At 31.8% G+C, this 572,934-nt stretch overlaps 39 protein-coding genes and 5 long non-coding RNA genes across 102 annotated transcripts; 19 read left to right on the top strand and 25 right to left on the bottom strand.

The window, feature by feature from the left end:
* Positions 1–19,626: 19,626 nt before the first annotated feature.
* Positions 19,627–23,832, bottom strand: LOC105148973 (uncharacterized). Its single transcript, XM_011061071.2, has 5 exons — positions 23,397–23,832; positions 22,649–22,799; positions 22,486–22,568; positions 21,867–22,011; positions 19,627–21,468 (listed from the first exon to the last, which is right to left on the bottom strand). The coding sequence occupies exons 1-5, from the start codon at positions 23,451–23,453 to the stop codon at positions 21,266–21,268; spliced, it is 639 nt and encodes a 212-aa protein (XP_011059373.1). The 5' UTR covers positions 23,454–23,832; the 3' UTR covers positions 19,627–21,265.
* A 1,107-nt stretch (positions 23,833–24,939) lies between these two features.
* On the top strand, positions 24,940–40,129 carry LOC105148986 (ATP-dependent DNA helicase DDX31). The gene is made up of 9 exons (XM_011061093.2): positions 24,940–25,159; positions 25,321–26,445; positions 26,521–26,787; positions 26,863–27,083; positions 27,250–27,838; positions 27,932–28,162; positions 32,227–32,569; positions 37,023–37,224; positions 39,837–40,129. The coding sequence occupies exons 1-9, from the start codon at positions 25,094–25,096 to the stop codon at positions 39,973–39,975; spliced, it is 3,183 nt and encodes a 1,060-aa protein (XP_011059395.1). The 5' UTR covers positions 24,940–25,093; the 3' UTR covers positions 39,976–40,129.
* Positions 40,130–107,837: 67,708 nt separating this feature from the next.
* LOC105148995 (homeobox protein BarH2) lies at positions 107,838–142,308 on the bottom strand. Its single transcript, XM_011061114.2, has 3 exons — positions 140,372–142,308; positions 125,781–126,003; positions 107,838–111,025 (listed from the first exon to the last, which is right to left on the bottom strand). The coding sequence occupies exons 1-3, from the start codon at positions 140,817–140,819 to the stop codon at positions 110,164–110,166; spliced, it is 1,533 nt and encodes a 510-aa protein (XP_011059416.1). The 5' UTR covers positions 140,820–142,308; the 3' UTR covers positions 107,838–110,163.
* Positions 142,309–205,012: 62,704 nt separating this feature from the next.
* On the bottom strand, positions 205,013–210,612 carry LOC105151402 (uncharacterized). The gene is made up of 5 exons (XM_011065093.2): positions 208,958–210,612; positions 208,664–208,822; positions 208,374–208,487; positions 207,864–207,968; positions 205,013–206,746 (listed from the first exon to the last, which is right to left on the bottom strand). The coding sequence occupies exons 1-5, from the start codon at positions 209,033–209,035 to the stop codon at positions 205,196–205,198; spliced, it is 2,007 nt and encodes a 668-aa protein (XP_011063395.2). The 5' UTR covers positions 209,036–210,612; the 3' UTR covers positions 205,013–205,195.
* A 134-nt stretch (positions 210,613–210,746) lies between these two features.
* Positions 210,747–288,297, bottom strand: LOC105149025 (sex-regulated protein janus-A). 2 transcript variants are annotated; one of them, XM_011061163.2, is made up of 4 exons: positions 288,140–288,297; positions 287,517–287,687; positions 214,814–214,941; positions 210,747–211,092 (listed from the first exon to the last, which is right to left on the bottom strand). In XM_011061163.2, the coding sequence occupies exons 1-4, from the start codon at positions 288,216–288,218 to the stop codon at positions 211,000–211,002; spliced, it is 471 nt and encodes a 156-aa protein (XP_011059465.1). In that variant the 5' UTR covers positions 288,219–288,297; the 3' UTR covers positions 210,747–210,999. The 2 variants fall into 2 exon arrangements, with proteins under 2 accessions (XP_011059465.1, XP_011059472.1); XM_011061170.2 differs by lacking the exon at positions 288,140–288,297 and adding an exon at positions 287,972–288,093.
* LOC105149002 (phosrestin-2) lies at positions 229,436–285,448 on the top strand. 7 transcript variants are annotated; one of them, XM_011061153.2, is made up of 11 exons: positions 229,436–229,989; positions 239,930–240,249; positions 241,671–241,825; positions 262,330–262,383; positions 266,702–266,840; positions 267,511–267,663; positions 276,268–276,415; positions 277,127–277,327; positions 277,977–278,140; positions 283,834–284,115; positions 284,564–285,448. In XM_011061153.2, exons 2-11 carry the CDS (start codon positions 240,160–240,162, stop codon positions 284,846–284,848), a joined length of 1,671 nt encoding a protein of 556 aa, XP_011059455.2. In that variant the 5' UTR covers positions 229,436–229,989; positions 239,930–240,159; the 3' UTR covers positions 284,849–285,448. The 7 variants fall into 7 exon arrangements, with proteins under 7 accessions (XP_011059455.2, XP_087261071.1, XP_011059447.2 ...); XM_087404945.1 differs by having other exon boundaries at positions 239,873–240,249; XM_011061145.2 differs by having other exon boundaries at positions 239,834–240,249.
* A 1,975-nt stretch (positions 288,298–290,272) lies between the features above and the next one.
* On the top strand, positions 290,273–291,045 carry LOC147910314 (histone-lysine N-methyltransferase SETMAR-like). Its single transcript, XM_087404427.1, has 2 exons — positions 290,273–290,790; positions 290,970–291,045. Exons 1-2 carry the CDS (start codon positions 290,273–290,275, stop codon positions 291,043–291,045), a joined length of 594 nt encoding a protein of 197 aa, XP_087260553.1.
* A 4,674-nt stretch (positions 291,046–295,719) lies between these two features.
* Positions 295,720–308,442, top strand: Scm (Polycomb protein Scm). Of its 4 annotated transcripts, none has more exons than XM_011061187.2 (9): positions 295,720–295,886; positions 296,028–296,292; positions 302,919–303,218; positions 303,310–303,560; positions 303,703–304,270; positions 304,421–304,612; positions 305,640–306,197; positions 306,702–306,859; positions 306,927–308,442. In XM_011061187.2, the coding sequence occupies exons 2-9, from the start codon at positions 296,268–296,270 to the stop codon at positions 307,059–307,061; spliced, it is 2,187 nt and encodes a 728-aa protein (XP_011059489.1). In that variant the 5' UTR covers positions 295,720–295,886; positions 296,028–296,267; the 3' UTR covers positions 307,062–308,442. The 4 variants fall into 4 exon arrangements, with proteins under 4 accessions (XP_011059489.1, XP_087260244.1, XP_011059496.1 ...); XM_087404118.1 differs by having other exon boundaries at positions 295,990–296,292; XM_011061194.2 differs by lacking the exon at positions 295,720–295,886 and having other exon boundaries at positions 295,903–296,292; positions 304,424–304,612.
* Positions 308,443–309,319: 877 nt separating this feature from the next.
* Positions 309,320–311,552, bottom strand: LOC105149060 (phosducin-like protein 3). The gene is made up of 4 exons (XM_011061205.2): positions 311,361–311,552; positions 310,651–310,831; positions 310,190–310,391; positions 309,320–310,110 (listed from the first exon to the last, which is right to left on the bottom strand). Exons 2-4 carry the CDS (start codon positions 310,825–310,827, stop codon positions 309,842–309,844), a joined length of 648 nt encoding a protein of 215 aa, XP_011059507.1. The 5' UTR covers positions 310,828–310,831; positions 311,361–311,552; the 3' UTR covers positions 309,320–309,841.
* A 1,480-nt stretch (positions 311,553–313,032) lies between these two features.
* LOC105151418 (thioredoxin-related transmembrane protein 1) lies at positions 313,033–318,104 on the bottom strand. Of its 2 annotated transcripts, none has more exons than XM_087403799.1 (5): positions 317,751–318,104; positions 316,875–317,036; positions 316,517–316,691; positions 316,307–316,408; positions 313,033–316,171 (listed from the first exon to the last, which is right to left on the bottom strand). In XM_087403799.1, the coding sequence occupies exons 1-5, from the start codon at positions 317,906–317,908 to the stop codon at positions 315,896–315,898; spliced, it is 873 nt and encodes a 290-aa protein (XP_087259925.1). In that variant the 5' UTR covers positions 317,909–318,104; the 3' UTR covers positions 313,033–315,895. The 2 variants fall into 2 exon arrangements, with proteins under 2 accessions (XP_087259925.1, XP_087259924.1); XM_087403798.1 differs by having other exon boundaries at positions 313,033–316,219; positions 317,751–318,100.
* Positions 318,105–318,517: 413 nt separating this feature from the next.
* Positions 318,518–323,602, top strand: LOC105149067 (Uncharacterized protein KIAA1467-like protein). Of its 2 annotated transcripts, none has more exons than XM_011061217.2 (4): positions 318,518–318,838; positions 318,962–319,481; positions 319,765–320,354; positions 320,443–323,602. In XM_011061217.2, exons 2-4 carry the CDS (start codon positions 318,971–318,973, stop codon positions 322,597–322,599), a joined length of 3,258 nt encoding a protein of 1,085 aa, XP_011059519.1. In that variant the 5' UTR covers positions 318,518–318,838; positions 318,962–318,970; the 3' UTR covers positions 322,600–323,602. The 2 variants fall into 2 exon arrangements, with proteins under 2 accessions (XP_011059519.1, XP_011059528.1); XM_011061226.2 differs by lacking the exon at positions 318,518–318,838 and adding an exon at positions 319,650–319,691 and having other exon boundaries at positions 319,387–319,481.
* A 148-nt stretch (positions 323,603–323,750) lies between these two features.
* On the top strand, positions 323,751–327,352 carry LOC105149078 (cilia- and flagella-associated protein 91). Its single transcript, XM_087403797.1, is given in 9 exon segments — positions 323,751–323,982; positions 324,072–324,172; positions 324,307–324,928; positions 325,084–325,432; positions 325,511–325,842; positions 325,945–326,154; positions 326,217–326,512; positions 326,600–326,816; positions 326,917–327,352. Coding segments are annotated over 7 exon segments (2,070 nt in total). The 5' UTR covers positions 323,751–323,982; positions 324,072–324,172; position 324,307; the 3' UTR covers positions 326,962–327,352.
* Positions 327,353–328,485: 1,133 nt separating this feature from the next.
* Positions 328,486–331,312, bottom strand: pall (F-box protein pallbearer). The gene is made up of 3 exons (XM_011061260.2): positions 330,956–331,312; positions 330,621–330,869; positions 328,486–329,510 (listed from the first exon to the last, which is right to left on the bottom strand). The coding sequence occupies exons 1-3, from the start codon at positions 331,148–331,150 to the stop codon at positions 328,734–328,736; spliced, it is 1,221 nt and encodes a 406-aa protein (XP_011059562.1). The 5' UTR covers positions 331,151–331,312; the 3' UTR covers positions 328,486–328,733.
* Positions 331,313–331,390: 78 nt separating this feature from the next.
* LOC147910313 (uncharacterized) lies at positions 331,391–333,677 on the bottom strand. The gene is made up of 2 exons (XR_015544348.1): positions 333,132–333,677; positions 331,391–331,800 (listed from the first exon to the last, which is right to left on the bottom strand). It is a non-coding gene; the product is annotated as an uncharacterized LOC147910313 (long non-coding RNA).
* Positions 333,678–333,836: 159 nt separating this feature from the next.
* Positions 333,837–337,136, top strand: Not11 (CCR4-NOT transcription complex subunit 11). Its single transcript, XM_011061284.2, has 2 exons — positions 333,837–333,975; positions 334,218–337,136. The coding sequence occupies exon 2, from the start codon at positions 334,459–334,461 to the stop codon at positions 335,824–335,826; it is 1,368 nt and encodes a 455-aa protein (XP_011059586.1). The 5' UTR covers positions 333,837–333,975; positions 334,218–334,458; the 3' UTR covers positions 335,827–337,136.
* Positions 337,137–348,185, bottom strand: Taf3 (TBP-associated factor 3). 6 transcript variants are annotated; one of them, XM_011061316.2, is made up of 11 exons: positions 347,873–348,185; positions 346,419–346,590; positions 345,838–346,080; positions 344,547–345,742; positions 343,748–344,341; positions 343,308–343,505; positions 343,135–343,235; positions 342,840–342,952; positions 339,722–339,816; positions 338,992–339,092; positions 337,137–338,907 (listed from the first exon to the last, which is right to left on the bottom strand). In XM_011061316.2, exons 2-11 carry the CDS (start codon positions 346,582–346,584, stop codon positions 338,772–338,774), a joined length of 2,943 nt encoding a protein of 980 aa, XP_011059618.2. In that variant the 5' UTR covers positions 346,585–346,590; positions 347,873–348,185; the 3' UTR covers positions 337,137–338,771. The 6 variants fall into 6 exon arrangements, with proteins under 6 accessions (XP_011059618.2, XP_087259922.1, XP_011059598.2 ...); XM_087403796.1 differs by having other exon boundaries at positions 342,711–342,952; positions 343,757–344,341; XM_011061296.2 differs by lacking the exon at positions 339,722–339,816 and having other exon boundaries at positions 342,625–342,952.
* Positions 348,186–350,330: 2,145 nt separating this feature from the next.
* Positions 350,331–356,932, top strand: tra2 (transformer 2). Of its 3 annotated transcripts, none has more exons than XM_011061335.2 (5): positions 350,331–350,527; positions 352,966–353,454; positions 354,294–354,508; positions 354,616–354,713; positions 356,019–356,932. In XM_011061335.2, the coding sequence occupies exons 1-5, from the start codon at positions 350,513–350,515 to the stop codon at positions 356,042–356,044; spliced, it is 843 nt and encodes a 280-aa protein (XP_011059637.1). In that variant the 5' UTR covers positions 350,331–350,512; the 3' UTR covers positions 356,045–356,932. The 3 variants fall into 3 exon arrangements, with proteins under 3 accessions (XP_011059637.1, XP_087259963.1, XP_011059647.1); XM_011061345.2 differs by lacking the exon at positions 356,019–356,932 and adding an exon at positions 355,453–355,972 and having other exon boundaries at positions 350,332–350,527; XM_087403837.1 differs by lacking the exon at positions 356,019–356,932 and having other exon boundaries at positions 354,616–355,972.
* A 1,174-nt stretch (positions 356,933–358,106) lies between these two features.
* Positions 358,107–359,732, top strand: LOC105149136 (Apoptosis and caspase activation inhibitor). Its single transcript, XM_011061356.2, has 3 exons — positions 358,107–358,526; positions 358,993–359,293; positions 359,503–359,732. The coding sequence occupies exons 1-3, from the start codon at positions 358,239–358,241 to the stop codon at positions 359,580–359,582; spliced, it is 669 nt and encodes a 222-aa protein (XP_011059658.1). The 5' UTR covers positions 358,107–358,238; the 3' UTR covers positions 359,583–359,732.
* LOC105149188 (mitochondrial 2-oxodicarboxylate carrier) lies at positions 359,680–365,753 on the bottom strand. Of its 8 annotated transcripts, none has more exons than XM_087403831.1 (7): positions 363,251–364,930; positions 361,022–361,196; positions 360,858–360,964; positions 360,677–360,739; positions 360,305–360,604; positions 360,071–360,216; positions 359,680–359,990 (listed from the first exon to the last, which is right to left on the bottom strand). In XM_087403831.1, exons 1-7 carry the CDS (start codon positions 363,341–363,343, stop codon positions 359,870–359,872), a joined length of 1,005 nt encoding a protein of 334 aa, XP_087259957.1. In that variant the 5' UTR covers positions 363,344–364,930; the 3' UTR covers positions 359,680–359,869. The 8 variants fall into 8 exon arrangements, with proteins under 8 accessions (XP_087259957.1, XP_087259960.1, XP_011059751.1 ...); XM_087403834.1 differs by adding an exon at positions 361,449–361,663 and having other exon boundaries at positions 360,858–361,310; positions 363,251–363,315; XM_011061449.2 differs by lacking the exon at positions 363,251–364,930 and adding an exon at positions 365,040–365,753 and having other exon boundaries at positions 360,858–361,196.
* Positions 359,903–371,069, top strand: LOC105149168 (ectonucleoside triphosphate diphosphohydrolase 5). 4 transcript variants are annotated; one of them, XM_011061423.2, is made up of 4 exons: positions 359,903–360,044; positions 368,138–369,286; positions 369,588–369,764; positions 369,851–371,069. In XM_011061423.2, exons 2-4 carry the CDS (start codon positions 368,228–368,230, stop codon positions 369,926–369,928), a joined length of 1,314 nt encoding a protein of 437 aa, XP_011059725.1. In that variant the 5' UTR covers positions 359,903–360,044; positions 368,138–368,227; the 3' UTR covers positions 369,929–371,069. The 4 variants fall into 4 exon arrangements, with proteins under 4 accessions (XP_011059725.1, XP_011059707.1, XP_087259954.1 ...); XM_011061405.2 differs by lacking the exon at positions 359,903–360,044 and adding an exon at positions 365,884–366,025; XM_087403828.1 differs by lacking the exon at positions 359,903–360,044 and adding an exon at positions 365,990–366,130.
* Positions 371,070–372,938: 1,869 nt separating this feature from the next.
* Positions 372,939–378,321, top strand: angel (protein). Of its 6 annotated transcripts, none has more exons than XM_087403826.1 (6): positions 372,939–373,118; positions 375,507–375,861; positions 376,256–376,434; positions 376,524–376,897; positions 376,985–377,231; positions 377,750–378,321. In XM_087403826.1, exons 2-6 carry the CDS (start codon positions 375,615–375,617, stop codon positions 378,161–378,163), a joined length of 1,461 nt encoding a protein of 486 aa, XP_087259952.1. In that variant the 5' UTR covers positions 372,939–373,118; positions 375,507–375,614; the 3' UTR covers positions 378,164–378,321. The 6 variants fall into 6 exon arrangements, with proteins under 6 accessions (XP_087259952.1, XP_011059669.1, XP_087259953.1 ...); XM_011061367.2 differs by lacking the exon at positions 372,939–373,118 and adding an exon at positions 374,513–375,071; XM_087403827.1 differs by lacking the exon at positions 372,939–373,118 and adding an exon at positions 374,514–374,865.
* Positions 378,322–379,175: 854 nt separating this feature from the next.
* Positions 379,176–381,617, bottom strand: LOC105149205 (beta-1,3-galactosyltransferase 5). Of its 3 annotated transcripts, none has more exons than XM_011061470.2 (4): positions 381,237–381,617; positions 380,946–381,122; positions 380,644–380,726; positions 379,176–380,573 (listed from the first exon to the last, which is right to left on the bottom strand). In XM_011061470.2, the coding sequence occupies exon 4, from the start codon at positions 380,421–380,423 to the stop codon at positions 379,329–379,331; it is 1,095 nt and encodes a 364-aa protein (XP_011059772.1). In that variant the 5' UTR covers positions 380,424–380,573; positions 380,644–380,726; positions 380,946–381,122; positions 381,237–381,617; the 3' UTR covers positions 379,176–379,328. The 3 variants fall into 3 exon arrangements, with proteins under 3 accessions (XP_011059772.1, XP_011059781.1, XP_087259955.1); XM_011061479.2 differs by having other exon boundaries at positions 381,252–381,617; XM_087403829.1 differs by lacking the exons at positions 380,946–381,122; positions 381,237–381,617 and adding an exon at positions 380,810–380,920.
* A 770-nt stretch (positions 381,618–382,387) lies between these two features.
* Positions 382,388–386,611, top strand: casp (Fas associated factor casp). 2 transcript variants are annotated; one of them, XM_011061502.2, is made up of 12 exons: positions 382,388–382,628; positions 383,033–383,101; positions 383,408–383,705; positions 383,797–383,983; positions 384,056–384,335; positions 384,416–384,554; positions 384,650–384,795; positions 384,868–385,022; positions 385,091–385,286; positions 385,402–385,505; positions 385,631–385,943; positions 386,320–386,611. In XM_011061502.2, exons 1-12 carry the CDS (start codon positions 382,590–382,592, stop codon positions 386,398–386,400), a joined length of 2,007 nt encoding a protein of 668 aa, XP_011059804.1. In that variant the 5' UTR covers positions 382,388–382,589; the 3' UTR covers positions 386,401–386,611. The 2 variants fall into 2 exon arrangements, with proteins under 2 accessions (XP_011059804.1, XP_011059811.1); XM_011061509.2 differs by having other exon boundaries at positions 385,631–385,956.
* LOC147910312 (uncharacterized) lies at positions 384,396–385,072 on the bottom strand. Its single transcript, XR_015544441.1, has 3 exons — positions 384,935–385,072; positions 384,689–384,809; positions 384,396–384,536 (listed from the first exon to the last, which is right to left on the bottom strand). It is a non-coding gene; the product is annotated as an uncharacterized LOC147910312 (long non-coding RNA).
* A 266-nt stretch (positions 386,612–386,877) lies between the features above and the next one.
* Mtr4 (exosome RNA helicase Mtr4) lies at positions 386,878–391,344 on the bottom strand. Its single transcript, XM_011061495.2, has 10 exons — positions 391,139–391,344; positions 390,924–391,025; positions 390,512–390,754; positions 390,220–390,427; positions 389,735–390,001; positions 388,815–389,646; positions 388,430–388,602; positions 387,910–388,341; positions 387,179–387,716; positions 386,878–387,074 (listed from the first exon to the last, which is right to left on the bottom strand). The coding sequence occupies exons 1-10, from the start codon at positions 391,213–391,215 to the stop codon at positions 386,917–386,919; spliced, it is 3,030 nt and encodes a 1,009-aa protein (XP_011059797.2). The 5' UTR covers positions 391,216–391,344; the 3' UTR covers positions 386,878–386,916.
* Positions 391,345–394,713: 3,369 nt separating this feature from the next.
* LOC105143426 (aminopeptidase N) lies at positions 394,714–407,503 on the bottom strand. The gene is made up of 12 exons (XM_087404439.1): positions 407,351–407,503; positions 405,905–406,402; positions 405,112–405,564; positions 403,043–403,220; positions 402,192–402,345; positions 401,887–401,968; positions 400,774–401,147; positions 399,411–399,685; positions 397,700–397,890; positions 396,911–397,210; positions 396,751–396,820; positions 394,714–394,904 (listed from the first exon to the last, which is right to left on the bottom strand). The coding sequence occupies exons 2-12, from the start codon at positions 406,372–406,374 to the stop codon at positions 394,755–394,757; spliced, it is 2,697 nt and encodes an 898-aa protein (XP_087260565.1). The 5' UTR covers positions 406,375–406,402; positions 407,351–407,503; the 3' UTR covers positions 394,714–394,754.
* Positions 407,504–410,934: 3,431 nt separating this feature from the next.
* Positions 410,935–419,747, bottom strand: LOC105149239 (aminopeptidase N-like). The gene is made up of 9 exons (XM_087404438.1): positions 419,592–419,747; positions 418,009–418,498; positions 417,138–417,602; positions 415,752–415,935; positions 414,530–414,689; positions 414,232–414,313; positions 413,301–413,668; positions 412,631–412,905; positions 410,935–411,759 (listed from the first exon to the last, which is right to left on the bottom strand). Exons 2-9 carry the CDS (start codon positions 418,473–418,475, stop codon positions 411,565–411,567), a joined length of 2,196 nt encoding a protein of 731 aa, XP_087260564.1. The 5' UTR covers positions 418,476–418,498; positions 419,592–419,747; the 3' UTR covers positions 410,935–411,564.
* Positions 419,748–421,309: 1,562 nt separating this feature from the next.
* On the bottom strand, positions 421,310–432,626 carry LOC105151436 (aminopeptidase N-like). Of its 2 annotated transcripts, none has more exons than XM_087404572.1 (12): positions 432,473–432,626; positions 430,263–430,752; positions 429,193–429,642; positions 426,629–426,812; positions 425,048–425,201; positions 424,781–424,862; positions 423,986–424,353; positions 423,366–423,637; positions 422,619–422,809; positions 421,851–422,159; positions 421,698–421,767; positions 421,310–421,539 (listed from the first exon to the last, which is right to left on the bottom strand). In XM_087404572.1, exons 2-12 carry the CDS (start codon positions 430,727–430,729, stop codon positions 421,393–421,395), a joined length of 2,694 nt encoding a protein of 897 aa, XP_087260698.1. In that variant the 5' UTR covers positions 430,730–430,752; positions 432,473–432,626; the 3' UTR covers positions 421,310–421,392. The 2 variants fall into 2 exon arrangements, with proteins under 2 accessions (XP_087260698.1, XP_011063440.2); XM_011065138.2 differs by having other exon boundaries at positions 421,452–421,539; positions 421,985–422,159.
* Positions 432,627–433,726: 1,100 nt separating this feature from the next.
* LOC105151441 (aminopeptidase N-like) lies at positions 433,727–444,674 on the bottom strand. 3 transcript variants are annotated; one of them, XM_087404123.1, is made up of 13 exons: positions 443,722–444,674; positions 441,825–442,306; positions 439,772–440,224; positions 439,236–439,419; positions 438,438–438,591; positions 438,159–438,240; positions 437,451–437,821; positions 436,931–437,205; positions 436,538–436,600; positions 435,918–436,108; positions 434,846–435,148; positions 434,681–434,750; positions 433,727–433,927 (listed from the first exon to the last, which is right to left on the bottom strand). In XM_087404123.1, exons 2-13 carry the CDS (start codon positions 442,277–442,279, stop codon positions 433,796–433,798), a joined length of 2,733 nt encoding a protein of 910 aa, XP_087260249.1. In that variant the 5' UTR covers positions 442,280–442,306; positions 443,722–444,674; the 3' UTR covers positions 433,727–433,795. The 3 variants fall into 3 exon arrangements, with proteins under 3 accessions (XP_087260249.1, XP_087260248.1, XP_087260250.1); XM_087404122.1 differs by lacking the exons at positions 433,727–433,927; positions 436,538–436,600 and having other exon boundaries at positions 434,200–434,750; XM_087404124.1 differs by lacking the exons at positions 433,727–433,927; positions 436,538–436,600 and having other exon boundaries at positions 434,200–434,750; positions 436,931–437,019.
* A 737-nt stretch (positions 444,675–445,411) lies between these two features.
* On the bottom strand, positions 445,412–452,453 carry Pld (Phospholipase D). 4 transcript variants are annotated; one of them, XM_011061552.2, is made up of 15 exons: positions 452,070–452,453; positions 451,492–451,680; positions 450,788–451,148; positions 450,592–450,712; positions 450,099–450,522; positions 449,783–450,027; positions 449,346–449,613; positions 449,114–449,273; positions 448,547–449,036; positions 448,250–448,470; positions 448,111–448,184; positions 447,948–448,026; positions 447,631–447,871; positions 446,863–447,192; positions 445,412–446,789 (listed from the first exon to the last, which is right to left on the bottom strand). In XM_011061552.2, exons 2-15 carry the CDS (start codon positions 451,664–451,666, stop codon positions 446,688–446,690), a joined length of 3,291 nt encoding a protein of 1,096 aa, XP_011059854.1. In that variant the 5' UTR covers positions 451,667–451,680; positions 452,070–452,453; the 3' UTR covers positions 445,412–446,687. The 4 variants fall into 4 exon arrangements, with proteins under 4 accessions (XP_011059854.1, XP_011059834.1, XP_011059841.1 ...); XM_011061532.2 differs by having other exon boundaries at positions 447,948–448,184; positions 452,070–452,452; XM_011061539.2 differs by having other exon boundaries at positions 447,948–448,184; positions 449,792–450,027; positions 452,070–452,451.
* Positions 452,454–460,318: 7,865 nt separating this feature from the next.
* Positions 460,319–498,084, top strand: LOC105149273 (uncharacterized). Of its 4 annotated transcripts, none has more exons than XM_011061571.2 (19): positions 460,319–460,879; positions 464,673–464,760; positions 476,297–477,641; positions 477,981–478,645; positions 479,191–479,247; positions 479,607–479,777; positions 482,374–483,867; positions 484,116–484,268; positions 487,694–491,392; positions 492,822–492,995; positions 493,072–493,152; positions 493,472–493,663; positions 493,889–494,321; positions 494,603–494,739; positions 494,961–495,032; positions 495,472–496,162; positions 496,598–496,809; positions 496,906–497,160; positions 497,527–498,084. In XM_011061571.2, exons 2-19 carry the CDS (start codon positions 464,674–464,676, stop codon positions 497,584–497,586), a joined length of 9,978 nt encoding a protein of 3,325 aa, XP_011059873.2. In that variant the 5' UTR covers positions 460,319–460,879; position 464,673; the 3' UTR covers positions 497,587–498,084. The 4 variants fall into 4 exon arrangements, with proteins under 4 accessions (XP_011059873.2, XP_087260189.1, XP_087260191.1 ...); XM_087404063.1 differs by having other exon boundaries at positions 496,595–496,809; XM_087404065.1 differs by lacking the exon at positions 479,607–479,777 and having other exon boundaries at positions 460,320–460,879.
* Positions 464,768–472,246, top strand: LOC147910311 (uncharacterized). The gene is made up of 2 exons (XR_015544413.1): positions 464,768–469,685; positions 471,214–472,246. It is a non-coding gene; the product is annotated as an uncharacterized LOC147910311 (long non-coding RNA).
* Positions 473,479–475,640, top strand: LOC147910310 (uncharacterized). 2 transcript variants are annotated; one of them, XR_015544411.1, is made up of 3 exons: positions 473,479–473,544; positions 474,030–474,125; positions 475,391–475,640. It is a non-coding gene; the product is annotated as an uncharacterized LOC147910310 (long non-coding RNA). The 2 variants fall into 2 exon arrangements; XR_015544412.1 differs by lacking the exon at positions 475,391–475,640 and adding an exon at positions 474,834–475,310.
* A 2,137-nt stretch (positions 498,085–500,221) lies between the features above and the next one.
* On the bottom strand, positions 500,222–512,088 carry Asx (transcriptional regulator additional sex combs). 3 transcript variants are annotated; one of them, XM_011061592.2, is made up of 8 exons: positions 511,835–512,088; positions 511,358–511,768; positions 510,316–510,575; positions 508,842–510,074; positions 508,421–508,696; positions 506,896–507,828; positions 506,539–506,778; positions 500,222–505,776 (listed from the first exon to the last, which is right to left on the bottom strand). In XM_011061592.2, exons 2-8 carry the CDS (start codon positions 511,683–511,685, stop codon positions 505,360–505,362), a joined length of 3,687 nt encoding a protein of 1,228 aa, XP_011059894.1. In that variant the 5' UTR covers positions 511,686–511,768; positions 511,835–512,088; the 3' UTR covers positions 500,222–505,359. The 3 variants fall into 3 exon arrangements, with proteins under 3 accessions (XP_011059894.1, XP_011059903.1, XP_011059910.1); XM_011061608.2 differs by adding an exon at positions 506,089–506,132 and having other exon boundaries at positions 505,638–505,776; positions 511,358–512,088; XM_011061601.2 differs by having other exon boundaries at positions 510,316–510,572; positions 511,358–512,088.
* Positions 512,089–513,232: 1,144 nt separating this feature from the next.
* On the top strand, positions 513,233–515,906 carry Rpt6 (26S proteasome regulatory subunit Rpt6). The gene is made up of 6 exons (XM_011061620.2): positions 513,233–513,418; positions 513,507–513,651; positions 513,960–514,370; positions 514,656–514,882; positions 514,954–515,229; positions 515,602–515,906. The coding sequence occupies exons 1-6, from the start codon at positions 513,401–513,403 to the stop codon at positions 515,740–515,742; spliced, it is 1,218 nt and encodes a 405-aa protein (XP_011059922.1). The 5' UTR covers positions 513,233–513,400; the 3' UTR covers positions 515,743–515,906.
* Positions 515,888–517,506, bottom strand: Pex3 (peroxisomal biogenesis factor 3). The gene has a single exon (XM_011061645.2). The coding sequence runs from the start codon at positions 517,504–517,506 to the stop codon at positions 516,382–516,384; it is 1,125 nt and encodes a 374-aa protein (XP_011059947.1). The 3' UTR covers positions 515,888–516,381.
* On the bottom strand, positions 517,379–518,344 carry LOC105149310 (mitochondrial import inner membrane translocase subunit Tim8 A). Its single transcript, XM_011061632.2, has 2 exons — positions 518,079–518,344; positions 517,379–517,798 (listed from the first exon to the last, which is right to left on the bottom strand). The coding sequence occupies exons 1-2, from the start codon at positions 518,169–518,171 to the stop codon at positions 517,607–517,609; spliced, it is 285 nt and encodes a 94-aa protein (XP_011059934.1). The 5' UTR covers positions 518,172–518,344; the 3' UTR covers positions 517,379–517,606.
* A 1,211-nt stretch (positions 518,345–519,555) lies between these two features.
* On the top strand, positions 519,556–522,286 carry Golgin84 (golgin A5). 2 transcript variants are annotated; one of them, XM_011061658.2, is made up of 7 exons: positions 519,556–519,843; positions 520,102–520,529; positions 520,611–521,058; positions 521,151–521,355; positions 521,452–521,691; positions 521,880–522,113; positions 522,182–522,286. In XM_011061658.2, exons 1-7 carry the CDS (start codon positions 519,698–519,700, stop codon positions 522,239–522,241), a joined length of 1,761 nt encoding a protein of 586 aa, XP_011059960.1. In that variant the 5' UTR covers positions 519,556–519,697; the 3' UTR covers positions 522,242–522,286. The 2 variants fall into 2 exon arrangements, with proteins under 2 accessions (XP_011059960.1, XP_087260917.1); XM_087404791.1 differs by having other exon boundaries at positions 519,729–519,868.
* A 163-nt stretch (positions 522,287–522,449) lies between these two features.
* LOC105149330 (Clock interacting protein circadian) lies at positions 522,450–541,092 on the bottom strand. 2 transcript variants are annotated; one of them, XM_087404798.1, is made up of 3 exons: positions 540,690–541,092; positions 528,895–529,208; positions 522,450–527,172 (listed from the first exon to the last, which is right to left on the bottom strand). In XM_087404798.1, exons 2-3 carry the CDS (start codon positions 529,190–529,192, stop codon positions 526,847–526,849), a joined length of 624 nt encoding a protein of 207 aa, XP_087260924.1. In that variant the 5' UTR covers positions 529,193–529,208; positions 540,690–541,092; the 3' UTR covers positions 522,450–526,846. The 2 variants fall into 2 exon arrangements, with proteins under 2 accessions (XP_087260924.1, XP_011059971.1); XM_011061669.2 differs by lacking the exon at positions 540,690–541,092 and having other exon boundaries at positions 528,895–529,243.
* Positions 541,093–545,449: 4,357 nt separating this feature from the next.
* LOC105149343 (uncharacterized) lies at positions 545,450–553,181 on the bottom strand. 6 transcript variants are annotated; one of them, XM_087404795.1, is made up of 12 exons: positions 553,040–553,181; positions 552,134–552,158; positions 551,918–552,029; positions 549,287–549,497; positions 548,474–548,593; positions 548,275–548,392; positions 547,820–548,081; positions 547,542–547,706; positions 547,364–547,454; positions 546,319–546,455; positions 545,888–546,020; positions 545,450–545,795 (listed from the first exon to the last, which is right to left on the bottom strand). In XM_087404795.1, the coding sequence occupies exons 4-12, from the start codon at positions 549,428–549,430 to the stop codon at positions 545,745–545,747; spliced, it is 1,221 nt and encodes a 406-aa protein (XP_087260921.1). In that variant the 5' UTR covers positions 549,431–549,497; positions 551,918–552,029; positions 552,134–552,158; positions 553,040–553,181; the 3' UTR covers positions 545,450–545,744. The 6 variants fall into 6 exon arrangements, 4 of the variants coding, with proteins under 4 accessions (XP_087260921.1, XP_011059994.2, XP_087260922.1 ...); XM_011061692.2 differs by having other exon boundaries at positions 546,405–546,455; positions 551,918–552,158; XM_087404796.1 differs by lacking the exons at positions 551,918–552,029; positions 552,134–552,158 and having other exon boundaries at positions 553,040–553,180.
* Positions 553,182–553,346: 165 nt separating this feature from the next.
* On the top strand, positions 553,347–555,787 carry CycC (cyclin C). The gene is made up of 5 exons (XM_011061681.2): positions 553,347–553,656; positions 553,729–553,835; positions 554,283–554,489; positions 554,591–554,842; positions 554,918–555,787. The coding sequence occupies exons 1-5, from the start codon at positions 553,625–553,627 to the stop codon at positions 555,118–555,120; spliced, it is 801 nt and encodes a 266-aa protein (XP_011059983.1). The 5' UTR covers positions 553,347–553,624; the 3' UTR covers positions 555,121–555,787.
* Positions 555,788–556,642: 855 nt separating this feature from the next.
* LOC105149365 (uncharacterized) lies at positions 556,643–563,317 on the bottom strand. 3 transcript variants are annotated; one of them, XM_087404794.1, is made up of 9 exons: positions 563,153–563,317; positions 561,607–561,726; positions 561,394–561,511; positions 560,950–561,211; positions 559,152–559,304; positions 558,991–559,081; positions 557,743–557,879; positions 557,044–557,176; positions 556,643–556,994 (listed from the first exon to the last, which is right to left on the bottom strand). In XM_087404794.1, the coding sequence occupies exons 1-9, from the start codon at positions 563,315–563,317 to the stop codon at positions 556,983–556,985; spliced, it is 1,191 nt and encodes a 396-aa protein (XP_087260920.1). In that variant the 3' UTR covers positions 556,643–556,982. The 3 variants fall into 3 exon arrangements, with proteins under 3 accessions (XP_087260920.1, XP_087260919.1, XP_011060030.2); XM_087404793.1 differs by having other exon boundaries at positions 556,643–556,981; XM_011061728.2 differs by having other exon boundaries at positions 556,643–556,981; positions 561,607–561,784; positions 563,153–563,288.
* LOC147910309 (uncharacterized) lies at positions 561,449–564,719 on the top strand. Its single transcript, XR_015544642.1, has 3 exons — positions 561,449–561,536; positions 561,628–561,800; positions 563,118–564,719. It is a non-coding gene; the product is annotated as an uncharacterized LOC147910309 (long non-coding RNA).
* Positions 564,720–565,169: 450 nt separating this feature from the next.
* mrn (general transcription factor IIH subunit 4 marionette) lies at positions 565,170–568,802 on the bottom strand. Its single transcript, XM_011061743.2, has 8 exons — positions 568,265–568,802; positions 567,531–568,186; positions 567,131–567,255; positions 566,787–566,992; positions 566,530–566,703; positions 566,359–566,445; positions 566,071–566,286; positions 565,170–565,953 (listed from the first exon to the last, which is right to left on the bottom strand). The coding sequence occupies exons 2-8, from the start codon at positions 568,042–568,044 to the stop codon at positions 565,872–565,874; spliced, it is 1,404 nt and encodes a 467-aa protein (XP_011060045.2). The 5' UTR covers positions 568,045–568,186; positions 568,265–568,802; the 3' UTR covers positions 565,170–565,871.
* Between the last annotated feature and the right edge of the window lie 4,132 nt (positions 568,803–572,934).

Below are 572,934 nucleotides of genomic sequence, written 5' to 3'. Positions count from 1 at the left end.
CTTCCAAGTGTGTCAAAATCAATCCATTTCTGTAATTAGTTTCAAAGTAAACAATACATACTAATGTATGCGTTTAATAAATAATAAACTAAATTTGAGTCAAATTTAATACATTTTTTGGTTAAATTGTTTGCAGTATTATTTTAGTTAAATTAATGATATATAATTTAGTAGAAGTAATGATGACCTACAAACGATTAAAAATAATTCGAGGTGGGTAATAATTTGATGTTATGAATTTATGGTAAGAGAGGATTTTTCTTGAGGCATACGGTTTCCTTATCTTGTTTACCTCGTTCGTAATTTACAGTATCAGTATTTAACACAATTAAGATATTAAAGATCGAGATCGGATAAAAATTTCTCGAGAGAATTCCTCTGTTTCGACAGCGAAAGAAAAGCATCGGCGAGTCCTTCGGCAGCACTTTGCTCTTAATTGAAATGCCTTGAAGATCGTCGCCCGAACGGACGGCGGATTTGAATATTCCTTCAGCTAATTCCCGACCGACAAAAGATGTTATTCTCTCCCCTTCTTCGTCTTGAACTCGCGAACCTCTTCCTCGCTCTTTCGTCCCGTGTTCCCGGGGGAGTCGAAGTTTGCGCCGAGCGTCTTGGTTAATCACTATAATTGATATTCCGCTGATATCACCGTCGCGAGTAACGGAGTAACGCGGTAACGAAGTAACCCGATTAAAGGGGGCCTCTTATTGGCTCGCTCGCTCATTCTCTTGGATTGAATTATATTATTATCACCGAGATGAAGAGAGAGGGAGAAAGAGAAAACGGGTGAGACAGTTAGGAAACTGTCGCGAACTAGACAACGATCTTCGAATCGGAGAATACGACAAACAAATACCGATGAGATCGACATTATATTCTCTAGGCTCATTGCATTGATGCCTTTGCTTGCAATTATTATTCGCTCGCAATTATTGCTCATACTGATTCACTCGATATAAATCGACAGAGAAATTGAACGATTCGTTGTAGGAAGAACATATGTATTTTCGTTAAAAACAGTATATAATGTACACTGGAAGAAAAATATTTGTGACTAAATTACTTGATAAAATAATTATGTTTAGAAATTCCATTTTTATTATTGTTACAATGTTGTAATATAATTACATTTTTAGTTCTACCAGAAAATATACAGTTTGTATTGAAAATTACTATAAATTATAGGTAATCATTGCTTATGCAACTGCAATATTGCAACTATTATTTTTCTTACTAGTGATATAAAAAAGTATTGTAGTTTAATAATAGTAAAAAATTAAATATGTAACGATAAAAGGATAAATGGAAAAGATTTAAATAAAACATAATTGTGTCTTAACATAATATAAAACTGCATTGTAAATAGAGGAAATATTAGCTCTTAATTTCTTAGTAAAATATGCATTGTTTTCAACATTAATTATTTGACAATAATAAACGATTTATTATTATTAATTATTTGTTCAAGTAATAATGCTTTGATTTTTTACAATGCTAAATGATCGATAGCATAATACAATCTATCGTAACGACAGTATTATGTATGTATATTCTTGACTATGACATTGTCGCTATTATCTTTGGAGTGAAATATGGAGCGGTCGCATTTACGTACCGAAAATGATCATTATCCCGAAGCGACTCGCGCGTTTCCAAGAGCCGAGACAAAGGTGTCGTGACACCCGTTCTTTCCGGCAGTAGCGATTCGTTTAGCAGGAACAATGACGTATCGGCGACTTCCGGCACGCGGGGCCGACCGCCGGAATCCTCCGCGCGCGGCGCACAGGACTCCATTGCGGCAGATCCTGGGGAACCGTATCACGCAAGGGCGGTTACGAGTACGGGCCGCTGATTTCCGACGTTAATGACATATTTGCAACAATAATGTTCTGTGTAAACGAGTATATTATATAATGGCGAAATGCACCGCCGCGGGAAACCGAGAAGTGCTCAGGCTCGGATTAAAAAAAATCTTTCAATAAAATAAAACATATATGTATAAATTTTTTATTTAAATAATATCTATATATATATGTAAATTTAAATTATACATATATATATATATATATATAAAAGAGCGAATAAAATTAAATTGAATTAAACTTTCTTTTTTTTTTCTTATATCAATCTTTGAATCAAGCTTTTACACATATAAATATAATATAAAACTGCATTTTGTAAATAAAAGTTACTGCTAATGCAAGCTCTTAATTTCTTAGTAAAATATGCATTGTTTTCAACATTAATTATTTGACAATAATATTTATTATTATTAATTATTTGTTTAAGTAATAATGCTTTGATATATTAGGTGTTGGAATTAATTCGTAGCGTTTTTTAATGAAAGAATGTTATTTATTTCACATGAGCATTAAAAAATACATTAATGAAAGTACTTCCCATCACTTGTAAAACGCTACGAATTAATTCCAACACCTAATACTTATAAGATAATGCCAAGATATACTAGATAATTTAATCACAGAAAAAAATTTAAATTTTTATACGGATAATCTAGTAAAACACAGAGTGTAGATTTTTAATTTTTTTAATGATATACTTATTGCTATACTTACTGCTGTATTATTATTCTAAATTTATAGTTAAGTACTTTAAAGTGAAGAATTCTCTAATTTTTAAAATAGTAACGCTAACGTGACACTGAATACATTGCAACTTGTAATTTTGAGTACAAAAAGATTATTATAAACTATTATTTACGTTATTACATATTTTATATTTTAGATTTCAATACTTCTAAGAAATTTAATATATTATAATATTTGCAATTTTGAAATTACAAAGTTTACAAAGCGATGAGCACATATGTCAATTCATAATTCAGTTAAAAAATTACAATTAGTGTAAAAAACAGAATAAAGAGGCATTCGGATGCGAATAATGTCGCGTTGCTTTCTGATGTCATTCAGACATTTCTCATTATATTGCCTGTCCAGTCCGACCCTGAATGCGTTTATGAAATGTACGCGTGTGGACGTGCGCAGGTTGTTACATACCGGTCGTATACATATCGTGCACACGAAGTACTACTTGTGCGTGTACACGCACGGGCCGACACGCGTGCGTTTTCCTTGCCGCGCTGCAACGTGGGTGGAAGATACTCACGGTCGCAGGAAACAGCGCATCATGGTAATAACCGTCATCAAACGAAAACCACTTAGAACCAGGTCGAGTTCCACGTGGAAAATTCGTTGTTTTACATCCGAATGCAGGGACATTCGTGAATCGCTGAAAAGCAACACGAGAAAACAATTGCAAAGTTTACCAACTCTTTAATTTTTTTACATTAAAAGAAGATTGCACAGCTATTTAATCGTAATGTAATTTTTAATAATTAAAATGTTAATAAATAATTATTAATAAATAATTAACAGTGCATTTTATCGTAATGCTGTAAGCAATCTTAAATGCAGTAAGACTACAATATTTTATATTATGGTTATTATTTTTCCTAAAATTATTTGTTTTAGCCAATATAAAATATTGACAATATTTAGGACAAAATAATTTTTCTTTCTTTTCAAAATTATATCAATAGATTTTTCAGAATAGTTAAGTTGAAAATCGTTCGATAGGCTCTCAGATATTTTGTATTATTTAGGTACCTTATATTTAAATAATTGATTTTAGAAGCTGTTAGATTTGTTCCTGTTTTTCTCGCTATGTCTTTAGATAATCAAAAAAGGATTTGTAATCAGAACGCGCGAGAGTACTTTTTTTTGTACAGATAAATAAATACATAGCAATAAGTTTTTAGTCGAATTAGCTCAGATCCAAAAATATCAGAAAAAAGGTGATAATTTAATGACACACTTTGATTTAACGTTTACTGCCTTTTTGCGGGAATATCTGTAATTCCAAGCATGGAATGCTGTGTTGATTTTGTACCAGACATGCTCGTTCACGGACGCAGGAAACGGCGCATCATGGTAATAACCGTCATCACACGGCGACCAGTTAAAGCCGAGATGGAAGATTCGCGGAAAATTCACCATAGCTATACGATCAAACAATATTTCAAAATAATCTAACAGAAATATATACTCAATTGAAATAAGACAGTTTGAAATCTGTATATATATCTAATGGTTACTACGTATAATCTGTTTTTTAATTAGAAACGTACATTAAATTTTATGCATTTCTCATAGTAGAAGAAAGAGAAAAGAGAGTTAGAGAAAGAGAGCTAAAGAATTCAACTTTTTAGTTGTATGCTAATAATAATAATATAAGTCTTATTTCTTCAAGCATATTTAAATATAATTTTAATTTTCATTTAAGTTTAAATACAATATATAACATAATTTTATTCAAATCCTACTTTCGCGCGTAGCATATCACAAGCAAAATTCGATAATAGACAAATTATCTTTTTCTTACATCAGAATTAATATTACAATTTAGACAGTAATTATAAAAGTAACAAATTAAGATTACGGTTAAACATAAAACAAACATAAAAGTCATCGACAAGTCCAAGAGCAGACAGAAACGAATAAACTGATAAACCCATCGTTGGTTAATGTCACTGGCTGATTACGCGAAACTCACAAAGTAAATTTGATTTAACTGAAGCATCGTTCGCTAACGAGCGGTCGTGATGTTGGCGCGGCATTAAACTGTCCGCAATATCCGCCATTTCAAAACGGACCGCGAATGAAATAGGGAAGAAAAAATGAGAGCGGGATAGAGACCCGAGGTGGAGAGAAAGAGAAAACGGGACGGACGGACGGACAGAGAAATTACAGCCGCATGCTGCATTCAGGAAACGGCGCATTCTATTGTACTTTTGTCATAGTTAAACTGTCAAGCCGATTCTGCGTCAAGCCAATTTATGCTCACGTGTCCCGATTTGCCGGCGATCCTCTGCTGCTACACGTACCGGCGCACGTTATGCTGTCCCGCATAATTCTACAGAATTTTCTGCGGCTGCATACGAGACGTAACAAAAAAGAAACGGCGAACAACGGTGCTCGACATTCCGGAACAATTTGCGTGGGTGCCAAGTGCTCGTTCACACTCACACGGGGAGTCTTACGCAGGATCGCACAAATATTCGTATACCGTTCTATTGGATTAGTAATTTGTGAAACTAACCAAATATCCTAATAAAAAAGGATTACTTTAATTCTTGCTTCCAAATTTGTAGATATGGACATACAGTGTTTTAATCAATTTCTATTTAAATATAGAAATTTTTATCTACTATTTGTACAATATTATGTATACAACTGTAAACATATATAGCAAATGCTAACTATATAATTATAAAAAAAGTACTTGTAACACTTCTCGATTATATTTGAAAAATTCAAAACATTTAACAAATATTCAAGATATTTAACGTTAACACACGTTTAAAATTATCTTAAAAGAGTTGTAAAGCTATTTTTAATATTTATTATTTCTTTGATACTTGTTTTGTATATTTCTAAAATTTTCCCAAAATTTTTATGATAAAAAATAATAGGACTTTAACGAAAAATGTTTGAGTAACGTTTTAAAAACATGAAGAAAAGAGGTCACAAAAGAATGATATAAAAAAGTTATGACTACGACAATTTGCATAATGTCGAGTAAATTAATTAGCGCATTGCTACCTAGCTATGATCACATCCGAGCGAGCCCGATTCGTTTGGAACCCGCGAAGTTTATTCCAGCTTAACGATCGCCGCTCCCCCGGTTCGCAAATCGCAAGAGGCCGGGACTCGGCGGCGGGCAATTAGCGTAATTAAATAATAATTGAAAGGAGAGAACGGTTGGTCGAGAGCTAGTAATCGAGCCACGCCCCGAGCGTTCGTGATATGCCGACCAATCAGGCAGGACGACAATTTCCTCCCGACTTGTCTTGATCGAAACTTCATAAAGAGTGTGTTCTTCCAATAAGAGCACTCTAAATCCAATAAGCTTCATTCGCGATCCTCACGGTCGCTAACTAGTTGAACTGAACTTTTTAAATTATGCATTAAGTAATGATCATAGCTTCATAACTATGTCTATTGATCGTCGCATTTATTATGAACTATTCTAAAATTAATAATTATTAGACCGTTACCTTTGATCGATAGGCGATAAATAAATGAACGATTTAATCAAACTATCTTTAACTTCTTCTAACTGAACTTTAGACATTCGTATAAATAACACAATTTATTAATTTAAAAATTAATTAATTTCGAATAGACTTAACTTAATGTTTAATTAACCATAAAAGTTTTAAATATTACATAAAAATATTAATTACAAATTTTAGTGAAGAATAATTCACAAAAACATTTGTTGTAATTTGTTCGTAAATATCTTTTATGATTCAATTTCCTTGCAGTTATTAAAATACGCTTCATTATTCGGAATTCGATGAATTTGGGGAGGATGGAGGGGAGATTTACCTCTATTATGTATTTTAAATTACTCCCTCAATAATTGCAACATCGGAAAAGTATCGGAAGTGCGAAACGATCAGCAAAGCTTTCATTCGCGGCACGTAATCAGGCAATTAGTCGAGGCGCTAAAATATTCTATGGTTTCTAAGGAAAAGTGGTTTATACGTACTTAAATATAGGCTATTTTGCTCAGCCGACGCTTTCGATGGACGCGATGTATATGAATAAAACATTATTTCAAGGGGTTCAAGAAACAGACAAGCTTTGAAAAACACTACTCCTCAAAAATAATATAATTCCTTCCGCTCGTTAATAGCTACGTAATATCACGTTTACATCATCTAAATATCATGTATATCTAGAAATATTACATTTTCCTGTCAATTTATGTATTTAGAGTCGATATATATGAAGATTAAATATAGCTTCTTCGTTTATTTGTATTAAATATCTTAAGAGTACATTTTTATTTGTCTAGATTTTTCAAATTTAATTCGCAAAAATTTCCCAACTTCGCGATATCACATAATTTAATAATTCCGTATTATTAACGTTGAAATAGCGGTTCTTTTGATGTAATGTTTAGCAAAATCTACTGTGGAATAAAACTGCGTTTCGTGTATCATATATCATGTTGATAAATGAATGATATCACTTAAAGTGGGTCGGAAGAACAATTCGAGTAACATCCAATGGTTTTAAACGTGTAACGAAATAAATGTGTAACGACTATCGCTAAGGGTGGGCTTCGACATCTAGACACCCGGTTCAGGAAATTACGTTATGCCAGCGGGATGTCTGTGATTGTAGTCGATGACGTCAGCAGCATCGGTCGTATAATGGAATATTCCAGTGTATGGCGTGCATTAACGATTCTATCAAAGCGTTCGTTGAAGAGTTTACCTTTATATAACGCGAACATAATGACCGAAATTCTTGAAAATTATTGTCATAAGAGATTATTTATATGGGATAACTTTGCATTACAGCAAAAAAATATTTTAGGATCATTTAACATCTAGAAAAATAATAAGTAGAGAGTTTTTTTGAAAACGTTAAAATTAAATAAAATACTAGAATTATGTTTTCTTAGGTACCTCAAAAATGTGACTTCTTCTCATTCTTCTTTTTTTAATTGGCACTCGCCGCCTTTCCTGCTATGTTCTGATCACGAACTAGTCAGACGTAGTATTGAAATTAATATAACAGAGTAAATAAAAAACAAAATACGATGTAAATACGATTGCTCGATCGCAGTCGGTCACACTTTCAAAAATTCCAAGATGAGCATTTCTGCTTTCGAACTTTTATGTAAAAATAACATAAAAGTGAAAACACCCATTGTTAGTTGCACGATATAGATCTTTTTTATGAGAATATACAAACAGAATTACTGTTGTATATATATATATATATATTCTCATAGTTGAGTTTTATTGATGTTATATCATTTGAATATACAGAAATGCGATCGCTGCTTATTTCTCGGTCTTAAGTTTCTAAGGATTTCACGGGCTCGGAGCCTGGGCTCATTTCCCGGGAGAAAAACGGAACGATAAAGTGTCTTCACGACCATTTTGGTGGCGCGGGTGGCAGGGTGTGGGTATAAAGTATACGTTCTCTTTTCTAGTGTCTCGGTGATTGCTGGAGTGCCGAAGTACCCGAGGCGACGATGACGACGGTAACGACAGGCGATGGGTGGGTGGATGGGTGGCCTCGTGTGTACGGTCTGTGTGCGTGTGGCTCTTCGAGCGGCACCAGGATCTTCCAATGAAATCGCAGCGCATATATATATCGGGTGGTACGACCCGGCGCAGACGCGTTAGACAAGCTGAACCGGGCGGGAGGGTGCGTACTTCCACCCTCTCGACTTGGTGTGGCGGTGCCGTCGCCGTCGCCACTACGGCCGGGGTGTGAAAATCAGGAGCGCGAGCTGCGGAGGAGCGAGATGAGGGTGGCGGAGGAGTGCCGGCAATGAGTGAGAAACTGAAACACCCTCCGGGGTCCAGTGGACTGCGGGAAAAGGGGGTGAGATGGGGAGCGGAAAGAGGGAGGATGAGGACGCGGGGGATGGTTGGCGGCCGCTCGAGTGAGAGGGAGAGATTGCCGCCATTTTACAGTGGCGCGGATCTGCATAACGATCAGAGACTGTCGTGTTTATCAAAGCTTTTCTCCGCCATCTGCATAATTTTCTGCCGCGTCGGGGATGGCGAGAAGGGGTGGCTGGGAGGGAGTGAGAACGACGCGATGGGATAGAGAGGTGGCGAGGGAGGTGGATACTCTTACTCTCCATTCTCGAGTGCATTTTATGTGCACGACTTATGAAACTTTAACGCCCTTACGAATAAATTACGCGGGTAAGCACCAACCGCTGCAGTACCCTCCAAACGCGTGATTGAGCCATTTGCATTCGAAGCAAAAACAGAGTTAGTAAAAAATATATATATATATATATATATTTGATCTTAAATATAGGAGCTATCTCTATATAAAGCTTTGGTTTTAGCACCTGATAAAACCGATGTAAAGACATTTTTATTCATCGCGCGTTGTCTGAGGAACGTACAAAACAATTTTTCTTAATCTTCACAGTTTATGTTTTAGAAAACATTTTTAGTTGAAAGAAATAAATATTAAAATTATATGCCAATATCTAAACTAAAATATATAAATATGCAAATTTAATGTAAGGATAACAGTTATCTTCGCACATCCAAAAATATATCTGATTTCAACACACCTTTCGATGAAGTGATTAAGCAGAATCTAATTTGAAACCTTTTTTTATCAAGTATCGAGAACACAAAAATCGATCTTTGTCGAAATAAGCCATCAGTCGAGGACATATGCGTCACGGCATCACGGGCGAATTCCCAGAGCAACCGTTGAGGAAGAAAAATATTTAGTGACAGTCCCCACATACCGAAGGGGTGGGGTACCCGTTATTAGGGCTCTTATTAGCCCAGCATATGGACCAGAAGGGCGACTTCAGATAGCGATCGCTTCAGTTCGGCCCTTCTAGCGATCGCAGATACATACAAGCGGCAGTTTACAGTAACAGGTCCTATTTCAAGGGCTTACAAATAGTCATAATCTGCATCGGCCATCTTCCGCCTTTCGATCCGCCAAGAGAGAAATGCAAATGCGCGCTTCTTTCCGACCGCAAGGGACGAAGGAGAAAAAAAATGAAATAAAACCGCGACGAGAGTAACATTACACTTCATCCCCTGTGGTGTATCGTTTCGCATATTCCGAGATCCTCGATCGCGACGATAAAACATACTTGATATTTTATAACGTCATCGGGCAATACGAAACGCTTGTCACTTGCGAAAACTGGTGCGTCATATTTTAGATGAATCATGCAACTTTGTAACTGGCAATAACTCTTATAATTTTTACTCAAATATTCACATCTTACTTTTATTGATAAATGTGCGCATTTAAAATAAAATAAAATGTGAACTCAGGCTTAAAAATTAAAGGGTAAAAGATTCTTCGTGCAAAAAGAGAAATATTTTAACGATCTCTATTTTTGTATTTCTGTATTTTCATCCACTAAAACGTATTTATATCAGATAAAAATAATATTTTAAGTAATAGATATATAATATCGTTTTATACACTATATGTATAAGAGAATGAAATAAAAATCTTTTATTATATCAGGTATATAATACATTCGAATCCAGGACTTCCTTTTATCGATATAAAAAAAGCACGTATAGAGTGAATAATTAAACATTGTGAAAGCAACATCCTGTGATTTCAGTGAGACAATAAAATTTTAAATAGATACATATTCATAATGTTTGGTTATTCACTCTATACGTTTCTTTTATATCGACAAAAGGGAATCTGGAATCGAAGCTTGATCAGTCATTGTACGAAAAGGTGTCGAGATCCCTAATATACATATAATGGCGTGAACAAATTTAAATTAAACCACTAGGGTGTTTATCGGTGAACCCGAACGAACGAAACGGTCGAACGGTTACCGCGTTAGTTCACCTGATTTGGAGGCTTAATGAGCCCGTTGACACTTTGATGCAGGGCGTACCGCGTGTCGCCAGGGAATTGCCAGCTCAATAATTCAGAGCCGGCCGTAATGGAACTTGTCCGCGGAACTCGATCTATCATAGGAAATTGCACGGAGCCCTTTTACCGGCGCTCATAAGAAACATACATATTAGAGAAATAACGGCCAGCTCGCTCGCCTCGCTTGCTCGTAACCCGCTCGTCTGTCGTTTCGCCTTCCGAGAATTGATTAGATCCCGGAAATCAAACGAACAAACGTGTGGGTGCAATCCCGCGCGCGCAGACTCGTCTTTGCGAGTGTGAGTATATGCGTGTGCTCACACGAAGGACGGCATTCTCTCTGCGGGAAATGTAATATCGGTGAAAAAATGCAATAATATTACTGACACACGCAATATAACACCCAAATTATAACACACATAGTTTGAATATATCTAATTCTGCCCAAAGTCTATTGAAATAATTATAAGATAGAGATAATCATTCAGAAGTCATTTTAAGAAAAATTATAACGATGCCATTCAATAGATATTTGACGACAATTTTGTTGTGATAAACTCTTAACTAATAATAATTTTTAAGTGATTTATTAGTCAAAACCATTTAAAAATTAACATGTCAAAAATTCATCCCAAAATCATCGTTAAAATTATATCAAATGATATCATACGACATATTTTTGCTCAAATTCTACCTGATGTCATCTTGATCTTATTATAATGTTATGTTTTACCTCTATGTTAGTTTCTACGAAATCTCTATTTCCAGATATTCAGATCATTCGAGAATGACGCATTTTGAAAAAATCTTTTTATAGCTTTTTGCTACAAGAAAATCGAATCGGAATTGACGAAAGCGTCCGCATGTGAAAAGACGTGGAACGAAGCCGGAGCGCCTTTCTGTAGCGCGCTCCATCTCGACCGAAGCCGAAGTCGACCAGACTTTAGCGACGCAGCTCTCCGCCCGTCGACAGCGCGAAATGCCTCGGCATCAAAAGCAAAGCTCAGAGGCAATCATGAGCTTTCGAATGCAAAACAGCAGCTTTCGCCTAGCGGCACTCGGCACTTTTACATTTAAATGTAAACTTGCTGAGTGCGCGCCGCAGAGCCGCCTCGCCGTATCCTCCTTCCCCTTCTGGGGCAGCTTCCAACCCCTTTCCGCTCTCTCCTATCACCCTTCCTCCATTCTCTCTCTCTCGCTTTCTCTATCCTCCTCCCTGCCGAGGACGTAGGCGATATGGCGGAGGTGCCTGGATTTAATATTTTACACCTCAAATGTTCGGCGCGCGCGCGAGAAATGCAAAACAGCCCGACAGCCACCCTTCTAGTACCTTTCCCCCGCGTTCTCGTTCCCATCCTCGGCATAGCCATCCACAACGACTCCCCCTTTCAACACGGATTGGATTTAAAACGCGCTAATTTGTCGAGCACGACACGACCCACGCTTACAGACTCTTACGTGTGGCCCGCGTGGGTTTCGCGCGCGCTACACGAACGCATGTATATACACAATATATACATATATATGCGCGCAGCGCGACGCAGGTGTGTGCATGGGCCACAGTGGGCCGCATCTAAATTTAAAATCTGCTTTGCATAATGCCCGACCCCGTCGCTGCGCCCGTCGTCGACCCCGGGACCGCCTAATTGCGGGCTCGTTCGAGCCTCGTGTCCCTTCGACACCTACGGCGGCAGTCGTTCCCGAAAAACCGGCTCCTTCCGCCTCTGTCCCCGGCTGTCTGCTCACTTCCGTCGCTTTGAATCGCCGGATGAGATAACGTCAGTGTCTTTCTATCTTTCGACGGTATATGATCGATACATGCCCCTCTGCGAGGCGAAAACTCGAACGTTAAATGATCGATGCCTGCTTACTTAACATCTAGATTCTTGTGAATTTCAAGGTGTTAAGAATAAAAAATCATTAAGAATAAGAGCCATAGCAAACTGGAGAACGTAAGATGTAAGCAGTTAAGTCAAATATAAAGACCATAAGGTAATAATGTAAGCAAATGTTAAAATATTGATTTGCTTATTGCTTACATTTTACTGCTTGCGTTTTTATGTGTCATAGTTTTTATGTTTCATTGAGGTTGATACACGTGAAGTAAGTAGCATAGTGCAGTCATAGACGTAATAAGAGCTGCGACACAGAAAAACGTAAGTAGCAAGCGAATTGGCCAATCATAGTGGAAAACGTAAGGCAATAATGTAAGCAGTAGCAAATCAAACATGTTGATTTGCTTACTGATTATGTCTTACTGCTTTTTCTATGTGTGCTATGGCCTTAAGAATAGACATTTGTGTAAATTATCAGTATTGATTTAGAAAATATGTGGTAAAGCATTGAGTTGAAGAGAAATACTGATATGATTCAACATCGCGTTTTTTTCTACTCCAAGTGCATCACAGATATTTAATTGTGAGATTAGAGAATGCGCAATCTATTCTTTTATATCTATGAGCAACTGCATTGATATTTTCCTTACTACTCTTTGTAAGCGAGATTTGATTGCGAGCGAGGTTTGTCTAACAAAAACTATAAAATAGAATTATAATTTATTAATTGTTAATAAATTTTAATATCGTTACTGTCTTGAATTGTTACTTATGATACAATGCATAATGGAAAGCATTTTATTGCGTCTCAAGAAGAACAATTAGATTATTGTCGGCATCGATTGGAATAAATGAGAATATGTTAGAAGTGTTTCAATAACAGTGTTTACATCAAATTATTGCCAAACATTTCTAGCAATGCTCTCATTGCGATTCAATTCGCACGCACGCGTACTTGAACGATCGCGTGAAAGCCTGGTAGCGATTTTTACGCTAATTTCCAGCATAGCATCGCGCGTAATGGCAATGCGCCATTGAATGGTAATTAAAATTGCCGCTGAATATTCAGAGCGACCGCTTTAAAGGTGAATTTGCCGTCGGACACGGTACGCCGCCCCATAATTTACATCCATATAAGTGCGTCATTGGCGCGCGATATTGCGCGGCCAATTGCCAACAATTACCAATTACCAATTACGTAGCGCGGTAACGAGGCGGAGCGCGTGCAATTGCTCAAACCGCTGCAAACCGACGTACGTGCGAGAACGTCGATGCCTCCTTGCTCTTCGAGGCCGGAAGTCGATCGAAGGAAACTCATTTCGAACAGTTCTTTCCTGGCGGTGGATAACGATTGCGGCAATTTAGTCCGACGTTGCAACGCAATCTAAACTGATACATCGAGTACGTATTATACGCCGATACTTCGTACAGATCAAGATACAGTATTTCCCCGTAATTGAACACAAAGAAACAAGTTGTTTCTCCTTTACGGAATAGCGTAGCGTATCATTTTCAAGTGATTACGACGAATTGAAGCCAAATATTTGCTTCTACATTTATCCGAGATTTTATGAACAGTAGAATATAAGCTATTTGATTTCAATTTTTTCAAGTAATTGACGCTTTTTATCTCCTTGGATGCTGAGATCTAACTTTATTCATATAAATAATTGATAATTTTACTATGCAGTTTTAGTAACTTTAATATTATTGACAGAGTGTTGACATTATCTGAAGATTAATATTGATTACAATAAACTACTTTGATCCAATAAACTACCGTTATTATCAAATCATTGCAAGCTTTTCCATGTCGATTGTCATATAAAATAGAATTGTTAATGCTTGGAAAAATTTCAATATACTAAATATATACTCTAAAATTGAACAAAAGCATTTAAAAATAATATTTGTTTTGTTATGCTTTAATTTATCGTTTGGTTCTTAATTAAAAGAAATTTTATTAATTATGATTTTTTCTTATTAATTTCATTTTTATTATATTTTTCATTGATAAATAAAATTTAAAAAATTTAATAAATAATAATGCATCTTATATATAACTATTTGTTCTTTTTCGGATTTACAAGAGAAGCAATCTTATTATAATTTAAAAGCTTTAAAGGCTTAACTTGATATATGGAGAGTTTATAAACTGGTGATACAACTGGGAAGAGAGTGATTCTAAAACATGAAAGAATAAATACAAAACATAGAAGAAATTTTTTTCATATAAGATTTTGTTTTCATGAAAATCAATTATATCTTTAAATATTCGCTTGATATGGATTTAATTCATAAATTAAAGCATGAGAACACGTTAGAAAACATTCATAAAAATTTACTTTGAACAACAAAATTGCGTATTTTTTTGGTATAATAGGTGTGATATAATAGTTATATCGATATAATATTATATGGTATAATAGATAGACAATATTTTCAACAATTTATAAAGTAATAAAATTTATCATGCGTAAATATCCTGTTTTTATTATGTATTCTCGATTATTCAGTACAATACAAACATAAACATGAGACACTATATAAATCTGAGATATAATAGTCTATAACAAGGTCCGATAAATCGAAACATAGGTTACGATCCACTTGATGCTACAAATATTTTGAAGTATTCTTTAGTCTATCAGCAAAATTCTTTTTTCTGATTAATCAACCAAATGCTTTGAAGCATTTGTAGCACTCAGTGGACCGCATCTATAATTAAATGCACCGGTACTCAGTGAATATTTAAAATCGATTTTATCGAAAACAAAGCTTCATATAAAAAATTTTATTCTCCTTTTCCGATTTATTTTTTATGTAGGATTTAGAATCATCTTCTTTCTGGTTGCATCACTAATTCACAAACACTGTGTATTTTTATTTTAAAAATAATTTATTAAATAAATAGAAAAATTATAATCAAAAGGAGGCTATAAATCGATTACCTAATAATTGAATCAAATTATATAAATTATATAATATGTATAATTGTGTACATGCATGAATAAACTCAATAGGTGTCAACTAGACACTTCTAGAGACTTCTTTTTGTAGTATACAATAATAAATAAATATATACATTTTAACAATATTATTATTTTTGCACACGCCTGTAACATTTTCATCCCTTTATGGGGGTCGCGCACCCGGATGTGATCATTGTACCCCACTGTCCGAGGAAAAGTTCGTCACGGTGGTCACGACCGAGGTCGTTCCGCGATATGTGCTTAATGTACTATTAAACGCAGCCATTGTGTCGACGACTGTCCATCGCGCTCACAAATTTACTTCCGCCGCACCCCCATTTCGTGTAGGTCCGTCCTTACGGCCTTCAAGGACGAAAATAAAGAAAACGAGCACGTGCCATCTTCATTCCAACGAAGAAGATATATACTAAGATTCTCCCCGCCCCCTATTCACCAAACCTTTGGCCATCAGTCGCGTTTTCGAATTTCTATTATATGTTCGGGGGAACAGGGAAAAAATCGTATATCTCGCGAGACAGAAGCAGCATTCATATGCTAAGGCATTTGGCCGAAATCCCCGGACGATCCTTGCAGAACGAACTTTCCGACATAGAATTTGCGCAATTTTATTTCACTTTCCGTAAAGTAAAATTTTCTCTATACTTTTTTTGCGAAGTTTATTTATGGACTATTTTTTTTACATTTATCGACATTAAATGTCGGGTTTGTATTTTTGTATTTTTAATTGTCCTTGTAATATTCACTTTTCAAGTAATGCCAAACAAATTAAAATTATGTCTATAAGTCTTTCAGATGTAATTAACACATTCTCCTTTCTTGTAGTTATGTAAACATAACGCGAGAATGATAGGAAACTTTATTAAATAGAATTAAACAAAAAAAAAGCGATAAAAGAAAATTTCTTTATCAATAATTTTAATATGCAGTCCTGATGAAAGAAATTTCAAATCAGTTTATTAGATATAGTGGATTTTTATTTATATATTTATTTATAATATGGAGTTGTATGTGTCGAAAAATTGTGCCTATTGATGAAATTACTGATAAGAGAAAAGCGAACAAATAAACAATGTTATAAAAAAAGCTAAGAATGATATCTCTTTCTCCCAAAATACAGTACGGTGATGATTGAATATATTATGTATTAAGCTCATCAATTGAAACTGTATATGGAAATTATCTGTACTATAAACAGAATGTCTTGCCAATTAAATGTTTACAAATTTTTAATTTCCTAATGATGTAGGAAATCTGACACATATATATTCTATAATAAAAAAAAAATCTATCCTCAGAAAGCTGTATAAGCCGTAATATAGCAATAGCTGATGAGATATGATTTTCATTGCAATGAAAGTCCAATATGGCGTTGCAATTTTTATTTTACCATAAGTTATTGAATCCTACAAATTTCTCAGAGTTATTCAGCAGACAATCACCGAATAAAGGCAAAGCGAAGAACGCTAATGTAGCACTGCAAATTACAGATGTAGCCGTAATTACAGAGTCGATGATGAATCGACTTTCATGAATGGGAAAAGATGAACATTGCTGAAGGAAATTGAGATTTACACACGGAAGTTTATTCAGCAAAGTTTATCCGCTGAACATAATTTTAATTATTAATTGTTTGGTACTAAATATTAACTTTTTATTATAGCAATATTAATTTTTTAACATTCTCTAGTTAATATGCTTAAGCTTAATTAATATTACATAACATTATTTTTGACAATCTACAATTTGGCTGATTGTTAATCATTTATTCCGTATCAAAATTAATCTATAACTTTTTTATTTTTATGAAATATAATTGCTTAAATTTTTTGCATATAATTACATTGCTTTCCGTGCACAATCGTAACAATCGTGGTACGAACGATTGACAGCTTTCGGTTCACTACATTAAGAATTGCGTTGTCGAAAACGCGATTCCCTCTCGTTCGACTATAAATTAGTAATCTCAGCTCAACGTTGCGAATATCAATTTAGTGGCGTGCGATGCGCGATAAAACTGAAATAAGGGAGCTGGACGGTCCGCGACGGCGCATCGAGAAGAGTGCATACCTCTTGCCACCGTTACTGGCAGTTTCCTGCGATAACCCCAGCATTATACTCATCCCCGGTGAACGGGACGGGGAATTCACAATGGTCCACAATGACTGGGCCAACATTACGAATTAGGCTCGGTTACGCGTTTATTGCCGATTCCGGTTCGGGCCAGCGGCGTCGGTGCGTCCTTCCCCGCCGACGTCGAGGCGAATCGACGGCCGGGCGTCGCGCCGCTCGACACCGACGCCACTGCCGAGACGAGAAGTATTAGCATTGGTTAGCTTTATGGGGCGTTCAGTTCCGCCGTTCTCTCTCGGTTCTGACTCCGGACTCCGTGGCCCTCACTCATTCGCGAGAGTGAGATGAAGGGAGAAGGAGACAGAGAGCCGCCACGGTGCACAGATCAATAAAATCTGTCTGTCTAGAAAAGTAATGCCAAATTGGCTCTTCGCTCTCCCAACACGTATAAATGCCACAAAGAAAGCGGAACAACGAGTGATGGCTTAATTTCGTCGATAAGACGCCGATTTCAACATGAAATTTTGGCTGCTCGTGGAATTCTGGAAATGATCATCTGGAAAAAATATTTTATTAAGAAAGGGAAGAAAGTTAAATGTATATTCTGTGTGTGTGAGAACAATCTCCTTGAATGAATAAAGAATGTGACGAAATACAAAAATATGATTAATTAAAAACAGAATAATAACATCTTGAGGATGTCTCAATAACAAAAATTAATTACTGTCGAATTTAAATAACGAATGAATATCGTGGAACATTATATGCGATTCTTACCGGGTGTTTTTTGTATAGAATTATTAGTACTCTTTTTTTCTCTGTTTCTCTTTCTTTCTTCTCATTCTCTCGTTGTGGTGACTGGCGAGAGTCCGAGAGGGTGGAAATTGGAGCGCGGTAATTATTAATCAATTTCCGTATTAATTGTTTTCTGGGCGGCGAGCTTAAGTGGTATGTTGTGTTCTGGTTCTTGGCAAGCTCTGCCCCGTAACCAGCTAAAGTGTCATGTGAGAAGATTAATTACCGTCGCGGCTACGTTTTATGTGTGTCATACGAGCGGGTACTCTCTTCTTCGGCCGCTCGATACGACTCGAAGTAGGCGAGGTCACGTAAAATCTGTTTTGAAGGAAATCACCCAGAAGGACGGTAAAGTTTTGAAGTGCAGAAATATGACTGGCTAGAAAGATTCTGGAATGGCAACTCCCGGATCAGAATTTATATCAGATATAATCAATAAATACATATTATATAATATGAATATTAATAATCTACTATGTTTAATCCATTTACGCATTTAATGCCGCTAATTGTGAATAACCTTTCAAAACGATGTTTCATTGCAATATTAAAACAAATAATTGATGTTTTGTATTGTATTTTGTATTACAATGCTACATATTTCTTTGAAACGGGCAAATACTGATTAATTATGACTTAAAATAAAGAGATATAGGATTGTAATACTTTTAGCAACTAAGCATGAATCCCATAAGACGAAGGTCTCATTAAGCTTCCTGCAGAAGGGAAATATTTCTTTAAACAGACGTGACTCGCTGATCGTACTCAACAACCGTCCGGTTCCCTTCGTTGCGCGGGGAATGAATAAAAAAGGGGTACATGAAAATAAAAGAGATCCGCGGGAATGAGATTTCGCCAGTACTCCCGTTCCCGAGCCACGAAAGAGCCAAGTTAGTTTTATTTTACAATCCATCGGCTGCAGCGACACGCAGGGGTGGTATCCCGGTCCTTCATCGGTAGCGCAGTCGAAGAATAAGAGAAAAAGGGAGAGCGAAAGGGAAACGGGAAGAGCGAAAGAGAGACAGAGAAAGAGAGACGGAGGAATTCTTCAGGACGGTTGGACGGGCATCGCGACGGGGGTGGAACGGCTGTCAACTAGTGTTTTAAAAGTTTGCGACAGCCTACAAATTGACTCGCTCAGTTCTTTTTAAAAGCAGCGGCAACCAACCACGTCGCGCAACCCGCTTTCTGTCTGTCCTCGACGCCAAGACCGTGTCGACGACTGAAAAATCCAGAAGTATTACTCCTTGTCACGAGGGAAAGATAATTTAACAAAATATTGAACAGATCGTTTAACAAAAACATTTGTTATTTTTTTTTTCGTCTTATTTTAACGGATATATTACTTGTTTTAGATTACTTCATTCAGCAACAGAAAATTAATTTAATTTGATAAGTTGTGTTATTTATAAAAAAAAATATTTATTCCTAATAATTTTCTGGAAATGAAATTATAAATAGAAATAGAAATTTCTTTTATTAACAGTTTATAACTGAATATAATAGTAGATGTTAACAAAGTCTCACATGTATATGAATGTTTCAGTTAAAATTAATCAAGACTTAACAAAACATTTATCTATTTCTAGAGATAGAAATAAAAAAGAGTAACTTATCAAACAAAATTTTAAATCATCTCACATTTACTTTTGAAATGATATGAAATTGAATAATATAAAGATTGCTCCTTACTTCTTTCCAATATATACATACAAGTATAATAACAAATAGATAGTTATATGTGCTATTATTAGAATATATTTTCTTGAAAACATAATAGATATGTTATATGAAATCGATACGACAAAATATCTCCAATAAATTGTATCGAAAGCTTTTCTCTATCATCTATTGTACATTTGATCACCATTCTCAAGAGTATTGCGAAAAGTTGTGGCCATTCTCGGACAAATCGACTTCTATCTAAAGAGACGGTCGATCCTGTATTGCGAATATGCTTGCGTGCAATTCGAATCCAGGAAGTTTAAAAGTATTTCGACGTAAAACGCGGCCATTTCTCATATTTTCTATGCAAGCACGCTCCGCCGGGGGCGCATTTGATACACTCTATTAGTTGCATCTCCCGACTGATTTATGAAGTTACTCTCCGCATTATTATACATTTCCCCCGTTTCGAAACTGGGATTTACTGCAGCGAAGTTTAGTGGCTCGCGTATATTCCATTAGGCAAGGAAGATCAATAGATGTTCTGCCGGCTTAACATCTAAATTCTTAGAAATTTCGTATATAGCGTACGAATAAAAACATTAAAGAAATATAAATATAATATAATACGAATAAATATCTTAGACAAATCATATATTTTTGGATCAAATATTTTTACATATCTTATTTGAAATTTATATATTGTTTCGGACACGTTTAATTAAATTTACTTTCATTTAATATGTCCTTATTAAAATTTTATATTTTTTTTCGTGCGCGCGTGATAATTAGTCATTACGTTTTATGTAAATATTAATTATCACGATTAGTTACTAACAGGACCAAATATTTTATACATCAATCAATTGCTAAAATAAATACCAAAGCAAAAATTATATTAATAAAATAATATAATCCTATGAAAATCTTAGAGACAAAAATTTTTACGCAGTTAAACATAAGAGATGTGTTTATAAGTAGGTATTTATTTATATTATAAAATTAATTGGTTTTCATATTTAGTAAATAAATACATTATGTATAGAGCGCGTCTTAAACGACTCTTAGACGATCAATGTTATTACACAATATTTGATATTGTACAATATTATTGATTGTTTAGAAGCTGAACTTCTAGACAGTTTGTTTTAAATTGTTTAAAAAGAGCATCGATAATATTGTATAAAATAGTTGTACTATAACATTGAGCGTCTAGGTTTTATAAGTTATAATAATAATGAAGTATTAAGAAACTTCTCAGTCTTCTTCTCATATAGTTCTGTAAATATCATCCTCAATCCTATAAGTTCTGGCAAGTTTATCTCAGGCAAGTCTAGCTATCAGGATACCCAGACAACACATAAGATATCTTGAAGACGCCAAAAATGTCTCACATCTCTCTTTTAGATTCTTTGTGTTGTCTGGGTAGTTTTGGGATTGTTTATGCTTCTTCATGGACTTCCTTCTATATAGGCAGAATCGTCGACGGATGCGATTGTTCAAACATTGAAAAATTTTGCGAGAGGAAGGACGGTGATTTCGGATTGCTATTCGTGGACGTTGATACAATATTTAACATGAACGATTCACAATTTGCATCTCTACCTTGCTCGTTGTACCATTGATTTCGGGCTGCTTCCACGACCATCCAGAAATACACGCTCAACACTGTAATTATTGTCAATCATCTTTATACAAAATAGGCCATATTTTTTTTAATTTAATAAAATCAATTTATCTTTACGACAGGTTTAGTAACAGATCATTAAACATCATTCGGAAGGCTAGATGGATAAATATTTCTTTCATTTTTAAATACTTTTGTTAAGATTTCTTTTAGAGTAAAGTTGCTTTGATAGTGATTCATAAAAACATATCTTTTCGATCTATTTATATTATCAAATAATTTTCAAACTTTTATTTTAAGAACAAATTAGATTAATAGCGTTAGTTTGTGTTTAATCAATAGACTTCACAAATTCGGGCATACAGGTATATGTATTCAGAATTCAGTTATCAGAATACAATATTTACATTAAATCATAAAAAAAGGTTAGAGTACTTACCCAAATAGAGACTGCATATTGTAGTATACCAAAAATATAAAGCAGTTCGTTGATCATATATCATATGATTGCATAGCGACACAGCCTGATCTATTACGCTACCCATTTGTAAATACATCCAAGGCATAACGGCTATATGTCTCTTCTGTGAACGTACGCGGAAGTTAGCGTGATCGTTAGCGAGTTGAGACAAGGCTGTTACGTGCTCAAAATACATCTCGCGGATAAAGAATGTTTGACGAATTTGTATTCGATCGGCGATATCGCTACGACCTTTATCGTAAGAAAACAATGAAAATCATATACTTCGCTTACGAACAGAATATTGTAAAAAAAATTCTGTACTTTGCTACTAAATATTTTGCGAAGAAAGAAATTAAAAAGTTTGTAAAATTTCTCGGAATACTTATCGGAATTTAATAATTTCCAAAATTAACTTAGACATAAATAAATTCAAAATTAACATAAAGACAAAAAATAAAATATATTGCAAAGTTATCTCACAAATTAGTTGAATAATCTTCCTTCGTGTAATCATAAATTAAACAGTTTTGATATAACTTAAAATCGATTAGTTTGTGAGCAGAAAAAACTACTTAATTTTTTTTTGAACACTCACCGATAACGATCCTATAATAAGAAATATGCTCGCTGACAGAAACAAGATGGCATATATGAGAAAACATATCAAGGCACTTTCCGCTAAAATGTACAACGTTGTGTTATTCTGTACGTTTGTGGAAGCAATTCGCGTATTTAATAATAAGCATGTCAAGTCTTACCTTTTTTCTTCCCCACTGCGTACTTCTGTATTGCTTGCATCCAATTTAATCCTAGTATAGCCCAAGTCTTAACAAATTCGAAAAAATCATCATCGCTGTCTCTTGAAAAAAACTTGCTTACCAACACGTTTATTAATAAAATCGAAATGGACTGAAAAAAGAATAAATACAAAAGTTGAATGATTTACAAATAAATATAAAAATATATCTATTAATATAACGATTGATATAAATTTTCAAAACGGCATATCTTTGTAAAAAAATATTTGGACAATTGTTTAGGAATTACTCTTGTATTATCGTATTTTACTTATTTTTTAATAAAATAATTGGTTTAATAAAAGTTGGTTGAATAAAAGTATCTCTAACATAAAAGTAATACAAGAAATTTCCCTTAAAATACATCTAAACTCCAAACTTAAAATGACGTATGATTAATTAATTTGATTTTGAATTCAATAATAATCATCCATTATATTGGCTGCCTCGGCACCGAAAACATTATGTGCGTGCTTACACCAAAGGAGACTGAAGCAGGTTTTATATTCCATATTAGATATTCTTGATGTGTAATTATTATAACAATATGATAATTATTGTAAACATTTTTCGATATCACATTTCTTTTCTTCGATACGATTCGATATTAGAATTTAATTGTAAGTAATACATGAATTAGACAACGCCGCTGTACTATACGAATGTATGAAAAGATTACGGAATAGAATACATAAAATCTTGAACTTACCATCGTATACGCTCCGATCATCCTCGTCGCGAACGATACGCCGATATAACATATCATGACGAAAAAATCATTCGTGTGATCGCTTTGCCTCGCGGATACAAAATGAAGCCGGATCTTACGGCGCGGGCGTCACTTTTCGTGTTACCTTGTCAGACAACACTTGCACGTTGTAAAAAGTGTAAACACACATAGACGGAGGTAAATACATTTAAAGCGACAATCTCCAAAATTAATCTTGCTCACGGTTGTACCGCGCGAGCGAGACTCCCGTAACAATTGTCGTACCTGTTATAATTAACAGGAATAATTAACGTTGTTTCGTCAGTCGAATAATGTGACGATTGTCAGACAAGAGCCTGATTTAAGCAGGCGTCACGGAGAACAGAATCGTTAGAATCGTTCCGTATTGTTCGACTGTTATAGCAATATTGTTGTCTTAGCTATTACAAACTGGAAGAAACGTATTATTGGTACACCATTGTAATCATGATAATCAAACACGTCAGCGTTTTGTCATGTGTTTCTCAATAGAATCATCCCAAAAAAACTGCAAAGAATTTATCCAAAGGAAATTATACTTAGAAATTATATTAAAGTACACTTTATCAAAATGTTAGTTTCGATTGTGTATATGTACGCATGCGTGCACTTCGTTTTCAGTTATAAAAATTAAATTTTGACTAATCGTTTTAATTATATTATAAAAATTCTATGTATATTTAGAAGAAAAATATTGAAGTCTGAAAGTTACATGATTTTTATTTCCAGAAAAAATATGAAAACGTACATTGTATGTATAAATTACTTTAATAATAAACTTTAGTCTGAAAAATATGTAAATTAATAGTAAATTTACACGTTTATACTTACTTCAAATTAAATTTATATACATTTATTTAAAAATAAAAATCTCATAAATTTAATTAATATAAATAATCTCATAAATTTAAATAATATTTTTCATATATATAATTCATTTATATGTATATATACTCTCCATATATACATAAAAAAAAGATACAAATATGAAAATATACACTGTATGATATATTGTATGTATGTATGTATGTATATTAAAAGAGTATATATACATGTACTGAGAGTATATATACATATACTGTGTAATATGTGATATATGTAATATATATTTATATATTATATGTATATTGACACATTACACATAACTTTTATTTTAAAAAATAATACATAATTATTTTATAAAATAATATAATATATTCTGTATTAAGCATAATCGTATGTTGTGCAGTTCCACAAAATACAAATGTATATTAATTATATATTAATATAGTGTTATACAATTAATGTCAATTTTGATAAAAGAAATATATATATATGAAATATATATAATATAAGAATTTCTCATACAAACACTATTATAGCTCGGAAACACTGGGTCTGTTCTTTTTAGTTAAACTTCTTGCACGGTTCATCTTTTCTCTTTTTCTCTCCAACGTGAAGAGAAAAGGAAGAAAGATGAGTCGTGCAAGAGTTTTAACTAAAAAGAACAGACCTACTATAATCTCTGCTCCGCTTTGAGATACGCGCATGCGCCAGCATTCACGCAGTTCGCCACATGTCTTTTTACGGCGTGGTAGATGTTCTTACTTTACGCATACTTTATTTTTCCACACTTATATACCTAAGAAAAAAGTGATTTGTGATAAACAAACGTAATAATGACAACTCAAGACATGGATATTTGTTTAAATGTAACGGCGGGTCCAGCTGTTACAAAGAAAAAGGTAGGTACTTGGTTATAGTTAGATTATAGGTTAGGAAAAGTCTATAAACACTGCATATGTGCAAAGAATTTGCACAGATTTTATTCGATTTTTTGCGTGTAGAAAACTGAAAATATAAGAAAGAAATTGATGCATAACGTAAAATAAATGTTTATATTTAGAATAAACTGAGAAGAACCAAATCTTTCAAAACCTCAATTAAAAAGTTAAAGAATCAGTCTTTCCATAAAGATGCAGTACTAAATAGCAAAGAATCAAGAAAAATCACGGATATGCAGGAAACAGGGTACAAGAAAAGAATAAAACAGAAGTCATTATCAGCTATCTTTGCTAAAAAGTTAAAAGAAGCAAACTCTGTCTGTCGAAACATACTGCATCCTCAAATTCTATCTCAAGATAAAGACCTAACTGCAAAGCCAAAAAGAATTGAACAGTCTAATGTAATAAGCAAAAAGAATGTGAAATCTGATAAGATTTCTTCTACTGTGAACTTTAATTCCATAAATGAATCAACTGTGTCTTTTACAAATGCAATAAAAGAACATATTGATAGAACATCGAAAAAGAGAGATAAATCAAAGATTGAAAATCAATCAAAGATCAATCAATCAAATCAATCATTTTCCACTATATTTTCGAGTCAATTAAAAAATCAGAATGAAACAGATTTATTAAATTTGACTAAAAAACATAACATTCCTAAAAATAATTTTAAATTAGACAAGACATGTAAAGTAATTAATGAATCACCAGTTTTACAATCTGATAAGATTCCTTCTATTGCAAACTTTGATTCCACAAATGAATCAATTGTATCTTTTACAAAAACAACAAAAGAAAATGTTGGTAGAACATTGTTAGCAAAAAAGAGAGATGATTCAAAAAGTGAATCGAAAAAATCACTTTCTAATATATTTTCAAATCAATTGAAAAATCAAAATGAATTAGATGCTCCAAATTTAATACAAAAACATGGCATTTTTGAAAATAATTTTAAATCAAATAAAAAATATAAAGTAACTAAAGAATCACCTGTTTTAAAAAATACAAAAGAGACAAATATCTTGAATAAAGAGAAAGAAAAAAGAAGTAAAAAGAAAATTGTAAATAACAACAAAGAATCAGACGAAAATCTAAAATTAATGCACAGAGCTAGTGGAAAAATGTCTTCTTTATTTGGTAATAATCCCGACATACCAACCATAGGCCAGCGATTTGTAAAACCTGTAAATGAACCAGTTTTTACAGAGATTACTTTCGCAGATCTCAATATTCATCCATATATGGTTAGTATTTACGATAGCTAACATTTGCAAGGAAAATATTTGCAACAAAATAACAATTTATAATTCTTTTCACAGATATCAAATTTAAAGCAAAATATGGGTATAACTAAAATGACAACTGTTCAACAAAAAGCGATCCCTCAAATATTCTCAAATAAGGATGTTTTAATAAGATCTCAGACAGGATCTGGAAAAACATTAGCGTATGCTTTACCCATTGTTGAATTGTTACATAAAATTAGACCTGAACTTAATAGAAATAGTGGTTTATTGGCTCTTGTAGTTGTTCCAACAAGAGAATTGGCCTTGCAAACGTACGAGTGCTTTATAAAATTGATTAAAGTAAGTTAGATGAATAAATTTTGCATACATTAGCATTTATTAGACATATCAAAATTACATTTTTAATAATTTTAGCCTTTTACGTGGATCGTACCAGGTTACATAATTGGCGGGGAAAAGAGAAAAGCCGAAAAAGCTCGGTTACGTAAAGGATGTAATATATTAATATCTACTCCTGGTAGATTATTAGATCACATAAAACACACAAAAGCGTTGAGATTAAATGATGTTAGATATTTCGTGTTAGATGAAGCTGACAGAATGCTTGATATGGGATACGAAATGGATATTTCTAGGTAGGTTTCATATTTTTTTTATTTTGCAAAAGGACAGCATATTAATTTTGTATGTAAATTAATGCAAGTGTTATTTAATATGTTAATAATAAGAAAGTATAAATAATAATGTTAATATAATTATAATGTTTAAACAGTTATAATAATACGTTTTTTTGTGATTTAGGATAGTAAGTGCTTTGAAAGTATCATGTTCTAATGAATACGAAAAAGAATACGACGCTATGAAAATATTTAGACAAAATAGTAAGAAGATATTTACAGATGAAGAAATTAAAGAAACTTTAAAGAAAGATGATATGAAGTTCGAAACAGAAGAAAATAATACTGATAGTAATAAAAAAAAACAAATATATCATTCAAGTGACGATGGCGATAGCGATTATGCCGCTAATAGTATTGTATTATCAAAAAAAAAGAACAAAGATACAAAATATTCCGGTATAAATAAAAAATCTGATTCGATAGTAGAAAATATTCAAAACATCAAGCAAGATTATGAAAATCAATTGAATAGGCAAACAATTTTATTGTCTGCGACTTTGACACAAGCTGTTGAAAAATTAGCGGGTCTCACGATGCATGATCCAATCTTCGTAGACGCAGCTAAAGAAAATTTAGAAGTGAGCGGGGGAGATATTAGCGCGATTAATGAAGACCTAATAGTTCCGCAAAGTGTAATTCAGAGTTACGTAGTTACTCCGCCCAAATTAAGAATGGTCACTTTAAGCGCTTACATCGCCGGGAGATGTCAGGTAAGAAAATCTCCATGTTATCAATAATATATTGCATTATTGCATTGATTTACGATTAGTGGACAAGTAGCATTTTCCATTTTTTTTCTATAGACTCCTGGACAGCATAAAATACTGATTTTTATGGCTACACAAGATATGGTAGATTATCATATCGAAATTTTGTCTTCTATTCTTACGAAACCAATAGATGATGATGACGAAGACTCCGATCCGCTGGTTGATGTAGAATTCTTTAAACTACACGGTAATATGACACAGAAGGAAAGGACAGAAGTCTTCAAAACTTTTAGTCAAGCGAAAAGTGGAGTACTATTGTGCACAGTAAGTCATACGTTTTATCGATAATAGCATAAAATACTCGAAATGTTTACGAATATATTGTGGACGTTAAGTTTTTATTCTTTTGCACATTATAAATATTTAAATTTCTTTATTTATTTACTCTTAAATATACATTGCACGTCATAAGATGTTTTACTTGGAGCCAATATATATATATATATATATATATATATATATTTTTTTTTTTTAAATTAATTATATAAATAAAAATAAAAGCGTATAAGAGAGATGGGAGCGTTGAAAAATTAAGAGAGAATAGCGACGAAAGAATAACAACGAAAGAAAAGCCAAGAATATCTGTCGGCACTCCCTGAGCTGTAAATTACTTCGTGGCTTATTCTTTCAAGAGGGAATTTAATACCTCTGGACCCACGCTGTGTTCGGAGGTTAAAAATTATGCAGACGCATGAAACCTTCGTAATAAGTATAATTACGATCATTTGTCTGTTCTCCGTATTGATGCTTTCTTTACTTCACAGAGCAATTGTTTATAAAAGTCAATTGCAAATTTTGCAATAACAATTTTTTTCTATTATTTTTTTTGTTAATTATTAATAATTACTAATCTCCTGTGAGACCCAAATCGCAAGACTCCAATAAAATCTTTAATGGGAAGATATTTCTTATTCGAATCGAATAGTAAAATATTTACGCAAAATATTTACCTATTTGTGATAGATCACAGAAGTGCTTGTTCCACTAATTGCATTCTGCGAACAGCATAATTAATCATGACGCGATAATGTTTGCGAAGTAACGGATAACTTTCTTTCTCCCCGCTGCTAATTACATTCGTATTACATTGGTCGAATTAATTTGATGTCGAATAACAGAGCAACTTTCTGATTCACATTGAACTCTCGGTGACTGCTTTAACTGCCGTAATTACCGGTGAAAGCGATTGATTTCGTCATTAGACGCGGGGATAGACTGTCGAAAATAAAACGACACAGCGGGTCTCATTTCTTCATCGACCAATTTAGATTTTAACATGAAATACTGTTATGGCACTTTCACGTGTCTGAAAGAATCGCAGATATCGGAAGAACGCGTGCAAAAGAAAGAAAAAAAAATTAAATCGCGGCAGGCTTTGCAAATTATAAACTTCACGATCGGCGTCACGCAAACGAATGACAACTTACGCATCGTGAAAATTAATTCTTTTCCATCAGGCGATTTCTTTCTTGTGAAGTCGATGTCCGAAAATTTCGAAGTCTCGCCGCGAGTTCTCGTTAAGCTCTATACTATAGGATTAATTAACGACCCATTCTTTCGAATTGCGCGTATCACAAATCGCCCTGTAAAGAAAAACAAGATCAAAATACAGAATTGATTCTGAATATAACGGACATTCATTCGTTACACTTTATAGCTTTCTTTTCTCACAGTTTTATTCACTCTGGGATTTCGCATATGCCATAATTTCTCTGACAAAACAAACTTTGAATAAAGAAATTACTCGTGTGAATATACTTACTGTGATGAAGCGAGGCAATTAATATATAGAAAAACTAAAATTATGATCGAATATATTTTTGTATTTCTTTAGAAGCATGCAAATATATGATATTACCTCATTAAAAATTCTCAATATTTTTTATGGCAATATAAACATTGATCAATTTATATATCTCTAATGTTTTAATTATTCTAGTAAGAAGCTAATTTTCTTAAATTATGTTATAATATTTATTATATTTATATTATTTTTTACATATTTTTTTAAATTGCATTATGTTAATATAGATAAAAAATAATCATTAATTCATGATTCTTGATTATAAAGTATAAGGAATATTTATATATTTTATTTTTATATTTCATGTTTCTATAAAGATAATCCTGTAAGATCATTTTTAATTTTAACATTTTGAAAAACCGAATTTAATCAATTCTAAATTTACAACATTTACTTTTGTCGATTTTAAATATTTAATTGCATTTAATTGCATTTAATCTTAAAAACAAGTAGATTTATCATTTATTAAAATATAAAAAATCAAAAATATTAAAAATACGTGAATAATTACTCTACTAAGAGCATACCACGAGTTTACTTGTTATTAAACCGATGAATCCCAGTTGCGCGAACATATTGACATAATTGCTAACGTTGGAGCAAGCACAAGAGAGAAAAGGAAGAAAATGGTATAATTTATTGTGTACTTAGAGAGACATCGGGCATATTTAACTCCTTAATGTTGATCTACGGAATGTGCGATGGCAACCGCCCACGTTTTACGGCGTCGCTACTACGTAGGTTTTACGGCCGCGTTATTAATTTCCACGTTGAAAAGCCACGAGGATACCCGCGGCCAGAATATTCCGCGGCTCTCAGCGGTGGTGGATCCGGATTCACGATGTGATCTATGGCCCAAGTGAGATGTTTTGAGCGGGCGATCCGTTCTCGATCCCGCGGCCCACGATCCCCGGTCCCTTTCTTAAACGATCGTTTGTCTTAATCGCCGCCATCGATCGCTCTTCAGCGTGCCGCTCTCTTTACGTGTGTTGAAACCGGTGGCAGGTATCGTACGCTTGTAGCGTTTTAATGTGCCAAATGCAGTTGCTATGTTTATGAGTGCTGTACATAACGTAAATATGAGTGCTAACGTAATTATAGACTTACGTTAAATTTTAGAGAAATATTTCTTTGGCAAAATCAACTGTAACTGATAACTTAAACCATGATAATATCATTAATTAGTTAATGTTAAACATTAAAAGCTCGACTAATTTTTATTTTTTTTTTTATGCATAATAGACATTCTGGAGCTATTCGTGAAAATTATGTAGGTAAATTATTAATGTGTTTTTGTAACACTTTTCAGTTTTGCGCAAAAAAGAGGAAAATATTAGTAAAATATTTAACAATTTAACAATTTAATTATATAAATGTAGATTTAAAAATAATTTTATTTAGATAATCAAAATAATTATAGGATGCTCAAACTAGTTGCTGGAATATTAAAACTTGTAGCATCAACTCTTCATTTTACAGTTACGTATTGATTATCTCATAAAATTATTTTCAGATCTATGTTATAAGTTGAATTTTCAGATATTTCAACAACCATTCTTTCTCCATGTACAAACGTTATATAAAATTCTAATATTACAGATATCAATTTTTCCTTTTGTTCAGTTTTCTCTTTTCTCATTGATATTTTTAATCGCACGAAATAAATAGAAATTGTTTTATCGATATTCATCAAGCGATAAAATGTAACGGAATCAAGGGGCGAGCTCAAGAGATTCGGTCCGATCGACATTTATTTCGATTGGTTGGGGGTTCTTTTCTCGTACTCCTTCACGCTGGCGCCCGGATCGCGCCGTCGTCGACGTATGTTGAATTAATAGCAGGAAAAGATGTAATAAGAATACACGGATGTACGTCCGTATCGTGCCGCGAAAGAATTCCGGGGTGCCACGACGCCCCCTACTGATGGTCTGGGATTAGTCCTCGGGGCCCGTCAAGCGGAGAGGCCCGGTGAGGCTTTCGCCGCGGTAAATCATCGACTAGCCGAACGTCGAAATCAGGGCCGTGCTCAAACGTTCGCCGTTGGGGTCTCGCAGCGGGCGCTCTCTGCCAGCCGTGTGCATTCACGTCGCCACAAAACGAGAAATCGCCGCGGTTTGTAAGACATTTGTACCAGCAGGTCGCAGACTCGCCGTTGCCACTCTTGTTCGTGGAACGAGCCACTTCTCGTAGAGTCGGAGAGCGATAACTACCGAGAACATTGTCCCGGACAAATTACAGGGAAATGACAAGGTTCTGGTTCTCATCCGAATTGTTCAATATCACGTTCAAGGTGCTTTGTACTTCGATCTAGAAAAGATCTGAAGCTACACCTTTTTTTATAGAATATACGCGTGATGTAACTTATGAATAATTACAATATATTATTTGTTGAACAGTAGATTTAGATTATTTTTTTATTCTGTTTAATACAGGCTCTTTGGAACATATTTGACGTGCAAATTGCCAAGCATTAAGTCCAGAGTATGTAAGAAAAAAAAATTGTTTTTTTTTTTCAATTGTCCAGGATGTCGCAGCTCGAGGATTAGATATGCCGAAAGTAGACTGTGTTGTTCAGTATACCGGTCCAATTTCGGCTAGAGACTACGTTCATCGAATCGGTAGAACCGCGCGCGCAGGTTGCTCCGGCACGGCGACAATCTTCCTAACGCCCTCGGAAATCGAATTCGTACGGATGCTCGAATCGAGGCGCATCAGAATCAAGCAGCAGGACATGAACGACGTCCTGGATAAGCTACTGGGACCTCTTTCCAAGCACAACTCCGTGCAGGCAGCGGCTGTCGCTCTCCAAAACGATTTCGAAGATTTAGTACTGGAGAATCGGCAACTTGGTGCGAAAGCGTGTAAAGGTAAGTGCAATATTTTACGATTCGCGCTACGTAATAAAAGTATATATTTTTTCTTTGATTTTATAAAGTTATTAATCATTCAAGATTTTAAACCAGATACGTTGCTTCAGAAAGAATCGAAGTATCTAAAAATTTAATTAACTAGATACAGATCTGAAAATAATTTTGTTGAAATATCAAAATAATTATGTGGAATGCTTAAACATTGATGACAATACTACAAAAAATTTTAATATTGTAACAATCAATAAATGTCCTACATAATTATTTTAACGGTTCAAACAAAACTATTTTCAGATCTGTATCTAATTAGATATTTCAGCATAATCATTGCTTCTGTGTATGAATTTGATACTATACATTAACTGAATGATACGATAGCAAGGCATTTGTTGTGTTAAAATAAATAATTCTTTTCGAGTTATTAACATATTTCTATATATATATTTCAAAAATGCGCGTACAATAAAAGCTTAAATCTTTACTTTCGTGAGAGGCAAAGTGTTGATGAGGAGTTGCGAAGGATGAGTGAACATCTACTTTGACGCAGTTGGATTGTAACGAAAGCGAGCTGACTTTCAGGGTAGACTAAGCCAATTCCAGCGAGCACCCCACTCGCATATAAAGCAACCCCTACGCGTACACGTTATGGGGCTCTTATTCCGTCTCCCTTCACATTTGCCTCGTTCGCCACTTGGATATTTACATAGTCTACGAACGAGGAGGGATGATCCTGTTTGCTATGCTATGGTTACTCTATTAGGGTCGTTATGGAGAAGAATTTATTTGCTGCAATAATAAATCCATTATACCCGGTCTAATACTCGTGAAGTAAAGACATTAGCCCTCTTCACATTCACGATGATTTTTTTCCCCGCAAATCTATTTGCTTTTCCATATAAATATCGCCAGTTAACTTGTTGCTTTCTTAAACCTTCTTCTTGATTCAGCTTATTTATTCAGCTGAAGGTAAACTTTGCCGCTTATAAATACGAATATGTAATTCTAAATTTTCTGTTATCAAACATGAAAAGCTTTAGCAAAATTTCTGCTTGTGAAGCACTAATAGTGACATATATAAATGAATTTTGCTTATCTTACGAAGATTATTTTTACGAAAGTGCATTAACGACTAGCGTTACGTCAATTGCCATAACCGCACAAACGACGAACATTTCCAAAAAGGAAATTCGGGACCATTAATCTTTTTAAGAGGTTTTCAAGCTTCGAAATTATCCCGCATCAGCCAAGGCTTTACACGAAGGTTAGCCACGGTTTTTGAGCGCTTAGCCGCCCCAGATTTGAGTGACGTTACACAGCTAACCACTTGACCGTTCCTCCGCACGTACTGAGTGATTGATAGATTAATTGCTGCCGCCGTTCGTGACCTCGGTATTGCACTTTTCGCATGGAAACCGAGGGAGCGAATGAGAGGAAAGCAGGAAGTGGATAACAAATTAGTTAACATCTTTCGATATATCTACTGAAACCATTTACGTTTATTGTCTGTCATTCGTTTGTTCTAATATATGCCCATAGCGACAAAAATAATTCAAAATGTTTGGGGAAATCTCTTGTAACAAAGACGATAATAATATTGAAAAATATTTTTACTGCGAAATATTTTTGTTTATCTCATGAATAATAACATATTATGTTTGCATTTGTTAATATTGATTATATATTTTTTATAGATTTTTTTACACAAATAAGAATTATTTTCAGATATTCCAAGATTTCTTTTTATTTGCAATTTTATTGCAATTTTATGTAATCATGCATTTAATATCAGCTATTTTACATTTTATACAATTAAGCTGAAAAAAAATCAGCTATACTTAAATCAGCGTGGTATCAGACATAATACAAGACAAGTATTGGAATTAAGATCGTAAAAACGTTCGTATAACAGAAGCACAATAGAAAATAGTGCGGCACGTGAACACATTCTGCGCGACAATTCTGAAATTTATTTAATTCGCAACTGATGCGAAGACTGCTCGACGAGCAGAGAAGTGGAAATCTCGCTAATTCGTAATATTATCACCCCCAATAGAGCCGAACAGTCTTCAATAGCAAGTACAGCTCTATAGAACAACCCCCGAGCTGCGACCCTTGCCACTAACCTGAGAGATTCATCCCTCACTCCTATATCCCATATATACGATTTGAGTCTCGTGTCGGTCGACTATATTCCATTCGTCATAATTCTCTGTAAACATTTTCTTAATATTATAACTTAGCAGAAATAGCGTAACATATAATAATTAGATCGTAGATTTGATCTTATTTCGATTAAATGACTTACTTGATTTTAAACTCAGGATAATAATATACGTAAATTTAAATACTTGGTATATTTAATACTCGTGCAGATTTAAGATGACTATAAATTTGTCTGTATTCTATTTTTCATTAGTTTATAATCGAGATTTTATAAGCACTTGTATAAACAAAAATTTATCTATTTTTATATAATTTTAATTTTTTTCTAATTAATTGTCGCGACAATATTGTGACGATGCTGAGCTAATCTCACGCACTCGTCGCGAGTTAGATCGAATTCGCTGTATATCGTTCGCGCGCCTTTCACAGAGGGTGGCCGACACAATCCAACCACTGAATGTGACTTCCGCCAAAACCACTTACGCTTTGTGGCGAGAGACTCTTAACAATGCGATACAGGATACAAATACAATAAGACGCAGTTACATCACTTAGGAACAATGCTACCCCACTCTTACATCCCCGTTCTTCCCGCCACTCTGGCTTCTCAGTTAGACACCGCCCCCACGTGTGATTTATGTGCTAAATGGAGAAAAACATTTCTCCCTTTTCAACGCTGACACCAAGCCACAAGAAAGACTCCAGCAGTGTTTCTTATGCGAAACTCAGAAGGGAGGTGCCGAGATTGGAAGCAGACGGAAATCAGGACGGAAAACGTTGAGACATCAGTCCTATCGCGAAAGAATTATGAAAATTAGAGATACTTACAGATGAAATTTCCACTTCAAGTGGAACGTATAACTAAATCTATTTGGCCATATATAAATCATGTCCATTATATATATAAAAAAAAAATAGATGTCACACTTATACACAAAAATACGATAGCGATTAATTTATTTGAAAATCGACGATTAAAAAACACGAGATATTTTTTCCTGTTTTGTATTCTTATTCCATTATTATAACTATTTATATAGACATTGTAGACTACGATCTACTTAATGTTATAAACATTCTTTGATCAATAAATAAAATTTTTTCTTCTGATTGTTCATTTAAAAAATGCTTCGAAGCATTTTTGTAGCGTTAAATGGATCGCACCTGTAGTATAATAATCTTACGCGAAATATCTTCGCTGCTAAAGTACAAAAATTTAAGCAATTTGTGACGCTCGGTATGAACAACCGGAAGCCAAATTTATCCTCTCTATCGAGAGATTTTTCACACGGAACGCCAACGGTGTGCATATGTCGAGTTCTCTTAGAACCACAGATCCCCTGGGTTTCTCACCCGTGCGCACAAGCAAGAGAAGAGACGTTAAGAAGGGACGCGAGGGTGACTATTAGCTGCAGCACTTGACTCGACTACCCCCTCCTCACCGTTAATGCCTCTTAATAGCCCGCCACGGGGCGCGCACACACCCCACGGAATCGCGCAGTCCAACCCCCGTGGAACCACCTAATGGAACTGCGATTAATAAGGGCGCACTACATGTAACTGATCATTACATCCGAGAGTTGCACGTGACCTCTTAAACGTAGACGAGATAAGTGTACTTGACGCGGTATTTCTCGATTTTATCCGCATTTTACACGTACTCCATCTTGAGAAACTACACGAATTTAGTGTTTTACTATTAATTGCGACGCACATTTGTGTAATAATTCGTTATGAGTTATGACAGTATCAAAAGTTGCGATTAATTTGAACACAATACGTATTTATTTCTCCTATAGAAATATGTAATAAAAATAAACTATGCATTCCTATGAAGTAGCTTGAAGTATATCACTCTCTCTTTCCCTTTTTTTCTCTAAAGTATTAAGTTGAAGAGAGATGCGCTGATATGTTCAATTCTTTCTAACGCAACACAACAGTTAAGACCAAGATATGCAATCTATACTCTGTCTATGATTTCTCCAAGCACAATTGAAAGACTCTCTGGAAAAACGTTGTAATTATCATTATTATGAAAAATAATGGAAAAAACGTTACTTGGAAAAGCGTTGCATGTTTTTTTTATTTAAAAAATGTTAGATGTAACGTTCTTCTAGGAAGCCCTTCAATTATCGCATTTAACAATAATAATTGTGGTACACACATTTTTTATCGTACTTGACGTGTCTGCAAATAATCTGATGCACGTACATATCTGCAATTGGAAACAATGAGTAAGTAGAAAGATAATTGTTTTATTTTACATAAAAATCTTTCTTTTCTATAGCCTACGTCTCCTGGATGCGTTTCTATTCAAGTTATCCGCGCGATATGCGCGAGATGTTCAATCGAAAGGCGCTTCATTTGGGTCACTATGCCAAGAGTTTCGCATTAAGGGATCCACCACAACGAATCGGCGGAATCGGCAAGAAGCTACACGAAAAAGAAATTTCGAAACCCAGGCACAATAACCGTCTATCGAGTAAGCCGTAAGTATCAGGATTTCCTTTCTGTTTTCACTTGCGAGATGTGAATATGTTTCACGGTGCTCTCGCCCGGATTAATCTTAAGGCTGGAATGTATGAAAATCATCGAGTTAAGCGATCCATTCTCAAAGTCCCGTTTATCCCTATCGAGGCGTCACGTATGGGCATGATTTCGGAAGCGCACACTTCGCGTCACGCACAGTTGCGATAGACAATATGCTCCCATTTTGGGAGAGGACATCACGAATGGTCCGGCTGTTGATCCGCTCAGCTGACGTTTCAGCCGCGCGATCGCGAAGCCCATCGTCTCCGGAGTGACGGTATTAATGACGGATTCACGCGTGGCTTGGCGTGTTAACCGCGACGCACATCCACCAGCCCTTCTCCCTCTCGCCACCCACCCTCGCTTATACAGGCGTAGAGTACGTACACGCCGTGTGCGGGATAGCTCGGCTCCTGGAGAGGTTGGACGCATCAAAACTGTCGCTCTGTGTCATCCGTCATGTACGACGAACGGGCGGACGTGTTCTACGGTGGCTGGCAACCATAAGCCATACGGCTCTCATCGTGTTCGTCCTCGTTGTGGTCCCCGTTCTCCCCCGGGCCGCGTTCCCTCCATCTCACTCCACCTAACTCACGTCCTCTCGCTCGCTCACGAGACAAATGTATCTCGTTCCTTCTCTCGTTGCTCTGCCTTTCTCTTTCTCTCTCTATCTCACGTTCTACCTTCATGCGGTGTGCATTTCACATGGCACTCTGCTGGCTTCTGCCCTTCTCCAGGCTTCTCTCCGTCTCTCCTTCTCTCTATCTCTCTCTATCTCTCCATTGTTCATAATTATACAATACGGCTATTAAACAGACTGATGCGACCGCCACTTCCGGTCGTGGCTGCGCCATTTACGGAAACCACGGGACGAGCACGAGCCTCCCTCTTCTCTTTGCCCCCGTCGCGTTGTTTCGTCTCGCTCGTGTTCTCGAAATCCTGAAACTGTCACCTACCTACCCGTTTGCATACTTCTTCCCCGCTCGCGTGTGCCCTCTTGCGTGCCCTGATTTTTTTTTTACACGAACGTTTCTCGCCCTCCATTCATACATTATTCTACTTTCAATGTTTTTTACTGAACATTTCTAATACCATATAAACAGGATGTGTTTTACTACAATTTTCCTATTTTTCATTTTAAATTTGTAGAGTGCAATTAGTTATCTAGTCTTATCATAACTAAAGTATTTTACATCTATTGCTTGCAATATCTTTGATTTATATATATATATATATACACATACACACTTAGTCTATTGCTCTTTCTTTTCACGGTCGCAAACGAGCCAAGTCCAACTACCACAGGCGCTGTACTTCGTAATTTCTACGCCAACGTCCCTTCTACTTCATGTATCACGTCCTCTACATCACGCGAGTACCTTTCGCGTTTTTACCGAGCTTTATAATTCCTGTGTTCTCCGGCGATCATTTGCCTGCGCTGCCATATTCACGTGCTTCTCTCTCTTTCTCTTCCTCTTCCCCTTTACACCATCTCTTCTATGTGCCCTTTTTTTCGCGTTACGCGCGGCGAATCTTTTTCCCCGAGACCGGCATTACGCATTAACGTGTTTAATGCGATTTGAATGGGCGTGCTTTGGGTGAGCACGACGGGCAACCGACTGGTGCCCTCCGCACGGGGAGAGAACGAGTCAGTTTTAATGGGTGAAAGGCGGGCACTGAGCTGACGGTCCAATGGATCGAGAGACGACTATGGTGTACGCCTCTGTGGGTGCGATTACCTATATGTTTGTGTGCGTATCTTAGCACAAGTGCGTTTGTCCATGTATGTGTGTGTGTATATGTGCCTGATGTAGTTTCACATCGTCCTCCTTACACTCTATTACCTCTATAAGATCGACGAAAATTTTCATAGTTTCGATACTTTGCAGCTGGAAGTGTCATTCTGCGACTTGAACAGATAGAATACAGTCAGTATTTTATATTTATATTTTTTCTCATTTTTAATTTACAGCATTTAATCGGATACCTACTATTTATCTAATTTCTGAAGCAGCTTCACTTAAATTAATCGAACCAAATTGTCTAAGTTACTTTATTTAAGTTTCACTGTTTATATATTATATATATATTTTTTTTTATTCATATGAGTAATGTGATAACTTTGAACGATATTTTTTCATCTCTTTTTTTTATTTATATTATATATATTATGTTTATTATTTTATATACGATTCTATTGTAGTTAAAAAATATGTCGATTACTACAAAATTAATAGCGAAACTTATATATGAATTATCGATTAAACGGGAATTGCTATTACAGACTATAAAACATGATAATGCGCATTTCGTGCGTGACTCTCAGCGGTGGACAAAAACGTAGTGGCGGACATGAAATTTGGTACGGCAGTTGGTGGAAGCCCACCTCCGTTCGTCCGCGGGGTGTATCGTCGCGTTTTGATGCGCTGTTTTCTTTTTTCTTTAACTTTTTTTTGCCTCAATTTCCGATTACCGCGCTCTGTCCTCACCACATGTCGTTTACGTCGAATTATCGAAAATTGCGGGTTAGTCCTAATGTGAGAATTAAAGTACCGGCTACTCTCGCTTCCAGATCTGATGGGGTGCCGCAAAAGAAGCAGAGGACCGGAGACGGCGACGAGAAAAGAGCGGGGTTGTTGAAGAGGGTCAGAATGCTTAACACCTCCGAATACGATAGCGGCCTCGAACCCCCGAAGAAGCCAAAGAAGTAATCCCCGTGTTTCGTCGGCGATTGTACATTAACTCGATTGTACATGTTGTAAACAGGAACAGCGATTTCACGTCTGTAATTCGCTCCCTGTGAACGTGCATGTTTCTAACCTTGATTTGTATTAAATGTTTCGTTATAAATGTTTTAACCTATAATTTATATTTATTTATTATTTATATTTTCAAATATTCGATAGCTTTCTTTTTAGCGTTTTTAATGAAGAAATATACCATCTTTCTGCAATTTTCTTGCATCTATTATGAGAATTAAATAATATTTTCCATTTTTACTATTTTGAATATTTCGATGGGATTATCTTCTTTTATTAAATATCAGGAATTTTCAGGGTTGAATCCTGATATAACTAACATAATAAGCAAGATATAATTTTATATAACGTACACATTAAAAATTTTATAATTACCTACTTCAATATACTACTTCTTTTTACTTTGCGTTTCTGATGTCATTTAAGATCATTCCTATAACGTTTTTCAGTTTTTCTATAATGATTACTAATTGGTGGCAAATACGCTGCGGCAAAATGCAGTACGACGGAAAATGTCGGGTTTAGGGAAATTAACTGTAATAATATCGCGTTAATCGCACGGTATGGGCGGCTACGTCGAATACGCTTTCGCGGTCACGAGATCGCGCAACGTTTTAACTCCCTTTTTGCTACCCGACTCCGCTTATCTCATTCTCCTCACGATAATTAGCAATCGCCTTCTGATAGTACGTACTTACAAAACCGCCATTTTGCCGGCGTCATAACGATATCACGCTAATTGCGCTTTCGTTTCCACTTCAATATACCTTTCATGTGGTCACGAAATTGCGAGTTGCTCTATTGTTAGAATCGAATTCAACGGCCATTAAGAACGAAAGTATTTTATACTTTGCAATTTGATATCGCTTTATTACTTATTGTCTTCTATCAGAGTATCTCACGGTTTAACAAAGATCTATATTTATATCAACTGCTATTTTAATTATTTTGAATTTGTCTTTTTTTTTGTGACTTTAAATCTGTTTTAGATATTTCTGAATTTTCTATTCAGGAAATTCGTTTATTATTATAATTCAATATACACAGCTCAAGATTCTTAACTTTGTAACGTTCTGATTAATGTATTTTGCATTTTGATGTCGAGTTCAAGTGCCTGACTTTTTTTACATTTAATTTGATCTTAGTGCACTTTGGGGTCGGTATAAAACCGTGCTGGCAGCAACGTTGGAAAGCTTATACTGCATACATCACGTGTACGTGCTTACATGTGTATTGCGATGGAATTAGGAGTTTCGTCGCCGAGGCTAATTTGCCAAAGGGTGCTAAAGAGCTAACGCGTCCTGCGGTGCTTCTTTCCTGGCTTCCTCGGACTCGATTTCAGGCAGTTGCAGTGCAAGGGTGCCTAAGAGACACACATATATACAGATATATACATGTGTATCACAAAGGATCTCGGCACGTGATTGCACAGCTATGTGCCGGCAACGAACGGGAATGCATTTTTGCGGTGAAGGGAGAGAGAAGGGAGTAGCATCGGACACGGGGCACATCGACGAAGGGGGGCCCCTTTGGAAGAACCCTTCGCGGAGGAAGAGCGGCGAGAAGACGTCACGTCGGACGATGGAATGGAAGAGGGAGGTGCGGGCACGCGGAAGGTATGATTAATACGCGAGCATTATTTTCGGATTTTTTGCCGCGCGATCCGCGAGCGCAAATTGCTTGCAAATAAAGGCGGCGTCGGACGACTATCGCCGCCGGTAGGACGGCGGCGGCGGCGGCGGCGGCGGCGGCGGCGATGGTGGCGGGAACGACGGAAAGGAAGTCACGGAAGGAGGCCGAGAGGAGAGCTCGTCCCGAGCTTAATTTAATTTAATTATGCCCTCTTTCTTCGCTACCAGAGCGTCCGAAGATAGATGGCGGCCACGGAATCTCGCACGTCTCGCCTCGGCACGTTGCACCGCCCCGTGCGAGCGTAACCGCGATTTCCGCGACATAATTCGATCTCCATCCAAATTACGTGAATCTCAAATTAACAGCGAAGTCCTTGAACTTTTCTTTTGGTTTTATATAAATTCCACAAAATTTAAAAAAAAGAGGTTGTATTCCTCAGAAACGATTATTAAAAAATATATATATAATTTAATGAAATGTAATTAATATTAATTTGTTTATCTATTCATACAATATTTCTGATTATCTCCGATCGATATTTTCTATAGCGACGAGATTCTATTGATATAGATGCAATAATTTTTTTTGCTAATTGTAAGCAAAAAATAGAGCAATACAATTCTTCAATTGAGCGTGCTTTATCAAGGAACGCTACTCCGTTCTTCTTGTTGCTTAACGCGGTACGATCGCACGGCGCACTTTGACGCGTCCGATTCGCGTTTCGCCACATTCGCGACGGCACGCGATTTAATTCAATCGCGCAAGTTTCCACGCTGACGGATACGTTTTCGAGCGCCGCCTAGAGCGCGTTGTTACGCGGTTTGGCGCTTAAACGCCCCGCGAATTAAGGCGGACGCGTGATTGATCGTGGTGATAAATCGATCGTCTTGGGCAACATCACGCCGACATATGTTTATCGCGCGATCTGATGAAAAGCCGCGCATTCGCAATTTAATTTAATCGCGCACGTTATTTCGCGCCGGCGACCGCCGCGTGCGCACATTTTCGAAACCCACCCAAGTGGCCATCTGCGAGCGGCCGCATTAGACGTGCGAGCGGAGCAAAGAGTGCGATATTTATTCGTAATGCGCATCGCAATTCGTCGTGCCGCGGCATCAGTCATAGTCATCGCAAGCGAGCGTGCGCGCGCTCATAATGAACCGTACGATTAGGATATCCCGTTCATTCGTTCGTTCGTTCGTTCGTTCGTTCGTTCGTCCGTTCGTTTGGCGAGGTACGTTCCAAGGGAGTAAACGCGACTTATGGGGACCGAATAAAAAGATGTCTCACAGAAACAGGGGCGGATTTATTCATGAACTTATAAAATCGTCAATATTCTAAAAGACTAATTTAATTGTTTGGAATAATTCTTTGAAAACATTTTTTTAATTTTATTTACAATAAAATTTATTTTGCTTTCGGGTTAATAATTTCTTTAGACACGCAATATTATTTTCAAATTTTTTGGAAGTATACATGTAATGCTTTAATTGCATTTTAATTAAACAAAAAAAAACGACCTTTATGTGTATGTGTAAGTAAATCTTTTGTAAAATTAAAAAAGGGATAAATGTAAATAGATAATAAAATGACAACTATGAAATATCTCTATACAAGTAGATAGAAATTTAAGACAAGAATACACAATTAGAATAAAATAATTTGACATTAATGAAAATTATCTTGATGTTACAGAACAATGATATGTTCTTTATTACTAAAATATCCGACATAATAAACGTATAGTAGAAAATTCTAATTTCATAGAAATCAAGATACTTCTAATATTTGTCTTTTATTTCATTTATGCAAGCCCTAAAGGTCAGCTTCAGGCCTCCGAGACGTCATTATCCGCCCCTGCACGGAAAGAGGATAATCCTCATTACCGCGAGATATGCGCAGCTTGAGTCCGATTAACGCGACGAGAAAAAGGAGGGCCGCAGGGACCTGGGCAAGAAAGGGCCCCACTGCGGGGACCGACTATAACCGCCCCACACCCGCTCGTTGACGACCGCTTCTTACGCGTGAAACACCCGCGGTGACGCGCCATGCGCGCGCGCACGCACATACGGCTCTTTCTAATACGAGGCACAAAAACGTAAGCACTTATAAGAGGCGTCGATTATTCCACGTGATTACCGATTTCCGACCAGTTAACGACTTTTTCGAGTCGCTTATATCGCCGCGCTCGGACGCTTATTACGAGTCATTACCGCATGTATCCCGCTTGTTGCCTTTAAATTTCACGGCTCGAATCGGCATCGATCCCTCGGTATATTCGTTCCAAATCGAGATCGAAACACGCAAGCTTTTAATTGACGTACCTCATTCTTATCTTCGCGTCGTTGCCTAAATTATTTCGTAATGTTTTATTAATGTGTTATTAATGGACGGAAAAAAACAATTTTGTTGAAGTACTTAAACATTTAGCTAGATACAGATCTGAAAAAAATTTTGCTGTACCATCGAAATAATTATATATAGGAAGCTCAACACTGTTAAATTTTATACAATACTTTATTTGAATTATTTTTTAAAATTATTTTTATTGGTTGCCACTTCTACTCAATATATTGTTAATTTAATTAAATTTATCTCAAGAAAATGTATTAAGTTTGACTCTATTTAATTTAATTTATTATTTACTAAGTACATACGTCAATATGAACGTATTTTCTTTTAAACTAATCACAAAATTGGATTGATATATATACAATTTGATATTTGTAGAAGTTGAAAATAATAAAATGTTATTTTTAACTCAGGGAATTGGATTACCATTTTTCCTTTGATATTGTATTTATAGCGAAAATAATTATTAGTATCAACATTTTTTGCAACATTGCTCATTATGCTTAAGTGTCTTATATAATTATTTCGATAGTCCAACAAAATTATTTTCTGATTTGTGTCTAGCAAAATTTTTAGATTTTTCGCAAAATCAGTTTTTCCATTTTTCTTAAATCTACTTTGTATAGATTTCGAGTTTTTGAATTTCCTTAATTGTTGATACAATGAAAAATATAAGATAATTTTCTAGAAAATTATGCTTTTCTCCTTTTTCTTATCGAAATAAATGATTGCTATAATTCTTGAAGCATAATGTTTGTAGAAGGAAAGTAAAAGAAAAGTCTGATTGTACATTTGCTTTAATCGTAGTGCTTTTCTAAGAAATCATCGTTTTATCTGCAGATATGTTTGTGTCGTATGATGTACTATTTACTCAGACAAAAGATATTGCAAACGTTACGGATGTTAAAACAACATATAGCTTGCGTGACCATGTTGCTTCTTAAGCATTCCAAGGTGTATAAAGTCTTCATCGTTTTCCGATTTCACGCTCAGAATTAACGGCAATTTATTACGAAAATTGCCCACCGCGGTTTGTCGAGCCTCTCACTTTTTCTCGTTTGAAAGCACTTTTTTCGATAACTCCTTGCAATTTCTAAAAGGCCAAATTAACTTCTACCAATATGAAAATAATTGACGCAATAACGTTTTGCTTCAAACATTTTCTCGGATGAGCGCACTTTTATGTATAAATTAATTTATAATTACGTTGAATTAGAGATTCAGAAACAAAATTCGTTCTCGCGAGTTTTAAACTTTATTCGCGCTTTTTATGACGGTCATTAAACCTTTTTTTTTTTTATACTGAGCAGATTAAATTTCCCCAATACGACGCCTCGCAATTCTCTGTTCTCGATTTTCGCAGCCGGCGTAATAAGGGCGGGAGAGAGAGAAAGAGAAACTTCTATCGTAGAGGCAGGAAGACGGAGCAACCGTTTCCGCGAAGTCGGCGAGTGAAATCCATTCGAGGACGCGTTAGAATTGACGCGATTAGCATTTTACGGGCTGCGCATATCCCGTGGAAACGTTTTATTGGCGTGTCGTGTGAAGGAGCTATAGCCTTGCGCTGCCGGCAGCGACGATGGTTGCAGGTTGCCTGCAACCTGCACTCTTCTCTCGTTATTTTCTCATGTATACAGTCTGCATATTGCAACGCGATTCTGCGCTCTCCACTACCGTCGCTTAAGCTTTCCACCATTCGGGGTGTTGCTTAATAACGTTCGTGTATACTCTACGTCATCGTTAATCCGGCAAGATCATGTTGCAAGCCACGGATTAAGGTTTAACGCGATTCACGAATTTCTTTAATCGAATTTATCTTTTAACCTTATTTAAACCAAACATCTTTTACATATCGCTTCTGAAATATCGGAATTTAATTAAGTTTAAAAGTTATATAGTGTAGGTTTTATGTTAAATATGATTTTTTTTATATTTTACTGATTTCGAGATATTGATGTACCGATTTAATCCACCTCGTATTTTTATGTAAAATAATTACACATATCCTGAGAGAAAAGTTTTTGATATTTGTGATTTGATATAATTTCTTGGTTAAATAATTATTGCTGGAAACTTCATTTTTCTGCTTATTATTGTTATAATATTAGTAATAATGATAATTGTATTTATAGTTTTATATTCTAAAAAGAATATATAGTCCCTAAAATTGTAGTCATTTTTGGAGACAACTGTACACCTATTTTTTAAATATAAAACTATAAATGAATATAATGATTATTACTAACATTGCAATAGTAATAACTATAAAAATGGAGCTTCTAATCACAATTGTTTTACGATGCGATTATAATCATGAACACTTTCTCTCAGTGCAATATGCTCTACAAGTAAATGAAAATGTCTCACATATTTTCAATTAATTATTGCTTCATTTAGGAGCGCTATTTTGAATCTGACTATCAATTTTCAATGTTGTCAGCAAAAAATCACAACGCTTAGGTAAGACATATTGAGTACAGATATCCATTCGATAAATGATGTTAACCTTTGTTGCTCACTGCTTTTAATGTTTTTCATGCTGAGACAATCTAAAGATAATCTGGTGAAACTGATGACAAATTATGAGAAATTAACATGATGCAACGCCACGTTGCATCGCCACGGATATCATTGTACTCACTATTCGTGGTAGATTTACTGGTCGATAGGATTTCTCGTGCATTAGCGCATTACTGCGCTTGATCGCGATAAGTAACAAGCTGTAAACTACTTTTCCCGACGCGACGTAGGGACTGCGCGCGATTTTGTTGGACGGCACATACGATAATAGTCCGCGTATAGCGCGGTTACTTAACGTTCATTATAATTAACACGCTCGATGCGCGTTAGCTTTCCCAGGAGGAAAGCGAGAATAATGCGAGCTTGTAATCGTTGGCTCGTAGCATTTAGTTTTTATCGCTTCCTCATGATATTAATCACCGCGGGAAGATTATGAATCCTGAACAATCGGCCAACGAGCTCTTTTAACCTTCGACATATTATATAGATATATGCCGAGTGACATATATGACAGTTTTATTAAAACCAGATAGATTTGGAGTCTATTGAAAACTAGATCTCTTTTCTTATTAATAACTCTCTTATTTTAAGGAAGATTCAATTAAAAAAATTAGTTTCTAAAAAAAAAAAAAGAAAAATTTTTGTTCAATTTGACAAAAAAATTATTGACTAATGAAATAATATCGACAAAAGAATAGGTATAGTTTTAATATAATCAAATGTCATTTTTATCATTTTTGTTTTATTACCCTTAAATTATCACTTTTTTTAGTCGTGATGATTTTGACGATTTTTTTATAAAGTCACATTAGCTCACTTTTATTAACAGTGATTGAGCTAATGTTTACTTAACTCATTCATAGTAATAATCACGTTTTTTTAGTTATATCACTTTCGAAGAAAGCGAGCAATATCTAAATAAAATTATCATTAAAAAATTTCCACAAATAAGCCTTTCCAAAGATTTTCGCTGCGCGAAAGTCGGATCTACGTATCTTTTTGAGATATTTCCGACGGTAATTACGTTCATTAGTAATCTACCGCGATCAATTATGGACACGTTTCTTTCTTCGCAAAAGCAATCGTGTGAAAATTCGTGTAAATTTTGTGGCGCATACAGTGAACTTCCGGAACGTGACGAGGTCGCTTAAATACCCTTCGCATGGCCCCGTTCCACTTATCCAAATATCTTCGCTTAAATATTCATCGTGCACACGAGGTTTAACATTCGTGTGCAGCGGAAGCGAATAGCGGCGGCGGCGGCGGCGGCGAACGTGGTGAAAGCAAAGCGATCTCGTCCGACGAATTCCGGGTGTCTTTGATGGTGGCCGTTCGCGCCGCGCGCTGCTCGCAACGCATCGCGTTCCAGAACAATTAACCGATGGCAATTAAGTACATCTAAATTAATTCGTTATAAAGAAGAAGCCGGCGCTGAATAGAGCCCCGTAATTGCCCGGGTTCTCACAACCGCCCAGGAGGATACGATACGCATCTGCACGCGTGTGCGTGCATCTGTGTGCATCGGCGAGGTCGCGTCCGTAATAGTGACAATTACTTTATTTTGCCATCTTCCCGATTCCCAAACGAGCGCGTTGATTCCTTTTCCTCCCGCGTTTTATATATGCCCCCCCCTCCCCGTCCCATTCCTTACCTTCTTCCTTATCTTACCTTCTTCTCCTTCATTGATGAAACAGCGCATCTCGAGGACTTTCTTTTCTCGCCGAGAAAACCGCACCCGTTCTCTTCCCCTATCTTTCGCCTCTTTTAAGCGTGCGTCGGAGCATACGGTTATGCGCACTTAGCTCCTTATCTCTTATTATATCCCGCGGTAGATGAAAATTACTATTCCGAAAACAATGTGCCCGCTTATCCGGGCGTATCTTCGTCGTTATTTACCGTGCAGTATGCGGCTCGCGAGCTAGTTTTTCCCCGAATTGCGCTTCTTTGCCGATGCCACGGGAAATTCGAAACTCGCGTCGCGCGCACGAACGCGATTGTGTTGGGTATTGAAAAAAAATAGCGTGACACAACGGAAGTAGTTAAAATCCGGAATAATTCTCATAAAGCTGGAAAAGAAAGTTTATAATTGCTTTAGTATTCTCTTGCTTTTATCAATTAAAAGAACGTATACACGAATATCACGATAACAACAATAATAATAAGTACGATTTAATGTTAATTAAATATTATATTATTTATTTATAATATAATATTAAAATTATATTATTTTATAATATTTTTTTATAATTACAAAGCAAATATATGCAGCACATCTTTCTATTTTTTCATTAATACATTTCTAAACTCTTAACATCTTTAGATCTTCTATATGTACATGCAGCTCAAAATATTTTATGTAACAAATCTACCATAGGAAAGCCAAGAATTTCCTATTATCGCGTGATAATTACCATCTTTTTGTGTCCGATAAATTTGAAATTTTATCATCCGCACGAACATGCTATAAAAATAAAAATAAAATTTTAACAACAAAATATAACGGCTTAAGTAACTTAAGAAAATATACGTAATACGAAAAAAAAATTATAATTCTCTATTAATTTACTCATCACATTCGCGTATTTCCTGTTTCTGGTTTACTGTCAAATTAATAAATTCGTTGAGACCCCGTATTGTCACGAGCGTACCTACAGTCTGCACTGTCTGCAGGACTTTATGTAACAATTTCGTTATTGCACAGCTCACGGCAGTTTCCTGACGCGATAACACCGCGCACCGCGTGCTAATTGTCGTTTTTCACGTCCGTTTCCTCGTTTTAAACTATCCTGCCTATTCGCCGAGCGACATTTTAGCGCTAACTAGTAGTAGTTTAACGATGCACCGCCAGCTTAATTGGCTGTCGGTCGGTTTATCGTTCCAGCCATTGCTCATTCTCTTTGTTTCGAAACCGCCGCAGATTACGCGAGTTATTATAGATTAATATCTCGCGAAAAGCACATCGAAAGAAATCCGTCGTAATCTTATCATAATTTTGTCACTGTGAAGCTTAGATTGAAATAATAAACTGAAATTTATTCTTGATTACACATATATAATTAATTAATGCATAATTGTTTAAAAATATCTAATAAATATAGAGTAACTCCGGCAAATATGCCGCGCTGCAGAAGTCAGAAAAAATAGAAGGAGTGGGAATAATTTTCCTGCAACTACTCTGTTACATGCTTTTATGTTATATTAGTATCGTGTTGTGATTTCAATTTCTTACTGTTAATATTAATGAAATTATTATGAGTTGAATCGATTTGTCACTGTGTTAAGTAGCGCCATCATAAATTATAATTTACATAAATTATAATCTATATAAAATTACTGTAGGATGCGCAAAAAACTTAGTGGTTATTTACTATAGTGGTGATACATGAGTGTAGAGGAATAGTAAAGTAAATCCCGCTTGTTAAAAATGCCCAAACAAGTGGGATATACAAGACAACAAACTAAACAAATGTATGTACTTGTATAACAAAATACAAGTACTTTGCTCTTGTATTCTTTGTTTAGTTTGTTGTCTTGTATATCCCACTTGTTTGGGCATTTTTAACAGGAGGGATTTATGCCCAAAACATACAAAGTATACAGATTGAATTCAGTGCACTAAATACAATAAATTTTATAAGTTATTGTGTCTTATTTATATGCATTATTTGTAAATTTTTTATGAGCCATAATATCCCCCCCCCCCCCTCCCCTATGAGCCATATATCTCACTCCTATGGTATATACGGCAAAAATGCAAGGATTTAAAAAAGTTCATTTTTTAATACGAAATATAAATATTTCGGATTTCTAATATTTTTTTCATAATAGTAGATAGTACAATATTTTTACTGATATAATTCGTTTACTTTAAATATAGTAAATAGTACTTAATAAATTAAGTTTTTGGTAGGCAATATACCGGAGTTACTCTAAATTATAAATCTATAATAATAAGTTGAATAATAATTTTTTTTTTAATTTGCGTCTAAATCTATTTTATTTTGTGTTTTACCTTTATGATAATTATAATGCGGTTAATTGTATTTTATTTAAAAGAGTTTCTATGTACAGAAGTTGTGACGAAATTAATGAGCTATTTTGTTATTTTTATAATAATTTATTCATATACGTTTGTGAAATAACTATTACATTTTATATTATATTTAAAACAGCATTAGTTGAATTGAGTCGAGAACCGTTTAACCGGTGACACAAGTTCCATAAGCTTCGCCGTAAAAACGGTTGAGTAAAGTAGAGAAAAAAAAAGGATATATTATGGAAAAAAGGAAGAAGGTCTCGCGCGACGGTTCGGAGGGAAGAGCGCTTGAAAATTATTCCGATATGAAACTCATCGCGCGGCGTATCGCGTCAAAGGAGCCAATTTAAAAAAGCCCCTTCCAAGATTATCAGCGCCTCGTTGCGATGGGATTAAAATACAAAAAGAAGAAGCGCCGGAAAGGGGGTTGAAACGTAGGTGCAGGGCGCAGGAAAAAGAGGAGAGGTGCGGGCGCGAAAAGAGGGATGGTAGAAATGTGTGGAATTGGTAAACTTCCCTGTAATTTGTCCTACCGTCGCTTTGAGCCTCTTTTAAGCGACTGCGCACCCTTTCCTGCATTTTACCTTTCCTTTTGCTCGCCGTATCGCAGCTTGAAAGAGAAAGGAAGGGGCCATCGTTGTACATAGCGGTCTAAAAATCGATATACGAGACAGATTGTGTGGTAAGAGGAAACTCGTGATTAAAGACGTTAGTTAAATATTTCATGCGGGATCTCCATTAAGAGATCTCGTTGTGAAAATTTTCCTTTCGCGATTACTAATAAAATTGATGAATTTGCGTATCACAGAAATCAAATAAGTTTCCATATATTTTATTTTGTTTATTTTTACATCAAATCTCGTGTGCAATTTTGCAAGACTATAGAATACCGTGACTATTATTTCCATAATGTTGATAATGCGAGTATCATTCAGAAATATCGTACGTGATTTTATCTCATGTCGCTTACATTGATCGTAGCAATGATTTGACTAAAGGTTTCTTCATTTATTATACAGTAATATAAAATAACTGATAGGCTTATGAAAATCGATTCTATTGGCCTAATAATTTATTTTAATAAGTAAATTAAATAAAAAGCCAATATAAGACTAGGTTTTTAATGCCTAAAATAATAACCTACTTTTAAATTCTAAATATATTTTTTAGTTATATAACGCGACGTTAATAGCATCATTATCAAATAGATAATTAATTTAATTGTGATATTATTACCTCAGCTTCAGTTTATGATTCAAATCCGACAGTTAAACAACGCGCAGTTTATATAACCGAAAGATGGATTTAGAATTTATATATAAAAATATTATTTATTAGGTATTAAAATCTAATTTTGACCGTATTGATTTTTTTTATTTATTTGAATTATTTATATAGCGATATAGATTAATTTATTATTGTTTTGTTACTACTTTTTTATTGAACCTCAGATAATATTGTTAAAGAAAAATCGATTTCTGATCGATCACAAAATTTACCAAGACTTGGTGTGCCTGGGACACCCTATATATTCGCGGCGTCATTATCATCGAAGCAAGCGAACACATCCGACTACCAAATTAACCGCTAATTCGCGTACGCTGAAGTCGCCAACACCTCGAAGGTACGTTTCGAGAATACCACCGGAACGTGCGATAAACGAATTACGAGAGCTATTCATCGACCACGAAACTCGTTTACGACGCCTTTAGCGCGGAATTCGCGTTTTCGAGTTTGCAAAGTATCTAAGTGATGCCGAGATGTTCCACGGTCTTTTCAAAGAAATGCGAGTACAGTGATATAAACTATAAAGTCCAACGACTACAATGATTCTTTTTAAAAACCTTCTTAAGAGATTCTATCTAATTTCTAATTATATGTAGATGTAATAGAATCAGTAACTTCTTAAAAATTGCTTAGCATTGTAAACAATATCAATTTTTTTTTATCTTTAGATGTTGTATATATATATATAGAGTTAATATATTATATATACTATATATATATAGTAGTAATAACTATATATATAGTAGTAATAACCATGTGTGTATAATTATAATCATAAATACTAAAAACATTCCTCTCAATGTACTTTTTATTAGCATAATCGAAACATTTTTCTTATTGTATATCACAATACAAATATAGCTATTACTACTACATTTCGTTTATCCAGTGTACATATTGAAATTCGATCACGCGATATCATCTAAGATTTCGCGACCATTATTTGTAGACCTTCAGATTGATCACCAGATTGCATTGAATTTCACATTCGCTGATCATAAAAATGTGAGATATAACAATTCGATGACGACACGTTCAGATTATAGACAAATTCGCCCTTAAAAATCGATTTCGCATATAAAAAAAATTCAATATCTTTGTTTGTATTGTGTACGTTATGCATATTATTTTATATGTCCTTGTGCAACGAGCCGAGCGGTAGATGCTTACTCACGAACGGTCGTGTACACTTTGCGTGCACGTATGTGCGTGCACGTATGTGTGTGTGCTGCGTTATGGATCCCCTGAGTCGTTAATTAGAGCGGCGACAACCAGAGGTGCGCGGAGCTTAAGTACTCATACGTCGCTCGAATCGACTTGATTAATTGATCGATGCGAGGTGGATGATCGCGGTTGTGATTAAAGCATGAGGAGGATCGCGGGGCGAGTCGAAATATTTGCTACCGGTTATACCGCATCTCGCCGACGTCCATTATGACGCACCTGCGAAATCAAAATCGCGTTCGAAACGTTGATGGATGGATTTTTCAGCAAATGGGAGGCGCTGCGAAATCTTCCGAAAAGCCGATTGTAATTGACTTTGAGTGCACTGATTTCTGCAACCGGTGAAAATTACACGTTATATATTATTATAATTAACAGAATTGTTCCTTCATAACGCGCGTACGCAGAAGCGGCTTTCTTGAAATTAGTTCCTGCTTCCGCTTTCACCTACCGTCGCGGAATCACGTAATTAATTTCATAATGAAGATTCGTATCTTTAAATGTACTGAGCTAAATTACGTTTCTTTCCACGAAACCAACACTTTGCATTCAAATGCAATCGAATTTGTAGATAATATTTTCCCTTTCTGTCACATCCTCCGTTCCGGAGAGGTGAACCCATTCGAGACACTCGAGAATTTCTTTAAGTCCAAATGTTTTAACTAAAAAAACTTTACGATTTTTGTTGAGTTTAACTGAAAATTGATGATTAAATTCAAAATAGGAAACATATCATTAATTGAAAATATGAGACATTTTCAATATTTATTTGAGTGTAGTGATGATTTAATTATTCATGGAACTACTTAACTACAAACAGCAAGTAGATCATATAAAATACTAGGCTATATTGTGAGAGAAAATTTTTTGTGACTTTAATTGCATGGTAAAATTATTGTGGTTAAAAGCTCCATTTTTACAATTATTACTGTTACATTATTAGATGTCAAAGGAAAAGTGGTAACCCAATCCCTTGAGTTAAATGACACTTTTGTTACTTTTAACTTCCACGTGTATCAAAATGTAAATCAATCTATTTCTGTGGTTATAGTTTCAACGTAAACAACACTCATATTAAACTACTTCGTAATTAATAAACTAAAAAAAGTTGGAATTTAATAAATTCTGTTAATATTATTAAATTGTTTATAACTCTATTATTTTAGAAATGATTAAAAGTAACCCGAATTGGATATACATAATTTAATATTATGAATTTAACAGTGTTTCATGTTAATAATAATAATTATTATATTTATAGTTCTATATATCAAAAAAAATTATCCCCGAGGATAATTATAATTGTAGTCTATATTTTTTTTGACATATAAAACTATAAATATTGTTAATACTAACATTACAGCAGTAATAACTATAAAAATGGAGCTCCAAAACATAATTATTTTGCCATGATGTAATTATAGAAACAAACATCAAAAACTTTTCTCTTAATGTAACTACTTATAAACAACAAACAGAATATATTGAATATTAGACCTATATTTAATATAGTTACCTTATCTCTTATCCGAAAATAATGAGCTCCATTTAATCAATAATAGATGTCCTCCGTTGAGTCCTACTCGAAATTCTCAATAAGATAAAATCTACTCTCTAAATTCGTCAAAGAATGCGCCATTAAAATTGAATGCGGAGTACGACACCCCTGTATATACGTGGCAGCGTTAGACGTTTGATTAATAGCGTCAGCGCTCATTGGTCACGCTACTAATAAAGGAGCGTTCACATGTATTAAAACCTCGCGCCGCTGCTCGCGAGTGAGCGCGCGGCCACGTCCTCCGAGTTGTGGCCGAGAACGACGCAATATAACGAGGGAATGGCGTGCCTCACTCATAATTGAGGCGAGCACCTACAATCCAATCGCTCTTAATCATTCAAATTCATCTCGCCTAGCGAACCGCGGCAGCCATTACCGACCACCGCGCGCACCGACTTGCGGAAACCGATCTTTACATCCTGCACGAGAATTGAAACTCATTGACACGAGAATATAATTTCGATGAGTTCTCGGGTTACACAATGCCATAACAATGTTCCATGAAATAACGAGATATTTCCGCAAATTATTTATGTATCTTATGAAAAACTCTCAAGAGTAGACTTTTACTATTCTTATTGCTTCAACTCACGATTAATGCATTTTTTTAAAATTAATTTAGAAATTAATAAATAAAAATTTAAAGCTTACTGTATATGTAATCGTGTTGAAGAATGAATTTATTGAAGTTATATAGTTACATTAATTTCCACGCCTTATCATCGGCGCGCGCGATGGCCTCCGCAAGACGGGACATGAGGAAGGCAATTAATTCCGATATCCATTTTTTATTAGTAATTAATAGTAAACCGTGGCGTGACTCGCATTCGTAGCGCATCGGGCCGATTAATCTTCCTCTCGCGGATTTTCCGCTCGCATAAAGGCGCGTTTCTTGAGAGATTCGGTTGCGCGTCCAGGAAAAACGGCCGCCCCTCGTAAATTAATTTCGCTCCCGTTTCGCCCTTTCGCGCGCTAGCGCGAAGGGGGCGAATCGCGACGAGTGAAAATGGCGGAGATTACGCGAAATTATGTAAATCCGCGGCATTGTAAATGGGGATCCGTTTTTCGTTTTATTGGGCTGGGCCCAGGAACCCCCTCTCCCCTTGCTTTCCCCGGCATCCTCGGTCATATAACTGAGACAAAAGCCTGCCTAACGCCGAAACAAAGGGTGCAGGGGCGAGTAGAGATCTCTTGAGGGCACACATGCAACGAATTTAACTGCTTCCCCAGACATTACTCTTGCTGAATTTCTTTTATTCGCCCGTATTCCCCTAACTGTCTTTTTCGTTGTCTACCTCTCTTCTTTCCTTCCCCTCCATACTCATTCGTTACAATATACTTACTGGTCTTTACAAGGGTTATATCAGATTTTAACCAGAACAAAAGCTGCCTTTAGGACGATACGCGAAGGTCTCCGTAGCATTAAAATTTCATGTACGTCTATCATTTTGTTTCTTCGACAACATGGGACTGTGTGTGCCGTTACATCTGTTGTACAAAGAAATATTAGTTTTTATATACAATTATATTATATACAATTATATTTTATATACATAATAATCTTCCCATTTGTCAAAGCAATTTTTCTTCCTCGTATACATAATCGCTATTAATAATAAAAAAATTACCCGTGCCGGTTTGACGGAAAGTAGGTATTGTCGTCATTTCGCTCTCGATTATATATGAATACAGTGCGCTATTGCGACGATTTATGAATCGATGGCAAGCTCAAAGGGCCTCTTATTCAGGGACATTCATTATTTCCTGCACAGCAAGTCGAGCCTTTGCAACGGCTTTTAAAAGGTGACAAAATCCCCTTAGAGCGCGCCACTCGAGGGTGGGCTAAGTTACAATTAATTAATTAACTCGAACCCCTGTAATTCATGCGGTAAGTCAAACTTAATTAATTACCGTCCAGACTCATGACGGTAAAGAGGAGACGGCGATAAGGGCTTTTCGTCTTATAAATCGTGATATTTGCGACGGCTCTCACTCATCGATCGCTTGTCGTACCATAGAGAAATGTATGAATATAAATTATTCTTTTTCTTGCGATCTGCTTTTGGAAGCGATTAGTTGTCCCGGCGAAAAAGAAAAGGCAAAAACGCACACGCGAGTCCATCGTACTCGATTCTCAATTCTCGATGGGCGAAAAGCATTATTATCCCCTACACCAATGAGTTACGGCGAAATGTCACTTTGTGGAAAGGCTATTAATTACAAACCCCTCCTACTATTGTCCCGCTGCCGATAACTTTTCTATTATCCTTCTAAAAAGGGATTTAGGACAGAGTAATCCTTGCCCGTCGTAGAATTCGATCATTGCGATGCCTCTTTTTCGTCAGGTGTTATGAATTTGCTAATACTGTAATTTTTTCTTAGTAACTACATCGAAACAACGCTTTTGCTAAAATATTTATCTAAAAATTTAGCTAGAAATAGATTTAAAAATAATTTTGTTGGACCATCAAAATTGTTGTGTACTGTTATGTAGAACGCTTAAGTGTTGATGACAATGCAGCAAAATTTTTTAACACTTTTGCAAAATTTGAACGTCTCACATAATTATTTTGATAGTCTAAACAAAATTATTTTCAAATCTGTATCTAGCTAAATTTTTTAAATACTTCGACTTAATCACGTTTTTCATATATGTATTTCTTAATCTATGTATGTACTTTTTGTCGGATTCTTTCTTGTTCAGAAATATTCATGTTACATTAATAGATACGCCTTTTTTATTTTTATGACTTTTTTGCGCTTCCTAAAGATTGTATTATATTCGCAGAGAGATACGGTTAGTTTTCAGCTCTTCTTGGGAAATTCAACAGTGATTTTTACATATTACGGTGCATACCACTTCCTGGTTCATAATTAACCAATATTATCATCCGGAATTAATCATATCACGAACTATTGTTAGCATTTAGCACTTTCTCTTTCTCTGTTTATAATGAGATCGGCAACGATTACAATTTTAATTGCAATGTTATAATGAGCCTGCATTTGAAAATGCAGGTTTAAGGAGGCCGAGTAATGCTTGTAAAAGATAGATTTTATCGATCCAATTTTCATTTCGCCGTCAATTTTCCTCACGAATCTTTCTTGGCAAATGATTTCATTTATATAACACTCTTTATACAATAACACATTTTATGTAAAAATTGCCAGCGTTGTGTGAACTGATTACTTTCTAGATGTTTTCTACAATGCGACTTAATTAATTTTCTCTTTGTTTTGCACTATTTTAATTATAAAATAAAGAAAATATTTATTTAATCTCAGTACAGTGGGTAGTCTGAAACAGTAAATTTGTTATAACTTAATTATATTAAATTAACTTTATTATAATTCAATCGACATATCTTTGCATAAATTATATTGTTTTTCAATATCATGGGAATTAAAAAATTTTTGTACTATTCTTCGAAGTAAAACGAAGGATGCGACTTTTTTCTTAATACTCGAAAACAATCAATGTGGCGTTAATAAGCTATAAAACAGCATATTAATAGGCTAATTAGCATATGTTTTTGATATATTAAGATAAAAAAATCAATATTTTAAAGAAATTATTTTGTTTTGATGTAAAAATAATGAACTGTATTTAAAAGGAGTATCGCATCTCACACTATCCGAGAATGTTTCTTAGGACGTTAAACGTTTAGACCCTTTAAAGTCTGTGTTGTATCGAATACTACAAACGTAAAGGTTCATTATCGAATAACGGATAATAATATTTTAACCTTTCGGATCCATTAACACTATGTTTGTGGTCTGACTTCATTCTTCATTTACTATAGTCGGACAGATTTTACAGAACATTACAAAAAGAATGAATAGAAAAAATAAGAAAAGCGTTGGGGTCAGAGCATGGCTACTGTGAGGGTACTGCTCTGATCTTTAAAGCTGCTGGGCATTGGTGGGCATCGAAGGGCTTCAAAAGAACCGCTCCGAAGTTGTGGCTGTCCAAAGCTCATTTGTTTCCGCTCGACGCGAGGCTGACGCATAAGAAAGATCGATCGACCGGTGTCTTAACCTCAGACTCCCACGAAATCGTCTGGTTTCGATAAGAAAAATTCTGGGGCATTAATTGGACGGCCAGTAATTGAGTCGTGATGGAAAACTGATAGTCCTCTAGAGCAACTGTAATTTACTGCTCCTTCGCGACGGAAAGCTCGATGCGTCGCGTAGAAGTCTCGTCTCTTCATTCTCAATGGCTGTCACGTTGAAGATTGGCCGACGGCAATTAAGTTGCGTCGAAGATAAGGCAGTCATTAAACAGAGATTAACTCAACTCCTGTCTTTTCTTTTTAATCAAGATCAGCGCAAAATACTTTACAGCGAAATATTATAGTAACACCGAGTATATAAAATTATGATAAATATACGAATGAGAATAAGCAGCTTATACAAAATAATAATAAATTATTCAATTATTTAAAAAATGGTCACACGATGAAAAATATATTTGATGAAAATTACATTAGCCGTAACGAAATTCTCCGCTTGATATGCCTTTTATATTTTCTATATCTGAAAGTTGAAGAAGAACGTAAGTTTCTCATGGAGAAAGAAATTGCGGAATGCTGTTTAAGATTTTCGAAAAATCACTCGATGGAAGGAGGGATTCGATGAGATGCGATGCAGTGCGATGGCAGCGAGATTGGATAGATCTGTACGAGGAGCCGCGCATACGGTAGTCGAGAAACGAAGTGAAATTATCGATGCGATTGCCACTGAAGCATCTCCGTTCGACGGGGCCACCGACAAAGGGTCGATCAACGATTCTCTCCATCTCGCTCCGCGTCGTCTACCCCCACTCGGCCCCCCTCCCACTTCTTTTTTACGAAAGATAACCCACGGTGGCCACCTTTTTGTTTGCTCAGCGAGATTGCTTGGCCCTTGCTTGGAAATTGACCGAAGATTGCGGCCGACCGACGTTTGCTCTGCGGCCACGGCCTTAACTTTGCACCACCGCAAAAATATCATTGGCTTCTCTTTCCTCATCTTCTTCTTCTTTACCTCCTTCTTCCTGATGCACCACCTTCTTATTCGGTTTCTTGCAACCTGGGAACAAGCCCGCGTGCGTTCTACGGTAGCTCCGTGAGAGACTTCAGTACGCTAGAGAATCGTTTTTACGCCTTCACTTATCAGCACCTTAACCATGTTACGTAGTTAACTTGAGCTTATATAATAACACAAATTAAATTAGATTTGGTATTATATACATCTGATACTTATCAGTTCGTTATTGCAAGTTTGGCAAGATATTTTTTAATTATGCGATGTTGTATTTTGTATGTTTCTTAGTAAAAACTTTTATTTATATACATATATACATTTTGTTTATAGTATATAAAATTAATTTTTTTGTATTAATTTGAAAATCTTTTATCGGGATTGTTTCCTATTAATTGCCGACATAAGTTTAAAGAGTTCTTGAAACAAAGGAAAAAAATTGATAACTGTCATAAATTTTGAATTAAAACATTAAATAATTGTTAATATAAAGATTAATACTTTTAGCCAAGACTTACTTTAGAAAAATAGATATATACGGATTCATGATAGTACTTTATCTAATGAGATATATTTTCACTTTTATCAGATCTGGCAGATTAGGCATTGTCTTTCAGAATTATGTCGGAGCCATTTTAATACGCTTTAACTACGAACATTTCTCCTTCCTCATCGACTCAAAGATGACGTTCGAACTTATTATCGGATCCTTTCTTCCTCTATGTCTCACTCGTAGGATATGATCGGAGGCGATGGAGCGAGCACGAAGCTAACCGCCCAGAGTATTATATATCGAAAAATATCCGAGAAAACTTCTCCTTCGAGAAGAGCAATGACTTTTGTCCGCAGCGATCCTGTCAGAAGTCATCATTCTTAATGGGTCGTCATTTTTGTAGCTACTCGCAATGTACGAAAGATTATTGTGAAGCGAATTTGAAATATTTAAGAAAGAACCATAATATCATCCACATATTATTCCTTGATACTATTTAAGAATTTCTTGATTAAATCTCTTTATTAAAATCATTAAAAAGAATTATTAGGAGAAGAGAGATTATTGTTATATAATGTAACTATAACATCTATTGAACAAATTGTGAACCGAAACAAATTTTTTCAATTCGAAATATCCCAGATAACATGCATGTTGCATAAGACTTCTTTTAGATATCTTATATAACATAAATATTATCAGGGATAAGGCCATTTCTAATCAGAATCGGAATTAATTACACAATAAACTCATGAGTTAATTAATTGCAATGAAATCATTAAAAAAAGATGGGTGTATATCAATTGCACATGAGCCAATTGAGTACAAGCTAATCATAGCGATAGAAAAAAAATAAAAAACTCCCTACACAGAAGTCACTGTTATGGGCAATTGCAAGTGAATTCCCCCTCCCTTCCCTCATCCCTCCCCCAAAATAGGTTGGAATATTATATCTTTCTATATAGATTTAACTGTAAAAATTTATTACGCACAAACTGCATGGAACTAACAAACAAATCGCTGCTACTGCCCCATAAAAGGACACTTTCATCAACGTTGTATAGTAAATCGGTCGAGGGCGATGACGACAACTGATCGATCGTTCGATCGATCGGTTAGATCGATCGGGTTACTGGTGCGCACGATCCCCGTCGTACCGCGAATCATGTCGACGTTATGGGATCGATTACAGAGCGAAAGACGGCAAGAACCTCGACCGAGGAAGGACGCTATTGAATTACCATAAAACGCCATGATTAATGCAAGGTAAACGAATATAACGCCGCAGAGACCGCAGTCTGTCCTACAGCAGTTAACGAGTATCGCGGTTTCTTATACATATATATATATCTACACATATATATATGTATATATATGTATATATATATATATATATATATATATATATATATATCACTTTATCTTTTATCACGTTGTCACATCTACGTCTATGCTATCAGAAATTATGAATTGTTGCCGAAAAATTCACTCATTGTTTAAAAACAAAGAGAAGAGTACATTGATTTACGTTTTTTTTTATTTAAATTTTATTAGATTCCCATCAATCATGACAATTATTCTCAGATCTATATCTGAAATGTCAGAGATCTAGCTGAATTTTTAGATACTTCAGCAAAGTCATTCTTTCCGTATATTACGAAAAAAAATTCTATTTTAAGAGAATTTGTTAATTCTTTTGTTTTATTAATTTAAGATAGAAATTTTTTTCGTAATATACGGAAAGAACGACTTTGTTCAAGTATTTAAAAATGATCCAATATAATTACTTTCAGATCTATATCTAATTTTATTTTTAGACATTTCAGGAAAACCATGTAAATCATCTCTGTGTAAATACAAGTTTTATTGTTAGATACAAAAATGGCTTTTAATGGTACATGAAGTGAATGAGAAGCTACTCAGCAACTTTTATGCATGAAATACTTGTACAAGCTGACTCATTCAGTATCCTATATTTAACTTGACAGCAAACACAGTGTCTTCTGGCTTTTCTGTTGAAAAGAGATTGACATTCACTAACTGAAAACGTAAATGCATTTCAATCATCATTATAAAATCTCATATAAATTACTTTTTTCCTCTTGATAAGCAATAAGCAAATCTTTCACAATAACATTCTGTAATGTTACATAACAATTTACGTAACATGTCAATGCATAACAACATATAATCATAACAACAACTTATTTGAAATTGAATGTCAACGCGACCTTCTTACACAAGTAATATTTTTTTCCACAATTAAGAAACTTAAATTTTAATATTTTAATTATTTTGATACCTCAGATTCTTGATTTGTTGAATCTTTAGATCTCAGGCTCTTATGCTTTCGCAGAGGAGTATTTTTGCCATCGACTTTTAAGCCAATGACGTGCGTGCATCCGTCGTGAGAATCCACGCGCGTGCGTATGCGTGCGTGTCGACAACATATGATACATATGGGAACCTTAGGCTTTGTGGTTTGAAGCCCGTAACGTGTGGCCACGGATGATGTTGACGACCAGAAAACAAGGAAAGAACTGAACTATCACATGCGATATAGATTATCATTATATTAGCAAATATGTCAGGATGCGTATCTGTAAGTTAGTTTAACGATAAGAAGAAGTAATTACGTTTATATATATATATATATACGTAATATCTTAATGAAATAATCAAATAATTCGTATAAATAGACACAAGAAACCACACTAATCTTTCACTTATGCATCGGAATGCGAAATACAATTATTACAATTAATTATAAAAACGGACCTTAATGTTTCGACTTATCTTTCATCGTGCAAAATTTATTCCATTAAAATAACGAATGTATCTGCGATATAATAGCAAAAATTCATGAAACTCCATTAAATCTAAATATAATATTATATTTTAAGTTACAGAAAAATATGGGACAAAAATCAAATGTCAGTTTATTTCTTTTTCAATTACTTATATGTATAACTATCAGGAAAAGCGATTCTAATATATTGTACATAGGAACAAGTAATACCTAACGCTCTCAAACTCCTCGGAGTATAATTCGCAATCATAGTCGGTATACACTGCTGATTGAAGCCAAAAGGGAGAATGCATCGCGCATGAATACACCGCTGTGTACTGATCTGCATTGCGCAAACTTGCGAAAGAGTCGATTGGCCGATCGCTTACAAAGTTTCTCTTGCGGCCGGACGGCATTCCGTCTTTGACCGATCCCTTCGCAGCATCAGGCTTGGCTGCTCGATCTCATCGATGAATCCATCGATCCGATAAACCCTTGTCGATTTTTATGATCCCTTCGCTCGGATCGGGCTTCATCGATTGTATCGATTATACCAGAATGTTTACGTTGGTCAGTATAATGTACTCTATGCAGAATAAGTTGCCGGCATCTTACACTTGTAGGGTCTCATGTCCATCATTCAATATTCGACACGGATATAAACGAAAGTGGACTGCGTGTAATTTCTATCATCTGGATATAAGTAGATATTTTTTTACGTGCATCTCATATATATATATATTATATATTGCAAGAACACAAATATAGAGATCAAATAATCATTTTTACGACTCAAACATTTATACTTGGAGTCTCAATTTACCGGCTCACATATAAACTATTATTCTCTACTGATGATCTTTTACATGGTAACATTAAAATAATCGCAGGCAAAGGGAACAAAATTAGAAACATACACTCTACAAAAATATGCGAGTGAATTTAGCACTAGGTGTTTATATAATTCTGATCGTGTTAGAAGTTGATTCTAATATTATATAATAAACATCAACATGGTGTGGATTTAAGAATCATGATGTTAATATCAACACCAATGCACAGTGAGATTACATATTTTTTAAATTTAGAACGTACGCGTTTTTCATCGGATAATATTCGCATAACCGTTCCGAGTGCAACGGTTCCAGTAAGTCGTATTGTTGTTATTTCGATTAACGTGCATTCCCAGCGTTCCGCGAGGCGCTGCCGCAGGTTGACTCCTATCTCCGGCATGATTGATAAAATGATAGCGAATCCGCACGGTACGGCGTGCCGGCACGCATTTATTGCGCGCATAGGAACGTATGTACATATCGTATACTCTGATGCGCGGTCTGTTGATACCACGCAAGTGTCCCGTGTATGATGCGTCGTACGCTCGCACGAGGCTCGATATACACAACGTGGAAGTGGAAATGGATGGAGTTGCGCGGCGCGAGCACGCGTAAATATACACGCATATCGCGTATGGGCATATCTCCTCTCTTGTTACCTTGCCGTTCCTGCTAATGACGTAATCGTCTCGAACGAGAATTCCAGCCACATGATCGTTTCCCTCGCAGCTTCGCCGAGAGAGTCGGTCCATCTCGCTCCCTCAATCTCGGTAAATCGTTTTAATCCTCCTCGGAAGGCACCCGGCTAAATTGAGAACTCATTGCCCGCCGCGATCGCGCTTCTTCGTCCATCGTCCAGTTTCTTTTCTTCTTTCTTTCTTTCTTTTTACTTCCTTATTTCTTTCTCGCGATCCTTCGGCCGGATCGGACCGTGCTCTTAGTTACTACCTTTCCTCCGGGGGTAGGGGTAGCAAACTTCATCGTATTTGACGGATATTTGCATCGATTTGCGCTTCAACATTTGAGTGATGAAAATTACAAAACTAAAATGATTGTTGGAATACAGGTTTATTATTATTGCATAAATAAAAAAATAATACTTTTCTACATATTTAAATATTTTAAAAATTAATCTTTACTCCTTTTTAGAAATAATACACGCTTAATTTCACAATTATTTCTAACTCTTAATCAATATAGATTAATTTTAATCTTCGTTTAATTTATTCTTTTCTAATTAAGGAAATAAAAAGATAAAGAATACATTAAATCAAGATTAAAATAAATCTATTAATAAATTATTAGAAATTAATATAAAATTCATAAAATAAAAATTTTCCTATCGGTATCTTCCATTGCATAGATAAATATATATGGAAATTCACACAATTATAAAAACGATAAAAACATCCGCTGCATCATTATAAACCGATTAGCGATCGTTTTCTTAGATTTCTTTTGGCGCAAAAACCTTCTCGCAATCATAAAAGGCGCACGGAGCTCGTCCCTGTGATGTCCCTCGACCTTCTCAATCTCTCGCAGTACGTCGAACCCAGGAACATTTTCGTATCGTTCTCTTCTGTGTTTTCTGTAATAAATCAAATTAATTCGCGTAATAACGTAACAGGCGCATCGATGCACCGCATCTGAGACGGCAATCAGATCGTTGCCCGAGGAGACGAAAGGATGGCGAGAACGACGCAAAAACGCTCGCTCTCTCTCTCGAAGGACTAATTTTTCATTCGTCTTCTGGGTCTATTTGGCCCCCCCACTCCCCCTTCACACTTCCCCTTCACACTCCCCCCTCCCCCTCCCCCTCCCCCACGTCCTTTCCCTGTGTGCTACTACTTTCGTACGAGATCGGACAAAACATCCATCATGCACGTGGTGGTGGTGGCGACTTCGAGATGCAGAAAAACTTAATTACCTTCATTAAGTGAGGGCCGCGCGTCTGATCGCAGCTGATCAATCGTCCATTTCGTCCGCGGATGCGCCCGCTGACTACTCTCGAGCGAGTCAAAGCCGGTTATCGAGCGACGTCAAAACGACGTTAATGGGACTGTGTAATTGCAATCAACTGCTGATATCTTTTGCACGCGTTTTTGCAACATTTCATCCTTTTCGAGACAATTCCAATCGGATCACATTCGTTATACTCTACTTCTCTAAAAATTAGGCCGAAAGAGTTTTGAACATTTTGGAGAGTGCATATATATATACTTTTATAAAATGTTATTATTCAATTATGAAGAATCCATCGCAAGGTCACTATAACCTGTTTCTAATAATAAACAAATAATGCATAAATAATTTCGAATTAAAAGTATATCTGATCTCATCCAAGTGAATTTTTGCACAGCCAGGAGAGGCTCTACCGCACATATTCTGAGCAGCAAGAAACTGTTAAAAAATATCCCGACATAATTACGAGGGACTCACGTTAACTCCGTACGTCATAAATATTCATCAAACAATTCGCAATATTAGCGAGTGTATTGAGTCCGACTGTCGCTGCAATTCCCCTGCCCTCCCTGCCCTCTCGATCGAAAACAAACACGTAGGACCGACAATTACGGGCAATTACAGATTTTATTGTTCGATCCGTACCACTGCACTGCATCGCGAGCGTGCGCGTGCATGCAACATGCACCGCATTTCGTTCTCTCGCGGTAACGCGCGGGACATTATACAGTACCCTCTCCCTTCGCCATCAGAACCTTCCCCTCCCCCTCTCTGTCACTCTCTCTCTCTCTCTCTCTCTCTCTCTTTTACCTCACCCCCATGGACTGCTTAATGACTCGACCACGGTGCCGCCAAAGGGGCGCGCTTCGTGCCGCTTTATTTTTACTTCCGCGGGCGTTCTATAGGCACCCGCTATTAATTGCCGTCGTTCCGCACCGACTTCGCCACGAATCCATCTACCTCCACCAACACTATTACAACCACCACCGTCACCATCATCACATCGCCACCTTGCACCGAAGAAATCCGCTCGTGTATGCCCGCGGGGTTTCCCGCTTAAAATCCGCGACTGACTGCACTAATTTCTCGCTCGCGGCTCGCGCTCGCTTCGAAAATGCATCTGGATTCGGTCCCGCGACTAACTCGCGTGCTAAACTCGTATCTCGTATGCTGCACAAATTATTCAAAGGCGTATAAGCGACAATATTATCTTTAAAATATGAAATTTTTCAAAATGTTTTTAAACTTCGTCACTCGTACTCTACCCTTTTTATATCTATTTTTTGTACTTATGTACGTGTCTCACTTTTTTATTTTTGTTTCATTTTACAATACATTTTATTGACAGATAATTCAATTTTTAATGCTAATTGTAAGTGGAAAATCACGACGTATTTAAATAAGAAAAGTTTATTATATTGACCTATAAAAAAACCCATCTGTTTTTTTTTTTTACACTTTTAAGCATCTTCAAATATTGCAACTTTGTAGAAATATTAATTGCGCTGTGTGTATTTTCATTTCCATGAATGCCGTTACATTATTACAGTCTTCATGATATTCTGAATACATAGTTATCACGATCATCCTTCATTAGCCTCGTGTTTTCAGTGGTTAAACGATTTCTTTATTCATATGCTCGAAACAATTAAGAGCGAGTAACTGTATCGGTTACTGTATTGTACGGCCGGTTCGCGGTTTCTTGCAGGAGCGTGTGTGCCTAATCCAATGCAAAGGTATTACCTGACGAGGACACACATATATGTGTATGTGTGTGAGACACGTGCGCGTGTGTATAAGCGTGTACGGAGGAACACGTCGATTAAGGAGGTGTCTATGGGAATTTATGCTGGCGTTAATTCACGGCAGCGAGCTCGGTCCCGCTTCGTTATTAGTCCTTTGCTCTCGTTTAACGGCGGGCAATAACGAGCAGGCTACCCAGCGACGCGATAATAAAGCAGCGACTATAATGACGGTAAGAAGGGGAGCTTCATTGCGCCATTACTCTTATCGTCATCTTCGACGCGCGTTCCCATTGTCATGCTCGCGGAATCACCGTATACAATATCATATACTTCGTAGAATACTGAAAGCATGAAATACAAACTCCTTCTTTGAATAACGTTAATGTTATTACTATGAATATCATTGTATTTATGATATCAATAATTAGCGTCATATACTGCTAAATTTGTAATGTTAAATTATATTCAATTTGAGTTAGTTTTAATCATTTCTACAGATCGTATTCGCTGCTCGTATTCGATATATCGTTAATTTAACTAACAATTTAACTCTAGAAAGTTTCTATTAAATTTGCCTCAAATTTAGTTTATTATTTATTAAGTGTATATGTTAACGTGGATATTGTTTACTTTAAAAGTAATCACAAAAATTTACATTTTAATACACATGAAAGCTAAAAATAACAAATATTGTTATTTTAATTCGAGGGACTCGATTACCATCCTGCTAACGGTGTGTAATACGCTGCGCCTTATATGAAAAGATAGAAATGCTACACAATAAGAGCTTTCAATTATTTCCCCTCGTCCCCCCCATACAGTACAGATATGCAATATTGCAGTAACATTGCTACGAGCTTCTGTATCTTTCGCCCTATATTCATCTGAAATAGAAATCAATATTAAATTAGGCTTTAAAATCGATGATATCAACGTAGTTACATAGCTACTTTCTTCACTTATATGTCGCTCTAACGTTTAATATAAATGAACTGTGCAACGTATGTCAACAGGTTCACATCGCACGCGTTCGGTGAAATATCAATCTAGATGTGTGCAAGCAAAATGTTGACGTGAGACTGGCGGGTGGCCGCGGTGGAATCTCCTTCGAGGATTTCGACCTTTGTCGGCAGGAATATTTCAGTAGCAATCATATCGGTAATTCGCCGGCTGATTGTCCCTGACCGCAGCTCGATCCATGAGTGGGCAGCGTTCCTTATTTTATTCCGACCTTATTCGGCCGATGGATAAACTCTAACGGACCCATGACGCCACTTCGCGAAGGCGCGTAAGGAGAGGGATCCTGGGGGGGTGGGAGCGCGAGATCAAAGGATCAGCATAAACGATCCAATCAGTCGGATAATTCGCCGTGATTGCGCGGAATTCGTGCCGCCGTACGATTCTGCTACCGTACTGCTGCCCGTCACGTGATTGCTTCAGAAAACAATCGTCCATCCGTTTACCGAGGCCCATAGAAGTTGTTCACATTCTCCCCTTGCCCTCTTCCCATAATACTTTTTCTCTAGAAAGATTGATTTTGTCGATTCGATCGGCCTTATACTTACATTTTTTTAAATTATACGAAAAACAAATAACTAAACAGAATAAATAAATCGATTCTTATCATTGAAAAATGTTAAATTTGAATTTATCACATTATAGGAATGAAATGGAAAATATAGTATATATAAAGGAACACAAAAAAATTGTAACATTTAATCCTCTAACGGCTGTATCATCGATTTGTCGTTAGAAAAAAACTATTTTTGACTGATTTTACTAAAAAAATATTTTATACATGAAAAATCTATCAATATTTGTATTTATCGATATACTGAAGTCTAGAATTTTAATAGTAAAAAAGCATTATATTTTAATGTTTAATCCTACATTCATTTTTTATTCTCAATCTTTAAGTACAATTCGTATTCTTCAAGTATACAGATTCAAATTTTCCGATACATATTTTTATACCTATGCGTGGAAAATGAACGTTGCAAATATACAATACATGTCGCTCGTTAATAAATATAACGGAAAATAACATTAGAAAAATATTAGAACACATACGATGCAATTTTTAAAATACATTATCGAACTCGATCTTTTGAGGACTTTCAATAGAAAAAACATTATACTTTGAATGATACAGCGTGTCGTGTCTCAGACGATTATAACTCGGCGCATGTTTTTAAAGATCATCGACACGGCCGGCACAGTCAATTAGCTATCGAGATCGTCACCCCCAATCCTCACGTATCATATTTCCAACGTGGGAGGTCCAGTGTGTCTCTTACGGAGGGATGAGCTCGTGGAACTCCGTAAGAGGCTTCCATCACATGCTATTTTCTGCGGAATCTTTATCCAAAGAAATTCATAAGAAATAATCCAGATTTATCGAATCCGATGATTTATAAAAGTATACGTGTCAAAATCACAATGACTATGATACAGCACTATGGCTAGAAATTGAATTAAACTAAATGAAATATTAATACACAATTAATATATGTATATTAACATATAATATAAGTTTTTTAAATGAATGGTATGTTGTATGTTGTTTACACATTGCTTTATATGTTGTACATTGACGAAAATATAATTAAATTAATTATCATTAATTAATAATTACACTAAAAATAAAATGTTAAGTCTCAAAGAGAGAGAGAGAGAGAGAGAGAGAGAGAGAGAGAGAGAATCCACTATAAATTTTTAAATTAAAATGAACATTTTATTTTTAACAGTGTAATTATCAAATATAAATTTCAAAATCAAGACAAGCTGTTTTCTAGCTTTAATGCTGGAAAAATATTATAGTCAAATACGTTTATGATGCAATAAAGAGCAATCTCTTCTCCATTACTGATTGAGATGAGTAAATTACAAGGTGTCGTAATTTCTATCTTGGATTTACATTACCATCAGTAAACGATTGCATACCGCAGCTTTCAATTTACCTGAGAATACCGTACATTGCAAAAAGTTACTATTACGTTTTCCTTATTGTGACAATTTAGAAGGTGTCTACATGTCGGTGATAATTCGAGTGCGATCATGCAAGAAATCTGGTCGAACGAACTGGAAGAGACAGAGACACTGTAACATGATCGGTGCATCGTGATCACTTTGGTGATCCGTATATATACGTGAGTTCTTGACACGAGGTCGTTTCAAGAAACCGGCACGCTCGTCCTGCATCTCCGGAACGAGATAAGTGTCGAGCTGTCTGGAACGATTAACACATTAGCATAATGCGAGATTGACTGAATCTGAATTATCACTTAGATTTGGCACCTGATATAAATCGATAAAGAATGCAATAATTATTAAAATAATGAGAAATAATGAGTTTTTAAAAAATTAAAGTAATACAGTAATCTTGGCAACGATTGATGAGTATCGAGCTATTACGAACGATTAACGCATAATATGTCAAATTGAATTCAAATTATTATTTATCGTTAAATTTAACACCTATTGTATTATATATGCATAGTTAAATTAATAAAAAACATAGTATTATAATTATTGAAATAATTAAATGTATATAATAATAATAAAATGAGTTTTTTATAAGTTATATATTGTAAAAAGAACAATTTATTGCACATAAAATTGTGCTTAAGATATATTGATTGAAAGAAATACAAAGCATTGCTCAATATATATTACGTTTGTTGAAATGAACATTTATGTAGAATTATGATAGCACACACGGAATAGTTCAGGAATACTCTATATAACAAAGATAGTAATCTGGCATAAGATATGCGAGATAAAGCCGTAGGTTTGCTATATCCAGAGATCGGCAGATTCATAAATTTATAGATATTACCAATGCATATATTCATAACTCGGTAAACTCACAAATTACTATTTTTATATTTGTCTAATATGGAGATTGCATGCAACGTTATCTGAAACTGAAAATCAAATGACCTACATTTAGCGCTAAATGCGCGATATACATACAACTTTTAAATCTATAGATTTTCTTTTAATCCTTCCGCTGTTATTTTTCACAATTTGTTATCGTATTAGAAATGCACTATAATATTGTAACATATCAGGAAATCTGGTAAACATTAAAAGTACGCTTCAAACAAGATCTGTTCTGATTTTGTTAAGATATATTAACAGATTGAAATTGCATATACGATATAAAAAATGATATTTAATGCAACAGTAATTAGATATGAGATCTGTTTAAAAACATTTCAAATTTTTGAAATAATGTGATGAGTATTAGCGCGCGATTTGTGCTACCGATGTTTTAAAAGAAAGAAGTGTTGACAATTAATGCATACAATGAAAAATATTTTGAAAAATTCCTGGATAAGCCAAGGAACTTACTATGAAAAGTAAATTCTTTAAACAGATCTCATATATTAACTTTCGACAACAACAGTATTGGACCAAAAATTGTTATATAGTTGTACAATCTGTACGATTAATACTATACTGAAATTCTAAATTGTAAATAAAAAAACGTTGAATTATTTTCTATCAATCGCCGCAAAGACTCACCTATATTCTATACTTCAAATAATAAAACGCTTTAGAACTTAAGTACAGTTTTTATAGCTGTAGTTGAGGATTGACAATGATCAAGCTACGTATTTTCTTTCAAAACAAACTTTGTTTATGATAACAAATCATAAAAATATGACATTCATTTTATAAAGAAAGGTGTTAAAAAAATATCAATTTTCGTCTCCAAGTTACATCTGTTGAAAAGTCATTGTCTAAGTCCTTAAAAAACTGGAAATAATCATTTGTTCGAGAAATGATGATGGAAATATTGCTAGAATGAACTTAATGATTCTCAGCTTTGCCTTTGTATGTTGTATTGTGTTACTTTTACCAAAAAAAATAGCGAAGATTCTTTAGAAAAATAAAGATGACCTTAATATCTTTCTAACGTCTTCATTTAGAAAGAAAACAACATGATCAAAATGCATCCTCCTCGAAATCATTTCAGTTTTATTCGAAATATTTTTTGGTATCTTCCATACTTTTTGAGAATTTTCAGGGTTTCCATACTTTTTTGTCACCCTGTATACAGATTCTTTTGCAATTACAAATTTAAAATTCTTTAACCCTTTAATGTGATCTGCTTAATAACTCTTCATTATTTTTATCTGATAAAAGTATCATAACATACAGAATGAAACTGAAAATACAATATAAAACTGAAAATTATTAAATTCAAGTAAACCAATCTATCAATTTTTCTACGACTTCTCGGACAAACGATTGTCATTTCCTGTTTTTTGAAGACCTAATAATGATTTCAAGGTTAGATATAACTTGGCGAAAAGTCAATACTTTTTTAATACTTTCTCTCAAAGATATTTAGAAGAAGATTCACATTTTCCATACAAACTTTGAAAGTTATTTTGAAAAGATGTCCAAACAGAATTTGTTTTTACGTCCTAAAATATGTTCCCAGGATATTTCTCGGGTAAAATGTGATATATAAGAAATGTCGGAATGAAAAGAATGGGAAAAAAAAAATATTACAAGTAAATAATTCCTCTGAAAAATCATCGTCACAAAGAAAATGTAGTCATATTATTAATTAGAAATTTTAAATGTACACTTTTGTTGTAATTGTTATCTTTTCATACTATCTTTGTTATGTATAAATTTGTTTCGAGTCAACTTAATCTTAAATAGTAAACAACTGTTTAATAATGCAAATCTTGAATGCTGATATCGTTGAAATCGGAATTTTACATTAGTAAACAAAATTAACTGCGTATTATTAAATGTGTATTTTACAGAAAAAAAACAGTGTGAAAAATTTAATGAAATATAAATTTTTTATGAAACAATTTTACGATAATATATCAAATAATAATATATATTTGCTTAAAGTACGTCTATATACGATAATGAATTAACAAAGTCACCAAAATACATTTAAAAAAAAATACGAAGACTGTAATTTAATATTCATTTAGAAAACTTCTACGAGCAACAAGCAGATAATTAACCGTAATGTAATATCAGTTTCACTGTTTTCGTTACCGTTTCAGGAAAAGAAAGTTTCTTGACGAGCGGGCAGGCGCTCGCCTGAAAATTTCGATTCTAAAATCGCGGTGATTGCGAAGAGATAACTAGTTGCGGATAAGTGTGCCGCGATTATTCTCCGGTAATGACTAAAACGATTAGTTTGCGATTGCCAAAGAAAACGGTTATCCAATGAAGTTAACGTTCTGTGACGCACTGTGTAAATGTCAAGAACTTATTACGAGTTCAAGTCATTCTCTTTTTTTGCTAGTCAATAATAAAAAGTATCATAACGTTCGAGTCATTTCTTTCAGTTGTTAAACATTTATCTTTCTTTTTGAGAGAGAGAGAGAGAGAGAGAGAGAAACAATTGCACCTGGCATCGAATAAAATACGTATGTATTTATATTTAGGATATTATCGATGGACGAGATATGTACAATGGCTTTTAGCCAACAGACACCTGTATCGCTCGATGCGCGCCACAATGTAATGGCGATAAGATCGAATATGCACCATCGCGATTCCACAATTGTAAAGGCCAGGTTCGCGGCGATCGACAGAATGATTACGATCGGCACGGTGGATAACAAAGTTACAAATTGCGCGATGGAACCTGTCCAAAGACTGTGAATGTCGTTGAAGTTTAAGAATTTGCAATTTGAATCTAGATACAGATCGGGGACGCACTTACGGTTTCTCCGATAACGAAGCACTTGGACATTTTAGATTGCGACGTAACATTATGGCGATAAAATCGGAAATACGTATATCTGCGGAAGTGCGAGGCAAACGGACGGATCGTTTGTGATAGATAAAAAGATCGCGATTGCTGTAAAAATAGCATTTCATCATTTACGGTGTAACAACAAGTTACTGGTTATCTTAATGGCGGCAGAATGATGATTGATTATTTTCCCACACAGAGATAATTATTTTTTTGAATGTGTCCATTCCCAATTTTAATTTATAATGCAAATCTATTATTAAATAAAGCATTACTTTATAACGAGCACCGTAGAAAATCAATAGCAATTTATTGATTTATCATTAATCAAAATCATTTTGCAAATTATGAAATGAATCGTCGTTTATGATATTTAGAAATTTAAAGTGTTCGACGTCAATCATGACTAGGTTGTTGTTACCCACGAGAGAATGACTCGACTTTATTGTTTATTACATTCAAGATTAGACGTTTACAGATCTCTGATTTCTTCAATAACAGAGATATACGTTTCTCTACCCGTTTCCGTGTGTGATTCTGTAATATCGCGTTGATAAGATCAAAAGTTCGCATATACGTATGCTAGTCTCGAGTCGTTCGTAGTAGATAGGAAGATTACATTGCGATTGGCACGCGGGATAATATTTTCCACGAGTGGTATTAGCACGAAATTACAGAGGCTGAGGTAGAGAAACGTGCCTGGAAATCGCTAGATCGCCTTTTGCGAACGGTTCTCGAAAACGTTTTGCCAACCTGGCGGATGACTTATAATCCAACCAAACATTTCATTATCGCGCAATAAATGCGTAAACGAAAAGAAAAGGGTAAAGTCAGGAATATCGGTTTCAAGGTACTTGATTATCGCGTTCGGAACAAACACATGCGAAATAAACGTAAACACACAGTGAACAGTTAGTTAACCCTTGGCCTCAGTATGGGAACAACACTGGCGTGTAACATACCCGATTCAATTCGATTGCTTGTAACTTTGGAAAAAACGGTTTTGCTGAAGCATTAAAAAATTTAATTAGATACAGATCTAAAAATAAATTTTGTTGAACTATGAAAATAATTATGTAGGACACTCAAACTAATTATTAGAATTTCAAAATTGTTTGCATCATGCTTGAATTTCATAATTATTTACTCATCTAAAAAAATTTTCAGATTCACCTAAATTTTGAGAAATTTTAGCAAAATAGTTCTTTTTGTGTAAAAATGAATATATAAATATATTGCAAAAATTTTTTTTTCAAAACACCAGACGTTAAGAAACACGACAATATCAAGCAAATGTATAGTATCTTTATTTTACAAAAGTTACAAGCAATGAGTCTTGCAAAAGCATTGGGAAAAAAAATGATATGCTATAGAAAAAGCGTTTAAAAGTTAACTAGCTCACAATCTTTAACAAGAATTATCATTCTGATCGTGTTTCAAGTTTGTCGCCCTCTCCTTTTTGGCTATCCAAAATATCTCTTTTTATTTACGTTGCTCACCGCAATTTTCTATCACCGTAAAGCTGTTTCAGCACAATGGAAAAGTGCAAACGTAACGTAAGTGCTGCGCTCGCCGTATGAGAGCCTCTGGGCACAGATGTCCCCGCCTAATTAGGCGGACTCAGAGAGGCGAAATTACACGTTTCGGAGCAACTGAAATGAAACACAATTCATTACCCGGTCCCGTACCTTAAAGCTCGTTGCACGCGGGATGCGCCCGTGACCCGCTCAACTATCTCTTCTCCACCTTCCACGTCGGAATACGTATAATTGGCCCTTAGAATTTCAGCACGCCAGCAGCTGCAGCAGATATATGTATGTCAAAGCAGCAAGCTCGCCCACCGTAATCTGGCGACTTCTCTGTAACGTTTCCAGAGAGCATAATCCATTAAACAGTAAAAGAAAATGCGTTTGTATAATATGTTTCATAAATAATTCACGTATCTTCGGCGTGTTGCTTTCTCTTTGTTGATTACATATCAAATGACTATTTTACAATTCACGTCTTCTCCAATCAATAATTTTTATCAATAATCTTATGAAGATTGTTCCATGTGAAATAAAATCGGCAATTTTAGCGACGTTACAGAGAATCAACCATAAGTCGCAGAAACAAACGATGAATTCCACATTTATTCGTGATAGCTACCCTCGCGAAATTAGGGGAGAGATGGATGTGCCAATGTGGAGACAATGCACCCCACATCTGCCCACTATGGAGGGGTAAAGGCCATTAAGAGAGGTTTGTCCGAGACCGTTGTTTACGCGGCGGAAGTGGACTATAATCAGACGGTGGTGCACAAAACCGCAAGGCAACGATATTACTGTCATTTGAACGGACTCGCCCCCGCCCGACGAGAGAGTCTTCCCTTGCGCGGGAGAGACCTGGAAATTAAATGCCCAAGATCGTTCCGTCATTATCTAGAATAAAAGGGGTAAGGGGACAATCGCCAGCGATCGGAGTCGGAATCGCGAAAAAAAGCTCCCCTCCGACTGTGAACGATGATGTCGCCGGCAGTTCGACCGTGTAGGTCGTGATCAATCGCGGAACCTGGCCCTTATTATATCGAGTCTTTATTATTCGGTCCAGACGAAAGAGTCGCTTATAAGTCGTTGCGGCGAGGGAGGTGAGTTGTTGGGAATTAAATGCACGCGAGTTCGTGCCGTCATTATGACGAAATATTAGTCTTTATCAATTGCCTATCCTGACCCGAAAGAAATCGCATGAAATCATTGTTATGAGACGGACGATTTTTTTGTTTCTTCAAGCAATCGATTTGTGAAATGACCCTCCACAATGAACGAATTATAGCGAATTCTAACAATAGATTGCAACAGTAATGCTCGTATAAGCTCGTCATCATAATTTAAACATAATCTTAGAGAAATAATAAAGTTCATTAAAATAAATCAGGTCATTGTTATTATCCTTAAATTATTATTAAAGCGGTCGCTCATTATTATCATTGAGAAGCATACAATATTTCTCGCTGTGTTTCTCTTTTTTTGTCGATCTTAGAAAATTTTTTCCCATCGTTTTCTTCATAATCCTCTGCATTAAATAGTGCGGTAATTAATAACACTCTTCTCTAATGCCTTGCACTAAACAGCGCGGTGATTAATAAGCTTCTCTGTAATTTCCTGATTTGAATAGACTAGTAATCAAGTCATTAAGTCGGATACAATATCACAAAGAAAAAGTGGAGTGCTTAAGAACGCTCTTATTACCGATCGATATTGCATAACTTGCAGATTGCTGCACAGCTGAACGTGTGTTCTAAACTAACTAAATTATAAATGTATAAATATATAAAATAATTTTCTAGTAATGACTAGGTATAGATCTTTTTTAAATAGAAATAGAAAGTATAATATCTAGCAAAGTATATATCTCTTGACCTTCTTATTATTTTACCTTAATACTTGTATACATATAAAGTATTATGTAATAATGAAAAAGATCAATATACATTTAAAAAAATATATGATCCCATTAAAAAAATGCTTTGTTTGCAAAAATATAATCTCAAAATAATAGACCATACTAAACAGTAAAAGATTTTTTTCTACTATTTTTTTTTATCTTATTGTTAGAACAGACTTTTAGAATAATTTAGAAGAATCCAGAAATACGTTTTGCGCATGCATGTTTGACATATAATATATTATACATTGGATACGTAAAGTTATCTATTCCTTTAATTTAATTTTACATTTTTATAATTTTATTATTAATTTTTATAAAGTTTTATTTTACGTGTTGTTTTAATTACATGTATTTTATATTTTTAAAGAAAACTTTATTTTGTGCTTCGCGCGCTACGATATATCATTTTTAATTTTAATATAATTTTAGCACGCTATAAACTAATTAATTAAGATACGTAATATATATTTTTGAACACTTTGATTCTGATATAATTTTAACGCATTATAAACTAATTAATTAATTAAATAAGGAATTACCAATTTATATCCATTCCATAAGATCTATGGAAGGTACAGTCGATGTTTTTATTGTAAATTTTAGATTCGATACTAATCTATTAGTAAACATGAGCGTACGTAGTAAGGGCCTTGATCCCCTCAAATTTTGGCAAGAAGTATTAAATTATGAAAATTATTGGATACGTTCAACAGAAAAAGCAGCTTTGCAACTGTTGTAAAATTTTGTAATATGATTACTTTATACATTTAAGTTCAAATCAAAGAATTATAATAAAAATGGTCACTAATAATTTCTTACTTAGATTCTTCAATAGCTTCAGCAAAAGATGAAGCAGCAATTTTTCATTATTAGCACTACGCTCTTTTATTATGTTGGATATAACATTAGAAGATTTAAAAAAAAAGTATATTGTTTTTTTCTATTATAAAGTGTATGTAAGTGTGTGATAAAAAAACTTTTAGAAAAAGAATTTACAGAATTGGAATTAGGATGTATTAAAAAGAGTCGAAACTTTCTTTTCAGCGAAACATGATATATTTCCGTAGCTTAACCATACAACACCATTGAAAAGTCTTTTAGTACATTATGAAGAGTGAAAATCTGATTGTAGTCAACAATGTCAGAAAAACTTCAATTAGCTATGAATGCTAATAAATTGTGAAAAGAAAGAAGCTGGAAGAAAAAAAAACAAATATTAAGAAAGTCCTGGATGACTGGCTTTAACATGCAATATATTTTAATGTTTTGTATGAAATTTTTGTCTCCCCCCCCCCCCTCTCGTCACCGCCCGACTGAAACTGTATGTATACCCATGTAGTAAATAACAAGGTTCAGTATCTCCTATCCAATTTTTATGATGGTGAAAAACTTGTTATTAATGCTTTTATTTATACAAGAATTTTTCCAAATTTGTACAATTCAGATCAATATAAAAATTTGATATGCAAAGATCCAGGACTCAGGTGTGATTGGAAAGTTGCTACAGGATATAAACTTCATGTTGCCGACAATGAAACTGTGAACTGTAATAATGAATAATCCGGACATAAAAGGTGAAAACTCAAACAGAGATAAATAGAATGATAGAATAGATAGAAGGTTCCTACTTTCAACAAATACACAATGAACATTTTAAGAAGCATTAGTTTGCACATTCATCGTACCAAATTTGTGAAAATGAAAGATTTATCCTTTTTATTATGTTGTCATCTGTAACGTTGAAGAGATTCGACCACCTAACTTGTCTCTGCGGGTAACATCCTCCGTTAATCGATCACAATCAGGGGCGGCAACTTGCCCATGGCTATGAAATTTTTGGCTGACGAAGGGAGGAGGAAAGAGTACAAGATAACGACCTTTTTTTATTTTTTTATCTATTTTGTGTCATTTGTTGTTGTTTTCTTTTTTTACAATCGCAACTCTGTCGAACAGTTGAACTTACTTAAGTCGAATCTCTGTGATGGACGCAGTTGTACTGTCATCACAAATATCGGTTGGCATCCGCGTACGTACATATAAAAAAATTCAATTAATTTTCGATCCAATTCTTAGATTCCTTGAGTGTGGATTTCCACACTAAGCTAAATTTTGTGTATATTGAGTGCTCCACGATTTCACACTATAGTTGCCTTCCACAATATTTGTAATAATGCCTTTTAGGGCTGATATATTTAATCTATCGCTTTGTGGTCGCACGGCGACTGGGCAATTCTCTAGTTCCTCGACCATAATGCGGTCAGAGAAAAGGAAGATCCTATTGAGAAGGTACCCGTGGTGGGCTGAACCGTGAACAGAAAGAGCGAGAAAAGGGAGCAGTCGGAGAAAAAGAGACCGAGGAAAACAAAGAGAGAAGGAGAAACTGATCCGACGTAAAGAAAGAAGAGAGAAAACGAGTGAGAAAAGACGAAAGGGCGGCACAGAGAGAGAGATAGGAGGAAAGACAAATGAACCGCGAAACAAAAGGGCACCGGCACATGAGAGAATCCGGAGAGGGGCTGTGGCTACACGGTGGTGGGGACAGCGGTGTAGGGGGACAAGAGGGAACTTTGCACGCGGGGGCGTGGCGAACATGGTATTAAGCAACCGCGCCACCGCATTGTAAAGGGCAAAGTGTTATTGTTACGACCGCCGACCGACTCGCGGCTAATTGGATTTAAAGACGAATTGTTCGGGTACTTACAGAAGCACGTCCTCAAGAGGACGACGACGCTTGCCTCCCTTTACTATCTGCTGCGTGCCTGGGCTGCGAAAAGGGATGTCCCTAGTTTACTGGGCAATCTTCACTGATAAGCTTCCACAAGTTTCCTATTGCAATTGCATCGAGTTATTGAATCTTGTTTCACCTCGGAGAAAGGATTTCTTGATTGACCAGGATTAACATCTTCGCTGGATAAACATGAGATAAAAGATGTTTTTGTTACTCTACAACGAAATCATTTTGTATTACATCTTTGTTGAATAGTACAACCCGTAACATTTCGAAGGATATATGATATATATTGAGTAGGTATAAAATAAAAATAAAAATTGTAAAATATTTATCTTGGTATATATTTTCCGAGAAAACAGATTTCTAGAATTAATATATTTAAATAGGATAGTTTTTTTTATCACATTATCTACAGAGAATTAATTTTAAACGATTATAGAATTATTTGTGATTTGATTTACTTTTATTATTTTATTCCAGCTAATCCGCATGAATTTTTATATAATATTATATATTTATCATTTGATATTTAAAAAACACAATTTATATAATAACACAAATATTTGATAACATCAGAATGATTAATACTATTATAAATATCGATTATAATATATTACACATGGAAATATTTGCGAACATATCGAGCTAACTTCAACAAACAATTAGCCAGAAGGAAATTCAATATCAAGACTGATCCTTACTAATCATTGTTCGGCAGAGCTATCGATGAATCATGACTTTAGCTGCATATGATTTGCTATTCACACGCGCTGATTCCATAAACTTTATTCTTTATCATTCGTTATATGCGGAAGGAAAATAGAATGAGTTTTACATGAATGGTTAAACCAAACACAGCCTCTGTGTAAAAGGCTATCAATCTTACACTTTTAGGAGTACATTATATTCTTCTTGAGGTCACAAAATTTCTATTAATTAAAATTTTATAGTTGTAAAGTTATATTAATAAGAATTATCAATAAAAATTGTGTTTACAAAATTTTATTAAAAATACTTACATTTAATGTATAAAAAATTATGCACCGAAAAAAATCTTAATTTCAAAAAAATATCTCTTTGCTCTTATTCAAAAAATTATTTCTTTGGATCAATGAAAATTTCCTTGAAAAAATAATATCTTCTATTTTCAAAGAAATTTTCATTGATTCAAAGAAATAATTTTTTTGAATATGAGCAAAGTGATATTTCCTTGAAATTAAGATTTTTTATTTCATCAATGTGTTTCGTCTCTAAATCATCTTTTTTTAAAAAAAATGTGCACATGTATCTTTTTTTTTTTATTGATTCAGCTATGTAATCCTAATTTTACCTGAATTAGTTTCTTCTTTGAAGAAGCTTAATATGCTATTTAGCTTTGCTTAATCAGCTTGATCGGCTTCGGTGCGAATAGATACGAGCTAAGCTCTTTTAGAACTCTACCAAAATATTATGACAAGTCAGAAAATGCTTTTCAAAGTTAATTTAGGGACATTATAGGAATAGTCCTTTCAATGTTATGGGTAAAATCTGTTCAACAATTATCGATACTACAGGTAGTTTCCAATTTTTTATTATTAATAAGTAAACAAATATTTCCTGTGTGAGCCATCCATTTGTCAAAAATATTGATCCTATATTATTAATCTAATTAACTATATTACTATATTTATTATATTTTTATACGCATTGTTATATTACCATATTTTTATCATCACGCTATACGTAATTTCAGCATTAGTATCAAAATACATTTACAAAAATCGTATCACTGTTTGTTTTATACTAAATAAAAAATATAATAATATTTACAAAATTAAAAGAAATATCGTTTACATCTCGATTACTCGCCGACTATCTAAGAGACGTGAGAGTCATCGCAAACATGCTTGGTCTCTCGAGACTATCCTCTCTTCCCTCCGTTGGTATAAATTATGCACATAACCGCGCATTACATTCAACCCTATTTTGCACCGGATGCAACCTAACCGGAACTTTCGGTTCATGCTTCGCGCGCGACGAAGAAGACGGAGAAGAAGATGATTCCGTAGCAAGGAAGGGAGAGGCAAGATCACGCTGGCGGACGCGTAGGACAAAGAAGCGCGCGGCGGAAGAATACGAGGAGACGTAACGCGCTCTCGAGCGGCTCATTGAAAAAGGTGAGAAGGTGTATCGGAACGGTGTATAATTAGAGTTATTACTTTAACAAGCCTGTTACCAGAGAAAAAGAAGAACCGCATGCGGACGCAGGGAGTCGGAGGGAGTGGAGGAGAAGAAGGGGACTAGGGGACGAAGGTAGAAGGGGTATTGTCAGGGCGGCGCGCGGGGGATGGAGGCCGTGGTCGATGCATTGTTGCCGGTTAATGCAGGCCTTCTTTGCATCATAAAGGCGATGTGCAGACCCGGCCTTTTATGCAGACGGCCGTGTGCACGAGAAGATATGCATACAACGATACATTTGCGCGCGCGCCTACGGTGAGCGAGGCGCAACACTGATACACGCGACGCCGCCGACGACCGACAATGATAACGACGACGTCGACGATGAAGGCGTCTCGAAAGCACCGTATGCGAATGATACAGTTAGACGTGGGCATCATCGTGCTACCTCGATTTCGTACGGCCCATCCGGCTAGCTGTATGCTAAGTTATCGGCGCCAATTAATTTCACTTAGCTGACTCCAGCTGCTCCACCCCGAGCTACTTTTTATTAACGCAATTTCTCGGCGCGCATCGGCGCGGCTGGTCTGCACCGTGACGCCGGGTGTCTTCGCGAGCAGACCCGAGGCGTGAAAAACCAATTACTAAGAAAAGGTTGAAAAAATACCGAACGGCTGTTTGCGTTTGATTAAATCTTGAACGTACGTCGCAGATCTTAATACGCCCAGTAATTATACATACAATATATTCTTTAATTTTCTTATCAATGACTTACATGCGTGTGTGTGTGTGTGTGTGTGTGTGTGTGTGTGTATTCTCTTTTTTATAAAAAAAAATTATCTAATATATTAAGAAGTAGTTATATACTTCAGCTTACAAAACCAAGAAGGTTTTTTTTTTGCTTACAGATTTATTTAGCTATACATATTTATCCATACTTTACGATTACTGGCTATATAACTAAATTTGCTATCAAAATGTTATTGTTACCTAAACCTAAATATATTTATAATGTTTCTTGTTTTACATTGAAAGAATGAAGCTATTTTTGCTAAAGTATTTAAAATTTTAATTAGATACAAATCTGAATATAATTTTGTTGGATTATCAAAATAATTATGTAAAACGTTGTGTTTCTAGAATCAAAACTTTTTGCAATATTGCTCATCATGCTTGAGATTCCTATGAAATTATTTTGATAATCCATGTTGATGGCCCAACAAAATTACTTTTAGAGCTGTATCTAGTTAAATTTTTAGATACTTCAGGAAAATTGTTTTTATATATATATATATATCACATCCTTATTATTCTACTCTTTACATTAATTCTAAATCTACATTAACACGCTCCATGCCGAGCCAATTTTAAATGCCTTGACTACCACATCGCGTGGGTCACCGGTGACCCATGATATTTTTGTTTGCGTTTATTACACTTGTTAAATATTTCATAATGGTTAAAAAAAAATTATATTATTATAATAAAGAAGAAGACATAATGTGCCGATATTGCATTATATATGTATCTAAATTAACATGTACGATAGAAAATTATTTTATAATTACATTTCTTTTTATAACCGAAATGTCAAACGAAAAGTCTAGCGTAGGTCACCGGTGATCCACACGGAACATGTTAATATCATAAAATGTTACCTAAACCCAAAGCATCTAAACATACGTATATTTCTTATTCTATATATCACAACTTTTATTATTACTATTCCATACCATGATACATCAATATTATTCCTATTATTGCACAATTATCATGTAAAACACTAATTTTTTTCCTTAGTCACGTGTCTTTTCATATCTTTCCTATTCTTATAAAAATCTAATACTGATAAATATTGAAAGAGTATTTAAAGAATACTTAAAGTAATTACTTACTTAAGTATTAAGAACATTGTTATTCAATACACTTTAAATAAATAATTAATTACTATTTTTCACTAATAAATTAGCCAATATTAGACTTTTACAAAAGTAATAACAAATTTTTTTTATGCTTATTCTATACTTAATGCACTAACATTACTTTTTATTCTTCCATCGAAATTTTATAGTTTTTAGTTACGCATGATAACAATCATGCAATCACGTCGTAGTCGTTTATAAGTGGAACTACGTCCCCGGGCGTTTACTTACCAGTGGAGATAGAGCCGTCACGATCCGCGATCGGTGCACACGGAGTAGTCGACGCTCGGATTGGCACGTTTTGCGATTCGCCTTGGCGCGCGGATTGCGTTCCCGCGATTTCCTCGTTCGCGGGACGTTTTTGCGAAGTCCCGCGCTCGTAAGCGCACCAGAGGAGAGCGCGCCGAAGGCGCGTCGTAACGTCCCGTGAAATAAGACCGTTCTCATGGTGAGCTAGTCGGGGTGCAATGGGCCGGATAAATCGTCAACGTGTTTCGCAGAGGAATTTCGTGACGCTTCATTAGGCCAAGCCACGGTCGCACCGCTGTCTCCTTGACAAGTTTGACAAATTATTCCATCGCGGGCTTGTGTAGCCTGTGACGTCCTCATACCGGCTGAAGACTATGCCGAAAGATCCTTGACAGGATCAGACTTTTACATTACGTGAAGATGAGCATAGCGTCGTGCAAAGCTGGTTTTACCGCGGAGCATATGTTGCGAGGCGAGGTGCACATGCCATAATTATCATATGATAATGTTGACGTGTGTATGTAAACCATATCTCTTTAAGTAATTATGTATTCTAAGAATAAAATAAATTAAGAATACAAGATGTATAATTTGTCTCTATTTTTCATCATTTCAGAATAACTGAACACATTATTTTTAATAATTTCTTAACAAGAATTGAATTAATCATAATAAGAGATATCTAATTAAGGATATATCATACGTATTTTTTAACAAAATAAAAAAATTATTTTTAAAATTACAGATTTTTCTATATTGTATTTGTAAATACAAAAAGTTTGGTAGCGAATTAAGATAAAAAATTATTTTAATAAAAAACAGATACGTTTTTAAAAAATAATTAAGATTAAAATCAGAAAATTATAATTTAAATGATCAAATTTAAATTGTGAAATTATATTATTAAATGCAAATGTTGAACTTTTTGAACTGTTTCATATGTATATAACTTTCATTTTTATATAAAAAATATAAATTTCCAATTCCAATCACTTTTTGCAAAGATTATACGCCTGATACATATATAAAAATAATAACATTAATAAAAAAAATATTCAAGTATACTTTACAAAGTAAAATTCTATTATTCGTAAATTCGCAAACTTCGAAACAAATCTTTCTGAATGGTAGGAATACAATTACTCTATTTTATTATTTCTGGATGAAAAATCGAAGATAGATTAACGTCGAGAATTGCATATAAACGTCAATGCGTTTTATTCGTTCAAACCAGAGATACTGCTAATATTTTTGTTGCACGAATTAACACGACCGTGGTAATGCCTTAATATTTTCGATTCCAATGTTTGGTGTCTCACGTCGTACGATATCGTACGCGTGTTCCGCTCTAAAAAGAAATTCACGATCTCGCGTACCATCCAAGCTCGTTTGTAACAACCCGAACGTTGGTTCGGACAGCGAAAGTTTTTTGCCGTATTATTTTTGCAATTAAAATTAACAACCGGCACGCTGCCAAATTAGCCCCCTAATGTACCCACCTCCCGTTTCATCCGCGCGTCATCCGGTCTTCGCCGATCTCTCTTGGCAAGGCACAGCCGCCGCCGAGGAAGAAAGAATGAGAAGAGACGAGCGGTAGTTAAAAGACGGCAGTGCTACCATCATCAATATGTGTCGCTGACTTATGTACGAGCTTCTTTCTCTTCATTTCTGTATGATGTAACGGACACGTGATATTATAGTTATATCGAAACATCACCTTAATGAGAATTCCTTGTAACACCACTTTTAATGATTCTCGCCGTTTTAGCAGTTCTTAGCAGCGAACATTTATCTTCTTCTGTGCAACGTTTGTAATATTTATAATTATTGGGTTGCATAAAAATTCTAATATATTTAATTCTAAACATCTATACATTTGTGTATCTACGATCGTTAATTGACAATATTAACCGTTCTCGTGAATTCTCATGTCAACTGTTCAAATTATCTTGAATGATTTCTTTACGTAAAACTATAATAGAAGAGAAAAGGAAACTAAGAAGATATTAATACATGGAAAAAAACGATTTTGTTAAAAATTTTGATAGATACGGATCTGAAAATAATGTTGTTAAACATCAAAATAATTATATAAGAAATTCAAAACATAAACAATGCCACAAAAAGTTTTGGCATTTTAGTAACCAACTTGAGTGTCTTACATAATTATTTGGATACTTCAACAAAATTATTTTCAGATCTGCAATATCTAGTTAAATGTTCAAACGCTTCAGTAAAACCATTCTTTCCATATATACTTTTTATATTCTTTGTTAAATTCCAAAATTATTTAAATCAATTATGTAGTTTTTAATTGCTACACAATATTCGTAAACATCCTAATTAAAAAATTGTACTTTATCATCTCAAACATATACCCATTCGCGAAATCTGATTTTGACGAGGGCATCAATCTCGATCTCGTCGAATCTCGCGTTTTTCGCACGCGGCAATGCTTAATCCGCCACCGTGCGCGTCGGTAGGAAACAAAGACGGAGAGGCGAGAGTATCAGTTAAAAGATGGCAGTGCTACCATCATCAATATGTGTCACGGAGTTATGTACTCGACCAGATACGCACAATACACGCGGCCACGCATACACACAAACGCCAGGCGTTTACTACATAGCGCCTTAATTATCTACCGTCTTCCCTTTTGGCGCGACCACTCCAATGCACGACGTCGTTCGCTCGTGCTTTTCTGATATCTGCCGCGATCGACTTGTTCCCTTCTAACGACATAGACCTGCCATGCAGCATCGGCTTTAGGCGTATCGACTCCCTAAGCGAGACTTTTAAAGTATATTTCTACTATCTAAGATTATAATTTTTACCTTTAACTTTTTAAATAAAACATATTTGAATAAATTGAAATCAGTAATTTCTTAATATAATAATTTAATTCTTTCGATATAGAAGAAAAGTACATATTTATAAATATCGATTAAAATATATCTAAAAAAATATTTGTATATGCTAATCTTAAATTTATATTGACTTTGTAATGAGAAAAATTGATCTTGATAAATATTGTTAATTTTCATCATTCTTATAAGAAGCTGTTACTGTATATTACACTGTCCATCCTGAGGTTTCAAAGTGGTGTTACGAGTTATATGTAATTGATGCAGCTGCTGGCGCATCTTATCAGCGAGCAAATGCATTTCGGCTTATAAATACGACGAATTCGATACTTCCGCGATTTTTCAATGAGGGAGATTGTGATGGACTTGTAAAAAACGTAGATAGTCCCGTCAATTAGTGGCGAATTATCACTGTATCAGCTTATTGGTATTCTGAAATTAATTTAATTGATCATCGACTATAAACTTTATGATACGAAAAAAAGACAGAATAATTTGCATCGCGTGACATGCATCAGTGAATGAACAAAGATTGTAACAACAACAACTTCTTAAAACTTTTAGAGTAAATCTCACTCTAAAGAATGAAAATCTCATTTTTAAAGATTGAAAACTGAACCATCTTCTTTCAAGATTTTTAAAAAGAGTAAAAACGAGTCTCAACTTTTACTTTGTAAAATGTATTGTAATTCCACTCCAAAAAGGAGTAATTTTATTAGTAATAAATTAAAGAGTAATTTTTATTAATTCTAATATCCACGTTCACAAAATTTTCTTTATTCTAATTCTTTTATATAATAATGTATAATTATGTATATTCGAAATTTTTCCTGTAGGCATAATAACTTAACTCTAATTGATACCTTATGGTTACCAATGAACCCGGACATTTTTTCAATCATTAGTGTGAAATGTTGAGAAAAATTATTTGTGATAAATGTTTTCCACAATCTTATTTAATTTTAAGTTACATAATTTATTCCTCATATTTTTCTTTCAAAATAAAAAAATCTTCAAGTGTGTTAACTTTAAATAAAGATACATTAATTTTAAGTTTTTGTCAAACACTCTCGCGAATATCAGTTAAGAAAATTTGAGAGAGAATACCAATTAGGGTTAATCGCATCTTATAATGCCCTTGAATTTTCTCACATTAATGAGGAGCATTAATTAAACGACCGACTCGTGCGGTGTTCTTGATGCGAATCTAATGGGCTGACGTCCGCAAGGAATTTACATGCTGCTCCAGATCTGAATAAAATCTAGAGGAACTCATTTCGAACGTCCGCGAGGAAGAGGACGACGATCGTTGCGTTCAGGAGCGAATCGAGAGCGCCGTATTAGCGACGCTGTCTGCAGGACCCAGCGAGCTCGATCTTCGTAGACGATCGTTGAAATGATTCCACTTATCCGCTACGGGGAGTCTCCGAAGAATCCAACGCCGGTACAAAAGCCAGTGGAAGCGAACTCGATCGCCGCGGGACGCCCGGCTACCGAAGATATTTCATTTACCGGACAAAAACCGCCCCTCTCCTGCCACTCTCTCCTTCGCCTCCTGCGTCTCTCCTACTCACCTGGTCCGGTCACGGCAGTCCAGAGGCCGAGACAGGAATTCGAATTAATATTCGGCGCTGACGTACAAAATTACAGGCAGTCTTGTCGACCGCTGGTGCACGCTGCCCGTCCATCCGTCCGTCGCGTTGTTGTTGTTGTTGTTGCTGCTGCTGCTGCTGTTGCTGCCGTTGTTGCCGTCGAGACGCGCCCCGCCAGGAAACAAATGAGCGACGATCATCTTGTCCACTCGGGGCACAATGGAAACGACGACCTGAAACCATCGTGGTCGCCGTCACGGCGTCCTGGATATTGGATAACTGGCCGTTACTCTACTCCTGTACCTGTATGCGTGCACATCCAATTTAGCTACCGAGTTTGGTGTAATTGACGTAATTGCGCATCGGCGCGTATTGTGCGCCCCCTGAAATAGCGGGATAGCCGATGAAATAGCGGGACGCGAGAGACACGGTCCCGGTAATTGATTTTCGGAAGCTAAAGGACGTCGAAGTGAAGAAGGAGAGAAACGAGGTGTCGACGAATTAATTTTTTAGATAGTCACAATGGAACGAAATATACGAGCCGTTTGGAAAAACAGCAATATAAGAGCCAATAAATATAAAACTTTGACGCATAAAAGCCTGAGATACAATTGAAAAGCAATAACAGCAAGGAATAATAAATTTCATCTTATCAGAAATCCTGCATATCAGAATACAGTTTCTTAGGTATAAATCTGTTGTATTCCTATTACTTGTGCTTTTCAATTGTGTCTCAGATTTTATAGTTTCCATGCATAATTATTTTAGCGACTCTATTACAAAGAGAGAAAGAGAGAGAGAGAGAGAGAGAGTGAGAATTCTCTAAAACTTTTTAGAATGAATGTCACTTTGCTCTATTTTATTCACGATTCCTTTTTAAAGATTGAAAATTGTGCCACTATTTTTCAAGACTAGCTCGATTTTCACTCTTTATAGTGAAATTCCACTTCAAAAGAATTTAGACAGAATCATTTTTACATTCCTATTCTTAAAAAATCACCGTAAAATATAAATGCGATAACAGAAATTTGTAATACAATATTTCAAGGAAGATATCAGAAATCGATAAATTTACCGATAAGCGATATCCTTCCAAATAGAGATTTGGGTGTTTCTGGGCGGAAGATTCGCCATGTCTCGATTCCAAAGTTGATTTGCATCCTCTTTCTGTTAATGCGACGCGTCACGAGGGCAACGATCTTCTTCCGAATCAGAAACACGAAGCAAAAGAAGACTTCTCACCTGTTGGGCCCATTGTTCGCGAGATAATTTGGTTAAAGTAACTAATCGCTCGCCCCTTTTCGGGGCCCCGCCGCTTATATGCTCGATGCCGAGCCGCGGTCCCTTTTGTCATAATTAATAGTTCCTTACCACTCTTCTTCCCTAAATGATTCTTCATCCATCATCGTGGGTCCGAGTCTTCGAGGAGCCTCTTTCTTCGCGCGGCGCGGCGCTCGATTTCCCAGAATTCACTTCCCATCGCCCAACGATACGTGGCCTCGTTGCGATCCCGCTCGGTCGAATCATCATCGTCCACCTGGATGTAGTAGCAATTGTTCCGGATGGAAGAAATAATTTTTCCCGTGTCAATTCTCCATCCGAGTTGAAATTTCAATTGTCCTTGCAGAGCTACTTTCGTTCCGATCTCTTCTCGCTTTTCATCGAACGTTCTTTTGAAACCTGATCGACGCCGCTGACGATTCGAAAGCTGTTTCGACGATTAATACACACCCGCGAGGCCCTCGGATTCGGATGCGCAGTCATCTCACGAAGTTGATGGTAATTGTTCGTTAATTCGATTGGTAGCAGCGGCATCTTTCTTTCTATCGCATACAAAAGTACGGAAATAGAATCACATGATCTCTCGTAGCAGGTTTCAAAGCGCTCACACCTGTTAAAAATTCAAGATTTCTTCCTTTTTTTTTTACGAGGAAAAGGAACTTTGTTTTCCGTGTCGTCTTCATAATGAATTCATTACATTGTTCTTAATATTTAATTTCTTATAATTAAAATATGTAGCTCGATCTCTTCTCTTCAGATAATGGCGTGATAAATCTTATTATAATTGAAAAAATGATCTCGATTACACACTCAAAGAACGCCACATACACAATGCATGATTCCTGACACTTTAAAAGCCCGTCACTGTCGTGAGATTCACGCGCCTAATTCGCGCAATCGTTTCCCCGGATCTTGCCGGAACTTCCGCTTCTTTTACGCGCACTGCTTACGTTCTGATGATCGAGATTGGGATCTGAATTCGTTGAGAACGTAGATGAATTCGTGATGAAAGAGAAAGTATAATACTGGTGTCAGAATTAGCGTAAGTTGTTGAACGTCGAGGAGGCTAGATTATGGTATAGACACTGTTTAGACTACCACGCCAATTGCGACGTTCGCACCAGGAAGGCCACTAAAGTAAAACAATCCCCGAGTTCTCAGTGGTTCTCACCCAATTTCGACCTGCATTCTCACAACGCCCAATTTCTGTTTTCATGGGAAACACGCGTGGCGTATCGCGAGTCTTGTAAATGTAAAATTTCATTCTTCCGCGCTTTTCCTTTTCCACGCCTTGAATGGAATCGGCGAGAACAGTCCGGAAAATGTGCCACGAAAATAAAATAATCCTATTCCCGTATAAAAAAGAAGCAATTTAACAAAAATTAACGAATTAAACCAATCGCATGACGTACTCATTCCGCGCCTCATTTCTGCGTAGGATAGAACAATGCATGTGGGTTTTAATTCATTTCTTCCTCATAATTTCATCCGACTAAATCGCGAATCATTACAATGATAGAATAAATAAACTTTTCCAAATAAATTAAGCACTAATTATTACTATACGAGAAACAGAGTAAGAATTAATTGCGATATGTTTAATGCTCTCCATTTCCGCATTTATCTTCCTGAACGGCTGATGAAAATCTGATGTTTTTATCTTTTCATTTTTACTCCCCTCACTTTCTCGATTACTTGCTTTCAGATTGTCGCGTACACAAGCGAAAGTGCCACTGCACATGCAATTGCATCTCGATGACCGTTCAGGTGATTTAACGACTTGTCACTCACTTTATCAATTTGCCGCCGCTGGAAATCACGGTTTCACGTGTAGGTGCCAATGAGCGATACCTACCACATAGCATATCGAATTAAATAATAAATCTGTTTTTGTATTCTGATGCATTCATCAAATGCATATGATTCTTTATCCGCTTTTAATACAAACATATTTTATATCTAAGATTTTTTTTGTCGCGTGTTTTATTTTACGTTGAAAGTGTTGGTGATAAATGCAGATAATATGCATGTCTAAAAGACATCATAAAGACAGTATAAAGATATTTTTTTTTTACATACACATCTAAAAGATATCTAAAAGACATCATAAATATATCGTCTGGATATTGCGTTTGTCTGGATATCTTGTCATAACTTAAATCGGATCATGAGACGAATTATAAGATTATCAATATATATATAAGACTTGGTGATAGTTGTGTGTACGTCTCAAAATTTATGTTGATCCGATTCCTCATGTGATTCACTTCCTTCTCTTGTGTCCTGAGAAAATATTATAAAGATTATTTTATAAAATTCCTACAAAAATATATTATTAGGCACCAAAACTCACCTTGATCGAATATGGCCTTCTCCACTCATTTGTGTTGAAAAAATACTATAGTATTAAAATTTGTATTAATTTCAGTTCTTGAAAAAGAGATAAAATTTATCTTCTATTATCACCTTAATAAATTGAGTTAGTAATTGTCAATCCGTAGTGAATATACAATTTATTGTCATCTTATTACGATTTTATTTTTTATAGTATACTTTTGCGCTCGTTCGTGATTACAAGATATAACATGCGCCATACATAATGCCGTGCAACATCGCGATTTAGGTTTCCGGGAGATACGTTACACGTAACAAAGAACAAATACGATGTGTCCTCAGCCTGACGACTTTTTCAACGGACGAGACCGAAAATGGCCGGGATCGTGAACGCAGATAAGAGTCGTGCTTGCCCATGTCCCCCGTGTTTTTCAGAGTTTTACGCCGGTAATTGTCCAGCCATATGCTCGCCTCGAGCTCGCCCACCGAAACACATCGGTAGTAACTCCTCGACTAACACTCGGGCCGTCTCATCCCGATCGCCCCGCGATTACGCGCTCTCGTTCTAATTACAATATTTAAATTCCACCCGACATGTGCTCAGCCAATTCGGCCGAACGCTGAATGGCCGCGTTATCGCCGTCGATACGCTCGCTTGCACGCGTGTGCGTGAACGTGACGTACGCGCGTGGTTTACACACGAAAGCTATATCGGAGCCTCGCGAAAGAGACTGTTGGCTAAACATTCGACGGCTATCGCGATCGACCACGCCAATAATTCATTACTCGACCGGATCAGACACGCGTCAGTTGCGCGAGTACAGGACTCCGGATCATTTCTGATCGCCAACGCGAGTTCAAGATCAGTTTTTAACGCTAACAAATTAAGGCTTAAGCGAGAAACAGTGTAAAGCAGTAAGTGAATTCGACGAAAGTCTTTTATATTTATGATCGCATTTTTAGTGAGCTCAAATCCGTCTTCAGATATGATACGAAGATTTAAATAGAGATCTTGTGATTTAATTCATTATTAGCTACGTTATTTTTACAATTTGATTGAAGAATTGAGATAAAGTTTGTCTTGAGACGTGGCCTGAATTTTGTTTCTGTAGCAGATCAATTATTCTCTCGATAATTAAGAGAAATTATATTTGTGAAGTTTTTATAAATTCTAAAAAACGGAAAAAAACGATATGCAAAATTTAGCACGTAACATCAATTTTTAACGTCAATTTTATAGTATATAAAAAATATGGAATTTTTTTTATTTTTATAAGGAACTGTAGAGTTATGAAAAGAGCTACGGGCTGTCGTTATTTTGTTTATATCAATAGAACGACGTGCTAATTTCACAATCCAATTTTATGTGGAGATCCATGAAATTAGCACAATATTTTATTAATATAAAAAATATTTTAAAAAATAATGATAATTTTTTAGTAGCACATTTCATAGTTCTACAATTCCTTATAAAAATCCTTGTAAAAATAAAGAAAAAGTTCCACAATTTTTATGCTAAAACACTAAAATTTAATTTTTACGTCTATCACTAATTTTTACGTCATATCTTTAAATTTAATTTTTACTATAAAACATACTTTTCGCGCCGAGATACTTTTCTTAATTAAATTAATTATTTCTCAAGAGAAGACAAATTACATAAAATAGATGGATAGTTTAAAATTTTTAGCGCGATGTAAATGTGAAATATATTCGGATCCAATTACCGAAAAAATTATTACTCCGCTTGTAAATATTACGAATATTGTATAATAATTACAATTCACATCATTTATTGCTTTGATTCAATTTCTTGTCTCTTTTCTAATAAACTTTTCTAATGTAGGTTGTTCAAATAAGACTTTTGGATCTCCCGCCCAATAGTCGCATATGGAATGTTGGCAAAACTGCACTATTCGTTGGTGTTTACTTCAGTACTTCAGTTGCTGTTCCAATGGTCAGTCTCGCAGTTACATGCAGCTTGTAAAACACGATTAATCAATGAATAATTAAAAGGTATTGTCGGTTATTATCACATATTATTACGCATTATTTAGTTATCATAAAATATTACAGTTTAAATACATATTTACTTCGACTAAGTAAATCGCATGAAATATCTAAAATATCATCTGCCTCGAATGATTAATCGCGAACTGAAAAGTTCTTATTTATTATCAAACACATATTTAAAGGACAATTCTGTGTTGTCTTCTAACACTTGTCACGAAGTTCGTGTTTCGATAATAATGTAATAATACGGAGCGACTCTCGCGTTGCTGTCCGACTCGAATCTCGTCATCAGTGACGTCAGATGCGCGAACGATAACATGGCAGTTTTTTTATGTGTACGCTGTAGTATATATACAATTCAAACAAATAAACTTGTAGTTGACAGTCTGTTGCTAGACAATTCACTACAAAAATAATTGTACCTTATCTATCGAATAAAGTAGTTTACAGATCGTGACGTCGGGATCGAACTTGATAAACCTTCCAGGTAGTCAACATATCAATCCGATTTTTAGATTTTATTAAAATCAAAAATTCTTATAAAATCAAAAATTTTTTGTATTAAAAAATATTAGGCAATTTTATTTCTTTCTTATTGTTAGAATTAAAGAAATCATTAAAAATCGGAAAATAATAAATTCATTTATATCAATAATTATTTGATCAAAACAGATACGTTGAAATAAAGCTGTTAATAATAGATTTAAATAAATAAATATAAATAGATTTAATAATTTTTTTTAAATATATAACTGCCAATGTAAATTATCATTGAACTAAAGAGAAGAAAAGGAAACCAAAGGAGAATGTGTAAAAAAATCGATTTTTACCTAAGGTGTAAGTAAAGGAGAGAATATTTTTTTATAGAACTTAATCTCTTGAATATGATAAAATTATTAAAAAGTTCGTGCCGCTTAGAGAACATCCCAAAATTGAGCATGAACGTGATGTAATTTATTCAAATGCCAATATCTTGCTTAATTTTCGACATGTTCCTCAACTACAAATTTTTAAATAACTTTATCATATCCAGGAAGATTTTCTTTATCATATCCATCAAAATTCACAAAAAAACATTATTTCTTTTATTTACGCTCAATTCTTTTTTTTTGAACATCCTCCTTTACATGTAACATTAAAAAATTTGCTATTAATGGTATACACGACACAGTTTAAAATGAATTTTCTCGTCGAATAACATTCAAGTAATATTTCCAATTCCGAAACGCTTTCTCAATCAAACGGAATTAATCATTATCTTAAGCACTAAAGCCTGTTCTATAAGCTTTGTTTCCAATTTCTTGCTTTTTTTACATCTTGTCTTTTTGCTGCTTATTCGGTTTTTTGTTTTATATCGCCTGAGATAAGAGTTAACGAATTTCGAAAGAAACAAGAAACACAAAGCAAGAAATACAATTGTTGATAAAACGATTGCAAAGAAATTAAAAGCAAAAGATAAAAAAAAACAAGAAAAATAAGAAACAAAGAGCATATTGTAGAATAGGCTTAATGAATTCACAAAATAAAGCACAAAATATATGAACAACCTACTTATCGAAATCAATTTAAAATACAAGAAACAGAAATATTCAGAATATGTTTACTTCGTAAAATATTAAAGTAACGAAATCGGTTGGCTTTGTTTTGGTACTTAAGGCGGTGACGCGACGCCCTATATTGTTATTTGCCCGGCGAATCTCGAGTCGGCACTCTTTGCGTGTCGTCGTGTATTATCCATTGAAACGCGACCACGTCGGGACGAGTACTAGAAAATATCAAGCTCTATCATACGATTAGCTCGCTCGATTAATTAACTATTGCGATTAACAACCGTATCGTACATACACATTGGCTGCTTATCAAAGCGAGTATCTCGCGCGATTCGTTCGTTCGCGTAGTAATGGAAAGGCGAATGGAAATTATAAATTGTTTCTTTATCGCAGTATTTACATCGAGAGATAATTCCTTCAACACTTAGATTCGAAAGTATCTCTTGAATCGCGCTTTGGATTTTTTGCTATGTTAAACGTAATATGCTCGTTACTTTCAGATTGAGAGCAGAGAATATACGAACGAATGGTTGGATCGGACGATTTAAAAAATAGAGATTCCATCGATCGTTTACGAATAATATATATTTCATTGGATTACGCGTTCGAAATATATTATGTACAATACTGAATTTTGATAGCATACTTTCGCATGACTCTTAATTAGTTTTAATTACTCATTGACTCGATCTTATCGTATCATGTCGTATGTATATACAATATACACTGGAATGTTAACTTTATTTTTGAATTCTTCGGTTATAAGCGGATGAATCGCGTGCATAAAACGGGTTTATTTCAAATCGATTAAAGCGATACATTTAATTAATATAAATACATCGTATAATTAAGTCTATAATTTTAATACTTATTAATTAATCATTTGTGTTGAAAGATCTTTGCCGTTCGAAATTTTGTTTTACTTATTAATTTGATTCGTCCAGTTGAGCGAATAATAGAATCTTACGCTACCCTTTCGTCACAATATATAATAGTAAAATTTGTGTCACGCGTGTGATTAATGTCGGGAATGCCATATGATTATTCTATTTTAATGATTAATATACGCAATCGTAATTATTCGTGTTTTAGTGAATGTTGTGTTGATGTCATGACAAGTGCAATGAAGGAGGCATCGAGCGGAGCAACCATAAGGTGAATAATATTTTGTATTATTTTTATTTCATTTTTTACTGAAGAATTAATCATGTGCAAGCAACAACTTTTTTTTATACAGGGTGTCTGGAAATAATCGCCAAATATTTCATAGGCAGGTAGAGAAGACTAAACTGAAAAGTCCTCTACCATTTTACAATTTTTGCAATAGTTAACAAGATATTAATTACTAAAAATTGCCAAATATTAATCTTGAATAATTTTTTACTCAAATACTATCAACTTTACAGAAAAACTGCAAAAGACAAAAATCATTTATATTCTTCTCATAAAGTTCTGAGAATTTTTTCAGAATTTTTTAATATTGTATTTTCTCATGTTGATAAAAAAAAGAAAATGCAGTACTAAAAAGTTGATAAAAATTCTGAAAAAATTCTTAGAACTTTATGAGAAGAAAATAAATGATTTTTGTCTCTTGCAGCTTTTCTATAAAATTGATAATATTTGAGTAAAAAATTATTCAAGATCAATATTTGGCAATTTTTAATAATTAATATCTTGTTAACTATTGTGAAAATTGCAAAATGGTAAAGGACTTTTCGATTCAGTTTAGTCCTCTCTACCCGCACATGAAATATTTGGCGATTATTTCCAGACACTCTGTATATTAATTATTTTTGGTACTGCTATAATTTATATATATTTCTGTTTTATAGTTCAACATAGTTTTTTCGGCGTAGTCACAACTCCGCTGCTGCGCATCGTATGGTGAGCGATGTACATATCATTTTCTACTTTAATAAGATAATTGATCTATATAAAAATTTTTTATAGGAAATGTACATGTAACAAATTTAAAAAGTACTAGTATAGATCATCATCAAAGATTATTATTATTTATTATTTCAAACATTTTTATCTCAAAGATAAATCATCAAAGATTGAACTCAAAGATCTATTATCTTAATTATAACAGGTGGGCAGATTAGTATAATCTGTCCACCTGTCCTAATTAAATATTTAATCTTGGAATTAGAATAACCGTTCAATTTATTTAACATTTTACACACGAATTGTGTCAAGTATAATTCAGATTTGTTGGAAAACCGAAAACGTCATAAGGACACAAGATAGCTATTAATAATTTTATATGGTCAATTTTTCATCAAGAATTTTATCAAATAAATTTTAATGAATTCAATTTTTGCGTATACACAAATAATTGCAAATAAAGAAAGAAATAAAATAATAAGTAAAGTATGATATAATAAGTATTGATATTTTCAGAAAATTTTTTAATAATTTTTTCATATTAATGTCTCATGAATAATGAAGATTAAAAAGAAGCGTTATATACTTTTTGTGAAATAAAAATTATTTACAGTATATAGCAGAGAAAAATTGTTTACCTTAATCTAACATATTAATTAATTTTCTTCTTTTCAAATATTTTTAAAATAAAATTTGAAATCTATATTTAGTCCCATTTATTTCCAAGATTAAATATTATATAAACTGATAAAAGAATTCCAACATTTCAACATTTTTTTCATGCATTTTACAAACACAACTCAAATATTTTATTTATATAATAACCTAAAGTCTAATAATATGTATAATACATAAGATTCAATAAAATTATTTTTTTGCTATATTGTGGAATATTTCACACAATCGTACAATACTTTAGTGACGTTAAATTACGCGAGAGTAGTTTCTGTTTTTACAATTAGCTAAATATATTGTCAGTTAATTTCTGATCAAGTGATCATTAATCTGGCAGCGTCTCGAGAAATAAAATTTCATTTTACGTTTCTCATTTGATACGCTTTTTTAAATATAAGAGTCATATATAATGACTGTAAATATGAATTTAAATGATTAATCGAATCGCTTACCGGCTATATTACTATTTAATTTTTTGCATGTCTTCGCGCGACTTTCGGTATTCAAACAAAATGAGAAACATCGTTCAAAAATTAACTAAATACGAAATCTTATTACTTTTTAAAAGTAAAAAAAAACACACAATTTTAAATCTTAATATGTTGTAGCAGAATGGACTTTTTCATTACATTTTGTTCTTTAGAAGTCAAATTCATTTTTATTAATTATTTCGTAGGTCAATGTATTGCGTCGATAATTTAAAACTTGATCCATAATTGGAACAAGTTGTTCTGAAAGTCGGTAATAAAGCAGTTTGTTAATTGAAAGAGCAAAATCGATTGCGTCGCAAGACGTAAAATCACTAGATAAATCAAAGATTGTTAAAATTATTAGCTACAAAGCGCTCACTTTATACGTAGATCCTATAAATTTCATTTAAAGACATCTTGCTGACGTGGAGAGCGGATTCATGTATCGAGTAATTGATCGATGTAAGTTTTACAGACCAGAAGCGCACCCGTTAAAATGATGCCATTAACGCGGTCATATTGAAACGGTCCAGCCACGTCGATGATGATTTGTCGCCGTGAGGGCAACCATGCGAGCGACAAATCTCGCTCGTGTGGCACATTGACGAGCATCGATAATATGATACTCGATAATGACGGAGTACCGCCGATTATATCGGCCTCGTTAACGCACCTGCGTAATGTAACGCATCCCTCCTCCCCCTTCCCCCCTCCCCCCTCCTCTCCCCTCCCCTGTAATTGATGCGCCAAGTAAGATGGTCGATTAATAACAAATTACGGATGATGTCATTTTAATGCTTGTCTGCAAAACTCTTGGCCTGCGGCCAGTCAGCCTGTCACATACACACACGCGATACAACTGCATAACTTTTAACGAGACATGTTGCGTGAGAAACGGTATAAGGGAAGTTATCTCTGAAAGATGTCACGATAATTTTAAACAATTAATTGCAAAGAAGAAAATAATCACGTTAATTATTTACTATGTAAAATGCCAATCAAAGATTCCCGCGATAATAAAATAAATACAGAGATAAATACAGCGTAAAGGAATGCTGAAAACACTGAGAGGAAAATGTTTAGTATTTGTGTGTATATAATCACATGGTATGTATAAAATAATGATGGTTAACTTCATTTTTGTAATTATTATTGCTATAATATTAGTAATAACAATTATATTTATATTCTATCAAAACTATAAATTATAGTTAAATTATACTAATCGTAACCATCTTTTTCTCTCAGTGTAGAAGAGGAAAGTAACATTTGATACGACAAGAAATATAAAAAGGTGTGCGACACTATCCAATCTCTTCCACGAGAGAGTATCACTCGTGACAATCGTTTTATTATCTAAATAAAAAATAGCGAAGAAATTTTGTCGATCGAGGACTATCCACTCACTTGCGTGTTAGCATCGTGAGCGCGATTATGCTCGTGAAACCGAGCTACTCCTCGCCTCTCTTCTCTTTTTTTTCACGTTCACTTTCCTGCTCCACGAGTCGACGGACTGGTTTCGTCTTAATCTTCTTCGACAAATCTCTTTCTCGCTCTCGTTCTTTCTACCTACGGGTAAAAAAAAGGAACGCAGTACCTCGTAACAGTCGTAACTCGAGGAATGCCTCAAACACGCAATTTTAATGCACGACTTGCGTTTATGCATAGCGGAACACGTGCAGTCGTCATGTGTGCAATTACTGTAATACTCTGAAATGAAATATACTGTAATGCTTTCAATATGATGGAACATATGTGGAAAATATACCATTCTTTTACGTTCGATACTATTATGCGAGTAAATTCTTTAGACTTTAAATTAGAATTTTAGAAAGTATCTTAATATATGTTACGTTGCTTATAAATTGTTAGAACATGAGACTTAAGGAAACATAATTTAATTCTAAATTGATTTGAATAATAAAGATGTTATTTGTACGGATCAAAACGCTGTTGTAAACGTATTCGTTTATTTTCTCACATTTGATATGGACGTATAGGAAGCATAAAAAATTATTTAGAATAACTGCTGGATAAACAATAATTAGATTGGATTTTATTTCTTGTTCTAACGCCTAAGATTGCGTCAATAAAATTAGCGATTTCCTTGCCGCGTAACGCGACGTGCTATTATTTTATCCTATGATTTCGCGTGTCGTGTTGATTGGGTGAATAATAATTTAGCGTTTAAAAGAGTATACGCGTATAATTATGATGTATGATATGCATGTTATTGCCACTTGTCATTCATAAAATTCATTTTATATTCTGTCACATGTCATCTACAAAATTTATGTCAGCGGTACGATATTGTATAATTAGCCATAATTACGTTATTACGCGTAATCCGCTGCATAATGGTATTAATAATATAATACTGCAAGATTACATTGTTAATGTAAATAATATTTCAAACTGCCTAATTATCTATGCAACACATCAAGCTAAATTTTTATTCTTCGCGTCGCGTCGCGTCGACGTGGCAACCGCGGAGAGATATTTCAATGTAAAACCATAACCGCGAGAATTTGCACCCGCGAGACGCCATTAGTCAAGTTAGGAGGGAATTTTCACGCTTCCGTCTTGCCGCTTAAAAGTAAAAACATCACATTTCCCCCTAAATGAAATACAATGACTGACGTCGGCCGTTTAAACACTGATGTTTGCTCTTCCTGGGCGTCCACTTAAGCGAGAGATCGCTTAAAAGGGCATAAAACTACCGCGCGTTCGCGAAAGTCGCCCCGGAGCGTAATGCGTGCTCTTTACACGCACACGTTACTCACCGGATGGTTACGGAGAGGCGGAGAAGAGAGGTGAGGCGAGACGAGGCGAGGTGCGGTAGACCGGAAGTGGGAGCAATTAACGATATAAGTGGTTCGCTGGTCTCGGCGCGAGATAAGATCGGTTAACTCGAGTCTAGCTGCTTTTCTTGCGACCGCTCGATGGGAAGATAACAAGCTCGAAAGAGGCAGGTGCCTTTTCGACACATTATACGTTCTTGCTCATCCCCCGAGCCTCCTTTTTCATCCTCGTTGCCTTCACGTCGTTTCCTCGCTTCGCGCGTCCCGCTGAGCGCGTCCTTCCGCGGCCCGCTTTTCTGCGCTCGATCCCCGCGTATATCCTACAAAATAACTTTATTTGCCGGCTCGAACGCGAACGTCCTGGTCCTCGTTTGCATTTTATCAAACAGCGTGATAATCATGCCCGAGGACCCGCGGCCATTTTTCGAGCGAACAGCCGGCTTTTAATATTAAGCAGGCGTCCGCGTAATTGGGATCGCGTGTGGTCGTGCTGATGATCGATGCGCGCGAACACTCGATCCGATCGATCAATATTTATTCATGCACGAATTATTTAGCGCGTTACAATATTCGTCCGCCGGTGTAATTTATAGGCATGTGATACAATCGTTTATCGACGCTGTTAACATTGTTAATTTCTTCATTATGAAAGCGGATAATGGACATTTTCACGGAACTTTCTCTCGCGTTAAAATAAGATTCCATCCAGTTTTTGAAACACATTTCGTAAAATATGTAATGTGATTGCTCACTCTTGTGTATCAAAAACTTACGTTCGGAAACTTTGTTCAATTCTTTTGAACAACTCGTTCTTTCTCGTTTATTTTCTCGTTCGTTTTAAAAGAGGCGAAAATGAACAAACAGTTCTTCAATTAAAATTACATTTGCAAATGAATAAATTCTTTTCATTACGATTTCAAACCACATAAGAAATCTGAAAGAAAGTCAAGCTTAAAAGTTTTCCATCATCCCTTTTGTCAATTTCTCTTGCTTACACTTGTAATTTTAAACGACGCATCGAATGGTCGAAGAAACAAAATCATTTCTTTCTCGTTCTCGCGTTTTTATTTTCTCATTTATTTTAATTTTTAAAAGAAACAAATAAATAAACAGTTCTCCAATGTATTTAATATAGCGTGTAAAAATGAAGGAAATGCATAAAATCCTTTTATTCCGATTCTATTTAAATCGCGTAAAAATCGTAAAAATAAGCAGAAAAGTTTGTCGACCAAAACGCCTTTTTGTCGATTCGTCTTGCTTATATTTGTAACTTAAACGATGCATCATCGAATGGTCAAAGAAACAAAATCACAAAGCGATGCGGGAACTGAAGAAGGAACAACATGACTTGGACAAGATGCCACGTACTTCTGTTCCGGCGATTCTCTTTTGTCGCTGCATTTCAGGATGCAGAAACCCAGCAAAAGCTCGATTTGACCGTGGGGTTAACCACATCCTCTCACGCCGGGCCCTTCTTCCTTTCTTCTTCGGTTTCCATCGGGCCGCCACCTTCAGGAAGCGAGCCGCGTGGAACCTTAACGGACACTTGCGAAAAGAAGGAGAATAATAAAACTGTGATTTCCTACTTTCAGCTAATAAGCGCATCCGCTGCTCGGTGCAACCTACAATTATACAAAGTGCGCCGATTGCCGCACCGAGGGAAGTCACCCTCATTTGCGACGTTATATATCGGGGGAATATTGCTGTAATTTTGCACTTAGTGTCATCCTAACTGCTGTCTAACTACAGCTGTCTCGAATAAAATTCAAGTAACAAAAAAAAAATCTCGTGATAAAATAACGCTAATTCTTATTATTACTACACTTTTCTTAGTGACAGCTACAAATAGCAACTACTTATAGGATCTTCTCGTTTCCGGAATTTATTACAAACCCGCAATGCAAAATATCCCGCGATTATATCGAAATATTTAAAAATTCTTGCGTGGCGAAGATTAGCTATTTTAGCGCTATGCGTGCCTACTCACGATATAATATAACCTTAAACTTTTACGTTAATCACTTGACTCTTCCCGTAATGAATTTAAAAGGAGAACGTTTATCAAATTATAATTGGCTTTTGATTTAATTATGACTTAATTTATCACGAGCTTTGCTCACAATAGCGCAGCTCGTGATACATGGTGAAAAGAATATGTTAAGGGATGGATAATTTTTTGCAGCGTACACGTGTAAATTTGCATTAATCAAAAAGCAACAAGTACAGCTTATACTCGGTTAACTATAATTTATGGCCTCTTAAGGAAAATAATTGCACACCTCGGCATTCATGATTGCGGCGACGAGCTACGTAAGTAGCAGTAACATTAATATCGCGGTGGATATCGTAACTTAACGATGCTGACGCGCGATTAAGAATTTTCATATGTCCCTCGTTCCGCGGGTCTCACATCTCGCGGTAGGTATAACACTGTCGTGCGACGCAAAAAAAAAAAAAAGTGCGGGGGGTATACGCAACGTGTACGTGCTCTCGAATATGTACAATAGTGTTTGCGACACGAGAGGCACCGTCTCGTTCGACCGTGTCCGCCGCTGGGGAAAATCGTTAGTTGTCCCGGCAGTGGCGCGGCCGACCGCTAATGGGGCCCAAATTAATTTCACGTAATTGTGGGTACACGGTAGTGTGCGTCCCGTCCGTCCCGGCTACCCGTTTTACCCTAATAGGAATAAAATAAGCCCTTATACAGGGAGGCGAGAGTGCGAGAGCGTGCGCGCGTTCTCCACAACATAATTGCACCGGCCAACGGCGGAAATAAGCAAACGCGATTAAGCCCCGTGCACACTGTCACGCTCGTCGGGTTTCGCCTTCGACGACGACGTTATAAGGGTTTCGCCAAATTACACGTCGCTGAACCGCGCCGAAATTTCGACTTAATGGGACACGCGCGGGAAGAAGGGCCATACCACCTCGCGTAACGATGCGATATATACGTTGGATTCTCGTTCTTCCGTAAAATTTGTCATTGGGATGTACTCCGGAAATGAATACGCAAAAATATTCTCTTTCTCTTTTGTAATTGGCATTTCATGCAGAATGACATTTTAGATAATTATGTTTAGAAAGTTTATTACCGGAAATTTACCCCGTATATATTTCGAGATTTGTACATAATTTTAAGAATAAAAAGTAAATATCTAAAAACTGGAAACCTATTGTTTACATCTTACATTATATTCAGGCTATTAACTTTAATATTTATACATTCACAATATAAAAAATTGAATTCGATAAATTTTGAAGTTAAACGCGTATACGTATTCTGAAAATTTCGTTTATCCTCTCTAGTTATAAACTCTGCCGTATTTATGCTCGGCGGAAATTGTAAAGCGAGAATAACGATGTAGCAAAACGATACGCGAAACTCACCGAGGCCTGGCAGAGATATACGTAATGCCGTAGAAAGTAAAGCTTTAATTGCTTCGAAGTTTCTACTTCGTGGCGCAAAATCATCATCATGTCATTAATGAAATTAGCTGTTATTAAGAAATATTTCGAGTAATAACTGTTTTGAGTTTTGTTATCACCAAAAGATCAGAAAAAGTGTGTGAAAAGTTACTGACTCGACTAATTAATCATGTTAATTGATGAGTCCAGATGATATGAAAGAATACGAAAGATAAACCCTGCAATAAGTCGGATAATAATTTGATGTTTTATTCAAAAAAGACTGAAATTATTTAATTATTATGCTTGGTGGAGTTTAAAAGAAAAAGATAGATTAGTAAAAACCACTTACCGCTCACGAGAAATTCGAAATTATTTTTGAATGACGATTATGTTTAACCTCTCGATTTTCATGAATGTAACTTTCACTTTCGAATCTGAGCTTCTTGGATAAAATGTGAATTGCGCAAAATAGTTTGATGAGTGCAATTTTACCGTAATAGTCGCAAAATGAATGCACCAAGCGCTCATTCACTTAATCGCGGACGTTACAATATGCATCATCGCGTGAAAATGTCCTGGGAGCCTCGGGCAATTCGTCTAAACGCCAATCTAGTCATTTTACATTATGCACAAAGTTGCAAATTGAACGTTAAACGAAAAGGGTCGGCGCTTTCGTGACAGCGATCTCGACTCCGACGGTCGGAACGTCCCTTCGTCGGAACGTCAGAACAAAGCACTGGATTTTTCTCGCGTGAACTAATCCAATTGCCTTTTTTTATTATTTTTTCATACACGAGTCACTCGATAAATCTATCATATAATTATAATTTAATTAGAGAAAGTAAAAGTCTAATATTACATTGCAAATCCAAATATATAATTGAGAGACTTTATACGTATATGTATGTGTGTGTGTGTGTGTGTGTGTGTATGTGATTTAATTTTTCATGTAAAAATAACTGCATACAAAAATGAATTTGCATATTTAAACGTATAATATAATAATGTTATTTTTACGCGAGAAATTAAATCACGTACATATATAAAAGCTCTTATTACACACTTTGGTAAGATTTGCAGGAAAAAGAAATTTGAAGTGTTGAGATTTTAATTGCAGAAAAATTCGTTAAGAAATGTCAGATACGTTGAGATTTTAAATTTCAGAAAAGATTCGTAAAACACATACTGTAGACTGATACGAAGCATTATTAACGTCAATAAAAATAAATAAAAAAAAATAGAATTTGTTTATGATCAATCAATGAGATTTCCACGAAGGAAAGCATTCGGTGTGATGGCTCCGAAAGAAGAACGCAAAACACGTTAAATTCAGTATAATATATTTTCCATATAATATAATAATTCTCGCTATACAGACATTATTTTACAAAGCATGGTTTTTATATACTCTAAGTATATATATATATATATATATATATATATATATATATATACTTCTTGCTGCGTTACTTAACTACTAAACGCGCCGTGCGGGTCGACGTCCGCCGTTATTCCCCGACGACGCATCTGCGTTTCCGCACGGGAGACTCTCTCGCACGTTGTACAGCCTAATTTTATACATTCATAATACTGGTATGTTCTTATCGAACGCGCCGCGTGCCGTGTCATCGAAATATCGAAAACGCCGCTTTCTTGCCGGTGAAAAAAAAAGAGACGTCGCACGACGCTCGATCTCTCGAGAACGCGCCTCGCGTTCCGCTACGTATACTGAAATCTGAAAAATACTTTGAAATATCTCGTATCTCGTATCTTGGCTTAAGTCCTACGGACTCGTTCCATCCTCGCGTGTCTTCACCCTCGTCTACAAGCTCCCATCTTCGTATATTTACAACTTTCGTATATCTTCATCTACGCGCGGATGGTACATCCGTTATATTTACAAAGTGGATGGCGCAGCTCATCTTTGAGAGACCGAAGTTAGAAAATCGCTCGTGTCGAAGGAACCGACTCGCTGCTATGAAAATTTTTGCAGACGAAAACGTTCGATCGTAAAAAACTAAAGTTTTCCGGTCGTAAGAAATATTTATAGCGTTTTTGTGATCTCTTAGAGAAAACCACTATCCGATTTAATCCCTCGATCATACCGACGTGAGAATTGTCATCTAATTAGATAGTTTGCTTCTCAAATACTGACTTTACCACTTATCAATGTATAATTCGTTCGTGTCAGTTCGTGTCCAGTCTCGTCATAGTTTCTGGAAAATCTCAGCAATAATCAGCGTAAGATTTGATATAATTTTGGTCTTAAGAGAATGGAACACGTTTCGCGCAATTGTTTCATGAGAAAACACATGTAATCATCGTTTGAGGCAGATGTCGCATCGTCATCGTCGTTTATCGTGCGAATCACGTATCACTGTATCGTTCAACGACAATAAGGACTCATATCAATGGTATGACGAGGATTCTCTACCATTCGTAATTCGCATTTAACTTTACTTACAACGACGGCACTTGTTACCACGATCAAGAGAACTATCGATCTTTTTTTCTAGGAAAGAAGAAAATATGTGAGTCCGCCTCCGTTGTCGTTCGCAAATTACCGGTCGCCAATGTCGTGCAATTTTCGGGACCATCACCGTCACTCAGATCTCGTCAATATTAATTAAGTCGACCGATTCGTTCGTCTTCTCGAGGAAGAACGGCAGGTAAAATGCCGGTTTCGCTTCGCCGACACGGAGAACGCAGTTATTTGAATAGTCGAGCCCCCTTCTTCATGTTCGATGCCCTGATGCCGCCCTCTCCCGCACGGTCCTTTTTTGTCGTTCGTGGTGACCACCACGTAATTTCGTGTCATTTTAGATTTCTTCCCCCGCGGCTAGGTCCCCTCTAATGTCATATTAATTGTACATTCACGTTCGCTCGCGATTGGCCCGTATTCTGGCGCGACTGTAATCGTCCTCCGACATACGAAACCGTCCAATCTAGCCGGGTTCTCTAATCGGCATGTTACAGCCTCATATCGGTTACTATACGAACGAATCATGCTATCGATCCATGCTGCGATGAATTGAATGCATGTGATAAATTTTGAAAGCCAAAAATCGCTGTGGTCATGAATATTGATTGATTTCTTTGCAGATGAGCGAGTTCTTTCATTCTCGGCATCAGAGGCGAGAATTTATAAAATTTTATGTAAAATTGTAAGATTAAAAGAATTGAATATAAATTTTTGGCACAGCGAAATAGTTATTTGTTGATAATGTAAATATTATTCGCTTGTATAAACTCTTACAATTATTCTGCAAGGAAATCATCGATCGATGTTTAAAAAATGTGCACGTGTTATAGTTATTTCGCGGTAAAGATATAATTTAATTTATAAATATTAAAGAGAGCAATAAAATTCGCAATAAAATTAATCAATATTTAAATTCAAATTAATTAATTATTACAGTGTAATTATCGATAACTGTGATCAAAATAAAAGTGGAACTGTAAATAATTTTGTTCTGTAAATTGTAAAAATATTGGAAAACAAGTACCTTTCAAGCGAGGAACCAATCACACGTTGCATGCGAAGAAGTGGAAAATAAAATAATGAATGGACAATGAATGAGTAATAATGAGTCTCCATTTGTCCGAGGGATAATGTATCGGTGAAGCACGGGATTTTTACTTTCGTCCGTTCTCTACACGCCCGATCGTATCAACGTTGAATATATTGTTTCACCGTAACCCGCTATTCACTGAACGCTCAAATCACGAAGTTCGGTTAACCGCACGATATTTCCTGTTCGCTCTCATTATCTACAAAATCCCGGACGTCCCGTGCTATGTCACTTCCTGTTCTACCTCACGAAATCGGCCGCCGTGCCGTTCCATTCGCATCTCATTTCGCTGACTTCGCTTCAGACCTCGCGAATCCTGAATCTCTTCTCGCTCTGCTCTCTTCAGATTTTCAAATAACTGCGACAAAATAATCTCTACGTAGTCTCTCCTCGATGCTTGCATACACTTGGATATATAGCTTCTTAAACAGTCTCGTTACATCAGCTGCATTCGCTTCTTCGTTTGGATTCGTCGTGATAGCTGCGTAGATCGATACAAGTTCTCAAGGATATATATGTATATATACAGCGCGTTTCTTCCAGGATTATACAAATTTTTTTTATCGATCAATCTCCCAACAAATTCTCCATATGGATACGATTTGTTTATTTATGAACTGTTAATGCAATAGCTGCTGAAATTTGAGCGACTTCGTTATCTCGTTCGAAATTGACTGATTAATGCTAGTTAAGTGAATTTGATTTTAATTATCCGTATCAGTGTCTCGTAATGAGTTATCGCATCAATCAGTATTCTCAAGCTTGCCCATATGTTTCAATAACTGCCCGATTTCACACGAATACATTTTCAAAAGGATTATTCATCCCTTGATAGTTTTCCTATTTTCTGATGTTAACTCTTCGTTCGCTATTAGTACATTTATTTCGAAATGACGTATCGTAAGGAAATCAATCCATTCCACACGTTTCCTAATTATCCTGCAGGACATACCTGTCTTCCTCATGCAATATTTCCGACGTGTCAACGCCGGTACCAAGAATCTCCATGTCCTAGATATCGTGTATGCTTTCTTCATCACTGTCAGCTCTTACACTTCGAGGACTATCCTCTCTCTGCACAGGTGATCTGTCCTGACTCTGACTTCTGTCACGTTGTCGCGTTCGATTCATACCTTCCCGTCCATCCATTATCTCAGGGCTGTCTCTGTAATAGTTGTTCAGATTCGAGCTAGGCGCGAGGGGTCCGAGAGGATTGCTAGGACCTGCCTGGATCATCGTCGAGGGATAAGATCTAACGTCCTTCCTCATGGGTGATCTGTCCCTGGAGTCCGGACTCTTGCTGCTCCTTTCTTGCTTCCTCGACCTGTCCATATTCTCTCTTCCTTCCATCAACTCCGGACTACCTCTGTAATAGTTATTCATATTGGAGAGATTGGAGGTGGTCAGCGTGCCAAGAGGATTGCTAGGGCCCGCCTGCATCATTTGCAGCGGATACAGTCTTGCCGGTTTTCTAGTTGGCGATCTGTCTCTCGATTCTGGGCTCTTGCTCCTGTCCCTTTTCCTCGAGGTATCCCGGCCGTCGGCCATCTCTGGGCTGTCCCTGTAATAGTTGCTGAGAGTCGACAGACTGGAGCTCGCAGTCAAAGAACCAAGAGGATTACTTGGCCCCGCTAGAATCATGGGTGGATACAGACGGTAGGGAAGCGGTTTTTGCAGAGTCGCCGCCGATGATGGCTGATAGAAGAATCCGTTCGCGGGTAACGCGTGCGCGCTGGGATACTGCCAGTACCGTCCTGCGGCAGGATGTGCGGGAACGGTACTGCCGCTGTACAGATGCTGGAAGGCGGCAACAGCGAAATTATTTTCGGCCATGATCTCGAAACCCACGATCGTTTGTCGTTTCCATTTCGTTCTGAAAGTACAAAGGAAGCAAGCATATGAGCACGATTCCGTACGAAAGTCTTCGCGATTTATTTACATTAAATTATCTTCGTTGGAAGAGTTAAGGATTTCTTTAAAAAAAAAAAAAAAAAAAACATTATTAATACATTGATGTGAAGCATAAATTCAGTATAAATACGAAATTCGACAAAATTTATATTATATTACAGAAATGTATCAATTATGTAATATGAAAATCGTAATGACAAGATAATGTGCGAGTAAAATATCTGTAAAATAAATTGACGACGTTGATATTTTTAAACTAATCTAGTATACATACTCGCGTACGTAAGAATGACGTACATTGGCACTAAAAAAGAATCATAAAATCCACTGACGTGTTCAGTATTTTTGATGAAGGCTATACGTCGGTAATGACCAGCGATGAAAAACGGCTCGGCTATTCAAGACATTTACATCAGAGCGATCGTTATTCTTATAACGTAATATCGGCAAAATAGATCTAAGTTAGGCCTACCAATGTCAAACGGTGGGCCCATGCGAGCTACGATATCGCGATATCAGGTTTGATCGGCGGAAGCACATGCGAGCATAGTGTAGTTCCACGGTAGTTTTCCAGATTCTAATAGCGAACGATAAGATCCGTTCCAAGTATTTCAGCTGTTCGTTCCTTCGTTTGTAGCGCGAAATTTCGTCAGCATAAGGATCGACTGGTGGCTTTCGAGGCCACCGCACCGCCACCCGAAGCAATCACGAGCTTTCTGCAATTTCTCCCTGGGATCGGCCCTCTTCCCTCCCTCGCAGTGCCCCTCTTCACCCTCCTCACGTATGTAAATCTCGATCTGGGACAATTACGCTAAAACGGGGTGGCGTGCCGCCAAGTGGTTACGTTGGCCACACTACCGGGAGCTTATTATACTAACAAATAGCCCGTGGAGTTTCAGTGCCTAATCATCGCGTATCATGGCACGCACACACACATATATATATATATATATACACACACACATACGTGCATACATATATACAGATACATATACCTGAACCGCACCTGCGAACGTAAAAGCGCCCTTAGACGCGCACGAGACAGAGATATATCAACAGGCCGTGGTCTGGGGGGGTTGATATCGTATAACGGGGACGAAACGAACGCTGTGGAAGGGAGACAGGAGGTGAAATTCTCTGCCGAAGGCCATATTAACCGAACATTATTGCTCGATAACATTGCAAATCATACCGCGAAAATCACGATACTTTTCACAGAATCGAAACGTGAATTACATTCGCGCGATCGGTCGTACAGTAAAGCAGATTACGTCCAACGGAATCTTCGAATGGCGTGCATGGAGCACATGCATGTGCGGTTTTATGTTTTAACTAAAAACAAAATGTAATGTGTGTGTCAGAAAATGGAATGAAAAGAAAATAACATACGTCATGCGAACACATACAGAGCGAAATAATTATTCGAATTATTATGAAGATATGGATAGAGAATCTTCCGTTAATTTCAAGTCAATTTCTGAGAACAAATGAAATATGAGGAATTATGAAAATGAAATAACAACATTTGCATTTACTGAAAATATCATCATAATCTTCATGCTTTTATAACTGTTTATACATTTTACTAATCCGTTTCAAATTAAACATGAAAAATTCTCTCTCTCTCTCTCTCTCTCTCTATCTCTCTGCATATTTTTAAGAAGAGACATATTATAATATATTATTGTAGAAAAACTTGACAATAAAAATTATTTTTATGACGTTTTCATAATAAAAATTGTAAAATATTTTAGTCTTTGTCGTGCTTAAGATTTATTGATGAAACGACAAAAATGAAAAGAAAAAAAATTTGATATCTAATAAATATCAACATTTTACGAATTATCGAACTTGTAACCTTCGTATAATAATCGAAAACGTTATGAACTTTTTTCGTTTGATAAACACGATATAAGAACGCGTGCTCACGCGATTAGGGGAACTCGCCCTTTATATGAGAAATAAATTAAAGTGCCGCGTCGAGCGGCTTAATACGAAATGAGGCGAATAAGACAGAGAAAAATGTACGTAAAGAGAAAACGACTGTGAAAGGCTATTATATTACATGAGCCAACCTGCCATAACGTTCATGAATAATATCAAGAAAATTACAACCCTTCCGTGGCGGTGAGGCGTGAATTACATCCGACGTTCTTGCTCGATAAGTGCAAGTAGTTTTTGCCACCCCCGCTACTGTCGCCTTTCGAAAAAAATTATACATATATATATATATATATATATATATATATATATGGTGTGTGTGTGTACGTATATGCTATCCTTGTTTCTTGTAGCTCGTAACTAATTCAGTCATAAATATACAGCTGTGTTATTACACGAGAACGTCAATCGATACCAGATTACTTGAATATTATTAAATAATTTTCGCTATGCGGTTACGTCTAAATACTTCAATTTAAGACATCAGTCAATACATATCTGTAGACATCGTTGTAAAATTAATTATGATCACAGATTGCATAATTTTGATCAGAGATGCAAAATTTAATTGAGATAATTAAATAGAAGCTATTAGTAATTATCAGTTAATTTTATTGATATCAACATCTAATTAAATGTTAGAAATTCCGTCGGTGAATTGTACCTCCCTTTGAGATCTTTGGGAATCATTTTTATTCACAATGATAAATCAAACCAACTTTGTCTCTCAACTCGATAAAAATTCAACGATTCGCATGAAATTCAAGCGATAATTAACGGGCACCGGCACAACGTGTACATTTGTTAGAGTTTTTTTTTTTGTTAAAATTGCGGCCGCAATAAAAAAAAGATCGTACCTTCGAAACACAACTGGAAATGTTACAGGGTAATAGTCGCGAGGAGAGGAGGGTAGAGTGGGGTGTACTTGGTGGTCGGAGTAATTAATAATCAAGAGATCCGCGCCTGGCAAGGGACAAAGCGGCTCTAACGGATATGCAGCTCGCACGGAAAATTCGACAATTAATATATTTCGTGGGGTGCGAGCCCTCTCTCCTCTCTCTCTCTCTCTCTCTCTCTCTCTCTCTCTCTCTCTCTCTCACACTCGTTCTCTCGCGATTTTGTGCTGATGTATAGTCGCAAATGTGGGCCACAATCTCACTGTCTCTCTCTCTTTATTTTTCCCCTCCCCCTCTCTCGATATGGCTCTGCTCGCCCTTTTGTGACGGGTTGCGATAGGGGAGGTTGCAGTAAAATCGTTCATGAATTTTAAACAGGCACCTCTGAATCGAGCCACGATCATTTCTCATTTTTCTGCCGGCACGTCGGAGGCGCAAGAAGGACGAGCGTGTCCGAGCGCGAGAATCAAAGAGAAAGAGAGGAAGAGAGGGAAAGGGAGAAAGAGCGACGGTGACAGACAGTGTCGAGAACCGCTCGTGCGATTATATGATGAGTAATGTTTTTTAATTCCCCCACTTTCGACTGGGGTTGGCCGGCGATTTTCGAGTGCAGCCACTCTAAAACACCCTTAATTGCCCGTTGGCTTTTTATAGTCGTCCGCTAGAAGCTAGGGCGGCCGGAAGTACGGAACGGGGGATTCGAAGAGGTAGGGACGAGGAAGAAAGAAAGAGAGACGAGAAGAGTCATTGATTTATCGCTCCTGAGGTGCTCGAGGGGCTGCTGCTTGATCTCGCTCGGCTGAAATGAGAAAAGAGGATGAGAGAAGGGTTGGAGATTGGCGAAGAAAGTGTAACGATCGCTTCCATCACGCTTCTATCCTAATGATCGTGCAGTTCTCTAGATCGTGGCAGCGTTGAAAAAAATTCCCGTCCTTTCTTACGGCGACAAACTCCTGAAAATCGATCGCATCGTTCCGAGCGGCGCGTTCCTCGTCGTCATTGTCGAGTATCGAAGTGACGTGTTGCTGAGAAATTTTGGGGTGACTTACGCGATGCCCTTCGACATCAAGAGACTTGAAACGTGTCCGAGTATTACGAACGTCAATCGACTCGAAAATTACTGTCGCCGTGCTTGACAAATTATTATTTCTTCCACATTTTTTCTTTTTCTCATTCGATTGTATTTTAATATTTATAAGAAATTAGTGATGATAAAATAACGAAGATAATGACTTATTGTCATGTCTATTCTTCATCTTTACCTTCAGTGGCGAATGTTCGCTATAATAATGAAAATAATGACTATAATACCTATTGTCATGTTTATTCTTCATTTTTGCCTTCAGTAACGAATGTTCTAAAAGTTAAACCCGAAATTCAATCAATTTACTAATATTTTTCAAGCATGCAACGAGGTAAGCTCGACGATTAGCGAGTTGAAAAGCGATAAACTATCATCAAGTGATTCACTGAAGACGAAGACTCACGAACGTTCAGCTGTAACAGCCAAAAGCGAAAAAATGGCACATAGAAGGAGAGGACGAAAACTAAGGGGAGAGTTAATGCATTTATAATGGTGGCTGGGTCTATTCGCTACTTTTGCGGTTACATGCCTGTGCGACACTAATGTCCTGAAGCCACTAGGGTGCTTTGTGGTAATAATGGTGACAGCGAGACCGAGAAAAAGAGAGAGAAAGAAAGAGAGATATGATAAAGAGAGAAAGAGTAATATATTTTCAAATTATTCGCCTCAATGATTACGAGACACATGTTTCACAACGTAAAGCTTGTCCGAAATCGCATTGATATTCAGAGACAGAGTGGTTATTGTATGAGCACATGGTATACGATCATCATATGGTTACTAATGTCGCTTTTTATAATGCTTTTTAATAATGAATTTTGAGATACGTACTTATATGATAAATTCTGTAAATGAGCGTACAACTTTTTATTTTTTCGTAACCGTTCGGGAATCATTTTATTTCTATATTTTCTTATGAATTTCTTATGAATTTCTTATTTTCCTTCATGAATCTAAATAATTTTCGGTCTTATAAACAAAAATACATAAGAAAATATAAATATAAAACGGTCACAAAAAATTAAGTTGTACCTCTTTTTATTATTGTTTCCATTTCAAATTTTTTTTTTCAAATTTAACTTGCATTAAGTTAATATATAATATGTACATGCAATAATTATATATAGAATTTATCTCTTTTAATTCTAGCATCCATTATAATCCAGCGTAAATTTCTCTTAGTTTTTTTTATTTATTTATATTTTAAAATTTAATTCTATTATAAACATTAATCTTTTTACAAAAAAATATATGCGCCGTCATAGAAAGAAAGAGAGAGATATCTCATGAATCAAGTCATTTAAAAAAATCATACTTAAATATCTTTTTATTAATACGTACGAAAATTGGGAACCTCTTTATGAATGATTTAATTATGATCTTTGCAAATAAAATTCACATACCTTCTAAAAAATTTAGAATCTCGTAAATTTTAGAGATTCATTTAATATTAATTTCGAAATTGTTAATCTTTAGAATACTTTTTGCATTTTTTCTTTATAATATCGAATTTTAAATAAATAGATATATCATATTATATAAAGTGTATGATAATTGAGGAACGTCGCAAATTATTATTCTCAACAGAGCTACAAGAAAAAAATACGCGACCTCATTTCGGAGAAAAACTCGAAGCGACGTTAATTAAACCCATCAATTAAGCGTTCTACAGGGTAAAAAGAGTTAATCAGGTGATTATATCCAAAGTAAGAGGAGGGCCGACAAAATGCGCATGCAAATACGTCGTTACTAGGTATGCCTGACTGTTATCGCGCGCTATCCGATTAGCCCCGTTTTTCTAGCTATTTCATGAAATTCCGCGGCGACCTAGAAGGGCACGGAATCGCGCACGAAATCGTGGAGCTGCCGTGACGTAAATCGCGATCGAAACGAGCGCATTCGACATAAGTATCCGCGAAATCAAGGCGACCCGTTATGAAGCGGTTTACCGGAGGCGTGGGAAGCCTGCGTTGTTCTTCCGGTGAGCCGCGGCGGCGGCAAAAGAGAAGAGTCCCCCTCCGAGAGAAGCAAATTCTCACGATCGCGACGTATGTAATGCGCCGGTGATGTCGTCACATCGTGACGACGCAATGTCATAATGCCATCGCCGCGAAGTAACATCGTCGAAGTCATATTCGGATGCGCTTCGAGCATCAGGAAGACGTCATCTTACAAGATTGCGTAAGATTGTGTCTATTAATTATCTTTTCCAAGTAAAATATTAAAAATTTATCCAAGTTTTTCCATATAGAAAAATGTAGTCTGATTCTTGACACTTTCTTCGAACATGTTTTCTTACAAACAAAATTTTTAATCTTACGCAAATTTTTCTAAATGAAAAACTTATGATAAAACTAAAAATTTTCAATATTTTTCCAAAATTTCCAATGAAATTCAACAATGAATAGAACATAACAGATATATACTTGAAATTAAATTGTTTTAAAAATATTGAAGTCTTTTTAATTCATTCGAATTTTTCTGAAAAAACTTGAGTAAAATTCAAAATTTTTCAAACAAATAAAATTCAATAGAACATAAGAAAGTTATATTCGAAAAAAAAAAAACGTACAAATCAGAGTCAAAGCATCTGGCTGCAAAAAAGATCAAAATTCCTCGCAGTGCCTCGATTGTTCGTGTATGAATCAAAGTTGAAATGCACGTTTGTCGCGTCAGATTTATCGCTCGTATGTCACTATTAATTTCGAGTGTGAATGTCACCCGAGCATAAAACACGAAAATAAATTCTTCTTTATTTCCAGTTTTAATTCGCGAGCGCTATCACGGGAATGTACTCCGACACGATCGTTCGTCATTTCTCTTTTCGCGAAATGCATTTTCGGCGCCGTTATAGATAACCCCATGCATTTGCATTCTTGGCGAATTATCCTCTACGGATTATCGTTTCTCCAGCCAGGCGCGTAGCAAAATACGCGCGCGTTCACGGTACGTAGTACATGATTGCATGTAACGAGCGCAAAACCGTGTGAAGGATTCAGCCTTCGCGTCCCTCTTCGCCGTCGCGATCAAATCCACGCGAGGTAGTTTCTTCGTTTCTTCGGTTTGCGTATATAGTTTGCGTCTCGTTGAAGTTGCGCTGGTCTCTTGACGATTCTCAGAGAACGCGCGCGAGTCTCTCTGCGGGATAATAGCCACGTCGCCAACCTAATTTCTTTCACACGTTCGAGGGGAGCATTAACGCGGTTACGCTCGTGCTCGAAACTCGTGCCCGGCAAATAAATCACGGTTAAGCTACAGATACATCGCACACGATAGAGTGTAATTTTAAGCTCAAATGAGTTTTCTCTTACTAGTCTGTTTGGCTCTAATGGAATCACGTTTGCTTATTATACCGCGAAAAAATATCGAGCGACGAATATCTCATTACAGCTCAAAAGCAATGGCGTTACTATATAAACGTTAAATGCAAACTTTCGGAATTATTCCTTTTTTTTTTCCTCTATGCTTTTCCTGCGGTTTTACATCTTTGTCCATGACGTGACATGTACATCTGTTAATTGCTAGAGCGTACATTGAGTTACGCGATAGCGCGAAAAATGCGAGCGATGTAGGTGTGCGGTTGTCGTTTCATAAAAAAAAGAAAAAATTCGAGCTACCGCATAATACTTTTGAATTACGAGTCACGTCCCGAGAGCAGGATCCTCTTTTGCGTAGATGTGCAAAAGATAGAACAACATATATGGAGGTCATGAGTGCAACAAGGTGATGTAATGTAAAATACAACTAACTAAAATTCGCTTTTTCTTTGAAACCGCGCCGGATTGAAAAGGTTCTTTATATATTTCTTAAATTTAACATTCTATCGTTAATATATAAAATCGTATCTTAAACTTAATGCTTAAACTTTAACTTTTTAAGATGAAGATGAGATCGTATTTGAAATTTGACATTTTAATCCTTAAACGCCACACTGTGAGAACAACATACTAGTGTATGACATACAGAACTCGACCGATAATAAATTCGTAAACGCTAAACATTAAGGAATATAATGATGTCAAATAAATGTATGTATAATATTTATTAATAAAGAATTATAAGCGATGGAAAAGGAAAGCTGATACGCCATACCGAAAAAGTATTTAAGGATTTAAAATTAACATCCTAATTGACATGCGTGTCTAAAAAAACATCTTTGTAACGTTTCAGTCTTGGATAGATGTTTTAGGCCAGTATTCATAACCGACTCTTAAGATGTTATAAATCAATTACAAAATCGTATTAGCATCTTAAGACATTATTTAAGATGATTTTAAAATAAAAACCAACTGAAAAAAATTTCCTAAAGCTGAGTAATATTTTTTTTAATATCACAGTACTAAGTATTTATTTAAAAAAAAGAAATACTTAAATAATATATATTTACGTTTAATAAATATTTATTTTGCAATAAAAAATGTTTACTTAGTACTATTGAAGAAAATATTATTAAGATTTTTTTCTTCAATATACGAACACTGACTAGCCTCATACATGTATAGGATTTCTGATATTGTTTAGAATCGTGTAGAATTGTTTTTAGAAATGATTTATTTTTATGATGACTCTTAAACATGCACATTGTCTAATGTCCGTATTCAGACTTTATATTTAAGACTTTCTTAAATTTATCTTTAAATTTATCTTTGCTCAGTAGTCAATAAAATAATTCGTAGAGTATCTGAAGATAAATTTAAGAAAGTCTTAAATACAACGCTCGGGCACAAGACTCTTAGACTAAGATCATTTTATATATATAGTTAAAATACGCCGAATTAAAAACAATTGTAGGAATTATATGTATCCTTTTTCCTTTTATTTACAAAATTATAATTTTTCCGAAAAAAAGAGAGTTTTTTTTATGACGACTGTTAAATATGTTTTGCAAATTCATATTGAAAAGTAATATTTGTTAGAACGTAGTTATTATATGGCCAGAAGAAACCAACGCTTATTAAAGTAACGGATTAAAGTAAGTCGCTAATCACGCAAGTTGACAGTGATACTCGTCGCTAATCTTCCATAGATACACAAAACACAGTCTCCGAACGTATAAAACCCGACGTAAATTATGGAATGGGATAAACGCGCGGGTCCCATGACATTTCATTAAAATGCACTTTCCGAGCTGAGCTCAGTCAGCTCGATGCATCGATATTAAAGATCGAGAGAGGCGCATGCTTCGTCAACGTTAGCACATACTTACTGCACGCTACTTGCATGGCTCGCTTATGGTCAGGCACGTAATTAGTCGATAAGTAGAGACGATTTGCCGCGAATAACGTAACAAGTCCTAATGACTTCTAAACAAGTAAACGACCAAGCGGCACCGTATATGCTCGACGTGTACGCAGCGTGCCGCGGAAAAGCGCGGAGCGTATCGCTTATCGCTGGAAAAGCGCTTTACAGGCGAACCGCAATCTCCGCGCGTTTAGTTTCTCAGCGTCGATTTCACGGAAAGTTTCGTGCGGAAAAGCATTGCGGTCAATCGTGACTAACGTGCATATATATGTGTATGTATGTGTATGTATGTGTATGCGCCGGTGCGTATGTCGTGCAATCGTTCAGATGACTCATTATTGAACGTAATTTGCGTGCGTGCGTGTTGGTTGATCACTCGATGAATGAGACGTCTGTTAAGGGAAGTGGAAGTAACGTAATGTTTTCGAATTATTCATCGTGCGTAGTCCTCGATTAAATTTTCTTTAAGGAGATCGATTCTTACTCGGTTTGATAAATCTCGCTTCTTGAAGACCTATCTAATATTTATGAGGAAAAAGGAAGACATCGCGCGTGAGTCGAGCAGTTGTTCGGATAATACATCGTTGAGCATAATTAACGTACAATTGATGGCGATTAAATAAGACGTTTGTAAGGAATGTAATAGGAAAAAAATACAGGGAAGAACGGTTGTTAGATAAATCCATGTATTTCTGAGGAGATTACTATAATTGTTAATTATGACGACTGCGCATTATCCGTCGTCGTTGATAAACCGCATTTATTTATCTTCCGTAATTTATTTTTCCAAAATCCAACAAAGATGTTCAAAGATCCGTGCAAAGTCAATTTCTGATTCAAAACAAGCTGACATTTTTCAAGAAATTATCATCTCTGATGCAATTTTTTGTATTCGTGATATATGATGACAAATTTATTAGAAAAAAAATTCTCAAGTAAATAAATAACAAATTTTAAGTAAGTTTCCACAAAGCTGTAAATTAAAAATCTGTAATTTTTTCTTTTTTTTGTTTCACTGTTAAATTTATTATGTCAAATTACATCCGATTTAAGTTATTTTTAATTATTTCTCTGGATTGTCACTGTTTCTAGTTAATGTATTGTTAATTTAATTAAAACAATGAAGCTAAATAATTTAACTCAAAAAACGTACTTTTTATTCAGTTTATTATTTATTAAGTGCACATTGATACGGATATTGTTTATCTTAAAATTAATCACAGAAATGAATTTACATTTTGACATATAGAAGTTAAAAATAACGCAATGTTATTTTTTTTAAGAAAATTAATAAAAATGTGGAGTTAATAGAAAGATCAAGCAACGAGTAAAATCAATCAATTGCTCGATATTTGATTTTTCTATCAATTTTATTATTTTGCATTGCAATTTCGAACTAGAAAATTAATATTATTATTGTTTTAACTCAAAGAATTAGATTACTTGCTTTTGCATCTAACAGTGTTTTTTTTTCTTTTGAGTATTCTTCTGTCTATCATGTATTGTAAGTATTATATTTATTTAAACTTTACGAACGATAACTTTCTTTATTTTACATTTGATTAACAATACACATATAATTCAAAGCCCTCCGCTGAACAGAAAGATCGATGTTTCTTTCACATCCACAAGGTCCATCGATGAGATCTCTCGATTTAAAATCTCTCGAACTGAACGGTATGCTGCGAAGCAGCGTTGTCAAAGTATTCTCGCACGCGGGATTGATTGAAATTACGCGGTTTTAAGTATTAGGGCGTATTTGCGTAACTTTTCTGAAACCTTTGCATCGAGGATCTGGTTTTCGGCGAGCATTCAAGGAACCTCCTCGGGGACGGAAGAAAAAGGGAGCAGAAGTCCGCGTCGCCGTGGCGCCCGAGGTGTGGCCGGCGCCTCCGCGAAGAAGCGCCGAGTCACACCTCATCGGGGCGTGCACCGAGCAACAAAACTTTAAGCGGGCACTTAAGAAGCCGCCCGTCAGTCAGGAGCGTCACTAATTTTCCCGGCTTTTTGCCGCGGCGGCCAGGCCTCTACGCCGCTTTCCGCGCGCGTCCTCGCGCGACGATACGTGCCGCGGCGCGTACACGTGCCCCTCCCCCTCCTCCTCCCCCCTTCCATCCCCTCCCTCTTTGGTGCAACTTTGATCGGTTTTCTTATTTTCATCCTAATTAAGCGCGGCTGAATGTCAACATGGCGAAAATTAATTAGCGCTACTCCGCAACTACGTCGGTGAACGAGGAGATTGTGGAAAGGGGGGAGAGGGAGGAACTTTACGGTTCCAAGTATTGCGCGAGACATGTACACAAAGATTATTAAAGCGCACGTCATGCTGATCTGTAATTTATGCCGCGCGCGATATACGGTACTTCGCACTTTGATGGTATTTGATGAAACGTGTAGCGATTAATACAGGTTCCACGAACATACCAGGTTTGATTCCGTTGACACAGGTATACTTATTACATCACGAGAGTATCGTTAATCCTTCTAAGTACGTCGATCAAAAATCTATCCGCTGAAACTCTTTCCAAGCTGCAATTCATTCTAAAGTGAGAAAATCACGCGGAAAGCGCTTCTGTTTTGTTTTCTTGCCTGGACTATATTTTGTACAAGTATTCAAAATTCGATCGATCATCAGCAGCTCGCTCGTGCCGGAAACGTTCACGTTTTCAATTCGACACGCATGAACTAACAGACAAAATCCGAGTTTATTTCTCTGATCGGCATGACGGCGTGCGAAACGCAAACGAGATATATCGCGATATAACAGTAATTCGCGCGCGCTACGCAAGTTTTGTATCAAAAGCGATCCTTAATCACCGTTGTCCATTACGCCGATCCGGCGTAATGAGCGAGCAAACTGCCGACTGTAGAAATAAATAGCCGTAACGATTACGCCGTGTACAATTGCGATGTGCGCGGAGTCGCCGCACCGCGTCGCCCCGACGTGATATGGGAAACGAGCAACGAGTCTTTGAAAATCTTGCGTGGACTTGCGCTGGCGGCACGCAATTACGCACAAGAAAAAAATTGAACGGCCGCCGAAATGCAAGGCGGCCTTTCACGATCGAAGCGGCACGGCCGCAACGCTTGGCAGCGCTCGCTGCCTGTCATTACGCCATTCGCTCCACCGGTAATTGACAGTCTAATGACACAGTCTAGAGTCTGGCGCTCGCTTCGTCCAGCCTCTACCTTTTCGTACATCATACATCACGATCTACGAGGATCCTCATTAACGATTCGCCTTCTTTGTGCGTGATCGGCCGCTTGTCTAAACTAAACGGCCGCCAGCAGAAGTCGCGCAGTCATGACTTGTGGGGTGTTCTCTGCTAATCACCGTACGTTCATCGCGACCGGAGGAACAAGAGAGTAATGATAATTAAGTGCGTAATGAGATCAATATAGCTGGTGCGGTGGATTTTGCATATCGGGCACGTATACGTGTAAAATTGTACGGTATTTTAATCAACTGACTAGGATTTTAATTTATTCGCAATTTTTATTGGGAATCTTTATTGGTACTTGCGAGAACGTAAAAATATAAGGAGGAAAAGAATTCAATTTTTAAAAAGTTAAATAAACAGAAAGTTAAAATTAATTTTTCAGACTACTTTCACAAAATAGGTTGCGTTGTCTTTATTATTATAAAAAAAAAAATAGAAAAGATAGAAAAGAATTTAATAAATTCCTAAATTATTATCACGAGTGAAATAGGAAAAAATTTTATGCAATTGCATAAAATATTTACGTAGTATATAACAAATAATATTAAAACTAGTTATGATTTATTATTTGCCGCCTGCAGTTTATCAAGAAACGAGAATTGTATAGAAACTTTCCCTGCCGATGTTACAGTCGTTTACTCGGGACGAAGCGTGTCAAAGTGATTCCGCGGAATCATCCATGGCATGCGATTTTAATTTCGTTCGCTTTTTAGTGAGGGACTTGCAAGCCGACCAACAAGCCTGCTGATTAGATTGGAAAGAGGTGGATGGCCCAGGAGTCAAAAACTACGAATCTATAGGCGCCACTGAATGACTTTGCAAAACCGTGTTCATAAAGGATGCCGCAAAGGATTTTGAAATCGATTCCGACCGCCTGGTCTTATTTTCGTAAAGAAACCGACGATGGATCTAAAATTACTGTTAAAACAATTCAATATTTTTAAAACAAACCTTTTCTCTAAATGAGTTTCTTTAAATGAGTTTGTTTTATATTAATGTTTCATATTTAACTTATGTTTAACTTATGTTTTTTGCATTTTTTATTTCGAAAGTTTCTCAAATAGACTGAGACGGAAATAATTTACACGTTTAATTCGATATATCTAAATTTTATAATTTTTTTTCAGATATTTGTTTAAATTCTAGAATTTTTATTGTACAAATTTTCAAAAAAGAAATCTGTATGTCGTAAACAATCAAAATTATCTTTAGATTACTTATTAGTCTTGTAAAGACGACATTAAAGAATTATTTATTATTTGAAAATATATTATAAGTGAAAAATCTATCGATATATATACATATATCAATGGATATACATACATATCGACGCATAGCCACTTGGCAATCAGAAGTTAATCCACAATACTATATTTCAGTTTAATATTGTATATGTTTCTGTGTTCAATATTTAAGTGTAACAAATCTGTACAGATCTTGAATTTAATTTTAAAGTAAACGTTGTGAGTATACAACACTCTTTCCAAGAAGGAAATTCTTTTAAAGAATTAAAGTGTTGACGAGTACGATATGCTTAGGATGGGCCGCAAAACCGGTAACGGAGACGCATGACTCTCGAGATACTTGCTCAGGTTTTGACCAACGATCCTCGCGTTTAACCACGTAAACAACGCCTTTGTTGGCCGCCGCGATTTCCATTTACGGATTCGACACGCGCCGGTACAAAGAACCACGCCGCTACGCTTCCGAGAGGAGGATCGTGATGAGGACCTTTCTATCCGATATTCAACAATGTATAACGCGAGCATCGAAAGGTCTATCGATCGTCATGGTTCCATCTTTGTCTCTTTAGAGTCAAACTTTTAACGGCTATTCAACGGTTTTTTATACGTACAGCCTCATCATGTAGTCCAATCGCGCTCACTAAAAAGGCTAATACTTCTAGTAATTACCTTTCAATAAAAATTTTCTTAGCATCTTAATAAGAAACTTGATCGAAAAAGAATATATCTCGAACGGTATATGATGTTTAAGAATATTATTTTTAACTTTTTGATTGCTTGAGAAAAAGAAGCTCGTTTTTATAATAACAAATATGTATATAATTCAACATGATTTTATATATATATATACGATAAGAATTTCCAGAACTTACTTCTATTAGTAATATTATTATATGTAATATTTAAAATGCTAACCAGTATCATTGATAGATTTAATTCATTTTCATGGGTCAGTTCCGAATAAGTTTTTATATGTAAAAAAACTAGCGATTGTTTGCATCCTGATGGCGACCACAAAATTAATTATCATCCGCATATGTCGTGTTGTGTCTCATTTAGAAATTAGTAACGCGTCTTTCGTTTCGCTTACCTTCTGTTTTGGTACCACGTTTTCACTTGCGTGTCCGTCAGCTGCAGTTTTGCCGCCAGTTCCATCCTGTCCTGCACGCTAAGGTATTTTTGCCGCTCGAAACTCTTCTCGAGGGTCTGAAGCTGGTGATCCGTGAAAGCTGTACGCGCTTTACGCTGCTTCTTACTTTGCGCAGAACCCAAGGAACTCGAGGACGAGCTTTTAGGATCATCCTCTTTGCCACCTGAAATTGCAAAACTATTGATATTGAACGTCTCTTTGCTTTCCTTCCGTCCAGTCGCGCAACTTAGGCTACAAAGTTATCTCTAAAGAGGAGAGCAACAATTCAGGATTGTGCCCATAAAAGTTACTAGAATGTTTAACGAATAACTTGTAATTTAATTATTATTGTTATTATTATTGGAAATTATGTAACACAAATTATATAAAATTTATTTGTTGTTTAGTATCAAGGAACTTTATTTTAATCGAAATGTGGTTTATCTGAAATTTATACTTTTTGAAAGGCCATATATATATTTCACGATATTCGTATAACATATAACTATTTTGCCAAAAAGATTCCCGCAAAGAATCGCCAATCTATCAGGAATTGCGAAGCGCCGGAGTGCCAAGCTTTTGTTTTCGTGGAGGGTGGAATCGATGCCGCGCGCGTGGATTATATGCGGTAGTCGTTTTTGTCGTTGCTTGCATGGCGATTGCAGCCGCCTCTCTATCGATGAAACAGAAAGCGAGAGAGAGAAATAGAAAGAGAGAGAGAGAGAGAGAGAGAGAGAGAGAGAGAGAGAAAGGGAATGGGATCCTTTTGTTCTCAGTTCGACTCTCCGCGCAGCCGAGAGCCGATTGGCTGATATCGTGGATTGGACCACGCAGCCGCGTCGAGACTCGAGACGCCGCAAATTATCCCCCCGATACATCGCCGTATCCGGAGAGAGACAGAGAAAAGAGAGGGTAGGATTCCCCGAGGAAACCGATTACACCCGATACGAGTCACACTCACACGCGACACACATTCTCGTGTTTATTTCATCCCCCCTCGAAACTCATTACATTTTTCTTGTCTTTCTGTCACAGAAGAACAGCCTGATAAGAAACAGGTGATTTGCCATTTTAACAGACTAGGGAATTGAGAACAATTATTATGGAAAAGTGAATATGATGATGACGAATAATAATAATGAAGAAAGCGAGATAAGAAATTTGTGCTCACCTTAAAGATTTTTATACTTAATTGGAAATATATACGTTATTTATTGCTCGAATTAAAGTTATAAAATTTTGATAATAGACCAAGTATTATGCTCTGCTTTTCTCATTATACCGTTTCATAAGAAAAAGAGGACAGAAAAAGAGACGCACACGGAAAGAACGGTTTTGCTGAGGTATCTGAAAATTTAGTTGTGATAAAAGTATTATTTTATTGAACTATTGAACTCAAAGTACTTATGTAGAACGCTCAAGTTGATTGCTAGAATGTCAAAATGTTTTGCATCATTGTTTGAGTCTCTTACAAAATTATTGTCACGAACAAAATTAGATCTGTGTCTAAATTTTTTAGCAAAATCATTCTTCCCGTGCAATTTTTGCAAATATTAATTGTGATTGATTTGTATAAAAATCATAACTTCCAATTGTGATGTAAATTTTTAGAACAACTTTTTTAACGTAGAAAAACCCTTTGCGCTTCGTCAGATAAATTACCCAACCCTCCTCGAATTATCCCGCAGTCCCCCCGCGGGGGGACGTGTCTTGTCGCGAGTAAATCGAGCAACCTCCCGAGAAGTCCCGATCAGAAAACCATCGAGACTTAACCTCCTGGGGGAATAAAAGCCCGCACAGACTTCTAAAAGTATCTAAAGGCCCGTTGTCGCGAGCTCATCGATTGGAACGGTCGTGCATGGCGCGGGAGAAGCACCCTGGCAGGAGATGGAACTAGAGGAGGGAATGCAGCCAGGAATAACATAGCGCCGGAAGGGAAGTGATGGAGAGAGAGGAGGAGGTCGGGAAGATAGAAAGCTCGTGGATTGAGTTAACCCGGACGAAAGCGCGGCTCTTAGCCCCCGTTTGATCGGCCAGATTCGCTCGAACGGGTCCAGAGTCTATACCGCGCCATGTTGGCTACCACGACATGCGTGTGCGCGCGCGCGCAAACATCCCTGATTCCCTCCCTAGAAAAGGCTTGGAGCAAGGAAACCCCGTCCTGACTGCATCGGCACCACAGCTCGATTCGAGCTCGACTCTCAAGACTTGTCCACGAAATGTAAGAAAGGGGTGGAGGAAAACGGGAAAAGGGAGCGAAGAAGGGAGGAACGGGAGAATATAAGAGTGGAACGATGGAAACGGAGGTTGGAAAACTAAATTTACTATGTGATACACTTAGAGCCCGGGTCCCGACCGACGTCGGAGTTCTCTTTTTGAGACACTTCCAAGACGTTAGGCGGAACTTTTCCCACCCCCAAGCTCCCTGTCCTTCCCTTTGCGCAGTAACTCGAGAACCATCGCGAAACATCCATCCCTCTTTTTTCCCAACCGCCTGTCCGCCCGCCGTTCGTCTGCGAGGCACGTAGCCCGAGGCTCAGGGCTTATCTATGTCCGCCTCGTCCTTACGAGCGTGTTCATGCGCCACTCTTTACCCCCAACGTTTTCACTTTGATGCGAAATGGCGACGCCCGCGATCGGCTTTGCGCAAAGTGATCTCCATTCCCGGATTGAAATCACAATTCGCGATTATATGTTTCTCGCGTCGATCGTAGTACCAGTATCGTGATAAAAGAGACGGGAGGTACGTCAGTGCAAAATGAATCAATGAGCGAAATAATATAATAGTTAAATCGTATATTCAATTGTCTGTTAATAACACGTATCACAAATGATTAATACATGTTCTTCGAAACATTACGTAATAACTATTATGTTTTTTATTGACAACAAAAATAGAAAATTCTTGAAATGTAAAAAACTTCCAGGTTATTCAGTTAGCGACTCGTTCTTTATAACGTTGCTTTTCTATCCGGCTTTGTAACTTAATGATTCATTTCAACGTGAAAGATAATCGATATTTTTTTCTTTACTTATAACAATAATGCGACGTTACAAATTCTGCACATTATTCATTACACCATAAAGCCATCCAATTATCCATCCGATAAGAAGAGTTGCAATATTACCTAGTCTCATCAATATAATTACGCAGCAACGTTACACATTGAAATAAACTCATGAATATAAATTTTCTTCGCGAATAAAAAGTGTGGAATACTCGTTGCTCATGACGGAACGCGCATTACTTATCAAACAAAATATGTGCGTTAAATCGCGCGTTTGTAAAGTGCGAATCAAACGAAACTTTAGCGTCAAAATGCATCTGTTTCGCGTAATGCAGTGGTCTGAATTCACCCGGCGGACTTTCCTCTCTCTCTCTCTCTCTCTCTCTCTCTCTCTCTCTCTCTCTCTCTCTCTCGTAGAATATTTCAGCAAAGTTCTCAAAATACTCTCAAGATGTTTTACCGGGAACTTCGTCTAGCCGCTAAAGTAACTCGAGCACCTTCTTTCCTTTTGGGGACTAGGACAGTTTTCCTTTATCTTTCCACATCTTTTGCCGACACGACACGTAGTCACCGGGTTTTATGTAGACTTGTCTATGGTTATAAAACGTGTTACAACGACTTTTTATTCTGTATGTAATTCTAAGTCCATGAAACAAGCAAGTGAATTCCCGAAGAGATTTTTCGAGTAACGTGAAACGATGTTTTTGAATACTATCATTAACGTTTTTTAAAAAGTTGTATCAAACAAAAGTCACCAAGTGCAGATCTAAAAATTTTCGAAGCTCTCTGAAACTAATCGTCTTTTTTGTTTATATTTAACAAATATTTTCTAAAACAAATAGTTTTTCTACATACAATTTATTCGGTAAGAGCGTGATTGACATAATTTTAAATTATTTATTGTAAACAAAATATACACAATTAATACTGTAACGTTTTTGTATTAATAAGTCGTTCAAAAAATTATTGCCATTGTCAATAATTTCGACATCTTTGAGGCATCTTTTCTGTAAATTTTATAACATAGTCTGTCTAATATAAGAGCATGACCGAGCAAACTTTTATTTGGGAATGGCCACATTAAACATTTTTGAACAAGCAGATGGAAGAGTTCTTCCCCTATAACGCAGGAAATCTTATATAGTTATTGTCCAATTTTACTAGAGAATAACATATTTAACGACGATTGTTACTCACACAAAAGATTCGAGGTTGTTTTCCTTTATACGCATTTAAAACGAGAAAATATTGTAAGAAATGGCTATAAAAAAGTCTAAGCATTTGTAAAGTGGAAATAGCGATGTGAAATAACAAATACAGTTTATAACTGCTAGACTGTGATAAAACAAAGTTATATTAATCGCGCTTTTATTGAACAGATTATTATCAAAAAGAAGAAGAAGAAGAAGAAGAAGAAGAAGAAAAATAACATAAGATTTCAGATTATTATCAAGAAGAAGAAGAAGAAAAAAAATAATACAAGATTAGATAAAGTTAGATGAAGCCATCAGGTTTAAGTTTTTTAAAAATTTCTTTTAATGTTTTTTATTATACGGAACACTGTAATATTTTTTTTCCATTATATAGAACACTATGACAATTTCGAAAAAAACTCTTTCAAGCTGATTTTAAAATCAATATTCAATTTCAAAGAAATTTAAGTTTTAATAGTATAAAAAATCATATAAAGATAAATCTTTAATCTCACTTTTTATGTAGGTAAATAAGTATACACAATATTTTTTATAACAGTAGAAATACAGTGACTTAGGCAGAATACATCTTTTCATATCCGTTGAAAAACAAATTTACCGAGATTATAATGATTTCCATCCTTTACAGTCGAGCGAGAAATAATATTTTAAACAAGCGTTTTCCCAACGCGCTTTCCTTACTGCGTGACGTGCGACAATAGCTTCGCGTTAATTAACATTAACGCTCGCGAGATATTCGTGTTCCATAAGTCACGATGGTAAACGTCATTTCCACTGTCAAGCGGCGAAATGTATTTTAAAGAGGTTCTCGCAAACATGGCGCCCGTAACGGATGTGCCGCGCCAGTGAAAATCATGACGTGTTCTCAAGTCGCATTACGTGAAAGAGAAAGAGCAAGGGAGAAGAACAGGGAAGAACGGAGGAAACGAGGGGAACTTGCGTGCCACAAGCATCGCTGCGATACAATGTATGGCGCATAAAAGTGAGATTAACAGGATGTTTATCGAGCAATTATGCACCGCTGCAATTAGTGCCAGCATGTTGCCGTCGTCGTCCACGTCGCGGTCAAATTGTTCACGTCATCATTGTAGTTTATGCACCAATAGTGACTGCAATTTTCAAACGTATGAATTTTAGCAAAATCATTAAAGCAAAATAGAATCTTTAATAATATAGGCATCATATACGTATGGATATATATCAATATAGAAAAAAATATTCTTGCATTTGTAGATTTTGTTTTTCGTTTTAGAATATCTCAAGTTTTTAAGTAGCATGTAATATATTTAATGTAATTGAAAAATTTTAGAAAAATGAAAGTTACATCAAATTGTTCTATATTTAGATTAGGCTTGTCCAATTTGAGTTCCGGAGCCAAAACACAAAGTCATCAACATGAAAAAATTCAATGTAATATTTTAGGAACTGTAAACTCTTGATAAGCGTCACTTAAATGCGTATCAATACTTTACGATCTCCGAAATTTTATCTACATTGAATTTTTTTGCGTCAATGACTTGTGTTTTGACTTCCGAGCTCAAATTGGACTGGCCTAACATAGATACATTTTATTTATATATAAATAAATGTTTATCTCAATTTTTTTTACAAAATTTCTTATGATTATCTTTACTAATATATCTTTTTCGCTATAATTTTTAACGAGCTATTTCTGACGAATTTATCAATTTGTATATATTTGAAAATATTCAAGTAATTATCAATAATAATTATTCCATACAAACACGAACACAGATAGATAGATAAATATCATCATTTATTACACGCACTCTAGAAATATATCCTTTCAAATGCTAAACAAAAATACAATTAATAATGTAAAACTGAATTACAAAGAAATAAGTAATCAAATAAGTAATCATTGGCAGTAAAAAGAAAATAATAAAAACGAATTGAATAAAGTATAATAAAATTAAATATAATAAATGTCATGCATCTGTAAGTAGAGAAAGAGAGAGACAGAGAGAGAGAGAGAGAGAGAGAGAGAGAGAGAGAGAGAGATGTAGATTTTCAGAAGAAATTATATTAGAACTATTAAACATAGTTTAGAAAAACAACTTCCCGAGCAATCGAGCACTTGGACATCCGTTACTGGGCCAAGGACTGTATGCGAAAACTTACAGACACTGTGACGAATGCGCAGGATGTAGAGAGTGCAGCGTAAGTATAGTTGCAGCCGAGGGAATCAGCCGGACGGATCATAAAAATGAGAATAATAAAACTTTCGCAAAGCGTTGCCTCGCACTTTATGATCTTGGCGGATGAGGGTGGGATGGAAGGGTTGCTAAGGCGAAGAGTGGGAAAAAGAGGAGGAAAAGCCGGAGTTTCCATTGTGCCGCGCACTCGCGATTTTATTTGCTTATTGCTTTATTTTGTGCTGAGTGCATCGCGTAAGTAATCCGTAGAAGAGCGACAAGGAGGAACAGAAAGGTTGAGAAAAAGAGAGAGGGAGGGGGAAGAGAAAAAGAGAGAGAAAGAGGAAGATTGTGAATCTATATATTTTTGCATATAAAGTTTACTCTTTGTAAATACAAAAAAGTATAAATGTGGATTGTATAGATAATCATTCATAAAAAAAGAAATAATAGTGGCCGATCAGCGCTGCGGATGGGAATAAACATGAAGATTTCCGACGGACTTTCTTCCGTTAGCGAAATGAGCATCTAATGGCGTTTTTTATCGAATGTTAACCGCAATATTCTCTGAAGTTAGATTATAATTTAGGAAGTATGTGTGGAATAATTTATCTACTTTTTATTCCGAAGTAATTAATCAAATACACATAAGCTTATATAATACGTATACATGTAAATATCTATCAGAAATGTTTCATCAATATAATAACGGCAATTAGTAACAAAATTTGTTTTATAATATAGAATCATTATCGGTAGAGATCTATATAATCTTCATTTTACGAATTAATTACAAATTAATCGTTTTTCCGTGGAAAAATTACTCTTTTATGTTTGTTAGTCATTTCGCTTACAAAATTAGCTTTATTGTTAATCCTTCTGTCAATACATGAATATCCGAGTACCCGGGTACCTGTGGAATGACAGAAAAAATTTTAAATAGTTTTTACAATACATTTTTCAGTTCCTGGTGGTGGAAGCACCAGGGAAACTGTAGTGGAATTTTGCTTACAAATTCGAGTCACACCTTTTCGCTTGGCCCTGCATCGTACGCGGTGCTCTCTTACCGTCGCCACCTACAACCCCTCGTGTAGTATACAAAGGCGGTGGCCCTCGACGGGGCAGAATCTGACCCCTCTTCTGTATTGTATTACCGCGTCGCCACCTTTGGGGGAGAAAACACTGGGAATAATGTTATGGGGCAACGTTTTATTGCCTGCCCACTCTATTTGCAGCAATCCCACGGGGGACAAAAACTGTCGGCAACAATTTAAAAAACAAACTACCGGGTTAAGCCAAATTAGTATCCCATACGTCGATTTTTCATAGTAAAATCTCTAAAATCGTATACTTTTAACGTTCTAATTTTTAATCGTAAAATATTTACAAAAAAATACATATATAGGCACGAGAAAAATATTATTAAAAAAGGAATTGTATAAAAAAATATATATATGTATATACAAACAAGGAAATTTTAACCGATAAATAAATATTACATAATATTTACAAATAAATAGTGATACCGACGTAATAATAATATCGTATTATCACACGTTAGTGAAATAATTCTTATCATAATATCGCATTAATATCTGCGGCATTTTGCGCAATCATAACAGCTCTTCGACAGCTATCGTTTCATAATTTATTTAAGAATATCATAACAGAATAAGGACTGCGAGGTGTCGTATAACAGTTTGCACGGTGATCTATTGCCACATAGAAACATTATAGGGAAAAATACAATCGAGTATTACTGTCAGATCGTATTATATGAGCCTAAGGTTTCTACGGGGAGCATAATACTTGTATGTTTCTCGAATTTCATTGCGTGGAATGCTCGAAGTGCATTCCACGCAGGCGGTGAACAGAAATATGACGATTGCATCAAATTACGATCGTTCATATAAAATAATTGAAAAAAAATGCAAATTCACTTAAGATTATATACCATAAATATTTATATTTCTCTAATGGCCCTTTCTACCACAGTGTATATTAACTTTAATCTCGATTTAACTTACTTTTTATTTTTTCTCAATTTTAAGAACTAAAAAAATAATGAATAAATTAAACCAAGATTAAAGTTAATCTATATTGATCTTAGAAATAAAACTCGAATAATCTCTTTTTAATTTTAGATGATTCTGCAATGATTAAAACATTGAAATTAAGATAGATATAAGTATGTAAAATATATATTAGAGAATGTTATAAACGTTACTTTTATATCCTCAAAATATATTGTATATATCTTTGCGCGCATGCGTGCATATCTTTTCCTAAAACTTTTTACACCGATTCCAAAGTCGTATTTTTATCCTCAAATCGGAGGATGCTCGCAATTATATCGTTGGAAGCATAATTCGAAAATTTCTGAACATACCGCGGTACATATTAGCAATAATTACCCCGTTATTTTGAGCGAGCGCGCGTCTCGAGTCGCTTACGCACGCATATACGGACTTCGCTAAAGACTTCCTCGCGTATGCCGTCGACAGGTGTTTACCGTCATTGTTGGGATTCGCGCGGTTGGTTTTCATAGCGTTTACTTAACAAGATTTTCAAATCCTCTTAAGCACTGGGCATCCGCATTGACAAACTTGACCTCGCTTTCTCGAAATCGATACCGACCACTGAATCCCCGCACCATCTCGAAAGAATAATCGTCAAATTACAGAGAATAATTAAGTTAATTAAAACATCTGATTAAATTATGAGGCTTAAATAGTTTCGGAGTCATTTTAGGAAGTTTCATTCGAGTTACGAGACGACTTGCGAGACTCTCGATCGGACAATACGTGCGCAGAAGCACATTGTTACCTACGTAAACGTTTGCCTCCGACGGAATAATTAATCACTCGCGCATAATCTAAGATCACCCGCTTTGTAAACACGATACCCTCCCTCCGCGCGATCACTCGTTACGATTAGATCCATCGTGATATCCTGCGCAATACCAAATCGTGACGATTGCCAAATCTCAAGTATGCTAAAATGCAACGTTGAACGTTGGTTTATACTCTGATTAGATCTTCTGTGACTTAAGACACTATACATTTAGCTCACTTTTCAAAATTACGCTTTAATGAATTCCCTTCACATATTTTCCCACTTTTCAAGGTACTTTACAAATTAATTTGTAATCCAACATTTAATTCTTATTTAACTTGTTATATTATCTCTTTTTATTTAATTCTTATTATTCAATTTGCGTTATCACTTTATTCCTATTCGACACTCATTGTCAGATAATCGTTTTCAAATCTGTCACTCAAAGTCTTCACTGTCTCTGGCATTTGTGATGACTACCAGCGGCATTCCAGTTCTCGACATTACCGTACTGTTGAATCTCTCTCCTCACTTCTCCGATATTCAGATCGTGGATTAATCCGGCACGCAGATTGTGTCGTCAAAAGTCCGACAGCCGGCTTGTCGGGGCGCTCGCAAAAAGGCGCCTTCGGATATGAAATTGCTTTCGTCTCGCGAAAGTCCCTTACATAGAGCTAACTAATCCGTGCTGACTTCTAAACGGTTGCCAATCATTTCCGGTTCTCGGATTAGTCGCGCGTCGAAGAGTCAGCGAGCTCGTAAGGATGTGAAACGGCCCGGTCCCTGGCAGGACCTTCCGGACCGATACGAAGGTGACAACAATGTGAACCTGGGGATGAATGTTGGCTTTCTAAGCGGCTTACAAACGACTCGTACACGCGCCCAAGAAATGATATTCCGCGCTGAGAAAGATTGGTTTTTTCACGCCTTTTTCAACCAGCTAGAATGGAGTGCATTGATCCGACATTAAATCCGTATTAAAAGAAATGTATGAAAGAAGATAGAAACTAGAGGTACTTATTATACTCTGACATGTATGATTTATACTCGTGTGAATTTGATGCACGCTACAGTGACGTAATCATTGTTATTTTCTTAAATTATATTTTTCAAAGAAAATTGGAAATTTTAACCTTTCAGATTTCTCTATTCTCTTTTGTAACTTGATCTACTTCTCAAATACATTGTGATTACATATTGTATGTACATATTGTATATAAGCATGTTCTTGAAATTTTTCCGTCGTTTATTTTTTTTCTTTTCGTTTTAATTTGAAAAAAAAAGAGAAAAGATGAACCGTACAGAAGTTTAATTGAAAAAAAAAACACCTAATTATTAACTTTTGATCAACACACAGTATAAATAAATACTTTGTTACAATAAATGGACAGTATTGTAAATGACTAATGTTCGTTTTCATCAACATAGATTAACTTTAGTCTCGCTTCAATTCAATTATAATAATTAGAAAAAGAATAAATTGAAGAGTAAATTAAATCGAGATTATAATTAATCTACATTGATGGGAACGGGCATAAAGCAATCGACAAAATATTGCGTCGAAAAGACAATTTCACCATGACATTGTGAAACATATCTAACGATGTAGAAGCAGATCAAATTGAAGCATGTACTTCCTCGCATGTGTTCCGCTTCGCGATTAGATTAGTGTCGCTACCTTAAATTGCACTTCGCTGATAATTTCCCGCTCATCAGCCTGACGCACGAAACGCGTGTAATTGTCGCATAAGGACATAACCAGAACGATAATTAGGGGCTCGCGATCCTCTAGCGAGAAGTAAACAGGTAACGAGCGATCGTATCCTCGGCGCGACGTATGATCGATGCGTAAATCCGTCAGCAATTACATCTGGTTGTTAGTCCGACGTTAATAATTTTCTAATCAACGCCGCGTGAAAGATCGATCGTATTTGTACCGTGACGAGCCGCGGCGTCGCTCGGTCCCGCCGTTGCGCTATGGCGGAATGTAATAATCGAGACGGGAAATTGGAATGGTTGGACGATGGCTTTAACGGCAGAGGGAAGGGGGAGGGAGGGAGGGAGGGTCGCCCCGTAAAAAAAATCGCCTGGGCCAATCTACGTGAAAGCGTGCGGCGCGGCAATTACATCGGTGTTACTCCTCCTAATTGTCTTTCATTAATAATTCTGTGACCGCGGCGCGGACAGCGTACCACGGAAGGTAGATACACTACTTACGCATTGACGATTATGGTCATGGCGCGAGACCGACCGCGACTGATAACGCCAATAACGAATATGCGGTCATTATCTCGAAAAAAAAAGAAAAAGAAAGAAAGGCGCCTTTTAATACTCGGTTTATGCTTCGCGTTTGTGATTCGCGAGAATAAAGTCTTTACGATGCGCGATGGCTCGATATAGATTAGGGCTTCGTTCGTTGTAAAGAGTTGGCTTGTGATTGCAATAAGCAGCTTTACTGATATGTTTATTTATTCATAAAGGTAGCGGACTTCTTGATACTTGTTACGTATAGACATATTAAAAATTGCAAATCATGTAACTAGATAACTTTCTAATGGATCTTATTGTATTTCGTACAATATGACTTTTTTATCGATGTTCGTTAAAAAGTAAGCATTATTTGCTGATACATATATATATATATATATATTATATATATATATTCTTCATATCTATCTACGAATTTGATTAAATCTAAATGTAATGTGTTAATAATACTACTGGTAAACGTATCAATAATTGGTTGGCTTAGATTTAGATATACTATCATTTTATTATTACTTGAAGAATTATATCTCAACTATAAAAATCATTATTGTGAAAATCATGTAGGAACAAAAGAGACAAATAATGAAAACATTTATTGTCATGTGACACTATTTATGTCGCATATGGATACGCGTTTTGATCATCGTAAATAATGATTATAAAATATTTATTTTTACAAATATCGCTTAACAGAGGAAATGTTAATTTAGTATTATATAAAGAATTAATACTAACTTTTCGTTTTACTTTTGGAGGTGGATTTCAGAAGATGACTTTCTTCATTTAACATTCTAGTGAGTTATCATATATTGAGTCCAAGGTATAATAAAAACATAAAGAACGCACGTACGTGTCGCACGATTCGAGCTCAACATCCCTTATCGCGGGCACTTTTCCCTATTCCCTCGTGTCACCATAGCCAGGCAAGGACGACGATTATCGATTACCATGACGTGACTCTCGAGATTTCCAAACGCCACGTCGGGGCTGGTCATTGGTCTTGTCCGTGAAACACTTAAGGGGAGTTATAAATAGCGACGCGGTGCAAGGTGCGAGCCGTCGCGGCGAGTCAATGTCGTGGAAAAATTGGCGCCTTAATAGCCCGCTGATGTTTTCACAAGGAAGGAGCGCCGGATTTAGTGCCGTGGAAGCAGTATTAGTGTTACTCGTCGCCGCTTCTAATCACATCGCCGTCGTCCGCGTAATTGTCGCTAATGCGCTTCTTTGAGGAAGTAAGCCGATTACGGAACAAACAGCCAGCTTTAGTCGTTGTAGCGAGCGGCTTCGTTGGAGTGTCGCGTTTAAAAACAAGCAAGCCCCGAGAGAAAAGGAGGACGATTGGTCTTGGGAGAAGAAGCTGCGAATTAATGGAAATCGTGCCGATACGCTCGGCACAGGTCACCTTAATAGCTCCCTCCGATGAGCTCCGACGAGAGAAAATGCGATCTACGATTTCTGCGATCTTTCTGTGCGGTTTGTAGCGACGCGCGAGAAACGTTTATTATCACAGTAGAAATCGAGTAGCGAGTAACACTTTTCAAACAAGCATTATATCTACATTTATACTCGCAGCTTTGCGCGAGTCACGGAGTTAATAATTTACACGCGTATCCCGTAGGTTTTACAATTAGGATAATTAACGTGAAAGTTTCACTGTAATTAAAAATCGATTCTTTAACGTTTCACTTGCATCTACGTTGTGCGTATGCGGATGTGAGTTTTGCGTAACACTGGTGGCTTGAAAGTCTTACGAAATTCGGCGTTGTCCGATCAAAAAAAAGTTATGACAACTTAGCACTTGTTCAGCCCGAGGGATTGAATTCTGGAGGACAACGGGGCACAGGTAGAAAAGTAAAGATGAATGAAATAAATGAGGGTAACATAATTAAAGCTTTCGAATGCCGAGCTCCAATTTAGAACCATTAGAATTCCTAAACGTTTGTCGGTCGGATGGGCACAGCAACCCACTGGGAAAGAGAGAAACAGAGAAAAAAAAAAGATATACGTTTTATCTTAGGAGATTTGATTCTCGAAAGAGAGGTGTTCTTTATGCGCGTAACTAGCGATGGCCGTCGTGATTTCACCGATTGGAACATCCGGTCGGACCGTATCCCGTAAATGTCCTTGACACTTCCGTGAAAGCTCACGTGAGCGATCAGGTGAACAAATCGAAATCACAATACTCACACATTTTGTAACTGTAGATTATCATTCGAGTATTATACTTTTCAATTGAGTTGAAGTTTTGGTTATTGATAGATGAAAAAAAAACACGACACATTCAATTCCTTTTATATATATAACTTTGTTTGTCTCTATTGTATATTTTAAGAAAGACTTAATTGTGCGGAGTAAATTATATGCCGTATTTTTTTATGTATAAATATACATGTATAATATGGGAAAATGGAGCAAAACCGAGCATTATCTGTTTTCGAAAAAAAAAAAACAATACTGAATTGCTATTGTATTTAATAAAATTTTTAAGCAAATGATTGTTGTTCTTTGAATTGAAGAAGATATATAACTCTCTATAAGATCCGTCTATTCATTTTTATCCCATTTTTTCTACAGTATATCTGTCAAAAATCTAACTTTCTCATTACTCCGTTTCAAGACTACTTGCGCCTGTTTAAAAGAAACTCGAAATTTTCGTAAAAAATCAAATAAGAGAAAGAGATTCCTATTCGATCGGCGGATCTTGGTGCTTCATAATGTTGCAAATATGCAAAGCACAGATATATTATTTAATTAATATATATAATAGAAGTCTATAAATGCATGCCGATTCGATTTGTCGGACTTGAAATCCATAAACTAAAACTAGAAATATTACCACAAATTATATTGATTGTCTTTAATAATAATAACGCTATAAAACATCTTAGAACATTGCAAAAAACTTATCGCGAAAAATATTATCTCAGCTGAGATTCGAATTTGGCTCTCTTATTCCGTAAATATATACGTACTTAAAGAAAGTCTATATTCTAATATCGCCTCGGCTTCATCACGTCGTTATACCGAGCGACGAGCACTGTTTCGAAAGCGTGTAATAAAGTATCATTTACCATTGGACGTAACGGAAGCGCCGTCGTGGTGACTTGCGTCGCTGTCCTCGTCTAGATTGCTGTTGCTCAAGGACGTTCTGGATTGATGCCTGACACTGAGATCTCGCGGTGTCGAAGGTGGACTTCCGGGTGGCTCCTGACTGGGTAACCCGGATTGGTGCATCTTGCTCGACGCGCCGCCTAAGATATCAGTGATCATGAATCTCGACCTTTGCGGCATCGTCGTCGAGGCATCACCCCTTTCTAAGCCGTTGTTATTGTTCAAATTGTTATTCCGTGAATCTAGCCCGTTGGATAGACGTTCCACTGCCACGCCGTTTCGATCGACAATGTTCTCCAGCCGATGCGCCTCCAGGCCCGACATCCTGCTGAGATTCAGACCGTTATTGGCCACGGCGACGCCACTGAGAGCGGCCACGTGGTGGTTCTGCTGATGATGGACCGTCATCACGGTAGACGCAGGTGGTTCCTTCGGGCTACGGGCACCTGCAGGTGCCTCTGTCGCCACCCCAGGACTCGCCCGGTACCTGGGAGACAGAATCTTGCCGACGGTGACGATGTAGCCTATCCCAGGAAGAGATCGTGCCCTCTCACTCTATTTTAACTGCACTTCACTGTATCCTTGGTAGACCCAATTTCTTTCACTCCTCTTCTCCTCTTACCCGTACGATTGGCACGTTATTCGGCATCATTTGACGTTCAGTCTCGGATCTGTCGCGATCGAAGGATTGATTTTCCAACAAGAGGGTCAAGAAACTTCTTTTGTGACGAACATTCGTATTAGGAACATGAATACCCAGAGATTTCGAATAAAATTCGATCTTAAAGATTTAGAGATTTGCGTCCGACGTCGAGACTTTTAAATCGCCAAAATCCTGAAGGTGGTTTAGTGAATGAATCGAGGCGAAAATCTTGCAGAAAAATCTGGAGTAAATGACGCGTAAGACAGATATTTGCGTCGCGATGTGTATGCACCTTGCACTTCCTCCCGCTCACTCGATCGCTCCACCTCCGCTACCACCTTCTTCCCAGACGCAATTAAGGGGCCGCTCGGCTCGGCTCCCTGGTTAATTGCTAATTGGCCACTTAACATAATTGCCGCGCATAAGAGCGAAGCCGCCGGCCATTTCCGCTTTTCTTTTTCTCCTTTTCCTTGCTTGTTCAATTATTAATTATTTTTATATAAGACTTTTGTGGCGTGTTCTCCTCTCACTTTTGCACGATTACGCGCTCGGTGCGTTTATCTTACCAACGAAAGTAGAACCTAAGTTTGAGACCGTTCGCTAATCAATCGTTTAACCATGAAATAGATGCAATACTTTAAAAGAAAAATTTCTAACATTAACACATCCTCCGCACTAGATCACAGTTGTGCCTGATGAACGATCACGAGCATCAACAATCACTTGTATCAAAGTCCAATCAGTCCAGCAACCACCACTCCGATTTGATTTATCTCGATTGCGTCCATTCGAGAGTCTATGTCTTAGCCGGTTTATCGCGGTTACCTGTCACGCATTCCAGGATTAATCATTCTACGAAAATTTCATTAAGCTTACCGATTTCAAACCGGTAATATACCATAACAGTCTATCAGCACTGTTCCCCTTTGGACTGCACTATCACCTGACTCTTTGTTCACGTTTCGTAGCGTTATACGACCATCCAGATCACTTAGGACCGAATGAAATTTTAACAAATGTTTGCAAATTGAATATCCGTCGCGACAAATATTTCTCGAACGGCAACGCCTTCCGATTGGCGGATTCGATAATCACGAGCGTGCGATTCCGGGAGAAAGATCGATGCGACCTGATGCGAAATCCTGATCTTCGCCGGACGAAGAATCGCTCCGATCGGTCTAGCCAGGACTGAGAACGTGCGTGTGCATCGAGTTGCCACGACTGGTCTGCCTATACTGAGGACGGCAGGCACCTCTGCTCGTTGCTGGGCGGCCATATCGGGATTCTGACACGCCCCTAGATTGCCCTACCACTGATACCCCCAGGCCAATCCCGCTCGTTGCCGTTAAGCATCCCGCCAATCCTGACTGAAGCAACCTCGGCGCCTCCGCTATGTGCCACGGCTACGCCCAAGTAATTTGAAATGTGTTTCAGCGGTAATTCGATATAAAATTGTAGTTAATATCTTTCATTATAGTCCGGACGGAGGGAAAGGGGGCGCCCAAGCTCCTCGCGCGGAAGACGACGATGGTGGGAGGCATGGGAGCAGAGGCAGGGGACTGTACGGGGAAAGGGGGAAGGGAATGAAGCAGGGTGGAGCGGGCGGTGATACTGGCCTCCCACTTCCAGTTCGTTCTCCTCGAGATGGAACAGCGAAGCGGATCGTCGAGAGAACGACGGGAGAGGGAAGGGAGAAGGAGAGGGTCCAGCGAGACCTGGCTGGAAGGGATGAAGTGCCATCGAAACGGAGAAGGGTGGTCCCAGCTTCGCGAACTTACTCCGCGAATTTACGAATTCACGAGGACGAGCGGGCGAGCGAACGAGCGAACTTGGGAGTCCGGGTGAGCGAGCGTCGTGTTTTTTGCTATGTGAACTTTTTTTTTTTTGCGTCCCCCTGTCGTCGAAGCTCAAGAAAAGGCTCGTTAAGCATATCAAAGAAGCACGTTGATTAATCTGAGCTGTGTTACTAATGTCGCAAGGTGACGTTAAGCGTTAAATTGTGAAATAATACAGTCAATCAGAATAATGTCGACACACACATATATACACATATGTATAAATGGTGAACCAAATTACTGGTAAGATGACGACTATTTCTGTAATAGATCGAAATCTTTAAAAGTGATGTGACTCATCTATCTCATTGCAATTAATGATAATTTGTTATTGCGAATGAATTTACATGATATATATATATGTATATATATATATGTATAATGAGTGAATTTTTAAATCTTTTATAAAAAGACGAATATCTGGATAAAAACGGATACTCCAATTGTTAGTATCATTTTTTTGTTCGTGACTTACGTGCGGGAAATAAAAAAGATTTGTGTATAAAAAGAAAGTAAATAGTACGTATTATTGTTATATTATTTGTGTATAAACAATAAGAATTAAAATAATTGTTTGTTGTAAAATGATTGTTTTTTTCAAAAGTATTTAAAAATAACAATCAACTTTTTAACCTCCGATTCACTCAAATATTAGGAAAAAATTTATTCCAATGGATAATATATATATATATATATATATATATATATATATTTATCGGACTCGAATATCGCAATAAAATGTTCTATAAAAAATATGAAATGCTTCATATTTTTCAATGTCTAGAAATGTGTGTAAACGAAAATTCATGGTAGTTATACGAGTATATTGGAGCAATTATTTTGACATCGTTAGAATCGAATCGAAATGAAATTAAATTCGGTACAATTGCAGGAATGATAGAAGTATAGAAATTAGGGATGTATAATATTATTTAATTATAGAGGATTGCTTATGCATAGTGTAAGTACAGTCCCGTATAGTATACCATAAATATATGCAAACACATAAAAAAATAATTACCCTAAAATAATAGACTGCTGAAAATTATTTAATATTTATCTTACTAATTAAGTTACGTAGTTAAAATAAAATAAAATTGATTTAATATACAGTAGTACTTTAATCTATTGCAAAATATACAACAACAAAAATTTGTAAATTTATAATTAAATGCAAGTTCTTATCTTTTCAATTTTATATCACATATATCATACATATAATCGTATATATATATATATATATATGTGTAACGTAGTTTAAATTTGTTTAATTTACGTTAACTGTTCTAATTTAGAATTATCATTTATCGATTCTATGACAATTTTACATCGATTAGCAAATAAAAAATCGTTTCCATAGAGTCGGTTTGTAGCTCATTTCTGTGAAAGAAATTAACGGAGCCTGTAATGCGATCGTCAAAGCGTGACTCAACACGAAAGCCGGTGACTCGTAAGAAAATGCGCGCGGTTAATTTTTTCACCTTTTATTTTACATACACCTTTACACGCGTTGCCCCCTTCGCGGATAAGGCGAACAAGCGTATTCGTGTTGCACGGGTCGCACCTAAGAGGTGATGCGTTCGTACATACACGTCTCATTAATTAAACATGAGAATTAGCTACGAGTGTTGCACCCATGGGGCAATGAAAAGTTAATGTCGTTAAAGGGCACACTTATCGCTCGATAATTGGTTTACTAAAGTTTCCATGGAAAGATGCGCGAATGCAATTCGAATATGTAAGAAAACAACGACGCTAATTATCAGAAAGAAACAACTTTGTATAATAGGGTATTAATAGGGACGTCTGCAACGTCTAAATATTCTTGACGTAAACTTATGAATACATAAGGTAAGGTCGATTTATGATAAAATTATGACAATCTTGATTGAAGGAATTAACATATATAAATATTAGCGTGTCGGATGTACGCAATTCTGAATTATGTAGGATATATTAAAAACACACAATCTCTTGCAATTCAAATTTATTATGTTTATTTTTTTCTTTTAAAAGAAGCGTAGCATAAAATCTTTCTTAAATTAAATGTAATTATTAAAGCGTATAAATGTATTTCTGCATAAAACGGATACTATTATGAAACCTTTCTTATTCATTTATCCACCAATATCATATTTTTTTATATTCTAAAAGTGAGAATTTAAGAATTAACGTTTCGTACTAAATGTTTTTAATTATAATATCTACATAAAATATAATATATAAAACAGAGGAAAAAATAAAATTGCGAGACAAGATAATTTATACGGAATAATATACCGTTTAATGAAAATGAGAAGTTAATGTCGTTAAAATGCATCATTTCGACATTTCCGACCTTAGTCGGAAATCTCGAGAAAAATTTCTTTGAGGCTCTTTGACACTTTTTAATACGGAAAGCAGCTCGAAGACATTAATATGGATATATCGCTCTAATACCTGGACAAGTAATATCCACGTGTACGTCATTAAATTTACATGAGGATGTGACTTGAGTCTTGCGATCCGGTCAGGAACACGAAGTGAAAAGTTAAGAGCGTTAAAATGCTCCTATTAACGTACCAATTAAGCCTCATAAATCCGAGACCTCTCGGCTAGACCTTAATGACATTTTTCAGTCACTTTGAAACAATGTATAACTTAAGCTCAACATATTCAGGAAAAATTTCCGTAATCTAAACACTACCTTATCCGCTCTTTCCCCCATTTTCAAAGCTTTATAAATTTTTACTGGAAGTGATGCCTTTTTCATTAAAAATAATAACGCCATTTAATATTTTTGCAGTTATTTCATTATACTTGTATATAGTAAAATATATTTTATGTATACATATATATATATATATATATATATATATATTGACTAGAGTAGATATTATTTAATTTTTAATTAATTAATTTTTTATGTTTTTTTTACATCTTTTATAAAAAGTCGGCTTTGGAGATATTTATTTTAATCTTTAGTAAGCTTAACTACATTATACTATTTTGCTGAAGAAATCAATTAATTAAAAATATATATCATTATTATACAAAATATTCGCGAAATACATTTTCAGTTAAGCAATGGGAATTATTCGGAAAATAAATATTGCATAGAACGGAGTCAGAATACGAATAAATTTGTTTATCGGCTACCTTTAATCGACGTTCGCTTCGATGAATTAAAGTCGCTAATGTAATGAGACAGCGCAACATCGATGCTCAACTTACTTTACAATCCAGCTTTTAGCAGCTGCCGTTAGAAGCGGACATTCGTACGATCGAAGAACCCGAGGCGAATATACACGATAAAAGACCTGAAATTAACGATCCTTTAAAACGCTCATAAAATTCGACCAGATAAGAATCCTTCCACTTGCTCCGACGTCTCCACGTCGTATCGTCCGCTACGCACAACACATACTCGCGACACACAAATTACTCCCACACACAACCGAAAGTACAAACGCAACCTGCTTTCATTTGTTAACCAACGTCAACGAATAAGATATGAGCTATTTTTTTTTATGTCGCATCATATTTTTCATTTATCGAGTGAATTCTACGTATGATTAAAGTAATGAAGACTCCAACATGGATCTAAGGATAAAAGTAATTAGGAGAGAACAACGAAAAAAAGGAAAATTCTATATATCGAATGACAACAGTCAGTCATTAAAAAGCTTCACCTTTGGCGTCTAAAATACTTTTTATTTTTGTAAGATATCTTTCACAAAAGAGGGAACGGAGATAAGAAATTTTTCAACAATTCTATTTTTTATATTATAAATTTATATTCTCCTGTGAATGACATATTGAATATTTATAAAAATGATCGTAACAAATGATAATTATCATCCATTGAAAAATTTTATTTTTTTATTTTTAGCGTTTAAAATATTTTTTACAAAATATTGTTTCGGTATCTTTCACGGAAGAAACAAATACAGAAAATTTTTTAGTTTCAGTTTTATTTTTCTATAAATAATTTTGAATATCTTTGTAAATTACAACGATATCTTAAATGATTTTTATCTAAACATAGGCAAGGGTTGAATATTTAATGATGTATATTTTCTCGTATACTATCATGTTTTCTAGCAAGAAAACACATTTACATACTCCGTTCGCTAGCATATGGACTCTCTCTCTCTCTCTCTAAAGATTATTATGTAAAAAAGTTTTTTTTTTAGTCATAATTATAAAGGTGTAAGTAAATCGATTAATCACAATCAAAATTGCGATCTTACATTTTAAAATGCTCAATTAGTTGGTCGATATGTTTACGATCTTAGGGCCTATCCAGAAAACTTGCATAGCCATAACTGTGTGTGTGTGTGTGTGTGTGTGTGTGTGTGTGTGTGTATAGAGAAAATTATCTAATCATATATCTATTAAGGCAGCTCCGGACGACACGGTCAATGTACGTCAACTTTACGCACATTCACTAAATATTGGCTTAAATTAATATGGATAATTATGCATATTACATATATGTGCATGCGTATATGTATGTGTGCTGTATACGTACAATATTTGCTAATGGCATACATCGACTACGTTATCTGGAGCTCTGCCTTTAGGACACACCTAAACTACAATTGAATAATTTTCTCTATGCATGCGTTTATGCGGCTCTCTATACGAGTGTGTTCAGACAGATCTTTACAATTATGACTAAAATTGTTTTTACATGTGACGATCTTAAGGATCACGAAATTATTTGACATCGCAAAGACCGAACTTAAAATAAATTAACGCAATCGAACTTCGTACGCGTGCAACAGCGACAACGGCGCATGGTTGAATGGTGCGTACACATCACGACGAATACTATGAGAATGGATTGTCGGTCGTGTGTACCGGCAAAGTGAACGTGGGCAAACACGTCAACGGGGCGCGTTCGCGCGCGTACGCGCCTGGCACACGCACGCGGTAGACCTCATACCGTGTCCAATGCATATTCATACGGCCATACATTATACCGCGCGGTATACAGCTCGGGGGCCGTAGCTGATCTTAGATTAAGGTAAACGCCGGTTAAGTTAACGGCTAAACTTCTATAAGTCGGGAGCCGCTCGCATGCGCATCGTGTCGCGCGAAACCCTGAGACCGCCTTCCTCCGCGAGCGCGATCGTTTTCCCGTTTCTCCTCTCACCTCTGTCGCGTTGCCCGATTATTTCCTCAACGACCGTCAATAAAAACGTGTGTAATCTATTATCATAATATCGGAAATATATAATTTAGGCTCGGTTGGACTCGAACGTTACTCTAATTTTAAGCGAGGCTTAAAACTCTCTTTGTCCCTGTCTCTTTTCGATTTTAAAACGAGATAGAGGGAGTTTTAAGTTTCGCTTAAAATCAAAGTAACGTTGGTGCAACCGGGTCTTATTCTTATAATCGAAAAAAACAGAAAAAATACGCGCGCGCGTTAGAATTTGTTAAAATTAAACTATATTAATAGACACAGACTATACTTGACATGGTCTTAAATATAAAATTCGATTATGAATATCAGCCTAAGACATCTTTTAGACATATTTTATACGGTTTTCTCGCAAAGATGTCTTTAAGACGACTTATAAAATGTCTTATGTTCTAGACTTCTTCTTCTTTTAGATTTTATATAATTGCTAGGTTACGTCACTGTTTGCAAATATTTCAATGAACGTTTAAGAGATCTGCATTATATTTTAATCAATTACTTATTTCTATATAGGCAACAATGAATCTATATGATCCTTGATAACGCGAGACTATCGTTTTCCATGTACAAAAAAATTAATGAATACACAGAATTAGAAAACCATCCCATAAATATAAACATATACCATAATAGTTAAAACAATAATCATAAATAATAATGAATAATTTAAATAATAAATATTAGTAAAAAACTTACTTTCTGAAGATACTTGTACTTCAGAAACTTGTACTTCGAGGCCTGTATTCGTGTACTTCCAACACTTCTAAGCTTAGACGTGTCGAGAACTTCGCGTACATGCAGTGTACTTACATCTTTGTGTACCAGCTATGCCGCGCGCATAAGAGGCTTATACACATGAGATCATTGCACATATGAGACCAGTGAGACCGTTGCGTTTACGAGGCTTGAGAGGCGATCGCCTGGTTTCCCTTCACGGCAAAGCCGCCCGATGCGCTCGCGCGCATTCTTGCTCATCGTCGGTGCGTGCGCGGGCCCGCTTAGCAACCCGATCCGATCTTGCGTTTGTTATGCTAAGTGCTCATTAAGATCGTAATGCGTTCTCACGGACAGGACAGCGGAAATTTGGCGCACGAGAAAGGAACCGTAACGTTCCGGTCGAAGGTTAAGAGAAGTCTTAGCGGCATCCACCGGAAACGAGAATCTGAAAATAGAAAATCCCCTTCTGATATCGATGTAAATGCTTAGTTTAATTAAACTAAGGACCGCATTCACATCTTACTTTTATCAATAAGTATGTTCACTTATTTCTAAGATATTTTATATTTAATGTTATGTATATAAAAATGCACGCACTTGTCAATAAATAAAGTGTGAATATATTACACTTAATTGCAAGTTTCGAGCACTGTTTATTACAATTGTAATGTGTAATTAAATATAAATAACTCATACTTGTTTTTAATTTTAAAAAATAATATATAAATAAAAAGATTTCTTATTTTTATAAATATATAATCTTATAAAATATTTTACAAAATACTTTATAAGATTGATGAAATCATACAAAATTATAATAGTTATTATTATTAAACAACAAACACATGTTAATATTAATAGATAATAAATAATAATATGAATTTATAATAGTTATTAATAGAATAAATAAATAATAATAATCCCTTAATGAAAGAATTATAATTAGAGAAAAAAATAAATATTAATAAATAAAAAAATAATATGGATATCATAATAAAGAAACAATCACTAAAATGATTCTTAGTAATGTTGCATATTTGTAATGCAAATTAATGTAAATAAATTCGAGACATAGATGATTGAAGTGCTACTTTATACCTCCATAATTAAGTAAGATTCCGTAATTAGCAATTCCGTAAGAAACGAATTATCGAATGGAAAGTCAATGACCAATTAGGAGTGCATAGCTGGTCGATTTGTTAATATCTTTTGCGTCAACTCATTATGCACGGGATCGCGCAAGACATTCAAGTTTCTATGAAGCGGCGTGCATGAGAAATTAATTAAGTCCTGTATAAAAAGGATGGATGGTAGAAAGAACTTCTAAAGCGGACGTTGCTCAAAGCACATTTCTAAATCGACAATTTGCCATCATGGTTGACGAAATAGATTGTTAACATTCTATCTACATTCAAATATACCGAGAAATTATGAAATATATTAGCATATTACAAAAAAGAGTTAGCTATTAACAAAATAATGGATATATTAGCTGAATTTTTATTAGATCTTTCATTACAGCGATATTATATAACAACAATAATTATTACTAATATATAATATAATTACTAATATATAATATAATTTAAGAATTTAATTTGATATTATTTTAACAAAAATATAAATTTATGATATTTTATATTTAGTATAACATTAAAACAGTTTGCAAATGCAGTTTGCAAAAGTTGAAAATTAGTATATGTGAAATAAATTTTTTTCCGTAGAAAACTGGTTGAATTTTATAATTAACAATATTAATTTGATTAAAAAGTCTTTACACTAATTAAATTATATCAAAATGTTTTATTCGAATTTTTTTATTTATTTTCAATACAATATGTAGTTTCAGTGCTTCAGTATCCAAGGATTATAAATATCTTTCTCGATTTGTCACGGCGCGATTTGCAACAGTTACTGCAGGGTGACACTTGCGAATTATCCATTCCCGAAGAGATCGGATTTCGTCTAAAAGCCTCCATTACGGGCAATTTGCATTGATAGCGAGCAAGCGCCTTGAAACCCAGCTAAAGGCCACTTTGCGACATTACGTTTTCAGTTTCGCAGACAGGAACTTTATCACAATTAACACCCTTTAAAGAATTCTAACTTACGAGTAAAATGTCTATGTATGGATAGATGAGAATCTTGGGGTTATATTAAAAAAAAATTCTTTAATAGCTTTAATTCTATACGCACACAGTACTAATATTATTAATCATGCTCAAAGTATTAATTTAACCAAATCGATAAGTAAATTTGTTTTCTCGGAACTAATGTAATTATAATTATCTCATTAAGACTATGGAGAAAGAAAATAATAATTATATGTATATAAAATATATAAAATAAAAATATATCAATATATAAAATAAAATAAATTATTAATTATTCAAATATATTTTAGAACGTTGCATGTAAAATCATGAAGTTTGAGAAACGAGTTTTATCCGTTTATTAAGTCAAACGTTGCTATTTATGCAATCAAATTCTTCCACGACAGAATTTATTATTGATTAATTCACATGTTGGTTCTGTGCCAAAGTTGACCATTGAACAATCTTTTCCAAGAGTGACGTTTTTCCCTCCGTTTCCGCTTTAATCACAACATTCGGCGTCGTACTCGTTAGAACGTACGTGATGTGTAGGTGGTAGAAAAAAAGCGTTTCCGCGTAATGGCGGCAGTTTTCTGTAGCAATTAAGATAATATTTGCATTCGAGGGTTGTGATTTCCTGCAGGTGTTTCGATCGTTGAGGGTTGCAGGCCTCGTTAGATATAGCGTGTGTCCTGTCCGTTACATACACCAGCATTCTCTCGTGTTGATTGTTAAGTCTTACATAAGCGTAGATTAAACGAGCATTCTCCGATTTTTGTAAATTTATGAATTTCACTTTAGTAATAACTTGAGACTTATTAATTCACAAAAAAAAAGGATAGTTTTATTTTTATAAAATGTTATTAAATGATATTAATAATTTTGAAAAAGTAATATTTACATATAAAATATTATTTATATTATTAAAAATGTGAAAATTATTATAAAAATATTAGTTAAACATTAGTGTAAATAAATTTATTTAAAATAATATCAATAAAAATTAGAAAAATTGTATAGATATATTTAAAAAAATAGTAGGACATAAAATATCGCAATCTGTTTAAATTGAAGAAAATAGATTATTAAATTTACTCAAAATTCAGAAGTCAATGTACTTACGCCAATGTACTTTGTTCACACATCCACATGCTGCCCTCCTCTCTCTTTTTCGTCGTGCATTACGGAACGTTCGACACAGAGAGACATGCGAGTACAAACGGCACGTATGACACATCGAGGGGGTTCCTATGCATGTACGTGCACGAGGAGGGTGCTCTCCTGGGGGGGTGAGAATTAGTGCGGCGAAAGGCCAAGCGAGGGAAGTGGACGATGGTAGGGATGAAGGTGCCGCTATTAGATCTTTCTCATGCTGATAAAACTGTATAATGGACTTAATCGCTTTGCGCCTAGCCCCCGGCTAAATTTTCGTTATTTTTCATGGGTCCCCGACTACAGCTCACAGTCCGGTTATCACCATGGCTGATCTACTCCCGTTTTTCGTTCTCTTTCCCTCCGTCTCGCGTCCGCCTCCGCTCCGCTCTGTCTCATTCGCGGCCCTTTGTTCTTCGCCCGCAAATCCATTGATCCTGCGGGACGTGGAACACGCACATCCGGCTGATACCGGTGCCGAACTCGTCGACAAGTATGTCGCATTTGCAAGCGTACTTTTGTCGGCGTAGAGACCTTACATTTCACTACTCGAAGCTCCACTGTCGGAATATATTTTATCCTATCTCGTTCTAGTATACAAATTGTAATCGTATAAATTTTATACATTATATTTAAAATATATGAAGTTACTATAAAATCACTTGAAAGATAAAGTTAGATTAACTTAACAAATCTCACCCATTTATTAAGAAAGAAAAAAACAACGCGAACTAACCATCATATATTTAAAAATATTACACTAATATTATACTAAATGTATTATTATTTCTAATAATATTAACAAACGATTCAAAAGTTTTTCTGAGAGGCTTCCACAGCCTTTCAAATTCCAAGCGAGCATTCTGAGCACTTACGCGATAATTCGCCGCTGACCTTTAATAGTTCAGTTCAACTGGAAGAAACGAAAATAGAAAGGTAGAGGTACGTTGTAACTTCTAGATGTGGCGATAACCGGCGAAGCGAGCACGATGTTATACTTCTGAAAACCTTGATCTGTTCGTACGCGCGGGTAGATTCTCTGAATTCGACGATCATTTCCCGGTGCACGATCGTGTACAATTTCCTGTGGTTTCACGGATCGTCCGAGTAACTCCTTCCGCCCCTATCCCCTATCGTTTCTACGCCCGGGCAAAATATACGGAACGGCGCGGTGTGCTCGAATAGCCAATCGAGGAATCCCGAGTTTCCCTCCTGAATCGAACAACCGGCAATTTGCATGTTATACCATTCGATGGCGCCCGAGACCGCTTTTTAAGGCAGTTACGACCATTACTGTAATGCTCGAGGTCGTGCGAGTCAATGCCAAGAAATCGGCGTCCGAATCTGCATCCGAGGGATCGCTACGGTCGGGATCGATCGTGAAGTCCGATTCGGTTCTGGAATTAGAACGTACAAAGCGGCGGGTCGATAGTGCAGCGTTTAAAGTTAAATAAAAACGAGAAACTCGTAATCGAACGCTCCACGAGAAGAGAAAAATCCGAATGAAGAGATCAGAATCGATATTGCGTATTCCAGGGTTATTTTTATCGAAGCATTAAAATCTCCGTATGACGTATAACAATACATCAGCTAGAGTGTGACGAAAATAACTTTAATATTTAGCAAAGAAATCGAGTGATATCAAATAAGTGTAATAACGATGTTGCTTAAGCGAATCACGCCGGTGGGTGCGTCCATTCTATTTATGTCCTGAGAGGTGTATATATTCACATTTGAAGAAAAAAAGCGGAGAAGTTCCGTTAAAAATACCGGCCCAAGTCGTTATTCTCTCGTGCACGCGGTTGCGCTATACACACGTTGACGGATCAAGACGAAACGCGACAGCTCAATCCCACACATCCAGAGACAAAGTGTGAGTTTTGGCGTTACGCACCGAACCTGGCGAGTATTTCCCAAGGGCTTGTCTTACTAGGAGTTACCTCACGTAAGCAGCCCCGGAGTCTCGGCGCTGGCTTTAGTTACCCGGCATTACTTGTCTCGCTCTCGTAGGTATTAGATTACTTTATAGGCGTATCACTGCACGCACCTATGCGGCACATATATCGGTATGCACGAGCAACGAGCTAGATACGTGTAAACCAGTTACGTGCGCGCATTTCCCAAGCGCTCGTTTTGCTACTAGTTACAACGGGTAAGCAGCCACCGTGTATGCCTCTGTATTAGTTTTAGTCATCCAAAATTGCCTGCGTCGTTCTTGTAACGGCGAATATATATTGTGCACGCGTATGCGTTAATCCTCCACGGAGTAAAGACGCTTTCAAGTCAAGTTCTCTCTCTCTCTCTCACACGCACACATACATACATACACACATTATCTCAATATAACTTCTAACAGTGTCAAAAATATGAACAATTTTTAATACAAATACATGCAATATTGAGATAGAAATATATGTCTAAGTAGTAGTCATCTCAAGCGACATTAATTCGCAGGAAAGGAATTATATCTAAATTATCTATAAATAGTGTTAATAAACTTATGTTATGATTATCAGTTATGCTAATTATGCATACATTTAGGTTACTGTCGCTTAAAAGTATGTATTTGTCTTTTTTAATTAAATGAAGAAGAGTGCATTTCAGCCTTTTCTCTTAATCTTCTAAATGTGTCCTTAATAATCATCTTTAATAACTCAAAATGCTACATTCTACATATTGCTCTTTTATTTCGAAAGTGAAACAATTAAAAAAAAATTATTCAATTTTAAAATAATTATTAAATTTTCCTGAATAGGAGAAAACTATATTTTTCAACTCAATAAAAATTGATTAATCAAATAATATCTACAAAAAAAATATTCTTAATGACGAGCAAATGTTTTTGTTTTTTTCATATTTTATAATCTTTAAAAAAATCATTTTTCTTAAATTGACAATTTTTTATAAAGTTAAATTAGTTTTCTTTTGATGATTGATAAGCTAATGTTTAAATTAAAAATAATTCATTTCAATTCGAAAATGTTTTTTTAATCATGTTTTTTTAATTCTGTTATTTTTAATACGTAAACTGAATATATTGTAAAATTAGAATAGAATTTATAAAAAAGATACATACAAAAAAGACTTTTTTTTCTGAAGTTTATAAAAATTTGGTTAGATATAGATTTGAAAATAAATTTTGTTAGACTATTAAATTAATTATGTAGGACAATCAAATCCATTATTATAATTTCGAAACTTTTTGCAGTATTACTTATCATGCTTGAGTTTCTTACATAATTATTTTAATAGTTCAACAAAGTTATTTTTAAATCTGTATCTACTTAAATTTTTAGATACTTCAAACTTTCCATATATGGCGAACTTACTAAACACATCCATTGTTAACGTAAATTCCAATCTTCGACTTGGTGTAGATTAACTCATTAACATACTCGTTACTGTAAAAGACCCAGGCCAAAAACAAGTCCCGACGTCTTTATCTAAAAGACGAAGCAGAAGAGCAAGGTGACGAGGTGTTAAGTGTACCTGAGAAGTTCCTTTGCAAACGCCAAACGTACGAGATGCATGCACTTGCCAAGAGCCCGTTTTGCCGGGAGTTGCTCTTCGCGTAAACAGAACCAAGTTTCAGCTATTACAGTCGAGCCGTTTGAGGTTCCGTAGAAGACTTCATTCTCCTTTTACTTCGAATAGACCCTCTCGTGCTCTCGTCTTCTGGGTTCCGTCTTTGCGTCGCTGGCTGGCTTCGAGCTCATTAACATAGAAACAGCGGTAAACTCGCGGCTAGCTTACCGACCTAACAGCGTGTAAAATAACCGCTAAGTTGTCAAGACAATGCTCCTACTACGCTGGCAAACATCCCAAGTCTAAACAGCACCGCGGACTAAGTCCTCCGGCGAATTACTTCCTCCGGTGCACCATTGTCCTTTGAGGAGCGAAACGTCATCGTATTTCCGGCGCGGCGCCGCTCCCTCTTTGACTATCTTCTCCTGAGAAAGAGAAATTAAGATGATGTTTCAAGCACGCTTAATCATATCAATAATATTCGGCATTAAAATGATTTTTTTTATTTTTAGTTGATTTTATTTTCGATCTTGTTCAATAAAATAGAATTGTTCTGTTTTCCGTTCTTATAAAATGATTCTTCATAAGTATTGATGATTTTTTTCGTTTTAAAGATACATGTTAGTTTAAAGAGCAATCTTTCTTGGATGAGATCTAATGATAAAATTGGAATAATGTCGCTCGTCACAAAATGAAACCAATAGAAACACTAATAAGCTCAAAATCGGTCTTTTGACCGCTAATGGCAGTTATCCCAACCGCTGATTGTTCTAAACTGTCGAAACATAATCGTTGGAAACGATTTTTCTGTCTTTTCGTCGTACGCTAACGATTCTCTCGCACGCATAATATTCAATTGCAGGCACATGTCGTACGTTTTTGCTCGTTAACTCACCATGGTATGCATCAAACAATGTAAGATACACACACACACACACACACACACAGAGAGAGAGAGAGAGAGAGAGAGATTTTTAAATAAAAGTTTAACATGATATATTTGCTATGAGCAATGCAAGATATTTTAAAAAGAGATATAAATACATTTTGCTAAAAAATTCCGCAAATAATTTTAAAAAATACTGTATACTTTTTAATAAAAAAACTATGAAAGTTATGCTCCTTAATCTTAATTGTACGTTTATGATTTATATACGTGATCACCACACAGAGATTGAGAGTCAGATTGTTTCGTCAGCTTTTCATTATAATGCTCGAAAAATTACCACATTAATATTATTGTGATTAATATTATTTAATCTATCGTAAATGAAAAGTATGTCTATTTACTCAGAAGTATACTGAAATAACAGTTTTGTTGAAGTATCTGAAAATTGAATTAAGATAATTAATTAGATTTAAAAATGATTTTATTCAGATAAATTATGTATGTAATAAAACGTTAAGCATTGGTGTTAATGCTGCAAAAATTTTTAATATTCTATTATTTAATAACCTTGTTTGATCGTCCTGCATAATTATTTTGATGATTCAATATGCAATCATTTTTAGATCTATATCTAACTATATCTAAATTTTTAGATACATCAGCAAAACCGTTCTTTTTGTGTAGTCTATAATTATAAGAAGTATCAAAATTTTTGAAACTTTACTGGAGTCAAAGGCTTCAGAGTGTATAGCTATATAGGATTCATTATGGAAATAGAATTATTGCGAAATCTGATGTTTAAATTGTGTAAAATATGAATGTAACTATTCATTATCATTTTGATGAACTAAATTGATTTAATGAATCAAAAAGAGCAAAAATTACATAAGAATTATTTCATCTTCGTAGATCGTAATATGTGTAAATGAGAGATCCGTGCAAATTATGACGCATTCACATCTAGATAATGATCGAGAATCAGATCTACGTCTTTCGATACGACGCTGTTCACACAAAATCAACTCCGGAATCTAGAAACTGGTAAAGCATTCGCGTGTTACCTCCCGTCTCCGGGACACCCTGTACACTCACGCACACCGCACATTGGTCGCCTTGATCGCTGGCGACCCTGGGACACGAGCGTAACACGCGATCTTCTTGTTAAGAACGTTATACGCCGTTAAAACCGACATAATGTCGGCGTCGCCGGCGCGCAGTAGGTGTGCCGAAAATATTGGGGGCAAGAAAAAGGCCCACGCCGTGATTTATCGCTGGGTGGCGTTAATCGGCGGCACGAGACTGCAGAAGTTCGAAATTTCGATAGGCGACGCGCTAGAAAACGCTTTATTCAACCCCGAAGGTCGAGGATTTGCAATGAGGACGATCGATCAAATAATTGCAGCACGGCATGGACAAGCATTTTTGTAAGCGTGATTTCAAAAGTATATGTTGCTATAGATACGTTCTCTTGTGCCTTTATATGCTGCCTGTGCTTTAAGTGAATCGAGCATGCAGGATATTTCCTTTTATGTGCGTGAAGTTTTCGATTAATGTAAAATTATCAGAATGATTGTGTTGAAATCGAAAGTTTTTCGGCTTTCAGTCACACACATATCTGAAATAAATTAAATTAAATTAATTTAATATAAGAATATAGATATAACGTATTGATAAAACATCCAACTTTGATCGTTCTTGGCTTTCTTTATCGTATAAAATTATCAGATAGTACAAAAAAAAAAATTAATTCGATTGTTACAAGTTGCAGTTATATTTAAGATTGTACTGTACGATTAACACAAAGCTCTCGTCGAATACATTTATATTTATGTCTGTTTTGAACTTATCAAATGCTATCTAACTTTTTGCATCGGCATATTATAGCATTAAACTGAGTCAAACGGTTATTCTAAGCAGGAACAGAAAATAGCAACTTCACGTATTGTGAAAAACTTGTGTATTTTATTGCCGTTATTATTATAGAATATTTTCTCATACATTATCATGGAATATTTTTCAAGTAATTACCATCGATAATGTGCGGAATATGCGTGTCAGTTCTGACGTCGGTCGTCATTGTTGCGATTTTTCTGGTGCGCAGCATTTTTTTTACAGGTTACATTAATGCAGATTACCGTAAGTATTATGATAATTAATGTTAATTCTGCGTGCGGGCTCGTTACTAATGTACGTCTTGACGAGTTTTCATGCGCAACTAGGTCGCATGAAATTGTCAAAAGTCCCGTGTGCGCTTGTAAAATAGTATCCGTCGACATAACGGCAACATATAAATACCCGAAATCGGACGATCGCGCGATTGTTAGGATTTCGCACTCCCGTTGCGGCGCGATTCAGGATAATGCCAGATGAACGGAAGCGCGGAATAAAAGATGAGCGAATTAAATTCTTTATACACGCCAACAAAAAAGACCGGGAATGCATCTCGCGTGTTCTTTGTTATCTTTTCACGCGATATTTACACTGTATCAATTCTACTGATTTTATCGTAGATCATAGTTTTCCTTAAAGCCCACGCTGTGCATCTTTGTATTATTTACAGATAGTTTCGTGAGCGCTATATAAATAATTACGGCTGAATTCAATACAAACTGTCCTCCACTTTGTTCTTTTTCACGCTAATTATATTCTGAAACGTCCAGATTTAATTTTAATAACAAAATTATTGATTAACTTTGAGACGCTTAATTACAGGGAGATAATAAAAAATATAATTTCAAATATGACATTGTTAATATTGCTGTCCCTTACTTCAAAAGTAACACAACTAAATTAAGTTTCCCAGAAAAGGGAAGATCTATTTTTCAATTTAGTAGAAAACTTTTAACTATTCAAATTGATTTGACAAACAAAGGAATATATTCTTAATGATATGATAAAATATGTCATTTTTATCAATTTTGTGTTATAAAAAAGACATTTTTTTTTATTTGTGATGATATTGACGATTTTCTATGAAATTAAGTTAATTTATTTTTAGTGATTGATAGGGTAGTGTTTATTTTTAACTTTATGAGATAATATTCGAAAATCATATTTTTTAGTTGTGTCATGTTTTGAGGTAAAGAAGTGATATATGAATATAATGCAACCTGTAATTAATGTATAATATAATATAAAATAATATATGCAAAAATATGTTCATGAAAAAACTGGAAAGATTTCGAAAATGAATAAAAATATAACGGGATTTAATAACATTTTAAATTAGATATAAAAGATTCTAGAAATTTAAAATAATTAAGGAGAAAAGTAGAAAAAAAAGAAAGCGGGTTCTTGGAAATTCTATTCTTCAGGACAAAATATCAAGTGGAGAATTAAGGAACCTTGTAAAGTAATTAAGACAGTCTTTTTAATCACGATTCGTCGACCTCCTTCCTCTTTTTGTATCACGCGATACTTTGTTACGTACCTTAACATTTTTTTATTACTTTCGGTCGACAGCGAAACACACTCACGACTTCCTGCGAGATAGTATCACGTTGAGTTATCATTAGGGGAGTCCTTGGTTGAGAAAAATTTTCTGTGTCCTGATGTACATGCGCGACTCGTTTAATCGTGCCAATCATAGATTTGCGTACAGTTTCTATCATAAAATAAGAGTGTTTCCCAGAAACACAAATATAGATTATTTAGATTATTTATATTATTTATTTTAGATTATTTAGAATATACATATACATATATTGCTCTATGGAAATATAATGTATTAAAATATCTTAAACTCCTACAATTAATAAAATATTACGAATTTGATTAAAATTTTTTATTATTAAATTAAATTTTTTGTAATGATTTTTATTGTTTAAATTTTTTATTTTATAAAATTTTTTTTATTAAATTATTAGAGCATCTTGCACAATTAAGCGGAATCGCAAACAATAACATTTTGTAATTGTTGTCTCTTCCCCCTCTCTCTCTCTCTCTCTTTTCCTAACGGTAATACGGTACTCTGGCACAAACGCTAAAGAGAGTCTTTTTTCTGTCGCTCTCGTCAGGAGAGTCGCCACCTTTCCGTCTCGAATCCTTCCTCCTTTACGAAATGCAATTAAACCAATTACCGCGACCGCCGGAGAAATGAACGCGCGGGAGTTACGTAAAGTAATTGGACGCCTCCACTATGTGTGCGCGGATTTCCTAAAACGATAATTAACGAGTTATTAAGCGTCGGCTATCTTACCGTCGACGGTACTCGTCATTATCCGCGTTTCACACGAGCGCCGAGTGAAATCTGCAGCGATGAGCCGAAGATAGGAGAGCACTTACACACGCATACACACGCTCGACGCAACGCACACGCATGTGTAAGGTACCATAAATACAGGAATAACACACAGCGAACTTACGTTATAATATAAAAACTTAGTTTCAAGATTCCAATCGATCATCAAGCGAATTTGATACATATTTTCTAGAAATATTTGAAATATTTTAACACATCCTAAAATTATTAAGAATTTTATATTATATTATATTTTTTATTGAAATATAGGAAAAAAGCATCTTCTAACATTTTTCTGCTTAGCTATGTTTGCATTGTTGACACTAAAAAAATATCGTTGATTGTGAATCCCGGAAGATTATTATTCGTTCCTGCGTAAGTCGCGCGTAATGCACTTAATGGTGCGTCAGGTAGCGCACGAGAGTGCGTGAGATCCTTTGAGGCGTGAGCGACTACGTGTGGACGGACCTTAAAGACAGGATGCAATTACATAGAGTCTTAAGTGTTATCGTTAAAGTAAAAATGCACCTCTCATAAGTCGCGGCTCTCATTGTCAGCCTCAAGACATTTTACTTTTTAAATTAGATCGCTGCACGCGCACATGATTCGGTCGACCGCGTAATTAAGGAAGAACTTCTGTCTCAAAATTAATAAGGCATTATTAATTCCTATCAAGATATCCTAAATGCTTTTAGCCAAATTTCTATAAAACTGCTTGAAATAATTTTTATTCTCGATATTCAAATGTTTTTATTGTGGTGACAATATTTATTTCTATAAATTAATATCAAAATTTGTTTTATGTAAATTGTAAAAAAACAAATTTATAAGAAAAAAATAAGATTTTTTAAATATTTTTATTTTGGGTTAAAATTTATTTAACTTTCTTTTTTCGCTAAAGAAAATAACATGTGAGAAAAAAATTTCGCAAAATATTTTGATTCAAAGATAAAGGAATAAAGTCTGGCAATTGGCGATTAAATTACTTCTTCGTGCGAAATATATTTTTTCTAGGAATTTAAATTTATCGGATTTGTAATTACGTTTAATACAATCGTGCGTTCTTCGCGGTGTATTCCTCTGTGTAATTACAAAGATGCTGATGATGTAGTTTTGTAACGCATACATCAAACGTGTGATCTTCCTAGCGAGGCTAGAAACCTCTTAACCGCCTGGAAACGCTCAATCAACGTTGTTCCGAGGTTGAGAACCCCGAAGCTGGTAATTAGCGTTATGAAGCTCGCTGCTTACCGGCGATGACTCTCAGATAAGGCGGACTTGTTACATTACGTACGTTCGGCACGCCACTATGCGAAACTACAGCACGTGAAAGCGGCCATTATCTAGTTTTACTTTTGCGCAACCACATTACACCTTGCCAAAATGCCGCCGTTTTCCTCCTAGCATCGCTTCAATCTCATGCGCGGCGATCACGCCGTGACGTTTCCGACATGAATGCTATCGATCATTCTAATCAACGCTAATGTGTATTAGCATGACCAATGTTTCTCGTTTTGATTTCGACAATTAATTAACCACGTGACTTATTCCAAATTTGTTTTAATCGACCCTCCTATTGTTTAAATATTAATTTCTCTTTAAATATTAATTTTTCTGTTTCTATTGATCTTCCAGCTGTTTAAACACGCTTAAGGATGTATTTTTTAACAAAATAAAAAAATTATGTAAAAATTATTATACATTTTTCTATATTATATTTGTGAAAATAATGCAAGAAATTTGGCGGCGATTTATGTAGAATCTGGATAAAAAATTATTAAAAAAAAAGTAGACATGTTCTTAAAAAAACAATTAAAATAAAATGAGTCAAATTTCATTTAAATTATAAAATTATATTGTTAAATATAAATATTGATCTCTTATATTGAACCGTTCTACATGCATACGACGTTTATTTTTATATAGAAAATATAAATTTCCAATTCCAGTCACTTTTACAAAAACTATACACGTGATATATTCTTAAATTTCATTTAATAGAACGTATATTTATGATACATTCTATTGCTTCGATGTCGACACGTTAACCGCTAACGCATTTATACGGCGTGAACTCGTTACTCCTACCGCAGAATTATGATTGACATCGGTTCAACTGCCTTATAGGAGAATTCGATTTCTACTGCCTACATGCTTATATTAATTCCGTTCGCTATGAATGCAAACTTACGAGCGCAAAGCTCTATCGGATGTAACTATGTAGCCGTGCAAGGAAGGACGAAACCATAGCGTCTCCTCTTGGCGAAGATGCTGAAGAACCTAACCGCGTGATTGCACGTCTCCACTGGACCATGATGGCCGCTCTGAGCACGGCTATTGGTCGATGGGTAATCACACGGTTCCTCTCTCGGCCCCTCTACCGTCGACGTACCCAGAGATACCCGCAGCCACTGTCCGGTGAGCTCCGGCGCTGTCATTACCCGATCATTTTTTGTTTCAGCGGCATTTAATTTGAGTCGCTCCCCCGACTTCCTTTCCCCGCCAGCGAGCAGGCTGGTTACTCCTTTCTCCATGAACACCCCTCCTTCTCTTCCTCCCCCTATCTCCTCGTATCTCCCTTTCCGCCTGATCTTTCTTCTTGGCGAACCTCGTCCGCACCTCCTGCGTCAGCTTCATCGCGCGGGGTTAATTCGGCTGACTCATTGTAATTCGGTGTATGATCGACACGTTATCGCTCACGCATTAAGTGTTTTTCGTGGAATAATGATGTTGAATATTTTCATAATATCCCGTGTAATAATATTGTTTGAATAGTCCTAGCATAATGGACAGGCTAAAAACGATGGGATCGGTAAAAGCGTGCAGTACGAAGTAAAATTTGTATTAATATCATAGAAACTTATTATTTTTTTATTATTTAATTTTTTGAAATTTATTTTATATACTCGCGTGTATATAATATATATATACAAGTATCGACACTGTATTTTTCTCTCACAGGCGAGAGATAAACGATGGTGGCGTATAGCCAATGTATACGGATACTTTATTATTCATCAGCACGTGAACTGGTTCCACCGACGTCGTCGTTTTTTTAAATCTAATTTCGCTAAAATGCATTTCATGTTTTTATTAGACCTTAAATCGAGCGTTATCGTCCATTTTTCTTATCTTAAGAGCTCGACAGGATAGAGAATGGCCGAAGATCGCACCTTGCTCGCTTTTATCTCGGGGGAGAGCGTGGGCGCGGGGACCTCGCGTTTACGTACCAGTTTGGAGGACCAATTTGTTAACTCGGCCCTAATTCGTACCCGCTTGGCATCAGGTATATGTTTCTCGAATCACTGGAAAAGAAGAGAGAAAGAAAGCGAGAAAGAGAAAATAAGAGTAAGAGAGAGAGAGAGAGAGAGAGAGAGAGAGAGAGAGAGAAGGAATGCAACAAATATAAAACGTTTTAATATTAATATAAAATGCCTTACACGAGAAACGAATTTTATTAAAGGCTCATCTTTTGCCACACGTTGGAACTTTATCAAAAACTCATTCTATAAATAAACTTATTGTTAGTTAAATATATTTACCGATAACATTCGAAGATCAGAATATCTAAAGTGAGAGGCACACGATGTGATTTTCCGTGCTAGCTCGTGATTTAGTAAATTATTAAAATTGCACCATACAGAACGCAGTATTTTTAGTAATTTATTAGATCGCATGTTATCTAGCATGAAAAATCGCTTTGTCTGCTTCTGAATTTACATACAACATACATGGTTACATTATATTTTATGAGTGAAGGAAAAAAAGTATTAATCTCTTCTGGTATAGCGTACGTTTGTAACAAATTATTATACGCCTTCACGGCTTATGAATCAAAACGTTCGTGCACGCAAAGGCGCGCTAAAAGAGACTGACCAAAATCACTGCCGATAACATCACTGATTTAACGCGAACGACCGCCCTTCTGATTGATGTAATCCGGTCGGATTATCGATCTTCATGCACTACGACTACTCGTTATTGTCATTACGTCACGCGAACGAGATCTCTAAATAGAGGTCCAATCCTAGACAGAACCGATTGGCGCCAGGCTTTGGGACCTGTCGTCGTCCCACGCAAAGGACGTAGCCGAACATCAAAAACAGGTACTACACCGAACTAATTTTCAAGCTGCAACGCTAGACTGCCAGACCCATTTTTTTTAACTCCTCCTGTCTTCTTCCGATTGACGTTGGCCGCCGGCGTGGCGTCCTCATTCTCTCAACATTTGGAACCGCTTCTCCATAGAATGACTGAATGAAAGGTTTCTCGGAGCGATAGAGATGCCTGGAGCAAGTTGAAGACAGACAGAGACGAGGAGAGAACGACACACGATCCACTTCTCAATGAAGAGTCGAATGAGAAAAAGAAAGGTACTGAAAGAACCGGCCGAAATCACTGAATGAGTATAATCTGGTGCCTTTAGGCGAAAGAAGGAGCTGCAAGGACAACAAAGATAGATAAACGAGAACAGGTCTGGAAAATCACGCCTGATACAAAATTCTGGTACTAAATTTAAACTCGTGATTTTCTTCTACTATAATCAAAAATTAATAGATTAATGTTCGGACATTGCTTTTTCAATAAAAGAGGCACTAATAGTAAAGGAGAGAGAAATATAGAATTAATTAATATGTTTTCAACTCTAACAGACTTTGTAGATATTTAATCTACGAATTAAATATCTACAAATAAATTTATTGGGTTGTCTGGAAAATTTGTGCGAATTTTTCAGATGACGTTCAAACTCAGGACTTCTACGAGAGAGAGGAATTATGAAATTATCCAAAAGATGGAAAAATATTGTGAAATAAAATGATACATGTATCATTAAAATTATTTTTAATCAAAAAAGTTTTTTAATTTGTGGTTTGCTTAAAAATCCGTATAAATTTTTCAGACAACACAATGTTATTATACGCTATACAAATCAATCACATGAAAATTTTTATATTTTTTTTTAGAAAAAAATCAAAATTATCCATCTCGAATTCTCGCTTCATTCCACATATCTATTTTTCTCCCGACAAAAGTTCCATACCTTTATTGCTATAACTGATCGAAGTAGATATATCTTTATGATTTGTAAAAAAAGATGATCTATGCGGTCTCTATGCATCGCTGTCACTGACATTGCCGGCCCTGAAGGGGAAGCACCCTTTGCTGGGTTGTACAACTACACACACAGATACACATATACGTAGCATTCCGCGGCGCGTCGAGCACGAAATTACAAGAAATGAAATGACACACCCGCCGCGGATTATCTCTCGAAAACGACTTATTAAGGTCTGTGGCTCGACGATGCGCACGAATAAAACCCGATCCGCCTTCACACATCGATATGCCCGCGTACGTACACGCGGTCGCCGCCGTCGGGATACTCACATCTCCTTCTGTATACGTTGCTTTTCACCCGTTCTTCCTTTTTTTCCTCCTCTTCTCCCTATCGCCACCCTGTCGTCGTCGAAAGGGAGACGCTCCGCAGAAACGGCGAACGCGCTCGAATGATATGTAATTTCAATAATCAATCGCATGAACGTCGTTTAATTTTTATAATGATCACGCCGCCTCTATATCTCGCATGGGAACGCGAGTTCGAGATCGGAGTTCCTACACAAAACGGTCCCCATGGAACAAAGAAGCTGCATCGTAGTCCAAGAGCAAAAGGGACGTTGCGGTCTTGATTGGTTGTAATTCGTGAGTTGATCTGCCTGTCGTATTATATATAAGTAGATAGTCTATTACAGAAACTGTTCTTGCTTGTCCATGCCAAAGAATTTTTTAATCTTATTGGCTTTCTAAGATTCTACATGAAAATTGTACATGTTTATATCATGTAAAGAACGGTTTTGCTAAAGTATTTAAAAATTTAACTAGATAGCTATTATTTTATTAGATCATTCATCAAAATAATTATGTAGAACTCTCAAGCTAATTGTTAGAATGTCAAATCTTTTTGCAGCATTGCTCATGCTTGAGCGTCCTAATTTTGATAGTCCAACAAAATTATTTTTAAATCTGTATCTATATAGATATTAAATTTTTAAATTCTCCAAGAAAATCTTTTTTTTTCTGTAGCTGTCAAAAGCTATTAAGTCTCACACGCAATTGTTTTGATTTAACAAAACTCTTTAAATATTCAATAATAAGTTTTTTAATTAGTAGTACGATGTTTTTTATTAAAATATGAAATGATTTTTTTTGCGAAAAAAACATCGAGATGTCAAAATATGATTAAATAAAAATCTTAATTCGAGACTCGATTACTATATAAAATATTTTACGTCAAAATTTATGTACGAAAGATATATGTACATATATATTTGCTCGATTAAATTTCAGTGGAGAAAAAAATTCAATCGTTTATATCTGATAAGAATATAAGAAGACTCGTAACTATTTACGCATGAATGCATAATTCTTTTTTTTTCATTGTGTCCTATATTATTTACTTTATTGGTACGTAGAAAAACAATGTATCGCAAGGTGCAGCTGTCAGCGTGTCACGGTATATAATTTGTCCCAGAAAATGGTATTTAGAGGCACTTTAGACGGTACCAGCTGGAATAGCTGTGTACATTCTGTCCTTTTAGCGACCACAAAGATCCCACGAATCCGTGACCACTCTACAGTTATCTAAACACGGGAATAATGATCATGACTTATCGCCTCACTATGAAGGAGATATAACTCCTAATTATGTTCAGCCTTATGAAAGACTCCTCATGCGTTTCTTTGATTTATTTATAGATACGTGAATCTCTCTCAAATTATGTACAAAAAAGAAACTTAACAATTTTTTCGTCAAGAGCTATCTTTTCGTTTCAAGTTATATGAGGCCATTCGAATGTTAATCATTTGAATAGACAAAATCGATGTCAAACATAAAAGTGCATAGATTGCGATTTAGAATAATTAATAAAAATTTTGTTACTATGACTATAATGTGTTAACTGAATCGTTTCGAGTTTAATTTCATTATTTGGATCAAATTTTATCGCAATAAAAATGAATGAATAATTTTTTTTACAAAATGTACATTATTCGTGTCAAATATTAACATTTAAAAACACAAAAAATACATGATATAGTATTGCGTGAGAGAAACTTGATATTTATGAAATAATGTTTTTCTAAAGTAAACATGTATTTTTATCGTAATTAATTGGAAATTAATGTATTTCAACCAAAATTATGCTTATATATATATAATTGATATAAATCTTTCATGATATGAGATAAGTATTGTATCTCTGGATATTATTTTATTCAATTAGCAGAATACATTTATTTTTATCGTAATTATTGTATATTATAGTTTCCATTATTACTGCTTTAGATCACAAAATTGTTTACGCGACATAATAAGAGAGGAACGCTGTATAATTTTGTCTCTTCTCAGTGTAGCACTATACGTAATGTGGGATAAAATGATTTCAACAAATTATCTTCATTAAGCATGCGTACATTCAGCACGATAGTGCCATTACACTGTACTTCTTCGAGAGAAGCTTATCTCGAGTTGCGTTACTTAGTTGCAGTAATTATTATACACTCCACGCTCCAAGGAGCAAGCTAATTCGGTACACTGGCGTAGACTTACGTAGAATCTCTTTCTTATTTCATGAACTCCTAATACATATCATACTTACGTATTTCTATAATAGATGCGTGCTTTATCGAAATTCACATCTGTTCAAGAAAGAAAATTTATAAATTCGCTATTAAAGGTAAGACAGTAAACAGAATATAATTGGGTAATAAAATTATAATTAATTACTTCTTATCTTAATTTTTTATTTTAAATGTAACCTTCTTATAAATAGTATTTATTGCCGAGTTTGTGTCGAGAAATATTGCGCGTCATTGTTTTTCTCTCTATTGTCATAATATTTTTATTAAATATAATTATTATCGTTATTATCATTGCGTTTAACAATATTTTTTTAAATTAATTTTTATTTTAATTAATTCAAGTTTTCTATATAAGAAAAGATTTCTTTCTCGTGCTTGACATAATACAAATTTATATCGATATTAAAACATTATTCATTTATTAACGTTGATTCGAAATTGAACGTATTATAAAGATAAAATACGGGTTGTAAAATATTATTACACCAACCGGTTTAAATCGGTATTGCTTTTTCGTTAGAAGACCAACTGCTATGGTTGGAACGTGACGCACGCAATGGCACTCTACGTGCGGCGGACGCACGGGTGTTGGACATTCACATACGCTTAGTGAAACAATTAGACGATTTTATCGCGGTACGCCACCGGTGCATTCTGTCCCCTTCGCGAGCCCCCAAGCAAACCGGAAGCTGCGGCGGGGGAGAAGGCCGCCCCCGTCTACCTCTGTGTACTCGCAGTGTACACTTCCGGCGACACTCATTAACGCCCGCCCGGTACGGATTTGTTGCTCGTAATTGTCCACGATTAATCGGGTTTTGTACGATTTACTGTAAAGCAGTTAGGAATATTAATGGAAAAATTTTTCACTGCAGATTACATGACAAAATTTATTGAAATTCCTGTATTTTTATTACACCGCTAATTATTTATTAAGTTATTTCAAAACATTTTATTCACAATTGACGTATATTTTTCTTATATTTAAACAAATAACTTTTTAAATTAATTAGATAATTAGATATTTTGATAATTTAATTTCTTATATGTCTCCGAAGTCTTATGAATCTGATGGCTCGAAAGCAAAGACCGCAAAGTATTTTTTTTAATGTATCGGCCAGCGAATTAATAGAAATAGAAAAATCCCTATAATTGTGTTTCTTTTTTTTTCTGGGAAGAGTGTTCGAACCTGTGTTTAGCACTCTGGAAATTTCTGGCAGGTGGATGGCACCTGTTACTCTATAAGGCGGTTACGAAACGACAGATTTCTTTTTAAGGCAGTTCGCAGGTATTTCGTCACTGTAATTACTGTTGTTTCCGGGATCTTCTCGAGAAAGGTGAGGAAAATCGTTCGAGGTTGACCGCGAGGCCGTTGAGGCAGGATAATTCATCGCTTTCTGTGTCGACCCGGAACCCTCGGAAGTTAGCCTGATAGACGGTCACTTAAGGGGCTTTTCATGCCGGTAATCGAGAAAATTGGTAAAGTACAGCTCGCACGGAAATCCGCGGTAATCACCAACCGGGCCTGACAAGGGGCCGTTAATTTATCGACCGAAATCACAGGCTCTCGAGGCCGCAAATCGATTTTTAAATGTACCGTTTCGCCACCGAGTTTTCCATTCGATATGTTCGTTTAACGTATACGTATTGTCAGACCGCAAAATAATCAATTTCAATGCTTGGTATATGCTGTCATTGCTCATCTTCCTATATATACGACATTTACGTATAACATATAGAATTACAGTCTTTAATGTGTTTGTGAGCAAAGTAATATAATAGCCGAGTAATATATTATTACATTTTCTATTAATTAGAAGACGTTTTCATAAATTTATTTAGGAATGATTTCTAATAATTACATAGATTAGATTAGATTAGTTTTAATTAAATTTATGATCCATATTACTCATTTATTAATTTTACGAGAAAGAAACAAAATAATTTTATTTTAACATACATAAGGAAATTTGTATCTAACCACTGTTAAGTTTCATTTATTGATTATATAATTTTTATATGTAATCAATATTTAACATACACACACACACATATATATACGTGACGCATGAAAGTACAATTAATTTCGTGCGACATGAATGAAGCGCAGGCAAGTTCGATTTCACTTAAAATCGGTGCCGGATGTGACGTGGATTTGAAGAAAGAAACACGGAATCGAGAAACGACGTAGTAATCATTAAAAAGAGATTTTGGGACTTTATGCCCGGAGGGGAGGCTCCCTCCGAAAAGGTATAACGTGAATGGAACCGGTAATTGGATCTCTTAGTCCGAGTAGCTTCCATACAATCACGAGAATTTTCACTAATTCCGTCCAATTTTCAGAGACATTGTTTTTTTCTCCGCCTCGGTGTGCCCGCGGCGTCTTTGGCCATAGACCGAGGTTGAGGATTTTGAAATCACGGTTTGACCATTGACACATCCACATATCCACTTCTCAACGATTACAGTAGCGGTTGTCCATTCTCTTTTTGTTCGTTTTTATTTGAGAATCGATGAAATATGAAAGAAAAAAATGAAGAACGTAAAAAATTCATCTCCAACGCGATCAAAAGCAACGTGAATTTCAGAAAGTAACAGTCCCGTGTCATTGAAGAAGCGAGACTAACGCGGCAGATGGTTGCAACGTTTGTCCGACATGCCATTGAACAGCTACCTTTTATATTCGGTTCTCTCGATTAATGATGCCTAGCAGAAATTAGATTAACCTGTCAAGCATGGTTGAAATTATATCTACGTGTGAATGTGCCTTTTAGATAATTTTCTTGCGTGAAACTAAGAAAAGATGGCTCGTGTATCATCCGCTAAAAATCTTTTCTCATTTTGGATACAGATGTGCTATTTGAATAGACAATTTTCTTCTCGAGCATTTCTTTTTTTGTACCTAAAAAGATTTGACTTCTTGTTCCCTCTCATTCAATTATACTATAACCATCCTTTATACTTCAAAAGCACAACTTAAAAAATTAAGTTTCTCAGAAAAAGGAAGAAAAAAAACTTTTTGAATTTTTGACAGAAAATTATTGTAAGTAAGAAAATTATTGATTAATTAAATAATACAGCCAAAAATATATAAATATAGACAAAAAATATATTTTTAATATGATCAAATGTTGTTTTTGTTTCACAACTCTTAAAAACCACTACTCTTTTTAATTATAACAATTTTAACAATTTTTTTAAATTATTCTTTTTGAAATAATTGTTAATAATTATTATTTAATAATATAATTTTTTATGGAATTAAATTTTAATAATTGGTAGAATAATGTTTATTTAATTCATTCATGGCAATAAACTTAAAAATTACGTTTGAGTTGCTTCACTTTTAAAGTAAGAGAACGATGTTAAGATCGTATATATATATATATATATATATATATATATATATACTATATAGTATAAAAATAAATGCAGTTTTTAAACCTTTATAAAGCTTTATATGCTACAAAATTTATCCGTGTGTATAAATGTGTATATAAATGTTTCCTCGTGTATCGCGATATATTATCGCAAAAATGTTGCAAATTGCACATTCGGAACAAATTTCATCACGATAATATTCCATGGTTGGCCGACTCGCATTAAGCGCGAGTGATTTCGCGATATGATTTCATCGAAAAAGAAAGTACAATTCGGCTGCCGGGCGTTTGGCAGCGCCATAAAACCAGGATTGCCACTTTTGTCCGCGGGTACGTTAATCGATGTCCAGAAAATTAGATTAACGCATGTCGTCGCCGCGGCCGCACACATCGCGCGACACCGAATATAATACCAACTAACGACTTTCGCCGGTGCGTTAAGCGCTCCCATTGTTCTATCGCGGAAGTGCGCCGGTGAGCCGGAAACGCTCCGCTCGGCCGCAATCATTTTCGCCGTCGTGAATGACAGCAGAGCGTGTTCGTTAACACCAATTACCATGCGCTCGTGCGCGCGCGCCTATTATATTGAATTATCGGAAAATTCCTCCCGAAAGCAAATCTGTAAAATTTCATTCGCTTTACACGATTTATCGAGCGCGACAATCTATGCCTCGAAACGTAATTCAGCACAGGAATGATATAATCCTGACAGTTAATCTTCGAGTTACGACGTACGAAACAGCAATGATTTTTCTCTTCTTGAGGAACAAGAGGAAAATTTATATAAATATCTCTCAACTTTACCGTATCGGATCTTAGCTACAATTCTACAAAAAAATAATCTAAATTTTTATATCTCAAATAATAATGTGTTGTATCTAGTAATGCAATTAAATGGATTTGTTGGATTTGTTTCGCCTTAAAGCAGTTAGAATTTCTTAGATGCACAATATTTTCAATATTACTGATACCTATTTTAAAATAAATCCTAATTCAAAATAAACAATACTAGAAGCTCAATATAACTTGCAGTTCATCAATAATATTGTACAATATCAAATATTCTGCTATAAAATTAATCGCTTAACAGAAATTAGAATGGAAGAGTTTCTTGAAGTATTTCGAGATACTATTCTTACAAACACTATTTATTTTAGCGAAATAAAGATTACACACTCAAAAAAATGATCTTGCAGTTATAGCGAAAATTATCTAAGTACGAAAAATAGCTAAAATAAATTTCTAGCAAGTACTGCGATATTGGATACGTATTGCATCTAATCATATAGATGACAAAGATAGAATTTAGATTTGTGCTATAAATTCTATGCGTATGATACATAATTTTCTATCAAGTACAAAAAAACAGCTATAATCCTAACTGGAGCAGCAAAATATTTTTTTGTGTGCAAGTTTATGCCTGATTCTAACTTTAATTAATTTTTTCACACTCAATTATGACTTCAATACTGAATCTGATTCTAGCTTCTTAGCATCTACTATGTGATTGACTTCGACTAGTCAATCGTAATTCGTCACTATACATAATTTCTTTCTTTGCAAAACTCTAGAATTTCTAGGAATCCAGGAATTATAGACCCTCAATCGGACTATTTAGTTACCATAAACTATAGTTACCATTGTGCGCACAGTCAAAGTTCAGACAAACATCTAATTCTGCAATTCTGCAAAATGTATAGCGTGATGTTTGCGTGATGATGCGGACTACTTTGTAGCCTTCGGACTGCAACAAATGTAACCTTAATACATGTATAATTTATTTATGTGATCGCATCATGTTCCGTCCAGCAAGTCACTTTTGTCATCGACTATATGCATCGGTAGAGCGTCAATGAGCATCGTTAGACAAAAACTAAATAGAGAAAGTTACTATTACGATGTATAATGCTGCGTTTTCGCGGTTGAACGCTCATGCGAATAATAATAACAATAACAATATGAAAAAAAGGCAACAAGGGAGAAGTAAATAGATCGACAAATCGTAACTGGAACACAAGAGATAAAGTGCGACAAGAGGTAACCGTAGCATACAAGAATCAAGAACCTAAATGAATTACCGATTTTTGCTTACGGCGAAATCTATTATGCTCTTAATGAAGCTTTTAATTCTCCTTTAACATAATGGAACAGATGCAATTTTTGGTTTTGTCTATTTTACAGCATCCATACGCCATTTAACAGAGGTGAAGTTTCATGATGTATATGTATATTATTTAAGAAATTTCTTTTTGTTACATTAATTAGATGAAAAATGAACAGCATCGAATCGGTCCAATCTCTTCTCTTTTTCTAGCTATCTTAAAAATTCATCTTATCATAGAAAAATTAATACATTAACGATAGTTAATGGCACAAGCGCATAAGATACTTTATCTGAAACTTCAACACAATCATAGAAATCTTAAAACATTATGTATTTTTACAAATTTTACTGATTGGAGACGAAATATTATAGTAGATATCTTCAATATCATTAATTTTTTATTTAGAAAGCATCAAAATTAAGATATTGATTTTGATAATATCGCAATTAAAACATTAAATTCTTTTAATAGTATTATTGATCAAAAATGTTTAGCTTACACCTGAAATTTTATTAAACAACTTCAGTCATAGTTGATGTCGTCAACTATGTTTAATCGCTACGATTGTTTGTCCCTTCGGTAGTCTAGTTTAAAAAAAGACACGAAACAATTAACTAAACTGACGTTGAAGTCGACCGATATTGACGTAATTGACCATTAAACGCACGAGACCATCACCGAAACGCAAGCACAGGCGTTAGCGATGCCGAACCGTCCATATGGCAGAAGTATACGGCGTTATCCGATGGTGCCTTCTCCCTCTCAGCTGCACTTGGCTACACGCTCGCCCACCTGAGGCTTAATTGTTACTTAATTATCCGTCCGGCCGCCATACTGCGGTTTATACGCATTGCCGAGTCAATTATTGCGAGGCGAGCAAGCGTAGCCATCCGCAGCTTTTTGATTCCGGCCGGGGCTTGTGCACACGTAAATACCTGTTAGCGGCAGTTTTTATTCGCGATTATGATTGCCCGCGACCGCAGCATTGTGGTCGACGGTCATTATTCGTAATCATTGTATATTATTCGTGCGTTCGCGATGCGGCGCTGCTACGCGAGAAGCGATTGCGCGAAGAGAACGCCGTGCCGCGTCGACTAGTAAATGGCTGTAACGGATGTCATATTTTTGAATACAAAAGAATGCTCTTTTTTATGCACATTATGCGTAATAGGAAAGTATGACAATTACACAACGCATACGTCAAATCTCTTTGACGCTTTCCTATAAAACTATATGAACATTACAGACTCGTGCAACTAAATTGCGTTTCCAAAAAAATTAAACTTTGTGTGTGTGTGTGTGTGTGTGTGTGTGTGTGTGTGTGTGTGTGTGTGTATTAATGTACATTATATAGATATATTAATAGAATTTTATTCATATAGAATATTATTTAGAATATTAATTATATATTATATCATTTATTATGATTATTATATAATTATATTAAATAATGTTAATATAATACAAATATTAACAATTATAAATCTCTCATTTTGTAAAAACAATTCGAAACGGTTTTTTTTTTATTACGATTAAATTGTGTTTATCGAATGCATTGAATCATTTTGATATTTCCGGTAGAGGTTTTATCGCCAATCCACCACATGACAACCAAGAAAAGAAAAGACAGTTTATAGCAAACGTCGCCAATAACTCGAAGCTTCGTCTACACGAGCATGCTACTGGATTGCGTAGGCCGTGTTCAAATTTGCATCCGTAAAAATCCGACGAGGATAATCTGTCACTTGATACACTCGACTTGTTCAGACTTCTTTCCCGGCCAGAACGAAGGCGAAGCCTTTCGGTCTTAGGATAGCTCGTTGTGGCACAGTTTCGTCTTTATTACTAAGCGAGGAGGTTGGAAAGAAATGGAAAGAGTGGGGGATGATTGATGCAGCTCGGTTATCAGGGACATGGACTGCAGCAGATAGTCGATCCGTGAGTCTCATTACCACGACACGGAATGCTCATATTATCGCTATTTTTATTAAACACCACGAATACGTTTCTCGTTTCACAGTACCAGAAAAGAAAATGCTTGTCGCGATGCTTGATCTTCAATGAGACATTAGTCATCGTAACTAAACGTAATAGAGATTAATCCTAAAGTAGTCACAACGATAAAGAAACGCTCGAAATACTTCTTGCTACATCAAACAATTTATGTTATTTATATCATATTAATATAATTAATATAATTATTCAAAAAAAAACTACATTGATAATTCTTCGAGAAAAAAAACTTATTTAATTAATTATGTTTACTAAATTTTGTATTTTAAATAAAAGGCATCTTAAAATGTTGACGTAATGATTCAAAAATTTATTTTTATGAACTTATTTTAATATAACACAAAGTACTATATAAAATATGCTAATAATAATAACTAAAAATTTTTTTAATAGGTTTTTTTTTACTTTACAATAAAATCTGAATAAAAAATTGGTTTCTTTTAAAATTCTGAAAAAATATGTAAAATTTATTTTTCTTAGTATTCATTGTTAAAACGCTTAATATTTACTTTTATTTCGGTATTTAATATCTTTTGTCTTTATATCTTTAAATAATAAGGCGGAAATGTCTTTACGTTGTTATTTTATGAGTTGATAATGCCGTTTCGAAACTGGATTTATAATTGTAAGTATACTTATCTATTAGAGACCATCGCCACTTACAATTAGTCATACTACAATATATTTTGATTATCTACCGCTATTTTTACACAGAAATTATTTGGATGAATGCAAAAACTGAAGTCTAGAATAATATTATAATAAGGCATGTTTAAAGAAAATATTTAAATGACTTTCTAGGTCAGAGTAAAAAAAACTAGTTTTTATTAGGTTATTTATTCAAAGTTTTTATAGGTTTTTTAAAAATTTTTATCTCTAATAACATATATTACTATATTAAATATCTCTATAATAATAATAATATATTTACATATTAACAAAAAAATATCTTTATGTACTATTTCCACTTGCAAATAACAAATAATAAAGTTTAATGTCTAATCTCATTAAATGCTATACTACAAAGAAAAAGATAGCAAATTGCGTGGAATAGAAATAATTGTATTACGAGAAACTATGTATTCTTTTTTATAATAGCTTGAAGGGCATTTATGAATAACACGTAGAAACGCAAGCTCGTGGATAATGCGAATAATTAAAGGTACTCACGCTGTTATTTTATTAAAGACCACTTGTATACGTGCACATATCCTCGCGCAGATGGAATTCCTATCGTCCTCGAAGTCGCGATCATCGCGAGCCTTCGATGACAATCGGCAAAGCGTGCGAAGGTAATCATGACGATTACGTGGTCGACGATACGCACGGTCACATGGTGACATAATGAACGATAATGAGAGAAAGAGACGGGACAGTTATGTTCGATTATCGGACGCGAGGGAGGGGCGAATCGTGTTTTCTTGCAGTACTTACGTAATGCTTTGTACGCACACCCTTCATATTTCATGGAATCTCAAACACATGCCAATTGCCCCGCATGACTTCGCAAAGTTTAGGACGCGAAATAATTCAGTTTGCTTGTATCGTCGTGGATTGAAAAATCAATCAGTGTTGCGACAGAATTACTGACCAGCAACTCTTCGGCGATGAACGTTGGCTTTCGAACTGACATAATTTAATAATAATAAAAATTATTGTAACAAAAATTATTGTTACAATATTGTAATAATAACAAGGTAAAAAATAATTAGTCTAACGAGTAAAAAAATATTAATCGTCATATCGTCAATTTTTTTTTTCTAGAGCATATGAATCTTATAATTAACCTTTCGAAGTATATAATATATATAGCACCTTATAAATCGCTGTCAAATACCGCACGGGATCAGTTTCTTATATGAATGGGAACGATTTAGCCTAATGCCCTCGGCTACAGATATCTTAATTTCGTGAACATTTACCGCTTCGAAGAAAGAGTATAGAAGCCTTGGTGAGAAGCACGTCGGACTGTTACTTTATCTCGCTGCGTGGTCTTGTAGCTAATTTATAAGCCGAGTTAACGAGTTGATACGAAGACCTGTTCACAAATTAAATGTCTCCATCCGATATCCGATATAAGCCTCGAAAAGTCAGGAAATCTCATTCGATACACTTTGCTTTTATTTGTTCACTGTCACTATACTTGTTCCCTATTAATGCTTCTCCTTTTTTAATCGTTTTTTATATTTGAACATTTCATAGTAATGAATGTAAATCAACTTGAGAGAAAGAGAACAAAATAATATTATTATAGAATTTTTATATATTCTAACAGTATTGATAGGACAGAAATAACCAAGCCAGTTGTTGTTAAAGATAGATTTTAATAAATGTAAAGATGAAAATTTATAAAAATATTGAATATAAAATAATTAAGTAACTCACTCTAGTATTTTTTTATATCTTTAAAAAAATTTTAAGTTTTATGTTTCAAAGTGTATATTTTTATGTATGAAGAACGATATATATATAATATATATATGTCAAACATTTATTTTTGCTTCTATCAGTATTGTGCTCAACGGCTCATTTATTCTGATTATCACTAAATACTGCTACGTCCTTCTGCTGTCACGTGAAATGCGTTATCACAACGAACTTTCGTAATCTTTACGCTCAGCATTTAAACCATATAACGGACTCATCCATCGTACCGTTTACAGGCATGACAAATGGTAATCGTACTTTGTTCGCGCCTCGTCGGTTTATCTCGCCCTCTTTCGCTTCGTTCGCCTACAAAGAGAGTTATCGGTACGTTTCTGCGTAACATTATTTTTCTACCTCCTACGTTCGCCATTTGACCATGCCGTAACTCGAACAAAAGCCCTTCTCATATAAATCACTCGGCGCGCCGACGTAACGCTGAAAATAAATTTTGGCCCGCAAAAGTGGAATAATTGATATTGTTTTAATTTGACGGCGAAATCGATACGTGTTGATACACTTGCGATGTATCGCTTGTCGTACTAAATTAGAATAGACGATTGTCATTTATACAGGGAATACAGATACGGATTTAAATGAACATATCGTTTTTGCGCACTTTTTGCACGAGAGTGGAAAGTACAGAAAAATATTGTGAATATTTGTGTGAAGATACAACACACAGAGTTCAATATTTTTAAACGCGCCACACTGGTATATTTTATTTTCACTTTTTGTTTTTGTGCGACTGTTACGTTTGCACAGTAGCATTCAGGATCAGGAAATCGCATAAGTGACGACCGACGTTCCGTTTTCATGGAACATGCCGCTATTCAGGACGTACGCCCGCAATTTGTGTCGGCAGAGCCGTAAATCGACAAATAAGAAGATAAGACGTAGCGTCTGTAAATCAACGGATGAAACGGAGTTACGAGCTGTATAGGTTTTACGATGCTCTACGTAACAACCTGTCCGTGAATCTGTCAAAGTTACACGCTGCGTTCTAAAATCAACATATATTTATATGGTCACTGTTCTGAATTTATTAATAATTTCTATGCTTTTTTTAATCTGAAATTTGACGATTTTAAACATAAACGCTTATTCAACATTATAGAATTGATACTTGAAATTATATGGATTTTTCAAAACATACTTTTTTTGCAATTCTTAAATTTGTTTAATAAAGAGATTTTTTTTTTCTTTTTTTTTTCTTCCAAAAAGAACAAATGCTTATTTTATAATTATTTTAATTAATGAATACATATTTTTTTAATAAAGAACATCGAAAATACAATACCTACCCTTCAATGAGGTTTAATTGAAAAAGTATCCTGGATGCTGTATAAATTATAACATATACTGCATAGCAGCTTTTAATATTTGTATATTAGGTGTTGGAATTAATTCGTAGCGTTTTACAAGTGATGGGAAGTACTTTCATTAACGTATTTTTTAATGCTCATGTGAAATAAATAACATTCTTTCATTAAAAACGCTACGAATTAATTCCAACACCTAATATTTTAACTCGATTTTTCATACTTCGTAGACACATTCCTTTTTTTTACGGCGATCAAACAACCGAAGGCAAGAGATCTAAATCGCTCCGTCTTCCACAGGATGGGACATTAATATGTGGCACTCTTCTTATCTTAACAAGGTACGAGTATTCGTTCGTACGAGAGTCTCTTTCGCTTTAATCTTGGCTAATCATGGCTCTATTTAGATCCACGCGAGATCGGAGAATTTCTTTAAGAGGATAAACGTGTTGAACTCGGGCGCATTTGGTTTACGGCTCTTTAATCGACCGAAATTTGTAGCCGGACGCCTTCCTGACACCTCCAGGCACTTTCTTTACAGCATGCTTGTAGGAAACAGTGGTTCTCCAGGGAATAACATAATCATAGCTTGTTGAACGTATTTAAGATATAAAAAAATTATCTCCTTATATAGCACAAGAAATATAAATCCTGATAATTTAACATTTCAATCTGAATATTTCGTCAAAATGTCATAATCTCAAATATATTCATAATTTATTCATATCATAAAAAACGAATTCAAAATAATAAAACAAGATATAATATAATAAAGTTAGAAATAGATCTCTTCAATATTACCTTATGTAAAAATAAATTATAGATAAATATTTAGCATACAAATAATATTCCTACATTTAAATATATAATTTTGTTAAGAACGAAACCATTAAGTATTATCTTATTGTTCATGTTGCTTCTTAACATATTAATAGAATCACACTTTATTGTTGTGCAATAAATATATGTAAAAATATCAATTATTATCACACTTATTATTTCATTATAATTATTCATAGAGAATTATTTATAGAAACATTCTTACTGTTGAATTTTAACTTTTCCAAGTGCAATAATATAATTGTAATCGCTTAAAGTTTTCGATCAAATCTTCGTTGTCCCTGATCTCTCCATCATTTCATCTGATCCGTGGGATTCGATATATCCTGATCCATTGAACAACTAATTACGATCATTTTGTAGTTGACGCAGTTAGAAAAATGACAATCTCGTTGACTATCAATCCCGTGGAAATTACAATGCTCCCCGCAAGTCTTCCCCAAGTCCTATATAATCCCATCATTAACGTCACTACCGATACTTCATGATCGTTATGAAGAAACCAATTACTCATATCATCCTTCGCCGTTCCTCATATCTTTCTCTGACCGTCATCCGGAAAGGCTGAGCACGATTCCTGATTCTCATATTGTAAAAATACAAATATTGCTCTATCCATAATAAATGCCCAACTTCTATCTGATTAGTGATGCGACATTAAATAATATTTCTGATAACGAGAATTAATGATACTTACCAGTCTCTCTCTACGCTGATCTCCGTTATCGAACTGTGTTTCCGTGCACATTAATCTTTTGCTGTGAAAAACGTGCGATAATTTTTTTGTGCATATTTGAACACGTGATGATATGGTAAAATAATAACTGTATAAAATTAATTGTTTAGAGAAGCTAAAATATTAATATATTTATCACATTTTTGTCACTGTTCTGCCTCATTCATATTTTAATGCAAAAATGCGTTCACTGCAAAACGCAACAATTAATTTCTTTCCATATAATATCTTTGATGATGATTAATAATAATAATAGTAATAATAACAATAATAATAAGTAATGTTTCAATTTTTTATCTTTTATTTAAGGCAAATCAAGAATCACAAGGAAATTAATAGAAATTATGCTTCCGCTAGTTAAATTTTTATTTTATTCTTGCACAATTTTCATTTGTTTCCTATAAATATTAACGGTACCTTGACAACATGCTCGAGATATATCAAAAGATCGATTGCGATTCCGTCATCATTTCATCCACAGTTACGCCCGATAAAAGTTAATGGCTACTCTTCGAGCTGGTCTTCATCTTCATATCCATCTTTCTGCATCGGCGTGCCACGGTATAAGCGAGTCTCTGCCTTAACCACAGCGACCGATTGCCCTATCATTTCGATCGAGGTATAACTCACACCGGTGAATAAGGCAAGCGAGGAAGGCACAGCCTAGCAAGTTGCAATCGATGAACAAAATCATGATTGCACCGATCGCACCGATTGCATCGCGGCGAGTCGTCATTAGCGTAGCGATGCGTCGATCGAGAGAGAGAGAGGAGGGGAAAAAAGAACGAGTGTATAAAACGATGGTAGAAGATGAAAAGACACGTACGTATATATTTAAGCAAAGGAAAAAGATCGAAGAAAAAAAAGGGAAGAGAAAGAAGTAGGATAAAAGAGACAGGAATAAAAGGAAGGGGGGACTTGTCGAAGTTTCGTAGATGACGATCCTGCGTGGCCGGTTCCGAATCGATCATTCGAGCGTAACATTAAAATTAATAACATTTCAGCCGTGCGTTATCGTTGTTATTACTGGGCAGGTGCCGTTGCGTGTGGTGTGTGCTTTGGTAGTTACGGTGGTTTGATTTCGCGTGACCCGATATCGGACTCGATACCCGCGGAAAATACCCGCCTATTTATATGTGTGTGTGTGTGTGTGTGTGTGTGTGTGTATGTGTGTGTATACAAATATAAGCTGATTTTAACGCGCAAAAGATCCGGTTTACATCGTATTTCCTTGCTAATTGTTAACGCGGTCTGTCCGCGAGCGTGTGAAAAACGATAGTAGTTACATAAAGATCGATTACGTTAAATTGAAATTTGCGTACTCGAGGGAATAGTGAATTGCTTCGTCGTTGCTTGGTGTCACCAAACGTTTTTAATGCTGATATCGCTGCATCGAAAAAAGATATAAAAAAAGATTTCCGCATTCTCTTGGACAAATAATATTCTCCGATAAATTATAAAAATTAGCAGAATGGATTGCGCGAGAGTCCAAGGATACGCGATTATCGCATGGTGAAAATCCTGGTATAACTGCCTCCATAATCGTTGTCCTCAGCATGTAATATGTTTCCATGAAACGCACCTCGTCACTCTTTCATCGTAAAATCGTTTCCTACAGTCATTCCATTACCGACATAATCGAACCGCCGCGGTATGTAATTGAGCTGAAATGGAATATAAATGCCAACTGGTTCTAGATTCCAAGTTCATCTGTGTGGGAAAGATATAGCTGTCCATTAGGCGAATAGACTTTTTTTTTGCAAACATACCAGGTTAATTCCGACAAGCATATTAATTTAAAAAATGACATACAAGATTATTATATAGATGTGCAAAAACTATACGATAAAAGCTGTAAAAAAAAGTTGACTCCTTTCTCTGGTTGTTTTAAAATACATTTATAGATATATGTGAAACGTGAATAAAATTAAATTCGAAACTCAACAATAGTACGTTAATAAATGTATTAATGCTTTTATTCTATATTTATCGTTTATAATAATTTGTTAGTTAAACCTGTACAGTTATTTTATTTGTTCAGAACACGTTTAAATGTGTACAAAATTACAATTAAGAAACAAAATCTTACATATGCAGAATGTACTAATGCGTAAAAAAAAATTTTATTCTTTAAAACTTCGGTGATCTAAAGACTTAGGACGCTCGTACAGAATGCAAGAGATCTGAGTTCGATCTTCGGCCGAGATAATATTTTTTGCAATAAATTATTTATAGATATTAATATGTTTATTAGCAACATTAAGATCTTTTTAAGATGACTATGAGCAAAAATTCAAATTATTAAATTGCTAAGCAATTTAATTTGTGATAGTATTATGATAGTTCTCTCGGTATGGTGTTTCAAGAAAAATCAATTCGGCTCGCAGTTAACCAGGATTTGATACATATATAGTATATAAACTCATACCGAATTATTTAAGCACTAAAGATCCAACTTCGAAAGTTATGGACTTCATTTCCTATTGGTTATGTATTCACATGTACTAATAAGTCTTATTGTCTATTCCTTCAAGTTTCTTTCATATAGCTCAAATTTATGATACCTTAGCATTAAATTATCGTTCTTTTTGAGGCTTCCGAGGTTTATGTTCACGTTTTTAGAAATACATTAACCGTAGAAATCGAGAACTACGTACATACTTGGTATCGAATTAAGCACGAGTCCGTGCCTTGAGTATCGAGTGGTCCGAAATCGCGTACCGAGTACCGGAAACAATCGTCGGAGTGCGCTTTGGCGTCTTTGAACCAGCCAAGGCTGTTGATATCGGTTCACTTTGAGAAAGCGAAGCTCGCCATACGCTGTATGAATTTCAAATAAAGTTCATCCCTTCCTCCTGCACAAACACACACACGCGCGCGCGCGCGTGCAGAGTCAAACACTGTTCGTCTTACTGCTGCAATTTCATAAATGCGTGAAGGAGATGTTGCGAAGGACCGAAAGATCGTTCTTCGTCTACTAGAAACTTTCCGACAAGCCGACACGAAGATCTTACGACTATCAGCGGTGCTCACAGCAGCTATGGTGATAGCGATCGGCTCGAACAACGTGTAAAGATTTGTTTAGAAAGGCCGAAGAATGTCGAATAACTTATACGATGCTCTTATATAAATTGATGTTTTGCTGATTCTACTATGATGGAAATTGAATCATTTATAAAGCGGAGTTTTTTTTTAATTAATTAATCCTTGTATTTATTTAAAATTTACATAAAGTATGTACATATAAATTTTAATAGTTATTAAAACTGTTGAATTTAAAGATAATATTATATAATATTTTATATAAAAATTGTTTTATATACATATATATATATATATATATATATATATATATATATATACTTATATAAAAATTATACTTTTTCTACGCGAGCAACTTAAATCTCTCGCTCCAGTGTCGTTACATCTACCTACTCTATGGAAACGATTTCGAATGTGAATCACGACACGTACTCTGAAACAAGTGTGTATCGTTTGATGTAGGCGCTTTAATATTAAAATTGACGACACTTGTATGACGTGCAAGAAGATGGTTATTTATCAGAGGTTGAACTTCCTATTCAAAGAAGATTGCAAAGTTTTACAGTGTTTTCTCTGCGATTAATCGAACGACGACGTTACATTATTTAAAAATTTCGGGGTATATGAGCAGAAAAATCATATTTATAACATTCTATTAAAAACTATAACTTTAAAAATTATTTAATGCTACTGCTATTCAAACAAGAAATTGATAAAATAATAATAGTAAGAATATAATCTTTCTTTTTCTTTATTGTACATCAGTCATAATACGAACATAAAAATATGAAATCCAAAAACTGCGGATGAGAAACCCAGACAGCAGTTTTGCAGACGCAGGATGAGAACAGGAGCAAATCGTTAGCAGTTAAATTCCCTTGTCGTCGTGAACGTACAATGTGTATCTCGCGTGATGTCGATGTTTAGGGTACGAATGGCAACTCAGGAAACCAACTCTGTAGAAAACCAACAATAATGGCGGCGAACGCAGTTGTCTAACGAATTCAGTCTTTCATCGCGCCATCAAGTATCACCGCGTTCGTGACGGCGTCACCTAACGAGAGGCTAGCTCGAAGAGAAAGAAACGGATGCTATCCCCATACGAAAACATAAAATTGTTAGTCGAGAACGTGCACGTGAGGAAATGGGCGAAGAAAGCCTAAATAGCCGTGTAAAGGGCGCACGGCACGGATGCCCTCGGCGGAATTGCGTGACATTGATGTTCGCCAAAGAGAAAAAAGATCTTCTATCCATTCGCACATTGGAGGCTGTTACGTTCGCACATTTTAACTACACAGTCTCGCTGGTAGTCTGCAGTACAAACTTAGGGAAGAGAGTCCCAATTAAACACATCGTTAATTAGCTAATTTAAAGAAATATTTTTTTCATTGATGGTACATTGGAAAATTACTAGGCAATGTGAGATGTGCACATTTAGGATCCTCTCAAAAGCTCTTAGAACTGATATTTATAATCAGTTCTTATATTTAAGATTGTCTTAAGTACAGTCTTAAGATGTTATGAATTAATCAGTGAGTTGAATCAGCACCTTAAGATATTCCTTAAGATCTTAAAATAAGAATGGACTATGAATACGGACTATAGGATTTTTTTCACATCTAGGCAAATTAGACCGGAAACTCACAATGGAGATATAAGCAAAGAGTTAAAATACTGAATGTAATAATGTTTTTTTCTTTCTTGTCTTTCTTTATTTTAAATTGTAGTTTAAATAAAATAAAGAAAGCTTAAGGAACCTAAAGAAAGCTTAATTCCATTAGGATGAAAAGTTCTAATTGCCTAAGTTTCAGATACGTGAAAGATTGAAGCGTTACCTAAATTCACTTACGAATCTTGTGCGAATTTTCACACACGCCCAGACAACGCACAGACAGTGGGATCCGTGACGGCGATCGCGTGCTACCGGTGCAAAAAGGGGTGAACAAAACCGGCGCGAATTAGTGGCAGTTGCGACCGGAATCGATCTGCGGTTTTGCCGTCATGTGTTTTTGGAAAGAGCGCCGGTGCTTCTCATTGCCGCAGCCCTTGCCTTGCCCTCCGCTGCACGTCCATTGTATACTTTTTTGCGGAAAAGAAGCTCACATAGAGAACATATGCCTAATCGCCGCCTCGCCGCCAGCGCGTCCGCGAAGAAATCTGTTACTCGAGCAAAAATCGCCGGATCGGCTTGTCAATGGAGGCCAAGAACCGCAACGGACATTATGCACCTGCCGAACGGCGTAACCGAGATCACGAAATCCTCACCTCGCCCCGGCCGCCTCTTACTGCTCGACACCCTTTCGAAATAATGCACGCGTGTGCACCCATCAACGCATTGTTGCGCCATATGGACGTTGCGCCGGTGATCTTCGAAGCGTGCAGATCCTCCGTTTGATTCAATCAGCCGCGTTTCGTCTGTCAGACAGTGCGAACATACTCGTGGTTTTGCAATTTTGTATGAGATTAGCAGTCGTGCCGGCTTCAAGGCTAGGGGAGGCGAATAATTTGAATATAACATCGCAAGAACCACGTCTCTTGCCATGATCCTCGAAAAGATCATCTCTTTGAAAGTAAAAAATATATAATTATAAAATATATATATAAAATGTATAAAAATTAAATATGTGAAAAAAATATAGAAATAAATTAACTACATATATTGTAATTTAAATACGTAACATAGATTTAACAAATAAATTTTTTTATTTAATAATTTTATACTTATATTGTATTTATTTACATACATTGTATACATTGAATATTTTTATATGCTAAATTATTAAATAATTTAATAATATCAATAGATAGATAAATGGTTGAGACACATATTAAAGTTTAAAAAATCAATGAATTATAATTGCTTCAAAATTGTTCTTTATAAATTTATTAATTTAATAATACATATAAGAAATTGAATAAATAAAAAAATTGTAAGAAACTGTATCAAGAAACTTTTTTTTTCAACATTTTATTCGGCAAACTGATATTAAGCTGATTCATAGTCGATTCTTATTTCAAAGTTGTCTTAAGTAACGTCTAATATTAAATTAAGTAAGTTTAATATTCAGGCTTTCTGATTGGTTCATAACATCTTAAAACTATTATTTAAGATGATCTTAAATATAAGATTCGTCCATGAATACTAATCTATGATTGGTTTACATCTTAAGACAGTCTTAAATATAAGCACTGACTATGAATATATCAATCTATGAATATCGACATCACAAATGTTGACAAAATCGCGCATCGCCACGATTGCAATGTGGAGCAATGTCGACATGAAGAAATGCATAAATGCATAAATTTATCCCTTTACTTCTCGCAAAGGAATCATAGAGATCCGTGGGTGTATCCCATCGAGGATCAAAAATCGGCGAGCGGACTTTTTTCCCCCGCATCTCGCATCTCGCGGTCGCCCTCGCGCACGCAGACACAAACAAGAATAAAATATACATGAAGCTCTTTTTCCAAAATATTCAAATCTCTCGTTCTCAGATCGAATAACTCGCGGGGTATCGGGTCGCCATGCCGGCCCCAAGGAGAGGTCTCAGGCCATGAATATCATGACTGACCGAACTCGGCTTTCACAGCAGTCACGTTCTGACGATTCTCGTAAGGTGCGGCCGGAATCGGTTTCCGGAGATCAGAGTATCGAATTCTCCGATTGCGACTGTCTCCACCGAAGAGGCTCCAAGATCTCTTCCGCCGACGTGACGTTAAAACACAGAGTGCCTATTAAGTGATCGTTTATTTTATCGATTAATAATGTTCATTAATTTTTAAAGATACAAGAGAAGATTTTGATACAATACATAAATATATAAAAGAAACTTCTGAATTGAATAATATTTCAATACATTCAGAATTTTCTATGAATTCAAATTATTTGAGCTTTATAAGGAAAGTTCAAATAAATCTGAAGAAATCAGATTTTGTAAAAATATGGGAGCCCATTTTATCATCATATTCAAAGATAATCTCATTACAATGTCTTTTTTTAAACTAGTTTTTTCATTTTGTCTTAATCATTTTTAAATATCTTTTATTAAACTTTATAATTTGATCAATAAATTATCATTATTGACTTGAATATTAAGAAATAAAAAAATATTTTAAAAATTAAATGGAAATCGCTATTACCTCCCCCCCCCCTCTCTCTCTCTCTCTCTCTCTCTCTCTGTTTTTTAAATTATTGCTTATTTGAATAATTCACTTTATATATACTCCTATAATGTCTATATACTCCTTATAATGTTATATTCTTTTGTATACTTACTTATAATGTTTATATTCTTTTGTACACTGCAGATTGTATTATTGTAAATTATCACAAAGATATAAAATGTAAGAAAGTTAGAGCGCTTGAGGGGACTTGTCTCAGAGCGCTAAATAAATGTCCCTTCTTTCTCTCTCTCTCTCTCTCTCTCTCTATTTTTTTTAGATTAATCTTAATTATATATACAGGTTTAAATCAGTGAAACTTTCTTATTTCTAATTTTTAGTGTTTGCAAGTCACATAATCGCGTAAAATTTGATTGAAAATTCCAATAACGGTTTAGCGCTGTTATTGCAATAGGTTTGGAAAGTCGAAATTCCTTACAATTTTGATGTCTCGGTAAGACCTTCGTTTCCTTAGAAAGTTTTTGCAACAACACCTTGATGAATTGTCGCAAAACAACATATAGCAGCGGTATCTTACTGTCCGATAAAATGATTGATTTCGTTTGGCCTCATACGCCAACGGCAACGTCATCGGACTGACATAGATAACGCAGTTTATGCAAAATATTGCGAATACCAAGGAAAACTATTCATTCGAACTGCCATTCTTTCTTTCTGTTTCGCGCGAACCACAGAATTAACGGTAAAGACGAACGATTAGTCACGAGCATAACACGTTTATGCGACGTACGCATAGAATGCTCGATAATATGTCAAAAGAAATATAACGACTTTTTGCATCGGCAGCTCATTTTTCACTTTAGAAAATTCATGGACAATTGTCAAGATGTCAAGAACGTCAACAAAATTGCTTAAACATACGATAAAAATGCAATCAATTCTATGTACGTTTACGAAATTGTAATCAATTTTAAATTTAAGCTTCTGCTATGTGTAAATATAAATTTACTAAATATTTAAAACTTCACAAGTGATTTTTAGATTGTTAAATCGAAATAAAAAGTAACAATCTTTGTAGGTAAAATGTTAGCTAACTAAACTATTAACAAAATCTTGTTTCTTATTTTTTTTATTTAATTTCAATTTGAAATAAGTACTTTTATTATATTTTTAGTACACTTATTTTAAGTCGAAAAGTATAAAAATATAACTGTACGCAACTCAAGAATATAAAAGTATTTTGAAGAAACAAATCTTCGTTTTTCATCGCATGTTCAGCGGACAGCTCAACATCATTAAAAATCAATCGGTTGCGTGACGATTCACTTCGTAACCCGAAAATTGACTTACCTCTGTTTCCAACGCGAAGACATCATCCTCGCATCCTCGAGTTTCTCTCCCGAGAAAGGTGAGGGGGGGAATTTTTTACGGTGATCGGCGATTTTTCATTTTTTGTCTGCGGCGATTTAACAGCGGTTTTAGTGTGTTTTTAAAATTAACACCCCGCATTCGCGCGGATGCAGTTTCACGCCCCTTCGGCGACGACGACATCGTCGATGTCGATGACATGCGGATATACGACGTCGATAACCGCGTAATGGTTTTTTCGACAATTGTGTGATTGCATAAGAGACAAAGAGAGAGAGAGAGAGAGAGAGAGAGAGAGAGAGAGAGAAAACTACATCGTAAATCGTCCAGCAGTTAATCCAACGTTCGAATAGTAGTTCGCTACTTGAACTAGTACTCCTCTGTTTCTATCTATCTCTTTTCTCCATCCAGCGCAAACTCCTTTCTATGATCGGTTTACTCGCGCTCACCTTCTTTGATTGTACGAATCGTTGCGTCGATCTTTGATAAGTGATTCAGAACGTTAGACAAAAATAAATAAAAATTATAAGAAAATATATTTATAATAATTATTTTAAAAACAAAACTAATAATTTAAACTTTATACAAAAAATTGAAATACTAAGAGAAAATTTAAAATCCAAAACTGCATGATTTCAATATTTTTTATTTTCTTGAATATAAAAACTAAAATATATATTCAACCCCATAAGAATATCTCTGCGTTGATCTGAACATAATCATATTTTTAATTCGTATTTTTAATCACAACCAGTAGAAGAATTATAATAACGCGCTATATGTAACATACTCAAGAAAGCATCATCATTGTCGAATCACCGTATCCTAAACTCTACGATTATCAACTGCAATAGTGATCATCATTTCTCTATCCTCTGATTACAGTTTCTCGCGAATAAAAAGCGCCTTTTTTACTACGGAGCCGCATTCAAAGCTCAACAGTATTCGTCGTATGACCCGTAAAAGTGTAAACGATAAAAAAAGTCTGACCTCGAGGTGAGACTTCCCTGAAATATATACGCACATGGATAGTTGTAGAATAGTTAGGTCATGGGTAGACGAACAACCGAACTCATCCTTTCGAAATATCTCCCTTTCAAGCCATCGACGTTATTTCACCGTCTGGCGCCATGAAGGCTCCTTTCGCAAGCACGAGCTATGAGAATCGCGAAAACGTCGCCATCATATTCCTCGATCCTACTGAAACAGCGTAAAAGATAAAAAAATTGTAGATAGTTAAATGGCAGAAAAAAAGTGTAATCAAACATTTATATAAAAATTTTGTGCAAATATCAAAAATATATGAAAAACTACGTATATCATTTATTTGTTACAACAATAACATAAACAAGAAATTGTCATTTTTGAGTTGCCTACAGGAAAAGAAGCATACTTTGGTTCCTCTATATAAGTTAATTATTGCATCAAAACTAATATTTCAAAATTTTAATAATTCAAACTCATTTTCTGAAAGGCTTTGTCTTTTCAGTTACGTCATTGTTCTTTAATCTCTTCTGTACGCTTCTCATACATCGCAATTTATTAACGGTATCTTTCGGTATCGCTATGTTGTCTGCCTCAATGCCGTCATTATCGCGCAACGGTCGATTCAACACGTATCCAATATTCGATAGAAACTGAGTGAGTGAGGTGTTATAGTAATACACGACCGGGGGAGGGATTCCTGCCATTTCCTCTGGTTCTTGATTTATGCATTACAGAATATAGAGACACCGCGTGACTCGTGGGGATTCGATTTCGAACCAGCGTAATACAACGTGAATATTATTCAAAGTGTTGCTCACTTGGACACGTGGACTTGTCGGAGTAAATCGAGGTTTGACCGTAATCAACGACACGTGACAACACGTGCCGCTGTTCGCTACAGTGATGCGTTTATTGTGGCGACTAGAATGTCAAAAAATTTGTGTACAAACGGGTAAACTTATTATAGCCGCTGCGAGTAAAAGTATGAAAGAACTGTTGCGTCACAACGTTCTTTGTAACGTTTTTTTGCATGATCGCATGAATATATTTCAAGATTATTAGATTTAACAAGCTGTTCTATTACAGGATAATAATCGGGAAGTTGTTAAAACTAAATAGCAGCTAAAACTAAATAGAAGCGATGGATTCTGTAGTGAAACGCGGAAGAATGCATTTCATGAACATACAAAGTTCCACGGACCTTTCGTCGTCACTGGGTCACAGCGATAGCCTTGCGGCGATAGTTTGCGAATATTTTCCATAAATATTACATTACGTTAGCAACTAATGTGTTGTTATGCGAAAATAGCTTTGCTATTCCTTGTTGATGACATCGTCTTTTTTTCTTTCCTCGAAATGCAGAATTACTTCCGTCCTAAATTGCATTCCTTATTACAAATTACAGTTACTTTTTTTTTCTGTTTCACTAATTTTTTTGGCAATGCAGCTTTCCTAGGATATATAAAAATATTAAGAAAAGCATAAATATATATATATTGTTTGAAGTTTAATTTTAATTTTTTCAATTAGGTTAATTTTGTATCTTTTATGTATAATTTATCTATATGTAATAAAAACACATCAATTATTTATTATCATACATATAATTTTCTGAAAAAAAAAATTTTAATTGTATTTTAATATTTTAATATGATTACGTATAAAATTCGTAACTTTTGCATTAATTTTAATATGAATAAAATATTGGTAAATTAATTCGCGCGCGCGCGTTACATTGTAGAGTTTAGTAAATAAACGACGCAACACACTGCTAACGTTCAACCAAACGCATTTCAGACGTACCGAATTTATGGGACGGGAGTTGCAGCATTGTTGTTTCCACTTCGGATCCTTTATAGTCCCGTGGCGGACCCTCGACCTGGCGAAACATTGAAGTCGACAAATCGGTCGCTACCAGTTGCGATGTTTGAGTATCATCAAGAAAGTCGAGTACGCGCGCTCGAAATCTGCGAATAAAAAATACCACTCGATAGTGTATTTAACAGTCGAGTACGTGACGACTCAAAGCACGTATTTTCGTTCTGTATACCGGGTGATAGCAAAAAATAAAATCTAAAGTTTATAAATAAAATTTAAATTAAATTAATATAAACAAAAATGTATAAAGATACTATAAAATTCGATTATATCATCGAAATAGATCCGTTATAATATATTAACCTCATATTTCTAAAAAATATATATACAATATGTATAACTATTCTGCAAGTCTGATATTTATTTATCAAGAAGAAAAAATTATTAATATTTATTAAGAAGAAAAAATATTTTTATAATATGTTCTATTTCGATTAGCTGTATTAATTTCAATGTAAAAATTAGAGCAAACATTGCGGAAGGAAAATGATCTTCTGTTCATTCATTAATATTTGCTATTATTATCTACACACTAAATATTATTTCTTTCACGTATACGACTGACGAATAATAAGTCGTTGCAATACGAAACTTATAAAACTTTTTATATTTTACCTCCGCTAGTGTCCCCAGAATAAATTTCGAATGGACCACCGTGTAACGCATAGTGAGACTATTGCTCCTTTTTTTAATACCACGTCAGCCATTTATGGCCCGGCGTGCCACTTGACAGGACGCACGGCGTCACGGGGTAATCAAAGTGCCATTATCCATGGGAAATTGTAACTCCCCAATCTCTCTTACCCTGCCTCGAGGAGGGGCGGATATGTATATTCGTGCAGACTACCGCTCTCGATATATCTCCTCTCTCCATCCCTCTCATTCGACGTCTCGCGCTGCTCCATGGCAAAGGGTGATTTAGGGTGGTCATTATGTAAACCTCCTCACCTCCGTGCGCCTACCGTGTTACACGAGTTACGACAGAGGGGTCGACGAGTGGTACGTTGTCAGAGTGGAGTCAACCACTGAAAAATGGCCGCCACTTGTCACGGAGAATTCGACGCTTTATAATAGCCTCCCCCCCCTCCCATGTGGAGATGAACAATTCTTCAAAAGTCCAAGAAGAATCACTGCAGCTACAGTCTTCATATTGACACATTTTACAAATCTATATATAATTAATTACAAATTAATCCAAAGAATTGCACGATTAATAATTACTTAGCGAAAGTAACTTGAATTTCCATTGACAGAAACTTGAATTCTTGAAAGTTAATATCGTAAATTTAGCTGTTTCTCGCTTCTCCTCGATTGGTTTCGCGGCTCCGCCACGCCGATGGGGTAGGAGAAGATTAGGTGGGCTCAGGGGTTAGTACGATGAGCACGAATCCCAGCCCATGCATACCAATCGAGTGACATCCTAACAACGGTTAACCGCAACCAGTCGACCCGCTGCTAATCAAGAAATCACAGCGCGAGATAACCCCCACCGGAGGGGTTCCGAGCGAGTCCGCCGGGTCGGACTGGTGTCATAACGTGTATCCGCCATCTCCGATCTTTTCACACATCACCCGTTTTGCCGAACGACATGAACTTTGCTATTAGGAGTGTACAATGTTCTAATAAATATAATAAATCAACTGAAACTGGAAAAAACGGAGCTGGAATTAAGGAATTCGCGAGAATCGAATTGATACTCATTGGTATGTAAGTACCCGATTGTTTCGGTTCTACGCGTATTTTATATGTATAATAAAATAATATCCACGATATTCTGCAGAAAATAGTACATTTTTTAGTACATGATTCAGAGTACATACAATAGTAATTATAGTATTGAGAGTAGCTGATGTACAGGATATTTTATTACGTTATTATTACAAACTACGAAGTTAGTCTATATTATCATTAAAATAACGATTCTATTATTATTTAAATTAAAACTATCTCAAATTTTAGAAATATTGTTAGAACACACATAAATCAATTAATGAATCAATTAATAATTTACCAGATTTATCGCCTATATTTTAAAAGTTAAATAATTTAAAGATTACCTAATAAAAAAATAATATGATATATGTGAAAAAAAATCATACTTTTCCTTCCATGTTTAGTCTTGTTTTTGACGCTATTGAACACACACGCGCGTTTACACATGGGATCGCTGGGAACCACCGTGAGGGCGACGTTACAGTAATTACGGGGTTAAATATCAAGGGGTTAATAGCGAACCAATGAAGCGGTGAGTACGATCGATGCGTTATACGATCTAATGCACGTGTTACTGGAAGTTTAAATGTCATCGATAATCCCGAAAGACAGATGAGTTCGAGAAAGAAATATCACATTATCGTTGGTTCTTTTCTATTCCTGTTAATTTGTCCTAAAATATATTATTCTTAAAAATGTTTACGAATGTACTGCTCTTTAAAAATGTTATTAACATTTTAATGCGAGAACATATATAAAAATTTAGTAAACTTATAATTTAGTTGTAATTGTAATTAATTTAATTATAATTTTAACAAAATTTTAACATATAATTTTACAAAATTGAGTAAACAAAATTAATAGTATTAGATAATCAAGCAGTTAATATTAAATACAATTTTTAATAATATTATAACAAAAATTGATCTATAAATCGTTACTATTATTTGAAATACGTGAAATATTTATGTGTTACAATAATAAGATATTATTGCAATACGTGTAGTTGTTTTATTATCAATGACGTCGTCTATTGTTGCTGCAACTATACTCGGACGGTCCTTTGCGGTAACCTCTTGCCTTTACTCTGAGTCGAGAGTATAATGCGAATTGAGTCCTTAAAATTTTCTTCGCGAACGCACCCTTTCTTCGTTTCGAGCACGTAACAAAGTCTCCGAAAGCTCAGTCCCACGAATTGCATGAAATCGACACTCTAGCTACGTTTTGAGAGTATTAAACTCTCTAGTTCCCATTTCTAGAGAAGTACGCTTTAGAATCTGTTCATCTACAGTACAAAACTAAAACCTTCCTTAAACGTAATCAAAATATGAAATAATAATAAGAATATTAAATATACAATAAAAAAAATAGTATACAAAAAAATATATAATACAATAAAAATGGTACAATAAAAATGATGATGTAAATAATTATATCCATAATGTTAAAAAAGTATTAAAGGTAAAATAGTAAAATGTTCCCTTGATTTCAACGCGAGATTACGTTTCTCTGTCACAGTCGTAAATCTGCGAAGTCGTAGAGAAGATATTGCATAAAGCTAGCAAAGCTTCGAACAAACAAGTTAGCCGATTCGACTACAGGACCACGGGAAACAAATAAGAAACAAACGAACGAGATTGTCGAGAGGTACAGGAAAGGAGGACGTTTGCCCGCGCTTACCTCCTCTTTTAAGGTTCTTGCAACGTCCCGGAAGTACGAAATCTAATTTAACCTTCGGTCCGATAGCGTGGCTCCCTGTTCGCTTGAAATTCCCTCCCGTGGATCCTCTCGTGCAAATCGGACCGAAAGAACTTTGACAACTTGTATAACTCGAATTTTCAGTGTCATTTGGGACACAGGCTTGAGTGGCCGAAATCGTTATGAAACGTGCGAAGATCAATTTTAATATTTTTAAATTTGAGATACTTAAATAAAATAGTAATAAAATAAATAAATGTATAGTTAATGTGGAAAAATATTTATATAATTTAAAAGAAAATTCTTTGATAACATTCTTATAAGATATTTTTCATATTAAAATTAAGAGACATAAAAGTCAATTTAAAAAGCTCACACATACACACACACACACACACAAAGAATGCAAATTAATTTTAAAATACCAGAGTTAAGTGTGTGTATCATACCTTGCACTTTGCATAATAATTTTAATCAGTTTAATTTTAAAAGTTAACATCAATGGAACTTTATCGTGTTCTACATATTTTCGCGTAAAAATGCCTCATATCCTAACGATTGCAAAATCGAAGAAAAAAAGGAAAGGCGCCAGGCATACACCGACAAAAGTTTTCGCCACTCCGGATACGGGGAAGTTTCACCGTATTTGCGCATCCGGTATCATAAATCTTCGACTCTTCCCGCCTTCTGGCCAAGTCACCAAACCCTTCGTCCATCCGAGGAATAAATTTACAAGAAAACTGCTACATTTTTTTCAATTTGGCTTTTCTTTCCCATTTCATTCGTTTTCTATAAAAAAAATTCTTTAAAATGATTTCTTAAAAATGATTTCTAATTTAATGTAAGTAAATTACAAGAAAAATACGTATTATTAATAAATCATAAGAAATGAAAATTAATCGTAATAGTGAAATAGATTAAATTTTTTATTGAAAAATTCTAAAATTCTAAAATGTTATTTATTCCTTTTAAGATCGTTTTTGCTAAAAATTTCTTCTCATTTAAAAGTAATCACAGGTTAGCTTAATGGTCGACTTTTACAAATATTTTTGTATCTCAAAATATGAAAAATATAACTTATGCTATTCCATCCAACAACTCAATTATCTCTGCGAAAAAACTCGCTTCTATTCATTAATCTAAGCTATATCAGGAAATCATAATCCTCTCATAATCTCTCTCTCCGTGAATCCTCTCGCTCAACAATTCATCGCTATCAACGCCAAGTTTTTATAGATTATTGATGATCGAGGCGTTTCGGCGCACAAAAGAGTGGCATAATAACGCAATTAGCGGCGCGTTGACAAATTGAATCGATCCGAAATGTATTCTTTTCATCGTGCCCCGATATCTCGTTTCTCCCTTTTCCTCTTCCTATAAATATTTCATGCCGTGCGTTGTCCCCACATCCGTGGAAAATCGTCGAACGTTGGACGATCCTTCTTTATACGGCCTTTTCGACTGCCACCCTCGAAAATTCTTGTGGCGAAAACCATGGAAAACCGATAATCTTCCATCAATCAGTATCAGAATCGCACCGTCGCCGTTTTGAAGAAAAAAAGAATACACGACATTCTATAAGCCTTTGAATTTAAAAAAAGAAATCGTATGATCGAGCCTGATATATTGGAATATTTTACGATAAACATCGATTTACTTAAAATCCAGCGTAACGTTTACTGTTCTTCATAAAAGGATATATTATAACGAATAGTGATTTTTTTATATCGAGACAATCGATTTTGTATAATACTCCAAAAAATATACATAAAAAATACATTAAGATAATTGTCAAAAAACTTAAATGCTAATGTTTTAAATTATACAAAAAGATTTCCTACACAGGAAGAACAATTTTGTTAGACCAGAATATTCATTACAGGACGATTAAGTTAGAATCTCAAAACTTTTTGTAGCATTATGCTTGAGCGCTCTATATAGTTATTTTGATAGTCTAACGAAATATTTTTAAATCTGTATCTCTTTAAATTTTATCAATGAATTTTTAGAATTATACTTTAGTAAAATCATTCTTTCCATGTACATATAATTGCTTGATAATTTCAGAAGTTTTACATCAAATTGGTTGTAACAAAATTCCTGTGCTTAGTAGAGTTTCGTTTCTGTATCACATCTCAATACGTTTCACCATTCATTACGGCCGCTACGCAAACGATGCCGCGCGACGCCGCGCGACGCCGCGCGACGCCGCGCGACGATAAAGCGCCGCACGAAGCTATTGGCTACCGTAATTTGTCCGGCGATGTCACAGAACTCTTAACTCCCCGTCCATATCGGAAACGGCGTGAAAACGGCGAACGCTATTAGAGAGGCGATCGTGTGTACACCAGTCCGCGGATTGGTTGCGATGCAATTACGTACGGCAGGGTGGGCGGTCGGTCGGTCGGGCGAAGGTGTTAAATTCACTGGATGTGTATCCTGGCGAGCGAGCTCCATTCTGGGCGGTAGCCGACACAAATCCGATCGTATTTTCATCGACGCCAAATTGGCAATATCCTCGCCGGTGACGATTCCTGAATTATGCATCAGCCTCGGGGACAGTCGCTCCGAAGTTTATCCATCCCGCTTGTTTCCACCGAGAAGCCCGACCCGCTCGGCTCTCTTCCACGCAGAGAGTTTTCTCCCCTTCCCGTCTCCTCATCCTCCTCCTCCTCCTCTTCCTCTATCGCTTCACTTCCTCCTCGTCTCCCTCCTTCGCAACCCCCTCGGAACATCGCACGTCTCGTCTCTCTCGCCGAATTGCCACCCCCTTTCGAGCTCCCTACCCTCCGCGCACCCTTTCTCGGTTGGAAACGTCACTTATTGGTCGAGCGAGAGGGTGGAAAAAGAGACGATACCCTCGAATCCGACCAATCACGGTGAACGCCCGTGATAATGCTCGCGATATCTTGCACCGGTGAAACCTGGCGCGAGGAGAACGCCGTAGGAGAAGTTTCCGCGAGCACGAGATAACTCTCTCATCGAAAGCGATTTCGGCCGAGACCGCTCTCTTGGATTTCCCGGCAATTGATATAATACTATACTGAAATATATATACCGAATGCATTTTTATATTGAAATCTATATTATTTTTAATAAAAATTATAATTTTTCTTATCAAACGATATGGTACTAAAATATTTTTTTCGATCTGAAGTCTATTAATTTAACAAATCATACAAGGAGAATAGGAAATGCTATTTGCATAATTATAAACGTATAATTATACATCAATTTATATATATATATATAATATTTATATAATTATTATTAAATATATATATATATATATATATTTATTTATATATTATTATTAAATATATAAATATATATATAATTATTATTAAATATATATACATTTTTATATATATTATATTTATATAATTATAATTAAAATTTATATTTGTATTAGAGAGTTTTTTTAAAATGACAAAATTAAACGTACGTGGTTCTGCAATAGTGTGAACGTCAAACGACTGAGTCGCTTCCATTTTAATAAACAGGAAGCGAAGTGGAAAGGCTAGATTATCCTATTGGGCGCTTGGAAACGGCGCTTAAGCCTTTAAGAGAGCGTCGAGGTCCAACTCGAAGGACAGACAATGGGAGGTAAAAGTAAAGCATCGTTCGGAGAAGGGCGAGGGTTGCCTGCCTACCCACCCCAATAATAAAATGATAAGGACCTTCGTCTTTCCGCCGCCCAAACTTCCTCTCAGTTGAAACCCTGTCGTATATAAATGTCGATATTATTGTAACGAGACGCTTTTGATGCCGATTTCGTATCGTGTGCTTGCCGGTACGCACACATTCGCATGATATACGTCGAAATACGGCAGAAATGGCGTCCGCACGTACAGCGATTATTATCGCGTACACAACAGGATCGAATCAAACGTTGGAACCGATCACCAACAGTAGAAATCGATTTTCTCTATTCACAGCAATCCGCTGTTCGTCCTCCCTTTCATCCCGCATATCGTTCTCGTTAAAACGCATCGTAGCAATGGATATGACCTATCGTTGAGCAGAGATGGTTGTAAAACTCGCAAAATGTGAGGCTTTCATTGAAACCTATAACTGTCTCTTCCATATCGAGTTGCCGGGAAAATATAAATATCACATTTTTGTATTCAAAAATACTCAATGTTAAATAATATTAATAGACAAGACTTTATTTACAAAATGTATGATATACATAATCGATCGATAAACGTGTAGTCAAAGTTTCTGTAGTCGATACATAATATATAAACTAAAAGCCTTTCTTTATATCACAAAAATTTGTTTTAATAATTGACAAATATTTTGTTTAGCTCCTCACAAGTATTTAGCATTTTGTATTTCTATGTTTTGTATTAGACAAAACAGAGAAAAATAGAAATATATAAATCTAATTCCCGAGCTTGCGTTCCATAAATTTAATATGAATTCATTTATATCGACTAGTCGACTGTATTCATCGCTTTTCTGTGAAATCATTAAGGTATTAATTTGTGGAATACGCGCAAAACGAAAATAATACATTTTGTACAATTAGCTGCGAGATCTATTCGAATTTAGACTTGAATTTTTTCTTTTAAAAAATTAGTAAGATGCACATCGAATGCCGTATGACCAACAAAATCTATTCAAAATAACGAAAACAATTTGTTTTTAAACTCTTTTAGCTAAATCAAACAAATTAATCATTTCTTGTGTTGATATAATGCATAAAAAATATGATACAAATTAAATTTTTATACATAATAATATCGGAAATCATCCACAACAAATTTATTTTATAACGTATGATTTTGATATGCATGGTGTGTTTATATTTTTAAGTTGATACATTTCGATAAACATTACACACATTTATCGAATTGTAACTAATATTTATAGGAATTCTTCTATGTTAGGCTGAACACGCACACGCATTAGTATATATTATCAGCATATAATTTTAGAATAGATAATCCGTTAGTCACGCGACAAGCAACATGCATCGGTAGCTGGTTTGTTCACCTTGCACTAAACTCTCGCGATCAGTGGTGCTTTCTTGAAAAAAAAATTACAGATAGATAAAATGAAATCATTAGACGGAGAATACACTATCAATCGCAGATCTGACAGAAGATGAACAAGTCGGCCTTAAATTGTTGACAATTATCGATCCAGGAGACCGAATTTCTAATTTCATAGATCTCGCAGAAATCACTGCTGTGCGCATTCTTGTTTTCTCATATCTTAAGATATTTTTCTGTAAAACTTATTCCTTACTATCATCCTGTGTATATTTTTGAACAATAATCAGTCATTATTTTATCAAAATTTTTGATAAAACAATTTACGTATATGAGTCAATGTTTTGTACATAAAATAATTATTCTCAATGCAAATGAATGTTCAATTTTTTGAAAAAATTATTTGATATTTGAAACTTGTTTAATGTAAATCCTCTTTTTTGTTAAAATTTTTTCAACTTTCTGGTTATGTATTTAAAAAATAATGACCAATATATTATGCTACATTCGTTTCTCATACGATGCTTCAAGATGCCGACGTATTCTTTTTCTTCCTATGTTCGCATTTTTCAGATTCAAGTTTTATTTGATTGCATGGCTTCTTTTGCGGAGGACAATAGTATACGTCAGTGGGACAGGGATATTTCTTCTTCAACAGACATGGTTGTGTCGGGGGTCGCTCTTTTAACGCTTTTATCTCATAGCATGGACACGAGCCAGGATGTAGTTTGGGTGGTGGTGGACAGGGACAAAGTATAATAGGTGCATTCGGTGGCTTCGGCAATGGAAGTGGAGCACAAATTTTCTTCTTTTTGGGATTAGTCAGTTTAATTTTTTTATCAAATTCATCATCTTTCTGAATGTGTTCCAGATGTGGACACGATTTAAGCTTCGCAAACTTCGGCGGGGCGCACGTTACCTTTGCGTACTCCATCTTCGGTGGTGGAAGAGTTCGAGGCAGTTCGCACTTACCTATTGGCAGACAAGTCTTCTTACACTCGGATTCCATGATCTTTTTCTCTATCTTTGTTTCGTGTTTTTGTTTCGTCTTCTTGTTTCGCTGTGATTTATCACACTTGACCTTTTCTTGGTAACAAACGTCGCTCTTTTCCTTGCAAGGTTTGCTACAGTCTTCCTTTATCTCGATCGGTTTGCAGAGTTCATCCATTTCCTTGCAAGCGGAAGGCTTATTAGAATCTGATTTAGCAAGAAACAAAGAACTGTGAAATCCTCGCCTGTGCAGGAAAATCGGATAACAGAGATTACGATGAGAGGATGTCTTATACGTTTTATTTCTTTGTAATTTTGGCAGCTTCTTGGATATTTCCTGAATGTTTTTGGAAACATTTTGTGAGCACTGTGAAAGTGAGCACATTAAAGGAGACATAGAACATGATAAAAAATATTGTTTGCAAAGTTCTGGAGATAGGAGTTTCCATTTTAACAGATATTCGAGGCACGTTAAATATTTAGAAGATGGTGCTAATGACTTCGAGTATTCCAGATATTCCAGAAATTGTGAATCCTTCTCACGACAAATCTTTAAGAATGGCGACTTCTTTATGAATTTCGAATATAAAGCGAAAGAATGTAGCAAACTGACTGATTGATGACAAGGTAGCGACAAAGTATTATGATAAAGCAGAAAATATTTCTCAATGAATTTTAAAAGTGGTAGACAAGAAGATGGAACTGTTGAATAGCAGACTGACATTGCCGATATTGATTCATTCAAAGCCGGCAGTTTACATTTCGTCATAAATGAATGTTTCAATAAATGTTTTCTTGGTTGTTCGTGAATCCGATCAAATGATTTATGCCTTAAAAAGATGTTTCTAGACTTGAAGGAACTAAAATCTCTTGTGCAAATCAATCCTGAGTTGAACATATTCATCGAACAGATTTTATAGTTCCATCGATTAAATCCTAATTCTCCTATTTCAAAGATAGACCTTGGTAGACTTCTTAGGAAAGTTTCTGTTTGTACGAACTTTAACTTCTGGATAGCCTGCGGGATTCAGAAAAAGAGATGAAGATAAAGAAATATATATTTATATTTTTAGAAATAACAACAGCTCTTCGTTTTCATCAACAATATTTATGATAGCCGCTGATGCCTCCACGTACCTTCTGTCTCTTACTGACGCGATTCAGCATTTCTCTTTCTTGCACGGTTTCTTAGGTGGGCATTGAACGCTGAATGGCTTTTTTTTGGGTTTTGGCTTGGAGGGATAACCCGGTGGTTCGACGGGCTGACAGGGGCCTTTGGGTGGACCGCATGGACTCTTTTTTGGTTCATCAGGCGAATCTTCGCCACAGTCTGGCTCACCTAGCCGCAGTACTCTGCCACTAACTGCCTGCTGGTTTTTACGTATTAATTCGTGAAGGATTTTGCTGCACTTCCTCAATAATCTCGCGGTAATCCCGACCAGCGCTCTTGGCCCACCTCCCTCCTTTAGAGTGTTTAACAAGACAAAAGCAAAGCGCTTGTATTCTTTTATGGGTAAAGAATGAAAATAATAATTTAATGCGAATATAGTTCATGAATATAATAGAGAAGCTATAATCTAGCTTAATGCTTACATGCTTACACAGAGTGATCCTTTGATTCATACAAAAAATAGGATCAATTCATTGATTTGTTGTTTCTATTTTCATTGATTCATTGTCCTTGTTTTCATTGACGATTTTTTTTTCTTTTCTTTCGTCTGTCGTAGTCTCGATTTTCAGTGCTTCATGTTTGGATCGGAAAACTCGACGCTTGAACTCTGCTACTTTCTCGATCAGAGTTTCCAATTTTTCGATAGCGTCCTTGTTGGAAACTTTTTCTGACATCAGCGTTATTCGATCAGGTTCTGTTAATTCTTCAATACTTGAAAAATGTACGCGTGTGATAAACCTCGTTAATGGACCTCCATTGACATATTTATTATTTTCAAACAATAGCATCGGCTCAAAATTGTCGTACTCATCATCGACAATCGGCGGTTCTTTACTAGGTTTTTTTATTTTTTTATCTAGTTGTTGCTCATCTATACCAATCTCGTCTTCGTATTCTTCACCTTGAGGGAAATAATCATCGTACGATAACTTCGATTCCTCAAATTCATCAGATTGATTGCTACAATAGCAAGGATGAGCGACAAAATGTTTATGTAGAAAAGAAAAATCGGAGCAATCCTTGTGATTGACTGTTGAATTGAAATCTTGCTGAAAATCTTTGACAAAATTGATTCCTGTAAACTGTTGACATGAATTGATGATCGATAGAAAATCTCTGTTGGTTTGGATCCGATTGGACTCGATCGGTTTTCCACTTCCCGTTATTTTTACCGCAGATGTCATCGATGAACTCTCTCTTCTCTGCAGAGAGATGACGACCAAAGCAATCAGAAATAAAATTTATAATAGTTCATTATGTGAATAAGGTATCCTTTTTCACGTATTGTAAGATTTTGAATAGTTTAAAGTAGACAATTCAACGAGAAAAGAGGCAGAAGGGAGGTGGAGCCACAGCGATCATAAAACATTCTTGCGAGTTTTTCAACGTATATTTGGATAATTTTTTTTAATTTAATCGCGTATAATTTTATTTAAAAAATATGCAAATAAAATATTCTCAAATACGAAAGATATCCTTATAGTTTCATAATTTATTTATCAAATAAAAAAATAATTAAATTCCCCTTTATAATAATAAAATATAATAATAAATATTCCAAAAACTTACTTCTGCTATTATTTCGGATTTTGAAATCTTCACAGTTAAATTTTCTGGTTGTGGCTGAAATAAAAAAATATGTTATCATATAGTTATTTAGTTAGAGGTTTGTTTTTTGTGACTTCTATATTTAAAAGAATATAACTAAAAAAATTTACAATACTGTATTAAAAAAAATAATATTTATTATTACTTACAGATTTATATGTAACAGAACATATTATATACTTATATAAGTACTTTACAGATATGAGATATTATAAAAATAATAGTTTTTTTTTCTTTAAAATAATAGTAATTTACATTAATATAAACTAGATTTTGTTCCGAAATAATTCATTTTAAAGTTAACATAGATTTTGTAATTAATACTTATATGTGTGTGTGTGGGGGGGGAGGGGGGGGCGAAAATATTTTTTAACTCTATTGTGATTTTTATATATAAAAAGAGAGACATTGAAAGTTTTTTTTTCAGAAAATATTTTATACATAAACAATGCATAAATGAGATATTTTCAAGAGCTTTTTCCTTTTGAACCAGAACATTCTGGAACCTTTTTAACAGGCGGACACGTTTTCTTCTCACATGGATCAACATATTTAATCTGTGAACAATCAGGTTTTTTTATTTCTTCTTTCTTCTTACATGGATCAACATATTTAATCTGTGAACAATCAGGTTTTTTTATTTCTTCTTTCTTCTTGATATCTTTTTTCTTATCTAACCTACATGGACTTGCGTCATGCAGTTCATAACAAGTTTGTTCTTGCTTTGTGGAATGTGGTCCAGCGCAAGGATCTTCTTTTATTTTAGGAACATCTAACCTACATGGACTTGCGTCATGCAGTTTATAAGGAGTTTGTTCTTGCTTAAAGGAATGTGGTCCAGCGCAAGGATCTTCTTCTGTTTTACAAATATCCTTTTTCGGTTTACATGGATCTTCTCGGATCTCCACCTTTCGTTCGCAAGGATCTTCTTTTGTTCTACAAGTATCCTTTTTCGGTTTACACGGATCTTCTTGGATCTCCGCCTCGCAAGGTATATGGCAATCGCGGGGATATTTTTCATTACAAGAACTCTTTTTCTTATTGCAGGAAACTGCATTTTGTTTCTTGCCTGCCCATTTTATTTTCCCGGTGCAAGCAGTCTTCTTTTCTTTCTTTTGACATTCCCTATCCCTTTTTTCATACAACTTCTCTCTTTTCTTACACATATCATTCTCTTTATTTTTCTTAAGAGTTTTTTTCCGCTGCATACAAAATTCCTCTATCTTCCTCCGAATGCCAGCCCTCGATTTATCAGCTTCATCATCCCTTGATGTAAAAAGAATCGCATTGGAAATTATGTCGGAAAACGAAATCACTTGGTTCACCACAAAAATATTTTCCGAACAATACGAGTCCGATGCGGTTGTCGAATGAAATCGGATTTTGGCCTGCAGGTCTGGGAGTATGGATTTGATTTTAGAGCATGTTCGTCGAATCCAATTTTCTTGTTCAACGACATTTAACGTATCGTCCGTTGTTTCGCTGTCACGATTGAATGAACCTACTTCGCGATTATTTTCACGCTTGTAATTTATAAAATTTAATGAAGACAAAGGAAATATAATGCGACCGTAGATCTCATGTAATAACCTCAATTTATTATTCAATAGCACTGCTGATATCGACCAATCGGTCGATTTCTCTGTTCCTTTGCAACGTGCATCTCTATTTGGAAGTATACTATCATTTCTAAATTTCTTCATCAATCTTCTTGCTGGCTTTTCGCCATGATTCAACAAAAACGTCGGTAACAATTGATGATTATTTTCTTTCGCAACGAATGCACTATAGGATAAATGTTCGATTTTTCTCGTTTTCTTAATCGATCGATCTTTCTTTGCGATTTTCGCTTCTGGAATGAAGTTCAGATCGTACTCCTGAAACGATGGATACGTCAAGTCGAAGAACCACTTGCGAATCGGGACGGCGTAATCTCTTTGCCAGGTTTCCATGTTGCTGGAACTCGTCTCACCCAGGACTCTGGCATAAAGACACATCCTGCTGCATGCGTTACCCGCCTGAGGACAGACGGAGACACGATTTCAAGATCGGTTCTCTTGTAGACCTTTTCTTTGTTAAAGATTTACATGTGGCCGCTGGCTCTTCAGCATCGATTAACTTTATTCGTAGATTAGCTAACTTTATATCCCAGTTTATATCTCATTATTTTTTATAAAATCTGAGAGCGTCATTTTATATAATATATCTTCAGTGCATACGTCTTCAGGCTTCTATTATCAAATTTTTTGGAAACTTTACGATTATTTTAATATTTGCATTACGTATCACGGTTATTTATTTTATTTAAGCGATGATTTAAACAATTTTAAATGCTCAAGAAAATCTTGCTAAATAAAACGTCTCACAAAGATGACGTATATGTATGAAATTATAATTTCTTCAATAGTACACTATATCGTCCAAAAATAGCAAAAATTGATACTGACTGTACGACATACTTAAACGTGAATATGCAAATTTTGCAGTTTTTATTGTCCTTTGCCAGCAAAATGACAATACAGTTTATGTTAGGATAATTATTAAAATAGATGCATTCTTTAAAATTGAAATAATATCGAATACAAAAATCAATATCTCTGGTAACAGATAGACAGACAGATAGAAAGAAAGAGAGAGAGAGAGAGAGAGAGAGAGAGAGAGAGAGAGAGAGAGAGAGAATCAAGACATAACAAAAACTCTAAAAGTACGACAAATATGATTGTATTTCTTTTCTAATTTTATGAAATTTAATCTTTTTAATTTTAGGAAATTTATTTTCATTTTAATTTTTTACTTGTGCACAATAAAAAATACTTTTACTTTATGTAATAATATTCCATAAAATATTCCATGAAAAAAATTTTATAAATTTGTATAGAATATACAGCATATTGAGCATACATACGATTATGTATACAATATATTAAAAATTATTTTTATCTTTGCTTATCATAACTAGGATTAACTAATGTGTATATAAAGATAGCTCTTAAATATAGTTCTACATTAACTATATTCTACATTAACTATATTCTTTAAAGTGAATAATTCTATCAAGCAATTTTTTGTATATGTTGTAAATTTAAAATATAAATGTTATAGACTTTTTTTTTGTTATATTTATTTTTCTCTTACCTTTGGCATTAATTCCTCAATAGGTATCAATGGACCGTTAAATGCTGGAGCTTCTTCAGCTATTGGTAAATGGTAAAGAGCTTCCACAAGTTTCTCTGTCTGATTCTACATAAAAACCGACTTCTTTATCATACAATTTTTTTTATATTTAATGTACTATATTTAATCTTTCACATTTAAGTATACAACAGTTTTATTTTATTTAACTTCATTACTTATTTTAAATAAAAGGTAATATTAATTCTAAATAATAAAAATATTAACGATACTAAATAAAGATAATTTCTAAAATAGGGAGACAAATTCATTAGTTCTATATAAAAATTAGAAAAAATACTTCGGTAATTTTATAAAAATCTATTTTATTGCTTAATATTAGCAAAACAAAATGTTTACACATAATCAATGAAAAATATTAATATATTAAACATAATTAAAAGATTTGAATACACTCTAATAAATACAAATGGATATAAATGGATATAAATAATAAATAAGTTCATTCTTTACCCTTCCATTATTTCCTTGATTATTGTCTGTTTGTCTCGTGCTGTTAATTACTGCATTTGAATGATTGCCTTTCTCCAAATAGGATTTCTTCCTCATTGTTGGCATTTCTGATGGCTATTTAATTGATATTTATTTTTGTTTTACAGATATTTAAAATATTTTTCTTTAATAAAAATTGTTAATTATAATGATGTTAATTATAATTTGTTTAATTTACATATTAACCTTTTTTAATGAAATATGTAAAAATGAAATATGTTTAATAAAATATATAACAATGAATCGCTTACAATAGGTTTGGATGGCTGTTCATCATAGAAATTGTAAAAAGGCAAAGGCCTGTTGATAGCTGCCACATCGTATAACGCAAAAGCATTCAGTTTCACGTTATTTCTTAATAACTGAGATAGAGTTTGACTGATTTCTCTAGCGTCGCCAATTAGAGCAATCTAAATTAATATTTTTAATTACACCGACGTATTAATAAAAAGTATAAAGAAATAAACAATTTAATCTACGATAATGAAGCGAGTAGAAATGTATAAAATGAAAATCTCTCGCTGTCAAAACTTAATCGTAAATACCTTGAAATTCTTTTCACCAATATGAATTCGGCATGATCCAACGGATTTTACAACTGATTTTGCGGCTCGGGAAAACATGGTTAAGTATACTAAAATAACTTAAAAAATTTTTGACGACTTCATCAGACGCCCGACATATTCGAAATGATTGGGCAATAAGCACACGGCGTTTGTTACAAATAAACATCGATTCTTTCAATTTCAACTGTTCAAATATGTAAGGCAAAAATTAAAATATCATACGATTTTACATTCGACGCTTTATTATGCGAATATATTGTATATAAATAAATGTTATTAGAAAAGGCTTACGCTAAGTAAATTAATAAAGTAATATTTTAATCAAGATGTAAAAATTTTTCTTCTAGGATCAAAATTTTATCTCAAAAAATACTTTAAAATAAAATATTAATTTAAATACTTTAAAATACTTTTTATGAATATTACTTCAAATTAATTCACAACTAAATCTTTACTGTATCAATTTTTACTATAAAAATTAAAGCTGGCATTAGATGTAAATTTACATTTAACTGAATTTATATAAAATTGAATTATATAATTGAATTTTAAACATAATTCAAAGACAATTTCAATGTACACATTTTTGTACATAATATGTAATTAATATGAAGAGAGAGAGAGATAATTCAGCTTATTAGCCTATTTTAGGTACAAATACAGTGATTTTACATACATTCGCATTCGCGATCTTACAGATAGATAGCGTATTAATATTATTACATAAAAATGTACTTATGTAATATTTGAAATATTTTAAACGCATTCAAATTATTTGAGTAAGCAAAACGAGAAGGAGGAAAGGAAAATAGGTTGGAGCGAAAATAACTAAGGAAACAATTGCATGTAACCTCAAACACTAAAGTTTATACAACTAAAATATTATATATCTATCTTACATCTAATAAAAAATTCCGTAATTAACTCTAATTCAATATTTTTCATTTTCTTTAAAATTTCCCTAATATCGACAAAATATTTTTTAATTTTTATATTTAGCTTGCGGAATTTTTCTATCATAAGCTTTCTTTCCTTATTAAACTTAGGACATTCCCATAAAATATGGTTCGCATTTTCAATAAATCCGCAGAAGAACAGATCATTGTCAATAATCTTAAACCTGAATTAATATTTGATTATTATTATTTTTGAATTTATATTTTACACTGCTGTAGCCATCTAGTGTTGCAGCAAGAAAACAGAAACTCGATATAACTACTGACGATCATCTATATAAGAATGTTAAACATGGTCGTTCCTGTTACCGATTGCTATTCTTAGTCCGCTGAAATACCGACAATTACATAGGGTAATTCAGTCACTTACCTTTGAACGATATTGTAAAAAGATTGAGTTGTTTCATCTCTTTAATAACTACAGTCTAAAATGCAATTTACCATTTTACCATTCTCAGTTTTAGAAAATACGAAATTATTAAAAAATATTAAGACATTCTTTAAATATACATATATGTATATTCTTTCAAATTAATAAAGACAGCCATATATATTTTGATTTAAAACGGTGGAAGAGGAAATAGGGAGAGATATAGAAAATAAAATTATTTTAAATATATTAATTAAGTTATATTAATAAAAATTCCTATACATAAAGAAATTTCCAAGAGAGATGTAAATATAAAAACAAATAAATGAATAATTTCCTTTAATTTTAATTACTTAATTTATTGTATTTTTTTATACAATACATAAAAATATTCCATAAAACAGAAAGAAGAAATTTTAGAGAAAAATATAAATAAATAGCCTTGTTTAATTTTAAAATTATTTAATTTACTTACATTTTATGCGACATTCTATAAAACAGATAGACAGTTAGAATGTTTAACAATTAAAACATATCTAATTTCATTCCGATACACATACATATATTTTATTAGTAACTGTATTAGTAATTAAATAATGTATTAAATGTACAAAGCAATATTCAATCCTGTATCATATACTTGTTAAATTAAAAGGCGTGATAGTGTATCGCGTCATCATGTATTTATTTCTTAATTAGTAACCTTCGTCTGAGCAGGTGATATTGTAGTCAGGATATTTTTTCTTCAATAAATCAACCGACACTTGATGATCCGCTTTGCCAAAACCCTATTAAAAAAAAATAATAAAAAATGATTAACTGTCTATCACATCTTCTAAAAATAAATGTACAATAATATGGTGTCAGTCATGACCTTTACGTGACAAGGTCATTTTATCATGCTCAATTATTATCATATTCGCCAGCATAATGATTATAATTAATTAATTGGTAGCAATTGTTACGAGAATAGACTTCGCGTTATTCAATTTTAATGAAGTGTATACTTGACATCGCCACAGCCGTTGATTGCAGCAATGCGCGAAAGCAAAAAGGAAGTAAAAAAAAATAAAGAAAGTGGAAATTAAGCTTTTGGATAGACTCTTTTAGATAAAATTGTGATGATAAATTGAAATATGCTGTATTTTAAAGAAAGCTAAATGCGAGTGTTAGTAAAAAAAACTTTCAAATTAATAAAAAGTTCTGAGGTTGAAAGAAAAACATTATAAATGCGCCAAATAACGTGAATGGATTATTTAACGCAAATAGATAATTTAATGGATTTTTTTGTAATAATTATATTACTTGTTTTTATAATAATGTACTAATATTGAATTGCAATTTAGTATTAATCGACGCATTCAAGCTGGCCTGCTTGGCAAAATTGAATGTGATTAATTGAATCTATAAGTAACAACCAATCGTATTCATTTTCTCGGCAAGCAGGCTAACCACTTTGTCGATTTGAATGCGCCCAATAATAATATAATATTGAATTAACCCTCTATCTATATCTACGGTCACGTGGAATTTCGCATCTTCCGTCAACAACCTAGATCTTTGAGCTTCAATGCAAATTTTTTTACAGGTATAATTTGTATTCTATCATAATTCATAATTAAATATTGACTATGCTTTTAAAGTTCAACTGGTCAGCGAAGAGTTAATATTAATTTGAAACGTCGCGTGTTTCTAATTGATCTTGCATAGCAAGTATCAGAGAGAGAAAGAGAAAGAGAAAGAGAGAGAGAGAGAGAGAGAATTACATAAAATATTTTATAGTTTTTAATCTTACACAAAAATCTCACAATTATTATTAATAAAATTAACTTAATACTTTTTTCCATACATAATATCGTTACTCTTCGCGTAAATTGTACGGTATTAAGTCATGTTCTCATGGGATCAGGAATAATCTTCAAGAAGACAGAAGTAGATAAAATACGCCCCCATTGCTTATAACTGTAACTAGCGATACGAAAACAGAGCATCAAGGATAATGTTAAAATTATTCTCCTCCGGGCGTTGTTAGATTTAAAGAGGGCGACCCTCTTTAAATCTACTTACTAATATCCTTTCACTTCTATCCGAGGACTCTTTAGTTTTTAATATATACATTCGAATCTTTTTCTTAAATCTTGCGTTTTAAAAATATTTTTTTATCAATCTTAATTTCTCGTAAAGCTCTTGTAATATGAATTATCCTTCCAGGATGGATTGCAAAATTCAATTTAAATTCTCGAATAAATAATTCGGAATGCTTCCGCCGTTTTAAGATATATTGGCTTGTTCATTCCTTATAATGTCTATATAGTACTAAGATATTTTCTCTGAAATATAATAGGATGAATATGCAGCATGTTGAGGCGTTCATATCATATTTTACGAAACGCACAACTTCACTATATCTATCATATTTAAATTTATTTACTAAAGATAACGGTAGTCTGATAGCATCCTTACTTTCGTCCTTACAAATTGCAACTTGTAGCCAAATTGAAGTTATACAACTCTTTATGTAATAAACTCAACGCAGTAATTAAAATTTACATTGAGAAAGGTTACTAGTAGTAACCCTGACGTCAAGATGTCGAGAATTTTGTCAAGAGATAGCAGGATTAAAGCAATGTATTTTAATTAAAATAAATTATCTACTCTTTTATCGAATAAATAAAACAAATATTCAGGCCAATACAAGATGCCTATGCGTTATGATAATTATCGATATAATAATATGGTATTATTTAAAATTATATAAGAAAAAAAAAGAAAAAAAATATTACTTTAAATAAAAGCGTAAAACAAGTTTTGTAATTAAAAAACACAATGCTTGATCTAGTGCATTGCGCGTTTAGCATGTAATAAAATTAAATGATATCGTATGAAAGTAAAAACTTATAGCACCGTCGTAATTTTTGCAACACACTCGTAATAATTAATTGTCTTATTTACGCGAAATACTTACGATCGTAAATGCCATAACATAGCTCAATAAAATCCAATTGCGTTACGGAAGTCGACGGACATTTCCAAGTTTACGTAAATGCAATTGCAATTTTACGCTTGGAGATCGATCGACCTGCAGCGTCAAGGTTTATAGCATTTGTACACTAGAAAGCGTTTCGCAACGAAATAGAGGAATTTTTGTTGTTGAATATAAAATATCTGTCTTAATATTGATTTACTGATTACATTGGTCGGTAAAAAATCAACTATTTTCTCTCTCCAAAGTGTGATTATTTAAAAAATTTTTTTTCGCACACGATATCGTATGAAATGGAGCGACAACCAATTTAATATTGTACCTCAATTTTTACTAAAAATCCTGACATGTTACATAAATTCTAACGACAGTATCGTGTTGAATGTGAAAATTTTCAAGGTATATATTATTTCAGAGAAAAAAAAATGATTTTTTGTTAAATTGTGTAATAATTATACAAAAAGTCTAAAATTTAAACAATCATAATTTGATGAAAATAAGTCACACAATCATAAACTAAAATTCATTTGAAAGCTCTCAAATTAAAGAGCTTTTAGATACCGTTTATTAAGAAACAAACTTTTATTCTGTTGTAAAAAAATGTTAAAAATGATCTTTTTTCATTTATTTCATTTTAATTTATTCCAAATTGTAATATGTTACACAAACTCTATCTATCGTGTTCAACGTGAAAAAATGTTTGAAATATGTACTATGACACTTCGGAGAAAATTTGAGTGTTGAATTTAAAAAAGAATCAATTTTATTAACGTCGCGTGCGCGTTTCGTTTAAATTCTTTTCCTATTCTTTCAACTATTGTATTTGCGGTAACATAATATTGGAAATATACATAAAAAGTACACTCCACTGAAGGAAATTTCTATTTTACACGTACAATTCAACTGATAAAACGCACGTAAGTTCCTATTCGATTATGTTTGCGTCAGAGGCACCAATTCTGTCGGTCGAACGAATTTAATCTGCTAAAGTTCGACATACGATGACTGAACGTGGGCGTAAAGCTCGTAACGAGCAACAGAGGTGAAAATGTTTATGCGCTGTTAATCATAGATATTCCTCTATCCGCATTTAAAGCCTAACTGATACTAGGAATATATCACGGAATATATTCACTTTAGACGTCGTTCATGTCGTCCAATTGTTAATCTTACTTTGATAAGTATGAACATAATTTCGATTAACAAAGGATCTTCACGTTGAAAAATGAATGAAATATACATGTAGCGCATAATATATCACAATGAATAATAAAAAATAAGTGGAAAATACAGAATATACAAAATCACACAGTGAATCAGAAAATCAAACAGCTGTTATTTTTGTAATAAATAGACAAAAATGGATGAAATACTATACTTACTAGAAAAAACTTGTTATTTTTATTAAAGCAAAAACATATAAAAGTGAAAAATAAAATATTTTTATGTCGATTAAATCAAGGATGTGCGAAATTGATCAAATAATAAATATTCCGATAAATTTCATACTAAATTTCAAGACTTACTTGCGAATATCCATAAACTTTGATGGTCTTTTCGTCGGGGTCGTGCTCAATTCTTCCACCGCCTACACAATTCGCTTGTAGACCAGCATGTTTCTTGATTTGTTCATCTACTTCATCGAATATATCAGCTAAAACAGAAATAAAATAATGTACATGATAATGGAATTCGACACAATTTTAAGGCTTATACGAATCCATCAATTGGATGGAATTACAAAGTAGAGTACGTAAATATCTTAGCATTAACTCAATTTTATGACGTTATAACTCAAATTTTTGACGTTAATATTTTAGCTGTAGTTCCATTTCCAGTCTAACAAATCAAATCGGCGCATAATTTATAAAACTAAAAAATATAGCATATAAATGTTATTAAGTACTAAGATCCGCTTTAACCGAAAATAGGATTCTTTCTTTTATTTGATTTGTGCTGAACTATTTTTTTATTTTTTTACAGTTGGCGTATTGATTGTATTATCAAAATTTTTTTAAGTATTTGTAAAAAATAAAGTTATATAATATACAATTTTGAATCAAAAAGTAACTAAATAACAATGTAAAATAAAAAAAATGTGCAATTTAATATGCTAATTTAATATGGATATTAAGCTTATTTAATCATATTACATAATATTTTATTATTATATGCTTACAATAATAAAAAATCTCACTAAAACATAGGTATAATATAAAATCGTTAGACAAATCATGTTTTAAACGTAAGATTTATTAGTTTTTAGAAAAGATTCTTTAAAAATATCTAATCTAGGTGTAGTAAAAAGAAATCTATTATTTTTCCAATAGATGACTAAAGCCATTTATTATATTTTCTCAAATATATTTTAATATATTTTCTCAAATAGTATCTTGCATAGCTTAACAGAAAGATATGTTTAAACGATGAACTTTTTTAATTCGCATATAGGCAGCAAAGTTATTAATAAGATTTGACGAATACAGAATGAAGAAAAATAAAAGAAGATAAATAAAATCACAATCGTCCTATATTCTATATCAATATGTTGTTATTGCTCCATTTCGAAGGAAGACGACAGTTATAATTTCCGCTTTTTTTCATCACTTTCTTCCCCCTCCCCCCCTCTCTCTCTCTCTCTCTCTCTCTCTCTCTCTCAAAGATTGCAGAAACTTGTGCCGGATACAAACTACCGATCGCGTATAAATAGCTACTCGGAGGAACGAAAGCTAATCGTGATTCCTATCCCAAGAAAAAGAAGTGCGACTTCTGTCCTGTTTGGATAGTCCTTCGACGATACTCGATCGATATCATCACAAATTCCACGTCCTTCAGCAAACGACACAGAAGCGCTTCTCATCTGAAACGCGATACGAATTCACAACAAAAATTTACACGCGGCTATAAATAAGTATCGGTCAATCAAGCACTATTGTGTGTCACCGGTGTGTCCACCAGTGTTCACGAAAAAGTTAAAAGGAAGGACTTAGTATCGATTTGCGGAAAAATCGAGAGAAGCACATACGTGTTTATGCATATATGATACATGCCACGTGAAAGAAACATTCTTTGAAACGCGTGCTGTAATGCTATATATATATTATAACGCGTCAAAGTACATTTCACGTGCGCGACATGAAACAGACGATAAAGGGAGGATTTTTCCCGATAAAAAAAAATCCGAATCAGAGCATCACGCAAAACATATAAAAAGCTCATCGTTGCGCGGTAGTACGCGCAGCACGAGAATTTCTATTAAATTTATTGACACACGCTACCTCACACTACCTCACACGTATTTCAAGATCTTCGTAGATGTTCTACTTTGAAAACGTAAAATTCCCATTATTTTTCAATTTTATATTAAATATAATATAAAAAAGTAATTAGAAACAATATAAAATTTATATATTGAATACAAAATTTATATGTAAGATTTATATAAGATTATATAAATATATAAAATGTCATATATTAAATAAACAAAAATTATATAAATTTATATACATATTATAATTTAATATAAATTTCTTATTATCTTTAAATGTCACTTTTTACTTCGATGCAGAATAAATACTTCAAAAATTTAATTATTGCAGAAGACGCATAGATAACGAACTATTTTTTATTTCCTATGAAAAATGATGAAAATGTGCAGAATACATTTTAAGAATTGTGGATTCGAGAAATTGGAAACTTTTCAGAAATGACTTCTGAACTTTATTTTTTCATTTTCTGTTTAAAGAACATAACTTTCTCAAGGATAGTACTAATTCAAATTCAATGTTATATTGCAAAGAATTTAACGAGATCATAATATGCATAACTTTTTATATTTTTACTTTGTTCCATGAATATTTCTTTTCTCTTATTTGTTTGCTTTGATAAAGAATAGATAGAGAATCTTCGAGTTTCTCCGTTACTCGAATGAGCACGTTTCGCAACAAATAACGCACTTACTGATTGGATTACGTTGTTGCCTCTGGAGATAAATAGTGTATTATGGATATTTTATACAAAACCTATAAAAAAGTCTCGCGTTTCCACAAAAAAAAAGAAATTCTTAATTTTCAACTTACAAAATCTATTATATAAGTGAAAGTAAAAACTATACTATCCATATATGATTTCCTTTTTCTACAAACATAATTGACAAAATAAAATTAATGACATTTTAATAAGCGCACAATTTTTTTACTGTTTGGTAACATTTGCGATAGAAAATGTATTTTAAAAAATCTTATTTTATATAATAATCAATTATAATTTCAAATATAATTCTTCTAATTATTACATAATTATTAAATAACTATACCAATAGTGTTGTTAAAAATATTTCAATCAAATGTTTTTGTTTCGTAAATAAATTAATTAATCATTGAGATTTACATTCATTAAATCGGAGTTTAGTGCAGGATAATATTACAATAAAATTGTAATAATACAATAAATATTTTTAATCTATATTTAATAATAAATAGAAAATTACGCGTAATAAAATATAAATGAAAAGGATAAAAATTTCTTCTCTTATTTATTACTAATATCAGCTGCGATAAATAAAAATTAAATGGATGAATTAAAAATTAAAATAATATAAACCTTCATTGTTAATTATTCAGAAAACCGTCGCGAATCATTAACGGTTCTCCACAATGTGGTCTTTGCTGAAACAAAGGCAAGAATCGTGTTCTTATTGAACGAAAAAAAAAAGAGGGATAAGAAAAGGTCAGGAAGGATCAGAACAGATAGTTTCATCCCCCTTCCAATGTTCATGAGCCTTAACTTCCGCAAAAGCACATATATCTTGTCATTCCGATCTATGTGTTGTCCATTAAGAATCCCTTCTATCTTCCCCTTCAGAAAATGAGAATCCAGGATAAAAGATAAAAAGGAAAAAGAGCGTACGCAGGGCAGTTTACTCAAAGCATGCGTAAAGGCGAGAGATAATAAAAAAAATAGTCGGAAACCAACGTGCGGAAATCAGCACAAATAGAGAAACACAATATCTTTCTCAATATAAACGGAAAATGATTTATTTTACGAGAGACGGATTGCCAAACTGATTACTGTGAATACGCTAAAGAAAATACATCGATTGTTATATCGCACAATAAGACTCTCGAAATAGAGACATGTCATTATTAGATTTAAATAATTAGATTGAATTATTAGATTTGATTATTATCTATATAGAAACGTTATTTATCTCCATAAATATTACAGAAATAGCGAATCATAAGTAACAAAGATCGACATAATAAAGGATAATCATATACATAATACATTACTTAAATAATTTCAAAAAACAGAGCAAACAATTTATAGATAAGAATGACAATTTATTCATGACACACGTGTATTCGTAATAAACATTTTAATAATGAGACAGCGACCCAAAAGTTTAATAAATTAATTTGGAACTTATGTATTTTATATAAAGTATCTACTTTTTAATTACATCACACAATAAATAATTAAACAAAACTTAGTATATTTATTCATAAAAAATTTACTGATTATTTACAAATTTTATATTTTGCTTCATTATCGAAGAGATTCAAAGGAGTATCATTCTTATCAATTTATTCAAATCTATTTTATATATATTAGGTGTTGGAATTAATTCGTAGCGTTTTACAAGTGATGGGAAGTACTTTCATTAATGTATTTTTTAATGCTCATGTGAAATAAATAACATTCTTTCATTAAAAACGCTACGAATTAATTCCAACACCTAATATAAAGAAACTTATAAATTATGGTTTGCACAACTTTTACTTCGAAATCTGCCTATCATATTTGAAATAATTCTTGTAAAAATTCTGCAAAGCATTTTCAATGAATCAATGAATTATTTCAAAATCATTCAATATATATCAATAAATTATTTTAAAATGAATCCATTTTAGTATAAATTAACTTCAATAAATACTTAAGTTAATTAAGCAATTATATCGATATCAAAACTTCTTATCGTTATTTAATGTCTGCTTTCGTCTATTAGTTGTTAGCGATGTCGAGAAGTTTGACAAGTTTATACGAGACTTGTCAAGAAAGATGCAAGTGCATAGATCGACAAAACCAACCCTGCAGTAAATGACGTCCATAAATTTCTTGTCGAACACTGTCATTTTCACGATGGCAGAATAACAAGAAATAAACAGAAATAAACTAACTTTAAATATATTCTAAACGCTCTTTATATCCGACGTTTTTATGAATAATTTTTTAAACAAACAATGATGAATAATTTTGGGTAAATAGTTTTATATTATGAAAAAACTTTAATTATGCGTAAGAAGAAAAAAAAATAAAATTACCGGAAAAAATTCAAATTTTAGTTTTAATAATTTTTTTCTTAATATATCGACGATGTGCGAAATAAAAAATATATATATCTATAATATATATAAATATATATATATATATATATATATATATAATATATGAATGTAAAATATGTAATTTATATATCTGTAAAATATAAAAAAGTTCCATTTTAGATATTTTTTAGATGATTTTTTAAAAAAATTTCTAAGTTATTTTTGCGTCTCTCTCTCTCTTTTTCTCTCTCTCTCTCTCTCTCTCTCTCTCTCTCTCTGGTTTAACTCCGAACGTTCTTTGTAGTCTTATACTTAAATCTACATATCGACAACAATGGAATGTTAGAAATTAATAGAAATCGTTGACAAAGTATACCCCTCAGTAGGCACTAAAAGCACGATCTGGTAACGCACTAAGTGCGAAATATGGTATAACACGGTAAATATAACGTTGATATGATATAGATATAATATAGAGAGGCAGGGGGGGGAGAGAGAGAGAGAGAGAGAGAGAGAGAGAGAGAGAGAGAGAGACGTAGGAAGAGAAATGTCTAGACTGCCAACCAGCTCGATATAGAGTTAATCAGCTTGTAGTGAGTTTCTGTCGATGGAAACTTCTGGAACCACAGAGCGAGTTTACACCAATTATGGTCGCAGAGCAACGCACGTGGAGCGATTGACAGAAATGGCAGGAATATCTAACACATCATACATAAAATATTCCAGCTTGAATATTTAAAAGTACTTTTTCCCGAAAGATAGGTATATAGCATGACATGAAAAAGCAAATGAGTCGGAAAGCTCAAATTAATTATCCTCTTCTTCTCCCCTTCCCCCTCCCCCTCTCTCTCTCTCTCTCTCTCTCTCTCTCTCTTTCTCTCTCTCTCTCTCTCTCTCTCTCTCTCTCTCTCTCTCCTTTGAAATAATCATGATCTAAACCCCGATAACTGTATAGCTTCATTATACATAAACGAAAATTACAACTGAAATAATGACAGTACATATATAAAGCCGAAAATATTTAAATACTTATTAAACGTAATATGATTATTGAAATTATTTCGTACTTACATTGTCGTCATGTTTGCTAATAACTCTAATAAATTGAATAGTTTGTTGATGATTTAAAAATACTTCACTGCAAAGTTTCACGCGCGATAAGAATGAAAAAATAAACCGATGATATATCAAATAGAAGATTTTCATAATATTTAAATTCATAATATTTTTAATATTAAATTTACATAGAAAATTTTTTTATTGGAATGTTAAATTGGATTATGTATACATTAATTAAATCTAAATATGTTTTAAAGACAAAAGAAAATATGATCAATTTATAGAAGTATAAAAAAGGAACGATGTTCAGACTCACTAAAATATAAGTGAGATATTAAAAAGACGACCATCAGCGACAGAAATGATTTACAGGAGATCGGACGAGGTGGTTACATTCTTCAAGTTTTAACGCCTCCTCTTTGCAGATTTATTACACCGATTTGCACTCGTTATTGCACGAGAGCTCTGAAACACGCAACTTTATACTACACGATCGTAGCAGCTTGCATAAAAACAAATGAGAAGATACACGCAATTAATGCAACGTCACCGTCACGTAAACATAGAAAGTTATTATTATTATTAGCAGAAATTATCTATAAATAATTTATCAGTTTATGTTTTGTATTATTAGTTTATGTTTGGTATTATTATTTCAGAACACAATTTATGTGTGATAATTATAAAATAAAAATTACAAATTATCTAAATTAAATAGAAATTTCTATTGTAAACTTCCAAAAGTGTTGGAAGTTTTTATCCAACAAAAATGTGCAAAATTTAATAGTTTTATTGTGACATTACAATAATATTTTGTGGTAAAGTATATGCAAATCTCTAATATGCATGCATACCACGTCAGTTTTGTAAATTCACAACAAATTTCTATTGTAAATTTGCAAATATTGCAAAATCACAGCAAAACGTTATATAATATGTAAATGTATTGCACATTTTTGTTGTAAGGATATTGTAAATTCACAAACATTTCTAACAATGAAATTCAAACGAGTTTAAAGCAAAAACGGTTGCAAAACAGAAATTTAAATTTTAGGTTTTAAATCTTTTCAGAAATTATGCTGAAGAGCTGATGGCTAATAGCTAACGAGGCTAGAACTCTAGAAAAGCTCAAAAAGAGATTTACCTACATATGAGAAGTTTACCTACATATGAGTTTACATTCGAAATTACATATTTAAATTATAAAAAAAGTAAGAATCTCTCGTACCACACGTTACTTAGTGAAAACTGCATGAGATAAAATCTTAAACTTTGTGAACGTTCTTCTAACATCGAATAAATATACCTACATTTATCTCGAAAGAATTAATTTTTCCATAAAGAAAAGCATTTCATTAAAACAACGCCAATTATTTAAGGTAACGACTATCTACCCACTCTATATAAACTGAATAGATCTGGCACAAATGGCTTTGTGCCAGATCTATTCTAATCGCCGATGAGAAATTAAGACATATTATCGACGATGATGCATGCTCTCTCCGCAAAATATGAATCGTGATCGTAAATCATATTTAATGGAACGCCAAGTAACGACACATAAGCAATTAGTGCTTCCTATTACACCAAGGATAAAATAAAATGGCAATTAAGAAAGAAAATACATTAATAAAAACAATATGTAAATTTCGTGCAATGATAAATTATATCTTTCTTCAATATTTATAACTCGCGAAATACTTCTAGTTCCAATTGCAATTCATTATCTCTAAAATTGATAAAATAAATTATATATACAAATATTAGAAATATATCTCATACAATTTTTCCATATGTATCATTTAGAGGTAAATAAATCTTTTTTTTGTAAATTATATTATAGTAAAAAAATTATATTAATGCGAAAAATATTTACTTTCAAATTTTTAATTTATTTTATCAAATCAATTCTGTTTCCAATTCATGACCGTAATATAGAATATAAGTAATATAGAATAAAAAAATCAATAATAAAAGTTTAATAAGTATACGCAATGTGTTAATTTGTTAAATTGTCTCGAATTGTTAAGACTAGGCAAAGAGGCAAAGAACTATTTCATTATGAAGAACATACTTCATCAAAATTTGAAGATATTGATTGCGCAGACTCAATTAAAATCTTAAAAATAAATTCTAGATGTTCATGACATCAATGACATTTGCAGTTTATATATCTAAGAGTGCTCATTTGTTAGCCCCTGTAATGAGAATGCAAAAAGCAAATGATTAAAACTACAAGAACGGTATATTATGTCTTATAGATGCAACGAAAAAATTAATTGCCCGCAAAATTCTATTATGCAGTGCTGATAATAATTACGAATCTTTCTTATTTACATGTGTTAGAAAATGATTTTAAATACATCACAAAGAATTTAATAAACTTTCATTTATTTCGCGACACGCAGTACAGTTATTTGCAATGCAAATACTCACAAAGTAATTATCGTTAACTGTCATGGCTTAAAATAGGAACATAGCAATAAAATGTTCCATATAACAAAATTTTTTTTAAATACGATAACAATTTTATAGAATAATAAAAGATTTACAAAAGATCTCTCGTTTTTTTTTACTTATAATGTCACTCATCTTCATCTTAAAATATATCACGAATATTATACTTTAAAACTCATCTCTGTGTCATCAAGACATCATGAATGTTCTATCTTAAGACTTCATTTCGTATATTCATCAACTGATCTTCAAGTAAAAATAATTCAAACACTCAAAAATATTATTTATCATTTTTTACAAATTATATAAAAAATTCTTTTTAATTAGATGTTGTAAGTTTCTTTATCATGTCGCGCTTATAACTTATAATATTTCAATATCAATTAATTTTTGTCAATGAGATTATAATAATGGAATTTTTAAGAGCATATACAGGATGTCTCACAACCACCGTACAATACTTTCACAGTGTATTCTAGATAAAATAGAATAAAAATCCTAATACAAAAATGTCGCTACAATGATTTTTTAAATTATAAGCTAACTTTATATATTTATAAGTCAAAAATTATTTTACTTTTATAGTCTATTATTTCTGAATTCTTTGGAACATTCTAAGATAAAAATATGAAAATGTTGAAGCTATATACATATAATAGTTTTTTAATTACAATTTTGATCAATTTTGATTTGAATTGTAATTCAAAAACTATTGTAGTCTCGACATTTTCATATTAGAATTTTTTACTCTACTTTATCTCTAGAATATACAAAAGTATGGTGATTGTAAGATCTATACATTGTAAGTTCTATACATGCCATAATTATAACAACACATAATTTAGAATCGAGGATGATGTAAGCGATTACAGAAAAATAATGAAATGATAAAATTGCAAAAATTAATACTAGATTTAGTCATGCATCAATCGAAGATGAATTCAAACAATATTGAATCGAGAATATTTATTAATATATAAAATTATACAGATGGAAATAATTCTACTGTAACGAAATCAAACAAAAAGAAAAACTTTGCACGGTATACATATACATGTATTTTTCCATCAATTTCATATTAAAATTTTAAAACAGTTTGAAGTTTGAAATATCGTTAGTTTTATTTATTTTCAATTATTTTTATTAAACAGCGTATAAAAAATATTGCACATATAAAATAAATTTAAAAAATTATAATATACGAAGTATAAATTATTTAAATTGTAAAACTTATAGATTTTATCATAATTTATCGAAGAATTTAAAGTATATAATATGCTATTATATATAGTACGTATAGCATATACATTAGAAATTTATTTGGATTCTAAGTAAAAATTTAATTGCTACCTTTAACATTTATATAATTTATATCTTATTCTGAAATGTTCAAGATTACTGCAAATTAATTATTCGAGCAATACGATAAGCCAATGATCAGATATGAATTTTTATTTGAATTTGTATGAAAAGATGCTAAAAAACACAACCTGCAATTAACTAAAAACGTCCCGGTCGTAGAATGTCGATATTATTCATTTAGCTGTAACATAGAAATATTACGATTGATCTTACTGTAATCGCAGTAGTAAAGAATATAGCTCGTTCATTGGTAGATACCGATTTCAATTTCCTAATGCACTGTAAAAAGCAACGAAGAAGAAATCTCAACGAAGGCAAAAGTGCGATACTAATCAGCAAGTGCGCGAAAGAACCATCGAGAAAAAGTTTTTAGCTTTCGTTAAGCTCTTTCCGAGAATGATGAATGTTCAGTCGAAGTTTTATTAAACTTTATCAACCATAATAATCGTTGTTTAATAAAAGATGCATTAATTATTGAATATTTACTTGAGGTATACATTGTTATACCAAAAGAACAATTTTTAACTATTGGTAACTCAATCTTGAGTTAAAAATCTTTTGGGTTAAAAATAATATTTTGTTATTTTTAATTTACGTATGTCAAAATATACATAAATCAATTTATTTCTGTGATTAGTTTCAATGTAAACAATTTCCATATGTATGTACTTAATAAATAATAAACTACATTCCTCTTTCAATGCATTTTCTTAAATTACATTGTTTAACTCCATTGTTTCAATTAAATTAACGATGTATTGAGTAGAAAATGATTTATAGAAATTATTAAACAAATAATTCAAATACTTTGACATTATTGAATTTAACGTATTTATGAATATCAAATACATAATTTTGTTTAAAAAAAAGTGCGCACAATCCTAATATTCGATTAAAAATTTCTTTAATCTTGACAATATTTGTAAAAAATCAATCTCAATTTTAAATATGCTAATTTAAATTATATTATCAAAAATCTTCTAATTAAAAAAAAAAAGGATCGAAGAGCTTATGTCTTCGAACTGAATAAAGCTAGAAAAGAAGATTCCCAAGATGCTCATTAATCTACAATAGAACGAAAATGTGCTGAACCCTTTCGATTCAGTAAGTTTCGAGGTTTCCAATTCATAGAGACACCCGCAATGAAATGTTTGCCTGGAAGGAGAGCTACGGAACGAATTCTAAGTTACGGGAAGATAGAGTGAACTAGAATCATGAAACTCGACCGAAGATTGACGTTCTATCGACGTATAGTCGTCACCTTTGTCTTTCCTCAAGTTACTCGCACGATCGTTAAACACAGCCCACTTTCCAAACGCTCGTTTATATAGTATCATCTTAGACAACCTTAGCAACCTCGGCAAACACGAAGATTCCAATTGCAAATTCCCAAAGCCACAGCATTCATGCCCAGGTCATGATATTTTCAACAAACTTACGTGCATAAACAGTGACGTAATCAAATTCACAAGGAAGGTACAAGCGCACTCTGTGTGTGTCGACACTAACAGCTGTAATTCGCCGTAAAGAGACGTTGAAGTTTCACAGGACTGTCTAGCGAGTTGCTAGAAACTTTTGTTAAATTAGCTTAGCTACTTTAAAACTACATCCCGAATCAAGATGAAATAAAAACCTGTTTAATGAACGAGTTTCACGAAGGTAGAAATTTTGTGAACCAAGTAGCAAACGTTGTAAGACTTTCGTCAATTAACAGTAATTACAGAAAATTGAGACTATACGTATATTAAGAGAATATTGAATTCTTCATATATAAAAAATACAATGTCAATTTTCATATTATAATTAAATACTATCAAACAATTTTAATATTCATCGAGAACTCATATTATCTTCTGGATAATAGATCAATTGCAAAATAATATTTTTCAATATTTTGATTAATTTTGCCGAAATATTTCATTTAATTATATAATTTTCAATATCTAAATAATAAGCAAACTATACTTTGTTTTGAAACTGACATTACTTTACATCTTAATAATCGATTAATAGTGCGACATATGCTCGAAACGCCGATAGTGTCTATCCTCGTTCATATCAATGTCATAATTCTGAGACCAACACTGCGTATACATTATATGATCGCGTACATGCCGTCAAATTTGGACCGTCAATTTAGGGAGAAATAATCGAGTTTTAATTTTTATGCTTCTTAAAATTAATAATTCTAATATTTTTCACATAACATTTATTTATATTCATGAATCTTTATTACCATAAGATGAAAGCACAAGAATAGAAGCTTTTAAGCGATTTATGCATACACGTGAATCATATCCGAGTCAAATTCTTCTTCTTTATCGATATAATGTCCGAGCGTCTGTGTTATGCCAATTTTATACCTCACTTATTCTGATTATTTATAGTAAATGTATATACAGTAACGACTTTTCTCAACGATAACCTTTGACCATGCATATCGCATTTCGTTCTTCCTTTGCTTTTCATATTCAATGTAGCTAACATAGCGTGAAGTAGAGTAGACCACTGGAATAGTGTTGTTATAGCTACACGATGAAGAATAAAAACAATTTTTGCAAGCTCAGAAATAACATCGTTATATTTCTGTTATAAGCATTATTCAATTATTATTTCGATTTTATTGAATTGCTTCATGATTTTGAATTATCATTGTAATAAATTTTATTAAAGATAGAAATTTTTAAATATGAATATCATACAATAAAAAAAACACACAGGATATATTTAACAGATTTTTTTCTATTTAAAAATACTGAAAACTTTTAATACTTTTAACAAACATCAATAAACAGTAGTAAATGTATTATTTAATATACAGAGTTTATTAAACAGGAAGTTCTTTCAAATTATCTCTTACAAATTTAAAATTTATCTTGTAAAAAAATATTGATAGAATGTTAAAAGATTACAAAATAGCAAAATTTATTTTTAAAAAATTCTCGCAAAATATAGTTTGACAATAAGTACACAGCAAATCGTGTTTTTTTAATTCATTAGAGCATTTTAATTAAAATCAAATTTTATTTAATAAATTTAAAATTTAAATATATTGAATCAATTATTACTTGTTGAATAATCATGATTTATACAGAAAAATGTAATTACTATCGGTGATTTAATCAAAGGTATATAAAGGTACATAAGTAGAAAAGATATCAATTTCAAATGAAAATTAAAAAAATTTAAGTAAAAAAAAATATATGGTTCATACAAATAATGTCAGTGATATATTTCTTTTTAATATTCGCCAATTTATTGAAGGCTTAAAAGCTCTGGAGTACTTAATGCTCTCACAAATCAATAAATACCTAGAATAACTCCGCTTTACTGATACAGAAGAGTTCGAAAAACCGAAAATCCGATTTGCTGCTAACACGTGATACTCCCGTAACAGTGATATTATTGTTCGGCACGCGATGCGTGACCTCGAACTTTACACGTGTTTATAACTTCAAAATCCAAAAATCTCAGAATTTACCATTAAAGCTCGCTCGCTCGCTCTCTCTCTCTCTCTCTCTCATTTTCTTTTTTCATGAAGTTTTAAAATAAATTGATTGTAGAAAGAATATGAGTCACTTATTAAATTTTTCAATGTTAACAACAAACTGCTTAATTTTAAGTGAAAAAACGAACAAAATTATTTTTAGTAATTTAAATATAACATTTAATAATATTTTTTAAATATTCCTAATTCCTAAAATGCTTACCTATTAGATGAACAATTTTAATTTGGAACTCCTATCCTTTCTGTACTAAAAAAAAATAATAAACTTTACAATATATTACTACGTATACTTTATTTATCTTAAATTATGTTGAATTGTATGAGACAATTTATGTAACATAATTTCGAAAACACTAGAGAGTTAATACGCTAACTATTAAATTATCTCTTCTGGATGTTCTTCAAGTTTAATCATTTGGTCATTCGAAAATCTTATCGAAGCTTTCACATTCTAACAAGATGTAACATTACATTTTTTTCAAATTTTTGCGAGTCTTAAATTTGTGTGTTCTTTCTCGCACTTTCTTGCACTCATTGTTTATTTTTAACGTTTATTTTAGACTCTTAAAAGTCTGAGGTCTTTTCTTAAAAGACAAAGGTCTTATTTGCATTAAAAGCGTATCTACCTATTTCAAGATAAATGGGAAAAAAAACTTATTTTCAAATAAAATTGAATTCACCCTCTTTCAGCATTCGTTAATTTAGATATATTATAGAAAAAAATCTTGAACAGAAATATAATTAAATTAAATTTTATTTTCAAACTACACGAGAAATTAGTGACTCAAAATAGATATTCAAGATACTTTTTCCAAATTATTCAAAATATTTTTATAAAAAATAATTGCATATACACACAGAGCTTTAAGTTTCGAGCACACATAATATTCACCAGTGGTCAATAAAAACAATTTTCTTGCTTTATAAACATTTTTGGATTGTTTTTTCATGTTAATCTCAAATTATATGTATATATATGTATACATATAGAACATTTTTATATTAATATTTAAAAAATGTTAGCAGGTTTTATACTAACTACATATATATCATCTACAATGCATCAATTACGAATGCTTATTTAATATATATATCATATATTATATAATATATATGATATACAATGATATATGATTATATTATTCACGTGTAACTACAATTAGTTTGCATTGTGCCCAAACAACGTCACAAAACAATGAAAATAATTAATATTCCTTAATCAAATGTTAAACACGCAAACCAGCAGTACTCTGTAATACTTCAAATTGAAATAAATATAAATTGCGTAGATACTAATTTAACATTCTAATATGGAATCGTAGCGCAAAAATAAGCGCTAACTTTATTAATTATATAAAATATAATTTTTTTCTAAAATTCGTTACAATAACGGCGAAAATTTAATCAAATAATACAGTAAAGGAGATACGGGTTGATGAAAAGCGATATACAATTATAATCACTTGCCACAACAAACGCGCCTAGCTCGTTAACCTGATCATTTCGACGTGGCCGTCGGGGATTGACGAGAATCGTTTGTCCGATGACGACGGTACGTACAAGTAAAGCTTCGGCGTTTTCTGACGACTCCACTGAGGATAAATTCATCGGTGAACGCGTCGAGAATACTGAGATGCGTGCAAAAAGTTTTCACGTTTCCACGTACCGCCGGCATCAAGGAGAAACTTGACGCCGATTAGCATTGCGCCCTATCCGCGTCGCGACGCCTGGCGTTGAGCGCGTCAGTAGACGGCGAACCGTGTTACACGACGGACGTCGGGCGAACCGTCGAGTTCTACTACTTATCACGGCCTAAGCGATTCCGAACGGCACTCGCTCCGCTGCTAGTCTTCGAGTGAAACGGAATCGAACGACATCACGCACGCGGAAATATCGTTGTGTGTTAGGATTGTTTTTTTCATGACGAGAGAAAAACGAAGAAAATTTATCGCGTAAAGTTCAAAGATCTGGGAAAATTAGGAATATCTGGGTGAGAATCGCTATTATCAAGATAGAGATACATGAGAAGAAAGGACCTTCCATTAATCTTCGCCTTCTCTCCGTCCCAAATACATATAGAAATCAATCTATAGTGAAATTCTAAGCTCTAAGCTTGTTAGAGTTATATCGATATCCTTATTCAAATAACACAGAAATGCGAATATCCTGATAATATACATTAAAGAGGATTGTTTGAGAATAATAACAAACTGTCAGTATTCAAGCATAGGTACATATGTGACGCATTTGAATTCTTAAAGAGCGCTTCGGGAAAAATTTACCGAATCGCAATATCATACTGCTAGCGAAGGAATAAATGAAAGAAGCTTTCCCAATTCTTTTTTCTTGAAGATCAATACGGTTGTAAACGATGTTTTGGCATTTATGGTCCATCTTTAATATATTACGATGATTCGCTGAATTGATGGTCATATTGCAAGATGATACCTCGATGCTCACGTCGTAAGCAGTATTCGTGAGTAAAACAACTCGTGCGCAATACTATTAGCTCGGAGCCGAATGAATAATCGGCATTGATTCGCTCGCTATATTACGACGTATATTTTATCATTAATTCGCCATTTTTACCCGATTGCATTCCCACTATATGGACGAGAATAGATTTTATTCGAATGGAATGGCCATTAAGTATTCGCATATGCGAAAGAGACAATGCTTTCCACGTGGTCGGTGATTGTTATAATTAATTTTTAATTTTTAATGAGTTGCATAAATAGCCCGTCGTTTTGCACGAATGAAATATCAAGTGATTTAACATTGACGTTAAATTCATTTAACATGATAAAACCTTCTGAAAGTGACCTGTAATTACAGAATGATAGATAACAGCAAAACATTATTCAAATTGAGAACTTGAGCTACATATCGTGATCAGCATCAAACAATGTGCTAATGATTTTTTATCCACCCAAAACTCTGTAAATTTTTGCAGTTATTTTAGTGATTATTTTATAAAAAAAAAAACAACAGTAAGATTTTTGTGCATGTGCGTAAAGTTCTATTGTTTGTTTCCTAATTATAATGTAAACAGAATTGCTATCCTCAATTTTTTCAATTTTTTATTCAAGATATTTATATTAATATGATTAGGAAACAAATAAATGGAACTTTAATACATATGTACATATCAGAAAAAATTGCTGTTTTTCTTTTCATTTAATTTCTTACGTAAATATATAAGTTATAATACTTAAATCTGTAAATCTAAAAGAATTCATATGATCCTTATACTCTCGAAAATTTGATTTATCGATTCTTTTTTTTTAAATAATATAAAGACTCACACTATTCAATTAATAAAAAGATAGATTTAATAGATCTAAATTAAAAATAGCCTTGTCTGACCTATTTGTGATATTTCAAAAAGGGCATATTTTAGAAAAATATTTGCTTTAATATTACAGTTAGAAAGGAATAACCAGTCGATCAGCAATAATGGATGCATAATGGTGTGTAATTTATATCATCGTTGGAGCAAGTGCACTTTGAAGCTTGACTGGATAATATATATGCTTTGCGTCTCGTTTGTGCAATCTAATGCCGTTATATTTACCAAATACACGGTCAAGCTAGTTTCAGGTTTTGTTTATACTTGTCGTTTCTCGATAAATTCCCAAGAGATGGGTTTACATAATTCTAGCTTTCTACCTAATCTAAAATCTAACTCACTCATTCCACGAACTTCCTCAATTTCGTGTGTCATGACGAGAAATGCTCGGAAATCCAAACGTTCATTACCTTTTAGAGGCAAAATGGTTGGTTGAATTTCTTTCAACTGTACCGTGCGCAATTAAAAAAAAATCGTATAGCGATGTTGAGTTTTCAGAATGCGATAATTATAATAGGAAGTACAGTATTTTGCATCTTTAATAATATCTACTATTCCGATCAATGATGTTTAAGACATTCTTGGTGGTATTTACTACTGTAAGTTCACACTGCTCAACAATTTCTATAATTACGCAGAGATCGTAAAATCGATCCCAGACGAATAATGCGATCTGTTGCATCATGTACAGTTTACATTGCGAAATATCATAATCTGACTAGGTCATGTAAACGTAAACAAAGTTTTAAAGTACTCTGTGATAAAGTGCTTACTATTTTAGATATACAGAAGATCGGAAAATGCACTCTCGCGTGAAGTTTAGTCTCTATAGAATTCACAAAATTTTTAGTGCAACGTGCAATATGAAGATGCATATATATATGGGAACGTAAGAAGCTTGAAATAAACAAAACTTTATCGCTCTGTTTTTGAAATTCCATAAAATTCTCGAAAATTATTACATTTCGTATTACAAATATTTTATTGAAGTTTAAATGAAATTTTTCAAGTTTCTTACAGCGAAGATAGTATAAATTTAAGTATTAGTATAAATCCTCATAACTTCTATAAAGCCTCGATCTACATAATATGTAAGTCGCAGGTCGCAAATGAAACGTGTATTTCAGATTAGAACAGATCACAGGTCGCAACACACAGGACGCGAAAGTGAAGTTCACCCAACTTCCTGCATTCTGCGTTCTGTGTCCTGCAATCTATTATAATTCAAATACATTAGGTTAGTTTCTAATTTTGTGACCTGCGATCTTCGTTCTGCGTGCTTGTAGATTGAACTTTATCGTTACATTTATACATAATTAAAAAATATTTATTTGATAATAATAATAGTAGTTCGCAAAATGATACTATACTAATTGCACTAATTAAAATAATATTTGAATACATATATTCATTAAAAATTTTCCTTTTCATATAGCTTACTTTTATTGAAATACAGCTTTATTTAAATTTTTTGTTTGGTAACTTGCTACTAAAATTCGGAAAAAATATAAAAATAGACGTAAAATTCGAATAAAATATAAAAATAGACGTAATTGACACAAGAAAAAATTATGAGACAATAATAGCTTCGTATTTGAAAGAGGATCCGTTATCTTAAAGTCGATAGTCCACGCAAAGGATAATGTGATCGAATGAAGTAGATTATATGAGCGGAATTACATGCTGTATATGTGGAACGTGTATACATACGGCGCATCGAGCAAATAGACTCGTGTCCTTTGTCTGATCTACCGATGTCCGATTTATTGTTCTTTTCTACGTCATAGAGACCAAATGTCAGCCATGAAAATGTCTTTTGTGCTGTGCCGTACAAGGAAATAGCCAACCTTCACTGCAAAACTTTCGTCTTTTGCTTCCTTCTCTTAAAGTTATTTCAAGAAAGAAAAGGATTACCGTACAACAGGAAAATTCTTCAAACTTCGACAGATATTCCTTGTATTTCCATTTGTAGAAACTGCTAAAGGGAAAATTAATCTTTTGTTAAACGCGAAAATTAATCTTTTGTTAAACAGCGCTTATCAAGACAGGTAAATGAAACGGTAATTAACCGAGGATCGATAGGATAGGATAACCTTCACGATGTTAGGATTAGATATTTAACATCTTGATTGCAACGTGACATTGTCTGTGTCATCAGTACTTTGCCATCAAAACCGTTACGGTGTCCCACTTCTTTTACTGACTTCACTTTATTATTTTCATCAATGCATTACGTGCCTTACCATCTATAGTAGTTTAGACAATGTAAATAGTAATATGGATATGAGTTTGTATGCCGCGCAAGTTACTTCGCTACAGTTCGTATATGCGGAAAACGTCACGATTATTATTATATATGTACTATTACGAGAAAATATTGATCGAATTTCTGTTACGTATTGTATCCAGTTTTATCATATAATTTTATTCTTATATAAAACAATGCAAACACTGTACTAATGTCACCTTTCAAACTGACCCCGTTACATAAACAATAAGGCTGATGAGTAATCATTATTTTTATAATTCATAATTGTCCTGTATAATTAAATTGTCATATAAAATCGTATTTATCTGAAATGTAAAAGTGTATACGTTCTTAGATTTTTTTTCTTTTTCATATACTTAACATAATCAAATTCAAATAAATATGTAACAACGCATTATTTTTATTGCGCAGTAAAAAAATATGCATACAAATATCACGTTATGAAAATATATGTAATCATAATTGAAAAGTTAACGAAGTAGTGTTAAATTCTTAATACATTGTTGAACGACAAATTTCACGCTGGAAGCTTCATGATGATTTTACAATCTACATTGCATAATGTATAACTAGTAACTACCCAAATAACCGTTGCAGAATATTGAATTTGACGTGTATCGAATATTTGCGGCAAGATTAAAGTTATCTCATTTTACGTGCGGAAAAACACAATTTCCGCGCAAATTCGATATATAATCGGTACAGAAATACACTTGTGTGATTTAATCTTTTAAGGTTGATCAACGTGACGAATTCCACAATACACTTGGCGCAACCTCAGCTCGTTCTCCTCCTTTATTACGATCGTAAATCATCGTTCGCAGCAATCTTCTCGTAATACGCTTGTGACATTGGTAAATCCTCTCGGAAACTTAAAGAAATACTTTTTAGGATCATATATCGCGCCAATCGAATTAGGTCGAATTTTATATTATCATAATATACTATATATTCATAATGTTTACCTTGCAAAGTGATATTTCATTACACAGTTAATATCATATTGAGCGCTTATGAATTAAAACAAATTTTGCTCTCTCACAAGAAATAAGTTTTAAAAACTTCCATCTTATAATTTTCGTAGGCTCCATTTCCATTCAAGTAATTCAAATTTCGTCAAAATTTATTTTTCTTAACAATCTAAATAATCTCCATTCGTAAGTCCACATATCTTTTACACAATTAATCGATCGAATCGATCAAATTGAAGTTAAACAACAATTAAAATTTACTTACAAAGAGTAAAGAAAATTTACATCTATATTGAAAAACTTATATTTTATGATTTTTATAAAGTTTCATTTATTCAAATAAAATTTATTCGTAAAAATCGTAAAGATACATTTTTTTTTAATTAAATTGATTTTCATTTGTTTCAAAATCCCATCGATGAAATCAATCAAGTTCTAATGATTTTCGATATCGAAATTAAAAAAAAGAACGTTTTATTTTTCTAAAAGTACAATACATGCATGGAACATGGTTCTCGAATAAACGACCGCCGTTTATTTTTAAAACTGCTATTTCGAAGTCAATGGTGATCCATAATGCGTCCAGAGCAGTGCACGATGAAGATGGATTTCGCGGTGGAGTCCAATTGCGTAGTCAGAATGATGTAATGCACGGAATTTCGCGACGAGGGCAAATAAGCAATAAAATTTTCTCTTGATATTTCAAGAGAGCAGATTTCTTTTAATGTCAAGATTCTTCTCTCTCTTCTCTCTCTTTTTTGCATCAACCAAACATTCAATTAGCGTCGTCTTTCAGGTAACATAAAATAATACTCACCCTTAAAGTACACTCCTAAAATTTAAGAGAATATCGCAAACGGAATCGCTATAATCTTTCCTACTTTCTAAATTTGATAGCCTTTATACGACGACCATATTTACTGACGACCCAAAAGAAATTTTCCTCTCTCCGCGATTTTCTCTCTCTTATCAAGATAACATTATCTTCTTTCAACTCATCGTTTCACCAGCTTAGTCATAAACAACGACATATAATCAATTGTCTTGTAGAAGTTACTGTTCGTCGCACAAAGCATCAATCATATCGGTTGCGTTTAGCAGAAAAAGCTTTATAAAATTCTTTAATATGATTAGTTTATGTATTTTTAGATTCAGTGAGGAACTAAAGGCAAGACCAATCATATTAAAGAATTTTACAACAAAGCTGTTTTTTCTGCTGAACGTAACCATGAGTGGCAACCACATCTTTCCATAATCACATAAAAATATTCTCGCGCAATTTCTGTTGCGCGTTGGTATGTGCGGACGACAATGGAAAAGTTATTTAAATGAGTTCGAAACTTTCGAACGCCAGTAACGTTGTTCTCGACAACACGAGATTTACGCTTGCCTATCCGCATACTCATCGAAACTCGACAACTGTCACTAATGAATAAACTGGTAATTAAAGTCGGTTCACATTCCCCACAAAGTGGATAGTATAGAATTAAAGAGTTCGAATACTGCCCTAACAAGCTTTACCGCAAATGTTCTTCGAGATCCTTTTTATTTATGCTATTTCGAACGAACGGGTTACTACTGCTTCAGTCGATTACTTTTCCGATATCGTCAGGTCATTCTAACTTCTTCAAATATAGTATAGTAAACTTTCTATCATTTCCGTTATATATCAACCTATTTCAAAGAGCACGGTGACGTACGTGATGAAAATACGACGTATCAAATCATTCATCATTTGAATAAAATGCTATTTCTTTTTAACATTGTTTATATAACATACATACATGTTCATATATGTTTCATTGCTATTGTCGAAACGCGCACTAAAGGAAAAATAATGCTATATATAAAAACAGTTAGAGAAATTTAATTGACCAAGGCTTTTTGTTGCGTTGTAAAAGCTATAACATTTCATTTACAGGATATTGCGATATTGCGATTTTAATTAAGTAAACTTTATGTTTAATATAATCTGATAACTTTCATGAATTCCAACCAACGTTGAACGTGCGGTGTATCTTAAAAAAAAATCGCGTCTTTTGCACGAACTTTTTCTTTATTTTTCAATTTGAATTTATAATTAAATGTTACGTATATATAGAAGTTCCTAAAATGATGAACACAATCTGAAAATAATCTGATTATTGAAGCTATACTCGGGTAAGATTCGGATCAGAAGGACTTTCTGACATAAAGGAATACGCACGAAAGCACAATTTCATGAAACCTGCAGCTGAAACGCATATCCTGGTGCTAAATTATTTCACATTTTTCAGACTTTGGCATTACCACGTAAATTTTCTTTTAGATATTTTGCAGATATCAATAAAAATCATATAAAAAAAAGAAAATTTATCGTAAAATGCTTGTTCAAAAGAAAAAAAGGGACAAGCATTTATTGAAAAAAATAAATAATATAAAAGTAAAAATTATTTCTACAGCATCATGCTGAAATATCGAATCCATCAAAATGGATAAGCAGAGAAAATAGAGAAATAAATTATACGATAAAAAATATGTTTCTCATTACTTACATTTTTCCGTTATTTATACGATTTGCTACAGTTTGTATTATTCATTTTATGCTGTATAATTTTTATATATTACTTTTGCAAATTAGACTGGATTGAAATTAATTCTGCTCTCGAAACAGTCTGAATAATTTCACGTTGAACGTTGGCATCAGTTTTCTAATACATTTTTCCACGAATACTACATTTATGCTTCTAAGCCATTAAAAAAACACACATTTATATTTTTTCATGAGATCTTTTGCGCAAATTATCTTTTTAATATTATATGTTTTTCAAGTAGTTTTTAAATTGCATTTTATATATGCAAATATAAAATATATTGATTTAAAATACTTTTTATCTAAATATTTTTTTATTTTCTCTCGTCGACTACTATTATTTCAGTATAAATAAAAATGTCTTAATATTTTACTCAAATAAAACAATCTTTATTTAAATAAAAATATTTTTATATGTTGTACATCAAATTTCTGTATATAATGTTAACATTATAAGGATACGTGTCTCTCTCTCTCTCTCTCTCTCTCTCTCTCTCTCTCTCTCTCTCTCTTTCTCTCTCTTATTTTAATATTATTATAATATCATTCAAATTAAAATGCAATAGTCTTGTATGTATATTTATTATTGCACTTCTGATTTTTCATAGCTAAGTAAAGTCATGACATTGTTATCGTTATCTTACGTTATTATCGATCTTATTAACCATAGCATGTCTCTTCAATTGCTATCATATATACAGATTATGCTGATAAATCACTAGGGATAGTCAGATAAATTTAGAAGCCTTATCTAAGTAACTCTACATCCAGTTCAATTCATTGAAAACTCTTAACTATATTTTTCGTAGTTGTACAAGGTTGGCCATATTCGACGGAAAGATGTTTTTTTTTTCAATCATGGGAAACGTCGTTACTCGATCTAACATCTCTGTCAAAAGTTACAGTGTTTGCCAGATCTTTCCGTCGAATATGGCCAACCCTGTATTATCATCAGCTAGACGTTTTCAGATACTGACGCTGAATACTAATAGATTTTTTCGAACACGAAATTCAATGTCAGTCGATGTTAGATATCGCGTAAAAATCTTTAATTAATAGGATCGAATAGTGACATAATTCATCAAAGATTTTCAACACATTATTATATTTACCCTTATTAAATATCTTATCTAATATCTTATCGTTTATGGAAATAATTATAAATTGCATATTTATTTTTAAATTATCAAAATGGATGTTATTTAATTTGTTTATAATAAGCAAATATATAACAAGATAATTCTGAAAATTTTCTGATTTATAATTAAAATTTATTTCCAATAATTATGATTTAAACAGAAATTAAAATAAGAATAAAAAATATATAAGGAAAAGAAAAAAAATAAAAATAAGAAATAAAAAATAAAATATTGAAATGAATAGAAATTTTGACTCTTTCTTTACTGATAAACAGTTGATCTTGAACTGTTGTACATTCGCATATATTTAAGTATGAAATCAATTTCTTATCGTTCATCTTTCCGTTGAAAATGACTCGAAAGTAAATCAAAACGCATTTGACTCTTAAATATTGTATGTTTTGCTAATATAATCAATTATTAAATTAATATATTCTAAAAGATTTGCGCACTAATTACTGTACTGATTCCTAATATCTTGTTTTACTTTTCCTTTTACTTAATATTAAGAGTCCTTATTCAATTTATTTATGAATTTTAATCATATCTAATGAATATTAGAAGGTAGAACAATCTCATCTAAAAGCATAGGTACCACATAATGGATATAAATAATTAAACTTTTTCCATCAGCACTTAATTTCTATACAAAGAGAATTATTGGGCGCAAAGAATTACAGAGGAGTCTTATTATCCACTATTCGAATAAGAAAAGAAAATTGCCATTAATCGTTACTAAAAGTCGAGAAATTTCTTCGCTCAACTTTCTTAATCCAAGTTTTGAATACGATCGTTTCATTTTTAGAGTTCTTGTCACATACATTCTAACCATTAGCTTTTTTAATGTTTCATTAAACGTCAGAATTAATTAATCTTGAAAATAGAGATTAATAAAAATGTTACATAAATGAAGATTCAAATATAGTTTCTTACATGAAATAATCATGTGATAAAAAAAGTGACATAAAAAATATCATAGTCAACTTTCAACATTTATAAAACAGTAATAATCTGTTAAATAAAATTATAATTTACTTTCTATTATAATAATTTCTTCACTTTTTCTATTATTTTAGATTCTATAAATATCGCTAAATAAAAATATGTCAAATATTTGCTGAATCACAGTTTTCACTAAAAGTAAGAAAATAATAAAGAAATTTTTGCAACGAATAATTGAAAATAAAAAGCGTTGCTATATAGTAAAATTAAATGAATTAAATTTTATTAGCAAATAAATTGGTTAACGAAAATATATTTCTAGAGATTTTGATTTGTTCCTTTTACTCTTTCGAAATATGTATTTACTTGTTATTTTTCACAGTATTTCATGAATTCACACAATATCTGGATAAAAGAGAAAGGAATATAGAACTTTAGAAAGAATATTTTTTCACTCACTACCAATCCAATCCAATCTCTCTCTCTCTCTCTCTCTCTCTCTCCCTCTCTCTCTCTCACTCACTCACTCACTAAATTTACGTAGCAGAACTTTAACAGAACACGTGTATAACGATCAGTTAGGTACTAACAGAACCTTGACACGTGCCCTTTCATCGATTCGAGTATCCAGGATATTCCTATTTCCTGCTACGCGAAGATCACCGAATTCAGATCTAATTCTATGAAGGAAATTTAAAACGAACGGAATGAGCCAGCGCGAAATTATACTCCGTGAAAACAGCAGAAAGCAATTTTGATAAAAATGCGGTATTACCTTGTTTGAGCACAAACAAAAGACTTCAGTTAAAGTAGTAGCACGTGTAAGTGGTGTATGTGAACAAGAGAGTTGTGTGCGTGATCGTGTATTGCTTATTGGGCCTCTGCTGTGGCCGTACTAAAACGGGAAAGGACGAAGAGATGGCGGAAAACGGCAATCATGTCACGCCAAGTGAAGCCGTGGTTCAATCTAACGACGAGGAGCAACGAAAGGAGCTATATCCTAACACGGTAAGTATTATAATTAATTCCGCCGGAGAATGCGAATGAAATAACGAGGAAATTGCTGATTACAACTGTCCTCACTTGGAAATATGACGTCAATACCGTCAATATTTCATTAAAGAAGAAAGCAAAAATACAAAATAAAATCGAAATAAAATAGAAATAAAAATAGAAACCTAAAAGTCAAAATGAGAAATATATGTGAAAGTCAAATTTAAAATATTTTTCAATAAATTATTATTTATTTTTAATAAATTATTATTTGCAGATTTAAGATTTTTATTAACATTGATATTCTAATAAAGATGTTTATCAGCATAAAAATTATTGAACTGTTTGTCAATAATTTAATAAGTGATATTATTATGGTACTGTTCATGATTGTTTCAAAATTGAAAAAGATTTCGACGTGTAATTTGCAGAATCAGATATACAAATAAATTCACATAGAAATATTTAAGTCCGCTTTGAACAAATATAGAATTTCTCTTATCTATTTAGATTTATTTTTATCGGTTCAAATTTGTATCGTAATTATTTATTAAATTTAACATTTTAATAATTTAGTAATTGATAGAATGTAGCTCATAAATTAAAAATTTAATATTAAAAAGAGACATAATTACTATTTTGTATTTCTGCTTTCTCTTTTGTTAATCTTTTATCATTTCCATCGCTAAAATTTGTAGTAATATAAATTCTTAACGCTTAAAATTCTTTAAAAATCATCGAAAAAAGTAGAGGACTCCGGGAGACTTGATATATATATATATATTAGGTGTTGGAATTAATTCGTAGCGTTTTACAAGTGATGGGAAGTACTTTCATTAATGTATTTTTTAATGCTCATGTGAAATAAATAACATTCTTTCATTAAAAAACGCTACGAATTAATTCCAACACCTAATATATATGGGAGAGTTGAACCAATATCTCATATTTCAGAAAAGTTGTCAAACCGCGACGTATACATGATGCCACTTTGATTTCACATTTCTCGAAACATGACAAATAATTGCTTGATAATCATGTACTTGGCATGAAATTTGAATGAGAAATTTGAAATAATTCAACTCTTCCATATGTCAAGATTCTCCCGGATCAAGACTCCTCTTATAACAGAAAAATAGAAAAAGTTTTTAGTATAGTTACTAAGTTTGTAATTTTTCATATATTATATATTTTTAAAAAATATAAATTTATTCAAAAGTCTCTTCTATATACATATATAAAACATATATATAACTAGAGAAATAAAACTTATTACATTATAATTGCTAACTTGACATGAATTGGAAGCCTAAAATTGGAAGTCTAAAATTGGAAGTCAGCACGAATTCAGTTAATTTTCTTAACGTACTGTAGTCGTGTCAGGAAATTAAATGGGAAGTAATTCTACAGATGTTCCCTCGGATTTTCTTATACAGGTGGAACGTAGGAACATTGCGGTGGACAATTCGAAAAACGATAGGACGGACAAGAAAGAAGAGGATTATCAGGTAGAGGCAAAATCGGATCGAGCACAGGAATTACAAATACAGATGCAATCGCAAATGCAGCAGACTGACACACGAGGTGACAGGTGAGCACGCAATCCTTCAATAAATCGACAACGATAGATCGAAAATGTCTTGCTTCTTGAAAATGTTAACAATACTATTGACGATCAGATATTATATCATCAAAGCGAGCACATTTATCTCAAGTACTTTTTATTCCCCGAAACGTTAATACAATAATAAAATTTCCAAAATTCAATAATTATGGTAATTAACAATGATCTATTTAATGACAGTTAGCATTATATATATATTTGTGGAGATGCGACATAATAGATTGATTACAACGTCAAGACAAATAGTAAACTGAAGAAAGCTTTTAAGAAAAGTCGCGTGCTATCCTAGTCGCGTGAACTTTTTCCGCAGCGATATTTTTCCTTGGAGGAAACTTTGGGAAGTCACAAGCAGTCAATCTTCCCAAGATACATGTCATGTGATCGTACATATAGAACTGACACATCTCAGTAATATCAATATAACTAATTGATAGATAGGATTAAATTACGCACAAATTTAGGGCACGTTAAGTCTGTAGTACACAACTCATATCTATTCAATGTAACAAAGACATCAATTATTCTAATTACATTAGATAATTAATTTCATATTAATTTTGTTAAATATTTATTGTTTAATACTATAAATAAATATCAATAATAAACATGATTACAATAATACAAAAATGTAATTAACATTTATTTAAATTACTTTATTTAAATTAATATATATAAAATTATAAAAACATTAGTCAATTATATTACTAAGCCGTTAAAAGTTAAATTAACATTTGTATTTTAAAAAGAAACAAATACCGTTTAATATTTCTAAAATAACGGAAATTCAATATTTACTGAAATTCAATAAAACTATTTCAAATTAAATTGAATTTCACATAAAGCAACAATGTCAAATATATTGTAAAAATCATATTTTATTGCTAGATTTTACAAACAATTTTATATAAGCTTGTATCTAATAGTCATTCTGAGTAATTTGAGAGGTTCAGAGATGGAATCGTAGCGTGAGGTCCATACGTGCGCGCGACCTCAAAATCCTTAATACATTCACGTGCCTATGCACTTACATGTTATCGGATTAATTAATTCTGATCGCTCAATGATCTTAGTCGCGAAATTTGCAACTATCGAAGTTACAGATGAGATTCGATGACCAAAATAGACTAATAGACTCTTGCATATGGCAATATTATACCTCTATCACAAGAATACAAGAGCAATTTATATAAAGTCCTCTTTAATTAATATTTATATAAAATAAAGAAATTAATCAATAAATAAATTACTGATTCAATTTCTTTTCTGATTTTTTTATATTCTCTCTTTAGAGCTTTGTTAGTTTATAGTTTATAATTTACAATTTTAGAACTTAAAATTAGAGTTTTATATAATATTCATTATTCCATAAATAGAGTATGCTTCATTATGAATAAGTTCCGTTTTCATGTTCACATGCTGTAAACATCAGTTTATCCTTGAGTTTATCCTTATTGTCTATCAAATATTAAACAAAGACAAAATAATGCTTATAAGCGTTGTAAACATTATTATATGTACCCTATAAAATACGTATTATTATAGAGATTATTGAATTGATTATTATGATAAGAGTACGAAAAAAGAATAAAGAAATGAGAAATGAGGAAATTTTCTGATTGAAAATGAACCAGAACGAACCAGAAGATTTTGGTCATCATTTTTGATTATCACAACTAGAATTCGAATTAATGCAACCAGACTCTTTTTATTTCAGCGTAGAACAATGTTTTCATTTAGTCAGCTGCAAGTTGAATGTATTTAATCACAGCAAGTGTTGAATGTGAACATTCAGATTACACATTCACATATTCTGCATACGATTATATTGCATGCTGAGTCTTAACTCAAAAAGATAATCACTTTTTAACTCTCTGAAACTCAATCTCGATCTAAATAGAAATGAAAATTAAATATTCCATTATAATGGTTCATAATAATTAATTTATAGGAAGTAAATAATTTCGAGAATGTTCAAAATGTTATTATATTTTACAAAATCATTATATTTTACAAAATATTTGTAAAAATCTTTCTTTCAAAGCAACATTGAATAAAATATTTAAAATATTTAATGATAATTATATGTTTTTCATGTATTTCTTTCTATTGAAAAATATTTAAACTAAATCAAAATAATAAAAATTAAATAAATAACATTTTCCACGAAAGAATTGTTCGAAAAATTACAAAATTATTTTTCCTTACAACTGAATAGTGGAAAAAATAAAATGTGTTATTGCAACTGTGCAATTTCACAGAGAAATGATAAATAAAAGAATTATTATGCAGATTAAGAATCCATATCACGTAAATAGAATTTACAAGTAAAATCAATAAAATCATCTATAGAAGCATTTCTCCAACGGAATTACTTTTCCAACAGAGCGATTTAAATTGATGTTCAGCTTGCAACTTTTAGCGAGTTTATTAATACGTTTTCGTCAAAATATAGAATAAACTGTTAATTAATTATAACAAGCTAATTAATTCATGCGCGACTATGAAACTTGCGACGACCGAGTATAAATTGAAATTTAAGCATTGTACTGAAACAACACGCGATTTCGCACGTTTCTGTTGTCAGTCATCCACGTTAAATCGAAAGAGTCAACGATATCTGCGCATACCATGATATCGGAGTAATAAATACGAGAATTAGTGAAATATGCATCTAAATTGGAAGTGTCGAAACGATTTACGGATTTACAAAAATCCCAGATTCGAAGGGACAGATATCGCAATCGATAAAATGGAATTCAGCTTGGTATGTGATATACGCAACGACGTCAACGCCATAACATCACGTTAAACGGAATTTACTAAATCTCTTGGTATATTAATAAATCTATAATCCGTTACGGATTACAAAATTAACTATAATCTCGAGATTTTCATTATACGGGATTTTCATATCTTGTAAACATTAAGAGAAAACATTGATGGGATGTAATTATTGAAAGCGGAAAAGCAATAGTAGCGTGGAAAAAAATATAAAATAATTTTCTTCGTTATATCTTCGTAATTTTAAATTCGATGTTGAAAAAATAAATCTATAAACTATACTTCATTTCAAAAATTTTGTATAATATTCCCATCCGCTTAATATTTATATATTTATAAATAAAGGTCATATTTTTAATGTTAACAGATATACAGAGATGAATTTATATTCAATTACACTGATGGCATTGATTATTGCAAAATAATTATCGGCAAAATATGCAAGTTAGTTGAATAATGTTCTCAATACGGTTACCGCTAATAATACGATATTTGTTTATTACCGCGTCGTTAATTTCAATATATATTATTTAAGCACCACCAGTTTCATTAGTCTTACGCGTTATAAGCTAAACGCCGCTTGCAATGAAGCAGTGCCAACAAACATCAAAATGTATGCAGATTTATACGGGACGCGTAATTCAACCCCGACACCGACGGATACAGTAGTATCACTAATAGAGGGAAAAACACAGAAACTAAAACAGGAAACTCATTACGGTTAACAAAACACACATTCTATCTTTGACTATTTAACAGAACAAAAACTTCACAGCACGTTTTTCTACAACATAAAAATTAATATATTAGGTGTTGGAATTAATTCGTAGCGTTTTTTAATGAAAGAATGTTATTTATTTCACATGAGCATTAAAAAATACATTAATGAAAGTACTTCCCATCTCTTGTAAAACGCTACGAATTAATTCCAACACCTAATATTTAAACGCTAATAATCAAAAATGATTTCAATAACAAAAATATTAAATTAAATTGAATTAATTTAATTAAATTTTTATTACACACACACACTGATACTTTTAACGTAAAAATTTTTAATATATGACATTGCGTCACGAATATCCTGCGGGTGTATACTGTTTTTATTTATTGTTTATGTTTATTAAAATCATTTTATCATATTTACTTGAATTAATTTAATTAAATGATTACAACTAATTTACAATAAAAAATTACTTTAAACCGGACCAAATGTTTCGTATAGATTTTTGAATGCTGAAAATATATGTGTGAAGTCGCAAGTTAAAAAATCTAGCACATCCATCTTTCTTAACTAAAAAGTAGGGATGTACCAGATATCCGAAAAGTATCCGGTATCATCCAGCACATTTTTACTATTCCATATCATTAAAATCCGGGAATATATCCAGTTGAAATTTTATATCATAAAATTGTTGATTTTTTTCTTGAACAAATGTTCTAGAAATAAGTAGGGGAAGCTCGGGCAGCGCGAACATATTAAGATTGAGAAGAAAAAATAACACAATTAAAATTGAGATCAGAAATCGTTTTTACTCTCATAAATTTCTTAAAGGACTTTTTAAAGGAATTTTGAAATAAAATTTAAATAAATTAAAAAACTTGAACATTAATATGTTATTTTAGTTAAAACAAAAAAAAAGAGATTGATAAAGAGATCCATTTGATGCAATGACTGCACTGAATCAGTCATAAACAAATCATACTGCATTGTGGCAAAAAATAAACAAAAATGAGATATAAATACTTGCCTTTCATATACTCGAAAAGTCGTCTATCCCTCCGTATTCCCAGTATTATAATCATATACCGAATAAAGAGGATGGATCATCCGCTTTGTCCCCACCCGCTTTGCCCAAAGGACCTACTTGATGCGAATTTGGAAAAATTAGAATAAGTTGAAGTACCAAGTGTGTTGAAGTACCAAAAATTTTAATCTCAAATACACGTTTAAAGACACAGAATTCTTACAAAAAATCATTCACACTGATTAAGAAACAATTACAGATAATAATTAGGCTACTAAGAAAAAATAGCAAGAAAACACTCAATTTTCTATATGTCTTTATTAAACACAAACAAACGTAATCATATGTCGTTTCATAGTGTCGCTGGTCGGTCATTCCTTCAACTGCTAGAGACTCAGCGCAATCTCAAATAGATAAACGAAAATAAAAGGTATTCGCTTTACTCAAGGCGTTCATTTTGCCTGGGCTTCCCCTATGCATATTCATTAATGCTATAATATCTTATACATTATTGCAAAATTGCAATTTTTTTCTTTACAGGTTTCTTTTAAAAATTTCTTTTTATTTACTTTTTTTTTTATTTTTTCGAAGAAATTGTCTTCTCGGATATCCGATCGAATATCCGATCTTACATTCTGTCTGGATATCCGATATCCGGTAATTTTACAATCCGGTGCATCCCTGTTAAAAAGTAAGATATTGAAAAAATTTTAAAAAAGTGCATTTTACTAAAATTCTTACGACAATTCGAGTATGCATGTCTGAAGAATAGTAGAAATGAAAAACTTTGATACAAATAGTACATATGAAACCTCGGATGTTACCAGAAGATCTGACGACAGCAGAAAGAACAATCGAATGGAAAACAAAATTTTCAAAAAACATATTATACATGAGTACTGTGAGAATAAGAAGATACAACAATTGTAGACTGCCTAGAATTTTTATTTTATATATATTGTATATTATATAATATCTTATTCATATATTATATTATATAATTTCATATCTATTATATCCTTACTTTCTTATTTTTGTTTTTGTTATATACACTTATTCTTGTCTTTGTTTTATTAATATACAAAGGTGCACAGTTTTGTTATGAAAAATATTTAATAAACACGTTTGCAAGAAAACTCACGGAACTTCACATAACGTGTAATTGAAACATGTGACATGAATTTCTTCACTTCTTATTCTTATACGCATCCTTAGAGTACAAGCAATCACAAGATTTTTATTACGCAAAAATGTAAAACGTTACGAAACACACGTCTTGTTCTCACTTTTTTCTTCATAATTGCAGATATATGCAATTAGTATATATTATTTATATATATATATATATATATATATATATATATATAATATTAAAAAACTATATTGTATAAGAGTTTGTCAGAGTAAATTCGTAATTATTCTCTACGATGTATATAATTAGCGGTTTAAGAAAAATATAAAATGCATATTTGTGCTGGAAAAACCTGCAAGATCAACACTGTTCGAGAAAGCGAAAACATCGTAAGAGCCTTTCGACGCGAATTCCTTTTCGCGTTTGTGAAATATGAATAGCGAAATTCTCCTTGAGATGTTCTTTTATTTGAAGTGTACTTTTTCTTCATTTTCCTCTTGCTACCTTATTTATGCCACCCGATTCGACATCAATATTAATGATATGACATATACGCGTAATACTTGTGTTCTAATAAAATATTCGGTGAACTTATACGACAATACATTGAAATTGGATATACCGGCGCGTCTAATATCAAAACATACGTAACCTGCAAGAGGTTCGATCCATTTTTTATCTCTCGATTTGAATCGTACTTTTCAAAATTCTCTTTTGAATCTTTCCACGTCACGTCGGTTACCCATTTTTTTTAATTCTCCGCACAAATTGCAAAAATACGCTGTCGGTAGCAACAAGATTATATAATCATTAAATAATAATAAATCGTATATCGAGAGTATTATCTCAATTTATTATGGAATTAATTAATTATATAATATGCGAAACAATATTTATATTGCAATATCGCAACCATCTTACAAAAATATACTTTGAAAAAAGAAATAGCCGACATTCTCATAAGAATCGTTTCCAAAGAATTCGCATTGTTCTCGAATTTCTTTTTATCGGTATAATTCCCATTTAAATGGTAGCAAAACTAATTATCTGAAATGTTTAAACAGTTGACAATGAAACAGCTAGGCGACAGAAAATGCTGAGTAGCGCAAAAATTATACGCGCTGCAAAAGAAGTAATGTGGTCAAGGATAAAGACTGTTCTATTTTCATAAAAAAAATCTCATCATCAACATTTGAAATGCGATAGTGTATATTTGCAGTTATTGGATACTCTATTTGTAAATTACGCGAGAATATCTTGAGTATCTTTGTCTTTAAAATTATCGAGAGAAAGCTTCTTTTAAAACGTATCGTATAATCATGTCACATTTAAATATGGTATCGTATAATTATGTCATAAATAAATATACAAATATAATATTTTCCTATGCAATAAATTACACATTATGCAAAATAAAGAAGGCATACAAAGTCATCGCATAAAATTTAAAGTTGTCAAACGGTTCTGGAGCGTATAAATTCACCGTGAATATATTTATGACGGAACGCATTACGTTCGATTTCAGATAATGTCTGTAAAGAAGTATAAAACATAAAATCTCATTTCGTGAATAAATGCGGTTATCAATCGTTTTGTATTGCAATCTTTTCCAATATCTTCTCTTTTTTTTCTTTCTTTTTATCATAGTAATTATCATAGTAGTATATTTCAAAAAGAGATAGGAATAATATGATACTGATCACAATATAAAAAATTTATGAAAACAAAAATAATAAATAACAAAAATAAATCGGTATGCTCGAGCTATTGTTTCAAGTTTGGTGAATAGTTATCAGTGGTTTTATTTAGCAAAATATCCCTTTGATTAGTCGTTATACGCTTCACTTCTTCATATAGCCTTAATAAATTTTTTATCCTTCTAGCTAATCAACTGAAATGGACCAGAGAATTTTTTTATGATTTAACTATTTTAATCTTTAATCATTTTAACCTTTAAATACGTAGGTGGGGTGTTTAGAACAACCCAAACAAATTTTATAGTTACATTTTTTAATATAGAGTTAAATTTATATTATTTATATTCTTATGAGAGAGAGAGAGAGAGAGAGAGAGAGAGAGAGAGAGAGGAAAATATAAACAATGAATTTTAAGACTTCTGAGTAATACTTTTTATTTCCCTTTTTCAGAATAAGATTTTTAAGAAACTATGCGCTGTTTTCACTTACTTACTTAAAGGTTAACTGATGATTGATCCATGGCTGTTGCACAAATGTTTTTTTATCATATAGCTATCTTTTATATGTTGATAATAACTAAAGTAAATCGAGCTACGGACGGATGAAAATTGTATAATACTTTGCAAACGATGTGAGCAATTAAAGTACTTTTTTAGAAAGTTTTTTACGTACTAATTACCGTACTAATTCCTATCATCTTTTTGTTTTTTAGTTTTTAAAAACTGCTGTCTTTGTAAGATCCGTTAATCTATAGAAAATATGTCAACATATTAAGTTATTGATTTTTATTAAAATATGGCTAAAAATTCAGATTAGAGGAGCACCCCCCAATGATCAGACCATGACATTTTGTCTAACAGATAAAACCTGTTGGAAGTCACTCAAGGTAACAACATATGTCAAGGTCAAGATCATTAAGAGATGTTCCTGCAACCTGAATTTTTACCAAAATATGTTACAAAAAATAAAAACTTTAAAAATTATACATCTCGTATTTAAAATATGGATTTAATATAACATGAATACAATAGATTTATTTGATAATATGTTGTGACTATCGAGTAAACAATATAAATAAAAATCAATAATAGCAAATAAAATACTGTTATATTCAAGAGTATTGTAACATATTCTTTCATATCATATTACTGCAAGCACATATAGCGTACAGTAATATATCACACTAGAAATTTAATGAAATACAACGCGATTGTATTTAATTGAAACAATTATTGAAATAATTTCATAAATAAAACAAAGGAAACAAAAAAAATACTCTGTTTTATAAAACTATATTATTACACATTGGCATATTATCACGTAATGGCAAATATTATTTCGTGTAATTAAATTTTAACACAGCTTACTGTTATTTATAATATGTATCTAGAAGAAAAAAGAAATAATTGGACAAAACAGTGCATGTATATACAGCGATGTTTTTTCAGAAAATAACTTACGCGTAAAAAATTACAAACTGTATTTTTTTCCCATAAAGGATGTCACATGAATTGTGAATTGACAACATTGATTGATGCAGCTGATCGATAATCATTATGAAGATAACATGAAAGATACACGAAAAAAACGATTTCAGTACATTTAATATGTCAAGACGACATTATTAATTGTGCAATGAATGAACGTGTTTAAATATTAAATATTTTTCTTTAAAATATTAACAATGCATTTAACGGAACATCTCGAGATAAATAAAAATTATTTTTCCCACATGTCTATAAAAGATATCTTAAGCTGTTTAGAACAGGTATTGAGTTCATAAATATAAAGATACATCCTCTTCTATTTTTGTCTTTATTTACATCATATAGGTATGAAACTCTAATAAAACTTAATAATTATGCATAATTACATATAAGAACATAACTCTATTAATATCGATTAATGAAACCATTTTATACACTGTACAAGTTTCTATAACGAACGCCACTCTAAACTGTGGAGAAATTGTGTATTCGACATAACAATAATGTTTCTCTAACGATTATATATGAATTACACATATACAAATACACAAGATACACATATACAACAAATACACGCAAATACACACAATCGAACTGCCAAGTGTCTATACAATCCCGATGTATTATCTTAATATAGCGTTTTGTCTATAACTTATTGATAAATTCATAAATTCTCAAAATATTTCTAAAGTTTGAAACTGACTTGGCGAATAACGTAGCGTTACTTAAGATTACTTTTAATGTTACTTTTAAAGAGAAACGAAGGATGAAGTTGTTGACATATCGCGGCTTTCGATGAACTGAGAAAAAAGTGATGAAAGCAACTACAAGTACACTTGTCGTCCTGCTTTGCACAATAAAGTATTAATGTATATATTTTTTTCATCGTGTTGAGCGACGAACATAAAAAAACACGAATATTCCAGTTATATCCTTATACATATGCAAAACATATGCAGCAGGTGAGATAAAGCCTTCTTTTTTTAAAAAAAAAAGACAACAACCTACTAGAATTATGCATTTCGCGTTTCTCTACGAGATCGCAGGAGTTAATACAAAACAGAATGCTTCTCCATCGAATGCAAAATATTATAGATGAAGAAGTGCATTTTCCAATAGCAGAGCATTAAACGAACAGTAGCAACATTTAATATTAATTAATTTTATAAAAATCAAAAATACTTTAAGAATGTCTACGTATTTCATACAATTTAAATAAATTAAGATTTCAAGATTTGATAAAGAAGATCATTTTATCCATATTCTTTAGAATGAAGAAATGCATAAAAGGAACAGAGTTTGTACTATATAAAACCATATTCTAAATATCAGAGAAAGCAAGTATATAATTGAGAATCTCATAGATCTTAATTATATCAGCGACTGCACTGTAGAAAGGTATATAATAAATTTGAAGCTTGGCAAAAGTAGCTCTAAGCCACGAGTACTTCCTTTAGTCGTAACAATGAAGAAAGGATGACCTCGTCATCGCATTCACAAAAGAAAATTGCTTCGGCAGTGTCACCGCTTTTACATAATGAATTTTTTCAGACATTCTTTCGCGGTCGGTTTATTCGCTTTGTTTTCTTTCATATATTTGCGGTGACACATTTCACAAGCCGTGCCAATTTTTACTGTTTTGCTATATATATTAAAAATAAATAACGTATGGCCATATATGTACAATAAGAAATTTTTCAATATGATGAATGAAAAAAACAAAGAGATAGAGAAACGGATTCAGAGAAAGAAAGAAAGAGAGAAATAATGTATATCAGATCAATGCACGTTTTAACATATCAGATAGTACATTGTGAGAAACTCGTCCGGAACGGATTTTAATTTATTTGTAATTCAAAACTTTCATACAGCCTTTGAAAAATTTCGTACAGCCATAGATTTACTCCAATTACAATTAACGCTTAGATCTCAAAATAATTAATTTTGATATTATTTAAGCACACTCGATATTCAGTTAACGCTTAAATAATTATATTTATCCAGTTAATGCTTAAATAATTATATTTATCCAATTAACTTATACAGTTATAAAATTATTCATAATTTTGCGTAACAGCATTAATAAAATTAATATAATAAAAAGAGCTATGAGCCAAGGTCTTCATGCTAACTTATTTTGCAAAAACAAATAGTTTATTAAAACATACGACCCCAATTGGGTCATTATCAATGTTAATCCTAATAACAATATAAAAATCACATATTCATTTGAAAAACAATCTTAAACAAAACATTCAACACAACTTAAAAAACATATAAAAGTTTTCTCGATTATGTAAGTATCCCTATCGTTTTAGATGATTTTAGATTGGTTAATTTGTTTTTTATTTTATCAGTTTATATATAAATATATGTTATATATGTTTATATATGTTAAATTAGTAGCGAGAGTAACTACGTAAAAAATTAAAAATAGGAATTATAAATATTATAAAATTAGTCATGCATAATAGATATTGTACTTAAGTTTCATTGTTTAAAATTTCAACTGGTTTTTTTAACAAAACGCAGAAAGTAATGTAAAATTTAAGAGTCTAACAAGTTATCGAAACTTGATACTCCTAAAGCTGAAAGCTTTTATCAAGCTAATTAATTTTCAAACAGTCTGCTGCTTCATTAACCTGAATAATACAATAGAAAGGACTATGCTATTATTTTTTGAAAAACAGAAAATGATATGATGATTGGCACATTTGGAATATTCTGAATGTTCTGTGAACCATTAAAATTGCTTTTATCTACTGATAGTATTTCAATACTTCATCAACTTTCAAAGAAGTTAATCGCAGGTTCAAAAGTTCACAGTTTGCCGCTTTTATTATGGTTTATGTTTCATCAAGAAATTGATGGCGAAATTTTTGCGAAAAATGAAAATGGTAATAAATTTTATAAGAGAATTCAATGTTGCGTTATCATTAATCTTCTAACTGGATGGCTTTTTCAATATTATTCTTATGTCATTAAGAGCTTTTCTAAGCTACTTTAAACGTAATATAAAAAGGATTTAATGACTGCACAGGATCAAATGGAATAAAAACTAACGAGTAGCCTTCTAATTTTTTCTACAAAATACCTGTTAAGGAGAAAAAGCTTTAATAAGAGAGATTGAAGAGATTTAAACTTGATAGGATCAAATCCGATTGAGAATGACATAATGTGGCTTATAATATAAAAATTATACGTGATCAGAATGATTCACATATAAAATAAGATCATAATGCCTTAAATATTTATATCGCATTTTTGTAATTAATTTTAGTTCAAGTGATTTCGCAGTACGTTAATTTTGCGATGAATGTATTGCGAAACGATAAATGCAAATTAAAACCAATCACAACTTACGTTTACATGCTACTATCGTATAAATTTCAATTTAATGAGAAAAAATATACTGAGAAAAAAATTGCAATTAACTATAATTTAACTATAATTTATAATAATTTTGAACTGTTTTTGTAATTGTTTAATATTTATAATTATTTTAATTATACAATAATTTTAGTTACTTCAATATTACATTATATAATATATGCATATATAGTTTGAAAAAATTTTTAATATTAGGTGTTGGAATTAATTCGTAGCGTTTTTTAATGAAAGAATGTTATTTATTTCACATGAGCATTAAAAAATACATTAATGAAAGTACTTCCCATCACTTGTAAAACGCTACGAATTAATTCCAACACCTAATAATTATTGTGTCAAAATAAAAGTAATTGTTTCTGTATTTTTTTTCTTTTATACATATTTTAATTGCTATTACAACGTAAGTAGTAAGCAAATATTATAAAAATAATTATATTCACTACAAGGTGCGTCCCAAAATTTTCCGAACTTTTTCAATAGGGATAGGTCGGGTGGCGCCATCCGTGTGTTCGATTGCGCGTTTGAAAAGTACATCCCTAGCTGACTTCCAGTAAAAATTTCATGACATTTGGTTCAGTGGAAACGAAGTTATGGCGTCTCAAGTGTCAGTATGTTGTATACATCGGTACGAGAATGAACTTCGAACAAAGAGCCAATATTAAGTTTTGTTTTAAACTTGGTAAAACATTTACCGAAACCCATAATTTGATGAAACAAGTTTATGGTGATAATTGTGTAGCCCGTGCCAGTGTTTATGACCAGTGGTATACCAGTGGTATACGCGATTCAAGAACGGTCGTGAGGACATAAATGACGACGCACATACAGGTCGCCCAAAATCGACAATTAACGAAAATTCCATCGAAGTTGTGCGTAATTTCATCAAGCATGAGCCAAAATCTTCAGTGAGATACATGGAAATGGAATTGAACATCCCCAAATCAACGATTTATCGCATTTTGACCGAACATTTGGGCCTACAAAAAGTCTGTGCACGATTTGTTCCACACAAGTTGACTGACGACCAAAAAATGCATCGAATTCAACATTCAAAGGACATTATTAAGGAAGCAAAAAAGGACCAAAACTTCCTTTATAGCATTGTTACTGGTGACGAGACGTGGTGTTTTCAATACGATCCAGAAACCAAGCGTCAAAGCGCGGAATGGAAGGCGCGAAACGACCCAAAACCCAAAAAATCGCGTTTAGAGAAGTCAAAAGTGAAGACAATGCTCATTTGTTTTTATGATTCCAAGGGTATTGTGCACAAAGAATTCGTTCCAGCAGGCCAAACAGTTAATGCTGTATTCTATGTAAGCGTTTTGAAGCGTTTGGTGCACCGCATTCGTCGTATTCGGCCAGAATATCGCGAAGGAGGAAGTTGGCGCTTGTTACACGATAATGCGCCATCTCACCGTTCGACACTTGTCACTGATTTTTTGACTAAAAATCACATTTTAACAATCAACCATTCCCCGTATTCGCCTGATATGGCACCTTGTGACTTCTACCTATTCGGCAAAATGCATTTGTCCATGAAAGGAAAGCGGTATGTGGACGTAGAAGACATCCAAAGGGCTTGTACCACTATTCTGAAGGACGTGCCTTTGAACGACATAAAACACTCATTTGAAATGCTTTTAGATCGTGCCAAACGTTGTATTGAGTCCGACGGGGACTACTTTGAATAAACAATTTGAATTTGAAAAAAAAAGTAAACCGTTGTTGTTTTATTTCAAAAGTTCGGAAAATTTTGGGACGCACCTATAATCACGATTGCACTACATACAAATTTTTATTTTATTTGTCATCCATATTTTGATATTTTACTATATTAATATTTAAAATTATTATGATTTAAAGTACAATTTTTTTATAACTGCTATAAATAAAAATTATAAAAATTAAATTCTCAATTATAATTATTTTACCATATTATTTTATAATTATTTACCATATATTATATATATAATTTATTATATATATAATTTATATATATAATTTATATCAAACATTTTTCTCTTAGTGTATTTACAATTAAATAAATACTGCACCAATTTTTACATTCCTTAAATAATATATTGCGTTTATTATCCATTTATTATTCATTACGAAATACGCATTGCAAAGGAATTTGTTGAATACCTTCAATTATATTTTTATTACCTGGCTTGTTTATTATATATTGGTATATGTGAATCGGATTTATTGTTAGTAGAAAATGTACATTTTTTATTACTCTGAGCTGAATCAAATCGTTGAGAAACCTGCAATATGACATTGTAATCGCATAAAGTACAAATGGCATAGGACAATCATACGAACTGAGCAAATAATATCGCAATAGAGCTTGTACGTAACGGGTATCAAGATACCAATACAAGTCTCTCGATGATATTGAATCATAACGCGCATCACTGCCCGATTCATTTACTGGGAAGATTGTTGCATGCACTATGGTTCAATGTGCGTTCATCGATTCGCGTTACGATTGCACGTCATTTGAACGTGAAACAATGAATTCCGATTGACAGTGCATGGACATCTACCTTTATGAAGTTAGTCCAGATTTTTTAGAATCTGATGCAGTCAACCAAGTTGTAAATAACTAAAATTCTCATTTGTCCATAAAGGATTTTAAAGTTTCTAATATGTTCCAGGGAGAATTTCGCTGATCAAAAAATAAAGTTCCGAAAATATGAAATAATAACAAGATGATAACTTTATGTTTTAAGAAAATAACTTTCTCTTTTTTGTTAAATCAAGATCGATCATGACATTTTTCAGAAGAACTCTAAAAACTGTTATTAAAACGTCCGAAAAAAACGTCCGAGCTGCAAAAAAATTTTAATATAATAACTTAATTTTAAATTATAACTTAGAAAATTTCTATCCTATAATTGTCGTAACTTTTAATTTGTCGTTAAAATTGCTGTAACTCTTAATTTTCATTTTTCATTATTTTATTTTAATAATTATTTTCTCAAAATTCTAGAAATCTTTTCAAGAAAAAGTTAGAATTAATTACATCAAGATTCTTCAAAAGATAATCATCATAAATGAACATTATTCGTTCCGGTATAATAATTATTTTAGCAAAAGTATATCTATATTTTATATTATCAAGTAATTTACAAAATTTCATATTTAACTGAAAATCCATGAGATGAAAATTCGCGACAAAGGAAAATTATTTTCTCAGTTAAAGAAAATTATTTTCTCGGTGCGATAACCAGAGACCGTTTCATTATAATAACAAAATAGACTATTTGAAGCTTTGCATTCGCAACAACTTCGCTAGGTTATACAACCAACAAGAACATTTAAACACGAACGTTCGTGCTATACAATGGTAGCTTTGCTTGTTCCGTCATATTACATGCTGTCACTGAAATAAAAACCGTAATTTACGAAAGTCAACCAACAAAATATAACACGCATGTGATAAGAATATTAGCTATTTATCAGGCCTGTAAGGAAATGCAGCTTTTTGCTCATGGGATTTATTTCTCGTTTCTCAACCGCGATTCAAATCGTGGTATCATCACGAAAATATTGAACTTTGATCTCTTCAACTATCCATTTCGTATTTGCATATACATTGGTGATTTTCGTAAATCTATTTTTGAAGCACAATCGAGTAACATTGACATTACCATGAATAAGTGCATTGATGTGGTTTAAATGATAACTGCCTTTGATAATAAACATACGTATTACAATATGTATTTTATGTATTAATGTCAAAGACAATAAAATATCTATTCAAATTTTTATCATTACGAATAAGTATATCATATTTCATAGAAATTTACTGGTAATTTATTAATAATTTGTTATAGAATTGTCATAGAAAGTACTTCGATTTCAATTGAAAGTAATGTTTCATTTTAGCACGCGCTTATAAAGCTGTATTTCTTCATTAAACATCGCGTCATTCATATATTCGATTCTTTTTGGCACGACCGCACTGACTGTGCATCGCAAGCACGCTTTCATCAACGACGAAAAAAAGTTTTGTTCCATCTGCTCCGCTTTAGATTTCAAGCTCTCGCAATAGCGTATGGCGCGACAGTCGTTTCCGTTTGCCTGCACCTGGATCGTGAGAACTGCATAGCTGTATCAAGCTGTGCAGTCCGTAAAACGATGCCCAATAATGGGTGCCGCAATGTAAAACGACCAACATTAACGTCTCGATGCACTCTGAAATTCGAACACGTAGAACGATTGCGCCTCGCGATTGTCGTGGTCACATTCAATTCGAAAACCACGATTGATAAAGTTGAAACTGTGGTAACTTGATGCATTCGGATATGATATGGTATACATGCTATACATTTTACTGAAAATGAAGCAATATATTAATCTAGACGTATAGTAAAAAATATATTTATTTATTACTATAAAACATATTTTTATAATACTTGTAACAATATATGATCATCAGTAATACAAAATATCTTCTTTCATAGCAATAGAAAGAACTCTAATAAATCTAATTATTATAATACTATCATTATATATGTAATCATTATAATATATTGTCATTATAACTATATATATATGTCAATTATAATTTAAGAAAATGGATAAATAATAATGCGTCCATGTAAAACTCGAAATGCGCAAAAGATCGCATTGAGAAACTGTTTCTTTATTCTATAATAGATCTTATAAATCCGACAAAACATCAATGTACTTTAAATATACATTTTGCAATATATTGATAAAGTCAAGATTTTTTGAATTCGTTTAAAAACAAAACAACCATAGATATGTGTACCATTTATTAGGTGTTGGAATTAATTCGTAGCGTTTTACAAGTGATGGGAAATACTTTCATTAATGTATTTTTTAATGCTCATGTGAAATAAATAACATTCTTTCATTAAAAACGCTACGAATTAATTCCAACACCTAATATATCTTATTTTATTTTAAAAAGAAGATTGAACATTTGAATTTTTCGCAATTAATCCGCAGCATCCACCGGTAAAATATAACTGAAAATGCATTTCCGCGTCGGATTGCAACGTATGCCATTTTAAATGTTTATATGTCGACGATCTATGCGATCTTACCGCCAGGCTTTTTTTGTTTTATTCTTCGCAATATGCGCATTTCAATCGGTATTTTCCATTGCATACTTCTGTTTTATGCGCCGTTATGCTATTCGGAGCCAATCGAACATTTGCATAATACGGACACAAAATGAGATATATCAAAATCAGTTACAATTTTGCAAAACTGAATTCTGACTTCGACATTCTGAAGCGTGAGAGATTACAGTGAGAATAAGTTAATGTACTAATCTCTTACAGTAATATTAGCCATATATAAGAGATTAGTACGGTAACTTATTCACTCTGTTAGTAATCTCTTCACGCTTCAGAACATCAAAGCTAAAATTAAATTTTGCAAAATCGTAAATGATTTTAATATATTTCATATTAGCAATATTATTATAAGAAACTCATTTTTTGTCGAATATAAAAAATTTTTTTAAACGCATTTCTAATTTGCTTAATGGGAAGATATGTCTATATATGTGTGTGTATTGTGCGTGCGTGCGTGCGTGCGTATATGAACATATATAGCTAGATTTAAATAAAAAAATAATGTTATGAAGTTTCTAATATTTTAATTTTTTGTAACTATTTTTAAAAAATATATATAATCAAATATATATTAGGTGTTGGAATTAATTCGTAGCGTTTTTTAATGAAAGAATGTTATTTATTTCACATGAGCATTAAAAAATACATTAATGAAAGTACTTCCCATCACTTGTAAAACGCTACGAATTAATTCCAACACCTAATACAATATTCTAACTACAATTAACTATAATAAAAAACAATAAATTGTTGTAAAATAACTATGTGTATACGCTAATATGTTTATAGATAATTGTTGTAATTAATTAGGTTTTGCAATATTTGAGCGTATATAACTGAAAAATGTGTCTCAAATGATGAAATATTTTTATCACAAAATGAATGTTAGAAAGTAATACAAATGTTATGTGAAAAAGTAATACAAAAAATATAAAAAATATAATTGACACAAATTGGGAACAATTGTTTTTTTTAATAAAATTAACACAATATATTAAACTAGCTATTTTATTCTTCACTTATTTTAGAATTTATGTTTTAAAATCACTTATTTTTATATTATTTCCCTTACATTTTTTACATTATATCAGCTCACAACTTAAATGTTATTTGTTCATAAATCAATTGTTCATAAACAATTAAAAAATGTTGAATATCAATTTTACATAACATATATTCAAATAATATACATAATTATATATATATTCAAATAATATACACAATTATACTATGTTAAATTTGAATATATTAAAAATTCGATAAAAAATTTTTACAAAATTGGTTTTAAGACTTTAACATAAAACCCTTTTTTACTATGTACTAGCAGATAAAGCGAAAAAGAAATGGAATTTAATTTGATTTTATTAAAAAGTGAAATTTTTATAGCGTCTAATTACGACATCAATTTTAGCACATGCCTATTAAAGATAATAAGGAATAGCAAGTCATGCAAAGCAGTACAAAATACAACGAATAATGTTACAAATTCAGCTGACAAGCAATCTATCATTCTCAAGGTCGGATAATATGTATAGGGCATCTTATACAATTCTCTGTAATGCAATTACCGCTGCGATAAATTACAATCACGGAGAAGTATCAGCGTCACGCCCCTACTTAATTATGACACGATCGAAATTATCTAAGAATGTCTAAAGCTATCAACAGATGATATCTCTACTTTTGACAAACTGCTTCCAGCATTTTGATAAAAAAAAAGGAGCTTCATAACAAACAAATTAACAAACAAATAAAAAAAAATTTTAATTCTAATACGTTTTAATTGCAATTAAATTGCATTTTAATTGCAATACGAAAACATTTTAATTTCACAGATTTCTTTTTTTGCATCTAATTTTTTATTTCAAGTATCTTAGCGATTGAACTTTAAATTGATATTAATGCAAAATCTAATTAATCGTGACTAAATGTTTCTATAAAATTATATTATACAAAATATTAAAATTTATTATATATATATCACAAAAAATGTTATTTATTAGATGAAAATAATTCAGTAAAAGAAATTTTTTTAATTTCAATTAATCAGAATTGATTGTAACTTTGATAAGGATTGGTATTCTTGAAATCGTTTCTAATATCTGACTGACTGAATTTTTTTATTGGGCTTGAAAAATATTTTTTACCAGTATCACGAAGAGAGTAAGCTATAAATATAAAAGCTTCGTCGAGAGTAAATTCTCCACGCTTGACACGCAAATCTGAACATGTTTATTTCGTTTTCCTGCAAAGTGGCACAAAACCAACTATCTTATACAACGTAAAACTGTCATAGCAACCTACAATTAAAACGATGACAAATTACAAATCCGCATAACTTGCTTACACGATATAAACCGCACATTTCAACTTATTAATTAAAATCATGTATGCGTTGCCTCGTTAGAACAATTTCACAATGATTTTCAACGATTCTCACACGGATTTTTTTTCATGTGAAAGTATAATTAAAAAGTCAACTCCTAAATCGAAATTATATAAAGCTGGTTTAGGCTTTTCAAAGTAGTATCGGAAATTCTTCTACAGAAAAAGTATATATAAAATTATGTAAGTATCAAACTCCGAAAAAAAAGCTTGGAAAACAAAAATATTCTTTCTGATTCAGAAGATAACGAAATTTCTTTCTTACATGACTTGAAGTGTTACATAAAATGTTTCTTCGATGAATTTAAAACATTCAATATAAATTGTTTTTTATCTGTGCTAATGTCAAATATAAATCCAAACATAAATATAGATATCCTCTTGTAAAAAAACGTGATGTAGTTTACGTAATGGTAGATTGTCATGGCACAAACCGCATTTTTGAGGTCTAACAACCGAGAAACGTGGGAGGAATAAACAAACCGGTATGATATCACTGTTGGCAAATGAAATGTCAACAATTGAGATTGCTTCTCTATATAAATCCCGATGTCAATGCCAATGATTTTACGACGATAAATAAACCATATTGCGTATATTAAATATTTATATGTCTTTTCTCCGTGATAATATCAAAAAATATCACAATTTTATAATATCATATATATTTGCTCACGCTAAAAATAAATATATAGTCTTTCGGTAAGTAATATCTCTCGTTTTCTCTGTTTCAGAAAAATCGATACGAATCCGGATTACATATCGGATGCTGTATTCAGTAGTCAAAGGTAATATACGGAGGTTATTAGAATACAAGTAATTATTAAATTTTTTTTTACAGTAATTTTTTTTAACCATAATTTTTTTTACATTATATCTTACTTTTTACTTATAATGAAAAACTATATAAAGTATCAAAAAATATTATTACATGATATATCACATTTGCTACATCTTTCATATAACTTTCTTTGGTTCTAAATAAAATTAAAAAAATATAAATCTTTTAATTAACGAATTTCATCATGAATTTAGTAAAATAAAATCGTGACAAAAATTTCTCAGATATTAATTGTAAATAATAAACGAGAAGCTATTAAAATTCATATAGTGTCTAAAAAATTCCTCGTGATAATATAATACTCGATAATTAATAATTTATAGTTTGAATATTATTAATGTAACTCTAACAAAAAAAAATTAAATGCAAGTCAAAATGAACTTATCGCGTTATATGACGTGATTAGAAGTTAAAAAATTGAATAAAAGTAAAAAATTCTTGACCTGATTATTTCATGTATTTGTAATCTATTCTAGATTTCTTTTTTAGATAGATTTTTCTAGATAGATTCCTTTTCTAGATAGGAAAAGGAAAAATATTATTAAATCTTCAGAGTTGGAATAATTCGCTTGAAAATCTGAAGGGATATTCAAATTTATACAGTGACAAACAGGAAAACTTTATCTCTCGCCAACGAAAATATATATAAGATAACACAAAAATCGTAAATGCGAAAAGTGCTAGATTATACGTGCACAGATGCATATTTATGTTATCAGGAATTTTTTATGATTTTCCACTAAGATATAACATTTCATCCATATATCGAATATAAATAAATATTAGAAGCAGATCGCTTTCTATTCATTAAAGTGCATTAAAAATATCAAGTACTATAATTTTCTAATCACAGCAACGATATATCTTTAGTTTCATTTAAGAGAAAGTTTCTTTGAGAAAAAAATCTTTCGGATTGAATTATCACTTCATACTAAACATATACATTGATAGCACAAAAATAAACAGTATAAAGCAAATACGCGTTTTAGTTTTAAATAAAATAGGAAAAAAATATTTAGTTTAATCCAAGGTAAACTTTCGATTCTATTTTAAATCAAAATATTATACTTATTTCTCTTCAACAGTAGCGAAAAGCTTTTGCTTTAAATAGAGGAAGCATAGTCTTCCTTTTTTAAACTTTATTTAATATTTAAATATTTTTTATTACATTTATTTTGATATATTACATTTTATCATGCTTTTAAAGTACTTGTATTATTTAACTATTCGATCACACTCTTACTCATTTGTATTTTATTTTACTTTGAAGCATGTTTCTGTTTTTCAGCTGTATGTCACTGTACTGTCGAAACACATAAAAAAAAAATTTCAAATGCAATAAAATAAAAATCCTTTTTTTCATTCGGAGCTGTTCAATATATTTTCAGTCTTATTATTGACAATGCAATGACACAAAGTTAAACCTATAAATCGTTTACATTTTTTTAAAATTATATTTAATTAAACTTTAAATTTATATTAATTTTAATAAAAATTTCTTTTTTATAGTTTGAAGAGTATAACAATATTTAATATAATTTATAATTTTTTTATTATATAAAAATAACATAAATTCTACTATTGTTTACTATTATTTATTAAATAATATTAGCGGGAAACAATTCTACACTGATGCAAGAAAAGAACATCGAAAAGATTCCAACTGAAAACATTTAATAGAATCTTTGTGATATGCAGTTAGTTCGTCGTAAATTCTGTTTTAATGCGCCGTAACAACATTCTTTCAAACACTTCTACCTGCAACCACAATACGATAAAGTTTGATTAATACGTACAGTGACTACAGACTTCGCGTTTAATTTAAAAATAAGATTTCCGTCGAGATCACTATAGTACAATAAACTCTGTTGTTGAGTTTAATTAAAAAGTATTACCAATATCATGAAGGATTCTAAGTATATTTGCATTAATTAACACCTCGCTTCGTTATACTGAAAAAAAGATATTTAAAAATTTATTTGTGAGAAATATATTTATTTCACTGAAATAAATCTTTATTTAAATACAGTGAAATAAAATTTTATTTCTAGCAAATAAGCCATCTATTTTAATCTTTTTACAATTAATGACATATGTATATTTCACAGAAATATATATTTCATCATCACAATCAAATTTTTTAACTAAATATTGAAGAAAACGTAATATTTGCTTCGCAATACTTCGACATTTTTCTCTTAGGGTAGAAAGAAAGTCAATAGCGCATACGTGCACGTTAAAAGATATTGATCGCATATGTAACCATATATAAAATATCGATCGCTGATATTAATCTTCCTACATTGAGAGAAAAATGTATTAAATTCTAATAAACATTTATTTGAATAATGCTTACTATTCAAACAAATATTAGTTACTAAATAAAGTTATTAAATGTAAATATATGTTTATTTGATACAAAAACCATTCATTCGATTTAACTATTATTTTTTATTTAGCAAATATTTATTTTCCGTAAATATTGTATTGGTATTAGCCAAACAATTATTAAAATTTAGTACATTTTTTACTCAGTATATTTCTGTCAATATTGCCTGTGTTAAAAATTATATCAATTTTAAGCGTAAATTTTTACTTGAAGAGATAAAATAAAATAAAATTTTTTTAATTTATTTTTTCCAATTGTATGTATCAAGAAAGATTGACAACTAATAAAAACTGAAAGTTTTTTCAATCTAATCAATAACTAATGATTTTAATTTGCTCTACAAATATCAAACATGATATGCATATACACACGACTGTGACAGAAATTCAATTAAGAGATTATGGTCTTATAAGTTCTTAAATATGTAGAATTGACACAGACGTGGGAACGTCAGGATATTTGAGTTAAGAATTTTAGTTAACTATTATCAATTAACAGGAATGCCAAATAATCATTATTCAATTCATTATTAATTAACATAAAAGTTAAATATTGCAGTGGGCGACCCTTATTATACGAAACAAATGCAGACGAATAATTCCCATGAACACGATTTTAATTACTTGTTGCTTTTGAATGATTATAATTATTCGAATAAATTGGCCGATGATCAGTATAAAGCATTGTTAATTACTGTCGCGTATTAAATAATAAAGGGAATAATAACCGTGCATATGTACGCTTTGTTACATTATCTCTGAAAAAGATGATAGAATCATGTGCACGTATCTTGATAGTAGTAGTCAATCACGTTTAAATATTTACTCAACGTACGCAAACGCATTACGCGTATTTGACGATGTGCGATTATAACAAATGAATGCAATTGATATCGAACGGCACGCAGTCAGGCGGGCAGGCAAAATCCCGGTAAAATTAATAACTCGCTTGATAAATGAATAAGCGGATCGAATCTATACCAATCCGTATTGTAATCGCTAGTAACTGCTCGGAACCAGAAGCGACTTCACCGTAAGATAAATTAACCGATAAATTGTCTCGGACAGGTGCAAAGACTCAATGCTGAGACAACAGAGTAGGATATAATGAATTTCCGCTGAAAGCTCTCTCTTCGATAAATTAAGGGATCGCCTATTGTGAAGAACATCGCGTTAGCCTTCTTGCATTCCTATTATACACCTACTTTAGATCGTTATCTTTCACAAAAACTGTACAATGTGAGTAAACTATTTAACCCTCTAGCATCCACTACGCGCCATTATAGTAACTTCCCACTAATCGATTCCTTAAACTTAAGACAAAACACCATCATAATGGCTTCTCCTTAAACAATCTTTTAGGGCGCAATTTAAATGGCACTCTTAAAATCTAAAATGTATGGAAAAGAATTATTTAAAATCATCGTGTTTCTCAAAAATTGTTTAAAAGAGTTAAAAATTGTTTAATAAAGCCACTATACTCTATAGTGATGTTTCTAAGGTTTAAGTTTAAAACACATAATCCATGCCTCGATTTTGTTGTTTTATCAGATAGAAATGTTCTTAATTATTTTGATTTGCATTTATTTCATCAAAAGAACGGTCGCGCTTTTTAATTACATTTTCCTACGACTCATCAAACACTGTTTAGATGTAAAAAAACATTGATGTCTGTTTATTTTTGAATATTTAAGCTATAAAAGTCCAATGAATAAATTTACATTTATACATCATAAATTTTATATATCGCAGCAGTTAACCCTTTCTAATTTATCATAATATGAATCATAATATGAAAAAATTACATAAATATTAATATTATACATATATCGTTCAAATATATATTTTTCTGATATAGAATATTTTATAACTTTCAGAGTATACAAGAAATCCTCACCGAATAATAAGTTGACACTTTACTTAGCTAGCAGAGATATTATCGTCAGTGAAGCCAAGAACGACAACAAACTCCTAGGTGTCCTTTTGGTTGATCCCGACTATGTGCGCGATAAGAAGGTAAGATAAATTACAAATATTTATTTTTATGAAATGCTATTTTTCTTGAAACTGTCAGAATGTTTACCGACATAGTCACATATAAAATGTAAATTTGGTACATTTTTTACAAACTGTTTTCAAAACTGTATAACGTTTATAACAGCAATATCTATAAAAAGACTACTCAAACCAATATTATCGAATCTTGAAACATTAAGTTCAGTAAACGAAATAAGATCTTCAAACTCATAAAGAATCTTACTTATTATCAGTTATCGTGTTAAATCTATTGGAAAATTTCTCTATGACGTATCATTCGATCGGAAATAATTAAAGTTGAACTGAGAACAGATTTCAATTCTCAAAATATAGGAAAAGAAGAAGAAATACGAGCTATTATATTTGTTGTCAAAATCTTTACAAAGATTTGAAGATTGTGAAGGACCTTTCTTATTCATTTTCTTTGAGATAATATATTTTGGAATATTTTTATACGTTCAAATTTATTTTATATACAAATTTATTTTACAACGTTTTAACATTAATAAAATTTGTCTTGTAATAATTAAAATTTTAAGATAGAGAGTGTAAAAGAAGAATTTTTGTATAGAATAGAATAATTTAACTGCTTGTAAATTAGGGATTATGTACATATCCTAAAAAAAAAACTGAACTGTTATTTTTATAGGTATTCGGTCAGGTGACACTGACTTTTCGTTACGGAAGAGAAGACGAAGAAGTAATGGGCTTAAAATTTTGTAATGAAGCAATGATGTGTCTGGCTCAGTTGTACCCATTTTATGTAGGAGCTCATCATCTAGAGACTAAGAGCCCACTTCAGGTTGGTACAAAATAATAACATGGACACAAATGGATGTGATAAAATAGATGTAAATAAATATAATAAATAGACTATTAATATCAATAAAATTACGATATCCACATAAAATAGCTAACCTGCAGCACGCGAAGGCATTTTCAGTGGCACGCTTAAAGAAGTACGCGTTGTCAAAAATTTAGAAAATTAAAAATATTACAATAAAATAGCAACTGTATTTCATTAAAACCTATTTTTACCCTTGCGTTTTCTGGCTATATTCATTTTATTTTTCAGCTAAATTATAATTTATTTTAAAATGAATGTAAAATTTGTTAAACAAAAGAAATTTTTTTGCTTTTAATGTAAAAAAAGAAAGTAATTAAAATTACGGTCTTTTTTATTTAATCTTTAGAAAACGGGAGTCTATTTTTTAAATCTAACAGCTTTTCTCGCAGATTTGTTATAATTCATTACTTTATTGTATACTTTACCTCAAAATATAACATTATTTATAATTTTCTCGTCCTATAAAAATTAAATCTGTAGCAGAGTAGCACATCAAAGATTTAGAACTTCCATAATAGTAAACGCAAAAAAAGATTGGTCCAAAAAGGTTGGCCACTTCTGATCTAGACGAATCATATTTTCTTGTTATCATTAAATATTATGCCTAAAATATAACAATCTTTTTTTTAATTCGTTAATGTTTACTTCGCAAAATATTATATCGAAAAATCTCATTAAAAACGCAAGCAAACCAATGCTGGCAATAATTTAAAAAAAATAAATTTATGAATTAGCTCAATTATAACAATTTTCGTACGATTTCAGTGTCCGCTATTCATACATACGCATGTTGAAACTCGCATCATCATTACGAGCACAGATGTATTCATAGCGTGTCTTAACTGCACGACGTGAAATATAGTCCAATATGCTTCAAGGATTTAGGTTACAGTATAAATGAAATTTATGCTTTCCTTGATTAAACTGTACCTATTGCGGTGTATAGAAACTGATCTGTGAAACTCCGTAACAAGTTCAACCGTCCAATGATATTATAATTATATATAATATCAATATAAGGATACAGTTAATATATATCCAATCAAGAAATAAGCATAAACACTCAACTCATTACATGATCATGCAATTTCAATGCATTCTGCATATTGCGATGTGCTATGTCGCATGCAGTTTCGGAATAATATATTTTGTAAGTAATGAACATTTTGAACGTTGTTATCAGAGAATGTCTTAGCACTAGTAGATATTGATAATCTTTTTAAGCACCTCACAAGAAGGATGAAGACGGTAAAATGATAAATGAATTTCCAACCACACAAATCTCATTACATCTATTACCTGTATCATACTTCATCATGCGAATGAAAACTTCCCAAAATAATTACTTTCTCAAAATCTATTTGATTTAATTTCGATATATTCTGATACACTTTGAAGTGACAAAACAGAATTTTTATATTTATATTCGTAACAACAAATAACAGATGTATAATATACGTTATTCATTGTGTAAATCACAAAAAATTTAAATCTTTGATATTACACTGATTTAAATACAGGTATATCGAAAAAACTGTCGATCGGTAAATACTAAAAGCAATTTAAAACATACAATGTCAAATATATCATCACAGATTGAGAGCGTTTAACCACGTAAATCACGTTTTCGTATCGAATACACAAAACTATTTTTACGAACCGTCAATTAAACCTTGCCAACTTCAAAAGCTGTCTCACTTATTTTCTCGCCACGTTTCATTTTTATGGGCACACAAATCGTATGCGTAACCAGCCCCGTGAACAGAGATTTAACGCTACGTAATTATGAAACCTTGACTTCGCCGCGACTACAAAGGCATCGTTGATTGCGTCGAATCATTCTATAATGTATTCTATAATTGTGTAACGCAGGGGAAACAAAATTAATGTTGTGCTTTTAAACTAATCTTGCAACAGCACAATACACGCAAACTTTAATTGAAAAAAATGTACAAAGTGACAAAGCGAAAAATAAAACATAGTAACACAAACGTCAGCTGTAAAAACAAACTGATTCCTTTTCATATTGATTGATTTTCTTATAGAAAAAAGAAATATATTATTTTTTATTTAATATTAATAACTCTTCTAATAAACAATTAAAGCTAAACTTAATGCATATTAAAACTATATCGAAACTAACTCTGTTAATAAATAATATCGTATTAAATTATAAATATAGTATTAAATTATTATGATTAAATTATTTATGTATTAGATTGATAAAATTTATATTATTGATATGAGATTTCAATCCTTACAATTAATCTTCGATAATACGATTCATTGCAATCAATGTATTAAATTCTAATACCTTAAAAAATCTCAAAGAAAGATACATGGAAAGAATTTTACTTAGAAGTATGTAAAAATTTCAATAGACATAGAAAATAATTTTATTGAAAATCATCGAAATAATTATGTAGAAAATTCAAGCATAAAGAATAATGCTACAAAAAATTTCGAAATTTTAACAATCGGACTTAAGCAAAATTATTTTTAAATTTGTATCTAGCTAAATTTGCAAATACTTCAGCAAAACTTTTTTTCCATATAAAATCATGATTATAGAATATAGAGTTTCTAATCGGTATCTAAAAATTACGTTTTTAGACTAAACTATTCCAATTAAGCAACCCCGTTATAACTAAATATCTCATCGTCTTATAAGTAATTAATATTAATGCGACATGAAAGGGACAGATAAAGCTTTCATTGTATCTCTCAACAGCGGTTCAACATTGAAATAATACGTTGAACGAAATAGGTTCTCCGATTGGTTTTTATCAGTAAATCTTTATTAATATCTATCCCAAACGTATCACATTTGTATCAATTCCATGGATACCTTCTGCAGATCTTAACGAGGATAGCTGTAGAAAAATTGGAGAATTCATAACACAATCAGTGTCAGGGCCATATGAAAAATTCTTCACAAGCGAAACTAAAAAGGATCAATCGGTAAAAAGCTTTTTCTAAATTCTTATCAAGAACATCAAAAAATGTCTTTTGTAAAATTAAATGAGATTTCTATCAGATTTGTGCTTCGTTGAACAATAATGTACCTCAGATCAAACAACAAACAATGTAATCAATAAAATTAATATTAGATATAATTCACAATTTTATCAAATAATTTCTTTACGACTGTTATTGCCACAAATGTACAAGCACCAAGGTCAAAATAAAATCCGGTGATTATAATTTTAATAAATATAAAGTGGCATTTCATTATAAATGTATTAATAATACGTCAACATAATTAAATTATCTCTTTAAAAGATCTAAGCTATATAATCTTATTTTATATTAAAATAATTATTAATGTGCTTTGTTACAGTGCGCAATTAACAAGCTAAAAACGATATTTGTATAAACGGAATTGTGAAAATATAATCCGAATATTCAATAAGAGACGAATTCGCAAATATGAAAAATCTGGTAAATCGTAAATTATAAAATCTTTAAATATATATCTCTTTTTTACCCTTTTGCTGTATAATTTTCACATTAATTTTCGATACACGGTGAAAATAATAGTTTTAACAAACTGCTCTACCTCGATGGATCATGTTAATCATTACGATGTTCATAATATTGTACGTTGTACGTTTATAACAAAGGCCTATAGTTCATTTCATGCTGCAAATGTTTTAAAGCATTTTTTGATTTTACTAATTGGCAAATTCTTTCTTCTGATTAATCAATCAAATGCTTCGAAGCATTTGTAGCGTTAAGTGGATCACACTCAAAAACGTTTGAAATACAGAATTCAATTTATTTTAAATAAAGTTTAAGAAACTTTTGATTATAAGACAGGTTGTAAATGTACGATATTAAAAAGCTACATAATTTCTCGTCAAGAAAAAATCGATTCTAAAAATCGATTCTACCGTATATACTTCGTAATAAATTCTTTAAGAAGGTTTACGGTTATTTATGGACAAAAGCAATTCATGACAGAATTGCATATTATCGGCGGCGATCGATAATGTCAAAAAGAATGCTACGATTGAATTTTCGTTAAGGACTCTCGAAAGAAAGCGGAAAACGCATTCGCTGTGAAAGAAAAATCTGAAATCTTGGCGAAACTCCTTGAATACAAAATCATTCTCGTAACGTGGCCTTGACCTCGACCTAACGCGATAGGAGGTTTCACAGGCAGTCGTGAAAATTATTTATCGCGCCCTCGTCTCTACGTGAGTATTCGACAATAAGCACGATCTCAATTCCGGGATCGATCTGAAAATAAACGCGACGTACATGGAAAATGCCTTGCCGCCTCGAGAGATGCATTAGGAATAAAATGTAGGAGAAATATTGAAAAATATGCATGAGTGTAGTCAGCTATCTGATGGAAAGGGCTATTCGCACGTTATACTGAGATCATCAACGATGAAATTTTAAAGAACGAGAACGAACTGATCGAGAACAAAATACATCTCGTTAGGCTTATCGAGAAATATCTCGCGGCATTGCACTCAAAGTGCATAAAATTGTGCCGATGCGTATAAATGGTGCCAGTTATAGAATTTCAGCAAAGAAAAACGAAAAAATTTCGGATCACGCTGAACGTCAAAGTGCCACGAGTTTCACGACGTTCACATCACTATATTCCCCTCTGCATGACAGACAGTAGACAAGCCAAAGGAATAAATTGTAGTTAGCCGTGTTCTGCGATAAAAAAATATTCCTGAAAATACGGTCGGTACGTGTCGATGTCTCTTTTTTTCTTTTTATCATCAAATACTGTTCTCTTATTGCTTAAGCCCTGCGAGATACAGAGACAAATTAAAGTAATAATTGTAGCAATAATAAAAACTCATAAATATATTTCCGCAATAACTGCAATGAAATAATAACAATTCTTCAGACTGGCGAACATAAAATATAATTAATATTTCACTTCTACATTTCATAAAAACCGTTATTTTTATCGATAAGAGAATTTGGAGCTCTGATAACTGTGATAAAACAATATATGAAGTAAAATAGTATATGAAGATGCTACGTCGTACAAAACTCCGTTAGTATTCTAATAAAGTCATGACTTTAATGATGACAGAATAATTGTGATCTGTCGGAAAAGAATTTGAGGATATTTCTATGCAGTATAAAATTGGAATTCCTCGTTAAGAAAAGATACGTCGAATCAATATTGTAGACTTGTTGTATGAACATACCACGAGAGAAAATAGGTCATGATATAAGAGGATCGCTCGAATTTCGAATACTATGGAAAATACATGACGAAGTACAATACTCATTAATACATGACTCGAATATTTCAATTGCAGCATTCGAGAAACATAGCACGTGTATCGCGGAAATGTATAACAATATATCATTCTATGTCATAATCTATCCAAATCCGACATGATTGTGGTCTAATAGTGTATAATAAATAGGACACATTAACATTAACATTCATGCTACACACATATGTTATTTTAAACAAATAATTTAAAGTAATGACAATATATAGAGTACATTTTAAATTCATATTATAATAAGAAACGTTTCATGGATCATTTAAGGCCTCAAACCAAAGCCTTAACATAGACTAATAATAAATAACATTGAGTTTAAAAAAAAAAACATTCTTAAATATCTCAAATTATGTGACGTAAGATGTAATAATTAGACAGATCGCAAATTTTATGGATTTCAGTTAGATATAATTTAAGATATATATGAGAAAATTCATTTTGTTTTAGAAACTTTAATGTCCTGTATCTCGGAAACTATTGATTTTAAGATTTATTAAGGCTTTATTAAAGCTTTGATGCCTTAAATAATCTGAAGAATCGCCTCTTAAATTTATAACATGGACTTAAAATATACGCGGCTGCTTATACTGCTACTTTCGAATATTTTCATACGTATTAATATAATATAATAATAATAATAACACTTACAAATTGGATTTAAATAGTGTATTATGGTTTCTATTTTTTATTTAGACATCACATTATCTATGACAGTGTACAGAAAGATTGCATATGCCTATAGATATTTAGAAACTGAAGCTGGAATTGAAAATATTCTTTTTTTAATTGAAATTGAAGTTTTTCATGATAATATAATTCTTAAACTGAATGTTGAGAACAAAATTTTAACTTTAACAAATAATTAAATGATCATTTCCTTATTTATTATTTGTTATTATTTGTTATTTGTTTTATTATTTCATTATTTTTTTATCTCATATTTCTTCTTTTCTTAAAATTTTTAAATAAATAAATAATATAATCAAAAAAGGAGTTTTTGCTTCAATGCAGAAACAAATTCCTACATTTTAAGTCAGATTTCGAGTTCTCGAATCTAAATCTTATGTTCGTATTTCCAGCTACTCTTTTATTCAAGAATTCTGAACGATAAGTACGCGTACTTTTACATCGTATTTCCTTCACAATAGCACGATCTTCGCATTTCATCTTGATAGCATTGTGAGTAAGAAAGCAAGAAGGTCCTAAACTCTGATGCAAAAGATCAAACGAAATGACGTAATTCGATTCAACCTCGACTGACATAAACTGACCCTGGCCTGCTTCTCTGAGGACAATATCCTCCGTTTTATTTTTACACGCGTTTGCACATGCACTATGCCGATTTGCCGTTGTAAATCCTTGAGCTGATGCGACAGGAAAGTACCGATATGAGCCACTTTCAATTGCAACGACTTGGAATTATCCTTGCGCGCACAGGTGTTCCGAAGGCACAACAGACAATGTAAAAGGATACGGAGAGGAAACAAGGATTTAAAGTTAAAACAAATGTACACGTGTGCGACATATATTTTCGCAAGTCACTTAATTTGAGAAATGAGAAGGCGAGGTGTATAATAGCTCATCATTATGTTAATGGGGCAGCTCTCGGCGAATTTAAAGCCGATGTCTCTCAAACGTCGAAAAAAATTCATTATTCACTCATAGAAACTCAATTATAACATTAAATGTCTTTAATGTGTTAACAAATGAATTGTTTACAAATAAATTTATTAAAGTAGAAATGTTGAGATAAAATAATGAAAATTTTATTATTTATTATTAATTCCTGGAAAATCGTTCATTTTTAGTATATATGTATTTGTTTATACACAGTGCTTTTCGATATTTTTTGTAGGAAAAAATTAATTTCAAAATTGTCTAACAATAAGTATACGTTGTTGTTATATACAATTTAAGTCTATGTAATACATTTTTTCTTTAAAGTTCTTGATTACCATGAATATACAATAAAATCACAAAATATATATATTATTTTTAAAAAAATTATATTGATGAATGTGTGCTGTGCTTGATAATTTACATTATATATATGTGATTACTTGCTAATGATCTTCAGAGAGCTAATGTTTTTCGAGGGATAAAAAAGAAACCGTATTTGAAAATACCAAGGATTTCCGTGTCAATTAAATCCCGAAAAACATATTTTTTTAATGAAATTTCCGAGTCTTCTGGCCCAAATTAATTTAACAAGATCGAAGAAAGAACTTACCAAAGTAAAAAATGGAATAATGTTACAATGAAACTTTTATATATTCAGGTCAATAATCCATATTTCTTCCTTTTGTAAATATTTTATAATTCAGTAAATAATTAAAATATGAACAGTTTTCCGTAGTACTTACATTTGCAAACCGCAAAGCTTTCGCTGGCATTATTATTCGCTTTTATTAAACATACGATTCCGATTATTCCGTAACTACATAATAATTAAATAATGTTTATAAGTTTTGATAATAATTCCATAAAACAAATTAATGTTTATTTGTATAATCCAGATATAAAATCAATTTCCTATTTAAAGAACAATAAAAGTGAAATATAATATTTCGTATAAATTTAATAAAATTTATACGTGATGTATTAATAAATGTAATACACAAAGTACTAATATTTGTTTTCTCATATACGTATTATTTCAAATATACGCTCTGCTGAAAGTTTTTTGAACACACTTTCAAATCTTTTTTATTTTAACTGAAATAAATTTGAAATGGAAAAACAGCTATGCATATCTTTTTCTCAAGTTTTTAATATAACCTACATTTATGGAATGGAATAATATGGATTATATACATGACAATCTATATCCTATAGAAAGTTTTAAAATTCCTGATTATCGATAAACTGCCTCAACTATGCTTAATATGAATAAAGTAATCCACGAACGAAGACTTGAAATTGTCTTTTCTTCAAATTATTAAAATAAAATAGGTCAAAGTCACATTTCGAAAATGTTGATAACTTAAATAAAAGTTCCCTTCGACAACAATCTATTAGAATTCTCTGATAGAATTTTTTCCTATATACATTTAAAATGGATACATGATCAGAATATGTAATAAGAAATATTTTCTAATAACAGTTGATGGTTGTTGATGATAGTCTCTGAATTAAAAATATATTTTCGTAAAAATATATTTTCTTTTCGTCGCATCTCAACGAGGAATCTTCATAAGAATTTTTATGACGTGGAAAAGCACTACATTTTTCTAGTAACTATCTAATAGAAAGAGCAAAAAGAAATTGAGCTGAAATCTTTCTTTTACAGGAAGCACTTATCAAAAGACTAGGACCCAATGCACATGCATTCACCATAGAAATTCCCTCAATCGCCCCACCATCTGTGCAACTGGTACCAGCTAAGGAATACAATGGCCCGCCTATAGGTAACAGCTACGACGTCAGAGTTTATGTTGGTGAGTGGAAAAAGCTTGCTGATTTCCTTGGCCTTTATTTTCTCGATCCCAACGAATATATGCACTTCGAATGAAAAACAACGGCACACCACAATTCAAAGCGAGGTGTAATTACGTACGTTCGTGAACGAAGTAGGAATTTTATTTACAAACGAAAGGAATGTATTCTCCATTCTCTCAGACACACAATTTCGCAGGAATAAGAATTCGAAACATCTCGAATATTAAAATACTTTGTGCTTACACACGTAAAATTCGAAACGTAAAGAAATAAGCATATTTTAATCAATTTCCCATAAGAGAGATTGTAAAATTTATTTATTTCTGTTCCAAACATTGCATAAAACCAGCTTAAAAAAATTCTTATCTTATTAGAATTCTTAGAATACTTTAAAAAAGTTCTTATCTTATTATTAGAATTCTTAGAATACTTATATTTATGCTGTATACGTAATTTCTAGAAATAAAAAAATAATCTTTATCAATGTCAGATTATAGTTAAATTACTGAGAAAGGAAATGAATCTAAAAATATCAGGTTTAAATTTGTGACATAAACAACTCTCAACAATAAAATCTTTTTCTCAAAACATTTGCTCGATTATTTGCAACGATGAATTTGTGAGCGAACTCGCGATTAACACATAGTATAGCTCTCACTTTTGTCTCATAGTTATATGAGATCGTTAACATTTTGTGCGGCGGATTTTAGCGGAACGGGCGGACGAACGCTTGCACCGTAAAACCACCGTCAGGATGGGCATTCGAGTGATCCAACGAGCAACGAAGCCGCCCTTACCCTCGACGACTATGTATAGTGTACCTCTCTCGAGAGAGCCATCGACTGGCTTGAGAATTCAAGGATCCAAAACAAGAGTGGCGTTAGCGGAAAATGAGATCATCGAGGATGATGGTTAGTTTGCGATTAACGTGATATGTTCATATGACGCGTATAATAACGTATATTTACTTATCATTAAACTTCAAGCTGTAGTTATTGCTATTATCATCTGTATTATTTCCTATACATAAAAAAACAATTTTATTAAAAATTTAATTAAACGCAAATCTAAAAATAATTTTGTTTAAGTGTTATCAAAATAATAGAATGATAGAATAATAGAATTCAAACTGATTGCTAGAACTGATTGTTAAATTTTTTACTGCGTTGGCAGCAACGTTTAAATGTTCTATATAATTATTTTGATAGTCCAATAAAATTATTTTCAGAGATCTATATCTGCCTAAATTTTTAGATACGTCAGCAAAACTTTTTTTTCGTGTAGCTTCTATTATGTGTCTTAATATGTTATAAATGATTTTCAATGTGGCATGACGAGACTGTAATTATAATACAGTCTGAATTGAAATCTTCGAGTCAAGGCTTAATTTTAGAAGTTCTCGAATAGCCCGTATCTCAAGTTTAATATAAAGTTACTAAGACACTACGTATCTTATTCTCTCATTAGTAAACCAATCTCATCTCATTTATCACAAATGAGAACACAATTTATCACAAATCAGAGTAAATAACAGATCAGATTTCATTCTTATTTTCGCAGAGAACGTGGGACCACATGCGGCAGTAGAAAAGCCATTTTTATTAAGTGACGGACGCGTCAGATTGGAAGCAGGGCTTGACCATGCGATTTACGAACACGGAGATTTAATCAATGTCCACGTCAATGTTAGCAATAATAGCAACAAATCAGTAAGAAGAATAAAGGTATAAATTATATATATATATATTTTTTTGTTTGAAGTATATATTAACATATATTTTGTTTCAAGTATATATTAAGCTATATATTATCTATATTATACATTATAAAGCATATATAATCTATACTTATTATTCAAGTCAAATTCATCTTCATTATGCTTCATGACGGGAATTTAATCAGAACTATTCTAAATAATAAGAATTAAATACAGTGTACATAAAATATATATTCTATTTATATTTCCATATTTTAATTGGATAAAAAATATGACCGCGTGAAAAAACTTTAATTGTTTAGCTACAAAAGTAAAAAAAAAAGCAATCTTTTTCAATCAAAATAATATTGACGTACATGAAAAAAAGAATCATTTATCGTATGAAAAATTAGTTCACGGAATTTTTTCACTAAATTTTTGCTGAAAACTCAATTTTTTTCAAATAATTGTGGATTAATAGGTGCAATACTATGTATCAATCCTTGACTCTTAATTAAATCAATCAGGACTTACTAAAAAGCATTTGCTCCATAATATCAAGGCTACCAGCGACCTATCAATTTTATCGTTATTTTAACAAGCAATAATAAGCGAATTTGTCTTCTTTTCTTCCAAAATAATTAATTGCGATCGTAGATAGGAAATTGTATTCTCTACTGTGAAACGTCAACAGAAACCAGCTCATGATTCAGCAACTACCGCAGTCAATATTTCCAAAAGCATCAGACGTGAATCCCACCAATTGTTCCTTTTCTGATGCTCCTTGGGGATCCAAATATTTGGGTATTCATACCCCAGGGCGTTTGCCGGTCTCCCTCCCTATCAGACACACGCACGTTTCCATCCATTTATTCATTCTTTCTTTGTTTTTTTCTTGTTATGACTTCTCGTGCACGCGATGTCTGTTGTCGAATGCAAACTCGTAAAACCGATCTGCGTGATGGAATCGAAAAAAAATAAGCTTAAAAGGATTAATTGATGTTTCTTACAGAATCGTGCTCGGCGATAAGTGATGAAAACTTTCGATATATGAAAAAAAATTACAAAATTGTTCCAAAGTCATTATATCCTTTATTTAATTAAACATTTATTTTAAAAGTCACGGAATAAAAAAATTTATTCTAAGCCAAATACACGGAGAGAATCAAGAAAATTAATTCGCCCCCCGAGACATCTTTAAAAAAATTAAATACTTTTGAATTGCTTTATGAATATAGATTATTCTGTCACAAATTTCAATGAAAATATTTCCAGAAAAGAAATAATAAAAAATCCTAAACAGTTATTTTTGCGAAGATTTTTATCTACATATTTTTCCATTTTTTTTTACCTTCTACCGCGATTTTTCTCAAATATTTATAAAAATTATAAGTTTGCATCTTTTCATTCTGGATCTTCTGCACCAAATTACAATATTAATTTACAAAATATATTTACAAATAATTTTAATTATTATATATAATTAAATTAGAATAAAATTAATGATACATTTTTGGCTTCGCTATACAATTTCATTTACTAATTATTAGAGATATATATAATAGTGCCACTCCCAGCTTTCAAATTAACTATCGCTTCGCGCGCGCGTGCGTTAGACTTCTGCAAATTTAATAAGCACGTTTGGAATATTCATCTCCCACGAGCTCAATGAAGGTACATCAATGTCTTAATAAGACTGTTATTTACATGATATGTACTTTAATAAGTATAGCTTTTCGTTAACGTTTTTTGAGCAAATAATCTAAAAAAGTGATCTAATATCCAATAAACAATAAATTAATTTTTGATAATTCAACAGTGCCTTATGCATCAACCAACAATAAATTATGAAATTGAAGAAAATTGATCGTTTTTTTTTAAACATATTATGTAATGGGCAAAAATATCAGAATGATATAAATATATTTATTATTACTATTTATTACTATTAATTTACTATTATTAATCAAACTGAGTACAAATTTAGTACATTGAGGACAAATGTACTAAATTTTAATAAATATTTGTTTGAATAGTACTAACTTAACTCTACTTATACGTATTATATTATATTATATTATATTATATTATATTATATTACTTAATAAATAAACATTTACTAAATCAAAAAATAATACGTCAATAAATATATAAATAATTAAAATAAATTAATAGTTCTTGTACTAAATAAATATACACATATTTATATTTAGTAAATGTTCAGATAATACTATTCAAAGAAATGTGTATTAACTCTAGTACATTTTTTCTCAGTATAGTAGGCAATTCTTCGAATGTTTACCTTCGCAATAATAATTTATCTCAAACAAGTTTTAATCAAAGAAAACCAATTAAATTAAATCAGGTCATGCAAACGCTCGTGCATTTTTTCTCTCTACTTTGCATTTTCCACACTTCTTTCAACACAGTGGCTGTATAGAATAGTGCGAATAATCATCCTCGGACAGTTAAACGTCAAGAGTTAAATGTTATAAGATAATACAGTGCCATTGTATAATAAATTATATCGCGACGCAAAAATTGCAAGAGAACGTTATTGATTAATTATTTAATATTATAATGTTTTTCATTTAACTGATAAAACCTTTTTGTCACAAGTCCAATGTAGACGCTGTAATATATGAATAAATGACTGAAGGAGTCAGTAAGAAATAAAATAAAGACCAAAATTAACAGACATTTTCACACAAACTTGAGGTATACCGTATTGATAAATAAACTGTATGTTTTGTTACTTGCAAGATAATAATAAGGAACAACGTTGTATTGCACATCTAATATTCTTTATACTTCATAACTTGATTATTTGGTCTTCTATGTAGCAGTTGCACTTGCGCTAAACTACTAACATGTATCGGCAATGGTCTACCATAAAGTGAAACTTCGTAACCGATCTAATTTCTGGAGTAAATATTTACATAGTAGTAGTATTTTAGCATAACATTTACATATACCGATGACAATTACATAAGATAAAAGTGTTGAATATATTGCGCAAATAAACATTGCACTTTTATGTCATTCGATTCATATAATAATTATATAATATGATAATTGACGGTAATATTTCGAAAATTCGAATCTATACTTTTATGAATTATAAATATAACAAATTTTTTTGTTACTTTCGATTTTAAAAAATTCCTCCAACAATTATTACAGGAAAAAAATCACGAAAAATAAACTGTTACATGGAGTCACATGAAATTTTAATAACAATTGTTTTCAGCTTTTTCAGTTAATGTTTCGAAGTAAAAAAAATACAGTTATATTTCTGCTAGAATATTTTATAACAAAAAAATTGTTTCAAAATTTTTTATACACGAACTTACTTCGATTATTATTCAATAAAAGAGTAACGAATAAAGATATTTAGCAATTTCCAAGTATTTCCTGTGTAAAAGAATGTTAATTATTCGACAAATCGCCAGCAACCTTTAGTATTCCAATTTCAGGAAAGTATTTCGCTTTCAACTCCTTTTACAGTTCCCTTGCGATCTAATAAGTATCTACAGTTCACACCTTGGCGAACTTAATCCAGCTTTCAATATATACACAATACGATTATGCAAGTGTAACTTGTGTAATAAAACCACGGATGATATCAGAGAGATACAGAAACGTTCAGACCGAAATATTTCCGCTTTATGCTTCACTATTATCCTAGTAGCAATACATTAATCTATTTGAAAGGAAGAGAATGAAAGATTTCTTTATAGAGAAATTTAGATTAAAAAACGAAATTTGATTCATTTAAAAAGTATGATACTTATTTTAGTCATACGTAGATGTATTTATTTCATGTTTGTTTACCATATTTACACTTATGCAAAATTCTACATTTATATTTTACAAAAAATGAAAACAATTCATATTGTAATATATAGTTCTACAAAATGAACAAACGCACAGTCAATATAAAATTTATTGTATTTTTTAAATTTCTCTCTTTATATCTTATTAATGAGAAAGAACATAATTATAAAACGCAATGAATTAATTGGACAGATTCTATATATCAACACGTATATTGACACAAACTTCGTCTCTAATCGAGATTTAAAGGAAAAGCGGAGACTCGAGTAGCGATCGTTGGCACACAGAATATTGATTAATTCAAATCGTCAATTTCAAAGGGAAGTTCAAGGAGACCTACTATAGTGCTTATGCATACATATATTATCCTCGAACAGTATACGTATGCATAAGCACTACATGTATACAACGGATAATTAAAATAGAAAATAAACATTAATAACATATAACGTAATGTGGCTAATTTAGAAATTTAGTAAAAAGTAGTACAGATGATAAGCATGTGCTAAAAATAGTTGCAGATTAATATTTTGATCTATTAATCACTAAAAATCATTTTTAAAATGTTAAATCATCTACTGAGCTTTGTCGATTTTTGTTTCTGTAGTTTACACTTTCCCAAAAATCGCTTTACCAAGATTTATGCTACAGCAACAAGTTACAGAAACAAGTTTTGAAAGCATAACGAGATTGCATCTGTCTGTTCACTCAAGAATTCATAGCATCATTCTATCTGATGCCTAATTAAATATTCTATACATGAGTGAGTAAACCATTAAGCATCGTCGTAATTCAACTAGATGAAATAATTGAAAATTAAAGACAAAGTTATAAGTTTCTTGGAAAAATTTTGAAATCTCAAATAGGTAGCTAATTTTTCTTCTCTTAAAAAAACATTTAAAAAATAACAAAATAGATTAAATAAAGATTCTATTAAATCGGAATTCCTATTAAAGAGCAATCATGTATTGATATATGAATAATGTGTACGATGCATGAATAACAATATTCTATTGATTCTTTAATATACCTTGCAACTTTATGAGAAAAGACAATAACGTACAAACGATATCGGCGATTTTCCTAGCGATGGCAGGAGCCATTTCCATACGAAAGCTATAAAAAAAACGACGACAAGAAATAAGAAAAAACATCGCGCCGTTGAATCTATAATTCAATTTGTTTCACACACATGCAAGAAGCAAAAGACAAAAAGGCGATGATACCGAATTGAATCTGCATTGATTTATTCGACTTTTCTTCTTATAAGAAGAAAAGCTCGCAATACGAATAGCAATTTCTCTCAAGGAGAAATCAACCTGATGAGATACCAAAGGTTACGTCATGACAGGAAATTGTGTCGCATCGCTTTTGAGCGCTACTTCATTAACAGCAATGGAGAACGTTGTTTGAAAATAGGAACACAGTACATCTTGCCGATATTCTGTCCACTAGGTAGAAAGGGTGCGCGAGCAATCCCATCATGTTAACTCTGCCAACAGTTAAGCAAACAAAACGACACTCCTTGACCACCTATAAGCTATATTTCGAGTTATATTTCGTAATCAAATTTAAGTTCGTGGCCAATATATGGATATAATAGACATCGCAGAATAACAATTAGCTTTCATAAATGCTAATTCAGAAATATGTACATATAGAATGATTTAGATTAAGTACATATAGAATGATTTAGTTTTAGATTAAGTACTCTAAAAGATAACGACTAATTCACATCAAGAAAATTTTATACGATCATATAGATATCCAAAACGACTTACAATTAGTTTCAAAGATACAGGATGCATCAAGTTAAAAGAAAAACTGTAAATTGAATACTCGATATCTTAGTCATTTCGAATATACGAAATGTTTACTTTACAGGTAATCGTCGTACAACATGTGGACGTCTGTATGTTCAGTAACGGCAAATTCAAGAATGTTGTAGCTCTTGTAAGCTCGCAAGAGGATTGTCCTCTGGGTCCAGGTGGTAATTTGCGAAAAATTTACACTCTCAGGCTTGTTAAGGGCACAACTAAAAATTGGATCGCATTGGAGGACAGCTATGCGAAAACCGGAGCAAGTCTGGCATCAACGGTTACTAATCCTCGGAACGGACCTGATGATAGGAACGTTTATACGATTTACGTATCTTATTATGTGAAGGTAATTTTAAATATAAAAAAGGAAATAAAGATCGTCAGATAGACCTACATTATAGGAAATAAATATATAATTTTCACCTAAAACATTACAAGACCTGAACTATTGCAAAAAAGTATGAACTTTTGATTAAGAACAAATTTTGGAAAAAATTTATTATATGATATATTAAATGCTTTATTTCAAATAAAAATGAATACAAATAAAATATAGTTTGTCATTACCGAAAACACGTATTGTTACATTAATTAATGCAATATTATTTTAAGGAAAAATAAGACATCTTTTTCATCGATTCATATCCATTTAATTTAAGCAAATTGATTTATTTTGGATTGACAACTATTTAACTTTAATTACCAATTTAATAAATTATAATATGAAATTATTACAGAATATTATAAAAAATATCTCATGAAGATTCTCAATTTTTTATCATTTTTTCTTTAAGATCAAATTGTTCATCTCAGCGATGGGTGGTGAAGTATCTTTGAAGCTACCATTCACGCTGATGCACAGTAACATAGATGCGGATCTTGTGGGATTCCCGTCCCCTACTCGAGAGGTATCAAAAGAATTTGAAAAAAGCACGAATGAAAACACAGAGAAATCTACTGATAGCAGTAGTAGTCATCAAAATAAGGAGAATAAGCTGGAGGCTATTAAAGAACAGAAGGAATCAAAGGTAACCGATGTGGATCTAATAGAGCATTACGAGGAAAGCGACAGCACCTGAGAGCGGGCGCAACAAGGCGACGCGATGTCGCGGCCGTCTGTCAGAAAAAGCAGTGATGCGAAGGTTATCAAGAATTCCAATCACAAAACTTGTAGACTCAGCGTCAGCATTCAACGAGCTTGGTGTTGCTTCAGAAGGGCCTCTTAGTAAACGAATGGAATTCTCGAAGCATCAGTGACAATTGAGCATTTTGCTTTGCACCATCGCATCCTTGTGATTTTTCTTATTTTCAAAGAAATCTCGTAACGATTGTACGAAATAAAATAAAATAAAATAAAATAATGTATAGTGAATTCTGTTAATTGAATAAGTCGTTAAAATCATTGGATGTATACATAAATATGGATATCTTTTTTTTAATAAAATGCAGATTCGGAAGATATCAAATATATGCAATCTTGAGAAAACACTAAACACTTATTTCGCTTTATATTTCGTAGAAAAAATTGTATAGAAGCGCGATTAATTAAAATACTGTATTTTCGTGAAAGATTGTGAAAATTGTACGCCATGCGTTTATATCAATCATATTATATTATCATATAGATTGTAGCAGAATTTTAATCGCTCTCAATAAAAGAGGAACGTTTCAATTATAAACACAGTATTCTAATCTATGGTTTTAATGTGTATATCTTCGTTATAACCAAGTGTGTGAAATTGCTATTAATGTATCATACGTAAATTATATTTCTCAGTATGAAAGAAGATATATTTCATTGAAAAATTATGATCTATTAGCATTGCAATTTTTTTATCTACAGCTTTTATCAAGCAGAAAAAGATAATTTCTCCCAAGAAATATTCCTGTATATTTATAACGTAGAGTAATCTTAAGATATATATATATAATATATGTAATATATTCTTGTAAGAATTAGGAGAATTTTATCGCTATATAACTTATATACTTAAAACTTCGTGAATGTAAATCGCTTAAAAATTATTTGCGTTTATATCTTCCTACTCATTTAATATATAAGTTATATTTAATGTATAAGAATATTCCTACTGCCATCCTAATCATTTCAACCAGATTCTGAGTAATAATTCATTTCGAAAACATATGAAAGAATACGCGAGATATTGGCTGATATACATAGTTTCAATTCTTCTTTAAAATCATCTTAAGTATAGCTTTATGATGGATTTATGATGTCTTAAGCCTCAAAGAATTAGCGTAAACCCCTCCCCCCCCCCCCGATTTTCATAATTCAAATGTTTTTTTCCAATCCCTTTTACTTATTGCAAAATATCTTTTGTGTTATGACATTATATATATATTGACTTTCTAGCTCAAAAATTATTTTTTTTTAATCTTCAAACGATAGATTAAAAAAAAATAGTTAAAATCGATGCACTACAATCTGAGATACAAGCAAAAAAAAATGCTGAGTTACAAATACCCGGATGTGAGTAGATAGGGACTTTTTTAAGATATGGGTACTGAGGGTTAAGATGGTCCTTAAGATGATCTTATAAAATATAAAAAGTTGCTATGAATACTGACTACAGAATCGTATTAACATTTTAGGACATTACTTAAGATAGTCTTAAAATAAGAACAAATTATGAACCCAAATCATTTTATCATTCTTGTATATAAATTGTAAACTTAGCTTTAACCATCTATATAAAGTTATATCTATATAAATTTATATCAAATTAAAAATATCAAAAATATTTTTTCAAGGAGATAGAGATCTATTTTTTATTATAACAATTAATGTACAAATTATCCCACACTAGATGAAATTTGAATTGTATATTTCTCGACAATTGTAAATTTAATTTCTTTTTGAAATTTAATTTCTTTCTGACCTTTTTGATCAAAATTCTTCTCTAAACAAGAATGACAGATCTCATAACCAACGTAAAATATTTTAAAATATTGTATTCACAAATGAAAGTATATTTGAAATTAAATAAAAGAAATTATCTATGCATATCTACAACTGTAGGAACATTTTTTTTATTTTTATATAAACTTTAAATCCATTACATTTATCATTAATATTTAATGATAATGAAATACATTGCACAATTATTATAATATTTTTTTGTCTATAAGTAATATATCGACTGACCAATCAACACGCGAAAAATTACGAATTAATACAACTAATAAAAAAGTACCTAATATAATAATAGCCATTTGTAAACGGTATTAACACAAATGTCAAATAACACTTCGATTATTTCTGTATTTATAATAAAGATATGTAAAGATATACAGACTGTATCTTTAACATTGTAAGTAATAAATACAATATGTAAGTATATTGGGTTTTCAAAAAAGTTCATATGAATTCCAACAGATGTTAATCGAAATTTAATCCAAATCATTCTTAAACTTTATATAATGTGTATAATTTATAGTTACACACAGTTTATGATTATTAAATAGCTATAAACAAATTATGAATTAATTTCTCATCCATGTTTATAAGATATTTTTGTTAATTATTTAAATGTCACGTTATCGCTTCAGTGTTGCCTATCCTAGATTACAACGCTGTTTATCACATGCAATTAAGTATTGTTTTTATAGCTGAATATACCTTCTTTGCATTTAAAATGAAATAGGTATATATGACAAAAGCGAAAAAAAAAGAAAGTTCTAGTGCAACAATAAAAAATAAATTTAATATATATATTTTGGACTCACCATGCCACTGTGCTCTTGCGTATCCTCTGACAATCTTTTTGCTAGTTTTTCCAACGTCATCCTGCACGTTGATTAAAATATACTTAAATCTTCCGTAGCCATCGATGTCCACATCGGACACATTGTCCAATAACTGAGACATCCTGACGAATCGACGTATACTTACTATACCTATAACAATGTGTACACAACAATAAACACAATATACGACATAATGTGACGAACAAATTATTTCTATTTATATTTATGTATCACATCGTGTTGCAAACGAGCACATTGGCTGCTTTCTCTATTTAGTGACACAAGTCGTCACAAATATTATTCTATTTTTCTTAACATTCAATAAGAAATAAAAATAAGATGACACTTCCGTCAACTTGTACCAATAAAATCTCTATTGTTCAATAATTGAAACTTGCCGACAGCTTAACGTATACTTGTAATAAAATACATACGCATAAACATACAGAATACAACATAACCTAAAGCGAACCATTTCTATTTACATCCGTCGCATTGCTAATAACATTCTTGGCGTATTGCTAACCAAAATAACACGGAATGAACATATCTCAAATATTTTTATGCGCGACGTGTTATTTGCTGTAATTGTTACAAAATACCTCTTAGAGCAACTTGCCGGCTGCTCCGGCCGCTTGTCGCTAATCCAAACTTTAAAATTGCAGCCATGAGTGGCATCATAATTCAAACACGTGATTGGCTGATTTAATACTCTTGATTTTTTTTAAACCACACTTTAGTGCATGGTGTAAGAATAGAAGATGTAAGGTCCTGCGCACAATAGAATAAGGAATTAGGAATAAAGAATGAACAATTTTAACACATCAGAAATCGGATACATCGGAATACACAGTTTCTGATATACGATTGAAATCGTTTATTCTTTAGTATTGTTCAAATTCACTTTCCTATTGCGCATCTATGGGAGTACATCATCTTATATTCTTTCCACCATGCGTCATACGACATTTGATATTTATGTCTGTTCTACAATAGAGTCATAAGTCGTAAGCCATAAGAAATTAGCCAATCACAGTTAAGTGTAAGAAGAATAATTGACTATGATTGGTTAAATTCTTATGACTTATCGCTTACGTTCTATTGCAAAACCTTATTGTTATAATGAATGTCAGACAGTCGTATGAAGAATGTAATACTGTAAATCCTACATTTCAAGTACGCTGGGTTCATTCGGAATGACCCCGAGCAGACAAAACGAACAATGCATTTGTTCCTAATTCCTTATTCTTTTTCTCTCTCTCTCTCTCTCTCTCACCTCTCTCATCCTTATATTATGCGCAGGACCTAACATTCTCGCGAATGCGCAAGGAATATAAATTTGGATTGGCTATTCTAGTATGCTACTGCTATTGGGTCATCTAAAAACCGCAGATACTTTTTAGATGACCCAATATATATATTATAACACAAAAAAGTACAGTTAAATCCAAATTTGATTGGTTTTTTTTTCAATGGCTATCGCCATTTATTATGAGCAACGTTTTATCTTATCAGCCAAAATTCTAATAACAAAAACTTATCAAAAAGGCCACGTGTAACATAAGTGTGTTTTAAACTTAAATCGTAAGAAATCGAGGAAAATAATTGATTATAATTCATCTATTTTTTATGGCTTAAGGCTTATAGAGTTTTTCATTGGCAGAGCTGGTGTGCACTTTAAAGCCGTTGTATACAAATTGACGTAAAGATGTATGTTTAATAAAAATATAGAAACAAATTAAACCGTAAAAATCTCAATATCTTTTATTGTGGTATTTGATAAAATATACATTGGGAATTTTATTAATTAAGATACCTCACTTTTATAATACATTTAGATTAGATTACTAGTCGTCTTAAGTAATGTCTTAAGACGCTAATGCGGCCCTCTGATTGGTTCGTGACATCTCAAGACAGAACTTAAGATGGTCTTTAATATAAGAAAATATGTGAATACTGACCTTAGTTTTGTTCATAATCAACTTCATTTAATTTTTATGTAAAGGAAGTTCGCGATTACATTTCTAATAGAGTTCTTCTAGTGAGAGTTAAGACAAAAGAACGGAAAGACGTCATTGCTGAGTGCCGGGTACCAGCTGGAAACAGCACAATTCCATCATGATTGACAGTTGATAGTCCGATTTCGCGTTCGCGTCTCCTACACCATGGAACAATTGCTTATACCAATTCACAAATTCACTACCCATCGAAAGTATCTGTAAATCTGGCGGGGTTTAAAGGGAAACATTCTTGCAGTATGTCATTGAAAAATTGGCATTGATCCATAGGCTCAATCTAATGGAAGAGAACTCAATTACACTGATAATCGGTAGGATTTCGAGTGCTTCATTAAAGGCAATAGTGTTGTCATTGGCAGTTGAGATAGTTGAACAGTTCCTGGAGAAGAATACTACATGGGCTGAAAAGTCCCGGGATTTTTTAATAGGTGGTGCCACTAGAAAATGAACATGATTCATTTCGAGAGGTTCATCTGTCACTAGTTTATGTATGAAGTTTCATGACCTTTCGTTCATTCGTTTACAAGCTACAGTCGTTTAAGTGGCGTTACTTTCGCCTTCGTAAAAAAAATGGAAAAACAGGAATATCGCATCTTGATCAAACATTGTTTTTTGATGGGAAAAACTTCTGGACAATCATTGAAATGGTTGCAGAAATGTTATCCCACATCTGCTCCTTCGAGAACAACAGTTTATCGGTGGTTTAGTGAATTTAAAATGGGTCGTACAAGCACCGAAGACGCACCTCGCTCTGGAAGGCCAAAAGAGGCTACGAATGCGGAAATCGTAAAGCAAGTGCATCGAATCGTTTTGAGTGATCGTAAAGTGAAGTTGCGCGAGTTAACTGAGGCCGTGGGCATCTCAAAAGAACGGGCGGGATACATTTTGCACGATGTTTTGGAGATGAAAAAGCTATTGGCACAATGGGTGCCGCGTTTGCTGACCATAGATCAAAAACAGCAGCGTGTTGATGATTCAACGGCCGGTTTGGCGTTGTTACAGCGTAATCGAGCGGACTTTTTTCGACGTTTTGTGACGATGAATGAAACGTGGGTCCATTACCATACGCCTGAGTCCAATAGGCAGTCTGCAGAGTGGCTGAAAAGCCACGAAAGCCGACCAAAGCGGCCAAAAGACCAACGCTCGGCCGAGAAGGTTATGGCCTCCGTTTTTTGGGATGCGCATGGCATAATCTTCATCGATTACTTGCAGAAAGGAAGAACAGTTACGGGAGAGTATTATGCAGCGTTATTGGACAAACTGAACGACGAAATAAAGAAAAAACGACCCCATATGGCGAAGAAAAAAGTTCTGTACCATCACGATAACGCACCGTCACATACGTCCTTGAAAGTAATGGTCAAATTGGACCAATTACGATTCGAATTGGTTGCTCACCCACCGTATTCTCCAGACTTGGCCCCCAGCGACTATTACCTGTTTCCAAAGCTCAAGCGGTGGCTCCGGGGAAAGAGATTCACATCGAATGAGGAAGTCATCGCGGAAACCGAGGCGTATTTCGAAGGCTTGGACGTTTCGTACTACAGAAAGGGCATCGAAATGTTGGAAAATCGCTATACCAAGTGTATCGCCCTCGAAGGCAACTATGTTGAGGAATAAATATAACTTTGCCCAAAAAACACTTGTTTCATTAAAAATCCCGGGACTTTTCAGCCCATGTAGTATTACGGAAGCAGCAATAAAGACGGATAAACGCTCATTGTTCGGATAGAATCAATCCATAGAATTTTATATGTAAGAAATATGGCAAGAAAGGGCATTTCACAAGGGATTGCAGAGCAGAGGATACAAAACAAGTCGGAGTAATGTGCTATTAACATAAACGTGCTTCTGTGTACCAATATGAAAGACTGGACATACTCAGTCTCAATGTCCGTTATTGAAAAAGACGAAAACAATAGGAAAATCACAGCCGTCGACAGCAGGATCAACCATGTCCACGGTGACGATACCTCGGTGAGATAGTAAAATCGACAGAGGTTGCCGAGACAGAGGAAGGCGAGATAGAATCCCATTGTTACGGTGTTAGAAGAAAAAACACTCGGTAAGTAGTACTCTAATTAAAATTATTAAACTTAATGCAATGCTTGCCGCACGATGAAAATTGACGAGATAGCCAATCAACGTCTCGCTTGCTAGGAAGTAATAGATATATTGGGTCATCTAAAAAGTATCCGCGGTACTTTGTCACTAGATATATGACCATCAACACACATCTAGTGACAAAAAACCGCGGATACTTTTTAGATGACCCAATATATTATAATTTCCACCGCATGACAAAAGTTGAACTCAATTCAACTTTTGCCGTGCAGCGAAAATAGTATTACATCATTTTTAGAAGTTTTGCATGGTGAGGCCGAACATAAGAATATAAAATTATTAGTTAGTGCGACAATTTCCGCCACGCGGCAATCGTTGCATTCTGTGTGCAAGTGCCATTCTCAATTAGTTTTACATCGCGTAATTTTAGTGCGATTAACAATTCACCGATACATACAGCTGGTATAATGCAAATCAAAATCTATTTGGATCAGTTATCGGATATCAACTTTGAAATTAATTTAAATATTTTAAAACACAGTTCATTTAATCAAGATATAATTATTTGCAGAGGTTTTCTAGCCAAAGAACTTTGATTTATAAACCTAGTCTGAAAAAAGCAATGATAAAACTTAGACAATAAGCACTGTTAATCTCGATTGTTACAATCACACGCGTGTTCGAATATTACACGCCCGACTGTACACGTTTGTAGAGTATCACAAACACACACATATAAACATTCGTGACATGACACTTTCGTTCCTGACAACTGTTGTCCTGGGTCAGGTCGACACCGCCTGAGGGCTATCGTAGTCCTAAGTGCGAACAATGCTTGAGACCGTTGCCTTGAATTGGCTCTATAATTGTACTGATATTATATTGCGTATAACGTATAACGTATGCTGCGAAGAAGCCGAAGTTTACTGTGGCACGGTCAGAACTCGAATGCTAGAATGTGCCCCTTCTCGAAGATCGTACACATTCGTTACCACCATTTTCTTCTTCTTCTTCTTTTTGGTTAATAGCTCCCGTTTCCTGAAATAATAAACAGAGATTGATACGGCCAGATCACGTCCTAATGAGATGTACAAAAGCAAAAAAAAATGATACAAAAATGATACGATGCTTGCGAAAATAGCCCGCACGGACATCGGGCGTCTATGGCGTCGTCACGCCGCACGGACGCGCGTCAGAACGAACGAACGGGCACCGAACAGGTCGTCCAAAATCACGGAACAATTGCGAGAGGTTCAATACTCAGTTAAAATCGGCAACACTTTCAAAAATATGTAAACTTAATAATTTACTTTCAAAAATATATAACTTAAAAATATGAAAACCCCTGAAAACGATTGGTAATTCATCGATCCATAGATCACGCAAGCCGCCAAATCGATGCCAGCGAGATATAATCCACTGACAACATTGTGCCGTCGTGTGAGGGCAAAAACTACATCACAATACGAGAATAAAGGCATCGAAAGATCCTTTATGCCGCGTCCTTTGATCTTATGTCATATTTCTCTTTCTTCGCGTGATTATTAATTGTTATTGAATTGTATATGAATAAGTGCATGAGGGCAAATCAATAAGTTTTTAGAAAAACATAGTAAAATACATTTTTTTTTATCGATTCATTTTTATTTCTCAACATAGTCTCCTTTCAGCTCGATAGACTTGATCCAATGATTCTCCAACGTTTTCAAATCATCCGAATAATATGATTTGTGCAACCCTTCAAAATAAGCCTCTGTTTCGGCGATGAGCTACTCTCTGGTGGTGAACCTTTTTCCTCCGAGCCATTTCTTCAGGTTTGAAAACAAGAAATAGTCGCATAGGGCTAAATCTGGCGAATATGCTGGGGAAGCAATTCGTAGCGGAATTCGTTGAATTTGGCCATCGGTACCGGGCACATGTGAACCTGTGCATTGTGGAAGAGCACTTTCTTCTTCGCCAAATGGGGACGTTTTTTCTTTAAAATGTTGTTGAAACGGTCCAATAAGGCTATGTAGTAATTGCCATTGATCGTTTGCTTCGACGGAAGATAATTGATATGAATTATACCGTGTGCATCCTAAAAAACTGTGGCCATCATCTTTCCGGCCGACTTCACGGTCTTCACCTTCTTCAGAGCTAGTTCATTCGGTGAAGTCCATTGTTTTGACTGTTCCTTCATCTCGAGTGTGAAGTAATGAATCCATGTTTCATCCACAGTAATGAATCAACGCAGAAATTCATCTAGATTACATTGAAACATCTCCAAACATTGTTTTGAAATCGTCACACGATCGCGCTTATGGTCCACAGTGAGCAAATGCGGCACCCATCTTGGCGATAGCTTTTTCATACCCAATTGTTCATGCAAAATTGAAATCACTATGCCTGTGGCCTCAACAAGTTCGCGTACTTTCACTTATCGATCAGTCAAAACAATATCATGAACTTTATCGATGATTTCTAGCGTAGCAGCCTCAATTGGACATCCCGAACGAGGTGCATCACATGTGGATGTACGACCACGTTTATTGGTCATTTACTCAAGTATACAGTCGCAAACGCTGGTGCAGACGTGCTATGAATATTATTCAACTCGGCTTTGATTTCTTTCGGTGTTAAACTTTTCATATGTAGATGTTCGATCACTCCACGAAACTTGTTTTTTTCCATTTTGTAAAAAATACAAAGCTTGTTCGCTTTAATCGTCTATAGAAATGAAACCACGCGATGAATTCCGCTCAAAATTTGACAGTAATCAGCTGAAAGATGCTATTTGTCAAAAAGTAATGTGACATGACACTGCGAGTGCCCTCTGACAGATTTTCTAGAAGAACTTATTGACTTGCCCTCGTACTATTTTGCAATTTTTGCAATAGTTAACAAGATATTAACTGTTACAAATTGCCGAAAATTGATCTTTAATAATTTTTTACTCAAGTACGATCAACTTTACAGAAAAATTGCAAGAGATGAAAATTATTTTTTTTTTCAATAGAATTCTACGAATTTTTTCAGAATTTTGTATCAACTTTTTAGTATTGCGTTTTCTTATTTTTGCTAACATGAGAAAATAAGATATTAAAAAATTCTGAAAAAATTCTGAAAAAATTCTTAGAGCTTTATGAGGAGAAAATAAACAATTTTTGTCTATTACAGTTTTTCTGTAAAATTGATAGTATTTGAGTAAAAAATGATTGAAGACTAATTTTCGGCAATTTTTAACAATTAATATCTTGTTAACTATTACGAAAATTGCAAATTGATAGAGGACTTTTCTTCTCAATTTAGTCCATTCTGCCTCTATGCGAAAGATTTATCATTATTTTCCAAACATCCTGTATACTAAAATATAATATTGAAATTCATTATTGAAAACATTATATTTCATTTTCTTTTTGGGAAAGTAAAAAAATTAATAAAAATTGTAAAAAATGGAAAAAGTTTCTGAAACATTTATATCTTAATAAGATTAATAAAATTTATTTATTTATTTATTTTTATTTGTAACATTGTTTTATATATTTTTCTATTGTATTACTTAATTTTATTAAATATTAATCTTTATATTTTATAAATTATTATTAATCTTTTATTAATTTTTTACAATGAGCAATTGATCTTTCCTCGCGTTGTAAAAGAACATTCATGAGGCCCACCTTCAGAAATTCGTTCTATAAACATTTTCAACTCCAAATAATTTGATCTATCAGTGATTTTTTATCATGGGCAGCAGTTAATGTAACGTTCTTCATAAACAGAATTAGTATGCATTCAGTGTACTTTAAATCCATTGTATACAAATCGACATAACATATATTTAATAAGAATATAGAAATGAATTAAACTATAAGATATTCAATACATTTTATTGTGCTATTTGATAAAATATACATTGAACATCGATTATGAAATTCGCTAATTACTCATTCGACAACAATTTACAACAATCATTCAGTGTCATGATTGACCATTGCGATGGCCAATCAACATCTTTAACATCAGTCATTCATTCTAATTGGTAGAATCTGACTAGCTCTTCTGAGGCCTACTGTCTATATCATCATCGCAGCCAATACGGTGGCAAGATTCTAATCTAAGCTAAAAACCAATAGGAAACGATCATTGTATGTCGCCGGTTTTATTCTTCTCCTGCTGTGCCGTAAACTTTGACCTGGCTTGCATGACGTCGATATGCATCAGTATCTAACAACGAATAGATTCAATGGATCGTATTTTTGTTCCATATTCACTGCAAAGATAATCCACGGTAAGGAAAAAGAAATTTTCCCATTCGTCACTATTATGTGAGAACGCGTGGCTAAAATTAAGACAAAATGGCGGACTGATACAACACTTTTAATGCGCGTTAGGTATGTTATTTTGTCTGTTGAGCTATATATTCCGACAGGGAGACGAATTGTGGAGCAAATAAGAAAACTCAACCAACTATTTCGTTTCGCGCGAGTGATATTCAGTGATTGATTCAGTTCCACACGAGTTGAGGCTTCATTTGACCTCGATTTCGTGGCGCCAAAATTTATTTCTATACAATCACAAACATGAGCTCAGTTATCCGGTTGCCTTAGCTGACTCCAGTGACGATTAGTGGCAATTTCATCTTTAATATTTGCTCACACGCTAACGGAGGATGTCTACGCAGCCTAAAGCACGTGGTATGAACAATTTTCATATATAAATAATTTTTAATTATTTAAGCTTGAATATTTGCCTCCTTTTCTTGACTGTTCTCCTTCCTGCTGCAAATTCTCATGGGAAATTGATCCCTTATAGAGAAGGATATAATAATGAAATATTGGTTAAACGTAAAATACATTTTTTTATAAGTAATGTTTTATGTATAACATTTCTGCAGTGTATAAACATAATCATTTACGTGTATACTGTATAAATAGATGCGTACATCATATGTATTGTTACAATGTATGCCTCAACTAATGCTTTCATATCAATTTCCTATGAGACATACATTATCTTATAATTTGTAGATAAAATCATTTTTTTACAAATATAATTATTTTATTGAAAATATTGACATGTATATATGAACGTACATTATTTGAATAGAGTTAAGTTTAAAACAACAAAATAAAACATATACATTTAATATTAGGTAATAAAATTGTTTAAACTGTTTTTTCACAAAAGAACAAGCAATCTTAGATTTCATTGTTTGATCTTGACTACGGTTTCTTCATTGTTTAAAGTTGTTTGAAGTTGCAGCTTTCTGATATTCACTGTCAATGTTGAAACTATGCAGTATATTTATGCTATAGATTTTCAGCAGTGGCATATTGGAACGCACCCTATATATTCGTCTGAAGATTGTTTTTTGTTTCTTTCATCTTTTGTTAAAACTCATATGTATCAGAAAAACAAATCCAATCTGACGTTAAGAGAGGAAGTCTATGTGTAATGGTAAAGTGAAAATAGTAAACTTAACCTTTAGGCAGCTGTCATTTTTTCATTCAAATAGTGATTCTTTTTTCTCAAAATAAGTGTTTATGGCGCAAAATTTCGAGATTTGCAGAGCCAAAAGTGACTTTCCCCGCCGGGAACATGCGATCAAATATATAAAATGTTTATTTTCTAAAAAATAATGTATTTTGGGGATTTAATATTGCTGATTCCAATTCTGATTCTGAGCATAAATTTATAAAATTTCGAGCCTTAAACGCAATATTGTTAACATAAATGAATATAAATGTATAAACTCATGCAAAGAACTTTCCTTTAGCATTACCCAGAGTTAACGACATGGACATAAATTAAATTTGTAGCTCCTTTTTGATTTTTCTTTTTCGTTTGGTCTTTTAAATTTATTTTTTGTATTTTTTTATTTTTTGTTTTGTAATTTTTTTATCTTTTTTATGTATTTTAATTTTTTTGTATATTTTTCAATACTTATACTTTTTTATATATTTTGAGCAACATATATATTAGGTGTTGGAATTAATTCGTAGCGTTTTTAATGAAAGAATGTTATTTATTTCACATGAGCATTAAAAAATACATTAATGAAAGTACTTCCCATCACTTGTAAAACGCTACGAATTAATTCCAACACCTAATACAATTATGTTTAATACAATATTAATATTGAAAATACCAAAAATGATGGTATTTTAAACCACAATTAAAAGCCACAAAAGTGACTTTCCCGGCTGTCTAAAAGTTAAAAATGGCAGTTTAATCAGTTTTACTGTTTAACACTAAATATGTATGTAATTTTGTTATTGTTTTAAACTGAACTCTTCTCAAATAGCGTACATTCATGTGTTTATGTCGATCTTTTCAATAAAATAATTGCATCTGTAATCCGATCCATACAGCACCGAAAGTTTTCAGAATTACTTCAGAAATTTTTCAACTGAAAAGTGAAACATTTCATAAAAATTGCGAAATATGTGTAATTCTTGCACATGAGAGATTCGCACACTTCTTGTTGGAAGACTTCTTAATGAAATGTTACAGAAAGAATCTGCAATTTTTTTGAAATATCACCAAAAACAAGTTGGATTTCTATTATAGGCTCTAATAAATTAAATTAATTAAGAATAAAAAGCCTTTGAGAATCAGTGGAGAGCTCTATTATTGCAATCAAGTTTGTATATAATAATTGAATAAACGTTTTAATCCTTGGTTTGGATCCTCTTTAGCAAATGTATTAATGATAAACAAATCTTGATCTTGATTGAAGGCTCCAAAGAATAAATCGTAGAAAAGTAGAAAGCCAATGTGAATCATCACAAGTTGTTGGTGTGTAACAATACCATATATTCAGAAATGAAATAATTACAGATCCTTATTATTGAGTTTTGATCCTTATTATTGAGTCATCTTTAATGTAATTTTTGAAACAATTCAATTGTAAAATATATAATTGAAACAATTCAATTGTATAATATATAATTTTATCCAGGGATCGGCATTAGAGTAATATTTTTAGCTTCGATTAACGATTACTTAGATAATCAGTAATCAAAATCGGAAATTTTAATTGATTAATCAGTAATCAAAAGAAAAAAATATTTAATTACTCGATTAATTAGTAATAAAAAAAATTAATTATTCGATTAATCAAGTAATTAAAAACATAATTTTTTAATTAATTCATTAATCAGTAATCAGAATATCAATTTTTTTGGTTACTTGATTAATCAGTAATTAGAAATGTAAATAATTTCAATCAGTAATTAGAATGTAAATAATTTCAATAACTGGAGTAATCAGACTTAAAATTTTTCAATAATTCCGTTACTTGATAATCATGTCAAATATTTTTTTATTATTTAGTTGATTATTTTTTTTATTTGGCGAAAAACTGCTCTTTCTCGGTTTAACGATGAAATAGATATCTTTAGAGGATTTTTATTGCGACATGACTACACTTGTATTTTTTTAATATCTTTTGACGATTTATACAATATTTATTGCGATATGAATATATACTTTATAATTTATATTAATAATTCTATTCTTAGAATTCATCCAATATTTAAATATTTTGTATTAATTTTAAAATTTTGTGATTCAATTTGGCTGATGAAGACTTATAATCAAATATTATAATCGAAACATTCCATGTTATCTATACGACATTGAATATTAATTTGTGATGTAAAATAATGTAAAGTGATGTAAAAAATATTACATATGTACTTTTAAATTAGATCTTTTGCTCTTTTTCTGACCTATCTACTTTTTTAATTTTCGATTTTGATTACTGTTTATCTAAGTAATCGTTATAATATATATATATATATATATATATATATGTATCACAAAAGTAAAAATATTACTTTAATGCCGATCCCTGATTTTATCATGTATTATATATTATATGTTAATTTATTATGTTACTATATTAATTTTTAACATTGAAAATATTAATGAATTTATTAAATAAAATTGTTCATTTAACTTCATTTTTTGTATTTACCATTATCTTGCAACACTCAATTAATATTTTGAGTATTTTTCATGTCATATAAGATGTATTTCTTAGTGTTATCCTTTTCGGGGATTTTTTTTTCTTTTTTTTTTTTAAAGCGGGGAAAATCTACGCATACTCTCAGTTCCGCGGGAATCCTGGGCACGCGTGCAGCATTATTTCAGGCCTGTAGACCAATATGGTTGGTCGGCCCTTCCTCCGACCTTTGTTACAGACTATCGGTGCCCTGAGAAGGGCATCGTCTTCCCCACACGCAAGGAGGAGACACTAACTTTCCACTTCCTCCGCCTCGCCTCCTCTCAGTATTGTGAGGTGGGGCAGAGCCGGCACACAATGGTACCGATCTGAATATAGGCCAACGAAAATGAAATTTTTCAATCTTTTCATTGAAAAATACATTTCTTGTAAAATAATCCCTATTTAGTGTGTAAAATTTTAGAAGTAACAGTATTTTTCCCCCAAAAAAAAATTAAGTTATAATTAACAATAAAATTTGAAAAAGATGCTTTATCTTCCTACGGTTAAATTAATGAAATAATTAATACATCATTGAATAAGATATTTTAAACTAATAATATGCAAATTATATTATTCTTTTAAAGTTAAATTACTATTAAATTTACTTCTAAATAATTATTTCAATAAAAACAATGTTTTATAATAAACATATAATTTAACTTTACAAAAAAAAAATCAAAAAGAATTCACAAATGAGGATGTATTATAGATATTAAATAATGATTTTTTTAAATTTCTTTATGGAGGATCTGCAGAGACACTTGCAGAAGTAAGAATTATTAATTCTTATATACACCACGCAAAAAAAAACCGATGAAGCAAAAATCATTTTTGCTTCAATGTTGAATAACTCGGTGAAAAAAATTGTACAGAGGTCTATAAAAAAACAAATTAAAGATAAAGATTCACACTTTCGATTGTTATAAACCGCATTTTTGATCTTTACTTCACGCCATAGACATTTGTAAAATTTGTACAAAATTTTCATATTTGACAGGTATCCATTTGTTCGTATAGCTCCATATAGGATCAGTCAGATTGAAATATTAATTACAGATTTCGAAAGTAGAGATTTCAAGCTTTAAAAGGCTTTTTTAAACATCTCGCTACAATAATTTTTCACTGAGTTATTATTATTTGAAAATATTAAAAATTTGTACAAAAATTTAGTGTGCAAAAAAACGAGCCATTAAATAACTTAACCTTCACCGAGTTTATTTTATTTAACATTGAAGCAAACAGGATTGTTTTTGCTTCGTTTTTTTTCTTTTTTTTTCTCCCGCGTGTGAGATACATAAGAGTTGATAATTCTTACTTCTGCAAGTCTGCAGATCCTCTATAAAGAAATTATTATTTAATGCTTAATGTATCCTCATTTGTGAGTTCTTTTTTATTCCTTTTTTTATAAATTATATGTTTATTATAAAAAAATTAATTGTTTTTATTGAAAAATTAATTGTTTTAATATACGATGCAATAAATAAATTTATTCGTATTTATATATTTCTTATTCAGACAATTGTTAATTGCCATCGCAACGTATATACGTATTCTTACATAACGCTGCCAATTTCTTTTGAAAATTTTATTTTCGTGAAGTTTACATAACAAATATTGATAGCTAGTCAAAAGACTATTTTTAAAAAAATCCCATTTAAAGCAATATTCAAGGTCCCACATAGTGACCAAAAAAATTCGGCCGACGCTGTAATTCTTAATCAATTTTAAAGTTTTTTTTATTTGCTCGATATATGTTATTAGGTGTTGGAATTAATTCGTAGCGTTTTACAAGTGATGGGAAGTACTTTCATTAATGTATTTTTTAATGCTCATGTGAAATAAATAACATTCTTTCATTAAAAAACGCTACGAATTAATTCCAACACCTAATATTTTTGTGGATATTCAACCGCATTAGAGGATTTCTATCCCGAATTGAATTTCAAATGTTAAAATAACAATCATTCTAGTACGTATGTACGCACATGACATGCATAAAAAATATATTATTTAATTAAACTGATGAAATTTGTTGTCTAATTACACGTTTCGATCTACATTGTGTCATTCATATTTACCAAATTAAAAAATATCCATAATGATTATTAAAATTGGTATGTAGTATAAATGCAAAAAAATCGTGAGTTAACGCAACGAACCGTTTTAGAGTGAAAACTAAATTGAGTTCTCGAAAAGTTCTCAATCATTTCCCAATTTTCATAATCGAGATATTAATTTTTAAAGCGTCGAATATCCGCCATCGCAATTGCTTGGCGCGCTGAAAGTAGGGACTGCCTGGCTGTCAAGCGCTCCACGCGAGCCTCCATGGTCCGATTCATGCTGACAACGCTTATGAGCATCGTTTGTTTTTATTTAACATTTGACAAACAACAAGGATGAAATGATTTTTCGTTATGAGTATGAATCGGACCACGGTCCATGTCATTCGTTGACTTGACCGGCGCGCCTGCTAAGCTACGCCTCCTACTTGCCGAGCCATTAATGGGCGTACACTTTGGCATTAGTAGGCCGAACGGATGGGCTTATTCGGTTATCTTTAACGATCAATATCTCGTTAACTATTGCGAGCATTGCAAAATGGTAGAGTGCATTTAAGAATTATTTATTAAATATATTTTCATTGAAAAATTTTTCATTGAATAAAATAATTTTATTAAAATAAAATATAAATCTTTTGATAAAATATATAATAAAATGAAAATTTTAAACTAATCAAGTTATATATTCATATATTTTTTATAATCGCATTCAAGTAGTTATAATTTAATGTTGTACGTAATTTATAATTTGAAATGAAATTTCGATTGTAGGGATGTGTAGAAAAATAGGAACAATCATACAAAGATAAAAATTTATGAAAGTTTACGATATATAAGACATTATTTCTTTTCCACATAAATATCTTTAAAAATAAAACAAATATACTTTTATAAAATTTATTCATTTATATACAAAAATTTTCGCAATTAAAGTAAACAAAATGAAATTAAACTGACTCGTGATTGATCAAAAAATGACTTTAGTAAACATTTTGAAGCTATTTCAACATAATGATTTTTTGTTCTGTTTAAATATATTTTTTAATTTATTGCATATGATAAATTGTAGAAACATTTCTGTTAAAGCATTTTATATGACATATTGCAGAATTCTTTTAGAATTCTTGCACAGGAGATGTGAAAAATTGAAATATTTCTGAAAATTTTATGCAACAATCGGTGCTGTATGAACAATCGGATGATGACGTCTTTATAATAAACAGAAATTTTGAATCTTTTTTTGTTATAGGTCCAGGGAGACCACCAAAATTGAAGAACATTCCATGTACGTGGTGCGGAGAGACTAAACTACCATTGAAGTATGTTCTTCCCACGCAGAATGGCAAGAAGGAATTTTGTTCAGAAACTTGTCTGTCCGAATCTCGCAAAACCTATACAAGGAGTGTTTGTGTGCAATGCGAAAATGTGATAGCGATCAGGGTTACACCTTTTAGACTGGAACAAAAAGATGCTCCAACAAAGGATTTCTGTTCTGCATACTGTTTAAATGTGTATCAGAAAAAAGAAACACAAGCAGACACAAAGAAAAGTGAGTAACTATAATTTTGCATAAATCTACACAAACTTATACAATAATTCAAACAATTTTTAACAAATTGAAACAAATGTTTAATTTATAGATAGCAGTGATCCATCGTTACAGTCTCCTACTCCGTCTCCAGCTTCATCTGGATTGCCAAGCAATAATAATGCACAGACGACACAACCTTACACAAACACAAATAATCACACGACTGTATCTCGTCCACCAACAACATCTACTGGAACATCTACTGCATCGTTGCAATATGAAGCCTTTCAGACTTTTGATTGGGATCTTTATTTAAAAGAAACAAACAGCAAAGCAGCTTCACTCGAATGCTTCAAGCAGGTACAGCGGTACAGCATACTGTAGTTTAATCTGTTGATATACAATTTTTATTTAATATTATTGCAGAATATATAGGTTCAGTGCTTGTTTACTGCTTACATTGTATGCTTATATTGTACATTATATATTATTTTGATTTCAGCATGAAGTTCCACCAACAAATGAATTTAAGATTAATATGAAATTGGAAGCATTAGATCCACGAAACTTGACATCAACTTGTATCGCCACAGTAGTAGGTGTCCTGGGACCGCGATTAAGATTAAGATTAGATGGCTCTGATAACAAGAATGATTTCTGGCGGTTGGTCGATAGTAACGAAATACATCCGATAGGCCACTGTGAGAAATCTGGCGGGATGCTTCAACCGCCACTAGGTTTCCGGATGAATGCTTCTAGTTGGCCAATGTTCCTCCTAAAAACTTTAAATGGTGCCGAAATGGCACCAGCTAAAGTATTCAAACGTGAACCAAAGACGCCACGCTCTAATTTGTTTGAGGTCGGCCACAAATTAGAAGCAATCGATAAAAAGAATCCACAGCTTATATGCACTGCAACCGTTGGCGCAGTTAATGAAGATCAGATACATATTACGTTTGATGGTTGGCGCGGTGCTTTTGATTACTGGTGTCGTTATGATTCTCGAGATATTTTCCCTGCAGGGTGGTGTTTTAAAAGTGGACATCCATTGCAGCCACCAAGACAAAAATGTACACATGAATAAATATTTTATAATTTGTAAAGTAACTGTATAACTATACAAATTCATTAATGCATATATCTCTTAATCTCTTATCTTGTGTACAGTATTTAAATATTTTTAATCCATATTTTTAACATATTTAATTTTAATCTTATAGCAGGTTCAAACAAGGGATTTAGAGGATCTAAAGCCAATAGTAATGTTTTTCTTGTGATGGCGGTTGGTTCTGGAAATAACAATAACAGAGAATCTGCAATTGCATTAGTAACACCTACAGGCTCCAATGCACCATTACAGCCAGCTACAGAACCTGACACTAGCACAATCAATACCAAACCACTTGAAAATGGTAAATTATAATTCTATATCAGGGTATGGACACTTTGCTATGAAAAGCCCTATTTCTGCGCCATTTGGGCGAATAAATAGTTTAAAACTATAAATTTCAGCATTTCTGCTCAATCGATACTGTCAACATGATTCCCCTATTTTAGAAGAGTATCGTAAACTAAGTAAATGTTATAATATGTATGTAACGCATAACTATAATATTTCCTTAGATTTTCATATGCGACTTATGTCGGTGGCACATGATACTTATTTTCCTGCTGGATTGCTAGCTAGATTACTGGCACTGACAGCACCGCAGCCAATATCGTGGCAAGATTCTAATCTAACTAGCAATCCAGCTAGCAAGCCATTGGCTTTATTTTTAGGAATCCAGTTTTTACCTGATCCCAGGTCGAAGTATCAGAACGTAGTTAGAATCAAACGTAATCAAACATGATTTTTAGTAACATTTTTAAGCTTTCACATTATTCACATTATCTTAAAAGATACTAGAAGGTTTGCGAGTTATCACAGTGTTTCTATCCATATAGTTTCTGGTGATTGCACAAATAAAGTGATGATTCTTTGATTGTACAAATAATAACACTCAAATAAAACGCTGTTAGTTCACTATACATTCGCGAATCTGTTGTTCGCTGTTCATAGATACATCAGAATAAATAAATACATAAATCAAAATAAACTATAAAGGAGGATGTAGAATTATAATATCATATGCAGATTTAATTATAATTGTAGATGTATGTATCTATGGACAATGAACGACACACTCGTGAATGTATAGTGGACTAACAGCATTTTGTTTGAGCGTTATTATTTGTAAAAATTTGATACTTATGTTCTGATATTTATCTGATACAGTATCAAGCGAGCAAGATGAATTTTTTTTTTCGCCCGGATGGCGCAGAAGGGCGATATTTATCTATATCCAATTCTACAATCAATTCAGGTGATGTGCTATATTTTCTATAAGAAACGATAAAGTTCATGCAAAAAATTTTTAATGATTTAATTGTATATTGCAGTTACGCTTTATGTCAACCATAAATGTCACTGTGGGCCATATTTTGATATTCGAAAGGTGAAAGTACTGCCAGCGCAATTTGGTCCTGGTCCTATGACAATTATTGCAAAAGACATCTTCCAAGCGTTTTTAATGGCAGCCTTGAATCCCAAGCAAATGTTGGGTTTATTAAGAAATGGTGATGGCGAAATTGTAACTTTGAGTATGGGAACTTTGAAAAAACCTGCAGCTGTTAAATTATCTCATTTTTTGGAAGAAGAAGATTTCTATGCATACATTAGACAACAACTTGAGGACCTTCGTACATGTGAATACATGTTAACTAAAAGAAAAGAATCTTGTACCAAGTGTCTCACATCTTTGCTACAACAACCACAATCCACTAATGATGAAGAAGCAAATGACTCTATAAGAGAGAAACGAAGATGGTCATCGGAAAGTCAACAAAACTTAACGCCAACTCAGCAACAGCATGTTCAGCAAACTCCTGTGCAGAGTATAAATCATTCTACAGAATCATCTCCTACATCTGCGAAGCAACCTCGCAAATCTATTCCCGGTATTTCATATTTTTTATAAAGCTTTGTTATAACGTAGTCCAACAAGAAAATCTGTGACAAGCAGGACCAGTATTTCTTAATAAACTCAAGGGTGCTGAATCCAAATCCGCCACTTTTTTTGTTTGGTCACAAAAAAAGTGATAAATGTGATTTTAAAAAATGCTGTTTTTTTTTTGCTTATATTACTCGATTTATCTCAAAAAGCTAACATGATGGGCATCTTTCGCTGGCGGGATTTGGATTCAGCGACCTTGAATTTATTAAGAAATACTGGTCCTGCTTGCCACAAGAAAAAAAAGTCAAATTTTATTTTAGACATTTAATTAATGATAACCTGCGAATTATAAGGATATTTATAATTATTATTTAAGAATATTTTTAAATAGTTATTATATAGTACTTTATTGTTTAAAATAATGTAATATGCTAACTTGAAAACTTGAATATGAAATTAAGCATTTTTATGAAGTAACATACTGATTAAGAAATATATTTATGTACAGAATTGGAAGCAGCGACGTCTACTACTCAATCGAATGAAACCTCTGGAAGTCGCACTCTTCCCATTGAACCAGCAGAATGGACTATTGAAGATGTAATACATTTTATTGCCATTACAGATCCAGTATTAGGACAACATGCAGATTTATTCAAGAAGCATGTGAGTTAAATATAAACAGGCATTCAACATTTTACTTTATCATAAAATTAACAACGACAATTTTTAGGAAATTGATGGCAAGGCCCTACTTCTTCTCAACAGTGATATGATGATGAAGTACATGGGACTAAAACTTGGGCCAGCACTTAAGATTTGTAATTTGGTAAATCGTATTAAAGGTAGAAGACATACACATATGTGATTTTCTCACGTATGAATAAAATACTGTATGATCTGAAATACATGCGTTTTATGCATTTCAATTTATGAATTGAATTCGTTGTCAATAAGAAGAATTTATGTGTTTTTTTATTATTTTTTGAATTATATTCTAATATTAATTTTTAAATTTAGATTAGGAAACATGAAATTAAATTTGAAAATTTTTAATTCGTCTATCAGACTATTATTTTATTATTTCAGAAAAGTATAAATTTGTATTAATTAGTTGTAATACAAGTATTTTTTAAATAAATTTACCATTGCCCAATAAGTATTAGATTAGCATAATGGGATTCCATGTATTAGATAAGCAGTGATAAACATAAAATCTAATATAATTTTTACATATTCTTATATGTGTATACGCACATCTCGCGCGCGCGCACACACGCACGCGCACACACACACATACACACACATACACACATACATGCACGCATTCACATACTCATAAGAGATAATGACGTTTCATATACCTACTTGTAAATATAGCGTGTTTTCAGCAACGGAATACAATCATACTGTATGATACAGTATAATAGCGTTGATTTGTAAAATGTTGCTTTCAGAGTGAAAAAGGTATCATATACCTATATCCGATAATCTTGAAATCTTTTATCAGAGTATTACTTCTAGAAAAATAAATGGTAATGTAAAAAATTTAATGTTCGTAAAGTGACATAAAACGAGAACAGTATTTTAGCCGTGTATATTGCATCAGTTATATTATAGCTGAAAAACATGGAATCATACACTGTGTTACACAGGATTGCCTGTATACGTTGCTAGAAAAACATCTATTGTCGTATCGTATGTTATGTTGCAGTGCTATGAAATACATATATTGTAAACGAGATATTTGTCTTGTAATACTTTTATAAGTAATGTTCATGATTGATCACATTAAAACTTTTTTAATACTTTATTTTGGTTTATATACATGACATTACTGCTATATTTAGTTTGAGTATCATTTATACATACATCCCGATCGACTTAATATTTCGACAGTTTTTTAAATTAAAAAATTTAATGTTTTCTCCTAAAATGTAAGATCATAAATTTTCATTACACTATAAACGAATTTAAACATTTAAACACATATACCTTCTACGTATAAAAAAATTAATACAATGTGTGTTGGTTGCTTTTTTCTATTGTGTGATAATTTTTTTTTTATTATATAAGATAAACTACAAATATTTCGGAACATTTTAAAAGTTACATTATAAAATTAGTTAACTATGTATGACTTATCATTGCATTACTACTGTGATATTCTCCGTAACTTGTACAGCAATTTCTCATGTTTCGCAATAGAATCTGCAAATAAATTACAGTTTATACACAATACATGAAAATTACTATCTCTTTATTTATAGTTCCATAAATTTATTTTCGTTTTGATTTCTATCATAAAATTCAAAAAATATCATATCTCTTATTTGTATGAAATTATTGTTGTGAATATACAAAGATTAATGTATGTTATAATTATTTATACATTGTCTCAAAAGTTTTTAAGCTTTTTTTTTACTATAGAACTGTGACTCTTAAAATACAGAATTATTTTCTAGAAAATTTATTTTCTATATAGTTGTATTTCTTTCTTTACGTTACATTATTTATTTACTATAACATGAAAAATGGAAGTATATTTTTAAGAAAAATAATATAATAAAAAATGAATATAATCTCAAAAGATATTTACTTGATCAGCCAGCCACCGCATTCACTTAATGTAATTTTCTATGATTTTTTTCTTCTGAAATTGAAAATAAAATTGAAAGAATATTTAAAGTTCCCAATTAGTCGTCGCAGCCATAGTGGAATTATAATGTTTCCATGTTTTCACTTCACTTATTTTTTACTATTTCTTGATTTATGAGAAATAAAAAATAATTTCTGTCCATTTTTATAAGTTTAAATGCGATTATTTTATTTTTTTAAATTCTCTATTGATAGCTCTTCCTTACTTACAAATGGCAAATCTCTTTACTTACAAATGACATGCAAGAAATTATAATAAAGTATATATTTCTCAAATTATGAAATATATATTTACAATATAACTAAATAATTTATTTTGTTTAAATGAGAGATGTTACATAAATATTATATTAACATCTTTGATTGTTTATAATCTTTCGATTATTTATTATTAAAATATTTTAATTTAAATATAATTTAAAATGTATAGTATAGAGAATTATGGTTAAAAAACTAAATACATCCAAGTATTAAAATATAAAATTTATTTGTTAACTTTATTGTAAAAAAACTTATTATATATTAAATGAAACAAAAATAATGCTCAAGTTTATAATACATAAGAAAAATGCAAATAAGTATGAATAGGATTTAAACAAGGCAAATAAGAATATAATATGGTTGATGCAGAATTAGTAATATAAAATTTTTACTGATTTATTTATTGATTTATTTTCATGTTATCCATGTTAAATGAATTTCGATTCTCTTTGAAGGCCTTACACATCGATTAATTATAGAATTTGTATCATCGTTACATCAAAATGTACTTCAAAGAGACTCCAAAAAAAGTTGGAAAGTTCAATTAATATAGATGATATTAAAATAAATCAATAAAAGTTTTTATATTATTTGCGTATTGTTAATAAATTACGCCGCGCTGTACTTTCATTTGCTTTGTTTGATTCCTGATTGTTTTTAATTTCGAAAGTCCACATCAAAGTTATATTTGTTAGATATTTCAAATAAATATACATAAATCTTTTATATCTAGATGCAGTCATCATCAGAGTCATCTGAGTTGCGTCCCTTGATGGTCTTGGGTTTTGAAGGTCTAAATATAAATGGCTTCTTGCCAGTTTCTGATGATTCCAGATCATCATCATAATTGATCACACCAGATTGTGCAAGACGGCACTGCAATGTTTCTGTAGAGAAATTGTCACAGTTTCCTAATTCCGTAAAGCCCACAATATAATCCTTGGTTTTGCTATTCACAATTAGCGCAATTGTAGGTATAATTCTAATACGTAACCGTTCTGTAATACATAAATATTACTAATAGAGTTAAATACACTTCATATTGCTAAAAATAACAGAAAGATGTTTCAATAATACCAGTCAAAAAGGGACATCTTTCAACATTTAATTTACAAAATCTTGCTTCAATGTGTTTCTTTGCAAGAATTTTGAAATGATGATCCACTATTTTACATCGTGGAGAATCATCTTTATAAAATAAGCAAACTATATTCTCTGACTTTTTAGATACTTCGAAGAATTCTTTCTCATCATATAACTCGGCATATTCTCCATGACCCTGTAACAATATAAAGTTATACATATTTTATTATGTATTATTTTGTATAAATTATATTACGATTTGACATAAATTTATATAGGTTTTATATTTAATTTATATTGGATCATTTAAAAAATATCCGTGGTTTTTTCATTCAAAAATTGAACAAAAAACCACGGACACTTTTTAAATGACCTAATACATGTTCCTAATGTGTACAATATTTAAGAATTCTATTAAATATTCTGAAACAAATAAACATGTCAAGGCACGTTACCGAAACTAGCCAATCCTGCTTCTGTTTTTGCATTCGTTTGAGCTCATTCAGTCTATTTGCACGTATTTTTTCATAATCATTGATATCAAAATTATCTAACTTGTCTAATTCTGCATCCAATTGCTGCTCAACATGATTGGCAACTTCTATGACTTTCTGTTGAAGTACAGCCTCCATATTGCTGTCAATTTGAAAAAATGGTGTAAAAATTTGTAAATACCTTCTGTGTTCATTATTTTCTTATCATAAAGGAGATACAACAAATTACAATGCGAAACAGCTTTTTGTATATATATATATATATATATATATATATATATATACTGTGTCGATAATATTAAATATCAAATAAATATATTAACATTAAATATAAATAAATATATTAATAATACAACTAAATATGATTAAAAGATATTTATCCAGAACTTCTTTCAATTCTAATTTTGATGAAATTAGACTCATTTGACGTCTTTTTATACGAAACGAATGAATCTGACAAAAAAATTTGACTCTGCCTCGCGAAGCGAGATTATTGTCGATTATGACATGACAGGTTTTGTAACCTCAATAGTGGTAAACTTCTATGACTAATATCTTGCTTCGCTGGGCAGAACCACATTTTTAAAAAATCTGATAAAAAATCAGATTCTTCAAACGAGCATAATTTCATAAAAATTGAAGTAGCTGAGCAAGGTCTGTTGGATAAATACCTTCAGTAATAACTTGACTTGAATAATAACTTGAACTCGCTATTTTACAATTCAAGGCACTTCTTAACCATATATAGAAATGTCGCTACTGAAAGTGTGACGCCTTAGCACCAACGAGATACTAAAGACCGACATCCTTAACGGGAGTTCGCGTCCTTGTGAATATTGAAGTAATTAAAAGTTAAAAAACTGATAATATTGTATTAATTTTAGGGTTTATTAGTTTAGTAGACGTATTTATGCATTTAGAACTCAATAATATTCGATATACTTCTTTAAAATTGTGATTTCAGTGTTATCATCAAAGTTTGATTATCAATAGAGATGATAACTGCAGAGAAAAAAATTGTAATTTTTCTGGAATATATAGGATATAATTTTGCATTTATTTCTGGAACATTTATGTAATAAAAAATCATGAATTTAATAATGTATGAGCCAAATATTTATGTTAATATAATAGCAAATTTATATCAATTGTCGATAATGTCAGCATTCTTCAATTACTTTCGAGCTCTTGGGGTTCTTTTTATACCACCGAAAATTTGCCCAAGGTTGACAGTCTTTAATAGTATCTCATTGGTGCCTTTAGCCTTTAGTGAAGAGCTTCGCACAATAAAAGAAACAGGGAACAGAGAACAAAGAATAAGAATTTCAACCTATCAGAAATCATGTATTGTGGAATACACAGTTTTTGATATTGGTTGAAATTCTTATTCTCTGTTCTCTATTCCTTCTTCCTATTATTATGCAGAGTCTCTGACACCAGAGAGAAACCTAAAGCCGGTTCTACATTAGTTGCAAGCCGTCGCAAGTTTGTTGCGATAGCCAATATGAAGCGTTGATTTCAAAATGCAAGCTTCAGATTGGCTGTCGCAACAAGCTTGCAAATAATATAAAACCGGTTTAAGAGGGGTCATGCTGACCTTTTTCCTTTACCGTGAAAACCTTTACCGTGGAAATTACCTCTACACATACACTATCGCCAGTACATTCATTTTCAGTATGGGAACTATGTGACTATATACATTTTCTGACACTATCGATAAAATCGTCAAAAGTAGATGTGGTTCGTTTCTATACTAAATCCTCAGGATAGCGTGTTGACTATCCATAGGAGAGATAGTGATCAGAGGTTTCTCTCTGGTGCCATGATGAAAGTAACAAATATGTTTGTACGTAGAAACTTTTGATTGATTGCCGAAATCCGTCATATGTAATAGCTAACCGCTACTTTCAAATGAGCTGCAATTGCGTAAACTTTTTACGTTTCCGGATAAAGGATAAAGTTACATAATCGCTCTCCATGAGTATACACATTTTTTAAGTCCGTTAATTGATTAGGATACAGAAATCCGAAGACTTCGATCTTTTTTCAGTGACTTTTGAACACTAATCATGCGGACGCTTAAATATTTAATGTTTATTATGAAAATTTTTGTCTTACTTTTCACAGAAATAAAAGAATTCAATTTTTTTCATTTTATGAAGAAAAATATTATATAGAGCACAAGGTATTGATAAACTTAGACATATATTTGATACTCTTTTTTACTTATTTGATAAATATATAAATAAATATGTATATATATTTATAAATATATAATAATTACTAGCACGATCACATATTTTGATATAAATAGGATCAAGATGGATATTTAAAAAAGAATCATTAATTTAAATTGTATTTATTAATACTATCAGGCAGTAAATATTACAATGATTTTATTTTTAGTTTCACATTGATTGTTTCTTGATATTAATAATTAATGACATTTATCCTATTTATCAGAAGATGAATAATTAAAAACTTAAATATAAATGTATTCAGTAAAGCAGAAAATTCGATTTGAATCTAGAACAAAATAATAAAAGTTCGATATTATATCAATATAAGATAGTATTAAATAACAAAAATTTTATATTATAATATGTATAAGTGACATTGTTATCGAAGAAATTTTAATCAAATATATATATATATATATATATATATATATATATATATATATTGAAAATTATATGAGGAAGACATTGTTATAATATAATAAAAACAAAAATTCATTAAAAATCATCATTATCAAATATTGAATCATTTAAAAAGTATCCGCGGTTTTTTTATTCAAAAATTGAAAAACCAGATACTTTTTAAATGACCTAATACATACACAAAAAATGAAAATGTAAGCAATATTCAATAATCGTACTCATTTAAGGATAAAGGCTTTGCATTTATTCATATTCCAAGTAAGGTTGCGTATACTTGCAATAAAATGAAAGAAACTTTTTAGAGATAGCTATGTGTTCTTTCTAAATAAAGATCTTTTTTCATACTACATAAATGTTAGTTAAGTCAAGCTTGAAAACGTAGCAAGCTAAAGTAGGCCTTTATAAAAATGTAATTCAAGTTTTATTGCAAAAAGTAATGCTACTCACTTTCTATGCTAAATCCATCATGAATTTCATATGGATCATGATGGAAATTTTTATAATTTATTAGGATAGAGAAAGAAAGAATAACATTAGGTTCGTACAGAAAAATCAGTATACAAAATATTCCGTTGTGGATGTCTCATAAAGATCGTAATAATACTTAAGGATAGATTCCTAAGATCATTTTGAGACGAAAATTTTCATTAACCATATTAAAACAATATAAAATTACCAGTTCTAAATTCAAAAGTTAATAATATTAGGATCAAGGGTCATCTTCTTTCCTATAGTTAACAAGTTCTATATTGTTATCTAATCTAATGCGTTATCTTTCTTACTTCAAATCTCTCTATCTTCATTTTTCATCACATTTTTTTCATTATACTTCAATACTCGTCTATCATTGAGTTTGTTATAATAGTTTGGTTAATCAGTTATATAATAAAATTAACAGAATTAAAAATTGCGAGTTCATCAGATTTGACTTTACTGTTTTCATGTGATTTCGGACTAAATATATAAAGTTAGTGAATCACTTAAAGTTTGTGAGATTCGGGTGTCGGTAGTGTAAAATACCAACCACATCTGAACAACTTTAAACAATATGATTCGCTAAATGATTATAGTAAAAAAACTATTATGGCCTCAATATTTTGGTATTAAAATTTTCGTCTTAAAATGATTTCAGGAATCTACTCTTAAGCGTTGTTATGGTCTTTACGGGACGCTCGGTGACAAACAATTGATAATGAGTAAGGACAAATTAAGATCCTACCAATTGTGTGATCATAATAAAGACTACAAATTTAATCATAATAATGCTATCGAAAAATGCATTTGAGGAGACACTATTAGCGCTATTTTGTCATTCTATCTTCATAGTTTAGGCACAAAACAAGTATAGAATGACACAAATAGTGTTAACAATGTCTTCCCAAATGCACCAAGAAACAACGCAATGACAATCCCTAATGCCTGCAATAACAATAAACATCAGCTATTAATATATTATATTAATATTTTAATTAGATTATCAGCTTTTATGAAAAGACCTACAATTTTCCTCTTATATAAATAAATGCGTGATTATATGTTAAATGACTCTAATTGCGAAGTATTATGTATATTTAAACTTGAAAAATATGTGTGCATATATAAGTCTTATAAAAGTAATAATTATTCTTAAGTAGTTTTCAATTCATTCTTTGCTACTTTCAAATATTTTTTTTAAATATAATCGAAGAAAAGAAATTGTAAGTAGAAATTTGAATATTTTTATAAATCAACTATATAATAATTAATAAATAGATTTATAAATGATCTTGTAAAGTGTAACCTTAAAGAAAGTAAAAGAACTATAAATGCTATTATAGTTCTTTTCCTAATTCCTAAAAATTAGACACATTTATATTATTACACTTATGATTTCAGTATTTTTTTCTTTCTTTCATCACTATGAAACATCAATATTTGAAAAATAATATCAAATATTTTTTAAACTTATTCTTCATTAAAGAAAAAAATGTTCATACAAATATTTAAATTTATAAGCCTTTACTCTGCAGTCTCAAACGTTTTATAGAAAATGTATGCAAAAAGTAAATATAATCAAACATTTTTTGCTATATCAAAAATTTTCACCGTATAATAATCTTGTTAAAATATCTGAAACGTATCTGTCACGATCTTGAAAGTTCTTTCAACATATTTATATATTCTCATTGCTTCAACGAAACTATTAAGCCCTGAGAACATTTGACACAGCAGGAACGCCTGCAAGATTCTAAAATTTTATTGAATAATACCTGAAGTATACATTTGCATTTTCAAAATGTATTTGTAGATAAGAAAATTTTTATAGGCAATGATATTTTGAAATTTTCATTCATTGGAATTTTTAACATACAAGAAACGGCAAACATCTATGAATCGTTCCCTTGGATAACCCATATCACTTATCCATATTTTGAGATGTGAAATAACAATAGTATGTTGCATTGACGCATTTCAATGCACAGGAATGACTTTGGGAGAATACCACCAAGGGCTAGTCACAATTAATTTATGTTTGCTGAATATTTACATCAAACGAATTAATATCTCTAGTCAGCCTTGCGTGGCTTACGCTTGCGAATATTAGGACTACTGGTATCAGCTTTACTGTCTTTATCTTTCTCACTCGTTTCTACTTCATTCATCTCAGATTCTTTTGTTTCAGATTCCTTTGCTTCAGATTCCTTCGTTTCAGGCTCCTCTGTTTCAGATTCTTCTTCATCTATTAAATCATCCCCAATGTTTTCTGCAATTTCATCCTCGTCTGAATTTTTTTCTTGAATAGGACTGTCTGTTGCACTAGTCTGTTTCTTCTTGCCTTGTTGCTGTGCCGGTTTTTGTGGGAAAAAGAAGTCAATCAAACACACAACAAGCTACAATCACAAATACAGTTAACATCATCTGTTTGTTAGATATATAAATTTTATGTATCATATAATTATAAAATATATTATTCCTACCAGTCCTAATATTGTGCCTAAAACAACTGTTGCAGCAGCAAAAATTAAGTAACTACCCCACACAGGTAGTCCAACATCTTCCAAAAGTTGATTGTGGATATTCTGAGTGAAAATAGTAATGTTTCATTGAAATTTTTACAATAAACGGTAATATTATTTGTGTGTGTGTGTGTATGTGTGTGTGTACATGCATATGTGTATGTAACTTACACGTAACATTTGGGATAACTTAAAAAATTGACTTAAAAATGACATATGGAATGAAGTTGGATTTTTCCAACTAGATATCGGATCCACTTTCGTCCATGTCTTTTCAGATACAAATTCGATCAACGATGATATATCTCTCGGGCTCTTATACTGCCTAAATATTCCATTGTTTACACTAGGAAATAAAAAATTAATTCTAAGATACATAGTCATAAAATTTAATATAAATTAATTTGCAATTAAAAAATAATTATGTTAATATATATATATATATATATAATATTAACATAATTCTGCATATTAACATAATTTTGTATATATATAGCAAAATAAATTATTAGTATAATTGTATACTTACTGATATATGGTAGGCAAAGCTGTAACCAAAAATCTGCCACTAAGACCTGGAGAATCTGTCACGTCTATCTTTCCAACATTGATATTTAAATTCTTTTTGGATGATGCAAGATCCTCCCAGACTGGTTCAAGTGCTTTACAAGCTGGACACCATGGTGCATAACTAATAAATAATATATTAAATTCTAAACATTATTATAGACATTATTTTTTAGATTTTAATACACACACACACACATACATACACACACACACACACACACACACACACACACACACACATATATATATATATATAATTGTAAAACTTAGTTTAATTGTATAAGCTTTCAGACAATGCTATCAACTACAAAATATATTGATAAAGAGTAAATCTAACTATGACTTTATATTCCATATTCTTTACAAGAATACTTCTATCTATTGAATTCATTCAATTATATCCCTTTATAGCTGACAGTGAGACTATTAAACCCAGTGATTATTTAGATAACAAAGATTTTGATGAGTAAAAATAATTTAGCTTTTTCTGTAAAGTATGTTAAAATACAAAAAATACATTACATTTGAATTTACCATTAGCTGTTAATGTGTGTCTCGATTATTGTAGCAATTGCTATTTTATACAAAAACGTCAAACAATTTCATTTTCTTCATATTACATTTGCAAATTTCATTTTGTTACATTTGATTATTTTTAAAATAAATTTAATATTTATTCTTTTTTATACAAGTTATATCATTTTAAATTCTTGAAATTATTTAAAGCCTTTTAATCCTGTAAAATCTTAATGACAATCGTCAAGGACGAACAAATTCGGGCATTTTTTGACACGGCATTAACCACAACGATGTCGACGTGCACGGTCGCACTTACAACTCAATCATCCACTCTCCAGTAAGCATAAGATTCCAGTTATCCTCGTTCAGTTGTTCCACCAGGCTGCCCTTCGTCCGCCGCGTATTCGTGTCTACGCTCGCGCTCGCGTACGTGGACAACAATGCGACGTAGATGACATAAAATACGGGACCCATTCTGGCGACGTCTCACCGTCGACTTTAACCAACACTCACCCAACGTCACCGGCACCGTACCACACTCAACTCAACTTGATCACACTATTGTACACGACGCCAACCGCTGATCACGTTGACGCTAACGGCGCTGACTGAGCAAATAAAATATGAAATACTTAATGCCTGCTGGCTTAACTGGCTACTGTACAGTGCACACTGGACGCGATGAGCGATGAGCGACGAGCGATATCCAATAAGAGCTCTGCTTTACATCGTCATGTGAAAAAAAGCAGAGCTTTTATTGGATATCGCTTGTCGATATCCAAGCTTTATAAACCAATTGTATTAAAAGGCTAAGGTTTATAAACCAATTGTATTCATAGTCGGATTTTTATATTTAAGACCGTCTTAAGTCAATCATATTTAAGATCAATCTTAAAAAGTCACGAACCAATTAGAGGGCTATAATCTTAAGATACTACTGAAGACTGTCTTGAAATAAAAATGAACCATGAATACCAGCCCTTTGGGTATGTTACCTTAGATCTGTTCGTGTTGCTTGCACTTTTTGCACTCGACATCTTCGCTTTCTCTCTTTTCAAGGCCAAATATGTATCTATCTCATTTTAGTGTAAAAATATTGTATTTGAGAATTTCATTCAACGTGAACAGACCTCTTATACCTATGGTTTCGATGGTACCATGAAAAAAGCCGGGAATGCTGAGATGGCTGCTTTGAGGATTTTCGAGCTTCTTTCTGCATAAATATTGTGTTGATGTGTACGTGCAAGTATGTTTTATTTGTATTTTTTAATCGCGATAGGCGTCGCAGTACATATGATATCTTTTTGAAAGCGTAAGTGAGCCCGGCGAGCGTACAGGTGCGAGAATCAGGAAAAGTTGAAATTTTGCGTGCGTTTAAAGAATTTTAAGGAAGAATATCCTCAGGTATGTACATATGTTTCTAATTCCGTAAAATTTTGCTGATATTTTAACTCATTGCTTGATTTTTAATCGTCCAAATTCACAGATATAAAATTCTCGTTTAATTTTCTGAGTGTATTTTTGCAGATTGACAACATGTCAGCGGTATATCCGACTTTACCGAAACTGGCAGTGAGAGACAATCTCGACGACGATGATCTCACCGACATCGATGATGAAGTATTTATTAGGGATGGAAGAAACGGTGGATTGAAATTAGACGACGATGGTGGAGTGAAACAGCCTCTCATGGCACCTCGTAGAAAATGCAAAAAACCCTGCAACTTGGAGAACCATAAGATCCCATATAACATGCTTCTCGTGCCAGTGTGCTGTGGAACTACAGCATTGATTGTGCTGTTAGGCTTAATTGTAGTTTGTATATTTACTGCAAATATATTCCCAATGCCGTTAACTATATTGAAAAGCTGGATGTCACATGATTTAAAAAATCCTATAAATGAATCAGAGATAATTCCATGTACCTCACTCTCGTCCAGTGTTTTATGGGCCAGATCATTTCCAAAGTTAACACCTGAAGCACCTCTTAGGAGTAATGATGTTAACTCTGATGGAATTGAAGATATTATTGTAGGATTTAGTACAGGTATAAAAAGTATTAATTCAAATAAATGAATGATTTTTTGTGATTATTATTTTAATTTTGTTTCACTTTCTTTTTGTATATATTATAATTTATAATTTTCTGTGTTATATACTATGTTGCATTGTGATTTGTAATTGGCTATTTCTATTTTATTTGCTTCTTTTACAGATTTTGATTTGACATTTACATGATGTTTCTTTATAATCTAAGGTGAATTATTGATATTTTTTTCTGATTATTAATTTAATCAGTCACTGTAAAGATTATTGATTTATAAATTCAGGTCTGGATATGATGGATACAGAATATATCTGTACTATATATTTTGGGAATCAAACGCCGTGTCTAGGCGGTGTACTAGCACTGAATGGTAAAACAGGTGAATCTATCTGGACACATTGGACTGCTCATTCCATACTTTCTGTTGACTGCGATGCAGATTTGACGAACGACAAAGTTAAAGATTGTATCATATCTGGACGTGGTGGAATACTACAAGCTATTGATGGCCATGATGGTTCCAATATATGGGAGATACCACTTCAAGATCTAATTTCTGAGCTGCAAATAATTTCGGATGTCTATGATGCAAGATTTATAGCTGATATGGATGGCGATGGTATTGCTGATGTAATAGCATCACATGTTGTACAATCAGATAATATTCAAGCAAGTAATGTACTTGTAATATCGGGTAAAAGTGGCAGTGTCATACGCAATATGAATTTACCAGATACGGAGCAATTGTTCGTAGCACCGCAAATTATAGTACACCCTGATGGAGAAAATATATTCGTTCTAGCTACAACCAGTCAACAAGATTCCGGAGGATTATATATAGTATCCCAAGCTAATATATTTTACGGTGATTTGGTATGTAGTAACAAGATCTGTTAGATTTTCTTTTATTAATATGAAAAGATTATCGCGTTAATTGCTACTTTGAATACTTTTGTTGCAGCAATTGCAAAAGCTCAATCATAACACTGGCAAAAATGCGCTGTTGCCACCAATTTTAATCGATATTACATCGGATGGAATTGAAGATATTGTCGCTGCTATGTTCAATTCTACGATTATAGCATACAATGGAACTACATTTGAGCCTATCTGGAATTACACGGTTCCCAATTCCGAAGTAATTAGCATTCCCATTCCCGGTTATTATAACGACGATGATATACCAGACTTTATGGTGAAGCATCAGATAGGTACTGGCTTATCCACATACTATTACACTGTAGCTACAGTTATAGATGGTCGTAATGGGCAGCCTTTGCTCGAGAAACCGATGGAGGATAGTTTAAGTGGGCAAATGTCTGGATTATCGGTCACTGTCGATGGATTTGGCAATGATTGGTTTTTGCATTGGTCCACCGACTGTTTAAATTACGAAGGAATCAAGGAAAAATATCAGTTCTTAAAAGATCAGAGTTTCATGTCACAAACTCGCACCGATCTCTGCTCCCTGAGATTCAATTCGACACTTACTATGAGATTACTAGCTTTGAGTCAACATGTCGGCCCGCCTGGATTGTCATTATACTTCTCGGAGGACTGGAAGTCGGTAGAGTTCAATAATTCAGTCGACCTACGAAAAGAAGAGGAGAAGAATCTGAAGTCCCATTCGCGATTAAAGGTCACGGATACTTATTCAAACATACCGCTCGTTTCCGAGAGATCGCCAAAAGTTCATAAAAATCATCGGAAAGATAACATTTTCAAACACAAAGATAGTCTACTCGAGATAGGCAAATATGATTCGGACGCGGTATATGAGAACTTCGACGAATTTAAGAGTCATAAGAAACATAATCCCGAAGACACTGTAGAAAATTTGAACGTAGATCAAGCATGGAAACAGGATAACAAATGGATGGAAGATGATGTACAGCCGGATAAAGAGTATGATAGTATATACGAAAATGATAATGGTAATGAAGACGGACAGAATGTAGATTATTCGCAAGGTGAAGTGCGAGAACAGAGAAGTGTCGTTCCTGTGATTAAAGATATATATTCGATAAATATTTCTCATAAAGAAATTAATTCAACACCTGAATCGACGCGACACAATTTACGATTAGATCATGAGGAAATTAACACAGAAAAAAAGAGAAAAATGGAAGAAATCAACAAAAAGAATGACTCAATGAACGAAGCTGATGATATAATGAATATATCAATGACATCAACTTCGCAATTTCCAGAGTTATCATTAATTATGTCAAACAATAAATCAAATATCGAAAAGAATACTACAATACAGAATATATTAAAGACGAGCGAATTAATAGAAATAAAGAGCACAAATATGAATACAGAATTGCCTGAGGACACACATACTGAAGCATCAAATGTTACTAAAAATCAAATAATCACTGGTCATCCAGATGCAACTTCCACTACTAAGAAAGTCGTAGACGTACCTCAGGGAAGACACATTTATAAGCATAGTTTCCCTAATATTGTCCAAGACGCGGATGATGATGCTAGTATAGAAAAAGTATTTAAACGGGAATCACTGAAAAATCAAAGTAAAGGCAAGATTAATAAGAAGCAATTACTAATATTGTCATCAACTGATAGAGTTGTCAAAATACGACAGAAACGAAGAACGAAACGAAACTCGGAAATTAATAACAATCAATCGAACGATATCAATGGTATTCAGAAGCAGGCACCAACCGGTATTCTGCTACCGTCTATTATCGAATCCAAAGGAAAGACATCGATAGATTTAGTGTTTCCTACGTTTTGGTTACCGTCATCTGAAGTATCTCTGATCTTGTCTCGAGCAGATGTAGAGTGCATTGACAAGAAGAAAGCATTATTAGATGATAAACTTGAGTACAAAAAAGATGACGACATCATCAGCGAATGTTTATCCGAGCGAGGCATTAATTACAGATTATATCAAGAGGCAATGGATAGGGAAAATACCAAAATCGCATTTGGTCAAATGACAATATACAGGATGAAACTAGAATGCGTATGTCCGGAGGATATGCTACCTAATCAAACATGCAAAAATATTTCAATACATCAGAGCTGGCCAGAATATTTAGGATCTTCTGGAAATGGCTATTTTAAGCCATTACATAAATTAAATATTTGAAGAAACTATAATATCTTGTCGAATTATATAAATTATTGAAGAAACTTTTATTGTAAATTGTAACGTTCTCTAATGGAGTCGTTAACGATTAACACAATTAAAAAATTATCAAATAGTCACGTGCGCTATTTGCAAAAATATACAATAACGATCGTAATTCTAATCAATATTGTTATATAAAGTAATTTATATTAATATTTATATGCAGTTTTCTTCGCGAAATAGAAAGGATGCAAATATATATGCGTATTTGTACATATAAGAATATTGTTGCTCTCGCATTTAAAACTTTTATCAGTTAATTTTTTATCAGAGAATTGCTGTAATCACATATCTGTTAATTACTTACTGATAATTAAAAGTTTTTTTGAAATGCAGTTATAAATGAAGAAGTAACTGTATGTGCCAAAGGAGACGATAGTTTTTTTATGTGTGTATACAAATATATTACAAAATTTATCATAACTTACGGTTGCATAGAAATTGATATAATTAATGTTGAAAGTATACGTTGTAGTAATAATTTAAACATATTCCAATGTCCATATGAATTGAAATAATCTCATATATATATATATATATATATATATATATATATATATATATATATATATATATATATATATATATAAATAATTAATATTTCAATTCATTGCAAAACGCCCATTATATACTTATATATAATGTTATCACATATTGATAATCAAATGTTGCATAGCTATATAATCTGATGTATATTGATTGTATCAGCAGATACAAATATTCTATGTAACTAACAAAGATATATTCTGGTGCTATCGATTTATATATGCCTTCTTACATGCATTTTCTATTAATTTAAAGAACAGGAAAAATAATTTAATTACATAAAGTTTTTAAATGCTATTGCCTTTTCTGAAAATTCATTAATTACATTTGTAGGATAATATAAATGTAAACATTTAATCATTGTTAAGTGTAACACAAGTATTCGAAGAATATAAAATATATATTAATTGATCAACTTTTTTTATATTAATTCTTCCTATATATTATATTTTCGTTGCTATGGCATATTTGATCCATAGTTTGATCAATATTGGTTTATTAGAAGTCTTCTTACTGCTTCTTACATCATTTGATTGTTACTTTTATGTGTGATAGATACTTTATTCTTATAGCTCTTGCAAGAATAGAATAAACCAAACGGTTTAAATGTAGCGTATAATAAGCTGCATTAAGTACAATGCAAATTACAGCGGAAAGAAGCATGAAACGTCGTAAGATACATATGTCACATAAGTTTAACAGTTAGTCCATAATTAACAATTTTTTAATGATGCATTAGCGGATTATACTTATACTGCGTGCAGCAGTAAAAATGTTCGGAAAACCAATCTATTTGTAAGTGTTTATTAATAGTATACTTTTGTAAGACTTGAATATGGACATACAATTCTTCTTAAATTTACTAACATTTATATTTTTTCTAGCGAACATGTGAATATTCCGAAACTCTAGATAACAAGAAGTTTCAAGACAGGGATAATTTTTTAGTAAAATACAAATTATACAATTACTCTTTAAATTTTGGGTAAATCTTTGCTTATTGTTCTTATTCCAAGAATATTCTCTTATTCAATCAAGTCTTATACATTCAAAATATTACTTTTCTATCAGAGATATCAGAGATTAAGTTAAGAAAACTTAAACTCTGTGACTTTATAGAATGGCTGTACAAGATAAGACGATTGGATCTATTAGCGGAGACATGTATAAGCATTTTCAAAAATCTATGGTACCCTGTGTAACATCAAAAGTACAGACTGCAGATATCTCACCACATTGTTTGGAGCACAAGACTCTGTATGGAATTCTACAAAATACACAGAGGCGATGTTACACTGCATTCTCTAAATCGAAACCATACAAAAATGCAGAAACGCAAACGGATTATAGAGAAAGTGAGGCGCAAACTGAACCTTGGGAGCCACCATGCAAAATTGTTCCAGGTAACAATTATATTGCAGTCATACTGTATCAGATTCACATAGAATACATATAAGTCAATCAAGAAAGCGGAAAAAACAAAGCTGGAAATGCCGAAGTGAGAACTTTACAATATATTAATTTTCATTTAGGCCATAATCCTGAAGTATTGACATTAGCTCATCTAACTTGGGAGCATGGATTACCTGCAGGTGTCCATGAGGTACACGTTATCAACAGGATGCGGATAAAAAGAGCTTGGGAAACCATTCTACCGCCTATAGATACACCGGCCAATATAAAAATGCGAAATTCAATAATAATGGCCTTAGAGATAGACGAATGGGCTTTTCGAGAATCGGTAAGTATTTCAAAACATAAAGAAGAATCATTTATCTGTATATATATATATATATATATATATCTTCTTTTTTTAATTATATAATAAATAAGTATAATAAAACTCTCAACCTAATGTAATACCTACATTTCTTCCTTCTTTAATTATAATTTTAGGAGATTCAATTCATAATGAATTTACGTCTGGACCTAATGAGGAATCTTCTACAAAGTCATGAATCAAAATACGAGAAAAAAGTGCAGGGTCGTTTCAGTAGACTTGAGAGCAAACTAACCAAATATCGAGACAATCAAATTAATGCTATCAGATATAATCTTAAACGAGATTTGCGAAAATTATATAAGAAACATCGCAATGAACATCAATCTCGCAAACCCGATATAATTGAACGATATATCAATCCCAAATCTGATCTGTATACACCGCAAATGCGTTTCGATGAACATCCCCAGAGGCGGCACGAAATTTTATCGAAGCAACTCTCAAGTGAATATCATATTGAGCGTGAGTATATATTTAATTTTATTTAATTGTAATTAATACGCAATTGCTGCTATTCAATTCATCGCAATTGTTATTTAGAAGAAGAAGAAGAAAATGCAATACTTAGTTGGCTACCCACTATCGAAGAACCAAAAGTAATTAAACATAAACCTAAACCAATAGACATCTGCATACGAGAAACCAAATGGACGGAGGAAAAACTAAAGCAGCTTCATTCCGATTTGAAAGCTATTCGAATGAAAGTCAAATCTATAGACGAAGGTCCAAGCTTAGTAAGGCGTAATCACGAACAATTAGTTTTGCCTACCACACCGCGCAGATCGGGTATATGGAACAATAAACAGAAACAACGAGAAGAATCTGCTACCTTTATTCAGAAGCTTGTTAAAGGCAGAGCGATACAGTGTCTGGTAAATTATAAATCCGACCATTCATTATACTTTTAAAACAGATACAGAAAATAAGATTCTATAGAGTTGTATAATACGAAAAAGATATTTATTATGCTACAGATGTACAAAGGACGCGATAGATGTAGAGAGCTAATCGAGGAATTACAATCGACTCAAGTGTTCGAACACGAAGATTACGATGAAAAGACACATATGATTAATTTGCGACAATTACAAGAGCATCAATCAATGCAGGAAAATCATTTATGCGAGATTCTTGATTCCTTAGAGGGGAAGACAATCTGTGGGACATTAGATTTTCTTAGTAAGGTAAGTTTTGTAATCTATTACCGCGAAACAGTTCACTCGATTATCTCCTGCATTATCTGCAGGAATTAGTGAGATTAGAGGATGAACGTAGAGCTCACGCCTTTGCCTTGCTTGCCGAAAGAGAAAGATGTATGAGAGAAGCCGCCGAAGCTGGCAGGCGACAAGCAGAACATAATCGACGACGAGAATTTGATGAAATGTTCAAACAAATCATGAAAGTAAATCAAGACTCGGTGGAAGCGTACTTGGAAGATATTGTGAGAGAAGAAATCGATTGGATATCCGATAAGGCGGCTAAAGAACATATTTTAGAAATTTGCGATAAAATGGACGCTGTAACGAAACATGCCGCAGAAAAGTAAGTATGATTGAGCATTGATAACTAATAAATGTAAACAAATAATTTTATCAAAAGAATATGTAAAACATAATAATATTTTCACAGCGCTAATAAGTTAGCAGATGAAGAATTGGTAGCGGATATGATTTACAATTTTGTTTTACCGGAGGTGGAAAAGCATAATATGAGAAAAAAAATTCGCGATCAGCAGCAAAGTTATACGAGGAATGCATACATATCACTTTACGAGAAAATTTTAGAATTACCGCCCATTGAACCATTGCAAGTTCTGAATCAAGAAATTCCTGTACAAAATGAAAATGTACAAACCATCTGCATTACTGAAGAAATGATAAAGATTAATGATTAATTCGTCTGTACCGTGTTATCTTTTATATAAAAATATCCATTATTTTTTCTAGAAACAAGATATCGAGGCAGAAGAAATAGAACTTCCAATTTCCTAAAACAGATACGAAAGATAAAAAGCGAGCAGATTCAGAAATAAATTCCCAAAGCGATTTAATGGAAACTTAATAATATTAAAAGCTGCTTTTTTATCTGAAGGCTATTTTGTATTTTTTTTTTTATAATAAAAGTTAATTATTATAATAATGTTACTGAAAATGTAGAATTTGTGTATTAAATTTCCAAATATAATCGGATGTCTATGTTATACAAATAAACATAAAAAATATATTAACATTGTAGTTCGATCAATTATGTAACATTATAATTGCATGTCTAAATTCTATATTAAATTTATCAATATTGATTGATTGTGTGATATGTGTTGTTATATCAGTAAATTAATAATAACTAAATTGTTTTAGTTTAGGTACATTACATTCCGAAAAATATGTCCTTCATTTTAGATGTCTCTATAAAATAGTGAATTATGTAATTGGTGATAAAATGTCAAGCCAAATCATATTCTGATCAATGTTTAATATGAATACAGTCTTTTATATACGTCAATGATTATATATAACTTTACATATATATATATATATATTTATATATATACAGGATGTCTCTTAAGATGGGTCGGGGCCACATTGGGGGTGGAGAATGGATCAAAGAGAACAAAAAATTCTTATGCCATTTTGAGATACTCGCTGTAGTTTTTGAATTAAAAGTCGAGTGGCGACGACGGCGGTGCGCAAGGAGGGGGAAAGAACGCTTCGTCGCCGCTCGAATGTGGGCCGTCCTATAAATTCGCGCGGCGCGACTTAATCGCATATTGGCTTAGATATTTTCTTTTCTAATTCGAAAACTACAGTGAGTATCTCAAAATGGTATAAGAATTTTTTGTTCCCTTTGATCCGCCCCCAATGTGGCCCCGACCCATCTTAAGAGACACTCTGTATATTCATTATACTTATATATACATATATATATATATATATATATATATATATATATATATATATAAGTATAATGAAATCAATTATACACATATTAAAGAAGTTGTAACACTACAATTAAGATCAATGATTAAAGTTATTAAAATGTTATTAAAACAATATTTTGACATTGTATTAAAATAGTATTTTAATGAAATCATATATTGATATGCATTTTATTAAAATATTATTTTAATAAAATTAAAGTACATTTTATTAAAATATTTTATTAAAATATTTTAATAAAATGTGCATTAATGTTATTACAACATAGTTTATTGTCCTTATTCTTTTTCAATTTCTTAATAAATGCACAACAAAATTATATTTTTAATCAATTTTACATTGGCATTTATCTGAAAAAAAGACATTTTTTTAATGTTTTGTTAATACATATATATACATATATACGTATATATTAACAAAATATCTATATATTAAACATTCCATGTCAAGAATCATCCTATTACGTCAAAATAAAAAATATTCTTCCTGACAAAAAAGAGTGGCTCACTTAACATGGAATACTCGATATATATATATGTACATATCCCGGATACACAGGAATTTGAAGTAAAGTACTAATAACCCAACAAAAAATTAGTTCATATATTGTTTCCTATAACTGGACAAGAAGCAATTTTATAAACAAAATTAACGCTTAAACTTGCTTACAAGTATTACTTTTAACAAGTTAAAATTTAAGTGTACCGAGTGTACGTTATAATCATTATATCTATTTCGCCACAACAATTAAAAAATGCATTTTATAAAGAGTATAATAATTCTGCAAAAACCTTCACACTTGAACTATCATTGTAAAATGGGCCAAATTAGCGCGGGCATGATGAATCGATGAGATAACCATCTAATGTAGACTTCGAAAGTAAATTCGACATAAATTGTTTGAACTTTACGTCTTTCGCATCGCTTGACGTTTTTCTTTCTACAATGAGCTTGCGTTTCTTGGCTTGCAATTCATTCGTCTGCTGAAGTGGCTCGGCATCGGTGTTGATAATATGTGTTTTCCGTTTGCGATTTTCTAACGAATCGGGATTCTGAGTTCCTTCCCGTGCACGACTCACTTCGGTAGTCAAATCTACCATTTTCTGCTCCCATTCCTCGAGATGCTTTCGCACCTCGGCTAACAATGTGTCTTGATCATGTATCTTTTTTGCCTGTTTATGTAACTTTAAAGTTTGCTGTCGCACCAGATACTCTTGTCTCTGTATCCTGAGTCTCATTCTAGTAATTTCATTTCTCATAGACAAAAAGAACATCTTGTTCTTTTTCGTACGATCATTAATCTTCTTAAAAGTTTGATTAAGCTTCTCGGAGCAGGTTATATTATGATTGTTGCAATGCGGCAGTGTGGAGTTATTTATGTTCCTACCATGGGAGATCATGACGCCACCAGGTAAATCATATGAATTTACAGTACCAACCATGGATGTGCAAATGTTGTGCTTCAGATCTGGCAGGATCTTCTCATCAAAATGTTCCATGGCCATGCTGCTTATATCCCGTAGTTCCTGAAGTATCTCGTGTGCTCTAGGCGGTGTCTTTGTCTCTCGAATCAATCGAAGAACACGGAAAATTTCGTCGATTACCTGAAACATAATGCAACATACTTATTATTTAATAATATTATATTTGTAAGTTAATAAGAGTTTGTCTCTTGGTGTCCTTACATAAAATTTATTTTCTGTGAACTAGTATACACTTTAAGTTTGTTCACACTGTATGCTCCAACATGCTTCAGCATGTTTTTACCATAAAATCTTACATATTCCAACACATTTGTTAGAGAGAGTAGGAATTATAGAATGCTTTCCAATTGCAATATCCCTAGACACTTTCGTGCACACGGCGACACAAGTTGCATTCTAATTGTCCGTTATTGTCGACACAACACTACAGTAAGCTTGTGTTTTCTAGTGACAATTATTAGGTGCGCAACTAAGTTCTCGCTGTTATTTTGATGAAAATGCCATCAAAATAACAGCGAGAACTTAGTTGCGCACCTAATACATAACTACTAATTCCGGCGGCTATAAATGAGATTGAAGGACGTTAAGTGACCGGCACTTTTATTTTTTTGTTTAATATAGGCGGAAAAAGCTACATTTAATCTAGCTCTATCCAAAACGAGTCTCAATCGCGCACAACATATACATTCCAATTGAATTGTGCACGATGTTACATTTTATGCATTCCTGTGTGTTAAGATGTGTTAAGCAATTGGAAAACATTCATAGTAGAAGCATATTGGAACATGTTGGAGCATTACGATGTAAATAAACTTTTTTAGAATTCAAAATGAAATAGATATATGTCTGATATTTGGAGAAAGCAAGAAAGTTTTAGAACAATCTAGTACATAAATAAAAAAAACAGATTTATTATCATTATTATAGTTTTTATCATTTGTAAAACCTAAACAATAACAATGTAATTGTTAAGTTAAGAGAGAATAGGAACCTAAACATAACAAATATTTATACATCAAGCAATGATATAGAAACCAATTTTTTATGAGGCAAAAATCTATTAGCTACCTATAGTTAAAGAAATAGAGAGAATAGAGAACAAGAATTTTAATTTATCAGAAGCTTTGTACTATGGAATATAACAAATAATTTCTAATAAGTTTCTAATAAGTTGAAGCTTTTTTTTCTGTTCTCTGTTCCTTATTTCTTTGATTATACATAGCCCTTTACCTTTCCTGGTATAAAGCAACAAACGTTCAGATCAACATATTTGATAAAAGTCATTGATAGCATAGAGATTCTCGTTTCTATTGCCGTCAAGATATCGCAATGACGTGCGAGAGGATGACTCCGTCGCTCAGACTCCCTTCTTGGCAGCTTGCTTTTGACAGTACGGAGGCATTGTGCATGATACTTCTCCATGAGATTGAAACCACGGTTGAGCAGTTTCTTACAGATTCGATCGAATTGTCTGCAAACCTAAAAAACACATTGTGGAATCTATGCTTCGCGAAGTATACGAGGAAGTGAAAAAAATCCTCGTGGATATTAAAGGGCGAACTTACGATCCTATATTTAGAAATTTCATCGTAGGAGAGGTTAGACAAAATCGCTTCCAAGCAAACATCGGGAAGATTGATCAGTTGCAGATGCGCATAATCGTTCGTTTGTTGCGCGGTAGAATTATATAAACGTTCGTCAATCATGTCACCTGTTCCTTCCCATTCCAAGGACGACGCGAAATGTACTTTCTTCATCATGAAATCTAAAGCGTGACCGTAATTGACACCAATTGACACGATCAACTACACCGGGGTGCTGCCATGGTGGATGTATAAAGGTACTTTTTCATGGCGGCGATTAGTCGCAACTTTTGACGAACGGAAAATCACGTGACTCCATCAGTCACTTGAAAGTCGAAGTTGTCGCTGTCAGTCGCTTCTGTAGTTCGATTTGATTAAAGTTGTAGCGACAATAGGCGATAATCACTACAATTTGAATTTATTTTATCAAAATGAATTTATTTTAATCATACAATTTCCGTTCTGCACAAACAAGGATTCTCTAAAATCTTTTTTTGTATGTTTTTCTATCTACAGACATAATTGCAACAAATGCTGCACTAAATAATCGTTTCTTCCTAACCTCTTCTTGCTTTTTCATAATTTCTAAACATTTCTTTTGCCATTCAGTATTCCTGTATATATTTAACAGTGCAACTATACCACTCACTATACTTGACAGTAAAGGACATTATGATTTGGAGCAAAAAGAATTGTAACGAAAGTCAATCGTAATGTCTGTAATTACTACTTTTCATCGCGCATTCCATTTTCATGATAGCAAAAAAAAAACAGGGATTGATGAGTTTTGTTGCTAAGGCCCGGTTGTCCCACTTTTTAAATTTTACCTGTTGGGTAAGTAGCAAGATTAGCCAATCACATGTACGGAGATTGTCAGATTTATCTAACAAGTAAAATTTACCAAAAGATTGTTGCAAGTTTATTACGATAGCCAATCTGAAGCGTCGATTTCAAAATGCAAGCTTCAGATTGGCTGTCGCAACAAACTTGCGATCAGCTTGCAACTAATATAAAACCAGCTTAAGAAGAGCGATATCCAGAGCCGCCATGTTGCCGCGGTAATTTGAAGTTAGCGTTATGTTAATATTATTTTACGTATTTATAATATAATGAATTTGATAATAAAAATAATTCAACTTATATAATTTATAATAAATAATATATAAATATAAATAATTTATAATTTATAATATAATTTATATATATATATATATATATATATATATATAGGGTCATCTAAAAAGTATCCGCGGTACTTTGTCACTAGATATATGATCATCACACACATCTAGTGACAAAAAACCACGGATACTTTTTAGATGACCCAATATATATATATAGACAACACATAAATAAAATATAAATACAAATAATTTATAATTCATATAATTTGTAATAATTTATATGAATAAATACGACAATATAAATTGATAGACCTATGAAACATGATAGTCAGAATTTATCATTTGTTTTAGTTGATGATGAAGCGTTTCCATTAACGCGATACATGATGAGGCCATTCTAAAAGTGGCAAGTTCAATAGACGCAAAAATATATTTAACTATTGTTCAAGTCGAGCTTACAAAATCATGGAAAATGTATTTAGGTTACTGTGCAAGAATGCGAATATTTCGCAAACCAGTAATTGCTAGCATATTTACTGTCATTAGAATAATCAAAGCGGCAACATGTCTACATAATTTCATAATATCAAAGGAACTGGAGCAGCCACATGCGGAAAGAAAATATATAACATTAAATGTACTTGAATAGAAATTATATGTTACAAGTATGGAAGATGCAGGAACGTTTGGTAGAAACAGACCAACAAAAAGTACTTCTCAAATAAGAGATGATTTTACAATATTTTTTGAAACGTATGCGGTTCCATAGTAATGGAAGAAAGTTCTACAGAATAATTTTTAAAAAGATTAAGAAGTACAAATGTTTTTTATTATTCATTTTATTTAAAAAAAATATGCTACATAGACATTTCATGAAAAAATAAAATTAATGTGTCAAATAGAATGTAAAGTTGATTTATCACACTTTCGTATGTCAATATTTTTTGTAACCGTTATTTAAAGTATATAATTTTTATTAATTATGTATAATAAGGGTAAAATGGTACTCGGTGACACTGAGGTTGTTTACAAACCTTAATGGTTCTCTTGAGTTTATCAAAACTCATTCCCCTGTTATAGTCGAACGACAGGGGAATGTTCGACTGTAGTTGGTTGATTTTTACATTCTGATACGGATTAAACCCTCGGTGGAAACTAGGCCATTGTCTTTACACGCCTACTGACAGTTGTCGGTGTCGTTGCGCAGATATTAGAATTCGGGTCTGAGCATAAGAATTATCGGAACACTTACTTAGAGACTTGAATTGAGACGTAAGTAACGCACAAGCTTTGGTGTATGACGTACGATTTATTTCCATCTCTTGGAGACACGGCAATAAGTCGTACATGAAAGCTTGTGCATTACTTACATCTACAATTTAAGTCTAAGTAAATGTTACGACAATTCTTGTGCTCAGATCCTAAGGTTAATTTTACATTGCTCTTTCTTGCTGTTTGTCTCTTGCCTTTTTTAATCAATAAGACAAGAGACAAACAGCAAGAAATAGAAAACAAAAAGCACATTACAGAATTAGCCTTAGTAAGTGTTACGATAATTTTTGTCAGACTCTTCCTCTAGAGTTAAGACATAAAACCGGAAGGACGCCATTGCCGGGTGGCCGGAAACAACACAATTCTATCATGATTGATAATTGATAGACTGATTTCGCGTTTGCGCCTTCTACACATGAAACAGTTGCTCACATCAATTCACAGATTCACTACTCCATCAAAAGTATCTGCAAATGGCGGCGTTTAAAGGGACTTGAAATCTGACCAATTAGAGATCGATATCCCTTATGACTTGACTCCTTATAGAGGACTCTAGCAGATATTTTATATGGTGAAAAAGCTGCGCAACAACACTGACAACTGTCGGTAAGCGTGTAAAATAGTTAGGAGCCCGCACAATAAAAGGAACAGAGAACAGAGAAGAATTTCAACCTATCAGAAACTGTGTATTCCACAATATGTGATTTCTGATAAGTTGAAATTCTTATTCTCTGTTCCTTATTCCTTTTATTATGCAGAGTCCTTTACAGAATATAGACCCAGATTATCTCTTCCACCATGTGAAAAACTTTGTTTTGTACGTTTACAAACGGTCAGCTGTAAAACAGTTCCAGGTTCCGATGGATTGTTCGAAACTATTTCTAGAACTTTGTTTCAAAATAGAAGGGTTAAAAATATCCGTTAATTCTCTGTCCGTAAATATGTATATTTCCATGTAAGAGAGACAAAGAGAGAAACTTTTTAGTTTTCACTTTGTTTACATAATGTTACAATGACAGAGTGAATGTGAAGTCTCTCGTCGAAGAAAAGGCATACGATAACAAATATTTCGTTCACCACGTAGCAAGAATGGCACTTTCTTCGAAAGACATCGTGAAACTATTGGATCTCCTCAATGAGGAAAACTTGGACACCACCTTGGAGAACCTTTGCAATCAACTGCATCAGAGCTTCCCTAAGGAAGAGCGCTTTAACGTTGGAACAGTATTGCTGCTGCAGTTGCAGCAGGTTGATCTGCTGCCTAAGCACACTCAACGTGTTGTAGCATTGACGTTGCTGTTCGACTTGTATCGAGGAGAACCATTAGCTTCTACGCCTTTCGCTTCTGTATTTGTACAAATGCTAAAGTCTCAGGAAGACGTTAACAATGGAAGCTCGAAACTATCCAACCACACTGGTCACATACCGTTCCTATCGAATTGTGAGAAGAATCTACTTGTCAATTTGATGGGATATAATCAGAAGGATGTTATCAAGAAGACACCACGTCAGATTGTGGATGAATTCTCATTCTCCACAGTACCATCTATTGATCTGACCAATTTGCAACTGCAATTGGCGGAACATCAGTCCGAATTGCCAGCCGTTAGCAAATGTGGAAATCCTATAATACTACCTGACATGGATCACTCCAAAGGAACAGAATATGACGCGGCTACCGTTAGAAATATAATAGAAAACCTCGCTACTGGTGATCCACCCTTATGTAGGCAGAGTTATCGTCCAGAATTTCTGAGACTTGTACCACCGATTTATCATTCTATCAATGAGATTGCTTGGTTCCATATCACCGAACCGACTCAATTTACAGTCGAATATGATCCTAGCATGTGTGTGTCAAACTGTGTCAGCTTTGAGGCACGTAAACTCATGGGCAAAGCCTTCAAAAATGTTTTAACTTTGATGCAGCAACAAAACTTGATCAGTGAATTGGAAAAGGATCCGAAGCTCGTTTATCACATTGGACTGACACCACCTAAATTACCAGATCTGGTTGAGAACAATCCTCTGATAGCCATCGAAGTTTTATTAAAACTAATGCAGTCCAGCCAGATCACGGAATACTTTAGCGTGCTGGTGAACATGGAAATGTCCCTTCATTCCATGGAGGTCGTGAATAGATTAACTACCACTGTTGATCTACCGACGGAATTTGTACATTTATATATCAGCAACTGTATATCCACTTGCGAGACTATCAAAGATCGTTACATGCAAAATCGATTGGTACGACTTGTTTGTGTGTTTCTGCAATCCCTGATAAGAAATAAGATCATAAACGTGCAAGAACTATTTATCGAGATTCAAGCATTCTGTGTGGAATTTAGTCGCATTAGAGAAGCAGCCGCATTATTTCGACTCCTGAAACAACTTGAGTCTGGTGATACTGGTGGACTCAATGCTCCACCTGCAAGATGTAGAACTGACATGTGTTAAAATGTGTAATTATATTTATAAATATTATATAAATGAAATATTTATATAAAAAAAAATACAATTAAAAAATTAGTTAATTAAAGAACATGATAAAAATGTTTAATAGAAAATATTATTTTATATTAAATTCCAATTAGATGTATATTCTTTATACATCTAATCGGAAATGAAATCGGAATTGAAAGTTTATATTATTAATCCTTTATAGTCACTGGGAGTCCAGGGGATCCCAAAAAAGTTTTATATTTTTAAGATCTTTTTTTAAAACGAATTTAAACATTTATCCTAAGTTCAAGATACTCTTTTTACATCTTCGGCCGCATATTGTTCCTTGGACGTCAGCGATCTTAGCGATTTTTTTAAATATGTTAAAATTAAAAACTTTAAAAAGTCACTGCATTTTCATATTCTACAATGTTTAAAGTATGTTCAGTAATTTTTGTGATTTTAAGAAACAAAAGCCGTAAATATGGCAATCAATGAAAATGTTGGGATTATTTTGCTCCCTGTGTGACCAACAAAATTCTCAGGAGGTGACCACGAACAAATATTAACATATTAAGTGAAAATAGATTAAGATCTTGGTGTCTAATATTTAAATGAAACCTCAGTGTGATTGAATTGGTAAGACTCGTGAACTTTAGGAAATCCAAGTTCTCGAATTTCGGCCGAGATATTTTTCACAATAAATTCTTTACAATATTTTTGAAGATACTCATGCACAACAGTAATATTACATTGTTTGTCAATGTTCAACTTGTGATATTACATATTCCGGCTTCATAGTTTAGAACTATGTTTCAAACTTGTTCAAAATTAACAAATAATCGGTAAAAAACGCAATTTTGCTTGAATTGAAAATTCATACAAAAATATTATTAGACACTCTCCTTGATCAAACATGGTCTTCTTTACTCATTTGTGTTTATATTATTAAGTTATTATAATCAGAAAATATAAGTACAAATATTGATCATGTGTAAAAACACTATCAAATGTAACATATAATAAAAATATCATCCTATTTAATAAGACATATCGAACTTTTGTCTTGTTGAACATGTTGAATTGTCTTAAAAAAAAAAGGAAATCTTAGTTACAAAAATTCATATGATCTTAATGTTGTATGTAGGAATATAAGTTTCTTATATAAAATATTGAGAATAATATATTTGTATAAAATACTTCTAATCTAGAATTTGGCATACGTTATTTTTTTGTATTTTTTGGCGACATTATGTAAAACATTCTATTGTGTAATAAACAAATATCTTTCAATATATGTAAATAACGAATTTGTAATTGTAAAATTTTGACGTATTTGTATTTATTATATACCATACTTCAAGTACAAAAGAAACGAATTACAATAATAAATATCGCAATTGATACAATTTCGCTTTGTTCTCTAAACAAATATCTTATTTATTAATATATACACACACAACTCACACACACACACACACACACACACATATGTATACATACATACATTTCATGATGTTAATTGATGTATAATCGGTAAAATTTCGTTTTAATATTTATAGAAATGTTATAAAAAAATGAACAAAAATTTATTATATGCATTAAACATGCATATAATATGCATAAGTATGACAAATCTCACAAACTGTTACAATTATAAATGTTGACATGATAAATGTCTATTATAATTTAATACCTTCGTATAATTAATAGATATGATCCGATACAACTCGAACAATATTAACCATGGTATTAGCAATGGATCATGACATGGCGATAATCCACAAACCTGGCATTATTTAAATATTGTTTATAAACAAAATTATATAGATTGCAACATTTTGATTAACGTATGATTGACACAATTCTTATGAGTTGGCGTTTGGCCTTATTGCTGTTATTGAACTAACAAATAATTTTGTTTATTTTAAATCATCCTCGCAGACACACAATTTATATTACAAACATATCTCAGAGTTAAATAATATTTCACATCTTGTACATGCAACACAATTATAATACTACAAATTATTAATGCATAAATTAATGCATAAATGGAATAACTGCTAATATAACACAATAAAATCGCTATCAAAATAGTTTATTAATTTTACTTGCAAATTGATGTATATACCTTGTACATATCCATTGATCATATATTATATATATATATATATATATATATATATATATATATATATACACAAATGAAATATAATTATATCACTAATAAGAATTTATACACATAACTTATTATACATAACTGATTCATATACGCATTAAAAATGGACATTACTTTGCATTTTTCGAAGTGTCCTGCATATTTAATTTGCCAATATAACATAAGGCGAAAAATATATAATTTTACTTGAGCTAAGAAAATATACTACAAATTTGTCACATTGTGTAATAAACTACACAGCGTTTATGATACAGTACATAGTAGATGTATATAAAGTAGAAAACCGAAAAAAAGATCTGCTCAGAACCAGCACAGAGATATTCCATTAACGACATTTATTGGTATCTTAAATATTACTGACATATAATTTCTTATATTTTTCTTGTAATAATTAAAACACCGATAAACATCGTTACTACATTACAGAACAACCAACAAACGTAGAATGTTTGCATGCTGGCATAGAACAAAATCATTTACATTTGTCCCGTAGTTTACAAAATACAATTCCTGCTATATAATTCTAAACTACATTGCACGACATAACAATCTTCTACTTCTTTTTTACAGTCTTCATTTTTACTACATTTTTTGTAGTTTTCCCTTTAGCTGCTATCGATTTTGTTTTTAGCGGCTTGATTTGCATCTTAACATCACTCTTGGACACCTTTTTCGTTTTTATACTCTTCACTCCGTCTTTGTTATCTTTCGCTTTGACTTTGGTAATGCTTGGTATAATTACACCGGGTCTTATGCAGTTAGACCCGGTTGACTTATACTAGGCCGTTACTTTCACTTTCTTTTTTCGTTTTTTCTTCTTCTTATCGTGAAGTAATTCTTGTTTTTTCGCTATACAAAAGCGGCAATACCAATCCTCATCTTCAGCCGGTGGGACTTGCATACCAACACACACCCTGAAATATTAAAAAGATAGTAAGATTTTTGCTATTTTTATTAATTTCAACGTTATGCGATATAAATTATAACAAGTTATTTACCAATGATACCAAGCGTCACAATCATCGCAGCCGATCATTGGCGAGCCATCATCCTGGTTGCCGCATGCAGGACATATCCACACTTGCCGACCTCCTCGATCCTGGAACACTCATCTCAGAATAAACGGAATTCAACGAGAATTTTTATTTAAACCCAACCCATCTCTTACGAAATTCACTTTGGAGTTTTGGAAAATCATTCAAACATTTGCCAACGTTTGGATTCCTCAAATATTTATTTTAATGTGGAACATGTTTCTTGATAATGTACTGACTCTATGAGAATTAGTCAGTGGACTTCAAGTTAAGATATTTTGTCATGCTGTCCATGGACATTCCCTCTTATCATGAAGAAATATTTTAAGAAATAACAAAACAAAGATACTAGTAGCTTATAATACTTTCTTATAAAATTCCCTCTTAAATAATATGTGGGACTTATGTATCTCAATGAAATAATGATTTATGATAATATGAGTCGGAGATGAACTTGTCTCTTCTTTTTTAAATATTCGATACGCATCCTTTAAACCATATCCTAGCTTTTTATCTAAATCACTCCTATATATAAGGTAGCTAGCGTGCGCATTATTTCTGCATTTATATTTTTGCATTATACGTATCATGTTGCAACTAACGTATTATGAAGTATGAAAACTAATTATCCATAGCATCGGCGCACAGAAAATTTCTTGCAATGTTCTTTAAATGAGGTGTAAAGCGTACTCACCACGGTAGTGGTTGGTGTTGTAGGCAACACGTTCCTGCCATTTTCTTTGTCTTCTTTAGCATCATCCTTTTTAGGAACTGGATCTGCTTTCACCTCTGTACCGTTAAAACCGTCGGTTATATTCCTAACGGGTCTCTCATGCTAAATGTTTTTATGCAACGTGCAAATCTCATGCAATGGTTTGCTTTTTTACATTTTTTACTACATAACTTTCTTAATATTTTCTTTATTGTCTGTTAGTATATTACTAATAAATTATGTATCAATGATCGCAAACTATAAATGCATATATTCACTAATTAAATGAAGAGAAATAAAAGAAAAAAAATCATCATTATACCTTAAGTTAAGTAAATTCTTAATAAGATTTAAAAATAAGATGTAAGATGTCAGTAACTGATAAGATACATGCTCTCTAATGCTACTTAGTTAATAGTCAAGCGGCAAATTCAGTAGTGACATACAAGTCTTAATTGCATCTTGTAACTATTTGTACGTGAAGAATATATGTTTGCGCTAATATGACTGCATTTGCTAGAGAAGAGAAATTAATGAGAAGCATGGGCATATTATTAATTAATAAAAGAAAGATATACTATAAAAGAAATTACTTCTTTTAGCATATATGGAAAAATAAATTGTTAAAAATGAATTGTATATTAGTAACACACACTGGTACTACTCGAACTTTTACAGTGTATACTAATAAATGAAAAAAGTGGTAGAATTTACGGTAACAATTTAGTTGAATATATATTAATATTAAGGATATCCTGCGTTTTAAAGTTATTTCAATTAATAATCGATATCAATCGTGGTACATATATTTACAATAATGCCTCCATAAAATTTGCATTTATATTGTCAATGGATATTTGTTCATTAAATCTGTCAGAATATTATTTGTATAATTACATTATAATCGCTTAAATTTGTAATGATAAGAAGAGACAAGTATATCACATATATGTATGTATATGTATATGTATATATATGTATATATATATATATACATATATATAGATATATACATACATACACATACATATATGTATATATGAATCGTAATAGTTGATCTATGTAGAATATATGGATGATAAAATATTGACGATAAATGTTTTATTACTCTTAAAATGATTAAATAAATGTTCTAAGTTAATATTATTTATTGTTTATAAATAATTATGTCTATATTTGCATAAATGCAGCAATTCTATAAATGGCAAACTCAAGATGCAGCTACTCAGAAAAGATTGTATATTTAAAATATATATGTCAAATAAAAAAAATTATCAAATTTATTAATCAATATATTCTCTCTAGAGAATATTATTTCTAAGATTTTTTTCCATATTATATGTAAGTGTAAATAGTACTTTGTAACAGAGGTGGACTAGTCTACCAATCAATCCGACAAATGCCCGATGAGCCTGTTGTGATAAGCCTCCAAGAGCACAAGAAAAAGTGTGATAAGCCAACAAGAAAAAAATTGACAACGCTTTTCTTAGAGCCAATCATATATGGGTGATTCTGCTAAACTTTTTTGATGCTCTGGTTAATTTTGTCGATACTATTTAATTTTATGAAGTGCTATTATGTTTGAGTACTTCTTTAAGTAAATTGCTATTTATTATTATTTAAGTAAAACAAATAAATAAATATAAAATATACACAAACGTATAAATGAACGTATAAATGAACAAATAAATTGTTATTTATTTATTCATTTGATCATATGACACATCTAAAACTTATTATTTGAAATAGGCCCTTATTACCATTTAATTAATAATATTTTTTATTCCAGTCCGCCCCTGTTTGTAACATCTATTTTGTAACTTGAAATTATTCAAATTTAATATATTTATAAAAATATCTTTTCTGAAAAGCTTTCTGTACAAAATAAGTTTTGCGAGGCAGAATAGTAAAAATAGTAAAAATAGAATGGCAAAACAAGCGTTTAGATTCAATTTGTGAAAATTAAGAATAAAGAAATATTTAAGATTCAATATAAGAAATGAGCATTAAACTTAAAGAAAGTAAGTAATAATTGCAACATAAAATACACAGTAAGTCTAAATATAGCTATAAGAGAGAATGTGTACTACATTCATTATTTGGACAACATAACAATATATCAAAAAAGAGAGCGTGATTTAAGGGGAAAAGGGTAATATGATACCGTCACCACAAGATGTAAATGCATAGATAGCATGAACAGGAAATTGGAATTTTTGGATAGGTTCGTATTGAAAATAATATCGATGGGTTGGGTTCATCTCATTATATAAGATTAAAATGTCAATAAAATGTTTGCAATAACTTAAGACAAATTATTCTCAAATTTGTACAGGATAAGTATTTATAAAATTTTCCTTATAAAAATTAATTAAATCCAATTTAATTTACTTTCAAAATTTTATATGTTTCATTATCTATTAATTTTATTAATTTTTCATTTATAAAAGAATTTTTTTATACTTCCAGCAATGTTTTTATACAGAAATTAAATAGCTTTTCTTCTCTGTATAATTTAAAAACAGTCGAACAGGAGTGCTAATAAATTTCTGCGCTTTGAAAGAATATATTAGGTGTAGTAAAAAGAAATCCATTATTTTTCCAATAGATGGCTTTAGTAATCTGTATCTCGTCTACGCGTGATACAGATTACTAAAGCTATCTATTGGAAAAATAATGGATTTCTTTTTACTACACCTAATATTAAAAATTGTGTAAGCTTTATATGTTATTTTCTATGTAAATATTTTAATCATAAATTCAATTTACTTACTTTGTAAAATTTTATAAAGATTCCGTACAAAATATTTCCATTTTAAGATTTTGAATTATGATGTAAATTTCAGTGATCTTTAATATGTAAATATTATAAGAAATGTACTTACAAAATAATATGGTGGTTGTTGTGGCGGCACTAGAGGATTCGGGAGTTTAGAAGGATTGTCAAACTGAGGTGAAGGTATTGGCTCACTCTGAGATAGATTTTGGAAGTTAGATTTCTTTGCTCGAGGAACTGATGCAAGTGGCGCGCTAGTAAGAGAGAAACAGTCTGTAGGAAGAGCAAGGCTTCCATCTAATATTCCCTCCTCTGTTTTCTTACTTGCTGACTTTTGCTTCGGTGGTCGTGTTATCAATGCCGATATTTTCGCCAATTCTGGACTAGGTTCCCGCTTAATTTCTTCATCGGGCTTTTTCACAAGTGCTTTAATAGTGCTGGAAAAAATAATACAATTATGATTATCTGTATGTCATAACATAATGCAGTTACATAATATAATAAAAATCTTTCTTCGATAAATCGATTACACGTATTAAAAAGCTAAACAAATTTATATTACGATTACATTAAATGGCGAATACATATATTTATTAATAAGAATTTATTTATAGCTTACATTTTTTTCATAGGGGCATTATCTGGAGTTGCCGGTCTAGGAGAAGCTGTACCTAATTTTAACGTAATTTTTGGAACAGCTTCTGGATTCTTTTCTTCCTTCTGTAATAAAACATATATAATAATTTAATTGTTGTTATTTACTTTCATATATTAGAAAGATAATACAAATACCATATTTTTCTTATTTGGATCTTTCTCCTTTTTCTTTTCCTTTTTCTCTTTCTTTTCTTTGAGTTTTTCCAATTTCTCGCGCTTCTCAGTCTTTTCCTTCTTCTCTTTAACTTTTTCGCCTTTATCTTTATGTTTCTCTTTTTTATCCTTTTTCTTCTTTAACTTATCTTTCTTTTCTTTCTTATGCTCTTTAGACTTCTGAAAATGTTATAAATTGTTATATATATAAAAATATAATTAACATGTTCTATCTTAATCAATTAATCTGATAGCTTTTACATGCATATAAAAGTTATTAGATTCAGTAAGATAGAGCGTAGTAATTATGACATCAATGATAAATAAAAACATAATATCGTGCGTAGGAGTTATCTTTATCGGAATATTTAAAAAATATTTTTTAATATGATTGAGATATCTAACAAGATATGGTCTCCTACCGAATTTACCATATCATTCTTCTCTGTTTTCTCAGCTTTAAGATTTTTCAATGGTGGCATTTGCGCGACAGGTACTGTTGGTGTAGCAAGCGTAATTGGTGCGAGAGGTGCAGACACTATAGGCGGTGCAACGCCTACAGGCAGTACCCTCTCAGGTACTTTCATGAAAGGCAATTCTTTGTTTGGCTTAAACATTTTCGTAAGCTTACTATCCACCTTCTCTTTATCCGCCTTCTCATTTTCGACTAGAATCGACGGAGGCGTTAACTCGGCCGGCGGAGGAATCAGTGGCTTCTCACGTTCTATAGGTTTAATTTTGGACAATGGAAAATCTTCGGGCTTTATGGATGGATTGGAAAAACGCGGCGGTAATGGTAAATTGGGCATGGCGGGATGAGGACCCGGTCCACCTCGTCCGAGTGGCATTGAAAATCGCGGAAACATCGGAGGAATTAAACCAGGTGCCGAAGGAAATGGTGGGAAAAAGGGGAACGGAAGTGTGATCGGAAGAATAGGCTGTATTGGTTCGGGTGCCTGCGGTGTCTTGGGCCGATCCGGTATATCCAATTCTGTTGCATCATTCGAGAGTTTTATCTGAAAAACACCAGCAAGATATATTAATACTGAAAATTGGAAACATATTAAAAGAATGTAGCATTTAATCAAATTATTGCTGGAAAATAAAATTGATTTTACGATCGATAAAAAAAATTATAAAATTTGTATACGCAACTTTTTTACATATATATGTAAAAATTTTTACATATATATATTTCTAAGTAATGTTCTAAAATCTTACCTTTTTTGGACTGATACATTGTTTCGGATTCTTCAATTTAGGTTCTTTCTTTTTACTACTCTTCTCTTTCTTTTTCCGCTTCTGTTCCGGTACCGTGGGTACATTCAATTCGGGAGTTTTTGGCGTACTGGGCGTACCCGGCGGTGAAATATCAGCATCATCAAATATGTAAACATCCGATGATAAACTCTGCACATCTGCCAAATCACTGTCCGATTGTATGTGCACATCCGGTGTATGAGGTGTTTTCTTCTCTTCGCGTCCTCCTTTCGGCTCCGCGTCGTTTCGGTGTACGTGCTTGTCCGCATTTTCGACATCTATGATCAACTCTGGCGAATTCTCACGCGAATCCAGAATATCTTTGTATTTGTTCGGCTCCGTTATCTCTTTGTCTTTTTCTTCACGTGGTTTCGATATCTTCTTGAAGATATTTAGTTTCTGTTTATCCGGCTCCGATGGCAACTTGTCAACAGTTTCCTCCTTCTTTTCGACAGCGGGAGAGACGTCTATTAGCTCTGGTACCTTTTCGGTCTTGATTTTCGGTTGCGTTATTTTCGACGCCTTCGGACTACTGGTAGCTGATTTCGGTGACGCGATCTTCGGCGTAGGTGGCCTGCTACCACCTGTAAGTTCTTGTAACGTGGTAGACTGTCCCTTGCCACCGCCTGGCTTTAACGGCTTTAATTTGGCCAACTCTTTCATGCCGACTAATTTCTTCACTTTGCTCTCATCAATCTTGTCCGGCTTGAACAGTTCCTTCGCGCCTTTCTTCTTCTTGTTCTCTTTGTCAAGCTTACGATTCTCGGGAGCTTTCTTCACAACTTTCTTCGGTTTCTTATCAATCTTCAATTCGGGCGGTACCATCGGATAAGAGCTTGGTTGCGGTGAATCTGATCGAACTTGATGCGGTGTTCTCGCTTCGGGTAGCTTTCCTTCTCGCGCGGGTGATAAAAAACCAGAAGTGGTCATCATAACACTGCTTATCTCACGTAATGGTCTACCTTCCTCTAAAATTTTCGCACGCTTTACCATGGGACTTTCAAAAGACACCGGATCGCCTGGCCGTTTGAAAACCACCTGTGGCGACATCCTATGAGGTGACGCATTATTTGAATTGCCTGATGATGTTCCACTGCTAGATGTCAGATCTGCTGTACCATTCATTAAACTTTCATTCTTGTCAGGTATGTACTCCTCTACAATTATTATAAATTATAATAAAATGTAAATTAATATAAATTAGCATAATTTATTGCTAAAATTGTTGAATAAACACAATATAATTTATTACCTTCAGTATCTGGATACATAGCTGGTAAATGTTCATGTATGTGCACTGATCTCGTGACAACTTCACGACTACCCGGCTTTAAAAAATTTAAATGATTTTCACGTCGAATTGGATATTGTGGTACTTGTATAGGACATTGAACAGAATCTACATTTTTCACATATTCAGCTAATTCTTGTATATCAATATTCATATATTGAAATGTTAATCCTAAATCATCAAGATTCGGTTCTGTTCTTCCCACTATAAAAACATAAAAATATAAATTTAAGATTTGATGGTGCTTAAATTACTCAACAAGTATTACAATTTACTTTTATAATAATTATACAAGTCATTTAGTTGTCGATATTTACAAGAAATATTAAAAACGTAGATTTTAAATAATAATATCCAAAATATATTCAAATCTAAACTCTTATTCCATACAAAATATATAAAATACATAGAAAAAGGACAAATTTTGATAATACATATAATAGTCTCCATAGAATTGACTAATCACAATTGAATATTCCTCTATTACAATTGAGGGGAATATTTAACTGTTATTGATCAAAATTAATATAACAGTTACTCACAAACTTCGGCATATTGATGTGTGAGCTTTGAGATACGTAACAGATATTCCTGCAAAAGATCTGTTAGAAACTCCAATGGTGTAGAATTAATAGAATGCCATCCTATCGTCTGACAGATCTGAGCAACTACTATTTTTAAAACGTTTCGACTATATTCAGCTGACATTTTTATCTGCAAATCAATATTGATACATGAACATTTTGGTGCAGAGAACATTTTAATCTATTGCCTTACAATTACATGTTACATTTAACAATATATTCATACAATTATATTCATGGTAAAACAAATTACAATAGAAAATAAACTTAATTTATTTGTTTTCCATTTTTTTATATGAACAAGTTTATGTAAGTTCCAGTTTTCTAAACGTTTGTTCCTACTATTAGTTCCTATTATCGGAACTAATCAATACTGGATAATAAGATAAATGAATCTCTACTTTAAATATTTGAGAATAATCTAAAAACTATTTGATTATCAGAACTGTCTTGTCCAATGAGAAATTTGGACAAACAAAGTTTCTGTTGCATATTTGTAGTAATATTGATATACAATGTAGATCAATTCAGAACATTCATTTTAAAAAACAACAAATTTTTTGTTTTTATCACATTTTCTTTGTCAAGATTCTTAATGTTATATTATATCTAGAAATTAAGTTCAGATCTTTTGTTCAACAAGTAATTGCTTTAATACTGAGCTACATTCAATATCTCATATATATATATATATATAGTATATTGAGTTGACATATAAAAATATACATTATTCATAACTTTATTGCTTTAGAATTTCTTTTATGACTATGGATAATTATCAGTTGAATTATTAAGATAAATGTTCTATTAGCCAAATTAATCATAATGATAGAACATTTATCTTAATAATTCAACTGATAATTATCCATAGTCATAAAAGAAATTCTAAAGCAATAAAGTTATGAATAATGTATATTTTTATATGTCAACTCAATATACTAATTACATAGTAATTCATTTATAAAACAGAGTAAAATCAAAGCAATACATATATAATGATATTTAAAGTACATTTCAAAACGTTCTCTTTGAGGAAAATTTTGTTTGAAATATGTAATAGATATAATATATACTATAGTATACAAAGTGAAATCTTCCTTGGAAAGTACATTTCGGAATGTAGCCTTCGAAATGTAGACAGACTCGATATATACTTAATTATCGAAAAAAATATTGTTGGCGCATAAAAAATTGTACCGTTACTGCCAACAGTTATCGCTATCTCGCGCGCACAGTGCTAGCCGGAATGACCATGACGATGCAAAGACCTCGTACATTGTAAATATAAAGTTTCATCGGCGACAGGTACGCAGATTCATTGCAGATTTGGAGGCGAACGATCTCCAGATATTTTAATTCGCCACAGACTCAAAGGAAAATCGGATTGTGATAGAAGACAAGTGTTCTCTCACCTAGATATGGATGCGATAGATTTAGTTTTCTCAATCGAACATAGTTGATATATTCAACTTCAACATGGACTTCACTTGACATTCAGAATTCACAAGAAAAAACTCGTTCTTCGTGAAACGCGTATTGCAAGAGTCCTAGAGTCATGCCAAGTCACGCTAACTACGACCATCATTCCCACAACCCATATTCTACCCGCACTGCTCATAGACGCAATCTACCACCTTCTACTACTTCTACCATCTTCTATCTTTTACACACTTTCACCTTCCAATTTCCAAGCCGTCATTTAGGTTACATTAGGCGCATTCAAGGCGGACAAAGCTGCTGGCCTTTTCGCCGAGTAATTGAATATGATTGGTTGGATCTGTAAGTAATAACCAATAATATTCATTTGCTCTGTAAGGCCTAACCGATTTGTCGACTTGAGCGCACCCATTCAAAAACTTCAAACTTCAAAAGTGAAGTGATGAAAACACATACGCAAATAAGGGGCTCCGCACAATAAAAGGAACAGGGAACAGAGAATAAGAATTTCAACCTATCAGAAACTGTGTATTTCACAATATATGATTTCTGATAGGTTGAAATGAATGGAAATGGAAATTTTTATTCCCTGTTCCCTGTTCCCTTTTTATGTGAAGCTCCTAAAGATTTTGTGATCGCTTGTAGTATCATTTATCCTTGTTTAATATTTGACAAACAACAAGGACTTTATCAATAATGCTTACAGAGATGCATTCCAAAAATATTGTACTTGTCGACTTCAAGTAGAGAGCGGTTCAATTGGGTACTGTAGCAATTGTCTACTGTTAGTCACAGTGATTTCTGCCTAGGGAGTTTTTTTATTTTTTTTTAGCGCTGTGATTGGCTTGTGCGCAATTGGATCGTAGGTAATTGCAAGCCTCTCCTCCGAGTATGGGAGAATGGTTGCGTTCAGCAGAATATTTATTGTATTTTGCAATTGTTGAAAGTTTCTTCTTCGCTCTAGGCTGCGTTCGGATTCCCACCTGGGTGCTTCTCGGATATCATCCTTGTTGTTTATTAAACGTTGTTTATTAAACAAGGATGACATAACATCCGAAAAGCACCCAAATAGGAACCCGAATCCGAGTATGAATCATAAAACTTTATCTCTAAGATGGAAAGTGAAAAGTGAAAATTTTCTCCATTAACTGCAGTGGTTAAAATTTTCATTTTTTACTTCTTATCCTAAGGAAAAAGTTGAGCATTTCTCTGTCGTTCGACCGTAACAGGGGAATATTCGACTGTAGTTGGTTCTTACATTCTGATCCGGTTTAAACCCTCGGTGGAAACTAGACCAATGGGAGCATTCAACAAAGTGGCTAACCTGCTGGCCAAACAATTAAACATGATTAGTTGGATCTACTGGAAAGGTTGGAGTCCTATGAAATATATTTATTGCGTTCCCGCGTAACCAATCAGAAGTGATCTTCTGTTGTGGTTTCGCGTTTATGGAAAGCTAGTCACACTTTTCGTAAATCCAGTTTTTATATTAGTTGCAAGCTGATCGTAAGTTTGTTACCAGCCAATCTGGAGCTTGCGTTTTGAAATCAACGCTTCATATTGGCTATCGCAACAAACTTGCAATCGGCTTACAACTAATGTAGAACCGACTTAACAGTAATCGTAAACGTAACGTAGATTTTCGACTAATCACGTTACTCGATTCGATCCGTAATCATAACCATAACGATTGAACAATGCGATCGAAACCTTACTATTACTGTTATGGAAAGTGTATAACTAACTTTACTGATTATTGATTGGTTACGCAATATGTGGTAAATACACCTCATGGGACTTCAGTCTAAGAATCAATCATGCTCATTCGCTTAGCAAGCGTGCCTAGTCGCTTTATCGTCTTGAACTCGCCCGATCTGAAGCGTGAAGGGCTCCGCACAATAAAAGGAACAGGGAACAGAGAACAGAATATCAATCATGGAACCTTTTTTTCACATGAAAAGTGAAAAGTGAAAAGTTTCTCCGTTAATTTCAATAGTAAAAATTTTCACATTTCACTTTCTATTTTAGGGATAAAGTTTCATGGTTGATACCCAGAGAATAAAAATTTTAACCTATCAGAAATCATGTATTGTGGAATACACAGTTTCTGATAGGTTGAAATTCTTATTTTCTGTTCTCTGTTCCCTGTTCCTTTTATTGGAACTTAAATTTTCACGAGCTGCTCAAACCAATTGTTTCAGCGACAAAAAGGATCACGTGGTCAAAATTGACGAATATCAAGCGTTTATTTTAATCACGTGATCCTTTTTGTCGCTAGAACAGCTCGTGAAAATTTACATTCACTTTTAAAATGAAACATCGGATTGGCTATGAAGCAATAAGCTTCTGCGCAATCTGCGACTCGCGTTCTTGGTTTTATGTAAATCGGGCTTTACGCGTCGCCGTTGCTGTGACGACGTCGCCGGATGTTGGTATGTTCATTTGCGTAAGTCTCGGGTCCGGCGTTTCCTGTCTGACGAGAGTGACTCCGGAGTCCGGCCTTTGCTGGCTTCGCCATATTATTGTCGTGTCTGCGAAGATACGCATCTACAAGTTTGTGAAGAAGCATCTTGATCTTTATACGACACAAATTCACCATTTGAGAGACATCGGCGATGAGCGATATCGAGGTGAGTATATAAAATTACACATCTTTGCATAACTCTCACGTAAGTTGCGATGAAGTAACGTAATTCGGCATAGCCGAGTTATCGATCCAGCGACGCAATTCTACTTCCAGCCATTATCAATCACCACGCAACGTACGCAACAACTCGGCACACTTCTTTTGCTTCTGTTAATTGCGAAATATCTTTTGGAGTAAAGTAAAAGAAAACAAAAAAGAATTCCCGATTATTTGTATATTTTCTCCAACGATTGTAATCTCGACAAAGGAGCTTTATAAGGTTATAAACGTGAAAAGCTGAATCGCGATTGGTCGATCACGTTCACATGTTTATTAAAATATATTGTTATCATTGATAGCGTTCGTTATAAAGAAAATTGAATTGTGTTATGATATAATATTGCTCATTTGCTACATTATAACTAAAAAATTGTCATCTGTTAATCGCTAAAAAAAAAGAACATATTTTATTTTTCTACAATCAGCTATTATATAAAAATTATACATTTTAAAATTATTATTACACAATTTTAATGATAATTAAAGTTTAGTTTACTTCATTTTTAGTTTACCATTTCAACCTTCTTGTCTTTATATGTGTACTTTATTTTGTCTCTGAACATCTTAGAGAGATGATCACATTCAATCTCATGACATTGCCTAATAGATAACATATCATTTTGACACACATAAAAAAGTATTTCTCAATTTATCTGTGACTAAATATTATATTTAATATATATAATGTATGACGGTACTTCACACTTTCTCTTTCCGCATTAATGACTCTAATGTACATGTCTTAAAATATTAGATTTTTTTTTTGCCTTTTTATTTTTATTACTTGCGACTCGTTTTGTACCTTTCTTTTTATTATTTGCGATTCGCTTTGTACTTCTCTTATTATTTTTATTTTGTATTCCTGTGGTAATTTATAATTACATTTTGTACTTTCTAACAGAAACATGTTCGTCCTTCTACATACACAATCTGGAGGAATACATTGTCGATTATAACTTTCATATAACTTTTATTTTATATTGGAGCGAGATTTATATTTAATACTGCGATCGAGAGCGAATTTTAATTTTTATATATCATATCCATGTAATATTTCTATAGTTATTTTTGCTTCATTGAAAATGATCCGGGATGAATGAACAGGGATCAAAATGTTTGTATTGTTTACTTGTTAACAGTCAAATTAAATTTCATACATGTTTTATTTTATTTTTTCTGTTTCAAAATAATTTTGTTATTTTATGATAATTGTCTTAGACCCTTTGTCTTTCTGTTTGTTTTAATTTATTGAGCCTTATTACTTTTATAGTTTAATTAAAGTTTACTTTCTTGTTTTTGTAGTGGCCATGTGTAGTGTGTATGTATGTGTATACTTGACTAAATTTATATAGGCAAATACATGTATTATGATAAAAACGATTTTTTAAAGAAAGGCTTTATTTAATCTAAAATTCAATCTACAAGAAAGTTTAATCCTTATTGTTATATTTTGAAGAGTTAGAAGTTGTCTTTAGACTAAGTTTATATCATTATTGAAGAACTTAATTCCATCCTTGGAATCATTGAATGCTTCAGCATTTTCTATCCACAGATTTATTTTAAGTTTTAATTTCATTTGACTATATTTAATTCAACATTTTAAAAAATATACAAAATATAAAAACATTTAATATTTAATTTAACATTTAATTTTTTTATATTATTTATTTAATATTTTATATTATATTAAATACAATATATTCTTATAATTGCTTGTAATTTCAGTAGTCATGTGAATACATGGTGCATCTTTCGTATACAAAAAAAAAATAAAAAAAGATATTCACATGCCTACTGGAATTGTAAGCAATTATAGGAGTGTATTGTATTTAAATAATATACAAAATAAATGTTAAATTAAATAATGAATATTTCTATAATGTTTTTTTAATGTTAAATTAAATACATTTAAATGAAATTAAAATTCAAAATAAATTTGTACATAGAAAATGCCAGAACGTTCGATGTTTCCAAGGACAGAATCGAGTTCTTTTGTTACAAGAAAAAATAAAAGAAGGTATTAAAGAATGTATTTCGACACCTGAGCCATAGAAAGTATTATAGCGAGAAAAACATGAAGAAAAGTTTAAGAAATGAATGAAGAGCGGTCTATTTCGCATAAGGCGTGAAGATCGGTCTATGTCGGAATGCATACGAAGTATGGTTTATATCAAGAAAATGGAAAGAACGGTTCAATTAATGAATACAGAAATATCATAAACATATTATATTTATATTTTATGTTTTTAATATTTAATTTCTCAAATTATTAAGGAAAATTTTTCAATTAATTTAAATTTTTATGTAATGATAATTCAATTTTCAGATCTCTATATATCTATACAATACAATTTTATAATAATGGTTGTTTGTAATTTACAGAGAAGTGGTAGTCGTAGTGCAAGTCCGCGCCGACCACGAACTGCAGACGGTGGCTTAAGAGATTCACGATCACACTCGAGATCGCGTAAATCACGCGAGCGGAAGGACAGAGAGGTCAAATATTCGAGGTCCCGTAGTCGCTCTGCATCACGTGGACGAAAGTCGTATCGTGGCAGCAAGTACACCAGTGTTGGTCATCGTAGCAGCCGCAGTCGAAGTCGCTCACCATACCGCGGTGGTCGTTATTCTCGCAGTAGATCTCGCTCATACTCACGATCGCGATACTCTCGCGATCGACACGTGTATCGTTCACACTCGCGCAGCCCAATGTCATCTAGACGACGACACATCGGCAATCGAGACAATCCTTGTCCTTCCCGTTGCCTAGGTGTTTTTGGACTCTCCATTTTTACTACCGAACAGCAAATTCAACATATATTCTCAAAATATGGTCCAGTAGAACGAGTACAGGTCGTTATTGATGCAAAGGTAATGTAAAATTGATGTATATTTATGTATATACATATATGTATATTAACACGTTCCGTACGAAGCCAATAGTGAGTGATTTAACCACTATACTGCGTAAGTCACAAATGACTTACGATATTTTTATTTGCGTTTGTTATATTTGTTAAATAACATGTATTTTGTAATATACATTTAAAAAATTACAAAGATTATAAAGTAGAAGATTTAATGTACCAATATTATAACATATATGATATAAAAAATTATAATTAGTTCCTTTTTATAGTCAAATTATCAAATGGCCTTTGATAACTGGAAAATGGAAACTTTAATATGACTTGCGCAGTACAGAATGTGTTTAAGGGTCTGTTCTTTATCAGTTCGTTGAACTGCACTGAAACTTTCTTTTCCACTTTTTGCTAAATACTTCAATATGTACCTATTTTAAACACATAGGCATATATTAGTTATAAAGAACCGACCTTAATGCAACAGTTTATTATTTCCCATAAGTATTTATATTGGGGAACAGTAAAATCATGCCAGAGATTTAGAACGTTCATACTTAAGAGACACATGATACGTTAAAGGCTTCTGGCTACACAATTACATTTAGATATTTATTAGGTGTTGGAATTAATTCGTAGCGTTTTACAAGTGATGGGAAGTACTTTCATTAATGTATTTTTTAATGCTCATGTGAAATAAATAACATTCTTTCATTAAAAACGCTACGAATTAATTCCAACACCTAATAGGTTTATATGTGAATTAGAAAACAATAGTGAAAAATCAATTTAGTAATAGCGCGATTTAATGGCGACGCTATAATATTACATATATGTCATTTATTACAGACTGGACGTTCTAGAGGATTCTGCTTTGTATATTTTGATACATCTGAAGATGCTAAAGTGGCTAAAGAGCAATGTACCGGTATGGAAATCGACGGGAGGCGAATTCGCGTAGACTTCTCTATCACGCAACGTGCCCACACCCCCACTCCAGGAATATACATGGGAAAACCTACGCATCTGCACGACAGAAGTTGGGACGCACCGAGGCGTAGAGAGTAAGTCTTGTCTACTTTTGGAATAACACACGTGTTTCAAAAAGATAATTGACATGTATTGCATATTGTTCTTTTTTGTTGTTTTTTTTTTAATATGGGAACAATAGGGTTAGCTACAGAGGAAGCTATCGTCGCTCACCCAGCCCATACTACAGTCGCCGACGTTCACGTTACGACCGTTCTAGATCGCGTTCTTATTCACCGCGTAAGTATAACCTCTTTTTTAATTTACGTTGTAATATAAGCTGTCTACATGGATATGTGTCTCATCCCTGTATCACGTTAAAACACACGGTGTAAACATATCTATATAACTGCAAATTATCTAGCAAAATCTTCATATTTTCATAATTTATCGCACAACCGTGTTTATTGTAATGTTGTTTCTCTTCACTTGTTTATTTTACCGAACACTACACGAAAATATTATATGAAGAAAAAATTCGCATGTTTTACGATATTTATTTTTCTAGAGAAAGACACAATTTCTCATCATCTTGTTCTATTATGGCCTGGCATTTTGCTGTGTCATATCTATGTTAATTAACTGCTTTCTTGAAGATAGTTGAAAATTATGAAATCTAAAAGAAATTAATATATTGCATTAAATATTTATATATACAAAAAAATTCTATCTTATCTCAATATTTATTATACGAATGACAAATCAAGAAAATGATTTTGCACATATCTTATTACATTGAAAAGAGTCGATCAGCAATTTATGTAATATTTCTTCTGGATTCATATTTTCGTAGACCGCTTATATTTCTAATTAAAACGGTAATATCAGTTGGATTGCAAAGTAAGTATTTAAGTTAGCAAGAAAACAGCAGAAGAAGGCATCAGAGATATGCGCTTGATAAATCGTACGGTAGTAGCTAAGCAGCAATCCGTAACTTCGTAAAACAATCATGGTTTTTTTGTTGCTTAATGAATTTCAGGTCGATATTAAATCAGATGAAGTGATGCGAAGCCAGGCCTTTCGGAGATGACCCAAATATTTCTTCAACGGGTCAAAATTATGAAATTAACGAAATCGCATTATATTACTATTCTTACCTTACCCAGTTCTGCATCGTATGCGATCTCACAGGCGTTTAAATTACAATACCATAATAATATCATTAAGACTATGGATTAAAAAAAGTATAAAATGTAGCCGAATTTAGCATACTGCACGAAAACCAGTAAGGTTAGAATAGATGTAAAACCTTATTTTCATAAGTTTATAAATTTATATTGCTTCCTTTTATGAAGATAAGGTTTCAATTGTGTAAAGCCTATAATGTGAAAGCTGGAATATAATTGAGCGCTCGAAATTTGCAATCAGTCTTTAGCTTACAGTTGTATTCCAGCCGTTGGATAGAATCTTTTAAAAAAATGTGGAAAGTTTCTTAAAAAAAATAAAGTAAACCTAAATAAAGAAAGCAAGAAAACGAAAACAAAAAAGAAAAATAATAAGTTTCGAATAAAAGTAAGTTCTCTAACCTGTTTGTTTGTTTATAAGGTTTTGAATCAAGAGGTATTGGATGATAGAGGGAAGTTTGAAGTTTCACTCTCAAAAAATGAGTTTTGAAAAGTCAAGACAAGATATTTGAAGAACACGTTTATCTTGCTCACATTGTCAAGAGTCAGAAGGTTTTGTCGGTTGCTTGTGACAAAGAATATGATCTGCAATTCATTTCCGGCTGAGAAGCCTCAAGCCTAGAAGAAAACTTCAAGTAATGCAAGCCCGAAGACAGAATCGAGTTGATCGTCAAACCCCCGACCGGGACACAGGTTATTTGGTTGGGGGTGAAAACAGGGCCGAAGTGTTTCCGAAAATATTGAAGAAGTTCATCGAAAATCTTTCGTAGAATAGGGACGAGCGTAAGGTGCTCCCAGACCTTTATACCGATCATATTCTTTATCAGTTGGTTTGGTTGCCACACGCCATTTTATTCGCTCTAGAGAGAACTGCATATATATAATATGCTTATATGCAAAAACCTCTATATATGCATGCGTGAAAATAAAGATAAAAGTTCGCATACTTCCTTTATGACATCCTCTCCCTCCACCATCCTGAGACCTCGGTTTCCTTCAAGAAGACCTCATTATTATGAATTTTACCTATCTACTGATAATTAATAGAACTTCATCGTAGCAATTTATCAATAAATGTTGTTTCTGCCACGCTCAACTTTGGTCCCTCTCTTTTTTGTGGTTTTTTTTACATTGCGAAGTTTGGTGCGTAATACGCGAGTCGCTTTTTACTTTAGGGTAAAAGTAATATTGCGGATCGATTGATCCTTTCCAATACCCTGCGTGTTATTATTGCCTTTGCAAACTTTTAGGTCTTAAATTTGTAGTATGTAATAGAAGTATATTTGTCGGGACTTTATCTGAAATTTAATGCTAATAAAAGCTTCCAGCAAAGAATGCGCCTTTTTTAGATTTTCCAATTCCCATGGGTCGTCATTTATTTCTACAAAACTTTGTGTTTATGCAATGGTTGCATTCGTTGGTACTCGAATTCGTTGGTTCTCGTAATTCAGTTCTTCACATTCTGAAACTAAAAACTGTCGATCGCGATCGTTCAATGAGTTCATTGTGGCTGACAGATATCTCTAGAGATTGATTCAAGTAAACGTAAGTAATTATTACGATTGGAAAAAAAACCAACAATTGAGACGCAAGCTATCAATATTTATACTTTAGTAAATACCAAATTAAATTTATGAAATTTTACATTTATTATTTTTCCAAGTTTGTCTAAATTTTAACTCTCATTTCTAGCATGTCTCTCATGTTTATGAATCCAATAAACTTGCGCCTATGAATGTGGTTTTACGACAAATTATGATAAATAGATTCTTGGTATACATGGAGGATTTTTGATCTTACGGGTCAAAAATATTTTATAAATATAGAACTGTCTGGAATTCATATTTTTACTAATTGATTTAAAAATTGTGATCGAGTTTAATAAATCACGAACCAATGAGACATAAAATCTAAATAATATGTATAATAATAGACTAGAAGAGTTATCAATCTTTGCAGTTGATGATATATTTTTTTGGTCTCTTGCTTATTTAAATAAAAAAAAAAAAAATATATATATATATATACATATATACACATTTAAATAGCGATAAAAGATAAATATGAGAGTATCTATTATTTTCGGAAAAATGGCAGTAAAAAATACTGCAAGCTAATTTCTACATCACGTTTTCCTATTGAATAATTGAAATATTTATGTGAAAATAGTTCTTTTAGTTGAACTTCTTGTACAGTTCATCTTTGCTCTTTATCTTCCCAACATGAAAAACAGGAAAGATAAATCGTACAAAAAATTCTGTTAAAAAAAGAAGGTATATAATTTTTTCCCTAAAAACGGAAACGCGAAAAGTGAAAATTAAATTTGTGCCAATTGAACCGAGGGTAAAGATACTCTACATTAGTAGAAACAGGCGTAAATTAATCTGAGTTTGTTCGCAAGAATTATATTGTACATTTCTATTTTCAAATTATTCGTATTTGAGAGATAAATATCGAGAGTGAATCATCGAGATCGAGAGTCGAATATCGATCGATCTATCGTTCGTTTACGGCACGTAGTGTGCACATGCGCGTTTTGATTTCTAAACGTAAACACAAAACGTAGAACGCACCGGCAGAGCGGATTTACGATTTCGCGCGAATAGGGACGAGTAGAACGAATTTAGACGAATTCTCAAAGATGCGAAGGGCGAAGAAGAAAAGCAAATCGCAGCAATCTTCCTCATCCATCACCGACCACGCGGAATCGCCGACGAATGAGAATGTGGAGGAAGGCAAGGACTTTGGCATCCTCATAAATGCGCCGCTCTCGAAAGGTGGACATTTCGTCTTCAAGTCAGAGAAAGCCTGGACTGTCGACTCGTCGCAATATTCAGAATTCTTTACTTTGAACCTGAAAGCGCTGTCGGCCGCGATCGACTGCGTTCCGTTCAACGAGTATGTTGATGTGGCTGACAAGTACTTTGTAGTAAGTACTCAAGAGATATTTGACATGCAAAAGATACTCGTTTATTTCTTATTGTTGTATTAAACTGCAAAAGTTTTCTTTTCGCTTTTACTTTTACATTTGATATTTCCTTTTGAGAGACGTGGTTGACACAAGTTTCATTTTATCTTTATTATTCATTAAATACTAAGGAGGAGAACATTTCTATCGACTTATGGCTGCTTTTCTGTTAGGAGACATAATCAACATGTTTTATCCTTGTTATTCATTGAGTATTAAGAATGACGCTTGTGTTGACTATGTTTCTTAAAACAAAAGCAGCCATAGATATCTATTTCACTTTAAATGCAAAAAATTATACACCACAAAAAGTTTAACTATAAAAAGAAACAGGCTTAACAAACGAAGTGTATAAAGTTTGACTCAAATTATGATAATATATCTCAATCAAAGGAATGATTAATTCAATAATTTGTATTAATTTTAGAGTGATCAATTGACGAGTATCTTCAATGATGCTGAGAGAGGCAAGACAGCTTATAATGTGATTTTAAATGATTTAAATGCATCGAATTTATCGGATACCAAAGTTGAGACCAAAGAGAATACGGGGATCGATCAATCAAAGACTGTGGATTTGATGACGAATATAAAACCAGAAGACAGTATTGATGACTTAGAGGAAGATCTAGATTTTTTGTTATCCCTAAAGGAACCTATCCAAAGCAATGTAATAGGAATCTCACAGCCTGTAATAGGAATCCCATTATCTACATCTCATAATACTGGTAAGGTCTTAACATCAAAACAGTATTTTATCGTTTCATTCAATATAGTTCTATTTTCGGGATATTTTGGGATTTTGAAAACTATGAGGTCAAATTTCCATCTCAGAAAAAACAATTGTAAACGTGCAATTTGCAATGAGACTAATTTTCTGCAATCTAATGAATATGAGGGATTTATGTCATAGATATTTATTGACGATTTGTTGCAGATTCCAAAACAAAATCGAAGAGTGTTTCAAATAAGCCTATTGATTTAGAAAAATGGTTAGATACTGTTTTAGATGATTAATTCTTTTTTTTTTATACAGTGTATTGCAATACGTTAGTATATATAATATAAATAAAAATTTAAGTCTGAAAACAAAGGAAAAGAAAGATCATGTAAAATTGTTAAAAGTTCATTTATTTAAAATATATAAGGAATTATATTTTTATAAAATTATATGAATCTTTATTTTTACTGGTAAAAAATATACATTATATATATATACACAATAATGTATAAATATATGTAAATATCAAATGCAATTTGAAAAATTCTTATAGTTATCTCACAGCTTCTTGAAATGCAATGTATTAGTTTATCAACTTTTTTGTAAGAAATACATGCATGTAGTCATATACCACAAGCATAATGGCACCACCTGGACCTAATCTCAACACCTTTGGCACCAAGCCTTTGTACAAGGCTCTAAATCTAGAATGACAGTTATCTGAATGAGTGATCTCGAGCCCGAGTACAATAATATCGGTAAGTAAAAAATGTATTATGAATACCCTTCTCTCTTATAAATAATGTGTATGGTGTTCAGCGTTCCTTTGTATTGCGTACCATCTTGTGACCCCTGAATGCGACTTTTAGCAACATCAAATGGTATGTTTAAACAAGATGCAACAGTACCTGACACAAATCCTATAGCAACCTGGAAAATTTTCAGTACGTTTTATATACAACTGAGAATCGCGTATAACTTTGTATACTTGTCTTGTCACACAAAGCTGAACAATTACTTTACTTAAAAATTCCAACCAAGGTTCTTTTCTGACTGATATATATCCTTTAACAGAATGATAAAAACCAAAATAAAATGAATTAAAGACCGCGTTTCTCATTATAGTGGCTGAAAGCCCTTTGTTTAGACCATTCAATCCAAAACCATATTTAGAAATTATTTCTTTCGTTACTACAAATGTCGATGGGCTTTCTTTGATATGCTTTCGATTAGATTGTAGTTTCACTTTGACCATTTCAAAAGGATTAACTAATATAGCCTCAGTAACACCAGCAAAGAAACCAGCACATGAGAATGTCTGCAATGATATAACTTTTTTTTTATCTTATAAATAATCAGCAGATCGTTATAAACGTATTAGAGTAATTACCAACGGAGTGGGTGCACTAGCGCCAAATAAGAAAAACTGTTTATATTGTTCAAATGTAAAAAACTAAAAGAAAGGATAAAGTTTTTATAAATAAAAATAAAAATAATTTTTGTAAATATAAATGTAAGTAAATGCGCAGATTTTTCTTTGCACTTTTATGTATTAAGCAATATGTATTTACTTTAACTGCACGTTTGGGAGTTTCTACAAGTATCGGAGGTAAAATTCCTTTCCAAAATGCTGGTAATCCTTCAGTTTTATACATTTTAGTCATGCAGTCACGAATTCCTATAATAATATAGTTAATGCATAATGATACTATAAATGTCTTGATACATAAAATACCTGTATAATATAATGGATCTGATTTTGTTGTCTTCACTTGGAGCTGAAAACGTGTTTTAACGAGATCCATTGGGTGCATTATACAAACTTCTATAAAACCTGCTGATCCTCCAGCACCAATCTGGATGACAGCCTCTTTGAGAAGATTATCTGTGGTGTTGCTCATTTTTGCACTCTTTGTTTAAACAGATTATTTGATTAATATAAAAAATTGAAAGAACAATCTAAATATTTATATTTTTTTGCGTTAATATGTATTGTGCACTTTTTTGCTTCTTACAAGTTGCATCTAGAAATAAATAATTAAATTTCTTTCACCGTTAAATTATTGAATTGTGAAATTATAAAAAAATATGTATTGTACTATAAGAAATGGTGAATCTAAAATGACCCATAGGTTTTTTGCATTCGTATTGCTTATTCTTACCAGTTTAGTTTAACGGATTAAGTTAAGAATAATATATATGTACTATCTTATCTAGTACAGACATTAGACAAATGTTAATGTAATGCATTGATACTTGCACTTTTGCTATTTAAATTAAAACTTTGTTTTCACAATCAACACATTATTATAGCTTGATAAAAGTTCCTATCAGATTAATCCATACTGCGTATAAGAGATCTGGAGAACACCACGACCTAAAAATATGTTTGTTGAGTTGAGGTCTATTTTTAGATCTCAGAAAAGAATTCTAACCTTCAATTCAGTGATTAACACTTTTTCGCATAAGATTTATACAAATTTTTATTTGCAAATATATCTACAACTGATTTACATTGAAGTGTATACAGTATGGAATGTTCTTTGCTTGATATAATTAATATGTAAAATATTGTAAAATATTGTAAAATAAATGTATTTGTCTTATAGTATTATTGTTAAATTCATGTGAATTAAATAATTTCTATAATTATATATTTACAATCACATAAAATAAAAATTGAATATCAGCAAAGCCGTTGAATAACTATTTCTAATTTTTCTAGATAATATGCAAAATTTATTATATACAAATATATTAATTTATATATGTATGTACATATTATATACATATGTATGCACAATACATATACATATAAATTTTATATGCTATACATATTATATTAATATTTGACAATAGGTAGGAGAAGATTTAAAGAATGATTGCACGTATAGATGAAAAATTAAGAAATCAAAAGCAATAAAATTGTGATTAAAGCTTCGTTTTTTTTTTTAATTATAAATGTTAAATATTCATCATGTAAGAAATATCTAAAGTACGTGAATATCTAGATATTTATAATAAAGTCTCCATTGAAATTTTGTTATTCTTAATTTTCCAATTTTGAATATTGAAATATTTACATGAAAATACCTAATCACAGGAATATTAAAATATTTCTAACTAAAAAACAAAGCATCCATCGCAATTTTGTTATTTTTGATTTTCGTTTTAACATATATCAATTTAGGAATCCTTCGATTTTTTTTCCTACTGAACACATATATATATATATAAATATTATATATATATATATCAATTATTATAGACATATATGTATATAGGTTTTTTTATTTCAATAAATGCATATTATATTATCTCGATACATTTTATCTCTTTCATAAATATTTCGACGACATCTTATCTATGCACATATATGAAATATATGCAGATCTTTCTAGAGTAAGAACACATACTTGTATGTATATATACACGAAACAACAATTCTACCTAACAAATTTAAGCCATTAAGTCTGTTATTATTTCAAGGCTATTTTAATTAATTAATTAACAAATTTTAAAATGTTGATACGATTCTGTGATTGGTTTATGACTTATGACGATATTAAATAAGAACCGACTGCATAAAGATTAGTCATAGTCATTAATAAAAAAACATGAAACATACTTTAGCTATTATTATAAGAAATTGAATGAGAAATGGAATTTTGAATACACTCCTGTGTACATATTGCTCGATCAAAGTTAAAGCCTTAGATTTGTTTATTATTCCTGTATTAGAATTTTCTTTTTCGCTTTCATTAAATATTATACATATATATATATATATATATATATATATATATATAGCAGTATGTATGCAGAAGTGCATCAAAATTCCATTTCTCATTCAATTTCTTAAAAAAAGTGAAGTAAGCATACTACCTACTTTACTTTAAGTTTAAAAATTGTATTAGTTTAGCTATAGAAACCAATGGACTCTACAATATACGGGAAAACTTACAAGGAGAGAAAAAAAAGATTTTTGACGAGCCAGGAGAGACAATCGACGTAAGAGTTGTTTTTTCAGTCTTGTGTAACAATGGTCGGTATTCATAGTCTGTTCTTATTTCTAGATTATCTTAAGTAATGTCTTAAAACGCTAATGCGGCCCTTTGATTGGTCTGGACACTTCAAGACAGAACTTAAGACGGTTTTGAATATAAGAACTGACTATGAATATTGATCAATAGAATATATAAGTACATTGAAGAAATAAAGAGCATAATCCTTTGCTAGATGCTTTTTGTAAACTCGGCTATTTTCACGGTGATAAGTCTTTCTTATATATCACTATAAAAAAATAGATCTCTTGTATTCACAATGCTTTGAGATCGCGGACGGAGAAAGAATTGAACAATCATATTAATCAAATAACCCAATTGTTCAATTGTGTTAATTCAATTTGTTAATTCTTTCTCCGTGCAAGATTTCTAGCATTGTAGACATAAGGCTTATCAGTGTCACAATCTACGATCCTGATAACAAGAAATCTGTTATTTCATAACTAAACTAATGTAAACTTTTTGTACTTAAAGTAAAATAGATATGTTTGAAATATGATGAAATCGAGAACAAAAGTCTTAGTACAGTCCAGAGGGTTGATTATGTATCTTGAAATGAGGTAAAAATTACAAAAGTGAGCAAAATTACAAGAGTATTTATAATATAATTTCATTGATCGATCCAATGAAATCATAATATGATTTCATAATCTGTCTGTAGTAAATTTGCTATTTTTGTAATTTTTATCTCGTTTCAAAATACAAATTCGACTTCTAGGAGCGTGTTCTTTATTCACTGTGAATACTAAAAATCTATTCACGTTATACTACACATTTTCAGTATACTTGCAGCGAATGAAACGCAGTCCAGTACAGCAATAAAAAATTAATGCAAGACTTTCTGAATTACGCGCAAATTTTTGACCGGATAGATCATTGAATTCAGTTCTTCGAAAACATCAAACTTTGAAAAGTTCAGTAAACGAGAATGAATTAAAAATGGAATAAAATTTTATTTATCCGAAATAATAGAGTCTTTTTTGTATTTAATTGGATTCAATTGGAAAAACTGTATTTCGTATTCAGAATTTTGAATTGAGACATGGCACGGAAAAACTGATATTATTTTTAGATAAAAGACATAGAAATGTGCTTCATCCAATTTCTATAAATGAATAAAAATGCATTTGGATTGAAAATGATTCATTTTAACGTTCGCGAATACGTAATTAAAAATTTTTTTTTTCCATTTCATCGATTTTAATCCATTCTTGTTCATTGGAAGGAGTTTAACTATTTTATCATACAACTTGATGGAAATTACAAGAATGAGCGAATTTACTAGAATATTTATTGGGTCATCTAAAAAGTATCCGCGGTTTTTTGTCACTAGATAGTGTTGATGGTCAACACATCTAGTGACAAAACCGCGGATACTTTTTAGATGATTCAATATAATTGATGAATTTATTCATTTTTGTAACTTTCATTCATAGACTTTTATGTAGAAATCCATATGTTATCTCGTTTCAAGATACACAATTTATGTCATAACGAAAGAGTGTGTGTGTGTGTACATATATATATTAGGTGTTGGAATTAATTCGTAGCGTTTTACAAGTGATGGGAAGTACTTTCATTAATGTATTTTTTAATGCTCATGTGAAATAAATAACATTCTTTCATTAAAAACGCTACGAATTAATTCCAACACCTAATATATACATATATACATACAAATCTACTTATACAATCATCAATCAATACCTCGCACGATCACAGATGGTTTAAATGAATTTACAGATACAATAAACTAACAAATTCTGCGACAAATCGCCAACTCATTGCAACGAGCATGCATTGGGCGTTCGTTATCTAATCGTATTGCATAATTGTATAAGTATAAACAAGAATTTTTTTGTGTTCTTTGCAACGCGATAAGTGATTATTGAGATCATCGGCACGCAAAGATGAAATTCAAGTCATCGTCAAGCCGAATTCTTTGCGTTTTCCAGTTGATCTTTTTTTTTTATACAAATCGCATTAAAGAACATCGGACTGACATCGGATAATGACAAAGCGTCTTTTCATCTTTGCTGATTTTTACAATCACATAACGTATTTATTATCTTCTCAAACACGCGTATCGACAGTCAGCGTTATTTCTCTCTCTTTCTAATTACTATTTTAACATTCACTGTTTTTGACGCTTGGCGCTAAAATTACTTCTATTTCGATCGCCGTTAGATCTTTATAGTGATCTTAGATAGTTTGCCATGCACATTTGTCGCAGTCTATCAAACGTTTCAAGTGGGAGTCTCGAAACTCCGGATTATCGACCGTTTCACTCGCTCGCGCCTTCTCTAAATCACCTTTGTACTCTCGGTGATCATCCGTGAATTGCCAAGGCATACACTGTCTCGAGATAGTCGAGGTATTATCGAGTTCTTCGCGTCATATCGTAATGACTCGTCGGCGCACGCAACAAACTGCTCCCCGGCAAAACGTCGTATTCATGGACGTGAAACTCGTGCCTGCCGGTGAGCCGCACGCCGCTCAATTCGTTCCCGGCAGTCTGCTCTGTCTGCTTCCGCGCTATGACTGCTCTATAAGTCTCGCGTGACGATTTCCGATTCTTTGTCCGAGTCAATCGTCTTTTTATCCTGTCATCGTCATCGTCGTAGTCTACCGTCGTGTCGTCCGCCGAATAAAACATGAGCGTAAGACGTCGAAAGGTGCGTAAGCGAATTTATCGGTGTTGATCTACGCCGTTCGTCTCGAACATTCGTCGGAACGAGCGTCGAACATGGAAGCGCGTTGCCGTGCCTTCCACGTCTTCCGTGAGTGCGTTCTGTGTTTCACCCATGATGTTTACGTATAACTCCATCCTTGTTGTTCACGGAATATTAAAGAAGGATAAAATGATACATTCATGCGCATCATAGATAAAACCGAACGTACTCAGTGAATCGTAACAGTGCATGTGTGCGAGCATGTATATAAATACGTTGCAAGATGATTAGAATTCGAATTTCGAATCCATGCCTCTTGCGTCCCATGTGGCTCGCGCCTCGTCACGTGATCGTTCCTTGACACCCATTGACACCCGGGCTGCGCTCTATTTACTATTCAGCGCTCTGAAAATTATTTTATTCTTGAGTACTTTCCATTTGATACAAATTGAGTGACTCGAGTGTCGTTCTATTATTGTTACTCACTGAAACGCTAAGACAGATATTTGTGTCGTAATTAAACAATCTTTGTTTTATCAAATGTTAACTAAATAGGTCGTTACATCACTCTACGTATATTAATTAGTTTAAAAATCTTATTCTAGAAAAGGAGAATAAAAAGAATCATCCAGAAGTGGCATTGATTACGTTTGCATTCCTTTGTCTCGTAAAAATATCAATATAATGTAAATTTGACTGTGAATGTTAAAAAATATTATAAAAACAAAATTTGTGTGGAGTATTTTGAGTATACTTATCTACTTAAAGGTTAAACAAGGACAAATTACGTTTATAAAGTTTTGGCTGTGAGCGCCAAACGTACGTACCTGCGACGAGTGCGCAATGGAAATTGCGTTCGAGTCCGAGGGCACGATGCACGTTGATGCACAGCTGCACGCGTCATCGCCACGCGGTAGCCACATCGGCACTTCCCCACCCGGCCGTCGCGCACCCACCAACTCCAACACTCCGTGTTTTATTTATTTATTTTTTTACATGACAAGCACTCGTCACCCGACGGATCGTACGGGTCGCCCTAGATGCGATACACGCTCGTGAGTAGAAACGATGCAAAAAGAGTCTCCTCACGTGAAATACATCCTCCTTATGCCTGTCGTGATATGCTAGTTTAACAGACTAGGTTAACATTGTCTGTCCCTCTACGTCATGACCTCACAAATTAACCGACAAATTAACCCGAACGACGGTTGACCCAGGGTGACCTTGAATAAATTCTTAGTTGATTTGATTGACGATTAGCGTTGTTCCGGGTAAAACCTGTGATACTTATTAATGAGAATGAGACGATGATTTTTTGTTATTCAACACGTAAAAGGAAAGATTAAAAATGATGAGTTACATTAAAGTGGCAATATTTATTTATTTTTTGATTCTTTGTAGGAAAATTTTATTGTGATTACAATTGTGTTGGTTGAATTGGTAAAAGTGAAGTGACAGAAGTTTGATCAAAGTCATTCTTATCAAACTAAACTTGTGCTTTTATTAATGAGGAAATTATTTTTTGTTGACATGTTGTAGAAGGAAAATTAAGAAAAAACAAATTGTATAATTATAGAAATTTCGCTGCGAGCAATTCAAACTAAATTAAATTAGTCGAGTTTAATCAAAGTCACTCTTGGTAGAAAAGAAATCCCAAAAATTCATAATTAGAGATGGAAGGAAGTGTTACATTAGTACATACATTTGTAACTATTCTGAATTTGTTGTAATATGATTTGCATAATATGTATATGATATGTGTATTTCTTTAAAATACTGCAGTTTCCTAAAAACAATATATACTTGAACGTCAAAACGAATTATAAACGATTGAAAAGTGACTTTTAGTGATCATTTTGAGGTTGATGATTTGTGTTCTATTTGAATAGATATTTTATTATTCAAAGTATTTATGGAAGGGTATTGCATGTGATACAATATATACAAACATCTCAATCGATAACAAAAGCAAAATACAATGTAGTGTTATGTAACACAATATAACATTACGTCACTTTTAATCTTGTCACTTTTAATCTTGTCACCTATAATTCATTAAAATGCAATGTGCTGTAAATTTAGATTTTTCTTGCAATAATTGTCTTGTATTTTTAGCTGAGAACTGAAAATGAAGAGGAGCGCGATAATGAATTGGCATCCTACCAGAAGAAAACTACCAGTCAGCCTGGAAAGAAATACTTCACCATGCTACTAGTACTTGGTACATTGTTCCTAGGTTATATAGCCATAGCGAATGACTTAAAACCCATCAGAATAGGCAGTAAGGCTATTGATACCCTAGCACTTTCATTTAATTTACAAAAACCGTTCTACGTGGTTGTGATCGACGCTGGATCTACTGGTAGCCGCGTATTAGCGTTTAGCTTTCACGAGTCCATTCTCAATGGCAATTTAGTGCTTGATAATGAACTATTCAAAGAAATAAAACCTGGCTTAAGCTCATTTGCCGACAAACCGGAGGATGCTGCAAAGTCTCTAACTACACTTCTGAACGAGGCGAAGGCGGTGATTCCACAGTCGGAATGGCCTCGTACATTGCTGACGATGAAGGCCACGGCAGGGCTGAGGTTGTTGCCGGAGCATAAAGCCAATGGCATACTAGAGGAGTGCAGAAAGTTGTTCCAAACGTCCGGATTCCAGATCGCGAGAAATTCTATCTCCATAATGGAAGGCACAGACGAGGGAATCTTTTCCTGGTTTACCGTCAATTTCTTACTGGACCGTTTTAACTCACTCAGCTCTCAAACTACCGTGGCCGCGTTGGATCTCGGCGGTGGTTCTACGCAAGTTACGTTTCAACCGGATGGCGTCCAGGCGAAAAAATTAGAAAAACATGTTTACTCCATCAATGTATTCAATCACAACATGAGTCTGTACACGCATAGTTACTTAGGCATGGGTCTAATGGCTGCCAGAAAGGCGATTTTGACCTATGATATGAATCTTGAGGATACAAGTCTCAAAGTTCCCATAGAGATACATTCCGAGTGCATCAATCCGATCGTATCTACCGAATGGTCTTACCAAGGGCGCAATTACATTGTAAAAGGTCCAACAAATGGCACATATAAATTAGTTAAAACACAAAATTTTGCTGGCGGAGATGAGAACAAACCGATAGTACGCTTTGCGGAATGTTTAAAGATTATTGAGAAATATATTGGTACTCTCACAGAAAAACCAATAGGTTTGAAGGATCACGAAGTATATGCTTTTTCGTACTATTTTGAACGTGCGACTGAGGTAAAGATTCAAAAAATTATGAAGTGAAATAAATATTAATATATTAATGAGTAAATATTTAATAAAATTTTTTATTATATCTATACTTTTTCCTTAACATGTAAATTAACGAACTTCATAAATATGAGAAATACATATTTCTCATATTTGTCATAGTTTATAATTTATATATTAAGAAAAAAGTATAGCTCTTTAATATAAATATAATAAATAATAAGTAATGTTAAAGTAATGTTATATAAATATAATATTTGTATCTGCAAATATAAATATTGAAATATTTGTATTCTTAATTTTTTAGGTAGCATTAATAGATCCATTTTCGGGCGGAATGGTGCAATTGAATTCATTTTTTAAACAAGCCACGGAGACGTGCGACTATCCAAACACAGATCAACCGTTCATGTGCTTGGATTTGACATTTATTTATGTTCTGCTAAGAGATGGATTTGGCTTGGAACCGTCGACTAAGCTGCATGTAAGCAAAGTTATATAATATGGTGATATTATTTTTTTTTTACGACAATGTTTTTAGGGGTAACAAAATATTCTTCATTTTTGTAGCTTTATAAGAGGATCAATGGCCATGAATTAAGTTGGGCATTGGGAGCCGCATTCAATGTTCTCCAAAATGGACTTTGACTTTTATTGTTCTATTATTGTTAGTTGAGTTTTTATTCTAAATTTCTAATTAAAAAGACAAAGCAGGAAACATGCAATTAAAGAAAAAGGAACATGTAAAAATAATATGTTTTCACGTTTTTTATATAAAAACTTTGGATTTAATGAAACATAATTACTGACGCTCACTGCACAATTGCCTAATCGTACAATTGTCTATTCAAACATCTCTATTACAATTTAAAGGAAAGCAGTATTTGCTGTATACTTTTATGTATAAGTATAATATATTTTTATCTGAAAATATCACATCTTATGAAAAACATATCGCCACATATTTGGGACAATTCTTTAAAATATCTAATTGTAATTTTATTTCTAAGTATATTCAATTTTTTTATAATCCATTGTATCCGAATTTTAATCTTGTTAATTTCTTGGAAGATTAAAATCCGAATATTTACAATTAACGCATTTGATTGCAATGACGCAACGATAAAATTGGTTCAATCATTAGATCTGTTTTCTATGACTGAACTATACTTTGAAACCTAATGTGAGATAGGTATATGTTTGACATTTGACGAAAGTGAAAAAGAGAGTTCTTGTATAGAAATAAAAAATAAACCTATCGTATAAAATTAATCAAAGTGCAATTCAGTAACTATAGAAAACAATGAGATTACACGAATGTATTCTTACGGTGGCATATCTTCTATAGAATCAAGTGAAACAGGGAAACTGTATCTCTTGACATATCTCGATGCACAAAAACTGCAATTATCTTAGTAAATTTAGTACAAACAGATTTATCTTCGATGCTAATGTCTACTTGTTAAAAGATGCCAATGATGTACATAACATTCGATTTTTATATATATCGTTGCATTGCGACGTTTTCTGATATTCCTTGATATCGCGTTCCTGATATTTATCGGGACATCATCCAGTAATGCGATATAATGAACTGTATACAACAATTTGCTATCTATACACATTGCATGTGCATAGATGGCAAATTGTTGCTATAGTTCCACATGGTCAAACATTCTACATATTATTCTACCATAAAAGAGAGACACACAATTTGCGTGTATATAATATGTACATAGTGCCTTTCAAATGCTGTTTTTAAATAAAGCGAATGTGTGTCACTACTTAAGTTACTTCTACTTTTTATACATTCCGTATTTATCGTACCTATTTTGTATTTTATATCCAATTTTAAACGTGTGCAAAAAGGGTGTTACGAAAAGTTTTTGCTATGCTTGTAAAAAGTGAAATTATTACTGCTTGCTACAGTTTTTGAATAAGGAATTCGATGATTTCAGATAAAATTATGTCACATGACGAGAATACGTGATAAATTGAGTTCAATTCTGCGATGTCTTCTTTCTTCATAAATCTTGAGAGAGAGATTTATGTGATAAAATAAAGATTTATGAAGAAAGAAGACATCACAGAACAATTGAAGTTAAGTTAATCATTCCAAATTAATAACTTGCGCACCCCCTCCCGCACTGACTCTTATTAGCCTTGAATTAATTTATTGTTATTTTTAAAGATTGAGAGTTCTTATAAAGTATATTTATTTGTTTTATTATATCTTAATATTAATCTCACAATTTATATTTTTTTTTATCACACTGATCTATATATTTATAGATATTCTAGACATTCAATATTTCTAGTCGATTATTCGAAGTCTTTTGAAAACTCGAAAATTTTAATTTATACTAAAATTTATTGAATCGTATCTTAATATATTTTTTCGATAAATTTTTTCTCTTAGGTCCATTTTATCAATGATTAATTTTAATTTCGGTTCAACTTACTAATCATTTTTTTGGAATTTTTAGAATAAATGATATATTTATTGTGAAGGAAGAGAAGAAGGAGAGAGAAAAAGGACTTTCCGCAATCGCAAGGTACATGTGTGTCCGAAGAATTCCGCTCTGTAAAAACAAATTTAATTTATTTTCAAATTAAATCTCACTTTGTATGGAAAATTGAAAATTTATGTGGAATTGCGCTTCGCATGGAAAGTTGTAAATCCATAAATCTATCGAATGAATCTAATTTCAAAATCGAAGATGAGATAGCAATTAACTTAATAAATACTCAATTATATTCTTTATATCATATCTACAAATTTGAATTATTATTATTAAAATAATGAACCAATTTTTTTTTAATATGGCGACTGAAGTATTGCATATACACATCTATTATGTATAGAACCTTTCTTGTAGAAAATATTACGAGTTTTTTTTGTGAATAGATGCAATTTTATGGAAAGCTGGCATTTGATTCCCACTCTGCCATAATCAAAAGATGCGATTTATTTCACGCATAATATATCATTTTATTCTTATTATTCGCTTTAATAAAATTAAAGAAAGATAAAATGATGCATCCTGCGCATCATACGTGAAACAGAATGCATCTAAAGCAGCATTGCATAGCGCTTAAAAGCTGTTCATTGTTCTTCGACACTTTGTTGGTATAATTAATATTTTAGGAAATATCGATAAAAAGTTTTTTTTATCGATATATAATTTTCAAGATGGCGGTCTAAATATGTTCGATCGCCAAAAAATTCTTCCAAATTTGTATTTAGCTATAAAAAATGTATGTAAAGAACGAAGTTTTAAAAAAATCGGAGAAGGGCAGCTAATCTAAAAATTTACCTGTATCGTATACTATGAAGAAATATTTTACATGTCTATAAACCCCCGACAATATAAATATCCATATTAACATCTATTGTAAGTTTCTCATTACTGATGCGACACGCTCTTGTCGCTAGATTATATTGTCGATATTCCCGAAGCGAGCAAGAATATAAGTATATTTCCATAAAAGAGAAGGAAAGAGGGAAAGAAAAGGATTTCAGTAACGTGTTATCGTCGGCGAGCATCGCGAGGAAGCACAAAGCATTAATATTGAGCATTACCAATTCGTTGTTGAAAATACACGTGTTCAACTGCCACTCACCTATGTCCGTTACGTTAAAATAAATAGAGACCGTACTTTATTCAAAACCCAGCTTACAGAATCCAATATCTTTTCTTGAGAAGATAAAAGAGATTATTGTCACTTGTCGTTGAAAGCTCGTTCCAGAAGCCACGAGGATCATCCGAGACAACGATTCTTTAGTTTTCTACTCGCCGTAAAGCATATCTTTAAAAGTGATAGTGATATCTTAACAGTAGGTTTCGTTCTTTTCTCGCTATCTTTATTGCGCTTCTTATATCCATTTCTAAATATTAATGTAGATTAATCTTCCGGAGCTAATGGTAAACCTGTTGAACTCAATTATATTCTTTATGTCATATCTACAAATTTGAATTATTATTATTAAAATAAACTTAATATTTATATTCTTTTTTATTGTACGAGATATATGTCATTCCTTGAAAAATTAATTAATGTTCTTTAATCAACATAAATTAAATATAGTGAGTGTTATAGTAATTGCAGTGTTACAGATTTTAATATCAATGAAAAGTTGTTCCTTGAAGGAACAACTTTAATCTCGATTCACTATACTCTTCACTATACTCTTTCTAATTTTTAAAACTAGAAAAAATAACTTAAACCGAGTTTAAAGTTATCGAAATTAAGATCTAATCTTTTATAGAAATGAACATTAGAATTATTTCGACCAAAGTAGAGTGTTAATCGCCAACTCAACTAATAATTCGTTATCCTTAATCTAATTTTTTTCCTATATGTTAAACAATAAAAAATTAACAAATTCTATTCACGTTCGCAAAATACTACAATTATTTGATATATTAATTATTGTTAATTAAGTTTATCTACACATTGTTGATTAAGTTAATCTACAATACATTGGTAGAAATACGTTTGAATGACTTCAAGTAAACTTGATTAACTTAATCAAGTTATTTTTATTAGATAGTTAATTATTTTTTAATTACACACACCTTTAAAATATTCCTTAATCATTTAATTATCATTTAATTAATATTACTTCATTACTTCATTATTATCTTATCTGTACTCTAATTTACACATCCATCTTATAGATATTATTTTACAATAAAAATAATTCAAAAACAGGTTCCAAAGAATAAATCAATTAAATATTATGCCTATGAGAACCAAATACAGGATGTTCGCGTGTTCGATGTTCACGTGAACATCCTGTATTCGGCTCTTGTAGGCATAATATTTAGTTGAGATATTATTTTATCATCATCGTCGTCGTATGAGGAAAAGGATAAATAAGCGAAATTTCTTAATTAACTTACTAATATCATTTTTAATTCCTTCTTTAAGTCCTGATACACAATAAATATAAGATATAATAATATCTTAAAAATTGATCAATTATAATCATTATTCTTCTCACGTTCAACTATGATCAATTTGTGTTTCGGGTTTAATTAATTACCGCTCCCATTCATTCTTGAATTTGCTCGTGAAACATGATTATCGCTGATTTCGACTTTTCGCGCGCGATACGCACACAGCATTCGTATTACACAAGGTCTGTTCTTTTTAGCTAAAGTTCTTGCACGGTTCATTTTTCTCCCTTTTCTTTCGTTAAAGAGAAAAAGAAAAATATAAACCGTGCAAGAAGTTCAGCAAGATTTATGGACCCTATGATTAGCATTCATGCCCAGCTAAATATACAGAATACGAATATCAACGAATATGGGTCTCGGTTAAATAATCACGTTCGTATTCCCCTCCACCTTCCTACATGTATATGTGTATATTATATACATGCGATGGAGAACTAAATTCGTTTCATCAGGGTCAACGATTGATTTGAAACGAGACTGATCTGCACCGATCTGGTCCCACGACCCTTCTTTGGCCCGCGATTTAGCAGATCGTGTCTTTTCTACGACGGAATTGAGAACGAGCGAAAGATCAGGCCTTGCGGCCTCGTACCTGAGGAATCACGTATTTTACATCGCGCGGTATGTACACGTCGAAGCAGTGCCTACGGTAACAGTGTCAGATCTCGACAATCCCGACGCGTGAGTTATGCTAGGAGCGTGAAAAAAAAAATCAAATTCCGCGCTGATAAATGAACGTATCCCCGAGGCTGCTGCTGACGAGCACCGCTTCTCTGCTAAACATAGCATGTAACACGCGGACGGCAACGTTTCTGCAATCGCGAAAGGTAAGCGCATCTCCCGCACAAACGCGACCCTCGCGTCTCTTACCCTCCTCCCCTCCCCCTCCCTCGTCCTCGCCGAGAGTCCCACGGTTGACCTTAACTCTGCCGTTATTATTTGACGCGACAGTTATTGTTAGGTTAGAAACGCTGATCTTTTTTCGAGGAGAAATACTCTCGATCGCAAACGCATAGTTTAGAAATGTCGAAAATGTGCGGTTTTACAAAGTTCAGTTAATAATAATTTTTTTACCTTCTAAGTTTCCTTTTTTCTTATTTTTGAACTGTGTTTCAGTATACACTGCTAGTGCTACTAAAACCTTACAGTTCACATTATATATATATTAGATTTTCAGTACTGGCATTATACATTGGAAGGTTGATCATGCTTGTTTAGCCTAATATGTTTATAATCTTGTTCATTGTATGATTCCTTTTCAGATCTTTTGTACACTGGAGCCAACTTGGCAACAATTACTCTTAGAAAATTTGTGTAAGAGTCCTATCTGGAAAGCTTTGATCTCCAATTACCTGGAACTTGTTGCCTCTATGGATAATTCTCCGTCCCATCAGAAGTGTACAGAAGTTAAAATGGAACCTTATATTGATACCTGCTACAACCAAAGCAATACTAACACAATGTGCGACCTAGGGAATACACTGCTCTATTGTCAGACTGGTTTTGCGGATACGACACATAATGTTAAAGCTAACGTATGTGCAGCTAACACTTATGGAAATTATATAGACAAAAAAAGATACAAGATTATAAGGAAATGGAAACGAATTGAGAAAGGTAAAAGTCACTTTACCTCTTTCTTATTTAAACATTACAGTTTCAAATGGATGTATAAATATATAATACGATTTACTTAGCACAGTAGAATGGGAAAATGTATTATAAAAAAAAATTAAATAAGAAATATTAAGATCGGTATTCATAGTTCGTTTAAGACTGTCTTAAGTAATGTCTTAAGATGTTAATACGGTTCTCTTATATTGGTTTGTGACACATCAAGAACTTAAAACGGTCTTTAACATTAGAACTGACTATGAATATTGGCCTAAGAGATCTAACCTTGACTATATAGGGCACATTTCTGTTTATATTTATATATTTGTCTAGATTCACTTATTATTATTTAATTGTTCTTTCCGTCCAAAGAACATAATTTTTCAAACATTTTTAGGTAGACCATCCAATAATATGGAAGATTTTTTTATATTGAAACTCTTATCCTTTAATATCTTGGCACAAAATCTGTTGGAAGATCACTTGTATCTATACATGAATCATAACAAGAAAGCCCTGAGTTGGAAAACACGAAAATCCCTTGTGATACAAGAAATATTCGAGGCGGAGGCAAATGTACATATTTATTCTTCGGCATTTAATGTTGTCAAACCTGAAACTAAATGCTTAAAGAATATCTGCTATTATATTGTCGAATATTTCAGATAATATGCCTTCAGGAAATGCAGGAGGAACATCTGCTAGATTTCGTGGCTCCATTCAAACAGCATGGATATGAATATCTGTATAAAAAAAGAACCAACGACAAGAAGGATGGTTTACTTTTGTTATATCGCTCCAATGACTTTATTTTGTCAGATTATGCAAAGGTAGAGTTATATCAACCCGGAATCGAGATTCTAAATAGAGATAACGTCGGTATAATCGCTAAACTGGCCCTCAAAGACAATCCGGAAGCGCAAATCGTGATAGCTACTACTCATTTGTTATATAATCCGAAACGTAACGACGTACGATTGGCGCAGATACAGCTTTTGTTAGCGGAAATAGAACGGATTGCATTCATCGAAAACACAACGTGAGGGCACGCCTTTGAAAAATTATTTGCTCATCATGATAAGAGATCTTTATGCGAATATTAAATATTTATAACATTACTTTGCAGAACGGGCCCGAAGTATTTGCCAATCATACTCGCAGGTGACTTTAATTTGGAGCCATTCACGGGCGTTTATAAGTTCCTAACAAAAGGTTCGTTCAAGTATTATGGGAAAGGACGAAGTTTAGAACCGTCTCGATATCGTTCTCTGTCTAATTCATTAATACCACCGCGATTATGCGTTACCGATAACTGTCAACACTTTAATATCCTGACTCAAAGATTGCGAAGAGAAGGCACCGGTAAAGTCATGGTACGTTCTTGAACATATAACAATTCCTATACAGCGCAGAAGTTTGCAGCAACATCATGATGTTACTGCAACATTATTGGGACGTTGCAAATGTTGCTAGAATGATCTGTGCTGTATGGATTATGTATTAGGTGTTGGAATTAATTCGTAGCGTTTTTTAATGAAAGAATGTTATTTATTTCACATGAGCATTAAAAAATACATTAATGAAAGTACTTCCCATCACTTGTAAAACGCTACGAATTAATTCCAACACCTAATATGTATATAAAAATGTATATAAAATCTTAATTTATTTTCGCCTATTTATTTTAATTTTAAAAATTTATTTTGATTAATATATTTCGATGAATACCATCAATATTCATGCTTATATCTAAAGTTTTTCGAAAAGAAAAAAAGATTCCGAAAACAGTGTAGTTTTAATTATGCATTCCATATTTTTTATTTTTTTTTCCAATCTTTTAATCTTTTTTTCTAATTATATTTTAAGATATTTCTTTATTCATTTCTTCCAGCTGGAAAACAGCGAATCACGCCTTCAAAAACTAGATGAAAATATGCTTACGCCTTGTAATACGAATGTATTACAACAGAACGCAAACAGTGATACCGGTTGCACGCAAATTATCGAAATTGTGAAGGGCCATTCCGCGAGATTCTCGTCCGGTACTCTAACACATCCCTTTGACATGCATAGCATTTATACACATGTAGGCGCCCATGGTGAGAAAGAAGCAACGACGCATCAGGAGGAGTGGATCACAGTGGATTATATATTCTACAGTAACATCCAGCCTTTAGAGAAATATGCTCTACCTACAATAAGTCAATGTACCGAACTACCCCGAATACCAAATTTTGTAGTAGGTAGTGATCATTTATGCATAGGTGCAACTTTTCAGTTACCGAAAAAAAAATCTCTACTTTAAAATTAGATAACAGCTTCTCATATATATTTTCTTCTCGATGTATTAAAATTAAATATTTTAATAGAAGATCTACAGCGTTAGCCATAAATATAAGCATGTTTAATTTTTTATTTTCTTGGAAAAAACGATAATAAAATAATATCTGAAGGAAAACAAAATGCTAAAATTGTTATAAAATAAATATAATTTTTATAACAATTACTTATAATTTTTGTGGACATAGAGCCGCTTTAAAATAAAGTAACAGCTAAATCCCAGGCATGGCCGGTCTCAGGCTTCTTTCCATTATAATTAAAATGATAAAATTTTATTTCTTAATAAAATTTTTTAAATTTATTTTTCGTTTAGAAAAATATGGTATAGAATATTTATATCAATTTGATTTTTTTGGCCAAGGCTGTAATTATGTTATTAGGTGTTGGAATTAATTCGTAGCGTTTTACAAGTGATGGGAAGTACTTTCATTAATGTATTTTTTAATGCTCATGTGAAATAAATAACATTCTTTCATTAAAAACGCTACGAATTAATTCCAACACCTAATAAAATATTTTTGTTGATAGAATCGGAAGATATCATCTGTACTTCCAATTATCTAAAGTAAATAAAATTATATAATAACTTTATTTTCATTTGTGAAAATTGCAAATTTGCTATGATCTGTAGTATTTTTTGTATGTAATACATTCAAAAAACCTATAGAAATGTAATTTGCTTTTTTAGATTTTAATTTTAATTTTTTTATCTATAATAAATAATTATTTTTAATTTGGTTCACTTTTTCGATGATAACTAAAAGATAAATGTTTCAATCATTAAGATCTGTATATAAGATCTTTGAAAACATCCAAATATATTATTTTTGTGTTAAGAAAATATTAACTTAATAATTTGGGTTAACTTCATTTTACGTTAGAGAAACTGTATATCACATATATATAGGACTGTGATATAGTAACTATCATAAGAATTTATTGACGCATAAAAAGATAGATAAAATAAATAACTACAATTCTGTAAAACTTTATATAATAACGTGTAAAATATACTGTACAAATTTTATATATTATAATAAATAGAAAATGTTTTCTTGGTAATAAAATAATATATAATTTATTAAAATGTTGTTAATCTCATTCTACCTACCCTTTCCTCCATTATTTCTTTATAAAATTCTGACTGGATTTATTTGCACAGCACCTTTATATAATTTTGGCTCCTTGTACGCCACTACGCAGGTCTTACCAACAAGATTACTCTCCTTGCGGATGGAACAATTTGCATGGCAAAATTTTGCAAATTCCTTGAATCTCACTTGTAACTCGGTATCGCCGCCATTAGGACCAGCCAAGAATTCGCATTTCAGTAGATTCGCTTTTCCCTTTATACAACATTCCAAATATCTATAATCTGTCGTAAACAACTCACTGATATTTTGAATTTTTATGTTTAGAGCTTGTCTGAGGATACCAGTGACAAATACATCGTCTATCCAAAAGTATTCATGGGAAGACACGGCGTAATTAATCAGTCGACTTGCTATTTGCGGATGCGTGATGTACAGCCAGCCAGAGACAAAGTCGGGATAAATATTATTTATATATTCCGCCTTACTCACATACCATTTGTTGGCTGGTTCTCGAACAGGAATCATATCTTTCATAATATAACCAGTCAAAGAATTCTTTTCTATCATACCTGAGTGTAATTTCTCTAATATGCCATATATATTTACAATAATATCATCGTCCATTTTCATAATATATTTAACATCTTTGCAATTATTTGCTGCCCATTGAAGACCCATCAAGTGCTTGCGAGTTAAATTTCTATAAGTGTCTAAAAAATCTCCCTGAAGTAAGTCATTGAATCGTCGTGACTCGTCCAACAATGCATTTTGCAGCATATGTGTCTTCTTTTCGGCATAATCATTTAATGTACCAAGTAAAAATACTCTTCTGATTCCTAAAACCTGCAATTCTTCATCTGTATAAGCTCGCCGTAAAGCACTCCTTGCTGAAGGCTCACCCGCATAAGATGTGACAATCCATATCACAAAAGTAGCATTGCATGATGGTTCAATTATGATTCTAGAAATTTTTGATGATGTATCAGTTACTTCATATATTGTTTCAAGCTGTATTAGATTTATTTTCGGAATTTCTCCCTTTGACCATAAACTTTTCTCCATGAATGCAATAAATAACAAAACACATCCTATGCAAACAAGCAGCAATAAAAATCCATATTTTGAAGGCATGTTTGTATTGTATTTATAATTGATTAATAATAAAAATAATGACGGAAATCATAATTTCTTGTATCGCAACATACGTATATATTGGATATTCTATTTTCCATATTACTTATTTTTGAAATTGTGACAGCTGCGAACGTTCTTCATTGTCGTCTCCACAGAAAAAAAATGTTTATTAATATAATTTAAATCAATTAAGTTAAATTAAGCTGATCAAACATACCAAAAGTAGATAATTTCTTCTTTAAGTGGAGAGTATTTTCTCTCTTGAGCCACAGTTTTCATCTTCTTTACTTCCTCTTTTTCCTATAAATTGTTTAATTTTTTATTTGTTATTTTATAAAAAATTTTTTTAAACTTGTACTAAATTTTAAAAACATTTTCTGTACATTGAAAATATAACATATTTAAATAACTTTTCGTAATCGAATATTAGGTTAGAACATATAAAAAATTGAATTATGGAAGATTCGACTCATCAACTCCGATAATTTAAATCGATTTGATTGTTACATTGAAACTGACCAATCGCATTTGCTGTTCAGCAGAATTGACTAGTAACTTTCTATTAAATTATTTTAATTTTAGCAATCTCCCATCATGGTGTGCCACCTTGACGTGGTGAGGTGGACCATACTACAATAGATCCTTCGCTGGAACTCCTTGGAGTTTCGCATTCCGCCCAGGGAGTCGATTCTGTATCTTTAAACAAAAATATCGATTCTGTATCTTGAAACGAAGTGAAAATTACAAAAGTGAGCAAATTTACTAGGTGTTGACCAATGAAATTATCAGTATTCTAATAAATTCGCTCACCTTTGTAATTTTTACCTCGTTTTAAAATACAGAATCGATCTTCAGAGATGCCAGGGGCGCGATTCCATAACTATCTTTACATGCCTACTGACAGTTCTCGGTGTCGTTGCGCAGATACTTTATATGAAAAAGCTGCACAACAATACCGATAACTGTCGATAGACGTGTAAACAGTTATGCGTGGTCTAATGCCAGTAACAGTAGAGGCTCCTTTTTATTACATTCCCAGCTACAAGTGATTGATCGATCAATAATCAATCGAATTAACGTCGATTGAATTAACATCGATTTGACGTCGAGCGACGTTGAATCAGCATCGATTTGACGTTGATCGATCAATCATTTCTGGGGCGCGATTCTGTAACTGTGGCCTAGTTTCCACCGAGGATTTAATCCGGATCAGAATGTAAGGGTGAAATCACACGGTACGGGAATCAACATGCGGGAAAGACATGGGAAAGAAAAATGCGGAAGAGCGCTGATTGGCTGTTCGAATCACGCATCCTTTGTTCCGCATGCTGATTCCCGTACCGTGTGATTTCACCCTGAGAACCAACCAACTACGAGCATTCCCCTGTCGTTCGACTGTAACAGGGGAACTGTTCGACTGTAGTTGGTTAGTTCTTACTCAAACTTCCGATTGATTCTGATCCGGTTTAAATCTTCGGTGGAAACTAGGCCATTGTCTATGTCGTTGCGCAGCTTTTTCACCATATAAAATATCTGTGCAACGACATTAACATTTGTCGGTAGGCTTGTAATGCGTGGTCTACAATGACAGTAGCAGTAATTGATGAGGTTGTAAGAATAACAAATTGACCAATCACAGTTGAATATGAGAAGAATAATCAACTGTGATTGGTCAATTTCTTACTCTTCAATCTCATGCATTACTGATACTGTCATTGTAGACCATGCATAAAGATAGTTAAATGGAATCGCTTCCGATGTTTCTACAGCCTCTTCTGCAACTGTTTATTGTAGACGAGTATAAAGCGAAGAGCACAGATTCTTGCATAACGCATAATACGTAATGCATAAAAAAATGTACCAATTAAAGTCCTTCGTTTCTTTCCATGAAATAAAAAACTCTGATTGGTTGATTTTCTTATGCCTCATGTTTTATGCATTATGCAAGAGCTTGTTCTCTTCATTGCCACAGACTGTGTTACTGTATAATCGTACAGTACGTGCAATGAGACGCCGAGTATCTTACGTGAAAATTTCGTGGTTCAAGACTTCAATGGCTCGCGGTTGTTGTTCATATTATTTGCAATAGCTATAAGATAATAGAACGCGAGAGTATCGTTGAACTTGGACGTCTTACAATCTTTGTGTTGGAATTTCATTGCGATGGCTGAAAATCGGGACGCGATACTAGCTGACTTTCAGGTAAATTGATGGATTCTAGAAGCTTCTTGCAAGCGCAACGCAAATGTATTCTTAGGTTATGGAGTTACGTGTACATGACATTGACAATAATTTGTTTGCATTTGAGACGAGAACTTTCCCGAGATATCCAATAAACTTTTTTCGCAATACTTTAAAAATTAACGGTACATTTAAATACATGACTTGTATCGGTCAAATTGCGCTGACACCGTGATTTGCCAAAATTCGCGAAAACTTTCGCTTAATTCCTTTGTCATGTCGTCTTGCATGCCTTTGTTTTAAAACCTGACGAATTCTCAGACGAGTATTAATGACGTATCTTCGTATAAATATCACTGTGACTTTCCACTTTGCGTTCTATCTTTTTGTATTTGTATTTGTCTTTTAAATTAAATTATTTTCAGGCTTGTACTGGAATTGATGATTTCGGAGAAGCGATTTTATATTTGGAACAAACAAATTGGGATTTGTTGGTAAATATAAATATAATTAAAGCATAAATGCTTTTTTCAGCAAGAGAATACACCATTGCATAGATAATGCAATGTAACACAGTGTCTTATTATATTCTTATTTGCAAATGTTAAAAGTGAAATGATTACTGTCATATCTCTTGCTGGAAAGCTCTAATAGTAAATCATTATACCTTTGTTATTTTTCAATGTTAAAGAAATGATTCGCTATTATAATGGATCATTTGTTTCTTATTAGAAAGCAAATATAGTATGCAAATATGTTGTAGCAACTTTGATTATCTCAACATATATCTTCTCATTTAGGCTGCAATAAACAAGGCCATGCCCCAAACTACGCAGCAGCTTCCTTCTGAAATGGCTCCTGATATAGAAATGGTAGAAGAAATTAAAGTAACACCACTTTCATCGTCGTCATCGTCATCAAAGTTACAAACGGTGCAGAATTCGAAAAAGACAGGAGCCATGAAAGCAGACACAGTAGAAAGTGCAAAACCTGGGACAAGTAGACCTAAAAGTTGTATGAAGAATAGACAACTTACATTCCATATTAATTATCTTGATAACGTTTATAAAATAAATTTGTCAGATTTATCCACTTTAAGTAAGTGAAAATTGTTGATATTTAGATAATTTTGATAATTAAAAATTTAATAAGATGGAAGAAATCAAATTATTTTATGTTCTTTTTTCAGGAGATCTTAAACAATTTATATGGTGTAAAACAACTGTACCACCTTGTCAGCAGAAACTTTATGGATGGAAAAAGGAATTTGTGAATATGACATCGAATACCGTGCTGCAGACATTAGATCTTCCTAGAGAAAATACTTTATATCTACAGTCATCTTTGCCACAAGACGGTGACTTGACTAATGAGGCGTAAGTTGTAAAATTTTATCGATGTAATTTTATGATTATTATAATCACAAATTTATATTTTTTTCGTTTCAGCGTCATTCTGTCATCAGATCGTATGACTCAGACATATACGTTAAACGTCAAGGACGAAGTGCATAATAAAACATACAAGTTGAAGTTTCCTGGTACACGTACTGTACTAGAAGTGAAGACGGACATCTACTCGTTAATAGATGTACCTGTACGAAATCAACAGTGGAAGGGTTGGCCTAGTTCGTTGAAGGATGATAATGTAATACTGGCACAAAGTGGTATATGTTATCCGGAGCATGATTTATCCGTCGGAAAACTTCCAGCGAAGGAAGAAAAGAAGGTAATGTCTCGTCGGAGAAATAAATTTTTTTCTTTTAATTTATATATAAAATTATAATATATTTGTATTTTATATTTCAGAAAGTCGTAGATCTAATTGACAGTGATAGTTCAATAGATGAACCAGAAGATGTGGAAGAATTTGATGTTCCGGAAGAGTTTACTGGCGACGATGATATTTTCATAGACGATGTTAAACCCACTAAAATAGAACGTCTCAGTGAGTATTTTGTATCATAAGGGAATAACTATTTTATTGAAATGATATGATGTCAGTATCACAATTCAATAATATATTTTTTTATTTATAAACAGTGCCAGAAAATGTAGTAGATGAGGTGATGGGTACGTTACATTTTGCGGAGCAATTTGAAAAGCGATACGGACCGGCACACCCGGAATTCTTTACTGGTACATTCGAAGATGCTCTGAAGGAATCGTGTCTAAAACCAGCAAAAGAGGTCTGTTCTAAGTACTGAAAACAACACGGTCAATATGTTAAACTGGAAATATATAATTTTATATTATTACAGAGAAAATTATTGGCTGTATATTTGCATCACGATAACAGTGTTTTGGCAAACGTCTTTTGTACTCAACTGTTAGGCTTCGAAACGGTGCTTCAACTTCTTTCGGCAAATTTTATAGTATGGGGTTGGGACATCACATATGAATCTAACAAAGAAAGGTAAAGTTTACAAATATGCGATGTTAAAAATTTATCGAGTTTGCGTTAAATGTTCGTTTGATTTTCAGATTTTTGTATTCTGTAACTCAAACCCTTGGTACTGTTGGTTCATTGGCTGTGTCGAGCATAGATGTTGATACCTTGCCAGTTCTTATGATTATTATGAGATCTAGATCTAACACAGAGATATTTACTATCGTTCATGGCAATGTAGGTGTTAATGAGTTACTAACAAATTTGGTACAAGCCGTCGATGTGTTCCAAGTGAGTAATATAACTTTTATTTTATACACACACACATACTGTTGAAAAATAACAGTATGGATATAAATATAGACTTCGATTTATACAACTGTTATTTTTTTTTTTTTTTTAATAGGAACAAAGACGAGCTGATATTGGCGTTGAAGAAGAACGACAAGCTAGAGAAAGAGTCAAACAAGAACAAGACAGAGCATATCAAGAAAGTTTGGCAGCTGATAGGTAATTTAAAAAAAGATATCTAAACTGTTGAGAGGAAAGAAGAAAAGATATGTCCATATATATATATGTGTGTATAAACGATTTACATTGGATAAAAAAATGTAATGTTCACAATTTATTTTAAGAGCAAAAGAAGAAGCGAAACAGATACAAGAGGAGCTCGAAAAGAAAAAGAAAGAGCAGGCTGAAAACGAAAGATTAGCTGAGAAAGCGAGAAAAGAAGCTCACAGGCAAGCTGTAGAGTCTAGTTTACCACCTGAACCGCAACAGGGAGCGGGCGATGGCGTAATGAAAGTAAGAGTACGGCTTCCAGCAGGAAAATTCCTGGAACGTAAATTTCAATCAGATACGCCGTTACAAACGCTCTTTAATTTCCTTATTGTGGAAGGTTATCCTACAGAAGAATATAAGCTCCTATCTAGTTGGCCTCGAAGGGATGTAAGTAGATGATGTAAGCATTTAAGTCTTATTATGTAGATCAGGCATGTTCAACTTTAGCTTCAGAATCGAAACGCTTCTCTCTCTTCATTCTCTCGCCAAGAGAAATAGAGAAGGAGAGGAGATAGATGCTGGAGCACTAGCGTCACTGATGTAAAGTTGGACATTTCTGATGTAGATATTTATTTGATTTTTTTTTATATCGTACTCTTTTTCGCTTTAAAATAAAAATTAAATTTTAAAACTTGAATAAAAAATAAATTTAAATAAAACCACTCTTAAAATTTATTAAATTATAAAGTATTTACGACATATATATATATATATATATATATATATATATATGTCGTAAAAAATATATTCATTCTTGTTCCAGTTAACATCCATGGATTCAAAGCTCACTTTGATGGATCTGAAATTCTGTCCCCAGGAAACAGTAATTTTAGAGGAACGATAAAAATAATACGTTGTAATTAAATTCAAATGTAGAAATTAAGTGTCGCGAATATTCTTCAAGAATGTATTTATTTAACAACTTCGAGATAGCGATTATTGAGTCCTGTTTATCTTGCGACTATATACATTTTTACGCTGAATTTCTTGTACGATCAAGTCGTATGTAACGCACTCCGCGTGAATACAATTTTTATTTTATAAAAAAAGAAAAAGTTCGTTCTATGCGTACGTATATTATACACTTTAAATTTCCAGGAATAAATTGTGTTTCGAACGAATTCGATTTCGAGTAAAAACTGCTTTTGCTTATTATGAACGTATTGCAATTGGGATATGTAAATAACGGGCAATATAATGGAATTCATAGAGTATAATTGAATAAGGACATACACAAATCTATACACACACACATTATATATATATATATATATGTACACACAACACAACACACACACACACACACAAAACGAAGGCAAACTTGTTACTCTATGAAATTAGTTTATTCTACTTTCCTGCATTATAAATATAAAGACGCAGCAAACACAATATCCCGTTTTATAAGTTTGATTGCCTCGCTAAATTTATTTTCTAGATCTGTATTCCCGATACCTTTTGCAGCTTGACACAATTGTCGAAGCACCTCCTCTAAACGTCGCATACACCTGATAATAGATCCTAAAATATTTGTTTTATGTACATACATATACATGTCACAGAAAAATGCTTCAATTTGTCATTGTCTCAGTAATGAGGTATGCTAATATATACGTATACATTACCTTCAAATATATCTGTCATTTTGCAAATTTGTAAAAATGTTGCGCCTTTACACCAAGCGTAGATAACATCCATTAAATACGGCTTAAATCTGTCAACATATGCATCCTCGTCTAATTCCAGATTGGCTTCTGTTGATACTTTTGCTATTCTTCGAGCCAAATCCTGCATCTGCCTAAGTGGACCGCTTAATTCCTCTGTACTTTTAGGCATTTCGTTTGATTTTTCGTCGCATACAAAGCAGCTAATCAATGCCACCATCTGTGGCACACTCAAAGCATTAAAAAGACCATTAAAAATCATCTCAGTCATTAATAGTTCATCGGCACCATTCAGTTCACAAGCTACACGTCCTTTTAATTCTATAACGTCTGCCGATGTGCAATAAGCCATTCTTCTTAGAACTCTCTTTCTACATTTGAGTTCGTCCATTTGAAGTATCGACTTAGCCTGCTTAAACTCTTCCTTGGCTTGTTTAAGTTGCGCAGCCAATTCTTCTTTGTGTAAAAATTGTTCATATAGTACATTTACGTTGGGATCCTATAAATAATCATAGATTTTAAAAAATTCAGAATTATCCCAAAATAAAATGGAAAAGAAAAATACATTTAAAAAAAAATTAAGATATTTCACATAATAAAAATTTTTCAGAACATTTTAACATAAGATACCTTAAATATAAATATTTTAAGCACAAAAAATGTACTGCCAGAATATAGAAACTGTCTCTTACCTTATGCAAAGAATGTGCATATAATCTTTTTTCTAACGCTTCAATTTTTTTTACAATATCTTTAAAAGCCTGATCCTCTATATGCATATCTGTAATAGGATTAAGTAACGGTGGACCGTCCGGAAATCTTTTTTTCACTTCTCGTATTGTCTTCAATACACTCTTTCTATTATCAGGCGGTCTAAGATCTTTTGGATAATATAATCTTAATGAACTGATTTGTGAAATTAAATTATGCAAAACAGGAACTACTTCTATTTCGCCCTCTTCATCTTCACGACAAGGAATTGGACTGCCTTCTTTAGAATTTTTTGATAAATGAAGTAAAATATCAATGACAATAACAGTCTTGCCTTTTACTGGATTTTTCGGATTTTTTTTCTTAAAATTCACTATGATTCCCCAATCAAACGTTTCGATTTCATTTTTTACCTACAATAATAATATATAATAAATGAACTTCGCTAAAAGTCCCGCCAGAAATGATCAGTGCATCAATTAAACTGTAAAAAATATGTACTTTTACTAATCTTCCAGGTTGTAAAAATGGAACTAAATACTCCGGTTGCGTTAGAAATGATTGAAATTCTCCACTCAGTCGATTGAGTTGTTCACGTATGTCATGATACGAAGAAATCTCGTCGTACCTATCCACATTCACAGTATTGTAAGCGGTACTTAATTCCTTTACCTCTGAAAACGTAATCGAGATTAACAATTTATTTTCAGCAATTGTTTAGCTTCTATTTTGGAACTCTTAATGATAGTATTGATATCGTTACATTGTTATTGCGCAAATAATCTTTATACATACTAAAAAAAGCTATAATAATATAACTAATACAGTTATTATGAGGTCCAAAATAGAGGCTCTGATAACATTGGAATGAGTGGTGATAACTTACTGTTGTATAAAACTGGAATACCAGCTTGATTCTGAAATTGGAAAAAACTTCTTTCCAACATGTATTCTGGATTAATCTCTTCCACTCGTAGAAGATTAAGAACCATATTATAAGTCAAATGAAATGCGGAATTGATTGGATCCGGTTTTCCTTGGACGATAGCTTTACCAACAACGGGACTAACTTGCTCGTCTATCATCAATATGACAATCCCTTTGTCGTCGAGACCTCTCCTGCCAGCGCGACCAGACATCTGGATGTATTCACCTGACGTGATCCAACGAAAGTCTTTGCCATCGAATTTACGAGGTGCCGTGAACAAGACTGTCCGTGCTGGCATATTCAAACCCATTGCGAATGTTTCAGTAGCAAAAAGAGCTTTAATTAAACCTTCGCCAAATAATATCTCGACAGTCTCCTTCAAGATTGGCAAGAGTCCACTATGATGGATTCCTATTCCACGCCGCAAAAGTGGCAGCAAATTTGTAACTTGCGGTAACTTTTTGTCCTCATCGTTGAGGACATCTACCGCATTGTTAAAAACCTCATCTACTAATTTTTTCTCTTCTAACGTGTTCAAATCTAGTTTAGCCATCTGCATTGCGTAAACTTCGCAATCTTTCTTTGAAAAACTAAAGATTATCACGGGTGCGAAGTTTCTCTCCATGATCATTTTTACCATCTTGAAAATATTTGTTTGTCCACTGTTCGTGGCGCGTAGACCACCTTTGCGTCCTTTTGTGTCGCCTTTAGCTGCATCACCCATATTTTGCAGACACGCCATGGCTCTGTTAAAATTTTCTTCTTTAAATTGACCCATTTCATCTACAACCTGTTTTAAAATGAGTAACATATAAATAAAGACAGCAGATTTTTCTTTTTCATCGAAACATGACTCTTCATTACAGATTATCACTAACCAGATGTATACCATCGCCACCAACTGGAAATATATAATGCTGCAACGGAGTAGGTCTATAGTCCGTAGAGACTACATGGCAAGGTTGATGATGTAAATGTGCTACCCATTCTGCGAATTGTCGTGCGTTTGGTATAGTAGCAGAAAGAAATACATAGTGCACATTGTCTGGCAGCAATATAAGTGTTTCTTCCCAAACTACACCTCTCTCTTTGTCACGCATATAATGAATCTCATCGAAAATTACCCAACCAACTTCACGCATTACCTGTGCAATAAGTATTAATTATACACTTTTATATTTTTCTTTCTATACAAGATGTTCTATACAATCTTTAATAAAATTTTATTAAATAAATATCAACTTTTATATTAAGTAAATAATTTTCTACTAGAGACATTAATGTCTCATATTTGTGGAAAATATTTGTTTATTTTGTTAGTAATATTATATTTTATTTCATAATTAAATAGAATAAAATAAACCTCTGAACCCCTATAGAGCATATTTCGCAAAATTTCAGTAGTCATGATTAATACACTCGCTGTTGGATTTATAGTAACATCGCCCGTTACTAAACCAACATCCTTAAATTCCTCATAAAATTCTCTATATTTCTGATTACTCAATGCTTTAATTGGAGTAGTATATATTACTCTCTGCTTATCCTTAAGCGAACACGCTATTGCATATCTGAGATATATATAAGATGGTAGAATGAAATCATTTTAAAGAAATCATTTAGGAAAAACAATCTCCAAAATATGAAATATTTACTCAGCCACGACAGTTTTACCAGCCGACGTATGTGCAGAGACAAGAACTGACTGATTGTTTTCAATGCATAAAATTGCTTCCTTCTGAAATGGATCTAATATGAATTTATACTCTTTGGCTGGCTTGCCTTGTTGATGTTCCAAAGGTACATACTCTTGATCAGGAGGAATAGCAATCTCGTGCATACAAGATTCTACAGTTTCTATAGTATGCACTGTTATACGACATGCCACTTCCTCTAGACTAAAGAAATAATGTTGTTATATTATATATTTTTATGTAGTTATATTATATATTTTTCTGTAGTATAATTTCGGAATAATATAGATAAGTATAAATGTTATTAATTATACTAATAATGTCAACTACAATATTATTTGAATATTTCAATCAACATAACATAAAACTTTACTTGATATCATTTAAAACAGAATCGTGTCGCAATTTTTTTATGGTTGCTTTGTCATCATCGGCGTCAGAATGTCGCTTTATTCCTACCTCCGGCTTGATTTTCCTGCACAATTTGTTATAAATAAGTAATCCGTAAGTCACATACACATATACACATATGAGGTTAACATTTATAGAAGTTAGGTTAAATTCCGCAACAAAAATCGTTTCACATACTTTGGAATGTCCAGTATTTCTACTTCATCGCCGTGCTCATCAAAAACATCAAACAAATCTTCGCTAAAATTTGCCATTATTTGTTTAAAATTATTATTTCAAACTCTACAAAAAATATTTGACACACGCGTTTGCTTGCATTTGGATATTTCAGTGAACAAGACAGAGTTGCCACCATCGAAAAGGACTTTGTACCAACTGATTAACAAAAAATATACCAGATAAAGTAAAAACAGAGAGTAGAGAGAAACCTGGAGCGCGATTTTGTAAATGGCCTAATTTCCATCCAGGGTTTAAACCGGATCAGAATGTAAAGCCAGCGGCACAAGATGCTTGTTTTGTTGTTGGATTGCTAGCTGGATTTATGTGCTTGCTACCGTATTGGCAACAATGCTGGCAGAGCTGTATTGCTAGTTTGATTTAAACGATTAACGATTATATTGGGTCATCTAAAAAGTATCCGCGTCACTAGATGGTGTTGATGGTCATATATCTAGTGACAAAGTACCGCGGATACTTTTTAGATGACCCAATATAAGTGGTTTTTTGTCAATAGATGGTGTTGATGATCAACATCATCTAGTGACAAAAAACCGTGGATACTTTTTAGATGACCCAATATATTGTAATAGTGATTTTAATATGACATAAATAATAAGATGTGTAAAATTCGCTAGGCATTTAATATGTTAATTAGAATGAATATTACATTTTCACAAAATAATTATTTTACTCTTTTATACTTTGTAGCTGCAATAATTTATATGCAATAATTTATATTGTTCTTTTTTATTATATTTATATATTTTTTTAATATTAACTTTTGAAATGACGTTAAGTACAAAAAATCATAATTTTAATTATAATATATATTACGTAAATATACAAATAATAATGACTTTATATAAATATGTTGGTTTTTAAAAAAAGTTTGCCGCTTTTATGAAAATACAGGCAATTTGTAATTCGAAAAAAAATGAGGACATCTATATTATATTTTATATAATTTTGACTGTTGTTTGTACGGTACCTTGAGAAGTTTGACTTCAGGCAATAAAAGAGTCTTTATCATAGTTTCTATAATTTGCAATAATGGCTACCATGCTACGTAATCTGTTTCTTGAAAGAGATAGCTTATCAACTGAATGAAAAAGTATCCATTCGTTCGGTCATCCATGGCAAACGAATTAGTAATGATTTGAGCACGATTAAGAACGTGTATATTTGTATATTTTTTACTATTTAAGTAGTGTAAAATTTTTTTCCAATTTGTGATATCGTAACTAACACGATAGTATCCTGCATAATTCATTACATTTATTACTAGATATTTTTAGTTGAATTTCAAGATATACCTTGAAATATCAATAATTATTTAGAATACCCTCCCTCCCATCTAAAATTCTAATTACTGAAATATCTATATTTTGTCTTTTCTTAATGTAACAAGCGAATGCGTTACATATATAACTATTAAACTATGAAAGTTGAAGATTAAGATTTTCAAACAGAACATCCAAAATAGAAATATAAGACATTTTATAAAGATGTTTTTTGACGTCTTGAAGACACCTTAAAAAATGTCATTACGATTTTTTTAAAAAATTTTATGTCTCGTTTCTGGACATGGATATTGTCTGAGTTATTTTACGTTAATTTCGCGAAGTTCTGAAGAATTTAAATATGCAAATATTTTTGAGCTTTTATAAATAAAGAAATACAGAAAATTGAATAATGTAGAACTTAGTGATAATAGAATAAACAAAATAAATGAAAAAACGTAAATTTGAACGATAGTTTGTTGTAAATTGACAATAATCCAATCATTTGGATTAATTGTAAAACTTATATTATGTCGATCTGGTCGTAACCAATAACGAGGCACAGTATTGGAGAAATCCAGATAGGATTGTGTAGCGAAACTTATAGGGATCCACCATTTAATAATTTTATTCTCACTCATTATCTTTTTGGACACATTTGTGATATTGTTACTTCGCCAGTTTTCGTAATTTCGCACCACATGTACAAAAGGATAACGCTCTTGATTCATCCAAGTGTCCATCACTTCTTTTATTATGTAGTCTTTGTGCGGGATATGAGATTCATCTAGAGCACTTTGTATAGCGCTCCACAATCATCTGGAGTAGTTGTGCTAAACTGACTTTTAAAAAATGACTATTTTCAATAGAGTTATATATCGTGGAATATAAATTAACGGATCTGTATATTCGAAATTCGAATATTAATGTACAATTGAATTTATAAATAGGTATACATGTAGAAATTTAAAATATAACTTAAGATTAATTTAAACTACTTTTAACTATATAAATTATAATTAAATATAGAAGTGAAATGTAGGCCTTATAATTGAATATTAATATAATATTGAGTATCTAATATTTCTGAAATATATATTATATTTTTCAATACGAATTCAAGTATTATGTTATATCCATGATACTTAATATTGTGATACTATATATTATATATGTATACACATAATGTATACATATATAAGTTAAACTATATTATACAAACTTATTGCTTGTCCAAATACGTAATGAGATCCTTTCGAAATACCTCAGTAGTAATTGTATTATGTAACATACGTAATAAAAATAATGCTGCGATAATACATATCATAAAATATATATTAATAATATACTACTGCTACTGCCTATTGTAGACCACACATCCAACGAGCACGTTGGAATGAGTAGAAGCATAATAAGAGCATATTGAATCATGTTGAAACATACGACGTGAAATAATATACAAACCTCATAAATATAATATCAATTGAAAGATTGTTATAATTATCTTAACATTGTTGTAATTATCTTAACATAAATGCGAATTTTTTTTTGCGATATTTTTAATATGATTGAGATAATTGATTTAAGCTATTAAAGCATTTCAATAGTGTTTAATGATGAATATGCTATATATATGATTATATAGATTTTTTCTTTTTCTCTCATAATTAAAACAACTTTTATCAGAAAAGTGTAGGTATAATTAAAAAATGTATATACTGTAAAAATCATTATGTTCAAGCATCTGATTTCAGAAATACTTCGTAACAAGAAATTCAGCTCAAAATATCACACAAATATCAGATTTATTTCAAATTTTAAATATTTAGTTAAAAGTTTACAAATATTTAAAGAGTAATTTGTAAAAAAAGTATAAAGCTAATCTATTATTACCTAATTGCAGATGATAAATTGTACTATATTATATAAGTTACAATAATGACAGTTAATTGTACTATATTATATATGTTACAATAATTTGAAATTTTATCAATAGGTATTTTACAATTGACATTAAAGAATCTAATATGTTATATATATATATATATATATATATATATAATGTTATATAAATTATTTGTCAATTATTATAGAAAATTAATACGTCAGAAGATTTTATTAATAGCTTCTTTAGGCTATTAATAAAATAGTGTATATTATAAAATTATTAAAAAATATTAGAAATAATTAGATATAAATAAATTACAAGATGATATAATAATAAATAAAAATAATCATATGAAGTCATGTAAACGTAAGTTCTATATCATATTTATGATTAATTGGATCAATGATCATATTATGTCTTCTGCTGTGTAGGAAAACCATTCTTTAACTATGTCTGCGGATATCTTGAGATTTAATTTACGTTCCTTTATCACGTCTTGATTAGAAGTATTTGAAGTATCTGAAGTTAGATTGAAATTAGTTGAGAATGTTCCAACCTGAAAAAAAAAAAAGTATTTGGAGATATTGAAGTATAATTTATTTTTATGTAGTAATTTAGTAAAATATAATTATTAATTTAATTAATATATTAATTTAATTAATTAATTATTTTTTCATTATTTAATTTATTAAATCACAATTTTTAATTTGATTTGATATCGACGATATTAAGATAAATATAAGATATATATATTTATCAAATAATATTAGGTGTTGGAATTAATTCGTAGCGTTTTTTAATGAAAGAATGTTATTTATTTCACATGAGCATTAAAAAATACATTAATGAAAGTACTTCCCATCACTTGTAAAACGCTACGAATTAATTCCAACACCTAATATATTTAACCACAGTAGCGGAAGCTATGTATATATGCTGTAAAAATGTTATTTTTATTTTTCGCGAGGAAGACATCCTTGCGAAGCGGACAATTATTAATTTGCAAGGATAATTTTCTAGGAGGAAATTTTTTTTAAGTTATTTTTAATTAAATTTAAATCGTCAATCTAATATTAATTTATGAATTAATATTAAAACAAATTTAATTTATATTTTAAAGCACACCCTAGTATTACTTAATTTTGCAATGTAGTTATCCTCAAAAATAAAAAATTACGATCTAAATATTTAAACACCTGATTAATTATTAACATTAATTTAATTATATAAAATTAATTTATAAGTGTCATATGATGAACAATTTTTATTTCAGTCGCATCATAAATAAGTCCAGTAAAGCCGGCAACACACAATGCTTGTTTTCTTGTTGGATTGTTAGCTAGATTAAATTCTTGCCATCATATTCACTATCGCATAATCAATATAATACCGCAGTATAGATTTATAAGATATAGACGGAGCGTTCATACGAAAGAAGCTGAAGACAATATTAAAGGCTCTACTTTAGACATAGTTATTATTTCTCTCTTTCACAGTGAACAGTGAGAGATCAGTTTGAACATAAGATCACAACTCTCGGAGTTATCTATTTTGTCGGAGTTGCTCTCGGCCACTCCCTGGCCTGCCGCGGCGACCAATGAATTCACTACTAGAAAAGAAGAAAACTACTCCGTAACTGTATCTCTTTCTTTATATCAAGTCTCCAGCTTTTCTCGTACGAATACTCCGTATCCTCTATCTTATAAGTCTATGTACCGCAGCCAATAGGATGACAAGATTCTAATTCAGCTAGAAATCTGGCAGAAAAGAAGCAAGTGTCGCCGGCGTAATATTGTAGTAATACTGCAACGTTATAAAAGTGTTGCTGCAAGATTCTATGCTGTTTGGACTAATGCACTATTATATGACATATATGACATATTCATATATGTAGTCTACACAGGGTATATTTTTTAATCATATATTATCAACTTTACAGAAAACTGCAAGAGACAAAAATTGTTTATTTTCTTCTCATAGAGCTCTAAGAATTTTTTTAGAATTTTTCCAAAATTTTTTAATATCGTATTTTCTCATGTTGATAAAAATAAAAAAATGCAGTACTAAAAAGTTAATAAAAAATTCTAAAAAAATTCAGAAAATTTGAAGAAAAGAAAGAAACAATTTTTATCTTTTTTTCTGTAAACGTCTGTAAAGTTCTGTGAAGCACTTTTTCTGTAAAGTTGATAGTATTTGAATAAAAAATTATCGAAGACCAATTTCAGCAATTTTTAGCAATTAATATCTTGTTAACTATTTCGAAAATTGCAAAATGATACAGGACTTTCTGTCTTAGTTTAGTCTGTTCTACTTGTACATGTCCATGAACTCCGTCCGAACAATTATCAGACACCCTGTATATTAGGTTAATAAGTATGTAAATCCAGAATCATAAAATTTACCTTATCAACTTGTTCGATACTGTAAATGTTTTCAAGAATAAGATTTATTATTGATGACGTAGTAAATAATCTATAAAAACAAAATAATATAATCCTTATTAATAAATTTTGACAAATAAGAAAAAATACATTATACATTTATAAAAGTAAATATTATTACATGGGTTTTATAACCATGAAGTTTTTTAATATGTAGTCGAGAATCGTATCATTGCGCATATGCCTCTTAAGAATGAACACTAAAATTAATGAATACTCATGCTTGGAAAATAATAAAGCATTTTTTGCCGTATTTAAATAATTTATGATAATATCAGGATCTTCAGCGCAACTCAAACCCCACAATAAGACTTTATCATAATTTTCTCCTTTTAATTTTTTTAGATATAATTCCAACATTTTATCCCAAGTAGTCCTATTGGCTGCCATCATACCAGTACAATACATAAATAATGGAATTCTAAAAAAGTAAGTATATACATATTATATAATATAATAGGAAGTAGTACATGCATTTTATAGTCAACTCTCTATTTTTTTAAGTTACGTATTTTTTCATTCTCATTTTTTTATTGAGCAATTATCATTTAAAATTAAATCATGTGAAATTAAATTTTCTTTCTGCACTATTCTCTCACATTTGTATTGTAGAACATTTGCCACGTCATTACATTATCATGCTGTAGTGTAGAAACATTTAAAGAAAGATGCATAGGGAATGTTTTTCGTCAATTTAAATTATTATATATTTTCGCTTATACACAATAGCATATTTATTCTGTTATTAAGTCATTAGAATAAGAATGGACTTCCGGGAAAAAGAGTAACGGTAATATTTGATTTCAATGATTTAAAGAAATAGAGAATCAGTTTTAACATATCCATATGCACGCGTGTGTACGCATGCGTTACAAATAGAAGGTATGAGATAATCGTATATGAAATTTACTTGTGAATTTCATTGTTAGCGAGATATTCACTTAATTTAAGTGTGGTCATTTTCTTACATTCCTCATGACCAGAAAGACATGCCCATTGTAAGGCTTTACTCCTTGTCAATTTTGTAATATGGTCATCATTAAGACCTTCTTCATATCCTACGTACTCAAAAAGTCTACTAAAGAGTTGGTCGAAGCGTATCTAGAAATTATGAAGTAATTAACTTAATTATTAAGTATCCTTTGATATACACTTGTGATCTACATATACAATTTCGCACGCGCGTTAGCGTTTTATCAACATTAGCATCACAACATGAGTATCAATGAATTTGTGTCCAACTTTTACTAAAAGTAAGAAAAGAAAGTTACTGATAATAAACGTTATTGCACTTATTTATACTTGCGACAATTAATATCGAATAGACACATTTCAATACCTTGATGAATGATGACCAGTGACTATCTCTGTGATGCTAACCCCTTATTTTTAAAATTTAGAAAAATAAACAAAGTTCTGATTGTCCTTCGAAGAGTTCTATTCGGTCACTGAGAGAACAACCATGCTTTGCGCAGCATGTGATCACATGGGCTGTGATGGGAACTCGAACGCAAAACACTCTTCGTGAGTTACTGCTTGCTTTTAGTGCAAGGGATAAAATGTGTGATCAGTCTGTGCAAATCGCGCGAAAATTCGTCCTACTCGTGGTCGTTCTTTAGATGAGTTCTTAATTCATTAAAAAAAAACTTTCATCGATTAAAGCGATGAAAAGGGTAACTTGGAGGCCAACTCGATTCTAAAAACTTTAAAGGGCCAAGTATAACTTCTTTATGTTTTATTTTAACATTTTGATCCATATACAATCGGTAAAACTGTTTGGGAGTTACTAGAACTTTCAAGAAAATGTTGGATTATTGAAAAATTTTTTTCGAACGTTCTCATTACGAATTCTTGCCCGCAAAGGGTTCTATCTATATTCTATGATGACATGTGAACTAAAATGCTAAAGTGAAAAATAAAGAAGTAGTCCTTCAAAGTTTCAGATTGTCAGTGGAATTGGCCCTTCTTGTTATTTTAAATATTTTCAGTTTTCACCACTTTAATCTTTCTAATATCAATTGACAACTTTTAAACTCTTCGGGGAGTAATGAGAACTTTGCTTATATTTTTCAAATTTTGAAAATGAGAGGTCAGCTTTACAGAGGATCTCTCAGGGAAATATATCACTTGTAATGTAACAATATAATTTATATTACACATATTACGCCATATTGTTTCGTTGTATATTTATGATAACGATTTTAATATGAATGATAACATATAAAATTCGTTGGACATTCAATATGTTAATTAAAGCGAATATTAAGTGCTTACAAAATAATTGTTTTATTCTTTTTACTCTTTGCAATTATTCAGATATTCAATACTTTATATTATTCTTCTTTATTATGTATACTCATATTTGTCTTAATATTAACCTACGCTATATGAAAACATCAAGTATCAAAAAATTATAGTTTTTATTATACTATACGTATATTACATATAAATAATATAACTTTTATATATGTTGGTTTTAAAAAAAAATCATTGTTTTTATAAAAATTCAGCTAATTATAGTACTATACTAGTAATCCGAAAAAAAAGAATATGCGCATTATATTTTATATACTTAAATATATTAAATTTTATATATTTAATTTTAACTCTTTGTACACTACCTTGATATTTCTGATCTCTGGAAATGAAAGACTCGTTTGCAGACTTTCTATTATATTGAAGAATGGCTGCCAAGCTACGTAATTTTTGTCTACAGCGAGATTGCTTATCAATTGCACGAATAAGTATCCATTTATTTGATTATTCGTTACCATGGCAAACGAATCAATAATGATTTGAGCGCGATTAAGAACGTGTATATTCCTATATTCTCTACTCTTTAAGTAGTGTATAATTTTTTTCCAATTTGTGACATCGTAAAAAACAGAATAGTATCCTGTTGCATTATTCGTTATATTTATTATTAGATTAAATTTATCGAAATCTTAAAATATCTATATTTTTTTTTCTTAATGTAACAGTCCGGAAAAAAATGTTATATGTATATATGTTATATGTACGGACATATTTTATATATAGAGTGTCTAATTAAGGATAAAACTCACATAGCGACAAAATGGACTAAACTGAGTCGAAAAATGTTTTACCATTTGCAATTTTCGCAATGGTTAACGAGATATTAATTTATAAAAATAACCAAATTCTTACGGTCTTATACTGTCAAACGTAAGCAGACGAGATAAGACCGCCCAGTAAAGTACATGTTCATTAGACACATTAATGCCAATCACTAAGTTTCCACCAAAGATTCAAACTAAGTCAGAATGCATGAACCGACCAACTACAATCGAGCATTCCCCTCTTATTTGATTGTAAGAGGGAAATACTCGACTGTGATTAGTCAATTCCAAAACTATAATTACATATGAAACATTTTTTCCCGGGTGAGCGAATGTATTGTATAAATATTATAAAAAGTATGAAAGTTATGAATTAAAAATTCTCAGACAAGTCCAAAATTGAGACATGAAACGTTTTAAAAATATCTTAAAATATTTATGTCTTAAAATATATTAAGTTAAAAAGATGTCATTAAGATATTTTTTAAGGATCTTTATTGAAACATTTTATGTTTCATTTTTGGATATGCTTATTGTCTACATTATTTTACGTTAATTAATATTTGGGAAAGTTTTGAAGAATTTAATTATTCAAATCTTCTTTAAGCTTTTACAAATAAGAAAATACATAAAATTGAATGATGTAGAATTGTAAAACTTTCGTGATAATAGAAAAAATAAAATAAATAAAAAGGTTAAATGTTTATATATTAGGTATAGTAAAAAGAAATCCATTATTTTTCCAATAGATAGCTTTAGTAATCTGTATTCTCGTCTACGCGTGACACTACATCTATAGATACTAAAGCCATCTATTGGAAAAATAATGGATTTCTTTTTACTACACCTAATATATATATATATATATATATATATATATATATATATATATATATATACTCACCACTAAATTGCAAATTAACAATAATCCAATCATCAGAATTAATTATAAAGCTTATGTTATGTTGATCTGGTCGTAACCAATAACGAGGTATAGTATTGGAGAAATCCGGATTAGATTGTGTAGCGAAAGTTATAGGGATCCACCATTTAGTAGTTTTATTCTCAGTCTCACCATATAGCTGGATACACGTTTGTGATATTGTTACTTCACCAGTTTCGTAATTTCGCTCCACACGTAAAAGAGGATAACGCTCTTGATTCATCCAAGTATCCATCACTTCTTTTATTGCGTAGTTTTCGTGCGGGATATCAGATTCGTCTAGAGCGCTTTGCATGGCGCTCCACAAATCATCTGGAGTGGCTGTGCTAAATTGACTAAATTTGAAAAATGACTATTATTAATAAAGTCATACATTGTGGAATGTAAATTAAATATTAAATAATGTATGCAAATATTAATATAAAATTAAATTTATAAATATATATATTTTTACATGTATATTTATGTATATTTATGTAAACTTGAAATATAATTTATTTTTTAAATCTCTTAGAGTGAAAGCCGAACCAATTTTTGGAAAAGAGAATATTTTTACCCTTGAAAAAGAGTGGCAAATTTTAAATTTACTCTTTTGGAGATTCTCTCCAAGAAAAGAGAATGAGATTTTATTCGTTTGGTGAGAGAAAAATTTTCACTCTTTTTTCCAAGAAGAAAATATTTTCATTTTTTTTTCAAAAACTAATTCAGTTTTCAGTCTTTTAGAGTGAGATTTCTGAGAGATTTAAACAGTAAAATTAACTTAAATTAAATTATAATTAAATAGAAAGTAAAATGTACGGTTTGATAATTGAATAGTAATATGATATTGACAATACATATTGTGAGTATCTAACAATAAGTATATTTAAAAATACGAACTTATATATTTTATATAAATTTAAGAAATTTTATATTATATGATACATGATATGATAAATCCATAATATTTAATATTGTGATATATACATCTATGTGTATATATATATATATATATATATACATATATATAATATATATATATATATATATATATATATATATATAATATTATTAGACTACATTATACACACTTACTGCTTGGACAAATACCTAATAAGACCCTTTCGAAATACCTCAGCGGTAATTGTATTATATAACATGCGCAATAAAGTTGGCGCTACAATAATACATTATAAAATATGTATTAATAATACATTTAAAGTACATACGTAATTAATACATATATACTGTATATTGATACCGAATACTCATTGCAATAAAGATTTAAAGAATAAAGTATTTGTTGGCTGATATCCTATTGTTTTATCTTTTTGTTTGTGCTGAACATTAAGATTGAAGAATGTATAAATAGTAATTTTATTTTATATTTAATGTCTTACCTTTTTTATAAACTTCACTAGAAAATACCAAATGTTCATCAAGAGTATTGTTAAGCTTCAATGTTACAGAATTCATTAAACCTGTATCTATAATCCAGCAATGTTGTAGGTTCTCAATCACAAATAAATCCATTGCTCGCCAATCTTTGAAAATCTGAAAAAAAAATGTTTCGACGTGATACTAAATATATATAAAAATACTAAAAATTCAGAGAAAATCACGTATTTTAAATAAAAACTATTCATATGTTATTTTCAAAAACAATGCTTTTACATTTCATAATACCTAGATTGTATTAATTCTTTCGCTTAACTTTTTAGAAGAAGAGAGAGCAGTGTCTGATTTAATTATTTTTAAAAATGTTGAAGATTATTTAATATAAAAATAACATTATTTAATATAAAAATAAAGTCGAGATATAAAAATACAAAATATTATTATTTTGTATTTTATTATTTATATGAATTTTATTATTTATTTTATTAAATACTGAATATGGCGGATGCAAAGAATAAAATATTTATGAATTTCGATTAACTTTTTTATGATTTTGAATTAAAATCTTTGCCATTCTCTTTTATTTATTCACACACCCGCGCGCGCGCACTCTCTCTCTCTCTCTCTCTCTCTCTCTCTCTCTCTCTCCCTCTTTCTTATTCAGATGTATATAGATACATATAGAGATACATTATATAAAAATATAATATTTAATTGTATTTTTAATTGATACTGTTTTAATCTTAAATTAAAATGTATTTCAAAATGATTTTTTGTGTCAATAAGCAATCTTGCATTATGTATATATATATATATATATATATATAAAATATATATAATTATATTTAATAACCTCGTTGATTGTGTATGCTTCGAAGAATGAAGCAAGTCCCTCGCTTAACCATAGGTAAGTCCACCAAACTGGAGTGACCAAATTGCCAAACCATTGATGTGCAAGTTCATGTGATATAATTCTTGCTTGTTTTTCCTTATCTATTGGATTACTTTCCTCATAGATAATATTTGATTCACTAAAAGACAAAACATAACATAATTATATAAAATATTCCTAAATATGCAGTCTAATGTGTGAGTGTGTGTGAGTGTGTGTGTGTGAGTGTGTGTGTGTGAGTGTGTGTGTGTGCGTGTGTGTGTGTGTGTGTCTGTGGGTGTGTGTATGTGTGCGTGGTGTGCGCTCTCACACACACACATATTAGACTGTGTATATATGTATTTATAAATATATACACCCCTGAATTCTATTACTGTTTCCTTTAAGTAATTACATTGTTCATTATTGTCTTAAACGAATAACTCACAAGGAAACAATCGTCACAACTAACTATTTCCCTCAGATTTTAGTAAGCTTTGGATATATTAAAATATAAACCGAAAGAAGAAAGATTATTCTTTCATAAGTAACTTAAGGCGATAAAATCCTCCCTTAAATAAATTTATTTTTCTTTTAAAGAAGATATTATCGGATAAATATTGAAACGGACCCTCCAATGATCTTGATCTTGACACACATTGTGGCCTTCACATTGTGAGTGATCTTCGGAATGTTTTAGCCCGCGCTCGTTATTCATCCAAAAGCTATTTACAAATAAAGTTGACAATATAAATATGTATTTATAACTGCATATTTTAACACAAACTATAGAAATCAAACCCTTAAACAGTTTTGCTGAATCTGAAATGTCTGTATGATTCTTGTGTGAATTTATATATTACGTATGTAGTTCTTAGAACGCGCGCAGAAATGACTTTTCGGTCTTGAAACGCCATCTCTACAAAACTACCACAGTAATATCAGGAGTTAAATTGACTAGAAATTTAATAAATTTTTGATTCTTATTCACATCTTCGAAACGATCTTAATAATGACACATTAAAATCTGTAAATCGGTAATAATTAATTCTTATTGCGAAAAATATTACCTCGCGCGCGCGACCGGGAGTATATTTTAAATTATACCTAACAATTACAAATAACTCAATATCCCCACCTACTTCTCTGCTTAGGGGCGCACACTTTCTAGACAAGGGGATGTAATGTATACTTTGTTTTGTGTGGAAAGTCGTGCGACCCTAGACAAGTGAACAAATGGAATGGATCTCGCTTCGCGTGGAAAGTTACTATATACTTTCTGTAAGCGAGAAAGATAGAGTGAATATTGTACTTTATTTATAAAACTTATTTTGTTGATATATATATAACTTTTTAATGAATAATAAGCACGGATTAAAAGAGGATTATAACCGTGACAATATATGTCAAGATCATCAGAGATGGATCCATTATTTTCAGGAGACATGATAGTGCTGCTAAGCCAAATCAACATTTATCGAAAAAAAATTCAGTTTGTCCTGGTTGTCGACCTTTAAAGTGAATATCGTTTAAACTGAGAAAAAGGAATGAAAAAAAAATTGAATAAGAATTGAAAATTTTGAGACTATTTTATAGTAATACGAAATTAAAACAAAAAGTTTTATACATAAATTTAACATTTTTTATATTTTTCGCAATTTAAATTACACTTTCATTTTGAAAGAAAAGAAGTTGAAGAAAAGAAAAGGCTTTTTTAAAACCAGGCATTTCATTCTCTTAAAATGCGGCTCAGCACTTATAAAAAAAAGAACAAGGATAGTTGATTGTTTCCTTGTTAGATGTTTGAAATTTTTTCTATTTATATATATATATCAATATAGAGGGAAAAAAGAAGAGAATGTATAATAGATAAACATGTTAATAATTATGTAAAACATAATTTTCATTTAAATATGAAAATATATATTTTTTTGACATATTTTCTGTAAGAATGTTTATGTTTTAAATCACTAAATTTCGAAATTGCTAAATGTAATATTAGCTAGATTTAATAACTTTACAAATTTCTTTAATTGAATTATGTATATTACCTGTAAATGATAAGTCCCCAATTTTCCATGCCGTCAATTATAAAAGACGGTATCAAGACATGATCCATTTTGGGTACCTTCTGGGAACTATTAGTATATTGAATTAAGAACTCCACGACCTTTTCAGCAATACTGTGTGCGAATTTTACTTTCGACGTCAAAGACGATTTGCACCACATATTGATAGTTTCGTTTGCATTGGGAACGCGATCAAAATCGGACATTACAATCGCTACGGTATAAGTAGACATTATAGGAGTGATGTCAAAGTGTGTCTGCATCATACCATCTTGTTCTAAAAATTGCTCTCGTATTGGCATATTCGACAATACACCATACTTCTGACGATGCTTTACAGAAATATTGAAGGTGGCTTTTAATGCTGGCTCGTCCCAACATGGAAACATTCGTCTGGCGCCATCCGGCTCGAAATGCGTTACAGCCAACCACTTACTATTTAATAAAACGTCTTAAATGATGAATTTACTACTTATATCAAGTAATATAAAAATTTAAAAAACTTATTGTTAATTATTGTTCATTATCATATTTACTATATTTAGTAAAAATTTTGTTAAAGATAAAAGTCGAAATGCTATAGCTATGCCATTTTATTTAAAATTGAAACTGTACTCTTTCAAGTATTATATTATGCATTATGTACGTATTTTATATGTATATTATATTTACTGAAAAACGTTTTATGTATGGTGATAAGATAAAAACAAAAGAAGATAGTAGTAAAAAACATTTACATCACAAATGTATTTTTTATATTTTAATATTTACTTACGTATCGTTTCCTTTATCAATTGTGTACGGAAATTTCATAAAACCTCTTCGCATAGATACAGGTAATAGATTACCAGAAAATTTTATGTTCAAGATGTAAAGACCAGGTGATAATACATTTTTGAAATTCAGTGTCAAAATGTCTGTTACATTGTTATAAATGTGTTCCATTGGTTTATAAATCGTATCTTTATCACTAATCAACATTGTCGCCGTTTCATTTATTTCTAATTCTTTCGAGTGTAAACTTATTTTTGACGATGCATAACAAATCTTGAATTTGACATTGGATTTACCGTAAAAAGTAAAGTTGCCTTCTTCGAGATATGATGTCAGACTGATGTCATAGTGAACTGGCATCGTGTTATTCGGTAAACGACCAATATTTTCTAAACTATTACCGACGCAAAAAACCGTTTTTATAGTCAGTATTAGGCCAATGTTTTTTAATAACAATTTTAGGAATATCATTATACCTAATTCCTGTCTTATCTGCGATCTTTTGTTAAAAAAAGAAGAAATATTACATTTTACAATGATGTCTGAAGTTACATTTAAAATCAAAATTTATAAAGTCTAAAATAATTTAATATTAATTTTGATATAAAAAGAGAATGAATGGGAAAAAATAATTTTCGGTTTTTATTAAAAGAATTATATATAAGGTTTACTTTGAAAAAATTATGAATATCATTTTATATTTTGTATTGAGTATATTTTAATGTACTCATAATTATAATTTATTTTGTTATTCTTATTTCCATGGGATTTCTTCCTTGAAAGAATAATAAAGAATTAATTTATTCAATTTGAAAAATAATTTTAGACACCAAAAGAGCACATTTACATTTGCTGCATAATATTTAATATATAATATACAATATATTTACCGTAACAAATAAAAAATATAAATAAACATATAATGTTAATATAGGAAAAAAGAATACGTTGTTTTCCACAACCATTCAGGGATGCTTTATTTTCTCATGTATTTTATTGTTTCATGGTAACCGAAAATTATTATAATGTTACATTCAGAAAAAAATAAACATTAAAATAACAAATCTTTATTTAAATTGTTACGAAATCACTGCCAGTTATGCTTCAAAAAGTAATTCAGAAATGAACCAACAACTCTGAATTTGTTTTTAAATAATTGAAGCATAACTGACTGCGATTTCATAACAATGTAAATGAGAATTTTATTTTAATCTACCAATTTTTTCTTGAATGTATTGCATCATTATTATGATAATTTTTTTTTAACGCGTGAAAAAGATACATAAGAAATTATAGAAATAAGAGATAATCCTCGAACGATCGCGAAAATAATTTTTAAACCGGCTTTTACTCATGTGTTATCTTTTAAAATATTTACGTTACATATATTTTTTTATGTAATAAAGAGAATAAATCTTTTGAATTACTATCACTTTTAACGACTTACTTTGTAAATTACCTGTTTGTAGATTAAAATAGGTAAGGTTTTGAGCGAGATTCGTAATTGATTACAGTTAATTACAGTTAATTAATTTATAACTACAAGCCTTTAATATCAAAGTTATATCAACATAATTGCGTTATCATCTTGCCGTCTTGAAAGTTTCTCGAATACTGATTACGATATCAATATCTGTGATGTTATGATGTGTTATATGTTACTTAAACATTCTGTTCTATACTTATAAAATCCTTGAGTTATAAACAATTGAAAATAAGAATGTTTTCGTGGAGAAACTAAATAATATTAATAAATATTTATTAAACATTGAAGACAATATGATATTAGATTATATTCTACAGTTTGTTTTAAGTAGATATTATTTTAACATAAAATGTGCGTAATATTATATAATACATAGTACATTTATATATTATAAAAAGTAATAACTTGTAAAAGTTTGTGATAAATGTCTTAACATAAATGCGTGTTTTTCACGATATTTTTTATATTGGAATAATCGATTCAAAACATTAAAACAATTCGTTTAATAATGAACATACTGTATGATTGTATAGATTTTGTTTTTCTCGTACAATTAAGATATCCTTTATCTAAAAAATAAATAGCGAATTCAAAAATGTATATATTACAAAAATCGTCACATTAAAGGTATCAGATTATATAAATATAAAAATAATTTTAATTATAATTATAATAAATAAATGACATACACAAGAAAGTAAATTTAATGAAGTACCGTTATAAATACATGAAATCTGTGATCACAAAACTTATCTTGTTAAATTGATCTTTATCAATATAAATATTGGAAATAATATTTTTCAACATTGTAATCATTATGAGAGATATACAAAAATAAAATAAAATATTCATGTTTGATATTATTATTTATGAAAAATGATATGTCAACAAAATGTCTTTATTCATATTCTTTCGAGATTTTATAACATATAATTATAAGCTCCTTGATATGATTATTCTTATTTATATAATTAATAATATTAGATTAAAAAGATAAAGTATGATTTTTTGATCGCAATGCTAAATATTGTCTGATACTATAATATTCAAATATTTGACGATAATATCACAATCTTTAGAACAAACCAAAAAGATTTTTATCACGTATTTGCATATAATATTATATAAATTCATCGTTTGTCCATATATGATATAATAGTATTCTAGTATAATTGATATTAAACTGGATAAATAAGTATGTATTTTTATCATCGAGAAATTCAGATAAAAATGAAAAAGTTAAAAGAGTGATTACAGTACTAAGATAATTGTATAAATACAATAAAAATTATTAAAAGTATAAAGTTTTATTATTTTGTTTCTCGAGATATCTTCCTTCATTCTTTTTTCTATTTTTGTAACTTTAATACTCTCTTTTTTATATATCTGACTATCTACTTATTTGTCTATTTATGTTTCCTCTATTATTTATATTATACATATTTATGCAATATGTACATACATGTATAACTTAATTTCTCTCCAAAATTACACCTAATGCAAATCACTATTTAAGAAATTATTTTTGCGAATAAATGCATCTTTTTTTTTTGTAAAATTAATTTATTTAAAATAAATCAACATACATATACAAAGCGTGAGACAAAGGAAATATGAGTTATGAACAATATGAGATATTGGATTACAGAAATAATAACTCCTGTTTAAATGAAGCCTTTTATTACAGCCAGCATTTTATTAAATGACGTCATTTCATATTTTCTATCCTAAATAATCCAAATCAATATAATAATTATTATAATAATATCCAAATCACTATAACAATATTTATAATAATAATGCTATAAAAAGTTTATGTATTTGATATTAGACAGCAACTAGTATATATATATATACACACACATACATATATATATATATATATATATATATATATATATATATATATATATATTAGATGTAGTAAAAAGAAATTCAATTATTTTTCCAATAGATGGCTTTAGTAATCTGTATCACGAGATACAGATTACTGATATATATATATATATATATATATATATATATATATATATATATATATAATATATATATATATATAATATCTAAAGATATTATAAATTTATAGTGTTTATAAAAATATCTTACAAATGACATCAAATAGTCTAATATGTTATATAATATAAATTATTTATCATTGAGAGAAAATAAATGTGTTAAAATTTTATCAATAGCTTTCCCAAATTACTAATAAAATATTAAATATTATAAAATCGAGAAATATTAAAAATGTTTAAAAATAAATTATTTACAATTCAATATAATAATAAATAAACATACGATAAATAAACATAATCTTATTATAAGAAAGTTAATATATGCAAATGTAAGTTTTGCATCAGATTATGTTTTTATTATACGTATGACTTCTTTCTAGGAGAATAACTTCTCGCGAAAGTGAAATTTATTGAAGTCAAACTTCTTTTTAACATCGTGTAGGACTTTCCAAAGGTATTCTCTAGTACTGTTTATCAGTTTATTAATTTCAGACAAAATTTTTTGATCTTGTTTGAAATTAGTTTGTGAGAATTTTTCCACCTGAAACAGATTAGTTCGAGATACTAAATAAATAGTAATTTATTTTTATGGAAAGAAATTTGATGCATTATATTATCTTTAACTTAATATAATAAAATAAGTATAAGTAATATTAAGATATATGCCATATATAAAAAATATTAAACTCTTTAATTACGGAAATGTATTATATTACGCCAGAAAAGGATTTTCTTTTATTTTCCTTTTTATTTAAGAAAAACCAGAATGAATTATTATAATCCCAGATAGAATGATTTTCTTGAAATTATTTTAAACTATTTTCTGAACGGTTTAATATTAATTAGTGAATTATAAATATTCAGTCTATATTTTATGAATTTAGCATACATCGATTTTACACTTGCTTTTATAATATTCCTTAAAAATATAATGTATAACCTTTATATAAATATAATATTCTTAATTATTAATATTAATTTAATTGTCTAAAATTGCATTAATTTATAATTTCTCATGTAAAAGGTCTTTTTATTTAAAGCTTATAACAAGAAATTCCAATAATATTGTAGCATTTGCAATGTTCTAACAATTTTGCAACGTTGTAGCAATAATAATTGCTACAAGATTTTGTGGTTTTAGGGCTAAAATGATTTTGATAGCCAATAGATCAATACTATATATAATAACTATGAATTTAGAATTATAAATTTACCTCGTCAATTTCTTTAAAAAAATAAACATTGTCAAGAATAAGTTTTATCACTGCAGGTGCACTAAGTGATCTATAAAAACAAAAAAATAACATGTTAACAAATTTTTATGATTAAGAAAACAGTATAATAGATAACTATGAAGAGAAATATTATTACTTAGGTTTTATAGCTTCAAAATTATTTAATATGTATTTAAGGATTTTATCGTTGCGTGAATGCCTCTTAAGAATAAATTTGAAGACATGAGCATGGTCATCATTGTCAAAAAATGAAGTATTGAATGCTAATATATTTAAATAGTTGATGATGATATTAGGATTTTCAGCGCAACTCAAGCCCATCAATAATCTTTTTGTATCCTCTTTTAGTTTTCTTCTTACATATATGTCAAACATTTTATTCCAAGTAGTAAGATTGGCTGCCATCATACCGGTACAGTACATAAATTTTTCTCTTCGTGGAATTCTAAAATATAAATATTTATTAAGAAAGAATACATATATTTTATACAGTAACGGATTTTTTATTTTATCAAATTTCGTATTTTTACGCGCGCGCGCGTTCTCTAATCTTGTTGCGTGTTTATTAAACAATCATAAATTTATGAAATTAAATTCTCATTCTGCGCTATTGTCCTATTTTGTAGTATAAAACACTTGTATGTCATCACATAATAATACTACAATAAAGAAACAAAATGAAGAAAGATATATCAGTAGTGCAGCTTGTCATTTCATTGTACTTATATTTTTGCTTGTACAACGCCATTTATTCTGTCATTATATTATTAAATAAGAATGGAGAGTGACTTATATAAAAAATGTAAGACGAATATTTGATCTTGACAATTTGACGAAATAGAGAGTTGACTCTATATATATGCACGTGTATGCAAGCACACACCAAATACAATTTACGAAATAAGCAAGAATGTAAGATTATTTATTACTTGTAAGTTTTGGGATTGATGAGATGTCTGTTTAATTTAAGCGCGGTCACTTCCTTGCATTTCTTGATACCAAGCTTACATGCACATTTTAAAGCGTTTAACCTTGTCAATTTTGTGACATCGTCATCATTACTATTTCCTGTGTATTTTATGTGCCGAAGAAACTTATGGAGGAGTTGTTCATAGCTTTTCTAGAAATCATAAAGTAATGTATTCGATTTGAGACCACCCCAGACATGGCCAATGTACAACTTTACGCACATTTGTTAAATATTGGCGAATATTTATATTGATAAATATGCATGTCATGTCGTATGTGTGTGTGTGTGTGTGTGTGTGTGTGTGTGTGTGTGTGTGTGTTTGTAATATTTGCTAATTTGGCGTACATTAGCCATCCAGGTAGCAACGTATTTATCTTGTTGTTGGCATGTTGCTTGCTAAGTATGTATTGCTAAGTAAATAAGTATAAGTTGCTAGTAGAATTGCAGCAACTGAGTCCTCATTTTGTTGGAAACTTGATACCTTCACGATAACATTGAGTAACTACTTGCCAATAATTTCTGCTTACATGATTTATTGATACTTATCAAACACATAATCAACACATGACAATATAGTTTGTATTACAGATTATGTTATATTTTTAATTGCGCCATATTATATCTTTATGTACTAGTGGTTTCATTATGACGTAAAAGATATACATAATTTGCTAGACTAATTTAATATGTTAATTAGAATGGATATTATGTGCTCACAAACACATGAAATGATTGCAGCTCTTTGTAATTGTATATTTAATACTTTATATTGTTCGTTTTTTACTATATTTTTATTTTTATTTTTTTAATATTATAAATTATTGCTATATGAGAATATCATTTCTATATATTAAAAAAAATCTGCTTTAAAATCATATATTACATGCAAATAGTATAACTTTTCTACATGTTGGCTCTTAAAAAAAAATTCAAATTTAAGAATAAATCAATTTGTGTAATACGAACAGAAATTAGGATTCATCATAATACTTTATATAACTTAAATGATATAAGGTCATACCTTGACATGTTTCATTTCTGGTAGTAAGAGAGGCTTCGGCATAGTTTGTATAATATCTAACAATGCTTGCCATGCTACACCATTTGTATCTCGCTTGAGGTAGCTTATCAATTGAAGGTATAAATAACCACCTATTCGATCATCTATTACCATGGCATGCAAATCAGCAATGATTTGAGCACGATTAAGAACGTGTATATTCTCATACTCATTAGTATTTAAGTATTGTGAAATTTTTTTCCAATTCCTGATATCGTAATTAACACGATAGTAGCCTGTTGTATTATTTATTGTATGTATTATTAAATCTTTTTAATAAATTTAAATTTATCAAGATATATTTCCAAATATCCATTTTAACTTTTTTTTAATGAAATATATTATACACAATATAATATATTATATACTAATATCACACAAAGTATACCAGTTATAGATTCTAAATCAGTTTATATATATATTAATTAATATTTGGCACAATTTTGAAAAATTAAATACATAAATTCCTTTTAAGCTCTTTTAAATAAAAAAATACATGCAAATATAATTAATAAAAACGATGTAAAACTTTCGTAATGATAAAACAAAATAAAATATATAAAAAAGATTAAATATGTTTATATATATATATATATATATATATATATATATATACATGTATTATACTTACCACTAAGTTGCAAATTAACAATAATCCAATCATCTGAGTTAATTATAAAGCTTATGTTATGTTGATCTGGTCGTAACCAATAACGAGGTACAGTATTGGAGAAATCCGGATTAGATTGTGTAGCGAAAGTTATAGGGATCCACCATTTAGTAGTTTTATTCTCACCATATTGTTGGACACACGTTTGTGATATTGTTACTTCGCCAGTTCCGTAATTTCGCTCCACATGTACAACAGGATAACGCTTATGATTCATCCAAGTATCCATCACTTTTTTTATTGTGTAGTTTTCATGGGGGATATCAGATTCGTCTAGAGCATTTTGCATGGAGCTCCACAAATCGTTCGGGGTAGCCGTACTAAACTGACTACATATTTGACAAACATGAAGTAATGTATATTGAGTAACGTATATTGATTAAAGAATGTAAGTGAATATTTAATTTAATCAGATGTAGATACATCATGTAAAAATTTATTATACCGTTTTAAACTGACATATATTAAATTATATTAGGTGTTGGAATTAATTCGTAGCGTTTTACAAGTGATGGGAAGTACTTTCATTAATGTATTTTTTAATGCTCATGTGAAATAAATAACATTCTTTCATTAAAAAACGCTACGAATTAATTCCAACACCTAATAATTGGATAAAAACGTAAAAGACTGTATTTCTAATACGTTTTTATTATATAGTTAACGTTACGTATATTATAAAAATTCATATAAAAGTGCGTTTTTATCAATAAAAGCGCGTTCCAAAAGTGGACCAATGTATACAACCTATAATTGAACAACAATAATCGAGCGCATATAAATTCTGATGATGCTATAAATATCATTATAAATATTAAAAGTATTATTATACTTATAATATTTAATATTATAACATGTAATAATAATGTAATGCTACATTAAATATACTTACCGTTTGACCAAATATGTAATAAGACCCTTTCGAAATATCTCAGCGGTTATTGTATTATATAACATACGTAATAAAACTGGCGCTGTGATAATATACATCATAAAATATCTATTAATAATACATTTAAAGTGGATACATTTAAAGTACATACGTAATAAATATATGCTATGTAAAAAGATGAATTACATTCAAAAAAGGATTTGTTGGCTGATAGCCATCTGTTTATCTTTTTCTTTGTACACATTAAGATTAAAGTATCTATAAAAAGTAGTTTAATTTTACTTTTACGTTATCTTACATTTGTTATAAATTTCAATAAGATATTGCGACGGAAGTTCATCTAGAATATCATCAAATGAAGACTTCAATGTGACAGAATTCAATGAACCTGTATCTAGCAGTAAGCATCGTTGTATGTTCTCAATGTCCAATAAATACATTACTGGCAATTTGAAAATCTGAAGAAAAAGAATGCTTTAAAGTGATTAAATATTAAAAATTCTGAAAAACTTGCACTAGAAAAAAAATTACTAATTTATTACTTTCAGAAACAATACTATTTTATATTTTATAATAGACTATATTAGCTCGTAGATTATATTAACTGTTTATTATTTTTCAAGAAAAGAGAGCAATATCTCATTTACCTAATCATTTTTTAAAAATATTGGAGATTATTTAATATGAAAATAACATTACTGACCAAAATAATATTTGAGATATAAAAATACAAAATGTTTGAATTTTGTTATTTATTATCTTAAATACTAAATGCAGCGGATGCAGAGAATAAAATATTCATGAATTTTAATAAACTATTATACTATTCTTAAATAATTCCTAAATATGAAAGAGTAATAATGTTCAAATATAAAAAAATTAAAATAACGGATCTTTGTAAGATACGACAATTATTTATAATATTTGCTAGAAATTATTTAAAATGAAAATAAAAGTGAGATATGAAAATTCAAAATATTAAATTTTATTATTAATTTCTAAATGTAGCAAATGCAAAGAATAAAATATTTTCGAATTATAATAATATAATTACAATAATTTTACGATTTTTTAAATATAAAAGTAATGTTTAAATATAAAAAACATTAAAATAGCAAATCTTTAATTCAACATAAAAACAAATATTTTTAATAAGAATTTATATTAAAATTTTTATAATCCGTTTCTAATAAACGTGTTACGAGTTTTACTAAAGCACTCTTCAACTAAAGCATGCGTTATGCGCATTTAGTTCCATCTTGATATATTTTACAAACATATGGTATTTAATTATATTTAATAGGTATTATCCTACACTGAGAAGAATGATTTATTTCTATTTGAAAATGGACAAACCAGAAAATTCTGATTTAATCAATCGGAATTCCGGTTATCTCAATTATAATTTTATAGTAATTTTAAGAAAATATTCTCAGTGTAATCTTAGAATAAAACTGTACTATAAAATCCTTTTTTCAACAAACAACCTTGCATTAATAATATTAACAATATTTAATAACCTTTTCGACTACGAGGTTTTGAATAAACGAAGCAATTCCTTCATTTAACCATAGGTAAGGCCACAAAGATGGAGTGACTAAGTTGCCAAACCATTGAAGTGCAAGTTTATGTGTTATAAACATTGTTATGAAAATTTTCTCATATGTTGGATCCATCTCTTTATTGTAGATAAGATTTGAATAACTGAAATAATATGATATAAATGTAAAATGTCATTGAACGTGCAGTCTGAGTTAAGTTTGAGTAATTATATTACAATTATGTTATGTCATAATTCTCTTACGTAAATAATTTGAATATTTGGAATTTTTTTCTTTTTGTACATATATATATATATATATGTATATATATATATATATATGCAGGGATGAGAAATAAATAACACCGTAATTTTTACAGTTATTTTTTGTAATAACATTGTAGTAATTTCAATTTTTTTGTCGATAAAGATAACTTTAACTAAAAACTAAAAGTTAGAGAAATCACTTTTAAAAAGTAGCTTATCATTATTACGAGTTATCCATTGAAAAAAAATAACTCGTTGATTGTAACGTGTCGATTACTTTTATTTATTTACATTACTTTTACTTATGCTTAATTCGTTACAAATAATGTTACTTTTCTTAATAAATAAATTTTTTCAAGAAATAATGCGTAATGATAAAAATTCATTTTTTTCATAAATGTCTTCATAAATGTTCCATCTTTAACTTACTGTTAGCTGTCATCATCAAAAATTTCAACGTATCAGTTAAAAATTGACCAAACTGTTATTATAAAAAGTAACGGTAGAAATAATGAAGTTACCCATATCTGTGCGTTCCCAGATAGGTAAGTCTGTAGAAAACTATTTTTTAAATGCTACATACTTGATCTATAAAATAACAAGAATTAAATGTACATAATAATGTTAACAGACTGCTAGAAAAAACGTAATAGAATCTGCAAACATCAGATAATGTCGGCAGGATCTGCTCAACAATTTGCCATCACATTATATCGACAGGCGATGTTAACAGAACACAAGTCTAATGTGGATGGCAGTTGATGAGAGACTGCCGTCATTTTCTGCTCAAACCTGCTAACAGTCTGCTAGAAGATTGCAGACATTTTGTTATCTGGGTATAATATATGTACATATATGTTTGTACTAATATATATATATATATATATATATATATCATTTTAAAAAAAGGGATGGATGTACTGGTATTAAATACGTTTATGTTATTTAAGACAATTTAAATATATTAAAGTATATATTATACTTTTTTGGTATTTGTGTGATAGATACGTATCTTAAATTACTAATTTTCGAATTCTGAAATTAACATTGATTAATTTTATAAGAACTTAATTAATTTTTTATGAACTGTGTACATTACTCATAAGTGATGAGTCCCCAATTTCCTGTGCTGTCAATTGTAAACTCCGGTATCACGACGTGATCTATTTTGGATATCTTCAGGGAACAATTGGTATATTCAATCAAAATATCCGTGATCTTTTCAGAAACATTATATGCGAATCCAAGGTATGTAGGCACTAATGACGATCTATGATACCAAAATGTATGGATGGTTTCATGTACTATTGACGAAAAGCTGATGAATTGTAACATCACAATCGTTACAGTATAAGTGGGCATTATAGGAGTAGTCTCGAAATATGTCGTTCTCATATTATCTTGATCATCATATATTTCTTTTACTGGCATGTTTGATAGTATCCTATATTGTGTATGATGCATTACGGAGATGTTGAAGGTGGCTTTTAATGCTGGTTCATCCCAACATGGAAACATTCGTCTGGCCCCATTCGGCAAGAAATGTGTTACAGCGAACTCTAATCTGTTTAATAAAATATATTAAATGATAGCAAATTTTCTACCTATGTCATCTAACTTAAAAAGTTAATAAATACTGATTATTGTTAACTGTCATTAGTATTGTTACACGTAAATAAATTTTGACAAGAGCAAAAATTGAAATACTGCATAACTGTGCCGTTTTATGATTAATTTGGAATTGCAATTACCGTTTAAAATATACATATATTTTATTATGTATATATGTGTGTGTGTGTGTGTGTGTGTGTGTGTGTGTGTGTGTGTGTATGTATTCATATATATGTATATTATAATTATTTTACTGGAAAACATTTTTATATATGGAAAAGTGATAAAAGCATAAGAAGTTAAAAACTGTTTATTATATGTATTTGTAAATATATTTTTATGTTTTAATATTTTCTTACTTTTGTCTTTCACTGGCTATGTACGAAAATTTCATAAAACCCAGTTTTTCGGAAGGCTCTGAAAAATAACCGACAAATGTCATATTCAGGATGTACAGGCCGGGCGAGAGTATCTCATTGAAATTCAGTGTCAAAATGTCGGTTGCATTGTTATGAGTATGTTTCATCGGTTTATAAATCGTGCCGTTATCATTGATCAATGTTGTCGCCATTTCAATTATTTCCAATTCTCTTGTATGTAAGCTTATTATTGATGATGCATAACGAATTTTGATATTGACATTGGATTCACCATAAAAAGTATAGTTGCCTTCTTTGAGATACGTTGTTAGATGGATGTTATATTGAATTGGTATTGTGTTCTTCGGTAATCGATTCATAATTTCTAAATTTTTTATACCGATGCAAAGAATCATTCTTATAGCTAATATTAGACCAATATTTAATAACAATTTTAGAAATCCCATATCGAATCCCTCTTTTTATGTATCTGCGATTGTTTTTGTTAAAGAAAAAAAAACAATACAAAATTATTGTAATTTAATATGAATTTTTATATAAAAATGAAAGAAAATTAGAAAAAATAATTTTTGCACTTTTTTATTATAAGAATCATATGTATTTAATATTTATTGAGTATACTTTGATTTGTAATTAATTTATCTTATTGTTTTTTTCATAGAATTTTTTTCTTTAAATAGAAACAAAATAAAATATTGATTTAAAAGATAATTTTAGACACATCTAAGTAGCGTGTTTACATTTATCTGTAGTGAATGTTTGCTATCATAATTAAAAAAAACGTTAACATATTGGAGTAGAGCGGGACTATTAGAGCGGTCAGTGAAAATTTACGATCTACAGTGATGTGCTTATAATTACATTATACGATCATGATTGCTTCTTGAGAGTACAAGCACAACCTTTAAATAATCAATATATGTTCTTCAGAAACATAAATATTATCCTGAGAAATGGATGAAAAAGGCACGTTCTACCATATATTTTTGTGTAAGATTTGAATTGTTTAGTTATTGATTAAGAAATTATTTAAAGGACGAAAAATTTAAATCTATTTTTTGATTCGATTTGAACATTTTGATATATTTTCACTTAATATTTAATATCGTTTATTAAGATTTTCTTAAAAAGAAAGATTTTACTCTTGAGATATACTACATAGAATTTTAAAATTATAATTGTTATGCCTCTGCAGTTTTCAAATTAATCAAAAAAATAAAAATATTGATTGAATTAATTTTTAATTTATTTGTAAAATAAATTATTAATGGAATATACACATACAAAAAAAGTATTATAAAGCTCTTATTTATGTGTTATTTTTGCACAATATAAGTATTATCTGAATACTTTCTTTTTCTCATTTCTGTAAAATATTTTGTGTGTGTGTGTGTGTGTGTGTGTGTGTGTGTGTGTGTGTGTGTGTGTGTGTGTGTGCGTGTGTCGTGTGTGCGTGTGTGCATGTGTGTAAATGTGAAGAACATAATATAAGAAATAATTGACATTATTTTAAAAACATAAGTAATGAAGAATTTAAAAAATATTATTTTTTTACGACTTACTTTGTATGTTACACGTTTGTGCAGATAAGAGTACAGTTGATTCGCATTAATTATAATTGATTAATTACAATTATCGATCTTTTAATATCACAGATTTCAGTATATTTGCGCGATGGACCTGCTACCTCGAAAGATTTCCGAATAATGACTGTAATGTCTCTGAAGCTATTGTGAATATGTCGTACGTGTCAATATAAAGATGACCTTTACTAAATTTTGAACTGTAAATTTTTGTTCTCGATAACAAATGTTGAGACTTATAAGGCGATATTAATAAATTATTGTCGGATCTTATATTTAAGATCATTCTTTTTATTATTTTAAGATGTCATGAATCAAACAGATCGAAGGTTGTATTAATTCTTAAAAGATTATTTAATGATCTTATAAGAACCGATTATGAATACCGGTCATAGAGTCTTTGAATTATAAGTAAATGAATATGGAAAACTCTATCTGTATATATGTATATGCACATATATATATAAAGTAATTATTATTAACATAATTATTAACAATAATAATTATTTAATATGAATATAAATATACAAAATAACGTAATAAAATGATATGCTACAGTTTATTTTAAGAGAAACTCACATTTTAATAGAAATTTTATGTATAAGTATTTGTTAAGAAGATGTTACTTAAATTCGACTCTTTCAAGATTTCTTAACACTTAATTATGCATCTGATTATTGTATGAATGATTAATTAATAGATTGAAAAGGGAAAAATGAAATGTGATTTCTTATTTGCAGTGCTAAATATTATCCTATGATATAATATTCAAATGTTTGATAATAATATATCGAAATTTTTAGAGCAAATCAAAATTTTTTAAAAAGTTTTCACGTATCTCCATATCTATACATATTCATCGTTTGTCCCATGATTTTTGTATAGTTGCCATTAAACCAGAACAATAAGTATGTACATCAAAAAATTCTGATGAAAAATGGAAAAGTCATAAAATGTGAAAGATTACAATCTTAATATTTTAGTAGAATTATCTATAATATAAAACACTAGGAATCTACAATGTTTTATATTGCAAAAATGTTTTTATTTTATATAACTTTTAAATAAAAACTTTTATTTTAGCTAGCATTTTATTATAAAATGATGTTATTATTTTACGTCTATTCTCTTCTAAATCAACATCTGTAATAATAATTAATAATAATTCTATAAACAATTTAAATATTTGTTAGAAAGATACTATTATATATATAATATCTAGAAAATATTTATTCCTTGAGACAATTCAATTACAGTGCTCTTCAAATGTAATAAACTATACTTAGAACGTTTATAAAAATGTTCTAAAAACGACATCAAAAAGTCTAATATATATTAGGTGTTGGAATTAATTCGTAGCGTTTTTTAATGAAAGAATGTTATTTATTTCACATGAGCATTAAAAAATACATTAATGAAAGTACTTCCCATCACTTGTAAAACGCTACGAATTAATTCCAACACCTAATAATATATAACATAACGTAAATTATTTTTCTATTTTTAAATTATTTTTATATTTTTGGCAAAAGATTTATTATCAGAAGATTATGTCAATAGCTTTTCCAAACTAATAAAATACTAAAAATTATAAAATTATTGAAAAATATCAAAAATAATTACAAAATAGATTAGTAATATAATTAAAAATAAATTAGTAGTATTAAATAGATTAGTTATTTACAATCTGTATTTAAATAGATGAACATAGTATTATTATAAATTTAATTAGATAAATTTAAATTTTTGCAGATTTACTTTTTTGTGAACGTATCACTAATCAATTCTCAATTAAATCTTCTTCTCTGAAGAAAAACTTGTTATTAATATCAATTTTGTAAGATATTCTTTTCATGTATATCAATTCTTTAATTTCAGACAAAATGAGTGGATAATGATTTAACGTAGTTTCTGAGAATCTTTTCACCTGAAACAGATTAGTTCGAGATATTGAATAAATAATTAGTTTATTATTATGCAATAATTCGATATATTATTTTTTTAAATTTGGATATTGTAAGAGGGCTAAAGCGATTTTTATAGTCAATAGATCACTAACCATAAATTTATAATTATGAAATTTACCTTGTCAATTTGTTCGTAAATATAAACATTGTCGAGAATAAGTTTTATCATTGCATGTATAGTAAATGATCTATAAAAACAAAATAACATAATTAATAAATACTTATGATTAAGAAAACAGTATAGCACGTTTACGAAGAGGAATACTATTACCTAGGAAGTATAATCATAAAATTTTTTAATATGTAATCAAGAATTATATCGTTGCGTGCATGCTTTTCAAGAATACACTTGAAGATAAAAGAATGCGTATTATTATGAAATAATGAAGTATTCAATGCTAATACATTTAAATAGTAGATGATGATATCAGGATCTTCAGCGCAACTCAAACTTTTCAATAATTTCATTCGTTCCCATTTTTTTCCTTTTTTTAAATATAATTCGAACATTTTATCCCAAGTAGTCCTATTGGCTGCCATCATACCGGCACAGTACATAAATTTTTCCATTTGTGGAATTCTAAAATATATATTTATTAAAAAAGAATACATATTTCATACAATAACCGACTTTCTATTTTATCAAATTTTATATTTTTACGTTCCGTAATCTTGTTATATGTTATTAAACGGTATAACTTGGTAAAATTAAATTTTTATTTTGCTCTACTGTAGTGTAAAAGTTATCACATAATAATATTACAGTAAAGAAATAAAATGAAGAAAGATATGTTGATAGTGCAGCTTGTCATTTTATTGTATTTATATTTTTGCTTGTACGCAACACTACATTTATTCATTATGTCATTATTAAATAAGAAGAGATTGACTTATATATTATAGAAAGTGTAAGATGAATATTTGATCTCGACAATTTGAAGAAATGGAGAGTTGTCTGTAATGTATCCATATGCACGTGTACGCATGCACACACAAATACAATTTACGAAATAATTATAAGTATAAGATTATTTATTACTTGTAAGTTTTGGGATCCGCGAGATGTTTGCTTAATTTAAGCGCGGTCACTTCCTTACATTTCTTGTTACCAAGAATACATGCACATTTTAAAGCATTTATCCTTGTCAATTTTGTGATATCATCATCATCAGGATTTTCTACGTATTTTACGTACTGAAGAAGCTCATTAAGGAGATGCTCGAAGTATAGCTAGAAATTAGGATAATTATTGCGAAAAGGTTAAACCTGGCTGATGACTTTGACATATGTTGTCAAGGTCATGATGTTGATCTAAATGGTGAATCTCAATGGAACTTTGCATAATCATTTTTAGTACTTAAAATATTTATATAAAAAAATTTAGATTTTTATTATTTAAAAAATTTTTGTTTATAACAATAAAATTAATATCAAATAAAATAAATAATCTATAAAGATGTCTTGCTTAATAAAAATAGAATGTTATGAACACAACTTTTCATGTATGTAGTTTTATTAATTATGTATTCAATACTTTATATTCTCCTTTTTTATTATGTATTTATATTTTTCTTAATATAGCCATTTTCTTAATATAAATCATTGCTATATGAAAATGTCAAATATAAAAAGAATTTAATTATATATTACATGAAAATATGTAATATAATTTTTATAAGTGTTAACTTTTTAAAAAAGTGCAAATTTAAGAAGCAGCCCATTTATAGCCGAAAGAAAATTAAGATTATCCGTATTACTTTATATAACTTTAATTATAAAATCATACCTTGATATGTATCATTTCCGGCAGTAAAAGAGTCGGCATATGTTCTATAATTTCAAATAATGATTGCCATGCCACATAATCTCTGTCTTTCGAAAGGTATCTTATGAGTTGAAGGAATGAGTAGCTATTCATTCGATTATCAAGCATCGATATAAACCAATCAATGATGATTTGAGCACGATTAAAAACATGTATCTTTGTATAATTATTACTATTTAAGTAATGTGCAATTTTTTGCCAATTTTTGGTATCGTAACTAACGCGATAGTATCCTGTTGCATTATTGTATGTGTTATTAAATCTTTTTAATGAATCTGAATTTATCAAGATATTTTCATATATCCACATTTAACCTTTTCTTAATATAACACGCAAATGTAACATATTGTATACAAATATCACAATGAAATATAGAAATTACGTATTATAAATTATTTTACATTAATTATTATTTGACAAAATTTTGGAAAATTAAATATATAAATCTCTTTTAAGATTTTATAAGTACAAAATACATATAAATATGTTAAATAAATATATATAAATATGATGTAAAATTTTCATAATTATAGAACAAAATAAAATAAGTAAAAAAATTTAATGTTTTTATTCGTTCTTACCAGTGAGTTGCAAATTAACAATAATCCAATCATCTGAGTTAATTGTGAAGCTTATATTATGATCTGGTCGTAACCAATAATGAGGTACAGTATTGGAAAAATTCGGATTGGACTGCGTAGCAAAAGTTATAGGAATCCACCATTTAATTTTATTCGTAGTTTTCTTATATTGCCGAGCATATGTTTGTGATATTATTACTTCACCAGTTTCGTAATTTCGCTCCACATGTACAAAAGGATAGCATTCTTGATTCATCCAAGTATCCATCACTTTTTTTATTCTGTAATCTTCGTGCGGCACATCAGACTCGTCTAGAGCACTTTGCATAGCGCTCCATAAATCATCCGGAGTAGCCGAGCTAAACTGACTATAAATTTAACAAACACATAAGGTAATGTATATTGACTATTAAAGGATTTAAGCGAGTATTTATTATAATTGAATTTATAAATACATATAAAAACTTATAACTATTTAAAATTCAATTATAATTAAATAAAAACATGAAAATCTATTCATAATATGTTTTTATCATTTTAGCAATTATTCTTATATAAGTTAATATTACTATATAATATTATGTTATAGAACTTTAGAAATAAAAATGCGAATTTTTCGATAAAAGCATTCTAAATGCGGACCAAAGTGTACAGCTTACAATTAATAAATAACAATATAATATAGCACTAAAATATTAGAACTATCATTATAATTATAATATTTAATATTATAATACATATATATATAATATATTATAATAATGCATTAGAAATGCATTAGAAAGACACACTTACTGCTTGGTCAAATATATAATGAGACCTTTTCGAAATACCTCATCGGTAATTGTATTTTGTAACATGCGTAATAAAACTGATGCTGCAATAATATACATTATAAAATATCAATTAATAATACATTTAAAGTACATACAAATTCAAGATATGTGTAAATATGCATTAAAGAAGAATTTGTTTGCCATTAGCTTTATCTTTTTTTCACTACTATAAACATTAAAAAATCTATATATAAACGACAATTTAATTTTATTTACATAATTTTACCTTTTTTATAAACAAAAGAATTTAATGAGTTATCTTCAAAAGTACTACCAAGTTTCGTTGTGACAAAATTTAATGAGCCTGTATCTTGAAGAAGACATTGTTGTATTTTCTGAATCATAAGTAGTTCCGTCGTCCGCCTATAATTTTCGAAAATCTGTAGAAGAAAGTATTTGAATGTGATTGAAGATCGAAATTTGCGAAAGAAGCTTGCATTTTATTAAAAATAAACTATAATTTGTTTTTTTTTTTAATAAAAACATAGCTATTTTACATTTTATTACATGCATTAGCATATCCAGGATTTTTTTCATAGAGGGGAAGGTTAGTTTATTTATCACTCATAAATACCATATATCTTACAATAACAAATTGCTTTATTTTAAAGCTTAGAATGTCTTTTCTTTAAGATTCTAATTAAAAAAAAATATTAAATAAAAAATATTAAAAAAAATATATTAAATGTAAATCATAACTTTTGTTTCTTAAAGGTTATGATTATGATTTATAACATTTATAAAATACGATAACCCAAACAAAATATCATAGTAGTTTTGTGAATGTAGTACTTATTAATGTATTAGAGCAGGTTTTGCTTTTTAGTTCAAAAATCTTGCTAAAATTTTGTTTATATATTAAATACTCTATCAAAATCTCTAACGAAAAATCTAGGAATTATGTATATAGTCGTAACGGGAGAAATAATATTTTATAAAATAATAACAAATTTACTCAGAGTAAAAAATGAAGTTATACTCTTTATGAAGAACGAAAAAAATAAATAAAACCTTTCGGAAGAAGAGTTTGAATTAATAGAATTTCCCACATATCCCCTACGCCCATGATTACGCCTAAATTACGATATTAATTTTATAACGAACATTTTTAAAAAAGAGCATACTTACAGTTTAATTATCTATAGAAGTTTATTACAGAGTATTTAAAATAAAAATGTAAATAAGATATGAAGATTCAAAATATTGAATTTTATTATTTTATTAAATTCTGTGGTGAATGCAGAGAATAAAATATTTTCAAATTCTGTTCTGAAATGATTACAATATTCTTACAATTTCTAAATATAAAGATAATGTTGAAATATAAAAAAATTAAAATAATAAATCTTCAATTCAACAAACACCAAAAGCAAATATTTTTAATTTTCATTTAAAGATTATGCGTTTCGCGGGTTTTCTTCGTGTCCAGATCCATTCTTGGAATGCCAACGTTTCGTGAACCTTGCAATTCACTTCATCATGGCAAGGAGCAGCCTGATATCGGTATCAGGTTGCTCCTCGCCCTGCGCATAATCTTTATATAGAAAGCACTCGTGGAAGCCTCAAGAATATTATTTTTAATTTTCATAATTCTATTAAAATATTTTTATAATTCATTTCAAAACGCGTTACACACATTTCATAATTTTATATTAGAAAGCACACGTTAGTTCCATCTTATATTTTACGAAAGTATTTAATTGTATTTAATTGATATTATTCTAACTTTAGATTAAAATAATTAAGTATTTCTAAATCCTTTTTTTCAATAAGCAATCTTACATTATATATAATGAAATTCAATAACCTTGTTAATTATGTATGTTTGGAAAAACGAAGCAAGTCCTTTACTTAACCATAGATAGGACCACCAAGATGGAGTGACTAAGTTGCCAAACCATTGATGTGCAAGTTTGTGTGCTACTGTCAACGCTACTTTTGTTTTCTGATATGTTGGATCGTTATTGTCATCATAGACAATTTTTGATTCACTAAAAACATAATATTACGTGATATAATTATGTAAAATATTTCTGAATATGCAGTCGAATGTTTTTCTGAGTAATTACAGCGTAATTCGTAATACTTTTAAATATATTTCAGATATTTGATTTTGTGTGTGTGTGTGTGTGTGTGTGTGTGTGGGGCGCGTGCGTGCGCGCGCGCGTGCATATAGTGCATATGTATATAAATATATATAGAGTTGGTCAATAGAGTTGGGAAGTAAATAACGCTAGTAGTTTAACTGTTACTTTTTGTAAAAACGATTTGGTAGTATGTTGCAATTTTATGATAAAGATAACTGAAAGCTATAAATTGGGAAAGTCATTTTTGAAAAATAGCTTATCATTATTAGATGTTATTTGTTGAAAAAAAGCAACTCATTACTTGTATAATGTCAATGCGTTACTTTTACATACTTTAGTTCGTTACAAATAATGAGTTACTTTCTTATTATAAATAACTTTTTTCAATAAATAACGCGTAATGATAACAAGCTATTTTTTTCATAAGTGTCTTTCTTATCTTTGACTTTCAGTTATCATCATTAAAAATTACAACGTTCAAAATGTTACAATTATCAAAACATTAAAATAAAAAATAAATAACAACACAGAAGTAAAAGCGTTATTCACTCCTGTATGTATGATATATAAATTTACGGGGTCTTCAAAAAATATGGAAACGCTAAAATATCTCAAAAAATCTACGTAAATGATGATAAAAGATTGACATTGGGTAGAGTCTGCACGGTCATATGAAGGTCAAGTTGAATTTTTTAAACAGGATCCCCCTCTTTTGTATATATAGTAATATCTTACAACTTATTTCAAGAGCTTGTCAAAACACTATAATAAAATATTTTTTCATTAAGTACTTTTCAAATTATAAGGCTTGAAAGTTACAATATCTCCGGCATTAGCATTACGCAAGGTGACCGACGGCTAAAATCTCTTGAATATTATTCAGAATCATGTCCTGGATAACATTTATTAAGATCAAGGCCATCGAAGATTATTCCTTTTAATTTTCATTTTTGCACTAAAAATTCATTTTTGCGTAAAAGTGAAAATAAGAGGTATAACCTCCATTGGCCTTGATTTTGACAAATGTTATTCAGAACATGATCCTGAACGACATCCACGGGGAGATTTTAGCAGTCGAATGGATACCTTGTGTAATGCTAATGCCGGCGTAACTGTAACTTTCAAGCCTCATAACTTGAAAAGTACTTCATGAAAAATTATTTTATTATAGTGTTTTGGAAAGCTCTCGAGGTATGCTATAAAAATATGCAATAAAAAATAGGGGATTCTATTTAAAAAATTGACCTTGCAAATTCCATTCAAGGTCAATCTCTTATCATCAGTTAGGTAGATTTTTTGTAGTCCTACAACTTCGCTTTTATATATTAGGTGTTGGAATTAATTCGTAGCGTTTTACAAGTGATGGGAAGTACTTTCATTAATGTATTTTTTAATGCTCATGTGAAATAAATAACATTCTTTCATTAAAAACGCTACGAATTAATTCCAACACCTAATATTTTTCGCTACAGTTGATCATTTTCGAAATATTTTAGCGTTTCCAGACTTTTTGAAGTCTGTATGTTTGTACAAATCCAAACTATATATACTGATTATAAACCATATATAAATATAAGTTTTGGCCAATCGCTTTTGTATATACATATAGAGCGGACTAAACTGAGTCGAAAAGTCCTGTACCATTTTACAATTTTCATAATAGTTAACAAGATATTAATTACTAAAAATTGCCAAATATTGATCTTGAATAATTTTTTATTCAAATACTATCAATTTTACAGAAAAACTGCAAGAGACAAACATTATTTATTTTCTTCTCATAGAACTTTATAAATTTTTTTAGAATTTTTTATCAACTTTTTAATACTATATTTTTTTATTTCTACCAACCTGAAAATATGATAATAAAAAATTCTTAAAAAATTCTTAACAAATTCTCAGAACTTTATGAGAAGAAAATAAATGATTTTTGCCTCTTGCAGTTTTCCTACAAAGTTGATAGTATTAGAGTAAAAAATTATTCAAAACCAATATTTGGCAATTTTTAGAAATTAATATTTTGTTAACTATTGCGAAAATTGTAAAATGGTAGAGAACTTTTTGACTCAATTTAGTCCGCTCTATCTACACAAAAGCGATTGGCCAAAACTTACAGGACATCCTGTATATATTACATTTGGATAATTCAAATATTCAGGCACGTATTTTTTTATCTGTGAGTTGCACATCATGCACGTATCTTACTAAATTTTGAATGCTAGAATTAACATTGAGTAGCTTTATAATAATTTTATAAATTTTGTATGAACTGCGTATATATTACTCATAAATGATGAGGCCCCAATTTTCCATGCTGCCAACTACAAACTTTGGTATCAAGACGTAATCCATTTTGGGTACCTTCTGGGAACTATTGGTATATTGAATCAAGAACTTTACAACCTTTTCAGCAATATTGTGTGCCAATGTTACTTTCGATGTCAAAGATTTACACCACATATTGATGGTATTGTTCGCGTTGGGAACTTTGATGAAATCGAACATCACAATCGCCACGATATAAGTGGACATTACAGGTGTGGTCTCGAAATGTGTATGTATCATGTCTTTTTGTTCCCAGAATTGTTTTCGTATTGGCATATTTGATAGTACACTGTGCTTCTGATGATGCAGTACGGAGATGTTGAAAGTGGCTTTTAATGCTGGCTCGTCCCAACATGGAAACATTCGTTTGGCGCCATTCGGCTCGAAATGTGTTACAGCTAACCACTTACTGTTTAATAAAATGTTTTAAATAATAGCAAATTTTTTATATCTTCTAATATAAAAATTTAATAAAAACTAATTACTGTTTATTATCATTTGTATTATTAGATGTAAACAAATTTTAATGATATATCAAAAATTGCGATACTGTGCTGCAAAAAATTTTATGTATGTGGACATATTTTATATACATATAATTATATATAATTATAAGTAATATGAAATAATTACATATGAAACATTTTTTCTTGGATGCATATCTGTTTCATTTGAAATTGAAGTTACCGTTCAAAGTATTAAAACATGCATATATTTTAATGTATATACATATATGTATATTATAATTATTTTTCATCAAAAAAACTTTTAAGTATAGAAACAATGATAGAAGCAAAAGAAGATAATAACAAAGACTGCGTCTATGGCTCCGTTCAGCAGAGAAAATTAATCAGTTAGCGCTCAATGATTCTTTAATATGATTGGTTCTTACCTTTAATTCTTCGCAAAATCTAAATGTAGGAATCTATCGTATTAAAGAATCACTAAGCGCTAACTGAGTTATTAGTTTTCTTGCAGAATGCAATCATTATATTGGAAATACATTTTTATGTTTTAATATTTACTTACGTAATATTTCCTTCATAGGTTGTGTACGAAAATTTCATAAAACCCTGTTTTTGAGAAGGCTTTGATAAATTACCGGCAAATTTCATATTCAGGATGTACAGACCGGGCGATAATATATCATTAAAATTCAGTGTTAAAATGTTGGTTGTTACATTGTAAATATGTTTCATCGGTTTATAAACCGTACTGTTGTCATTGATCAATGTTGTCGCCGTTTCATTTATTTTTAATTCTCTTGAATGTAAGCTTATTTTTGATGATGCATAACGAATTTCGATATTGACATTGGATTTACCGTAAAAAGTAAAATTGCCTTCTTTGAGATACGGTATCAGACTGATGTTATAGTGGACTGGTATCGTATTATTCGGTAATCGTTTAATAATTTCTCTATTTTGACCGATGCAAGGAATCGTTCTTATGGCCAATATTAGGCCAATATTTAATAACAATTTTAGAAATCCCATATCGAATCCCTCTTTTTACGTACCTGCGATTGTTCATTAAAAAAAAAAAAACAATGTTATTGTGATTTAACATAAATTTTTACATAAAAATGAAAAGAATTGAAAAAAATAAATTTTGCACTTTTTTATTACAAGAATCATATGTATTTAATATCTGTTGAGTATATTTTGATGTATTCGTAATTAATTTATCTTATTTTTTTATAGGATTTTTTCTTATAAAAACCAAATAAAAAATTAATTTACTTTATTTAAAAGATAATTTCAGACATTTAAGTAGCACTATTTACATTTGTGCGTAAAGAATATTTGCTATCAAACTTAAATAACATAAACATATTATTGTTGTTGTATTTAATATTTGAATTGTTTAACCATTGGTTAGAGCAATTATTAAAAAGGGAAGTTTTGCTCTCGAGAATTATAAGATTGAATCTTAGAATTATATTTGTTATTTCTCAATTTCCAAATCAATTCAAAGGATAAATAATAAACTAATTTTTAATTTTTTCATTATACACAAATAAACAAAATAAACAAATTATTAATGATAAATATAATTGCCCACAATAAAAAATAGTTTAAAACTTTTATTAATCTGTTATTTTTACATATGTTATAAGTATTTATCTACATACTTTTATCATTTTTGTAAAGTATTCATCAAATATGTGTGTGTGTGCGTGCGTATATGCGTGTGTGTGCGTGTGTGATATACAGGGTAATCCACTTCGATCATCTGAAATATCTCGCTTATTTTTGATAATATAAGAAAAATTTTAACCAAAAGTAGAAAAGTTTTGTGGAGGACGTATTTTGATCATGTTTGTTTTCTAGGTGGAGGCGCCAAAAAGATATGAAGATTACACGTTTTTTAAATCAAATTGTATGATTTTTTTTACACAATGTAATTCCTCTAATTATTCTGCATATAAAAGTAAGTATTAAGATAGTGATATTAAAAAATCAATAGTTGACGAGATATTTTACAATTTATTCTGGCACATATTGACATAAAATTAAATAATTCATAAACTATTAACTTTTTAATAATTATTTATTAATACTTTTATGAACAAAATAATGAGATAAATCAGTTGGTGTAAAGAAAACATATTTAGTTGCTTTAAAATATGTATGCAAAATAGATAATTTTTTAAATAAGCAATTATGTGTTCTTTCCACCAACTAATTCATCTTATTATTCTGTTCATGAAAGTGTTAAGGTATAATTATCATTAGGAAAAGTATATATTAAGAAAAGTTAATAGTTTACAAGTTATTTAACATTTTATGTCAATATGTGTCAGAATAAAATGTAAAAAATGTAAAAAAATATCTCGCCAACTATTGATTTTTTTTATATTACTATCTTAATATTTTTATATACAGAAAAATCATATTGTGTAAAAAAATCATACAATTCCATTTAAAAAAGTGGAGGTAACCTTCATATTTTTTTAACGTCTCCTTAAAAAAAAACATGACTAAAATATGTTTCCCTCGAAACACTTGCATTTTAATTTTTTTATATCATCAAAAATAAGCCAGATATTTCATATGATCGATTTAAGTAGACCTCCTTGTACATAAAAATTCTTATAAAAAATAAGTTCCCGAAGAAATGAAATTAAACTTAGTCATATTCTATTTTATGAAATGATTGGAATTACATTTCACATATTTTTTATAACTTTAATGATAGACAGACATTAATTAAATTATTATATTTTTACGACTTACTTTGTATGTTATATCTTTGTACAGATAAAAATATAGTTGATCGCATTAATTGTAATTGATTAATTACAATTGATCGATCTTTTAATATCACAAATACTTCAGCATAGCTGCACAATTGTCGTCTTGCCACTTCGAAAGATTCCCAAATAATGACTACAATGTCTCTGACGCTATTGTAAACGTCGTGCGTGTCAATATAAAGACAACCTTTACCAAATTTTGAACTGTGTATTTTTGTTCTCAATAAAGTATGTTGAAACTTATAAGGCGGTATTAATAAATTATAATCAGATATTTAGGACTATCTCTACAGTTTTAAGATATCATGAATAAATCAGAAGGGTACATTAGCAGCTTAAAAAATTATTTAAGACGATCTTATCTCTTTCTCTCTCTCTCTCTCTCTCTCTCTCTCTCTCTCTCTCTCTCTATATATATATATATATATATATATATATTTATTTAAAGTGAAAAATGTGCAAATGTAAACAAAAAGAAAATGAAAGTTATGAATAATATAAAATTATCTACAGAAATGCTTTTATTGTATATAACAATAACTATTATTTAAATGAAAATACTTTTATTTTTTAGCTGATTTTTTTAATACACACATTATTTCATGTCTTCTATTCCAAGTCAAACATCTATAAACATAGTAATAATAATAATAATAATAATGCTATTAACTGTTTAGGAATTGTTATTAAATAACGACACTATTATGTACATATATATATATATATATATATATATATACATATAATCTAGAAATATAGATATATTATATATTTGTTAATTGAGATAATTTAATTACAATTGCTCTCTATTAAATGCAATTAATAAAATTTTAGCGTAAAAAAATATTTTACACACACACATGCAAAGATTTAATATATTAGGGGGACCGGAAAGTAATGTCGTTTTTTTAAACTGCCTTTGGCACGACTCTGAAGTACACAATGAGCTGATAAATGACAATCGAATATCGACATGCGACAAACGACATTACTTTCCGGTCCCCCTAATATTATGTAATAAAAAAGTTTAATATATTATGTAATATTATATGAATTATTTGTCAATAGACTATTATAGATGATTAATGTGTCAAAAGATTTTAATAGTTTCCCCAAATATACTATAAAAATATTGAAAAATATTGAAAAGTTTTAGAAAATTAAATTAAAATAATTAAAAAAATATTTACAAGACGAATAGTAATAGATAAAAATAATATTATTACAAAATTCATATAGGGGTATGCATTATATTTCTTTTTGATTAATCAGATCAATGATCACTTTACGTGAAGTCTTCTCTTCAGTAGAAAAACCATTTCTTAATGTAGTGTACGATATATTCAAGATATTCCTTACGCTTTTTTATCAATATTTGAATTGTATACAAAGTGTCTGGATCTTGATAAAAATTAGTTTTTGAGAATGTTTGTATCTGGAACAGATTAGTTTGAGATATTGAATAAAGAAATTCGATATAATATATAATTTTTAATTTAATATAATTTTTAATTTAATGTAATGTTAAGATGAATATACATATATAATGTGTTAGAATAAGAATAGAGATTCAAAAGAATCAGTTACAATACCTGCTTTTCATTTACATCGATTCTCAAATAATATATTTAATTTCTTAGAAAATAGGTATTATTTTTTATGCGTATATGTATATTATATATACATATATGCTGTAAAAAAAATTTCTTTTATTTGAGGGAGCCCTCCTTAAGAAAATCGAATGGTTTTTTTTTTTAGGTTTTTGTGGGTTAGATCATCGATTTAATATTGTATTAATTTGTGAATTAAACAAGTTCAGTTCATATTATTTTAAAGCACGTACCTATTTTATACTATGTTTTTATAATATAATTTTACTTAAAAGTACAAAAATACAGTCTAAATATGCAAACATATAAAGTAATTATTAATATAAATATTAATTTATACAAAATTAATATTATTAAGTTACATAAAGAATTAATTCATAATTCCGTCTGAGGAATAGTTTTTTATTTAAATCGCAACACAAAAAATTCCAGTAATATTGCAACAATAATATTATAATTTGCAATATTCTCGCAATATTGCAGTAACATTGCAATACTACAGCAATGCTGCATATTCTGTATGAATTATAAAACGCTATGGAAAGGTCAATAATTAATATATGAATCGTAAAATTTACCTTATCAATTTGTTTGTTAGAACAAACATTCTGAAGAATAAGTTCTATCGCTGCAGTTGTAGTAAATGATCTATATAAAGGCAAAATAATGTATAGAATTAAAAAATTTTTATAATTATATAAAAAAATAATATAGTATACATTTACAAAGAGAAATATTAATACCTAGGTTTTATAATTTCCAAATTTTTTAATACGTAGTCACGGATTTTGTCATTGCACGCATACTTCTCAAGAACATTCTTAAAAACAAAAGAATGCTCATCATCGTGAAATAATGAAGTATTCAATGATATAATATTTAAGTAATTGATAATGATATCAGGATCTTCAGCACAACTCAAACTTTCTAATATTTGTTTTTCAACTTTTTCGTCTTTTAGATATAATTCTAACATTTTATCCCAAGTAGTCTTATTGACTGCCATCATACCAGTACAGTACATAAATTTCTCCTCATATGAAATTCTAAAATATATATGCATAATCAAGAACTGATACATACATTTCATACGTATAATGATAATCTATTTTACTAATTTTAAATTTTGTATTTTTATGTATACGTATTATTAAGCAATCTTATTTTGTAAAATGGAATTCCTGTTCTGCGTTATTCTTCCAATCTTATAAACAACGGTATATTTATTACATCGTTATATTATTAGAATAAGAATGGGGATTCAAAAGAATCAGTTACAATAACTGCTTTTCATTTACATCGATTCTCAAATCATTCTCACTTATGACGTCATAACTCAATTGAATGCGCATTCCTTTTGCATTCTGATAAATGAGATTCAAGAGTTTTTACCTATAATCTGCACACAAAATCGAGACTGCGTGTTTTAGTGAGACTCCTAATAGTACAAAAGTTGTAACAATATTGCTACAATATTGTAGCAACATTACACGTTGCAGCAATGTTGCAGTAATATTGTTGCAAGTTTTGTGCTGTTGGAGTCATGTAAACTCACTTTACAAATGGTTTTAAACCTGTGTTGGCATATATAAGTTTTATCAAAGTATAAAGCAAGTAATGACGTCATTAATCTGAGTACGAAATACTTAGCTCACTTCAGACTCAGTTTCACTTGTGTGTAAATAGAAAGCAACTAATATATCCATATACATGCGCATACGCGCGCGCGCGCGCGCACACACACACACACACACACACACACACACACACAAAGAAATATAATTTACGAGACAATCGCGAGTATAAGAAATTTACTTGTGAGTTTTAGGATCCATAAGATGTTCACTTAATTTAAGTGCAGTCATTTTCTTGCATTTCTCATGACCAAGAGTACATGCCCATTTTAAGGCGTCTAGCCTTGTCAGTTTTGTGATATCATCATCATTAGGATTGTCTATGTATCCTACATAGTCAAGAAGTCTCTCGAGGAGTTGCATTAAACGTATCTAATAGAAATTGTAAATTAATGTATATATTTTATATTGGTTCTTTGTGATACTTGTGGAAATACATAATCTACATATAAAAATATACATATATGGTTTTGTTAATGCTTTATCAATAAATTCAATAATTGATGTATATATATATATATATATATATATATATATATACGATATAATATTTAAAAAAAATATATATATACAGGATATTTTATTTAAATTGCCGCACTAAAATATCTCGAGAAGAAGACGTGGGATTAAAAAAAAATTTCAGATGAAAGTTTCAATAAAATAAAAAATATTTTATTATAGTATTTTGAAAAGCTTTCGAGGTAAGTTACGAGAATATGCAAAAATGAAAAATGGGGAATTCTTTTTAAAAAATTCAAAGTAACCTTGCTCTGATCTTGACAACATTACTTAAGATCATACCTGGTACGATACCTGGACGATCTTATAAAGATCTCTCTCTCCTAAAGTCACATAACTTTTTGTCTGAAACATTTTTTTCAAATTGAACTGGCCTGATTGTATCCTTTATTTTATAATTGCATATAGAATACTTTATATAATTGTTGTTCTTTAATATATATTTATATTTTCTTTAAAGCTATGAACCTTCGTTAATGCTATTACACTATAATATGAAAATGTCAAGTACAAAAAAAATCGTAATTTTAATTATATTACATGCAAATAACAATATTTTTATATGTGTATATTTTTAAAAAAATTCGCAAATTTTATTTGAGAATATAATCAATTTGTGATAAATTACGCATATCCGCATTACAACTTTATATAACTTGAACTGTAAAATCCTACCTTAACATGATAGAATTCTGGCAGTAAAAGAATCGTTGGTATACTTTCTATTATTTGAAATAATGGTTGCCATGCTGCATATTCTCTCTCTTGAAAGAAATAACTTATTAGATGAATGAATAAATATCCATTTATTCGATCAGCAAACACTATAGCAAGCAAATCAATGATGATTTGAGCACGATTAACAACATGTATATTTTTATATTCTTTACTATTTAAATAATGTGCAAGTTTTTGATAATTCTTGATATCGTAAGTAACACGATAATATCCTGTTGAATTTTTATTACATACATTATTAAATCCTTTTAATTAAATTTATCAAAATATATTTTTACATATTAAAAATTATTTTGCATTAATGTTTGATGAAATTTGGAAAATTTAATCAAATTTCCTTCCAACTTAAACTTTTTTATAAATAAAAAGGTACATAAATGCATTGAATGATGTAAAACTTTTGTAATGATAGACAAATAAAATGAATAAACAAAGCAATAAACTGATTCATACTTACCAGTTTGTTGTAAATTGACAATAATCCAATCATCTGGGCTAATTATGAAACTTATATTATGTTGATCTGGTCGTAACCAATAACGAGGTACAGTATTGGAGAAATCCGGATTAGATTGTGTAGCGAAAGTTATAGGAATCCACCATTTAGTAGTTTGATTAGTCTCACTATATTGTCGGACACATGTTTGTGATATTGTCACTTCGCCAGTTTCGTAATTTCTTACCACGTCTACAAAAGGATAACGCTTTTGATTCATCCACGTATCCATCACTTCTTTTATTCTATAATCTTTGTGTGGGACATTAGATTCATCTAGAGCACTTTGCATGGCGCTCCACAAATCATCTGGACTGGCCGAGCTAAATTGACTAAATTTGAAAAATGACAATTGTCAGTTGATGTAATTATATATCGAAAAATATACGTACTATTAAAGAATCTATGCGAATATTAATGTACAATTGAATATATATACATATATGTAAAAAAATTTCAAATATAACTTAAAACTATAACTTAAATTAAATTATAACTAAATAAGAAGTAAGAAACGAATAACCTATAATTTAATAATATAATATAAACGAGATATTGAGCGTTTAATTTCTGTCATATTATATTTTTCAATATGAATGCAAATACTTATTACATCCATGTACTTAATATTGTGATTTATGATAATTTCAGACTACATTATACACTTACTGCGTGGTCAAATATGTAATGAGACCTTTTCTAAATACCTCATCAGTAATTGTATTATGTAACATGCGCAATAAAACTGGCGCTACAATAATAAACATAAAAAATATCAATTAATAATAATTAATACATTCAAAGTACATATAAAATTAATCTGTTATATGTAAATGTTGCACTAAAGAAGAATTTGCTATTAGCTTTTTGTTTTAGTCTATGCATCTTTTATTTTGTGCTATGCATTAAAGAATTCATGAATAATAATTTTATTTTATTTACTTTTACCTTTTTTATAAACTTCATCAGAAAACAGCGACTTCTTTTCGAAAGTATTGCCAAGTTTCAATGTGACAGAATTCATTGAGCCTATATCTTTCAGAAAACATTGCTGTAGTGTCCGAATTAGAAGAAAATTCATTAACCGCCAATCTTGGAAAATCTGAAGTAAAAAATGTTTCGCTGTGACTAAATATTAAAAATTCAAAGAAAAACTCGTATTAGAAATACAAAATCAGTTTGTTTACCATTTCCACGAAAATGCTATTCTACATTTCATTACACCGAATTGTATAAACACTTTCAGATCGAATCTTTTTCAAAAAGAGCATACCTAGTTTAATTATTTTTAAGTTTTTTGGAGATTACTTAATATGAAAACAAAATTAAGATATGAAAATCCAAAATGTTAAATTTTATTAGTTTACTAAATGCCAAATGTAACGGGTGCAGTAAAACAAATATTTTCGAATTCTAATGAAAATATTAATGTTCTTACGATTTTTGATAAAAAAAATTAAAATAGTAAATCTTCAATAGATAAATATATAGATAAAAACGAATAATCTTTAATTTTCAATAAGATAATTTTTATATTAAAATTTTATATTAAAATTTATATTATTTTTATATAATTATTTTAAAAAACGCACATTTTTTTATAATTCTAAATTAAAGTATGTCCTCTTTTTTGTTCAGTTCCTGTTGGAAATGTAGTATTTAATTGCATTTAATTGGCATTATTTTAAGAAGTACTTCAACACTTTTTTTATAATAACAATCTAAGATTAATAATAATTGAATAACCTTGTTTATTATGTACGTTTCGAAGAACGCAGCAAATCCCTCATTTAACCACAGATAGGACCACCAAAATGGAGTAACCAAATTGCCAAACCATTGATGTGTAAGTTCGTGTGCTACTGTCATTGCTATTTCTGTTTTCCGATATATTGGATCGCTGCTATCATCGTAGATAATTTTTGATTCACTAAAAAGACACAACATTACATGATATAATTATGTAAAATATTTCTAAATATGCAGTCGAATGTTTTTTGAGTAATTATAATATATTATTCATAATGTTCATATCCGAATAACTAAAGTTTGATTGTTTTCTTTTCATAAACATAATGTAAAATATTTATGCGACTGAAAAAAAGGGGGAAATGTAATGTATTAAATACGTTAACTATTTATAACAATCTAAGTATGATAACATATATTTTTGGATATTTATGAGGTAAGCATATGTTTTAAATTTCTAAATTTTGAATGCTGAACGTAACGTTGACTAATGCTATAATAGCTTAATTAATTTTTTGAATTATAAATATTACTGATAAATGATGAGTCCCCAATTTTCCATGCCACTAACTGTAAAATTCGATATCAAGACGTGATCCATTTTCGGTACCTTCTGAGAACTATTGGTATATTGAATTAAGAACTCTACGACCTTTTCAGCAATATTATGTACAAATTTTACTTTTGACGTCAAAGACGACTTGCACCATATATTGATCGTCTCGTTCGCATTGGGAACGCGGACAAAATCGGACATTACAATCGCTACGATATAAGTAGACATTATAGGAGTGATGTCAAAGTGTGTCTGCATCATGCCATCTTGTTCTAAAAATTGCTCTCGTATTGGCATATTCGACAATACACCATACTTTTGATGATGCTTTACAGAAATGTTGAAGGTGGCTTTTAACGCTGGCTCGTCCCAACATGGAAATGTTCGTCTGGCGCCATCCGGCTCGAAATGCGTTGCAGCTAACCATTTACTGTTTGATAAATATACTACTATTAAATGATAGCAAATTTTTTACTTATGTCGACTAACATAAGAATTTAATAAACTTAACTGTTTATTGTTATCTATCTTTAGTATAAATTTTGTTGAACGTAAAAATCGAAATGCCGCATAATTATGTCGTTTTATTTAAAATTGAAGTTGCCCTTTTAAATATTATAATATGTATGAATTTTATATACATATGTGTATATTGTATATGTACATATATATAATAATTATATATAGGAAAAATATTCTAAATCGGACCGTGTTCCAAATAGGACCTTTTTAATTTAAACGAATACGGTTAAGTAGATTTTCGTGCTATTTATAATGTAAAATCCTTATAAGACACCGAACATGTGACAGCAGTTTGACAGTTCTCTATCATAACATTCATAGAATAGACGCAAATATTTTTAGCTATCATGCAAAAATTTTTTTAAAAAAGAAAATCTTTGTAAATCATTATTTAAAAGACGTTAAAAATTTGAAAGATAATAGATTTAAGATAATTAAAGAATGTAGAATTTAAATATATCAAGCGTTTTGTCATCATTTTTGCGGTTTATTGTAAAATTCGTTCTAAAAGTTTCCGTGTCCAAATCGGACTTCTCTTTGGATGTCCAAATCGGACCTACATAATAGATAGCAACAGGCATTTGTCCATTGGATCCTGATTTCCAAGAAATTAACTTTCTGCCCAACAGCAACTGATCGGCCGATCGAACAGCAAGATAAAATTTGGATGAAACACTGCAATATATTTATCTACTTCTACCAAAAGCGCCTCCACGTAAAAATATCGATCGGGGACGAAAACTGGGAAAAGCTATTTTAACTGATGATGTTGCGATTGAAACTATTGCTATAGAGGAAGCAATGAAACAAATGCATAACTTAAAAAAAAAACACAAACGAGACCAAGAAATACTAAAAAGCCAAATAAGTCAGTTAATTCATCGAAGAAAGAAGATTCGCCACAACCTAATTGTAGTATTGATGATCGACTGACCAAATCTGGTTTAGGAACATTAAGTCAATAAAATTTGAGTCATCAGACTCATATTAATTGAATTTTTTATTGATTTCAATTCTGATAATATAAACTGTCAGTAATTTTTTTCTGAATAAAATCTTTAACTATCAAATTGTTCGTTTTTGTTCAATATTAACAAAAATAAATTAAAATCTTATAAATTTCTACTTAAAAATCCATAAAAATAGGAGAGTCCGATTTGGACCAGGAGATAATGCGATTTGAAACTAATAGTTTCAAATCGGATCCGAAAAATAATTTTTACATTTTTATAATTCAACACAGATAGGAAATACATCAAAATGGTCTCAAGTAAAAATGGAAGGAATTAAATGATCTTTCCAACGGTATTTTTGGTTTTATGATCGGATTTTATTTACGCCTTGTAGAAAACAAAAACTACAAATAGGTCCAATTTAGATCACTCTCCCCTATACAATTATATTTTCTCTGAAGAGCTTCTGAAGTGTGGTAACAATAATAAAAAGAAATAAAGATAGCAACAAAAAACTTTTTACGTTGCAAATAACATATTTTAATATTTACTTACGTGTCGTTTCCTTTATCAATGTACGGAAATTTTATAAAACCTCTTTGTCGAGATACAGGTAATAGATTACCAGAAAATTTCATGTTTAAGATATAAAGGCCAGGTAATAATACATTGTTAAAATTCAATGTCAAAATGTTCGTCACATTATTATGTTTCATCGGTTTATAAACCGTATCTTTATCATTAATTAATGTTGTCGCTGTTTCATTTATTTCTAAATCTCTCGAATGTAAGCTTATTTTTGACGATTTATAACGAATCTTGATATTGATATTGGATTCACCATGAAAAATAAAGTTGCCTTCTTCGAGATACAGTGTCAGATTGATGTTATAGTGAATAGGTATCGTGTTGTTCGGTAAACGATTAATAATTTCTAAATTATTATCGATGCAAAAAACCGTTCTTGTCAATATTACGCCAATATTTAATAACAATTTTAAGAATCTCATGATATCGATTCTTTCTTTCCTTATAATCTACAATTTTTCGTTAAATGTGAAATAAAATATCATATAATATCATATAATAAAGTCTAAAATTATTGTAATTTAATATTAATTTCTATATAATATTAGAAAAAAATGAAAATAATAATTTTTACAACTTTTATTAATAGGATTATGTATAATATCTACTCTGGGAAAATTATGAATATTTTTTTACATTTAATATTGTATAATATTTTAGGTATAATATTTTAATGCACTCGTAATTAATCTTATTGTTCTTATTTCTATAAAATTGTCTCTTGAAAGAAATAAAATAAAAGAAATATATTTAATCTAAAAGATAATTTTGAACATTTAAATAATTGTTTTATATTTGACTTCACAAAATATTTCATCAAAAATAAACATAAACACATAATGTCAATATGGGAAAGAATTATTCATGGATGTAGTTAAATCTTAAGTGCTCTTATATAATTCTGTGTGATTTTATATACTACGTAAGAGCAATGAATTATTAAATTGCTAGTCAATTTAACTCGTCATATTACTGCGGTAGTTCAGTAAAGTTGTGTTTCAAGATTAAAAACTTATTTTAGCGCGCAATTTAAAAGACTACATACTTAATATGTAAATTTAAACACAGAGTTATACAATCATTTATTCAAAGAACGAAAAGTTTAAATCAATTTCTTGTTTGGATTATTTGACCATTCTGACATATTTTTGTCTAATATCTATTTAATGTTTACTAAGAATTTGTTAAGAAATGAAATTTTCTCAGGAATTATTAGATATTTTTTTAAATTATAGTTGCCATTTTTCTCGGTTTTCAAATAAAAAAAGGTAAAAGTAAGAAATAAATTAATTTTTAATTTATATCTAAAATTATTAATGAAATTCAATACAGTAAACGCATTTTAAAACTTTTACTGATCTATAATATTATTTTTGTGTATGAGTGTTCTTAATCCTTTTTTTGTATCATTACTGTAGAAATATTCCTCAAACACAGATACATGAAAGATTAAATATATGAAACAATTCAAATTATTTTTAAGAATGAAAATAAAAAACTTTTTTTCATTTATATTAGATTGTTTCTATTTACCAATAATAATAATAATCTGATTTTTAGTTTAATTAAATATTTTTTTTGTTTACAATGTATATAAAGATTATTTTGAAATTATATTAAATATCTCGTTTTTTAGCTTTCATTATTAATTGTAATATAATAGGGGCAAAATATGTTAATTTATTAAAAAAAATATTAACTATAAAAATTCACAATTAATGAGTAGAAAATCTCGAGGAAATAGATTTAAATTTAGTCGTATTTTGTTTTTTAAAATTATTTGAATTATGTTTTATGTATTCTTTTTATACAACGTGCGAGGAATAAACATTCATTAAATTATTATTTTTAACTTACGACTTACGTTGTATATACCTTCGTGCAGATCAAAGTATAGTTGATTCGCAGTAACTGTAATTGATTGATTATAATTCTCGTTCTTTTAATATTAGAAGCACGTCAACGTAATTGTGATGTCGTCAAATCGTCTTGTTATCTCGAAAGATTTTCGAATGAGCATGTACAATGTTTCTGATGTTGTCATAAGGTTAATATAAAAGGTAAACTTTACCAATGATATTATGTTGAATTTTTGTTCTCGATAACAAATATTGGGACTTATCGAATTATACATACAATTAAACATAAGAAGCTTTCCATAGAGAAATTATATAATGATAATAATTTAATAAATATTAAAAGTAAATTAATAAGATTATTTTCGACAGTGTATCTCCAGTAGATCTTATTTTAATAGTAGAAATTTAATATTCAAGATTACATAAATCCAGAGACACGGTAGTGACTCGGCGCTAAAATTATAATACATATGCATCTAATGAGAATAGAAAAACTATATATATTTCCAGATATATATTTTCAGATTTTTTGCGATATTTTTAACAATTAGAAATAATTAGTTGCGCACCTAATAATTAAAATAAATGAATAGAAAAATGTATTTAATAATAATCATGCTGTATGATTATAAGATAAAGATTTTGGTTTTCCGTGATCAAAATTTTTTTCCGAAAAATATATAACTAATTAAAAAATATATGCTGTTAAAATTGTCGCATTATATTATAGAAGAGGAGAGAGAGAGAGAGAGAGAGAGAGAGAGGAGAGAAAGGTGGACATCTGATTTCAGAAATGCTTCACCTACAATAAAGTAAAACTACAATAAAATAAATTCTAAATAACTTTCTATAAAATTCACGTTTAAAAAAAAATAACTGTTTACAATAATCATGTAATCAATAATTTATGTAATATATTGAGCATTGATACAATTAATTATTTATATTTTAAAATAGATTTAACTATAAGAAAATAAGAAAGATTTTATAAAAACAGAATAAAATTTTGTGAAATGTCGAAAATTTTAGAAAATATTTTTATTGTCTTCAATTAAATATATCGTTTTATTTAATTATTTTTTCTAATATTCAAGAACAAAACGGAATAGCATATGTTATTTTCAAATTTATTAAATATATTCAATAAATGCATCTCATAAAATATTACAATTGTATAAAGACAGTTTTTGTTAATTTTTCAAAAAATATCAATTGTATATATATATATATCACATGGGTGTCCAAACATTGGCATTATCTTTTTCAGTAAAAAAGAATTCAGAAGATTGGTCACACCAAGACTATACATTATATAATCTTTTAGATATTACAATCCATAAACAATAAAACATTTTTCATATAAGAACACATAAATATTTACAATTTTATATAAAATAATAAATTATACATTTATATGGATAGAAAGTATACAACAGAACAGAAATATATGTATAGTCAATTTTATATATATGTATATATATTTTTATATGAAAAATTTTTTACTTGAAATATGTAAATGACTTATATATTATTTGTGCTATTATTCTTTTTAAAATTTTCAAATTCATATATATCTTATCTTAATTTTGACAATTCAAAATAGTTAATGTATTAAATACAACACAAAAAAATTTGAAGTTACATATACTATCAAATGCAATTTTGTATATTATAATACATATAAAGAATTAATAATTTTATTTTTTTCTTGTTTATCTCCCGAAATCTGCGTATTTGCAATGAATCGATTAATGCATTTGATTGCACATTTTATTATGCTTTATTTATTAAATCAATAAAACTTTTATATCATGATGATTATTATTACTATTATTATTATTATTATTATTATTATACCGCTTTGTTATATTAATGGCATTCTAAAAACGTTTTTAAAATCAAATTTTAACCTAATAACAGGCACAATTCGTAATTATAATAAATTATCATACTTGTTATACATAATGTCTCTTTTTTTCTCTCACTAATCTCAGTTATTATACTTTTGTATTATATATTAAATATTATAGTTGCATCAAATAGATGGAATGTAATCTAATTTATATTAATAACTTTTTACAACACGTTTATACTAAGATCTCCTGTCATATAGAATACAATTATCTTCTACTGCAATATTCAATTATTGTGAACTGTTTTCATTTTTTTATGAAGAAATATTCTTTCTCTATTGGAAAATACAGGTACATTAAATCTTAAATTATAGACAATTAAATATGTAAAGATTTTATATAGAAGATTTTTTAGTGTATTACCCGAAGTATTTGCATCTTCTTTAGAAATATAATTTTTTGAATAGACTTTGTTTACTTATGATTATATCAAAAGATTTTAAATCACTAGTTACTATATAACCAATAACAAGTTTTAATTATATTTTGTTAGATAATTAAATATGTTGAACTTTGAAGATGCAATATTTATTAAGTAATAATGCCTATTACATTTGAACAAAATAAACTATATTTGAAGAACAAATAATTATAAGTTATTTATTTACTTTTCGAAAGTTAAGTTCAAATAAAAATAATATATAATAAATCTTCATTATACTATAATATTCTTTATTTTTAAGAAAAACATTAATTGAGGTATTAATTAATGTTTTGTTAAGAATTATTAATCTAAAGTGAATGTACTTATACTTTAAATTAGACTTAAATCGCATGGTGAAAATCCGATCAGCCTTATCATAAGAGGCAATATAAAATATACTAATAAACAGAAATTTGAATACATCTATACGATATGTATCAAAGTGATAAAAAGATCCACTTAGCCATTTTTTTTATCATCATAATATAAAAGCCATATAATATAGAATTAAAACATAAGAATCACCTTTTGCATATCCTGTTTGTATTGTAAAACAAATTACTAGAAATTTTTATTATTAATTTGCGCCAAATTGCGATAAATTTTCAAAAATATTTATTCGTAGAGCGCAAACTTATATCCACAGAGCAGTTGGCATCATTCCTTCTACTGTTCCAGCAGCAGGTTTTAAATCTTCATTGCATAAGAAATTTAGTGGCAAATCGACTAAGTGTCCCTAAAAAAAATATACGTTTGATGTGATCAAACAATAAATCTATGCACAAGCATTTAAAATGCTTGACACTTACCTTTATATTCTCCACCATTTCTTGCGCTAATAATGGATCAGATATAGAGAGAGATACTTTTTCTTGATATTGTTTCAATATAGCGAAATTGACTACTTTATCGGTGGGAATACAGTGAAATACTTCTTCATATATCTCCGTATTTTGTTTGCTTCTAGCGCACCATATGTCCTTGTAGAATGATCTTATAACGATGTCATCGATTTCGATATCTTCTTTAGTATTCAATACTCCTAGATGTTCGCGGAATAATTGTTTTCTCAAAGAAGAAGCAAATTTACCACAAGGAAAAGGTATATCATTCATACGTCCATCCTCAAACTCCTGGTCCTGTTTTGCAAAAATTACAGTTAGTAATAGTATTGATTAAGTTGATACAAAAACACAGAATAATGATAAAATCAAGGGCTTGTTTTATAAACTAATACAATTTTATAAAGTAATACAATATAAATAAGACAAATATAATATAATATACAAATTATAAATTTCAACGTTTTTTAAAAAATTTATGTTTATGTATATATAATTTTACATAAAATAAAATAAGCTTAAAAGAAAATTATTTAAATTTTAAACGATAATTATTATTTAAATTATTGGTATAAAAAATATAACATGTCTTATCTTATCATACTATATATTTATTTGAAGTTATTAATAAATCTTTTGTACAATAGTAAAAAATTTTCATTAGTCATATATTAAAATCTATTTATATTGAAGATATAGGAATAATTTACACCACATATGATATGATATACTCACGTGAATTATTACGGCTATTTCACTGTCCCTTGTAGCAATCATACTTCTATCATTTACATTAGCTGACCCACAGATTACTGTGTTGTCATCTATTATCATTAGCTTACTATGAACATAAATAAGTTCCGTTACCATTGTACCATTTAACATAGAATGAGTCCTCAAGCCATGGAATGTGATGTACTCGCTTGGATCTTTTACACCTGCCTCCAACAACTGATTTAGAATAGAATCCTTTCCCCTGTTATCGTCATATAAGAAAAACATTTATGTGTGCCGCTTTTCTCTCTATTTATATTTAGTGAAATGTACAATACCTTGATATAGAATTATAATTCCAATGAGTTATCGCTCGTAATGCCGTGCCGCTTGGTCCTCCAACTTCTCCTTCAAAACCTGGCAACAATGGCATTACGACAAATACTCTGAACACCGCGCCTTCCCTGTGCGCTCTCAGGATTCTTTTCAATAATGTCTTACCAATTTGATTCTTTACACCGCCTTTGTCCATGGAGGCAAGTGTTATAAAAAATTGATTTTCTATGTATATATACCTACACATTTATTCAAATTAGCAAAATGCTACATGGAATTATGGAATATATGTACGAAATCTTACCTTTCCGCTTCACTAATTGCCTGGATATAAGCTTCTTGTATACTTTGCTCTACAGTTTCTGGATCGAGAAAGCCAGCCGACCAAGAACTTACCGAACGCAGTACTTGACACTTGACGTTGTACTTGTTTGCCTCTTTAATGAACGGAGCATAGCTCTTGCAGTCTTTGTATGATTTTGGTAATAAGTAAGGATAACATGAATTAAGATTTGCTTTTTCTAGCTATAACAAATATCAGTTTTTAGCGTCCTACTTGAGTATTTGAATTTGAAATACATATTTTATCAAAAATGTATACCTTGACGGCATTCCAACGTTGTATAAAATGTCTAGCCACGTCTCTAGCGGCAGCGTTTTGCACTAAAACTCCTATATCGTGCCAGGGCATTCTAGGAGTAGTAGTTCTATCTACTAGATCCTGATAGGGCCTCTCAAGATCGTTAAAGTCTTTGACAATGAAATTTGTGTAGTCTTTACCAAGCCATAATTTTGTTGTGGGTTGTAAATTGCAGATGTAATCTACTGTATCTTCAGATACTGATAAATCTATATTTTCATCCGCTTCATGAGAAGTGTATACCATGTTAATTAATTCTTGTCTTTTCATTTTCACGGTGTTCTTCATTTTATCGACGGTTGTTTTGGCGACATCAAACAAATTCTTCCTTTGCATTTCAGGTGTATTACACTTAACACTGTCTCCCTTTTCTTGCAGCATAAAAAGTGAATTATCCGTTGACAATGTTGATAACATTAAATCCTTTTGTGTTTTTTCATCCATCATCGGTCTTTAAATATGAAACATATTTACGTTTTTAATTTTAGTCTATATTTAATATTAATTAAATTACTTACAATTACTTACAATAAAGGCATGGATCTCGTGGTAGCCATAGCGATAGTATTTGTTGCTATTGCTAATGATAATAGCACATGTGTTTTTGTACAGCCCAATACCTTTTTACTGCTAGTATTAGTTAACTTATCTCTTGAGGGAATGTAAATACTCGATTGATGAATGGATTCTATAATTAACACACTATTAATTGATAAAAAATGAATACTGAAAAATTCACAAAATTCAAATTGACATTTACCTAAATCTGTCAATCTGTGTTCATTGTTATCCCATCTGCCATAACATAAATCAATGCCACCGAGAAATGCTAGAGATTGATCAATAACTACGATCTTTTCGTGATGAGCCCAAAGAAATACACCTGCCCTTGCATGATCTGGATGTCTCAATACTTTTATATTTTCAGGACATTGTTCCACAAGTCTCTGTTTGCTATAGTAACTATTTATGCCTAAAGCGACTTCAATTTCTTTATATATTAATATAAATATTTTAACACCTTGAACCTGTAGAAAATATTTATAAGAAATAAGATTCTTGTATACATTAAATAATCTAAGTAATACTTATAATAAGTAACACTTTCTCTTTACTATTAATCAGTACATTTAATTAAAATTTGTAATATTTGTATGTTTTGATAAAAATTTTATTAAACTATATAAACATCATAACTATATTCACTGCTTTTCTTTGTAAAATTTTATCCAGTCGCCAATAATCTCCATTAGACATTGGTCTTTTCATGTAAATTTCTGGTGAAAGCCACCAATCTGCGATAAAAATTTCTTCCTTGGCATTTTCCAATGCATCAGCCACAGCAAACATATAATCGGCTCCATCCACGAACCAAGTCGCTGATATAGGTGAACGATATGGAACAAATGAGTTATGCGGATTTGTTTGTATAAAATCTTTGCCTGCGCCAAAATTTAATCAATTAGATATAAAATAGAGACATATACATTATATTTTTCAAGAGAAATTTTACCTTCTCTGTTACTAACTTCTTGTATAAATTCCATCCATTCCTTAGCTTTTCGTTTTGTCCAACACTTGATAACTATATGTCTACTGAGATTAGTAATTTGCATACCGCTTCGTGAACCCGTAGCATATACTCCAAGACTAATCCCAAAACCATTATCCATCAAAATAACAGATTTTATTCTTCCATCTTGAGGATTAAGATATGCAACGAAGGTTTCTTTAACAACAAGGTGCCTCTTCTGCCACTTGCCACAAAGAGAAGTGCAGAGATAATTGCACTTAATGCAGTGTCCGCATTTAAATAAGCCAAGGAAATTACATCTTGTTTTAGCACCTGATCCAGTCCGTTTCAAAATTGTACCTTCTTTTCCTTTCATTCCTAAGTCAGCCACAAAAGACAAATGTGATATATCCAAAAAATTGATCTGTAAATAAATGATGATGACATACCTCTTCAGATCAACCAATTGTGTTATTAGTAAAAATTTACTTACAGTTTCAGAATGACGTCTGTAAATTTCTATGTTGAGTAAGTTGCTTAAATAATCCTCTAGTTCCTTTCTTCTACGATTTAATTGCTCATAAGGCACTAGAATGTCGGGTTTATTAGGAAATCTATAAAAGTGATTCTGATTATATTTATCTGATTTTCTTATTGTGAATACAAATCATAATGTATAATTTTCATACCTTGGTAAAGCATTTCTTCTGCCCCTTTTCTCATCCGCAATTCTATAATTTCTCAGACTGTTCCTCTTCTCCTTATGGCTTTTTGTAGGAAAAGGTATGTTCAAACTAGCACGATATATTTTCAATTGATTATGCAGGTATTGAATATGTTTGTATCGCTTTTTAATAGTCCAAACGAAAGGTCCATGTCTAAATTCTATGGTATACAGATTTGGGTTCAAAGGATGTGTAGTCACACTACGTTCGTTATCTATGATTTTTACGTGCACTTCTTTACCAGGAATAAATACATTGCGAGTTTGACTTTTGAACTTTGTTGATGTATTGTGTATAACAGTGAAAGGTATTACATCAGGAGTTTCTATCAATATAGGGGAAAAAACACAATATAAAATTGGAAATTATAAATCTGTTCTTTTTAGCTGAACTTCTTGCAAGATTCATCTTTCCTCTTTCTTTTCACACTGAAGAGAAAAAGAGAAAAGAGGTAAGCTATACAAGAAGTTTAGCTAAAAAGAAAACAGATTTAAAATAAAAGTACGAGTATAAATTAAAAGTGCATATTCTTTTATAACACATAAATTATAAGAGTAAATGTATATAAAACTACTGTGTTAACAGAAAAAAACAATATTAAGGTCAAAACCAAACAAAAGGCTGTTAGGAAATATGCAAGACACATTATGTAGAACATAAATTCATACCTTTATTATCTATGCATTCCGTGTCTTCTTTATGAATTCGTATCGTTTCGCCATTTTCGTCAATTGTTATTTCTAATGAGTCAGGTACTTCTAAAGTGTCATCATACTCAGAATCTTGTGACATCTTACGGGTTATCCTTGCTTGAGAAGCAATCTCAACCAACTCGGTGGACATCTTTGGCAAGATTTCTGCAAAATTTGTATATCTTACGATGGAATTAAATGTAAACACACCTACCTATCATTAAAGGTGTACAATAAGTAATGTAAAAGTATTAAATATGGTCTTGATTATCAAGTTACCAGAGCAAGATAGGAGAAATTGAAAATAGCTTTGTTCAATTAAAGATTGATATAAAAAAAGATAGTAAGTATCTTAAGTGTATTGATAAAATACTAGATATCAGTTATATATTATAAAAATACCAGATAAAAGAAGAAAATACCAAAAATAAATAAAACAACTCTTTTTCCTTGAAGTTACTTGCGCAACAATGTTTCTTTCGAAAAAAAAGCCACATACACATACGTGATAATGCATGCTTATCTCATTTTCCGATAACAAAAATATTATTTACCTCGTTTTAAGCAAGGCACAATTCTAGCCTAAAAATGTCCAGCCTATCGAACATCATCGATATGTATCTTTCATTAGATATTCACGCCAACTCGCACAACAATGCATCAATACATTGTAACAACTGTCGCCGTCTTGAGAATGATCGCGCGTTTCAAGCGATGATCTTTGTGATCGCTATTGACTAAACACGCCGATTATGTTACATTACTCGATGATCACGGCGCAACACACGTTTAGTCATCGCGATGACCGCATGGCCAACTGTTTCAACTGCTCCAAACACGTATACCAGTTCCGTATACTGTCATCGAGTGACGTTACGCTTTATACGCTCTCTAACTGCGTTCTCAAGACCCTCACACCAGGGACTCGGTCCGAAAGAATATTTTCCTTACGGTTATGGTTTAATTTAAAAAATGGAGTAAGAAAAACTATTCCAGTTTCGGTTTTTTAATCAATGAAGAAAACAGGAACCATTTGTAACGAGTCCTTTCAGTTTATGATTACGATTTTTCTACATATTATATTTTTCATTTTCCTGTTTACTTTTTATGTATCGTTATATTTTTATTCTAGCTATATATATATATATATATATAAGAAAAAAAAATTGTTTAGCAAAAACCACATAATTGAGAATATGGAGATATTTTATACTTTATTTTGACATACATATGTCGACATGAAATATAAAATATCTCGTAAACTCATTCATTTTTTGAAAAATAAATACTATATGTGTTATCTTTACATTGATTTATCTCATTTTGTGCATAAAAGTATTAAAGTATTTATAATTAGCAAGAAATAAATAGTACATTTACAAGAGATATTTTTCTTATGATTTTACTTTCTTTAAATACTTGATGTAAAAAGTTCACGTGTTTGTTAAATTTTATAATAATAATAATAAATCTTATAAAGGAAATAACATAAAAAAATAAAATATCATAATAATTACGGTATATATGCAAGTATATAAATATAGTGTATATTAGTAATTCAAGATTGAATTATTTTAAAGCAATGAAGATTTACCATAATAGGCATTTTTCTAGTGTTGATTGTGTTTCTTACATATGCAGTCTAAAATAAAGATTCTTAATATTGTTTAAATTATAATAATTATAGATTAAAATTCGGAAAAAAGTGAAAAGATCGTAAAATAAAATTAGTTTTATCGGTGTTGTGATTCCAATATATTATAAACTTTGACGAATTTCAATATGGTTTACATTTTTGTTCAACTGAAGAAAGTTATGGAACACATTACGAGTTCCGGTTCTGGTTCCGGTTCGATTCTCGTTCCTGCTTTACATCGTTCTACACGTGTTCTAGATAAAACGAATGCATGTTTGAAAAAAAGAAATGGCTTATTGAGAAAAAACGCAATTGAAAATGGCGATCGAAAATTTATTTGTTGTTGAAAGTGAAGATAAAAATAAAGAGTAAAGTGACTCATAGCTATTTTTTTATTGACTAAATATTCAACTAACAAATAATTTTATTTATACTTTTTTAAATAAAATATTATACATCGATATAATTATTATAGATCATTTAAATAATAATTTATCTATAATAAATATTTATTAAAGATCATTTAAATATAATATAGGGTGGGCCATCTATTGGTACGTTTTTGAATTTCGTCGTATGGCAACACCGAACGAGCTACAGACCCGAAATTTTGACAGTTTATTAGTCATACCGTCCGCGGCACGAAACAACATGTTTTCTCTTGAAGAGCGTTTTGAAATTTTAAAAACTTATTTTCAAAGTCAGTGCTGTGTCGCCGAAACTGTACGAATTTTGAAAAGAAATATGGAGCACCGAAGGAGCTATACGCAAATTGGTGAGGAAAGTTCGTGAGAAAGGGATGTTAGTGGATGACAGAAGTGGTCCCAGAGCTCGGACAGTGCGCACACCCGAGAATATTGAGGCTGTGGCCCAAAGTGTGAGACAATTCCAGCTTTGAAAAACAATAGTCCAAAATGTCATTAATAATTGGGGTGACCGAATGGCATACTGTAAGGCCAGTAGAGGGAGCCACATGAACGAAATCGTTTTTCATTCTTGACGCGGATACTTTTAGCTTCACAACAAAAAAAAATTAATAAAAAATATCAATGTATGCTCATTTGATCGCATTTTTAAAAACGTACCAATAGATGGCCCACCCTGTAATATCGAAAATCATAGATTGCTTTAAATAACAAATGTTTTATTAGTTAAATATTAATTTAGTTTTATTAGTAAATAAAGGTACTCATTTTTTATTTCCAACACTCGAAAATATTTAGAATAAGAAATATATGATTTAAATTCTTATTTCATTTAAAAAAATATTATGCAAGGAATATAATTTAAAAATATTTATATCGCAAATAAATATGAATATTGTATTTCGTAATTAACGATGTGAAATGATAAAATAAAATTAGCTGTTTTTGTTATTCTGGCGCTAGCCTTGAACTTTTTTCGTCATGCAATCGTTCGGATGTGAAATGTTAAATCGGTATATATGTGAGGTATATATGTGAAATAGAAGTTATTAATGGATTCACGAATTGTGTTTATAAAAAGAAGTGCCTGCAATAAATAATTAATTATGTATTGATTTAATTATTCAGACAAAGAAATAATGTAAACAAGTAATCAAAATCATATCAAAATAAGCAATAATTTAAAAAATACACGTATAACAAAATTTAATCTCAAGGATATCTGGCAGCTATATATTCAAAGATTGAGATGCCTTCATGTATATGCAAACTGAGACATTATAAAATATATCCAATATAATTAATTCACTTAAATTTGATTAATAAAATACTAATTCATTAAATATTTGTAGAAGGATGTAATGAAATATTGGCATTTCTCCTTACAGAAATTTAATTCTGAAAAGTAGTAATTAAAATTATTTATTTTGAGTATTAAAATCAGTACTAATAAGTACTTTAATAACTAATTAATCACTATATATAGTTGCCAGTGTTAAATTTTTCTATAAAGATCCTCCTTAAACTATTATAATATTCTCAGAATATAATCCTAAATTATTTTATCGAAATAATATGCTTTTTAACATTATTTTGTATAACATTTTTATAAAATTTAAAAAAAAAATAAATATAAATGTTTTTTTCTTATTTTAGAAAAATATGTTTTTACAAAATATCCCAGTAAAAAATTTTTCATGCATGAATATGTATAAGCATACATAAATGTTCATAAACATACATAATTTTATATGAAATATGTCCATTATGTTCATACAGTTTTTTTTTTGTAAAATTACTTTTTAGTGTAATAGAAATAACAATAGAAAACGTTAAAAATAATTAAAAAGGTAATTTTCACTATTTATTTTAGAAAAAATCAAATTTGAAGAAATGTAAAAAAATTACTTATGTATTAGGTGTTGGAATTAATTCGTAGCGTTTTACAAGTGATGGGAAGTACTTTCATTAATGTATTTTTTAATGCTCATGTGAAATAAATAACATTCTTTCATTAAAAAACGCTACGAATTAATTCCAACACCTAATATAATTATATATAAAATTATGCATAATTGTGTATGAGCAATTTTTTAAATATTTTTCCAGACTTGTTTTTTTCTAAAATGAACAATGCGAAAATTATCCCTTTAATTTTTTATATTTTCACATTACTATTGTTATTTCAATTACACTAAAAAATAATTTTACAAAAGAAAAAGGGATGTATAAATATGTATGGACATATTTCATATACAGGGTGGGCCATCTATTGGTACGTTTTTAAAAATGCGATCAAATGAGCATACATTGATATTTTTTATTAATTTTTTTTTTGTTGTGAAGCTAAAAGTATCCGCGTCAAGAATGAAAAACGATTTCGTTCATGTGGCTCCCTCTACTGGCCTTACAGTATGCCATTCGGTCACCCCAATTATTAATGACATTTTGGACTACCTCGGCGCCAATTTCACTCAAAACAGTCGTAATATTGTTTTTCAAAGCTGGAATTGTCTCACACTTTGGGCCACAGCCTCAATATTCTCGGGTGTGCGCACTGTCCGAGCTCTGGGACCACTTCTGTCATCCACTAACATCCCTTTCTCACGAACTTTCCTCACCAATTTGCGTATAGCTCCTTCGGTGGGTGCTCTATCACGACCCATATTTCTTTTCAAAATTCGTACAGTTTCGGCGACACAGCACTGACTTTGAAAATAAGTTTTTAAAATTTCAAAACGCTCTTCAAGAGAAAACATGTTGTTTCGTGCCGCGGACGGTATGACTAATAAACTGTCAAAATTTCGGGTCTGTAGCTCGTTCGGTGTTGCCATACGACGAAATTCAAAAACGTACCAATAGATGGCCCACCCTGTATTATTATACGTATTATGAATATTTACGTATAATGTTTATATATATTTACACATATTAATGTATGAAACGTTGTTTACCAAATAGGTTGCAAATTTTTAGCACAAGTTTTAAATTTATATGTAATTAAAGTAGTAAACTATTGACTAACATAAGACGTAACCATTTTCTCTAAAGATAAGATCGATGCGTATGGATTTCTCTAACAATATGATGCTATATGTTGCTCATGTCTATTCATTTAAAATTTTTATTCGATGAAGTATTTCTTCTCTAGCATACTCTATAAATATATTCTCACATATATAATTATGGTTATAAAAATTAAATAAGAGTTCCGCAACATCAAAGAAGAAAGTTTTAAAGAAATGAATTTTTTCTGCTTATTTCAAATATCTCCTTACGATACAAATAAAATAGATTAGAGAAATATTATTCATAAAGAAGAGAAAGAAAAAAAAGAAGTTTATAGAAAGTATGACTAAGGCTAAAAGACTTATATTAACTAATTTGAACACCATCACAATGAGACAAATATACAGCTAATATATAGGTAATTAAATACAAAATTGTACGATAAAAACTGATAGAAAATTGTGCAGCACATCACGACACATCGCTTTCTCTTTGACATTCATGCAAAGAAGTGGATCATTATAGGAAGGTCGATAATGCATGATCGATATTCCATTGAAAGTCAGTTAAAACACGGAGAAAATGACATGCGCGATCCAATTACTTTCGCGATGTGCCTGTTCGTGTTAATATTGTATATTACGACAACGTAAAGTATAACTTCGCTTCTATTTGAAAACGCGACTGTTAAAGGAAGTGAAAAGTCGAACGATTTCTCAATACTTCGACTCATCGGTAATGGTCTCTCTTTATATTCATTCAGATCAAAGCGAAAGCGCGAATTCTTCAGGACAATAGCAAAACATTCATTAAAATACAAAAGAATTGAGATTAGAGTCAAGACGACTTTTCAATCGAGGAAGAATACGTTCTTTTCTGTCTCATATAAAAAAGGACAACCACCTTATCGACGTAGTTTTATGCAGGTCAATCTCTTTTCAGTCAGGCGTCAAAAACAATTTTGAATTTTTTTTTTTTAAACTGCTAATTAATCCATCAAATTCCATGAGACCTTTACGCGCTTTTTTGTTTTAACTAAATCCTTGGAACTCCTAATCAAAATTTTTAAACTGTAAATGATATTTATTACAGGTAAAGAGAATTGTTCTTTTTGAAAATCTAATTAGTGATGGGATGGAATATCTGAAAAAAAATATAAAGGTTGAAAGTAAGTGGAAATAAAAAGTGAGTATCTTTACTAATAAAACTAAATTAATATTTAACTTATCTGTTGTACATTAATAATTAATATTTATATACGTTACAATAAAATTAATTATTATTTATTTTATATTGTATAAAATAATCGAAGAGTCGATCAATAATTATAAATTTACTTTTCTGACAAAATTGTTGATAAAATACACGATGTTTGAATCGATTAAATAAAAAGCTATATATATTTTTATGATAACTGTATGTAATAATTTAAGGCTCGATTCTATCTTCAGACGCCATATTCTGTTAGAGGCGAGAAATAATTACGTACAATAAACGAATTGCTTTATTTTTGTAGTATTTTAAATACAGTTTTATTTTTAGTTTTTTCTTAAAAACATAGTAATTTTGTAATCATAAAACTTATAAAATATGCGGTAAAGTAAAACACCGATACATTGTCCGATATAGCACAATAGAAATATAAAATAATTCCTGCAATAATATATAATTTTATCAGTTGTTAAATATCATCACAACGGTTTTTGACAGCTGAGAAATTTAACATTACTTTTTTTTAAAACACTCAAAAAATTATAATATATATCTTTTTCTTACTTATATTTAATTGGCATAATTTGGCTAAAAATGTAATTATGATTTAAAATTTTGCAAAAATATTATTACTAAAGAAATTTAATATATCAAAATATTTTTGAATTTTAATTTAATATGGTTTGATAATCAGTTTTATTATTAACAACAAATATAATAAACTTAAGTAAATAATTTAAATCGAATAAGAGAGAGATTGAAAAGAATCCATTTATATAAAAAAGAATTTATTTCGACCTTCTTCCGTATCATTTCATTTTATTTCATAACTCCTTGAGAGATCCTTTCTCTTTAATTCGCGTGGCTACAGACTTCTTTTCTTCTACTCTCCGACTGCATCGAAACGATACATTCCATTATGAAACCCCATGCATTTGGGAGTTAATACGTTTATTTCATGAAAAATGGTTCAAGGCCATATTTTTCGTTAAGCAACCTTGTTTCATGCACAAAGAATCAATCTGCGGGCAAAAATTTATTCAGGATCTTTTGCATTATTTGTACAGTTTAAAATATCGACACACGAATTTATCGATCAATCGATAATAATTATAGCAGTAATGAGTGCGGAAAAAGGAGTCCAATGGATTTTATTATGCGGTATTCATGCAGAAAGTAAAGAAAGATCAGTTAACGATTGATCTGACAAAAATAATTATTGTCTGATAGTATCAAAATAAATTCTTGTATTTATAAAGTGCATATCTATACACACACACACACACACACACACACATATCAAAGGAATATTCAAGAATTTGCCTATTGTTACCTATTGTTGCTAGAGACAAACGATTTTAGCAACTAGTAGGAAACAATTTGTTTCCACCGAATAAACTCAATTTGAAGGAACATTTTAATTTTGCTCTATAATTATAAATTCGCACGACAACCGATTTCAAACAGCATACATGTCCAAGATCGGGACATAAGACATTTTAAAGTCGTCAATAATAATGATTGAATACACTCAGTACATGCGTACCAATGCACATTAAAGCCACATAAATAGATGTAAAAATAAGTATTTAATATAAATATAAAAACAGATTAAACCATGAAATCCTCAAAACATTTTATTGTGATGTTAAGTAAAAAATTTCTATTTTATACTAATTCGAAATATTAGCTGCAGTTTACTTTTATACAGATTAAATCAGAGGCTTATTACGGTTCTTAGAAGTGAAAATTACAAAAATGAGCAAACTCACCAGGTGTTAACCAATAAAGTTAGAAATATTCTAGTAAATTCGATCACTTTCGTAATTTTCACCTCGTTTCAAGAACCGTAATAAACCCTCGGTATACAATAACTGTAATATGTATTAGTAGAAACTAATGCGTCCAATCAAATTTGCTATAAGACATCTTTTAAACAAATTTAAAAGACTTCTCGCAAAACTAATAGTAACATTATATCAATATTATATTAGGTGTTGGAATTAATTCGTAGCGTTTTACAAGAGATGGGAAGTACTTTCATTAATGTATTTTTTAATGCTCATGTGAAATAAATAACATTCTTTCATTAAAAAACGCTACGAATTAATTCCAACACCTAATAATTTGCTACTCAATAATATAACTGTTATATACAACACGTGTTACATTGATATTATTGAGTAGAAAATTATAATATTGATGTAATGTTGCTGTCAATTTGTATTCTGTGGCTTTGTAATGATGTCTTTAGGACATATTATGCCTGGGATCGTTCATGTTTTCTTAAAGAAAGATTCAAGATCGTTACTGCGGAGGGTCGTCCTGTCCGTTCACTTTTATAATCGTCCGTCTATTGTTGGTCATTCGATATTTTTCACATTGGCGACAGTAACGGTAGTGATGGCGATGGCAATGGTGATAGGCAGCGGCAGCGGCGGTGGCAATTGCAACCGGTAACGATGGTGGTGGTGATGGTGACGGTGGCGGATGGTGGCGATCGCGTGGTGGTGGTCCCGCATTCTGGCGAAAGGGAAAATACCTGGTCGAGTGGCTCTTTTTTTTTCTTTTTCCCCTCCGGCTGGCGAGCGGGATTTTTGACACGGCCGACGTCCGATCGTACTTGCATTTGTCTCGGAGCACTCTACCCGATCGTAATCCCCGAACAACGTCCCTCGTGCAACGAACGCGCGAAAAATCGGCGCATCCGAAAATGCGTCACGTGCAACGTCCCGTCTGACCCGTCTGACCCCGTCGTCTCGCTATCGCGCGCGAATTCTGTGATCTCGACCGAATCTTTTCTCTTTTCTTTCTCTCTTTTTCTCTCGGAGTGCCACATAGAGTTGAGTACCAAGTCCGCGAACTTTTACCTCGATCTTTTCGAAATTTCGAACGAAGAGTGTCGCTCGTCCTGTTTTCGACAGGAAACGGCCGCGTCGATTTATTTATTTCTCCGATTTGTTAAAGTTTCTCTTTGGTTTTAATTCGCCATCGGAGAAAGTATTACGGATTGCCGGGTCGAATTGTGCTGTGGTGGCTCGGAAATGAGACATAGGATTAGACACGACTGAGCAGCTGCAAGGTGAGCGTGGAAATTCGAATTGTGTGCTCTTCTAATTGTGTGCTGTGCCATGCGGAACTTCCGCAACAAGTGAATTTAACTTTCGTACACAAATTTCCGTAAACAGAAAAAAAGATTTTTCTATAAATTCAATTAGATACTAAGATCTAAAAATTAGGTCTAAGGATTAGGTCTAGAAATAATTTTATTGCATAAAAATAATTTGTAGGAAACCCAATGCATAATGCAAAAAAATTTAACATTCTATCAACCAATTTGAGCGCTCTACATAATTATATGCTTCAATAATATTATTTTCAGATCATTTACTTAAACTGATTTTTTTTCTATACAGTAAGCAATTTTTTTATTTACTATTGCTTACATTATTATATGTTCTCAATCTGTGGTTAGCCTCCTATCGCTTATAATGCTTACGTTTTATTGCTTTTCATTTCTTATGTACTATATTATATAACCGACGATCATTTATTTTGATCCTTGTTAATTTTGATCGTGTAAAAATGAGATAATGAAGAGGCACAATAATCGAAAGACTTATCCTTCAATTATATTCAAAAGCACATGTTTGCTTTTGATTGATAATTCATTGTTGTAATAATTACGACAATTTATCATTATTATAATTCGTTCATTTGCGCTCGTCGCGGTTGATTCTCTCCGTGGATCGCAAGAAGTGGCCCAGAAGAGCGAGCAGCATTAACGAACCGGACTCGGAATTAACTGACCGATACAACTCGGCAGACCACTTTCACGTGCGCAAATCGCCAGATGTACTCTATTTCTTACGTAAAACTCGGGCACCCGTATAATCATAAACGACATAAACTGTTCAAATGTCGAAAATTTCTTATTTCCTTCGAACGTGTCGTTTCTGTTGCAATTTCACTTGATGACATTTCATCTTTACGATCGGACACGAAATGAACGTTCGACTTTAGACAAAATTAGTTTGTACTCTAGTACCTGATTTTATTAGCTCGCACTTGCAAAGTGCACCGTAAAGAAAATGAGGATAATTGAATGTATCTTTTTAGGATAATTGTATGCCTTTCATAACTCATACCGCATATTTGGTCTCGAATATTAAATATATACAAATTATTAACACACACACATTTTACGTAATGTTAAGGCATGACAAGAGTCTTCTAATTAAATTATCGATTTTATTTCTTGTTTTGTAAAAATAGATTTATAGAGTTTGAAAATTAGATAATTCTAAATTAAAGCAAATCTAAATTTAAAAAATATCTAAAATATTCAAATATCTTTCAATATTTCTAGCATTTTTCGAATATTTTCTATGTATTTATTGTATATTTATTATTATAATATATTTATCCATAAAATGACTTATAAAAATATAACAAATAAATAAAAGATATTTGAGAAATATTAAAAGTGTGGAAAATTTTATTATATATATATATATGTATACGTATATTTAATTGGTCGCATGTACTGCATTGTGCGTGTTACAAAATAACATTCTTGAAACAGCCGATACAGTATCACTGATCGCGTATACGGCACGAAAAGAATTTACTTTCTATCGACGCAAATACGAACGGTCTGTGAAAAATTAAAGTTGATATTTTGATTACGAAACCTACGTCACTTAGTTCTAACATATAAACTTACCACTTCTGTACCTTCATGTAAAAAAAAACGCAACCACAAATATTTGTCTTCATAAAACTGTTCAACTTGTAACAAGCATTAAGGCTTCGTTCGAAGGAAATTTGCTCGGTTTCCACGTGCTATTTGCTGTTAGCAAGTATCTCGGATATATAGGAGAAGTCGTAACCGAGTGAGTCGTTTTGCACTTACCGTGGTATTACCGTAGAACTGAATGGAACAAATGAATCGTCAGATGTCTCGGAGCGATGGTAATTCATGCACTACAATCATCGAACTTTCCTTGATACTGATCTTTCCTCGATCCTCTTATGGTGCTTCCATTCATTCATGATAAATGTGTATAAGAGAACGATTATTATTAATAATAAAATTTTGTTTTTTTTTTCGTAGAAAAAAATGTATGTAAATATGTTAATAAAAAATATATAAATAAGTTATAAATATTTATAATATCTTGAAATGTGTAAAAAATAAAAATACTAATTAATTTGAATCATACTTTGTGCTCAATATCCAATGTAGAAATTTCTCGTTAAATAACATTTTAAATAGAGACTCAATAATTTTTACATAATTTAAAATTTTTTTTTATGATATAACAAATTTGACATAACGAGAATCTCTCCTTTCTTTTTTTTTTATCGAATACACTTTTTTTCGAATACACTTTTGTGCAATTTTTTATGCAACACAAAAACTTACAGCAACAGTACTGCAACGTTTGCAATGTTACTTGCGATATTGCTGAACGTTACAATATTGCTGTAATATTTCTAGAATGATTTGTGCTATATGAGATTTAAAAGTTAGTGAACCAGAATGTTTGTAACGAGGGAGGGACAGTATCGCCTGCGCTGCTTCGAAAATAACAGCGCAGTAGGTAGAAACTCACAACCGGCAAGAGTAAAAGTTAATTTGAGCAACGCAGGCAATGCCGCCTTACGTTTAATTCATATATGTATCGACCCAAGTACACTCGGTGTGCACATTGGAAAGCTCATTTTCAATTCATATTAAAATCAAAAGTTTGAACTAATTTGGTATAAATCACGATGTAACAAAATATCACGTCATCTTTGTAAATAAAGTGACGGTTTATTTATTTTTATAAACGTAACATTATAACGACTATTAAAAAAATTAATTGGAATTATATTATTTTTATCATTAGTTTTTATTTATTAATTCAGTAATCTTCTTAAAAACAGAATCGATTTAGTTATATCTTATTGAAGTTACATCTGGAATAGTTATATAAAAATTTACATAACAATTGATGAATTTACACAATTATTTCTTAAGATATTAGGCATTTAGACTTAAAAATATAACAGTCGAAAGAAATGATAAATACAAACATAATAATGTAGTCTCGAATGTAGCCAGAATATTTATAATAATTATAATTCTCAAATCGATACATCGGCAATTAATACGTTCCTAATACGACAAATTTTCATTAAAAACATATTAATATTTAATTTTCTGTAAATATATGCGAATTCTATTACATATAAAATTTTGTTTTTTTTTTTTTCATAAAAAAAAAGTATGTAAATACATTAATAAAATGTATATAAATAAGTCATAAATATTTATAATATCTCGAAATGTATAAAAAAAATATATATATAAAAAATAAAAATACTAATTAATTTGAACCATACTTTGTGCTCAATATTCAATGTAGAAATTTCACGTTAAACAACATTTTAAATAAAGACTCAATAATTTTTACATAGTTTAAAATAAAATTTATAATGTCAAATTGTAGTTATTTTTAATCAAGTGAGTTATCTTTAATTTCTCAGCCAGGTCGCCATCACTTCTATTCAACATACCGTTAATTTAATTAAAACAATGGAGTTATACAATTTAACTCAGTAAATGTATTACTTTGATCCAAATTTAGTTTATTATTTATTAAGTACATTAAATTGAACGTTGTTAAATTGCACTTGAAACTTGAAACTAATTACAAAAATAGATTAAATAGATTACATTTTGACATACATGGAAGTTAAAAATAATAAAATGTTATTTAACTAAAGGGATTTGATTACCATCGCTCCTTTAATATCTAACGGTGTAATTAGAATTTTCTAATATTTTCAAAAATTCTAAAAAGATATTTCTTGATATTTTTCAGAATGGCAAGGACATTTTTATTGAGCTTAATAGTGGCGTTACTGCTGGTCTTCGCTTTTACCGAAGCTTCTCGCGGACAGACTAATCAGGTAATTTATTATCAAAATATGTAACTATAATTCATATATAAACGATGATACACATAAAAGATATAAAAAATTTATCTTTTTAATTTAACACATGTAATAAATAACTGTTTCAGAATTATATAATGACTTTCAGAATTACATAATATAAATATATTGTTATTTACAGGGTACTTTTTTATTAAAAGATTAATAATTTTAGATTTCAAAGCTAAATTTTAGAATTATTCAGAAAGGAAAAAGTTATTTATGCGTATACATTCATTATTAGATTCAAAAGGCGAATAAATGGTAATTTTTAATATAATACATCATTCTCTACAAAGAATATAATATATGAACTTCAATTTCCAACTCTGCGTTACATGAAATACGTTATGTAAAGTAAAGCATACATGACGCAAAGACAGGGATTTAAAAAAGCATAATCATCTATAAATTAATGCATACAAAATACACGTATGAAGAGACCGGTAAAATCCGCGTTCGCACGTGTTTTGTGTCAAGGATGCGCGTTTGATATCGAGCGTTTACGACATTACAGCGTGCGCGCATTGTTTTTTTTTCTTTTTTTTCACGAAGGCCGTCGACCCAGCGGAACGAGTCGATTCGTATTATTCGACTAAATCGCACGAGTGCAGTTGCACGCGGTGCACGATGCTCGGTAATTAGAAGCCGAGAAAGGAAGCAGTTTCTTTATTAGATGCGATTATTCGTATATAACAACGAAAAAGAAAATCTTTGCGAATGATTCACGACGACATTTCGTTTCTTATTCGATTAAATCGCATATCACGATTTAATTTAAACATAACGTCGTCTTATATTGTTTCAATTACAGGATATTCCAAGATTTCACTTTGATGACAAATTCCTTGATTGATTTGTAATTTCCTTAATCAAAAAGAGATCTTAAGCTTCCGTGTTATTAAAGATTCAGGTCGAAACTTCCAAGAAGTTTAATTAAAAAATCGAAACTTATTATTTAAATACAAAATTTATTTCCTTTAAATTTTAATTTGCAATGAAATTCTCCGATTTGACAATAAACAGACACATCAACGAGTTGCGTCAAATAACATCGTCCTCTTAACATTTTTTTAAAACTCGATACTACATTCGTGTCAATGAATTCGTTGAATTGAAATTAAGTTCAAGTGTAATCATCTAAAACAAGTTGCTATAGGATAAGAATCATTTTTTAAAACTCTACAATAACATTCCTTTGAAATTTACATTGAATAATTATAATTTATACATTTAGAACGTGACGATAATGAAAGCAACGATGTCACGTAAAAGAGAAATTAGAAATAGTTTGTGACTTGTCAACATCAATGAATCATTCGTCTTTCCCTCTCGTATACTTGGATGTCCAGATTCCAGCTATTCGTTTTGCATTCGCCTATAATAATACGATTGCCAGGAAGATCTCGGACGCTTTCGCCGGCTCTTTCACTGTAAAAGTTGTTGAAGCGAGTTTGTGGCGTACAAGAATATATAAGTATAATCATTCTTCCGATCAAATAATCTATTAAAAGAATTCAGATTAGCATATATTTTTGATCATATTATGAAGCTTGATCGTAAATATTAACACGTACATCGGAAATTACTAGCAAGACTCAAAGCCGTGAAGAGAACTTTCCCAACATATAAGCTCGCGTGTTACTATAATATAACTTTTGTTAAATAATCTGGAAGAATGTAAGATCATTATCGTTTAATTTTTAATTTAAACGGAACATTAAAAATACTTAGAATATAAAAAAGATATAGCGCTGCTCTATACAATGTATAATAATGATTGCGTAAGATATAATAATATTAATTATTATTAATCTTTCGTAACTTGAGGATATTATTTAATCATAAAAATATTATAAAACTATAATAATTTTATGAGATCAAATTTAATTCGAGAGTTAAGAACATAACTTCACGAATTCTCTCTCTATCGCTCTTTAAATGTTTTATTTGAAAAAGATGAACATAAAGTACATATTTTCATCAAAGTGAATATAAAACTGTGAAATCAACAATTTTTATCATCTTTTTTAGTCTTTTCATTATTGAATTATATCTATCGTATGTACATTAACTTCCTCATTTAATTGACTTTCGCATTAAGATGATCATTTATTATCATTATCTATCAATCAATAGACATACGTAAACTGCCACGATAATGCAGTTAAAATAATGCAGTTGAAGCTTAAGCGAATGGATTCGACACGCATGAACTTCTTGCTTATTCCTTCATCCTCAGTTTTATGCAACAATATTTGCGACAGAAATATATGTGTGTATATACGATAGAGGGAAGCTTTTAGAAATTTTTGAAACAAATTTAATACAATTTTTTATAATATAATAATAATAAACTTATCAAAAAGATAATAATGAATAAGACTTAACATAAATATTCCAATCTTCAGACTACTGTTCGTTATATTCTGATTCTGATAGAAATTGATCCTATTCTGTGCATTATCGTCGTCAGTAATATGATTGCAGTTCTTATGTTTATCAAATGTACAAGCATTTCACGCACCATTCTAGATATCGAGGCGGCGTAGATATAGCGTAGAGTATATATAAATGGAGTGAGAGGATAAGAAGGAAAAAAGAGATCGCAAGTTTGCATGGACCACGCCTAGTCGTGCGCCGTTCGCTTAGAGAACGATATATACCGCGTGATCAAAAATATCTGTCTCCCATGTGTTTGTCCTATTTTCATAATGTTACAGTTTGATATAGTAATAAAATTATAATGGAATATTATAAATAGAAAGTAGAATATAGTTGAATATAATCGATTATAGAATGAAAATCATAGCTCTATGTCATTAATTGTTAAGAAGGTATTAATCACGATTTTAATTTAATGACCTATTTAATAATCAAATTATTTAAAAATACTTTTCTCTTATTCGTTATATTTGCTATTATAGGCGAATATAACTATTATTGAATATAATAACTACAAAGTAAAATATAATTAAATACAATGTTGTTAATTAATTATTTATCAATTGTATCAAGTAGATTGTACTGATCACAATCTATTTAATTATTTACTTAATAATTTACTTAATAATTATTCAAAAATATCTTTTCTCTTTATTTGCTTGTTTATAATTAAATATAGTAAATAAAAATAAAAGAATATAGTTGAATACAATTCATCAGTTCTTTTCTGACAATCGTCAAGTAGATTGTATTAATCATGATCTCCTTAATCATCTCTTTAATAGTCTAATTAATCAAGAAGTGAACAAAATGAATTCCGAAGAGAATTAATATTGTCGATGCTACCTGATCGTTAAGTTCTAGATTGGACAATTTCGTTTTCATTAGTATTCGCAATTACCTGCGCCTAGCGAGGCAACTCGTATTCCTTCGGTGAACGTAAGCGCGATGTTGATAATTATTCCGCTGTGTGCACCGATGATCATAATCTAATAGAAGCGAGAGCGAGATGATTTTCTTATAGATTTAATAACGCATTACGTAAGACAAACATTTCTTATTCCAGAATAATTTTTTTTTATCATTGTGTAAGTGGCTTCTTACAAAGTATCGTCAACATCTTTCGTTTCATCATAATAATGGATAATTTATGTAACGATATGAAGATCTCGCGATTTGTAAATCGTCCCGATGGAAATTGACGCACAGTTCAAGGCGGACGCCTCTTACCACGTCATATATAACGTCCTTAATTGTTAATGTCTTCAGGAATGTAGTTTAATAGATTATTCCTGAATTAAACACGGAGATGTATTCGGAATAATTAAGATAGCGCTAAGATATCGAAACAGATTCTTTGCATATTCGTTATAGTTTAATATTACAATGAGACTATACTTTCATCAAGTAGTTACACTCAAATAGAATTATCGTAACCTTATTTGTTACTTTTAAAGTTCATTTTTAAATGATAAATAATGACATCCTATAATATTATTATGATTTAATTACGATTTTGTACTTTACTTGGGTATTATTTTTTTATTTATCTATCTGATATTTTATGATTTATTATAACTAAAAAATTAAAAAATATATTACACTGAGTTTGCACATCTTTTATACATGAGCGAAAGTATTTAATATAAATTTTAAATTATCAGTGAGAGTCAGTTCAATTTTGTTCGATTTCTCTAGTTTATTTCTTGATCCGCCACTTCCGAATGAAGTGTCAGAGCCACTGATTAACATCGCAATCAATTCTACAAATGGATATAAATCGTGAGGCCTACTCGCCTTCGTTTCTTTTTTGATAGACGGTTGGTGCGAGGCCTTTAATTAGAAAAGCAAATTACACAATATAGTAAAACGTTGCGATCGATATCTAACAAACGTTCATTACGTGTGTCGTAGTACCCTTTGGCCAAAGGAACGCTTTATAATTTAGCTCTACGATTAACAATCGACATTTCAGCACTGCTTTCGTTCAATCTCGAAATGTGCTCGCGTACATGCGCACGCGGTTGCGTATATCATATCATGCTAAATGCGCGCCTATAATGCTTTATTGCGCGTACAAGTACACAAACACGCCGACAAGTGTACGTCGCAGACGGATGTAGCACATTGCACAAGCGTGCACGAGTGCGATCTAAATCGAGTTTTCCATCGGAGAAAGCGCTTCTTCTGCATGGTTTACCTCAGCAGACTTCCTGATTTATTTGCCATATCTCGTGCTCCCTGACTCGTCTTTATTTACTCGAACAGTTTCGTCTAGTGCGAAGAGATTAGGATGTGTACATCATTAATATATATATATATTGCAATCGAACTTTATCTGATAGTGTTACATGGTATTATACTAATTGGATGATACTGTTACGATATATTAATTACGCTAAGAACACAAGAGAAGCGAGAAAAAATGCGATTAATTATATTCTACAAAATTAATGGTATGTTAGAAGTAACGTAAAACTTACTTAATTTTTCTATGAAAGAAAATGGGAACGGAATTTTATATTAAAGATACCAAGAATATCTGCACGATATATAATATTTTAAGAATAAAACTGAGTATTTCTTTTTATTTATGTATAGATAAAATTATGGATTAAATGATAATGTAGTATATTTTTTTTGGTATTTTCTTAATTGTGCCAGCAATAATATATCGCATTGTTACGCGCGCATTAAACTCATTGTAATAACTCATTTACACGAAATTTCTGGAAACCTGCAATCACAATTATAATGCGAAATAATTGGAACGGTAAAATCATTCTCTTACACATTCTACCTGTAACATTCGAATAATGATACAATGTGATTCGAGCTGTCTTAATTAATTATGAGAACTGTAATGTGTTTACTTATTGTTCGCGGTATCAATTATCTGAGAAATAACACGAGAGAAACGAAAACTATTTCCTCATGATATGATGCTTGGATTTATCTACAATATACGAATACGCGGTAGTAAATGTGCAAATGTCTATTAAATCTTTTATTGAGAAATTTCTTTTGTTCCCCTTCCTTCCATGAATAACTTGCTGAAAGCGGCAAATGTAAAAATGCAACTTCATCGAAATTTGACCTTTGATAGATTTTTTCTTTGTGGCGATTACACAATATAAATCTTTTACGCAATGCGTTATAAATAGAAAAAATTACAGGTTCAATTTTAACTTAACGAGATCCAATTTTTTCTTTCATGTCAATATGACTTATTACAAGATTAACTGAATTTAAACTGAATGGAAAGTGCAGTCAGGTAAAACGAAAGCAAAAAAGTAATAGCAAAAGCTGACATAATTTTGTTAGAAAAGATGTTTTGTGATAATATAAGACGATATATATCATGAAATAATTTTGATTGTCATATCACGAGAAAGTACTCTTCATTCCTGAACAAGCGCAGTTTCTTTTGCATCATTTCTCAAACAATTAAACCACGAACAATAAAAGCTCGTTCTCACAAATCATTAAAATCGCTGATATTGCGTTGAATTATTATTCGAATTTTTATCATAAAAGTTCAATTTTTTGGTGTCATGAATTTATAATCCATGACAAAAAATTTTTATGTATGCAATATGTTATATTTTGATTAAATAAATTATTACACAAGATGCTTATTGTTTTTGAAAGTTATATAATATTTTACAGCTCTCTCTTTTTCTCGTGTTCTTTTTTCTTTTTCAATACCACTAAAAACATAAATGCTAAATCGATTCTTGTATTAAAAATTAATATTTTTGCATTTGCGACTACTTAGTTTAATTAAAACTACTTAGTTAAATATATGGAACTATCCATAAAATAAATTATACACAGAATAAGTTGAAACTTTTGATGGCTTCTTGTCAGGTCCATAACAAAAAAAAATTATTATCATATTTCGTAAATGTTTTTTGAAGTATCTTAATATATTTTTTTTTAAGATTGGATATCGATAAAGAATGTAGTTTCTCTTTTTTTCAGATTTCCGATATTGTGATTTCCGTATTTCATAGAGGAATGCATAAAATTTATATTAATTTTTAAAGAGAGCTTTAAAGAGCAGGACGCATAAATTAATTTAATCATATGAATTCAAAACACATAATTATCCCGAAAGGTCAAAAGTCGAAAGTATAGCATTAACCACCTATTCACGTAGTAACCTATTCACGTCGTTTACGTTGCACTCAACTTTGTGATGTTTGTATATATGCTCGAGTGTCCTTCAGCTATCGTTCGATTTCACTTGTTAACGGGAAAAGTTGCTTTATATTGCATGCAACGTTTAAACTCTTAGTCAAGATTATTGCATTCAAGTGATTCATTTGCTTGCAGGTGCAAAAAGCTCTTTGATATCATTTAATCAAGTATCATTCAAGTGTAAACATTTCTCCATATTAACATTTATTTAATATCACGTTAATTATTAATATTATTGATCTTATAATATCTTTTGTTTATTAATTTATTAAAGCTATATATAAATGCAGGAAACTGTCTATTTTCAGATTTAAAATACATTTTCACGTTACATCGCTCCATTAATAGAAATGTGACACATGTAAAAAATTATCATTTAAATTGCAGTGTTTGAAAGCGATCGTGGTTTAAAACGATAGTTTTAAGAATTCATGACACTTTAAAGTATACATTATAATTGAATGTATAACGTGAACAGAAATGAAATTATACATATTTATTATTTTAATTAAAACATTGTTTAAATTTAGAATTTAAAAAATTTTCTACTAAAAAGATGCTAATTTTGATATGTGTTACTTTTTTTATCAATAGAGCGACGTGATGTAAAACATTTCAGTATCATCGAAAACTTAATTTTAAGAACATAAATTAGAAAAGTTAATGCTTCTAGAAAAATTTTAGGTAAAGATTATAATTTGCTATAATCAAATAATAGTTAGTATTAAATATCTTATATTAATTGTATTTTTAATTGTACAAAGAATACAATGTTCATCCAAGTTTAAATAAAAAATAAGATTTCATAACTTAATTGGGTTTTTTGTAGGCTGCGAAAATTCTATCATTTATTTTTACGCTTAAATATACTGATTGTTCTAGATAAGAACAAATTAAATATAAATTGCATTATAAATTTTTTGCCTTTCATTTTTTTATATTGTATAAAATAAAATATCATGTATATCTCTTTTTATAATAAATAATTTTTATAATATTATAATCTTTAAAATGTTGACGTTTTTAAATATATTTTTATTCAGTATATTTTATATAGTATAAAATATATATCCAAGAAAGAATAAAAGTTTGGGTGAAAGTAACGATTCTTAAGTAAACTCTGTTATATTGCTTGAGTTGGGTCCGGCGCCGAGACCACACCCTGAAAATTGGTCCATTCGGACCAGTTTTTTTTAGGTCGCGCTTATATATATTCTCATTACATATACGTGATATAAATACAATAAATAAGATAATGATTTGCAAAGCCTTCAAAAGCGATATCTAAAAACTTTCTATATTTGTCACCCAAAAATGCTAAGCAGTTTAACTTTTTTTTAAATTATATAATTAAATATCTCATCAAAACTTTTAATTTTTTTTTATCCTTGAAATATATTTTATTGTGGATATTGATGATCTTCATACATATTAACAATTAAAAAAGGTTTCTATAAGCATTTGATGTAAAATTAAACAATTAAAAAAGATTTCTATAAACATTTGATGTAAAATCTAACTATATATTTATGTATAATTATTAATATTATTATAATAACAATTTTATATATATATATATATATATATATATATATAATTTTGATAATTACATAAAAAATGGAACATAAAACAAATTTATTAAATTAAAATAATTATTTGTACAAATCAAATTTATAAATTATTCCTTATCATTACTCTTTATTGTTTTAATTGTAGATAATAAATCCATTTAAAGCTAACTACGTGTGAAGTTAATGATAAGGAAACTATAAATTATATATCTCATAAACGGAAAAAAATATATGCAAGTACATATACAAACAAAGACTGAATAAAAGCAGAGCAAGTAACAACTTCGCAATATAATTCTGTGAATTTTCGCAAGAAGACAATACGTCAAAAGATATGGAAGGTCATTTTATATGGAACTTGTTTGAATTAAACTTGGTTAAATATAATATTATCGATATAAATTCCATCGGGCTATAAGACAAGGACAATGGCGCCCAGACGTAGACGACCCTTTTGATCCGACGATGTGGAAGCAGTCCACCTTCGCAGAGCGAAGCCGAGCCTCTCACCTGTCCAAAGAACTTTTCCAATATCCGCACGGTGTGTTACAAGCACCTATTTCGTAATAATCGTCAGGCAGTCAGGCGATCCGAAAATTTTCTGGATTTCTACGCGTTAGAACTATATTAATTCGACTTTCTTTCGCGATTTGCATTACTTCCTTTTTACTTGAATCGTCCCGGAACTCTCTACTCACTATTCTTTTCTTTTCTTTATAATTTGTCGGCAACACGTGCGTTTCTTTTCGAACAAATTAGTTAATTGCGCGTTATAATCATAAAAAATTTATATTTCTCATTTTTAATATTTTAATATTTAGCATGAAAATCTTACAATTCTTGGTCATCACTTCCCCTTAAAAATGTCTACATCATAAAAGCTTTTTGCAGAAAAAGAAACATATTTGAGACACTGTTCTTTTACTGTTCTTTAATCCTTTCATTCCTGAATATAAATTTTTTTCGCTAAATCGAAGATGTCTAATACACAGATCTGCTGTTTAATATCAAATTGATATTTTTTAGTGAAAAAAATAATGAAATTAGTTGGTGGGAGTGGTTTGAAGAAGGGATAGTGGAACATATGTATATGTATCATTAGGATTTTTATTTGATACCAAGGTAAGAAACGACAAGTTTTTTTTTGGTAGCTAAATGGCTTGATAATCCTCTTATCTTTCATTTACGTCCATTAGCCATTTATTTTGAAGCCATCATATCAATTTGCATACTGATTTCCGAATTGGTTCTTCAATTTTCTTTGTTTTGATTACGCGCAAATCTGATCGACTAGATTCGCGACAGTTCGTTTTTAACAGCATGCCTTGCGGAATACCGTGGCATGACGTGATACACCGACTTTTACTTTCAATATCGATAGCACGACGACTAAAAGACTTAGATAGTAATGAAACTAGAACGCATATTCACGTATCATGAATCGCACATAACGATCGCAGCTGTTGTTCTAAAGGATCATATTCTTCATTTTATATGTAGAAATATGAAATGTATTGAAATATTTCTGTCCATATGAATGATAAAAAAGAATTTTCTTAAGATTTAGGAACTATTGATTACTATTGTGAAAAATGAAGATCCGGAAATGAATATTGTTAGCAATTTTTTTGACATTAAAGAATTTAATATTTCATTTAAATCATTTAATATTTATACACAGTAAATACAAAAAATTTTATTATATTTTATAAAAATATATTGTTATTAAAGCTTCTTATGTATTGTATTATATTTGATATTTTGAATAATTAAACAATATAAGAATTAAGATTTTTAATAATTGTTTAATATGTTTATTTTAAATATCAGGTTGGGTCTCATCCTGGTAAAGTGAATTACAATTTTACATTGGCATTTAGCGAAAACACAAAAATAAGCTGCAAATCGCATAGTTTCTTTGAAAAAAATATCCATGAATGCTTCAAAAGTTTTATTTTTAATTCTCTACTATTATGATATACTTACAAATTTGGTAAATCTACAAATTTATCGTTGAACGTCTGATTTTTTATATCCAGATTAATCGATTAACTGAGAACTTGGAATATTTAAATCGTTAGAATTTTCTGAATTTGTAATTCTTTTCTACATTTTTTATTATTTATAATTAGATCTTTGAAATATATATCATCAAAAGCGATATCTCTGCACACGCTAAATTTTTATGTATATTGTTGAGCCAATATTAGTAGAGTATATTGTTGGGTTGTTAGTTAGATTTTCCATAAATCAATTACGGTTTTATCGATTCACTATGAATTAATTTGATACGAAAAATTACAATAATTGCTTCATAAAATTCGACGGATTAAACGATATTGTCATCTTATTTGCATCTTGTGCAAACGTCCAATATGGAAAACAAGTTTGTTGCAATTGCGAAGAAGAAGAAGAAAAATTTCAAATAAGGAGTGGGCACGCTAGAGCCGTTTTCCTTTAAGCATCGACAGGTCAATGTAGTCACGAGGATTTTAATGCCGCTTATTAACGCTAACGGTGAAGGTATAATCTGTGACGAATACGACCTATTTGCTGTAACAACTGGAAATGCAATTAATTGCGTTTGTCAGGCATTATTGTCAACGATAACTGATTGATTGGATCCGTCGAAACCGGTTATTATTATTTGCGTTAATCCCAATTTCAGAGGATTCTCTTAATTACATAATTGGTACTTTCTTGCAATTTCATTGGATATCTTTGCAATCGGGTTGCCGTATCTCTAACGTTTCTTTCTCTCGAAGTATACTTTTGATTAACGATACATTTCATCTTTTTCGTATTAAAGCGCAGCTATCATAATCGTCTAACTATACATACGTTAATCGAATTATTATATAGCTTTTAATTATTATATAGCTTGATCGATTATCGATCATATAAACGATATTTCTAAAATGCCTTCGGGCAGCTATTTATGTACTTTCGAAGTATTTAGCACATGCAGTAATCCGTTCTCATGAAAGTTCTTATGCCTTTTACTTCGCATTTATAATTACGCTATTACCGTCAATTATTTAACTGACATAAAAAAGCATCTTGATAATTAGAGCATCTTCAGTAATTGTATAATAATTGTACGGATTTTAATCGGGTTAATGTTTTGAAATAATCATTAAAAACGTTCTGTTCCAGAAATTAACAAAATCTCTTTTTTTTCAGGAACAAAAATTTGTAACATAAAAATAATGCAGTTAATTAATTAATAGTAATTTGACCCACTAACAAAACGATGATAAAATTACTATAAATATGTAACTGCACATTTTCAGACGGATGGACAGAAAATAACAAATCGCGGTACTGCGCGATACAACTTTAAATCAACAACGGAATCGAGTAGTCTTTCTACACCGGAAACCAGGTTGCTTCGCGATAAGAGTTCCCGTTCAGAAACAGTTGCCAACTTAGAAAAGCATGAAACGCATTTCGCGAGAGAAGGTTCGATTAGATCGCGATCAAAATTAAAGCAATCACAAGCGTCAGATGATTCCACTACTACATCACGGACAAGTTCGAGGCATTTGAATACTAGTGTCGATAATTCACGAAATCGTCAAAAATCGCACGCCACACAGATTCTTAAAGAAGAAATAACGAGAAATGACAATAAAGAGAACACGCCTGAGTCACGAACGCCGAAACGATTGACAGCTTCTCGAAGGACGTCTTCGGACGAATCCCTCATCTGGGTGGACAATGTAAAGTTGGATTCCGAAGTGTTCACCAAGTCGAATCATTTAAGATCAAGAACAGGAAGAAAGATTTCTGTGAATCACGGGAGAGAATCGAAAGGTGAAATAATCTCAACCAGAAAATTTCCGGAAAATGAAAATGTGGAGAAAGCTAAAAGTCCAAGCAAGGAATCGGAAAAGGAAGAAGTACAATTGGAACATTCAAAAATCGAGAACGTTACTCCGAAAGCGAACATATCAAAGAAAATAGATACGAAAAGTACGAACAATTCTGGCAGTCATAAAGATCAAGCAAAAGATATTCTGTTGTCGGGTTCCGAGAGTGTAAGAGTGGACGTTCCTCTGACAGATGGAAATGATGAAGACGTCAATCTTTTAACGTCCGCCACGGCTTCGTCCGTCAGTGTGTCCCCGAGACAAGCTTCAAGGTCGGACAGGGAAAAGGTAGAGAGCAACGATATTGCAAGATCAAACACAAAGAAAAGTAGACAGTCTAGTCGATCAAAATCTCGTAACAGATCCAAAACAAGGGATCCTAATCTCGAGACCGTGAATTCCGGAAATACTTCCCGCCGAGGTTCTTCCAGATCCAGCAGTACTGTAACTGAGGAGATGAATAGACGATCCTCCAATTCTAGACACAGATCTAGCTCAAAGAACGTCAATTCGAGAGGCCGTTCCACACATCAGTCGAGAGATCCGGTCACGGCGGAAGCAAGAAATAACGATAGACAGAGGAATATAGACACCGATTCTGAAACGAATACAAACAGACGAACGGATACACGACGTAACGACAGACGAACGTCCGAGGGAAAGAGAAGGTCCAAGGACAACAGATCAAAAGCGGAAATCAAGGTAGACGAGCAAGATATCCGGGTGCAATCCAGAAGTCGGTCACGCGCAGCTACGAGCAACCTTGGTAATTTACAATTCAATCCTGAAACATTAATTAATATAGCATTAATAAATTAACACTCTGTCTCAAGGAAGCAATAAACCGTCTCGAGAAGACATTATCTCCATTTATATAAAGATCACTTCAATTGCTTTTGATTATATTATTAGCGATCATTTAATAATAAGAAACTCCGAAACAATATTTCAATTAATTATGTAGTTTTTCACAAAAACTTCTCTACATAATTCAAATATTGTTTTAGAGAATCCATTCTTGAATTCATAACTGATAACTGATAACGAGGAACGCAATATTTCTATATTATCATAATTTAAAAAATAATCACGTTTTTTTTTTCAGAAGTTACTACTACTTACGTTCCGAAAGCGACAATCGCCGAAACGACTGTTTCTTCTGTGAACGCCGAGATTACGACATCCAGTTCTACAACAACGATCAGACCATCGACAACGATTCGAATGTCCACTTCGACTGAGCGAGTTTCACGCAATAGAGGAAGAGATAGAGGAGAAAGTTCTCGAGCGATTAAACCCCCGAAGGAAGATTTTTTCAATTACGGTTTAGGTTTTCGTGGTCGAAAGACCTCAACAGAGGCATCGTCCTCAATTGTAACAGAATCAAAAACCACTACGCCTAAAAGCGAAACGCAATTACGTGGTAATCCCGGATGGACTCTCAGACGTCGACCTGGTCATGTCAATCAAGATGCTCCTTCTTCAACTGCATCTTCAACTACGCCAAGTAATCGAGATCAGACCAACGAAATTGTCTTGTCCACTGATTCGCCGAAGAGCACCGAAACACTGTCAACTAATGTCGGACGAAGAGGTACCAAAAGACCAAAAGTAAAGGACGAGAGCGATATCGCATCGGGAGTTGCGGCGAAGAGCACGACAAGAGGCAGTAAAACCTTCAACAAATCCGAAAGCTTTGGTCTACCCAAGGGAACAGAACCCGAAAGCGACAATTACCCTCCCGCATTTCGAGCTAGACTATCTCAATTGGTGAGTTTGAATTTATTTATATACAAAGAATTACTTTCACTTCATTTTAACAAATTGTTTGCCTATTATGTTTATATTATTGTGATTCTTTCCAATGTTAGAAACATAAAATACAGTTTATTTTGAATCTTGATTAAAATGACAGATAATGATTAAAGTTTGCCTATTCGGAATACCTAAAAAAGTGCATAATATAAAAATAGGTAGATATATTTTTTACATATTTATTTATTTGTTAAATTATCTCATCAGTTTGATTTCTACTTATAATTGTTAAAATTATTATACTTTGTAAAGTTACAGTGTTTATATTTAATATATATGTACCTGTTTATTTAAAATTATTCTAATACGAGATAAATGTATTAAACGCATTTCAAAACCTTTTTTTCAAATATTCACAATTCTATTCTATTCTTTATTTCACAATTCTATTTCGCAATGTTTTGAATTTTTATTGTAAATATTTATAATCTTTATTGTTAATAACATTGCTGAAGAAATTAACAATAAAACAAGCACACTCAGTCAAAGAATACTTTCAGAAAAATTCTAATTCGAAATCTACTGAAGGAAAAAGTACAACTAGGACCAATTTGCAGGTAAGAGGCATGCAGATCTCTCGACATATTTGCTAAATTAACTATTAATTTACTTTAACTCTTAACATATTAACAATTTATAACATATTCTATTAATGTGCATCTTATTTCTCTCAATTTAAGCCATTTGTAGGCAGTTAAATCTATGGACGTTAAAAATGTTGCATCTTTAGCATGAAATAGCTAATCTTTTGAATCTTTATCAAATAATTAGCATGTACACCTATATCAATACACGCGTAAAGGGAGAGTAATACGGTAGAAGTAAAATTAATTAATATGGTGGTGACTTTCCTCGTCGACGTGTATAATTCTTATACATTTATAATTGTATAAAGCTATAAAAATGCCCCACGTAGGAACATTCAAAGGAACACACATTACGACGGCATATACGATCCAGCACGAAAACGATGCATGTATCAGAAAAAAACGAAACTGTGGAAAATGTGCTTGCGACAGACGTAGTCTTGCACGTCTCTTCTCCCACGAACCCCTTAACTTCGATACTCGACCCAGATACGCGACAAGTAAGAACATAGCGGTAGTTTGATCAGAACTTTAATGGCAATTTGGGATTGCGCACTAATCCGGCTGAGAAATCGCTTTATCATTCCCATCCACGCTCCGGAGATTTTCGCTCCCTTCAATTTTTTAAACACCACTCGACATCAACTAAAAATAATATCAACGTTGTAATTTTGTATTCAACAATATAAATGTAATACATGATGTTACATATTCTCTAGATTATTTGGAGTGAAATCTCAATCTAAAGAGTGATAATTGGGTTAGTTTTGAAAAAGAGTTCAATGGTTCGATTTTCAATCTTTATAAGAGTCAGATTTCACTCTTTAGAGTAAAATTTACACTAAAAGTTTTAAAAAGTAACAATTATAATGTTTACGAAATTATAATATCGATATTAAATTATTTTTGGTTGATATCAATTGAGCAGGTATTTATTTATAGGAAAAATATCAACTTTAGAATATATTTCCTTACCACGTGTCTATTTCCAGTTTTTGGATACAAAGATTGAAATTTTGGTCTGATTTTATTTTTTATCAAGGTGTATTGCGAAAAGAGATCCGTTTCTTACGATCGTCAATCGTTGAACGCGACTGTTTTTCGAGATCACTACAACCGGGGTATTAAATCTCAACAAAAATTATAGTTTGAAATGAGGAATGGTGTATTGGTTGCTACAAACGTAAACTTACGTTAAATGCATCATTAAGAACCAATCAGAACTGGACAATGATGCATTATTAACATTATAACTGGCGTTGCCAGTGAAGCTTACTTGGTGATCGGTGGTGGTAAAACGTGACAGAAACAGTTACGATTTTGAAGAATCTAAGATTCTGGCTTTCGCCAGAAAGCTTTTGAGATGCGTTTTGCAAAAGCTTTAAGAAGGCTTTAAACGTGGCGACAATGAACATCCAAATAAGACTGGATTTGAACGCTATCGTGACGCAAGGAGTGGCGAATCCTCGACAAGAAGTTCTCTCAAGCTACATTAATTGCAAAAAGGTCACAGAATAGCCTCAAATCTTTCATTATAATCTTTCGCTGATCTTTTCGATTGCGATCCTAGTTTTACTTTCAAGTACCTTTGATGAAACGACCGGGAATGAAAGATGAATAGATGTCTATTATTGACGAGTAATGAATGAATTGGTTTCGAGATTTTGCAAACTGACTTTGATATAATCAACCTGTCTCTTTCGTCTTACGTTGTCAGTTTGTCGAGGAGAGAAAGTATATTTATAGGTAGCTCATTGCAGCAAATCAAGTAATGACTACGTTATTATTCAAACAGATAATTGATTTTAATTTGATGCTTCTCGATATGCCGTGAAAGTTTATTATTAGGTTTGTTAATTGAAGTACTAAATAGGATGCTAAATAGAGTATCAGTTATCTTCAGTTGTCTTTTGCGAAATGAAAAAGTATTTAAAGCAACGTCGTAATGCTTTAGCAACGTAAATAAAATTTTAAACGTATCACGGTATATAACATTTTTTTAATCTCCTTTGTCTTATACTCAGCTTTTTATAAGAATATTTTGATTTACTGTCTAATGGAAAAAAGTGAAGGAGACCGACACTGGTAATAGAAAAAAAAAAGAAATAGAAAGGCAATTTAATGATTGTGCCCTATGAACTGTGTATCTATTATTTGCTAGAAGTACGGAAGCAAATAGTTTAAAAAATGATACATAATTGCAGTATAATTGCTTATTAGAAGGATATATTCAATTAAAGATAAGTGAAAGAGCACAATTGCTCACTTATAAATAACAGTTTGAAATATCAATTATTTATTGTAATACGAATCGAATTGTTGTAATACGTAATTATAAGCTTATTATATAGAACTAAATTTTTTCTTGAATTATATGCTAAAAAAATCTGATTTAATATAAATATTTGTAAATACTGTATATATAGAGTAGATAGAAATATAATGTAGAAAGATGGCTTATATTTTTCCAAAAAATTATATAATTATATAATTTTTAATTATATTATGCAGAAGTATGCTTTACAAATGATATGTTGATAGCAATAGTATTCAATAATTCGCTAAACTTCATGCACTTAACGTATATTTGTGTTTCCTCAAATGTTTTCTTTTATTGCATACTTTCGTAGACGGTTTCGCTTACTTATTACATTATACACATTATATTATCTTGCTTTGCAAGGTGTAAAGTATTCTTATTTAGGTTGTAGTTTTGACGAGAACGATTAAAATTTCAGTCCACGCCAACGAAATCTTGGTTCGGGTTCTTTAGCCAACTGGTTGCATGGATCGTCTTCCTTCTTCAGTTCATCAGACTTCTATTCCTCCTTTAAAAAATAAAGGATGGATGTAACTCTCCTTAGATGATCTATATATTAGCTTTTTTGTAATCATATAAAAAGAGAATAATACGTTTCCACGAGTGAATTTTGCAAACAGTCTTGAGAACGTTGCTTCGAGTCGAGGAAGACGAACGCCTTGTACGAGATCGCCGTACTAACAGAATTTACTTCTGAGCTTTCGGCAGGTTGCTTACGAACGCTTGACGATTTTCGTCACGCCCTTAAAATGGAGCTCTTTAAACGACCTTTTCAGGCCACAAAACCAAGCTTGACGAGTCTGTTCTCCGAAAGATCCAAGCTGAAACTGGAGTTAGCTAGAAGATTAATCAAACCCGAACTGAATGTTGACGAGAACGATTTTGATGTAACAACGGCTGCTTATTCCAATAAATCAAAAGCGAAAGAAGTTTCGACGGTCAGCGAAAGCAGAAATATAGAGAAAACAACAAAAGCGACCAGCAAGCTCATTGGTACTCGTGCCACACATGGAAGTTCGACAATTGCGAGTGCGCCGAAAGAAAAATCAATCGTAAGAGGAAGATGGAAGATCTTAGAGACCAGAAAATCAGCAAAAGATCGAAATATTAAATCTTCACTTAGATCACCCACCGGTACTAAAAAGATCCGAGTGACTTCTGAAAGAGCATCTTCGTTCATCGAAAAAACATCGTCGAGGAACGTTACAGAACTTAACGCTATACCACGTTTAATTACGGTTTCACATCGCGGTGCTGTTCCCGTAGAAGGAACGGCCGCCACGACAAAAGTCCAATCTCCGACGAGCACCATGGCATCGCAGGATGAAGTGTCAACGTTGACGAATACAGTGGAAGCTATAGAGGAAAACACCATCATTACAACAGTCGAACCGCTGAAGCCAGATAAAACATTCATTGAAACTATTACTGCAACATCAGGTGCTGTCACTGATGCACCAACAACAGAATCTAAAGTCCTCACGGAATTCCCTCAAGAAGTTACACTACCACCGACCGTTACCACGGTAAATGATATACTTTCATCGTCCACATTATCAACATTAGAAAAAGTATATCCTGTTTATATTGCGAATGCGAATGACTTGTTAAGTGATAAAGAAAAGACGACAATCCTAAACGATTCGAATAAGGGCAGCGTTCGATCTCGTTATACAAGTCAGGGGCAACCGAACAAGGTAACAGTTTCTATGGTGACATCGAGAACCGTTGGACCCACTAGTAGATACATCCGGAAGAAATCCGGCGTTTTCACGCCTTACGACTCCATTCCCAAGACATCCAATACGGAAGCGACGCTTACGCAGACGAAACGACGAGAATTCCGTCCGCGAACATCGACTTACAGGAGGCATTCCGAGGTGCCAACCAGCCAGCTGGTGATTCAGCCGCCGACGACGGTCGAGCAGACGACCGCTGGCGTAACTATCACCCCAAAGCCGACCAAGTATCACGCTCAAGTTGAACCGAGCACTCGATCTTTACCCTTTTCACGATCTTCACCCGATCCGTTAGTCAGCGTGAGGATTGATACCTCAAACGATACCACTTCGCGAGTGTCCGGTATCGCCGGAAGCAGCAATGGTAATAGCGGCAATTCCAACATCTTCAACCCCACTAGGAGCACGTATCTCACTACGAATACCACCACGCTACTGGAGCAACTACGGAGCACCGTGGCACCGCTCTTGAACAACTTAGGTGACAAGACCCCCATCTTCTCCGGAGCCTATTCTAATGTGAATACAGGGGTGAGTGATTAAATGATTTTCGGAAAATCTTTTATTTTCTGATCTGATATAAAATTAAATTAATACGTGGATCTTAATTTTGTATCTATAATTGGAAAAATAATTTTAATACATCTTATATTTTTATATATTTAAGCAGAAAAGTGTTCACTTCTAAGGAAATATTTCTGTTTTATTTTGAAAATATGTTGTAACTTTTATACCTTAAGGAAAAATATACTACAATATATAATTTTTTCTACATATAGAATTCAGCTCCCAGGATAACACCTAACGGTTCCCCGCCCAGATTCAGTGCGAGATACAAAGGAGCAGAATTGCTTGTAAGAAAACCGTCCGTTGGTCAAGCTGTAATACCATCGATCACAACGTCATCGACTACGGCTTCAACATTAATAGAGGTAAGACTTTTGAGGATTTTGGAAAAAATTTTGTAAGGGAACGTTGTCGTCATTGAGGAGAGACGAACCTTTTTTTTGTTTAACTAATGCACATTGTATAATCACCTTTCAATTACATGTTGTGTACTCAGTCGAATAGAAAGCGATAATTCGTAAACTTGTTAGCTTTAATTTTACGTTTTAATAGATTTGCGTCGACAACATTCTTATTTCTCAACATTCTTCTTTGATATAGTATTTCTTGTTATTTTATGATAAATATATATATATATATATGTTTATCATAAATATTTCGTGTTACACATGTTTTTTGTGAATATCTCGCGTTATACATGTGATGTATTTGTAGAAAAAAAACTCTTTTACTTTTAAAAACAATAACGACGATACTGCGAATTTACAGTAATATATTTACAGTAGTATATTATATGTTTTTTATACATGTATGACTGAATATTACATTTGACTTTGTTATTATTTCAAGACAAACTTCTAGTATTTTATATATATATATATATACATATATGTATATAATACTATATACATATAGTATTATATACATATATGTATATATGTATATAAAATGCTACGCTACTCTACTGTATGTGAAGTGTATTTTTCACATATAGTCTTAAAATAAGTTTTAATAAATCATAATACAAAAAAAATCGCGGAAGAAAGATCCAGGTAAGGCAGTATGCAAGCCGTACGCATTAATGGTTCCCTTCAGGAGAAATTACGTGAGGTAATTTTCTGTGCTTAAAAGGTGTTCCCTACGAAGGTACCAGAGGATTCTGAAGCAGTTGCACCGCCATCGTGGACCAACTCTATCACCTCAACCCCATCAAGCAATTTCGTACTTATTCATATCGATGCAAACCACCTGCGTTAATTTGACCACCCTTTAATAAGAAATCGTTTCAATTCGTCACATTCTTTTTATTTTTTTTATCTCTTTTAGCGAATAGCCGAAGTATAACAACTGTCGTACGAGTTACAGATGCATTTTTTAAATCGTATTAACAATAGCCTTAATTGATTTAGTTTATGTTCATTTGTGAATATCAACGCACTAAAAAGGGCACATTTCTTTCGCTTCGAAAGAGCACATTAGCACAAACATAATCATTGCATAAACGATCTGGGATTAAGGTCGATTTATAAAGATCATTAAATATCACGTTCTAACACTTAGGAGAAGGATTCGTCTCGAAAGATTAGAAGGATGACTTATTAACTTCGAGGAAGATTAATACACGGTCATCGATTCATGTCACGTTATCTCATAGCACTCACGAATCATACACTATATACATATGTGCAAATATTGTACCATACAATTTTATATTTTTTAATAATAAATGTATTAATTTTTTAGCATTGCACGCGATAAGCAATTGTTTGTCCTTACTTAACCATGTAAAGTTAAAATTTGCAAATATATATATTGTTATGAAAAAAGTATAAATTTTTTTAAAGAAAAAAGAAAACAATAAATATATTAATATAATTTTTAATTTAATTTTTATCGTACTTATGTTAATGTATTTACAAACATAACAGAATTGTGAACAAACATGACTGAATTAGAAAAGTAGTTGAGTCGTTTTGGGCAAACACATACATGATATTTTTCTATAACACTCCTTAGCTTACATCGACTGTAAAAATAAATTTGTTTAAATATACAATATATACAATATATACAATGCAAAAAGGTAAACAATTTACGGACTCCAATAATAACTGCAAGAATCGCAAGAACCATTTATAATCAAAAAACTTATATAATAATTGGATTATTTAGATATAATTATAGAAGTGCAAAATATTTTTTATTATTTTTAATAAAATATCGAAAACATATCACAACCTTTCGATAACATTGAAAGTACATACACCTCTGTGTTTCTTCAGTTATTTTCGATTACATCGATTTTTTATAATGTAAATAAATTTTATAACATAAATAAATTTTTGTACTTTACTATATCATCAAAGAATTGTCAACGTATTTATAATAAATCCAGATATTCGTTTCACTGTTCGTTTCAACATTTATCATGCATCTGTCAGATTGCATCTCTATCCGTAATATTTTATCTCGCTATTGTATCTTAAATTCAAGAGTCATCGAATGCACATACAATCTATCCTGATTCTATAAAGACATTTTGCATGCTCCATCTCATTAAGAAAAATATCGCTCTTGGACAGCGAGAAGTGAAAGTATATATTTATGCATATAGAGATATATGTATAGTGAGCATTCTATATTTTCTATCTCTCATTGTAGCACATAATAAAATAAGAACGATACAAAATATAAATGGAAGAAGAATATGTTGCCATTAATTATCCTTTACTATCAATATATTTCACTTTTCTATTAATTTATTTCGGAATTATTCTATTTTAATATATATTTTTACATAAATTTTTTTCTTATAAAGTATTTTAAAATATCGAAGCAATTATTCAGAATCGGATTAATTTTACGTGATAATTTTCACAACTCTAGCACTTCGCACGTGCCACAAACATTTGTTTTTGAGGCTTCCATCAGGCAATCGTGCGAGAAATTGTTAATGCAACACTTCCGTAATAATGTAATAGCGAAAGTTCGTCAGTGGAGGTCTCTGTAGATACAAGGTAAGAGCTGGTAATATCCTAAAGAAGAGAAAAAAGTATCGGAGACGAGAGAGGAAACTGGTCTCCGCTATTAATATTTTTAATCTTAAGAACAAGTTCCAAGTCACAGTTGTTACATCAAGACTTTATTCGGCGACAATTCTCCTTCCTCTTGCCTTAGTTCGTACGTGTACTTAAAGATGATATATGCTCATGTATTTTCTCAAACTGATCCTACATTAGTCCCAATCGATCGCAAGCTTGTTGCGATAGTTAATCTAATAAGCATTCATTTTTAAATTGACGCTTTAGATTCGCTGTCAAAAGTTTGCGATCGATTTGTGACTGATGCCACATATAACGTCCACTTGTATAATTGTATGTACTTGTCATAAAAATGTTTAGCTATATATTAGGCCATAAAAATATTTTCATCAAATAACACGCTAATCGCTAATATGAGATATTGTATATATTACAATAATTGCGTTGTATTCATTTGAGTGCACATCTGTAAATGCATATCTGTAAATAGAACAACTAAAACGTATTAACTCTTAAACGCGCAAACTACTATTGTTATTCATGCTGTGATTAGCATTTCTGTAAGCTTGAACTAAGCTCACGCCAAAGCTAGACGCGCTTAAGGGTTGAAACGCCGCCCTCAACATGTAGATTACGCGTGTTACAAAAAGCCTTCTGTTAACCGACTTCCGTTTGTATTCGACTACTTTGTCACCGTAATTGCACCAAAGTGTGTACAGCACTCGCACGCACCGAATTTCTGATTGCAGAATTCCGGTTCGGCACCACCCGTTGCCATCAACAGCCCCGGCGAGCCGAGATTCATCACTTTTTATCAGGCATTAGAGTCGGCTAGCATAAGAAATGAAAATTTGGGCGCGGAAGACGTGTCTCAGCGGCAAAGACTAACTGGCGTGGTAACGAAGGTAGACCCTAACGCTACTGTACCTAACGGCGCCAGTAACGATATTGCTAACAACAATGACACCATCGCTCCATCAATCGCGACTACTACTACTACATCCTCCCCAGATATCACTATCGTAGACACTACCATTGCCGTACAGTCGGCAAACAATTCGCTCGCTTTGATATTAGGTGCCGAGAGTAGTACCGATGGTAGTCCGGAAACCACCACGACAGTACAAACCCCCGCAAATCCGGACACAAATGGAGGAGAAACGACTCCAGTCCCCACCTCGGAAACGCCCGGGACCACCGTCCCTGTTAACACGATAACGAACACTCCACCATCCACCACTACTGAAACTGCCACGTCGACAAGCATCACCGATATAACTTTGGCAGCAGAATCCTCCACAGAATCCATTCCTAACGACGTTCAATCCACTGAACTGAGCACCAAAACCACGGAAGTAGCAACGCTACCCATCACTGAAACGGTGAACACAAGAGTATCCATGTCAGTTTCTCAAAATCTGCAAACGGCGAATGATACATCGGATACAACAATATCACCCCCAATCACCAATAGCGTTACCGTGATGCACGTTCCACCGGAAGCGACGACTATACTCGCGATGAACGACACGTCGGAGAATATTGAGACGAATATCATGCAACAATCTGAGGAAACGACGCCTCGCCTAACAGAAACGACCATCATAATCGAGAATATAGAAACAAATACCATACAGCAGTCTGATACGACGAATCCGTCTCAAACAACGGAAATTACGAGCACTGCTGAGCCAACCACGACCGAAGAAATTTCGAATGACGTAATCGAAATTCGTACGACAGCGATACCTGCTTTCTCAACTACATACCGCACACGATTAGTCGATTACGCGCAAGATATTCTATCACTTTTATCGCAAAAGGGAGTTACGACGATTAACACACCAATCCAAAGACCTATCGCTATGACGACCGTGTCTCCCGAGCTGTCCAATGTGATACCGGATTCGTCGTCAACAAATACAGAGAACCCGGCGCAACCGGAAGAGACAACTACCATACAGATAGCTGGACCGGGTATCGATGAAACGACGGAGTCATTTGATGTAGAGTTCGTGTCGATCACGACGGATGGATCAGAAGAGATCAATCGAAATACAGTAGATGTAAATATTATGCTTCAGGGTCAATCTAACGACCAAGGGATAAACGCACAGAATACATTGGATTCGAATACAGCAACGGAACAAACATTTTCGAGTACCGTAGGCAACGAGCGCAACACGGCATCAGATCCCGAATCGACAACGACAACTCAGGATGCGCGAGCTCCAATGACAGATGGAGAAATTGTGACCACCACGATGACACCGACCTCGCAACTCGTTGAGTCCGTTACGGAGAACGATTCCCGATCGTCTAATGATACGTTACTCGCTGAGCTAATGACTATCGCGAAGACTCTCTTCACGGAAGCGATGAACGACACACGACAGTTGGGTCAAACTGACGGCACGGTAGGAAACGATAGAAATCGAACCGTGTTGAATGTCACGTCAGAAGCTACCACTGCACCTTCCGAACTTTCGGAACCTTTAGAAAACACTACCGAACGTATAGACGTCACAACACTCATTGATTTATTTGGAAATGAAAGAGGAGATAATTCTACCCGCGGCCCTGTTGTAGGATCGAATATTTTGTTAGTGGAATCTAATGCGCGATCCACCAATGTAGATGATGTTACCACAATGTCCCTTTCGCAGATGAAGACCGGAATATCAAACATCACTACGGTTACGGCCAGCATGAGTTCTGAACTAACTACTAATACGCCTGACTCACAATTATCTAATCCAATTGAATCATCCAGTAACAATACTGAACAACAAACTATTACGACAGTTTCAAATAACGAGACTCAGTTGTTGAATCGGTTATTAGAATTCGCTACCAATAATCCTTTAGCGAGCTCTGTTATCGCGAATACAGAGGGAATGCTGTCCACGTTCGACGTAAACAATTCCACGACGTCGGACATGGTAACAGAATTAACTACTAGTGTAGCTATGACGGAAATGAACGTTGTACAAACGAATGCCATAGATACCACTAATCAAACACCGATACCCACCACGATAATGTCTGCATCTGACCTGCAGGTTACAAACGATCAATCCCTCATAGCAAATGCATCGGATATCACTACAACACTTCCAATGGTATCCGATACGAGCGATACTCAGCCATTTGATACAGAACCTCCCATCACGGAATCAGTTCGTAACTTAGTAGGCTCCACCGACACTACCACTAATCAACTCAACGATATAACAACAAACGCCCCTCAAATGCTAACCGATCTCGTAAGCGAGATGCCAAATTTTATTGCCCGTTTACAGGATACAACGTCAACAACAACCGCCCAAGGGACGGCTGGTTCGAGAATCATCCAACCCGAGCAAACGACCGAAACCATCATCACTATCACCACCACCATTCCTAACATCACAACATCTTTAACATCAACAATCGATTCCACCACATCCCCCGTATCCTCTACCAACGCATCAACCATCCCATCCTCATCAGTTGAATCAACCATAGCAACTACGACAACGGAGACCACGACGACGACAACATCGACAACTTCCCAAACGACATCAACGGAAGCGTTACCGCGATCCGAGTTCACTACCACTGTCGAATCGACGTCTGAAATGACGACTACGACTGCCGACATAAACGATAATCTTGTTTCCACTGAGACAACGACTGATACCTCGACTACGCAAGGCACAACAGTCGTCCCGACTGAATCGGAGGATCTGAACATGATATCGAGAATAAACGACGGAGAAGAAATGATGACAACAACGACAACAAGTGTCGCACCACCCACAAATGGCATAAATAATACGTCAACCACAACAACCACGTCGACGACCGCACGGACTACTGTGCTAAATCGAGTATCATCATTTCCGGCATCTACACTTTTCCAACCAGGACCCTATCTGGGACGTTTCGGTGGCAGCCAAATGACTCCACTTCCGAGACCCAGCTCCTCTAAGGCTCCTGTTCGTGACTACTTGATTTATGGTATTTATCCTAACAAGACCATTGTGCGGAAGCGACCGGAGGACAATGTGATCGACGGCAGAAATGTAGACAGCCCGTACGTGATATTCGGCATCTTTCCGGACGGCAGACTAGTTCGGAAGTTTCCCAACGGAACGATAATACCAGATTCACCCAGGAACCCGGTCGAGGTTGTGTTCACACTTAGAACTACCACTACTACTAACCGACCAGCACCCAGGCCATATTATAACCAGGCTAACCAAGCAGGCGTTTATAACAACCAGTATCAAGTCCCGGTGTACTATAGTAACGGTAGACCCATGGATGACCTGACGAGAGGCGCCCAGAGCCCCGGATCTTTTGATTTTGGACTTATTGGTAATGCGATCGGCGTTACCCCTGGAGGCCCTAATTTCACGGGACCATTTGGTCCCCCTGCTAGCGTCCCAAGCACAAACAAAATGGTATCTTTATCTCATCTCTTCATCAAAATCATACTTTATACGTGCAATGAATTTGATCAAGAATCAAATCGCGATTGAGAAACGAGTCACGTTTCCTGGCTCTTTAGACATTTAGAAATCGTTGCCATACGAAAATAACTTAAAGTGATTTAATATTAATAGAAATCAGAATTTTATTAGAATAACTATCTAAATTTTATTTATAATTTTTATACTTTTCAAAAAATTGCAAATTTATCTTCAATTTTTAAAAGCTGTCGTTATTTTAGTACACATATTTTATAAAATATAAATATTCATCCAGTTTGCGGTTACAGCCTAAAATTTTTAAAAAATATATTTAAATATAAAATTATATTAATATTAATAAGAAAAATTATATTAATATTAATAAAAAGCAAATAATCTCATGCTTAGCGAAATGCGGATATTCATGTAACGATCAGTACTTCTAATTCTTTTTATTCCTATTGAACGTAAAGTTAAGTTTCATAACACACTCTCTTTCTGTCTCTCGCTGGATTATGTAATATTGATAGATTAACAATTCAGTTTCTTGGTATAACTTTATAACTTGTTTTCGTAGCTTCTTTTTGACAGACTTTTTTCTCATAATATACATGCTTTACATTTTCGTAATTTTAATGAAACGCAATTTAATACTTTTTTCCAGGTCAAAAATATCGAATGCTGTACAACGGCTGTACATAGAGTATCGTTGTAAATTTTGTAAATAGTTGTGACAATTTATAGCACTCTTGTTCGCCCATTTGCACTTTAAATATTTTTTTACGCACTGTATCTTTTGTTAGATGTAGCATACACAATCTGACATTTCACTTGTATTAAATATTATTAATATATTTCATAATACATACATAAAAAATATTTTATAAAAATTTATTATTTTACAGATTTTGTCATCTAATGAGCACGACATGTGTTATACCACGGTTAAAAAGAAATTACTTTTATTATTCTATTGAATTTCTTTTATTAGAGCTGTGTTCAAATATTTTTATATTTTGCGTTAAAATAAATTGTGTAGATGAATATACATTTTTACCGTTACGGAATTTATTACAGTCTCTAATCTCAGATAAATTTATTGAAAACAATACTTTGTTCTTAAAAATCACAAAATACATTTTAAATCTTTATTATATCATTATAAATTTATATAATTAGGTATTTAAATAAAATAAAATTTTATGATATTAAAAATTAAAAGAATTGGAGGTATTATGAAAATATTTATTAAAAAGTATTAAAAGGCATAAAAGTTATATATTTTTATTTCATAGCAAATGATACGATCGCACTAATCTTGTTCCCTTCGTAATATTGCAAGTTTATGAGCTCTATTTCTATTCACTATATATAAAGTTTTTGTAGCAACATTATTAAATGCGGCATGTAAATATTTCAGAGCGATATTTTATTAAATTCTCAAATGGATACGTTGCCGAACTCATTCGGTAATCAGAGGCCAAGTAGCAGTCAAGTACAAGGCCCTCCAAGGATCATCCAGGATCACGAAAGAAACGAAGCTTCTCGGACAAGAGTGACGTCTGGTCAAAACAGTGCTGTATATATCGGACAGGTAGTACATAAAATCACATTATGTAATTATTTACTAAAGGAGAAAACACTTGAAAGCGCAATCATAAATATTTCAGGATAAATTTATTAATTATCAGATTGATGGTGCACCTGATATCAATCCAAAAGTCGTTGATGTAAGAATAAATTCAGTGGCTGTAAGTAATCGAATGATAATTTGATATTTCTTAATGTTGGATTTCTTTTTATTAATAAATTTTCTTGCTTCTGTTTGTTAACAATTTGAAAATTAAAAATTACTCATGCTTTTCTTTATTGCTTATTGAAATAAGAATATTTCATATTGAATATAGTCTACTATATAAGATGTCATGATACGAGTATCGTATTTTTTAATGACTTACTAAACTAATAAATATTGCCAAAAAAAAAATGTATAAACAATAACTACTGTGGATAGTCGAAATATAGAAATACAAAATAGAATTATAAAGTTACTAAAATATTTGTTGTCAGACTTCTGTGAACGAAGGCACGGCATCATCTACAGCGTCGAACCCGTCTTTTGAAAATTTACTGAACAATCAATCGGGTGGTAATATAATAACAGCACCTCCTGGTTTTCCTTGGAGAGATCCTCTTGATCAGATATTTGGTATCACTACCAACTCACCTATGCAAACAGCATCTGTGGCATCAAATCAACTAGTGCGTATTACATAAAAATAACAAATATTTTAAAAAATTAAACAATAATATTTAAATATTGTTAAAATATGGTTAAATATATATTAGAAGTTTCTATTAAATAATAGATTTCCCAAAATTGTTACATTTATTTTAAAAAACACTGAACAATAAATGACATTTAAATATTTGTTACACTTTCTGTTTTTTCGTTATATTTTTTATTTATAAATATATTTTCTTTAGGACGAGCCAATCGGAAACAATGCACCGATTGTGTCACGTGTAAATTCCATGGTGGAAGTTTTCACACCAATCGTGAGCACTGCAGTAACATCTCCATCCCCAATTACTGTAACTACAACACCTACTACTACTACTACTGTCAGTACCACCACTCCTACTACTACCAGCACTACCACCCCTACTACTACTAGTACTACTACACCTACTACTACTACTACTGTTAGTACCACCATTCCTACTACTACTACTACTAGCACGACCACTCCTACTACTACTACTACTACTACTAGTACTACTACAACACCGGCACCAACAACAACCGCAACGACGACTACTGCCGCTACTACCACTACCACCACCACTACAACTACCACAACTACTACTTCAACAACGACTCCTTCAACAACGACCACAAGTCAAACAACAACGCCAGGTATATTTATTATTCTTTTCCTGCTGGAAAAATTTCGCTAAAATTATTCCACGTTTTGAAACACTTTTCAGAAAAATTTTAATTTAATTTTAATGATTTTTAGCTGAAAAATTCATTTTTAGCAAAATTTCAAAGAAATTTCAGGAAATTTTCAATAATTTCACTTAAATGTTTCAAAACATGAAATAATCTCAACGAAATTTTTTCATCAGGGCTAGCTAGCAAAAGCCGCTTCTTTCATAAACTTCTTTTATATACTTACACTATACCGTATACAACAGCAAGTATAGGATCAGTTCCACCATCAACTACCGCATCGACAATATCTACGAATAACATATTAAGCAGATTACAAGCGAATACAGTGGAGAATCCCTTTGGTAGCACGTACGGGGATTTGGCTTTCCTGAATTCATTGGTAAATTTCGTTTGTTTTCAATTTATATTAGAGATCTTTTAATGTTCTCAAATAGCAAATAGACGTTTTGTCGTCATTTTGATGTTAAAATAATAATAAATGATGTTAGCTTGTTATCTAAATTATTTCTGTATTTAAATATCGAGAAATATTGTAAAATACTTGTGTAATGTAATGAACTATATAAATTAATATAACAAATAATTTTTTATTTTTTATAGTTACAAAACAACAATGTTAAGTCCACTACGCCGAAAACGTTAAGTGAAATAGAGCAATTATTAGCAAACAGGGTGAGCAAAATGAACATTAACATTTATAATAAGCACAAGTACGGAAAAGAAAAAATAATAATATTTTTCATGATCACAGTTATTATCCTCCAAATTAATACATAAAATGAACAAGATATTAAATTCGACTAATATTATGTTTCAAGTCCAAATCGGAGCGCATTTTACTGAAACATATATATATTAAAAAATTTACATTATTATTAAGTACCAAAATCCGTTTTGACCAAAAATATTAGGTGTTGGAATTAATTCGTAGCGTTTTACAAGTGATGGGAAGTACTTTCATTAATGTATTTTTTAATGCTCATGTGAAATAAATAACATTCTTTCATTAAAAACGCTACGAATTAATTCCAACACCTAATAGAATTCTTTCTTTTATTTGATTAATTCATATTTTTATAATAAATTCTTTCATCTTATATATTTTTTGTAGATTTTGTCGCTTGCACTGGCTAATCCTGGGCCAACGAGATCGCCAAAAGCTATTCAAACTGCGAATTCGAATGCGAATGTGAATGTAATTAAGAATCCATCAAAGAGCACGTCATTCGGATTGTCTTCCGAACCAATAATAATTGACTTATTACCACTTACGCCAAGCGTATCCAGCAGCACATCATCTACGAAGAAGTACACTGAAACAGCCGCGCCGACTAAAGCACCAGTCGTTATCACTGCCAAGCCTAAGACGACAGCCAGACCTAAAACTACCACCCCTCGAGCGCCTGTAGGATTTGGTTCGGGTTTATGGCGAGCATTGTTTGGCAATAACTTTTTCGACGCAACCACTGCAGCGAGCGCTGTAAAAAGGAAACCCACGATTAAGGCGACTCAAAAACCTGCCAGCTCCACCCAAGCACCAGCGCAGATCATCAAGTCGACGCTTACGAATCACGTAATGACCTCGATCAAATCGCCAACGACGCCAAGAAATGTAGATATTTCGGACATTCATGTATCTTCGAGCACATCGCTCGCAGACAATATCATTTCCGCGTCAACGCCAAGTACGATTTCAACTACGCTCTTAAATAATCCTAGATTGAGAGACGTCTCTACGTCTAAGTATTCATCCGAGGATGACGCGAAATTCTTGGCTGCGCTCCTGCAAGCAGTACAAACGGGTAAATCGTTTCCCTCTTTTATTCTTTTTTAATAAGATATTTTAATAAAATATACAATTACATTTATTTAATTGAAAATTAAAAAACAAAATATCTCACTAATTAAACGTTAATTATCTAAAAATGTGTCTTCTTATATCTTTTTGAAATTGATTTATAATTATTTTTACTGATTGTAAAAATAAGATAAGATTTCAAATGAAGAATAATAATCAATTTTTATATATAGTTAGTAATGATTTTTTCTTATTGTTAAATTTTGAAAATAGATTAATCGCAATTTTAAAATTGTAAATTCAATAAAGTTTTTTCAAGAATAGAAAGACCATTTTTAAATCCAAGAATAATTTCTATATTTTCCTAAATCGCTGATTTTGACTTTAGATTCCGATTATTAGTTTTTATTAATCCGTAATAAATAATATCTTATAGCAGAAACGAGAACAAGTACTTCGGCGACAACACGATTAAGTGAGGATGATGAAGCCTTTTTGAGAGCGATTTTAAATAATCAGGCTAGCATTTCTACCACAACATCGTCATCTACCGAAGTGAATCCTGCTGCTTTGCTGGCTCTACTCTTAAAACAACAAGGAATAGAACCCACAACACCAGCAACAAAACTTAGGGAACAATTACAATTATCAGTGAGTAATATTTCTTTCACGATTCTCTGAAATTCTTTATATAATTTATTGAAAAATATCGATAGACATACATGTAATGTATATCTTCTCGATCAGAGTCAAGGTCTGCTTACGCCAGATGCGACTTCGACCACGACTCGACCAACAACCACTAGACCGAGCACCATAGCGAAGCAAGTAGTGACATCGAGACCTTCTGCGAGACCAAGACCAACAGAGAATAGACTACAGACTACGACATGGGCTCCAAGTTCAACATATCCGCCTCCTCTCTTCGGAGGAAGTGGCTCGGGTAATGGATTGGTTACCGCTACTAGAGCCATAGGCAGATTCCTTGGCGCTGCCATTTCGGTAAACATTTTTTTTCAAATTTTACTTTCTCAACTAATAAGAAAATTTATTCTATTTCGTTCTGTGTATAACGAAAATAAATACACAAATAAAGTTTTGCAGAGAGTTTGTGCGTAGATTCAAAAGTTATTTTATAAAAAAAAAATATTATTTAAAAGCAAAAAAAATGTTATTTAGATAATAAATTATAATTAAAAATAAATTATTATGAAAACAAATTAAAAATTTTTTTAACCATTTTATCTTCTATCTTATATTCTCAAGTTTCTACATTTTTATGCTATACGTATTAACTATTACGAATTAATCATTTTAAAAAGATCATCTCATTGTATTAGTCATTAACATTTTTATTTTGGCTTTTAGGGTGCAGCTCAACAGTTACAATCTTTACTAAGAAATAGTACCAGAAGCGCAGCCGGATAACATTAGAATGGAAAAGGATAATATACATCAATTTTCAATCAACCTGAGAACAAATATCAGGATTGAGATAGTTATTAATTAATATCGTGCTTGCTGTTGAAAGTGCATATAATGGCAACATGGAAGTCGACAAAACGCTAGGAAAGTTCAATCAAGACAACAGGAAACTTGCTCAATTATTATGAGGACTATTATGAATAATAGATGAATAATAGATGAATAAGTCTCAAAATCATATTTTAAAAAATTTCTTCCTAAAAAAAATCATTTTCGGAATAAACAAATAAAAAAATATTAAATGTTGAATAAAAAATTCTCAATATAAAGAGTACTTAAATAAGTTTAAATCGACTAGTACAACGTACAAAGGTGTACTCGATGTCTTGACCGAACATTTCTTGTCGATTCCTCATCTAAGAAATGAATATTTCGTTCATTGTTGTTAATTATCACTAAATTTAATACCGATACAATTCTCATTGAAATTCGAAAAAGAAAGTTGAAAAATATATTAATTCATTTCATTTTCTTTACATTTAGAAACTCATTTTTAATTCAAAAGAATTCGATCCGACAGGAAGCCGAAGATATCGTTGAATAAATTTTTCTTTCTCGATATTTCTTGAGATAATCTTGTGACAAGATGTTCCGTGATAATTCGCAACGACGATTTCGAACGTCGAAACAATCCTAAAACTTTGCAAACATTTCCAAAGTAAGCCTATCGACTTTCCTCCGGGTGTACTTATGGAGATATTTGTAACGATCATTATAATTAAGATAATATACTAGCGCGACGCTTTTCATATCGTTACTTGTGTGCTCTATCAATGTGTCTTGTCTCTACGGTTTTTCTTCTTATTTTTCTACTGTCCTTTCGGTGAATGTGCTCAGTGGATTGTTAACGTCTTAATACTTTGCATGCGAATGACTCTGTAAAATATGGTATTTAGCAAGTTAATTTCGTGATAATTAAAATTTTTTAAGTCTAACTTGTGAGAAGTTAAATAATTGTAATAGACACTGAACTGTATGCAAATTGTATGCGCATCATCTGTATGCAAAGTTTTAAATGAAAAATTGTATGTTTCGATCAATACTTTTGCAATTTAGAAGAGAGTTCTTACTTCTTCAACATCTCGCCTTGCATCCGCGTATCAATATATATATATATCATACGCAAATTGTACATTATTAAATTAAATTGTTTTTAGAGAAAAAGGGAGCGTAACATAATTACGATTTTTTAATGTAAGGAGGGAGTGCAACGTAATAGTATTTTTTAATGTATGTAAATAATGTTATAGAGCGATTGAGAGAGAAAGATTAAGAATGGGGCAAAACTACTTGAGCAATTTTTTTTAAGCAACCAAAAAATTTAAATAACATCATAAATATTGAAAAATTTTTAGAAATATTCATTTAGAGATATTCTTCATATGACTTTTAGATGTCACGTTTATTCAAAAAGAGAAAGTTATCTTGATGTCGTCCCCATTCTGACAGTTCGGTATGTTTCGTAATTGATAAGGTATAAACAAAACTTAATATTTTTTAATATAGACTCTCTACTCAAAATAATGCAATTATTTAGATGTTTTTAATGTAAGTAGATATTAAAAATTTTATTTAATAAATTTTTAATTTCCAATTCTCAGTTTTACAGCAATTGAACTGTAAAATGTTCTTTTTTTATATAGGTATGTATAGAAAACTCGACATATGCGTCAAAATAATGTATGACATTACTTTATAATATTTTAACTAGTAGCCTCGTTAGCATGAAATAATTGTCATTCCTTGTAATACTACATTACATTAATGTACATATTTGAGTGATGAGCTCGGTTCAAAATTAATCTACAATTTCAATTCAACATGTTAGTATATTATATTAAAACTGTACGATAATTATAATTCGATGCTGTTCTGAAAAATCAAGCGAAACATTTTTTCTATGCTTATTGAAATCTGCAAATATAAAACTGTGGATTTACGGAGCTGTGAATGCATGGACCTATTATGTACATATAGGCAAAAAAATACATAAATAAAATATAGACATAATGCAAACACAATAATAAAAATTTCCAATAATTAAAAAAAAAAAAATAATTAAATTAAAAGGAATATTCGAAGTCAGCGCGATAAACAGTATGCAGTTCTATAATGAAAAAATTCTTTAATAATAAGTTGATATTGACAATTAAAGTTATAAAAGTTAACAAACCGGATTTGCGGCTTACTAATTTTTAAAACTTGAATTATTAATGTCGTTGACTTATTAAATTATTAAAGGTTTTTATTATAGAACTGCACACCATTTATCGCGCAACGTTTTTCCCTTTTAATTTTATTATTATTTTAAAATATAGAACTTCTGCGGAGAGAGGTAAATTATTGTCTTCTAATTAGAATGAACAAGATAAGCAAGCAATTTCCAATAACAAAACGCAGCGGTGGGTAATAAAATGCTGCATACTAAAAATGGTTGTGAAGATATTAAAATAAATAATTTTCTATATATATATATATATATATATATATATATATATATATATACATATATATATACATATATATATATAATTATCTACTCATATCTACTATATATAAACAATACAATTTATCGAAATGGTTTGTTATAAAATTTGTTTAATTGGCTGCGTAAGTAAAATGCCATACATCGCGATATAATTTGACTCATAATTTATTTACTTATACTATGTACCGGAAGTTCGTAAGAAAATCAAATAATATTTATGAGCAATAATTATCTTTTTTTCTTATTTAAATCGCATATATATAATTCAGTCCGTTTATATGTTATGATATAGTTACACACCCAGTGTAAGTCTGTACATATGTATAATCGGTTATTCCTATATATCTCATATAGTAATAAACGTAATAAGTTGTATCTTCCTACTATTAGTTAACATTACGGCGCCAATTGTATTACAGTTATAAAGTATCTTGATATATAGATGATGCCTTTCTCGCAGTTGCTGTAATATTTATTCAAAATACGCATCGAATGCCTTGTAATTATAATGTACATTTGCATATTAAACAACTTCTCACATTAAACAGATATTACTTTATCAACCCACGATTTAATTGTATATGTGATGCGTAATTGCAAAAGTATTTATTAAAAATGTATGTATCGAACGTTCTTTAATTGTGATATACTTGCACATTAAACAACTTCCCCATATTAAACGTATGTTACTTTATTTACATTTGAGCGACGGATACAGAGTAACTTCTATCGAATTGCAGTAATACTAATTGCTATCATTACTAATAAAAAATAAACGTCATAATCATAATGACATGACAGATAATCAATATCGATACGTAATATAATTAAAAATATTTAAGAGAAGTATGACACAATGCAATGCGTATTTCTTAACTTTGTTAAGTTAACGAGCCGGGGCGATAACATGTTAAATCATACAAAATTTTACAGAGACAATAACAGAAAAAGATTTATCAGATCTATTCCTTCAGATACTGTTTCTAAAAAAAAAAATACATATAATTGATTTGCAATATATGATAGAGCAAATAATTATAATGCTTAAGTTCTGATACGTCTTTACATTGCGATTTAGCATATTATTGCCTCAAAATTCTTTAATTATTTAAAATCCTTATACCGCCGTAATCACAGATTTCTAGAAAGAAGATTTATAGAAATCCGTGATCGTAACAATGACAAGTGAAGGTTTGACAGGTTTGTATGTACACAGAGAGGGAGATGAGATAGAATGAATATAATGATAAATGTACATAAAATGTATTATAATGCTGCAACTGCACACCGTGATCTCATTAATCCCAGTCTTCACATTTTCTATTGTCTCATTCTTTCTTTACTCCTATAGTAAATTTTTTATAGTAAATTCCTATAGTAATTTTCTAATAACATAAAATACAAACATTATACATTCAGATATACGCATTGTATGTATTTACTGTGCACTAGCACAAAAAATAACTTGGTAAAAGATGAGTGCTGGTTAAAAGTTGCAATATATTAAATCTTTTAAAGAAAATGAAATACTGAATTCATCAGACACAAATTTTATGCACAATTCTTACAATAAACTAGTGTTTTGGTAATCAATTATTACAAATTACTATTATTATATTTAAATTATATACTATACTTTCGACAAGATGAAAGAACATAATAATTCTTCCATTTTGTCGAAAGTATTTCCGATAAAAAATATCACTTTTTATCAATTTTGTCACTTTTTCTATTATTAAATGCGCCAATTCCAAATATATAAAAAATTTACTAGAAAATTTGATAAATCATCAGTTCAAATTTCTAGTATTAATTATTAAATCTCAAATTAAATTTAAAAAAAATCATTTTAAATGAATGCCATAAGATAATTTCATTATCTATTTGCATTCTTAAACTTATTTCATTATATAAATTACTTCTTTGTTACAAGGTTTTAGAATTATTTACGATGTATATTTTGATCTTAACATTGGAATAGCTGTCGCTCTTCTTAAATATACAATATCTGAATTTATGCGTACTTAGTTACAAATAATGATGTTCGCAAATAATATCCAGTTGTCGATCAATTTGTTGATTAATCTGACACAAGGAATAAATGTACCTTAATATATATATATATATATATATATATATATATGAGATAAAAAAAGAGAAATGGGTACAACTAAAGTTGACTATGCATTTCATGCATCTATCAGCAACATTCAGGTGTACAGTTATAGCATTGAATACAATGTATATATACATTCCAATTCAAGTTAGGAGTCCAAGATACTAATCACTCTAAGACTGTCAAAAACGATATTTTCAAATGATCCTAAAAGGATCATTACTGCATTATTTGTACTGCACAGAATATTTCTAGATATACTACAGAGCATACATAGATAAAATTATGTTAATGATCTTCGCAATTTCTCAATAAATCATTCCTCGGTATAACTAACAACATTAGGGAATAATCGTAACAAAGTGGGAGATAAAATCGAACGATACAGGCTACATATGTATATCTATGTTAGAGAATTATGAATATTCAGTTATTCCTCTTATTATTTGCAATAAACCATTAATCTTAATCAATTATTCATTCTCATGATATATTACTGCTGCTGTACACAATGTCGGATAATATTAGTTTGACATACAACATGTATTAATACATGTGCAAAAGGTAATCTGAACTACATTAAAACTTGAAGAGTAGATCATCCTATATTCCAAAGGAATGATTAAAAGAGAGCATGTACAAAGGATTCGTCATTTAGCTTCGAGATCAACATGTACAGGAATATATGCAGCTATAATAAAAATAAATTCGTGTGTTAATAAATAAATAACAAACATACATATTATAGAGTGTGATGTTTAGTGGAAGACTGTATTAAGGGTCGATATATAAGAGATTAAACTTTTTATCTTAAACTTTTTAGAAGCAAGGGTCTCAAGAATACAGTTGAAATATTGGAATTAGAAATTAGAGTTACATTATTACATTGCTTTAATAAATGAAAATGATATTGTCAATAAATAAGATGACTATGAATGAAGTAATTATATTTTTCATAATAATCATATAAAATGGCAATGGTTATATAATAAAAAATACAAAAACTATAAAAAAAATTACCATCAATAAATAGCATAATAAATAAATGTAGAAAGAATATACAGGTGTATGTATAAAACAGACTAGAGTTTGATGATTTAAAAAAAGATAAACATTGCGCGAAGTATCTTCACAGAACTTTTTTGTATATCTATTCATCGAATATTGAATATTAACAAATTTTCTGTTTGCATATTTTAATAAAAATGTATAGCAGAAGTATTGATAATATATAAATTAACACAGTAATAAAGCATTTAAGACACTGTCAAAGAAGCAATAAAATTCCAATTAATTATTCAATGATTAATCTTTTTATGTATCAATTCTAAATAACTATGCAAGTATTGCTACGCTTATAATACGAACTGTCTTAACATAATTTCGCATAAGAAGTCTATTAATTTTATTTCGCATAGAAGTCTATTAATTTTATTATAAATATTAGTAATTCATTATAGATACTCATCAATTTGTAATAAAAAATAATGGACAAAATAACAGAATAAGATGATCCGTAATTATTTTTTTATCTGATGTATAATGTAGCGTTGAATCTTGCAATACTCACAACTGTATCCTTCATTACCCTTAATCTGCAAATACTTCCGTTTACATAAGAGTGCTGGGCAATATTTTATAATTTTCAAATTAAATAATTTTACATGAATACACTACAGTGTTAATTTTTACTATAACAAACTGCTAAAATTAGTTTTACTATTTTCTACTTTGGAATACTAAATTCACAAGGCATTTCTAACATATGAGCACTTCTAATATACAAATAATCAGTTACACGAAAAAATAAATTTTTATTTATTTATGACAATAATAATCCAAAGCAATAGAAAATTTTAAAAATTTAGGAAAAGAATGACATGACAAAATTTATAAAATTTATATATTTTTCATTTTACAATATAAATTTTCATACTTTTTGTAAAGAAAATTTACTCAAGTTAATTTGTAAGCTAATTATTTAAAATCATTGTATTACGACAAAATCTATTCCTCTTCTAAATATACAATATATTAAGAAAATAAAAAATCATAGAATATATAAGAGCTTATAAATTAAATCTATCTTTTATTATTTTTTAGTTTCGATCCCACAAAAGAAATTAAAATAAATTATTTTGGCAATTAAAAACATTTATTTCATTCTTTTAATTGAACGGATAAAATAAAACTTGACGTTCGTATTAATGTATAGTACGACTAAAAGTTCCAAGTATATTTATTAATAAACATTTATTAATAAATAAAATTAAATAAAAATTGTAATGCAATACTTATACAAAATGACATATTAGCAAACGCTGATCACGGTATTTAATCAATAATTGCAGAAATGTTATGTAGAAGATGTTCGAACTTTTTGATTACCTTGTGATAACTTTATAGTATATTACATTGTATGTATGTATGTATGTATATATGCATACGTACAGGGAATAAGCAAAATAATGTAAATATTTAGGAAATACTTATTTTATTAATAAAATGTTGATTTACCATTTGTTTTAATAGATTCTATCTTTGTTAGAGAGTTATGTTTAAATAGCATAAGAATTGCTACAATGCAATATTATATTATTTATCTAGAATATTTTTTGTTTAGAAAATATTGGAGGAAAAAATCTTATTCTCACTTTACTCTTTAAATAAAAAGAAATACGAATGATTTGATGATATATAAATGAAGCAATTACTTGGCTAGAAAAAATATTAAAGTTTTAGAGAAGATAATTTTGGAAAATAGTGAGAAATAAATTTCCTCCTCTAATATAATTTATATGAGCAAGCAATTGAAAGATCTTCTGCTAAAGGATTACATTGGCAACAATTCAGGCATTGTGTGACTCTATTCCAAAACATGTATTAAAAGCAAATAATGGGCTAATTTCTTATTAATAAACAGTGTATTTCTCAGGTGTTTATATTATTTTGTTTATCCTTTATATATCATATTATATACGTGTGTCTTTGTGTATGTACATATATAAATTCATACGATAACATGTTTGATATTTCCCGTTTACTAATTTGGATGCTCAGCACTCTTATCTTATAACGGATTTAATTTTATACACAAACAGTTGAAGATGAATTAACGTATGAGGCAGGTAGCACAGATACGTTGAGGCCCGATGCAGTCATCGTGGCAGAAGGCACCACACTGCCGACAAATTACCATGGCTCCTCGCATATTACATTCACACGGAGGTGGCGGATCGCCGCCAATTATCATGCCGGGTGCACCAGGTTCCGCTCCGCCTGTCACTCTGCTATCCGCGCCTCTTGCTTTCAGGGTGACAGCCTGATGAGAACCCTCCCCGGCGCTGGCCGGTCTTCCTCGAACTAAATGAACCCCAACGCCCATTCCTGCGATCTGTGGCGGTAATGGAGGCGCGGATGATGCTCTCGGTGCACTGTCTCCAACTCCCGTCCTTTGTACAAGTATATATTGCCCGAGACCATTGCTGGTGGTAGAACCAAGCTGCGCTATGGGAGTGCTTTCTGTAACCTATAAGGCATTGAAAATTTAATTAAGAAAATCATTACAAATATTTTACGCAACTTGAACTGATATATTGCACGTTCAAGCTATTTTTAATCGACAATAGAAATATATTAAACAAATAACATTTCAATTAGCATTCTAGTCTGCTTGCGTAAGTACGTTTGTTCATCATCTTTGTTGTCAGACTTGTATAAATAAATTTTTGTAGCATTGTACAAAATCATTGCTGCGTCATTGCATCTGATAATTACAGTCACACTATCTCTACTGTGTTTAGAAACCCAAAACTAATGTAAAGATTTGTTTTTTAGGTACCTGTATGATACCGAGATCATCACAAGAGACCCGCGAGATTAGCACTGTACACACAAAAAAGGATAAAATAGTATGCGTGTACGTCAAAATATTCAGTACATATATTTCATATGATAAGAGAAATATTAAAGGATAAAAAATCAAATGAAAGATATTTATAGTAAAGTATATGTTTTTATAGTTATTTACTGTGATGTATTTCCTTGTTAAGTTGTTTTCGTAATTTATTATAATTTTAGTAGAATTTCATCAGGTCTCATTTGTTATAAGTTTGTCATATTAAGAATTTTTTTTATTTGTTTCACGACAATGTTAGATTCACAAAAAGAGAGAGAAATTTGATATTAATATACTTTACCCTTGATATGACAAGTAATACTGTGCAGAAAACAGTACAGGTAAATATCTAAATGGCTATATTAATAATTAATATATAATAAATGCTAATACCTCTGTTGATGCAGCTTGACGCGCTGATGCAAATACATGTCTCAGCATAACTGCTTGCGTCTTATTTTGAGCTTGTTTATTGTGTTGTATCGCTTGCTGCGTTTTTTGGGGTTTGACCGTCGTCAGGGTGCGACCACCAGATTTGCTGGTTGTGAATGCACCATCTCCTCTAGCAAGTAAACTTGGCGGTGGTTTTAAATGGGCCTTCAGTTGATCTCTATTCGGTGAACTTTGTATGACCTAAAATAATATCAGTATTCCTACATTTATCAATGTAATAGCGCATCGTATTTCCGATAAATTCATATCTTTATTACATTCGCATATAATTCTAAATGGGATACTAAATTAATTTACCGCTTGACATATCTGATAGCTGCGCTCCAAATTGACAGCACCCGGAGGCTCTTTGGTGGAGCTTCTCGATCTACCTCCTTGTTCTTTATTACTATTCCTAGAACCTCTGTGGTTGCTTTGATTAGACGCACGCGAAGGTCGTGATGATCGGTCGGTGACAGTTAGTGATGGTCCAGGATATTGCTGTTGTGTCTGCTGCTGTTGCGTCTGCTGCTGTTGTGTCTGCTGCTGTTGTGTCTGTTGCTGTTGTGTTTGTTGTTGTGCTTGTTGTTGTTGCTGCTGCTGTTGTTGATGCACAGCCGCAATTTGTCGAGGTTGAACAGAAGTAGCAGTCTGATGTTGAATAACAATTGAATTTTGTGCACGATTCTGAGATTGTACTCCCACCGTAGTCGGGAGAGTATTTTGTACTTGACTTTGCGTTGCAATGGTGTTCTGATTCACGTTATTACGTGCATTGTTATTTTGAGTATTTATTTGAGTAATAGTATCTTGCGTTTGTATCATGTTAACTTGTGTAGTGTTACTCTGCTGAGGCTGTAGTTGGGCCGAGATCGTAGAATTACTCGTCAGTGAAGATGACTCTTGTTCCGGATTAAAACTCGTTTGCACATATCTAATAGATTGCAATTGCGGGAATGTAATGATCGGTGGACTTTGTGATTGCAAATTCTTCATAACGCAACTGCTGCCCGGTGTGTTGATAGCTAAGTCTGATTGAAATGTGGTTCCTTGAACAACCGGTAATTGAATACAATTAACAGATTCCACATTGGCATCCGCATTAATAAACTGTTGCGAAGAAGTTGTAGAATCGGTCGTTGTGGAAGTTTCGCTGCATTCATCTTGCGTCGTTACCGTGATATTAGCCGCTACAGATCCATCGAGAGCAGCCGCCACTAAAGGCCAAGGTACCTGCAGCTCCTCTTGTGTCTTTGCAACAAAAAATATAAATTAATATAAAACTTTGTTAATGTTGGATTTTTGAAAATAAACAAAATTTATCAAATTAATTTGTACTTTATACTTATATTAAATCTCTCTTTAAACTTCAAGATCTATATTCTATTATATTACAATTTTATTTAATATAAATATATTGTAGTATTCTAAAATTATTTTAATGGAATTATTTTCTTTAATCGAGAAAAAATCAATTATGACCAATCATCTTTAGAATTTCTTATTTGTTATTACATGCTGAATTCTAATTTTTCTTATTTTGATCTTTAAACATTCCGATTTACTCTAACTACCTATACTCGACCCGGTTATTTTGCATTCAAATCTTCACTAGAATCCATCCATATTTTTCATTTATTCAAAATGATTCAAAAAAATTTCTAAAAATTTACCAACATACTTTCAACTTTCTAGAATAAATATTGAAACTTCATTTTGGAAAATAATGTAGTATAATTTATAATTACCGATAAACTCAAAGAAACTTACATGAACAAGAATCGCTCAAATACTAGTAATCCGACTTTGTACAGTAAAGGTTAAAAACTATTTGTATATTTACCCTGTTATTATTAATGTTATTAACGGTTGGATCCACTGTCCAACTACATTCTAACATTTCAGAACAGACGTAATTATTTGCTTCTCGTAAAGCTTCGTCCTCATTACCAACATTTACATCCGTTCCCGTGGTATCTTCAGTTTGTCCAGTTACTACTTGAGGCTCGGTTACTTCTGAATTAGTTGAAGCCATTTCCATTCCCTCAAGAATAGGATATATTATCTCTTCTGGACATCCCGAAATTTCTTCATACATTTCTCGCATTTCTCCTCGTACCTAAATCATAATTAAATTTTTGACAACGGAGACAATATAATAATAGTTTTTTATTTTCATGAATATTACAGTCAATCGAGATTGTGCTAATGACATATCTACAATCTCTTAATAGCGCGTTTGTAATGGGAATTAAAATTCTTACCTCAAGTTCATGAATACGCTGTAAAGTCTCGCTATCGATTTCCATTCCTTCTGGAATTTGTGATTCGCTGTCCGCTGTATTTTCATGGGAAGTCTGCGTTACTTCAGTTTGATCACTGTTAATTAAACTGGCATCCTCTATAACGATATCCGTGGGCCTAATTTGATCCTGTGGTGATGAACTTTCAAGGATACTCGTGGTTTCACAATCCGATATTTGATAAATCTGATCGCTAGATATTTGTGAAATTTGTTCTTTTGACATCTGAGAAATTTGATCTATGGATGCTTGTGATATATATTCACTGGAAAGCTGCGAAATTGATTCCCCGGACGTGTGCGATGCACGTTCTATCTGTTCACTCGATCTGGGTGATGAATTATCATCGGGTAATAGCACAGTATCTTCTTCTGATGCTTCGATTACGTTATTTTCTACAGGTGGCAAATTTTTCTCGCTAGTGGAAAAATTTGTTTCTTCTTCGTACACGTTTGAGATGGCTCCTTGACATAATTGTCTCGCAATATCACTAGCCTCAACCAATTCTTGTTTCTCGCAAATATCTGTAATCTTGTCAGCTTCTTCTATTTTACCTTCATGCATTTGAATATCTTCTGTTACTTCCATGGAATTTACTTGCATGGAGTTATCTAAATGTTTCTCATCAGTCACATTATCTGATAATGTATTATAATCCAAAGATATTAAATTTTGTTGTACTTCTTCGGAACTAACTAGATCATCAGTACTCTTTATGCTTATTTCGGTCTTGCAGCTAGTATCGACTTTATCATCTGTCATTACAATGGAACAGACAGCATGCTCCGATGAAGGAATATCCACGTTAGGAATATCCACACTAGGAATATCCACGCTAGGAATATCTACGGTAGGAATATCCACGGCAGGAATATCCACGGTAGGAATATCCACGGTAGGAATATCCACGCTAGATTCCAAACGAAGTCTTAAACTTGACCGTGTTACTGCACCACTAGAACGTGAATCGTTAATATAATGGAGATTCGATTTAAGTTTAGGCTCTCGCTTTTCTCCCCATATTGGTTCAAAATGTTTCACTTTCCATGGATCTAACTTATTTTTATCTCGTTCCGCTTCCATTTTCAGGCGTTGCTGATTTTCTGGAGTAAATTCCCCTTCTGCTAAACGTTTCCGCCATTCCAGGCAAGCTCTCGCAAAAAATTCATTGTTCAATCCAGAGATAGCAGCATCCTAGGAATAAAGATAGCATAACATAAATTAAATTTCATCAATTAGAATGAAAATGCTCGTATATTTCCAAAACAAATTAAACAGAGTCGTGACTTATTTATAATTAGACTGATTTAAATTAATACAATTATCGTTAGAATGTAAGAGTCTAATATAAGCTCGAAATAAGCCATAACTCTGTTTAATTAAATTTCATCAAATAATTCATTGGTATATATTATTGAGAAATTATATTTAGTACCTGTCTATCCACAGCAGGCAGGAGTTGTGCAAGCTTCCGTTGATACAGTGGAGGCAAGCCTTGAAATGTATGCCTATTTAATAGCGCGCGTAAGCTCGTACTTGCTAATATACTCGCTGGAGATTCCAAATCCACAAGACCAGCTTCTAATTGCGCGGTTGCAGACAGTCTCTTTGTAGATCGTCTGCGACTTGACTTTAAGCTAAATCCAGGTAAACTAGCCAAAACTTCTCTCATTGTGGCAGCAGGTTCTTCTGCTGCTATATTCATACAAAATATGAATTATTTCAGATGATGTGAGTTACTACCACATTAATAAATAAAAATGAAACTGTTCATTATAATCTTTATTTTGCATGATTTGAAGAAAATAAAATAAACTTTGGGAATTAAATATTTGTTCAAATTATAATAGTATGAATATTATGTTATTGTTATATTAATCTGTCTATTTGCAACAAATGTTATGTATTTGTCAAACACTAATCAAAGTTTTCTCACTACTTAAAAAATCTATTGCAGTCTTTCATAAACATATCACAAGAATAAAATATAATGTTAAATATGATAAATATTGAGACATAATTTACACATAATTTATCATATCAAAGTAATACATAAATAAAAAGATATAAATATATGTACATATATATGTATATATATATATATATATATATATATATAAACATTACTTTATGTTTTTCCTTTTTTAATTTTTCATTTAAATATGGAAACAAATCTTGTCTTTATTTGTAATTTTCTAATATTACTGACAAAATATTAATAAATTGCAATTTGTTAATGTTCTATCGAATTATAGGTATACGTTGAAAATTAATATATGTCAGAGTTTACAACACATATATAGTTGTAATATTAAATAAATCGTATAAAGGAAGTCAAGTAAAATTAAATACTTTTTTGCATATTGTACCTAAAGTTCTCTATTTAGAAATCATCGAATTCCATTGTCTTCTTCTGTATGAACAAAAAGCAAAGTAGATATAAAACAAATAACGTATATCAAAGGGCTTGAGATTACCGGTGTTAACGTGTTGCATATTATTAACTGGAGATGGTGGATCGTTTGGAGGTGGTGGCGGTAGCGGTTTGACAACGATCCTGGGCAACGTACGGGAATTACCCGCCGCTATCGTTGTGTTCTTCCTACGCCGTTTGGCTTGCTGTCGTAAAGCATGCTTAATGACCTTCTTACTATGCACCATGCTAGAGTAGCCAGAGCAACCCGGGATAGTCTCGCACCCTTCACCCTTGCTGAGATCCACATCCGTGTCCATGGCAGCGCCTATGGCTTTGACATCGTCGACGAGCGGAATGTCAGGGCACGCGGTGTAAGCCTGCCGCGGCATTGCATTAAAACATGTATTGACGTCTCCGTTCGTTGCATTCCATTCTCCCGCGAGAATTTAGAATTCACGAATGTGTCCTCCTACTTCACCGAAATATAAACATAACATCTCTTTCTTTCCCTCTCACTCTCTCTGTCTCTCTTTCTTACCAGTGGCGACCGAGTGACATTCTTGTCGGACTAGTCGAAATATGCTGTGAAAGATCACGGCGGTACTATTTATGTCATTTCGTTCCGAGAATTCGTAAATCCACGAAATTACATTGAACAACAAAACGTTACAACTTCCTCAATCGCATAACGAAATGCCATCCGGAAAAGTAGAGAAGCTTCCGCTTCTTTCGGCCATACTGTATTTACATATTTATGCCACGGAAACATCATCGAGATAGATGCACGACTCGTTTTGCATCAACGTGTATTCATGTGTATTACGTTTACAACAGTTTACACAGCTCGATTTACATCGAAGTTATAACATCGATGTATGAAACCAATCATAGCTATTCCTCTGAAGAATGGAATGACTGTGATTAGCCAGTTTCCTAATATCGAGAGTATAACTTTGACGTAAATCGAATGTAAACGTAGTCTTTTTTGCTAAAATGTACTAAACGCAATGCATTATGTGTTACGCGTTAAGCCGGTTCTACATCAGTTGCAAGCTGATTGCAAGTTTGTTGCGACAGCTAATCTGAAGCTTGTATTTTGAAATCAACGCTTCATATTGGCTGTCGCAACAAACTTGCGATCGGCTTGCAACTAATGTAGAACCGGCTGAATATGCTTTAAAATAAAAACCAACTTTAAATATCGGCCTAAAATCTCAACTTATCAAAGGTCAGTATTCAGTTCTTATATTCAAGATCGTCTTAAGGTTCTGTCTTCAGGTCATGAAAGAGCCGCATTAGTGTTTTAAATCACTACGGTCTTGAAATAAGAACTGAATACCGGCAAAAAACTAAAGACATAGAGAATGAACTGCAATCCCTATCTAAGTAATATTTAAATGTGGTCGACAATAATGAGAGAGAGGGACCGTGGAAGACGGTCAATCTCCCTTTCATTCTCTTTCTCATTACGCCATTGAATGGAAAGAGACAGAGATGGCCGTCTTCCACGGTCCCTCTCTCTTACTTTTATCGACTATTTTGACACATGAGCACTCTTGCAGTCCATTTTCTATGTTTTTGCAAAAAACTGTTTACATCAGAATACATGGTTTCTGATGTGTTAAAGCCTAAACACAATGGGAGAAATATTAGAAATAGAAATAAATATTAAGAAATAGAATTATAAATTCCAAACCATCAAAAACCATGTATTTTAATGTAAGTAGATCCTGATAAGTCGAAATCATAATATTTATTCCTATTAATTGCTAATATTTCAGCCGTGCGCACAATAGAAAGAATAAGAAATTAAGAATAAAGAATAAATGATTTCAACCTATCAGAAATCGTGTATTCCGATGGATCCGATTTCTCTTCACAAGGCTTTATTCCTTTTGTTTGCGTGAGTGTGAGTTCACAAATTAAAGATGAACTGTGCAAATTGTTGGTCATATAAATCGAGCTTAATGTCAGTTAAGAAGATGACAAGTGATAAGTGATTTTTAGAGCAAGTAAGGTTAAGTTGTGCCGACACTGTTTCTTTTACTAAATAAAGATATATTCAATATCTATCTGCGAAACATTTGTTCTTCTGCTGTCAATCATGACGCTCACAAATAAAGTAAGGAAAATGTTTAATATTTTTATTACTATACCAGTGATTGAAAATATTTTTCCTACCTGTAACTGAACATTCTGAAATTTTTCAGATGGATATCGACGAGAAGAATGCTAAAGGTGAAGGCTTTAAACCATATTACATTACGAAGATTGAGGAATTACAATTAATTGTTGCTGAAAAAAGTCAAAATTTAAGGAGATTGCAAGCGCAGCGTAATGAACTCAATGCGAAAGGTGATTATTTTGCTTTGATGATACAAGTATTATTGTTGTATGAAGCTATAAAAGCCTAATATGACTCTTTGATTAGTTTATGACATCTTAAGATTATATTTAAGATTCTTAAATATAAGAATTGACTATGAATATCGACCATATTCTCTCTTAATTATACAAGACAATTCCTTTAAAAAGTCATAGGCTGATGACGGTGCCAACGATTAAAGACTCTTAGTGGCCCTGTATAGATTGTTTATTTTTATTTTTTATTTTTAAGATTTTGAGTCTGTACAATTTGATACAATTTCTTTGTTTTTTTTTAGTGCGCATGCTACGGGAAGAATTACAACTTCTACAAGAACAGGGTTCCTATGTAGGAGAAGTAGTTAAACCCATGGATAAGAAGAAAGTCTTAGTCAAAGTACATCCAGAAGGCAAATTTGTAGTAGACATAGACAAGAACATCGACATCAATGATGTGACTCCAAACTCGCGTGTCGCTCTGCGTAATGAAAGTTATACTCTGCATAAAATACTACCGAACAAAGTCGATCCGCTCGTCTCTCTTATGATGGTAGAGAAAGTTCCAGATTCTACATATGAAATGGTTGGAGGTTTGGATAAACAGATAAAGGAGATAAAAGAGGTCATAGAATTGCCTGTCAAGCATCCAGAATTGTTTGACGCTCTTGGAATTGCGCAGCCTAAAGGTGTACTGCTATATGGACCACCAGGTAACAAATTTATTACAAATGTTTTTTTTAGTTGAACTTACATAGTTCATCTTTCCTCTTTTTCTCTCTAGTGCGAAAAGAAAGAGGAAAGAGATGAACTGTTCAAAAAGTTTAACTAAAAAAAACAGTATTATAACATATATATATATGTATATATATATATTGAAACATATATATATATATATATATTATATATATATATATATGAAATCTTTATATTTTATTATAATTATTTTAATTGTCTGTCATAATCTTTGATAGTAATGACAACATAAAATTTTTCAGGTACCGGCAAGACTTTACTTGCAAGAGCAGTCGCGCATCATACCGAGTGTACTTTCATTCGTGTATCTGGATCCGAGTTAGTTCAAAAATTTATTGGAGAAGGTTCGCGTATGGTTCGTGAGCTTTTCGTCATGGCAAGAGAACACGCACCGTCTATAATATTCATGGATGAAATCGATTCCATTGGAAGTTCCCGGATTGAATCTGGATCTGGTGGTGATAGTGAAGTATGTATGGAATATGGTATGAATGTAATTAATTTTAATTTTTTTAATTATATCGTAAATTATACTTTCAGGTACAACGTACCATGTTAGAATTGCTTAATCAATTAGATGGTTTTGAAGCAACGAAAAACATAAAGGTTATTATGGCTACAAACAGAATTGATATCTTAGATCCAGCATTATTGCGACCCGGACGTATCGATCGTAAGATAGAATTTCCACCTCCAAATGAAGAGGCTAGATTGGACATCTTAAAGATTCATTCTAGAAAAATGAATTTGACACGTGGTATAAATCTCAGAAAGATAGCTGAACTTATGCCAGGTGCATCAGGAGCAGAAGTCAAGGTAATGAAAATAATTGTATACAAATATATACATATATCTTTACATTACAATTTCATCATATAATTATCATAGAATAAATATCAAACGAAATCCGATTCTCTGCTCTTAATAAATTTTACTCCAAAAATTTAAATCTTAAAATATATATAGATTAAAATATAAGGATCTTATGTTATTCCTCTTAAATTTTAATAGAGAATTTTAGAAAGTTATTCTCATATTTCATCTTTATAATAAAAAAGTCGAAGTTTATCAAATTTTTTATAAGCAATTACTAATTTCTCGCGTTGCGAGATACAGATTACTGAAGCCATCTATTGAAAAAATAATGGATTTCTTTTTACTACACTTAATATATTATTTATATTATAGGGTGTTTGCACGGAAGCTGGAATGTATGCTCTTAGAGAACGTCGAGTTCACGTAACTCAAGAAGATTTTGAGATGGCTGTAGCGAAGGTGATGCAAAAGGATTCTGAGAAGAACATGTCGATCAAGAAATTATGGAAATAATCAACTTTGCAATTTTTTCAAAGTCATACTGATAATATATTATTGTACTCTTTCATAAGCGAATTTTAACCAAATAGCGAAAGCAATGTATTTAACATATATATACAAACATAAAAATTTCATTCATAAGATTAAACAATAAAACTTTATTATTAAAATTAAAACATTGAATTTTATTATATGAAATTTTATTATTATCAATTACGATATTAAAAATGTTATACCATTATTAAATTATAATTTAATTTAGAACAAATTCTTGCTTATACATATCTTATACGAGTAATGTCGTTTTTTAACAATTTTTTAATAATCGTCTATTGTTTTACAGTGAATTGTTTCATTGCAGTATCTCCTCATAAAATATAAGCATCTGTCCGCTGAAAAATCTGACAATTATATACCTGTATAACGTTAATGGAAATATAAAGAAACCGTCAACCATGTGTTTTAATCTAAAAATATATAAAATAAATAGTTTTCTATGATACCCTTTGAATCTAAATATACAACGAAATCTATATGAAATTCAAGTAAAATTGTATATCTGCTGCAAAAGATTACTGACTGCTCTGTCAATAGTACTGATTGTGCAATCAATAATACTCCCATTTAATTTCCAAAATATCGCAATTAACTTTAGCAAACTGCTTCATAAAGATTAGCCCCAAGTGTTTTAAGATCATTATTGAATATCAGACGCTGAAGCCAATTCTCTGCTATATCGTCCGAAATTGGATTATCTGGAACCTGTCCATTCATAATAGGGATAATTTTGGCTAAAGCAATAGTGGTTTTGTTAAGATCTACAAATCCACTGAAATCACTTATGTTTTCTTTCCTTGTTAAAATTGAATTTTCAGCATTTGATTCTTCCGAAAACGATGCTTTGTTCTGAACACTGTTAGTTTTGGAAGGTTCACTGAAGTATACAGATATATGATCCATTAATAAAACAAATCCAGTTCTGATATTTTTCTGCATTAAATCCTGTACTTCTTCGCTCTCCGATACGTCTAGCATCTGATCTCTTAGCTTTGAATAGACAGATGTATCACTGTTTTCAATGTCATGTTGCAATGTGTAGTAAATGAAATTTTTTACAGGATCTTTCGAGCTGTCGGCAGATACAGAAGATGTAATTGCCCAATAAATTTGTTCTAAATCTCTTAACGTTAATTGCTCCGTTAGAGACAATGAAGCAGTGACTTCACTAACTTTATTTTGTATGAATTCGCTCAAATCTTTAATGCCTTCATCTATAAAATATTTGGAAAGAGCCATGTATCTCTTTTGTACTTCTGTGCCAATAATCCCATTGTTCGTATTCTGTGCGTGTTTATACATATGTCCGCTAATCAAATTGAGCTGAATTCTAAGAAATATAACTAGCATCGTATAAGAATAAATTATTACGGCCGGTCGTGCAATTGCTAATATCTTCAATTGAACCCAAGATGTTATCTTATCAGCAGAGCCATCTTTAAGTTGTTTTATAATGATTTCTGTATCATTTTCTTTGACCACAGAGTTTCTCAAAGTCACCGCAAGCTTCGATATCATTTGATTACACGATCTCTCTGTACTCTCATAGTATTGTCGTTTCTTTGTCCTTTCCATCAGCATCCTTATCTCATTTTCTTGCCATTCTCGCAGCTTACGCTGTGTGTAACGCGTCAAAAAAATGACACTACTAACAATGACACTCCCAAATATAAACTTACGCCTGTGGCGACTTAAAAATCCTCGAATACTTGAAAACATGTCCAATTGTTTATGTAAATCTAATATACGTACAAGTATATTACAGAGTTTTTTTTAAATATATGCATAACAAACTTTGACACATAATCCTTGAGAATCTTCACTCCATATTATCTGACTCGGACTGCATATTTGAGGCAACTCGTTCTATTCTGTTTGTGATATAATTAGTAGTATCAATGAATCTCTCCACGCAATTTACGAGACACTTATGAACTTTAGGCTCCAGGCGCAATGATGGTTTATCCATACAAATCTCCCAGCAGAGACCAGTTAATTCATGTACCAATCCCTGAAAATATTATTTGGTTATATAATTCATTCATTGTTCCACAGTCATAGTATAAAGCGCATAATAATTTTAAAAAAATAATAAAGATAAAATAAATAACTACATTTACATTCTCAAGTATATGAATAGATTTGAAATTGAATAAAATAAAGTTGCACATGATAAAAATATTACTGATAAATATTTATATATTAATACCCATATTTTTTATATTACAAAGTACAAAGTATAAATAAAAAATATCAATAAATTTATTTATGCGATTGACCAAGAAACTAACCTGGAACTGTTGCTTTTTCGTCTCAGCCTCAATAAAATGCTGTAACTGATCATCTAGAACAACCTGCGTGTTCTGGTTTTCCATAAGACTCATACTTCGAATCTTCGCGTTTGTATATTTATATACATTAATGCAAATTATTGACCTCTAAAATATTACGTATGTACTTTTATTAGTAACGTAAGATGCAATGATACGCAGAAGTCAAAACCGGTTTATAGGTATCTTTCACTAATCAATTAACGCTAATCGATGGCTAACGCAATAGAGACTAGGGAGTTCTTGCAATACCATGTATTGTATTGGGTCATCTAAAAAGTATCCGCGGTTTTTTGTCACTAGATGTGTGTTGATGGTCATATATCTAGTGACAAAGTACCGCGGATACTTTTTAGATGATCCAATACATATGTCCATATCCAGAAACTGTGTATTCCACAATACATGATTTCTGATAGATTGAATAGGTTCTGAAATTCTTATTCCCTATTCCTTTTATTGTACGGAGCCTCTAAACGCTAAAGTCCATGATAAAAGGATTAGCTTGGATTTTTAAGCCTTAAGCCATAAGGAATAGACGAATCATAGTCAATTATTCTCTTGTATTCAATTGTAATTGGTCAATTTCTTACGACTTAGGCTTAAAACACCTATTGTAGAGCCAGAGTAATTGGTCAGTTTCTTATAGCTTAAGACTTAAAACTACAATAAATTCAATACAATCGCTCACTGAGCGTTTAGTGAGCTCTCTCACCTGTGTGGATTATATTTTTGGATCTATTGGAATATGCCAATTAGATGCAAGAGCTCACTAAACGCTCAATGGACAGTTGTAATAAATGCATCCATGCAGTTCGACCAAATCACGCCTACTTTGGGACTGCGCACAATGAAAGGAATAGGGAACAGAAAACAGAGAATAATGGTCATTCCACACAACTTGCATAGCTGCTAAACACATATGCAAAAAGAAAATCATCCAATCGTATTCTACGTTTATCTTTACAAAAATGTAATTGGATAATTTTCTTTACGCATATGGTTATGCAAAATGGCTATGCAAGTGTGAAATGGCCTTAAGAATTTCAACCTATCAGACTGCGTATTTCACAATACATGATTTCTGATAAGTTGAAATTCTTAGGGTGAAGAAATTACACAGAAAAGGACTGCGGAATAGAGAATTCATTAAACCAACCAATCAGTGCTATTCCGAACACAGCCATTGGGCGTATTCAGCGGACTCACTGAGTGAGCGCTCGCTGTTATTGGTGTATTCTTTTAGATTACTCAATCAGCATTTTAGATCTGAAAGAATACGTCAATAGCAGCGAGCGCTCAATCAACTATCGAGTCCGTTAAACGCAGCCAATGAGAATCAACAATTCCCTAGAGATTAAATACCTTTTGCGATTTGAGTGCAATGAGCGCGGGAGAGTGCAGTTGAAGCGACACGTTGCCTCATTCATCTACGTGTGCCACCACTGCCACCAGCCAGTATTTTGTCATTGTCGCGTACTGGTCGATTGGTTCCGGGAGTGCGGTTCGTTGAGTGTCGTTACGTGCGCGTGACACGGTTTTCATTTTTTCGGACATTTCTTATCAGCCCTTACGTCGATATGGCTTGGCTGTCTGGTCTTGCTGATAAGGCAGAAAATTTGTTGAATAAAATTGACAAAAACACTGCGGCCGTGTTAAATAAAGACAAATACGAGATGCCACAGGGTCATTTATCAGAAGTTACATGGCTCTCTCCGGAATCTGGGTAATTGCGTTCATATCAATCTCAGGTTATTACCGTTGAATATTTAGATTAATTAATCACTTCGCGAAATGTAATTTTCTCATTTCGCTTTATTTGTATACAACGTAAATATTATGTATAAATAATATAAATTTATTTTATTCAAATGTTACTACAGCTTTTAACAGATTTTAACATCCTTATGGAAAAACAACTAATAAAAAAAATATATGAAATATAAAAAAAATTATTAATGAAAATATTTTTCTTTTAATTTAGATTAAATGATATGTCCAAGACACCTTTATTGGGATCATCAGGTCATATTCCTTATGTTGCTCCTACTTCAGGTTTGACATCGGTGAATCTGTTAAATGTAACGACGCCTAAAGAAGACGCATTATTTACATATTTAAATACGCCTGACCCGAGTCCAAAGAGGATAGTGGAATCCTTTAAATCACTATCAACTACTTCATCGTTATTGGTAGAACATCCTACAGATGACACAGATTCAGATCTATCTATTCAGAGTGATCGGATTAGTCCAACTCCGTCTCATGTTTCAATTGAAATGATTCCCAATATTTTGGATGATAAAGATGCTGAAATAAATATGGAAAATTCAAATTTGTATCCAAGTAATGAAATGCAGACCTTAGATTGTGAAAATATAGATAATACAACAATCGAAACTATACAGAATGGTACATCTTAATTTTTATATCATATATTTATAATGTATCATTTTCTACAGATTATTGCATATTTGCATTTTTATATTACAGAACACAATGATGCAGAGGAACATTTAGATGTATTCTATCCTCAGCCCAGATATAAAATAAAGTCAAACAATGTGAAAACAGATAATTTAGATAATCCAATTGATTTAGTAAATAAACGAAAATATACAAGAGAATTGGAAAGACACTTGGAGAAGCAAAATGAATTCCTTGGGAAACAAACGGACTTTCAAAAAGAAATTGTAGTTCTAAATGAAAAGTTGAAAGCCTTGGAAGTGGAAAAGTTAGAGCAGTCAAAACAAGTAGTAGATTTACAATCCATCATTGACAGAAACAGACAAGAGTTAAACTCAATTAGATCTGAATTGGAACAGCATAAAGCTAGGGCATTGAAAACTTTACAAGAAAAGGAAAAACTTATAGCAGAACTGAAAAGCAATGCACCAACAGCCATGGATGAAGCCACTATCATGGAATTGAATCAATTAAAGTTAGTACAATTAACATCAATATTTTATAAGTAATATTCTATAATGTTAATATGTGGCATCTATGAACATAATTTATTGTATTAAATTACAGACAGGAACGTGATATTGTTAGGGAGGAAAATCAGCAAATGTGTCAGCAGCTGAAAATGTTGAGAGAAGAGCTGATGAATGCAGATCTGAACTTGGAAAAGATAAGACAAAAATTAGCCGAGACAAATCTACAAAATCAAGAGATTCTTGCTAGTGAAAGACGTCGAAGAGTAGAAACAGAAGAAGACATGAGATTACATTCTGAAGTAAATTACATTTTTTTGTTTGGATTTTTACACAAATTACATCTCTAGTTATTGTATTAATAAATTAAAAAGGTTAAAAATAAAATATTGTTTTAGGAATTAAGATCCTTGAAAGATGAATTAATTAGTCAACGTAATGGATTTAGTTTACAGTTACAAAAGCAGAATTCAGAGATTTCTAGGCTTAAGTTGCAGCTGTCTGTGTCGGCAACGCCGAGTAATGAAATGGATTCAAGAATAACATCTCTTACTCAAACTCTGGTTTTAAAACAGCAAGCATTGGAATGTTTGACGACAGAAAGAAATGCATTACGTCTCCAACTTGAGAAAATCGAAGTAAATATAATAACTTACAAATTTTTGTTAGAGAATATTTTCTGCGACATTGTTAACAAATAAAATTTATTATATTAAATTTTGATAATTTTATTAATAAAATTTAGCATTATAAAATATTTTCTTCTAAAAATTATTTTTTAGGCTCTATGTATATATACTAATAATAGTCTTCTTAATTTAAACAGCATGAATATAGAAATGCTGCAGGCAATTTACGAAGAAACATATCGTATAACAATATAAACGATACGGATGATGCAAAAGCTCAAGTTCCTACATTTTTAATAGAAACACCGTTTGATACCAGCGTTACTAGAAGAGTAAAAAGAGCTTATTCTTCATTGGATGCCATAAGCATTCGAACGGGAGTATTCTTAAGGAGATATCCATTAGCTAGGATTTTAGTATTGATTTATATGGTAAGTACATATGTGTTAATTGTCGATTATATTTAAAATACTGCTACGAAATGTATATGTTTTTGTAGGCACTGCTCCAATTGTGGGTCTTTGTAGTTCTCTTTTCCCAATCACCGGAAGCTCATTAATAAAAATTACAATAGCAGATAGCACCTTAAAACAAAAAAAAGAAATATATTTATAAAAAATAAAACTTTTTGTGAATATCGGAAAGCAATATTTACAGGAAGCAGATTTAGATCTTATACAGTTTAATATATCTTAATCTATATGTTATTGTTAAATAAAAATTTTAAATAAAATATATAGTGATAAATCAGTGATAATTACAAAATATTACGATTGTAAAATTCTTTATTTTTTTACTACATAAAATGGTATAATGTTACAAGACTACAAATATGGGCAGCATTAACATAAGTGACGAAGAAAGGTGTAAATAAGTTATATATGTATAATACTACTTTGTTTTTGTAATATAATCATCAATTATATAAATTTATAATTTAAAATTGTTTAAAATTATGTTCTTCTATTAGAGATTTGGAGAATACAATAAATATACTAAATATATACTCTCTCTGTTATCTTTAAGTCACGCGAGCTATACAAAATATATTGCAATACGATATAATTATGAATATTGCTCTCTTAAATACTAATTTCTTATTACAATATTTGATTCCGTTTTTTTACGATAGCGATATTAAAAATAATTAAGCACAATGATATGACAAGACATTATTTGTAAATATTTTCTTTTAATAATAGATTTATTCTCACGCACACATGCACACACGCACACACACATGTCCATCGGTATGTAAGATTAGATTCATAAAATACTTTGTAATCATGGCGACAATAAAGTAGTCTTATTGTAAATACATACAGTAAATATTACGACAACCATTAAGTATAATCTACTACGATAAAACTACGATGAATCGATCTATTATCTAATCGTCGCCTATTATATACATATAATATATATGTGTATATATGTATATTCACACAGACAATATATTTGTATTGCTCCAGTGATTGGAAAGTAGCGCGTATATGCACCTTAGGCACAAATTCTCTCTATTTGCGTACAGTTTGATTGAATAATGCTAAAAGGATATTTATCACATGACTTTCAGTATGAAATTTATTAATTATATCCCTGAAATATATATGTATATGTAACTATGATTATATCACATAATTCTAAAGTAGATTAAATGCGGTATTAACATTGCTTTCTCAATTTTTGTTAGTTATATAGATGTCTCAAAATACACGATTCGTAAAATAAATATAAGGATTTGTTACTTGTAAAAGATATTGTAGCGGCTAGACGAGTTAAAGCGCATTCCTGTTGATGCGGAAATCCGATCATTATTTTCGGATGAACGTCATATATCAGAACTCTGCGAAATTCGCACTACGGTGACGAGTCAAATTAGTAATAAAAATTTGACGCTCACCAGTATGTAGCGAGGCAAGAGACTACGTTATTATTTTATTAGCCTGTATATAGGAGAAGTACGTCTCTTTATGAAGATATATATTCTCCTCATCTAGAAGATGCACAAGATGAACCTCTACAGAAAGATATATCTCTCCCATAATATAACACCAAAAATATTTGTTCTTTTGTAAGTATACTATTCTCACATCATTGTCTCTAATATTTAAATTTGTGAAATAATCATCAAATTGAAATTAATCAAATGAAAATTTCCAATAATTTTCCCTACTTTGTATGTCAAACTGGATCAAGTTAGGATATCACATGCAAATTATTGACCAAGCTTCTTAAACATATTCGACAATTTCCTAAATACGCTGCATAATTGGATGATTCTGACTTATATTTCTCATAAAACACAAAAAGTAGTCGAGCTGAAAAATAATGAACTATTTATAAATATCGGAGATTATGCGATTGGACTTTAACTCTATATATATATATATATATATATATATATATATATATATATATCTGATGTTAATTTCTGTAAATATCAATTTTATTAATCTTTTCTTTAAAAAAAAAAAATTAATATTTTTCGACAAATTAATAATTAAATGGCATTATCTGTGATGACTGTCACGTAAGCTGGCATGTAAGTGCGTAATATATTAATTGAACTAAAATTTTTGCGCATTATAATATAGCTGCAAAACTGTTCTGCAGCTGTCTATTCGATGAAATAGCAACGCAAGTTAGATAAAATATTGCGAAAATGCGAAGATGCGGGTGCAAATACAGACTTCACAGCCATATTACAGTAATAGGGAACGTTCGATTGATATTTAATTAAATTGTTAGATCGATATTTTCCATCAAGAAATCCGAGAGAATTTTTTTTCAACTGACTTTAACTCCTATTATAGTGATTATACATTATCAAAGCATATACAACGATTGTACGTATAATGTTATGAGGATCTGTAAACGTTACGAGAATTGTAGATCATTATCGCTTCTGATTTTAAAATACTAGTCATTTAAGAGAGATTTCTAATTTAAACAGCAAGTTTTTAATTTATTTTTTAGAATTTTTGTCTATAAAGTGAAAGGCGTAGCCAGTTAAATTTTCCATTCAACGAATTCTTTAATTTGATACCGTCATATGTTAATTATTTTTCTAATGTTTTATATTGACTTTCCTTAAGAGTTTCAAAAATATTTTGGTAACAAAATGTAATAAATATCAAATGATATAAATACAAAAATGGAGCGGCTCGCAAACGTAATAATAAATAATAATATAACGTTTTTACAACTTTTCTATTTTATTTGGATAAGCGGATTATTAAAAATCAATACGCAAAGTATTTTACGCAAGTATTAGCCAAAGTATTTTCATTATTCAAAAGTTTTTTATATTTAACATCCCAAGTAGAACACAGCGCTTAAAAAGCGCTAAAAAAGCACATATAAGTGCTGTGCTACTTGGGATCAAAGTTCTTTTGAATATTCGACTTATAAATTGAGACGCTTCTGAATTGAGTATCATATTGTAATTTCCGCAACTTTTCTATTATATTCTAATGAACGAAAATTATTAAAAGTCAATACACAAATAAACATCCAACGTATTTTAATTATCCAAAATTTTTCTATGTTTAATTTCTAAATTGACATTTCCGAATTGCGTATCATATTATAATATTATTTGTTTTTTACTTCGTCATCAGATAGCAGATTGATTTTATAACATCTGTTCTACTTTTTAATGATTGAGTGTGATTACTAATAAAATATCATGTAAGGATAGCTTAATTGCCGAGATCCTAATAAACTAGATTAATTATGGCATTCTTTTGACGTATTACATTACTTGAAGCGATTATACTAATAGCTTTTTTTAATGTTTATACCATCTAAACGTTTAGTAAGTATCTGACGTTTAATCAAAGATTACTTGCAGTGGCAAACTTGACACTTAACATACTTCATTTCTTTTAATCACCATCCAGCTAGTTTTTCGAAATTCAAGAGTAACAATTTTATTTGTTTCGATATCTCAGCAAAAGTTTAACTTCTGCGTTAGAAAAAAATCGAATCTTATCATATCCTATACATATTAATGTCCAAGAATAATTCTTTTCATTAGATCAGAATATTTTTAGAATAAGCGATTACTTTGGAATCTCCTTTATATTTTATATAATCGAAAATGTATCTCACATAATTGCAGTGCACAGCGAAATTGCTCTTTTAGTCTACAGTTTTGAATCGAACTTGTTAAACAAATAATTTATTTGTTTAGACAGGTCTTGCGATGCAAATAGTCTCTAAATAGCGTATTGTAAATACCTGAATACGAAGGCAGAGAAAGAGAGAGCGAGAGAGAGAGAGAGAGAGAGAGAGAGAGAGAGAGAGAGAGAGAGAGAGAGAGAGAGAGAGTACCAGAATAGATAAAAACTGGATATATTTATAGTATTGTTTCCTTCATAAAATTGGAAGTAACAGAAAATCACTTTTTCTTTATATCGAGGAATGTCATCGTTCTCAATTCCTCACATTGTATTTCCCGCAAAAATAACAATATAACATTACATCAATATTACTATAATTAAATATTATATTTAACAATGTAAGTACAATATCTAATATTTTTTGCACGTAACATTGTTGAGTAGAAAATTATAACATTCATGTAATGTTATATATTGTTACTTTGTATTTACTCAGTTTGACATCTTCATAATCGAGCCTCAAATAAAAATTCTGTTAAATTTATTTGACTAATGCGATAAATATAATTATTAATTAATTTTATTGCAAATCCCATCACTCATTAACTTTTAAAACTTAATTTTCGAGAGAAGTTCTTAATTTTTAATTTGTAATTCGGAAATGAATAATGCTCATTTCTTCAAACTCAAATTTTTTACAAGAAAATGTTGCAAGTTCATTTTCCGTTAATTCTGGAATACCTATTCATACTCTAAATAACTCATGAAAGTTAATGATACTTGAGTCTTAGACACTCGGGACTTTGCAGAGTAACATTATCAGAAATGCAATTAATTATCAGTTTTTTATATATTATTTTTATATATTATGTAGAACAGAAGAAAAATATATGTATTCTCTCGAAGAGAGGTATATTAAAATATATTTAAAGTTAAATTTCTTTGTCTACATACATAAAATAGGTGTGAATGCCTAAATGACTCACCGCCTATTTACATGCCAGTTGAAAAGTTATCAATATCCCGGTATTAAAAAATCAACATTCATTCCGGCTCGCTTCGGATTTATCAGACGAACTTGATTCGTCATTGGGATAGTCACGATTACCGCAACTAGTGATTTGAAATGAATTTTTTGTTGGATCGGCAGGAAGTAGAGGTGATAACGTCGAGACGATTTCCTCCGTAGATGATGAATCCTCCAAATGTAATGACATTTGCGACCTACGTTGTTGATTTTCTGGATTATTTAATACAGAACGGAGAAACCTTCGTGTTTCCGCCCGCAACGCATTCAAACGCCTCTGAAGGATACGGTTGCGCCGTACGAGTATTATCGTACGCATGACAATGCTCAAGAGATCTGCGAGAAAGATTGAGTATTAAAAACGCGTCGAAAATAACGTGCGAAATAAATCCTTCGAACGAATGCGAGAGATTTATGAGAATTATACGAGGATCTTATTCCGCGTGAGAAAAGAACCTCGTCTATTGTAAGCTTTGTTTTAGAAAGGTGAAATACGAATTTTTTTTATAATTAAAAACTGTGTGATGGATCACAGTCCATTCATTCCTGATGAAATTTAAAAATATCACAAAAATTTGATTAATTTTTTCAAAAATTATAAAAATTTAATATAAAAAATTTGTTTAATGTTTCCCGAGAAAAAAATATATACAGATAAAAAAAAATTGATAAGGGGGACACTCAAAAGCTTTGATACCATCAGTAGGGATAGAAATTACATAACATCGTTACTTCTACTGTTTTATAATAATAATTTGATAACATTACAATTTTTTATGACGGTAACGATAACTAACTAAACGCTAAAGTTGAGAAAATCATTTTTAAAAAGTAATTAAATTACCATTACGCGTTATTTATTGAAAAATGTATTTACAAATAAAAAGGAACGCATTACAAGTAATGAGTTATTTTTTTCAATAAATAACGCGTAATGGGAAGTGACTAGTTATTTTTCAAAAGTAACTTTTCCAAAATCCTGGCGTTAACATTAATCCTAAAAATACAATAGATGTAGTAAGCCTTAAAAAATTAATTAATCATAATCGAGTATTCTTTTCACATTCGATTGTAATTGATTAATTCCTTAAGGCTTAAGGCTTAATACACTTATTGCATTTCAGGACTTACTATAATAAAAAATTCGCAATGTCATCACTTTGACTTATTATATAACAAAGTAAAGATAAAAATCGGTATTTTAAGTAACACGTTATTTCCATTCCCTGGCTATCAGGCAATTAAAGTAAAGTTTGTTATGACGCAGGTCTAAAGTTAAACCTACCAATTATTGCAATATACAATAGTTCATAGAAATGCCTAATTATTTAATATTTTTGTTTATATATCTATTATACTTAGTCATAATCTTATTGAATTCTTTATAATCATTTCTTTTTCTTCTTTCTCTTTGTCTATTTTAAGTCAAGATTACAAATAGAAGCTATCAAAGCGCGAATAAAATTTAAAAATCACATAAACTTTTTAAGTTATTTCTTCATCGTTTGCTTTTGAGCAAAAGCAATATATTCTCTTGTTTTACACTTTAGATATATCCATAAAATATGTTATAGCTCAAAATAAGATATACATAAAACTTTAAAATAGATATATGTGCGAAAAAACAATCTATGGTAATTTTTCGCGTCGCGTCGAGTCGCATGTGGCAAGTATTCTTTTATTATATGAATATAAATATATATAAGTATATTCTTTTATATTCATTTTGTTAAAAAATTGATACGTTAATCATTTTCAAGTGCACCTTTCTCCCTAAAGTATATATTTGCTAACTATATTTGTCTTCCAGTTTTGCTCTTTCAGTTTCGAGCTAATTTACGAAAATACTTGCCATGCGTGACCCGACGCGACGCGAAAAATTACCACAAAGGAAATCACTTGATTCGATGACTCGTATTAACAGTATGTTTAGCAAGAATCGTAGTCAAATTGTGAGGATTCGAGAAAAAGTTTAAATAACCGTCTAAAGTAGTTGAGAGATGAAACATGTATCCATATAACATCTCGCAATTTCGAATTTTTAGCAATTTTTTTTACCTCTTCTTCTTTCCGCAACGAGTCTCTTGTAATCCTCATCAACATTTGTCGCGTATTCTGCATTTCTATCCACGACAGAACAGTCTGATATCGTGTCCGGATAGTCGAGTCTTCGCGATTCACAATTCTCATGAGGCGGTAAGAACGTCTCGACGATCGTCCCGGTTCGCAGCATCTGTTCCAGCGCGAATCTCCGCCGTTTTATGCTGCTTTGAGATCCTCGTCGGTAGCGGATGCGCAAGCTAACAGTGGTTCCCATGGCCATAGGAAACTCAGCTATGCAAACAGTCGGCGCCATCCTCGGTGCGAAAATTCTGAAACATGAATTCCGCATTACCGGTTTACTATGAATAACATGTTTTGTTGGCAAGTATGATGACATTTACCACAACAGTAAATATCGTTTTACGATATTGACTACTGCAGTAGACATCTCATAGTAAAGATTGTAGTAAAGATTGCAATAAAGACATATCGTAAAACAGTATAATAAAAGCAAGAATAACAGCCCGTCCATAACATAGAAACGATTTAAAACTTCGACAAATATTATGACAGTGCTGTTTTAATATTCATTTATACAATCGGAATGATATATTTGCATATAGCAAAAAGATGAGAGACGCTAGCATTTCTTAATTACCATTTCTTACTAAAAGCTATTTAAAAAATTCGCTATTAAAAAAAAGCAAATTTTTGTCAACAAATTTCGTAATAGAATGTTATAAAACATATAATATTTTCACACAAAAAATATAACATTTATTATAATATATTTATTATAAATATCATTTATTATAAAATTTATTATAAAATAAGTATGACCGTAACTAATTTCTCGATGTGCAAATATCTTTTAGAACCTGTTCAATCATTTCATAGAACCGTATGAATGATATGAGTATATTTCTTCTCTTGTCACTTAGATATTTATATTGTAAATATATTCGGAATTTTCTCTTTTTTTCTCTGTTTTCAGCAATCAAATGCGTTTTAGAATAAATTTACATCGAGAAAGAGATAATATCATTACATCGCCCCGGGAAAAAATATTCCATATATAATTATATAAAATTATATATAATTATATAAAAAATTATATTAAAAAATTGACATATTTTATATATAATTACATATAATTATATATAAAATATGTCCATTTATATAACATTTTTTTCCCGGGCCATTATTTCATATATTGCATTGCTTTTTCTTTCATTCTCTTTAAAAAAAATTCATCTTTTTTAGGTAGAAATAATAAAAGTAATTTTTCTAAACTCTTATTACACAAAATATAATAATTATAAAAATGTAACAGTTTAACAAAATTTTTGCTACAACTTAATTTTATAAACAACAACATGGTGTAATCGCACCTTATAAATGCATGTAGTAAAAACATTACATATTTGTAAAATGAGCAAAACATATTATTCGGACAATTATCTTAATTTTATTCATGCATATCCAATGCATATTTAACAATATAAAAGTGTTCAAAATATATCTTCAAGTTATTGACTGAAGACTTGTCAATTTACAGAGAATTATTCATGATTATATATGAATATGTATTGCGTTGGTTATGGACGATCATCGCAGTCTTCTGAGAGTACGATTGTAAAAAATGATAATAAGAGATCTGTCATTATTATTATAACTTCCGCAAAACACGCAAATGATGTCATTAGTGAGTTGACATGTCTCTTAATATCCCTATTGATTTCGGAATAACATCCGGTATTTTGATGATGACCTATGTGTCCTGCACGTGGGATATCCTTCCGCCGCCGCCGCCGCCGCCGCCGCCGCCACCGCCCCCGCGCGTGCAGCAGCCCCCCCCCCCTGTCCCTCCCCCACCCCCTCCTCTAACGCGATCGATGCAGGCGATGACCTGATTACCGCTAACGTCACTACACGTGCCTGCACCGAAATAATGCCAAAGCCTCACAACTCCCATTCGTGGCGCGGCGCGTATATATTTGAGATTGTTTTGACCTCGAATCCTCCACGTGCGAGGCGTGACGTGGGCGCGCGCGCGCGTAACCGAGACCGTATATGACATGTGATAAATAAATACAAGGAGTCCTTGACACATAGATACGTGAAAAGAGCAGGTAAAGAGCATCTGCATTTCACTCTCAATTATTTATGCTGCTGTAGATTTTCCGAGATTTTCGTGTTCATTTTTACAACCTCTCCGCATAATCATGTATTTGTTACACGCGTGCTTATTTATTACGTTTATATATATACATACTTTATTTTTTTATTTGTTACGTTTTTTTTATTTCTTACGTGTTTATAAAATTATATATTAGATGTACAAATAAGTTTCCGCCGTTTGAACAAAAGACGGTGCCACTAGCAAGCTATGGTTAAAATTGTCTGATGTAAAACATTATATCGTAAGGTTGAACATCTGTCAACAACATAATCTTAAAATACTAGCGATTTTGTATCAGCATCATATATTTTTTTTTGTGCGAAAATGCTGAGTTTTGAGCCGAATAAGCGTCATTTGCGGGAACTTTCAATTTACTTCTTTAATTTGAAGAAATCTGCAGCTGAGGCTCATCGATTGCTTGTAGAAGCATATGATGAGGCTGCCTTGAGAGAAGTTGTGAATGATTTCAAAAATTTAAGAACGGTGAATTTGACGTCGAAGACAAAGAACGTAGCGGAAGGCCGAAAGTGTACGAAGACGCGGAATTGGAAGCATTATTGAATGAAGATTCGTGCCAAACGCAAAAAGAACTTGCACTTACATTTTGATTTACATCAATAAAACATTATGTATCGTTCTTTCACAATAAATGCTTAATTTTTGATAAAAAACGGCGGAAATTTATTTGTACACCTAATATAAAAATAATATATTATAAATATTTTTCAAATATATATATATATATAATGTGATAAATATATTAGGTCATTTAAAAAGTATCCGCGGTTTTTTGTTCAATTTTTGAATAAAAAAACCGCGAATACTTTTTAAATGACCCAATATATTATACATATTTAATTATATATATATATATATATATATATAAAATTATATATGTAATATTTGAAACTTATATATAGATACATATATTTTATATATAAATATATTTATATATTTAATTATACATATACATTTTATTATATATAATACATTTTTAATTTAATACATAAAATGAAATATATATTTAATACATATAATTTATTATATATATTTAATTATACATACATATATTATTATATAAAATACATTTTTAATTTAATACATAAAATAAAATATATTTTATATACACACATATATATATATATATATATATATATATATATAATATATTTCGAAGAATAACTAGTTCTCGAAATGTATGGTCTTTGAGCATACACGTCCAAGGAACATACACTTTAAAAATTATTCTTCAAGATACTAGAATGGAAGACGTTAAAAATAGCTCTTTATTCATCATTCTCACTGTCTTAAAATCGAAAAATTAATAGATAGAGAATGAATTTCATAATTATGTATATAAATCTATTTTATATAATATCGTGAAATATAATTTCAACTATTTTTTTGCATATTAAAACATTTCCCAAAACAATTTTCAAAGATTTATTTCTAAAAGTCTGCATTCTATTTCAAATCTGCTATCGTAGATATATCTCTACGAATCTCTCAGAGTCTATAATAGCACTTTGTTATAAAATCGTAGTTTATCGAACCAGATATATCCATCCATCCATATATGATGACGAAAGCGAATTTCCTTGTATCACCCCCTCCCTTCCCCCTCATCATAACAGATAAATAGTCGAGCCAGTCATCTGCCGCATACGTAATCTCTTTTACGATCTTTCAGAAACGCATACCGACGCGTCAGCATAAACGATTCTTTTTTCAAGCTTTGGCACGTGTCGGTGATTAACGAGCACACACGCGCACGCCTGCGCGCGCGCGCACGCCAGCCAGTCAGCCAACATTCAGAGTCTTCTATTTTGCACTTTCCGCCGACGGTGCTGAAAATCACGCTGCATGACGTACGATATAACGTATGCGATAATTCTGGTACATTTACGGAAAAAACTTGTGATTAAAGCGTTAAGGTTACACGGAGAGCGATACACGCGCGGACTCGTCACAACGACACGACGCGACGCGACGAGAGCGGGCACGTGGAAGGCCGTCTTACGTCATTCTGCTCCGTACGCTCGTTCTATTAGAGAGAGATATAGGGACGAATGCCTCCGTGCCCGGCAATACACGGCACACACGCGTATATTGGCCGTACACGCGCCGTCGACCTGTATAGACGGTCGGTGTGCGACACGTGCGCGCACTGACATCATTCCGACGCCGCGACACGTGTTAATGAGGAAATAAGTCTATGCGTGCGACGTACGCTTCGCTGTGTGAAAGCTGTCGCCAATTTTTTACAGCCGAAGGGAACGACCCTAGGGCGTGCAGCCCGCTCCCATCAAGGACGAGGCACCCGATATCTGATAGAACGTGCCTACGAATCTCCCTGAATACGTTATTCTAGACACGGAATATTAGGACGATGCAATGGGAAAAAGGTAGAGAGAGAGAAAAACGTTTTATCGCAAAATCGAAGTGATAATCGATATTAGTTCGGAACGTTTTTACGAACGAAATTTTATCATGTCTGATGTCATGCTTTTTTAATCTGCGAATTCTTTTGAGTGCTTTCTGATTGGATACTCTATCAGATTTCTATTCTTTCTATTCCTTTGTATTTTTCTATATATTAGGTCATTTAAAAAGTATCCGCGGTTTTTTGTTCAATTTTTGAATGAAAAAACCGCAGATACTTTTTAAATGACCCAATATTTTATAAATATTTTGAATTTCCGTGAACTGATAATAATTATAATTTTTTTTTAATTCTAAGATGTTAAATTTCTTTTACTCTTTTGTACTTTTCTATATTATTTTATTATTCATTTTATAAATATTTTATAAATATAGTTGTTAATTTCATCTGACTTGTATGTTTGCAAGATTTTTAAAAACAAATTAATTAAAATTTAATTTTTTAATCTAATTTAAATTTAAAAAAATCCGTCTCTCATCTCACAATGTGCTCTTTCAAGTGCTTTCGAACTTGATTAAATCTTAATGTGCATCATTATGAGCACGTATTAAGTATGTATTAACTTCTCAAAACTTTCTACGTAAACAATTACGGTAGACGTCTCGAAATCACTGGCTATTCTTTCGAATGCCTTGAGACCAAGTTAGAATCAATTTTTTTCTTCAAATGTCGAAATATTCCTAATTCTTATGCAACTAATTGTTAAAAAGAAGACTTTTTATGACGCAAGCAAATATTGATTAAGAATACTCTAACAGAATTTTAATTGGAGTTTAGTACTCACATATTAAGTGCCTGGGTTTGCATGTATAAACTAAGCATGTGTATGTAAGAGCTGCGCAGTTTACAGTCTTATATTATGAAAGGTCTTGCGCCACTTTGAAAAATAAATACTTATCGATAATTATTAATATACTTATATTATTAATAATTTATTTTTAATTATAGAGATGGGAACAGTAAAATAAAATCGAAAATGATAACCATGCCTAATGTCTATTCTAACCCACTTAAATTATTTTTGTTTTTGTTTCCAGTTCTTTTAATATTTTTAAATTTATTTTCGTGTTATCTGTTTTTAACTTCATACTTATTTATCTTCATATTTTTCCTTGATGTGTTACGTTATACTTACAATTTAAGTCTTTATAATGATCTGACTAAAATGGAAAAAACATTGGAAGAAGGAAGAACGAAAAATTTTATGCTATTTCATTTCACGAAACAAGAATTAAAATATAATTCTGTCAAATAAAAAATTGTTTAATTTCATATAAAAATAAAAGGCTAAAAATAATTTTTAATTAACTGTAAACCAAATAAAATCAAAATTTTTTGATGACTCAGCGGATACAAATTTTATTTTTTTTAATTAAATTTCAGGCTTTATACTTTAATAGAACTTTTATTTATGAAGAGGCTTACAAAAATATGTAACATCCAAAATTAAACAAATAATGCTTTAATATTTTCGTCGAGAAAGAAAGAATTCCAAATTGATTAACAAATTTATCATTATGATTAAAAACGAGAATTGTAGAACCATATATATAATTTTCATTTTCTAAATGAATCATTACTTTCCTACGTAATCCTAATATTTTTCAAGGAAAGAGCATTTATGACAATATTGATAAAAGCTAAAGACAATATAGTTCTTTTATGGTAGATTAAACAGCAAACTAAATTGACTGAAAAGAAGTAAATCACTAGAAGTCTTACAATTAAGTTAGATGATTCAAAAAAAAATTTACTTTACGTAAAATTATTATGTTTACAGATTCCATCGATGTATGAAATATCTAAAAATTAATATACAAGGAATAAATTTCGGGATTATATGTGTGTGTGTGTGTGTGTGTGTGTGTGTGTGTGTGTGTGTGTGTGTGTGTGTGTGTGTGTGTGTGTGTGTGCGCGCGCGCGCGCGTGTATGTGTATAGTCTATTCTGGCACACATTAAATCGTAAACTATAATATCGGATTATTTTAAAACTTTTACTCAACACTGTATTTATTTCTGAAATAATTTTATTAAAAAAAATTTTTTCATCCATCCTCACATTCTATTACGAAATCGTAATTTGTTAGACTGATAGAGAGAGAGAGAGAGAGAGAGAGAGAGAGAGAGAGAGAGAGAGAGAGAGAGAGAGAGAGAGAGAGAGAGAGAGAGAGAGAGAGAGAGAGAGAGAGAGAGAATGACAGATTATATAATTACAATTCAGCTTCTTACAATTGCTTCGTAAGCTACAATTTTATGATTTATTCATACATATGCTTAAAATTATATTATGCATATCTATTCATTCATCACACTTGAACTGATTGGTCACGTGTATGATCAAATTGCAACTGTAATAAATATGTTTCCCTTTTATACACATTTTATATTCATATATATATTCTTTAGATGTCATTTATATCTTTTTAAATATCATTTGTATTCTTGTATATATCATTCAAGGAGAATCGCGGAAAATATAAGCCAGCTGCAAACTGTAAGATATAAAATAAGAAATGAACAAATGTTCAAGTCACGAGAATTTTCTTAAATAAACTTTAATTAAGAGTTAAATTTAAAATTATCATAAATTGTAACAAAATAAATATTGTAAATATGTATTTTTTGATAGTGAATAATATTACTGATTGTATGAAAAAAAAAAATTGAATTCATTCAAGTTGAATCAAATTTAAATTCGAGCACGAATGTGTCATAGTTCCTAGATTATTCAAAGATTCAATTACGCAAAGCTTTACGAAATACGTCTCTAATTTTATAATTGTATTGTAAGTCCGTATTAGACTACGCATTGGAGATTAAGGATTGCAAATTGGAGAGTAGAATTCAACAAATTAGAAAGAAACATTTAATTTAATTTTTTAATTAAAATTATCCAAATTCTAATCTTTAATTTGCAATTCAGTCTCCAATGCGTACTTTGAGACGGGTCTAACAATTCCTAATATTTTTTATTGATTTTTAATACACTGAGAAAAACAAACTTAAAAATATTGGTGTGAAAACAAATATATTTATTTCGCTGAAATAAATCTTTATTTATATATGGTGAAATAAAATTGTATTCCTAGCAAATAAGTCATCTATTTTTTTTTACAATTAAGTATTTCACAGAATTGTATATTTCACAATCAAATCTTTTCATAACTAATAAATCGAAAAAAATATGTACGTAACATTTCTTTCGCAATAACTTTGATATTTTTCTCTCGGTGTATTTGAACAGGTAATCGTGTCTTTACATTTATATAATTTTCGCATATGTTTTATAGTTTCAACAAAATTATAATTTTTATGAATTATAAATTAACAACGTATGTTTGATCCGTATATAAAAAACGATTTTGAATTATCTTAATCGTATTTCATAATTAATTATTATAAAATTATTCCGAAATATTGTTTTACTATTCCGAAATATTGTTTTGGATAAGTTTTTTTTTAAATATATAGCGTGTTCAATAACTGACATACAATTGAAAAGAGAATAATTCTACATAAAAAAATAATTTGGACGTAGAATAGAATATAGAATAAAATTTTTTCGTACTTCGTAGCTTTGTAATGAAGCTTTTCCAGAAAACAAACTTTAAAAATCGGATACACTTACTACGTCTCGACTTAATAGATCTCGTTGTGAATTAATATTTTTTTCTTCACCATATGTTTGCTATAAATACTCTCAATGTTCTGAATTGCTTTGTATCAGTTCTACTACCTTAGAACCAACCTCTTCTCATTATGAACACTCAGTGCCTATCAATCAGTACCGATATAGTCAGTATAATTGAACTGATATAGCAATATATAGTCAAGAGTATAATTGAATATAATTCTTGCCTTAAGATGCATATAATATGATAGAAACGTTTTTTGCAGGGAATAGAATCGACGCGTATACTTGTAACGCCATTATTTTTATCGTTACTTTGTTATAATAACGAATTGATAATAACACAACGTTACAAATTAATTATGTAAAGATAATGCCAGAGTTGGAGATGTTATTTTTAAAAAGTAATTTTACAATGCCACCATTATGTTTTATTATCCATTTTTTAAAAAGTAATTCGTTATTTGTGACGTGACGCATAGACATCTTATTTTCATTCGTAATTTTAACTTATTATATGTAACGAGTTACTTTTTTTAAATAAATAATGCGTAATGGTATAAGCGAGTTACTTTTTAAAAGTGATTTTATCAATCTTAACGCTTAATTAGTTACCGTTTATACCATTAAAAAAAATTGCAATATCATTACCAAAACGTTATTATAAAAAGTAACGGTAAAAGTAACGGCGTTACATACTTCCCATCGTTGCGCTTCTGCCGTAGCTAATTATTATTCAGACAACAAAAAGTGTCTAAAATCGGGTCATAGGATATTTTTTGCGACTTAAAAGCGTCTTATGTCACAATTTTAGACTTTGTGTTGTTTGGGTATATATATAATATATAGAAATCGATAAATTAAAGCATCAGAATATGATAGAAAAGCTTCACAGAAATTTACTTCGAAGAGCAGAATTATATATTCGATAGGCTAGTCAATATTTTCAACAATTTGAAATAGATAATCAAATTCATGCATGAAACATTCTGTTATATACTCTTAATTATTCAATAAACACAATTATGGACAGAGATAGTAATTTACAGTGAGATTTATTAAATCGAGGTTAAATAAGAGGTGTGTCCGGTGAATTTTTAAAGTCGATTTTTTTCGAAAATAAAACCTCATGTAAAAAAATTTTATTGTACGTTTTTAACTTTTTTTCTTATGTCAAATCATCCTTTTTTTGATTGTATTATCAAACTTTTTACAAAAAAATTGATAATCAGATTGCTTATTTTTTAATCGATTAGAATCATGCGAATTGACCAACATTTTCTAGTTAGTTTAATAGATATATATTAATCGAATGATTATTTAGTACAAGAATTATTCGAATTATTTATTTCCGATAAAAAAAAATTCCAATTCGATTTAATTCAGATTTTAGAAATATCTATATGTTTTTCCATTTACAAAATCTTTAGGTTAATGGAAAAATACAACCGGAAGGAATAACAGTATATTATAATCGATTATACGTCTCTTCTTTTCTTTTCTTTTTCTCACATTCCGCGAATTTACTGTAGATACTAAATTCCCGTTTTTTTTCTGCACACGGAGAAGCCCGTGGAGTACACACGTGGCGGCTGCAAAGTTCAACGACTCGAGCTTATGTCTGCACGTATTCTCTTAGTCAACACACATCAGAGATTGGACACGCGCAATTCTCTCTGCTCTCATATAACTCATTCTCTAGGACCCATTCCCCTCCTTTTTCTCAGCTCGCAGTCAAGATTATATTTCACAGACATGCGCGAATTTATGGACCCCGCACACGAACAACGATATTGCATTTGTGACGTAAGAGAGAAGATAAACGAAATTATCGATGTATACAAGGATATCAATATGTTCTTGCAGACAAACACGGAAAACTCAATGTCAAAATATCTCATAAATATTTTGGCAATGAGTTTTTATTTTCGTCCATCTTCATTTTCGTATTGCGATTTTGGCTATTAGAAATTCGTATATAATATTTTTTTATGCAGAAATAAATATTTACACTTCCCATCTTTGTCAAAATTGTTAATATTTTGAATAAGATTATCTATACATTGTATTTTTAAAAGATTTGCACTGAAATACTTCAGAAATTATATCCAATAAAGTCAATAAAGCACATTTTTATGTTTCTAATTTAAGGATTAAGTAATATTCTGATGCAAGATATCACGCTGTGGAAGAAAAATAGATAGTTTACAAACATAAAATATTGGAATCTCATGAAATTGCAATCCCGTGTTTGTAAAATAATTTATGAATCTAGAATTGCAATATAATTTTAAACTTAACGAATAATACTAAATATATGGAACTATACATACACAATACAAAGACCGTATTCTCGAAAAATATCTCGTATAAAAATACTATAGTATATACTGTAGAAAATAAAATGTTAATTTTAACTTAAAGACGTATAGACCTCCTGAGACATCCAAAAATATTAACATTAATATTTTGTGTTAATTTACGTCTTTAAATTAAAACTAGCATTTTATTTGTTACAATATACGTTACATATATTTTAGATTTCCTAAGTATTTTCGTACGATTTCTTCGAGTATAGGATCTCAAAAGGATCACAAAATATACTATTGCCGACGTATAAAAAAAATATAATTTATTTTGCATATTTACTGATATCGTGTAACCTCGAAATTTTTCACAGCTCATTGAATTGGACAACCATTCTCTCCGTAGATAAAAAAAATTACGGTTCCCCGTCGAAAAACACGAAAAAGCAGTTGACATTATATTTCAAAGCCTGTCGCAAATTTCGATTATTCACACTGGTTAGATTTAATATTTTCCGCGCGGAAAATATCGAAGTTCTCTCCTGTTGCATTTGCGTCATTGACGAGAGAAAAACACGGGATAGTGGAACATGAGCGAGCCCTCGACGTATCGCGGAACTCGACCTGCGCTGTGATCCCCTTGTCGTGTTCGATCTTTTCGAATACAAAACCGGCTTACGGAGGCGCGTGCAATTTCCGGTTGCGAGATAAAGAGAAAAAAAACGCACGTGTCAAGCGACATGCTTATTCGGCCGTGAAAACGACACGTGGATGAAGATTGAGAATTCACGAACCGTGCATTCTTCTTGAGAGGCTAAATATATATTATAATATACGTAAATATGTAATACACGTAAATATGTAATAACAAAAAATATATAAATATAAAAACATACTTGTCTTTTGATTTATTAGAGTATTTGTTCTAACAATAAGTGATTTTTTGTTTTACGCGATTGAGAATCGCATAATGTAAATGGAGTCTGCCAATACAAAAAAAGGATCGTAAAAGAAAAGCTGACGTATTATCATAAAAATATTTATTTTACATATTTACGTAAAAAAAGTAATAACAGTTTAGAAAAAAAATACCGAGTACGTATAGGAATTATATTTAATATGTAAAAAGACCGCACAAAAAATATCTACAATGTACCATATAATTAAGGGGTTTTATATATATATATATATATATATATATATATATATATATGTATATATATATATACACATATATGCACACTTACGCAGTAAGCAGTAGAAGAACTGTCACTCAACGTCGTCGTTCCTCTCTCATTGATCTACACGCGCCGATGGTCGCAAATCGACTAAACCACGCCGGAGCAGTCGCCATATTACTTCGGCCCGTAGTGGGCCGTGGTGTCGAGGGCACACCGTGTTGGTCACGCACGCGCGCGCTATATCTGTGAAGTATATACGAAGCGAAGGCTCGAATTGACTTGGATGTGTTATATCACAATGACAAAGGGACGACACGTGCGTCCTCAGTGTCCCCCACCATAACGTCGCCGTCGCCGCCGCCGCCGCCGCCGCCGCCGTCGCCGCCGCCACCGCCGCCGTCGTCGTGTCGGTCGTTGAGACATTTCGCGGTAATGTTATCGCAGATGGGATAATTCTAGGGGTCTATGATTAAGGAGGTTCATAAATAGACATATACAGCATAAATGTATATTAATGTTCATACTTTAAATTTAAATAAATTATATGTACATATAAAAGTTATAATATTATTCTAATTTTATTGAATACATTTTTATAGCTTACTTTACTTTCTTTGTAGATATTTTTATTGTTATAAACTAAAATTTAAAAAATAGTAACCTAAGGCAAAATCTAAGGCACAGTTGCATCAATGTCACTTTGACTTTAAGCGAGATTTAAAATTCTATCTGTCTCGTTTTAAAAAAAAGAGACAGAGACAGAAAGAGTTTTAAGTCTTGCTTAAAATCAAAAAGTAATATTGGTGCAACCAGACCTAAATGTTTATATAAGTATGCAAAGTTCATTACGATTTAGCGACTACAATTTCAAGCGATTACAATTTAAAAACAAATAAGTATTTTATTTATCTAATGAACAACTAATTTCTGCATTACAATGTGAAACTTTATAAATTATTTTAAATATTCATTACTTTAAATACGCCACTACGGTCTGAATGTTAAAATGTTAAATTATTATATATATTAATTTAAATGAATTAATTTCAGAAGTTATTGCGTGCCGATATGGTTGTCGGACTTTCAACGCAATCAATCTGAAATATTAATAATCCCCCCAAATTTCACAAATTTAATCTTAAAAAATTGTAATAAACTTATTGCGAAAAATATTGCCTCGGCCGAAAGTCGAACTTGGATCATTATAATTATAATTATAATGTCTGAAATTAATTCATTTAAATGAATATATATAATAGTTCAACATCTTAGCATTCAGACCGTAGTGACGCTTCGTATTTAAAATAATGTATCTAATGGTCTTATTTCCAATCTTATTATTATTTAAATTCATATAAAATAACTAAAATTTTATTATTTTACAATACATTTCTATATGTCTCTATTAGAGCAAAGGTTTTTTAAATACAATACTATTTCTTAAAATAATTTTTGATTCAGATGATAAACCGTCATTAAAAATTTTTTGTATTCTTTTATATGAAATCTAGAATAATTTGTAATATCTTCATAATTTTTTTATTATTTTGAAATATCTATTGTACCTCCTTAAGCCAACTTCGACCTGGATTTAAGGGCTTGATCCTTGAAAAGTATATCTCATATGAAAACCAAGAAAGTTTATAATATACGAAATACTATTATGTACTTCCGTATATTTTCGTCTGTAATACTTTTCAGGAATCTAGACTCTGGAGTGAATGGTTTCATACGAAAAGAAAAGAGATTGTCTTCTCGAGGCAGAACAAAAGTTTTTCCTGGGAGAAAGCCATTTCCCCCAAGCGGAAATAAACCCAGCGAAATATAGTAATCGTAATTTATAATAAATATAAGCAATGTCGACATTAAAGTGGTAGAACTTTTTGAAACTTCTTCGAAAAATATTTTTAAAGATATGTACGTCTTGTTTTTAAAAATTGAATTCCTGGTAAAATCGGATAAAGATTCGTATCTATCGCATAAGCAATCCTTTTCGATATATCCATAAAAAAAAAGAATTATTCTTAATAAAATATAAAGGGATGATTTATTGTTATAAATAAAAAAATTTATTATTTTCAAAATATTTTTAAGATCGATACATACTACAAAATATTTTTTGATTTATCTTTTAAAAATGTCTCAATTTTTCTGAGGAATTCAGAACGTCCTTCAAAGCATGAAGGGTCTACCTACGATGCAAAAGAGTTTACTATTAAAATATATGAAAATGTATGCAGAAGAAATCCGCGAGAAATATCCATCTATCTTTACAATCATTATAATATATTATAATACACGCATGAAGAGAATAACATAATTTGCAATTCTAAACAAAAATTAACAAGCGTGATAATATACAATGTTTTCGATTTCGATAAACATTGTAATATTTATAATTTTGAACAAAGTTATCTAAAAACTTGCGATTTTACGAAACTCGATTACATGAGATAAGCATGAATATGACGTCTTAATATGATTTGAACCATCAAAGTCCAAATTTTTTGATACGGCTATTTGCTTCTTTGCTTTTCTAATTTAATTATTAATTTTGATGACTTTAGATTCCGAATTATCAGAACCATGCCAGGAACCAGTTAAAAAACGTGGATTCGACGCGTCTTACATTTTATGAGTATATTCGCACATCCTCGCTAATTATGTTTGATTGCATCAGCAACCGTCTGAATTAAATGTCCGAACAGATCAAAGGTTACATTAAATCAAAATGAATGTGACTCTGATAAATCGAAAAATGATTTTTAATTATCATTTTGACTATTTTAATATCATCAAGAGCTTTCAATTGTTCTGCTTATGTAAACTTAACTTTGTGATCCATTGTTTTTTCGCTTATTTTGTAGCGTTTTCTCTTGGCTGCATTATAGTGTATACTGATAATGAATGCATGTTAAAGCCGTCGTACATAAATTGTAAAGATGTATATTTAATGTAAGTATAAAACGAATTAAATCATGAAATCCTCAATTTTATTGTGCTGTTAAAATCTGTATTTTATAATTCGAAATATATGAATTTTACTTCTACACAATTTAAATCAGTGTACAACAGCTTTAATATGCACTCAGTGGTGCACTAAACCAACCAAAAGAAAACGGTATTAATTATTCATCTGCGATTCTTTCTTTTCTCAAAAAAAGAAAAATTCAGCTAAACAAAATCGGATCTTAATAATATTTATTAAAAGCTATCTTTTGCAAATGCTCGAATGAACGTTCACATTAATTCAACACCTCCTGCGTAATTTCATGCAATTATGCATTATGCGTCCACGCACATTTAATGATATTCGATGGAAATAAATATTCAAGGATGACTTTTTTTGACTTTAAGATTCCACAAACAAAACACAAGTTTTTATGATGTTAAAATGATATCGAAATAACTCTAAAATGATCACTAAAAAGATATTTTTTCATTCATAATTTATTTCAACATCTGACATTATCATGACTTGATGATTCTGCAATGTTTTTGAGTCCTGCATACTCGCCCCATACAGAAAAAATTCTTGTAAACTATATTAAAATGTATTTTTTAATAAATATTTCATAAAACAGTCAACAAAATAGATTTGTAAAATTTATCGAAAATTTCTCCTTGTGTTCCGGTAATTAATAAATGACCATATATTTGAAATTAAATTATATCTATAAATGAAAAACGAAACAAGGTATATGACAGCTGTTGAATTGAGATAAATATGATTTTATTCCATTCCGAAATAAAGAGTTTTCAATATATTTTATAATTTTACAAATATATTCTATTCAATACAAATATTATGTTAATAAAGATATATTATTTCAATATATTTTACCAGAATTTTCGTTACGTGTATTTCTCACTTCTGACATCATCAATCCGAAGATCCACGATAAATAGTCAAAAACCTTAATGAATGAGCTCACTCGGTTACAAAAATCCTACGATCAACATTTCATTCTCAGAAATCAACAGATTATCATAAGCTCAGATTTTCCAAATCAATATGTTCTTGTTCTGGAGGATCTTCCGATGCCGCTTCGTTCGACGATTAATATCAGTTAGTGCAGCTAAAACCTAGCCATTTCAAGAGACGCATGAGCGCAAAAATGTAATTGAATAAATAATTTATTTTTTTATTTTATCTCCATTATTAACAAACCGTTTTTATGTGTTTGATTGGTGTACGAGCCTTGAATGTTCTTTCACTCTCTTCTTACAATGATATCGATTCTTTTTACACAAAAATCATTTATTATTACGTACATCAACTATCTTACCGATATAAATAGTTTTTATATAGTTATGTATTCTTGTATTTACTGTTCGTTTATTAGATTTTTTTTTTGATTTTTTGATAATAGTTCTTTGACATAAAATCTCTCACGCACCTTCCTCTTCACAACTTCTTGAATTAAATCTTTAAATCAGTTCTTATGGGTTTTCAAACTACAAAAATTGAAGCAGAATTTTTCAATAACTGTTTTTTCAATAATTGTCTCTGTTGTTATTAACGGCTGTTGATTAACAGATATAATATCTCTCGTTTGTTATTCGTAAATTAATGGTTTCTTATCATAATGTTGTATTTTCATAAACACACATCACTAGAAATTTGGAGATTAAAAAATGTTAAAATTTCTTAATAATTTCTTGCGTCAGTCATTTTTTGATATGGAATTAAAAAAAGTCAGAAAATACACGCAACGTTTTTACAAGAGTTACATTTATATTATATAAATGACTTTTCGATGATAAAATCGTTAATTGATGTAATAGATTAAATTTTTATGTAAAAAATTATAACAATTATAATGTTATAACGGTAACAATTTTCTTTGAATTTTTATTAACATACAAACAGAAAAATTAATTTATAATACGTTTCACACACGAACAATGATAAATGAAAATCAACAAAAATTGATAAGAATTACATACGAAGTCTCAACTTCATATGTAATTCTTATCAATTTTTGTTGATTTTCATTTATCATTGTTACGCAATAGATTTAAAAATTAATTAAATTTAGAATTTTATATCATTTATGGAAAATCACTCAAAAATTACTAATTTTATTGTTATCTAACATAATCTCCCTTCCTTTCTTTTTATCTGAAGGACGAAAGGGCGGTGAAATAAGACATGGATGCCTGCATCATCTTAAAATTCAAAATAATTACATGTATCCACACAGTACTATATAATGTTGTATCTACAAACAATTTGTTGAATTGAAAATAGCTATTCTTACCGAAGCATAATTCGCCATCGATAACACGTACATTTTGCCAGCCGTTAATGTACAAGGCACAAAACCTCTGTAAAGTAATATACTCAACAGCCGTGTCGTTCTTCGTGACGTTTTGTACCACAACATGTTGTATCTACAAACAGTAACGCAACGCATTACTTTCTACAATAATCAGCTGTTTTCTTTTAAATAATTGAACTGTTTAAAATAAATTTAGAAAGAACGAACGACTTAAAGAAATAGATAATAAAATAATTTTAAGGACACTTAAATAAGCTGAGAAATAAATAGAACAGTTATTCTTCTACGCTGCTGAAGTTCAGAAAGCAAGAAATTTTAGATACTTTTTCCCGAAAAATCTATCTGCATTTTACCACAGTTTTGTTTTATTTTTCCACATCGCGCGAATAACTTTGGTGCGACATATTTACGCTTTGTGGAATATATCTGCACTATGGTCCATTATTTTTTGGCCAGGATAACTCAAAACGAAAAGATGTATGAAAGCACCTATTACCATCGCTACGTATCTGACCATCTCTTCTTTATGATTCATTAAGGAAATTATCTGCAAAACAATTAAATTCAATCAATGCTATCTAAGATTTGTCATTTTGGCTTGACACTCGGCGTTCCTATTACTTTCTTTTTTGTTCATTATGACAAAGAAAATAATAATCTAAGTAGAATGCACAGTCATAATATCATAAGACGTCATCATATCCGGTAAAAAATTGTTCATGCATGAGTATGTATAAATATGTACAAACATACGTAAATATTCATAAGCATGTACGATTATATATAAAATATGTCTATACATGTTCATACATTCCTCTCTCTCTCTTTCTTTTGTAAAATTACTTTTTAGTATAATAGAAATAATAATAATAATGTGAAAACATAAAAAATAATTAAAGGAATAATTTTCGCATTGTTCGTGTAAAAAAAAACAAGTTTGTAAAAAAATTGCTCATACACAATTATGCATAATTTTACATATAATTATACGTAAGTAATTTTTTTACATTTCTTCAAACTTGATCTTTTCTAAAACAAATAGTGTGAAAATTACCCTTTTAATTATTTTTAATTATATTTTCACATTACTATTATTATTTCTATTGTACTAAAAAGTAATTTTACAAAAGAGGGATGTATAAACATATATGATATTTCATATATGATTATACGCATGTTTATGAATATTTATGTATGTTTATACATATTAATGCATTTTAAAAATTGTTTACCGGGTAACGTCATTTGATACTAAAAATGAACTTATGATTTACATGACGTCAGTAAAGTCATTAATATAATATCCTTATGATAATATTATGACTTCTGTGTTCTACTTGGAAGGCGCGAATGCTGTCAAGCTTAGAATTAAATTTTAGGCTAGCTCTGTTCAAGAATGATTGGTGACATAAAACAATTTCTAATTGACAACGTATACTATAGCTATTAGCTCACTTGAATTCCCAAGAGACTCATAATAAGGATAGTAATGAAGAGTAACATAAATGAATACATTTCAAATAAAGAATTCAATAAACGGGCATATCTGAAAGACACACAAACAAATGAATCAAATGCAAAACATTTTGCGGTATCCGAAAAGAATGCAAACCAAAAAGAATGCAAAACTAACTGAATACTCAGCTGGTGTTTCCGCAAGAGAAGTACCAGTTCGTGATAAGTCTGGTCTTCATAATCTCGTGAGTTGCTCTTATCACAAATTACATCCTTTACATCCTCAACAAAATAATTGTTTTTCTTTGAATTACTTTCCGGGACTAGATTTTCTAGTCGGTGCCTTTGAAACATGATTAAAATTTTATCTACGATATGCGAATATTTAAGAAAGAAAACAAATTTTTCTTTTACATTAAAGATTCTCAGAAAATGAATGGTATACATATACGATACCCAACAGCGGCGAACAGACTGCACGCATGTTGCGCGAGCGACATGTAGCTCGTATCGGTTATTACCATGAGGCTCATAGTCAGTACAGTTGTCAGATATGAATGGAGTAATACAGGATAATAATACACCTCTCTGTCGAAGCTGTAGTCGATATCGAACAGGTATTTGTAAGAGCGCGATTTATTAAGAGGAATAAAGAGATCCAATAATTGCGGTGTTACTGGGATCAGCATGTAAAGACTCATCAACGAATAAATCATAACTGCAACTCGCATTATTATTACGATGTAAAAACGTACAAATAAACAATCAAGCCGTATTATTTAGATTCAGGTACAATGTACAGTGTGCAATTTAGAATGATATATGAATAGTGAGTGAGAAACGTTAACATGAATCATGATGAGTCGGCGTTAAAAGCCGCACGACATGCGTGTAATTTGTTTCATCATTACCGGCGTAACTTATCGTCATTTTTCTTCCTACGATAGCGTATTCGTGCATAATTTGTATCTCCAAAGAATGCGTAAAAATTCGCCAATGATAATCGATGAGTGACAACAGGTGTTCTAGCTGAGAAACAATGCAAAACGAAGGATACAATCCGCGTCTTGTGATTTTTAAGGGCTTAGGCAAAAGAAGAAAAAATCTTACATTCTTATTTTTAAAAACTATGGTAAACAATTTACAGTAAGCGCCAAATGTAATTAACATTACAATGAAGCATTCACAGTCCTCGGTTATGGTTTGCCATGTTTCAGACAGTCTTACAAACTGAAAATCGATGATAATAATTGTGAACATCTTTGCACGTCTCTAGAATTTCCACCTACCTGCATTAACAATAAGTTATCGATATGCAGAATGGAAAACGTTAATTTTTTGTTACTTTTCCGTTACTTTTTATAATAAACATGATGTTGCAATTTTTTACAATTAAACCCTAAGATAGTTTAAACCCTAAAATTGGAAAGATGCTCTCTCAAAAAAATTATTTAAAAAGTTTTATTTAAAGTCGTCTTTCAAGTTTTCGTTTTAGTAATTACACGTGTGATATGTTAAAAAGTGATAATTTAAAATTTGCGAGACAGTTAGAGGTCAGCCGCATAATTTTATTGATTGAATTGCTTTAGTATGTTTAATTGATATGAAGTAACACACACACATTCAAGTTTTTTTTTGCAAAAAAGTGAATATTTAAAATATTTTAAAATTTTTTGTGTTAAAAAATTTAGAAAGGCGGCTTCGAAATTAATGATATATGTTTCTTTAATCACGTCTAAAATATATTATACATATGCTAACCATATGGAGATACTCTTTCTCTCTTTTCTTCTCTCTCTCTCTCTCTCTCCCCCACCCCTCTCTCTCTTTTTCTCTTCCTTTTGCAAATTTTATTCACGCCACGGTTTTTACACTGACACACACAGTTTTACACCGACAATATAAAGAACGGCAGGAATTTACCTGGAGAAAACCGATGCTGAAAACAAAAGACGTTATTATAGTCGGCAACAATATTTTCATGAATTTACTTTGCGTTGGCCAACCGCCAAGTTTCGACAAGAATATCTTGTTAATATTGTAATAATGTTTCATCGCCGATTGCATCTCCCCGACTTGGTTGTTGCACGGCTGTCGATTCTCCCTCAAGATTCAGACATTTTCCAGACATCCCCTATAACATAAGTACTACATTGCGCGTATTCACTATAATAACGTGTTACGGTATTGCGAAGTAACGTTGTCTGTTTGATAATCACGGGTTGTCGAGAAATACATGTCGCGCTCCTTTATTTCTTATTCCGCTCATTGTCGGAGCGATAAAAAAAAAAATTATACTTCGCGAAATGTCAATCGCCGTGGTGACAGACACAATACTTGTCTACATATCTCCTCTCCCAAATTCGCAATGCGTTAAAAATATTATATTTTTTGCTTTTCTCCTCGTAATATCATACGATTTTGAATGTGAGCTGTGTCACGCTGATAAGTACATGATAAGCATAGCAGGAAAGTTGAACGACATGAAAAACCGCACGATATGAGTCAAATAAATGCTTTCACGAAGGGACTGGGGTTCGCTTAAAACACGAGGAGACACATGCTGTCGTATAAAAATCTGATTGATGAATAATTTATTTTTTTTACTTTCAAGTGTTTTATCCCGAATGCTATTACAATTCGATCTGCGCATTTATCGTGATCTATTGTAATAGATTGTATCACGGCACGTGTCAATTCGTGAGTAGCAGAACAAATTGAAAATCTTATTAAAGGAGTAAAATATAAATACAAGATAAAACATTTCCACCGAGAAGGAAGATGAGCGCCTACTTTTTAAAAATAAATAAATAATATTCAGGCGCCTATTTTTTAAAAATAAAAAAGGTATGTGATGTAATGTAATGAAGAAAATATCTACATTTGAAAAGAAATATAATTATTATTAATATAAATAAGATATATTGAGAAATAACACTGAGAGATTAATGTGTAGTCTTAGTTGTAAAAATTTTTTAAATTTACGTATAAATTTTTTGAATTGACATTATTTAAATTTTATTACTTCGGATGACTAAGAACCATGCAGACATCTATTTAATATATTGAACCTAAAAATAATATAAAAATAATGTAACATAAATATTACGCATTTTTTAAATATCTTTTAATTAAATAAACACATCTTTTGACATTCAGAATATGTTTATTCTGTTTATTATTATTTTTTTATTATGATATCTATCTCAATTAGCAGAATAATGATAGAGTGATATCTACCCAGACAACACAAAATACTAAAAGATAATGAAAAGAGACAACTTTTTTAAGTTGTCTTTCTGATAAAGCGAAAAGGTATATAAAAGATGACGAAAAGATATTGTTTTTAGATTGTCTTTTCAGCAAAAGATATCTATAAGACGTCTTTTAGTTTTGTCGAAAAGACAACTTAAAAAAGACTTCTTTCTATGGTTGTCATTTTCGCAAAACAAAGGTCGACTAAAAGATATCTTTTCGTATTGCCGAAAAGACAACATGAAAAAGATTCCGTTATTTTGGTACTTTTTATCACTCATTCGCGAGCAGGACGCGAGATCGCCATCAAATAGACGTGATGAAGTTCAGTTTCTCGTGTTTGAAAGTTATATAGGACAGAATAAAAGATCCAGCATTATGAGAAATTTTATTCGTGTTCTAATGAACACTAATAAAATATTTTTTTTGTAATCGAGTCCCCAAAGGGGATTATGATGAAAGATAATGCTTCTTGTACATAGGACACGGTAAACATTATAGGAAATGGGACGTATATTGTCGCAGTCATGCAATTTTTTATTTCGTTTTGTATAAAAATTAATTTAGGAATTCGATGTATTAAATCTAATTATTTATATTATTATATGTATCAAAATCTAAAAATCAAAAGAAGTTAAAGATAACTAAAAGATCCATCCAAAGAAATCATCCTTTAGTTATATGGATAAGATGACTAGCAGTGCGACATCTATCGTCTTTTAGTCATCTTTTCGTCGACTATATTCTTTCATTAAAAGTATCTTTATAACAATTTAGTTGTCTTTTAGTCATCTTTTAGACGGTTTTGTGCTCTCTGGGTATATATAGTGACATTTAATAAAGCAAAATAGACATCATTATGAAGTTTTTCACATCACTCTGCTAAATTATTATTGAATTTTGCATTTAGACATTATTATCCAACTGATGATAATTCAACTAATATATTTTGAACATTATCTATAAGTTTTATTCTTATTATCTATTAATTTGCTCAAAATCTAATCATCGTCCATTTATAATATAAAAAATTTGAAGTTTTATTATTGTTTATTATTTTAGAGTATAATGTCCACGTTTTCGTGATGCTTTTACATGAATTAGACAAGAACGAACAATTAAAGTTGATTATTCATGTTATTATATGATTATTCATTGTTTAATCTATATAATAGTATGGAAAAGAATCACAAAAACATGGATTACTTTACGAGATTTGATACACGAAAAAGACTGGGATGTCTTTCAGATTTCTGTCCGATATAAGTAAGAATCTTTTTTGAAGAAATTTACACTTACGTTTTGTATGTCAGATAAACAGTCGGTAACAATGATACCTCATGGTCGGTAAATATTCAATAACGACCGCGTTCCAGAATTTATTGAAGAAGAAACGTTTTGTTTGCAGTATCTATTTTTTGATTGATCAAACTCCAATTAATTTAATCAATGATTAATTTAAGAAATAGAATTGTTTACACATCCATAATTACGACAAACAAAATTGACGATTACAACTGACTTGCTGCATTGTGATTGGCTGAAATAGAGAACCAATCAGTCGCGAAATCGTCAATCCACAATCTGATACGAGCATAAGGCAATATTTCGAAATACAAATTTGTTGTCCCTAATCTCTAAATTTAAACTGATTTTGTTTTAATTGTTTATATAATAATTGTTAAAACATGAAAATATATTTTGTTTTTAATTGAAATCATTGAGATAATTAGTATGCAATACAGCAATATAAATAAATTAGATAACTTATTTGAGTATTACATTTAAATTGTAAATTTATATTAAGAATAAGCACATTGCATGTTAAACATACAATTTCTTGAAATGTTAAAGCGATTAGAACTCTCGATTGTCACTAATTAACCAATTTAATGGAGGATCTTCTGATTGGATGAGTCAATAGGCGCAAATTGGCAAAGTGGCAAGCATGCTCGCCGAGCAAATGAATATAATTGGTTACTTATAGATCATCCAATCAATCATATTCAATCGCTCGATTCATACGCATTCTTAGCCGCTTTGCTATCTTGAACTCCAATGGCTGTGTTCAGCAGACTCAACAGTTGAGTAAGCGCTCGCTGCTATTTTATGTATTTTTCCACATCTAAAATGCTGATTGGATGATCTAAAAAAATACACCAATAAGCGAGCGCTCACTCAATTGTTGAGTCCACTGAATGCAACCGAATGTAATGAATCCAAGGGAAAGGGAAGGACAAAAAATTTATCTTTACATAAAATTAAAATACTTATATCAAGGGTAATTTTCAAGAATCTTGAGCGAACTTTCTTACAAATAATGCATTGGCCAATGAGAATTTAACTTTTTGTCATAAAAATGATTTTCATAATTTAATTATTTTTTCTTGTCAAAATTTAGGAAAGAAGGCAAACACTTACCTCTGTTTCCCTTGCTTACGCCCATGTCAATAAATAAACTTCAATCGACTATTGTTGTGAATGATCAATTGTGCAACGTGGTTAATTGGAATCTTCCCATTTTGTGTTTGGCCGTACAGACTCTTCATGATGTGATGTTATCACATTGCCAATTGAACAATTTATACTCCGATCTTCTGATTTGTTAAGCCAGCAGAAAAATTCCGAGCACTGGATAGTTGTGACAGCTGTGGCCAATCGCAACGTCGTCAAACGGGCTCCCCTCTCCACAAGAAATCAGCTGCCAGATCAGCCGGATTACTTTCCTTTTCTGGGGGAATCAAAGTAGATTCGCAGGCACGTACTTGTGCGTGTAAAATATCGAAGATTTTGCTTTCGATATAATTTGTATAGAAAAAAAAAATCAAGAAACAGTATTTCGATTCGTTGCGTCGTTTATATTTCGCGAAAATACAGAGTTGATTTGGTGAGAAATCTGAGAAATACTATTACTTGCATTCAGCTTAACAGGATTTGAACAATTAGCACGATTAGCACCATCCAACGCGCCCCAAAATTTTCCCAGGCGGATAATTTAGTTACAGAATGGCCGGGAATTTTTGGCAGAGCTCGCATCAGTAAGTTTGAAAATCGTAATAAAATTTCAACAAACGAATTTCAATTTTTACGAGGTTTCCTGTTTTCGATAGCCAACAATGGTTACTGGATAAACAGGACTTAATCAGAGAACGTCAACATGATTTGTCGGTACTAACGGAAGAGGAGTATCAAAAAATATTTATTTTCTTTTCTAGCAGTAAGTTGAAATGATCTTTTCACATCTGATGGAGATTTACAAATTTGTTCTAAAGTATATCTGTTAATCGATAGAGCGCATCTTGTGTCTCTTTCTATTAGCATTGTTGATAGATTGTCAATTCTCACAAATTATAAAATCTGATATTAAATAAAATACACATTTAATATATAAATAATTACAAGATATATAAAAAGTGCACAGTTTCATCTGGAAAAACTCTGCTTTGTTCTTTGTATCTGTTAACGGAAAGTATTAAATAGTTCAATATATTTATTTCAATCGTCAATTATTAAATTCATTAAAGCAAAGATTTAACATTTACTAAGCTGTAATTGACTGTTAAATACAGAAGTTTGTACATTTTGTCACACCATTACTATGTACGAACATATTTTATATGTAATATAATCTGTAATTACATCTGTATATAAATCCTGTCACTAGTGATACAGATGATAGGTGAACAATTAAAATTGAGGCAACAAGTGGTAGCTACTGCGACAGTATATTTTAAAAGATTTTATGCTCGCAATAGCTTAAAATGTATAGACCCTCTATTATTAGCTCCTACTACTGTCTTTCTGGCATCGAAAGTAGAAGAGTTTGGAGTAATTTCTAATAGTAGACTGATATCAACAATGGGAAATGTAAGTAAGTTCCATGATATATTATATCTATTGTTACAGTTCATTGAGGGATCAATATGCATGTAATTAAATAATTCTTTAATTAATGTTATTTTTTTTTTATAGTTAAGAACAAATTTAGTTACGCGTATTCGCAAGAATTTCCATATCGCACAAATCATATCTTGGAGTGCGAGTTTTATCTTTTGGAACATTTGGACTGTTGTTTAATAGTATATCAACCATACCGTCCCTTGTTAACATTAATTCAAGATGTAGGACCAGATGATCAGCTACTTATGCTTGCGTGGCGTATTATTAATGATAGTCTAAGAACAGACGTGTGTTTGTTATATCCACCTTATCAAATAGCTATTGGTAAGACAAAAATAATTGTTTTGTTAGTCTAGCATTACAAAAGAATTTAATGACAATTTATATATTTTTTTACAGGCTGTCTGCAAATAGCTTGCGTGATATTACAAAAAGATCTCAAATCGTGGTTCGCAGAATTAAATGCAGATATGGAAAAAATTCAAGAAATAGCACGGTATATAATAAATTTATATGAATTGTGGAAAAAGTATGACGAGAAAAACGAGATGCCAGCAATATTAGCTAAAATGCCAAAACCAAAAGCAGCGCCACAACGTTGACAGCAAGCTCTTGATTCGCCGAATGTTTGGGATTCATGCTAATGCAGTGAAATGCTTCAACTAAAAATCTGTCCTTTTTCCCGATATATGCACACTATCCGAGATACATATACAGTTGACAATGAATATCATTCTGCACTTATATCTGCATGAAAGTTTTGATCCATATGTAAAACTACGTTTTAAAATGTCTAAATGATAATAATGCAGTATCATTTAATATTTCTATATTTGATACTCAATATAACGAGAATGCTACAATTAAATAATTATAATTTGATTTAATGTTTATTATCATATAAGTACAATGATCTATTAATTTATATTTTTATCTACATGTTTCATTTGTATACAATATTAATATTGATTTAAAATATCAATATGTATATTATTTATAAAATATACATATTAAAAATCATTTTTAAAAATTCGAATCATGCTATATCGAGATTTATATATTAAATTTGCTTCAGAAAAATAATGTTCAGAAGATATTGGATTGACAACTGTATTCCGATGGAAAATTTATTTATTGTATGCTATAAGAAATTGTAACAGATTTTAGTGTGATGAACCGAATTGAAGAATTCTGAATAATTCCTTCCTCATTGTATAAATTTTATAATTGGGGTAGAATAAAATAGACAACAAATTGAATATCTAAAAACTTATTTAATTAAATCAGTATCACATTTGTTGCATTATCAAAACATAGTCCAATCTGAAAATTTAATTAGCATCGATTAAAAAGAAAAACTTATTGCTTCCATATATGTGAATAAAGAGTGTAGAACATCTTGAATTCTTCGATATTTTCATTTATATAATTGAATAATTAATTTGGTTTTTTATTACTAATGTGTTTTATATGCTTGAACGATGCTCGGTTGGTAATAGAGAAAACTGAATGTTTTTTTTCATTTCATTCCTTTTTTTAATAGTTGTTTCAGGCAAATAATTATTTATTACGCAGTTATTTTAATATTGCCGATTGTTTTTATGAAAAATGTAATAATTTATTTTTGTACTTACTCATTCGCGCGATGAATCCCTTATTATCTTCCTGTTGCATAACAATCTTCTGGAATTTTGTTAACTTTTTTCACGTCTTGGTTGTTTCAATTATTCTTTATGTATTTTCTGAGTATGAGGATTGAAGTACAATTTCTCACACATCATACACGCAGTATCTATTTTCGTCTTCTCATTTCGTTTATGTTGTCATTAACCGTTGTTAATTAATAAATAGCTCTTGTTTATTATTTATACAAATTAATTTTTTTTATCATTATCTCTGTTATTATTAAATTCGTAAATTAAACTTAGAAAAAAACATTAAAAAATTCTTAATTTCTGTTTTCTTAAGCTGTGAAATCAGAGACAGGAAAATTGTCAAGAAATACATATGAATTTTTCTATAATTACATCCATACAACTTAATAATTTTTTAACGATGAAATCATTTTGGTTTAACAGATCGGACTTCAGTAAAAAAAAGTGGTGTGTATAAGAAATTAACACATTATAATAGTAACAACTAACTTTGAATTTTTATTAACTTATAGACAAAAAAATAAATCTACAATATATTTCTTCATACCCAACTTTTCAATTTTTATTGATTTTCATTTATCATTTTTACGCAATAAAATTATTTTTATACGCTTACCATTAAAAATTTCTTAAATTTTAAGTAATTTTTCATGGTAAACATAAATTACATAAGTAATTTTATTGCGTAACAATGATATTTTTAAACCTAATTTTGTCGTTCAATCCAACACAATCGCTATCTTTTTCTTTTAACTAACTACTTGAACGACGAAAGAGTGGTGAAATAAGATAGAGTTGCTTGCAACACCTTAAAATTCAAACTGATTAAGTATTTCTATTATATTGTAAATGTTGTAGAATCGTTCTTACCGAAGCATAATTCTGCAACGACATCACGTACATATTGCCAGCCGTTAATGTACAAGGCACAAAACTCCTATGAAGTAATATACTCAATAGCTGTGTCATTCTTCGCGATGTTCTGTACCACAGCATGTTGTATCTAAAAATAATTAATTCAATATATAATATTTTATTTCTATAAATAAATTATTTTTTAATATCTATTCACTCTAGATTTCTTGCAGTGAAATCTCATTCCAAAAAAGTGAAAATACAATGATCCTTCACTTCTTGAAAAACAGTGATAATTTTCACTCTTTTTAAAGTGAATTTTCACTTTAAAAGAGTGAAATGTTATTTTTTTGGAGATTTTACTGCAAGAAATCCTCCTTTAAAACGAAAATTCTTGTCACTCTTTTTCAAGAAGTGAAATATTTTTTTTTTTCAAGGGTATATTTTCATTCTCTTGGAGGGAAATTTCATTGTAAGAAATTTAATGTTGAAATATAATATTTAAAATTTGAAGAGAACAAAAAACGATAATAAATAAAATGTTATTAAAGAAAACTACAAAATATCAAGAAATAAAGAGAACAAGTTTATTCTCTTCTGCATTACAGCTTCATAAAGAAGAAAGTTTTAGACACTTTTTTCCGGAAAATCTGTGTGTTCTGTTTTTTTCTGTTTTGCTACATCGCGTGAATAACTTTGGTATGATATATTTACGCTTTATAAAATATATCTGCGCTATGGTCCATTACTTCTTGGCCGGGGTAACTCAAAACGAAAAGGTGTATGAAGCCACCTATTAACATTGCTATGTATGTCAACAGCTCTGTTTTTTTATTCATAAAAATAATTATCTGCAAAATGATTAAATTACAGATTGATTGAAAAAAATATAAGACGATTTCTAATCGCCAGCGTGTATCGTCTTAAGGACGTTCTGCGATTGCAGTTGTGCACAATCTAATGAGCACATTTTTTTTTAGTGCTCATCATTATGAAAATTTTTATGAAAATTTATTTCACTTTTATATAGTATAAGATAATTCCATAAGTGTTAATGTTTATACAAGTTCAAAGCAATTTACTGTTTCGTCAAACATTTGCGAACATTCACCTGTATTTCGGAAACTAAGCTGTTTAGAACACATGTTTATATGGACTTTTTTACTTGAAATAAACCAAAGAATCACTCTATTGGCAACATACTTAACTAACACCCTGTATACATATATGTGCGTGTGTGTACACAGGATGTCCCGAAAGTTTTTGCCAATCGCTTTTATGTAGATAGAGCGGACTAAACTGAGTCGAAAAGTCCTCTATCATTTTGCAATTTTCGCAATAATTAACAAGATATTAATTACTAAAAATTGCCAAATATTAGTCTTGAATAATTTTGTACTCAAATACTATCAACTTTACAGAAAAACTGCAGACAAAAATCATTTATTTTCTTCTCATAAAACTCTAAGAATTTTTTCAGAATTTTTTAGTACTGCATTTTCTTATTTTTACCAACATGAGAAAATATGGTATTAAACAATTTTGAAAAAATTCTGAAAAAATTCTCAGAACTTTATGAGAAGAAAATAAATGATTTTTGTCTCGTGCAGCTTTTCTATAAAGTTGATAATATTTGAGTAAAAAATTCAAGATTAATATTTAGCAATTTTTAGTAATTAATATCTTGTTAACTATTGCGAAAATTGTAAAATGGTAGAGGACTTTTCGACTCAGTTTAATTCACTTTATTCACTCTGTATATATGTATATATATTTTAAACGCTTCAACTTTAAAGTAAAATATCTCGATTTTTAATTCCATTTTGAATATTGAGATTTAAAGCACATATATTCAGGACACTAAAACAAGTTTCTGTAAGTTTCAGAAAAATCTAAAGAAAATGGAATTTCCGGAGAACGTCCTTAATATCAACGTCTTATCATAATACCAAGCGCGCTTACTTGAAATCCAAGGAGACTCATACCGATAAAATTCATGATAATCATTATAAGCAAATATATTTTGAAAAAAGATTCTATTAAATCGACATATCTGAAAGATATACGATCAGATACATTGACGTAAAACACATTGCAATATAAGTGAAAATTTCAAAACTCACTCAAGGCTCAGTTGATGTTTCCATAAGAGAAGTACCATTTCGTGATAGATAATGTCATTATTCGATTCGCAATTATTGTAAGTTACCTTTACATCCTTAACGAAAGAATTTTTTTTTAAATTTATCGTCAAGGTCAGATTTTCTAGTCGATACCTTTGAAATACGATTAAAATTTTATCTACGGTACACGAATACTTAAGGGACAAAATAAATTTTTCTTTTATATTAACATAGTCCTCAGATAATTCCTGCTTTACTGTTTTAAATACTGAATCGTAACTCGGGTCCTAATCAAAATTTTTAGCAAATGATGAGTGGATAAAAAGAGTTATTTTTTTCGAAAATCTAATTTGCGATAGAGACATCTAAAAAAAGGTAAAAGGATTAGAAATAAAGACAAAAAAGTAAATGATCCTTTTTGACAAATCACCTAATAAATGATTTTATCAGAGTTGGGAATATTACCTTAAAAAGTAACGTGTTACCGTTACCGTTATTTTTTCATTACTTTTCGGGAAATTGTTGAATTCGCTCCCTCCAAGGTTGGCAGTAATACTTGTAACACTGTTACTTTGTTGATCATTACTTTATTATAATAACGATTTGATAATGACATTGTCAATTTTTTATAACGATAATTGTAACATCAGAGTTAGAAAAATCGATCATTACTTGTAACGGGTTAAAAAAGTCATTCATTATTAAAAAAAAAAAAAATTTCTTTTTCCATTAATTTGTAACGCGTTACTTTTTTACTCACGTTACGCGTTACTCATTACTTATTACGTTTTTTAGTAAGTAACGCGTAATGATAACAAAAAAAATACTTTTCAAAGTGACTTTTCTAATCTTAGCGTTTAGTTAGTTAGCATTATCGTCATAAAAAATTGCAATATCGTAATCAAATTATTTACTACAGAAAGTAACAAAGTAACTGAAAAGTAATGTTTGTCAACCCTGGTTTGCTCCCTCATATACGATTTTGATAAAATTAGGCTCATTCGATGCATTTTTGCACGAAAAACGACCGAATCTGGAAAAAAACAATTATCAGAAGCTAAACTCAACAATTACCGAATTTAAATTAAATATTATTTTTGAATTTTAATATCATTATTAAGAATGTATTTCAAGATTCACTTTCCAGTGAAAATCCGTAGTATGCATGTAAAGTGAATTACAGATTTTCAACAATGATAATAATTACCGGAATGCAGTCTGAGATATAAAATATATAAAACATTTTTTAAGAAATAAAAATGAGAAAGTAAACATTTTATAATTATATATTTATTATAAGTAATAACCTTTTATTAATAGATTGTTAAATATACATTCGTATACTTACACAAGCATTAAAAAAAATTTTAGGTATTTCATTCATTTGTTATATCGACACAATGTGGGTAACTAGAAGTATATTTCTAGAGACAAAAGCAAAACATCTTTTAGCGCCAACAATATCAAAATATGATTCCAATCCAATCCAATCCATTCAATAAAAAGTTAAAGTAAATAAAGTAACTGAATCGTTATTGTTATTACAAAAATATAATGACATTACCGTTACCGTTAAAAACAAAAAAAAAAGAACGATCATTACCGTAAAAAATAATTCATGCAGATTCATGCAGAAGATTTTACATAGTTTATCCCTAAATACAAATTATGATCTAAAAATTTTGATTACCCGAGTTATAAAGAATTTAAATCAGGAAAGTGTGTAAGAGTCACCTGGAGAGTCATTTAATGAGTTAAATCAAAACTTTTTAGAAAATAAGTGCTATAAGTACGATACCCAATAGCTGCGAACAGACCGCACGCGTGCTGCGTGAGTGATATGTAACTCGTATCGTTTATTACCATTGAAGTCACACCCAATATAGTCACAATATATGAATGGACTAATACAGGATAGTAATATATCTCTCTATCGAAGCTATAGTCGACATCGAACAAATATATGTAAGGGCGTGATGTATTGAGAGGCTTAAGGAAATTCAATATAGGCACTATTAGTGGAACCATCAAGTAAAGGCTCATCAACGAAAACATTATAACTGCAATTCACATTATTACTATAATATAAAAATTCATCAACGAATACGGAATCAAGCTACATTACTTGAATCAGACGCAATGTGCAATTCACAATCACGCAAATAGTGAGAGCAATATACATATGTTAAGAGTGATGAGTTGACGTTAAAAGTCAAAAGACACGTAAGTGTCCATTCATTACCGGCATAACTTAACGACATTTTTCTTCCTAGGAGAGCATACTCGTGCATAATTTTTACCTCCGAGAAATGCGTGAAAACGCGCCAGTGATAGTCGATCAGCGACAATAGATGTACTATCTGAGGAACAATGAACAAAACGAAGGTTACAATCTATATGTATATCCAACTTTTTTAAGGAGTCAAGTGAAAAATCACATCTCATGAAATCTTACATTTTTATTTTTTATGATTAGGAGGAAGAGTTTAACGTGAGCGCCGACTGCAAGCAGAAAAATGAATAAGGATTCGCAGTCCTCGGTCAGGTTTTTCCATACTTCCGATAATTTTATAAACTGAAAATCGCCGATAATAATTGCGAACATCTCTGCGCATCTTTAACGTTCCACCTACCTACATTAAGAGCAAAGTAAGTAAGTTAGTATGTAAGAGTATTGTCGAGAATAAAAATAATTTTAGACACAATAAAACAATATCACAAATAGTAGAATGACATTAAAAGACATAATGACATTTATTTTGATTTATTAAATGTACATCACTTAATCGTCACTTTGTGCTTTCTCCATTTAGGCTGTTATTTTTTATAATTTTCTTATATATAATATAAGACACACACACATTCACACGCACGCAGAAAGAGAGAGAGAGAGAGAGAGAGAGAGAGAGAGGTGTATATGTGTGTGTGTGTGTGTGTGTGTGTGTGTATAGAGGAAAGCCCCCTAATATGAGATAGCGGCATTTCTACTAAATTAACGCTATCTATTGGTTCCATGAATTTATTGCTCTTGAATTGAAAACTGTTTAGTAGAAAATTCATTATTATCAGATCATGCCTGTAGTCAGCATAAAAAAAAATTTTAGAATTTTAGAATATCTTCAAGTTTCATTGAGATGAGCCTTTAAATATTGTTTATTATTTAATAAATAAATATTTGGCAATAAATTCTTCATGCAGTAAGATAGAGTAAGGTCATACTAATAGAGAAATACGGGATATATTGAATTGCTACAGAAGTTAGATTTGATGATTGCAAAATCGTAAGGCGTGGAAATCGTAATATGAAATGCCCAAAGTATTTCTAATATGAAATAACTCATGCATAGTGAAAATCATTGCTAAAGTATAAATGTTACTGTACAATAATAAAAAGGAAAACCGGAATGAACGTTGAGTGCCTATTTCTGCAAAGCTTAATTTCAACTACCTGAAGACGAGTTCTGGATATAATGTATCGCATACTCATTTTTCGCGCACTCTGACTGTGTTTGTTTATATTTAAGAAACATTAAATAAAATTTTTTAGTTGCAAACTGATATACTTTGCGTTTTACTATCGATTTCTCAAGGCATCTCATATTAGGAGCACAATTTTTTGACTTTGCGATTTGCTCACTTTTTATATTTCTTTAATTTAAAAAAAAATGAAATTTGAATTAAATTTTATATAACATTACCTTAAAGCTTATTAAATTCCCTTCAAAATGACCTATTATTTTTTTAAATTCTGCCCATAGATTTCTAGTATTTACTCAAAATAAACTCGGTATCTCATAATAGGGACCTTTCCTCTATATATAGGTAAAATTTAATATAGAATACATATGTATACGTTTAAATTATATTTTTTTTGTATGTGTTATAATAAATATTTAACATATCTTCGGTACCTTAAAAAATTTGGAAGACTACTTCGCGAAAGTCATACTTATGCTTGTTCACAAGGTTACATACTACTATAAAAAATAATGGAAATTTACCTCAAGAAAACCGATGCTGGCAACAAATATTATAAATATGGCCGGTAACATTGTCTTCTCGAATATACTTTGCGTCGGCCAAGTACCGAGTTTCGACATGAGGATCTTGTTAATATCGTAATAATATTTCACGGCCGACTGCATCTTTCCGCCGTGATTTTGCATCGTGGACGTCGAGTCTCCCTCAAGATCCAGCTGATATTTTCCGAACAGTCTCCTATATTCAGATACTATATTGCGCGTATCCGCTAATAATGTACTACGTCTACGCTAACAATGTCCAGATAATCATAGGCTGTCGGAAACGCATGCCAATCGTTCCTTCATTTCCTATTCATCATTGGTGGAGAGAAGAAAAAGAAGACATTGTACGTAGAAATTGTACTTCGCGAAACGTCAATCACTACGGCGACACAAGCGATATTCATCCACATATGTCCCACCCATAACTCACGTTGCATTAGGAGTATTATATTATTTTCTTCTTTTCTTTCTTGCAATACCATATAATTTTTCATGCGTATAGTGTCACATCGATAAGTACAAGATAAACGTGACAGGAAAATCGAGCGATACGAAGAATCAAGCGAAACAAATTACGTGTACGAAGGTACGTAACACAAACGGACATGTATCGTCATAAAAATTTAACTAATAGATAATTCATTTTTAATTATTGAGTATTATTATAACTTAATGGTTTCTGCAACTACCGCGATTTAAACGTGTTAAGAGACACGTTTGTATCTTGTGTCAAGTGTACGGCAAAATAGGCAGTGCATCTACACATTATATTAAAAAAAGTGCTTTTACTTTTCGTTTACATGTCTTGTGAACGGAGATATTGCCACGCAAAGTATAAAATGGTAAATTTCATTTCAATTAAGATATGTCATCGTCGTCAACATCAGAAAATGTTGACCTTTTCAAATTTTGGACTATATCAGCATTGTTCCGTAAGATTAACTGAAATCAAGAATCTGATTAAAGATAGGTTCTAGTTAAAACAAGATAAAAACAAGACAAATTTTCACCGAGAAAAAAAATAATTCAGTTGCTTCCTAAAAAAAAAAAGATATAAGCCACGTGATGAAAAATTTCATACAATAGAGAAGAAGAATAACGCTGGAAAGAAAAACAGATTCTTTGGGCTTTTGGTGGCCCAACAAACATTTTCGCAAGAAACCGGAAGGAAAAGAGGGACCCTTTGGGTGACTTGAAATACTTTTTCGCAAGAAACTGCGGTTATTATAAAATTGAATAATATATACAAAATTGAATAATTTTCTTTTTATAAATATGTTGTACTTGTAGAATGAGTAGATCCAAGATTATAATATTCCAATTTATTGCTATAAAATAAGTTGTGTCAATTTTTGAAATTAAGATCATCTTCGCTTCAGATGACTAAAAAAATCCTATTATCATATCCTATTATCAAAAAATAATATAGTGTAACATATTTTTTTACATGTTATATGTCTCATAAAATATTCCAACACGAATATTATTTATGACTTTTGATTTACATCCAATATATAAATACCATGATACACATAAAATAAAATAATGTAACACATTTTTTTATATAAAATCATATATGTCTGATAAAATATTCCAACACGAATATTATTTATAATTTTTGGTTTACATCCAATATATAAGTATCATGGTATACATAAAATCTTAAGCAATAAAACGTAGCAGCAAGCGAATTAGCCAATCACAATAGAGACCGTAAAGCCGTAACGTAAACAGTAGTAACATGTTAATTTTCTTACAGCTTACGTTTTAATACTTATATTTTTTGTATACCATAGCCTTAATAATAAACAGTCAATGACAATGAGATATCAAACAGTCGGCAAATATTCGATAGCGACTGCATCTCAAATTCATCAAAAAAAGAATTTTCCCGGGTTTATTTTTTATTAAATTACATTTAATTTAATCCATAATTAATTCAACCAGTATAACTATTGAAAGCAAAATTTCTAATATAATTCATGACATCAAATTTTTTTTCTGCGTGATAAAAAATAATAATTTTATTAATGTCAACAAAATAATACAAATATTGTTTGATAAAATAATCGGTTTAGAAAGTCACATCTTAGTCCAATTTCACTAGTTGGTAAATATGAACTATTAATTTATATTTTCATTTACACATCTAGGTTCATCATCTATATAAATTAACTGTCGATTTAAATTAGAAATATGTTATTTGTATATGGGCGTGCGTATATGCAACAAAAATGTTGATTCAAAATGCAAATATCAATATTCTGCCAATTTATTAAATCATATAATTCAGAAACATGTTCAGAAGATATTGAAATGACGATTGTATTCTGGTAGAAAATTTATTTATTATATAAAAAATTGCAACAGATTTTATTATGATAAATCAAATTGATGAATTCTGAATAATTCTTTCGTCGTATGAATTTTATTATTGGAGTAAAAATAAAACAAATAACATTAAATATATAAAAACTTACTTCATTAATTGAATATCACACTTGCATTATCAAAACCTAGTCCCACCTGAGAAAGCTTTGGCATCGATTAAAAAGAAAACACTATTTCTCCAATCTGTCAAGGATGCTTCTCCAGTTTTGCTAGGCACTTTTTTGGAACAATATTTTTTTTATGTCACATAGAAAACACAACAATATACATTTAATGCTTATAATTAAATCTTGTTAATCGAATATTAACTTGAGCCTTTCGAATATCGTTTCCAAAACTTTTTTACATCATCGTGGCCAGCTTTGGTAACCACCATCATTCTTTTTCTACGAGATGAAGATATAATATTTTGTTAAATGCAGCACTTATAAAATTTTTCTCTCAACAATTATTACATATGTAATATATTGTATAAACTATTTATATTTTAAAATAATAATTACCTTTCACTTTGCCAAATTAATACTCCGGTTGAGACTGCATGATCTCTGAGAACTTCGAAGTCAGTTTGTGAAAGAAATTGACTATATAGAACTCCTTCGCTGAACAAAAATCTATTTCTTTCATTTTCCCATAATTTAATTTGATCTACAATTGTAGGCGGTAATATAGGTGGTCCTGCTTCTATCATCTTACTATGTGCATGTTGTCGCAAATAGCTGTTGATATAAAATAATATTTACAATTTATAATTTTGTACTATTTAAGCCAAGGCCTAATGTAATACATACCCTACTATTTGAGAAGCAGTTATTCCACTCTTCAATGCTTGTCTTACCGAATCTCTTGTTAATATCGAAACAACTACATTTGGAAACCTAGACAGAAAATAATATAATTGTTTAAATTTTTTATCTTGTACAAGATAGGTTTCATATTATGTACAGGGTGTTTGCACTTACCTATATAACATTTCACAGAAGAGTCCAAGCAATGCAACTTGCAAGTTCGAATTTGTATAAGCATAAACTCGATAATTTGTTTCCACAATTATATATCCTTCTTTGTCTGTATCTCTGGTTAAAGGTTTAGTTTCACCAGTAGCGATGTTTAATGCTAATCGAGTTGGATAAAACCTTGCAACATAAATTAATGGAAATATAAGTAGATTTGGATTATTTATTAACACGCATTATATATATTTTATCTATATATTTACCTTCCTGCTTTTCGTTTTCGTTGATATACAAGTCCGAATTCTCTTAAATGTTGTAAAAATGTTAAGAGTCCTTCGGACATGCCTTCGGTACTGTAATCTTTACCGAGGGTGGAAAAATTTAATTGAAACAGAAAGGTAAGGCATTCTACCAAATCAAGACCACGTGCTTCAATTGTGTCAAGATATTGTAGAATAAAATACCATACCTACATAAAGAGATTTAAAACAATATCACACTTTCAGACACACATAAAAAGAAATTATTCATTATATAAGTATGTAACAATTAAATACAATTTAAACATGAAAATATATCTCTGAGACAAAAAAGAACTGATAATTACCTGCGAAGCTGTGTCTAAGAGCAAAAACTGAAAACCAGCTTGCGTTATAATTGGGCTTCCATCAGCTTCGTCTCTCTTCATTAAACCGGCATGTAAAAGAATCCTTACAGCATCGGCAGATATGCCTATTATAATATTTTGAAGTATGTTAGAAATATTTATAATTTCTTGTAAATTTTATATACAAAATATGATTAAATTACAAAATAATGCAGAACAAGAATGTATCTCAGAAACAAATTGTGTTTGAAAAATATTTTAAATATAATTATATGTATATATTTTTTACATGCAGCACAAAATTTCAAAATTGTTAATAAAAATTCCTAGCGTAATGCAAGCAACTGAATTCATTAAAATACAGTCACGATACATTTTTAAAGTCTTAAGAAAATCTTACCCTCCTGCTGCTGAGAACCAACCATGTAGTGTAAGACACACTCCCACCTTTCCAACGCATAAGAATCCAAAAAGGCTACGTCTCTCGGCTTACTATCGGTTTCTAGTTGATTAGACATGGTCCATGGTTTGCCGCCACCCAGCAACACAATCTTTAAGTTCTTCTTGAAGGTACTATTCAAGGTCCAGCCTGGTAGTCCACCAGGTATGGACGCTTCCTTCCACACATATAGCTCGTTCAAGACTTGTACCACCTTCTGATGCTCCTCGAAATAGAGCTTGGAGCACCAGGATGCTATAACTGCCTGTGGTACTGGTTGCTCAACAAACAACAGCCTCATAACATAATGCTTAGCAATAACAGGCAATTCGCAGAATACAGCTAGACATATAGGCGGCTTGTGATACAATTTGTTCAGAGTGTCAGGACTACGAGATTTTAAATATTCCTGTAGATTCGTGCATTGTAGACTGTTCGGCCGTAACAGATTCTTGCCGGTTATTGTGCTAGACATGTTACTAATGTTCCGTCGTTCAATTGGGTGAACTATCTACTAACTTAGATCTAAATCCAGTTGTGACAACAAAGATGCCTCTTGAGCTTTTATATCTATTATAAATTGCAAGACCGTGTTCTTCCAAGACCATTATCTGCATCTGTAATCACAGATGTATAAAATACAGAATAAAATTTTCTGTTTGCTGCATTTGGATCGTAAAATAAATAATACTTACTTATAAAGCATGATTAAGTTTGTATAAATACTTTTATACATAACTCTGACATATTTTTAACACTGTCATGACACTCATGACTCCTTTGACGACAGATTCAATCGCGTGATTTCTTTCTTTCTTTTTGCGTTTCGCAAATCACTGTGCAATTTATGGTATTTCAACATGCGAACAATTCTCCGACAATGTAATCACGTTACGATTTTATTTTTTTTTATAATAAACGCGTTAGTCGTGTGTTTAATACGTAGCAGAAGTATTGTGCTGTTTCGAAAAAAATTTGTGGCAAATATTGTTTTCATCATGAATAAACAGCTTCGGGTTTATTTTGTATTCGATTCTTCGAACACTTCACTTGACATGATATTATTTATCACAGAATTTTTTGTCATTGCACGCCGCGGTCATTACACTTCCATTACATTTATGCCGGAATAAATACACTTGTAAAAAAAAAAGTGATATAGAAAGAAAAGTGAGTAGAGAAGAGACTGACATGAATGACGTGTAGTGTCCTCTATTGCATGCGACTGTAATAACATTTAAACGTTGGGTAAGATTTTATGATCATAAATGAATCTCAGGGTAATGAAAAAATCGTCATTATCGATCGTTTTTTTACCGATCACTTACAATGACTTATCGTTAATGGCAACGTTATTCGTAATAACTTTCACTCAATTGGTTGCCAGTTAAACGAGGACACAGCTTTTATGTCACAAATTACGTAAACGTCAACATTTCTTGCGTATAAATTAACCGTCTCGATGACGTACATTGACTTTCTGTTGCATAAGGATGACTTTAATTAAACTCGATCTTTTTAATTTAATCGATGATTATTAATTTAGCAAATGATATCTGTATTTACTAATTTTATTTTGTTTAATACAGTTAATATAATTAATTAAAAATCTTTTGTTATTTAATACATCGAAGTGTAAATTATCGAAACGATCAATTAATAGCTATATTAACTAATTAAGTTAACCACAGTTTGATTAAAGTATCGCTCAATCATAAAAATTAATTACAACATCGAGTTAAGATTCTTTTTCCGGTTTCAAGAATTAGAAAAAAATAGAGTTAATAAAAGTTTGATCGAAGTATCGCTCCATTTTTATGTAGATCAACTTTATAGTCTCATTTTAATATTCTACTTTTCCTAAGAATTAGAAAAATCTCGATTAATCTACATTTATGAAAATGATCATAATAAGAATAATATTTCAACTAAACTTTTATTAATTTATTTAATTAAACTGATAGAATATTTGCCTATTACAAAATTTTTAATTTAATTTGTCATTCGTAATTTAATCTTTTCTTCGTGTGTTAAATAATGAAATATTAATTATTCTATCTATATTAGTAAAATAGTGTAGATATTGCTTGATAAATTAATTGCTGACTAAATTAATTGTAATTTGATCAAAGCTACCCTGAGAACTTCTTATCAGTGTTTCATTATACATAACGAAAATTATACATATTACATGAATAAGAAATATTAATCTTATCAAACTCACACGTACAATTATTAGTTAAAAATTAGCAACAATAAAGATATTTCGGAATGTTAGTTGCGTGTATATATTTTTAAATATTCTCCGCGTCCCACATCACGTCATTAATATGCAATCTTACATCGTTTGGAAACATTATAAATAATATTTTTCACAATATATTTGCATGATTTGTGCATCTCAGTAAACACTAATGATAACATTGTATCGATATTATAATTTTCTACTCAGCAATGTAATTATTATATGTACAATGTGTATTTTAATTTATATTATACTTGTATTGTTGAATAAGAAATTATAATATTAATGTAATATATGTCACTGTTGATGTTTACGTTCCTCCGAGATACATTTCGACCTCCATCCAGTTCCATTAACGGCTAAAAACATCAACGGAATCTGAAACTGACATTCTCGTACTCCTAGTTCGTATTCGTCACCCTGGTTTCACAGTCAATGACTTCACCGTTCGCATTACGACGTTGGAGAACGGCAGAGGACGATGTGCCTCGAGTGTACTATCGTCGTGTACTTCGTCGAGAATGGAAGAGAGAGAATGAGAGAAAGAGAATGAGAGGAGAGAAGGAAAGAGAAGAAAGAGGAAAGGAGGAGAAGGGAGAGAGAAAGAGTAGGAGAGAGCTTTTCCTACGTGAACGCTCGCAACGACGTATGTAAGCGCGTATCGAAAGAGGAAAGGAGGAGAAGAGAGAAAAGAAAGAAGCAAAAGAGTAAAAGAGAGAGACATGTGCCAGCTATTCCTGTACGCAACGAGTCGCAAGCGGCATAATAACGCCATGTTGTTGCTTAGCACAGTGAACTCTCTCGACGCGAACGAGTAAATTCATGGTAAGATGTGTCTACGCGAGATCTGAAATAGTCCTAATATTTTCGAGGACTATATATCTTTCTTCTTCACATCTTTCTTATACTCGATTCCACAAATGTAAGATTAACTTTAATCTCGGTTCAATTTAATCTTTATCTAAGTCTAAGAATTAAAAAAAGATAAAAAATAAATTGAACCGAGATTAGAATTAATTTTACATTTATGGAACCGAATCTTAATTTTTCGGAGTTGGTGGATTTATTGGATTTACTCCATTATAAAGTTTTTTCTCAAAAATGTCAACTGATTCAATTTTCTTTATGTTACAACTGCTTTGGATTATTCTTTATCTATTAAAATATACTTGTTAACTTGTTAGTATTCATTCTTTTTTTTATATAAATTATATGAGTTATTGTAGTTTTCATTTTCTTTTTTGTTAGTTTGAGTCTTTAAAATTAATTAGTGCCTTTTAATTAGAATAAATTAAATGGATCTTTTAGGACCATTACTTAACTGTGTTACAAATTTTTCAGCTCTTGAGGATTAAACGTTCTCCGATTTCTGAGATACATAATCGTGACATAGATAATCTTAGTTGTACTCTTTTATCAGAAGAGAAGAGAGATTGATTTAGGATATTTGAGCACATAGAGGACACACGTATTTGTCGATGCTATCAAAAGGTGCCATTAGACAATATAATTGACTCGACAAGAGCGATACAGTCAGTTGTAAATGTTATTATTACGATATCCGCTACGTATATATCATTGCTATCGTTACGTTTCTCGGAATACCGTGTGAGCGACGTTAAGTTTACGACTCACAATCTAAAATCGACCTTTTTCTCAACTAAAGGAAATCGAGGCGGGAATAACTTTTCGATTATAAAAATTGTCACCAAATCAAGGATTTAATAAAATTCGGATTATTTTTCCGAGTTCTAACTCGAATAAATTAATTCGCATCATCGGATTATTTTCGATCTTTTTGCTTTCGATGAGAATTGTATTTGTGAAAGAAAAGAACGATTCTTTCTATCCAAAATGAAGTTTTTCTCCTGCCGTTATTACGCGTGACCCTCCGTATAATCATATTTCTAAGAAATACATATAATAGATATATTATATCAAGCAAAATTTTTTTCGAAGAAGAAGTTTTGGAATGCAGTCCTATATTGTAAATGTGTAAAAAATGATTTCAAAAATGTGTGTTATTTATATAGTTGTCGTGTAAAAATGACACTATACATATTTTAATGAGTAAATCCATATTTGTATGCAGAGGATGCGTTATTTTTACACGGAAAACTAGTCACACACGTGTAAAGACATTTTTTATATTTTTTTATTTGAATTTGCAGTGTAGGCACTTTGCAAGCTCTCACTCTCTCTTCTTTCTCCAATAGTCATATAATAAAATAATGTCACATATAAATTAATAAATTATCAATTATTATCTATTTGTTAATGTTTATTTAATTCTAATGTCCTTCTTTAATAAAAAAAAAATCTTTATTAAAAAACAAAAGTTTTTTTTAGCAATTACATTAAAAAAGAGTATATCAGCATTATTTTAATTGAAAATAATCTGTTGATTTAATAACAATATTAATAACAACATTAATAAAATTTTATTAGAACGAAAGTATGACATATTTGTTTTGATAATATTACGTATGAATTAACAACATTATTTTTAATTAAAATAATGCAGTTGATACAACAACTTTCTTTTAATGCACCATTCATGGCAGGATATCGAAATCTAAATGAATTCTCGAACTAAATTAATTCGTACTATCGTTATATACTGAATTTTATACTGAACTCTTTCTATCGGAAGAATAATAGAACCTAAAGTAAAGAACGACGCGCGCTTTTGGAAATGTTCCTCCGCGGCTAACTACGCAGAGTTCTCCACAATTCTGTTTCTAGGCACTTGGCGAGTTCTCACTCCCTCTTTTATTCCTCCGGTGGTGTCGTCGTTTCCCCCTCTCTCTACCGAAGGGCTTTTGTATCGCCTCTCTGTCTCCAGCACTTCCTGTGTTCCGCCAACACGTTCACCTGTCCACCGTCACCTGCCTCCGCGGTTACCTAGGCGTACACCGCGTATGCCCCGCCGTCGAGCGGTGATATCCTGAGGGACCTTAGTTTTGCCTAGAACGCGGTGGGGCCGCGGTCTTGCCGTCTTGCGTCGTATACAGACTTCGCACGTACATAAGCGGTAATGCGACCGCACGCGATTGTGCAGTCGACTTTACGCTGTCGCGCGACTGCGTACGTACGCGAACGAGTCTCTCTTGTTCTGTT

This window comes from Acromyrmex echinatior, chromosome 3 (genome assembly GCF_024713525.1).
Source record: "Acromyrmex echinatior isolate Ae372 chromosome 3, ASM2471352v2, whole genome shotgun sequence".
NCBI classification, from domain to species: Eukaryota; Metazoa; Arthropoda; class Insecta; order Hymenoptera; family Formicidae; genus Acromyrmex; species Acromyrmex echinatior.
Note: the sequence above shows the minus strand (reverse complement) of the source record. Positions and strands in the feature narration are given on the sequence as shown.

Excerpts from the sequence above, each read along its gene's own strand:
- mrn (XM_011061743.2), bottom strand. The coding sequence starts at position 568,044 with ATGTCTAGCACAATAACCGGCAAGAATCTGTTACGGCCGAACAGTCTA. Across the intron at positions 567,256-567,530 it reads TGGTTCTCAGCAGCAGGAGG|GCATATCTGCCGATGCTGTA; the intron begins GTAAGATTTTCT and ends ATATTATAATAG. Across the intron at positions 566,446-566,529 it reads TTCTGTGAAATGTTATATAG|GTTTCCAAATGTAGTTGTTT; the intron begins GTAAGTGCAAAC and ends TTTTCTGTCTAG.
- LOC105149273 (XM_087404063.1), top strand. The coding sequence starts at position 464,674 with ATGGCAAGGACATTTTTATTGAGCTTAATAGTGGCGTTACTGCTGGTC. Across the intron at positions 479,248-479,606 it reads CAACTAGGACCAATTTGCAG|GAACATTCAAAGGAACACAC; the intron begins GTAAGAGGCATG and ends TGCCCCACGTAG. Across the intron at positions 493,153-493,471 it reads TAAGAATAAATTCAGTGGCT|ACTTCTGTGAACGAAGGCAC; the intron begins GTAAGTAATCGA and ends ATTTGTTGTCAG.
- Pex3 (XM_011061645.2), bottom strand. The coding sequence starts at position 517,506 with ATGTTTTCAAGTATTCGAGGATTTTTAAGTCGCCACAGGCGTAAGTTT.
- LOC105149168 (XM_011061405.2), top strand. The coding sequence starts at position 366,005 with ATGAGCGTAAGACGTCGAAAG. Across the intron at positions 366,026-368,137 it reads TGAGCGTAAGACGTCGAAAG|CTGAGAACTGAAAATGAAGA; the intron begins GTGCGTAAGCGA and ends TTGTATTTTTAG. Across the intron at positions 369,765-369,850 it reads AACCGTCGACTAAGCTGCAT|CTTTATAAGAGGATCAATGG; the intron begins GTAAGCAAAGTT and ends TCATTTTTGTAG.
- Pld (XM_011061532.2), bottom strand. The coding sequence starts at position 451,666 with ATGTCCACCGAGTTGGTTGAGATTGCTTCTCAAGCAAGGATAACCCGT. Across the intron at positions 450,713-450,787 it reads AGAAGAAATGCTTTACCAAG|ATTTCCTAATAAACCCGACA; the intron begins GTATGAAAATTA and ends TCACTTTTATAG. Across the intron at positions 449,274-449,345 it reads ACACAGATTGACAGATTTAG|AATCCATTCATCAATCGAGT; the intron begins GTAAATGTCAAT and ends TGTTAATTATAG.
- pall (XM_011061260.2), bottom strand. The coding sequence starts at position 331,150 with ATGATGAAGAAAGTACATTTCGCGTCGTCCTTGGAATGGGAAGGAACA. Across the intron at positions 330,870-330,955 it reads AAATTTCTAAATATAGGATC|GTTTGCAGACAATTCGATCG; the intron begins GTAAGTTCGCCC and ends TGTGTTTTTTAG. Across the intron at positions 329,511-330,620 it reads GTTGCTTTATACCAGGAAAG|GTAATCGACGAAATTTTCCG; the intron begins GTAAAGGGCTAT and ends ATTATGTTTCAG.
- LOC105149310 (XM_011061632.2), bottom strand. The coding sequence starts at position 518,171 with ATGAGTCTTATGGAAAACCAGAACACGCAGGTTGTTCTAGATGATCAG. Across the intron at positions 517,799-518,078 it reads CGAAAAAGCAACAGTTCCAG|GGATTGGTACATGAATTAAC; the intron begins GTTAGTTTCTTG and ends TAATATTTTCAG.
- LOC105149205 (XM_011061470.2), bottom strand. The coding sequence starts at position 380,423 with ATGCCTTCAAAATATGGATTTTTATTGCTGCTTGTTTGCATAGGATGT.
- LOC105148973 (XM_011061071.2), bottom strand. The coding sequence starts at position 23,453 with ATGATATGTTATATCGGCGTATCGTTCGCGACGAGGATGATCGGAGCG. Across the intron at positions 22,569-22,648 it reads CGCAGTGGGGAAGAAAAAAG|CGGAAAGTGCCTTGATATGT; the intron begins GTAAGACTTGAC and ends TGTACATTTTAG. Across the intron at positions 21,469-21,866 it reads AATATGCAGTCTCTATTTGG|TGTTGAGCGTGTATTTCTGG; the intron begins GTAAGTACTCTA and ends CAATAATTACAG.
- Rpt6 (XM_011061620.2), top strand. Across the intron at positions 514,371-514,655 it reads ACTGCTATATGGACCACCAG|GTACCGGCAAGACTTTACTT; the intron begins GTAACAAATTTA and ends AAAATTTTTCAG. Across the intron at positions 515,230-515,601 it reads CATCAGGAGCAGAAGTCAAG|GGTGTTTGCACGGAAGCTGG; the intron begins GTAATGAAAATA and ends TTTATATTATAG.
- LOC147910314 (XM_087404427.1), top strand. The coding sequence starts at position 290,273 with ATGGGTCGTACAAGCACCGAAGACGCACCTCGCTCTGGAAGGCCAAAA. Across the intron at positions 290,791-290,969 it reads GGAAGAACAGTTACGGGAGA|ACTTGGCCCCCAGCGACTAT; the intron begins GTATTATGCAGC and ends CGTATTCTCCAG.
- LOC105148986 (XM_011061093.2), top strand. The coding sequence starts at position 25,094 with ATGACAACTCAAGACATGGATATTTGTTTAAATGTAACGGCGGGTCCA. Across the intron at positions 27,839-27,931 it reads ACATCGCCGGGAGATGTCAG|ACTCCTGGACAGCATAAAAT; the intron begins GTAAGAAAATCT and ends TTTTTTCTATAG. Across the intron at positions 28,163-32,226 it reads GTGGAGTACTATTGTGCACA|GATGTCGCAGCTCGAGGATT; the intron begins GTAAGTCATACG and ends TCAATTGTCCAG.
- LOC105148995 (XM_011061114.2), bottom strand. The coding sequence starts at position 140,819 with ATGACGGTCCATCATCAGCAGAACCACCACGTGGCCGCTCTCAGTGGC. Across the intron at positions 126,004-140,371 it reads CGCTTCCGTTACGTCCAATG|GTGGCAAAGAGGATGATCCT; the intron begins GTAAATGATACT and ends TTGCAATTTCAG. Across the intron at positions 111,026-125,780 it reads ACGTGGTACCAAAACAGAAG|AACGAAATGGAAACGACAAA; the intron begins GTAAGCGAAACG and ends TTGTACTTTCAG.
- LOC105149188 (XM_087403830.1), bottom strand. The coding sequence starts at position 363,343 with ATGAATACCGACCATTGTTACACAAGACTGAAAAAACAACTCTTACGT. Across the intron at positions 360,605-360,676 it reads CTAGTGCACCCACTCCGTTG|ACATTCTCATGTGCTGGTTT; the intron begins GTAATTACTCTA and ends ATATCATTGCAG. Across the intron at positions 359,991-360,070 it reads ATTATTTATAAGAGAGAAGG|ATTTAGAGCCTTGTACAAAG; the intron begins GTATTCATAATA and ends CTGTCATTCTAG.
- Golgin84 (XM_011061658.2), top strand. The coding sequence starts at position 519,698 with ATGGCTTGGCTGTCTGGTCTTGCTGATAAGGCAGAAAATTTGTTGAAT. Across the intron at positions 519,844-520,101 it reads TGGCTCTCTCCGGAATCTGG|ATTAAATGATATGTCCAAGA; the intron begins GTAATTGCGTTC and ends CTTTTAATTTAG. Across the intron at positions 521,059-521,150 it reads ATGGAATTGAATCAATTAAA|ACAGGAACGTGATATTGTTA; the intron begins GTTAGTACAATT and ends ATTAAATTACAG.
- LOC105149365 (XM_087404793.1), bottom strand. The coding sequence starts at position 563,317 with ATGCAAAATCACGGCGGAAAGATGCAGTCGGCCGTGAAATATTATTAC. Across the intron at positions 561,212-561,393 it reads AATGTCGTTAAGTTATGCCG|TTATAATGTTTTCGTTGATG; the intron begins GTAATGAATGGA and ends TGTGAATTGCAG. Across the intron at positions 556,982-557,043 it reads CGTTGCAGAATTATGCTTCG|GTGTTGCAAGCAACTCTATC; the intron begins GTAAGAACGATT and ends TTGAATTTTAAG.
- LOC105149343 (XM_087404795.1), bottom strand. The coding sequence starts at position 549,430 with ATGCAATCGGCGATGAAACATTATTACAATATTAACAAGATATTCTTG. Across the intron at positions 548,393-548,473 it reads TAGTTTTTAAAAATAAGAAT|CTAGAACACCTGTTGTCACT; the intron begins GTAAGATTTTTT and ends ATTGTTTCTCAG. Across the intron at positions 547,707-547,819 it reads AGTCTGTTCGCCGCTGTTGG|GCACCGACTAGAAAATCTAG; the intron begins GTATCGTATATG and ends CATGTTTCAAAG.
- tra2 (XM_087403837.1), top strand. Across the intron at positions 353,455-354,293 it reads AGGTCGTTATTGATGCAAAG|ACTGGACGTTCTAGAGGATT; the intron begins GTAATGTAAAAT and ends CATTTATTACAG. Across the intron at positions 354,509-354,615 it reads GACGCACCGAGGCGTAGAGA|GGTTAGCTACAGAGGAAGCT; the intron begins GTAAGTCTTGTC and ends TGGGAACAATAG.
- casp (XM_011061502.2), top strand. The coding sequence starts at position 382,590 with ATGGCTGAAAATCGGGACGCGATACTAGCTGACTTTCAG. Across the intron at positions 384,336-384,415 it reads CAGCGAAGGAAGAAAAGAAG|AAAGTCGTAGATCTAATTGA; the intron begins GTAATGTCTCGT and ends TTTATATTTCAG. Across the intron at positions 385,944-386,319 it reads CTAGTTGGCCTCGAAGGGAT|TTAACATCCATGGATTCAAA; the intron begins GTAAGTAGATGA and ends TTCTTGTTCCAG.
- Mtr4 (XM_011061495.2), bottom strand. The coding sequence starts at position 391,215 with ATGGCAAATTTTAGCGAAGATTTGTTTGATGTTTTTGATGAGCACGGC. Across the intron at positions 390,755-390,923 it reads TCTGTTTTAAATGATATCAA|TCTAGAGGAAGTGGCATGTC; the intron begins GTAAAGTTTTAT and ends TTATTTCTTTAG. Across the intron at positions 387,717-387,909 it reads ATGCACATTCTTTGCATAAG|GATCCCAACGTAAATGTACT; the intron begins GTAAGAGACAGT and ends GATTATTTATAG.
- LOC105143426 (XM_087404439.1), bottom strand. The coding sequence starts at position 406,374 with ATGATATTCCTAAAATTGTTATTAAAAAACATTGGCCTAATACTGACT. Across the intron at positions 405,565-405,904 it reads ATTGATAAAGGAAACGATAC|TAAGTGGTTGGCTGTAACGC; the intron begins GTAAGTAAATAT and ends TTTATTAAATAG. Across the intron at positions 397,891-399,410 it reads CAGAGATCAGAAATATCAAG|ATACGCTTCGACCAACTCTT; the intron begins GTAGTGTACAAA and ends CATAATTTCTAG.
- LOC105151441 (XM_087404122.1), bottom strand. The coding sequence starts at position 442,279 with ATGAGATTCTTAAAATTGTTATTAAATATTGGCGTAATATTGACAAGA. Across the intron at positions 437,206-437,450 it reads TGTCAATTTACAACAAACTG|GATATTATCGTGTTACTTAC; the intron begins GTAAGTATGAAT and ends AAAATTCAACAG. Across the intron at positions 436,109-436,930 it reads CAGAATTCTATCATGTTAAG|ATACGTTTAATGCAACTCCT; the intron begins GTAGGATTTTAC and ends AATTTCTATTAG.
- CycC (XM_011061681.2), top strand. The coding sequence starts at position 553,625 with ATGGCCGGGAATTTTTGGCAGAGCTCGCATCA. Across the intron at positions 554,490-554,590 it reads ATCAACAATGGGAAATGTAA|TTAAGAACAAATTTAGTTAC; the intron begins GTAAGTTCCATG and ends TTTTTTTTATAG. Across the intron at positions 554,843-554,917 it reads ACCTTATCAAATAGCTATTG|GCTGTCTGCAAATAGCTTGC; the intron begins GTAAGACAAAAA and ends ATTTTTTTACAG.
- Taf3 (XM_011061296.2), bottom strand. The coding sequence starts at position 346,584 with ATGTCAGCTGAATATAGTCGAAACGTTTTAAAAATAGTAGTTGCTCAG. Across the intron at positions 345,743-345,837 it reads TATGTATCCAGATACTGAAG|AGGAGTACATACCTGACAAG; the intron begins GTAATAAATTAT and ends TAATAATTGTAG. Across the intron at positions 343,506-343,747 it reads AGAATGATATGGTAAATTCG|AAGTCTAAAGAGCATAAGAA; the intron begins GTAGGAGACCAT and ends TAACATTTTCAG.
- Scm (XM_011061187.2), top strand. The coding sequence starts at position 296,268 with ATGTCTACGCAGCCTAAAGCACGTG. Across the intron at positions 303,561-303,702 it reads CACTCGAATGCTTCAAGCAG|CATGAAGTTCCACCAACAAA; the intron begins GTACAGCGGTAC and ends TTTTGATTTCAG. Across the intron at positions 304,271-304,420 it reads GCAGCCACCAAGACAAAAAT|CAGGTTCAAACAAGGGATTT; the intron begins GTACACATGAAT and ends TTAATCTTATAG.
- Asx (XM_011061592.2), bottom strand. The coding sequence starts at position 511,685 with ATGCCGCGGCAGGCTTACACCGCGTGCCCTGACATTCCGCTCGTCGAC. Across the intron at positions 510,576-511,357 it reads TATGCAACACGTTAACACCG|CAGCAGAAGAACCTGCTGCC; the intron begins GTAATCTCAAGC and ends GTATGAATATAG. Across the intron at positions 507,829-508,420 it reads ATAACATTAATAATAACAGG|ACACAAGAGGAGCTGCAGGT; the intron begins GTAAATATACAA and ends TTTGTTGCAAAG.
- LOC105151418 (XM_087403798.1), bottom strand. The coding sequence starts at position 317,908 with ATGGGTCCCGTATTTTATGTCATCTACGTCGCATTGTTGTCCACGTAC. Across the intron at positions 317,037-317,750 it reads GGAGAGTGGATGATTGAGTT|TTATGCACCATGGTGTCCAG; the intron begins GTAAGTGCGACC and ends ATTATTTATTAG. Across the intron at positions 316,409-316,516 it reads AGTTATCCCAAATGTTACGT|AATATCCACAATCAACTTTT; the intron begins GTAAGTTACATA and ends ATTTTCACTCAG.
- LOC105149002 (XM_011061153.2), top strand. The coding sequence starts at position 240,160 with ATGGCGGAAAACGGCAATCATGTCACGCCAAGTGAAGCCGTGGTTCAA. Across the intron at positions 267,664-276,267 it reads AGACTAAGAGCCCACTTCAG|GAAGCACTTATCAAAAGACT; the intron begins GTTGGTACAAAA and ends TTTCTTTTACAG. Across the intron at positions 276,416-277,126 it reads CGACGTCAGAGTTTATGTTG|CGGAACGGGCGGACGAACGC; the intron begins GTGAGTGGAAAA and ends GGCGGATTTTAG.
- LOC105149239 (XM_087404438.1), bottom strand. The coding sequence starts at position 418,475 with ATGGGATTTCTAAAATTGTTATTAAATATTGGTCTAATATTAGCTATA. Across the intron at positions 414,690-415,751 it reads AAAACCTCGTAGTCGAAAAG|ATTTTCAAATTGCCAGTAAT; the intron begins GTTATTAAATAT and ends CTTTTTCTTCAG. Across the intron at positions 414,314-414,529 it reads TATTGAAATTTATAACAAAT|CGCCAGTTTTATTACGTATG; the intron begins GTAAGATAACGT and ends ATATTATCACAG.
- LOC105149136 (XM_011061356.2), top strand. The coding sequence starts at position 358,239 with ATGCGAAGGGCGAAGAAGAAAAGCAAATCGCAGCAATCTTCCTCATCC. Across the intron at positions 358,527-358,992 it reads TGGCTGACAAGTACTTTGTA|AGTGATCAATTGACGAGTAT; the intron begins GTAAGTACTCAA and ends TATTAATTTTAG. Across the intron at positions 359,294-359,502 it reads ATCTACATCTCATAATACTG|ATTCCAAAACAAAATCGAAG; the intron begins GTAAGGTCTTAA and ends GATTTGTTGCAG.
- LOC105149067 (XM_011061217.2), top strand. The coding sequence starts at position 318,971 with ATGTCAGCGGTATATCCGACTTTACCGAAACTGGCAGTGAGAGACAAT. Across the intron at positions 319,482-319,764 it reads TATTGTAGGATTTAGTACAG|GTCTGGATATGATGGATACA; the intron begins GTATAAAAAGTA and ends TTATAAATTCAG. Across the intron at positions 320,355-320,442 it reads ATATATTTTACGGTGATTTG|CAATTGCAAAAGCTCAATCA; the intron begins GTATGTAGTAAC and ends CTTTTGTTGCAG.
- LOC105151436 (XM_087404572.1), bottom strand. The coding sequence starts at position 430,729 with ATGGGATTTCTAAAATTGTTATTAAATATTGGCCTAATATTGGCCATA. Across the intron at positions 423,638-423,985 it reads TGTTAATTTGCAACTCACTG|GATACTATCGCGTTAGTTAC; the intron begins GTAAGAACGAAT and ends ATAATGCAACAG. Across the intron at positions 422,810-423,365 it reads CGGAAATGATACATATCAAG|CTATACTTCGAGCATCTCCT; the intron begins GTATGATTTTAT and ends CCTAATTTCTAG.
- Not11 (XM_011061284.2), top strand. The coding sequence starts at position 334,459 with ATGGCACTTTCTTCGAAAGACATCGTGAAACTATTGGATCTCCTCAAT.
- LOC105149060 (XM_011061205.2), bottom strand. The coding sequence starts at position 310,827 with ATGGAGGCTGTACTTCAACAGAAAGTCATAGAAGTTGCCAATCATGTT. Across the intron at positions 310,392-310,650 it reads AGCAGGATTGGCTAGTTTCG|GGTCATGGAGAATATGCCGA; the intron begins GTAACGTGCCTT and ends ATATTGTTACAG. Across the intron at positions 310,111-310,189 it reads AAGATGTCCCTTTTTGACTG|AACGGTTACGTATTAGAATT; the intron begins GTATTATTGAAA and ends TATGTATTACAG.
- LOC105149025 (XM_011061163.2), bottom strand. The coding sequence starts at position 288,218 with ATGATGCCACTCATGGCTGCAATTTTAAAGTTTGGATTAGCGACAAGC. Across the intron at positions 287,688-288,139 it reads CCGGCAAGTTGCTCTAAGAG|GTATAGTAAGTATACGTCGA; the intron begins GTATTTTGTAAC and ends ACATTGTTATAG. Across the intron at positions 211,093-214,813 it reads AAGTTTATGGATATTCGCAA|GGTTTTGGCAAAGCGGATCA; the intron begins GTAAGTCTTGAA and ends TTTTTTTAATAG.
- angel (XM_011061367.2), top strand. The coding sequence starts at position 374,976 with ATGAACGTATCCCCGAGGCTGCTGCTGACGAGCACCGCTTCTCTGCTA. Across the intron at positions 375,072-375,506 it reads CGTTTCTGCAATCGCGAAAG|ATCTTTTGTACACTGGAGCC; the intron begins GTAAGCGCATCT and ends ATTCCTTTTCAG. Across the intron at positions 377,232-377,749 it reads AAGGCACCGGTAAAGTCATG|CTGGAAAACAGCGAATCACG; the intron begins GTACGTTCTTGA and ends CATTTCTTCCAG.
- LOC105151402 (XM_011065093.2), bottom strand. The coding sequence starts at position 209,035 with ATGTTTTCCCGAGCCGCAAAATCAGTTGTAAAATCCGTTGGATCATGC. Across the intron at positions 208,823-208,957 it reads TTGGTGAAAAGAATTTCAAG|ATTGCTCTAATTGGCGACGC; the intron begins GTATTTACGATT and ends ATATTAATTTAG. Across the intron at positions 208,488-208,663 it reads AACAGCCATCCAAACCTATT|CCATCAGAAATGCCAACAAT; the intron begins GTAAGCGATTCA and ends TCAATTAAATAG.
- LOC105149330 (XM_011061669.2), bottom strand. The coding sequence starts at position 529,228 with ATGCGGAATTCATGTTTCAGAATTTTCGCACCGAGGATGGCGCCGACT. Across the intron at positions 527,173-528,894 it reads CGTTGCGGAAAGAAGAAGAG|ATCTCTTGAGCATTGTCATG; the intron begins GTAAAAAAAATT and ends TCTTTCTCGCAG.